This window comes from Scyliorhinus canicula, chromosome 16 (assembly GCF_902713615.1).
Source record: "Scyliorhinus canicula chromosome 16, sScyCan1.1, whole genome shotgun sequence".
NCBI lineage: Eukaryota > Metazoa > Chordata > Chondrichthyes > Carcharhiniformes > Scyliorhinidae > Scyliorhinus > Scyliorhinus canicula.
In genome coordinates this window covers 138,658,776-139,235,491 of record NC_052161.1, presented here as the reverse complement: position 1 = coordinate 139,235,491, position 576,716 = coordinate 138,658,776, and the positions used below count along the sequence as shown (strand labels likewise).

The 576,716-nt window shown below is 46.0% G+C and overlaps 6 protein-coding genes and 1 long non-coding RNA gene across 19 annotated transcripts in view; 4 read left to right on the top strand and 3 right to left on the bottom strand.

Moving 5' to 3' along the window:
• Nucleotides 1–60,330, top strand: part of casz1 (castor zinc finger 1) — a 507,648-nt gene extending 447,318 nt beyond the window's left edge. For 6 of the 9 annotated variants that reach the window (XM_038773686.1, XM_038773688.1, XM_038773693.1 and 3 more), the window contains 13 exons: nucleotides 7,206–7,378; nucleotides 8,439–9,280; nucleotides 12,368–12,500; nucleotides 18,669–18,732; nucleotides 24,034–24,191; nucleotides 26,815–26,937; nucleotides 30,156–30,473; nucleotides 33,754–33,952; nucleotides 37,619–37,808; nucleotides 40,590–40,738; nucleotides 43,052–43,250; nucleotides 44,345–44,602; nucleotides 55,700–60,330. In XM_038773686.1, the coding sequence (XP_038629614.1) occupies nucleotides 7,206–7,378; nucleotides 8,439–9,280; nucleotides 12,368–12,500; nucleotides 18,669–18,732; nucleotides 24,034–24,191; nucleotides 26,815–26,937; nucleotides 30,156–30,473; nucleotides 33,754–33,952; nucleotides 37,619–37,808; nucleotides 40,590–40,738; nucleotides 43,052–43,250; nucleotides 44,345–44,602; nucleotides 55,700–56,736 (3,843 nt within the window). In that variant the 3' untranslated portion in view covers nucleotides 56,737–60,330. The remainder of the gene's footprint in view (nucleotides 1–7,205; nucleotides 7,379–8,438; nucleotides 9,281–12,367; nucleotides 12,501–18,668; nucleotides 18,733–24,033; nucleotides 24,192–26,814; nucleotides 26,938–30,155; nucleotides 30,474–33,753; nucleotides 33,953–37,618; nucleotides 37,809–40,589; nucleotides 40,739–43,051; nucleotides 43,251–44,344; nucleotides 44,603–55,699) is intronic. The other 3 variants (XM_038773691.1, XM_038773687.1, XM_038773694.1) reach the window with 2 other exon arrangements.
• A 44,181-nt stretch (nucleotides 60,331–104,511) lies between these two features.
• pex14 (peroxisomal biogenesis factor 14) lies at nucleotides 104,512–385,943 on the bottom strand. 2 transcript variants are annotated; one of them, XM_038773696.1, is made up of 9 exons: nucleotides 385,662–385,943; nucleotides 343,340–343,387; nucleotides 257,175–257,259; nucleotides 220,295–220,417; nucleotides 188,452–188,537; nucleotides 158,293–158,395; nucleotides 125,246–125,343; nucleotides 108,276–108,367; nucleotides 104,512–105,787 (listed from the first exon to the last, which is right to left on the bottom strand). In XM_038773696.1, the coding sequence occupies exons 1-9, from the start codon at nucleotides 385,788–385,790 to the stop codon at nucleotides 105,349–105,351; spliced, it is 1,203 nt and encodes a 400-aa protein (XP_038629624.1). In that variant the 5' UTR covers nucleotides 385,791–385,943; the 3' UTR covers nucleotides 104,512–105,348. The 2 variants fall into 2 exon arrangements, with proteins under 2 accessions (XP_038629624.1, XP_038629625.1); XM_038773697.1 differs by lacking the exon at nucleotides 385,662–385,943 and adding an exon at nucleotides 378,109–378,168.
• LOC119950849 lies at nucleotides 201,395–209,226 on the top strand. The gene is made up of 3 exons (XR_005457444.1): nucleotides 201,395–201,641; nucleotides 206,221–206,359; nucleotides 209,165–209,226. It is a non-coding gene; the product is annotated as an uncharacterized LOC119950849 (long non-coding RNA).
• A 722-nt stretch (nucleotides 385,944–386,665) lies between the features above and the next one.
• On the top strand, nucleotides 386,666–406,493 carry dffa (DNA fragmentation factor, alpha polypeptide). Of its 2 annotated transcripts, none has more exons than XM_038773699.1 (6): nucleotides 386,666–386,920; nucleotides 389,502–389,669; nucleotides 393,148–393,293; nucleotides 400,236–400,398; nucleotides 401,609–401,751; nucleotides 402,481–406,493. In XM_038773699.1, exons 1-6 carry the CDS (start codon nucleotides 386,797–386,799, stop codon nucleotides 402,646–402,648), a joined length of 912 nt encoding a protein of 303 aa, XP_038629627.1. In that variant the 5' UTR covers nucleotides 386,666–386,796; the 3' UTR covers nucleotides 402,649–406,493. The 2 variants fall into 2 exon arrangements, with proteins under 2 accessions (XP_038629627.1, XP_038629626.1); XM_038773698.1 differs by having other exon boundaries at nucleotides 386,668–386,920; nucleotides 400,236–400,401.
• Nucleotides 406,494–430,830: 24,337 nt separating this feature from the next.
• LOC119979554 (somatostatin-1B-like) lies at nucleotides 430,831–436,348 on the bottom strand. 3 transcript variants are annotated; one of them, XM_038821959.1, is made up of 3 exons: nucleotides 435,037–436,348; nucleotides 433,501–433,709; nucleotides 430,831–431,705 (listed from the first exon to the last, which is right to left on the bottom strand). In XM_038821959.1, exons 2-3 carry the CDS (start codon nucleotides 433,600–433,602, stop codon nucleotides 431,490–431,492), a joined length of 318 nt encoding a protein of 105 aa, XP_038677887.1. In that variant the 5' UTR covers nucleotides 433,603–433,709; nucleotides 435,037–436,348; the 3' UTR covers nucleotides 430,831–431,489. The 3 variants fall into 3 exon arrangements, with proteins under 3 accessions (XP_038677887.1, XP_038677888.1, XP_038677886.1); XM_038821960.1 differs by lacking the exon at nucleotides 435,037–436,348 and having other exon boundaries at nucleotides 433,510–434,565; XM_038821958.1 differs by lacking the exon at nucleotides 435,037–436,348 and having other exon boundaries at nucleotides 433,501–434,562.
• A 12,882-nt stretch (nucleotides 436,349–449,230) lies between these two features.
• cenps (centromere protein S) lies at nucleotides 449,231–504,032 on the bottom strand. The gene is made up of 5 exons (XM_038821956.1): nucleotides 503,863–504,032; nucleotides 500,984–501,107; nucleotides 458,645–458,678; nucleotides 455,143–455,209; nucleotides 449,231–450,978 (listed from the first exon to the last, which is right to left on the bottom strand). Exons 1-5 carry the CDS (start codon nucleotides 503,911–503,913, stop codon nucleotides 450,826–450,828), a joined length of 429 nt encoding a protein of 142 aa, XP_038677884.1. The 5' UTR covers nucleotides 503,914–504,032; the 3' UTR covers nucleotides 449,231–450,825.
• A 2,576-nt stretch (nucleotides 504,033–506,608) lies between these two features.
• Nucleotides 506,609–567,425, top strand: LOC119950614 (tumor necrosis factor receptor superfamily member 3-like). Its single transcript, XM_038773201.1, has 10 exons — nucleotides 506,609–506,869; nucleotides 539,738–539,762; nucleotides 541,485–541,610; nucleotides 544,798–544,938; nucleotides 548,172–548,265; nucleotides 556,126–556,229; nucleotides 559,744–559,848; nucleotides 563,517–563,542; nucleotides 564,619–564,847; nucleotides 566,416–567,425. Exons 1-10 carry the CDS (start codon nucleotides 506,747–506,749, stop codon nucleotides 566,571–566,573), a joined length of 1,131 nt encoding a protein of 376 aa, XP_038629129.1. The 5' UTR covers nucleotides 506,609–506,746; the 3' UTR covers nucleotides 566,574–567,425.
• Nucleotides 567,426–576,716: the final 9,291 nt, after the last annotated feature.

Genomic DNA, 576,716 nt, shown 5'->3' with positions numbered 1-576,716 from the left:
GGGGCTCTATAGAATGGGGCTCTATAAGGAGCAGTCTCTATAGGATGGGGCTCTATAGGAGGGGGCTCTATAGGAGGGGGCTCTCTAAGGTTGGAGCTCTATAGGAGGGGGCTCTATAGGATGGAGCTCTATAGGAGGGGGCTCTATAGGATGGGGCTCTATAGGATGGAGCTCTATAGGAGGGGGCTCTATAGGATGGAGCTCTATAGGAGGGGGTCTATAGGATGGAGCTCTATAGGAGGGGGCTCTATAGGAGAGGGCTCTATAAGGAGCAGTCTCTATAGGATGGGGCTCTATAAGGAGCAGTCTCTATAGGATGGAGCTCTATAGGAGGGGGCTCTATAGGAGAGGGCTCTATAAGGAGCAGTCTCTATAGGAGGGGGCTCTATAGGATGGGGCTCTATAGGATGGAGCTCTATAGGAGGGGGCTCTATAGGATGGGGCTCTATAGGAGGGGGCTCTATAGGATGGGGCTCTATAGGAGGGGGCTCTATAGGAGGGGGCTCTATAGGAGGGGGCTCTATAGGAGGGGGCTCTATAGGATGGGGCTCTATAAGGAGCCGTCTCTATAGGATGGGGCTCTATAGGAGGGGGCTCTCTAAGGTTGGAGCTCTATAGGAGGGGGCTCTAAAGGATGGAGCTCTATACGGTTGGAGCTCTATAGGAGGGGGCTCTATAGGATGGGGCTCTATAGGATGGAGCTCTATAGGAGGGGGTCTATAGGATGGGGCTCTATAGGAGGGGGCTCTATAGGATGGGGCTCTATAGGAGGGGGCTCTATAGGAGGGGGCTCTATAGGAGGGGGCTCTATAGGAGGGGGCTCTATAGGATGGTGCTCTATAAGGAGCAGTCTCTATAGGATGGGGCTCTATAGGAGGGGGCTCTATAAGGAGCAGTCTCTATAGGAGAGGGCTCTATAGGATGGGGCTCTATAGGAGGGGGTTCTATAGGAGGGGGCTCTATAGGAGGGGGCTCTATAGGAGGGGGCTGTATAGGAGGGGGCTCTATAAGGATCAGTCTCTATAGGAGGGGGCTCTATAAGGAGCAGTCTCTATAGGATGGGGCTCTATAGGAGGGGGCTCGATAGGATGGGGCTCTATAGGAGGGGACTCTATAAGGAGCAGTCTCTACAGGAGGGGGCTCTATTTGAGGGGGCTCTATAGGATGGGGCTCTATAAGGAGCAGTCTCTATAGGATGGGGATCTATAGGATGGGGCTCTATAGGATGGGGCTCTATAGGATGGGGCTCTATAGGAGGGGGCTCTCTAAGGTTGGAGCTCTATAGGAGGGGGCTCTATAGGAGGGGACTCTATAGGATGGAGCTCTATAGGAGGGGGCTCTATAAGGAGCAGTCTCTATAGGAGAGGGCTCTATAAGGAGCAGTCTCTATAGGATGGGGCTCTATAGGATGGGGCTCTATAGGATGGGGCTCTATAAGGAGCAGTCTCTAAAGGAGGGGGCTCTATAGGATGGGGCTCCATAGGAGGGGGCTCTACAGGAGGGGGCTCAATAGGAGGGGGCTCTATAGGAGGGAGCTCTATAGGAGGGGGCTCGATAAGGAGCAGTCTCTATAGGATGGAGCTCTATAGGAGGGGGCTCTATAAGGATAGAACATAGAACAGTACAGCACAGAACAGGCCCTTCGGCCCTCGATGTTGTGCCGAGCAATGATCACCCTACTCAAACCCACGTATCCACCCTATACCCGTAACCCAACAACCCCCCCCCCCCCCCTTAACCTTACTTTTTAGGATACTACGGGCAATTTAGCATGGCCAATCCACCTAACCCACCTAAGGATGGAGCTCTATAGGAGGGGGCTCTATAAGGAGCAGTCTCTATAGGATGGGGATCTATAGGATGGGGCTCTATAGGATGGGGCTCTATAGGATGGGGCTCTATAGGAGGGGGCTCTCTAAGGTTGGAGCTCTATAGGAGGGGGCTCTATAGGAGGGGGCTCTATAGGATGGGGCTCTATGGGATGGGGCTCTATAGGATGGGGCTCTATAGGAGGGGGCTCTATAGGAGGGGGCTCTATAGGAGGGGACTCTATAGGATGGAGCTCTATAGGAGGGGGCTCTATAAGGAGCAGTCTCTATAGGAGAGGGCTCTATAAGGAGCAGTCTCTATAGGATGGAGCTCTATAGGAGGGGGCTCTATAAGGATAGAACATAGAACAGTACAGCACAGAACAGGCCCTTCGGCCCTCGATGTTGTGCCGAGCAATGATCACCCTACTCAAACCCACGTATCCACCCTATACCCGTAACCCAACAACCCCCCCCCTTAACCTTACTTTTTAGGATACTACAGGCAATTTAGCATGGCCAATCCACCTAACCCACCTAAGGATGGAGCTCTATAGGAGGGGGCTCTATAAGGAGCAGTCTCTATAGGATGGAGCTCTATAGGAGGGGGCTCTATAGGATGGGGCTCTATAGGTGGGGCTCTATAAGGATGGAGCTCTATAGGATAGGGCTCTATAGGTGGGGCTCTATAAGGATGGAGCTCTATAAGGATGGAGCTCTATAGGAGGGGGCTCTATAGGATGGGGCTCTATAGGAGGGGGCTCTATAGGATGGAGCTCTATAAGGATGGAGCTCTATAGGAGGGGGCTCTATAGGATGGGGCTCTATAGGAGGGGGCTCTATAAGGATGGAGCTCTATAAGGATGGGGCTCTATAGGAGGGGGCTCTATAGGAGGGGGCTCTATAGGATGGGGCTCTATAAGGATGGGGCTCTATAAGGATGGAGCTCTATAAGGATGGAGCTCTATAAGAGGGGGCTCTATAGGGGGCTCTATACGAGGGGGCTCTGTAAGAAAGGGCTCTATAGGGGAGGATTATAAGGAGGGGGCTCTATAGGGGAGGATTATAAGGAGGGGGCTCTATAGGGGAGGATTATAAGGAGGGGGCTCTATAGGGGAGGATTATAAGGAGGGGGCTCTATAGGGGAGGATTATAAGGAAGGGGCTCTATAGGGGTGGATTATAAGGAAGGGGCTCTATAGGGGAGGATTATAAGGAAGGGGCTCTATAGGGGAGGATTATAAGGAAGGGGCTCTATAGGGGTGGATTATAAGGAGGGGGCTCTATAGGGGTGGATTATAAGGAAGGGGCTCTATAGGGGAGGATTATAAGGAGGGGGCTCTATAGGGGAGGATTATAAGGAGGGGGCTCCATAGGGGAGGATTATAAGGAGGGGGCTCTATAGGGGAGGATTATAAGGAGGGGGCTCTATAGGGGAGGATTATAAGGAGGGGGCTCCATAGGGGAGGATTATAAGGAGGGGGCTCTATAGGGGTGGATTATAAGGAAGGGGCTCTATAGGGGAGGATTATAAGTAAGGGGCTCTATAGGGGAGGATTATAAGGAGGGAGCTCTATAGGGGTGGATTATAAGGAAGGGGCTCTATAGGGGAGGATTATAAGGAAGGGCTCTATAGGGGAGGATTATAAGGAAGGGGCTCTATAGGGGAGGATTATAAGGAAGGGGCTCTATAGGGGAGGATTATAAGGAAGGGGCTCTATAGGGGAGGATTATAAGGAGGGAGCTCTATAGGGGAGGATTATAAGGAGGGGGCTCTATATATTGGAGGATTATAAGGAGGGGGCTCTATAGGGGAGGATTATAAGGAAGGGGCTCTATAGGGGTGGATTATAAGGAGGGGGTTCTATAGGGGAGGATTATAAGGAAGGGTTCTATAGGGGAGGATTATAAGGAGGGAGCTCTATAGGGGAGGATTATAAGGAGGGGGCTCTATAGGGGAGGATTATAAGGAGGGGGCTCTATAGGGGTGGATTATAAAGAGGGGGTTCTATAGGGGAGGATTATAAGGAGGGAGCTCTATAGTGGAGGATTATAAGGAAGGGGCTCTATAGGGGAGGATTATAAGGAGGGGGCTCTATAGGGGTGGATTATAAGGAAGGGGCTCTATAGGGGAGGATTATAAGGAAGGGGCTCTATAGGGGAGGATTATAAGGAGGGAGCTCTATAGGGGAGGATTATAAGGAAGGGGCTCTATAGGGGAGGATTATAAGGGGGGGGCTCTATAGAGGAGGATTATAAAGAGGAGACTCTATAGGGGTGGACTCTATAAGTAGGGGGTACTGGAATGAGTGGGCTCTGTAAGGATCGGACTCTAACGGGCTCAATAAGGATCGGAATCTCCACTTTGACAGATTCCCATCCTGACAGCAAAGATCAAAATGCTGCCCTCCTTTCTGTAGAATATGGGGCTGAATTGTTTGGGGAGGTGCAGCGCTCAGCACCCACACCCCCACCGGGAGAAATGTCTGTCAGGAACAGACTGACTGTATAAAATGCTGCCCTGTAGCGAGATCTTGCTCCAGGTGGCATCAACAAGCTGAGGGGCAGACCTCAGATCTGGGTTGGACTGGCCAGGCTGGAATTTCTTACCCATCCCTAATTTCGCCATGGTTTTGAGCGGCATTCTTGAACTGGGGGAGGGGGAGGGGATGGGTTTAGAAGGTGGGCAGCGAGGCATGGGGTGTGTTACTTCCTTAGGGCAGTGCCCCAGTTGTGCACGGGGCACTCTCAATTGAGGGAACTCCCTTTCTTCCCAACCTTAGACCAAATCTATTCCTGTCTACCTTCTTCTAGCCTGCCATGCAGGGGACATAAAATCCAGCCCATAATTTCTGCAGATATTGCAGATGAGAAGTGATGCCTGAGGCATTCACTGGACGTAATTGTACTCATATCAAACGGTGACATCTGGCAATGTCAGGACTTCCGAATGCTGCTATAGAAACTAAAATAAAAGTTTAAAATCCAAGCGGGTTATCAGCTGCCCCCTGTACTCGTGGTTAGTGTTAGATGTAAGGTTCTACTTGGTGCTAACATCTCCATCTTGTCTGTGTTACTGTCTGTTTTGTCTTTGATACAATCTTTAGTTTTTTACACAGGCAACGAGTGAAGAAAGGGCTTTAAAATTGAATAACAGTTGGCCACAGGCTTCAGTGGGCAGGGGGACTGAGAGAGACATTAGATCACAGAGAGAGACAGAGAGAGCAGTTAGATCACAGAGAGAGACAGAGAGAGCAGTTAGATCACAGAGAGAGACAGAGAGAGCAGTTAGATCACAGAGAGAGACAGAGAGAGCAGTTAGATCACCGAGAGAGAGACAGAGAGAGCAGTTAGATCACTGAGAGACAGAGAGAGCAGTTAGATTCACCAAGAGACACCGAGCGAGCAGTTAGATCGCTGCTCTTCCCAGACACTCTTGACACAGCAATGGCAGATCTAGTCCTTTGGCTGATTCTAGAAATGAACATTTCCTAATTCAACCATAGAGAGCCAACACTGATAATAACTGAATAAGTTCAGAGGGGAACATGCTGAGTGCTGCAGGTTAGACTTGTTCCTTTAAGAAGTAAATACTTTGATGAGGCATTCATCCTTTTCTCTTTGAAACTGAAGGTAACTGTTTTTTTGTAAGATTACACATAGATCATAGAATTTACAGTGCAGAAGGAGGCCATTCGGCCCATCGAGTCTGCACGGGCTCCTGGAAAGAGCACCCTACCCAAGGTTAACACCTCCACCCTATCCCCATAGCCCAGTAACCCCACCCAACACTAAGGGCAATTTTGGACACTAAGGGCAATTTATCATGGCCAATCCACCTAACCTGCACATCTTTGGACTGTGGGAGGAAACCGGAGCCCCCGGAGGAAACCCACGCACACACGGGGAGGATGTGCAGACTCCGCACAGACAGTGACCCAAGCCGGAATCGAACCTGGGACCCTGGAGCTGTGAAGCGATTGTGCTATCCACAATGCTACCGTGCTGCCCTTTTGGGTTATCTACATCAGGGTCTCATCTCTACAAATCTTCAAAGAAAATTCCAATCAAGGGATTTTACCATTAAAGGGACAAGCCAGACCTGGGCTTCTGACTAAACCCTCATGCTTTTGGCACAAGAACATTTTGATGGTAACATGTTTCATTGTTAGTGAAAGTTCAGGCGAGATCTATCAGGAAAGTGCTTGGCCCTAACCTTTTCCACATCAACCTCCTCCCCCCCCTTGGCAACATCATACAAAAGCTCATCTTTATTCTCCAGAATTCTGTTGACGGCCAATGTGGTCAGGAATACAACCCTGGATGATGTGTAACCTTCTCCAATTCTACATTGGGAAGACCAAAGTCTTTGCCCTCCCACTACAAACTCTGATCCCTCGACACTCCCACTCTCAACACTATTTTGGGCTGAAGTAGACTCGACTCCTCAATGACCCCCCCTCGGACTGATCTGTTCCCTGTAAGAACACTATTCACGACGCCCTATGCTGCTCTTGCTCATGTATTTGCTTTGTTTGGCGCACTGTAACCAATCACTATTTGTCAATGTACTTTGTTGATTATTCTTTTTGTCCACTGTGTACGTACTGTGTACGTTCAAAAAATACTTTTCACTGTACTTCGGTACGTGTGATAATCAATCAATCAATCAAGTGAACTGCTGTGAGACTCTGAACCATGTTACCTACCTCCGTTACTCACTTCCATAAAAGCATTCCTTCCATCTCCCATGTCCTCAGCCACTTCCAGCCTACTCATTTCTAAAACATCACTCGTGTCTTTTGTTACCCCCAGTCCTGTCCTCAAAGGCCTCCTCATCTTCACTCTGTGTGAATTACAGCTCATTCACTGTGCTCTGTATCTGACTCCATTCCATGCCTCACTCAAACATCACCCCTGTTCCCGTTAAATGGGTCCCAAGCCATATTATAAAGTATGGAACTAGACACAAATACTTTTTTATTGATAATAGGTTTATTAACAGAATGCAGCACCAGCCCAGTGTCCCAGCAGTCACCCTCTAGCTTTGGTCTAAATATTTAATTAGCCAGAGCCTTCCACCTGTGTATTGTAACAGTAGAATTAACTTTTTATTAACACTATATTCCCCATGACTCTCATTGAAAATTCTCATCGTCTTATTTTGGTTTCTCTATGGCCGCACTCCTCCGTATTCACCAACTCTATAATTCCAACCCCATTTCTCTGACTCTGCCACATATCAAGCCTCCCCCCCTGCAACTCCACCTTTGGCAGCTACGGACGCGGTGGCCTGAGCCCTTTTCCCTCCCTGGACACCTTTATCAACCTCCTTCTGCCCCCTAAGAATCTCCTTGAAGCTCTCTCAACAGGCTCTCCCGCTTCTCTCTCCACTCAGGTGGGTTGCACAAAGGTTTACACCAGCACCTCCGATGTGATGACCCACGAGAACTTCCACAAGAAGAACGCACAACTAATCAACGACGGCTTTCAGCGATTCCGCGCAACTGAGGATTGTGGGACCATTGGGTGTCAGTTCTATGGACAGAAAACCACACACTTCCACTGCAGGTAATCACTTCACATCATGACCCAGTTTACCTCTGCATTAACATTACAGCAAGGCATCTCTATCTGCGTGTCTTCAGTATATTCACAAGATTAACATCCTAGTCTATAAATAAAAGCGATAACTGGGAAACACTTATTCACCCTTTTAGATTAGGGCATGCATAGCCCAGTTGGGCAGAATGGCCTGCCTTGGATTCTAATCAGCTCCATATGTAAGCGCCTCAAGATATGAATGCAAACTGTTGTCTGCAAAGGTTGGACATCAAATGCCTGGGCATAAGCTGTCTTGTGAAGCTTGCTCAGTTTGTATAATTGGGTTACTTGTGTTGCCAGCGCTCGAATGTCATGGATTCGAGTCCCAGCCCAGGACTTAATCACAAAAATCAAAACTGATGCTCCAGTTCAGTGCTGAGGGAGTGCAGCACAGGCGCAAGCTCCACCTTTCAAATGAGACATCAAACTGAAGCCTTTTCTGTTCCCCGCGGAGGGCATAAAGGATTCCATGGCACTATTTGAAGTAGAGCAGTGAGTTAGCCCAACCCTGGTCAATAGTTTTTCTCCTAAACAACATCACACATCCAAAACAGATTATTTGGCCATTATTGCTTTGCTGTTAGTGGGAGCTTGCTGTGCACAAATGGGCTTCTGCGTTTCCTACAACAGTGTACACTTTGAAGGTACAGCAGTGACTGTAAAGCACTGTGGGACGTCCAATGATTGCGAAAAGCAATGTATAAATACAAGTCTTTTTGTCTCTGCCCATTGAGTTGGGTTGTTGGCAGGATTGTCCATGATGTGAAATGAAAATGGCTTATTGTCACAAGTAGACTTCAATTAAGTTACTGTGAAAAGCCCCTAGTTGCCACATTCCGGCACCTGTTCGGGGAGGCTGTTACGGGAATCGAACCGTGCTGCTGGCCTGCTTGGTCTGCTTTCAAAGCCAGCGAGTTAGCCCAGTGAGCTAAACAGCCCCCGTTACCTCTGCCTGCTGAGGAGTAAATTACAAAAGAGGAATTGAAATGTGGGAAACCTTTGTTCATTAATTTCTCCATTTTCCCAGGCGTCCCGGATGCACTTTCACCTTCAAGAACAAGTGTGACATTGAGAAGCACAAGAGCTACCACATCAAGGATGACGCCTACGCCAAGGATGGCTTCAAGAAATTCTACAAGTACGAGGAGTGCAAATACGAAGGTTGCGTCTACAGTAAGGCCACCAACCACTTCCATTGTATTCGCGTGGGCTGCGGCTTCACCTTCACTTCCACCAGTCAGATGACCTCACACAAGCGTAAGCACGAACGTCGCCACATCCGAAACGCGGGAGGCCTTGGGTTAGCGTCACAGCTGCTGGGCCGCAAAGAGAACGAACAAGATGACTCCAGCAATGATGATCTCATCGATTACTCTGCGATAAGCAGCAAGAACTCGAGCCTGAGTGCGTCTCCGACAAGCCAGCAATCGTCAGCGCCTATGCTTCTTCCAGCTCCCGCCACTGAGATCCCATCGGCCCAGGCTGTTAAACCAACCAGTAGCATCCTCCCAGCAACCAAGATGTCAACGATACTTCCTCAAACACTTGGCAGCTCCATACCAGTTGCCTTGGCTCTCTCCAATGCCGGCCTCTCTGGTACAGGCCCTTTCTTCCCTATCATTCCCAACAGGGTCTCCGTGGCCCTTCCCATCACAGCAGCCAGCTTGATATCCACCATTTCCTCCAACGTCTCTGCCTTGTCGACAGAATCACCGTCGCAAGTTGTCTCAGGGTCCGGCAACTCAACGCCTTTGTCCCCCACTGCAACCTCAATAATGGAGAAGATCACAGCCAGTAAGGGACTCATCTCTCCAATGATGGCACGCCTTGCCGCTGCCGCTCTCAAACCATCCAACCCAGCAGATATAGGTAAGCCCTCGCGGAATTAATACTCCTGCTACTTAGTACTCATCATAATAAGGGACAGGAAACAGATCATCTTCACCTTTTTGCTGATGGTGCTCCCTACTTATCAGCAGGTGAGAGCTCTCTCCTCTCTTCCCTACTCCACCCCCAGGAAAATAACCCAATAGATTTCAGGTCAATATTGTGTTCCAGACCCCCACCCACTTCTCTGGAAAATGAGCTCAACTGGGCTCTTAATATTGAAGAGAGGGATGGTCAGGAGAGATGCTGCGTTATTGCAGTTTGATGTGAATTTGAACATAAATATCCTTTAAAAAAGTGATGGGTAACCTGGGCTAGCGAGTGGGCCGCACGTGTGGCCCTCCTTCATCTCAGTGGGCGGCAGGATTGAAATCGGGGCTCGTTCATCAACTCCATGAATAAGATTAAATGCATTTAATAAACACTGAATATTTAATAACAAGTTATAGAAAATGCTTGACCATTTATATGTTAATAGAACTATCGTCAACATCAAGTGGTTAAAAACAAAATAAATATTTCCGTTTTGATTGGACACGGAGAGAGCGCACGGCTCTCACAGTCAATGTTGTCAGTAATCAGCGCACACCTCACTTCACTCCCCCTCGCTTTAGGCATGAATCACTTCAGTCATACCGGTCGGAAAAAAAACAGCACAGACGGAAAGCAGCGGAATGTGACGACCCTGCATGTGGGCAACGGGTCAACACAATGTCCCGTGGGCCCCACTCAGGACCCAGATGGGTCACGGGTGGCCAGGTTGCCCAGCACTGTTTCAACAATTCACCAGACCTCAATCCTCCCTCCGGTAATGTTGGGTATTGACTGTGTTCCGCTGTCGGGAGCTTTATTGTCCCCTCACTTCCATGTGGAAGTAAAGACTTTATTATTTTGCTCACAACGGGGAAGATCATTTTGGTGAATAGCCTCTTCCTCTGTAAAAGGTCAAGTTAATATGAGTTCCTCCGTCTTTAAATTGCCAGTCCCTTTCTAGGATTTGTTTTCAATAACCGATTTACTGTTTGTCGAGCAAGTTTGTGCGTTATTGTGATGTGAGGGATAAATCCAGGTGTGAATGGAAGTCTGCAGAACTTTCTCTGCCTGCGATCTATTTTCCAGACGAGCAAAACCCGATCAGTGGTGATCTTATTGAACGGCAGAGCAGGCTCAGATGGCCCCCTCTTGCTCCTAACTCTGTGAAAAGAAAAACCTCGCAGAGATGTTTAAGGACAATTCTATTTCACCAGAGGAATTCCCCGGGGATGGGAGGGAATCCTGAATAAATGCCTGCCGTGTCCTCCAGTGGGCCATTGGTTAACAGTTCAGTCGTTGAGCTTGAGTTAAAGGGGCAGTAACCAGATTAACATTCCCAGCAAAATGCTCCTGTAACCCGGGTAACAGTCAGGTTAATCGCCATCGATATTCCTTAGGCTTGTTTTACAGGCAGTTTTCCAATCGAAGCATTTTGAGCAGATGTAAAGTAGTAGTTGGTGTTAATTTCATATTAATTGTGGTTAATCACCTTCATTGGGAACTCACCTTGCTCAAATATATATATATATATAGGGCAGGTTGAACAGGGCGTTTTTATTGGCAGTGCAGCATTTGCAATGTGTCGGCCTCTAAATTGAAGCTTGTGGACATATGTCCCGCTAATGTTTTATTTTGTCATGCTGACACTATTCATTGGGACTGTTAAATATTTAGTATTGTGAAGGGAAGGCCTTGTGTGCACCCTGGCTGTTGTGTGTCTGCGTACTAGCATACCCAAAGGGAACATACTCTGTGTGGAGTCTGCATGTTCTCCCCGTGTGTGCGTGGGTTCCCTCCGGGTGCTCCGGTTTCCTCCCACAGTCCAAAGATGTGCAGGTTAGTTGGCTTGGCCGTGATAAATTGCCCCTTAGTGTCCCAGTGTTGGGTGGGTTTGCAGGGATGAGGGCGGATTTGTGGGCCAGGGTGGGGTGCGGATTCAATGGGCTGAATGGCCTCTTTCTGCATTGTAGGGATTCTCTGATTCTGCGATTCTATGACACGGGGAAAACGTGCAGACTCCACAAAGGCAGTCACCCAAGACTGGAATTGAACCCGGGTCCCTGGCACGGTGGGGCAGCAATGCCAACCACTGTGCCACCGTGGTGCCGTCTCAGTGAAACCCCTGCCCTTCGCTATTTGAGCAGAGGTTTTGTGAATGTGGTGCCCAGAAGAATTCCAACGGAAAGAATTAAACCTTCAGCATCCGTAGTATCCTGTGGCGTACATCCAGGGCCTCCAAGAATTGCCAGAGTCAGCGAGTTTGGAATTTCCTCATGGGAGTTTAGTCCCTACAACTTTGGTCGAGAAATAAAACCACACGATCCAGGGGGTGGGCGTTCGGAGGTCGCTGAATATGTTACGTTTTCTTTCACTTCAAACCAGCCAGTTTGAGAAATAGGACAGTATCTTTTAAAAATATATATTTTTTGCCTGAGGGCAAATTAATATTTTAGCCACTTGGGCATTTGTGAAAAAGCTGGGTGCAGGCAGCCCTGTGCCCTGTTTCATTCCCATTGCGCACGGGCTCCCACAATACCTTTTTCAGAAATGTGATTTGCGGGTGTTGGGGGGGAGGGGGGGGGGGGTGGGTTGGCAAGGGGGGGGTCAGGCTGTTTGAACTGATCTGATTGGCTGTCAAGTTTGATCTGGCACAGATGGAAGATGTTCCTGTTCGACATGCTCTGTGAGGGACTGCAGCGTTTCCATAGAAACGTAGGCATCCTGAAAGGATACGAAGGTTGTCGACCACTCTGAATCTGCCAGACTACCTCAACATTAACATGATATTTAATAAATAGTTAAGAGGCAGGGCTGCAAATCGCTTATGACAGCCGCAGCTGATAAAAATGAAGCTTTTTCGCCTCCTTCTCTTCCATCCCCCCCTCGACCAACGTTTCAACGTCATGAAAGTCCCAGTGGCTTGACATGATTTGGCAATAATTATCACTCCACTTGTCCCATCGCTGAACGAAAGTCAGAACCAATCTCATCATCGGGGACCAACAATGACTTGTTGTCTTGCACTTTCTGTTGCAGGAAGCGACCAGCAAACACTGGCGAATCAGTTCAATCTGGTTGCATTGAAGCAAGCGCCAAGTGACACCATCAAGACCCAGTGCCAGGACTCAATGCAGGACAGGAGCCTTGACCTCAGCGTGAAGGAGCATGGGCAAGTAACTAACGGGCGTGAGCGGCCGTACGGTCTCCGAATGAATGAGTTACTCCAGTCTGAAGAAGATGTTGGGAAGAGACATGTTCTGACAGTATATCCTGACATGATCATAGCCATTAAACCCAATGACTTTTTTTGAAAATATTTTTATTGAAACTTTAACATTTTAACATACCAAAAATTTGCAACACACCATAATAACACCCACATCAAAAATTACAAACAGCAGTTGTAATATGAACCTCAATCGCAAAAATATAACCCCAACCAATCCTCACCGCCCAAACAGTTAACAGTGACCCCCAGCTCTTTAAAGTGCAAAATCAACCTGTCAATCGACCCCCCTCACCGCAAACCTAACCTTCTTGAGGTACGGGAATTCCATTCAATCCCTCCGCAACACTGCGGCACTGGGTGGCATCGCCTGCCCACAGCTCAACAATAGCCATCACTGGGCCAGCAGCGATGCAAAGGCCAACGCATCTGCCCCCACCCCCGACCTCAACTCCGGCTGGTCCCTCACCCCACCTAACGGACAGGGGTTTAAGTCATCCTCCAGGATTGCCAGTATGGTGCTGAGAAAAGACCCCTAAAAGCCCACCAGCTTGGGACAGGGCGTGTGCGTGTGATGAGCAGGCGCTCCCGAGCATCGCTCATTTATCGTCGACCCCTTCAAAAAAATCGGCTCATCCCGGCCCTGGTAAGTTCCGCCCTAAACGCCACCTTGAGCTGTATCAAGTTCAACCTCACGCAGGATGATGCAGCATTCCCCCATGGAGCGATTCAATCCATACCTCCTCCTCCAGGATGCGTCTCCGCTCCTCCCCCCCCCCCCAACCTGCCCGTCACTCCTTCCACCGAATCCTGCTCTTTCCCCACGATTCGCCCATACATCTCCGATGAGCTGCCCTTCTCCCACCCCACACATGAGAGTATCTACAGCCCAATGTTGCTGCACCATCTCCACGTATAAAATCAAACAAGCCATGTAATCAACTGTCTACGCCCCACATCAAAGACCACCTCCCCCGCCACGATTCTCCTGTTCATCCCAACCCCACAGAACTCTTCCATCTTTTTGTTTCTGTCGAGGTCCGAGCATTGATACTTTTCCCTGTTGGAAGTGGGAGCAGTGCCGGCCCTAGGGTTGCTGGCGCCCCGGGCAAGCTGAACTTCGGCGCCCTTGGGGGGGGGGGGGCAGGGGGGGGCGGGGCAGGGGGGGGCGAGGGGGGGGGGCGGGGCAGGGGGGGGCGAGGGGGGGGGCAGGGGGGGGCAGGGGCGGGGGGGGGCGAGGGGGGGGGCGGGGCAAAAGGGGGGGGCAGACCGAGAGGGGGGGGCGGGGGGGAGCGGACCCGAGCGGGGGGGGGGCGGGGCCGAGGGGGGGGCGGGGGCGGGGGGGGGGGGGTCAGGGGGGCGGACCGAGGGGGGGGTGCCGCCCTGGGGGAGGGCGGCCACCGCGCATGCGCTGGTTTGGCACCCTGCCCACTGCGCATGCGGCGGACCCGAGTCTCTGTCGCCCCTAGCACATGGCGCCCCGGGCGACTGCCCGAGTTGCCGGTTCCTTGAGCCGGCCCTGAGTGGGAGAGGGGGAGGGGGGGGGGTAATGTCTCTCGACTAGTAACCCGGAGGCCCAGGCTATCTTCTGGAGACACTGGTTCAAATCCCACCCCAGCGCCTGGTGGAAATTCAACTCAATGAACGAATGAGGAAATGTTAGCTAGTCTCGGTCATGGTTACCATGGGCACAGTGTTCCGGCCTTGCCCACCGCCGGGATCATCCAGCCCCGTCGAACGTCAGTGAACTTTTGGGCTGCTGAATCTCCCACAGAGGGTCCCATCACCACAGGACCAGGAGATCCTGGCCCCTGAAGCTATCATTGATCGATGTAAAAACCCATCCGGTTCACTCATGGCCCTTGAGGGAAGGAAATCTGCCAGCCTTACCCGGTCTGGCCTACATGTGGCTCCAGATGCACAGCAGTGTGGCTGACTCTTAACTGCCCCCTCTGAAATGGCCCAGCAAACCACCAGGGGTAATTAGGGATGGAGAATAGACGCTGGTCTTGCCGGTGACACCAACACGCCATGAAAGAATGAAGAAAGGAAATGTGCCTCACTCTGTCCTGGAAATCAGAATACTCTCTGTAACTGCAGCCCCCCCCCCCCCCCCCCCCCCCCCCCCGATGCTCCACTGTGAGTTTGGCCATGGAGAGTCTCATGTCCAAAAGTAACCCCAACTACAGACAGACCAAATAGGGGCCTCCCACTCCCCCAAGTCCATCGTGCTGGTTTAGAGTCCAGATCAGTAGATTCTAACTTGAAGAGGACGAATTTGATACGTCAAACGGCCTCCAGCCGGGTTTTATGTTACCCTTAGCTCTGTAGTGAGGTGTAGTGATACCTCACTCATCTGGACTTGAACGAAAGGTCCTCCCCCCCCCCCTCCCCCCCCCCCCCCCTCCCCCCCCCCCCCCCCCCCCCCCCCCCCCCCCCCCCCCCGCCCCACCACGAGCTTCATCTGAGGTACACTCCTGAGGTCTCCCAACATCAGCCATGAGTCTCACAATATCTTTTCAACGTGGGACATTTCAAGAATAAAAGCAAGAAAAACATAAAGTAAGGCTTCAATAGTAAAGATTTCAGGGCCAGGTTACTATTCTGCTCATTGTGATTCCCCACTATCAGAATCTAACTTGATCCCTCTGTGGCCTCACCCCTCCCTATCTCTGTATCCTTCTCCAGCTCTCCAACTCTCTGTGATCTCTGCAAACCTTCAATTCAGGTCCCTAATGCAGTCTTCACTCCCCGAACCCCACCACTGGCCATCAGCTGTCTGCACCCTAAGCTCTGCAATTCCCTCGCTAAACATTTCCCCAATCTCTTCCTCTCTCCGTTAAGAGGCTTCTTTTACCTGTTCTTTGGCTCACTGTTAAACATTTGGCTGATTACATCCTGAAATGTTTTGGAATGTGTTACCACCCAGCTGGGGACCAGTAACCTTTTGTTTAAAGTAGGCAAAGTTTGGAATCCCAGTTACCCACCAGGAGAATAAAGCCACAAGATTCCATGATTTTAAACAAGCAAAATAAACCTTACTATATAAAACAATCTACAGCATCAATCTTATATTCTAACATTCATTAATGTTAGGTAAATATTAATTAACAGGCAAACACATCACATTGAACATTAAATGGCAGATGGGGCCAAGACTGATACCACGGATTTATCAGCAATCCACCCAGCCATCAGTGACCACTGTGAGTCACAATATCTCATTAAAACTATGTCTCCCTCACAAGGGATTTCATCTCTTCTGTTTCGAAGACCTAGCCTCTGAATACCCTCAAAGGCCACTCCGACCTGGATTACCTCAGTGATTGCTCACCTCCCAGTGGTTCAGTCTCTGTTCCTGAGACTGCGTTCCACAGGATTCACAAAGCTGCGCTCTCCCCTCTAGTTACTGCCACATTTTAAACTCTTTCACAGACTGCTAGCTTTATTAAGATGGCACTGCCCTTCCAAAGTCCAGTCCCCTGGTTGCGTTGAGCTATAAATGGCTTCTCGGACTTATTCTGACTTTCTGAACCAGTAACAAACGGTGCGCAGTTGAGGCCTGGCTGGCGAGGCTGGTGAATCTCGGGCCCCCGGGTGAATTGGGCGAGTGCATATTTACATTAACCCAATGGGAGCGAGATCCAGATTGCTACATGCCGCAAGATTCCATTGAATCTCGCGAGACATTTTGTGTGTTCATTCAATGGCCTTGCCCTGATACCAGGTCGGGCGTGCGAGACCACTGAATCACGCCCTCTGTCTCCTGTTCTCCAGCTAAGTCAGCCCACCTGCTGTTTTAATGGCTCCATTTCTGCTCGTCTGACTCTATTGAACAAACATGGGTAATCTTCTGAACTGCCATTTTATTTGAGGTATTCTGCCAATCTCTAAAGCTCAGCATTTTATTAACCCTACCTTCACAACAATAATCTTCCCAAAACTAAACATCTCTAATATATTAACATGAACCATGGACTAAATACTCCTCTCAGATATTTTACCACACCCAGATGCTATATATATATATATATAGTAAGAAATCTTACAACACCAGGTTAAAGCCCAACAGGTTTGTTTTGAATCACTAGCTTTCGGAGCACTGCTCCTTCCTCAGATGAATGAAGAGGTGGGTTCCACAAACATATATATAGACAGAGTCAAAGATGCAAGACAAGATCCTGAAAGGGCTACAGATCACAAACCCACTCAGGTCGACCTACAACACAGGCTACGCTGAGAGAAAAAAACAATTACCTGCAAAGACTTGCATTCAAAGTATCGTCTTGCATCTTTGACTCTGTCTATATATATGTTTCTGGAACCCACCTCTTCATTCACCTGAGGAAGGAGCAGTGCTCCGAAAGCTAGTGATTTGAAACAAACCTGTTGGGTTTAACCTGGTGTTGTAAGACTTCTTACTGTGCTCACCCAGTCCAACGCCGGCATCTCCACATCACGACTATATATATATATATATATATACATATGTCATTGCTTCGATCTTATTGCCCACAATGTACAAGGTCAGATCAGGGCCGGCTCAAGGCACCGGCAACTCGGGCAGTCCCCCGGGGCGCCATGTGCTAGGGGGCGCCAGAGACTCGGGTCCCGCGCATGCGCAGTTGGGCCGGTGCCAACCAGCGCATGCGCGGTGGCCGCCCTCCCCCGCGGTGGCCGCCCTCCCCCAGGGCGGCCCCCCCAGGTCCGCCCCCCCGCCCCCTCCCTCGGTCCCCCCCCACCCCCCCCTCTCGGGTCCGCCCCCCCCCTCGGGTCCGCCCCCCCCTCGGGTCCACCCCCCCGCCCTCAGTCCCGCCCCCTCCCTCGGCCCCCCCCCTCCCTCGCCCCCCCCCCCCCCCCCCCCCCCCTCGCCCCCCCCCCCCCCCCCAAGGGCGCCGAAGTTCAGCTTGCCCGGGGCGCCAGCAACCCTAGGGCCGGCGCTGGGTCAGATCAGTATGGAAAAAAGTTATTCCTCTTCAGGTCCTCTCTCCTCTGGAGCGAGTTTCATCGCAGCACAACAGGGCTGATTCTGCTCAGCATTACACCTGGGAAGTAGTGAGTAACAGAGGAATAGACCTGTAGATTCATTCCATTAGCTCTTTGACCTCACTCTCCTATCCCAGGATTCCCCAATTCCTGTTTCTTCCACGGCATTGGGCATCACTGGCTAGGCCAGCATTTGTTGCCCACCCCTAATTGCCCCTTGAGAAGGAGGTGGTGATCCACCATCTTCTTCAACCCCTCAAGTCCTTTGGGCTTTCCCCCGGTGATTTGGTAGAACTTAACGGCTCGTTTGGCCCATGAAGAGCCAACCCCATTGCTGGGGGCCGTATAAACCAGGGAAGGACGGCAGATTTTCTTCTCTGAAAGGCATTACCTGTAGTAAATCAGATGATTTTTAATGACAATCAGGGAGCTTTATGGTCACCATTACTGAGACTAGCTTTCCATTGCAGATTTATGAAGTAATTTAATTGAATTTCCACCAACAATTGTGTTGGGATGTGAACCCATGTCCCCAGGACTTTAGCCTGGGCTTCTGGGTTACTATTCCAGTCATATTACATCTATACCACCATCTCCCATTTGTTAGTGTTGTGATATGGAGGGGCCCTTAGATATTTTGAGATATAGGAAAAGGCCATTTTGGTAAACTAATGAATTGATTACTAGGCAGTGAGATATCTATCAGTCTTCCTAAGGGAGCAACCATTTTGTGATATAGTTGGCGCTGAAAGTCCTGTTAAGCATTTTGTGTGTCGCCTGTAATTTGTGTGGTCACTGCCCCCTGTACATGTTTGGCTTTCTTCTGTTCCTTCATGGGCATAATGCCACCATCTATTGCCCACCCCCCAATTACCCTTTACAATATGATCTTCCCAGATGACAGTGTCACTTCGACAGGGCAGCTCCTTCACAGATACATGTCAACAAGATTCCCTGTTCACATTGGAAGCTGAATGAATGAAGAGTTTAGGTTGGATCAAACAGATTTCACTGTGGCTGGTGTCTGGAACTTTAACCCTGGGACAGCCCTACCCACACCATCATCGCAGCATCCAGTAACAGCAGCCGTGGAGAAATCTAAAGGTTTATTTCATTTCTCTGCAGTACCGAGTCCAATGGACACATGGAATCAGGACAGACATCCCTATTATCGTCTTTCCTCAATAAGGTAAGAGCGAGCCATCGCCATTGACACCCAGGAAACAAGTGAACAGTGTTTCTGAGGTTGGCCTGTTTGGTTCCCGTTATCCTGACGTCAGGTTCCGAGTCTGTGGTGTCAAAAGCTTTCACATTTTAAAATAATCGATCATGTGCAGCACACTTCAACTCATCCTCCAGATAGAAATTAATGTAATTAAATGGAGTGGAATATGCTGAGTGGAGTATGCTGCCGTATGGTGCTGTGGAGTGGGTTATAGTGGCACATTTAACAATGCAGAACATTGTTAAAGAGCTACATTTCGGCTTCTTGTCGGGGGGGGGGGGGGGGGGGGGGAGTTTGTTAATGTCTTTATTTAAGTGAAACCAGCTCATAAGCCTTTACAAATGTTCTGTCCTAGAATACTGCACGTTCTAACAAACCCCTGCTGCTGTCCATGTCTAAACACCATCGCAGGGTGTTTTATTACTTTAAAAGTGTCATATGAATCTGGATAGTTGTAGTAGTCACTCTGGAATTCTTGAGACGCCCCAGCCATTGGATTGGATTGGATTTGTTTATTGTCACGTGTACCGAGGTACAGTGAAAAGTATTTCGAAAATAGAGCCCAGGACGGGAAGGTTAATGATGGGTCCACCTGACCAGGTTAACTGGTTCAAGCTGAAGGAAGGGACTCCATAACTCACTCATCACCAAGCTATGGAGACCAGGCAGGTCAACTCTAAGGGTTTTACATCTTGGCAGTGGAAGGACAGAGGGCTCCCATCAACATGCTTATTGTACACACGCATACTATCAGATGTAGGAGCAGAAGTGCCATTCGGCCCATCGAGTCTGCTCCACCATTCAATGGGATCATGATTGATCTAATATAATAATCCCTAACTCCACTTTCCCACCTTAGCCCCATAACCCTGCATTCCATTACTGAGTACAAATCTGTCTATCTCAGCCTTGAACATACTTAATGGCCCAGCCTCTACAGCTCTGTGCGGTAAAGAATTCCACAGATTCACTACCATCTGAGAGAAGAAGTTCCTCCTCATCTTGGTCTTAAACGGGTGACCCCTTAACCTGAGTGTGGTGTTTTTTAAAGGCTAGCCTGGGTGACCGTAAAGATACAAACAATCACGAGCTTTATTGGAAAGGTGTTTACTCCACAGGCTGTTAGGATAGACTGCCCTAGGGCAGCACGGTGGCCTAGTGGTTAGCACAACCGCCTCACGGCGCTGAGGTCCCAGGTTCGATCACGGCTCTGGATCACTGTCTGTGTGGAGTTTGCACATTCTCCCCGTGTCTGCGTGGGTTTCGCCCCCACAACCCAAAAAAAATGTGCAGAGTAGGTGGATTGGCCACGCTAAATTGCCCCTTAATTGGAAAAAATAATTGGCGAATCTAAATTTTAAAAAAAGGATAGACTGCCCGATCGCCTGCCCCAAATGGCTGATTACGTCATCAATATGTCACGTGATCAAACTCTTAAAGTGACCTTGTTTGAACTAGTAACAAAAATGAATACACAACACTTTCTCCGCCTTTACTTTAGAGGTTCCTGCAAGGAAACGCAATACAACGTTAACAATCAAAATTTACAATATGAACAATTAATAAACACAGTCAATAAGTTAGATGTTTCGGAGGATGTTGATTCCTGTGATTGTTGATCCTCGGGCATCTGCTTTCTTGTGTTGACTGTAACCTCTGGTGCTTTGGGTTTAGTTTAGACATCGTCCATAGTTGTCTCAACGGAAGTCAACATGGTGTTCAGAGGTTGATTCGGTATTGAGGTGTCCTCAACTTGGGGGTATTGTCTCCCACAGCTGTTTCTGGTATTGTCGGGTTCTCAGGAGTGTCTAGGTACTCACTTGGCTGTTTGTTGTTGACTCTCGGTTGACTGTGTCTCTGGCAAACTAGTTCTAGCTGTTAAAGGTTTATCAGCGTGTCTCCCCTACTCTACATTGTCCCGAGTCTGAATGGTGTAGGAGACCAGTCCTGTCTGTGCTAAGACAACGGCAGCTATCCACTCCTCACTGGTGGCGTAGTTCCTTCTCAATGCTTCCGGACCTTTCTGAAGAACATGGCATTTAGCCCTGTTCTCACGTCGCGAAACCTGACTTTGCTGTTTCCTCTCAACAATCTCCCTTGTCTTAGGTGGCTTCAGCAAATCAAACACTGTGCGTAACTGACATTTTACCATGAATAACGCCAGAGAACTTTGGGTTGTCGAATGAGTTGTATTCCTGTACGTCATCGGGAATTGACTTTGTCGTTTAGACAATGATTCTTGCTCACGAGTTACCTTCAATGATGCTTCATTGTCTGAACAAACCTTTCAGCCGGCCCATTTGTGTCAGGATGATGAGGAGAACATTGGATGTGTTGGATTCCATTTTCCTTTAGATCATTTGTGAATTCTTACAAAATGAACTGTGGCCCATTGTCGTTGCACCAAATCTCACCCAGTCTTTCTATTGTTCGCTCTGAGGACCTAGTCTTTATAATGGCGACTTCGGGCCGTTTCAAGTCCATGTTTCCCACATGGGAAAACATTCATCCTTCGAATGGTCCAGAATAGTCTATATGAACTCTTTGCCTTGGCCCTTTAGGCCATTCCCATGGGTGTAAGGGGGCTTGTGGTGGCAGGTTTCGAACTTCTGCACAAGCCAAACACATGCCCACCCTCTCCTCGATTTCACTATCAAGCCCTGGCCACGAAAAAGAGCTTCTGGCTATGTCCTTCATCCTTACTATCCCACAATGACCTTCATGAAGTTGGTTTAGGATATGTTTCCTTATCAATGGCGGAATGATGACTCTCATTCCGCAGAGGAGATAGCCAGCCTGTACGGACAGTTCGACACTTTGGGTAACATCTGGCTTCAACTCCAAGTTTGCTCCTGTGGTCTGCCATGAAGAACTATGTCCATAACATCTGACAGGAGTGGATTATTTCTGGTATAGTTCTTAACTTGTCCTGCGGTTACAGGAGTGTTATCGACCTCTTCGAAATTGAAAATATTAGCAGTCAAACTATTCATTGACAACTCATGAGGTAACAGTAATCTAGAGAGTCCATCAGCGTCCCATGGCAATTTTAATTGACAATATTTTATCGTGTATTATGTGCTGAAGGCAGCAATGTCCCTCTCTGTACCTGGCTCGCTGCTTGAGATGGAGTACCAGTGTGTGGCCCAGTATCACTGTCAGTGATCGTTGATTCATTCGTAAAAGTCCATTTCCTTCCATATAGATATTGATAAAAACGTTTGATTCTGAAAATGATACCTCGAGTTTCCTTCTCTACCTGTAGATAGTTCATTCATGCTTTGTTTAAGGATCTTGATGTAAACGCCATTGGCCTCTCTTCACTATTGGGCATTATGTGAGAAGCCACTACTCCACCTCATACAGTGATGCATCGCAAGTCAGTCGCAAGGATGACTTTGGATCAAAGTCATCAAAGTCGTCAGGACCTCTGACTTTAGTCGTGCCTCTTTAATTTGTACAGAGGCCTCCTCGTACTGACCCACCCACTTCCTGCTTTGGCACAATAAGTTGTGTAAAAGCTTTTGGATAGTTGCTAGATTAGGGACAAACCTTCCATAAGTTTAATAAGCCCAAAAACGATCAAGTTGATTTATGTTTTGAGGTGCAGGTGCCTCCATTATTGTTTTTACTTTTGGAGGTGATTTGTGAAGTCCCTTGGCATCTATGTCGTGCCCCAAGTATTCAATAGAAGCTTTGAAGAATTCACATTTATGCTTCCATACTCGTCGTTCACAATCTTCCAGTCTCTGTAGTTCAGCATCTAAATTTTGAAGATGCTCTTCTTCATTCTTTCTGGTAAGTAAGATATTGTCTAAGTAAACTCTTCTCGTCCACCTAGAATGCTGGTGTGAAAGTGATGCCCAATGGCAGTCTTTTATAACTGAATAGCCCTTTGTGTGTTACGATTGTCAAATTTTATTGTGAATCTGGATCCACATTTATCTGGAGATAAGCCAGACGAAGGTCAACTTTATTGAAATGGTGGCCTCCAGCCAGCCCAACTAATAAACCATCAATTAAAGGCAGTACCGGATTGATAGTGACTTTAAAATCACCACATATGCGCACCAAACCAACCTTCTTCATCACAGGTACTATCGGCGCAGCCCAATCTCTTATATTAGCAGGTTCAAGGACTTCCGTTTGGACCAGCCTCTCTCGTTCTGCCTTGACCTTAGGTCTGACGGCTTACAGCACTGATCGAACCTTTAAGCATCTTGCTTGGTTTTCATCTTTAACCTTTAGTTTGACTGAGTTCTATTTCATGCTTCCCAGCTCTCCATAAAGACAATGGCAAGTTTCTTTAAGATCTTCGGTAGACCTGCTTCGACTCCGACATGAGATTCACCTCGGCCCAGTTTAGCCTCATCCCAGTTTAGCCTCATCCCAGTTTAGCCTCATCCCAGTTTAGCCTCATCCCAGTTTAGCCTCATCCCAGTTTAGCCTGATTCTCTCCTGATTCTTTCAATGGGCTGGCTAGTTACCTTTAACGACGTGCAGTCTGCGATCTGTCTGTTTCGCGGCACATTTACATCCAAACGGCCGCTCAATGGAGCCACTTCTCCAGTGTAGGTTTTTTTTATTATATTTGAGGGTTTCAAGGCGATATTTCATAGTTTCACTTGTGTTGGAGCCAACAATTCTACGGACACATGCTTGTAGGATTAGAATAGTGGTTTTAATGTACTCACAACAGAGCCAGCCGGTTAGCCATTGAACTTTCGGTGAACTGGCCGGCTGACCATGTGGCACTGATCTTTATACAGCAGCTCCAGGGGGGAGATGTTCTGGGCAGAACCAAGGGAGAAGCCCAGTACAACTCTCGAGCATTCCCAGAGCTACTCCCCCTGGTGGTCAGGTAGTGCAACTGCCCTTACAATATAGGCACATGTATATACAGATTATAATCCGGTGTGAATCACATTCACCACAACTTGGTAACCAGTTTCTGGCTGCATAAGAACGATGTGCCACAAAGGTTCTGGCACTATGTTGCTTCTTTTATATGACAAGATACCCCTGAGTTCAACCTGTTTCCTTCAGAGTTTTGGACGCCAGTTCCTTTGCAGTATTTCAAAGGATAGGTTTGCAGACAATGAAGGTGCAAACAAACAAGAGGTCTATCGGAAAGATGTTTAACTCTGGGATTATGCCCTCTGGTCCCAGACTCTCCCACAAGGGGAAACAACCTCTCAGCATCACACACACTTTGGAATTTGACACTTGCTGATATATTATAAACTCTTCTGTTTCTCTCGCTAGATAAGCCATTGCAGCAGTGGACTGAGCAGTTTGCTGAACCTGAAAACGGAACCAGATTGTGGGCAGTCCGATACAGAACAGGCATCCTTCTTGAACAAAGCTTGGACCCCACAGCGACCTGAGAAACAAACTGAGTTCTGGGAAAAATACCTGCGCAGGTAACCAAGAAACAGTTTCACCTTTATTTTTCTCCAGCTTCAGTGGCTTAGTGGGTTAATAGAAACATAGAAAATAGGAGCAGGAGGAGGCCACTCGGCCATTCAAGTCAGCTGCACCATTCATTCGGATCATGGCTGATCATCCAATTCGGTAACCTGTTCCCGTCTTCCCCCCACATCATTTGATCCCTTTAGCCCCCCAAGAGCTGTATCTAACTCCTTCTTGAAAACATACAGGGACGCGATTCTCCGCTGCCCACGACGGGTCGGAGAATAGCGGGAGGGCCTTCCTGACATTTTTCCCGACCTCCCGCTATTCCCCCCCCCCCCCCCCCCCCCCAACGGCTGCCCCACGACACGAATCGCTGCTCGCCATTTTTTACGGCGAACAGCGATTCTCCCCTAGCCGATGGGCCGAGTTCCCAGGCTTTACAGCCGTTTTCACGAACGCAAACACGCGGGCAGCGGGTCCGAAACCTTTGTTTCTCCGCCGCCCCGCAGGATCAGTCCGGGGTGGCTGAGGGGCATGACGGCCCGCGCATGCGCGGGTTTGACGCATATGCGTGATGACGTCATCTGCGCATGCGCGAGTTGGAGCCGTCCAATCCGCGCATGCGCGGCTGACGTCATCGTGCGCATCAGCCACCGTGACCCTTGGAGCGCGGGCTTAGCAACGATGCCGTGCTTCGCGGGCCCGCGCTGCTAGCCCCGACCGGGGGGGAGAATCGGGTCCTGGGAGGGGGCGCGGAGGCTGCCGTGAAACACGGCCAGTTTCACGGCAGCCTTTACGACTCTCCGCATTTGCGGAGAATCGCGCCCACAATGTTTTGGCCTCTATTGGTTCCTGTGGTGGCGAATTCCACAGGCTCACCGCTATCTGGGTGAAGGAATTTCTCCTCATCTCTGTCCCAAATGGTCTACCCCGTTTCCTCAGACTGTGACCCCTTGTTCTGGACTCCCCCAGCTGGTGTAGACCAGGTGCTGAGTCCCACAGATTAACAAAACCCCAGATATTGAGTCCCAACGTCGAACAAAACTGTAGCTTTGACTCCCGGCCTGTGTTGAATTAGCCCTTCTCGGCCTTTCTGTCACAATGTGAGTGTATTACAGCAGGGGTAAAGCAATGTGAGTGTATTACAGCAGGGGTAAAGCAATGTGAGTGTATTACAGCAGGGGTAAAGCAATGTGAGTGTATTACAGCAGGGGTAAAGCAATGTGAGTGTATTACAGCAGGGGTAAAGCAATGTGAGTGTATTACAGCAGGGGTAAAGCAATGTGAGTGTATTACAGCAGGGGTAAAGCAATGTGAGTGTATTACAGCAGGGGTAAAGCAATGTGAGTGTATTACAGTAGGGGTAAAGCAATCCAGATTCCAGATCCCCTGATTGCTAACCAGCAACAGTTGGAAAGGGAACACTTGTGTGTGAGCATGTGTGTGTGCATTTAGAACATAGAACATAGAACGATACAGCGCAGTACAGGCCCTTCGGCCCTCGATGTTGCACCGACATGGAAAAAAACTAAAGGCCATCTAACCTACACTATGCCCTTATCATCCATATGCTTATCCAATAAACTTTTAAATGCCCTCAATGTTGGCGAGTTCACTACTGTTGCAGGTAAGGGCATTCCACGGCCTCACCACTCTTTGCGTAAAAAACCCACCTCTGACCTCTGTCCTATATCTATTACCCCTCAATTTAAGGCTATGTCCCCTCGTGCTAGCCACCTCCATCCGCGGGAGAAGGCTCTCGCTGTCCACCCTATCTAACCCTCTTATCATTTTGTATGCCTCTATTAAGTCACCTCTTAACCTTCTTCTCTCTAACGAAAACAACCTCAAGTCCATCAGCCTTTCCTCATAAGATTTTCCCTCCATACCAGGCAACATCCTGGTAAATCTCCTCTGCACCCGTTCCAAGGCTTCCACGTCCTTCCTATAATGAGGCGACCAGAACTGTACGCAATACTCCAAATGCGGCCGTACTAGAGTTTTGTACAACTGCAACATGACCTCATGGCTCCGGAACTCAATCCCTCTACCAATAAAGGCCAACACACCATAGGCCTTCTTCACAACCCTATCAACCTGGGTGGCAATTTGTGCATGAGTGAGTGTGTGTGTGCGTGTGTGTGTGCACACACGTGTGTCTGTGTGTGTAATCTGACCTCATTGACCCCAGATTTAGCTGCACAGGGTCAACTAGCTCTAATTTGGGAATGAAGGCCCAGCAACCCAGCGATGCGTGAATGCTTAAAACTGGGTCGCCCTTTTTTGATGGCCTCCTAAAACATGAATGAATCCCCTTCCATAAGTAAGTGAAAGGCCAAAGATCTTCCCTGGAGACCCCTCTGTGGTGGGACATTCTGGAACTGATGCAGCCAGAGCGTTCGAGGAAGATTGGCCGAGGCTGTTAGCAACAGTATCCAGGGAGACCCATCCCATTCTGGGAACCTCCTCAACATTTTAGGCATTGGAAGCTTGAGGAGATCAGAAGGGAAAATGAAACATAGGTTTCGCAATGTGAAGTTGTGAATGATTCTCGAGCCGTTCGACAGCAGCAGCGATGAATATCGGACTGCCTTGCTGCTTTCTTAATCATTTTCTATCCCTCGTCCTTAGATTTACCACAGAGGATTACTGTGAGACCCAGTGCGATTTCCTGCATAAAACCCATTTCCATTGTGTGGTGGAAGACTGTGGGGCCCTCTTCAGCACCTTGGATGGAGCCATTAAACACGCCAAGTAAGTGTGTCCAAACAATCACTGTGTGGCCATCAACCGCATCAGTGCTTACTGTCGTAGCAAATATCATTCTAATCGGCCCTCATTGTTACAACATGGGGACCCACTGATCCACTGCACAGAGTGGGTGTCAGATTTGGAATGTGCTGCCAGGGGAGTCACTGAAAATTAGGGCCTCATCGACATTTAGCCTCAGGGAACTGCCTCAGAATTCCCCCCCCCCCACCTTAAAAAGTCCGTCAACTCCGCCTGGAAGTAAATCCCAGAGAGGGGAAGGGAGGGAAAGGGTGGGGAGCAGCGCAAACAAGAGGAGCTCCACATCACTAGTCAGCACATTCAGCTGGGGTTGGGTTGAGGCCAGATTCAAGCCAGCTGCCTGGGTATTAGAGTTTGCTGGCCGGGGGGGCGGGGGGGGGGGGGGGGGGACCTCCAAATCTGGGATCCGGCCCAGCATGCGCCGCATGAAACCCGCATCATCCCAATTCGGGGCATATACATTGACCAGCACCACCCGCTCCCCTTGCAGCTTGCCGCTCACCATCACGTACCTCCCGCCGCTGTCTGCCACCACACTCGACGCCTCAAACGACACCCAAAACGCGGGAAGACAGGTACATGACCCAACAGGGCCGCGAACCCCACCCAAACCCGCAACCAGTGAAATAATAAAAATCCCAACAGGATATGGTAAAACACCCTAGTAAACAGATAACAGTCCCGAAAAGCAGAAAAGAAAAGGTAAGACAGCAAAAAAACATCGTCCAATAGAACCAAAAAAAGTGAAAGGATGTCAAGGAGGACAAATCCTCCGGGCTGTGTACAACATTCCCCATCCCCCAGTCCTCAGTTCAAGTCCAGCTTCTCTGCCTGGACAAAAGTCCAGGCCTCCTCCGGGGAGTCAAAGTAAAGTTGACGGTCTTTATAAGTGACCCACAGGCGTGCCGGCTCTAACAGGCCAAACTTGACCCCCTTCGCCCGGTTAAACCAGCCCTTCTCTTCGTCACCTCCGCACTCCAGTCCTGGTAGATCCTGATCTCCGTATTCTCCCACTTGCTACTCCTCTCCCTCTTCGCCCAACGAAGCACACACTCACGGTCGACCAAGTGTTGAAAGCGGACCAGCACCGTCCTGGGCGGCTCGTTTGGCCTGGGCTTCCGCAGCAGTACCCGATGGGCACCCTCCAGCTCCAGGGGTCCCCGGAACAACCCCGTGCCCATCAGCGAGTTCAGCATCAGGACCACGTAGGCCCCCAAATCCGAACGTTCCAGCCCCTCCAGGAGGCCCAAAATCCACAGATCTTTCCGGCAGGAGTGATTCTCCATCTCCTCCACCCTCGCCAACCATTTCTTGTGAAGCGCCTCGTGCGACTCTACCTTCACCGCCAGGCCAAGGAGTTCGTCCTCGTTCTCCGAAGCCTTCTGCTGCAGCTCCCGAATCTCCGCAGCCTGAACCGTCTGAGTCTCCCCGAGCCTGTCCAGCGATGCCCTCAACGGCTCCAGGATCTCAGCTTTTAGTTCCTGGAAGGAACGCAGCAGCAGCTCCTGCTGCTCCCTCGCCCACTGCTGCCACACTGCCGGTTCCCTGCCCGCCGCCATCTTGTCCTTTCTGCCTCGCACCTTCTTCTGCTGCAAAGTTGATTTTCTGGTCGCTCCACTTCTAGTCCAGCCTATCCACCGGCCGCCAAGCACAGAGGCTGCATTCCCACCCGGGGAAAAGTCTAAACAGCGCCGTTGCGGGCCCATAAAAGAGCCCTTGGTGAGATCTTTTCCCAGTTGTTCCCTCTGCTGCTAGAATTCAGCTTTCATAAAGGCCCTCAGGTCAGCTTGAAGCCTTTAAACTCCCCCCCCCCCCCCCCCCGCCTGCATGCTGGAAGAGGCTATTGTCTCTCTGCTGTAGCTCCAGCCAGATCCTTCACTGCTTCTGCGGGTCTGGTAACCAAGAAACATACCATTCCTGGGGAAAGTACTCCTCCAACATACACCTATGCTTTTTCTTAAAGATTCCTCCCCATATTGCTTAAAAAAGAGCTCTTTTCTGTAACCTTGGGCAGGAGCTGCCTTTTGTGTGACCACTTACTCCATGGTGCACACTGGGAGTCTCTTAATTAGAATTTTCATGAACTGACCATATTATTGTGCATCCTGCTCCCTATCAATAAGGTAGAGGCTGTGTGAGTGCAGCCCTACCTGAGGCTCTGTCCCTTTAAATTGATGCTGTTTATATTTAGGAAGTGCCAAATAACCTTGTTTTGACCCAGACATGATTCTAATTTAGATCAGTTTATTATTTAAATAATTTATGCAGATTAAAAAAAAATGCAGAGGTTATTCAAGGTCCAATTACTTTGATGACATCACATATAGAGCCAGCAATTTGAAGAAATCTGTGCGATTCGCAGTTGGAGTGAAAGGGGGGGGGGGGGGGGCACTGGATCCAGCACCCGCTCGTAGACCCCCACCCCCCCCCCCGGACATGAGGAATTCAAATGAATGCGAATCCCAAAGTATCCAACACAGGATCATTATAATGCCACACTGTAAATGTTACAATCAATGATGTGGGGGTCCTCTCGAGATGATGCACAGATTTACGGGAGTGATTCCAGGGGTGAGGGGCTTCAGCAACAAGGTCGGGCTGGAGATGCCAGGATTGTTCTTGGAATAAAGGAGGCTGAGAGAAGATTTGATAGAGGTGTACAAGGCAAAGAAACTGATGGTACAAGGGAACGGGATCACAGCTTGAAGGGGTTGGGCAAAAGATGGAGGGGGAACGCAATGAAGAACTATCTTTACACAGTGAGAGGTGTGACCTGGCAGTCGCTACCAGTGAGGGGAACAGAAACAGATTTGATCAATGATTTCAAAAGGAAATTGCATTTGAGGGAAATAAACTTGCAGGACTATGAATGGGGAGATAAGAATAAATGAATGGGCTAAATGGCCTCTTATGCTATAATGGCACCAAGCATCTATGGCTAATATATCAAATCTTTATCCCCTGATATCGCCCACAGTAACTAGCAGGCTATAAATTTGAGAAATGGTCATACTTATTTAAAACAATGTATTTTCAGACTTGCCAATGCGTGTTTAAACATGTTACGGGGTACAAGTTGGACCTGTTATGTTCCAATGTGGCAGTTAGGACCTGTGTTACCCAAAGGGTGTTGTCTCTTTACATTCGCGCCATGACTGACAGAACCTCTCTGCTTTCCGTAGTTTCCACTTTCGGGCTGATGCTGGGGTGGTGAAAGTGAAGTCGGAGCCTTCGCTCTCCACCCCGATTCCCATGGAGATCAGAGCTCCCAGTGCTTCCTCCTTCCCTTCCATCGCCATGGTTACCACTGCAGCCATGCAGGCCTCCTCAGCGAACCCTGCCGTTGTGACCTGCACTCCGACCCTGCTCGCTTGGAAACAGCTGGCAGCTTCCATCCCACAGATCCCCGTATCCACGCTGGTGACATCTTCCTTGGCGACCACATCTCTGGAGAACGCCAAGCCCCAGGTGAAACCAGGCTTCCTCCAGTTTCAAGAGAAGTGAGTATGGAACGTTGTGTGTACTTAAAGGACCCGACTGACTGTGCGCAAGTGAAACTCTCCCTGGCATCTCTCCGAGTTTGAACCAGTCGATTTGCAACCTTGGTGTCTATTCCCACCTTCATAACATTGCCCATGTCCACCCCTCCCTTACCGCGTCTGCTGTTAAAACCCTCATTCACGCCTTTGTTACCTCTGGATTCATTCATTCCAACGCAGTCCTGGATGGTCATCACATTCTACCCACCATAATCTTAAGGGCCATCCAAAGGTCAACCCCCTGACCTTTAACCTAACTCTCTCACCTCTGTGCTTGCTGATCTTTGTTGGGCTCCTGGTCAAGCAACTAACTCTGTAATCTCCTGTAATCTCCTTTAATTCCCACCTCTTTGTGCATTCCCGGTTTTAATCGCTCCGCCCCTGGGAGCCTATAGTTACCCCGGCCCACGAGGTCAATCATCCTCCCTACCTACACCCCCCCCCCCCCCCCCCAACCTCTCAATCTCACTTTCCACCTTCAAGGCACTCCCTATAACCCACCACTTTGACCAAGGTTTTGACCAGGTGATCTAATATCTCACTGCGCGGTTCAGTGTCATATTCTGTTTTATAATACGCTGCTCGGGTCAGTTTACCATGTTAAAGGTTCTACGCAAATATAAGTTGTTGTTTTTGGTACAACAATGACCTGAATGTCACAGCAGTGCCTGACCCTGACCCTGACCTCACACGTTCCAAACTGGGTTGCGAACAAAAAGACCCCAAACCTGGGGCTGATTTATTTCAGCATTTCCAAACAGGACTGATGCAGTGAAACCTTGACATCGCAGCAAAAAGCTCCTTCGACTACTTGATCGGAAAAGGTGGCCTGCCAGTTCTGTGTTACGAATGATAGATAGCTGCGGGTGAACTTAAAGCAGTAATCCAAGCTCAGGGGCTTGTGAAACCAGCATCTGTACACGGTGTCACTGTCTGAACCCTGTGACTGAACAGCATGTGTAATCTGTTTCCAGGTATCTGTTATTGTCTGTACAACCTATACCAGTTAGCCATTATATCACCGTAGTTACGTGATTGATATCATGAACTTTCTTACATCATGAAAGTTTATAATATACATTCATCAATGTCATTCCACAAGGATCCAAGGCAGCTGTGAATGTCAGAACGTCAGTTTGAATTTACAACTGCCATTAAATACATCAAAACTGTATGTATTATGATATATAAAATGCAGCCATCGAAGGGATTTAAAGGCAGTAAAGAAATCCTGTGGGTTGGCAGCGGCTGTATAAATGGGCGCTGTCCTGTTGTTTAAGATGTTGTCCGTTTAGAAGGTGCCTCCCTCACAGTTGGGAGTTTAGCACAAGGGGGGTCACATCCCAGGATAAGGGGCGGAATTCTCCGACCCCGCGCAGGGTCGGGGAATCGCCCAGGGCCGGCGTAAATCCTGCCCTCGCCGTGGGCGAAATTCTCGGGAATCGGCGGGGACAGGAATTGCGCCCCGCCGATCAGTGGGCCCCCCCACGGCGATACTCCGGCCTGCGATGGGCCAAAGTCCCGCCGCTGTCAGGCCTCTCCTGCCGACGTGGTTTAAACCAACTCTGGTACCAGCGGGATTGGCGGCGCGGGCGGGCTCCAGGCTCCTGGGGGGGGGGGGATCTGACCCCGGGGGGGTGCCCCCACGGTGGCCTGACCCACGAACGGGGCCCACTGATCGGCGGGCGGGCCTGTGCCGTGGGGCACTCTTTTTCTTCCGCCGCTGCCACGGCCTCAACCATGGCGGAGGCGGAAGACACCCCCTCCACCGCGCATACGTCGGTGATGGCGTCAGCGGCTGCTGACGCTCCGGCGCATACGCGGACTCACGCCAACCGGCGAAGGCCTTTCGGCCAGCCCCGACGCCGGGGGTTGGCGCCAGTCGGCGGAGCGGGAGCCACTCCAGCGCAGGCCTAGCCCCTAAAGGTGCGGAGAATTCGTGGAGGTCCGACGCCGGAGTGGTTGGCGCCACTCCGCTACGCCAGGATCCCCTGCCCCGCCGGGTAGGGGAGAATTTCGGCCAAGGGGTCGGTCATTTAGGACTGAGGTGAGGAGAAATTTCTTCACTCGGGAGCTGGTGAATGTTTGGAATTCTCTGCCCGAAAATCACCCCGCCACGGCATAGCGTGGCCGATGAAAGCCGGGCGACCCCACTCCCAGGATCTACCCGGCTCACAACGACTTGCGAGATGCAAAGCGATGTAAATCCCACCCTTTGTGGGCAGGATCACCTTTTAGCAAATCTGTATATTAGAGCGAGACATGTGCAGTTTCCTGAGGTTCCCAAGCATTGGGATTTTTCTCCTTCCCCTGGTGTCTGACTGCAGTTCACAAATGGGGGCCAGACTGAATGGCGCTTATGGGGTTATTTCAGGGACTAGGCGGCCCCACAGCTGCATGCCCTCTGGGCAGGCTGGTGCCCTGGCACTGCTGGTGCTACCTGTGTGCCAGCCTGGCACTGCCACCTGAGTGCCAAGCTGACATTTTGTGTGTGGGTGCCCTACTTGGGGGTGGGGTTTAGGGGGACCCTCCCATAGTGCATTGGGGATTTGTGGGAGTCAGGGGGTCACGTCGGGGACTTTGGTGATCGGGACTGAGCGGAGCTCCTCAGTGTAGCAAACGGGGCTCTGAGTGGCCTCGGCCGTGCGTTCCCCGCTGAGACCCCTTATTTAATGCGAGTAGCGTTGTATAGTGTGTTTCTCGCCGTTGCGAGTGCCGGGAAACATGCGGCTAAGCACTCAGGGGCTTTGCTCCCATTCAGTTGAATCGCACCCTCAGTTATTGAGCGTGTTGAGGAGGAAAGCTGATTTTTCTGGTGCTGTGGGGAACATGGGATATGGGGAGAGTGAGGGAAGGTAAAAGATCGCAGCCATGGCCGTATTGAACGATGGAGCAGGCTCAAAGGGCCACATGGCTGCTTTCTTATTTCTGTAACATTCTCTCTGCTATTCCATTACGATGTTATACCTGGGCCTTTGCAGATCTGCAGTGGTGAATCGGACTGGAGACTGCAACTCACAGAAAGGGCTGCTGGATCTGGTAAAGCACTGAATCAAATCTGTAACTATACTCACAACATGGATGACCTCTCGAGGATGTGTGTGATTTCAGAACATTTCCTCTTGTTCAGTTGTCTGCTGAAGATTGGTTGAAGAGTGGGGGGGAGGGCGGGGGTGATCTTTAATTCCTGTTTGCAGAGATTTTGGTTTCAGCTCTTGACTGTGACATTTACTCCCTTTAGCGATCCCTGCCTAGCGACCGATTGTAAATATGCCAATAAGTTCCACTTCCACTGTCTGTTTGGAAATTGCAAATATGTCTGCAAAACGTCGGGGAAGGCAGAATCCCATTGTCTAGACCACATCAATCCCAACAACAACCTCATCAATGTGCGTGACCAGTTCTCCTATTACTCGCTGCAGTGCCTCTGTCCGAATCAGGTAAGCTCATATTATCAGAAACCTCTTCACAGCCAATTGTGCTTTATCTTCCCTGGCGATATTCACCATTGAGATGAGAACCAAGCTACTTTGGACTGGGATCACCTCACTCACGTTCAAGGGCCAAAGAGACAGAATTGGACTACCTAAATATTCCAGACCTAAATATTCAAGACCAAACATTCCAGACCAAACATTTTGACATTTCCAATTCTCTCCAGAATACTACATTTCTGGGTGACTCTAAAATATTCTAACCTCTGGGTAAAACTTATACCCAGCCTGGTATGGCAACTGCTCGGCCCACGACCGCAAGGAACTTCAGAGAGTCGTGAATACCGCCCCGTCCATCACACGAACCTGCCTCCCATCCACGGACTCCATCTACACCTCCCGCTGCCGGGGGAAAGCGGGCAGCATAATCAAGGATCCCTCCCACCCGGCTTACTCACTTTTCCAACTTCTTCTATCGGGCAGGAGATTCAGAAGTCTGAGAACACGCACGAACAGACTCAAAAACAGCTTCTTCCCCACTGTCACCAGACTCCTAAATGACCCTTTTATTGACTGACATTAACACTACACCCTGTATGCTTCATCCGATGCCAATGCTTATATAGTTACATTGTATATATTGTGTTGCCCTATTATGTATTCTCATGTATTTTCTTGAATTCTGTTTAATTCCCTTTTCTTTCCATGTACTGAATGATCTGCTGAGCTGCTTGCAGAAAAATACTTTTCACTATACCTCGGTACACGTGACAATAAACAAATCCAATCCAATCCAATCCAATCCAATCCAATACTATTACATTCTTTTGATTGAATTCCTTTCTTTCTTCATTTTTTCACGGGATGCAGACCTTGCTGGCTGGGCCACTATTTGTTGCCCAGCCCTAATTGCCCTTGAGAAGGTGGTGGGGAGCTGCCTTCTTGAACCGCTGCAGCCCATGTGGTGTAGTGCTGTTAGGGAGGACGTTCTGTTTGACCAGTGACAGTAAAGGAACGGCGATATAGTTCCAAGTCAGGATGATGAGTGGGTTGGAAGAGAACCTGCAAGTGATGGTGTTCCTATGTGTCTGCTGCCCTTGTCCTTCTAAAAGGTAGAGGTTGCAGACTTGGAAGGTGCTGTCAAAGGAGCCTTGGTGAGTTGCTGCAGGAGCTTTCTTAACCAGTACTCATGGCTGCTACTGTGCATCGTTAGTGGAGGGGGGGTGAATGTTTAAAGTGGATGGGCTGCCTATCAAATGGACGCTTTGTCCTGAATGGTGTTGAGCTTCTTGAGTGTTGCAGCTGCACTTACCAGGCAAGTGGAGAGTATTCCATCACACTCCTGACTTGTCGATAATATTTGCTTTGAAGCCAACTGATCTTCCAACTGTTTATGTTACACCAGAGCAATATCGGACAGAAATGTCCTGCAGTCATGGAGCCTTGCTAGATGTTGGAGACAGTACCCAATTTCTCATCCCCCACACAAATCCAGCAAAGTTCCACACACTTGGCTCCTAAAGAGGAACTCTCCATTCCTTCCAGCTTACCAGTGTGAGCAGTGTCAGTCTTTTCCGGCTGAATCTGTCTCCCACAGAAATTCCCATCAACTGATGGAAGATTTTATTCTGTGTTTATGATTGGAGTTAATAGATTCCTGGGTTTGATTTGAAGCCTCTGTAAGTGTAGAATGGTCCAGGTTGGCTGACTGGGAATGAATGGGATGTTCCCTAAGGGGATTAGCTCCTGTTGTGACCTGATACACATGGACCTGTCAGGAGGCACATCTTAAGCTGCTGTCAATCACTCACACCTCAACAGAACATTAGATCCATGACAAAGAACAATACAGCACAGGAACAGGCCCTTTGACCTCCAAGCCTGTACCGGTTCTGATACCAACCTTTGCCAAAACCCTCAGCACTTCCTTGTGCCGTATCCCTCTATACCCAACTTCTCCATGTATTTGTCGAGATGCCTTTTGAACGCCGTTAATGTATCTGCTTCCACAACCTCCCCTGGCAACGTGTTCCAGGCACTCACCACCCTCTGCGTAAAAAACCTGCCTCGCACATCTCCTCTAGACTTTGCCCCACGGACTTTAAGCCTATGCCTCGTGATGACTGACCCCTCCACCGTGGGAAAGAGTGCCTGCCCATCCACTCTATCCATGCCCCTCATAATCTTGTAGACCTCCATCAGGTCACACCTCAACCTCAAATGACTTGTCGTCAGTCTACAACAGCAGGCGTTAGAAGTCAGACTTAACCTTCGAGTTAGCATTAGTTGTTTCTAGTCTTATTTTCGAATAAAGAGGCCACATTATTGTTTTACCAATCCTTACTGTATGATTGGTATGTTGACGTCAATGAGAAGACGCAGTGGCTGCCAGTGGTATTAAGATGAGAGAGGGAAAGTTAAAGACGATAGTACAAAAGGCTCTCTATGATCTTTGGCTGTTGGGCACTCGATCTGTTGGAATCAGATAAGATCGCTGGTGTATCCGAATGTTACAGTTGGTGATCAAAGAATAGTCTGGGGATAATTTACCATAAGTCAAAGAAAGTTATCCAATTCGCAGTGAAAGCTTTGTTTCTGGCTGGTAGATATTCAAATCCTTATTCAAATTGATGGCAATGATTCCATCGGAAGCCATGGAAACCTACATTATTTGTAAATTTCAAAAGAGGCCATCGGAGATCAAAGCAGTTCATCATAAATTCTAAGAACGGGATGTCATAGAATCGTAGAACTTACGGTGCAGAAGGAGGCCATTCGGCCCATTGAGTCTGCACTGGCCCTTGGAAAGAGCACCCTACCTGAGCCCAGGCTTCCACCCTATCCCGGTAACCAATAATCCCACCTAATCTTTTGGACCCTGGGTCATTCAGTTTGATCGCAGCTGATCTTCAATCCCCCCCCCCCCCCCCCCCCCCCCCCCCGATGATGTTTGGCAACGATCTGTCTTGGAAATTTTAGTTGACCCCACTTGCCTTTTGCAAGGTTCCAAGATTCCCCTTGCCTTGTGTGGGAAAAGTGCTCAATGACCTTTTTCCAATCAAGGAGCAATTTTAGCGTGGCCAATCCACCGACCCTGCACAGCTTTTTGGGTCGTGGGGGTGAAACTCCCGCAGACACGGGGAGAATGCGCAAACTCCACACGGACAGTGACCCAGGGCCGTGACCGAACCCCGGTCCTCAGCGCCGTCAGGCAGCAGCGCAAACCACCGCGTCACCGTACTGCTCGGGAAAAGTGCTGCTTCCTGATCACAGTCCTAAATGGCCCAGCTGAAATGTTAATACTAATCCCCCTCTTGTTCCGAATATCCCAATGGTTTCTCTTTATCCATTTGGAGAATCCTTTCCCTCTTTCCAGTGCCTAAATTTGAAAACACATTGACATTCTAAACTTTAGGCATTGCGAGTTTATGCAGCCCCCCCTTAAGAATTTAACCCTTCGTGTCCCACTGTCATTCTGGTGAACCTGTGGAAAGTGAGGTTGATGCGCAAGTTCAGCCATGATCTTAACAAACGGTAGATAGATCAGATGGGCCGAATGGTTGACTCCTGTCCCGATTAATTAATTGTTTAATTAAGGGGAATGCACTCACACTTAACAATAATATCCAAGGCGGGCTCCAGTTTTTAACCATCTTTTATTCTATATTGCAGCAATGTGAGTTTCGGATGCGGGGACACTATCACTGTTTACGACCGTTCTGTAACTTTGTGACTAACATCACCACAAAACTGCCCTGGCACATCAAGAAACACGAGAAAGCAGAGCGGAGAGCCGCCAACGGCTTCAAGTACTTCACCAAACGAGAAGAATGTAGCCGGCTAGGTAAAAAAGAAAATGAAGATGAGTAGTACTAGCAAAACAATTTCTTCAGCATCAACATATTGCATTTATATGAACCTTTCACATGTTAAAACTCCTTCAGAGACCCCGTCGAGCAAAAATCAGCACTGAACCCACAAACAGAGGTGTTAGGGCAGCTGGGTCAAAGAGGAAGGTTAGAAGAAGCATTCCCCAAGGAGGAGAGAGAGAGAGAGAGAGGCTGAGAGGCTGAGAGGGGGCATTGCGGAGTTTAAGACAGCCCCCAGAGCCCCCAGGGGTGGGAGGTAGAAGAGGCCAGAACTGATGGAACGCAGGGATCCCAGAGGGAAGTAAACCAAGAAAAGGGTTTTAAAATAAAGCCCGGCTGGACTGGGAACCAATGTAGATCAGTCAGCACAAGGATGATGGTAGGAGTTGGGACACAGGCAGTATTTAGTTGTTAAAGATCAGGAGCACGATCTAACCCAAAACAGAGTCCGTTCTGGGCGGGATTAGCTATCTAACAGCATTCTGTTTTTCTTTTGGGCCTCAGTGGAGAACGGCCCGCACTCAGTCACTACCTACACTGAGGAGCTCCACCTGTCAGTGCAGGAAGAGATCGGGACCCCATTTTTGGGTTACGGGTGTACAGCGGAGTGAATCAGTGCAGACTCAATGGGCCGAATGGCCTCCTTCTGCACTGTAGGGATTCTATGATTCTAGCCCAGCCCTCCATGGCTTCTCATGACCCCTATGCCAGGCTATTTACACTTCCATGTACAAATCTAGAACCGAGGTTGGCACGGTACCCATAGTGGTTAGCACTGTTACTTCACACCGCCAGGGTCCCAGGTTCGATTCCCGGCTTAGGTCACTGTCTGTGCGGAATCTGCACGTTCTCTGCGTGGGTTTCCTCCAGGTGCTCGGGTTTCCTTCCACACTGGGCTAAATCGCTGGCTTTGAAAGCAGACCAAGGCAGGCCAGCAGCTTGGTTCATTTCCCGTACCAGCCTCCCCGAACAGGCGCTGGAATGTGGCGACTAGGGGCTTTTCACAGTAACTTCATTGAAGCCTACTTGTGACAATAAGCGATTTTCATTTCATTCATTACAAGTCCTGAAAGACGTGCTGTTGGGTAATTTGGGCATTCTGAATTGTCTTTCTGTGTACCCGAACAGGTGCCGGAGTGTGGCAACTAGGGGATTTTCACCGTAACTTTATTGCAGTGTTAATGTAAACCTATTTGTGACACTAATACAGATTGTTAAGATTATTATTATTATTACAATAGTCCCTGTAGTTACAGTGATGTGTAAAAAAAAACTTTCAAAATGTAATTCATTCACAACTTTCTCCTCTGTTCTCTTCTCATTTCACTGCAAGCTAATAAATGTGTCAATCACCCTCTCAATAACAAAAATACAAATACTTGAAACCATTTTGTGTAAACAGAAATTGGGAAATTGAGAGCCAAGAGAGAGAGCATGAGTTGCCAATCAAATAATGTTTTCTCTGGGGTGCAGCTGTTTAACAAGCATAATGGATGTCTGGATTCTCAGATAAACCTCATTATGTATGCTTGTGTGAGAGCCCATTTTCACCAGAGGAGAAGGTTATGAATGAATTACTTTTTGTTGAAGCATTTTACACACCCTACTGTCACAAAAGGGTTCATTTGGTTTCTAGATAACAGCAAGTGGGTCGATGACATGAAAGTGCCGCAGCTTTGCATGAGGGGTATGAACTACCAGAGAGGGTGGGTGGAGGGGCAGAGCCTATCAGAGGGGGCATGAGGTGGATGGAAAGGCATATAGCTTGGCATATGGAGTAATGTGGGACCATGGTGGGGTGGGTGGCAGGGCAGAGCTTGGCATAGGGGTCACAAGCCCCTGCCCCCTCCCAGCAATGAAGGTCCCATGGGTATTGTGGAATGCAATGGAGAAAATGGGTGATGGGCAGATATAAAATCACACTTGCTTATATTTACAGGGGGAGGGATACAAAGACAGGAATATCCTTCAGCTAATTTTCCTTTCTGGAGGGGCTTACCACCAATAAAGAAGATTGTCTGCTGTGCTGTACCTCACAGCTGTAACCAGCTAAGGTTGATTAAATCACAAGCTCTTCCCCGACCAGCTCCGATCCTTTATATGATTTCTGGTTGTGATGCCTTTATGAATATGCCTGTGCTAAATTCAGTATCTTATTAATTAAACTCGAGGCTGATTACAAACCTGACAACTGATTCACCTCAGCTCTCGTCAAACAGGCTCTGATAGAAACTGCTGGAACACAAAGCTGGCTTATCTGATAAGGACGAAAAGCAGCAAAAAAATAACCTTAACAAAGTGGCAAATAGCAAATGGCGGGGTGGGATGGTGTGGGGGGTGACAAATACAGTTCTCGTCAGTTATAGAAGGTGTGATTTGTGGAGAAGGATGTAAATTTATCTTCTGCCAGTTATCCGGGGTATGACCCTGTGAACACCAAGATTCTTCTCCCCCACCAGCTCCATCACAAGTAGGTCACAGTATCTTTGGCAACTGTCATCAACAGACCCTCCGTCTAACCTGGATATCAGTTAATAGAGGCCTCATATTCTGCACTTACTGTTATTTACTTAACTCTGTGGGTTTAATGTGATGGGGCACGTCTCACAAAGCAATGTGATGACACATCATTGTTTCATAGGCCGGCTTCCATGGTAACAGGCGAGCCAGCACCTGCCCATCTGACACTATTTCCACTCTTGAGATATTGTCTAACAAGTCTTGCATTATTTATTTTTTTTCACTTTTTTTTTCCTTTCCTCTGCTGTCTACAGGCTGTAAATACAATCAGGTAAACAGTCACTTTCACTGCATTCGCGAGGGCTGTCAATTCTCTTTCCTGCTCAAGCACCAGATGACATCGCATTCCCGCAAGCACATGAGGAGAATGCTGGGTAAAAACTTCGACAAGATTTCCAATCAGGTAACTTCTTTTTTTGATTCAACCAAATAAGTCAGAACCGGGCTCAGTTCTTTGACCAAAGCAGCCCCACTTGATTGATAACCCATCTGCCACACTCACTCACTCCCGCTCACCAACGCACAGCGGCAGCCGTGTGCACCATCGACAAGATGCGCTGCAGGATCTCGCCAAGCCCTACCTGCGACAGCACCTTCCAAAATGTAACCTCGACCATCTGGAACAATTCGGACTACTCCTTCGTTTCAGTAGTTATTGATCACGCATCAATTTAATCTACAAGATGTTTCCCCAGCAGCTCGAGTACAGAAAGAAGGATGGCTGCTGGGAAACACGGGTTCTTATACCCCGCCTCACTGGGCGGAGCTACCTTACGTCCCGACCAATGAAAAGGCAAACACTTGGGCCAATAAGCAGCGAGCCTTCTCCAACAATGGAGCTCACATTCCCAGGTACCGTAGTACCTCTAGTCATACTATCACAAAGGACAAGGGCAGCAGATACCTGGGAACCCCACCATTGGAGGGTCCCCTCCGAGCCACTCAGCACCCTTGACTGGGAAATATATCAGAGTTCCTTCACTGTTGCTGTGGCTCGCTCCCTAACAGCACTGTGGGTGTACCTACATGGACTGCTGCGGTTCAAGAAGCTCACCACCACCTTCTCAAGAGGCAACTAGGGATGGGCAATAAATGCTGGTGTAGCATTGAATCCCATGAACAAATGAAAACAAATAGATTGTTTCCCCTCACCCTCACCTGAATACTGAAGCTGATTATTCACAACCTGTTCTTTCAATGTTCTGCTCATCAAGGTTAACCCAGCATCATGTCGTGCCTGGCTCTGAGTTAATGATGCAGGTGAATGAGGTATAGAGGCCTATTCAACCTGAACCAAAATCACATCTCTCCACCCCACCTCAGACAGGTGTATCCAGATAGAACGTTCAGACATTTTGCACTATTTAACACGGCAATGGAAATATTTTAAAATACCGTACTTGGTTAGGCCAAAAACACAATAATAATAATCTTTATTGTCACAAGTGGGCTTACATTAACACTGCAGTGAAGTTACTGTCAAAAGCCCCCTCGTCGCCACATTCCGGCGCCTGTTTGGGTACACTGAGGGAGAATTCAGAATGTCCAATTCACCTAACAGCACGTCTTTCAGGACTTGTGGGAGGAAACCGGAGCGCCCGGAGGAAACCCACGCAGACACGGGGAGAACATGCAGACTCCACACAGACAGTCACCCAAGCCGGGAATCGAACCCAGGATCCTGGCGCGGTCAAGCAACAGTGCTAACCACTATGCTACCGTACCTGAAGGGTAGGGCGCCATTAAAACATTATACCGGCAAGATGCCTTATTCATCAGCTATTTTGCCACCCGAATCCTTCTCCCTGATCTCATTCGACCCCCCCCCCACCCCCCCCCCCCCCCCACTTACCCACCCACCCACCCTGCCAAAGTCATGACTGTTTCCCCTTGCCACACACCAGAGCCCGCCGATCAGTGGGCCCCGATCGCAGGCCAGACCCCTTCAGAAGCACCCCCCCCCCAGTTAAGGAGCCCCCCCACTCCACAAGCCGCCCCCCCGAGCGTTCCTGCAGAGTTCCGCCGGCAGCGACCAGGGGTGAACGCCGCTGGCGGCACTTGCCGTGTCGGAGCGGCTGCTTTGCCCAGCCGGGTCGGAGAATCGGCGGCCCCGCCGATCCCAGTGGCCGGCGCTGCGCCAAACGTCGCAGCGCAAATGGCGCCGATTCTCCGCACCTCGGAGAATTGCGCGCCGGCATTGGGGCGCCGTGGCGCGGTTGCTCCGATTCTCTGGCCCGGCGCGGGGCTCAGAGAATCGCCGCCCCCGTGTCTGCGTGGGTTTCCTCCGGGTGCTCCGGTTTCCTCCCACAGTCCAAAGGCAGGTTAGGTGGATTGGCCAGGCTAAATTGCCCTTAGTGACCAAAAAATTTAGGAGGGGTTATTGTGTTACGGGGATAGGGTGGAAGTGAGGGCTTAAGTGGGTCGGTGCAGACTCGATGGGCCAAATGGCCTCCTTCTGCACTGTATGTTCTAATGCTCTGATGAGGCAGGAACATAGAGGCATCAAGCTACTGCAGTGGGAGAGTTGGAGTACTGAGGGGGTGATCTTTAATACACCAAACGGCCATGAACAGGAGTTTCCTTAGACCAACTAGGCCGGATTGACACTACATATGGACCAGCTGTGAGGAAGCCCCCCCCCCCCACTTCCCCCCCGGGGTTCCCCAGCTTCATTCTTCACGTTGACCTTTCCTTGACTCCGGTTTGTTCCTTGCAGAATGACGACACCGTGGGAAACATGGCTGCTGCTACCAGCTCCTCAGCCATGAGCTCAACACCCAACATGATGGACACAGAAACGGAGGAGTACATGGACTACCCTGTGGGTACGAGCCCCGCTGGCCTATCGTCTGAGTCATCAGTGCCAGACCGAAGCTGCACCAGCACACCCATTGGGAATGAAAGCAGTACAGCTGGTGAGCTTCCTAACTAGCCGTGTCCCTCTGTAATGGAATATTGAAGTAGGGAAGGTCCTGCATCACAATCACCTTGAGAGATCTTTTCGTCGGTATGTAAAGCAGGTTCCTAGGATGACAATAGAACCTTGAAGATGGGTATTCAGATAAATCAGATCTGAAATAAAAACAGAAAATGATGAAAACTCTCGTCGGCCCAGGCAGCTTTTGGGGTAAGAGAAAGGAAGAGAAACGACGGATGAGATAATAACTCCGTGCAAGTGGACGGGTAATCAGTGAGTTAAAAATCTCACTCAGGGTTTCAGGTCAATGTCCTTACCCCAGGACTGGAAGAAGTTAGAAATCTGACAGGATTTGAGCATTCAGAGGCACTGAGGGAGGGTTGGCGGACCGAATAACAAAAGGGAAAAGGATTGGGTGGAAGACAGGAACAATTAAATGAACAACAAAACTATTAGCAGCATTGTGTAGGACCCCAAAAAATGGAAGCAGTTGCTTGCGATCGGGAATGATTGAAGCGGATGTTGATTCTGGAAGTGCCGATAGATGAATAGAGTCAGAGACAATTGTAGCACAAAGACAGGCCTTTCGGCCTATTGTCGGTTAAATTCTGGAGCCAGGCTCTTTTCACTGCGTATCTGTCCAGGCTGGAACTGAGCCACTATCGCCTGAACACTCCAAGGCGCCTGGAGTGTTGAGAATCTACTTACAGCAGAGGCCAGTCAGTAAATTGAGGTCCTCCCACAACACAGAACACAGACCTATTGGCCACGGACGTGTTTTCTTTTGGGAGCCGTTAGTTGACAATGATTTCTCCCAGCCTTTCACCATCCAACAAGAGAGAGTGAGAAAAACGGTAAATGGAAAGATCTGTGTATTTTAATACCTCATGTTTGCAAAAGAAAAAGAACAGAGCAGGTGCACACAACCACGCCAGCTGTAGAACGTGCATTGTCCTCACTGTTACGAGTTTAAGTTGACAGATTTGACTGCTTCTCCATTTTCATCTTATTTTCCACTGTGGTGCTTGCATGTGATTTCATTTCAGTTTTGTTTTTGTTTCTTTCCTTCTGCTTTTCTGAATGTTCCTTTAGGCTGTCCGGTTGCTACTGCTGCTGACGCTGCCCACAATGCATCATCTCCATCCTTCCCACCAGTCCTGCTCAGATCTGCCCCTCCTCCTTCACTGCCATTCCTGCTTCCTCCATCCTGTCTCTCATACTCTCTACTCAGCGCGACTCTTGGAACTGCCCGGAATGTTGTCCTACCGACCAGCACGCCCCGTCTCAGTCCGATCATTGCTGCTCCCACTCCGATTAAAAGCGATGTCCCAATAGTACAAGATGCTGCAGGTATTCTTCAACTCAGGTTTGATTAATCGAAACGACTGCAGGGGCTCGTGGTGAAATGTAACCAAAATGTCTTATTAATCATTGCTTTCAGGCGACCGAGCAACCATCGAAGGGGTCTCTTCCAATGTGGCCAGATCCATGGGTCAGTTAAAGGGTCTCTTGGGTTGTGAATGGCCTATAAGTGCTAACGCTGGCCTGCCTCAGTCTAGTCTGTTGCAGACAGTAACCCCTAGTTATGATAAAAATGGGAGGCATTCAGTTTGGGGCATAGTGATGAAGGTGTGCACTGGTTCACTGAAGGGAATGATTGAACCTGAACCTCTGCTGAACACCTTGAATCATGGTTAAACTGTCAGCGCTGCAGGCAAGATAGGGATTGGATGGCACACTGACAGTAACCACACACAGTTCTATTCAGATCTGTCGGGATGTATAGAAAACCTAGAGCTGGATGCTTCGCTGGCGTGGTTCTCCGTTTCGTCCGCGCGCACCCACACCCGGGGATTTACCGACGGCGTGGGGCCGCCCACAATGGGAATCCCCATTGGCTGGCTGGCAGGATGGAAAATCCCACCCCCAACCTATCAACTCGTTCTGTGGAAACATGTATCAGAATCTTAATCATTGTCTGTTGGTCCCAGTCTTCAGAAAGGTACTCTATAATAATAATAAAGCGACATTAAGCTGGGTTTATACCAAGTTACTAGCACAATAATGTGTCCAGCACTACACAGAGCAGGGAACAGTGGCATAGTGGTAATGTTGCTGATGTAGTACCCCAGAGGCTCAAACTATTCTCTGGGGACAAGGATTTAAATTCACCCACAGCAGCTGGTGAAATCTGGATTCAATTAATATAATCGGGAATTGAAAGCGAGCTTCGGGAAATGGTGATCAGGAAACTATCATTGATGGTGGTAAAATGCCTTTTTGGGATGGAAATCTGCCATCCTTGACTGGTCTGGCCAGATTGTGACTCCAGATTGTCCCTCAGCCGCCCCTCTGAAATGGCAGCCACTCAATTCACGGGCAATTAGAGATGAGCAACAAATGCTGACCACGTGCCATGAAAGAATGCAGAATAAAGGAAAGAATCAAATAGCAATCTAGATTTCACAGGGAGGTTTGGAGAGGGAGGCTAATAACATGGTGGGAAGATATTTTCACAAAGTCTTTGTGGAGAAGGAGGGAGGGAAGTGGAGGAGATTGGAGGGGAGAGCTGAATGGAAGCTCATCCACTGGAAGTTTGAGCAGAGGATCGGTCGAGAATTGGTTTACAAAGACTGAAAGTCAGGGGACGTGATTTAACTAAATTGGAACAAAGACTCATAGGGAGCACATTTAGCCATGTGTTTCCTGGCACTCACAGCAGCAATAAACAGAACTGGCTTGGTTATAGAAGATAGAGAGTAGCGGTGGAAGGGTACTTTTCTGAATGGAGAGCTGTAGCTAGTGGTGTTCCGCAGGGATCAGTGCTGGGACCTCTGTTGTTTGTGGTACACATAAATTATCTGGAGGACAATGTGGGTGGTCTGATTAGTAAATTTGCGGATGACATGAAGATTGGCGAAGTTGCTGATAAAGATTGTCAGAGGATACAACAGGATGGAGATAGATTGGAGACTTGGGCACAGAAATGGCATGTGGAGTTTAATCCGGACAAATGCGAGGTGATGCATTTTGGAGGATCAAATCGAGGTATGAATTATACTGTAAATGGCAGAACCCTTCAGAACATTAACATACAGAGGGATCTGAGCGTGCAGGTCCACAGTTCCCTAAAAGTGGCAACATAGGTGGTCAAGGTGATTAAGAAGGCATATGGCATGCTTACCTTCATCAGCCGGGACATTGAGCATAGGAGTTGGGAAATCATGTTGCAGTTGTATAAAACCTTGTTTAGGCTGCATTTGGAGTATTGCGAGCAGTTCTGGAGAGAGGGCAAAGGAGGTTGACCAGGATGTTGCCTGGTCTCGAGGGTGTTGGTTATGAGGAGAGGTTGAATAAACTAGGGCTGTTTTCACTGGAAAGACGGAGGCTGAGGGGAGACGTGATAGAGATCTATAAAGCTATGAGAGGCGTAGACAGGGTGGATAATCAGAGGCTTTTTCCAAGGGTGGAAGTGTCAATTACAAGGGGTCAATTTCAAGATGAGGGGGACAGTTTGAGGAAGTTGTGCGGGGTACGTTTTTCACACAGAGAGTGGTGGGTGCCTGTGAGTGGAACGCGCTGCCAGAGGACGTGGTGGAAGCAGCACATTAGCAACATTTAAGAGGCATCTGGATGGGTCCATGAATAGGGAGGAAATAGAGGGATACTAGTCAGGGCAGAAGGTTTTGTTTAGTTAGGGCATCATGATCAGCACAGGCTTGGAGGGCCGAAGGGCCTGACCCTGTGCTGTACTTTTCTTTGTTCCTTGTTCTTTGAGAAATCTGATGGTTATATCCCCTTCCCCAATGGGAAACAGAAGTGAGAACAGGATCAGAATTGGCTATGATCATGTACCCACTGAACTGACTAGATTATTGTACGGAGAGCTGGCATTGGCCCGATGGGCTGAATGGTTCCCATCTGTGCCGCAATGACCGTATCTTACTACAATTACACAAGACATTAGTGATGAAAGCTCAGTGGCCTGGTTCCTGAGATGAAGAGACCCAGTAGACTAGGCCTACATTCCCTGGAGTTTCGAAGAGTGTGAGGTGATCCAGTTGCAACATGTACAATTCTTAAGGGGCTTGACAGGGGGTAGATGCTGAGAAAATGGTCAGAGAGTCGAGGACACGGGGTCACAGTCTCAGAATAAGGGGTCGGCCATGTACGACTGAGATGAGGTGAGATTCCTTCACTCAGAGGAAGGCGAACCTTTCGAATTCTCTACTCCATGGTGATGTGGATGCTCCATCATTCAGTATTCTCAAGTCAAAGGTTGATAGATTTGGGAGTGCGGGGAGGTGGAGTTGAATTGGAAGATCAACCACGATCGTATTCAGTGATGGAGCAGGTTTGAGGGCCCTAATGACCCACCCCAGCTCGAATGATCTTCTTCTCCGGTTGAAGCTTATTGTCTAGGCTCCATTGCGAAGTGTAATTACTGAACCCATGGACCATCATAGACAGGTTGGGCTGAATGGCCAGCCTTTATGCTGTACCGTCTGTATAAAGCATTGCTGTCCCACAACCTTAACAACAGGACGGCACCATTGGGTGAGGAGGGGAAACAGAGAGAGGACAATGTTGCAGTATGGTGAAAAAAGGCAAATAGCATCAGAACAGAATGAGTTCTCGTGTGCTGCTGTGTATTTACTGAATGTGTATATCAACACTCCTGATCACTACAACAGAAACACCCCCAGCAACACACCCAAACCTCTGGAGTGCTCACGGAAACCTCCTGTGGTATTTGTGACAAAAATGTCAAAACGAGCTGCCTACGCAGTATTACAATAATGGTTAAATACAGAATGTATTAAAACCTTCAGCCAAATGTTAAGCAAATGTTGAGAGTGAGTTATTATTATCTGTGTTTACGGCAGAGGGAGAAAGGACACAAGCTTTGCTATATCATTTCATAAATGATTAAAATTTCCATGAAAATATCACCCTAACACCAGCCCTTTGGCAATGGCTGGAACCAGTAGAGTTCAGGAATACAATCCATTACTCTCTTCACCCAAGCCAATATTTCACTGCATCAAGACACCAGATATTGAAGTTCTTTCGTTTAGCAACCAGGCTTCCATACGCCCTTCATTCTGGAAGATCATAGTAATTTTATGCTGTTCTTAAAGGCAGAATGTACATTTATACTTCTTCCAATCACTTTCCTTAGCACTTATTGCAAAGTATTTCCCAACCAATAAATGAGGCTTTTTTGACATGCGGTCATTCCTGTTATTTGGGCAGATGTCAATTTGCAAACAGCAAAGGAGTTGGATCACCAAATAATCTCCAGTGTTTTCCCTTGAGATTGGGGCACCGCTGTCTAAGATGGCATTTTATTGCCCACTGCCTTGGGACGGTGTTGATGGGACATCCTTTTTGAATCCTTTGCTAAAGTTGCTGCCACAGTGCTGTTAGGTGGGGAGTTGTGGTATTCTGACCCAGTGGTGATGAAGGAACACTCAATGTACACCCACATTGGGATGATGTGTGTGTAACTTGGTGATGTTCCCATACGCCTGCCTCCATTGTCCTTCCAGGAGGTGGAGTTTGCATGTTTGGGAGGTTCTTTTGGAGAGGCCTTGGCAAGTTGCCACTGCGCATCCTATAGCTGCTTCAGACTCATGCCTCAGTGCACCAGTGCTGGAGGGGCCAGTGCTGGAGGGACCAGTGTTGGAGGGACCAGTGTTGGAGGGCCCAGTGCTGGAGGGGCCAGTGCTGGAGGGGCCAGTGCTGTAGGGACCAGTGCTGGAGGGACCAGTGCTGGAGGGGCCAGTGCTGGAGGGGCCAGTGTTGGAGGGCCCAGTGCTGGAGGGACCAGTGTTGGAGGGGCCAGTGCTGGAGGGACCAGTGCTGGAGGGGCCAGTGTTGGAGGGGCCAGTGCTGGAGGGGCCAGTGCTGGAGGGGCCAGTGTTGGAGGGCCCAGTGCTGGAGGGACCAGTGCTGGAGGGGCCAGTGCTGGAGGGGCCAGTGCTGGAGGGGCCAGTGCTGGAGGGGCCAGTGCTGGAGGGCCCAGTGCTGGAGGGGCCAGTGCTGGAGGGGCCAGTGTTGGAGGGCCCAGTGCTGGAGGGGCCAGTGCTGGAGGGAGTGCATGTTTAACGAGCTGGATTGCGTTATGTTCAGGAAACTTATTGGACAAGGCACCGGGGTATTGTTCCTCAAAGTACTATGGAGGGCAGATGGGAGGTGAGTTTATGACTTGGATGGGAATTGGAGGGGGATTGGATCAGTTTGTTAAGACATTTCGCTGTTGTAAATTATGAGAGGTCAGGACAGATTGGGGAGAAATTGTTCCCGTTGGTGGAAGGTTTGGCGAAGAAGCAATGGCGTCACGAGAAAAACCTTTTTCACACGGCGTGTGATTAGGATCTGGACTATGGGCAGCACGGTAGCACAGTGGTTAGCACAGTTGCTTCACCGCTCCAGGGTCCAAGGTTCGATTCCCGGCTTGGGTCACTGTCTGTGCGGAGTCTGCATGTTCTCCCCGTGTCTGTGTGGGTTTCCTCCGGGTGCTCCGGTTTCCTCCCACAGTCCAAAGGGTGGATTGGCCATGATAAATTAGTGTTCATAAAAATGTCAAGTGGGGGTTACGGGGACGGGGTAGATATATGGGCTTCAGTAGGGTGCTCTTTGTAAGGACCGGTACAGACTCGATGGGCCGAATGGCCTCCTGTACTGTAAATTCTATGATTCTACACAACTTGAGAGTGTGGTGGTGGCAGGTTCAATTGAGGCATTCGAGAGGGAATTGGATTATTATTTGGACAGGAAGGAAGGGTAGGAGCTAAGGGAGCCCTGCTACATGAATTGCTTATTTGGAGAGCCAGCACAGACGCGAGGTGCTGAATGGCCTCGTTGTGCACTGTAACCTTTCTCTGATTCTATGCTGTCACTTCAGTTGGCAACCTGAGTCTGTCTCGCCCAGAATGATAAGGAGAACGAGAGTTCCCTCTTTATGTGAGCTGTGTGGTTCATTCCTGAAATAAATAGCTGCCTCCCAGGCACGGATCCAAATCTATAAACGGACATTAAGACTGGAAATGTTACACAGAAAGTCCATGTAAAGACAGGCTGGCGTATGAAGGAGCTAACATTGGGATTAATGCATTGAGCTCGTTTAATTTTTCTTGACAAGTAGATGAAATGCCCTGTTTTCATGGCAATTTATAACCAGCTAAGGGAATTGTAGGAAAATAGCCCACAGCTCCCATCTTACGCCATCGCCACAATGAAATTAAACATATTGCAAAATATTGTTAAATTCTGATTCAGTGTTAGAGGAAAATCATATTTATTAGTTATTGAACATACTTGAAGCCAGGTTCAATATTTTGACCAAACCTGGATATATATAACTGAAATAAATCCTGCAGAATTAAAGTTACAAGAAGTCAGCCATTTCAATAGAGTGTAAAATCTACACACTAACTAAATTGATTTGAATGTTGTTTTTTTTTGTGGAAATTAGAAGGTAGATCAAAGAGCTTCGAACTAATCACAAACTAACGTAAAGTCTGAACTTTGCAGCATTCACAATCCATTTGTGTTTTGAAATGCCAATTGATTTAAGGTGTGAAGCTGTTCGACAGGGATATTTGTACAAATTCAATATTGGTTTTCACCATCAATTTCTACAGTAATGTGCCAAACTCTAAAGTTGTGTTTGGCGGTGGTGTTTCAGTCAAACACCATCCCTCACTCTCAGTCTAACTGGGCTAGTGTGAACAACAGCTGTTTTTGGAACTCAAACTCTTGCCATTTTAGGGATTTTATTTGAACCATTTCAATTCCTTCCCCCTTCTGTCACTGTTGTGCGAATACCTTGAAATATTCTCTTTCATTAAGATCACTAAAGTCAGATTACTTCTTGGTTGGTTAAGAAGCTCCCCTTGCTTGAGGACCATTACCGGTTTGTCAGCGTTTTAGCGAGCAAACAATGGGCTTGGTATTCCCTCTTGATTAATGGATTAATATTAATAATTAGCATAGGTATTTCCAGATCAATGTTAAACATGTCCAGGCAATACTTCCTAGCAGCACATATTGCTATACTTTTACTAGAATTGATAATGATGGAGATTATGGCCCCATTGTTGGAGGGGATGATATTTGTGCTACGGGGTTACTTTCTACGTTCATTGGGTGCCAAAAGTGGAAATGTTGTTGATTCCCATGTCCACTCAGCGTTACCTGGCATGTCACGTTCCTCTAACCCTGAATATGATCACGACATCTCAGCCCTGAGCTTAAAGTCGAGTCTGACTCCTCGGGCCCTGTTAGATGTAAAGGATCCACGGCACTGTTGGTAGCTGAGCAAGAGAATCCTCCCAATGTCTCGCCCAATCGTCATCTCCAAACCAGCACCACCAAAGCAGATTATCCAATCATTTATCTCGTAGTTTTTTGTGGGATCCGCCTCTTTGCAAATGGGTTTTTACTACATAGCAACAGTGACTACACATCAAAAGTACTTCATTTGGCTACAGAGCACTTTTGGACAACCCCGAGATTCCATATAAACGCATGGGCCGGGATTCCCCCCTACCCGGCGGGGCAGGGGGGGTCCCGGCGTGTTGGAGTGGCGTGAACCACTCCGGCGTCGGGCCTCCCCAAAGGTCCGCACCTTTAGGGGCCAAGCCCTCACCTTGAGGGTCTAGGCCCGCGCCGGAGTGGTTGGCGCTCCGCCGGCTGGCATGAACGGCCTTTGGCGCCCCGCCAGCCGGGGCCGAAAGGACTTCGCCGGCCGGCGTAAGTCCGCGCATGCGCCGGAGCGTCAGCAGCTGCTGACACCATCCCGGCGCATGGGCAGGGGAGGGGGTCTCTTCTGCCTCCGCCATGGTGAAGACCATGGCGAAGGCGGAAGAAAAAGAGTGCCCCCACGGCACAGGCCCGCCGGCCGATTGGTGGGCCCCGATCGTGGGCCAGGCCACCGTGGGGGCACCCCCCGGGCCAGATCGCTCCGCGCCCCCCCAGGACCCCGGAGCCCGCCCGCACCGCCAATCCCGCCGGTCAGGTAGGTGTTTTGATTTCCACCGGCGGGAGAGGCTTAACAGCGGCGGGACTTTGGCCAGAGAATCACCGTGGGGGCCCGCTGACCGGCGCGGTGTGATTCCCGCCCCCGCCGAATCTCTGGTGGCGGAGGATTCGGGACACGGCGGGGGCGAGGTTGCGCCGGCCCTGGCCGATTCTCCGATCTAGCGGGGGGGGGTCGGAGAATCCTGCCCATGTTTTCCTTTCTGGATTTCCGGGGTTGGGGTCTCCCAATCTCCCACCGTAAGTTTATTGGGAGCTCGGGAGACTGGAAGAAATATTGTCCGCGGCCATTTCTGCCATTTTCCAGGGGGTTCTGCCCATCTCCAACTGGGAATTCCATTCCACGAGAATCAATCCAGAGAGCACCAGATGTTTCCTGGCACGAAAATTCTTTGGGATAACAGGAGAAGACGGAAGCAAGATCCGTCGGACTATCCAAATTGGATAAATATTTGAAGAGTAAAAGTTGGAGGGCTGTGGGGAGAGAGCAGGGGAGCGTGGGGCTAGTCCGAAGAGCCAGAGCAGAGCGCGATGGGCCAAATGGCCTCCTGTGTGATTTCATGATATGATCACCAAAAAATCCTTTAACGTGGTCTTGAGAAATGAAGGAAAGAGATTGTCTTGGGATTTAAAGAGTCAGATGTCTGCATTGATTGATTAATTCAGCAGTTGACTGTTAGCCGAGGCATGGCTGAGAATTGAACTTGCTGCAGATCCGGCGAGTTTGAGTGTCAGCCAGGCCCCGGAGCACGTGGCCTGGAATGACCAACGACGCAGGAAAGCAGCTTTCTCGCTGAGGCTGCCTTTCAGCTCACAGATTCTGCTGAAAGTTAAAGTGAAGCGCTTTTGTTTGTTTATGTCCCAACGCACACTATTCCTTCAGGATGACAGCTGGTGTTGACACGTGTAACATTAGGGACATTATCCCCGTCAGGTAACAATGAGGGCGTGTTGTCAACATTTCCAGTACCTCTGGGGCTTCTCATCTCTTTTCCCTTTTTAAAAAATCGGTACTTGTTGAAGCTAACAGCTGTCTCCATTAACTAAACAAACACTCAAACTTCCCCATTGCACCTGAATTCACACTAGCGTGTTTATTAGTTGTTTTATGAGCCGCGTGGCATTGGAAAGACAGTTGCCATGACGATTTTCAGGTTTGTTTAAGAACTATACAGAATCATGTGGTGCAAGAGGCCATTCAGCCCTTTGAAAAAGCTATCCCATTAGCCCCGCTCCCCTCCTCTTTCTCCACGGCCCTGACAAATTTAATCTTCAAGCAGATATCCAATTCCTTTTTTGGGAACATGAACTTGCAACCACTGCCCTTGTAGGCCGTGAATTCCAGATCATTATCAGCATTTCTTCAATTCACTCTTGTGGTGAATGTAACGTAGTAATTCACACTGTATTTACCAATACCATTGTAAGCGCAGTAGCGTTCTCCGACCACTAGGGGGAGTAGCTCTGGGAATGCTCAGGAGTTTGTACAAGGCTCCAGCCTTGGCTCCGCCTACGACTCCTCCCCCTTGACTGCTGTATAAATAACCGTGTCCAGAGCCAGCCTGCAGTTCATCAAGAGTTCAATGGGTAACAGGCTGGCTCTGTAGTAAGTAGATTAAAACCACTGTTCATATCTTAAAGCACGTGTCTCGTGAATTGATGGTTCCATCAACTCTTCTGGTGAAGAATTGTAAAGTGGTTAGTTAAGTGTAAATGGTGGCAACGTATATGCACGCGGCTCATTCTCTTTTCTCTCAATTGTATATTTATTAATTCTTGTCGCCTGTGCCGGCCCTCCAATGTGGGTGTAGCAGTGCGTTGCTTACGGTGCGGGAAAAACGATCCAGATATTGAAACGTCATAAAATAAAAACAGAAAATGCTGGAAACACTCCAGCAGCATCTGTGGAAAAAGAAACATCTCCTGTCGACGGCCTATAAAATGAGATATAAAATGATCTTCTATCGCACAGTTCTGAAATTAAATTAAATTTCCTAAAAGAAAATTTAGTTCCTGATGGGCAAACGATCATGAAAGAATTGCATTTTTTGGGGGGGGACACCTTTATGATCTTGGAATCCCTACGATGCAGAAGGAGGCCATTCAGCCTATTGAGTCTGCACCGACCCTTTGAAAGAGCTCCCCACCTTGGCCCAATCCCCGTCCCATCACACTAAGGGGCAATTTAGCATGGCCAATCCACCTAACCTGCACATCTTTGGACTGTGGGAGGAAACCGGAGCACCCGGAGGAAACCCACGCAGACACGGGGAGAAAGTGCAGACTCCGCACAGACAGTCACCTGAGGTCGGAATCGAACCCCGGTCGCTGGCGTTGTGAGGCAGCAGTGCTAACCACTGTGCCACCATGCTGCGCCTGTCCTTAGAATGTCCCAAAGCAGTTCGCAGGTAGTGAAGTATTTCTGACGTAGAGCCATGTTGCCGAGGTGAACGTTGCAGAATTTTGATCACCATTGCCTTTCAAGGAAGTGTCTCAGCCACTTCAGCCAGGTCTCCAGATAACGGTGGTCTGTATTGTCGGATTGAGCTTAGTGGCCTCAGAATTGGCCGAGCAAGCCACAAAGATAACATAGAACATACAGTGCAGAAGGAGGCCATTCGGCCCTTCGAGTCTGCACCGACCCACTTAAGCCCTCCCTTCCACCCTAACCCAATAACTCCTTCTAACCTTTTTGGACACTAAGGGCAATTTAGTGTGGCCACTCCACCTCCACCTGCACGTCTTTGGACTGTGGGAGGAAACCGGAGCACCCAGTCTGGCTCAGGCAGGATTGTGATTCAGATAAATGTCATTGACGTAAAGGGATATGGGGCTGGTGTGAGGAAAAAGGCATTGAAGTGGATGATCAGCCTTGATCGTATTGAACGGTGGGACAGGCTCAATGGGCCGAATGGTCTCCTGCTCCTTTGTACTCAAGAATGAAGAAACCTGACAGCTTCTTCCATTTGCCTCCCTAAAGTGCTTCCAAAAACAGACATGGTCGGTTCTCTCATTCTCCTTCCCTCAGTGACAATAACTCTCTATTTACACTACCCTGCTTACCAAGTAGACAATTGCAACATTATTGACAGACACATAATCCAGTCAACTGACCAGCATGGATATATAGGGTTAGACGAAGCTCGTGTGGGGCATAGATCAGTTAGGTTGGATGATCTATTTGGTTGCTGTCCAGTTCTTTGTGTTATTTAGTATAATTTGTGCCATTTCTTTTGATTTCGACAATCCATCGGTTAATGTCCCCACTGATGTTTCTGGCAGGAAGATATGTTTGCGTTACTAACTTTAATGCAGTCGTCACGCTCTCAAATGCGCCCAACACCAGTTAAAATTGGACTGTAGAAGTGTAATCTCTTCATGTTTCTCTTTTTCTACTTCCAGGGAATACGATTTCGCTCCCAACTGCTTCTGGTGCAAAGAAAAGATTCTGGATCATCGAAGATATGTCTCCCTTTGGCAAGCGGCGCAAGACAGCCTCTTCTCGAAAGATGTTGGATGAAGGAATGATGCTTGAGGGCTTCAAACGCTACGATCTCTATGAAGACTGCAAAGATGCCTCTTGCCAGTTCTCACTGAAGGTTACCCACTACCACTGCACCCGGGAGAATTGTGGCTACAAGTTCTGTGGCCGAACCCACATGTACAAGCACGCCCAGCACCATGACCGAGTGGACAACCTGGTTCTCGATGACTTCAAACGCTTTAAGTCCTCGCTGCGCTGCTATTTTGCGGACTGTCAATTTTCAGGAAACAGCACCCACTTCCATTGTCTGCGCTGTGGCTTCCGCTGTACTGACAGTACAAAGGTAACCGCCCATCGGAAACACCACGGCAAGCAAGATGTGATCAGTGCTGCTGGGTTCTGCCAGTTCAGCTCGAGTGTGGACTGCGAGGTCCCTGACTGTAAATACAAGCTGAAATGCTCCCATTTCCACTGTACCTACCCTGATTGTAAACACACTGTTGTGGGTATGTCTCAGATGGACTCTCACAAGCGCAAGCACGAAAAGCTGGAACGTGGCGAGATGACCTCCATCTCACCCACCCGCGAGGTCATGCACAGCACAAGCGCCACGATGGAGTATGATTCCCAGGGATCTTCCCTCAACCTGGACGGATCCCTCAACCTCAGCACCAACGTAGATGGCTCCCTCTTCTTCCTCAGAAACGCTGCTGGCATCGGATTGAACGACTCACTGGATCTGAGCGCAAAGCCCCACGAGGGCGTCTCAGTCGCTGGGGCGGCTCAAGAGGACGTCACCGCGACGTCCGGCGACGCCGAAGATGATAACGACATGACACAGGATGAAGAACTAAACGAAGATGATGATGATCTCAACACGGACTCTGATAGTACCCATGGAACCATGCCCGAGAATGTGGACATGAGTGAAAAAGATGACGCAACAGGGCTGTAGCTGGGGCAACCGTTCTCCCCGCCCCCTCGCCCCCACGCCCCCCTTCCCATATAAAGAGTCTGTTCTCTATATACTTGTTTAAATTATCTGGGATGACAATTTTCCTTAATGAAAAAATGTAGTAGAATTAACCACAAGAACTCTCCAGGCGCTGTAATATTTAAGAGGCCTGACTGGGAGGTAACCTTGGTGCCTCATTCAGACCAGCTCTGCATTAGAGACTTTCTCAGCTTCCTCCACCCACAGTGATGCTTCCAGATCAGCCGACAATGGCGGGACAGACCCCTCAACAAATGAAATAATCACCAATAGAGATGAACAAAACGATTAGCTTCAGATGGTATGTGAAGAGGAGATAGCAGCAGTAGGAAAAGAGTTTGTTCCTGAAAGATGTTTACAGCCCGACCAACATAATTAAACCCTTTTAATATGCAGGGAAATCTAAAAATGTATAATCCGACATTTCTGGAGTTGGACATCATGTAATATTTGGGTATTACCTTTGCTACTGAAAACTCCTTGGTTGTGTGTGTGCATGTCTGCTAGATTTTATTGTTTTCATTTTGGTATTTAAAAACAAAAACAGTATATGATACCGAGAATCCTAAGCAGTTTTGAGCTGTTGTGTACATTATGGTTATGGCAGAGTGTGTAAAGAAAGAACTTAGAAAGGCAGTTCTAAATCGGCTCTTTCTGCATTCAGCCCCACCGTCACCTCTGGAACCAAACTGGGAGTGGTGAGGAGATAAAAACGTGTAAAATCATTTCCTATCGGTAAATCACCAAGCGTTTAGTCGACTGCAGACTGACCAACGCTTATCGTGTAACATGTGTTTGCGCTCAAAAACGAATGAAGTTTAATTTCTGCTCTTCCATTAATTTATTTTGTTTTGAAGGTTTTCTCTCTCTCTCGCTCTCCCAAGAACTTTCTTACTCTGGAGTTGGGCCGTATCATCCCAAGCCACTTGCTAATCTCAGAGCTCCTTCCATTCCATTCCTTTTGTTTGTTTTTGGGCTGTTTCAGAATGATCTTTCTTTTACCATTGTAAAGAAGCATTGTGGCTTCTAAAAGCTTTCTCCATTTAGTTCTTGTTTTCTAGATAGATTGAGGACATTTCACGGAAGATTATTTTTTTATATTTAAAGCAGAAATCAATATGACTATTGTGGATACTTTGGGGCCTAGCATTGGTGATGTTGTTTGCAAATAATTTGCCTTCACATTGAATCTGACTCCTCACCCTTTTGAGGCTTAAAGCTGTGGTATCTCTGCTTAAAGGCGCGAGCTTGAATTTCTGCTTAGTGAGTTTCTGATCAAAGAGGAACTTTTCTGTTTGTGTTTAAGATTATTTAAAAGCAGGGCCTCTGTATCTTTCAAACTGAATACAGAATATTACTCTCAAGTTGAAAGCAATTACAGGAAACAAATGAGAAGTTGTATTGTTGAGCAACTCTTATTTGTCAATTTTTCAATGCACACTAACGGGTGAACATCCCTTCTGTCTGAAAGTTTGACTGGAGAAATGTAGTTACTCTGTTCCATCAAAATTAGCCAGCAAGTTGCTGTACCGTGTCTGAAGATGTTTGGTTGACGTTAGATGCTTTTATTTTAGAATTGTCCGACACAGAGCAAGGCCATTCAGTCTATCGTGCCTGTCCTTGGCTATCCAATTAATCCCACTCTTTCTGTAATGGCCCCAGTGATTTTTGCCTTTGTATTGAATTCAGCCTGGGGAGGGTCATGTCCGTGTCCACTCCCTTGGTTTTGCACAGCAGATGAGGAAACCAGTCTCTATATTTTTTGGACTTCACTTTCAATTCAGAGTTTGACATTGGAGATAAGTGTGACCATTGCCCATATTTATAGAACTCAAACCAGCTCCCAATATTGCCCACACATGTTAGTCGGTCACACTGACAGAAGGAAGAAGCTTGTTTCCACAATAACATTCAGCCGGTCCAGGGGACATCCTTGACCACCTTTGGCAATTCCTAAATCCTGTAATTGTACCTTTTAAAGTTCATTGCTCCCCCTTCTGCAGCCCCGTGATGAGTCCGGATGCTTGTTCTGCTAATTGTATAGATTTGCAGTCCAGACACACTTCCGTGGCAGATTAATGACAGCCATTTCCACCTTTACTGGAAGCTCAGGCATTCACTGTTCAGCTAAAGGCGTCAGTTTAACACCTCATTAGTCTCTAACTAGTGGAGTTTAGCCAGTGTAAATGTCTATAAAATTCTGTTCTTGTAAATATACCAATTCCTTTCTAAATAAATTTGTTTTAGCGTTTAAGTCCTCCTAAGTATAGAGTCTGGACAGGAGTAATTCTAAACTTTCAATATCTTCAATCTGTTCAGGTGCAGCTCCAATGGCCAGGCTGTGCAGAATGCACCTTTGGGGAATCATCAGTTTACTCAGATCATCCTGATGTACTTTGACTCAATAACTTTTAATTTGGTCAAATCATGTGGAGTAAAAAGGGGATATTGTATAGATTAGCGTCCGAAATTTAAAGGAATTATACTGCAGCCTTGAGCCTCAAAAGTCTACCAAGTTGTTGTTCTTGATCTGCAGTGAGGAAGGAAATGTCAGGTCACCTGTTGTGAAGACACCCTGTCACATTTACAGTGAGCATGGTGTTCACTTACTAGAGAGGAGAGGGGCTAACTGCTCAGGAAACTGCAGTCCCAGAAATCCCCAGGTATCCCAGTTCCTACTCTTCCTCATCTATTCCCCTTGGTGGGGGAACCAGGGGAACACGTAGGGTAGGAAATAGGAGGTTCCGAGGGGATTCCAGAGGAAATTCTTTCATCCAGAGGGCAGGGGGGTGGGTGTCTGGAATTCACTGCCTGAAAAGGTGATAAAGGCACACGCCCTCAGAACACTTAAAAAGTGCTTGCTCCATTGTATGTAGGTTCTGGCACGTCAAGTGCACATCCAAGAGCCTGGAATTTGGGGTAGGCTAGGTGGCTCCATGTAAGGCCAGTGTGGGTCTGATGGACCGAATGGCCTCCTTCAGTGCTGTACATTTCTCTGATCTACAACTGCCCTTCACTATCATCCAAAGTCATTGGACCAGCTTCCCCATTGGATACTGATGGCTTCCAGCCATGAATTAGCCACAATTGTCTCCAATTGAACATGGGGAACAGGTGGGAAAGTGGAGTTGAAGCCAAAGTTCGAACATTGATTGGGGGGGTGCAGGCTCGATGGGCTGAATGGTCTACTCTTGCTCCTGTTTCTTGCCAAAGGCATTTCCCCCAATCACAGGATCTGTCCTCTCAGCTCAAATTCCTTCCTCCCTCGTGGCCAATATCGGTTGGCATCATTCACAACCTGGCAACCTATTCAACCCCAAACCGAACCTCTGACCCTATCTCCATTTCATCATCTACCTCCACCCCTGCCTCAACCCAGCCCAGATTCCCTCAAGGTCTGTCTCCAGCCCTCCACAAACTTCAGCTCCTGCAAAACTTTGACAATTGGATTGCAATCGGCTTCAAGACTCAACTTTTTAAAAAAAATAATTTTTATTCAAATTTTCTCAAAACAGAAAATTCTAAGAACACAAAAAAAGAAACAGAACCCCCCCCCCCCCGCCGTAAATACAAAAGAGAAACAATAAATTAACGCCCATCATTGTCAAAAAACAGATATTCAACCCAAAACAAAAACAAAGAGACGACCCCCCCCCCCCCCCTCCCTCCCCCCACCCCGGTTGCTGCTGCTGTTGACCTTTTGTTTTTACCGTTCTGCCAGGAGATCTAGGAATGGTTGCCATCTCCTGAAAAACCCCTGCACTGACCCCCTTAGGGCAAATTTCACCCTCTCCAATTTAATAAACCCCGCCATATCGTTGACCCAGGCCTCCACGCTTGGGGGCCTCGCATCCTTCCACTGAAGAAGAATCCTCCGCCGGGCTACTAGGGACACAAAGGCCAGAACACCGGCCTCTTTCGCCTCCTGCACTCCCGGCTCCACTGCAACCCCAAATATTGCGAGTCCCCAGCCTGGATTGACCCTGGATCCTACCACCCTCGATACCGTCCTTGCTACACCCTTCCAAAATTCCCCCAGCGCTGGGCATGCCCAGAACATGTGGACATGGTTTGCTGGGCTCCCCGAGCACCTATTACACCTGTCCTCGGTCCCAAAAAACCGGCTCATCCTTGTCCCGGTAATATGAGCCCTATGCAGTACCTTAAACTGTATGAGGCTAAGCCTCGTACACGAAGAGGAGGAGTTCACCCTTTCTAGGGCATCCGCCCACGTCCCCTCCTCAATCTCCTCACCCAGCTCCTCCTCCCATTTATCTTTCAGCTCCTCCACCGAGGCCTCGTCTACCTCCTGCATCACCTGGTACGCTTCCGAGATCCTCCCCTCCTCCAAGACTCAGCTTGACCACAGTTGACTCCCCACTATCTCCCAACAAGTTCTATTTAAAATTCAAACGCCTCCCCACCCCCACCCCCGCAACCACAACCGTGTTCAAATCACTTCCTTTAAATCAGTGCTTCCCAACAGCAATTGGAACTCAAGAGAGCAGGCCACAAAGTCACGGCCACAAAAAAAACAGCAAGGGATCCCAGAGCCTGTTAGAAATCAGTCCAAGCTGTGGAGAAGCCATTGCTGCATTGGAGCTGAAATCTTGTCCCTTGACCCCACTGGGGGTCACAACCCACAATCGCTTCCTGAGTTCACCCCTTCCCTATGCTCAGTAACCTCCTCCGCTCCTCCAGCCCATCCCAAATCAATCCAGCCCTCTGGTCTTTTGTGTACACCCCTCGCCTTCGCCATCACCATCACTGTTGGCAGCTATGCCCCCAGCCAGCAAGGTATTGAGTCCCCAATTCCCCGGCATCATCCTGGCATTTGTGTCTGATCCAAATTGGCGAGGAGACGTCACGCAGGAATGCCGCACAAATGCTGAATCAGCAAAGTGGGATTTTTTTGCGAGGCTATTTGGGACGTAGTCAAAGCTGTCAGCTCTAAACCGATTGATTCGGGGTTGGGGATGCAACGTGAAGCATTCTCGTGATGTCAGATTGGAGTGGTGTCTGACGGGAGCCAGCACGGAATAGAATCATTGTGTGAATTGGGAAAGGGATGAAATTGAGAATAAAAGTAAGAAAAGTCGCTGCAAGTAGCAAAATATTGTGTTGGGGACTGACAGCAAGTCAGGGCGGTCTAGGTAATGTGTTTTTCCTGAAAAACCGACTCAGAATAAAAGCAATCGTACACAAGAATCACAATATTGCAGATGCTGGAATCTGAAATAAAGATGCCGGAAACACTCAGGGGGGCATCCTCTGTGGAAAGAGGAACAATACTGCCTGTCACTCTGTCACACACCTCGTCTGTTCTTTCCCACCTCTGTACTCACTGTGGTAAACCACTGTTAGTGTGTTATATGTATTGTGGTAAACTGTGACTGTCCTACATGTATTGTGGTAAACCACTGCCTGATGGCTCCGCCTCCCCTCAGGCTCGGTATAAAGGTGGCTGACCTCCGGCCTTGCCCCATTTCGGGATCAGAGGCCAGGAGGCTTTCTATTTGGCTTAGTAAAGCCTCAGTTTCGTTCACTATTCGTCTTGTGACTAATTGATGGCACATCACTCACCCCCACCTCTCTTACCCTGCCTCTATACTTACCCCCACTCCCTGACCCTGCCTCTATACTCACCCCCATCCCTGACCCTGCCTCTATACTTACCCCCACCTCCTGACCCTGCCTCTATACTCACCCCCACCCCCTGACCCTGCCTCTATACTTACCCCCACTTCCTGACCCTGCCTCTATACTCACCCCCACCCCTGACCCTGCCTCTATACTTACCCCACCTCCTGACCCTGCCTCTATACTCACCCCCACCCCCTGACCCTGCCTCTATACTTACCCCCACTTCCTGATCCTGCCTCTATACTCACCCCCACCCCTGACCCTGCCTCTATACTTACCCCACCTCCAGACCCTGCCTCTATACTTACCCCCACTTCCTGACCCTGACTCTATACTTACCCCCACTCCCTGACCCTGCCTCTATACTCACCCCAGCCCCTCACCCTGCCTCTGTATGTGTTTAACCCTGCTCCATCCCTAACTCCATCCAGTGATGAAGGACGGCCATTGAGCTGGAAAATTAACTCCGTTTCTCCCCACACATGCTGCCTGCCCTGCTGAGCATTTCCTGCACTTTGTTTCTTTAGTAGCAATCTTCTGACAGGCAAGTTCCCATTCTTACTGTGACCATCCGGAGATTCTGTCCCTCACCCTCAAAATATTTTAGAAAAAGTAATATTTTAAGTAGCAGCAATATCGATTTTATTATGAATGATTGAGTAGACAAAGCTGGCAGATATTTTCCACAGAACCACCGCTCTGCCACAGCAAACACTTCATGCAAATACTCGGGGTTTTGTAGAAGCAGGTAATGTCTCTTAAAAGGGCAATGTCTAACCTTACGGTACGTGTTTCTACACTTCAATGGATGAAGCATTAGGGACAAGTGTTGAAACTAATGGGTGTGTTAACCTGCTCTTTTTGTCTTTTTTAAAACACAGATATATATATATCAATTTATATATATATGTATATAAGTTTGCACTAATTTAGTTTTACATTAGAACTGACAGTTGTGGACCCTACCAGTTACAAATAATGGAAAATGAGAATCAGACTAATTTGCCAAGTCTTAAAGCAGCAGTAGCCCCTTTCAAAGTGTATGGTGGAGCAAATGTTCCTTACTCCCTCTCTCTCTCTCTCTCTCAATTTCCATGATTATTTAATGGTGGCAGATTTGCTTTAAAACTGTTAACAAGATATTGTTGTAGTGAAGTATTCAGGGCTACAGCACACATTGAGTTGATCAGTGTCAAGTATAAACTCCTTCCAAGTGAGTCATGAAAAAGGACGACTATGGCTTTAAGAATGAATAAATCTTTCGGGGGGGGGGGGGGGGGGGGGGTGGGGGAAGGCCCAACTGAAACTGTAGCATTAACCCTTTGAGGACAGCAGTCAGTTTTAATCCCCCCCCCCCCCCCCCCCCCCCCAGCACCAAATCTTGAAACAAAGCAAGTACTCCATTCTAGTCACTGTGCATTAGACAGATGAACTGTGTGTGTGTGTGTGTGTCTGAGGTCCTGTGCTTTTCACTCTCATTGTGCTTTGTAAGAACCGGCATTATGTACATTATTTTGTTTTTGCACAAATATCGCGTTGACGGGAAATAATATGTATTTAAAATTGCTGCTTGAAAGCCCCGCCCCTTCCAAAAGCAAGTCCACCAGTTCTCAAAGGGTTAAAAGCACATGACTAACAAAATCATGTCATTTTTGAAGGATTTCTTTTTTTTTTTAAATTATGAATTCTGGAATAGCCCGTAGATTTATTTTGTGTGCAATTCCTTCAACATTGATAGTGTAACTTGGCTCTTGAACAGTAAGATATAGACTGTTAGCACTGACACAGAGTGTGGTTCAGGTTTAACTTGAATTTTGTAGAACGTGAATTAACTTAGGTCTATGAATATTAATTACTAGTTAATTTAATACCGATATCCCTCAAGTTTTATTTTGTGTGTTTATTTTTGCTGCCTATTCGATGGTGGGTTCTATTTAAGCGTCAGACACGAGGCAAGCAATACTAATTCTGTTTATTTTTTATTTTCTGATTCCATACGTACTTTTGAAAAGAAAAAAAAAAGACCTGTAAAGTTGCTTAGAGCTGGGAAGCAGGTTATGCACTTGGATTAACTTGGCATGTGTCATTTTATTTTAATACATAGAAAGCATGTTAAGTCCAAAGCTGTTAAGTTTATTTCTCCTTTTCCTCCACCTGTGCTGTTTTGAAAAAACGGGTAACACATCAGTCGATGTTTGCCAGGTGGCATTGTGTAGATAGTCTACCAGAACACAAAGAGAAATGAAAATAATGATTATGTAAAACCAGACAGAAACATCCAAATCTTTTAAACAGTCGAAGCTGCTGAAGCAAATGATCATTTTACTGTTAATTTAACTAAAACTGGATTGATCTCTTTGAGATGAAAAAAAAGGAAAGATTACGATGTAGCAAAAAGAGAATTCTAGCCTTTGTAATATAAATATTGCACACTAGGATAAGAAGCCATCTCTAGATCATATGGATTTGTGTAATTTTTTTTCTCTGTGGGGAGAATTTGATCCACTTACGATGTACATGGCTGTATACATGGAGACAACAACTTTTTTATATGGTTTGGAAAAAACGTTCTCCAATACTTGAATATGACCCCTCGGCACCTATGTTATTGATAACTGAATATTTTTCCACTTGAATCTAGTGCTGTTAGAAATTTAATATATGTGTTTTATTTATTTGATTGGTTTTGCATGTCTGATGCAAGGGTTTGAGATTTTCACTCAATAAAAACTGGAAAAAATAGCAACCGTTGTCACTGTTTATTAAACTCACTTTATACGACTGCCTTTAACATAGAAAGATGACTACACAGAATAGGGACACAGTGCTTTCTGAAACAAAACCTGCAGAATTCGGTGCTAATCCAAAGGAGGAAGACTCTTAGCCAATGAGATGGATTTGAAAGAGGTTCTGAAGGAGATGAGGGTGAAGTGATTTAGGGAGAGTGTTTCCAATGGTGGGACAAAAGGAGGGGGAGGTGAAAAAGGTGATAGTTCCATAGAATCCCTCCAGTTAAGAAGGAGGCCATTTGTACCATTGAGTCTGCTCCAACCCTGTGAAAGAGCTCCCCAACTAGGCCCACTCCCCTATCCTCGTAACCCCATCTGTTGATCATGGTCAATCCACCTAGCAGGCGCATCTTTGGAAACCCACACAGACACAGGGAGAACGTGCAAACTCCACAGAGATAGTCACCCAAGGCTGGAATGGAACCCGGTTCTTGGCGCTGTGAGGCAGCAGAGCTAACCACTGTGCCACCATGCTACTCATGGTCAGAGGAATATCGGAGGTTAAGGAAACAAAGAGGGGGGGGTGAGGCCAACTACTGAATGATAAGAATTTAAAATTTGTGGCAATATACAGAAGATGGTGTATGAACCAAATAGAATTCATCTATGTGCAGATACAATTCTCTTCTCCATTCCATTTGGGCCAATCTCCTGGCATTAACCATTCTTCATAGCAGTCTTCATTGCTGTCTTTATCAATTCTACATTTCCCACTTGGAATCCAAGTCACTCCCTCAAGTCCATTAAGAGTTGTTGTAGGTTCATTCTCTCGATCCTATTAATGACTTTGTACATTTGGAACTTACTTACTGAGGGCTTCTCTTTTCAAAAGCCAAGAGTTCTGGCTCATTGAGGAGGTTGGGAATTAAAAGAGGATTGTCTGATTTTTATTATGAGAGGGGTAAGTTTATCGTCCCTAAAATGGGGGTCCGTGATGGACCAATCATTGATACACCCAAGGTGGTGTTGGGTCAATGGGCTGAATGGGCTTTTCTGACTCAGAACATTGTGTTCTTACTGTTGGCGGAGGTCTTTCGTCTCCCATCGATGATATGTGCCCGCTGATAAATGGTAAAGCCGACTACAAACATGACTAACACCAACCCACCAGGGATTGCACTAATAACCATATCACTTGATCCATCTCTACCCACAGGACTACTAATAAAATCTGGTGAGATGGAGGAGGTAGTTTCTTCTTGACCAAACCATTCCACTAACGGCCGAGGCTCCCACTAGAATTGTGACGATCAAGATTGATAAACACCAACAAAATGTGTCAGTGGATGTTGAACAATCAATTGAAGAGGCCTTGCCTCCCCCATTCGTTTGGAAACCATAAGTAAGGCCGTCTAAGCTCATGGAGACACAATTAAGAGCACAGAAGCGGCATTATCGGATCTCAGCAATCGGAGCTGAAGTCCGATCTTCCTTCGGTGGTTGAAGTCAATTAGTTGAAGACAATTCATTGAAGACCAAACTGAATAACCTGGAGAATAGATCCAGGCCAGAGAATATTTGGATTGTGGAGATACAGAGGGGATTGAGGGCCGTAACTCCGTGAATATTTCTCGGGCATCTTCCACAAGATGATGGGGGAGGATGTATTTACAATCCGGGGCAATAAATCACTAACCACAACCTAAGCCTCAATCTGGAGATCTGCCTTGTTCACAAAATGGCCTAGTTTTAAAGAAAAAGAGCAGGTTTGTCAATGGCAAGGGAGCATTATAATCTCCCGTGGGAAGGGCATGCCATTAGGCTACCGTACCAGGACATTAAGAAGTCTAACAACACCAGGTTAAAGTCCAACAGGTTTGTTTCAAACACGAGCTTTCGGAGCGCTGCTCCTTCTTCAGGTGAATCGAGAGGTATGTATTGAACATACCTCTCCATTCACCTGAGGAAGGGGCCGTGCTCCGAAAGCTCGTGTTTGAAACAAATCTGTTGGACTTTAACCTGGTGTTGTAAGACTTCTTACTGTGCTCACCCCAGTCCAACGCCGGCATCTCCACATCATGGGTACCAGGACATGACTGCGGATTTTACTAAAAAGAACACAGCCGCTTTTAATGGAGTGCAATCCATTCTCTACGCGAATTAAGTCAAGTTCGGGATGGTCTATCTATCTAGCTCGTCTTTGAGTCACATTTGGGGGAAAAGATTTTTTTGACATACCAGTAGATGCGAACTCAGTTGTTAAAAAGCCAAGTGTGCGCTGTTTAATCTGTTTGATGGCTTTGTGGATGGTGCTTTGTATTTTATGTTATTTCATGTTTGCTGTTTGGGTGTGTCCTTGATACCTTTGGTTAGATTTCTGCTACATTAAGCTATTGTTCCCCTTCTTTTCTCATCATCATCGTTTGACGTGACATTTAGTCGCTAGTGTGGCTTCGTAAACCATATAAGATTTTATTCTCCATTTCAGAGTCTCCATGCTAACGAGGGTGGTAGATAACAGGCGTGGGTTTACTGCAGCTCATTACAAGTTAATAAAAATGAGTTTGCTGGTTTCCTTTGTCGAATCATCGGTCTTGACTCGATAACTGGGGTGGGTCTTTTAGCTTTATCTTTTCAGTATCCCCTGTTTGATGTCTCTCTTGGGGAAATGGCTAACTCCAGATTGCGAGGTGGTTGAAGGCCTCCAATCCATCTGGTTACCTGGAATGTTAGGGGATTGAATGGCCCAATAAAACGGTCCAGGTCATTCGCTCATCTAAAGAGCCTAAACTCTGATATTGCTGTTTTGCAGGACACCCACCTGCGGATCAAGGATCAGAACAGGTGACGCAAAGATTGGGTTGGGCAAGTTTACCATTCTAGATTTAATGGCTGGGCCAGCGGTACTGTGATTTTAATTAATTAAAGAGTTCAGTTCTCCGCGTCTCAGATAGCTGACCCCAATGCTCGATACATTACTGTTTGTGGCTCCCTGTCGAGCTCCCCAATAGTTATGGTCAACAGTTATGCCCCTAACTGGGATGATACGAATTTTATTAACTCTCTGTTAGCTTCTCTCTGCAACCTCAACTTACACAGCCTGAACTGGGCGGCAGGGTGGCACAGTGGTTAGCACTACTGCCTCACAGCTCCAGGGTCCCGTGTTCAATTCCGGCCTCGGGTAACTGTCTGTGCGGAATCTGCACGTTCTCCCCGTATCTGGGTGGGTTTCCTCCGGGTGCTCCGGTTTCCTCCCACAGTCCAAAGACGTGCAGGTGAGGTGGATTGGCCATGATCAATTGCCACTTTAGTGTTCAAAAGGTTAGATGGGGTTACTTGGTTATGGGGATAGGGTGGAGGCGTGGTCTTAAGAGGGGTGCACTTTCCAAGGGCCGGTGCAGCCTTGATGGGCCGAATGGCCTCCTTCTGCACTGTAAATCCTATGATCTGTGTGGTTTGGACCCTAAATTGGATAATTCCAAATGTAAATCTCTTGTCCCACCTGGGATGGCCGGCAATTTGTCTTCTTTTTTGGCTCAGGTGGGGAGGGGAGGGGGGGGGGGGGGGGGGGGGGGGGGGGGGTAGATCTCTGACACTTTTGCCACCCCACCGACAGAGATTTTTCCTTTGTTTCACATGTGCACCACGTGCATTCCCACATTGATTTTTTCATTTTAGATCAAGTTTGCCTCCCTCGAGTAGCACCGATTGTTGTTGGCCGATACAAATCATTGCGAGCGTTTATCTAACTCCATTGATGACTAGATTACATTAAATAGGTCTGACTCAATCTCCCCTCCACGTTGTGAGAGGCTCTTAAGGATGTCCTTCGCAAGAGATTATCTCTTACATCGCTTATATGCTGGGGACAATGAAGTTTGAGCAACAGGGGGCTGGTGGTTCACCAATACTCACTCCATCCTATTGCAGAACAATTGGCCAGCAGGAGAAAATTACTGACCCACTTCGAGCTACCGTCCACTAACAAGGCTGAATGCCAGTTATAGGTTTCAGGGGCACTTTTTATGGGAACGGGGATACTAGTTGTCTCCTAGCTGACCAACGTAAACGTCAAACGGCCTACCTCGGATATCAACCTGGGCGACAGCTTTATTTCCGCCCCTGCCCAGGCCAGTGTGGTTTTTAAATCCGATTATGGTGACCTGTATAAATCGGAGCCCCATGCCAGGCTTTCTGGATGGTTTGCCCATCCCAGCTGCCGTGGTGGACAAGAGTTGGGCTCCCCGTTATGCCCTGACGAGATTTTAAAATGTACCGGGCTGGTTAGGCTGGCAAGGTCCCGGGTCCGGGGGGGCTTTCCTGTTGAATTTTACAAGTGGTTCCTGGAACAGTTGGCACCTGTGTTATTAGATATGTTTAATGACTCCCTATCTCGCGATTCATTGCCTCCGACCCTCACCCAAGCCTCTGTTTCCTTGCTCCTTAAGAGGGACTAGGATCTGACCGAGTGCAGCTCATACAGACCTTTTAAACGTGGATGTTAAGCTGCTTGCTAGGGTTCTGGCACTCCGGTTGGAGACTTGCCTCCCAAGTATAAGTATTTCGGAGGATCAAATAGGATTTGTAAAGGGCTGACAATTGGCGACCAACGTACATCGTCTTTTAAATGTTCTTCTTTCCCCCTCCCTTGCACCCAAACCAGGGGTGATAGAATCTAATTGATGCTGAAAAGGCATTTGATAGGGTAGAATGGGGCTACTTATTTTTTTTTTAAATTTAGATTAGCCAATTATTTTTTCCAATTAAGGGGCAATTTAGCGTGGCCAATCCACCTACTCTGCACATTTTTGGGTTGTGGGGGCGAAACCCACGCAGACACGGGGAGAATGTGCAAACTCCACACAGACAGTGACCCAGAGCCGGGATCGAACCTGGGACCTCAGCGCCGTGAGGCGGTTGTGCTAACCACTAGGCCACCGTGCTGCCCTGGGGGCTACTTATTTGAGATTCTTGGGAGATTTGGATTAAGCCATAAATTTGTCTTTTGGATCTGCTTGCTATAGAATGCCCCTATAGCCACCACTCATACGAACAATCTATACTCAGACTACTTCCCATTGATTAGGGGCACTAGACAGGGCTGCCCACTTCTGCTCGCCCTGGCAATAGAGCCGCTCTCTATAGCGTTGAGGGCCTCTAGTCAATGGAGGGGTATTAGTCGAGATGGGGTGGAGCATTGGGTATCGCTTTATGCAGGTGACCTACTTCTATATAGTACTCCCTCCATTGACAGCATAATGAAGACACTTAATACCACCGGCTCCTTCTCTGGCTATAAATTAAATTCAGGCAAGAGTTAACCCACCTCAATGGTGAGCCCAATTAGGCAAGTTACCTTCCGCCTGTCTAATGCAAGTTTCTCTTAATTGGGGGTCAGGGCGTCCGACGATTGGGCCTCACTTTGTAAGTTGAATTACACAAGCCTGATCAATAGAGCCAAAAAGGATCTAAAGAGGTGGAACTATTGGTGGGTAGGATTCAAACAATTAAAACAAATACACTCCCAAAAGTTTTCATTTCTCTTTCAGTGTCTCCCCATTTTTCTGGCCAAACCCTTTTTTTATTCAAGTTAACAAATTGATATCTGCTTTTATTTGGGCGGGTAAGATTCCCAGAATCTGCAGCATCCTATTCCAAGGGGGCAGTTAGACATGGGCTTGGCCCTCCCAAATATATTGTTGTATCCAAAACTGTTAACATTTTAAAAATGTTGTTTGGGGGGGGGTTTACACAGGAACATAGGAATCAGGAGCAGATGTGGGCAATTCAGCCCCTCGGACTGACCTCTCCCTGGTCTCAAATCCACCTCCCTAACTGTTCCCCATGTCCCTTTAGCCCATTTTTAAAATCAGAAAATATATCTATCTCCTTCTTGAAACCATTTAATGATTCCACCGCACTATGGGGCAGCAAGTTCCACAGAGTCACCACCCTCTACAAGAAGTAGTTCCTCCTCATCTCAGTTTTAAATCTACCGCCTCTCAACCTATATCCGTGTCCCCTCATTCTAGATTGCCACACAAGGGGGAACATTTTGTCTACATTTGCTTTATCAATCCCTTTTAGTATTTTAGATCAGATCCCCTCTCATTCTTCTAAACTCCAGCGAGTATAAACCCAAACTGTTTAATCTCTCCTCATACGTCAACCCCTTCATTCCTGGAATCAATCTGGTGAACCTCTTCTGAACTGCCTCCAATGTCACCACATCCTTCCTCAAATAAGAAAACCAAAACTGGACACAATACTCCAGATGTGACCTCACCAACACCCTATACAATTGTAACAACACTTCCCTACTTTTATACTCCAGGCATTTTGCAATTAACGCTAAAATTCCATTTGCCTTATTAATGACATGCTGTACCTATATGCCGACTTTCTGCGATTCATAAACAAAGATGCCCAGATCCCTCTGCCCAGACGCATTTTGGATCTGCTTTTCATTTAGATAATAATTTGCCTTTCTATTTTTTCAGCCAGAATGGATAACCTCTCACTTATCCACATTAAACGCCATCTGCTAAATTTTGGCCCAATCTCCTAGCCTGTAAACTCTGTATCACTTCTTCACAGCCTGCTTTATCCATCTATTTTAGTATCTTCAGCAAATTTTGCTACATTACACTCTGTCCCTGCCTTCAGATCACTCATATCGATTGTAAACAGTTGAGGTCTGAGGACTGACTCCTGCGGCACCCCACTAGTTACAGTTCATCAGCCAAAGAAGGACCCATTTATCCCAAACCTCTGCTTTCTGTCAGTCAGCCAATCCTGAATCCAATCTAGTACTCTACCCCCAACACCCTGCAATCTCACCTTCTGGATCTGTCTTTTATGCGGCACTTTGTCAAACACCTTCTGGAAGTCTAAATATACCACATCCACAGGTTCTCCATTATCCACCTTGCTGGTTACCTCCTCAAAGAACTCAAACAAGTTTGTCAAACGTGACGTATCCTTCATAAAACCACACTGACGCTGGCGGATTGAGCTTTGTCTTTCCAAATGTTCGGTCATCTCTTCCATAATTATTGATTCCAGCAACTTCCCCACCATAAGACGTCAAGCTAACCGGTTTATAGTTTCCTCCTTTTTGCCTCTCTCCCGTTTTGAATAGAGGTGTCACATTAGCATGTTTCCAATCCACTGGGACCTTTCCAGAATCCAGGGAAATCTGAAATATCATAACCAATGCATCCGCTATCTCTACTTCCACTTCTCTTAATACCCTAGGGTGCCGGAGACTTATCTTCCTTTAATCCCATTAGTTTATTCAATACCATCTCCTCAGTGATGGTCAATGAACCAAGTTCCTCTGCATTAACTGCAGCTTTTCTAACTTTTTCATTATCCTCTACCATGAAGAAAAGAGGGAAAATATTGGTCCAGTGCCTCTCGGTGTTCCCCATTATTACCTCACCAGTATCAATCCTCTAAAGGGCCAACATTTATTTTAGCTATTCTCTCACTCTTCATATACTTATAGAAGCTCTTGGTATCAGGGTTTATGTTTTCTGCTAGTTTCCTTTTCTAGTTCATCTTAGCTCTTTTGATTTTATTTTTAGTAGCCTTTTCTTGAACATTAAAGTTTTCCCAATCCTCCAGTTTACCACTAGCTTTTGCAGTATGGTATGACCTAGTTTTTGCCTTTAATGGGGCTGGTTTAGCACAGGGCTAAATAGCTGGATTTTAATGCAGACCAAGGCAGGCCAGCAGAGCGGGTTCAATTCCCGTACCAGCCTCCCCGAACTGGCGCCAGAATGTGGCGACTAGGAGCTTCTCACAGTAACCTCATTTGAAGCCTACTTGTGACAATAAGCGATTTTCATTTAATTTTATGTATTCCCTGACTTCCTTGTCTAGCCATGGAAAGTTTTTCTCTCTTTTACAATTCCTCTTCCTCTCAGGTATATACTTTAATTGAGAGCTATTTAATATCTCCTTAAACATCCACCATTGTTCCTCAACTGTCCTACCCTCAATTATTTGTGCTACTTGGGGCAACTCTTTCCTCAGGCCGGTATAATTACCTCTGCCCAATGCTAAAACTCTAGTATAGCACTCTGTCCTCTCTTGCTCAATCTGAATTTGAAATTCTAGCATGCTGTGATCACTCCTTCCAAGAGGATCCTTAATGACAAAACTATTTATCAACCCTTCTTCATTACATAATGCTAAATCTAAAATATCCTGCTCCCTGATTGGCTCCATAACCTATTTAGTCGAGTAATTGTGCTTGTTAATTATGTATTTTTAAAAAAGTTTTACATTTACCAGTAATTTTCTGCACTCTTACATTCCCCTTGATGTTTATTATGCAAAACTTCAATAAACATATTTTTTAAAAAGGACATAAAAAAGTGATATTTTACGATGAACAGATATTGTCATATATGAATTTTCAGAAGGTGTTGAGTAAGGTGCTACTTGTGGGTGGGATTCTCTGTCAGCTGACGCCGGACTTGGGAAAAGCGATTGGGTGGAGAATCGGTTTTGACGCCGAAATCGTGGCGGCCGCCTGGTTCACTCTGTGGGACAGTAGAATCCTGCTCAGCATGGCTGAGGAGTGAGGTTGTACTTGTGAGTTGGTGCTGGAGTGCACACTTGGGAACCCAGAGGAACGGAGGTTCAGGAGACGAGTCCTGAACTTCAGACTTTGTCAACTTTAAACAAAATGTTATTTGTCCCTAATTGGATCTTTACAAAAACTTGGGGGTCTCGTCAATATCAAAACAGACCTGAAATTGCTGTGGCGATGAACAGCTGAGATGTAAAGGTAAATAGAAATCTAATAGCAGTACGGTTCGGTTTCCATCTGTGTTTCTGTTAGAACACAATGAGACTTCAAGTGAAAAGGAACAATCAAGCTTCTCCCTGAATGGGAAGTCTTCAGTTTGGCAGCTTTTGAACCGATCTAAGTGTTGAAGCAGGTTTGATTTGATTTGACATGACGTATTGTCACATGTACCGAAGTACATTGTAGATGAAAGAATAATCAACAGAGTACATTGACAAACAGTGATTGGTTACTGTGCGGAACAAGGGGCCAAACAAAGCAAATACATGAGCAAGAGCAGCTAGGACGTCGTGAATTGTGTTCTTACAGGGAACAGATCAGTCCGAGGGGTCTTGTAGCTTTGGGGATGAAGCTGTTCCTGTGTCTGGATGCATGAGTCTTCAGACATCTGTATCTTCTGCCTGATGGAAGGGTCTGGAAGAAGGCAATGCCTGGGTGGGAGGGGTCTCTGACAATGCTGGCTGCCTTCCTGAGGCAGCGGGAGGTGTAGACAGAAACAATGTGGGGTGGCAAGCTTGTGGGATGCGTTGGGCTGAGTTCACCACATTTTACAGTTTCTTGCGATCTTGGGCCGAGCAGTTGCCATACCAGGCTGTGATGCAGCCGGATAGGATGCTCTCTATAGCACATCTGTAGAAGTTTGTGAGAGCCGATGCAGACATGCCAAATTTCTTTAGCTTCCGTAGGAAGTAGAGATGTTGTTGGGCTTTCTTTTTTTTTTATATAATTTTTATTGGAATTTTTTACAGAAAATATAAAACATAACGACAAACAATGAAATGCAACAAAATAACCCATAATAACTGTGACACCCCCAATTGTTGGGCTTTCTTGACTGTTGCATCAACGTGAGTGGACCAGGACAGACTGTTGGTGATGGTGACCCCCAGGAACTTAAAAGCTATTGACCATCTCCACTTCGCAGCCATTGATGCAGATGCAGGGGCTGGTTTAGCTCACTGAGCTAAATCGCTGGCTTTTAAAGCAGACCAAGAAGGCCAGCAGCACGGTTCGATTCCCGTACCAGCCTCCCCGGACAGGCGCCGGAATGTGGCGACTAGGGGCTTTTCACAGTAACTTCATTGAAGCCTACTCGTAACAATAAGCGATTTTCATTTTTTTTTCCATTTTCAGATGGGAGTGTGTATCGTGCTGCGCTTCCTGAAGTTGATGATCAGTTCCTTGGTCCTTCCAGGTCTCTGAGAATAGAGCAGAGACTGTGTTACGGTGTGTTATACAGCTGAAAAGAGCAAAGAGTTGAAGGCGGGAAGACAGGATAAGACCCATTGTTGCTGTTTCAGTGTTGCCAGAACCAAGCAGACTATTTAAAAGGATTGGAGAAGGGAGTCTCCAGGGCTCCTGTGCCAACAGGACTGTCAAAACTCAAGTGAGAGAGAGTTCATAGATGTGTACCTTGTCAGTGGGGAGCATCTCCAACGACTGTTGATGGAATAAGGCTACTGCTGAATGAAACTAAAGGACCAATACAATTGAGTGGGAAGTGAGAAAGCCTAGATAGCAGAGGTTGAGTTGGAAAAACTGTGAGAGTGCATGTGGAAGAAATGTGGGTGCTTGTAACTATTTGAGGTGCACCTTTGTTGAATCAACCTTTTGAAGTGAAGCTCACCTTTTTTATTTGAAATACCCTTTGCCCATTAATGTTCGAATTACGTTGATTTTAGTTTGTTTGTTACAGTAAAGGTTTCACAACACATCTTCCTTTCCTAAAGCCATGAACACTCTGGGATGTTCACATTCTTCTGTGGATAGATTCACAGTCAAGCCATGGACACTTCTTAACAAAGATCACTGAATAGGAAGAAGGAACCCTGGCTGATATCCCCCTGCCCCATGGCCTAGTACGTACTGAGATCAGGTAGTTGAGAACCAGCCAGAGCTGAAAGCTGCCAGCTCAGTCCATGTGGTCTAATTCAATCTAATTATGAAGTTATGATGTTGTTTTTTCAAAGATTCTCCACTCACATCTTTCATTCCTCGAGGGTCAAGGATCGAGGGAAACAAGTCTGCATCTAATCCTTAAACACACTGACATTTGTGTCTTTATAGCTGCTCGGGGAGCTTCTGGATGAGCTGACAAATTTTAATTTTAATAAATGGACTAAATTATACCTGGCCCCATAAACCAGAGATGTACGCAGCATGTACTGCAATAAAGTTTAATCCGCTGCTCCCCTTAAATAACACGATAAACAATGCAAGTATTGAAACTTAGGGCGGCACGGTGGCACAGTGGTTAGCACTGCTGCCTCACGGCGCTGAGGACCCGGGTTCGATCCCGGCCCCGGGTCACTGTCCATGTGGAACTTGCACGTTCTCCCCGTGTCTGCGTGGGTCTCACCCCCACAACCCAAAGATATGCAGGGTAGGCGGATTGGCCATGCTAAATTGCCCCTTAATTGGAATAAATTCAAAAAACATTTTTTTTTAAATGATTGAAACTGAAGGTGCACAAGAATGGGAAACAATTTGAGTAATTGCACCCTTAGTAATTGATCAAACTTTTACAAAATGCTGAAAGTCCCGGGGCTAATTCCCCAAAAAAGTACATTAAAATCTCTCATTACAGAAGGAATAAAATAAACATGAATCCAAAATAGGAGCTTGGGCAACTTACCTGACCAGAGATAGGTTGGCTCTCTATTGTTTGAATGTTTTTTTTTTTTAAATTTAGATTACCCAATTATTTTTTCTAATTAAGGGGCAATTTAGCGTGGCCAATCCACCTACTCTGCACATTTTTGGGTTGTGGGGGCGAAACCCACGCAGACACGGGGAGAATGTGCAAACTCCACACGGACAGTGACCCAGAGCCGGGATCGAACCTGGGACCTCAGCGCCGTGAGGCGGTTGTGCTAACCACTAGGCCACCGTGCTGCCCATTGTTTGAATGTTTTGATACTAATTTCAATACAATTAAGGAAACATGATTGAACAGCAATCGCAGTACCATTTGAAAGAGTTGGAGGGGAGGGTGTTGTAATTGGTAATTTCCTTCGAATTTAATCGAGTCATGGTGTGTTGAGTATAGGAATTTCAGATAGGTATTGTATTGAGTGTGTTGGTGCAGTAAGGGTTAAAAAGATTGGGGTAGGATGTATCTGACTGCTGCAGTAACTATTTTAAAATCCTGGTTCATAAAACAAGACACTTTGGCAACAAGGGATAATTAAAGCATTGTAAAAGTAGGACTAACGGAATTTTGATTATATGAAAAGGTTCCCTGGGGAATAGATCATTAGAGAATTGGGTTTTATTGAACGAAATTGAACAAAGTCCCATAACGAGCTCGTTCAGCCCAGTGTTTCCTGGCACTTGTAGTGCCCAGCAACACACCGCTATTTAATGCACCCCTGGTTAGATAGGGGGCCTTAGCTGGGTACATACAGTCGAAGATGCACATAACCACTCAACAGAACTCCTCAGTGTAGCGAGAGATCGAGACGTCATTTTTAAATGGTGTCTTGATCTCTGGAGCCCCCGATGCAGCCCCGAACACCCACCCCAGCCCCAACTCACTAATAGGGGTCACGTCCCCCCCCTCTCACCTCCCCAACACCCCGCACAGGGCACCCCAGCCAGATCGTTGCCGGATGCAAAATGCCAGCTTAGCACCTTGCCAATGCCAATCTCGTACCCTGGGAGTGTCCCTTCGAGCTGGCATTGCTGCCTGGGCACCTTGGCAGTGCCAGGCTGGCACCCAGGTGGCACTGTCAGGGTGCCAGGCTGGCAGTGCTAGGATGCTCAAGTGGCACCAGGGTACCACCCTGCCCAGAGGGCAAGCACCTCTGGGGGCCTGTGTTTGGTCCCCGTTAGTGGAGACCGGTACTAAACTGCACTCATCCAAGGTCTCCGAGGCACCTCGGGAATCTGCATATTAGAGTGAGACCCGGGTGGGATTCACATCGCAGCGTCTCGCGAGGCTGCATTAGATCTCACGAGGTGTTGCGAGCCAGGTAGATCCCGGAGGTGTGGTCTCCCATCATCTATCAGCCACGTTGCACCGCAGCGAGCTGTTTTTCAGGTACAACGTGGCCGTTCGATTACGCCCAATGTGTATGCAGTTAATGGAGGAGCCATGGCCTGAAGCAGTCATGTGTTGAGTTTGAGTTCAGTTAAAGATTAGGATGTGAACAGACTAGAAGCTTCGTCTCTCAAAGCGGTTTAGTTAAAAAGGTTTTGCCTGTGAACAAAACACCAGTTTCTGAAAAGGCTGGTAGGTTAAACAGTAGTTTGACACAGGCACAAATCTGCAAGCTGTTTCTTGAAGGATCTCTCTCTCAAAGCGGTTTATTCAAAACATCTCTTTACAGCATGATATTAACAGCATGATATTAAAGTTCGTAATATTGTGTTCGTAATAAAGTTTGTTTTAATATCCCATAGCCCTATTTGTTCGTGGAATCACTCCTGGAGGGAAGTATCCTTTCTTTCCTCACAGTCTTAAATTTAAATAAAATATTGGGGTTCCTGCCTGGTACCATCGCCACTGTTGGGGTCTAGTCCAGATCGTAATAATGGTTCAAAATATAAAACAAGGATGTGGCGCAGTGGTTAGCACAGGGACTGCGGCGCTGAGGACCCGGGTTTGAATCCTGACTCTGGGTCACTGTCTGTGTGGGGTTTGCACATTCTCCCCGTGTCTGCGTGGGTTTCACTCCCACAACCCAAAGATGTGCAGGGTAGGTGGATTGGCCACACTAAACTGCCCCTTGAATGGAAAAAATAATAATTGGGCACTCTAAATTTATTTTAAAAATATAAAACAAGGTTTGTCGGTGATTGGTCAGGCGGTGTCCTGGTTTATTGATACGTGAGATAATCTATCTGCCTGGCCTCTTTCCCATCAGAAATGATCATTTGGTGCCTTCGTAGATGCAAGGTTTAACTGAAGCAGCCAAGACAACTAACTGGACCTTATATAATCAGTACATCACCATCTCTCACTCCATCGGTTCTCTCTGAAGACTTATTGTTCTTAGAAAAAGAGAGCAGGAAATAAGGAGCATTTAAAATTATTCAACAAAACGATGTTTAATAATAGCTGGTGGCACCGTCAGTCAAATTCTGCAGTCTCAAAGTTCAACTCCTATTCAAAAGCGATTGTGCCCTTGTGGTTACTGACATCAATACAGCTGCCTGGTTAACTAACTAATCACCAGCAGCCGGTCACCCTGTTGCCAATGCGTGGGCGGAGGAGCAGGGGGGGGGGGGGGGGGGGATGTGGGGGGGGGGGCTGACTGTGCTGCAGATTGTCTGTAAACCTGCAGTGATTACACTACATAACGAGATGATACCCTTCTGCAGGCATAATGTGTATCGAGAGAGTGCAGTACTTTTAGCTACGGCAAGGAACCCCAGAAATCGCCAGAAAATCATCATTTAAAACATAAACGACATCAGGGCTGACCTGGTGGCTCTTTAAGGTGATGAGATGGACTGATTACTAATCAGTGAGGGGATCATGGGTTATGGGGATAAGGCGGGAGTGTGGAGCTGAAGTCAGATCTGCCATGCTCTCCATTGAATGGCTCAGCAGACTTGATGGGCCGAGTGACCTACTTCTGCTCCTACCTCTTATGGAGAGAGTTTGATAAGGTAGACGTAGAGAAAATGCTTCCATGGTAGCATTGTGCGTAGCACAATTGCTTCACAGCTCCAGGGTCCCAGGTTTGATTCCGGCTTGGGTCACTGTCTGTGCGGAGTCTGCACATCCTCCCCGTGTGTGCGTGGGTTTCCTCCGGGTGCTCCGGTTTCCTCCCACAGTCCAAAGATGTGCAGGTTAGGCCATGATAAATTGCTCTTAGTGTCCAAAATTGCCCTTAGTGTTGGGTGGGGTTACTGGGTTATGGGGATAGGGTGGAGGTGTTGACTTTGGGTAGGGTGCTCTTTCCAAGAGCCGGTGCAGACTCGATGGGCCGAATGGCCTCCTTCTGCACTGTAAATTCTATGGTCTTGTGGGGAAGACCAAACAACAGGTCATAAATGAAAGATCGTCACTAATAAATCCAGCCGGGAATTCAGAAGGAACTTCATTAAGGAAAGGTTGGTGAGAATGTGGAACTCGTTACTACAGGAGGAGCATTTAACAGGGAATGAGGTAAGTATATGAGGGCGAAAAGAATAAACGGCTGTACTGATGTGACACATAAACACCATGAAATGAAAAAAATGAAATGAAAATCGCTTATTAGCACGAGTAGGCTTCAATGAAGTTACTGTGAAAAGCCCCTAGTCGCCACACTCCGGCGCCTGTCCGGGGAGGCTGGTACGGAATCGAATCGTGCTGCTGGCCTGCTTTAAAAGCCAACGATTTAGCCCAGTGAGCTAAACCAGCCCCAGTTGGATCGAATGGCCTGATTCTCTCAATACATAGAACACACAGTGCAGTATGTTCTAATGCTGTAAACTCTGTAAAATCGCCATATTTTCCATCCCCCTTCACAGGTTCTGTCTATCACTCTCCAGCCAAGAGTGTGCTGCTAGGCCTCTGTCAATGCCTCCCTGTGACTGTCAGTGGAGAAGCACGCTGAATTATCTCTCTGAGTGTCTTAACCAGCCTCTCAGTCTGTGTTTCTGCCAGGCCCTTTGAGATTGTAACCTCCCTGTGTGGGAAACAATGGGCTCAAGACTCCTACCCAAGCACAGAAGGCACACTGGATGTGATCATGCAGATTCCAAGGGGCGAGATGAAGGTCAAACCTTGCCTGGAGTTCAGAAATCATCCATGAGTTACCTGAGCTTTAACCATTCAGCCTGTTGGGAACGGCGAAGATTGATGACTGACTCCCACATTAGATTGGAGGGATGCGTAGTGGTGTTTGCAATTCGTAATGGACACATGCTCTCATAGACAAAAATTGTAGGTTCAATCTAATTACTACTCCTAAATAAATCCACTGTTGGGGAATGTTCCGAGCCAATGTTGGGGAATGGTCCGAGCCAATGTTGGGGAATGGTCCGAGCCAATGTTGGGGAATGTTCCGAGCCAATGTTGGGGAATGGTCCGAGCCAATGTTGGGGAATGTTCCGAGCCAATGTTGGGGAATGTTCCGAGCCAATGTTGGGGAATGGTCCGAGCCAATGTTGGGGAATGTTCCGAGCCAATGTTGGGGAATGTTCCGAGCCAATGTTGGGGAATGGTCCGAGCCAATGTTGGGGAATGTTCCGAGCCAATGTTGGGGAATGTTCCGAGCCAATGTTGGGGAATGTTCCGAGCCAATGTTGGGGAATGGTCCGAGCCAATGTTGGGGAATGGTCCGAGCCAATGTTGGGGAATGTTCCGAGCCAATGTTGGGGAATGGTCCGAGCCAATGTTGGGGAATGGTCCGAGCCAATGTTGGGGAATGTTCCGAGCCAATGTTGGGGAATGGTCCGAGCCAATGTTGGGGAATGTTCCGAGCCAATGTTGGGGAATGGTCCGAGCCAATGTTGGGGAATGGTCCGAGCCAATGTTGGGGAATGGTCCGAGCCAATGTTGGGGAATGTTCCGAGCCAATGTTGGGGAATGGTCCGAGCCAATGTTGGGGAATGTTCCGAGCCACTGTTGGGGAATGTTCCGAGCCAATGTTGGGGAATGGTCCGAGCAACTGTTGGGGAATGTTCCGAGCCAATGTTGGGGAATGTTCCGAGCCAATGTTGGGGAATGGTCCGAGCCACTGTTGGGGAATGTTCCGAGCCAATGTTGGGGAATGTTCCGAGCCAATGTTGGGGAATGGTCCGAGCCACTGTTGGGGAATGTTCCGAGCCAATGTTGGGGAATGGTCCGAGCCAATGTTGGGGAATGGTCCGAGCCAATGTTGGGGAATGGTCCGAGCCAATGTTGGGGAATGTTCCGAGCCAATGTTGGGGAATGTTCCGAGCCAATGTTGGGGAATGGTCCGAGCCAATGTTGGGGAATGGTCCGAGCCAATGTTGGGGAATGTTCCGAGCCAATGTTGGGGAATGGTCCGAGCCAATGTTGGGGACTAGTCTGGGATCATAATACTGAGATTCCTCTTTCTATTCAAATGACAGAAAAGCTACAATGGATTGGACCTCCTGCCATTGGCCTTTGTAGAGTCTCAGTGAGCTTCTGAGAGTTTTTTTAGAACAGGGGTTTTCAAATGGGTGGTTCACGGGCAGGTTTTGGGAGGGTCGCAGCGTTCCACGTCGCGGGAGGAACGCCAAACGACCGGGACCGACTTTGAAAAATGCTGGCAGTGACGGACTTTTGAGGTTACCGGCCATCCCGCGCATTCATACGGCTCAAGCAGTGCGCAGGGCGGGAGCCCAGCGGGGTGGAACGCCTCCTGCTGACATCAGCGCACTGACCAGCGCCAGTCTTTTTCATCAAACGATGGAGTCGTACTGCCGGAAGCAACGGCAGAGAGTAGGTCACGCTCCCTGTTCACTGACATCACATGCACTGGGCGTGAGAGAGATTCCTCTATTTTACAGCTGCCAGCAGTGCTGGTGTGAACTCCAGGGCCTTGGTGAACCAGCCATGAAGAAGAAGCTGAAAACAGGAATAAAGCAGCATTAGAACATAAGAACCAGGAGCAGGAGTAGGCCATTGGGAACTTCGAGCCTGCTCCACCATTCAATGAGATCATGGCTGATCTTTGGTGGACTAGGCTCCACTTTCCCACCCAAACACCATAACCCTTTATTCCTTTATTCTTCAAAAAAACTATCTATCTTTATCTTGAAAACATTCAATGAAGGAGCCTCAACTGCTTCACTGGCAGGGAATTCCATAGATTCACAACAAAAGAAGTTCCTCCTAAACTCAGTCCTAAATCTACTTCCCCTTATTTTGAGGCTATGCCCCCTAGATCTGCTTTCACCCGCCAGTGGAAACAACCTGCCCGCATCTATCCTATCTATTCCCTTCATAATTTTATATAAGATCCCCCCCCCCCCATCCTTCTAAATTCCAACATGGACAGTCCCAGTCTACTCAACATCATCAAGATGATTAATTGAGGTGTGGGCTTATTAATTGTGCCGATGCAGATCAGGATGCACAGCTCGTGTGTGTTAAACGCAGGGAGGCTCTGGCAAATGAAAGTTTAAAACCAAAGCTTCAAAGACATTTGAAGACTAAACATGCTGAATTCGAGGGCAAACCTCTTTATTTTCAATGGGTGCAGCGAGATCTTAAATCACCAGCTGAATTCATTATCAGAAATGTAACATTGAATGACAAAGCGAGTGAGATCGTGAGTAACCAGCAGGCTCACCGGTCACATTAAAGGTAAGAGAAAATGGTGGGTCGCGAAGGTCGGCCGGCGTGGGTCCCGAAGGACGGCCGGCGTGGGTCCCGAAGACCGGCCGCCGTGGGTCCCGAAGACCGGCCGGCGTGGGTCCCGAAGGATGGCCAATTGGCAAAAATGGGTTCCAGGCAAAAAGGTTTGAGAAACACGGCTTTAGAAAAGTGTTGAAGGCCGTCAGTAAATGTAGATTCTGGTCAGCTTGTATTTGCTGTCTGGATCAGCGGAGCTAGGGGTTGGATAGTGGGATTGCTTGCCACACAGAAAAATGCCTCAAATGAACTTGTGTTTTCGGGCTGAACAATGGAGCACACCTAGATACGTATTAGGTTATGATGTAGAGATGCCGGCGTTGGATTGGGGTGGGGATGGCCCCACTACTTGCCTTCAAACAACCGTGCAATCTCCAACAGACCATTGTTTGCAGCAAACTACCCAGCCTTCAGAAGAACAGCGACCACGACACCACACAACCCTGCCAGGGCAACCTCTGCAAGACATGCCAGATCATCGACATGGGTACCACCATTACGCGTGAGAACACCACCCACCAGGTACGAGGTACATACTTGTGCGACTCAGCCAACGTTGTCTATCTCACACGCTGCAGGAAAGGATGTCCCGAAGCGTGGTACATTGGCAAGACCATGCAGACGCTGCGACAATGAATAAATGGGCATCGCACGACAATCACCAGGCAGGAATGTTCCCTTCCAGTCGGGGAACACTTCAGCAGTCAAGGGCATTCAGCCTCTGATCTCCGGGTAAGCGTTCTCCAAGGCGGCCTTCAGGTCGTGCGGTATCGCAGAATCGCCGAGCAGAAACTGATAGCCAAGTTCCACACACGGGTACGGCCTCAATCGGGACCTTGGATTCATATCTCACTACATTCCCCCCCCCCCCCCCCCCCCCCCCCCCCAAACCATCTGGCCTGGGCTTGCAAAATTCTATCAACTGTCCTGGCTTGAAACAATTCACACCTCTTTAACTTGAGATGTTCCCTCTCGCCAGTTGCACCGTCTGGACCTATAAAGACTTAATTACCTGCAAGCATTCAAAATGTCATCTTGCATCATTAGCTTTGTCTATACATGCATTTGTGTAACCTACCTCATCACTCACCTGATGAAGGAGCTGCGCTCTGAAAGCTAGTGATTCCAAATAAACCTGTTGCACTTTAACCTGGTGTTGTAAGACTTCTTACTCTAGTAGGTTAAGTAGCAGAGTGAAGAAATCCCATGAGCTAATTGTGAATGAATTTTAATCACAGCGCCACATTGTGCACTGTGTTAGGTACAATGTAAAGAGCCAATAATGTACTATAGACAGAAATCTTTTGATGTTTTGAATTTAAAGAGTTAAACCTGTTTTCTACCTGCCACTATAATACCCCATTGGAGCAGACAATACAGTGAAGTCAATGGTTTTTCAACAAATAAAAGGTATTCTGACAGATTATTTTGTGAAACTATCTGCAAAAGACACTTTCAGTCCAGCTGTGGAGTTTTGGTTTTAATAATTTGTGTAATTTGTAAATGGAAGTGTACCTATCCCTCAGGTAAAGCACCAAACATCGCCCTCTCAGCGTAATGATAACATGCATCGGGAAAGTCAATTTCTGTCGTTTCACCCACCTCATATTGAAAATGATCTCACTTTTCATTTCAAAGAATGAATATATTATTTCCATATCACTGAGCCTTTTGCAACCTTGTCCCTTGTAACCACTGGCTCACTAATGTGGTTAAAATGTCATTTTTGATGAATTTCTTTTTTAATCCCTTTGTCAACACACTGTGATTCCTAGAACCCTGTGAGCCTCATAGTGATTAACACAGAGTCGTATTTAAAAGGTTTCCTTTTGCTAATTATTTCCCTGAATTTGTAAAGTAACCATGTTAAAGGTATCATTGAACGATATGCGTTTCCTCGTGTCTTTATTAACACCACGCAACGCAAGATTATTAACACAGATACAGCTCCCATTGCAAAGAAGCTCCAATCAGAGTTTCGACTGTTATTGTAACCACTGTAGGTGCTGGATGGAGATGATCATGTTCCCACAGTTCCATCTCGTGGGGGGGCACCGCTGGGAGGTGAATGATGCAGAACAAGGCACCGATTTCATTGACTAATGTTGAGCAATATTGGGGAGTCTTCATCAAGTCCTGATTATTCCAACTGTCAAATTGGGGGGCACACGATGGCAATAATGAAAATCTGTCCGATGGTCCAAAGGAATAACCCTCACTGATTTCACAAAGTGGGAGTAATGATCATTACTAACTTTTCTGTGGATATTCTGCATCAAGGTTGAGCCAATGCATCTTGGAGATAGTCCATGCTCGCCTGTCAGCATTCTTTCTCACCCATCTAAAGCGCACCAATCTTGATTTACAAACAGTGCTGGGAACTTCATGTATACGATGAGAAATTAGGTGCCTTCAGCAGATTGCGAAAGTACTTGCCATAAAATACAAAGTCTAATGTCAGCAACCTGTACCAATCAGACAGGTGCAGAGATTAGAGATTATATGCAGAAGTAATACAAGTAATGAAATATCGATTAAATTCTGTGGTTCAAGTTGGAAACTGAAAACGTCAAGTTTGTGGAATGTATCTCCCAGGGTTAACTCGATTGTAATATTCGATTAACCACTTACAACTACACTGACCACATCCCAACATCTTATTCTTTAGTTCTCCATTTCCCCAAATCTTTTCATCCGTCGATTTGTTTAACCATTGCCTCATGTCCATCTTCTCCATCTTTGTCCTCAGCACAACCTTCACTCCCTTTCCCAATCCAGTTGATCTTTCCACTACAGCCTCACTTCCTGTTCTGTCAAGTCCACAGCGAGTCTTCAGAGTGTCCGGCGCAAATCCACCTGAACAAATTCACAAGAGACTGAACTTTTCTATTCTTCATAGACATCAGCTCATCCCAAATCTCTCTGCCCGGATCTGATCACAATCAATTCCTCCTCACCCATCACCCCTGTTCTTTCGCCCATTCTCCAATTTCTCTCGGTGGTAAAGGTGGCGGGTTTGGAAGTTACCATCGAAGCTGGCTTGGCAAGGTGTTGCAGTGCATCTTCTGCATGGTACATAGTGGTGCCACCTTGCCAATCAAGCGGGCTGCTTTATCCGGAATTGTATCACGCTTCCCGAGTGTTGTTAGAGCTACAATCATCCAGGCAAGTGGGGAGTATTGCATTACACTCCTGCCTTGTGCTTCGTAACTGGTGGACAGGCTTCAAGGAGTCAGGAGGTGAGTTACTCACCACAGAATTCCCAGCATCTGACCTGCTGTCTAGCCACAATATTTATATGGCTGACCCAGTTAAGCTTTTGAGCCACAGAATGTTGATGGAGGAAATTCAGCAACGGTAAGGCCATTGAATGTCAAAGTGAGATGATAAAGGAGGTTTGGGCGGCGTGGTAACACAGTGGCTAGCACCAGGGACCTGGGTTGGATTCTGGACCTCGGGTGATTGTGTGGAGTTTGCACTTTCTTCCTGTGTCTTTGGAGCTGTGAGGCAGTAGTGCTAACCACTGTGCCACCGTATCATATTTCATTGTACCAAAAAACAGCATTGTCTTGCCATAGAACCTGACCCCCACCCCCCGCTGGTCAGAGACCTGGACAATTAAAGCAGTTCATCTGAAGGATTTAACCATTTAAACCTTTTTGCCAGAAACAAGCTCAATCAGTCACTATAAGGGGCAGATGCCATTCTTGTTAACCCATACAGAACAAACATAACCACTTTAAGCAACGAGCTCCCTTTAAAATTTTAACATTATTTATGTATAAATCTATGTCCAAACGATTTCTTTCAAATACTGAATACTAAATAATGTATACAGTAGCTCTACAAATGTGCATCACCCAAAGAATAGTTTTCATTTTTCAAAGTTTATTGGTAAGGGAGAGGTTGGTGATGAAAAGTTTTGGCACGGTGCCAGAAAATGGAGCAGAGAGTTTCTCCCAGTTGCTGATCACTGCCCGATGATTAGCAAAAGCTCCAGATTTTTGGGGAACAATCCCCACTTGGGGCTAAAGAATCAGGCTAAATTTCACCCCAGGCCACAAAATCAGAAGGTTGTAGATTCAAGTTATCAGGGGCTGGTTTAGCACAGTGGGCTAAATCGCTGGCTTTGAAAGCAGATCAAGGCAGGCCAGCAGCACGGTTCAATTCCTGTACCAGCCTCCCCGAACAGGCACCGGAATGTGGCGACTAGGGGCTTTTCACAGTAACTTCATTTGAAGCCTACTCGTGACAATAAGCGATTTTCATTTTTCAAGTCCCACTCCAAGAAACCTGTGCACAAAGATCAAAAGCTGACATTCTGGTGCAGTACTGAGGGAGTCCTGCGTTGTCAAAGGAGGCGCCTTTCTGGTGAGCTGTTAAATGAAGGCTCCACCTACTCCCCCAGGTGGATGGAAATGATGGCACTATTTCGGAGATGAGCAGGGACGGTAACTCTGGTCTCCAGGTCAACAGCACAGAACCAGATTATCTGGTCATTATCACGTTATAGCTAATAGGATCTTGCTGTATGCAAATTGGCTGTCACATTTCCTCCATTACATTGAGTACAAAAGTGAGGAGGTCATGTTGAACTTGTATAAGACACTAGTTAGGCTTCACTGGAGCACTGTGTCCAGCTCTGGGCGCCATATTTGAGGAAGGATGTGATGGGACTGGAGAGTGTGCACAGGAGATCACAAGAATAATAATAATAATAATCTTTATTGTCACAATAGGCTTACATTATAAAGAATTGCAGCTTTGGGGATAGATTGGAGAGGTTGGGTCTGTTTTCCTTGTAGAAAAGGCTGGGAGCAGACTTAATAGAGGTATTCAAGAGCCTGTCGGACATGCTCAGGGTAAAAAGTGAGAAATTGTTCCCTCTCAAGGGCACATCAAGAACGAGAGAACACAGATTCAAAATAATAATAATCTTTATTAGTGTCACAAGTGGGCTTACATTAACACTGCAAATAAGTTACTGTAAATAATGGGCAAAAGGAGTTGATGTGATGTGAGGGAAAATTATTTCACCCAGAGGTGGAGTCTGGAACAAACTTCCTGGGTGGGTGATAAAGGCAGATTTTCAAAAGGGTATTGGATTGCCATCAGAAAAGGATTGTGCAAGGTTACGGGGATAAGGCAGGGGATTGCGATGCTCTTTCAGAGAGCCAGTGTGGTCTCAATGGCCCAAAGAACCTCCTTCTGCACTGTAAAGATTCTGTGAGTACGACAGTGACTACACTCCAAAAGTACTTCATTGGCTGCAAAGCACTTTGGAACACCTGAGGCTGAGAAGGGTGCTATTTAAATGCAAGTCTTTTTTTGCCGTGAAGGCTGACCACAGAGCAACTTCAAGGGACGCCATGAAGATCTCATCAGTCACTTGCCTGCAATCCATCTGATCTGAGAGGCAATCAGGATTAAATAGATGGCAAGAAATAATAAACCTAATTATATTTTAAAAGGGATATAAATGTGGCCATGTGAAATCGTAGAATGTAGTGCAGAAGGAGGGCATTCAGCCCATCGAGTCTGCTTCGGCCCTTGGAAAGAGAACGCTATGCGCGCTCAATATATTCCAAGATGCTACCTATAAGATACTAAGCTTAGGTTTTTGTCAGTGCATTGTTATACTTTCTCATCACCATTTCCCTTCTCTATCTAAACATTCTGCTTTCAGCGGCCTTTTGATGTGGGAGAGTCAACAACTGAGCCATTTAGGGTTGGACAGGAGCACTTTTACCATCAATTCTTATCTAACCTGGAACAGATGGTTCTGAAAAACAGCACATTGCCTTCAGAAGAAAATGATTCTGCTCAAGTTACTGTTTACCGGGGTCTGTTTTTTATTTAAATATTTTATTCCAGCGCGGCTTTTATTCCAGCCCAACCCATTGTTGGAGCAACGGAGAACAATACCGATCTTCACTTTCCACTAGTCTGCTGTGAGTTCACCAGGGAGGGAGGTTCTGAGGGAAAGTTATCCTGGATCAATCCATTCCCTGCTCAGATTGCCCAGCGAACTGACACAGTTGACCTGGGCAGTAAAGAAAGGGATTTCACATAACTCATCGCTTAGAAACACACACAATTATGGATTCGGAAATTCCGCCAGTCAGTTCCTTGTCATCGGAATTCACTTTGATCAAAATTATTCAAGTAATCAAAATAAGCAAAGCAAAAGGATCAAGAACACTGACGTTTTGTTCTTAAAGTGGATACTGCCAATGCCTATTGAAAGCATTTCTACAAACTCAATTTGCATCAGATCTGGGTAACAGATAAATTAACTGAAGTTATTGAAGATAAATAGGTTAGATCCACAACATAAGGAAAACATGTCAAGAAACTTAACCTTCTACCACTAGATGTCACTACTTCATTTCTTACAAGTTTATTCTTAATGTTAAGGGATAGTGACAGATGATATATTTTGTTGGTCTTTTCCAAATTAATTTAATGGTTAAAGGTTGAATCCTTCACACCTTTATCATTAGGAAAGCAATAACACTGTCTAGTTTTGTTAATGATAAAGACTTACATACAAGAATGTACCATTTATTTTCCCTGCTCTGATTAATGCATTAGTGCAACATGGCAGAGAGAAGGGAGTTCCTCCTTAATAATCAATTGCTGGAAATGTCGTAATGTTTTTAAAAATAGACTTAAAATCTGGTCATGTTTTACATGACAGTGAGTGAATTGAAATAGATTCCAAAAGTCTGAAGAGGTCTTTAATAAGTATCACACATCGTAAGGGAATGGCAGCATAGTGGTTATGTTAACCCAGAGAGGTGGACTAAATATCCAGAAACAGGAGTTTGAATTCCAACATGGCAGCTAATCAAATAAATCTGGAATAAGAAACTGCCATACCCTCTGTGTTGTTCCTCGTGTCTTAATAAAGCTCGTAGTCTCAAGTGTGGAGAAGATGCTTTATTGTGAGTTCGTTCAGTTTCCAGAGCTCGACCTAGAACTACCTTCCAGTGCTAACTACCAGCTTTGCTTGCTGTGTGTCCTGCTTACCAGCCCGCCTGCTGTGAAGTGTGTGTCCTCACTTCCTGTCCTGATCTATTTATATGGCTCTCCCGTGCTCCCTCTAGTGGTCGCTCAGTTGTGTTGCATCTGGTTAACTTGTGATCACCACATCCCCCTTTTTCTCTTAACATATTTTCTGAACATCGTTAAAGAAAATTGTACATCCTGTCCCAGTGTATTTATAGCTCTCCCGCTCGTGTTTGCTCTGTTGTTTTTGTATCTGGTCAATCTACGATCACCACATCCCCCTCTTTCTCATTACATAGTTTCTGTACATCATTAAGGAAAATTATACAAAACAGTAACTTATGATATGCGTATCTATACAAGTGATGATGCTATTGCCTTAGTTAACAAAGCCAATGTATTTATATGTCCAAACTTAATAAACACATTTATGAGTCCAAACTTGATGAATTTGTTCAGAGCTTTTTTTTTTTTTTCTTTTTGTTGTTGATGACGTGGTGATATTGATATTGCAAGTCCGCTGTGAATGTTGTTGGTGTTCCTTGTTATCTTAAGTACCCAATGCGTCATCCCGAGGTGTTTGCATGGTCACATCACTGATGTTGACTGGCATGGACTTTTTTCTGTGCTTGTGGTGTTGATTTATTGTCTCATCCGCCTTGGATGCTGGTGTGCTTGCTTGTTCTGGAGCAGACGTGAGTTTGTGCGATTCGTTGTCATCCCATGACATGTTTGTAGTCTTGTTATCGTTTTGCAGTGTGCTGTGGCATCGTCCATCATGTGCCAAGTAGTGCCATTGTGTACAAGTCGTTGTTTCATTGCTGTTGTTTCTGTCGTTCCTGTTTTTGTTGTTTCCGTTGCCGTACTTGTCGCTGTTTTTGTCGTTTCCGTCTTTGTTGTTGTCGCTATCTTTGCTCCTGACTTTGTTGTGTTTGTTGCCATTCTTGTTGTTTCTGTCTCTGTCGTTGTCGCTATCTTTGTTCCTGACTTTGTTGTGTTTGTTGCCATTCTTGTTGTTTCTGCCTCTGTCGTTGTCGCTATCTTTGTGCCTGACGTTGTTGTTTGTCTTGTTGCGCTTCATGTTGCTTTTATTCTTGCTGTTGTCGTTCTCGTTTCTGCTGTGCTTCTTGCTATTGTTGTTTGTCTTGTCGCGCTTCATGTTGCTTTTCTTCTTGCTGTTGTCGTTCTCGTTTCTGCTGTGCTTCTTGCTATTGTTGTTGGTCTTGTCGCGCTTCATGTTGTTTTTGTTCTTGCTGTGTTTCTTTTGACTTTTGTTTTTCTTGTTATACTCTATGAGTGTCCCGAGTGGATAATTTGAGTCATTGAGCATTCCGTCTCGCGAGTGGTGCGAATGATCTGATGTTGCATCGGTGCAGGTGACATCAATCAGTTGTGGAGAATTGGATTCCGCATCTTTGCTTTCTTGGTGCTCGTCTTCCGGAGTCAAAGTCTTCTTGATTACATTTGACGCGGTGTCTGTGGACTCTCGGCGCTCCTCTTCTGGAGTCCAAATCTGCATGATTTCAGTTGACGTGGTTTCTCTAGACTCTTGGTGCTCCGCTTCTGGAGTTAAAATCTTCATGATTTCTGTTGATGTTATCTCACTGGACTCCAGGTGCTCCTCTTCTGGAGTCAGAATCTGCATGGTTTCTTTCGGCATTGTCTCTGTGGACTCCAGGTGCTCCTCTTCTGGAGTCAAAATCTGCATGTTTTCTTTTGGCGTTGTCTCTCTGGGCTCCAGGTGCTCCTCTTCTGGAGTCAAAATCTGCATGTTTTCTTTCGGCATCGTCTCTCTGGACTGTTGGGTGGCCCGAGTCTGTGCTTCTGTACAGACAAGCTGAGAACTGTCAGTCTCACTGTGATCCTGTACGTCGAGTGCGAGCACCTTGTCACTGTTTTCGCTCTGTGCTTCGGTACAGACAAGCTGAGAACTGTCAGTCTCACTGTGATCCTGTACGTCGAGTGCGAGCACCTTGTCACTGTTTTCGCTCTGTGCTTCGGTACAGACAAGCTGAGAACTGTCAGTCTCACTGTGATCCTGTACGTTGAGTGTGATCACCTTGTCACTGTCTTCGCATGCAGTGGGCAGAGGTGCATTGTCTTCTTCTTGTTCCTGTGAGCGTGTTGGACTTTCATAGTCCGCTCTTTCTTCTTGTTCCTGTGAGCGTGTTGGACTTTCATAGTCTGCTCTTTCTTCTTGTTCCTGTGAGCTTGGTAGACTTTCATAGTCTGCTTGCGGTTGCTCAGGTACAGCGGGTTTACCTTCATGGTCTTGTTCATGCTTGGTGTCCGCCCGGGAGTGTTTGCTTGCATCCCTGTTGGCGTCTTTCATCACTCGCACTGTGGAGCCTGTCATCGCTCGCTTCGTGGAGTCTTCCTGTGCTCTCTGTGTGGCGTCGTCTTCGTCTTGGGTATTGCTGTCATCCAATGTATCGACGAGCTGCCATGGCACCATGGTGTTGGATTCATCCATCATGAGTAGAGTCGTGTTGAGCTTTGCAACGGTGTCGCTGATGCTGTGATCAGCATGTCCAAATAACTCCTCCATGTCTGAGTAGTATTCTTTGAAACCCATTTCATCTTCGTTGGCTTCTTCTACCACGAGTTGATTCGTGTTGAACTTTGCGACCGTGTCGCTGATGCTGTGATAAGCATATCCGACTGACTCAGCTGTGTCTGAGTAGTATTCTCCGAAAACCAAATCATCCTGGTTGGATTCTTCTACCACGAGTTGATTCGTGTTGAACTTTGCGACCGTGTCGCTGATGCTGTGATAAGCATATCCGACTGACTCAGCCATGTCTGAGTAGTATTCTTTGAAAACCAAATCATCCTGGTTGGATTCTTCTACCACGAGTTGATTCGTGTTGAACTTTGCGACCGTGTCGCTGATGCTGTGATAAGCATATCCGACTGACTCAGCCATGTCTGAGTAGTATTCTTCGAAAACCAAAGCATTTTGGTTGGATTCATCTACCACGAGTTGGTTCGTGTTGTACTTTGCGACCGTGTCGCTGATGCTGTGATAAGCATATCCGACTGACCCAGTCAGGTCTGAGAGGTAATCGTCGAAAAACAAATCATCTTTTGTTGTTTCGGAATTCTTTTTGTTCGCTTCACTGTGTGTGGTGAAGGCAGCTTTTTCCAAGGTTTTGTGCAAGTTGTTTTTCACTGTTGGTTTAAGTTCAGGCGTTTTTCTGTGTTCTGAGGCAAGAAAATTTGGTTTTACCACTTTAAGTGTCTTGTTTTCAATTTTCGGGCATTTCCCTTTTAAGTGGGCGTGGTCAGGATTCTCAGACGTCATGACGTCACGCGTAGGAACGACTTGCACATGCGCAAATCGGCTTTCTTTCCTTGTGCGGTTCGGTGTCCATTGCGCATGCGCGGCTTGCGCATGCGCATGACGGTCCGCGATGAAGACTTTTTTTGACTGCGCATGCACGGCGTGCGCATGCGCATAACGATCGGCGCCGCGATCTTTTGTAAACTGCGCATGCGCGCTTTCCGGTTCCGGCGCATGCGCAGACGCGATTTGTAGTTCTTTGCTTACCAGAGACTGCAAAATGTGCTCCGACGCCATTTTATCGCGGATTTCAGCGTTTTTTCTTTCTAAAAGTTGTAAGTTACCTTTTCTTTCTGATCTGGACTGGATTTCAGCGTTTTGGCTTTGTGAAAAATTCATGTTATTTCTTCTTTTTGATCTGTACTGTGCATTCGCGATTTCCTGATCTTTTTGTGATTTTTTAAGTCTTGCATCACTCAGTCTCTGTGCAGGTTGGACTGTGAGCATGCCTTGCTGTTCAAATTTCTCACAGTACTCTTCAAATTTGTTTAGTAACGTTTGTAAGCTGTTCCTGTCTTCACCTTTTGAGTGTTTAAATCCATTATACACTTTCCTATTGACAGGCCCTTCGATGAGAATTGCTATTTTAATTTTGTCTGAGGCTTCTGCTACATCATTAGCTATGAGATAAAAATCGAACATTTGTTTAAACCTTTTCCAGACATTTCTTACATTACCAGTCGTGTCCAGCTGAGGTGGGTATCCATGCCACATCCTCGAATTAGCGATGTCTTCCCCAGTCAAATGTCCAGTAGGAGATTTCCATGCCATTTTGTGCTTTCTGTATCTGCAGCTGAGTTGTCCTGTCGTAAGCGTCCTGAAATCACTGCTGGTACCAAGTGTTGTTCCTCGTGTCTTAATAAAGCTCGTAGTCTCAAGTGTGGAGAAGATGCTTTATTGTGAGTTCGTTCAGTTTCCAGAGCTCGACCTAGAACTACCTTCCAGTGCTAACTACCAGCTTTGCTTGCTGTGTGTCCTGCTTACCAGCCCGCCTGCTGTGAAGTGTGTGTCCTCACTTCCTGTCCTGATCTATTTATATGGCTCTCCCGTGCTCCCTCTAGTGGTCGCTCAGTTGTGTTGCATCTGGTTAACTTGTGATCACCACACCCTCCAGGCAGCGTGCAACCAAGTATGGCATCAAGGAACCCTCAGAAAATGGCGGTCAAAGAAAAAACATCCAGGGACTGGACTGATACGAGACAAAGGAAAATGGTTGCAGTCAATGCTCCCTCTAAAGCCAAAATTTCCCATGTCCTCTTGCGCAGAGACACCTAAAAAGATTTGAAGGGCCCACACAAAAAACAGAAGGAACGTTGGTTGTGGTTGTCAGAGGCTTTTCAACAGCCCTAGGACATCATTGTAAAAGATGCTCAGGAACTGTCTTCAGCCAAACCAACTTCATCAATGACCTTTCCTCTGTCCACAGGTCCGTTGTTCAATTTCATTCACACCTCTACTGATAATGATGCAGCTTATACCAGATAATAACAGGTTAAAGCTATTATGGGAAAGTGCAGTGCCAGTTGTCGTTATTCAGATTAGTAAATTTGGGGATGTCACCAAGGTTGGTGGAGTGGCAGATAGTGTTGAGGATTGTCAGAAGATACAGCAGGACATAGATAGGTTGGAGACTTGGGCAGAGAAATGGCAAATGGAGCTTAATCCGGACAAATGTGAGGCAATGCATTTTGGTAGTTCTAACATAGAGGGGAAATATACCGAAAATACAAAACTCTTAGGAATATAGAAAGTCAGAGCGATCTGGGCGTGCAGGCCCACAGATCTTTGAAAGTGGCAACACCTTGGACAAGGTAGTCAAGAAAGCATATGGAATGCTTGCCTTCATTGGACAGGGCATTGAGTATAAAAATTGCAAGTCATCCTACAGTTATACAGAACCTTGGTAAGTCTGCACTTGGAATATTGCGCACAATTCTGGTTGCCACACAATCAGAAGGATGTGGAGGCTTTGGCGAGGGTGCAGAGGAGGTTTACCAGGATGTTCCCTGGTCTGAGGGTGTTAGTAATGCGGAGAGGCTGAATAGACTCGGACTGTTTTCATTAGAACGGCGAAGATTGAGGGGCGACCTGATAGAGGTCTACAAGATTATGAGGGCATGGATAGAGTGGATGGGCAGGCACTCTTTCCCAGGGTGGAGGGGTCAGTCACCAGGGGGCATAGGTTTAAAGTCCGTGGGGCAAAGTTTAGAGATGTGCGAGGCAGGTTGTTTACACAGAAGGTGGTGAGTGCCTGGAACGCGTTGCCAGGGGAGGTTGTGGAAGCAGATACATTAATGGCGTTCAAAAGACATCTCGACAAATACATGGATAAGATGGGTATAGAGGGATATGGCACTGGGACATGCTGAGAGTTTTGGCCAAAGGTGGTATCATGACCAGTACAGGCTTGGTGGGCCGAAGGGCCTGTTCCTAAGCTGCATTGTTCTTTGTTGAGTTCAGGACCATCTCAAACAAGGGAAAGTACCTCTGACAAGGCAGCACTTCCCTGGTACTGCACTGATTATATGCTCAGATCTCGGAATGGGTCTGAAGCAATGAATCATTACATGATAATCATAATGGTTAAACAGCCAGTACTTGCAAAATCTGTTCTTAAACTACACACACAGCAATTACAATTACTGAGCCAATGGCCAAATCATACAGCCTCATTCATTTAGATCACAATTCAAGTGGAGTTGGCTTGTTTAGAGGTAATGAAGCAGAGAAGCCCAGGGGATTTGGCTGTAAATATTTCTTCCAGTTTAAAACTTTGCACCATTAGGCAAAAGCAACAACAGGAACAAATTCAATAGTCAACAGCTTCAGTTAGCAAATCCCAGGTCAGGAAGTGTTTGTGACAGGGAGCATGCATTAAACACACATGGTAAAAGGCTGTGCACTAGGAGTCATTTTAGCAAATACACCAGTGGAGTAGACGTGATCATTAACTGTGGGATGCAGTGACAGTTGTAGAGCAGCCAAGATGCTGTCAAAGTGATCACAGAACACAGTTAGTAAATAAATCTGTCTGCATGCAGGCTACTCAAAAAGCAAGTTTCTTCAATGCAAAAATTGGAAACCTTTTTTGACTGTAACAACGAACTGGAACTAATGAGACATCTTCCCAACACTGTTACTAGAAATCCAGAGACACATACCTGTCCTGGAGATTTTATATCACAGGTTGGTTTAAGTTTTGTTTTTTTGTTAATTCTGGGACAACTCAAGACACTCCTCTGCCTGAAAACGGTTTCTCCCAAACAAAGAATAGTGACTAATTAATGAAATGGCTCTTTGTCAATAAATTGAGGTTTATATCCGCTGATTGCCAATTCACTATTACTTCATATACTTAACCTTGACATCTTGATAAAGTTTCTACAAATATATAAATGTGGACCCTAAACAAAAATAAAAGTCTGGTATCAAATATAAACTAAAAACTAGGATATTCCCTTTACAGTGGTAAAATATTTCCATTGATTTAAAGTTAAGATAATTAATTATTACGATGTGGAGATGCCGGCGTTGGACTAGGGCGAGCACAGTAAGAAGTCTTACAACACCAGGTTAAAGTCCAACAGGTTTGTTACAAACACTAGCTTTCGGAGCACTGTTCCTTCATTCACCTGAGAAAGGAGCAGTGCTCCGAAAGCTAGTGTTTGAAACAAACCTGTTGGACTTTAACCTGGCGTTGTAAGATTAATTATTACCACTTGGCTGATTTAGGATTAAGAGTAAATACACTTCTACAGCAAAATGGGCGGCATGGTAACATAGTGGTTAGCACTGTTGCTTCACAGCCCTCGGTTCAATTCCCGGCTTGGGTCACTGTCTGTGCAGAGTCTGCACGTTCTCCCCGTGTCTGCGTGGGCTTCCTCCGGGTGCTCCGGTTTCCTCCCACAAGTCTCGAAAGACATGCTTGTGAGGTTAATTGGACATTCTGAATTCTCCCTCTGTGGACCCGAACAGGCGCGGAATGTGGCGACTAGGGGCTTTTCACAGTAACTTCATTGCAGTGTTAATGTGAACCTACTTGTGACAATAATTAAGATTATTATAAATGATACCAGAATTGCACCCAGTTTAGCTATCATATGTTCAGTGTTACGTTGTCCTTCATCAATTTCCTCTGGTTGACCTTTGTCACATTTTAGCCTTTAAAAAAATGATACTGAACACAGCTAAATTATGACAGATTATTGTATGTAGAATTTAATAAGGACATCACTAACTTGCACTTCCGTGACTAGGTGAATGAGACCAATGGATCACAAAACATACTGCTTACTTACTAGAGGAGGGAACATTTTCTTGATGGGTTATCTGAGCAGAGTTTAAAAATAGAAGGGGAAAAACTAATGACCAAGTGTAAATAGCCTCCCTTTATAAATATTTTGAACAATAAAGAATTCAGGTAAGAAAACTTCCCAGAAATAATTCAGAAAAATGTTCTGGACTAATCCAGAGTTATGAACTACAGGAATTTATCACAAATTGGTCACAGGAATGTTGAGATCCCTCCTTCAGGACCCATGCCACATCTTGAACACTCTACCTCCAACCTCTTCCAAATTGTCACTCTTCACTCGACGCAGCACGGTAGCATAGTGATTAGCACAGCGCCCGGGTCCCAGGTTCGATTCCCCGCTGGGTCACTGTCTGTGCGGAATCTGCATGTTCTCCCCGTATCTGCGTGGGTTTCCTCCGGGTGCTCCGGTTTCCTCCCACAGTCCAAAAACGTGCAGGTTAGATGGATTGACCATGATAAATTGCCGTTAGTGTCGTAAAAGGTTAGGAGGGGTTATTGGATTAGAGGGATAGGATGGAAGTGAGGACTTATATGCTTCGGTGCAAATGGATCAAATAGCCTCCTTCAGCACTGTATGTTCTATGTTGACCGTACCTGGACCCTACTCTCCCAAATGTCCTCCCTTTACTTCCTCCCAATTTACAAGCCTCATCAAAACCCATCACTTTGGTTCCCTCTAACCCCACCTTTACCTTCTATCTGTTTCTCTACTGTGAAGCATTTATGTTGCAACACAGGTGCCAGCTAAATGCAAGTTGGTGTTATTGAGAAGTTATTAAGGAACAGGAATGAGATGATGTCAGTAATGTTTTTGCCAAAAAAGGCACCTAACTGCAAAAAAGGTAGACATTGCAAATAAATACAAAATAATTGGGGTTTTTTTGCAGTCCGAACATGCAAAACTAACCTAAAGAGAAATGAATGCAACACATGTAGACTGAATTTTAAAAATTTATTATATTCACTTTTATTATTGTGATCAATACATTCAGGTAGAATCAGCGACATTGAGCAATACCCAAACATGAGAAGCAATGTCAGGATTAAATACTCCCATGTAATCAAAACCATTGCACATTCTCCACTTCCCCAATACCCACCAGGTGCCATGTCTAAACAGAAAGTGAGACAATTACTGCAAAGAACAATTGCAACTGTAAAACCTACGGTTGCAATCTTAACATTGTGGGCAAGAAAAAGGTAAAATGGTATATAATGTTAGGAAACTGCTGTAAATAAAATGTGAAGGTTTGTCTAAAATAGGTGATTAACAATGGCCAAAACTGGGGCAAATGCAAAAGGGAGTAATGTCAGGGCATTGCCTTTGATTTTTAATCCCAGGTAAATTCATGGGAAGAGGTTGCAAAATCTGTTTGCCAACACGGGAACATTTTCACAACAAAAGAAAAACAGCCACAAACTCAACCAGATTGAGCATGAAATGTTTCTAAGGCAAAGTGGACACCTTGATTTTATACTTCAGCATATTGCAGTCAATGGCGAAGTCACTAGATCACCATCACCAATGCTGCAAGGGTAAATGTAAGGAAGTCACATCAGTACTAGAAAATCCAAGGGTGCTCTGACCAATGGCAACAGTGTGCTCATATCAAATTAATGCATGTAATGAAAATCACCATACGTTTTGGTGCCATTTTAGACAGCTTATGAAATGCATCTCAAACATTAGTTAAATTGCTAAGTGTTGGTTAATGTGAATAGTAAGGAAGAAGAACTCTGGTTATACCACATGCACAGCAGATAACCTGTATAGCAATATTTATTGCATTGTTCCAGTACTTCAACTCAAAAATATCAATGATATTTTTATAATCAATGGTGGGAGATTGCCTTAACAGACATGAAACTTTGAGAGTTTTCGTATAGCTACTTTTAAATTCATTTTTACGGTATGTGAGCATCACTGGCTAGGTCAGCATCTGTTTCCCATCGTTACTGTCCTCAAGAAGGTGATGTTGAGCCGCCTTCTTCAGCTGCTGCAGTCCATGTGATGCAGGTACACCCATGGTGCTGTTACGGAGGGAGTTCCAAGATTCTGTCCCAGCGAGTGGAGGAACGTCAATATGTTTTCAAGTCAGGATAGTGAGTGACTTGGAGGGGAACTTCCAGGTGGTGGTGTTCCCATGTATCTGCTGCCCTTCTCCTTAAAACTATCTTATTGAGAAAATCCTCAAGAACAAGTTACACACCCGCACAATACAGGGATTTTGGTTAATTCACTGGCCATCTTTACATCAAGATGCCGGTCATAATTTTTCTGTTTTGCATGGAATCAAAAAAACATGAAAATTATCATGAAAACTGCAGAGAAACTAAGGAAGTTCTTGCCTGGTCTGTAAATGCCACTTTCGTTTTCTTTGGCATGGCCTGTTCCATTGATGAATCGCCTTGGTTATGTTGTACACTTCTGGACCTGCATTCTTCAATACTTGTGCGAAAAATGATACTCTCTCTTCAACTCACTGATTTCCTCAAACAATACTGCTCCCCACCAATTTTCTTCAGATCCTTGAGAGTGCTTGATGTCAGTTTCATTCGATTTCTGGCACGCTCAGCAAATAACTATTTTCACTTCGATGGATCCACATAGCTCACCATTGATTCACTCTCTCCCCTGAACCTAAGTGGCACTCCGGGATCTTGTCCATTGCTAAAACTAACACCACTAAGTTATTTTCTTGTTGTATTTCTCAATGATTGAATTCTCTATAGACCCATTCATCCAAGACTAGAATGCTGTCTCTATATCTGGGGAGGATATTCTATTCTTCCCTCAGACTCCTGTATATGGTACAAGATAAAACTGGTCTTCTGACTCTTGATCCTTTACGGACCTGGAGCCTCCAATCTCTGTGTTAACCATTCCTATGGGCATGCTATCAATATTTAAATTGTCATTGCAACTCTGAAGTTGTTCCTTCTAAAGGTCCAGGTAAGTCACCATACATATTCTTACTCCTGTCTGTCTATTCATTCCAGCAGATTTAATGCACATTTCCTCTAATTCAAACCAATTTTTCCACAGGAATGCCTTGCCTCCTGCAGTTTTCTCTTCCTCCTACATTGTATAGGCTTTCTAAAGCAATGCTTAGTTTCACCTAATTGCTATTACTGCCTCAGTCACCTCATTTCCCCCATCATTTCTCAACCCGCTCAAATGCCACAGAAGGCAGCCACTTGACAAAGTGCGCCCATGCTGACTCAGCAAACACCGACGCACTTCGCTCAAGCTTCTCAACAAAAGAAAATTTGAGAGAAACTAATTAGAATACTGAAATAATTTGCTCGATGCTATTGCCGCTTTAAGTCAGATTATTCGTATTTAATGAACTGATCTACTTTCCGTCCCAAACGCGGGAGGCAAATGGAATTATAGCGGCTGTAACACTTGGTAGCGGATGAATTTGCTGACAATATTAATCTTTCTGAAACGGACAGAGGTGAACGAACACTAACTATGCTGCACAAAGGGGTAGCTTAGTCACAGTTAGAACTCAAAATTCATTCACCACCACACTTTGCAGCGGAAGTTCAGTTGCAAGCTGGCCCCAGGAACTGTGTAGAAAGCAAAATCAACCTAGAGAAGACAAGCAATTGTACAAACATTGTCCAAATCATTCAAACTAACTGCATCAACAATGAAGCCGAGTCAAATTGGGAAAATTATATCTCCTTATGACTTCAGCAAGGTGTAGTAGCAATGTGAATTAAAGATTTACTTTGTGTAATACATTTGCATTCCCATACCTCTGTACCAGGAGCGTGGCCAAGCAACTATCTCTCTTCAGCCGTATAACTGCTGCTTACCCCGAGGTCAAGGTTCAGCTTTTCACCAACTTTCAATCATTTATAGTCTGCTGCCTAACGCCAGATTTAATGGGTATCTGTCAGCTCTCTCGCACACGATCCTCTTCATGGCATGCATATCGGCGGGGCACCTTCAAGTTCCCAGCTTGGTCGGCCCACAATCAGAGGTGCGTTGGGGGCAAGTGCCAAATAAGGAAAGGAAATCTTGCAGTTATACAGCAACTTTCAAGTATGTCCCAACATGCTTTACAGCCATTTGATTATTTTAAAACATAAGCACTGTTGTAGGATCGGAAACATAGCAGCTAATACCCACACAAGGCTACAACAGCAATAGGATAATGACCAAATAATATTTTCTTTGTGATATTTGCTGAAGAATAAACATTGGCCAGGACATCAGAAGAACTCTCTGCTCTTCTTCGAATAGTGCCATAGGATCTTTTCACTCCACAAGATAACTTAACAGGGCATTGGTTAATGCCCTCAGTACTAGTCCTGTGCCAGTCTAAATTCTCAAGTCTCTGGATTGGTACTTGAACCCATGACCACCTGATCGGAGGTGAGAAGGGTAGCAAACTCAGGGCTGACGCACATACATCAATGCATGGTCCTATAAAGAGACAAGCAAGGTCTCAAGAAATTCTAAGGGATTTGGACTTGACTTTCTTTTTGGAAGAAAAGAGGCAGCCGAGTGATCAAATTGAAATTGTGACAATCATTAGTACAAAGTCCATCCAGGAAACTGCTCACTACGGGCAGGATTGTGATATCAGTGAATAGGAATGAAAAATAAGTTTAGGAGTCAGAAGGGAAGTCAAATTTATTTTCCATGTAGAAAAATGAGAGAGCTCAGAACAAACCTGAGTGGGTTATTATTGGGAAGGAGCAGTAGAATTGTGGAGCAGGCAGGGTCAAGAACAGTGAGAAAGATCTGGATCTGCTGGGCTTAAAAGCCGGGCAGCACGGTAGCACAGTGGTTAGCATAGTTGCTTCACAGCTCCAGGGTCCCTCGTTCGATTCCCGGCTTGGGTCACTGTCTGTGTGGAGTCTGCACCTTCTCCCCGTGTCTGCGTGGGTTTCCTCCCACAGTCTAAAGATGTGCAGGTTCGGTGGATTGGCTGTGCTAAATTTTCCTTAGTGTCCAGAAAGGTTGGGTGGGGTTACTGGGTTGCAGGGATAGGGTGGACGTGTGGGGTGAAGCAGAGTGCTTTTTCCAAGGGATGGCGCAGACTCGATCGGCCGAATGGCCTCCTTCTGCACTGTAAAATCTATGAAAGGGGTTAGATGAAGAAGGGTTGGAGGAGGCTTATGTGGAGCACATATGCCAGCCGGCAAGTGGGGATAAATGGCCTCTTTCCTTACTGTAAATTCTACACAATAATCTCTTCCCATTCCCTAAAATTCTATTTTTCTCGGCAAGTTGATAATCTGGCATTGTAGGTTTATAAAATCAAGTGGCGTACGGTTAAAATTTCAATCCATGATTTTTGCTGGGATTTTGGGGCCTCCAAACAAATCGTTTAATGTGGTGCAACATATGTCCCAAATTCCTACAAGTCACGTACAGTCCAAATTACTGCCAGCAATCTGCAATTTTGCACAGAAAGTTGGCGGGCTCTGTTTCGGAGTGAATTTGAATGGTACTAAATCACCAACCCATCTAAACCACTTGTCCTAATGGTGTTGTATCATTTGTGCTTTAGCAAAACAACCATGGAGCCAAGCATTCAGCTACACTTCCCGATCAGTCATTAAGCACGTTTTACTCAGCACCTTGATCTGAAAGTTTATTTTTAATGTTAGTCATGGTCCACTGACAGCACAGTAAATACCATCACTGAGCCTGCGTTCAGATAAGTAAACAAACAAGGAATCCCTTCTATCAGAAAGGTCAGGGGATGTTTTCATCATGAAATTTGAAGTAACTTCACTATAACTGCAAAGCTGTATAATTTAAATGTTTGATTAAAATAATTACCACTGAAATAATTACTCAGCAATCAAAATATGCTGGTTCATAATGTTTGAAAATAAACACCTTCTTGCTTGTAAGGTAATACGATGATATTTGGGCTGGTTGGGATAAATTATAAAAAGCATATTCCAACATTAAGATGAGCAAATTACAAAAACAAAGTATTCAATTTATTTTTGTTAGATCGAACCCACCCCCTCCCTGCCCCAAATGTGTCTCAGCCTTTAATGTAGTTTCATCCCAGTACTTGGAGTATATTAAATAACTTTAAAGAGACAGTACCATTTGGACTGCCTACATCATAAACTGTGTTTCATAATTAATGAATCCGAGAATCAAACCATTTCATGTCCTTTGCTGGAAAGTTCGATTTAAACACCACAAACGTATTTCAGAAGGAAAAAAAGAAAGAGAGACCTTGTTCCCCACCACTGCCACCACCGTGCACCGTTTTCAATGAAAACCTTTTGTGCAGTCAAAACAAATGAAAGCAAAGGTCCTTAAAGCGCATAAGAATGTTTTTGCTTCTCCAACCCCATCCCATCCACAATATAAAGGATGTGTTTTCCAAATGGACAACAGCAGCACTCTGTACTAACTTAGAACTGGGGGGCAATTTCTGATGGGTGTGCCATATCATAGAGTCACTCCTGGGCCATGATTTAAAATCAAATGTGTACAGTTCAACAACTATACTGTTGCCCTGAAATCAAATCAAAGTTGGTTCATTTCCTTCAGAGCTAACGGAACTTTCTTCCAAATTCTGGATTTCAAGCGGCGGTTTTATTGTGTGGTACTAAGACATTCAATTTGGCACGGTTAGTCTCTTACATTTCACTGTCCACCGGGATTATACAAATAATGGTACAAAGGTATTTTGTGAACTCGAACCGTAAGGTAGATTTGAAAGCCTCTTTTTCCATTCTTCAGGTCTATCCCAGTCTATGGGTGCGTGCACTCCTATACAGTCATACAGTTATTCAAATGCAAACAGAACATTTCAATGCACTATTTCCATTCACTCCCGTTATACAATAATAATCCAAATACAAACTTGTCATTTCCAATCATGTTCTTAGTAGTTTTCAACTGTACCAGGTCTTAGAGATGCTTTCAGCAGCCAATGTGGACTGCTGCCAACTAAATGTAGTTTTGCTACGGACACTATGCCTTCACATTAACGGTAGGGCTGGAGGCGCAGCCATATTTCCTTGGTTGATTCTAGATGACATCAAGAGGTCGACCGAGTGCTAACAAAACACATCACAAGCAAGGTGTGGAATTTTGCGGGGGTTTTAACCAACAACCAGGTAGATTACAGGTGAGCATTTTGACCTCTTCTCCACTGAGGTAATTCACTCTTCACGTGCTGAACTCTGAACTCTTCGGGCCTGGTCGTGCAATAACCAGGTTGTGTAAAAAGTATAACTGGGTGTTACTGGCCACACATATTGATCAGGTGTTTACATGTGCCAGAACATTATTTGCTGGGCAGCATAAATCCATTGCTCAGGATGCAATAAGCATATATTTACAGTAAATTAATGGAAGGAAGGACGTTCTCTTTATGAGGGGCCAAATCGCAGGATCACATTTGCTAATTAGTCAATGTCATTTTCATTACTGGCACCTTCTGGACGACGTAGTTTATCCACATGCTCATTAATCTGTCCGTCACCACCCCGTCTATCCTCTGTCTGCACATTCAGACATTCCTCCTCATCCACATGACTAACATCATCATCTTCATCCTCATCTTCATTCCCTTGTTTCTTTTCTTCTTCCCCTTGGACTTCCATCCTCACTTGACCTTTAACATCAACTTTGTTGCTATTAATCACATGGCTACTGAGACCGCCCCCTTCAGGGCTCTGATTCTCTGTGACTGGGGAGGAAGAAGCTGATTCAATGCTGACTGGCGAGATGTCACTGCTGCTATTGTTGTGATTAATTGTTACCGACGTGGCTATTGTTGATGGTTTGACAGGAATCTGCCAAGAGGGTATCTTTGGAGCTGATGGTGAAGATGGGAACTGCCGTCTAAAACCAAAATACAAGATTATGAATGTCAATAAGCAGAAAATCTCAGTAAAATCTACTGGAAATAATGCAGCATCGATAACCTCTATTTAGAGTTTGGTATACTGAGAGTAGATTTTCTTTGCCTAAAGGTGACATGGTTCTTCTCCCCCCCCCCTCAATTATACTGCGAACAGTCACTTTGCATCAGTGTCCATTGCAGATTTGAAGACAATGGTCAGGACTTTGCTTTAATAATAATGGCAGAGGTACCCTGGCATCTCTGCAGGGTGCAGTGTTACAGTCCTCACTGCTAGTATCTTCCAAAGGAAGAACTGAAAAGTTAGGATGATACATTTAGTAGTAAGCATATTTTTAATTCGTTTTGTTTTTACAAGTGTGGAGTCACATTCCCTCAGTAGAAAACAAATGTTGCAGACACCAGAATTTTTAAAAAAATTCTGTTTGTCTCTTTATCTCTCAGTCCTATCTTTAAGTCTCAATCTTTATCTTGTTGCTTGTAGATATTTTAACTGTAATTTACATTTGCCGCCTTTTTGAGAAATGTCTTCTTTAGATTGAATGGTTCTAAAACCAGAGAACCTCACTTTTGTGTACACTGCCCCCTGTATTGGGTACCACAGTGAAATAGACAGTGAATTAGTGCAAATTCCTGTTGACAAACCAATGAAAAATCTCTGGACGACTGTCAGCAAGCGTAAAACTGGGCCACTGTTGTCTGGATTTTGAAGTGACCCCATCATGACCGGTTGTTGCTAATTTTATCCAGCAATACATTTTCGTTTAACCTATGTTTCCGATAGGAGTTTGGCTTCAGGAATTATGGAAGTTAATTGCCAAAGGTCTAGCATCCCTTTCCCAACTTTGCATTGGGCAATAGACTGGCTAGAAAGAAGGAACCCAAAGTAGAAAGCTGACAAGGCCACAGAGAAATCTTTGGTCTGTTTCAGGAACTGGTTACTTAAGCCTAGTAGCAACTACAATAGGTCAATGTTTTATTATTTTGCTGACTTAAGAGGGGCTGATCTCAACACAAGGAGAATTTACTATCAACACTACTCTGCATGTTCACCTGATTGCGAGCTAGATTAGAAGCATACGTGATTCACATATAACCACAATATTCAGCTCATATGTTAGAGAATCACATTACAACCTTTGCATTACACTACCGCATTACAAGAAATTGGTCGGCACAGATCAATTCCTAAACATGAGACATGAAGAGTTTACTTGTCGGAGAGGACACTGATATCCAACCCAAGAGAATAACTAACATGAACCCAAAATACAGATGAAGATCTAAAGTAAACTAAACTGGTGTTAATACTCTCCAAAGTCTCTTTGACAGTACTCCCCAAAACGTGAATCTCTTTCACCCAGATAGAGGGACAAAGGTCGCAGAAGCATGAAAACCTGCAAGTTCCTCTCCAAGTCACAGAGATCTAGGACTTGGGAATATATCGCTGTTCTTTCATTGTTGCTGTGTCAAAATACTGGAGCTCCCTCCCCAACAGGACTCTGGGTGTCCATTCATCCCACAGACGGCAGCAGTCCACCGTCACCTTTTCAAGGGCAATACATGTTGGCCTTGTTTGTGATGCCCACATACCATGAACTTCAAAACTCATTCCATTAATTTGCTCGGGTTTATTTTTTTGGATTGCGAGCCAGGCTGCATTGTGTGTAAAATGCTTCTGGTTGGGATTTATGGAAGAATTCTGTTATGTTTCTGTAGAGCTCTACTATGGCGACAATCAAGGAGAACAATAGCAATGCTTTTGTGCAATGCCCTGCCTCCAAAATAAACGATGAGATCATGTCCCTCAAAGGTGTCAGGAGAACACAGATAGCCTAAATAACTAAATACAGACCAAAGAACAACAATTCTCTGGAAGAACCATTCACAATGATAAACAAATAATCCAAACTGGTTAGGGAATGGGTGGTGGGAAGGTGGGGGTAAAGATAAAATGGAGAGATTTTGTGGACAACACACTATTTTAAGAGTATGTATTTTTCTGTTACCCACGCCCCTTTTTATTTTGCCAATTTTCTTTATCGAATATGCGGATTCTTACTGGAATACAGTTCCATCGCTGCTAGCATAGTTTCAGTGTCACAGCCAAGTGGGCATCCTTGATGTTTGAGTCTCAACATCTCTAACCACCCCCCCCCCCCCCCCCCCCCCCCCCCCCCGCCATTGGATTACCAACAGTGGAAACACTCTGATCCTCTAGCCCTGGGGTTTTGAAGTCAATATGTGTATTAAGCGTGGCCAGGAACTGAACCTGTGTCTCAATCGTCTGGATGGGTCAGAGCTTTTTCCCATTAGACCTCTGGGAAGCTGAAGTTGGGATTTTATTCAGTGGTAATCTCGTTTAGAAACCTTTCTTTTGGTGAAACAGCCCCCTTTGCATACAAAGTAAAGGCTGAAGTTTACCTGTTCTTTCATTCTGATTTCAGTACTAATCCAGATCAACTTTACCTGCTTAGGAGAAGTCCCTTCAATGAAGTGATCTCAGCTTTCAATTCATTTACACTCTGAGACTCTAGAAGCCAATTTGTAGAGGAGGAAGCCTAAGGGAAACCAGAGGAATGATGTTTACGTTTCAAAATAATTTTTAAAAATACACAACTGAAATTGCTATCGGCTACTGAATGTTAGAAATTACAGTTGGTCATTGAGATATCAAATCTTCTCATGCATACTATATCATGTTTCCTATTTGTTGTGTGTTCGTTAAGTCTTTTGCCCCACATCCCCTGCTCACCCCGTCCCTCCCCTCCACCCCTGGTTGACTTGAGGAGGCAGAGAGCTGTTTGCGGGCCTCTATTACTGATACTAATTCAAAAGAATCATTCTGTCTTCAGACAGCAGGCAGTTAATCGCACAAAGACATGGGGTGGGATTCTCCATTTTGCCAGCGTCTAGGGGTTTCCCGAAGCCGTGGGGCTGTCCCACAATGGGAAACCCCGCTGACCGGCCGGCGTAACGGAGAATCCCGGCAGTGGATCGGGGCACAAATGTTGAGCGGTGGGCGGAGAATCCAGCCCAAGTTCCTCTGTTTCAATCTTCAGGATCATAAAATGCACATTTTCTCCCAGCAGAGATATCCCAGAATCCCTACAGTGTAGAAGGAGGCTATTTGGCCCATCGAGACTGCACCGATCCTCTGAGATAGCACCCTACCTAAGCCCATGCCCTCACCATATGCCCATAACCCAGTAACCCCACCTCACCTTTTTGGACACTACGGGCAATTTGGCATGGCCAATCCACCTAACCGGCACATCTTTGGATTGTGGTAGGAAACTGGAGCACCCGGGGAAAACCCACACAGACACGGGGAGAAAGGGCAAACTCCACACAGGCAGTCACCCAATGGTGGAATTGAACCCGGGTCCCTGGCGCTGTGAGGCAGTAGTGCTAACCACTGTGCCGCCCAGAGAGACTTTTGAGGTAATCGCTTCAGTGGCCAAGTCTGCAACAAAATTGGCCCAAATGTTATCTTCTAGTAGGCAGCCAGCTGAAGGGTACAACACGTAGATACTACATACATATAGGGATGTGCATTAGTCAGAATGCCTTTGACAAGTTCTGGCTCTTCCTAAACATCATCAATTTTGTTTAAAGACAGGGAAAGAGAGCCCCACTTCAGTTGTTGTTCTACTTTACCACAAATATCTAACCAGTGCAGAGCATTTTGACAACCAAAATGCACTAACCAAACAGATCAAAATTCCAAGGAACTGGATCTAATTGAAGTGATCTCCTTGACATAAATTTGGAGCACATTGAAGGACTGGAAATATATATAATGCAAAGCGACAGTCAGAAATGCTGTGTATTGGATGAGAGGTTAAACCGAGATCCTGTCTGCTCTTTCAAGTGTACACAAACTATCAAATGGGCCTAATCTAAGTGTGGACATCTCCCTGTGTAAGATGATGCAAAGAGTTGTCAGCTATGGCTCCAAGTAGCACATTTACGATACAAGGGAAACATCGATCTCCAAGTGTGCTCTCTGCAGGAAAGCAACAGTTAGACATTGCTGCCAGTAACAAGAAAAACAATGAAGGATTGACCAGTGGCTAGAGCAGAGGAATGAGAAGGTATCTTCAAGGAACATAGAACTAAAGGTGCACTTATACTATAACAGCAGCATCAATGAGAAGCAATTTTGCTTGTACTACAGCTATAGTCAATGCATCCACAATCAGGGCTCAACCTGACTTTGGGTCAATAAACACTGAACTCTGCCAGATTTAGTGTATTCGTTAACACTCAGCTTACACAAAACTAATTTAGTGTTGATGTAAACCTGGACCAACTTCACAATAATTTCAAACTTAGCAGAAATGGAACCTTAAAAGGGTACTAACCCTACGATTTCCTGTGTTTGATGATGAACCTAGGTTGATACAGAAATGAACAAATACGAGCAACATTGCCTTGATTGATCGGATCAGTGCTTAATTATTTTCCTGGTGCTATTTTTATGTCTATTAATGTTTAAAATGGTGTTATCTTCAAAATGGGGTTAATTTGAAGCATGTTATGGGTGCTGCAGACAGCCTGTTTGGATCAAAGTCTCAATAAAGCTTTGATCTCAAGTCCACCAAATCATAGGTTTTATTTAAAGAGCAGGAGGTAGTTTATACATCGATTTAATTTTAATCGCTCAGATGGGATTGTGTTTTTCAATTGTTGCCAGGTGAGGGAAACTGGTCATCAATTCACACACTGTCCACTTAAAATAGTTAATAGGTAATTGCCTGGCTATTGAGACTAAATTTGCTTCAAATAAAAATTCCAATAAACTTCACCGTCACACCTGCACAGAAGAAACGTCATTTTTAAAAATGCTGTAAACGTGTCCTCAAAATGGAGACAGCGTTGGCACTCCATGTTGAGAGAGGAAAGACTGTTATTCAAACAATGAAAATGGCCACAAATGAAACATTCCTTACTAGGGATAGAAGGCAATCTATCATGACCACTGGTGCAAAGAAGGCTTGTTAAGGGGAACCAAGATGCCCAGCCTTGTTCGGATCTTTGTGACCAAAGGCCAGAGAAGCCGAGGAGTAAATTAATAACCTGGTACAGCAGGACATCACAGAGAGTCTGCAAAGGGGTACAGATAGGTGAAGTGAGTGGGCAAAACATTTGCCAGATGGAGTATAATGTGGGAACATGTGAACTTGTCCATTTTGGCAGGAAGAATAGAAAAGCAGTATGGGGTTTAAAAGAAGGGTAATTGGGCCCGATTTAATGGAAAAGTTTCTAAGTGTGGTAGCAAGTGGGAACTGCCGCAAGTTTCCTGATGTTTGGCCCCGGCGAGGTTGTCACCGGTTAATTGGTTGAACTTTAATTGGTCCACTTAATGAGGCCCCCCAGACTTCACGCCACAAATGATGGACCCGCCAGCTGATTCACCAGCACCGCTCCCACCAGCACCCCACCAAAGGGGAGCAGCATCCCGCAGAGCTCACAGCCATGCCACCGAGGAGACCAGTCCCATGATACGATGTGGCCAGATTGGTGGACGCGGATGGGTGCAGGCGGGATGCCCTGTTCCCCCGAGGGCCTCGGTGGGTCAGCCACTGTGGCCTGGGAGGAAGTGGCAGCAGCCGTCAGTTCAGGAAACCTCACCAGGAGGACCGCCACCCAGTGCCAATGAAGATCATCAACGACCTGCACCGGTGGCCATATGGGTGGGTTGGTACCAGACCTGCCCACCGCCCCTCTCCCTGACACATGCACACGACACAGCCCCTGCGCAGCACCATACTGCGCACCAGCCCGCCCATGTCCAGCAGAGCTGCGCATGTCCCTCACCAACCATGATGAACGATATGTGTGGCTCACGACACCTTCTCTGTGTCCCCGTAGAAGACGTTGGTCCACACCAGACGGGAGAAGGCTCAAACAGGCAGTGGGGTACCGGGCATCAGAGTCCTCAGCCCCTTGAGGAACGGACCCTGGAGGTCACGGCGTGGCCCAGGGCAGATCTATCACCGACATAGAGGTTGGCATATAGGTGAGGACCCACTGGCCGTCATCCATGGGCAGCACGGTAGCATAATGGTTAGCACTTTGACTTCACAGCGCCAGGGTCCCAGGTGCAATTCCCGGTTTGGGTCACTGTCTGTGCGGAGTCTGCATGTTCTCCCCGTGATGTGTGGGTTTCCTCCGGGTGCTCCAGGTTCTTCCCACAAGTCCCGAAAGACGTGCTATTAGGTAATCTGGACATTCTGAATTCTCCCACCGTTTACCCGAAAAGGCGCCGGAATGTGGCAACAAGGAGATTTTCACAGTAACTTCATTGCAATGTGAATGTAAGCCGACTTATGACAATAAAGATTGCTAAAAGATAACCTGTCACACGTGTTGTTAATGCCACACAGAATGATCCTTCCCTTCCACTGACCACATGACTTGAACACGGAACCTTGTGACATAGAGACGAGAGTGCTACAAACTGAGCCATGGCTGTCGCAATAGGGGAAATGGAGGGGGGGCTCGATTGGACTTTTACACTTTTGTATTGCAGTTAAGTCATTTACCAGAAATGAGACAAGCAACATTTTTTGGTTTAATTTTTTTTCTCAGACTTTTCACAGATTTTACAGAATTTTTACCAAAAAACCCATCACGTGGAGAAAACATCAACCACAATAGTATTTCTGTATATTACTTTAACTTGTGAAAAGTTACTGAGGGGGAGCAGCAACTTTAAATAAATTAGTTCAGAAACAAAATTAGTTCATAATGAACAAAACCTACTTCAAATCACTCAAACCGCAAAATCCTACAGTTGCTGACAATCAGAAGGGAGGACAGTAAATGGTGAAAACACTCATCAGTTCAGGTATCCTTTGGGAAGAGAAATACAGGGGTTAGCATCTCAGGTCGATGATCTTTCCTGATGAGAGCTCCTGGATGCTGCTCGGACTCATCGACGGTTTCCCTGCATTTTCCATGCACAAAAAGATCACCTCGTTGAGCCAACAGATTTAGGATGGAGCTTAGGAGAAACTTCTTCACCCAAAGGGTTGCTAATCTATGGAATTCCTTGCCCAATGAAACAGTTGAGGCTCCTTCGTTAAATGTTTTCCAGATAAAGATAGATGATTTTTTGAAGAATAAAGGAATAAAGGGTTATGATGTTCGGGTGGGAAAGTGGAGCTGAGTCCATAAAAGATCAGCCATGATCTCATTGAATGGCGGAGAGGGCTCGAAGGGCCAGATGGCCTACTCCTGCTCCTAGTTCTTATGTTCTTATGTCTTCCTTCGGAAAAAAGAATACCAAATACACCTGAATTCCTTCGCATTATGAGGAATTCATAGAATGCTTTTGGTATAATTTCTTAGGGCAGCACGTTCTGAGCCAACCAGAGGGCAGGCTACACTAGACCTGGTATTGTGCAACGAGATAGAATTCATTGCTAAGCTCATAGTGAAGGCAGCTGTAGGTAGCAGCAATCATAATATGATTGAATTTTCCATTCAGTTTGAGGGGGGAGAAAAGTGCGCCCAAGACTAGTATTTTAAACTTAAATAAGAGCAATTATGAGGGTATGGAAGCAGAGCAAGTTAGAGTGAACTAGCAAATGTGCTTAACAAATAGATCAATAGAGGTTCAGTGGCAGACATTTAAAGGGTTATTTCAGAATACACAGAATAGACACATTTCAATGAGAAAGAAAATTTCCACAAGGAGGGACCGTCATCCAAAAAAGTTAAAGACAGTTTAGTACAAAAGAAAGTTAGCTGGCAATATGAAGACGGGTAGTAAGAGTTTCCACAGATATTTAAATAAGAAAAGAGTTAAATAAAGTGAGTGTTGGTCCAATAAAAAGTGTGTCTGGGGAATTGATAATGGAAAGCAGGGTTATGATGGATTAAATAGGTACCAATATTCTTCACTATAGAGGGCACAAGTACATCACAGAAATAGCTGTAAATTCAGGAAATGGAAGGGAGGGAAGAACCCAGGAAAATTACAATCACCAGGGAAGTGATATCAAGCAAATTGTTGGATCTGCAGGCTGACAAGTCCCTGGGTCTGGATGGACTTTCCCCCAAGGTCTTAAAAGAAGTGGCAAATGAGACTGTTTATATGCATTGGTTCTAGGCAGTCATTTTAAAAATTGGGGTCGCGGAACCATCCGTTGCAGCATTCCCGATCGCGGGAATTAATGCACAATAGCCTCAGTAGCCGCTTTTAAAAATGCCAGCTGCGACCAGCTTTCAGAATGCGAGCGTGCTGCGCATGCGTACCCACTCATCAGTGCACATGCCCGCAGTCCAGCAAGAAACGCTGCCTTCTCCTGACGTCAGCGCTCTAACCTTGAAGATTTAAAAAAAATGTAATGCAGTCTTCCTGCCTGAAGCGATGTCAGAGAACAGGTCACACGCCATGAGCACTGACGGCACGTGCTCTGGGCGCGATTGCAATTCCACCATTTTGTCAGCAGCAAACAAGCAACTGGACTATAAAATTAAAAATGGATCATTGTGTAATAAGGAAGAGAGGACCAGAAACACAAACAGGCCAGGATCTCACATCTAAACCTGCTGGAGAGAGTGGCTCAGGAGAGTCCACAACAGCACAAAGCAGTGGCGGTGTCAGCTGTTCAGGAGAATCCACAACAGGACAAAGCAGTGGTGGTGTGAGCTCCAGGGCCTCGGGTGATCAACCCATACAAAAATGTAGCACTGAATGACAAAGCAAGTGAGATCGTAACCTGTCGCATTAAAGGTAGCGAAAATGGTGAATCGCGACGGTCGGCCGGTAGGTAAAAATGGTTCCACGGAAAAAAAGTTTGAAAAACACTGGTTTTAGGTACGGTTGCTAGTTTTGTTGACGATGCAAAGATAGATAGGAAAGTAAGTCTTGAAGAAGTCGCAAGAAGGCTACAAAGGGACATAGAAATTAAGTGAGTGGGCAAAAATGTGGCTAATGCAGTCTAAATGTGGGGAAATGTGAAATTGTCCATTTTGGCGAGAATAAAAAAAGCTTATTATCTAAATGGTGATAGATCGCCGAGCTTTGAGGTGCAGAGGGATCTGGGTGTCCTGAATGAATCACAAAAGGTATAGCAAGCAATTAGGAAAGCTAATAGAATGTTACTGTTTATTGTGAGGAGAGTTGATTACAAAAGTAGGGAGGGTATGCTGCAGTTGTACAGGGCATTGGTGAGATCACATCTGGAGTATTGTGAGCAGTCAGAAAGATGTAAATGCATTCGAAACAATCCAGAGAAGGCTTACTAGACTGATATCAGAAGTGCAAGATGTGACAGATATCAGAAGTGCAAGAGGCGACTTGATCTGAGCCTTTAAGATCCTGAGGGGTTTTGACAGGGTCGGTGTGGAGCGAATGTTTCCTCTTAGTCGGAGAATTTACAACTTGGCGTCACCGTTCAAAAATACTCAGAAGGTCACGAGTCTCTGGATCGTTCATCCTCAAAAGGCAGTGGAAGCAGAGTTCTTGAATATTTTAAAGACAGAGCTAGATAGATTCTTGATTAACACGGGGTTGAAATGTTAGCGGGCATAGGCAGGAATTTGGAGTTGAGGTTACAATCAGATCAGTCACATCCTTATTGAATGGCGGAGCAGGTTGGAGGGGCTGAGTGGCCTCCTCCTGCTCCTAATTTCTATGGACACATGTATGTATGTATGTATGTATGTATGTATGTATGTATGTATGAGTGAAGATGAGAAAACAGGATTTTGCATGATTATCACACACCCAATTTAAAGGAACTTCAGTTCATCTGAGCATCAGAATTCCTATATGAAGAAAGGCAACAGCAATTTGACTAAATGCAGTATTATTCTTTTTGGAATCTCTGTTACCCGGTCAGTTTTGAAAGTTTTGGATTTGAATACCACCTAGCTGGGAGCATCCTAAACATTACTACAGGGATACAAGATCAATGCTTACTGTGACTAAATATTAATGCTGACATTAATTTAGAGTTGACAATTTCTGTGCTACATTGCAACCGGGCTTCCCCGTTAACCCACCTAAAATAATGACACATTGAACAATCTATTTCAGACTAGTTGTAGAGTATTCAGGAGCACAAACTAATAATTCATTGGAAATTGGAGCCAATAATTCAGCAAAAAAATAATTTTTTTGATCACCAAATGCTGGCCCAATAGTCATATTTTTGAACATTGAGAATTACAGAGCGCGCAGTGGTATCATAATGACCTCCAATTCAGAAGCATAATAATCAGTATTAACAACTGAGAAATTGCATTTGTTTTTTGATTGAACCAATGGTGAATTTTCTTAATTGCAATGTAGTTTCAATGCTCCTAGGGAAAAAAAAAATCACTTAAAGTCAAGCTGTCTTCGTGCGCGTTCATTCACCACTGATCTATTTATCCCAAGCACTCAGCATGTGTCAGGGTTTCTTTTTGATTATATACCATAAACAAAACTCATGGCAAAATATTTTGGGTACACGAGACAGGTGTTACCATCAAGAGGACTACCTGGGGTGTGATACCAGTCCAAGTTAAAACTAATAAACTGCATCTATCTAGGGGCTGGTATCTAGGGGCTGGTTTAGCTCACTCGGCTAAATCGCTGGCTTTTAAAGCAGACCAAGCAGGCCAGCAGCACGGTTCGATTCCCGTACCAGCCTCCCCGGACAGGCGCCGGAATGTGGCGACTAGGGGCTTTTGACAGTAACTTCATTGAAACCTACTCGACAATAGCGATTTTCATTTTCATTTATTGTACATATGCAATTTGTTTTGTATGTTTCATGAAAACTGTACCATTATTACCGGCATGCCCTGGATCTCCAAGCTATATTTTGCGCAGTTTTTCATCCACCATGTTAGATGCACAATGATTTTTTACTGACTGAAATAGGTAGGGGAGCTTATATTCAGAATTCATGTGACCTGCCGATGTTAAACAATTTTGGGGATTACAGACACGCATTGGGGTTCACCACTTGTGTGCATACTACATCTCAACACACGAGACTGTATTTAAACTGTAGCTTCCAACCAAACATCTTTCCATGTTTGCATCAGGTAATCAAGTATTCTTTCAAAAATAATTAAGTAGACGTGGGCTTTTGGAAGGGGAGGGGGAGTTTTTGATCACATGACTGAGGTTTTAGTACACCAATATCTGGCTCAAGTTGGTCAATTCTTGGCACTAATGAGCATTGATCACGAAATTCTCAACTTAATCTTCAAATGTGCGTGTGTTACAGGTGGTGCTGCCTCATATGGTTGGGCCGTCTGCCAATTGTTATCACTTAAGTAATGTTAACAACTGAACAGTCATAAACCCCTAAGCCTCAACGATAAGTGGTTTTTATAAGAAACATGTGTTGCTAATCACTCATTGAGCACCTGGAAACAATTCTGCAGTCTCCACTCTGACTTTGATACAAGGCCCTTATGATTCCAAAATATATTTGAAATTAATTCTGAGGACGGTAATATGATCTGCCTGTGGTGTCATTTCACCGTTTTGTAACAACCTTTGTTTCGCACGTGCTGCATTTCCCACCTGGCCCAGGATGGAATGGAACACCTGCCTAATTTTGGCAGGCTCTCTGGGGAGAGGAGAGATGTCTCTTTTTGTGTCATTTTACATAATTATAGTTTCACCAACGTTTTTCAGAAATTTCTTATTCAAAGTCATTAACCCTCATGTACTGTTTCAGATCAAGGTGATTTCTGCTGGGTCCAGGTGTTTTGTTCGGTTCTTCATAAACAACGGCTTTATTGTGGCATCAGTAAGATGATCCTGCAATGGAGTGGTTGGGCAGAATTTAAATGCCGCTCAACTCTGTGATGGACAGAGAGCTTTCCCTTTGCATGAAGCTCCACACACTGGTCCTATCACTGCTGGTGAAATATTTAATACTGCAAAAGAAATCACCACCATCATCTACATCTTTTTTTTTTCTGTTGAAACTGAAAGGCAGAACAGTTGGTCCCTCAGGCTCTTTCAATAACTGGTTTAAAAAGTCAGCTTTAAGCAGCACGGTGGCGCAGTGGTTAGCACTGCTGCCTCACGGCGCCGAGGTCCCTTGTTCGATCCCGGCTCTGGATCACTGTCCGTGTGGAGTTTGCACATTCTCCCCGTGTTTGTGTGGGTTTCACCCCCACAACCCAAAGATGTGCAGGGTAGGTGGATCGGCCACGCTAAATTGCCCCTTAATTGGAAAAAATGAATTGGATACTCTAAATTAAAAAAAATTAAAAGTCAGCTTAATTTTGGACAACCAATTACAGAATGAAACTCGCTTATTGTCACGAGTAGGCTTCAATGAAGTTACTGTGAAAAGCCCCCAGTCGCCACATTCCGGCGCCTGTCCGGGGAGGCTGGTACGGGAATCGAACTGTGCTGCTGGCCTGCTTGGTCTGCTTTAAAAGCCAGCGATTTAGCTCAGTGGTTTAGCTCACTGGGCTAAATCGCTGGCTTTTAAAGCAGACCAAGCAGGCCAGCAAATATACCAAATCAATGGATAGTACAAATGATCAGTGACCTCTCCAAGGTGCAAGGCAACTCAGAACTAATTCAAGGTTGATCAAGGTAGTGCACATCTCACATTTATGGAGCACATGAATGCAAGTGTCCAAATTTTGCAGTGCTAATAATGGTAAAGCTGGCAGTGTTGTCGACTGTTGTAAAACTCCATCTGGTTATTAATGTCCTTTCGGGAAGGAAATCTGCCATCCTCACCTGGCCTGACCTACATGTGACTCCAGAGATGCAGCAATGCGTTTGACTCGCGAGTGCACTCTGAAATGGCCTAGTGGGCAATAGGGGTGGGCAATGAACGCTGGCCCAACCGACGACGCCCACATCCCATGAATGAATTTTAACCAAGTTCGTCATCGTTGCATTGGTGGGAGGCACCGCAACCTCAGGAGACAGGCACTGTAGCACACCAATCTGTAAATGGCGCGGGGCCATTCTGTACTGTCTCAAGATTTCAAGGGAAGAACTCTCATTGGCGAGAATTTGAGCTGATTGCCCGCTAATAACAAAATATTTCACTCCTGGTGTTTCCGGGAGAAAAGAGCCGCTGGAGTCCCTTTGCTAATACTTAAAAAGTTTGAGCCAGTGAGGACAACAGTACTGGAAGGCATTTCAACTTCTAAAATGGCTGTGGGAGGGATTGGAGTTGTTAAATCATTTAATTTAAAGGAATATTGTGACACCATTTATTTGACTCCATAAAAATGTGTATAAATTTAGATGAGCATCATTTATCAGACTTTTAAAAAATGTATAAACAGGATTTTTTTAAAAATCTGCTCAAATGTATCTGCTTTAATCGTTTGCTCCAATGAAATGAATCTACTTTGACAGATACTGCAGCAGTTCAATTTTGATAAATCCTGTGGGTGTGTCTTCTATTCGCTGCAGTATGCGATCTGCCATTTTCGCCTGCATTAGGGAACGCTGCAGAACCACACTGAAGCTCAGAGCGAAGCAATCCTCCTTCCTTGTGGAATTTCACTCCACCGTCAAATTAGGTTTGCACTTCGAGATCAGTGGTGAGTGTCTTCAGTCCTCTACTGAACGCAAACTCTCGGCCCACAGCATAACGTCAGCAAAAATGAAAGTGATGGAAGTGTGTGTTTGTAGTGGGATCTTCGAGGGAGGTCTGTCTTCCTCGCTAGCATTTGGACAGTTGGGAAAGAACCAATAATGACTTGCACCACAGCTTTATAATTGTCTTTCACATTCAGACTCTCAAGTTTTTGGCTTCGCTCATTGTTTCTTACTTTCAAACTGGAGAAAAATGCACAGATTTGTAGGCTGACAGATTGTAGCAACACATCAGAGGCGCTCTTTGATGCTTTCTGATGGTTTGAAAGGAATTGAAGAGTTCTGCCTTCTTCCAGGTTTGTAAGAATACTGGGCGAATGAGGCACTAAAGTTGATTCAGACAAACATCACTGAAATAAACTTTTGTTGATTTTAGAAGAACATTCGTTGATTCAAAATATAAAATGTATTTTCCCACTTTTCAAAACATAATTTCTCGAAGGTTGTTGAGCTTCAACGATTAGTGGTTCCTATTTCTCTATATAACCAATCACAGGGAGTCACATTAATTGAGAACGTTCAACAGATAGAGCACAGAAACCCGAAGACCGTTTGCTCCAGCTAAATATGTCTTATTTATTGGGGGTCCATTCTAGCTCCCAGTTGCTTTAAGTATTTGAAAGACTAACCAAATCCCTTTTTTAAGTTTAATAATCTTTATTGTCACAAGTAGGCTTACATTAACACTGCACTGAAGTTACTGTGAAAAGCCCCTCGTCGCCACACTCCGGCGCCTGTTCGTGTACACTGAGGGAGAATTCAGAATGTCCAATTCACCTAACAAGCACATCTTTTCGGGACTTGTGGGAGGAAACCGGAGCACCTGGAGGAAACCCATGCAGACACGGGGAGAACGTGCAGACTCCGCACAGACACTGACCCAAGCCAGGAATCGAACCTTGAACCCTGGCGCTGTGAAACAACAGTGCTAACCCTGGCATAGTTTTAACAATAGTGTGCAATTGTAGAGTGGCATAATTAGACAGAAATTATCTGAAGATACAGGAGGTGTTTTCTGTTTATTCCATAAGGGCAGGGAAGCAGTGAGGTTGAGGTCGAGGTTAAAAAGCCATTCAACAGCTTCAGCTGATTTAGTGTGATTGGCTGTGACATCATTGGGAATGGATCTCTCAGGGTCGAAGTTCGGTGTGTGGGTGATGGTCTGACTTGGATGGCCAGTCACAATTTGTGCTGTTCCTCACATCCCACTGGTGACGGTTGTCCATGTTTTTGGCGGAAGGTTGAAACCTGGGACTTCACGACTGGCTCGGTTACTAGATAATTGATATATTCACTCAACCAGGAGATGTGCATCGAGAGGCAGGGCTTTCGTCAGTTCGTAGGGTGTGGAGTGTGTTCCAATAAAGACTGTGGGTTTCAAACTTTTTTTTGAGGTCCTTTGTCAACAGGAGTGCTTCACCCGCAGTCAACCAGTGGTGTACTTGGATGAGGATGTTTCCCTGCACACCAGGAGGCCCAATGTGTAGTAGTACAGGAAGCCACTAGAACGGTGTTGGTCTGAACGTTACAGAAGTAATCCTCCTGATTTGCCAGAGTTGGATGTGCACTATATGTAGTGGCTCCTGAGCCCCAGAAACTCGATTGAACAGAACAGAACAGCACAGAACAGGCCCCTCGGCCCTCAATGTTGTGCCGAGCCATGATCACCCTACTCAAACCCACGTATCCACCCTATACCAGTAACCCAACAACCCCCCCCCATTAACCTTACTTTTTTTAGGACACTACGGGCAATTTAGCATGGCCAATCCATCTAACCCGCACATCTTTGGACTGTGGGAGGAAACCGGAGCACCCGGAGGAAACCCACGCACACAGGGGGAGGACGTGCAGACTCCGCACAGTCAGTGACCCAGCCGGGAATCGAACCTGGGACCCTGGAGCTGTGAAGCATTTATGCTAACCACCATGCTACCCTGCTGCCCCTAAGTGAAGTGGTGGGTTTTAGGGATGGGCCTAAAAGGAGAGAGTGGTGGGGACGGAGAGGTTTAGGGATGGAATTCTCAATGTTTAAGGCCTCAATGTTGGGACAAAGGGAGTGCAGAATGAGCGAGACTTTGAGGAACACGGAGCTCGGAGGGTTGGAAGGCCAGTAGAACAAAGGCACGGAGGAATAAGAAAAACATGAAGACCAGGTAATTGCTTTTTGATATGTTGACTGAGGGTTAAATATTGGCCAGGACACCGGGGACAATTACCTCACCTCCTCTTCAAAATAGAGTCATAGAATCTTTTACGATCACCTGAAAGGGCAGCATCAGAAAGACAGCACCTCAGAAACAGCAGCATTCCCTCAGACACAGCAGCATTCCCTCAGACACAGCAGCATTCCCTCAGACACAGCAGCATTCCCTCAGACACAGCAGCATTCCCTCAGACACAGCAGCATTCCCTCAGACACAGCAGCATTCCCTCAGACACAGCAGCATTCCCTCAGACACAGCAGCATTCCCTCAGACACAGCAGCATTCCCTCAGACACAGCAGCATTCCCTCAGACACAGCAGCATTCCCTCAGACACAGCAGCATTCCCTCAGACACAGCAGCATTCCCTCAGACACAGCAGCATTCCCTCAGACACAGCAGCATTCCCTCAGATACAGCAGCATTCCCTCAGTACTGCGCTGGATTTTCTTTTTTGCTTAAGGCTTGCGGTGGGCCTGGAACTTGGAACCTTGTGACTCAAAGGGGAGAGCACATTCAAATGATCCAACCATGGGTGGCACTGGAAGAAGAGCGGCTGAGATATGCGGCTGGTTAGGAAATAAGCAACAAGACTTTTGGACGAAATAAAGTTTATGGGAGTTTATGTGAGGCTGAGCAGGAGAGCCGTGCAATAGTTGAGCCTGAAGATAACAAAAGCATGGATACGCATTTAGTCAGAAGATAGACTGAAGTGGGGATGGAGTTGGGAGATATTACTTATATCTAGTTTAGTTGAATTACAGGTCACAGTGGCTTCTAATTAAAGTCCCCACTTCTAGACATTAACTCAAGAGCGTTAAATCAGAAAAAAAATCACGTTGTGATTAACGTAGAAAATGCAATTTTCCATTGCAATTAAAGTCCCTGTAAAACTGGGAAAATTGTTCTTTAAAATGTTCTTTTTGATGCAAATGCTTTATGTAACAGGACTCCAACATTAGATTAGTGTTAGGTCGGTGAGGTCCCTGTGAAGCATCTACAGCTTCTCTGCCTCGTTGTGGATTTACTATTCTGTGCGATGGCCAACATCATGTAAAAGTCGTGCTCATTTTTCTGATGTTAATAAAGCTTCAAAGTCAATAGAACTTTTGCAATATTAGCATTTGCTAATCCAGCTTGGTGAAACATCATGATTGTTATTGCTAGTCCTAAACACAGCACAAATACAGATAAAAGTGTAACAGAGAATGAGAAAAGGCCACTTAGTTTATTAAACCCATTTCCTGAAGAGACTGGGTAGAATCTGCCTAATCACAGATAGAACCCAAGTACTCAAGTATCTTAACTAGCACATGATTCTTATAAGATTTATCAACTCTCACAAATAATCAAGCAAAACTTCAGAATACTAAGATAACCATGCAGCCCTCACAGGTTAATTCACCAGCGGTGAAGTACCAATAGTCCTGAAAATACAGAACCAACACCATCTGTTGAATTTGACCTAGAACAGTTCTTATAACCTTCAAACCTGTTCTTGTGGAGAATAGAAACCCTTTTGTCGAAGCCGTTCACATAACTTTAAATGCTTTTTCTGGGATATTTTGCCTATCCATTAGAGAGTACACGGACTAGGCTTGTTCATTTTCATCTTTGTATTGCACGAAATGTGGCAACCAATTTGTGCACAGCAAGCTCCCACAAACACGAATGTGGTAATAACTAGATAATCTGCTTTAGCGATGTTGGTTGAAGGATTAATATTTACCAGGACACTGGGGAGAATTCTCCTGCTCCTCCAGGAAACAGTATGTCCAGCTGAGAGAGCAGACAGGACCTCAGATTAGCATGTTACACGGCAGTGTAGCACTCCCTCAGTTGCTGCAGCGGTGTGTTTTGCTGCTGAAGTGTCTGGCGTGGGGTTTTAAACTTTCTGACTCAGATAGTGCTACCATTTATGTTGACCTTATTAGGTCAACGTCTCCCTGCTCACCAGCACCCCCACCCCCCAATGTTACACCAACTCTTCCTAGGGTGAAATTTCACAGGTGCCAGCCTCCCGCCTGGCATCCCACTCATGCGAACAATATTTTAGGGCAGGTCAGCGGTTGGGGGAGGGTGTGTGAATGGAGGAAAAGCCGCAAAATCACAGATATGGCTGATCTTGATCTGACACAGACAGAAGTCTTTGCTTTACCTGTCTGGGCTTTTAAGAATCATGAACACTGACATGAAGGAAACATAGGAGATGGTACCAGTCTTGGCACTTTCAAAAAATCTTCCACTCAAACTAAAGATACTCTAATTCAATTATATAGAAAGACACCCAAATTATCTGATAAAGACGGTCTCATAGGGTTGTAATAGAACAGTTCACTGGTTTACAGTCTAATACTCCAACCCTACCAAGAGTTAGCCCTATTTGCAATCCTTGGTGTTATTCTCCCGTTTCAATCTCTTTGACTGATTGAAGCATATCTGTTCTGCTTTGATTTAACTTGCCATCTATTAACTTTTTTCGTTTCTAATCTTGTTTGCCTCAGCTTTTGAGATATATTTGTTCAGTGTCAGGTTTATGCCTCCCACCTTGCATTTCCGTTTCCCTTCCTCCCTGCTGAACACATACCGTTTGAAGAATAGTAGTAACGGATACGAAACATCGCCCTGGCAGCATTTTATCGTGCTGTCGCTGATCAGGTTGAAAATGTAGCTGTGTCGGAAAGCCTATTGGAAACGGACTCGAGCAGATTTTCAGGACTCCCATGTAGCTGGAAATTGTGTGTGTCATTTTCTGAAATTCTTCCTTGCACAAGCTACAAAGGGAATGTGCTGGATGCAATGAGACATTTAACCTGCTAATTGTTTGCAAAGAAAAGACAGCTGCGTGGAAATCAAAGGGATGCACACAATGCCCTTAATAGCAGCTTATTAAATATTGAGGTACATCAAATCAGATACAAGACTTCCGAGGCATTTGTTTAATATGTATGGATTTTTATGAAAAGTCTAATTGAATCCATAATATACCTAGTGCTGCACCTCAATTTGGTGGTTGCTACATATTGATTTGAAGCATGTATTTCAGGTAGTTACATGCTTATAATAATTATCTTTATTGTCACAAGTAGGCTTACATTAACACTGCAATGAAGTTACTGTGAAAAGCCCCTAGCCGCCACATTCCGGCGCCTGTTCGGGTACACGGAGAGAGAATTCAGAATGTCCAATTCACCTAACAAGCATGTCTTTCGGGACTAGTGGGAGGAAACGGGAGCACCCGGAGGAAACCCACGCAGACACAGGGAGAACGTGCAGACTCCGCACAGACAGTGATTCAAGCCGGGAATCGAACCTGGGACCCTGGAGCTGTGAAGCAACAGTGCTAACCGCTGTACTAATGTGCTGCCCTAATCTAAAGTGAGAAACAAAGTAATTGGGTGCAAAATTAAGGTATTACAAGTGGAAGAATGCCGTTGGTTATGTTGTCCCATTGCATGAGTTTCATTACCACTTTGCTAATGAAGTGGATATTCTCCAACTGTTGGCTGAGTAGGCGTGAGGGGCTACATGGCCTATTCCAGCTTGTATTTCTTATATTTGACACCTCGGATTCCCTTAGCTAACTGGTCCGAGACATTTTTTTGAAACATGCCGTCTTTGTAGTAACAGTTACCTTGGTACTGGTCAGTTCTTGAGAAAGCTCTTGCAACCTCTCTTGCTGCTGTTCCAGAAGCTCCTGCACTGTGGTAAGATTTGTTTGTAGCTGTGTCACTGTGCAAGAAAATAAATCAAGTCACTTTTGCTCCACAGTAATTATCGTTTTCTCACTAACTAACCTTTCACACCACCAAACATGAATCTTCTTTCATGCATCACCCACACAACTGTTTGAAAAGATACACCATTCATCTTTTTTCCCCTTCACAAGTTTGGATTAGGCTTTTCCAGCTTGCTTTTATTTCCTATATGCTCAGGCAGATGGATTAAACATTGAGAAGACAATTTTAAAAATATCGCATTAGCTTCACAATGACAAAACTGAACTAAAAATTAAGCGTGTACAAGGTATATAATATCCGGTGAAAATTCCGAAACCAGGGCCTTAAATCTGTACAAAGAAAACAATGTTTGAGGGGCGAGTTGGCCACTGTGGATTGGGAAAATACACTAAAAATTGAGAGTAGACAGACAATAGGTAGTATTTAAGTAAGTATTACATGGTTAAAACAAATGTACATTCCTCTAAGATACAATAAATGTAAAATGTAAATGTCCTCCCAGTCCCAGAAGACCACAGGCTGCTCTTTCCCCTTTGAGAGAACTCTAACCGGTGGTGATTGAACCTAAGGGTGAACTTCAGGCGAGGGAGAAAGTTGTGAGGGGGGGGGGGGGGGGGGGGGGGGGGCCTTCATGAATAACCGCAGCCGGTGGGGTTATTGAACCCGCGCCGCTGGCGTTTGATTAAGAAAAGGAAAATAAGAATGCAAGGCAGCAAAAAACAAAGACATAGGTCAAAAACCTCTTCGGGTAATAGACTGGTATGGATTGAGAATTGTGTAACAGTCAGAAAACAGAGCAGAATGGCAGGCTGGATACCACAAGGACCAGTGTTGGGGCCACAGCTTTTCACAATCTACACACATGATTTGGAGTTGGGGCCCATACGTCATATTTGATGATGCAAAACTAGACAAAAATTAAGTTGTGAGGAGGATGTAAGAAGACTTCAAGGGGACTTGGACAAAGTAAGCGAATAGGCATGCACATGGCAGATGGAATATAATGCGAATAAGTGTGAAGTTATTCGCTTTGGTAGAAAAGCACAGGCAGAGAACTTCTTAAATGGTGAGCTGTTGGGAGCGTTGGTATCCATGGGGATCTGGGTGTTCTCGTGCACGAGTCATTAAAAGCCAGCAGGCAGATACAGCCGGCAATTAGGAAAGCAAATGGAATGTTGGCCTTCAGCAAAACAGGATTTGAGTGCAGGAGTAAAGATGTCTTGCTGCAATTATATAGAGCCTTAGTGAGACTACACCTGGACTATTGTGGACAGTTTTAGACTCCTTACCTGAGGAAGAACTTAAGTGCCATGGGGGGAATGCAATGGAGGGTCACCAGACCAATCCCGGGGATGGCAGGATTGCCTTACTAGGAGAGATTGAGGAAATTTGGCCTGCATTCTCTCAAGTTTTAAAGAATGAGAGGTGATCACATTGAAACTTAAAATTCTTAAGAGTTTGACAGGATAGATGTAGATAAAACGCTTCCCCTGGCGAGTGAGTCTAGAAGCAGATGAGTCTCAGAATAAGAGGCAGGCCATTTAAGACTGAGGTGAAGAGGGTTTCTTCATTCGAGGGTGGTGAACCTTTGGAATTTTCTACCCCAGAAGGTCCTGGAAGCTCAATTATTGAGCAATTAGAGTTAGATAGAATCATTGAATTTACAGTGCAGAAGGAGGCCATTCGGCCCATTGAGTCTGCACCAGCCCTTGGAAAGAGCACCCTACCTAAGCCCACACCTCCACCCTACGCCCGTAACCCAGTAACCTCCCCCTAACATTTTGGACAATAAGATATTAGGAATTTGGATCTGGAAATGGGGCCAGGAAGAGACTGCCAGCAGCAGGGTCAGAGGGAGATGTCCACAGCCCGAGTTACCGTACCCCATTCAGACATAACCTTGTTAGCAGGAATACACAGGATGCCCGTGCAGCCAGCATTTGTAGTAATGGGAGTGGGAAATCAGTCAAGATAATGAAAATTGATTCAAATCTGGCCACTTCACCTTTGTTTGAGGGTTGGGTGGAGCTTAGAGATAGTGAGTGAGAGCACAGGAGAGAGAGAACGAATGCTGTTTTCACAGAATTTACAGTACCAAAGGAGGCCATTCGGCCCATCGAGTCTGCACTGAATCTTGGAACGAGCACCCCACTTAAGCCCACACCTCCACCCTATCCCTGTAACCCAGTAACCCCACCTAACCTAAGGGCAATTTAGCATGGCCAGTCCACCTAAACCTGTACATCTTTGGACTGTGGGAGGAAACCGGAGCACCCGGAGGAAACCCACGCAGACACTGGGAGAGCGTGCAGACTCCGCACAGACAGAGACCCAAGCCGGGAATCAAATCTGGGACCCTGGACTTGTGAAGCAATTGTGCTAACCACTATACTACCATGCTGCCCACAGTTTGAACAGTTGCAGGGAGAAGGCTGTGGAAATCGACCAGAGTGGCTATGAAAGATGCCACCGTTTTGGAAAAAGATTCTGAACAAATGTCCCTAACAGAAGACAAATTGCTTCGTAAATGCAAGTGTTGGCTTTTCTTGTTTGTGTAAGTGGAAAAAGAGCCACGTGATCATGCAAAATGTTGCTTAATGGGAAGTGGTGTATTAAGGCAGCACGGTAGGGTTACGGGTATAGGGTGGATACGTGGGTTTGAGTAGGGTGATCATTGCTCGGCACAACATCGAGGGCCGAAGCGCCTGTTCTGTGCTGTACTGTTCTATGTTCTATGTTCTAAGGTTAAGAAATTGAGAGAGCTGAAGTAGAAGTTTAATTATTGTTTTCTTTTCTTTTAATAACGTTTGTTTATAATATAACCAAGTCCTATTTCTTATATTATCACTGCTGGAACAAATCGATCTTTCTGCACTTATTAAAACTTAAAAAAGTTATGGCATCTTGTCCAGTCTCTTAGCTACTGATGACCAGGTGTCCGTAACAGTGTTCAAGATTTAAATCAATAGATTTCTAGATACAAATGACATCGAGGGATATGGGGATAGTGCAGGAATGTAGCACTGAGGTAGATAATTGGCTGCGATCTATGGCTTGAGGGGTAAATGGCCTGATACTGCTCTCAAGCTTTAGAGGGATTTCTTGTGTATAAGACCATAAGACACAGAAGCAGAATTAGGCCACTCGACCCCCCGAGTCTGCTCCACCATTCAATCATGGCTGATATATTCCTCATCCCCATTCTCCTGCCTTCGCCCCATAACCCCTGATCTCCTTACCCGTATCAATCAAGAACCTACGTATCTTTACGACAGGTTAGGTGGATTGGCCATGCTAAATTGCCCGTAGTGTCCTAATAGTAAGGTTAAGGGGGGGAGTTGTTGGGTTACGGGTATAGGGTGGATACGTGGGTTTGAGTAGGGTGATCATTGCTCGGCGCAACATCGAGGGCCGAAGGGCCTGTTCTGTGCTGTACTGTTCTATGTTCTATGTTAACCCAGTAAGGAATCATGAAGTTTGGGTGTACAGTGAAGGCTGGTCTCCTCTTTCGCTGGTCATTGCTCTGACCAAGAAATAATTAGTCAGCACCTTTATTAAAACTAATTTGAAGCAGCTCCACCACTAACCAATGACAATTTGCACAGTTTTCACATTAATTCCAATTATTGACATGCGCCAAGTGAAATATATTTACTTTTTTTAAAAGAAACACCAGGCATTACAGGAACAGGAATTGGAAATCTTTTTCAGCTAGAAACACCGTACACTTTCTGACAATTTTTTGATGTTAACTGACCATCATGTGCTGGGTAAGAAGTTAATATTGAATTTGACAAAGTGGCAAAAGAAGTCAAAATGACTATAGTGCATGTAGATCAATGTTAAATAGAAAAAAAAAGGATTTGTACAACTTTCCCCCCCACCAAAAAGAGGACATAACTGTAGCGCCCATGTTCAGAAGTTCCCATATTCTGCCTTGATAATGTTGGATGTAGCTTTCTCTCTGTTCAATGCTCCTTTAAGGTAGTGGTGCATCTTAAGGTGGTCACCAACATACAAATGAACTAATAGAAGAATTAGAAACTGCACTGATCTGACCGCCTACAATCTGTACTTTTTGTATCTTAAACTTTTTCAAATAAGGTGTGCAACGTGGCAGGTAAATTCTTTGCAAGTTTTATAAAAACATTTGTCAAATACACCATGTACCTTAGCCACTTGAATTTGATCCTCAACTATTAAATCATTACACTAACTTCTTCAAACGTGTCAGTCACACTTTTCAATTACTCTTCTGCAAGACCCACTGCAGAAGAATAGAATACAATAAGCTGGTATAAAACACGGAATATTTTCAGAAGCCGATAAAACGGATTTTCTTTTATTGCCGTTAATTTTAGAAATGAATTAAATTCATGGAGGAATGGGATGGCGCAGCAAATTAAAATTTGTCCTTATCATTTACGGGCCTGCTTTAAATCCAATAGAGACAAATAGGATATCCATCTCTCCAACAGCTGCCGAGGGCCTTTGTGAAAGGAGCTTCTCAGGCAAGTTCCTAGTTGATAAGAGATCTTAACACGAGACCACACATTATTCGTCACTAACTGACACTAATTGGGCAATATCACTCAATGACCATTAAACGAGCATGAACTAAACCACGCTCATTCAACTAAGTGGCAATTCTTCAAAAATGTTTTGCAATAAATTCCGCGTGTGCACAATCCCTGTAAAATAAATAGTGAATTATTTTAAGTCAGTTGTAGGATATTTAAACCAAACCGTGCCCCTTGATTGTTTATTTACCTTGTAATTTATCCAGTCATGTTAATAAAAGGTATAATCTAGATGAATGCACATAAGGCCTCCTGCAGTGAAAGGCTGTGGACTATCCAGATTAAAATATTGCACAGCGCTCCCTGTCAAGCTTTGATCATGAAATGGGATTAATGAAATTTGATGAATGTTGGGAGATGTTAAGACATAGGGCTGCAAACGCCCTAATTTGAGATGACTGTAGGACAGCAAAATGACATGGTCTATGTAGCAGATGGCTGAAATCAGGTTTACACAACACTGGCACTGAGATAGTGTCTTTAATGTAGTAAACATCCCAAGGCGTTTCACAGGACTGGCACAAACACGATAGGCTGAGTGGTCCGATTCTGTGTTGTATTCGTCTATGATTCTTAAGGTGGTGAATTAAAGAGGAAGAAGGAAAAGAGGACATAACCGCATAGTAGTAAACAGCCCTGGCTACTCAGCAATGGAAGAGGAGTTGGGGGAGATGGGGGCAAAGACATGGGTTTTGAGGAAGCTTCTGACGGGTAGGAGTGTGAAGTGAAGTGTGTGTGGGGGGAATTCTAGAATCTGGCTCTCCAATACTAGATATATTGAATCAGCTTTCCTCTGAAGACCAGCAAACAGTGCTCCAACATATTTCCAATTCTTCCCAGAGTAATTAATTTACACATCCTGGAGAGAATCCCCTTTTGGATTTTACAAATTATTGGTGCCAGGAAATCGTGGATTTTTAAAATGCTGCTCTTCATAGATTATCATAGAATTTACAGTGCAGAAGGAGGCCATTCGGCACATCGAGTCTGCACCGGCTCTTGGAAAGAGCACCCTACACAAGGTCAACATCTCCACCCTATCCCCATAACCCAGTAACCCCGCCCAACACTAAGGGCAATTTTGAACACTAAGGGCAATTTATCATGGCCAATCCACCTAACCTGCACATCTTTGGACTGTGGGAGGAAACCGGAGCACCCGGAGGAAACCCACGCACACATGGGGAGGATGTGCAGACTCAGCACAGACAGTGACCCAAGCTGGGAATCGAACCTGGGACCCTGGAGCTGTGAAGCAATTGCGCTATCCACAATGCTGCCGTGCTGCCCCTCTTGTCCTTCTAGATAGAAGCGGTCGTGGGTTTGGAAGGTGCTGCCCAAAGAACCTTGGTACGTTCCTGCAGTGCCATCTTGCAGATGGCACATACACTGTTTGTTGGTGGTGGAGGGATTGAATGTTTGCGGAAGGGGCTGCTTTGTCCTGGATGGTGTCGTGGTGTTGGAGTTGCGCTTATCCAGGCAAGTGGAGAGTATTCCCTCACACTCCTGATCTTTGCCTTGTAGATGGTGGACAGGCTTTGGGGAGTCAGAAGGTGAGTTACTCGCTGCAGGATTCCAAGCCTTTGACTACCTCTTGTTGCCACAGTATTTATGTGGCTAGCCCAGATCAGTTTTTGGTCAATGGTAACCCCCAGGATGTTGACAGTGGGGGATTAAGCAATGGCAAAGCCATTGAATGTCAAGGTGTCCACGAAGAAATACCAAAGTCATTGACCAGTCCAGTGTCGGTTGATGGAAATACATTTAATACTGGTGTGTAAATTGACACCTGACACACAAATTGGCCTTGATTCTGTGAAGGAAAACCTCAATAAATGGGCCAAGTGGCTATATTAGAAGATTGCCTTGATTTACTTGGGGCAGTAATGCCAGTGTGACTAGCACCAACAGCATGAAAAAAAGGAAGTGAAGCAGTGAAGATTATTACAGAAATCTGAAGGAGTAAGATCACATACTTGAATTCAAAACTACGCAAGTCCTCAAAGGTACCCGAGAGTTCTTGGTTGTGGTTCCTTCTGGTGTATGTGAAAGTCATCTAATGAATAAACAATTTCCCCTTACTCACCTGGGTCACAACCTGATGGACCACATGCTACGAACAAGATAACCAACTTGGTGGGACTGAGACACCCAACCAGTGGAAAAACAAAATCAGTCGACTACAAAGCGAATGGAACCTGAATACAATTTGGCAAAGCTGAGTATTATTTCTGTGTTCTACATAATCCCCAAGTTATTCTATTGTTTGGCACTTTAAACAAAAATCCTACACCAACGCTGAAAAATTAACCTGCCTCAGATAGATACTGAAAACAAATACAACAAAGATAAACTTCATTAGGCACCAAACACAAGCATACTTATGTGGATCTCCAGGCTATGGGATAAATGGGATTACATGTAGCACTGGGGGTAATAAATGAAGAATGCATCTTCCCTTTTTTATTCAAAGAAAGGCACAACATAAAATAAAAGCAGCACAATACAAAACCAAGTTACACATGAAATGCAATCAATTACAGAACGAAAAAGTGGACTGAGTCAAAGGTCAAAACGTGATGTGTCCATTTCAGCATCTACCATTATGTCAAAGTGAAGCAGCAACGCTGGAGTTCATTTAACTACGAGGGTTCTCCACTGCCCACAAAATCACATCATTACTTAGATTTTTGACGGGTATTGACAAAAGAATAAAATAAATAATTTGAATAATTAAGTACTAGCCCAGTTCTGATGACTTGTTAGGAAAACAAAGTTTTTAAGGGATTTATATTTGTATTGGTAAACATTAGAAATAAGGTGTGTTTAATTTAAAGTTTCTGTGCCTAGAAGGGACTATAGTTAGATTCATGCTGGACAAAGGTGTTTGTATTTTGGGGATTTAAGTTCAAACTGTATTTCTATTGTGCTTTGAGGGGACTATGGTTTGGAGAATAAATTAGCCAAAGGGTGTTGCTTAGCAATGGGCCTTGTAAGGTAGAGAAGCTTTTAAAGATTTTGTTTAGCTAATTTAATTGCAGTTTGTAGATAGGGCCTCAGGGAGTGAACATCTCTCAACTCTGCCAGAAGAAAGACGGGACAGGATGGGAGCCACAAAGAAGTAGGTTTCCTAAAGTACAGGTTACAAGGGCAGCACGGTGGCTTCACGGCGCTGAGGTCCCAGGTTCGATCCCGACTCTGGGTCACTGTCCGTGTGGAGTTTGCACATTCTCCCCGTGTCTGCGTGGGTTTCGCCCCCACAACCCAAAAATGTGCAGAGTAGGTGGATTGGCGACGCTAAATTGCCCCTTAATTGGAAAAAATAATTGGGTAATCTAAATTTATATTTTAAAAAAAGTACAGGTTACAGTCCAGATAATCAGGGAATTGGGACAGAATAAATTTTTAAGATGACTGGAGTTAAGTGAACAGAGACCAAGGTATTGTTCAGAAGAATTCAAGTAAGAGTACACAAAGTGTTCTGAGTTAAAGAGACAATTGTAGTAATCAGATTTAAAGTGGGAAAGCAACCTTCAAAGGCAAATCAAATGTCTGCTGCCATTTTAATACAGTCTGGGAATCATAAGTTAAAGCAATTGTGAGCAGTTTGCACAGCAGTCAAGACAAAGAAATCCTGAAGGAGTTGGTGTAAAATCCTGGACTGGATTCACTGTTAAAAGTAGAGTGGACATTTGTTTAAAGTGTCATTTGGAAAACCTGGTCTGGATTTCGAAATGCAAATGGCAAAGAGAAAGCATAATTATGAGAGAAGATTTTAAAGCATGGTTTTGAGAGTGGAGTTTGGAAACTCTCGAGTGCCAATCACTTGGTGATATTCTGAGATGACAACCACAAATGTTCACATGGGGTTCAGAGTGGAGTATATTTGCCCAAAGTCATCTTGTGCTTAAAAGGAACTTTATGTTAATGTGTCCATTGTAGATTAAGATGCACTTTGTAATCTGTGTTAATCCTAAAACCTGTGTAATTGCTAAGGAAGGAGTAAAGACGTATTGTATCATCCAATGTTTTCATGTTTAATAAATGTTTTTTGTCTTGCTAAAACTAATTAGCGGCCTGTGACTCTGTTCCTCCATGTTTTAAAAAAGACCATAGGACCATAAAACATAAGAGTAGAATTAGGCCACTCGGCCCATCGAGCCTGCTCCGCCATTCAATCATGGCTGATATTTATCTCATCCCCATTCTCCTGCCTTCTCCCCACAACCCCTGATCCCCTTATTAATCAAGAACCTATCTATCTCTGTCTTAAAGACATTTGGCCTTCACAGCCTTCTGCGGCAAAGGGTTCCACAGATTCACCACCCTCTGGCTGAAGAAATTCCTCCTCATCTCTGTTTTAAAGGATTGTCCCTTTAGTCTTAGATGGTGTCCTCTGGTTCTCGTTTGTCCGACAAGTAGAAACATCCTCTTCACGTCCACTCTATCCAGGCCTCGCAGTATCCTGTGAGTTTAAATAAGATCCCCTCTCATCCTTCTAAACTCCAAAGAGTCTTCAACCGTTCCTCATATGACAAGCTTTTCATTCCAGAGATCATAGTTGTGAACCTCCTCTGGACTCTTTCCAAGGCCAGCACATCATTCTTTTGATAAGGGGCCCAAAACTTCTCACAATACTCCAAATGGGGCCTGACCAGAGCCTTATACAGCCTCAGAAGTACATCCCTGGTCTTGTATTCTCGCCCTCTCGACATGAATGCTAACATTGCATTTGCCTTCCTAACTGCCGACTGAACCTGCACGTTAACCTTAAGAGAATGGTGAACAAGGACTCTCAAGTCCCTTTGTGCTTCTGATTTCCCAAACATTTCCCATTTAGAAAATAGTCCATGCCTAAATTCCTCAAATTAAAACAAAAAGAGTCTTTTGAACCAAGGTTCCAATCTGGGATCTTCCCGTCCAATTATATCAATTGGGATCGTAACAGCATGTTAACCAGGACACTGCTGGTGCAGTTTCATTCTGTGCCTAATCAAATGATCATGGGTGGGATTCTCCGGTCTCCCGGCTGCGTGCCGTTCCCTGGCAGCAAGATTCCCTACTCCCAACACTTGTCAATGGGATTTTCCATTGAAGCCACGCCACCGGGAAACCTGCGGTTGGGTGTGCGCTGCCGGCAGGAATGGAGAATCCCAATGGTTGGAGAATTTCAGCCCATGCCAATGAAAAACACTTTTACTATTTTTACTGTAGTATCCCAAACCGTCAGATAATATCCAGCAATAAATGACTTCTTTGAACTTTTAATTATACATTTGAACAAGCACTGAGTTTCCATATGGCATCCAAATCTAAGCAAAATCCTGTAATTTCCTGTTTCCTCAGCGTTGGATCTGGGAATACCCCATAAATGCACTCGGAATTCTTCCTGGAAATTCAGAGTTCCTTGGGAGGCCATTGGAGCTCCTCTCCGGGGGGAAGCGGATACTGCCAATGTTGGCAGGGAGTGGCATTGTCCATGGATGGGGTGTGTGGGGGGCAATCAAGCTCACTTGGAGATCTCTTTGAGGAGCCGGTCTTGCCGGCGGGTTCAGCTCCCCACTGCTGAAAGAATTTCCAAGTGTGGCTGGACTGGTGAGAAACTTTCCAAGAACTAAAAAATAATGACTAAGTGTGGGCGAATCATGCGGTAAACACCCCGGCAAACCAGTCCAAAATGAGACTTAGTCATTTTTTGACTCATGTTTAAATCACTAAACGATTACATTTGTGCAGTAATTACCAATCTCATTCTCCTTCCCCAGCTCAAAGAAACCCTGCTGCCCAATGACACAGTTAGAACATGCTTTTGTGATGGTTCCTCGCACAAACAAAAATCACGTTCTGCAAATCACCCAATGGAAGACAGCAAAAGGAAGGGAACTCATTTCTCAAAGGATGGCAAAAACCCAGGGCATGCTCCTAAACATCTGCTTGCTACACAACAACTCTGGTAAAGATGAGAGAATAATTTACTCGCCCAATCTCTCAGTCAGGGACAGGAGATGGAAAAGAGGGGGATAAATTAAATGAACAGTATAAAAAAAAATAAGAGGGGGAGCGGGTATCATGGGAGAGGGTACAGGCAGTACTAGGGAACTGTTCGCAAAAATATTAAATGGAAGCTAAATGTTTATTGGTAAATTAGTTGCAGAGTTTATCAGTAACTGAAGCTCCAATGCAATCACTCAATAAATCCCGTTAATAAAGACATATGTTAAGAGTTTATTTTGTGGTCTACATCATTAAAATGTATTTGAATCCTGTATTCATCTTGCTGTGGTAATTAAGTCATTAATCACAAATACATGAAGAGAGTGCTGCCACAATTTTTGTTTTCAAGGGGAATCCACTGATTTGAAATGACAGGAGGTCGCTTATGAAGCTTGGTCCGGATTTAACAAACTGTTTTGAAGTTGGAGAGGCTACATCCGTGTTTGAAGACACAGACACACATGAAAGTACAGTTCCCAGCATGTGACAATTTGATGACAATTACCAATTTGCCCACAGTTTGCTAAACTCCATATGGTTAGCAACACAAACAGCCTAGCACTTCATAGATTAAAAAAAGAGAATAATAATATGGCCCCTTTCTTTCTTTGAACATAATTCAATCCCCATACTGGGTGGCTTGTCTTCAGCCACCTAGGCTCAAAAGCCCTAGAGGTACCTCTCTCAACCTCAATCCCACTGCTATCATCTCTGCATCCCACCCTTTTAAAACCCTCTTTGAAACCTATCTCTCACAGAGCTGGCCCGTCTAGTGCCTCCTTCGTTTACTTGGGTGTCAATTTTTGTCTGATAATGCTGTTGGAATGAGCGAGCGCATGTTTCCTTCAGTAAGAGTGGTAGTTAATGTCAGTTGCTGCTCAAAGAGACTGTCTTCAACAGCAAAAAAAAAACACTAGCACAGCTGAGGGAGAAACCATTCTGACACTAAGAATCTCAGAAATACATTCATAAAGACATTTACCATATTATTGGACAGCAGGCAGGCCAATTCTTTCCACTGTTCAGAGTCACAAAGCAGTGCGGCAAGAGAAGTTCCCATCCAAAATCTTTTGCTGATCTGTCAAATTTTCCGACCCGGCCACTAGGATCCTACAGTGGGAAGGATGGAAAATCCCGCCCAAGGGAGGCCTTCACGACTCCTCTTGTCCACAAAAGCAGGAAAGAAAGTTCCTGCTCTGTTAAGGTAAATCTTTGGAAATGTTCCTCCCTAGATTTAGCCCAGTGCTGGCAACAACTATAATGAGCCTATCTCTCGCCTTTCCAATCCTCTTCCTCTCTCTCCTAATTACTGTCCATCAGGATTGACCACTGTTGACAACTTCAACTTACCCATGCTTAGTGGGAGAAATTCATCACAAGGGTGTTTTACATTTTTAATCTACATATTTTTAGTTGCCTATAGAAGCCAAATTGAACAACTTCCCTCTGATTTATTAGAGAAGTGACAGAACATGTCGGTATCACTTGTCTGCAGCTGCAACCAAATTCAGAACGTTTGATACCATTCAGGACAGCCACCGTAAACATTCATCCTCTCCGCCACCAATGAACAGTGACAACAACGTGTATCATCTTCAAAGTTCCCTGCAGCAACTCACGAAGGCTCATCAGCATCTTCCAAACCTTCAACCTCTACCATCCAGAAGGACAAGGGCAGCAGATTGCATGGGATCGCCAGCATCTGCCAGTTCCCCTCAAAGCTACATACCGTCCAGCGTTCCTTCACTGACGCTGGGTCAAAATCCTGGGATACCCTTCCTGACAACATTGTGGTTGTACCTACACCGCATGGATTTCAGCGGTTCAAGGCTCACCACTGCCTTCTCAAGGGCAATTTGTCCCTGACTAGCGATGCCCATACCCTGTGAAAGAATAACATTTTTCAAATGTACAAGATACTCTTCAGGAACACAATTCACTTCCCAGGTTTCCCTCCAATGGCAGAGTGCAAAAGGCAACCCTGTGAAACAAACTGGAATGATGGCATCGCTATAGAAGATGCCAACTTGAAGAGGAACTTACCCGTCACTCAGTTTAAATCAACTGCACTAGCCTAGTTTCTGTACCCAGTAGCTAGGGAATAGCTACGGCTTCTCTTGCATTCATGCATTCCATTCTATTATCCCTCAGAGAATAATCTTGGACTCTCCTTTTTCTCATTAACATACTGTATTACCATCCTGGATGAGACCCCAAAATTTAATAGGATACCAACAGAAACCCCAATAACCACAGTGAGGAAAGGATACTTCTCTCCAGGAGAAATCGGCGTCGGGCAATGGAGAACCCCGCCCAATGTCTCTCATTATCTACCCGCCAGCAATCATTAAAAAGTCCACAAAGTCTCCTTGTAAGCATAAGCATGGTCAGAAATAATGAGCGCACCTTTACGACATCTTAATGGCATCTTCTGCAACCACAGTGTCTGTCTTTCATCTTGATTCAAACAAAAATACTGTAGCAGATATATACTGCTAACTCATTTAAAACCAATACTGCACCAGATACATATGATACAATATATATATACCAATTTCTAGCATGCATCACAACTGCCCCTCAGCACTGGCGTATAAAAAAATATTTTAGGTTCAACGTCTGGCAGAATTCAGCTCGTCCTCACTCAACCCCTTCCCTCTCTCTGTGCGAGGCTGCTTTTCCAAAATCGATTCCTGAATGAACTGACATTTCCTCCAACTAAATATTTTTTCCACCTCGTATTCAGGTACAGTCAGCCACAACCTTTCAACAGTTGGACCTTGAATGGTTCAGTTGGACGATGGAGGAGAGATGTTGGAAGAGGATGGCATGGCCAATGTTGTCAAAGGCTACAGACAGGTCAAGAAGAATGAGGAGGAGTAGATCACCATGGTCACTGTCACACATCAAAGTCCATTTGTGACTTTGGTAAGTGGCAGAAATGAAAATCTGATTGGAAGGACCATGGAAATGTCGGAAAGGCGAGTACAGATTACGGAGGTGACAATACATTCAAGAAATTTGGAGAGGAAAGGGGGGGTGGGGGGTTGGAGATAGGACAGTATTTTGGAAGAATGGAGAGGGGCAGGGTTTTTGTTGGGGGGGCAAGGAGTGATGACGGAAGATTTAATAGATGGGAAAGGGGCAGTATTTGATGAACGGGAAACATCAACAATATCAACATAGGGGACCAGAAAGGGAGTTGGATGGTTAGCAGTTCAGTGGGAACAGAGCTGAGGAACAGTGGAGGGTTTCAAGGGAAGATGAGCTTGGTGAAGCTATGGAACCAAAGAATTATTCCAGCACAGAAGGAGTTTGTGAGGTGAAATAAGAGAATGATGGGAAATAAGAGAATGATGGGAGTTCTAGGCTAGGGCAAGGATGGATGAGGGGAGCTTTAGAAGTTTGGTTGGTGGATTAGGAAAAGTTCAACGGTTTCTCACACTTATTGGGGGGTCAAGGGTGGAGAAGGGAGTGGGAGGGTTTCAGAAGACGGTTTATGGCGAGAGAAGCTGGGGTTATCCCTGCTTTCCACGATGATCCTGGAACAAGGAGTGTTTTGGTTGAGGACGGCAGCACCCAATAGTGCTTCGAGGTTGTGGACAATAATTTTGAGGTCAATAATTTAGAGTTTTCTTTTTAATTTATTTCATACTATTCAGGGCTAGGGACTATATTTGGTCATAGTCTTAAATTTAAACACAATTCAGTCATAAAAGGAAGTGATGTACAGAAATACACAGATTTAAAACAAAATTCAAAACTAAAATGCAAAGGTTGTCTAAATCAGCAACCTTAATTTTAAAACATTCATTTAAAACTCACGGAAGCCAGGCACTCTAATTATGCTGCAGTTGTACAAATCACTTTTGAAAAATATTCAATTACCTGTCAAGAGTTTGACAGTATCACCTGATTAGGCCATACCCATTTGATCCTGCTTTGCAGTGAAACAGAATGCAATGGGGAATTAAACCATTCTGCCTTCAGCATCAACCTTTACCACATAACAAAAACCCCCCAAATTCTGTTGTCCTTCGAAATATGGCCTTCCACGCCTTGTCGGAACACACAGATAGGGAGTTGAAAAACCCACATGTATTAATTTAGAAACCTCAGTCGAGATTTGTCATAATACTAGAAAGGAGTGTGCAGTGGATGGAGACAGGGGTTAAGACCCAGCCCTGCCTGTTCATCACAAGGTGCCACCCCATTGCGGCACTTCCATTGTGCTTTCTTGCACATTAGCCCTATTGTCTTGTGCTTATCATAGAACACAAAATTAGAGGTCTGAAAGATAGCTAATTAACATTTTTTTAAAGAGTGCCCAATTATTTTTATTAATAATAATAATAATAATAATAATCACATTGTCACAAGTAGGCTTCAATGAAGTTACTGTGAAAAGCCCATAGTCGCCACATTCCGGCACCTGTTCGGGAAGGCCGGTACGGGAATTGAACCCGCGCTGCTGGCATTGTTCTGCATTACAAGTCAGCTGTTTAGACCACTGTGCTAAACCAGCCACTTTTCCAATTTTTCCAATTAAGGGGCACTTTAGAGTGGCCAATGCACCTAACCGGCACATCTTTGGGTTTTGGTGGTGAAACCCACGCAGACACGGGGAGAATGTGCAAACTCCACACGGACAGTGACCCAGGGCCGGGACTCAAACCTGGGTGCTCAGCGCCATAGTCTTGGTGCTAACCAATACGCCACATGTCGCCCGCTAATTAACCTTTCTACCTAGATGCAAGACACCTGTGATTCACATTGCCATGGTGATGGTTTTGAGAGGAAATAGGATGGGCTGCCTGACAGAGATAGGTCAGTCTGCAAGAATCAGAACGCTGGAGTGAGTGAGTGCTGAGAAAGAGCGAGAGAGAGAGAGAGAGAGAGAGAGACTGTGGGTGGGATCTGGAACTCAAATTGGTGTTTTTGAGGATCTAAACAAGGTTGGAAGATTTGCCTAGCTTTGACTAGAGGGAAGGATCTCCAGAGTATACTTCACCATGGAAGTCAGTTCACGGATTAGACGTTATCCAGTTGAAAAAAAAGGAAGATAGCCATTGGAAGTTGCAAATAACTGTACTGGTTCCTGGGAAATGAAGTGTCCACTTATGGGACGGAGTAAAGTATAACTATGGAGAAAGAGTTTTGGTCGCTTTAACGGTTAAATGGGGAATCTTTCCTGCAGTTTAGCAAATAAGTTGCCCAGTGAATATCAGTGTTTAGGCAGTATTGTTTTTAGTTTGTTTAATACTGTACAAGTTGTAAATCTTGAAATCTTTTGTGATCCTTCCAGTCAGTCATTGGAAAAAGTTAAAGCTAATCGGTCTCAACGGAGTTCACAATACTTGAAATGAAATGAAAAAATGAAAATCGCTTATTGTCACGAATAGGCTTCAATGAAGTTACTGCGAAAAGCCCCTGGTTGCCACATTCCGGCGCCTGTCCGGGGAAGCTGGTACGGGAATCGAACTGTGCTGCTGGCCTGCTTGGTCTGCTTTAAAAGCCAGCGATTTAGCCTGGTGAGCTAAACCAGCCCCTTACTAAAGTTTAAAAGAAAATTACTGCAGATGCTGGAATCTGAAACGAAAGGGAAAATGCTGGAAAATCTCAGCAGGTCTGGCAGCATCTGTAGGGAGAGAAAAGAGCTAACGTTTCGAGTCCGATGACTCTTTGTCAAAGCTAACAGACAGAGAGAGTGGGAAATATTTATACTGTGGAGTGAGAATGAAAGATGAGTCATAGCCACAGAAACCCAGGGAAACTTGGTGCTAATGACCACAGATACCAAGGGGAAAGAGTGTTAATGGCAGTCCCCAGAGAGGACAAAAGATGTGAACGGTCAAACAGCAGGGAAACTAACATCAGAGGATGAACTGTAGGTGTAGGGGGAGGGGGAGGGGAAAGCAAAGGGGAGAAAGGTGCAGGAAAGAAAGAAATGGTAAAAGACAGTTAAAATGAAATGAAAACAAATGGGTTGAGGTGGGGCTGATCATCTGAAGTTGTTGAATTCGATGTTCAGGCTGGAAGGCTGTAGCGTGCCTAACTGGAAGATGAGATGTTGTTCATCCAGTTTGCGTTGCGCTTCACTGGAACATTACAGCAGGCCAAGAACAGACATGTGGGCATGGGAGCAGGGTCTTTTGTTAAAATGGCAAGCAACAGGAAGGTCAGGGTCCTGAATGCGCACAGACCGAAGATGCTCAGCAAAGCGATCACTCAGTCTGCGTTTGGTCTCTCCGATATAGAGGAGACCACATTGGGAGCAGCGAATGCAATAGGCCAGATTGAAAGAGGTGCAAGTGAAACGCTGCTTAACCTGGAATGTGTGTTTTGGGCCTGGAATGTTAAGCATGGAAGAGGTAAAGGGGCAGGTGTTACACCTTCTGCGATTGCATGGGAAGGTGCCATGGGTGATGGGAGAGGTACTGGGTATGGTGGAGGAGTGGACTAGATTGTCTCGGAGGGAACGGTCTCTGCGGAATGCTGACAGAGGGAGTGAAGGGGAAGATGTGTTTGGTGGTGGCATCACGCTGGAGTTGGCGAAAATGACGGAGGATTATGCTTTGCTTACGGTGGCTGGTGGGATGAAATGTGAGAACGAGGGGGACTCTATTCTTGTTCTGGGAGGGAGTGGAGGGGGCGAGGGTAGTGGCACGGGAGATGGACCGCACACTGTTGAGGGCCCTGTCCACAACTGTAGGTGGGAAATCACAGTCGAGGAAGAAAGAACACATTTTCGAAGCACCATTTTTTAAAGTGGCATCGTCGGAACAAATGCGACGGAGGCAAAGGAGTTGAGAGAAAGGGATGGAGCCCTTACAGGGTGTAGGGTGTGAAGAGCTGTAGTCCAGATAGCTGTGGGAGTCAGTGGGCTTTTAGTGGATATTAGTGGATAGTCTATTGCTGGAAATGGAGACAGAAAGATCAAGGAAGGGAAGTGTCTGAGATGGACCAGGTGAAAGTGATGGAGGGTTGGAAACTGGAAGTGAAGTTGATGAATTTTTCCAGGTCCGGGCAAGAGCATGACGCGGCACCAAAATAGTCATCAATTAATCGGTAAAGGAGTTGTGGGAGGGGGCACGGATAGGCCTGGAACAAGGAATGCTCCACATACCCCATAAAAAGGCAAGCGTAGCTAGGACCCGTGCAGGTACCCATTGCTACACCTTTGATTTGGAGAAAGTGAGATGAGTTAAAGGAGAAGTTGTTGAGAGATAGAACAAGTTCAGCCAGGCGGAGGAGTGGTGGTGGATGGGAATTGTCCGGGCCTCTTTTCGAGAAAGAAGCGAAGAGCTCTCAGGCCATCCTGGTGTTGCATAGAGGTGTCGAGGGATTGCACATCGATGGTGAATAGAATGCGGTTAGGGCCCGCGCACTGGAAGCTATCAATTTGACGCAGTGCATCAGAGAAATCCCGGATGTAGGTGGGGAGGGAATGAACCAGAGGAGTGAGGATGGAGTCAAGATAAGAGGAAATAAGTTCAGTGGGGCAAGAGCATGCTGACACAATGGGCCTGCTGGGACAGTCCTTTTTGTGGATTTTGGGAAGTAGGTAAAAGCGGGCTGTCCGGGGTTGGGAGACTATGAGGTTGGAAGCCATAGGGGGAAGGCATCCAGAGGAAATGAGGTTGATAACAGTGTTGGAGATAACTTACTAAAGTTTTACCATTTACTTGTGATTTGACGTTACATCGACGTTGTTTATATTGAAGTTCTAGAATAGGTAATATCTGTGGCAACTCAAACAAATCTTCCAATAGATGCTTCTTTAGAAAGCTGTCACCATATCGCTAGAACTATTTCTCTCTTGTCAATTTTAGTTTGCCTGGCAGATTAAGACTGAAGTGGCAAAAGTGACAATAATTAGGTTTCACTCCGAGCAGCACGCTGTCTTGCTGAGGAGAACTTTCAAGGTGAATCAGTTTCACCAGGGAGTATGTCGCTTTTCCAACTGAAAACCATCGCCGCTTTGCAAAGACTTTGACTGCAGTGCCTTTTTAAAGGGAATTAAATATACTTGCATTTGAATATGAGTATACAATTGCAAATGTACACACATGTGAAAATGGCATATAAAAAAATGTACCAAAAGTAGAATATTATGGAGTGTGCAGTATTGGGGATTGCTTTCATTTTTATTGTCTCAGCTGCAAGGCTTCACTATCCTGAGCAGCACAGCAGGTCATTTCCAACATAACTAGATTGATTTAACAAGAGCCAGAATGTACCCCATCCATTTTGGCGAACTTTGCACCCGAGTTTGGGAAAATAGATAAAATGCTGGGAAATTTTTTTTTCACGTTTGTGAAAAAATCCAGCATTTTGGAGTCGTTATTTCTTACCAATTCTGCTAATGGCTGTTATTTCGCAATGACAAAGGTGGTCCTGTCAATGATCTTACAACAGTTAATTTCCTCGCTTTAAAAATATGATTTAAATGTCCACGAGCCCAAATCTTGCACCTCTGCCTCTGTATTTTTAACACTGAATCAATAGGGTTTACAGCATTGACTAACAGTGATTATAAGATCTATTCTGAATTTCAGCAATGCTGAATTTAATTTCATTTCTAAAAAAAGACAAAAGATTAATGACACGTTACATAATTTCCAAGAGTTCCAATCATCTATTCAAGGTCGCAGGCATTCCTAATGACTGCCACAGTGCACCAAATTTGATCAGAAGAAACATTTGTCACGGTTCTGGACTTTTCTTGACTTATCATGAAGTCATTTTTATTTTAAGGGCAGCCTGGCTGAGTTTCAGAAGCTGTTGTGGGAATTTCCGGGTAATTTTCAAGGACGGCAACTTTGAAGTGAAACCCAATTGACTCAGATGTTTAGCATTAAAATTTCTGAGGTGTTAGGTAAACTCACAAAGACCTGCTGACAAATAAAGATCCTCCTCCAGTTTTTAAAAAATAAAGTTTGTTATAATCCATTTCCCCAATATCATGACCACAGCTATCGATCTGTGACACTGGCAGCATTTTCACAAAATTGGGAAGATTCTGTGGACCTTTAAAAATGGCGATAGGAGCCGAATGTGAAAGTCCCGCCCCCATTCCAGACAGAACCAATTCATGTCAGCACAAGGAAGAGGTGGGGTGTGAATCACACAGGAGGGAAACCCAGAGTCAGCAGGGTCATTTCAATTTAATGCCGAGTTCAAACAGACCACGGTGTGGCTGTTGAAAGTGCCTTAAAAGTCATGAATTGATGGAATAGATGTAAAGGGGCTGGTTTAGCACAGGGCTAAAGAGTTGGGGGGTGGTGGTGGAACATCGAGTCTCGCTATATACAGATGATTTGCTCCTGGACATTTCGGATCCTATGGAGGGGATGAGGGAGGTTCTGTGGATCCTGAGGGATTTTGGTAGTTTTGCAGGGTACAAACTGAACATGGGAAAGAGCGAGTTGTTTGTGATCCAGGCCAAGGGGCAGGAGGAGAGACTGAAAGAGCTGCCGCTCATGATGGTAGAAAAAAGCTTTTATTACCTGGGTATACAGGTGGCCAGGAAATGGGATGCCCTGCACAGGCTCAACCTGACCCGGTTGGTGGAGCAAATGGAAGGGGACTTTAAAAGGTGGGACATGCTCCCACTGTCACTGGCAGGGAGGATGCAGACCGTGAAAATTTTTTTTTTTTTATTTTTTTTTAAAATTTAGATCACCCAATTATTTTTTCCAATTAAGGGGCAATTTAGCGTGGCCAATCCACCTACTCTGCACATTTTTGGGTTGTGGGGGCGAAACCCACGCAGACACGGGGAGAATGTGCAAACTCCACACGGACAGTGACCCAGAGCCGGGATCGAACCTGGGACCTCAGCGCCGTGAGGCGGTTGTGCTAACCACTAGGCCACCGTGCTGCCCTGCAGACCGTGAAAATGACTGTCCTCCCCAGAATTGTGTTTGTCTTTCAGTGCCTCCCCTTCTTCATCCCCAAGGCTTTTTTTAAACGGGTGAGTAGGATCATTGTGGCTTTATGTGGGCGAATAAGACGCCGCGAGTAAGGAGATCGCTGTTGGAGCGCAGTCAAGGGTGGGGGGGGGGGGTGCGGCTGGCGCTGCCGAACTTTCGCAACTACTACTGGGTGGCCAATATAGCTATGATTAGGAAGTGGGCGATGGGGGGGCGGGGGCAGCGGCAAGTGGGCAGTTGGAGGCGGCGTCATGTAAAGGTACTAGTCTGGGAGCTTTGATAACAGCTCCTTTTCCGTTCTCGCCGACCCGTTACTCCACCAAGTCCGGTGGTGGTGGCGTCACTGCGGATCTGGAGACAGTGGAGGAGGTACAAGAGGGTGGAGGGAGCGTCGGTCTGGACCCCGATATGCAACAATCACAGGTTTGTCCCGAGTGGGATGGATGGTGGGTTCCAGAGCTGGCAGAGGGCAGGCATCAGAAGGATGGGAGATCTGTTCATAGACGGAAGCTTTCCCAGTTTGAACGCGCTAGAGGACAAATTTAATCTGCCGCCAGGAAACGCCTCTAAATATCTGCAAGTACGAGCCTTCCTGAAAAAACAGGTCATGGCCTTTCCGACGCTGCCGCCACTGAGGATACAGGACAGGGTGGTCTCCGGCACCTGGGTGGGGGAGGGGAGGGTATCGGATATCTACCAGGAACTACAGGAGGCGGAGGAAACCCCGATGGGGGAGCTCAAGGGCAAGTGGAAGGAGGAGCTAGGTGAGGAGTTGGAAGCGGGTCTGTGGGCAGAGGTCCTGGGCAGGGTTAATTCCTCCTCATCATGTGCCAGGCTCAGTCTAATTCAATTTAAGGTGGTCCATCAGGCACACATGACAACAGCGAGAATGAGCAAGTTTTTTGGGGTAGAAGACAATTGTATGAGGTACAAGGGCAGCCCTGCAAACCATGTCCACATGTTTTGGATATGCCCGGAGCTTAGAGAGTTCTGGAAAGAGTTTGTGAGGGCAATGTCCAAGCTGCTTAACACACTGGCGGTGCCGAGTCCAGAGATAGCTATTTTTGGAGTGTCAGAAGACCCGGGAGTTCAGGGGGCGAAAGAGGCCGACACCTTGGCCTTTGCCTCCCCAGTAGCCCGGAGACGGATTTCATTAATGTGGAGGGACTCGAAGCCCCCGAGTGTAGAGACTTGGGTTACCGACATGGCTGGGTTTCTCAGTCTCGAGGAAATAAAGTTTGCCTTAAGAGGGTCTACGCTAGGGCTCTCTCGGAGGTGGCAGCCGTTCGTCGACTCTCTCGGGGAAAATTAAAATGTCAGCAGCAGCAGCAATCCGTGGGTTTGGGGAGGGGGGGGGGGGTGGTGAGAGTGCTTCATTGGGATGGTGTGGGAAGACTGGGTCGCGTGGGGTAATGTCTATTTAATTGTTATTGTATATTCTCTTTTTGCACTATGTTAATGTTCACTCTAGTTTCTTTTATTATTGTTACTACTGTTTTATTATGGAAAATTCTGCAAATTATCAATAAAAATACTTTTCTAAAAAAAACAAACATTTCCAGCTGGTCCTGCAGTTTTGATAAATTCTTGTTGACATTTCCTCCAGGGGTATTATGATGTCATTATGAATGCTTGGTTGAGTTTCAAAAGCTACAATTAGTTTTGCAGAAATTAGAACCATAGAATGATTATGGTGCAGAAAGAGGCCATTCAGCGCACCACATCTTCGCTGGCCACAATAGAGAAAAAAGAAATTAGCCGCTCATTTTAATCCCACTTTCCAGCACCTGGTCCATAGCCTCGCAGGTTACAGCAGTTCACAGTTTGATTGCCAGTTTAATAAGGCTATTACAGAATTTACTGTCTTTGATGTCGAGTCAAAATCGTGTTATAAGAAAATAATCACTTGAGGAGATTTAAAAACTTTGAACAGAAGTTTTCCACCATCAGTTGTATATGAATGAGAGCTGTATTAAAATAAAATATGTCAATAAATAAAGTCTTTTATTGTCACAAGTATGAAGTCACTGTGAAAAGCCCCTAGTCGCCACATTCCGGTGCCTGTTCGGGTAAGCTGGTACGGGAATTGAATCAACGCTGCTGGCCTTGATCTGCATTACAAACCAAACTGTCTAGCCCACTGAGCTAATCCTGCCCTTAAAAGATTAGGATATAAGTTATTTTTCATATCCACATGGCTCCTGACATCTGCCCATGGTGGAGTTTGGGTGAGTGGCTATGGAGGTAGCATGGGGGTATTGGGGGGGGGGGGGGGGGGGGGGAACATGAGTCGGCAAGGAGGCATCATGGGGTTATGAGTTGGCATGGAGGTGGCGAGAGGGTGTGAGATATAGGGCATAATAGCTTCTACAAAATGTGGAACAAGTCCAAGAGAACTAAGACAAGCCATTCTAACCAGGCTACATGGGCATCCCAATGCGGATGGGTAGGATTTGTTTCCAGTGTCGGCAGGGCCGTCTACATCCTGTCTCCATCTCCCCAGATTGAACACTGGACCCAATGGTCCTTTTAACCTGAAGCCGGTCTGCCGAGTCCAGCTACCAGCCCAAATAGCAAAACACTGGTCCCTTTAAGGGCCGATTAGCCAATATGGTCACATGACCTCCAAAAACTAATCGGGGGCCAGGGTGAGGGTTCACCCTCGCAGGTGCGGGCTTTTGCCCGAACGCTGAATGGCAGCCACAAAGCTGAAAGAAATAAATGTTAGTTGTTTTGTACCTAGTTGGTGCGCCAAAGTTATTACATTGCCCGAGAGGGTAGCATCCCCTCCTATTGGATACATTGCCAGTTTTGGCACAGCAAATTAAGTATTAGACCAGCAGAAACCTGCTGTTGGCTAAAGTGAAGCGCAGAATATTAACAGGATGGACCAACGAGCCACTGTCTGAAGAAATGAAGCCATATTGTGTTCGGAAAGATGAGCCATGTTGTGAACACGGCATTATACTTGTGGCGCAAGAGTAGTCGTCGCTGTACCAGGAAGGGAGTTACTCATGGCTGAATTACATAGTGCCCACCCAGGTGTGTCAAAAATGAAGATATTCGCCAGGAGTTACGTATGGTAGTCTGGCTTGTATGCTGACATTGAGAGGTTAGTGAAGCACTGCGATCAGTGCCAGTTGTAACAGAAGTTTGTCAACTCCAGCCCTTTACACCCTCGGGAATGGCCTGGTTGGCAGTGGACTATGATTAAGTGGGGCCATCTTTGGGCACTATGTTTTTACTCTGGATGGATTCACATTCAAAGTGGATGCAAGTGTTCGAAAGGAAGTCTACGACGTCACGTGCTCCAGTTGAGAAATTGTGATTGTTTTTGCATCTCGCGGGGTACCTGAAGTAGTCATGTTGGATAATGGAACTGCCTTCACGAATGTTGAATTTCAGAATTGAATCTCCACAGATGGATAAAGCATATCCGGACTGCGCAATACTGCCCAGCGTCTAATGAACTGGCTGAACGAGACGTCCAAAACTTCAAGGCAGGTCTTAAAAAGCAGTCAGGTGCAACTCTGGAAACCAGAACGTCTCAGTTTCGTCTAGAATATTGGTCAATACCGTATTTTGTGACAGGAGTGCCGTCAGCAGAATTATTGATGGACTGACGTCTTAGGACCGGATTAGTTCTGGTGTTTCTGAATTAGCCGGGTCAGAAGAAAAACCACGATTCAGGCAAAGCAGCAAGGTCTTTTGTAATAGATGAACTGGTGTATGTCAGAAATTTCAGAAGCTGACCAAGTTGGGTCCCATCATTTGTTGTAGTCAAGATAAGTACCGCTGGCTTACAAAGTGAACGTACAAGATAGAATTGTCAGGAAACATGTGGACCACTTACATGGACGAGAGTTGTTCCAGTAGCCAGTACTCCAGCCTGAAACCATATTCCCAGCAGGAAAGGTTGATGAGCATCCCAAATAGTGAAGTACCAAGTCAAGCATGGTGGAGCCCAGTGAACAATGAGAAGGTGCAATGAATGGGAATATAAAAGTCTGAATGGAGAAATTCACAGTATGCTTTATGAAGATCTATTCAAGTGTACACACCTCTATCAATATAAAGATTAAGGACTGATTATGAATTCACAACAAAATCCTTGCATGGTTTTTTAAACTGATGATAAATTAAGTAAATGGATATACAAGATTGCAGGAGTCAACCCAAATGTATCTGCTGTCATAGAAATATTAATATTCACTAAATTTCAGCAACCTCTACTCACGCGTTGTTCAAAATATTTCCAAGCTGGGATAAGATTGTTACAAAAAGAAGAAATTGCAACTACCAGGAGGGCAGCATATTTGAAATCTGGATAAATGGAAGAGACTGTGCAATTTGAAGATGGGTTGTGGGTGGAAACCAACCGACTGAACTGCACATTGAGGAGGAAATGGGAAACTGATGAATTTCAGCTGCAGCTTACCAAGTTTTTTTTAATGTTTGTAGAAAAAATATATAAATGTCACAAAGGAGTGCTTGTTCTGTTCAAAAAGATTTGATAATGTAATTTTACAGCAGTAAACAGACAGGCAGGAGATGGGCATTTCGAAAATCTGACGCAATTTTCCAAAGGGCTGCCTTCAGTGCTGTAATAATTCTGTGTTAAAGCCTTGCAAAATTATCGGGCCCCATTATGTGTAAAGTGCAAAAAAAAAATCAAATGCTAAGCCACACAGGTTCTCCTTTGTTTCTCAGGATTTCACCTATGATCGCATCTTGACATGCAATGGCATTACCATCGCTGAATCCCCCACTATCAACATCCTTGGGTCCACTGACCAGAAACTGAACTGGACTAGCCATATAAATACTGTGGCTACAAGAGCAGGTCAGAGGAATTATGTGGCAACTCCCCAAAGCCTGCTCACCAGCGACAAGGCACAAGTCAGGAGTGTGATGGAATACTCTCTATTTGCCTGGAAGAGTGCATCTCCAACAACACAAGAAATTCAACAATATCCACTGCAAAGCAACCCACTTGATTGGCGCCCCATCCACCACCTTCAACATTCACTCCCTCCACGCACAGTGGCAGAAGGAGGCCATTCGGCCCATCGAGTCTGCACCGGCCCTTGGAAAGAGCACCCTGCTTAAGCCCACGTCTCCACCCTATCCCTGTAACCCAACCTAACTTTTTGGATACCAAGGGGCAATATAGCATGGTCAATCCACCTAATCTGCACATCTTTGAACCGGGGAGGAAACCGGAGCACCTGGAGGAAACCCATGGAGACACGGGGAGAACGTGCAAACTCCACACAGTGACCTGAGGCCGGAATTGAACCTGCATCCATGGCGCTAGAAGCAGCAGTGCTAACCACTGTGGTATCATGCCGTCCTTATCAGGTACATTCGTGCAATTTGTAATTGTCGTTAAATTTTATTGTATTCATTTGGAGTTCCATAAATTGGCAATTAAAGGGCATGCTTTAAAATGTTTTCTGGTGTTCCAGATTTATTCAGCAGTTCCTGTACTGTACTTGTTAACATTTCATACGAGAGATACTTCTTAACTTCAATTCTCAGCAATTAGGGCTGCTTATCAATTTTTCAATTCTATGCCTCTTTTCAAGTGAGATGATCAGATTACAGGGATTCACCCTCATATTTCTCAAATCTACATAGATTTTCTCTATCCACTCGAAGTGTAAATTGAATTTTGCACCAACAATCCAATGATCTGAGTCTAGTTCTACAGTATTCCGTTCACCCTTTTCAAACTGAATGCTGATGAGGTGATCTAATTCGATTTCATTAGAATCCTATCAGCTTCGAATCCTACTGCGGGAATGTGGAAATTGGACTGGAAACGGGTGTGAATTACAAATCTTCAGAGTTTGTCTCTCTCATTGGCAATGGCATTCTCGGAAGGATGGGAATTTTAATGACAGATTTTTAAAAATGACTTGAATAAGGACAATATCACATTGAATTTTACTTTCTTTCCAAACTCTATTAAGTTTATTCAACTTATGCAGTCTCTCAGCTAAGTGGTGAGGTTAATTCTGTTACTAAGGGACACTTATACTAATAAGTTCACTTATTAAAGGTTGAGACACTGGATTGTCACTACCTTGCAAGGTAAAATTTACCTTGGTCCCAGCTAAGCATCAAACAATCAAACCAAATATGTGGCTGACTGATGTTCTGGATATTACAATATTCACTGACCCTCTGAACCTTCCTCCTGCGGTGCCCGAGTTTTCAATATGCCATTTTACATGCCACTTGCCCTCCTTACATCCTTTACCCGTTAATGTGAAAACTCAACTCACTATCTCCAGCTTATTCTTTCTCAGGATCTCTAAGCTGTGAAGCCCTTTCAACAAACAATGAATCCATCCGTCAGTGTTCCTCCCACATCTCCACAACCTTCTGCTTCTTACCCAACCACCGCTTCTCGTTTTACCCCGTTTCCTCTTTAATCTTTCCAAACTGGTAACGTGCCCTCAAAATAGAACTTGCTTCTTCCGTTTAATCTCAATTTTTTTTTTAAAAAGGGCCACTATTGCACTCTTTCTACTTACCTTCAAAAAACAACTCAAAATACGATAACTGATTATTTGAGAAACTATGGAAATATACCATCTTCACATGGTTCCCAAAGTTTTGCCAAGTTTTGAGGATGTAATTGTTAACTGTGTAAATTAAGGTTAAGTGTATGCAGGAGTGCATTCAACGGATAAACACTTGTATACGTACAGAATTTATTGATGCTAGTGGTGGGTTGGAGCGTGGCTATCCAACTGCAATATTTCATTTTATGAATAAACCTAGAACCGAATAACGTGGTGAGATACAACTTAGTTTCTCATGGAGCAGGGACCCGGAACTCCGAAGCCTGACAGGCCATGGGAGTTTCACGAATGTGTGGGCTGGAAATGGGCAGTGCATGGCCATCCTGACAGCAGTGCACTCATTAAAAAAAAGAGGGGGAAAACAGCGGCAAAACCCAAATCAGGTGACCAGAAGAGAAGCGCCATAGGGCAACACAGTGACTAGCAGTGCTGTCTCACATCGCCAGGGACCCATGTTTAATTCCGGCCTCAGATGGCTGTTTGTGCAGAGCTTGCCCATTCTCCCTGTGTCTGCATGGGTTTCTTCAGGGTGCTCCAGTTTACTTCCACAGTCCAAAAATGTGCGGGTTGGGTGGATTGGCCATGCTAAATTGCCCCAAGTGGCCAGGGATGTGCAGATATGGGGTGGGAGAGTGGGCCTTGGTAGAATGCTCTTTCGCAATGTCGGTGCAGACTCGATGGGCTGAATAGCCGCCTTCTGCATTGTAGTATTTCTCGATCGCATTTGCTATTTAACATGCAGCATGGTGTGTTCGACCAGTTTACTATTAATTCACCCGTACTTCATATTAACCCTGAACGATGGAGTATAAAATAGATATTGTAAATTGTTTTATGTTTCCGACATTCTATTGGAAAGCTTATTTTTGTTTGTATCCTGTGGCCCATCGAGTCTGTACCAACATCCAAAGGTCTCCGACTTCTAACTAGCACACTACACTATATCTATAAACGACCTGCTTTCTGCAACTGGTACCTGGATCGGATATACAAAAATGTACATGAATACAATTGACCGTTAGAAATTTCTGAATCCATAGTATCCCTACAGTGCAGGAGGAGGCCACTTGATCCATCGTGTCTGCACTGACCCTCCGAAGGAGAACCTAACCTGGGCCCACTCCCCCACCCTATCCCCGTAACCCCACCTAATCTACACACCTTTGGGCACGAAGGGGCAATTTAACATGGCCATTCCACCTAACCTGCACATCTTTGGACTGTGGGAGGGAACCGGAGCACCTGGAGGAAATCCTCACAGACACGAGGGAGAACGTGCAGACTCCACACAGACATCGACCCAAGCCGGGAATCGAACCCGCGACCCTGGCACTGTGAAGCAACAGTGATAACCACTGGGTAGCATGGTGGTTAGCATAAATGCTTCACAGCTCCAGGGTCCCAGGTTCGATTACCGGCTGGGTCACTGTCTGTGTGGAGTCTGCACGTCCTCCCCCTGTGTGCGTGGGTTTCCTCCGGGTGCTCCGGTTTCCTCCCACAGTCCAAAGATGTGCGGGTTAGGTGGATTGGCCATGCTAAAATTGCCCGTAGTGTCCTAATAAAAAGTAAGGTTAGGGGGGGGGGGGTTGTTGGGTTACGGGTATAGGGTGGATACGTGGGTTTGAGTAGGGTGATCATGGCTCGGCACAACATTGAGGGCCGAAGGGCCTGTTCTGTGCTGTACTGTTCTGTGTTCTATGTTCACTGTGTGACCGTGCTGCAATCATTGGATTGCACTAGATAGTTTCAGAGGCTATTACCCCTCAGTCCCATAAGAGTAGACCTAGGAGAAATATAGGGTGATACTTTCAACAAATCACAGCAAATTAATCTTGGCACACAGGGTGGTCAACATGCAAAATATATTTTTAAGAGAGCAGTGACAAAATCCCAGAGCCATTTAAAAAAACAACTAGAAATTACTGTGACCTTACATTAAGATCTCTGGATAAATGAAACAAGGGAAGTTGAATGGCCTTCCCTTCACCCATCATTACTTTGTGATCATAATGACATTTTTACTACCCAATATCTAGTTAACCAAGTGCCACCAAAGGCATGGAACACGGACCCTTGTAAGTACTGGATACTGTGCTACTAGTATATTCTTCCGTCTTTATGAAAGGCAAACTGTAAAAGTAGTTTAGCCTTCCTGAAACACTACAGTCCATGTGGTGTAGGTACACCCATAGTGCTGTTCGGGAGGGATTTTGACCCAGCAACAGTGGAGGAACTGCGATACATTTCCAAGTCAGGGTGGTGAGTGACTTGGAGGGAAACTTGTAGGTGGTAGTGTTCCCAGGTACTTCTGCTCTTGACCTTCCAGGTGGCAGTGGTCGTGGGTTCAGAACGTGCTGCCCATCGATGTGCATCTTGTAGATGGTACACACGGCTACCACTGGTCACTGCTGGTGGAGGGATTAAATGTTTGTGGATGGGGTAGTAATCAAGTGGGCTGCTTTGTCCTGGATGGTGTCAGATTTCTTGTGTTGTTGGAGCTGCACTTATCCAGACAAGTGGGGAGAATTCCAACACACTCCTGATGTAGACGGTGGACAGACTGTGAGGAGTCGGGATGGGAGTTGTTCGCCGCAGGATTCCTGGCCTTTGATCTGCTCTGGTTGCCACAGCATTTATATGGCTAGTCCAGTTCAGTTTCTGGTCAATGGTAACCCTCCCCAGAATGTTGATAGTGGAAGACTCAGCGATGGTAAAGCCATTGAACACCAAGGGCTATGGTTAGAACCACTCTTGTTGGAGATAGTCACTGTCGGGCATTTGAGTGGCGCTAATGTCAGCCCAAGCCTGGTTATTGTCCAGGTCTTGCTGCATTTGGATGTGGACTGCTCCAGTATCTGAGGAGTCGTGAATGATACTGATCACTGTGCAGTCATCAGCAACCACTCCCACTTCTGATCTTATGATGGAAGGAAAGTCATTAATGAAGCAGCTGAAGATGGTTGGGCCGGGTCACTACCCTGAGAAACTCCTGCAGTGATGTCCTGGAGCTGAGGTGATTGATCTCCAATCACCACAACCATTTTACTTTGTGCCGGGTATGACTCCAACCAATGGAAAGTTTTCCCCTTGATGCCTATTGACACCAGTTTTGCGAGGGCTCCATATCTGGTCAATGCTGCCTTGGTGTTCAGAGAAGGCGGAGTGTAAAATGACAAACTGATATAGGAACAGACAATATACTTTCCAGTTCTATATATCTATCCTCTGCTGCTTCCTGTACCATGAAAAATAAGCAATTTGATATTACATGGAACACAATCTCAAGTTACTTTGTTTGATTTCAGGTTAGAAATGATCTAGTTTCACTCTGCCATTTCTATGATTTCCATATAACTGTGGCTGATTACAGGACAAACACTCCTATCTCCACAGAGATTAGCAACCAGGCTTTCCACTTCGCTTTCCATTACCCTCTAGTACAGTTTTATTTGCAAATGCAGTCTTAAAGAGAAATCATATAACTGACTGTTTGTCCTTTTGGAGTGAATCAAGGTGGTATATCAATACAACACTTGGTTACTATTGCCACAGATATAAACCCTTTCCCCTTTGACAGTTTGTCAGCAGATTCTTTTCAGGGAAAAAGGTTAGATAACTCATCGACAAGTTCCTGAAAATAATTTTTGCACATGACAACATCATTAGACATAAATAATATTTTTGCTCAACTGCATTAGAACATTTCGAAAATGCAAGGAAACACATAGGGCACTTATAATACTCTCTGCATGCCTGGAGGAGTGCAACTCCAACAACACTCAAAGTTCAACAGCAGTCAGCACAACATTTTGTAGATCATAGAATTTACAGTGCAGGAGGAGACCATTCAGCCCATTGAGTCTGCACCGGCCTTTGGAAAGAACAGCCTACCTAACCCCACACCTCCTCCCTATCCCTGTAACCCAGTAACCCCACCTAACCTTTTTAGACAATGAGAAACTAAGGCAATTTATCATGGCCAATCCACCTCACCTGCACATCTTTGGACTGTAGGAGGAAACCTGAGCACCCGGAGGAAACCCACGCACACATGGGGAGAACGTGCAGACTCCGCACAGACAGAGACCCAAGCTGGGAATCAAACCCTGGAGCTCTGAAGCAATTGTGCTACCCACTGTGCTACCTAGCTGCCCGCTTGATTAGCACCCCACTACAAACATTCACACCCACCACTGACGTACAGTACAGTAGCAGCAGTGCGTACTATCTTCAAGATGCACTGCAGGAATTCCCTATGCATCCTTAGACAAACCCATGACCACTACCATCAAGAAGGACAAAGGGCAACAGATACCTGGGAACACCGTCAAGAGATCATTTGAGCCAAATATCAGACAGCTGATAGTGCCCTTGGATCTGACGCTCAAACAAGAATCAGCCAGACAATGAGGACGACAATGGAGGGAGCAAAAGTTCCTGAGTCCTCTATTTGTTAAAACATTTGTGTTTTTACAAACGGTGATTTCTCATTGAAACCAGAGATTGGACAGACACGTGAGAAGTTATGGTTTCAAAGACAATTCTCACGGAATTATGAAAACAACAAACTTGACCAAAACTATCATTACAGTTCTTTGCAGTGCAGTGGGCAGTTTAGGTAAAGTCATTTTTTAAAAACGGTGGTTAATTATTTGTTGGCATGATAGTTTGAACTTCATAAAATGTTTGCCCTCAATACTAATCCATCTATTTCTTAGATTTCCATCTGGCCTGTATATAAAGGAGGATATATGAAAGGCAGAGAGGAAGGCTCACAGCTTGTACAGCACAACTGCTTCAAAAAGCCCAAAGTAAAACACTCATCACCTCAGCAATTTTCAACCCACTCTACCCACTTTTTAAATAAGATGATTTAAAATAGACTAAGGTTAACTCCTAGCAAAAAGCTACATACACAATCAAATAGAGCAGGAAAAACTCAATGTTGTAAGGATAAACAAATTAATGTTCAGTGCAGGTCAAGAAGTTGCTTTGCTTTTTTTTTACCCCAATCTGGAAAGCTTAAACTAAAAAGGAAAATACCGCGGGTTCTGGAAATCTGAAATAGAAAATTCTGGAAAATCTCAGTTGGTCTAGCAGCATCTGTGGAGAAAGAAACAGAGTTAACCTGCGGCAACGGGTGGGACTAGGAGGCCAGGGGTCAGAGGGAAGGGAAGGCATGGAGGGTCACAGATGGGGCTGGTATCAGTGAGTTGCCGAAGCCCAAAACCCCAAAAGAAAGAGACAAAGATTCTTGTTAAGGTGTCGTGTTTTTTCCCCCCTCAAAACTTTATCTCTGCTTTCTCCCTTCACAGATGCTGCCAGACCGGCTGGGTTTTCCCCAGCATTTTCTGTTTTTAATTTGGAAAGCTAATTGGCAAGAGCAATTTCCCAATCCCAACAGTTCAGGGTGCTAAACATATTTAAATAGAACAAATCAACATGATTAATTTTCTGTACATAGTTTTTCATTTACAGTAGGATCTCAAAGCCAAAGAATCCGCACCTTAAAAAAAAAAGGTTTATTGGGAAAGAGAGTATTCTTGGAGATAAGAATAAACATTAGATCTTCATCATAACTTGGTTATTTCAAGAATAATTCCAATTACGAGCATGTACAGCATAGTAGAGAAACAAAAGTCAAGTTGTCAAATGTGTTTCATTAAAATATAATTGAAACTACTGACGGTAAACAAGCAGTTTCATAGGAAAGAAAAATTACAGAAGCTTCATTTTTTCATACAGGAGATTTGCATTCCAGAAAACTGAATTTCTCTTACAGAATTAAATAAAAACCGAGGAGATTTAACAGTGAATTTATGAAAGCATTAATCTTCACCTGTCTGTGTTATGGTCCCACTTAGCTCTGTAACACCCGACTCAATTCTCTGCAGATGCTTCTTATCTTCTTTGCTGGCCACGAGAAGAGGCAGAATATACCGCTGGAAGAAAAAATATTCAACACAGATTAACAAAGGTAATGTTTAGAGCATTCGCTTCCTTCAGCATCAGCACACCAAGGCTGTGTGTGTAACATCTGCAGGATGCACTGCAGCAACTCATCAAGGTTCCTACGACAGCACCATCCAAACTCAACCTCAAAGCTAGAAGGCCAAGGGCAGAAGGCACATGGCAACATCATCACCTGCAAGTTCCCCTCCAAGTCATGAACAATCTCGAATTGGAAATAAATCGCCGTTCTTTCACTGTCAGTGGGTCAAAAACCTGATTTGCGCTCTAACAGCACAATGGGTGTACCTGCACCACATGGATAGTAAGAGTTCAAGGTGGCGGCTTATCACCAACTTCTCAAGGGTAATAAAGGATGGTAAATAATTGTTGGCCTTGTCAGGGACACCCATCAACAACTTAAACAAAAGGACAAAGGACCAAAATACATAATTTAACCGATATAGTACATTCTCATATACCTGGTAACTTTTCATTTTCACCACGTTCCTTTGCAAAGAAAAGTTTCTATTACAGTGTGGTGCTGCATGCGACAAGCTTCCATGGAAATGACCACTTCCAAGTCACCTGAGAGCTTCCTGGCAACCCAACGTCGAGATGTAGCCCAAGATGTACAGGAGAATCCCTCTCGGAAGCTCCAAGGTCAGGATTCACCTAGTAATTGTCCAGAAGGGTTAACTTCCCTGAGGCAATTGCGCTGTGCAGGGAACCATCCAACAAAGCAACTTAAATCACTAACTTTGGATGGTCCTGCCAGTTTAACACTAATTGTTACTACAAAACAGTGAGAAGGAAATAAAGCACTTTGAACTTCTGAGTAGCTATTTTAAAGACCCATGCAGGACCCCCCACACCTCCCAATTAAGTGCACGCCATTCCACATGGAACTCCCCACCATTACCCCCTGACCCCGACCCGAATACTCTCTCCCCCCCCTCGATGCCCGCAGCCCCCACCCCTCACTATGTCCAAACCCCCAACCCCCCTCGGTGTCCGAATCCCCCCATCTCAATGTCCAAACCCTGCCCTCACTTCCCCAAATTCCAAACTCGCACTTCACACTATATAGCATCAAGTTACAACCTGCAGTAGATGGGAGTTCATGACACAATGCAAAGCTTTTCCACACTGCACATGACTATGACAATTTACAAATGTCTATAATCTATCACAAAATCAGTATGCACAGTTTTCCTGCACTTAAGAAACACTGCACGTCTGAGTCAGAGCATGTGGGTTTAATCTAAACTCCAGGGATCAGTGTGAATAATCAAGGCCAACATTTCAGTGCGTTGAGGAAGAGTGGCACTATGGGATGTGCCATCTTTAGGACAAGGTGTTAAACCCAGTCTGTCCTATCAGGTGAGCATAAAGGATCTGAGGGACTATCTGGAAAACAACAGGGGAGTTCATAGAATCCCTACAGTGCAGAAGGAGACCATTCGGCAAGGAGACAGCATTAGGAAGGACAAGGACAGCAGATACCTGGGAACCCCACCACCTGGAGGTTCCCCTCCAAGTCACTCACCACCCGGACTTGGAAATATATCGCTGCTCCCTCACTGTTGCTGGGGCAACAACCTGGAACTCCCTCCCTAACAGCACCGTGGGTGTACCTACACCTAAAGGACTGCAGCGGTTCATGAAGGCAACTCACCACCACCGTCTGAAAGGCAACTAGGGATGGGCAATAAATGCTGGCCTAACCAGCGACGCCCACATCTCATAAATGAATAAAGAAAAAAAACCACAACCCTCCAAAAGAACACCCACCCAGGCTCAATCCCCATGCCCTAACTCCATAACCCCACCTAACCGTTGGACACTAAGGGACAATTTAGCATGGCCATTCCACCTAACCTGCACATCTTTGGATTGTGGGAGGAAACCAGAGCACCCGGAGGAAACCCACGCACACACGGGAAGAATGTGCAAACTCCATAGACAGTCACTGAAGGCCGGAATTGAACCCGGGTCCCTGGCGCTGCGAGGCAGCAGTGCTAACTACTGCGCCACCGTGCCACCCAGTTCTCCTGGTGTCTGGTCCAAAATCCATCTCAATCAATATCACGAAAATCGAATAGCTGGTTATTCCGAAACAATCTAGTTTATATTTTCTCATTGCTACATGTGGGACCTGCTCTGCACATATTGGTTACCGCCTTACAGCATTGCCTACATTTCAGAAAGTACTTAATTTGCTGTAAAGTGTGTTGGGAAGTCCTGATACCGTGAAAGGCAAGAGTTTCTCTTTGTGTGCCAACTTGTTGCATTCAAATTCTTACAGCATGAATTGACGGATATTCAAATTCCTGCAGCTAACTTAGCCGAGCTCAACAAACTTTCTCGCTGCAAATTGGCTTGGAAGCAAATTCATTAACATTGTCTCAGAGTGAGTAATGGTAAATTGGTCATGTAAGGTGAGCTGGTCAAATTACTCAAACTACTTCTCAAGAAGAAATTTCCCATCATTCTCTCCTTGGTCCCCATCCAACCAACTAGAGTAAAAATAATGCTTGAATAATAACATTAAAAATGTCTCATTTCACAATGATTTAGTACTAAAATGTGCTTTCATTATTGTGTTCAACTTGAAGATCTTGGCTTATCTTAAAAACCCCGCTCGTTCTGGATATTTCCTTGAAAGTAGATCTTGCACCCACACATGAACTGGATGCAATTATTTGAAATTAAAGGACAAATCTCAGATGAACCTAGCAGATTTTTAAAAAAGTATTGCGTTTTTAAAAAATTCATTCATGGGAGGCAGATGTCGCTGGATGAGCCAGCATTGCCCATCCTTTGCTGCCGTTCGAACCAAGTGGTTTGCTAGGCTGTATAACCACAGAACCCCCACAGTGCCGAACCCCCAGCGTGCCGAGCCCCCGCAGTGCAGAGCCCCCGCAGTGCCGAGCCCCCGCAGTGCCGAGCCCCCACAGTGCCGAACCCCCAGCGTGCCGAGCCCCCGCAGTGCCGAGCCCGCGCAGTGCAGAGCCCCCGCAGTGCCGAACCCCCACGGTGCAGAGCCCCCGCAGTGCAGAGCCCCCGCAGTGCAGAGCTCCCACAGTGCAGAGCCCCCGCAGTGCAGAGCCCCCGCAGTGCCGAGCCCCCGCAGTGCCGAGCCCCCGCAGTGCCGAACCCCCGCAGTGCCGAACCCCCGCAGTGCCGAGCCCCCGCAGTGCCGAGCCCCCACAGTGCAGAGCTCCCACAGTGCCGAGCCCCCACAGTGCAGAGCCCCCACAGTGCCGAGCCCCCACAGTGCAGAGCCCCCACAGTGCAGAGCCCCCACAGTGCAGAGCCCCCGCAGTGCAGAGCCCCCACAGTGCCGAACCCCCACAGTGCAGAGCCCCCACAGTGCCGAGCCCCCACAGTGCAGAGCCCCCACAGTGCAGAGCCCCCACAGTGCAGAGCCCCCACAGTGCAGAGCCCCCGCAGTGCCGAACCCCCGCAGTGCCGAGCCCCCGCAGTGCCGAGCCCGCGCAGTGCAGAGCCCCCGCAGTGCCGAGCCCCCACAGTGCAGAGCCCCCACAGTGCAGAGCCCCCACAGTGCAGAGCCCCCACAGTGCAGAGCCCCCGCAGTGCCGAACCCCCGCAGTGCCGAGCCCCCGCAGTGCCGAGCCCCCACAGTGCAGAGCCCCCGCAGTGCCGAACCCCCGCAGTGCCGAGCCCCCACAGTGCCGAGCCCCCACAGTGCCGAGCCCGCGCAGTGCAGAGCCCCCGCAGTGCAGAGCCCCCGCAGTGCAGAGCCCCCGCAGTGCAGAGCCCCCACAGTGCAGAGCCCCCACAGTGCCGAGCCCCCACAGTGCCGAACCCCCACAGTGCCGAGCCCCCGCAGTGCCGAGCCCCCACAGTGCCGAACCCCCACAGTGCAGAGCCCCCACAGTGCCGAACCCCCACAGTGCAGAGCCCCCACAGTGCAGAGCCCCCACAGTGCAGAGCCCCCACAGTGCCGAGCCCCCACAGTGCAGAGCCCCCACGGTGCCAAACCCCCACAGTGCCAAAACCCCCACAGTGCCGAACCCCCACAGTGCAGAGCCCCCACGGTGCCGAACCCCCACAGTGCCGAGCCCCCACAGAGCCGAGCCCCCACAGTGCCGAGCCCCCACAGTGCCGAGCCCCCACGGTGCCGAACCCCCACGGTGCCGAACCCCCACAGTGCAGAGCCCCCACAGTGCCGGGCCCCCACAGTGCCGAACCCCCACAGTGCAGAGCCCCCACGGTGCAGAGCCCCCACGGTGCCGAGCCCCCACGGTGCCGAGCCCCCACGGTGCCGAGCCCCCACAGTGCCGAACCCCCACAGTGCAGAGCCCCCACAGTGCCGAGCCCCCACGGTGCCGAGCCCCCACGGTGCCGAGCCCCCACAGTGCCGAGCCCCCACAGTGCCGAGCCCCCACAGTGCCGAGCCCCCACAGTGCCGAGCCCCCACAGTGCCGAGCCCCCACAGTGCCGAGCCCCCACAGTGCCGAGCCCCCACAGTGCCGAGCCCCCACAGTGCCGAGCCCCCACAGTGCAGAGCCCCCACAGTGCAGAGCCCCCACAGTGCAGAGCTCCCACAGTGCCGAGCCCCCACAGTGCAGAGCTCCCACAGTGCAGAGCTCCCACAGTGCAGAGCCCCCACAGTGCAGAGCCCCCACAGTGCAGAGCCCCCACAGTGCAGAGCCCCCACAGTGCAGAGCCCCCACAGTGCAGAGCCCCCACAGTGCAGAGCCCCCACAGTGCCGAACCCCCGCAGTGCCGAGCCCCCGCAGTGCAGAGCCCCCACAGTGCAGAGCTCCCACAGTGCAGAGCCCCCACAGCCCCCACAGTGCAGAGCCCTCACAGTGCAGAGCCCTCACAGTGCAGAGCCCCCACAGTGCAGAGCCCCCACAGTGCAGAGCCCCCACAGTGCAGAGCCCCCGCAGTGCAGAGCCCCCGCAGTGCAGAGCCCCCACAGTGCAGAGCTCCCACAGTGCAGAGCCCCCACAGTGCCGAACCCCCACAGTGCCGAACCCCCACAGTGCCGAGCCCCCACAGTGCAGAGCCCCCACAGTGCAGAGCCCCCACAGTGCAGAGCTCCCACAGTGCAGAGCCCCCACAGTGCAGAGCCCCCACAGTGCAGAGCCCCCACAGTGCAGAGCCCCCACAGTGCAGAGCCCCCACAGTGCAGAGCCCCCACAGTGCAGAGCCCCCACAGTGCAGAGCCCCCACAGTGCCGAACCCCCGCAGTGCCGAGCCCCCGCAGTGCAGAGCCCCCACAGTGCAGAGCTCCCACAGTGCAGAGCCCCCACAGTGCCGAGCCCCCACAGTGCAGAGCCCTCACAGTGCAGAGCCCTCACAGTGCAGAGCCCCCACAGTGCAGAGCCCCCACAGTGCAGAGCCCCCACAGTGCAGAGCCCCCGCAGTGCAGAGCCCCCGCAGTGCAGAGCCCCCGCAGTGCAGAGCCCCCACAGTGCAGAGCTCCCACAGTGCAGAGCCCCCACAGTGCCGAGCCCCCACAGTGCCGAACCCCCACAGTGCCGAACCCCCACAGTGCCGAACCCCCACAGTGCCGAACCCCCACAGTGCCGAACCCCCACAGTGCCGAACCCCCACAGTGCCGAACCCCCACAGTGCCGAGCCCCCACAGTGCCGAGCCCCCACAGTGCCGAGCCCCCACAGTGCCGAGCCCCCACAGTGCAGAGCCCCCGCAGTGCCGAACCCCCACAGTGCAGAGCCCTCACAGTGCCGAGCCCTCACAGTGCCGAGCCCCCACAGTGCCGAGCCCCCACAGTGCAGAGCCCCCACAGTGCCGAACCCCCACAGTGCCGAGCCCCCACAGTGCAGAGCCCCCACAGTGCAGAGCCCCCACAGTGCAGAGCCCTCACAGTGCAGAGCCCTCACAGTGCAGAGCCCTCACAGTGCAGAGCCCCCACAGTGCAGAGCCCCCACAGTGCAGAAGGAGGCCATTCCGACCGCGTCTGCACTGACCATCCAAAAGAGCACTCTGCCCGGGTCCACTCCCCACCCCAACCCGCCGCATCCCTGTAACCCCTGGATACTAAGGGGCAATTTAGCATGGTCAATCCTCCTAACCTGCACATCTTTGGAGTCACAAAGATGACAGAGCCCCCACAGTGCAGAGCCCCCACAGTGGGCTGAACGGCATGTTAGTGAACCAGGTAGATTTTTAGGACAATCAACAAAATTCATAGTCACCATTACAGATTTTGTTGTAGTTCAATTCTACCATCTAGCATGGTGGGATTTAAACCCGAGTTCCCAGTCTGGTGATATGCATCACTATAGATACACAAGGGGTTAATGTAAGTACACGTAGACTAGCTAGACACTAGAGGGAGCACCAGAGCTATGACACACAGACACTCAACCAATAGATCATTTAGATAGGATACAGCCAGTGGGCACTCACGATACACACAGAGGTGACATGACCACAGGGGGGCATTACACCAACCCATATATAAAGGGCACAGCACACATGATCTTCCACTTTCCAGTGAAGACACTCTGAGTACAGACACAGGGTTGATTCAGTATCACACCCACCACGTGGATTGTAGCAGACTGGTTTGTCAGTCTGAGTAGCTACACAAGGATTAACAGTAGTGGCGAATCAGAGTAGGAGAGTTGTAAATAGTTCAATAAACGTGTTGAAGTTATCTCCACGTCTGAACCTTCCTTTGTCAGAGTGAACATCAAAGAAGCCGCTTATGCTACACCAAGAGCATAACAAGACACACAGAGCATTAATACTAATAATAATCTTTATTAGTGTCGCAAGTAGGCTTACATTAACACTGCAATGAAGTTATTGTGAAAATCCCCTAGTCGCCACACTCCAGCGCCTGTTCGGGTACACAGAGGGGAATTCAGGATGGCCAATTCACCTAGCAGCACGTCTTTCAGGACTTATGGGAGGAAATTGGAGCGCCCAGAGGAAACCCATACAGACACGGGAAGAACGTGCAGACTCTGCACAGACAGTGGCAGGGAATCAAACCCGGGACCCTGGTTACCTGGGGTCACTGGATTATTCGTCCAGCGACAATACCACTACGAAACCATTGCCCCATTGTGTCTATAGGAGAGGGATAGAGGATAAAAACCACAGGAGAGTGCCTGTTTGTGCACCTGTCCCGCCAGTATTTATCCCTGCCTTATTCAAACAAATTATCTGGTTACTGCACACCTGAAATTGCTTTAATCTTTGATACCAAAACATGTTCTTAGTGGAAAGCCAAAATGTATATTTGCATAGAGTAGCATTTCGGTTAATGTGCTTGTGGAAATTATTTTTATGCAACTCGGATGATGAAATTCAGGTGCAAGCCCTCTTCCTTTGCTGCTAACCCCTTGGATCTCTCACCCTCGCCCATGCTGCCAAACCTCAAAGTCCCATCATAGTTTCAGCTAATTCTACAGCATTCCTCACTTGTGCCATCAAAGCCAAGAACACCACCTCACCTCCCGACTGCAGCTAAGCACCATATCCCTCCGTCAAACATATCCCAATGCACCATCCTGCTGTAGCATTTAAATGGCAAAAAAAGGTTGCGTTATATAAATATGAATAATCTACTAGTTTGCAGTTTTTAATGGGAGAACGAATAGTCTGTGCACTGGATCTTCAAAACAACAGTGCAAATCTCAGTATTCAAGTCAATAAAAATGGAATTTGATGTATTCAATCACTGCAAATCAGTGGGCCTGATAAACTATTTGTATTATATGGCATAACACTACTATTATTATTTTTTAGAGTACCCAATTATATTTTCCAATTAAGGGACAATTTAGAGTGGCCAATCTACCTACCGTGCACATTTCTGGGTTGTGGGGGCGAAACCAACGCAAACACAGGGAGTATGTGCAAACTCCACACGGACAGTGACCCAGAGCCGGGATCGAACCTGGGACCTCAGTGCTGTAAGGCTGCATCACTAACCACTGTGCCACCGTGCTGCCCCTCACTCCAATTATTATAAAACCAAGTTAATTCTGAACAAGTATTCTGAACTAACTTGGTCAGAAGAAGAAGGACCCTAAAGTGCACTTGATAATATTTGATTTTAAGAGTCCGTTAAAGGTTTAATTCATAGCAGTTGGTCACTGTAGGAGAACCCAAAGCCGTGGTTTGCTCCTCATGCACTATGTAGGAACATTTCCAGTGCCCTAGACCAACATAGATCATAGATTTTACAGTGCAGGAGGAGACCATTCGGCCCATCAAGTCTGCACCGGCCCTTGGAAAGAGCACCCTACATAAGCCCACAACTACACCCTATCCCTGTAACCCAGTAACCCCACCTAACTGTGCTAACCACTGTGCTACCAGGTCGCCCGCTTGATTAGCACTCCACTACAAACATTCACACCCACCACTGACGTACAGCACAGTAGCAGCAGTGCGTACCACCTACAAGATGCACTGCAGGAATTCACTATGCATCCTTAGACAAACCCATGACCACTACCATCAAGAAGGACAAAGGGCAACAGATATCTGGGAACACCGTCAAGAGATCATTTGAGCCAAATATCAGTCAGCTGATAGTGCCCTTGGATCCGACGCTCACACAAGAATCAGTCAACATGTGTTCAGGAAGTGGGCAGCACGGTAGCAGTGGTTAGCACAGTTGCTTCACAGCTCCAGAGTCCCAGGTTCGATTCCTGGCTTGAATCACTGTCTGTGTGGAGTCTGCGTGTTCTCCCTGTGTGCGTGTGTTTCCTCCGGGTGCTCCGGTTTCCTCCCACAGTCCAAACACGTGCGGGTTAGGTGAATTGGCCATTCTAAATTGCCTTAGTGTTCAAAAAGGTTAGGTGGGGTTACGGGGATAAAGGGAATAGGATGTAGGCATGGGGCTTAAGTAGGGTGCTCTTTCCAAGGGCCGGTGCAGACTCGATGGGCTGAATGGTCTCCTTCCGCACTGTAAATTCTATGAAGTGTCTCCAGTTGTGTTTCAGCGGTACTGCAGAGCATCCAAGAGCAGGGAGTATCATGGATAGCACGTATAGATAGGTGGTCACAACGCAGGCTCTGACTCCACAGGCAGGAAGGAAATGGGTGACCACCAGGTAGAGCAAGAGGACTCGGCAGGCAGTACAGAAATCTCCCGTGCCTATTCCCCTGCAAAAAAGAAATGTCGCTTTTGTTTTTTTTAAATAAATTTAGAGTACCCAATTCATTTTTTTTTAAATTGAGGGGCAATTTAGCATGGCCAATTCACCTACTCTGCACATCTTTCGGGTTGTGGGGCGAAACCCACGCAAACACGGGGAGAATGTGCAAACTCCATACGGACAGTGACCCAGAGCCGGGATCGAACCTGGGACCTCGGCGCCGTGAGGCAACAGGGCTAATCCAATGTGCCACCGTGCTGCCCAAAATGCCGCTTTTGTTGAGTGGAATGGCCTCTGAAGGGAAAGCAGCAACAGCCAATTTTGTTTCACCACAGTTGACTGCTGCACAGGGGAGAAGGAAGAAGTTGTAGGGAATTCAATAGTATGGGAAATACATAGGTGCTTCTGTGGCCATAGACAAGACTCCAAGATGGTATGTTGCCTACCTGGTGTTAAGGTCAAGGATGTCTCAGAGAGACTACAGTACATTCTGGAAGGGGAGGGTGAACAGCCAGTGGTCATAGTTCACATCGGTACTAATGACATGCGTAGAAAAAAAAAACGGGTTGCGGTCTTAAAAGTCAAATGTAGGGGGCGGATTCTCTAATCCCGCGGCAGAGTGTCCACGCCTTCGCAAACGGCATTGCGTTTTACGACGGCGTGAACGGGCCGACCCCACAACTAATTCTGGCCCCTACAGGGGGCCAGCACGGCACTGGAGCGGTTCACACTGAGCGCCGTGGTATCCGCGCATGCACAGTGGTGGTGGTGTCAACGCGCACATGCGCAGTGGCTTCCTTCAACGCGCTAGCCCCGATGCAACATGGCGCAGGACTACAGGGGCCGGCGTGTAGGAAAGGAGCCCACAGCCAAAGAGGCATGCCCGCCGATTGGTGGGCACTGAAGGCGGGACAGGCCGAGTCTTGCCGGCGCCGTCCACACCTGCTCTCAGCCGGCGGGACCGCGAGACCCCCCCCCCCCCCCGCCCCGCCACACACACGTCACCCCCAACCCTTCCACACCGAGGTCCCGCCGGCTGCGAGCAGGTGTGGATGGCGTCGGCAAGACTCGGCGTTTCCACGATGGCAATTCGCGCCGATTCTCTGGCCTGGCCCCGGGTTGAAAGAATCCCGCCCAGGGAGTCAGGAAACAACTTGAAAAGTAGGACTGCAAAGGTTGTGATGTCAGGATTACTACCAATGCCACGTGCCAGTCAGAGTAGAAAAGCAGGATATATCGAACGAATACGTGGCTGGTAAGATGATGCGAGGGAGAGGGTTTCATATTCTTGGGACATTGGGACCAGTTCTGCGGGAGGTGGGACCACTACAAACTGGATGGGTTACACCTGGGCAGGACCGGGACTGATTTCCTAGAGCGAGCATTTGCTAGTGTGGTTGGGGAGAGTTTAAACTAGAATGCGGGGCAGCAACGGCGGTGCAGTGGTTAGCACAGCCACTTCACAGCACCGAGGACCCGGGTTCGATCCCGGCCCCGGTTCACTGTCCGTGTGGAGTTTGCACATTCTCCCCGTGTCTGCGTGGGTTTCACCCCCCACAACCCAAAGATGTGCAGGTTAGGTGGATTGGCCACACTAAATTGCCCTTAATTGCAAATAAAAAGGGATTGGGTACTCAAAATTTATTTTTGAATAAAATAAATAAACTAGAAGGCAGGGGCACGGGAACCTAAGCAGGGTGACAAGGGAAGGAGAAACAAGAACAGCAATGAAAGAACAGTAAAATGCAAAGACAGTAAACACACTAATCGAGGGAGAGAGGCAAATAGAGCCACAGTACAAAGAAATGTTTGGATGATTCAAAATCATCCAAAAGACAAACATAAAGGCGTGATATCTTAATGTATGAAGAATTTGGAATAAAGCACACTAATTGACAGTGCAAATCGAAGTGGATGGATATGATCTAATAGTCATTACGGAAACATGGTTACAAAGGTTACAAGGGCGCACGGCAGCACAGCGGATAGCACTGTTGCTTCACAGCTCCAGGGTCCCAGGTTCGATTCCCGCTTGGGTCACTGTCTGTGTGGAGTCTGCACACCCTCCCCGTGTCTGCGTGGGTTTCCTCCGGATGCTCCGGTTTCCTCTGACAAGTCTTGAAAGACTTGCTGATAGGTGAATTGGAAATTCTGAATTCTTTCTCTGTGTACCCGAACAGGCGTCGGAATGTGGCGACTAGGGGATCTTCACAGTAACTTAATTGCAGTGTTTATGTAAGCCTACTTGTGACAATAAAGATCATTATTATAAAGAGATCAAAACTGGGAACTTAATATTCAGGGATATTTAACCTTTCGAAAGCACAAGAGGGAAGGACAAGGTGGTGGGGTAGCATTGCTAATAAGAGATAAAATCAGGACAATTGGGAGAGACAATGTAGATTCGGATGATGTAGAGTCCGTCTGGGTGAGGCTGAGATAGATAGATTATTGATCAGTAAGGGAATCAAGGGTTATAGGGAAAGGGCAGGAAAGTGGACATGAAGAATATGGGATCGGCCATGATCCTATTGAATGGGAGAACAGGCTCGAGGGGCCGAACGGACTACTCCTATTTAAAAATAAAGAAAGCCACAGGACATCCAATAGCCTGGGTTGGAAAAAGTCTCATGTCCAGTGCACATTGGTCACACTTCAGACTAAGTGTTAAAATCTGGGAGTTACAACCATTTGCTAATCTACAAAGTTTGTTGAACAGTTAGGCTTCTTGAACAATGCCCTTTCCAACACATCTCCAATCCAATATCCAAGCACCCAATCAGGCTTGCAAGTCATTTACAAGTTGTGACATGGGGGTACAGCCACTTTTCTTGCACAACATGAGAATCAGCATTGAGGCAAATATCTAAAGAACTACTTTCCATAAGATTTTATAAATTCTTTAAACATCTGAAAAATGCTGAGAGATTAATCAAACAATTAAGTAACAAGCAAGAAATCTTACAATTTTGTCCACAGAACATAAGATACTCATTAATAATTTGGTGAGGGAAAAAACATTTGGAAACTTAAGATTCACATTCATACCATTAGCAAACCTCCAGTCTACTCACATTTCCACAGCTAATGTGGGCAGCACGGTAGCACAAGTGGCTAGCACTGTGGCTTCACAGCTCCGGGGGCCCAGGTTTGATATCCCGGCTTGGGTCACTGTCTGTGTGGAGTCTGCACATTCTCCGTGCCTGCGTGGGTTTCCTCCGGGTGATCCGGTTTCCTCCCACAGTCCAAAGATGTGCAGGTTAGGTGGATTGGCCATGCTAAATTGCCCTTAGTGACCAAACAAAGGTTAGGAGCTGTTATTGGGTTATGGGGATAGGGTGGAAGCGAGGCATAAGTGGGTCGGTGCAGTCTCAATGGGCCGAATGGCCTCCTTCTGCATTGTATGTTCTATGTTCTATGTTCTAAACCACTATCCTGGTTATGCATCACAGCCTTTGTTGGGAAAATGATAATCTTAAAATAATAATTCAAAGATAGTTCCTTCATAAACCTTGTTAAAACCTCTTAACTTTGAGTGCTTTTTGTCTTGCGCTGCCCTTGCCCTCGTTGTCTGCTTTCACTTTAAGTGGAGCTTTCATTATCAAATTTTGCACTGACTAATCACAATTAACCTAAAGTACCACTACCTGATTTACTTGGTCTTCTCCTTTATGATCTTCACCTTGGCGCTGTCCTGTGCCATTGTTTTTTGTCCATGTGTCTTCTTTGGTAATTTTAGTAAGAATGCCTTTCAAGAGTTTGACCAAACTGCTTTCGCCGTTTTCCCAAGATTAATGTCACATTGGTCAATGTTTAATAAGCTTTACATAACAGAAGAGTGATGGATAACCAGTTTAATCACAAAAGTGAATTCTCACGCCAGCATTTGCCACCCTGATCTTGGGTTTGAATCCAGCACAGCTGATGGGAGGTTGCAAATGCCCCATGTTAAATGGTTGCACACGATATTACTAAAGGTCTATATTGGGCACAAGTTTACAAACATCATCGACTATAATTCAACACAAGTGACCAGACTCTGGACAAAATGGAAAATAATTCCACTGTTGCAGTAGGGAGGCTGTTCCGGTTGGGTTATGTATCCTGCTGGAGGTGCATTAACTTTGTAAGAACTGGAAAAAATGATCCAATCCGGGCCAAACTAAATGAGTAGAAGAAACCCAATAAACTGCCGGCTTTGATCCTTTTCCTCATTCAATCAAGGCATCCTGTTAGTCACACAGGTGAATTGTATAATAAGGACCTGTAAGTCCATACAGTGCATGTCCAAATGCAGCAGCACCTATCCAGGCTTGAGCTGACAGTGGCAAGCAACATTTGCGTCACATGAGTCAGCAATGACCATCTTCAACAAGAGTCTAGCCATCACCCCATAATATTCAATGGCTGCATCCCCCCAATATCAACATCCTGGGGGGGTTACCATTGACCAGAAACAGAGCACAGTGGGATAAACAGCTGGCTTGTAATGCAGTACAATGCCAGCAGCGCAGGTTCAATTCCCGTACCGGCCTCCCCGAACAGGCTCCAGACTGTGGTGATTAGGGGCTTTTCACAGTAACTTCATTGAAGCCTACTCGTGACAATAAGCGATTATTATTATTATATAAATACTATGGCTAAAAGAGCATGTCAGGGGCTAGGAATTCTGTATCGAGTAACTCACTACCTGACTCTCCAAAGCCTGTTCACCATGTACAAGGCACAGGTCAGCAGTGTGATGGAATACTCCGCACTTGCTTGGATGAGGGCAGTTCCATGCACACTCAAGAAGCTCAACACCATCCAGAACAAAGCAGCTCTGCTTGATTGGCACCCCCTCCACCACCAAAGCACACCAGCAGCAGTGCTTACCATTTAGAAGGTGCACCGCAGGAACTCACCAAGGCTCCTTAGGCAGCACCTTCCAAACCCACGACCACCTAGAAGGACAAGAGGAGCACTTACATGGAAACCCCACCACCTGGAGGTGCCCCTCCAAGCCACTCACCATCCTGACTTCGAAATATATCACCGTTCTTTCAATGTCGCTGGGTCAAGATCCAAGTATTCCCTCCTTAACAGAACTGTGGATGTACCTACATCACATGGATGCAGCAGTTCAAGAAGGCAGCAAACCATCATCTTCTCAAGGGCAATAAATGCTGGCCCAGCCAGCGAAGCCCATGTCCCTGAATGAATAATAAAAGTTTTTTTTGGAATTGCCAATTCCTTGGGTGAAATAAACAGACAATGATGTGAAACTGTTGCCTACATGATTATTTCAAAAATAATTCAGGAAAAAATGAAAAAGATTATTAGGACCCCATCTATTCTTTTTGCTTAAATCAATCAATCTAATTTTAATTGTCAGTCACTTCTCTCAGAAATGCATCAAATTGTACTGCCTGTTTTAATGTTTTGCCCTCAACGTTTTCCACTGGATGACCAAGTGCCCTTTTGTCTTTGTCACTCACTTAAGTCCCAGTTCCTGCCTGAACAAGACGTCTACTCTCTTTACAGGGAACAGGTTATCTCCACATTGCAAGGGAGGCTGGAATACATATACTATTTATTAGTGTGCCCTGATTCTTGCTGTGAAAGCAGGGACTGAAGAGCAATAGGTGCATCACAAAGTTGCCGCAAGAGACTCGATGCCCACTGAGTGAGGAAGACAAAGAGCAATATAGAGAATATGATACACTAGGTTACCAGGACACAATGCTGAACAGAAGAGCAACAGAGAAACGCACAAACAGGCACAGCTGAGGGGCAGGTGGTTCATATAATTAGAACTTATTCAGTGAGACATTTTTGCTTGGCACCAAGCACCCTAACCACTTAAGGACATTAGAAACATTTTACTGGAAAAGAAATGTCTGCTAATTCTCACCCAATAATTTCTCTCAGGTTTTAAAATCTGTTTTAAGTTGTTTGTTGACGATCTACATATAGCGACAAAAGTAGGCATGATTCAAGTGGACAGGATATTGCCAAGGTGCCAATGTCAAGGGACTCTTCTTTTTACAAACTTAAAAGGCTGAATAAGGTTAATGCCACTGAATGCGCAAAAGGTCGTGAGGATCAAATATATGGGGCAGTTAGACGTTACACTAATGCAACAGGGAGGCTCGGGGTAGAGGCCGTCACTATCCACACATTCTAATCTGGGATCTTTCATGGTGGCACTGGGTGCAACAGAAACATAATTCTGCACCCTTTCACGAGCAACTCCACACATGAAATACTGTAAAAGCTGCAGCTCATGTAGCTTCTATTTTTACTTGGTTTGAAATCCAGCCCAGCAGATCAAATGAAGCAGATCATCCCTAAGTGGGAGCATCTGCAACAAACTATTGAAGGCACTTTTAAAATTTTATTCTTTGCTTTGTTTAGACAAAGAGACAGCCAGATAAAATTTTTGTGTGTTTAAATGCAGAGTAAAGCTGATTATAAGAGAAGCTGCATTAAACATTTCAAACTCAGGTTAAATAACTCTTCACGTAACTTAATCAACGGGTCTACCTCAGGGAAACAGCACGAAGCAGATCCAAGAATGAATTAGAATCTTTTTTTAAAAATTTAGATGCAAATAGAAGCATTTGTTGTTATTTGTGGCACCAACCTTCCCGTTTTTTCTCTTGGGTTTAAAGTAGACATTTCTGCATAGAAGTGGGCTATGGTTTTTATTCTATCCATTAACTGGTCGACATATGATTGTGGATGTTACAATGCCTAATGATCTAACAAATACTTACCACATAACAACAAAAACGTGCTTTTATAGTGTTTTCACACAGCAAAATGTCCCATGACACTGTACCAGAGCATTATCAAACAAAATTTGACACCAATTTTAAGGTGATATTATGACTGCAATAACTTTGACAATTGGCTCCAACAGCTATTTTGTAAGAAACAAGATTTATTCCAACTATAAACAACTATTTAGCGAGTTCTTCAAAACGGTCTTTCCATACTCAGCTCTAAGGTCCAACTTCTGGGACAAGTCCCAACACATCCCAGTGACTTCCCAACCTTGACTGGACATGAGAGTCACATGATCCCTCCCTCGAGAACATCACTTAAAGAGGCTAGCTACTACACCTTTCCCCTTTAACTTCCTTTCTACATGTGGGAATAATTAAATTACACAATAGCCAAAACAGTAATTATTCTCTACCGGGCCAACAGGTAGGGTTTTTATTTATCATATGCTGTGTACTCTCACAGGCCTAAAGCCTGTACATCTGACTAATGGTATCACCAGTACTCACGTGACTCAACTCTTAAAGGTACACTGCTCTGACATAACATATAATACATAACACCCCGTCCCCCGTTACTTTGAAACTTTTCCTGAAGCAAACACCCCAGTATTTACATTGTCCTAAAAACAATACATATGCACAGGCCGCAAAACTATGTACTTGGATAAGAAAAACAATTTCCAGTAGAATCAAAGATGATGCACATTTTTAAAAATAAATTTGGATTCCGAACCTTGCGAACGTTTCATCCGGTTTCTCTTTGGTCCGGTCAGCTGAGGTGGACTTCCAAAAGGATGTCCTGAGGGTGATGTTGGAGTGCTCGAGTCACGGCTATCTCCGCACTCTGGTCGTAAATTGTTTCTGGAATAAGTGAAACTGCCACCCAGTGCCAACCTCCGTTCTAATGGGTTGGCCATCCCATTTAGCACAACCCAAAATCTGTGCGTTTCACCCGGGACTGCCAGGAAGTTCAGTGGACCATGCCGGATGGGTTTGATCCACAGCGTGGGTTTTCTTCCTTGGGCTTAATTTATTTTTCTTTGGCAGAGGTTTTCCCGGATTGCTTGGTTTCCTCCAGCAGGCCCCAGCAATGTGGCTTACTCGCTTACAGTTTTTTGCACTGGGCCTCCCTGCACCGGCAGAGGGTCCAGAACTGTAGAACTCTTGCTGCCGTGCAGGCTTCTTGCGTGTGGTCGCCATTTTATGTACTCCGGTGATGACCCCCAGTTCTGCAGCCTCTTTGGCTGCTAATTCCGTAGATACAGCAATGTAAAATTTTCTCAGTCAGCAACCTTTGTTGAATGGCCTCATTTCATAGGCCGCGTACAAGCCTGTCTCTGAAGGCATCATCTGAAACATTTCCAAACTCTCAGCGTTCCACGAGGCGCTTAAAGGTCAGAATGAATTGAGCCACAGATTCCCCTTCCAGTTCATTCCTCTTGTGGAACCGGAATCTCTCTGTGATTGTTAAGGGTTATGGGGCATAATGGTCCTCCAAAGTAGCAATTAATTCCTGGTAACGTTTTGTCTCCCGGTTTGTCCGGCTGAACCAGGCTTTTGAGCAAAATAAAGTCTTTACTTCCAATAGTGCTGAGGAACACGAGTACTATCAACCCCCCTGCAATTTTATTTGCCATAATATAATCGCGGAATCGTTCAGTGGAGGCCTTCCAAACTTTGGATTCTTCTTCAAAAGCTCCAATTGACCAGCCATTTTCCCCCTGTTGCTGGTGAGTAAATGAATCGCTGTCCTACCCCCTCCTTCCTGGCCCTTACTTCCTGGGACCTGAAACCGGGTGCAGTTCCTCCTCCTTGGTCCAATGTCAAGGCGCGTGGCGAGCAAAATAAAATAAAATAAGATTTCTCTCTCTCATGCTGGTAACTGAAAATCCCCCTCATCACCAATTATTCTGTACTGGGCCATTTACTAGGCCACAGTCAAAACCAAAGAATATCCAATTTGTGGGATGCTGTAAATTAACAGGTAATGTTTTATTTATCTTCTGCTGTGCAAAGCCTGGGCCTAAAACCTGTGCACCTGACTGATGATGTCACCAGTGCTCACGTGACTCACCTTTTAAAGAGACACAGCCCCAAAATAACATATACATAACACTGGCACAACTGATTCAGGCCATAACACTGGCACTTGGGATGAATCTCGCTCACGCAAATAGTCTACATACGTCTTTAAAATCTTGTCCTGTACTTTAACCTCACAGGACACACGCCCTGTTCTGGCTGCAACAACTCATGGGTCCAATTTGATTAGCTACCGATTTTCTTTGCCAACACTGGATCCTCTATCTCGAATGTTCTTGCACTTTTAAACAAATCATGGTTCCTCTTCTCCTTCCTCTGGCTTCTCTCCACTCTTCCCACTCTTCCTGGGAACACCAGGCTTAATAACCCATCGGCAGCTCAGCCGGAGAGACTCCAGGAGTCGTCTTCAGGGTGATCCCACCTGCTTAACTTGGTGTTTAAAGACAGGGGTGGCCGCTTCTTCAAGCCAGCCTTGAAGGTCTGCACTGCTCTCTCGGCCACTTCATTAAACTTCTGAAACTCTGCATCGGTAAAAGCCGTGGCACTGTCCGAAACGAGGATCTCTGGTAGCCCGTGGATTGCAAAACACTGGCGTAAGCAGTTGTGGACTTCATCTCAAATGCTTCCATCCACTTAGAATAGACGGTCACTAACAAAAACTTCATGCCAATAAATGGCCCGACACAGCTGACGAGGACCCTAACACGTGGTTCACCTGGCCATTACCATGGGTGTAACAGAGCTGCAGCAGGTAACATCTGCTGAAACTAGCACGGATTGAAGCGCTTTACCACTCTTTCAATTGCCAGGTCGATGTCACCCCACCACATGTAGCTTCTTGCTAGCTTCTTCATTTTAGACACACCTGGATGGGCACTATGTAACCCTTCCAGCGATAATTGTCTTCCTGGCTCCAGAGAGACCACTCTCGATCCGCAGAGGACAATACCATCCTCACAGCTAAGCTCGTCTTTCCTGATCTGGTAGAGCTCCATTTCCTCTGAAGCTCTCTCGTTCCGCCATCCATACAATAGCATCTGTCTCACCTTCGACAACACTGAGGCTCTGTTTGTCCATTACTTAATCAGCTGAGTCGACACTGGCAAAGTGTCTAGAAAATTCATAGCCATTCTGATCTCTTCTGGTAGTACAACCGTCTCTGGCAAAGGAGTAAAGAAATAAAACTCAGGGCATCTGCACTGGCCATTTGCTTCCCTGGACGATGTTCAATGGTGTACAATGTCTCCCATATAGATATTGGGGGAACATTTTCATGCCACAGATGACAGCCAGGCCCTCTCTCTCGATTTTTGAATAGTCCTTCAGTGTCTAGAAGTGTTCTCAATGCATAGATCCTCTCTGACCCATCGCCCATTCTGTGGAAGAAAACTGCCTCCATGACATATAGGGATGCATTACATGCTAGTAATCTTCTTTGTGGGGTTGAAGTGCACCAATAAACACAACGACTGCAACAGCTACTTAACCTGGTTAAATGCTTCTTTTTTACGGTGCCTGTAATAAGGTCCCAGACCAGACCCCAACAGCAGCTGGGATACCGCATTCACCTTGTCCTCCATGAGGTGCAGCCACTGTGCATCTACCTGATAACCCAGGTAATCCGCTTCCTTGGCCCGGAAGGTGCACTCCTGCTTCCTGGAATCTCCTTAATACTCTTTCCAAATTTGACAAGTGTTCTTCTTCTGTACATTCTGTTACTAATACGTCACCAAAGTACGACAGCCCTGCAGTAATCTCACTATGGTTCTTTGGGGTATAGCGCACTCTGAAGAACCTCCAAAGGACAAGCATGTGTACTGATACAACCCCTTATGGGTGTTTATGGTCACATATTCCTTCAAGGTGTCATCTAGCCCCAGCTGCTGATAGGCCAGACTCATGCCTAATTTAGTGAACGTTTGACCTCCAACCAGTTTCATATACAAGTCTCTGATTTTGCATACGGAGTACTTGTCCAGCTTCGTGGCCTGGTTCACTGTCACCTTATAATCCCTACAATACGAGTAGTTTTATCTGGTTTCACTACTGGCACAATGCGAGCTCCCCATAAGGGCTTGTTTTTTCCGCTGTTAAATTTAAAAGGAGAGTGTCAGGGACAGGCAAATCCACATCAGCCTTTTTGGATTTGGATTTTGGGTTTATTGTCACATGTACGGGTGTTCAGTGAAAAGTATTGTTCTGCGACAGTCCAGACAGATCGTTCCTCACATGAAAAACATGGGACACACAATAAATATACAAAAACATGGGACATACAATGTATACACAGCATAAATACATGGACGCGGATGTTGGATGAAGCATACGGAGTGTAGTACTCCACAGTAGAGAAGATGCGTGGAGAGATCAGTTCAGACCATAAAAGGATCATTCAAGGGTCTGGTAACAGCGGAGAATAAGCTATTTTTGAACCTGTTAGTGCGTGTTCTCAGGCTTTTGTATCTCCTGCCTGATGGAAATGGTTGGAAGAGAGAATAACCTGGGTGGGAGGGGTCTTTGATTATGCTGCCCGCTTTCCCCAGGCAGCAGGAGGAATAGATGGAGTCAATGGATGGGAGGCGGGTTCACATGATGGACTGGGCTGTTCACGTCTCTCTGTAGTTTCTTACTGTCTTGGGCCGAGTAGTTGCCATACCAGGCTGTGATGCAGCCAGATAGGATGCTTTCTATGGTGCATTGGTAAAAATTGCTAAGAGTCAACGTGGACATGCCGAATTTCCTTAGTTTCCTGTGGAAGTATCGGCACGGTTATACTTTTATGGGACTGCCATCGGCATATACATGGGTCTGGAAACTAGTTAGTTGTCACTCGCACTGTCACCCCTAGCTGCCCGCCCCCAGGCGACTCAGCAATGTCATCGGGAACGGTGGCCATAGCTGGGACGACTCCTGGGAGAAAAGGATGCCATGGAAGGATGGGAGCCCCCCCCCACCCCCAACCAGTTAAGTGATGAATGGGGGTGTCTGAACCAGTCAGGAATGCCCCAGCAATGGGGATGGGAGGGGTCTGGTTGGTGAGGGCGTGCAGCCCTGTTGCTGCAAGGGCAGCCATCGTCACTGGTGGAGGGGGCAGGGTAGGGGGTGTAAGAGGCCCTCCGTAGGCCAAAGAAAGCCCGAAGGAAGGCCCTCACTTCGCCATTTTACGAGCCCCACTTCCCAACCCAACTTTAGAGGACTGGTAAAATCCAGCCCAGGCAGTCATCCAAGCTGTGTCTAAAGTGGACATGTATTTGAATATTGTAAAAATTGCTTGTTTCATAATAAAGGAATACAATGAATGTTGGTAGACAATTCTCCAATTTTCCAGGTTACATTCAGTCATTAAGAACATCGACTTTATGAAGTAGCGTCTCAATGCCTTAATAGCCCACGTGCTTACTGTTAAGTGTTGTCCCAGGCTGCTTTGAAGTTTATTTTTGTTTCATATTTAACTGGTTAAAAATAAATCTACACAACACTGCATCGAGTGATGGGAACATGTGCAACAGTCATGACAATGCAATATTGCCACACAACAGGTGTACAGAATTTAAAGATTACAATCCAATGGAAACCAAAGTTATGGGATTCAGTGCCCGAGAGATTAATAACACTGACAGACAATCCCGTGACTTGCACCTGAAAAGATGTCCACATTGGAACTGCAATCGGTATAGTAACAGCAAGCTACATTCTGACAACAGGTAGCATACGGATGCTCTTAACGGGACAGCTAAATAGAAACTTAATGTGCGAGAGATTAGGAGCAAAATGCATGCATATCCTTTAGCATTCTAATTCTTAAATTGCTACCTATCAAGTTGTAGAGAAGGATATAATCCTAAAAGCACTTAATCATGGAAAAGCCACAAGCTCAGGTAAACAACCTCTTTTATTTTTAGAATCCCAGGTGAAAAACCAGTGGCTTCAATTGATATTATAGCAAAGACGATCTCTGTGCAATTCAGCAAAAGCTTAACTATCCAGACCCCAACATCGAGCAAGCTCATCGGAATCATGGTGAATGAGAAGCTTTGCACAGAGCAACAACCTGCTATCCAATTGTCTATTTGGCTTCAGTTACATTGTGATGCCTTCAGTTCACAGGTCACAAATACAACAATGCTTAATATTCAGTACGAAGGCTGAGGACTAGCTTTGCAACCAGACAGCAGGAGAAATACAACTGTGCTGTTAGTGCAGTCCAAAGTCATAACAGCAGCAAGAATTGAAAAGCATCCCTGTTTACACAAGGGTTCAATGCAAACCTCTGCAACATACCAATAAATTGCCTGCTGGAACACTAACTATAGAGGCTCCGATCTCCAATCAGCGCAAGAACATCCCCCACCAAGTTCAATCATCAGCAAATAACTTTTTTTGGTTTCCACTATGATGATAGAATTGGGATTGTGGAGGTGCAACATTTAATGTTTTACTGGTCTCTTTTTATTGCACTTTTGGATTCAAATATTTTCAGTACCAGATCCTAATAATTTAGGAACACTCTTCATTATAAACATCTATTTAATGATTAACAAATTGTTATGGTTGTTATGGAAAGTAGGCGTGATGTGACCATTGGTCATTTTACAAAATGTTCACAACTGTTCTACTGTAAGTGATGTTATTAAGCTAGCATTAATGAAAACAACAGCGATGCGCGAAATGGCTACACCTACAATCTTACGAGTATATTTTTGTACTAGCAGGTCTACCTTGATATTGCTCATCCTGAGCTCAAACAGTCCAATGAAGAAAATGTGACATTGGAAGTGCAGGTGAGGTTTCCATGTGGCAATGTACACACACAGTGATACCCAACAACCAGCTTCAAAAGCAAACAGTGAAATCCAATTAGCTGCAATTTAATTTGGTGTGAACGTGATCCGGTTAAACTCCAATCAAGTGCAAACGTTAAAAGTATCTTAACTCTACTTGTATAAAATGAAGCTATATGTAAACATCTACTTACATGTATTAAGGAACATCAAATACGGCAGCTGGAATTGTTTGCATCATCCTCTTGGTGCAAGCTAGGAGTCCACATCAGGAATTCTGCAACCCCATAGCTCATGAATTTACAACCATTAATTCAGAGAATTCGTAGAGTGGGGGGATATAGAATGTTATGATATGAACCCCAAGTTTGCGCTCTGAGCACTGATGTGGAAAATCCTAGTCACCAGCTTCTTTGGGGGCCCTCCTTAGTTCATTTATTGACAAAGAATAATACAATTAGGTCTTTCTGCAGATTATATTTTGCATGGCCTAATGAAACATCAGTCCATTGTACTTAACCATCATGTGCCCTAATAAGGGAAAACCAGAAAGTATTAATTATATAACAAGAATGTTTGTTTTCTTATGGACTTTACTATCGGATGCCCTTTACTACAAAATTAGGTTGGATTATTTTTCCTCAAAAACAGGGATTAAAGGAGCACCAAGCTGACCATTCAATGCAGTGGGGAGAAAACAGGTCAATGTGGCAAGTGGTTGAACACCTTAAAATAATTGTCTTTTGCTTAATCAGCTTTAAGAAAAAGGTCTTGCTGGATTCCTTTGTTTCCAATTACACCTAATGCAGTTGTGAAGGGCATGTTGTCACAAGGCCAGGATGTTTGCTGCACCACTTGGCTGCAATCAAAATAAAAATTGAAGGGACTCCAGAAACAGATAACAAAACTACCTTGGTGGTATCAAACAGCACAAGCTACGCAATAAACAGGTGAGAAAAAATTTCCACAGTCCCAAGTGAGTATAGGTTAGTACCTGGACCACCTGCGATGACACATGGCATTTTGAAATGAAGGTGACCATGATACAACATCACCGGCAAGCATCACAGCCAACAGGGTTTACTGGAGCAGTTCCATAGATCGCTACACAGTGTACATTAACAACCACTGTTATTGCATGCCTACTATTGCCTACTTGCCAGCTGTTTAGAGTTGACTTTTCTATCTTTAACACTCGGCTTTGAAGCATGTAGTGGCGCACATTCGATGAGGTTTCCAGATGCTGCAATCTTTGGCTATATTTTCCCACGTTTCTGGATTTCCTTGAGCCTTTATTTCAGGTCCGACATGAAACTTCACCTCTGATCCTTCAGCATCCTTCACAGGTTACTGGATGAAGGTCACATGCCCTGCAACGTTATTTGAGGTCATCCCTGAAAGGTATCTTCTGGGGCCCCAGCCATGATTTCTGCTGTCATCAACTGGGTTTAGAAAATGACAATGAGAAGTTGCTCATCTGACATACAGACAACATGTCTACTGAAGCTGCAAGTGTGTAACAATGACATTGATGCTAATCGCAGTGGCAGGCTGATTAGTCTGATTTGGCACTTCATTCTTTGTGTCATTGTATTTGCCTTTTCATGAAACTGTTCTGGTTCTTTCACATGCTTAACAATACCAAGTAGAATTAACAACCTTAAGTACCTACCACATTTTTACTGCAAAAGTAGTGTAGATCTCAACAAATACTTTAGTTTTCATAATCTTGCAATATGGGAACTGGTTTGTGCGACAGGTTAGAATACCTTTGCTTTCGGCTGTGAAATTCAAGTGCTAATGTGACCTAGTTATCTTGGATGAAAGTGCATGCTTTTTGTCAATTATAAGGAAATATTGGCAAACGAGAGAAATAGAGAGGAGAGAAAAAAAACACACCCACATGGGTCCACCCACACACAGCGTCTTCACACACACACAGCGTCTTCACACACACAGCGTCTTCACACACACACAGCGTCTTCACACACACACAGCGTCTTCACACACACACAGCGTCTTCACACACACAGCGTCTTCACACACACAGCGTCTTCACACACACAGCGTCTTCACACACACACACAGCGTCTTCACACACACACACAGCGTCTTCACACACACACAGCGTCTTCACACACACACAGCGTCTTCACACACACACAGCGTCTTCACACACACACAGCGTCTTCACACACACACAGCGTCTTCACACACACACAGCGCCTTCACACACACACAGCGTCTTCACACACACAGCGTCTTCACACACACAGCGTCTTCACACACACACACAGCGTCTTCACACACACACACAGCGTCTTCACACACACACACAGCGTCTTCACACACACACAGCGTCTTCACACACACACAGCGTCTTCACACACACACAGCGTCTTCACACACACACAGCGTCTTCACACACACACAGCGTCTTCACACACACACAGCGTCTTCACACACACAGCGTCTTCACACACACAGCGTCTTCACACACACAGCGTCTTCACACACACACAGCGTCTTCACACACACACAGCGTCTTCACACACACATAGCGTCTTCACACACACACAGCGTCTTCATACACACACACACACAGCATCTTCACACAGTGTCCATCTTCACACACACACACACACATACAGCATCTTCACACATGCACACAAAGCGTCTTCACAAACACACAAAGCGTCTTCTCACACAAGCACAAAGTGTCTACACACACACAATCAAAGTGTCTACACACACACACAATCAAAGTGTCTACACACACACAATCAAAGTGTCTACGCACACACAATCAAAGTGTCTACGCACACACAATCAAAGTGTCTACGCACACACAATCAAAGTGTCTACACACACACACATACTGAACCCAGTGGTGGTGTCCACTTAAAAAATATGGAGGCAACTCCGCCAGCATTTCAAGTTGGGGGTAGCCTCAGGGCTGGCTCCTACCTGTGCTAACCACCTGTTCAAGCCAGCAAGGCTAGATTCTACATTTAGTGCCTGGAGAGGGAAAGGATTGGAGAGAGTGGGTGATTTATTCCTGGAGGGGTGGTTTGCCAGCCTGAAGGAGCTGAAGGAGAAATTTGGGCTGTTGGACGCAGACATGTTTATGTACCTCCAGGTAAGGCGCTTTGTTAAGAGATTGTTCTTGGATTTCCTGGTGGTTCTGGCACCACCCTTATTGGAGAGGATTCTCTCCTGTTCAGGGTCGGAGGAGGGCCGTACGTCCGGCATGAATGAACAGATCGTCGGGGAAGAGTTGAGTTCAGTTGAAAGGGTAAAGGCTAAATGGATGGAGGAATTGATGCCAATACTGCAGGAAGAGGTATGGAGTGAGGCGCTGCGGAGGGTCAACATCACGTCAGCGTGTGAGAGACTGAGCCTTATTCAGCTAAAGGTAGTGTTTCCTGCACATCTCATAAAGGCTAGCACGAGTCATTTTTTTGAGAGGGAGGCGGAGGATAGGTGTGTGCGCTGCTCAAGGGGGTCCACACACCACACACACACATGTTCTGGTCCTGTTCTGGGGCTGGTTTAGCACAGTGGGCTAAACAGCTGGCTTGTAATGCAGAACAAGCAGCAGGGGTTCAATTCCCGTACCAGCCTCCCCAAACAGGTGCCGGAATGTGGCGACTAGGGCCTTTTCACAGTAACTTAATTGAAGCCTACTTGTGACAATAAGCAATTATTGTATTATTATTATTATTATTATTATTATTATTATTATTATTAAGCTGGCGGGTTTTCAGAGGTGCCTTTTCAGCACCATATCGGTGATCCTAAATATTGAACCTGGGCCCTGTCCATCAATAGCCATTTTTGGGCTTTTGGAGGTGTCGGAGCTTCAGAGAGGTGCAGGGCGGAGGTACTTGCCTTCGACTCGTTGGTGGCGAGGAGGCGAGTCCCATTGGGCTGGAGGCTGGCGGCAATGCCAAGTGCTTCGGTGTGGCCAAGGGATTTGATGGAGTCTTTGCACCTCGAGAAGGTTAAATACACCGTGAGGGGGTCCAATCGAAGTTTTTACCGGAGATGGCGGCTGTTTATATTGCATTTCAAAGAATTGGTCACTGTTAGCCGCTGGGGGGAGGTGAATAAGTCGGGGGGGGGGTTCATTTTTTGTTTCATGGTTTGGAAGGTTGTGTTGGGGATTTGTTTGGGGTTTGTGGTTGGTTAAGGGTTATCGGTTGCATGTTTTGTAATTTTTTATAAAATGGTACAAAAATTAATTAAAACATTTCCAAAAAAAGAAAAATAACAAAAAGAAAAGGAGAACAAATTTGAAGGGATATAAGGAAAATATGTCTGCAAAGATATTCATGCAGATGAGTAAAACGGAGTCAGAATATCAGAAAAACTAACAAAGGGAAACCGGGTAGAGAAGACGAGAAAGTTCTAACAGGAGAGAGAGGAGAGAGAGAAAGTGAACCAACGTGACAGAGGAAGAGGTTAAATTAGAAGGGAAAAAATGCATGACACAGCGCCAGGGTCCTGGGTTCAATTCCGGCCGCGGGGGACTGTCTGTGCGAAGTCTGCACGTTCTCCTCGTGCCTGCGGGGGTTTCCCCAGATGCTCCCGTTTCTTCCCACAGTCCAAAGATGTGCGGGTTAGGTGGACTGGCCATGCTAGATTGCCCCTTGGTGTCCAGGGATGTGCAGGATAGGATACGGGGTTATGGGGACAGGGTGTGGACTTGGGTAGAGTGCACATTCAAAGGGTTGGTGCAGATGGGCTGAATGGCCTGCTTCTGCACTGAAGGGATTCGATGAAAATGAGGAAGAAGAACTAAGACAGAGATAAAGAGAGAAAACAATACTTGCTCAAGCTTGCAACATTTTTATCATAGTATTTTTTGCCCCTCAATATTTCAAAGTTCTGAGCGTGTGAGATGGCCAATTCCTGGTTTAAGACCTCCAAAGCAACTAATTATAATAACTGACAATCATAAGAACATAAGAACTAGGAGCAGGAGTAGGCCATCTGGCCCCTCGAGCCTGCTCCGCCATTCAATTAGATCATGGCTGATCTTTTGTGGACTCAGCTCCACTTTCCGGCCCGAACACCATAACCCTTAATCCCTTTATTCTTCAAAAAACTATCTATCTTTACCTTAAAACATGTAATGAAGGAGCCTCAACTGCTTCACTGGGCAAGGAATTCCATAGATTCACAACCCTTTGGGTGAAGAAGTTCCTCCTAAACTCAGTCCTAAATCTACTTCCCCTTATTTTGAGGCTATGTCCCCTAGTTCTGCTGTCACCCGCCAGTGGAAACAACCTGCCCGCATCTATCCTATCTATTCCCTTCATAATTTTAAATGTTTCTATAAGATCCCCCCTCATCCTTCTAAATTCCAACGAGTACAGTCCCAGTCTACTCAACCTCTCCTCATAATCCAACCCCTTCAGCTCTGGGATTAACCTAGTGAATCTCCTCTGCACACCCTCCAGCGCCAGTACGTCCTTTCTCAAGTAAGGAGACCAAAACTGAACACAATACTCCAGGTGTGGCCGCACTAACACCTTATACAATTGCAACATAACCTCCCTAGTCTTAAACTCCATCCCTATAGCAATGAAGGACAAAATTCCATTTGCCTTCTTAATCACCTGTTGCACTTGTAAACCAACCTTCTGTGACTCATGCACTAGCACACCCAAGTCTCTCTGAACAGCGGCATGCTTTAATATTTTATCGTTTAAGTAATAATCCCGTTTGCTGTTATTCCTACCAAAATGGATAACCTCACATTTGTCAACATTGTATTCCATCTGCCAGACCCGAGCCCAATCGAACACAATAATTTAATAATGGACATCCCAGTGCGTTTTCATGCTGGAATTTGAGACAAAACTGGGAAAAAAGACGGCAATACAGCTGGAGGACCCCAGTGCCATTGTAGCATAAACTGAAACAATCACTATCGTTATGTAAGTAAATAGGAGCCAAGCCTGAACAGATAGTTGAAATGCTTCTTGCCTGATGCTGCTTTTGGGTGCATGTTCTAAATTTAGGAATGTGGGGTTACAAAATGCTCCTTTTCCCAGTCACATAATTATTATAATAATTTACTAATTAGAAATATTGTACTGCTAGGTTACTTACAGTTTGGTAAACACAAATAATTAAAACACAAGAGAAAACGGCATCTCCGGTTTGATCCTGTCAGGAAAACCTACTTTTATCCTTCACAATGAAAGCCTGTTTTGAAATGCTGTAAGATTTAACAAAAGTGCAAATTGAATCAAAAACGGTACTGACGGCTTGTAGTGGTGTTGCCCGTTTACTTTGATCAGCACGATGCACATTCCTTTCTGAACTGAAAAAAAACCCAGCCATTTAGTACACAGCTCAATAGCTGATGTGGTTTAAATTAACATTAGGGTGTCAGCTGTCGTAAATAAATGAACTAAAAGCTTGTAAGCTGCACAAGGGAGCTGCAAGTACTGTCATCGAAGCTGGTTACCAAGTGTTGTCATAGATGCATTTAGTTTAGTGTGTTCATATCCAAGTACTACAAGGGATTAAAAAATCCGCAATTAAACTAATATCCTTTAACACATTACCGTCAGGCTACATCCACACTAAGTGTAGCGAGCATCTACATTACAGCATGAAGCCAGAGTCAGGATTCAACTCCACTCTGGAGCAACGCAGAATGAAATTCCCTAGGAGGGAACTCCCATCCATTTCCAAATGAGGTTAAGCCTGGACTCCACACTGATGCGGCTGATCTAATATAAATGGGGCCATAATTCATCATCGCCAACTTGGCCATCTTTCACAAGATGATATAAAACACATTTTATGTGTAGCATATGGGGTAATCCCAATTGTGTGATATTCTAAGGAGACGCTACACAAAATCATCATCTGATGTGAGCAGCATCTCATGGTTTTGCTCTCTCTTCTAGACCTCACATTAGGGGGTCAGTTAGCGGAACGGCTGGTTCATGATTCGGAGGGATGCCAACAGCGCGGGTTCAATTCCCGCACCCGCTGAGGTTATTCACAAAGGCCCCGCCTTCTCAACCTTGTCCCTCGTCTGAGGTGCGGTGACCCTCCGGTTAAATCGCCACCAGTCAGCTCTCAAAGGGGAGAGCAGCCTATGATCCACTGGCACTGTGCTGATGTTCTCGACCTCATGGCAAGGAAGATAAAGTTTTCCTTACATAAGCAGACTCTGCAAATATTGTATCAACACAATGAGACCAAGAATATTAAATTCTGCTGCATATAAATCTTAGTGACAAGGAACAGCATCTTATTGTAAACTTGAAAGCCTTTCAGACAATTGTGTGGGGAGAACTACAACTGTACCTTGTATAATTGGTGAAAGCCAAATGCAATTCCAGCCATGATAATTGCCAAGGCGCCATATTCCCGCCACCTGGAACTAGGAGGACCTAAAAAAATATGAACATAAAAGGTAATAAATAGTCGACAGAGTAAAGACAAACTAAAAGGACTACTGGCACATCACAATGTCCAATTCACTTTTTAGAATATTTACTTCTTTGCACAGCATCATCTTTCATTTCGAGGTGAATACTTTTCAAATAAATACAGACCAGAATTCCGTTCCCAGGGGCAGAGGTAAAGCTGCATGGACTAAATTACCTCCAGGATACTGCCTGCCCCGACTCAGACCCAATTTTACGATGGGGCAAGCAGGTTCTTGCGCGGGTACCCCACCCCATGTCCCTAAACATGTCCTTAAGTGCCCCTACAAGGCCTTTTCCCACCCAGCCCCACGCTAGGCTGGCAGGTGCCAGTTGGATCAAAGTGTCAAACCCCTGACCTCGGGCAGGAAAGGCCAGCTCAATACCAACCTACCCCCCACCAGAGTAGCTAATAAGCATATGTCCCTTTGTTCCATTACAAAAACCCCACTATAAATTTAACAGGGATTGCTAAAGTTATTGCAAATACAACAGTGCTGCAGATTTAACAGAATACAGTCAATTTAACATAAAAATAGTAAATTGATAGGTATGTTCACAAAAGTTTGCTATTTCCAGAGAAATCCAAAAAACAGAGAAATGCTATCAATGCTTTTCATCTGGTACCCACCAGGATAGCTCACACCAATACTACCAATAGCAATGGGAACAACAATTCATACTGCATGAGAAGAATGTGCTGATTGGTTGGCAATGGGATTGTTCAAGGCCTTGCCAGGGAGAATGCACGAGGGAACACGGTCATGCTTTTGTTCAAATTCAAAACAGGCAGGCCAACTCTGGTTGGTGAAGGTATTGATTCAAATTGGGAATGAGCCAGGGAATGCTATCACCCAAGCTTTTGTTTAGTTGATACTAAATCAACTACTTGCATCAAGTAAACAAAAAATAAGGCTCGGATCCCAAGCTTGAGGGACAGCCAATTCCTGGTTCGTTCCCCCAAGCCAATGCCTTGACCAATCAGAGTCAACCTGTCTGGTCTGAATTTATCAAAAGCTTGGCAGTTAATTGCTCCCTGGTGCAATCTCCATAGCAAGGCCTCTACCTACCAGTGTCCACTTGCTAACCGATAGGAACTCTCTTCTCATGCAGTATACATTGTTGTTCCTTTACTATTGGTACTCTTGCAAACTGGTGAGTGCAAGATGAAAAGCTGAAGTTCTGCTAATTACTATTTCCGGAGTTATTTTGTATTTTTGTGATCGAAGCCTTATATGGATGGAACTTTCCTTTCTTTAATGCAGTTTGATGTCAGCCACAGTGAAGTAAAAGGCTAGCGCAGAGTGGGTACAATAACTTGCATTAATAAAGCACCATTATCGCAATATTGCATCCCACGTTACTCCCAGAAGACTTCTAAAATTAAATAACACCAAGTCACATCTGGAAATATTGGAGTAGATGGTCAAAAGTAGATCAAAGTGGCAGGTTTCGAGTACCTTAAAGGAGGAGAGCGGGATGAGAAGGTATAGAAGGATTAGGGAAGGAATCCCAGAGTTTAGGATCTAGGCAGCCGAAGGCACGGCTGCCAGTGGTAAAACAAACAATATCTGGGATGTTCAAGATGCCAGAATTAGGTGAGCGCAGATGGAGGGTTATGAGATTGGAGGAGGTTATGGAGATAGGGAGGGGCAAGGCCATGGATGGGTTTGAAAGCGAAGATGAAAATTTTAAAATCGAGGCACTGCCAAGGGGGCAAATGCCGGTCAGTTGTAAAGATCCTTCCTGTTTATTCCCTTATTTTCCCTTTCTTTTATTTTTGCCGCTGCTGTTTTGATCCATGGGGTGATTAATTAACCTGAGACTTTAAGGCAAGCAGCCTGTATCTCTAATTCTAATGTAAGGCTCTGCTGGTTTAAACTGGTGATTGCAGACTGTCCGTTATCAGTGAGGACTCGGTCTGAATGGTTTGATCTGATTGGTGGCCAATGAATGGGCTCAGAGGGTTGTGCTCTGCCCAGTAACAGGTGGTGATTGGATGTTATTCGATTGGAAGGTTTTTCAGAGTCCCGAGGCTTGAGTTTGGTTTGAGTTTTGATTCTGGCAGCCCGATGAAGAGATCCAGCTGACTCTCTCCAGAGAGATCCAGCGAACTCTCTCCAGAGAGATCCAGCAAACTCTCTCCAGTGAGATCCAGCAAACTCTCTCCAGTGAGATCCAGCGCTCTCTCCAGAGAGATCCAACAAATGCTCTCCAGAGAGATCCAGCTAACTCTCTCCAGAGAGATCCAGCGAACTCTCTCCAGAGAGATCCAGCGAACTCTCTCCAGAGAGATCCAGCGAACTCTCTCCAGAGAGATCCAGCGAACTCTCTCCAGAGAGATCCAGCGAACTCTCTCCAGAGAGATCCAGCGAACTCTCTCCAGAGAGATCCAGCGAACTCTCTCCAGAGAGATCCAGCGAACTCTCTCCAGAGAGATCCAGCGAACTCTCTCCAGAGAGATCCAGCGAACTCTCTCCAGAGATCCAGCGAACTCTCTCCAGAGAGATCCAGTGAACTCTCTCCAGTGAGATCCAGCGCTCTCTCCAGAGAGATCCAACAAATGCTCTCCAGAGAGATCCAGCAAACTCTCTCCAGAGAGATCCAGTGAACTCTCTCCAGAGAGATCCAGTGAACTCTCTCCAGTGAGATCCAGCGCTCTCTCCAGAGAGATGCAACAAATGCTCTCCAGAGAGATCCAGCAAACTCTCTCCAGAGAGATCCAGCAAACTCTCTCCAGAGAGATCCAACGAACTCTCTCCAGAGAGATCCAGCGAACTCTCTCCAGAGAGATCCAGCGAACTCTCTCCAGAGAGATCCAGCGAACTCTCTCCAGAGAGATCCAGCGAACTCTCTCCAGAGAGATCCAGTGAACTCTCTCCAGTGAGATCCAGCGCTCTCTCCAGAGAGATCCAACAAATGCTCTCCAGAGAGATCCAGCAAACTCTCTCCAGAGAGATCCAGTGAACTCTCTCCAGAGAGATCCAGTGAACTCTCTCCAGTGAGATCCAGCGCTCTCTCCAGAGAGATGCAACAAATGCTCTCCAGAGAGATCCAGCAAACTCTCTCCAGAGAGATCCAGCAAACTCTCTCCAGAGAGATCCAACGAACTCTCTCCAGAGAGATCCAGCGAACTCTCTCCAGAGAGATCCAGCGAACTCTCTCCAGAGAGATCCAGCGAACTCTCTCTAGTGAGATCCAGCGTTCTCTCTCCAGTGAGATCCAGCGCTCTCTCCAGAGAGATCCAACAAATGCTCTCCAGAGAGATCCAGCGAACTCTCTCCAGAGAGATCCAGCGAACTCTCTCCAGAGAGAATCAGCGAACTCTCTCCAGAGAGATCCAGCGAACTCTCTCCAGAGAGATCCAGCAAACTCTCTCCAGAGAGATCCAGCGAACTCTCTCCAGAGAGATCCAGCGAACTCTCTCCAGAGAGATCCAGCGAACTCTCTCCAGAGAGATCCAGCGAACTCTCTCCAGAGAGATCCAGCGAACTCTCTCCAGAGATCCAGCGAACTCTCTCCAGAGAGATCCAGTGAACTCTCTCCAGTGAGATCCAGCGCTCTCTCCAGAGAGATGCAACAAATGCTCTCCAGAGAGATCCAGCAAACTCTCTCCAGAGAGATCCAGCAAACTCTCTCCAGAGAGATCCAACAAACTCTCTCCAGAGAGATCCAGCGAACTCTCTCCAGAGAGATCCAGCGAACTCTCTCCAATGAGATCCAGCGCTCTCTCTCCAGTGAGATCCAGCGCTCTCTCCAGAGAGATCCAACAAATGCTCTCCAGAGAGATCCAGCGAACTCTCTCCAGAGAGTATTCAGCGAACTCTCTCCAGAGAGAATCAGCGAACTCTCTCCAGAGAGATCCAGCAAACTCTCTCCAGAGAGATCCAGCGAACTCTCTCCAGAGAGATCCAGCAAACTCTCTCCAGAGAGATCCAGCGAACTCTCTCCAGAGAGATCCAGCAAACTCTCTCCAGAGAGATCCAGCGAACTCTCTCCAGAGATCCAGCGAACTCTCTCCAGAGAGATCCAGCAAACTCTCTCCAGAAAGATCCAATGAACTCTCTCCAGAGAGATCCAATGAACTCTCTCCAGAGAGATCCAGTGAACTCTCTCCAGAGAGATCCAGTGAACTATCTCCAGAGAGATCCAGTGAACTCTCTCCAGAGAAATCCAACGAACTCTCTCCAGAAAGATCCAGCTAATTCACTCCATCAGGCTACTGAGAAGCTGACTCTCTCTCTGGCAAGTTTGGGTTCCATTTTAATGAGAGTGCAGAGGCTGAAAGCAAGGTTTGATGTGAAATAAAGTGTCTCCCCAGAAAGATAAGAGGCCTCAATGCGAACCTTGAGTTGATGGCCCAGTCTGATGACAAATAAATGTCTCTCCAGAAAAAAGCCCGTTTCTCTGAGTACTGCATTTTCTAAACTACAGGCACCCTGACTGAATGGCTCTTTTTAGCATTACCAGCTGAAAACCAAAGACACTAGTCTGCTAGCTTGCTAAAAAACACATCTTAAGCAAGGACTCTTTTGACTTCCATCCTTTATTTCCATTGCTTTCCCCTCTGTGTGTGTCTGTCTTACGTGTATAAGTAGAGGGTGGGGCAGTTAAAGCGGGTGGTAGGTATTCGTTTGTTGTTAACCAATAGTATTTACCACATATTTCATGATAGTCCTTGTTATAAATAAACAGCAATCAGGTTTACATTTACAAACCTGGTAACTGTAATTATTGGACAGCCAAGGGCCAAAGACTGCGTGTATTTTTATACAAATTATTGGATAATTCACTTGTGTTGTGACTCCGGGGCTCGTGGGGCTCAAATTGACCGCGCACTAGCCCAGGAAGTCGTAATACGGCAGGAGCGCATGTGAGCGCAGGGGCGATGAACGGACGTGACTTGATGCAAGTACGTACACAGGGGCCGTATAGCTAAGAGAAAAGAACAGGGCAGTGATCTGAATTAGATATTCAGATGATATTCTAGCCAGATTTGATGATATACAGCTCGGTTGGAAGGTAATTTGTGAAGAGGATACAAAGAGCCTCCAAAGGGATATAGATAGGCTAAGCGAATGGGGAAAAAATGTCAGATGGAGATTGCCCACTTTGGCAGAAAGAATACAAAAACAGATTATTTAAATGGAGGGAGGCTACAGAATGCTGTGCTACAGAGAGAGCTGGGTGTCCTTTTACAGGAATCACAAGAGGTTAGCATGCAGAAACAGCAAGTAATTAGGAAGGCAAATGGAATGTTGATCTTTCTTGCAAGGGGGATGGAGGATAGAAGTAGGGAGTCTTGCTACAACTGTACAGGGCATTGGTGTGGGGTATAGTTTTGGTATTCTTACTTGAGGTATATATTTGCAGTGGAAGCAGTTCAGATAAGGTTCACAGGCTGATTGCTGGAACAAGGGGTTGCATTATGAGATTAGGTTGGGCCTATATTCACTGGAGTTTAGAAGAATGAGAGGTGATCGTATTTAAACATATAAGATTGCTTGGCAGGGTAGATTCTGAGAGGATGTCTGCCCTCATGGGAGAATCTAGAATGAGGAGACACAGTTTAAAAATAAGGGGTCTCCTAATTAAGGCATAGATGGGGAGCAATTTCTTCAATCAGAGGGTCATTCATCTTTGGGATCCTCTTCCCCAGAGAGCAGTGGAGGCCGGATTGTTGGATATATTCCAGGCTGAGCAGACAGATTTTTCATCAACAAAGGAGTCAGGGTTATGAGGGGCAACCAGGAAAGTGGGGTTAAGGCCACAATCAGATCAGCCAATGATCTTATTCAATGGTGGAACAGGTTGGATGGGCCGAATCGCCTACTCCTGCTCCGATTTCTTACGATCTTATAGGTCAATCTATCAGAGCAGAATTAGAAATCATCTGATTAACTCACGTCAAATCATAAACTAACACATTTTCATTCTAAGTTTGTTTTTACAGTGCCACACATTCACCTAGGTAGCACTGGCATCCAAACATTAATGGAAGAAACGCAGAGCACAAACATTCAGCAAGTACAGGACTGCATGCAAAACTGCACTGTTAAATGCGGTTAATTCCTCGACATACATATAGCTAGTTTGGGGATCATTACATAGGCTAACAGTTCAATGAAGCATAGACTAAAAATTATTTAATGACATTTTAAATAATTTAGTGACTCAGTCTAAACAGAGAACCTTGCCACTGGTGATTTGCGACTATATTTTCAGGCTCATCCAGTCAAGGCCATTGCTCGAATGTTTCACTGTGTCAAAGAAACATTGATCCCGAAAGACATGCCGTTAGGTGAATTGGACTTTCTCAATTATCCTTCAGTGTACCCGAACAGGCGCCGGAATGTGGCGACTAGGGGCTTTTCACAGTAACTTCATCGCAGCGTTAATGTAAGCCTACTTGTGACAATAAAGATTATTATTAAAATTTGTGATTTTGTTGTCAATTTTACTGAATTGATCAAAAAGATAAAAGCGTTACTGGAATGTACTGCTGAATTTCTGAACTAAAACAATGTGATATTTATTATTGAAAATGGATTATTGTGTTATGACAATGTAAAAGCAGTGTGAAGTTTCTTATTTAAACACAAAAATCATTTTCATAGACTTGACTACGCAGGAGGCCATTCAGCCTATCGAGACTGCACCGGCCCTTGGAAAGAGTCCCCTACTTAAGCCCACACCTCCACCCTACCCCCATAACCCAGTAGCCCGACCTAAGCTTTTGGACATTAAGGGCAAATTAGCGTGGTAAACCCACCTAACCTGCACATCTTTGGAATGTGGGAGGAAACCGGAGCACCCGGAGGAAACCCACGCAAACACGATGAGAATGAGAAAGTGCAAACTCCACACAGACAGTCACCCGAATCTGGAATTGAACCTGGAGCTGTGAGGCAGCAGTGCTAACCACCGTGCTACCGTGAAAATAAATTGACTTTATTTTAATGTAAATCAAAGTCTTTTTGTGTAACAGAAAACAACAGTCCTAGCTATAATTTACATAGTGTATTTTGAAACAATCTCAGATTATTTTGTGCTTTGATCAGGGATACTTTACAACACACACAGTTTGCCCCACAGCCATAGTTGGATGTACTTTGTCAAACGACACTGGTTTCAACTAGTGGAGCCTGTACATGCATGACTTGGGCTATCCTTGGAATTGATCCTGATAACTTATGTCATCCCAAATAATAGCCCATAGGAAAACAGGTATAAAAGTTACATTTTGCAGTTTATTCTAGATCTGAAAGACCGGAATCCCAGATATGGGGCTTTTGCAGCGATTTGCCCCATTTGCACTTTAAACAGTCCAGGAGTGTGGAACTTGAGCTTAGCAAACCCTTGGTAGATCATCACCAGCTTCCTCCTCTTCCAGCACTTTCCCCTGCCCTGCCTGAGTGCTATTTCTAGTTGCCTGCCGCCTACTGGGGGATTTCTCAAGTGGCTCCCTACAGATTCACTGGCACTGTTGGCCTAGTTTACTCCCCTGTGGGGAGAAAATAATTTATTGTTGAATCATCCAGAACATAAATAGATATGTAATGGGAATCAAGTCCTTCAGCATGCTGTTCTGTCATTCCCCTGGAAAGCCTGTATCACTATAATCTGGCCACCCACCACGAAGGGACGCTCCTGTGCCCGAATTCCATTCAGAACAGAATTACTTGAGCTGTTCAAACGGAAGATCCCATGACGCTACATCCCATGTATTCTAATGTGGAGGAAAATGATATTTGCATTTAATTCAAATATTGTACAGAACCTTGTAGAATATATGGTCCATTAAATATTCCTAGTTTAAGGTATGTTAATAAACAGAGACTCTACAAATGCACAACACAATGTCTGACAAGAGTCTGTACCAGATCATGACCAAGTTGTTAAATACATATTTGCGTACAAATCCGACACAGATCTGAGTGAGAAATTCTTGCTTTAGAGAAACATCCTAGAAGAGGATTGTCACTTGAGGTTGAGCTACTGATTCAGTCCTGGATTCAAAGCCATTAAGATTTAAAGAAAAAAAAAACAATAGTCAGTTTAATTTTCACGCATTTAGCCAAGTTGTACAGCCCTTTCAGACCTTTGAAACGGATTGGTTTTCATGACCAGATGAAGGACAAGTATGATTGATAACAAAAGATTTTTGCATAACCTTCTCCGAGGGGGTGTCACCATACAATTGACTCAATGGGTTAAGTTTACCCCTTTCATCATTGACTGTAAACCTACTGTTACTGATAGAATAATGAATTTACATCTTGAACAGTTGCAGAATCCATTACTGCCAATCAAAACTGGCACATATACTTTTTAATAGGCCTTCGTTAATAAGAATAACAGGATAGAGTGTTTTGCGCACCATGGGAGGTGTTCTGTTAAGAGGCTTCTACTCTAAAACTGCCAAAATTATTTTCTGTAGGTTTCTAATTAGTAACACAAAGCAAATTAGAGAAAAGGGTGAAAGAACAGACCATTTGTTCATTTGTAACATTCTATGATCAACTGGAGTATTTTAACCCCACTCTATGTGTTCTATTCTAGTAGAAAGTTCTCCAGGGGTTAACACAGCACCGCAAGCATCCTCCAACAGTGGGCTATTACGTTAATTATGTTTTATGATTATCATAATATAACTACTTTCTTGATTAGAATCTGCAGCTTACAAGAAAAAAATCATAAATATTCATAATCATAAGGATCATGCATTGAGACTCTAAAAACTCCAAGTTATAAAGTCATATTCACACAAGACCAGGTTTCAAAGTATTACAAGACCTTACTCTATGGTCTCATTTTGATACCAAAGTTTAACAGCCTAAATTTAGATTTTTTTAAATCTGCAAGGCTGTTCGAATCGGCTAATTTTGGATCAAAATGTTTGACATATGGCAAATGATTCATCGGATTCTAAGATATATTAAATTGAAGAATCCGTACCAATTCCTTATTTAGTATGCATTCGGTGTGTTGCCCACTAAACAGACTACTGCTCGGAGGTTGTTTTTATCCCACATCAATTGTTCAGTTACTCAAATTAAATAGAACTGCTATTGAAATGCCTGCTCGATATTAATCTTTTGTAGTTCATATTCCAAACAATCAAATCAAATGCACAAACTGGACTTTGTATCCTTTCTGTACTGGCTGGGCGACTACACCAATCAACAGACTGAAGTCTCTGTTGAAATTTTATCAATTTTGCTTTCTGCCTCTTGAGTTTCATCTGGGCCCCTGCCCCCACTTAGATCTGGGGATGGTCTGGGTTTCTTCATAGCTTCATCAGTACAGTTGTCAGGAGACACGATTTATAAAGTGAGATAGATCACTTGGCTGATTTCTTTAACATGAATTCTTCTGTTGCTATTGATCCATCTTGCGAGGTAGAAGTTAGAATGCGAATGAAGATATTTCTGAAAAGACACTCTCTCAATACTCTTACTTCCGCTACCGGGCTGCATTTCTGTTCATTAGATCGGTTAATTCATTGGTTAGCAAATGGCCAATTGATAAACTATTACTACAGAAAATTTCAAAATCTAATCCAAATAAATAAGCAGAAAACTCTCTGGTGGTCCGCTCTTTAATGCACAAACCACATCCCTCTCCAATTTAAAGTACCTTTTACAGTAACCAAAGAAAACAAGGAGAACAATCATCTGTATAAAATGCTTCTTTGCAATTTACCATTTTATATTACCAGAGGAGAAAAACTAATGGCTCCTCCACATAATTCTGTACAATTACTAGATGATGGATTTTATTCCTGCCTCTGCTTCATCCTATAAAGTTAATCTGCTCTCCCTCTTCAGCCCATTTTGGAGGCACTATGCCTGAACAGGCTGGGCTGGCAACATACTTACCCTAAGCTCTCTTAGCTTTTTTTTCTCTCTTCAACTGAATGTTGGGAGCAGAAAGAAAACTTGGCTGTACTTTCCCAAACAACTATCTTATCTTCATTAAGAGCCTGGCTGTGATAGCAAACACATGGAATTTTTAAAGGAAAGGTGGGGATCTCTGTACAGCTCTAACATTTGGATTTGTTCAATATTGGGTTCTATTAGAAAATTGGAGCAGGTTTTCTGATCTATCTCTCTGGAAATGCTCAGTTCCCCAAGTAGAAAGGTCAGGACAATATGGAGGAGGGATCGAGTATGAGGGTGCTGGAGGAGAAGTTTGCATTGGCGGGGGGGGGGGGAAACAAATTTCCATATCTGCAGGTGGGGGACTTTCTGCGTGGGCAGGTACCAACCTTCCCATTCCTGCTGCTAAGGGGGATGGATAGAGAGGGGAGCATTTCGGACATATATAAGGAGCTTATGGGATCGGAGGAGACGCAGACTGAGGAGTTGAAGTGCAAGTGGGAGGAGGAGCTGGGGGAAGAGATAGAGGAGGGCCTCTGGGCGGACGCATTGAGTAGAGTCAACGCAACCGCAACATGTGCTAGGCTCAGCCTGGTACAATTCAAGGTCGTGCATCGAGCTCACATGACGGTGGTCCGGATGAGCAGATTCTTTGGGGTGGAGGACAGGTGTGTAAAATGTGCAGGAGGACCAGCGAACCATGTCCACATGTTCTTGAGGGGATTTTGGCAGGGGTTTGCCGACACCATGTCCACGGTATTAAATACAAGGGTGGCATTGAGTACAGAGGTGGCAATTTTCAGGGTGTTACAGAATCCGGGAATCCAGGAGGAGAAAGAGGCAGATGTTCTGGCCTTTGCTTCCCAGGTAGCCCGGAGGCGCATATTACTTGCATGGAGGGACCTGAAGCCCCGAAGTTGGAGACATGGGTATCGGACATGGCTCGCTTTCTCTGCCTGGAGAAAATTAAGTTCGCCTTGAGAGGGTCATTGTTAGGGTTCGCCCGGAGGTGGCAACCATTCATCGACTTCTTCGCAGAGAATTAACCGGCAGCAGAAAGAAGGTTAGTGTAGACTAGGGGGTTAAGTAGTAGTGGGACCTGTGGGAGAGGGAGGCGGTATTTGCATTATGTTAATATTTTTATGTACATTGCTTAGATTGCCAAAAAAAAAACCTCAATAAAATGTTTATTAAAATATGGAAGAGGGATGCCCCGATTGTTTGGTCACTGTCCTTGTGATATTTAGGACTCTGCAGTTGGCGTAGACCAATCAGAAGCATAATAATAGGTGGGAATAGGCATGTCCAGCATTCTGCTTTATCTCCTGAACCGCTCACTTGTGAAGCACTCAAGACAAGTTAATCTACGGAAACTAAGATATCATCCTCTTTGAGAGGAGACAATGGCGTAGCTGTAATGTCACTGGACGTAATTCAGAGGCACGGGTTCAAATCCCACCAGGGCAGCTGATGGAATTTTTATTCAATCACTAAATCTGGAATTGAAAGCTAGTCTCAGTAATAGTGACCATGACAGCTATCATCAGTTGTTGTTTTAAAAAAAACATCTGGTACAATAATGCCCTTTGGGGAAGGAAATCTGTCATCCTTACCTGGTCTGGCCTACATGTGACTCCAGACCCATACCAATGTGGTTGACTCTTAACTGCCCTTTCCAATGGCCTAGTGAGCCATTCAGTTCAAGGGCAATTTGGAATGGGAACAAAGACTGGTCTAGTCAGCGACACCTACATTCCATGAAACACTCCCACTCCCCAGATATTCAACTCAATTGGATCCTTCTAGCTGCTCTCCATCATCAGTCAGAAGATTTTGTTCAGACAGGCCTGCAGCTACACCTACATTTGTGACCCTAGAACTGTCATTTAATGGGTTTGGGCTGGGATTGTCCCCATTCTACACGTGTGCTTCAGTACAGAGATCCTAGGGCACAACAAGAGGCGCTAACCTCAGCGGGAGGGAGGCAGCAAAAAAAATCCGCAAAAAATAACAATAAATATTGCAAGTAAATTTGCTTAGAAATAATTGGTCATTTATATGCATTTAGATTGGCATGGCCAGACACACACCCATTTGAAATGATTGAGTGAAATTCTTACAATTAGCCTGTTTACAAATATTCCTAACGTACTCATTTTAGAAAGTCACTAAACTGGTTTCAAAAGGCCTACAATACGTTCAGACAAGCATTTCCAAATGAAATATAATTCAGCACTCCTTTTGCTTTAGGTAAAAAAGCTGTATCGACAAGCTATGCACAACAGCTAGTAAATAATCACATGCCAAAAAGAATATCTGTGTAACAAATTGCAGCTACAAATAATCTGGGAATTATTCATCGATTTTATTTTCTATTTGTACAAAGTCTTGCTTTTCTGGATTAACCACTAGGAAATGCTCTTGAGCAATGTAACTCTGGGAGCAAAGCTGTTCTCGCCAAAGATGAGTGATAAAAAGTAAGGTGCTCAATCACCTCCTGTCTAAAGCATTTCTTTGATGACTACGCAGTAAAGTTATAAACATCTGCAACATAGCATTGGCATTTACACTTTCCAGTATCGTTATGTACAACCCTTGATTAATGCAAACCCAGAGAAACAGGACGCATGCTTGCATTCAGGTCTGTTACCAACACAATGAAGCATTGATCTCCTGTGCCTCTGAGTATAAATTGCTCTTGTACCCCTCCTAGCTGCCAGCTGCAGAGTAGCATCAGTAAATGCATTTTAGCAGGTTGCCTGCTTTCTCAGTTACTGACTGATACAAAGCATGAGGTGGGCTAAAAATAAAATACAGAGAAAATAAGCTTAAAACAAATCTCAGTAATCCGCACAGCATACTGCAACTACAATCTTATGAATCACAGATTTAATCAAAGTGTTACCCATGCACAAAGCTTCTTATTATCGTTCAGAGCACCGTACACACTCTCCAACATTACTTGTGAAGTGGATTTAAAAGGCTTTCCAAACAGAACAATTTTACAATTTTCTTTTTTTTTCTTAAAAAGCTTTCAGAATTTTACTAAGCACAAGTTAGCAAATGTGGTGACTAAACGTCCACCTGCCTCAAGTGCTTGCACTGAAATTGAAGATCACAATCGCAATTCTGACTAATACTGAGGTGATCTCATCGAAACGTATAAGATTTGGAAGGGGCTGACAAGGTAAACTCAAAGAGGTTGTTTCCCCTGGCTGGGGAATCTAGAACACAGAGGTACAGTCTCAGGTTAAGAGGTCAATCGTTTAGGACTGAGATGAGGAGAAACCTCTTCACTTAGAGAATTGTGAATCTTTGGAATAGTCCACCTGAGAGAGCTGCGGATGCTCCATCATTGAGAATAGTTAAGGTGTGGAGATGCCAGCATTGGACTGGGGTGAGCACAGTAAGACGTCTTACAACACCAGGTTAAAGTCTAACAGGTTTGTTTCAAATCACTTGTTTTCGGAGCACTGCTGCTTCCTCAGGTGAAGGAAGGAGCAGCGCTCCGAAAGCTAGTGATTTGAAACAAACCTGTTGGACTTTAACCTGGTGTTGTGAGAATAGTTAAGACTGAGGTCGATAGAGAATCAAAGGATGTGGGAAACAGGCAGAAAAGTGGAATTAAAACAGAAGATCAGTATTGAGTGGCAGAGCAGTCTCAAAGAGCTGTGTTAGTCTAGTCCTACTCCTGTTTCTTATGTCCTCATATTCTTAAATCTTATCAGTTATCAACTGTCCCAATAGCACACCCTAACACATAACCCATCTACTTTTGAGGATTATCTCCGACAGCAACTTTGTCAAGGAACCATACAGTACTTGAGCCACTTGTTTGCGAGCATTGTGTATTGTTGGTGGCAAATAGAAACACTGACCCTCAAGGTCAAATACATCATTTTGGTCTGGTGATGGGTCAGTATCTGTTGATTTATCTGCCCAAAGAACACATGGCAGAGACCTGGCAATAGCAAAAGCAGATCTGTAATCTAAATGGGTATCCGATGGTCACCATTGTTACACTTGTATGAATTTCTAGATTTCCCAAGCCAGCTCGTGAACACTTTTGAACAAAATTACTAACTTGGGCCAAACTGTGGGTAGCTTTGCGTTGTGGACCACAGCCACCAAATTAGCTAACATGCATTAATTTATTTTCCCTTCCAGCTGCTAGATCCGCCAGCCCATTAGTCCGGGCTGGATTCAATTGCTTCAAAAAGGTGTACTGACAATGTTAACCCACTGCAAAACAAATGACAAAGTCGCTTCTGCATAGCTGTGAGAGACATTCAGCAGCAAAAACGCAGAACTTGAATAAATATAGCTGTAGACAGAATATAATATGCTATCTTGTCATCAGGTGGGAAGTGTGGTTGGAAGGATGATTAATAATTGTAGATAATAAACTAAAATAATAGATTTTCACTGAATCGGAGAAATCAAGCTAATTAATAAGCTAATTTGGAAACAAGCCAGCATTTTAAACAAAATATTTTGAACATCAGAAAAAAGGAGAAATTTCCATAAAGTAGTGCAGGTATTGCAATTGCAACCATGTTCTGACTGAAATAGCATAGTCCATGCTAGTTCTGTTAATTTCTGCAAATCTGGAAATCCATATTCAGATGTCAGTTTATTCAATTTACAGTTCTCTTGCCTTGGAGTCAAAACATGCAGGCTTAACGCCCCAATTTAAGTACATAATCAAGACTGAAAATTTAGAGGGATGCCAGCCAGGTGAGACATTAAACCAAGTTCAAGTTAATGTAAAAATCCCATCGTTCTTTCGGAGGCTGCAAGGGGACTGCTGGCTAACATTCTTCCCTCAATTCTCACCAACAAAGAAAGAGTTAACTAGTCATTCATCTCAACTGCTCGCTGGATGCAAAACTGGCTGCCAGATTTACCAAAGGGAGGGCATTTCAAAAAGTAACTAGTCAAGTTTGAAGAGCATGTTGATATCCTCCCCCACCCCCCCCCCACAGTGGCTTCGTAACTGTTGGTTTTCTCCTGCAGTCACTTGTAAACTCTAATCGGAGGGAAACAAAAATGTGGGTGCCCTTATAAGTTGGAAATTCATTCATGTTAACAGCCAAGTTTTTTTTTGTCGACTGTGTACGCTTCCATGGCCGCAGAAAAATACTTTTCAGTGTACTTCGGTACATGTGGCATCAAATCAATCAATCAATCAAACCAAATGCTGCATTCTTAGGCCATGACCCCGTCAATAAGGTTGGGGAAACAAAATAAGGAAAATAGGAAATAAATGTACCCGTGTTCAAATATCAGTTTGTTAGGTGGGGGCTAGGGAGAAGAGGGGTGGGGGCAGTGGAGTATCAGAGGTGACTGTAGGCCCATTGCTTCTAATCTACATAAACAAATGATGCCAAAATCAATTTTAAGCTTGTCAAATTTGTAGAAGACACTAAAATAGAAAGAGCAGTAGAGCGGAGAATACAGTTAATCATTTGTAGAAGCTTTTAGGTTATGCAAATGGTCAGACAAATAGCTAATGAGACTCAATAATGAATGTAAAGTATTACATATTGAGGGGAAAAATGTCTGGCAGAAGTACACAATGAATGGAATTAGCACACAGAGAGATTCAGAAAGGGACCTGGGAGTGGAAATAAATGCACTACTGCCAATATCTAGACAATCTGGCAAGGCAGTTAAAAAAGCCAACAGATTGTTCCTACATACAGTTAGAACAGTAGAGTGCAACTCTACAGAGGTTTTATGTTAATACTTTATAATCCGGTTGGTCCCCACCCACCCAGTGTGCTGTTTGCAGTTGTGGTTAACATGCTACAAAAGACTTGCACGCACTGAATAAGAGGCAGAAAAGAACAATAACTCTCTAAAGGTAAAGGTGGTACGTATGGGCAAAGGTTATAAAAACTCAAAGCACAGTCTCAACAGCAGGTTAGGAGGGCTCTATCGAGGGGTACAGACTTTAAGATGTAGATCTAGAACATTACTTCAAAGTAGAGTGAGATGACATGTTAATTAGCAAAGAAGTAAATTTTAGACAATAATTTATTTTATTAAAGGTTTCTGAGATGATAAAATAGCCATGAATTACTTGGATTTATTGATCTTTTCACCCCAAAAATGCATAATACGTTTGAACACAGTAGCAAGTTTGTCTTTGAAAACTATTTAAGTCTCATTTGCCAACAGCATTAAGATAACTCCTAGTGTTCCATTCATAATTTGCATACAAGGTCATTGCTTGAAATTAGCAGTGTGTGCCAAAATAAAGGATTGTTGCAATTCACATGATCAACTATATTTGGCAATGTGTATACTGATTTTAGAGTTTCAACTGAACAGATAATCATAGGATTAATTTATTTCAGGGTAGAGCCCAAATATGGATTATTTTAAGGTTGATTACTTAACTAGAGTCTTGTTCACTCTTTTAATGCAAGTCTACATACAAACAAGAATTCCATCGGGGTAGACAATCTATTGGGAACACTGTTGTTTAAATTTAGGTTATTTTGCCGCAGCCATTATAATCTGCAGCATCATTCTGAGCAGGTCCACAGTTCTTTGTCTATAAAAGCGAAAAATTATCATGAGGGCGCCAAAGTATCAGAGCGGCACAGTCGCACAGTGGTTAGCACTGTTGCTTCACAGCCCCAGGGACCCTGGTTCGATTCCCGGCTTGGGTCACTGTCCGTGCGGAGTCTTCACGTTCTCCCCGTGTGTGCGTGGGATTCCTCCGGGTGCTCCGGTTTCCTCCCACAAGAATCGAAAGACGTGCTTGTTAGCTGAATTGGACGTTCTGAATTCTCCCTCTGTGTACCCAAACAGGCGCCGGAGTGTGGCGACTAAGGGATTTTCACAGTAACTTAATTGCAGTGTTAATGTTTGCCTACTTGTGACAATAATAAAGATTTAAATTAAATTAAATTAAATTAAAAGTTAAATCCCAGTCCAATAGTGATTGAACCAAAATGTACCAAAACGAGCAGCTAAACATGATGGTCTGGAAACTTCAAACGCATAGACATTAAAGAAAGTACTTCAAGCCGTACAAATCAGAGACAGCAGGAGTTACCCAGGAAGAATATTTGAAGATAGTTGAACTTTATTCCAGGAGTTAAGAGTAAGCCAACCATTCCCCCTCATTTGTTCAACTTCCACATACAAATAAGGAAACAAGTACTAAATGTTGGAGGCAGGTCTTTGAGGATATGCACTTCGAGAACACCTAGAGTACCACAACATTGAAACATATAACCTCCTGAGCAGATTAGGACAGCAATGCTTTATAACGAGCAGCAAATTACTCCGGCTAGATATCTAGATATATTGCCAAAGGAACCAATGCTGACACTAAGACTTCAGAAAAGCATAATACTGCTTTGTGAATTTTTGGGGCAATATATATCCAAGTGTTATTACAGAAGATTCCTCAAATTACAGATTTAGCTCTTCAAAATTTGAGTTTTGTGTATAATAGTAGGATGAAGTACTGATGATTACAGTTGGTGGTAATCGTGGGAGGAATTTGAAGTTCGGATCACACAACAGTGCTGCAGAACACTGAAGTGCATTTGTTAATGTATGCCAGCTTCTCTGTATTGATCATAAAATACAAAAAAAAACTTGGGATAACAATGGCAACCCTACATTTGTTAACTACCAAGTGATGACTGTGTCAATGGAGCGGGCACCACCATTCCCTGCGGATTTCTATTCAACAAATTTAGAGGTAGACTTTCCATTCTGACATTTCCTTTTCCTTTCCCAAGAAGCAGAGCAACCTTGCTCCTACAACTGATTGGCCGTCATCAATGGGTACACTAGCCTCTGGAGCATTAAATGGGATCTTCCTAACATTGACTGTCAATGTTGAAATTGGGTTGATGGCTGCCAAGAAATCGTCCACGGGTCAGTAGAAATTTTCTGCATGAACTACTCCGAGATATAGGATAGAGAGACAAAAGTATATTTAATAAGGTGCCTTATTGATGGTTCTTGGGTCAATTACCCGAGTCTTCCAACTATTGGACAAAGGTTTGTATCATTGTCCCAGTGGAGAATTAAATCTTGTGTTCACTGTCCAAGGGTATCACACAGATTCTGCCTTGACTAAAATTGAGTTACAGAGAAGGCAAAGTAACCTGATGGTTTTTAACCAGTTACTCCTTCAGCTAGCACTACGACAGGTGGTGATCATGTCGTAGGCATACTAACCAATGAATGCCAGGCCAGAAGATCACCCCTGTCTGTGCTACAACATTTTCCAATGGTTTTGACAGTAGTGCCATAAATCTCTCGAGGTCTCTCATCTTGGATACAGCTTTGCAGGCAAAAGGATGTCGACTTTTTCTAACCCCAAGAGTTCTGAAGTTGCTGTGAAACAGAACCCAAAGTTTGCAGAGGACTTGGTCAAAACAGTTTGACACTTTGGTCAATTTCTCTCAGGATTTCTCTCCAGATATTTGGAGATTTTTTTTTAATACACACATTTTCTCATGAGATGTGAATATTGCTGGCTAGGCCAGCATTGATAGCTTATCCTTAATTGTCCTTCAGAAGGTAGTGGTGAATCATGTCCCTGAAACTCTGCAAACCATGTGGTTTTGATACACCCCTAGAGCTTTAATCTCGGTGAGCCCTGGAACAGACTTTTGACGTCCATGATTTGCTGAAATTGCAGGTCGACAGAAGACACCAGAGTAATGAACTATTCATCGCCAATATAGGAAAGGCTTCTCTGTAATACTAACTAATGGCTGTCGCAAACAAGTACTCTGATCTGTATAAACCAAAAACAAGGCTGAGGGGTGGGATAATAGAGATCTTTAACATTATCAGTGGTTTCGATATAGAGAGACGGCTTCCTCATGTGAGGAAGAGCTCAGATACAGCCTATCAATAGAAGATAGCACCAAGAAATCCAATAGGGAATTCAGAAGATACCCAAAGAATGGTAAGAATTTGGAACTTGATAGAAGAGACCGGTTGAAGTATTTAAGGAGAAGCTTTTCAAGCATAAAAGGAGAAGGAAATAGATGAAAATTAAAATCGCTTTTTGTCACGAGTAGGCTTCAATTAAGTTACTGTGAAAAGCCCCTAGTCGCCACATTCCGGCGCCTGTTCGGGGAGGCAGGTACGGGAATTGAACCGTGCTTCTGGCCTGCCTTTAAAGCTAGTGATTTAGCTCTGTGCTACACAGCCCCTAAATAGATGGTCAGAATGTTAGGTTTCGGTTCAATTGGAACATAGACACCTACACGGGCCAGTTGAGCTAAATGTCCTCTTTCTGTGCTGTGCGTCTATAAAATCTACTTCATCTGAGGGTTGGGAGTCAGCTGAACAACGGCAAAATCAGCTAATGTGAAAATCTAAACTCACGTGCCCTAGAGGATGATTTCCCTCTTCTCATGGGATGGGGGAAATTTCTAGTTGTATGTGCAGTTTGAAGAATAAAAGGAGGAGCAATTCATAAAGCAGCTGCAAAATGAAATACATCGTGGCTTTGGTGGGGCATCAAGTCAGGATGAGCATCATCCAGACCTGATTTGGTCAGTGAGATCCCGTTTGCCATTGTTATGATTTTTAAAAAGTCTAAGATACACTTCGATTTTTTTTTTAGAAAGTTGACATCACATGAGAAAAGGATGATTGGGAAATTCTGTAAGCATCAGGTGTGGGGTATACACACACACCTGGTAATTTCTAAAATAAAGTGTTAGTGAAGATTGGCAGCATAGCCAGGATAAACAAAACCCTAGATTTAGACGCCAAGTTAACAAGAATTTCTATTTCATTTTGTTTGGAGTACACCAAATAAATAAATAGCTGCACTGAGAACGATACAAGCATGATGGTTACAATAATTATAGAATTTGGTTAAGAGCCATTTTTCTCACTTAGCTATGCTACTAAGTGGGTGACTGAGGAGCAATTAAGATGACCCATTTATCCGAGCAATCAGAAAGAGATACTGCATCTTAGCCTATATTGTACCAATATAATGCTACAGTATTTTTATTCATTATTCAGTGCTTCTGACATGGAGGTACACAAACGTAACATTTGTAAAACTGGCCAAAGCAGTACAAAGTTTAGTGGTTTAATTATGAGTGGTACCAGTAGTTCTTAACTTTACATGTGAAAAATTAAATTATAGGACAACTGTGGAGCACGATGACTTTAACGGAAAGAAGTGAACCAAACCATTTGACAGTTCGGATTAAATTGGAGCAACGGAAAACAGTTTCAATTTTCAGTCTTATATGGTCTTATACAGCACTCAGTCCCAATATGATTTTATAGAACAGGTGCAGTAATACAAACCTCTGAATAACATTTTGTTATTCCACTTCAGTGGAACATATGTGAAATTACATTGTGTAGGTTGCCAAAAGAACATCAGATCCACAAAAACTTCATCTGGCAAAAAGAAATCTTAACTGTTGCAGTGGTTTCCATGTAACTAACATTTAGTCGTTTATGTGCTTCTACTTATTAAAAGGCGATAAAAGCATGATTATCCAGATAGTGAACTGAAATAACAAAAAGGGAGTTATTGAGGCCAGTAGTAGAAATGCATTTAATAAAAGCTAGTTAGGGAGAAAGGAATAGGAGGTTTTGCTGGTAGAGTTAGTTGAGAGAGGATGGAAGGAGACAGAGTGAAGAATAAACGTCAACATATTTAATTTAATTTAATAATCTTTATTGTCACAGGTAGGCTTACATTAATACAGCAATGAAGTTACTGTGAAAAGCCCCTAGTCGCCACACTCCAGCGCCTGTTCGGGTACACGGAGGGAGAATTCAGAATGCCCAAATTACCTAACAACACGTCTTTCGGTACCTGTGTGAGGAAGCCGGAAAACCCGGAGGAAACCCACGCACAAACAGGGAGACCGTGCGGACTCCACACATAGGACAGTGATCGAAGCCGGAATCAAACCTGGGGCCCTGGCATTGTGAAGCAACAGTGCTAACAACTGTGCTACCTTGCCGCCCAGACTAGTTGCACGGAATGGCCTGTTACGATGCTGTATATTCTATGTATATTGATACCTTAATGAAGTCTGCCAGCAAGATAAATTCCTTCATTGAGTAGTGCTTTCTGTTTTGCTGTATAAAAAATAATAAAATCCTGACCTGATGTAATATAAGCACGACTATGTGTTATGTATCCAAGAATATATCCCTGTTGGGGAAGCGTCACGTGATGTGTAGTGGCGTCAGCAGAGTGTTTGCACGGGCTTCAGTTCTCTAATTTAAATTGTATGGCAAGAAGTCTTACAACACCAGGTTAAAGTCCAACAGGTTTGTTTCAAATCACTAGCTTTCGGAGCACTGCTCCTTCCTCAAGTTAAAAAGGAAACGGGAAACTTTTTCCAAGACATCTATAAATTATCTGGGCCACATCATCAATAAAGATGAGTAAAGAGCCGAAGAGGATGGCAGCAATCATGGAAGCATCAGGTCCTCAAAATGTGGCACAACTGAGGTTGTTTTTGGATTGATCAATTATTATGGTAAATTTGTTTACTTCTAATAAATTTTAAATACCCAATTCATTTTTTTTTCCAATTAAAGGGCAATTTAGCGTGGCCAATCCACCTACCCTGCACCTCTTAGGGTTGTGGGGGTGAGATCCACGCAGGCATTTTTTTTTTTTTTTTTTTTTTTATAAATTTAGGTTACCCAATTATTTTTTCCAATTAAGGGGCAATTTAGCGTGGCCAATTCACCTAACCTGCACATCTTTGGGTTGTGGGGGCGAAACCCACGCAGACACGGGGAGAATGTGCAAACTCCACACGGACAGTGACCCAGGGCCGGGATTCGAACCCGGGTCCTCAGCACCGTAGGCAGCAATGCTAACCACTGTGCCACCGTGCTGCCCTGATCCACGCAGGCATGGGGAGAATGTGCAAACGTCACATGGTGCTGGGGCCTGGATCGAAGTTATGGTAAATTTGTGACGAATTTAGCAACATGTTTGAAGCCTTTAAACACTTTACGTGCCAAACAGGTAACAGGTATGGCATTGGACAGAAGAATGCGGAAGTACACACAATAAGTTAAAACAGTATTTTGCAAACCATTTTTCCTGGGACCCACTTTTACCAAGCGGCCGGCCTTCGCGACACATCATTATCGCTTAGCTTTAATGCACAGGTGAGCTGGCTTGGTCCTCACTATGTCATTACAATCCAGGGTAGGCTAGATTAAAATTCAGACATTTCAGCCAGAGAAACATCGGCTCTTCAAGCCTGCTCCACCATTCTGTAAGATCATGGATGATCGGGTTATGGTCCCAACTCCACTGTCCTGTCTGCCCCCATTATCCTCGACTCCCGTGCCTATAGAAACCCTATAGAACTCTGCCTTGAATAAATTAAATGGCTCAGGCTCCAACTTTCCCTGGGGAAGAAAATCCACATACTAACAACTCAAAAGAAAATTAATTCTCATCTCATTTTGAAAACTGCGTCCTTGGTTCCAATGTTCCCCATGTGTGGAAATATCCTTCTGGTAACTACCCTGACAAGGCCCCTCAGGATTTTAGCAGGTCCGACAGCATCTGCGGAGACCGAGACATCCAGACTGGAAACGGTAGCTCCCTTCTCTCTCCACAGATGCTGTCAGACCAGCAGAGATTGTCCAGAAGTTTCTGTTTTTATTTCAGATTCCAGCATCCGCAGTAATCCCCTCAGGATCTTGTATGTTTCAATAGGATCCCCTCCCATTCTTCTAAACTCCAAGGATACGGGCCCAACCTGTTCAAACTTTCTTCACAAGATAACTCCTCATCCCGGGAATGAGTCGAGTGAACATTCTCCAAAATGCTTCCAATGTAATACCTCCTTTCTCAAATAAGGTGACCAGTACTGTACACAGTACTCTAGATGTGATCTCACCAAGGCCCTGTACAGCTGCATTAATACTTCCCCACTTTCACGTTGCATTCCCTTTGCAATAAACACCAATATACCATTTGCCTTCCTAATCACTTGCTGTAGCTCTATACTAACATTTTGTGACTCATTCACCATGACATCCAGACCTCTCTGAACCACCATCTTCTGCAATCTCTCCCCACTTAAATAGTACTATTATGATCCCAGGTCAGGCTAAAACAGTGGCTAGGGTACTGGACCGAAACCCCAATTTATTTTGTAAGACTGTGCGGAAAGAATGATTCGCTGCAGGAGTGATTGCACAATGAAATAGGGAGTTGGCATTTTAACATTAAACTGTATTAAAAATACAATATTAAACTCTTTAACATTACACCCCAAAATAGCCTGAAATTACCCCTTAAACAAAACTAAATACAGTAAATACAACATCCATAATTACTATTTCCATTCCCAATTATACAACAAGAAAGAAAATACATTCAGCTCTTAATCCATCCTACATCCCAATGGCACAGAGTAATTCTTGATTTCCAGAACAGATTTGGCTCATGTTTCAACCCCTGCAGACTCTGGCTGGATGTCTTCAAAAAGTTGTTTCAACTGATTTGTTTCAGCTTCCCTCTTGTACGCAGCAAAATACTTCACTGGTCTAAAGTGTGGCCTGATCAAAAACCACAACTTAAAATGCTTTCCCAAACTATATACCTTAGCTCCTCCCAGCCATTACATAATCTCCCCAGGCTTCAAACACACAAACTCCCCAGGCTGAAAACACACAAACTCCCCAGGCTGAAAACACACAAACTCCCCAGGCTGAAAACACACAAACTCCCCAGGCTGAAACCACGCAAACTCCCCAGGCTGAAAACACATCAAACACCCCAGGCTGAAACCACGCAAACTCCCCAGGCTGAAAACACATCAAACACCCCGGGCTGAAAACACACAAACTCCCCAAGCTGAAAACACACAAACTCCCCAAGCTGAAAACACACAAACTCCCCAAGCTGGAAACACACAAACTCCTCAGGCTGAAAACACACAAACTCCTCAGGCTGAAAACACACAAACTCCTCAGGCTGAAAACACACAAACTCCCCAAGCTGAAAACACACAAACTCCTCAGGCTGAAAACACACAAACTCCTCAGGCTAAAAACACACAAACTCCCCAGGCTGAAAACACATCAACTCCCCCAGGCTGAAAACACACAAACTCCCCAGGCTGGAAACACACAAACTCCCCTAGGCTGAAACCACGCAAACTCCCCCAGGCTTAAAACACGCAAACTCCCCAGGCTGAAAACACGCAAACTCCCCAGGCTGAAAACACGCAAACACCCCAGGCTGAAAACACGCAAACTCCCCAGGCTGAAAACACAGCAACACCCCCAGGCTGGAAACACGCAAACTCCCCAGGCTGAAAACACGCAAACTCCCCCAGGCTTAAAACACACAAACTCCCCAGGCTTAAAACACACAAACTCCCCAGGCTGAAAACACACAAACTCCCCAGGCTGGAAACACATCAATTCCCCCAGGCTGGAAACACACAAACTCCCCAGGCTGGAAACACGCAAACTCCCCAGGCTGGAAACACATCAACTCCCCAGGCTGGAAACACGCAAACACCCCCAGGCTGAAAACACACAAACTCCCCAGGCTGAAAACACACAAACTCCCCCAGGCTGAAAACACACAAACTCCCCAGGCTGAAAACACACAAACTCCCCAGGCTGAAAACACGCAAACTCCCCCAGGCAGAAAAAACATCAACTCCCCAAGCTGGAAACACGCAAACTCCCCAGGCTGGAAACACGCAAACTCCCCAGGCTGGAAACACGCAAACACCCCAGGCTGAAAACACACAAACTCCCCAGGCTGAAAACACGCAAACTCCCCAGGCTGGAAACACACAAACTCCCCAGGCTGAAAACACGCAAACTACCCCAGGCTGAAAACACACAAACTCCCCAGGCTTAAAACACGCAAACTCCCCAGGCTGGAAACACGCAAACTCCCCCAGGCTTAAAACACGCAAACTCCCCAGGCTTAAAACACGCAAACTCCCCCAGGCTGAAAACACAGCGACACCCCCAGGCTGGAAACACGCAAACTCCCCAGGCTTAAAACACGCAAACTCCCCAGGCTTAAAACATGCAAACTCCCCCAGGCTTAAAACACGCAAACTCCCCAGGCTGAAAACACGCAAACTCCCCAGGCTGAAAACACGCAAACTCCCCAGGCTGAAAACACACAAACTCCCCAGGCTGAAACCACGCAAACTACCCCAGGCTTAAAACAGGCAAACTCCCCAGGCTTAAAACACGCAAACTCCCCCAGGCTGAAAACACACAAACTCCCCAGGCTGAAAACACAGCGACACCCCCAGGCTGAAAACACGCAAATTCCCCAGGCTGAAAACACGCAAACTCCCCAGGCTGAAAACACACAAACTCCCCCAGGCTGAAAACACGCAAACTCCCCCAGGCTGAAAACACGCAAACTCCCCCAGGCTGAAAACACGCAAACTCCCCAGGCTGAAAACACAGCAACACCCCCAGGCTGGAAACACGCAAACTCCCCAGGCTGAAAACACGCAAACTCCCCCAGGCTTAAAACACACGAACTCCCCAGGCTGGAAACACGCAAACTCCCCAGGCTGAAAACACGCAAACTCCCCCAGGCTTAAAACACGCAAACTCCCCAGGCTGAAAACACGCAAACTACCCCAGGCTGGAAACACATCAACTCCCCCAGGCTGAAAACACACAAACTCCCCAGGCTGGAAACACACAAACTCCCCAGGCTGGAAACACACAAACTCCCCCAGGCTGAAAACACGCAAACTCCCCAGGCTGGAAACACGCAAACACCCCAGGCTGAAAACACACAAACTCCCCAGGCTGAAAACATACAAACTCCCCAGGCTGGAAACACACAAACTCCCCAGGCTGAAAACACACAAACTCCCCAGGCTGAAAACACGCAAACTCCCCCAGGCTTAAAACACACGAACTCCCCAGGCTGGAAACACGCAAACTCCCCAGGCTGAAAACACGCAAACTCCCCCAGGCTTAAAACACGCAAACTCCCCAGGCTGAAAACACGCAAACTACCCAGGCTGGAAACACATCAATTCCCCCAGGCTGGAAACACACAAACTCCCCAGGCTGGAAACACACAAACTCCCCAGGCTGGAAACACACAAACTCCCCCAGGCTGAAAACATACAAACTCCCCAGGCTGGAAACACACAAACTCCCCAGGCTGAAAACACACAAACTCCCCAGGCTGAAAACACGCAAACTCCCCCAGGCAGAAAACACATCAACTCCCCAAGCTGGAAACACGCAAACTCCCCAGGCTGGAAACACGCAAACTCCCCCAGGCTGGAAACACACAAACTCCCCAGGCTGGAAACACACAAACTCCCCAGGCTGAAAACACGCAAACTACCCCAGGCTGAAAACACACAAACTCCCCAGGCTTAAAACACGCAAACTCCCCCAGGCTAAAAACACGCAAACTCCCCCAGGCTTAAAACACGCAAACTCCCCAGGCTTAAAACACGCAAACTCCCCCAGGCTGAAAACACGCAAACACCCCAGGCTGGAAACACACAAACACCCCAGGCTGAAAACACGCAAACTCCCCAGGCTGAAAACACACAAACTCCCCAGGCAGAAAACACACAAACTCCCCAGGCAGAAAACACACAAACTCCCCCAGGCTGAAAACGCACAAACTCCCCAGGCTGGAAACACGCAAACACCCCCAGGCTGGAAACACGCAAACTCCCCAGGCTGGAAACACACAAACTCCCCAGGCAGAAAACAGATCAACTCCCCAGGCTGGAAACACACAAACTCCCCCAGGCAGAAAACACACAAACTCCCCCAGGCTGGAAACACATCAACTCCCCAGGCAGAAAACACACAAACTCCCCCAGGCTGAAAACACACAAACTCCCCCAGGCTGAAAACACACAAACTCCCCAGGCTGGAAACACACAAACTCCCCAGGCTGGAAACACGCAAACTCCCCAGGCAGAAAACACACAAACTCCCCCAGGCTGAAAACAGATCAACTCCCCAGGCAGAAAACACACAAACTCCCCAGGCTGGAAACACACAAACTCCCCAAGCTGGAAACACGCAAACTCCCCAGGCTGGAAACACGCAAACACCCCAGGCTGAAAACACACAAACTCCCCAGGCTGAAAACACACAAACTCCCCAGGCTGAAAACACACAAACTCCCCAGGCTTAAAACACACAAACTCCCCAGGCTGAAAACACACAAACTCCCCAGGCTGAAAACACGCAAACTACCCCAGGCTGAAAACACACAAACTCCCCAGGCTGAAAACATACAAACTCCCCAGGCTGGAAACACACAAACTCCCCAGGCTTAAAACACACAAACTCCCCAGGCTGAAAACACACAAACTCCCCAGGCTTAAAACACACAAACTCCCCAGGCTGAAAACAAGCAAACTCCCCCAGGCTTAAAACACGCAAACTCCCCAGGCTTAAAACACACAAACTCCCCAGGCTGAAAACACAGCGACACCCCCAGGCTGAAAACACGCAAACTCCCCAGGCTTAAAACATGCAAACTCCCCAGGCTGGAAACACGCAAACTCCCCAAGCTGAAAACACACAAACTCCCCAGACTGAAACCACGCAAACTCCCCCAGGCTTAAAACACGCAAACTCCCCAGGCTTAAAACACACAAACTCCCCAGGCTGAAAACACACAAACTCCCCCAGGCTTAAAACACACAAACTCCCCAGGCTGAAACCACACAAACTACCCCAGACTTAAAACAGGCAAACTCCCCAGGCTTAAAACACGCAAACTCCCCAGGCTGGAAACACAGCGACACCCCCAGGCTGAAAACACGCAAACTCCCCAGGCTGAAAACACGCAAACTCCCCAGGCTGAAAACACAGCAACACCCCCAGGCTGGAAACACGCAAACTCCCCAGGCTGAAAACACGCAAACTCCCCAGGCTGAAAACACAGCAACATCCCCAGGCTGAAAACACACAAACTCCCCAGGCTGGAAACACACAAACTCCCCTAGGCTGAAAACACGCAAACTCCCCCAGGCAGAAAACACATCAACTCCCCAGGCTGGAAACACGCAAACACCCCAGGCTGGAAACACGCAAACTCCCCAGGCTGGAAACACACAAACTCCCCAGGCTGAAAACACGCAAACTACCCCAGGCTGAAAACACACAAACTCCCCAGGCTTAAAACACGCAAACTCCCCCAGGCTAAAAACACGCAAACTCCTCCAGGCTTAAAACACGCAAACTCCCCAGGCTTAAAACACGCAAACTCCCCAGGCTGAAAACACAGCAACACCCCCAGGCTGGAAACACGCAAACTCCCCAGGCTGAAAACACGCAAACTCCCCAGGCTGAAAACACACAAACTCCCCAGGCTGAAAACACACAAACTCCCCAGGCAGAAAACAGATCAACTCCCCAGGCTGAAAACACATCAACTCCCCCGGGCTGAAAACAGATAAACTCCCCAGGCTGAAAACACATCAACTCCCCAAGGACTTCCCTATGTCAAATAAAAGTGCATTAGTCCAGCTTTTCCCTGGTGAATTTCACCTATGACTCCTAAAAGATTTCTGCTCTTGCAAAACAACATTATTTTAAAAACGTGACTAATGCAGCCAAACACACTCTAACCCAGCTTTTTACAAAAATTTAAAGTGTCCAATTTTTTTCACCCCATTATGGGCAATTTAGCGTGGCCAATCTACCTATCCTGTACATCTTTGGGTTGTGGATGTGAATCCCATGCAGACACGTGGGAGAATATGCAAACACCACACGGAGAATGACCTGGGGCCAGGATCAAACCGGGTCCTCAGCGCCATGAGACAGCAGTGCTAACGACTGTACCAACGTGCTGCCCTGTAACTCAATCCTTTAACCTTTAAATTTTCAAATGTTTAGAATCCAATATATCTAAAATCCTGCATTCATCACAGTACACTGCTTTTCTATTCTTCCTGCCAAAAGAACACGTTCACATTATACTCCATCTGTTAAATGTTTGCCCATTCATTTAACCAATGTCCCTTTGCAGGCTCTCTATTTCCTCTGCCAACTTATTTTTCGACCTATCCTGGTGTCAGTGCCAAATTCAGTCCTTTCATCCAAATCACTGATATAGATTGCAAATTCTTGAGGCCTCAGCACTGATCCCTGTGGCTTTTCACTGCACATCAGTGTGCGGAGTCTGCACGTCCTCCCCCTGTGTGCGTGGGTTTCCTCCGGGTGCTCCGGTTTCCTCCCACAGTCCAAAGATGTGCGGGTTAGGTGGATTGGCCATGCTAAATTGCCCGTAGTGTCCTAATAAAAGTAAGGTTAAGGGGGGGGGGGTTGTTGGGTTACGGGTATAGGGTGGATACGTGGGTTTGAGTAGGGTGATCATGGCTCGGCACAACATTGAGGGCCGAAGGGCCTGTTCTGTGCTGTACTGTTCTATCACAAGATACAGCTTGCCAACCCAAAAATGACATATTTATCCTCACTTTGCTCCCTGTTAGCTAACTAATCCTTTATCCATGTTACCCGCAACACCATGCTCTTATCTTGTGCAGTAACAATTGACGTGGCACCTGATCAAACGTCTTTTGGAAATTCAAGTATACCACATTTACAGGTTCCCCTTCATCCACATTCCTTGCCACTTTCTCAAAAAAACTCTGAACAGATTTGTTAAACGTGTTTTCCCTTTCACAAAGAGGTAAATAGAGAGGTAATTAGGTGGACAGGGTTAAGGAGGGATTTCCAGAACTTAAGGCAAAGGCAGCTGAAACAATGGCGGGGCAATTAAAAATGAGGAAGTTAGGGAGAGATAAGCTGAGGAGGGATCAGAAAGCGAGAATTAAAATTTTGAAATCAGGACAATGTTTAACCAGGATCCAATGTAGATCAGGAAGCGGTGTTGGCAGGTCAAGGAAATTTCAATCTATCTGCAAGTCAGACATTTAAGTGTTCAGTGCACACTGAATACTGAAACAATCCCTAATGCTACTATTTAGGTCATGAATTCCTGTACTACCAATGGCGATGCTCATGGTGAATAGGAAAAAGCACTAACCAATGTTTTCTCGCATGATTTATTCTCTATAAATAGCCTGGGGATTTCCTCAATTTATTCCACTTTTGCCTAAATCCTGTTCACCCATTGCTATGTAAACATAAGTTGTGACGTGGTCCAGAATTTGAGTATTACTGAAAGAGAGACACATTTTTGTTGAAGCTTCTCGTCTTGTATTCATTAGGACAATTCGCAATACCAAACGTAAAGGGAACAACAATTTGCACAGTGTTAGAAGAAAGTGCTGATTGGTTGCCAAGCAGACTGATTGTAGAGACGGTACCATGGAGAATGCACCAGTTGATGGTGACTGATAGTTAACTGCCAAGCATTGTTTGAAATTTAAACCAGTTTGACTCTGATTGAGAGCCTAAAAAGGTACAATGTGTGTACACGTTCTTTCTGTCTGCAAAGAACAGGGCCCTGTGTATTAATATATGTAGCTTCCAGTACACATAAATGCCCAGCACTGCAGGCCCAATTGACAATCCTAAATTGGTTATCAGTATAATTCTTGGCACACAAATGGTTATTTAGCATAATGCTGCTCAATCGCGAAACCAAATCTAATATTGGACACTGTTTCAGGTTTTGCACACACGGGCTAGTTGGGTGCGGTCTGTATCTTTCCCATTGAGAACATTGGACGGGACATGCTATTTGATACGATCTGTCAGTCTTTGGGAGGTATGACCTGCATACCCATCATCACATCAGCACTAAAATTCATACACCACATTTGTGTGATAGGCAGAACATCTTTTTGGCTTGACAGCAGTATCCTGTTAGTGGCAAATACCACTCGTGTTCCAACTGCTTCATCTGTGGCTCAGGTTTCTGAGTTATCTTGCACTTTCAGGGTAATCGGAGTAAAACTGGGCACGTCTCAGGGCCAAAAGTGACAACCATAGGCCAGTTCATGAGTTTGTGCGGTAAACTCAATCAGGGTAGCTATTTCCAAAGGATGTCTTTGATGTATTTTGGCATCAAGCTTGCATGGTGAGCAAAAGGCTGGGCTGGATTTACCAGGATGCCGATGAGGCCAATCCTATAGCGTGTGAAATTTTAAGAATCTCAATGCATATGCTGACCAGTGAAGATAGGCTTGCCATGGACCTTGCAGAGAACCCCCGGCAGACTTCTCAATTAACACGTCAAGGAAAGTGAGTTCATTTGACTGCTGCATTTCCAAGTTGAATATGACCGTCTGACAGAGCCCATTAAGACATGGAAGGAAAGGGCAGCACAGTGGCGCAAGTGGTTAGCACAGTTGCCTCATGGCGCTGAGGTCCCAGGTGCGATCCCAGCTCTGGGGCACTGTCTGTGTGGAGTTTGCATATTCTCCCCGTGTTTTCATGGATTTCGCCCCCACAACCCAAAAGATGTGCAGTGTAGGTGGATTGGCCAAGGTAAATTGCCCCTTAATTGGAAAAAATAAATTGGATACTCTAAAAAATTTTTAAAAGAAAAAGACATGGAAGGAAATTATTATATGCAGCTGCAGATTTAAATACAGCAATGTATCATCCGCATATCAGAATTATGCAAGGAATAGGAGGTTAGATGTTATTGGATGTCATTAGGTCTCAATGTCTTTTTTCAGCAATAAATACAAGATATGGAAATTTAATTGGTCTGTAAGATATTGGACAGGGAAATGTGCTCTGCATTCTTATATGTAAATCCATAACAGGGCCACCTTTAAATCCTACATAAGGCCACACTTATCAAATGTATGTTCCACTCATACCACTGGGGACCATTCAACCATCAAACTATCGGACAATACTCACTGTATGGCACAGCAGCAAGGTGTGAAGGGTGCACCAAGTGCTGCTGGGTGGTTTGCCCAAGTACTTCATCAGTGGCAGTGTTCGACTGTTGTAGAGCTAACTCAACCTCTTCGTCTGTTAGACCTACAGGAAAAAAATGTAAAGTCATAACCTTATACAGATAAACTATTATTTTAAGGCAGACAAATAATACTGCACACACAACTGTTAAGTGGGAACAAAATATTATCCTAATTATTTTCAGAAATCAAACTTTTCTCATGACAAGATGTTCCAATATTATGCCAGCTCAGTGAATGATCGAGGGGTGCAGGATCCTCATGGAAAAAGCAATATCGTAATATTTGATTAAAAGAATCATGTAAAACTGAACATTTTATTATTAATACAGTACGCGGATAAAAAGTGCAAAGTTTTCAATGTTTTGAATATCCAACATTGAGTATTCTAAAACCAAAACAAGTTTTATCACCAAATTTTCATTTTGATATTGCAGCTAATTTGTACCAAACCTGCTACCAATCATTTTTAAATTAGTGTACATTTCATTCTTTGAGATAAATGGACGCTAACAGCAGGAAATCAATTTGATAAAAGAATGGATCTCTCCCCAACCATTTATTTTAATACCTCGCCCAAAATAAAAAGCTACGACTGGCAGCCACAAGATAGAGCAAGCTGACATTAAGGGCACGAGAGGGAATCTTAACTCCTGAAGATGGGTGGGATGTAAAAGTGCTCAAATTTAATACCTAATCTGCCCACTTTCAATTTGAACCGAGACGCGAACCAACCCACTCAGAGGACCCGGACTGGTCGTTTAATTGTATTGAGGTTGTGTGTTTTAGGATTAACCACCGTTTTAAGTGAATTGCAGCTGGCCTGAGGAAATTCAGCAGGTAAAGGGAGGTGAAGATGCTGGATGTAGATGAAAAGTCCACTTACCCAATTCACCTACCCTCTGTGACTGAACACCCCATTCCAACCATTCTGATCTTCCCCAGACCCTTAAGCTCACCCCCGCCTCCCCGCCCCTTAACAAAAATGTCATTGACTTTAGTCGTGTGTGCAGCCAGCTTGCTGCACAGTGTGGCCCCTTTAAGGTTGATCCGTGCACCATAAAAGAAGCGTTGTTTGTGCATGGCCCTTGTTCCACGTCCAGCACATTCCCAATTACTATGTGGCTGCAAACTAGCACAGCTCACACTCATCACTGCTCCCGACACTTCCAACTTTCCCCTCAACACCAATCCCTCTTCTGGTCTCTGATCCCCCTCCTCACCACTCCCTGACTGCAGCCTGGTGCCAAAGGCACAGTCCCCTGACAGCCAGCCTTTCAAGCTGACTGGCTCTGACCAGGAAATGGAAGCAAAGTAAATGGTACTCGTTGCTGTCCCAACTGCAAAACTGTTCATCCCACACCCGAGACAAGATCAGGATCCAAGCCTCCGAGTTGGCAACCCAAAACTCAAGAATTTTAAGAGTGTGTAATCTCCATCCGCACAGCATTAATATAAACATCACATATTGTACTTCATATATCTCAACCAGCAATTTGCATGAATAAAGTGCAGAATTAAAATGAATGTATTATTAGAATAAATCAGAATGTTCCCAAATCCTTTAACGCAAATAATAGATACCTTGGGGTGATTATAGGACTGCAATCTCATCAATGACTGCAGAACCCACAACAGCTGTGATAGGAATTTATATTATACATACAGCATACATGAGAAGAAGAACCCATCCTAATTATTTTCAGAAATCAAATATTTCTCAGATACCAGAGATAGTATCACTGCCTTAAAAGCATTCTGGTTTATTTGATGCAATTTGCAGAATGGAGCTGTTTCTTCCCGTCCATCTCTGGGTTCAAGTTTCTCCGTGTCTGCCACAGTACTGATCGACAACAGTCAGCGTGCCCCGTGAGCCATGATGAACATCCATACTGAAGGAACGACAATTGTGGCATAACCATTATGAATGTAGAGTCTGATAGTTGAACTGATTATTGGGAAGTAACCGTATCCACATTACAATATAACTATGTGCAACAAGATCTGGAAAAATATATTGAATTATAATTTATCCATCCCTTATTTAGCGCAAAGTTATCACTGTTGTACGACAGGCTATAAACCCAGGGGAAAGCAGAATGGGAAAATAGCAGATCACAAAGCAAACTAACTGAAAAATCCTATTTTGGTGGATTGAAAACTCCTCCCTCCCCACCCAATGTCGTTTGTCAAAATTAAATGTTCATGCTCCACACATTTTAACAATTGATTAAAAATGTCTCCTTAAAACCTTCACCGTTCACCAACTTAAATACATTTCTGGCACATATTACAAAGAGGAAATATTCTACATTTATTTTAGGAATTCTGTATTTGTATGACAATTCAATGTTGAAATCTCAATTAAGCAAACGGTTTAACACCTGCAGCAATGATGAAACAACGGATGTTTCATTATAATCTTGCTCATTTTGCGCAGCCGAAGCCGCAGCCCGGGATTTGCAAGGTTTATACATGAACAATCGGCGGTCACCAGCATTATCACTCTGGTCACTTCGGGATTTAGGCCAAGCACAGATGAACGTGGACATCCTGAAGTTCCGGTCCGCCATTCTCTGTTCCGCTGCAGGCTACCCAACAGTTGTGGTCAGCAGCAGGAGCCATCGCTTTGCCAGTGACCACAAAGCCAGTGTCCGTCTCTTTTGCAGTCTCAAAAATAAGGCTCAGCAAAGCGACTGAGATCTAATTTAATTGATGCTTTTCAAGCTGTGCAAACCGCTTCAAACTTTCTCACAATATCACGGGGCTCCCTACATGTATCTGGGGATGATACAGGTGGAGAGAGGAGAGTTCCAAATCCAAGGTCAACCAATATATTAAAATGATTTTCCTTTCTCCCTTCCTCCAAAGGAATTAATGATTTGTCTGCTTAGACTTGCTTTAGTTATTCATGCAAGTAAACATTTACTTGTCCAGTATTAGACAATTTAGCTTTCAACCCATTGGAAATTAAAGAGAGGAATAACAACTGATCGAAATATTCTTCTTCAGTCCGACATATTAATGGGAATCAAATATGGCACTGCTGGAATGGGGGAGACACATTGTTAAAATAAAATAAAAACCCTGTTTGATTGCAAAGCAAAGACATATAAAATGCACACAGGCATTTTTGGATTTCTGAAAGGTCAGAAGCAAATGGGTATGTTTTGCTCTGTTACTGACTGTAGGTCAGAAAGGCAGGCCAGGCCCTCCCAAGAATTTCTTCACCATCTTCATGGAATCAAACTGACAGATCATCCATTTCTCATCAATCGGTGAGATCTTTATTATGGGCCAGCGTTTAGAGCAGTGTTTTTCAAACTTTTTTTCCGGGGACCCATTTGTAACAACTGGCCAACCTTTGGGACCCACGCCGGCCCACCTTCCCAACCCACGCCGGCCAACCTTCGCGACCCATGCTGGCCGACCTTCGCGACCCACCATTTTCTCTTACCTTGTTTGCTGCTGACAAAATGGAGGAATCGCAATCGTGCCAAAAGTACGTGATGGCAATGTTCGGGGCCGTGACCTGCTCTCTGCCTCCCTCAGGCAGGAAGATTACATAGAATTGTTTTAAAATCTTCTGCATCTCCAATGCTTCAAATTCGTGGTCTTCAGCCGCAGCAGTCGGCTTTTATATTCAATTTTTATTTACTTTTTGTTCATTGTAACAATGTTATTGCACGGCACGTTTAATCAAAGAGACCTAAGCCCATGTCATCGTCAGACTCTTCAGATTCTTCCCGTTTCTTCTCTTCCTTTTTCTCTTTAGCAGCAATGGAAACAACAGCTGCAGCAGCTGGGGCACTGCTACCAGAAGCAATGTTGCAGATCAGACTATTGACGTCAATATTAGCCAATGCCTTGGCAAACAGACTAGGCCAGAAAGACTCAATGGTCACACCAGCTGTTTTAATCAGGGCATTGAGTTTGTCTTCGGTGACAGTGACTTGGTCGTCATGCAGGATAAGCGCGCTGCAGATGGAGGAGAGTTCCGAGGTGGAGACCCTGACGCTGGATCTCTGCGGGTGGGACTGATGGTGCCAGTCACTGGGGGGAAACTCGACCTTAGCTTCGTTCAGAAGAACTGAGCACTTCCGTACCGGGCAGAGCGAGCAGCAGCCGGCTTTTAACTATGCCAGCTGCAAACAGCCTCTCTACCATCTAAAAAAATCGCTGCCACACTGCGCATGCATGCCCGCTCATCGGTGTGCATGAACAGAGATTTACGCATGCGTACCGATGAGCCGGCACGCATGCGCAGCCGCATTTTTATTATACGGTAAAAAGGCCGCTCGCATCCGGCATAATTAATAGCCGGCTGCAGCTGCTGTTGCGCACACATTTGCCCAATTGGGAGCGCCGTAACGGAAGGCTCCGTGACCCTCTCGACACCCGCCCACGACCCACCCGCAGGTCGCGCCCCCGACTTTGAAGATCACTAGTTTAGAGAACACAAAAGTATATCATGCAGTTCACCTGACCCACAACGTTTAATAGATTTTGGTTATGGGGAGCACAAGGGCCCACTTTGCAGGTGTGATGCAGAGATCTAAAAGTATTTTTAAATAAAAACAATGTTTATTCTATGAATCCAGTTAACATTTTGTAAATACACAGTAAACATCTTATCAGCTACCAACATTGATAATCCCCCCCCCCAAAAAAGATACGGCACTCTATACATAACCCTTAATAACTTTCCTAACAACATCCATAAGCCAAAAGACCCTTTTTAACAAAGACGGTAGGTTTGCATTCCTTACAGAAACAGGTATTACTTTGAAACCATCCAGTGATCTGGAAAGAATCTTTAGAATGCAGATAGCGAGATCAATAAACATCGACTTGGTTTGAATGCAGCTCTCCAACTGAAAGCGAAACTAAAACACAGAGCCCAAATGAGCTTCCAACTCAAAACGAAAGTGAAAAGCAGAATCACATTCCAGCTCCACCCACACAATGACATCACTACAGCCATTTGATAAAACACACTTTTCTGAAAGGGACTCTCACATGACACCTTGGTCAAATGACATTAGCTTCCTTAGAGCAAGGGAAGGGGCCCTGCCTTTATTGATCATCCCATATTCATTTCACACTGGAGTGGATTTATTAATGAAAGGGACAGTACAAGAATGGTACACGTGACTCTCCATCCCCAGCCTTCCCTTCTCTATTCACACTAGGCTTGTTCTGCAGTGTGGTTAGGCAAGAATGAATTTATTTTTTCCAAATTCTGCTGAGCCTCTAGTAACAAGGCTACGGGGTGGATTTTCAGACATTTTCTCCAACGGAAACAGGGCGACAGCCCATCAGAAATAGCGGGCAATGGCCTACCACCCAACTGCAACATACAGCTCTATCACTGGAGCACCACAGCAACCCAGGTCAGGCAACAGGCCCATTTTAAATTATATATCTGCGTACAAAGGATCTTGATTGCCATTTATAGACTTGGGCTATGTATGAGCTGTGCATTACCTCAAAGGTAAATTCCTCTTTAGTTTTGTGGAGCCAGAAAGAGCCGGACTGCTCTTGTAGGATGCACATGAACAATTTGGGCTGATGCCATCCTGACTGCCCAGCCCCTTGCAGGCACTGAGGGGAGTTGGGGGGGGGGGGGGCTGTGCCATTTCAGAAGGCCAGATGGTGAAGGACAGGCACACATTACAAACCTACATCTCCAAAACCAAGCAACTTATCTGTACTCTTTTAAGCCAACACCTATATATGGAAGCACATTTTTCCACAGATTACCACCTTGCCATGGCAGAAAGGCTTGATCCAGAGAGCATGCCGTCAGGAATCTTAAACTCCTGACAGGGTCACGCATGACGGTAAGGTCGGAAGGGAGGAACCAGACAAAGGCAATCCAAAACAAGTTCTCAATCTCAAATTAGGCAGAAGATACTCGTTATGATATCAGTGGCTGTGATGGCGGACAAAGACTGCGGCAGTAGGGAGATCCCTCGTCATCGAGATTCCCTTGTCACCAGAACTGGACCTACCTTCTGTCAAGGACCATGTGTCTGTTGATTTGCTCACGTTAAAAGATGTCCTGCACAAGGCGTCCAAGAAGAATCCTCCCTAGAGGTGACCCTGAAAAGGACTGCTCAGCCTAAGGGCTACTAAGGGTTAGAAAAGATGCCCTGAAAATAGTTTGCACCATCTTCAACCTGTCTGGAAAAGCACATCCAGCAGCTCATCTACCTGCGGTCAGAAAATCAAAGTTAAACTCAATTTCGGCACCAGGAATGTACGAACTCTCACGGATAACGTGCAAAACACTCAACCAAAACAGAGAACTGCCCAACTCAGACAGTTCAATAATGACTTTACTGCCCTGCAAGGCACCCGAAGAGCAAGCGAAGGAAGGATAGCTGAGGGAAGACAGCGATGCTTACACCTTCTTCTGGACAGGACAGCCTGAGGATCAGCCCAGGACACGTGAAATTGGATTCACCAAAAACAAACTTATCAACCGACATTTGGAACTTCCCGTCGGCATCCACAAATGCCTCATGACTCTCAGTCTACAACTTGCGAAGGACCAGCAGCCAATGGTCATGAGTGCCTACGCCCCAGCCCTTGATGCCAGTGAGGCTTCCAAAGGCGGCTTCTACTCCACCCTGCACACCATACTCTCCAACATTCCGAAGCAAGATAAGGTCATCCTTCCGCGGGGACTGCAATGTCGGGGTTGGACAGAACTTCCAACTCTGGAAAGGAAGGAATTGGGAATTCCAACTGCAACTGGGTCCTCCTGTTCGCCAAATGCACGGAACATCAGCTTGTCATCACTAACACACCGTTCCGCCAAAAAGGCAAATTCGAGGCTTCCTGGAGTCATTCACGATCAAAGCGCTGGCACATGATCGACGATGTCATTGTCTGATCCAGAGACCAATAGGATGCCCTCATCAGCAATGCCAGTGCAGATGACTGTTGGACAGCCCACTAGTTCATCCACTCCTCTACGTCCATCAATCTCCACCAGAAGATGAAGCTGAATTGCTCTCAGCCTCACAAGGAGACGCCAGTCCTTTACCAACACGTCCCAAGACAAGATCTGGTCTCTCCCTCCATCAAGATCAACGGAGAACCCGTACCAAACGGGAAACATTTCTCCTACTTTAACTAAGGCTGACAGCGATGCGGAGATCCAACATCGGTAAAAAGATCAACGTTGAGCAGCTTCAAGAGCCATGCATGCTGGTGAATTTCCTACAAAGTCTTCTCCAAAATCTCCAAAGCGTTCATTCTAATGGAGTCGCGGAAAACTGGAAAGAGCTGAAGGCAGTCATCATCTCAATCTGTGAAGAAACCATCGGCTGCAAGACCAGGAACCACCAACACTGATTTGACGAGAATGACCACACCATCCAAGATCTTATCGACAAGAGGAGGAAAGCTCTCCGCGACTGGCAAAACAACATCACCAGCAAGGCAAAGAGGAGAGTTCATCAAATAGCAAAGGCGGGGGTACAAAGGAGAGCGAGAGAAATCAAGAACCAATGGGGGACTGAGAAAGCTAAGGAGCTTCTATTCCTCGCTGACAAGAACACTCAGGGCTTCTTCAGTGCCATCAAGGCAATATATGGACCCAGCACCTTAGGCCTCAAACTGGTGTGGAGTAAGGGCGGAATCCTCTAGAGAGACAGAAAACTCATCAGCCTTCGATGGACAAAACACTTCAAAGAAGTCTTCAACCATGCTGCAATCATAGATGAGGACGTGCTATAGGAAATCCTCTAAACTCTCCACAGATGATGTTGGATCCCATCAAAGGTGGGTGAAGTCGAAGCAGCCATTAAACTCGGAAAAGGTGCAGGAGTGGGCTGTATTCCAGTGGTGATTTTCAAACTTGGAGAAGAGATCAACTGTCATCTTCATCAGCTGTTCTTGAAAAACTGGGACAGAGAAGAAAACCTTGCCAACTTCAGGTATACAGTCATCGCCACCATCTTCAAAAAAGGAGACAAAGTGGACTGTGGGAACTACCGAGGAATCTCCCTATTCCCATCACCAAGAAGATCTGCCCGAATCCTTGGGAGCCACTTTCTCCCAGTCCCTGAGGAAAAACGTCTGGAAAGCCAGTGTGGTTTCCGACCAAACCCTGGAACAACGGACTTGATTTTCAACGCTCCACAACTTCAAGAGAAATGCCTGAAGCAAAATCAACCACCGCACATGGCCCTCATCAATCTGACCAAGGCTTTTGACTCAGTCAATCAGCAAGTGCTCTGGGAGACCCTGTCTGAGGCCTGCTGTCCAGAGAAATTCATCAACATCCTCCGACTCCTCCACTACAAGCTGTCAGCAACAGTTCTCTCCGATGGAAAGACAGGACTGGAGTCAAACATATCATTCTGTCAAACTATCATCCTTCACCTTGTCATGAACAAGCTTCCCAGTGGAATGGACAGGATGGATGGAAAACCTTTCAACCTCAATTGATTGAAATTCAAGAGAAGAACGCCAGCATCGCTCGTGGAACTGCATCATGTGAATGACAACCCCATACCTGCTCTCTCAGAAGACACTCTCCAAGCGGGAAACATTTCCCCTACCTTAACTAAGGCTGACAGCGATGCGGAGATCCAACATCGTATCCGATCTGCGAGTGCCGCATTTGGACATCTAGGGTGAGAGTCTTCGATGACTGAGACATCCGTGCTGATACCAAGATCCTCATGTAAAAGGCAGTCGTTCTGCTAACTCTTATATACAGCTTAATAACTTGGGACTATGTACAGGCGCCACCACAAAGCCCTGGAGTGGTATCATCAACGCTATCCGAGATAGATTCTCTGCATCAGAGGAGGACAGGCGTACTAACATCAACATCCTTGAAAGAGCCAAGAGCACCAGCATCGAAGCCTTGATCATCCGAAACCAACTCTGCTGGGCCAGCCATGTGCTTAGGATGTCAGAGTCCTGACTGCCAAAGCAATGTTTCTTCGCTCAGCTCAAGACGGCTCCCGAACAAGAGGAGGATAAAGGAAGCATTTCAAAAAGACTTACCTTGAGAAATCCAACTTAGATGTCAGCTAAGTCATCTAAGTAGAAGTCTCAGAAGACATCTACTTCGAAGAAGCTCCTGATTGAAGGGACACAATTTTTTGAGATTACCTGGTGACAAGTGGAGGTCAGGAAAAGGAGCCCTGAGAAAGGAGTACCAGTGAACAAGTCCAAGGACCAATCTCACCTCCCGAAAACTCTTGCCAATTGTTTCATCGGAGTTACAGCTCCAGGATCAAGATAATCAGCCACGCAAGGACCCACAAAACCCATGACCAGTAACACAGAGTTTCTAGGGTAGATAATCAAATGCGTTAGCAAGTGATCGCCAGCAGGCTACCCAAGCTCCAGCCATTGCGCTAATAATCATATAATCACAGAATCCCTACAGTGCAGGAAACAGCCATTCGGCCCATTGAGTCAACACTGATCCTCCAAAAGAGCACTTTACCTAGACCCACTCCCCCACCAGATCCCCGACACCCCGTCATCTAACCAACACATCTTTGGACATTTCGGGGCAATTTATCACGGCCAATCCACCCAACCTGCACATCTTTGGACTGTGGGAGGAAAGCCACACAGACATGGGGAGAATGTGCAGACTCCACACAGTCACCCAAGGCCGAAATTGAACCTGGGTCCCTGACACTGTGAGGCAGCAGTGCTAACCATTGTGCTACTTTGCCACCCATAATGGTGCTAGGTTCTCAAAATGGATCTGCCTGAAGTTCACTCAAGAAAAATTTATCCCTATAATTACCTCTTGTTCATTACCCCTATCGACCAATGGAAATATCAGGAAGTCAAAAACCTAGAAGAAAATGAAAATGTTCTTCAAAATAAAACCCAATTTTCACTGTATTTATCGGGGCTTGATAGAGTATTCATGGTAGCAGGTCATAGGACCTTGAAATAAGTGAGGTAGTCTAGTATTTAGTATATCCATTAAGCACTTACATTAAGGTAGAAATAATGGGCATGAACTTCATCACTCTTGAGCTAATAGGGTCTTTGCTCTTTGCTGGTCTTTGTGGTATAAACTCTGTATCCCATTGCTACCTATCATGTATCGCCTATTTATTCTGAAAATATTTATAATGCACTATAAACACTTAACTCTCACAAATTCACTCAATAGCATCCATTAAAACTTCAACCTGAAGCACTAAGGCACTGCACCACTTGGAAAATTGACTTTCTCATTTCACTTTACAATTCATTTAAATAGATATGACAGAATCCACCTTTCAGGCAGTGTTAACCGGAACTGAACTAGCTACTATAATTTCCAGATTGAACGCCTCTAAAATGATAAAGTACTGAAGATACTAATATTGATAATTTGATGGTGGTTCTCTATTTCTGGAAAGTCGCAGAAGCATTTTCAGTCTCAGATCTGCTCCTGAAATCCTCTTCAAAATAACTTCTTCCCATATTCTTCCTTGTCCTCAATCAAATGAGATTATTTCAAGCTCAATGGCAACTTGCACTTGCTTAACACCTTCTGTGGATCAAAAACTCCCCAAAGCACTTTGAACTTTGAAGGAAGAGTGAGGGTGGGTGTTGAGGGTTGGGGCAAGGTTCAGAGAGAGGTAGAGGGCGAGTATTATGGAACTGGAGATCTTGACGTTGGGCTGAATTGAGGTTTGAAGCTCAGTTGAGGAGGAAACTTTGATTCAGCCTATTCATTCAGGCATTATCATATAAGGTACGAGTTAGAAAATAAGAGATCAAAAAAAAAAATTGGTGCAAATGTACCACTGTATAAACAGACAAATACCCCCTAACCATTCAATTACACAGTTATGGTTCAAGAAACACTTTAATTTGCATTCCATACCACCGAGTCAGGTAGCAATTTGAACCCAAGTCCAACGCAAACAATTTTTTAATGTAGCTAAAAATGTTCTCAAAAGCCTTATAATTAATACATTTTGTGCATTGCTGTTTTCAATCACTAACAGAAAGAAACATGGAATGTCAACTCTATTTTAAGCAGTAAATAACATTATTATAATACACACACACAAAAAAACACGTGTATGCGTGTCCATGCTTACAATATATAATAGCCAGTCATTTACGCCATTTGACATATTCTGGGTATATTTTGTGACTACAAGTTCTGCCATTATGTATTTTCTGAAGTGCAGTCACTGTTGTAATGTAGGAAATTCTGTAGCTGATGTGCGCACAGCACAATCTCAGAGCCAGCGATAGAATTAGACCAGATAATCTGTTGTTTGTACATTAATAGAGGTACAAATATTGGCCAGGAATCCAGGTTAAGTTGCTCTACTTCTAAATCATGTCCTGGGATCTTTTATGTATACCCGGGAGAGCAGATAGGACCTTTGATTCCCGCCTCATCCAGAAGACGATGCCTACAACACTGCAGCACTCTCTCAGTGCTGTTTTGGAGCGTCAGGTTGGATATTTTGTGCTCAAGCTCCGAATTAGAATTGAACCTATAACCTTTTGACTTTGGGGCAAGAGTGAGTTCAACTGAATCACAGCTGCTACTAGCAAGTAAAAGTCATTTAACATTGTATGAAAGGACATAGGGATGCTATTTCAAGATGCCAAACCATCAAAATATTGTACTTAATGTTTTAATCTATGACTTTCAGCATCTGCTGAAATAAAAATACAACGGGAAATTTTTCCTCCTCCCTCCCCCACCACTACCTTTAATATCTTCCTCAGAAAACTGCACATTAACTATCCTGTTAGTTAAAGCACTCCCTTAAATACAGTTAATACTCAAGGGGTTAGTCTGACATGCATAACAAATCCAAAAGCAGCTCATCCTGTAACTCAGCCAACAGAAGAAACCCTTGCTGGAGGGCAGGAACAAAAAGGTCAGGTTTGCCCCCTATGAGGGAGAATCTGTTCCGCGAGGCATTCTACATGGCAGCCTAACTAAAGACTGATGGAAAAAAATCACACACAAGGTTATCTAAGTGAAAGTGCCCATTAGCTAGGATTTAGAGAGCATGACAATAGTCCTCTAACCACTACAACCTGATTCCTTCAACAGAATAATTTAGCACCACAGGTCCAGTAATGTACAATATAGATTTAAACCTTGGTGAGAGTCTGCTAGCAGGCTGTGACATACTAGAGGGCTCTAATGAAATTAAACTAATCAGAAACTCAAACCGGGAATGTGTTAGTCATTTTATGCAACATACATTTTCCTGTTATTTCTGAGTTCAGGAAAACAGTCAGAGTCATTTGCCGTTAACGGAATCCAGCTGTGCAAAAGAAAAATGGTTGCCACCCTTGCCTCCAACAGAATGTCTAAAGCTCAATCGGTAATTCACTGAATACAAAGGACTGTGATGGCATGATGAACTTTGTAAAATGCAAGCTCTCCATGCAGCAAGGAACATTCCGTCTGTTCCTTCAATGGTTTGAGTCCAAGTTTATATATTCCCTCCACTTGGCTGGAAAAGCTCTTGACAAAATAAACTCACATGACATGGGGAAACTACGGGAGGATATTAAACTGGGAAATAATCCACTGAAAGTTGCTAGGAAGCCCCACAGTCGGTATGTTATAATTAAGGCACAGCTTCAGAAGTTCTTGAAAATAAATAGCTCAAAGATATTGATCATTCCACATCCTGTTAGCAACACAGGTCGAAAGGAGAGCATGGATTGGGAAAAAAACACAATCACTGACGAACAGCAGCACTTTAGTCATTTGGAATTACAGAACTTTGCTGGGGGGAAAAAAGAGACATGGTGTCAATTCTTTTCTTCCTGCACTCATCAGGACAGTTCGCAAGAAAAGCAATAGCAAATCAAACAACAATTTATACTGCATGTGCTGATTGGTTGGCAAGTAGACCCTGATTGGTAGAGGCGTTGCCATGAAGAATGCACCAGGGAATAATTAACTGCCAAGCTTTTGTTTAACTTCAAACCAGGCAGGTCAACTCTGGTCATGACATTTTCCATGAGGAATGGCTGTTCCCTCCAACAAGCTTTTGTTTAGTTGAAAAAGGCGCAATTCCTGAACATGCCCTTTGTCTGCAATGGACAGGGGCCTGCGTGCACAGAATTTTCCAATCGTGGCACAAAAATACCCTAAGAGGACAAAACCTCTTCTGAATTGGAGGTTTTACTCCATAGAACTGCTAAAAGATGATGGTAGATGAATATATTTCAAACAAGTTTTCACAAAATATAACAGCTTTTTAGTTCAGATATACTCGATGTAATAAAGACTATGATCCACTTTATCAATATGTCTGATTAACATACCAACATATGAAATAGGAGTAGGCCATTTGGTCCTTTGAGACTACTCCAACACTCAACACCATTAGGCCTGAGCTTTTATCTAACTCTCATCTTCCCACACCATCCACATGTTTACCTTAGTATTCAAAAAATCAACTACCAGACTTGAACATACTTAATGACTGAACATCCACAGCCCTCTGCGGTAGAGAATTCTACTAGATCTACAATCCTTTTTGAGTAAAAGGTCTCCTCATCTTATGATTATAAGCACACAAACAAAACTTTACTAAACATTAGCGCAGAAATGCAAGTGTCAGGGAGGTCAGCACAGGGAAGAGATAAAACAAGTTGGGCTTTGATTCAAGGCTAAGACATAAAAAGATAATTTCACTATAGGTATTAAATCTAACTAATACATTCTAACAAAATGGATGCCATCTCTTTAATACAAAGCAATTCTGCACTTCATTATACTGCATTATTTTAGCTGCTGATATGTTAAAGGCTCTGTTTATGGTCGCCTGTATCACCAGATGCAGAATTGAGGTATTCTGTGACCTTGTTTTCCTCACCGGGGCATGAAATTACAGTTGTGACATCTTGGTATTACAGTCATAAATACTGCAAACTGCATACCTTACAGCTATATATACACATTTTCTATTGTCTCCAAACATAAACCTGACCAGTATTTATTTAAAAGGGGGGGAAAAAATTGCAAAACAAAGAATTTATTGCTCTATTTTCTTTCCTTATTCCATTCCAACAAAAGTTATTTTTTAAATTAGCAACACAGTATTACACAATATACTATTAACCCTGTCCAATCCAACATCTATGGCCACAAGCATTGTAATCTGTCTGATTTGTGTAATACACAAACTTTTTAAGACCGCACTCCTTACCCTGGTTATCTTAAATGGACTTAGGAAGAAATTTGCAACCTTTGACAAATTAAAATGTCAAATTGAACTGCATTTTGGGGGGGGGGGGGGGGGGGGAGTACCGTTGGAGCCTCAGTGATCGCTGTGTTTTAATTCCAAGTTCATGCCCTTACTATGCATTCCTTCTCTAACACCTTCCTTTATAGCAGGAACATGTGACGGTAAGGAAGACAGTGGCCACATTAACTTAAGGCAACTTCAGATTGCTATACGAGATACATCTCTGGCTAACATGGTCAACTATGTCACCGAGAGGCATCCGGCACTGGGCTCTAACCACAACAAGAATCAGCAACAAAGGACGGGTACACGGTAGCGGAGCTCCCAATCCTCAGTGACATCTTGTTCTTGGTTTGCTTCACAAGACAATTTAAAACTTTGATGTAGAATAAAATCTTTTATTAAACTTCTGAGTTAAGTTAGGGAGTTTCTGGTTTCATTGGAAAGGTTTTGATGTGTAGAATTCTTTATATAGAAGATCGAGAAACATATAATGCCTGACCAGAGACAGTGGTAGAAGCAAAATCCACAATATTCTTTTTAAAAAGAAGATGGATAAATTGTTCAAGGACAGAACCTGTATTGCAATATTTAAATTCCAATTAATAAAAAGTTAGTCTCAGTAATAGTAACTATAAAACCGTTGTTTACAGTCATAAAAATAACCATCCACCTCACGGCACCGAGGACCCGGGTTCGATCCTGGCCCCCGGTCACTGTCCGTGTGGAGTTTTCACATTCTCCCCGTGTTTGTGTGGGTCTCACCCCACAACCCAAAGATGTGCAGGTTAGGTAGACTGGCCACGCTAAATTGCCCAATTGAAAAAAAAATTGGGTACTCCAAATTTATATTAAAAAAATAAAAACCCATCTACTTCACTAAGCTGCCGTCCTTACCTGCTCTGGCCTACATGTGACACCAGATCTACAGCAATGTGGTTGACTCTCAACTAGCAAGCCACTCAGTTCAAGGACAATTAGGAATGGGTAACAATATGCTGGCTTTGCCAGCGATGCCCACATTCCAGAACAGATTATATATATTTTTTTTTTTACAGGAAGGGATTGTGTGTCTTTGATTTAAAGAATGCGCTTTTTCGTTGCAATTTTTAATATGAACTTAAACTCCAATTGCATATAAATCTAGTCAATTATTTCCATTTGCAGTGTTTTTTGACTAAGAAAAATGCTGTGATTTCCTAAAACCATCAAATGAGCCTATGTTTGCCCAATATAATTACATTTCATCTAATTTTTAAAAAACCTTAATATTATTCAAAGCAACTAATGGTTGCACCAATATGAAGCGCTGGTCACTCATACCAACGCAAGGGAACTCGAGAGCTGTATTCCTGTGTCCTTCAAGCACTGAATTTATTCATTAGAAATACAAATCTATTTGTAACTAGCATCAACCAGAATGACATTCAAACTATAATCTTGCCTATAAGAATTCACAATGAAGGAATATCAGGAAAATTATCCGAGCAAAAGCATTCATTTAAGCTCAAACTTTCAAAATATCACAAATCTAACACTTAAATACTCCCATTTACAGAAATAGTCTGGGAAACTAAATTAATTGTATTTTATGATTTATGCACATAATATTTAAAACCTATTTTTAACCAATTCTTATTTTCACAGGTATAATAATTTTAAGACATTACAAGATATTTCTCTTCTATGATTTAGTTCAGAGAAGTCTCCTTCAGCAAACCTGTCCAGCTAAATTATCTATTCCACTCGGAATTTCCTCTATCTTTTGCCATTTTTGCTCCAAACCACGATTACTCCCCGAGCTCCTACTCCCATCCCAATAACAGAAATAGTTTATACCAAGAGTTAGAATGGGGAAGAAAAATGTCATTGTTGATCACTTAGGGTAGAAACACGAGCAGGAGAGACTTACATTAAATTATTTGATTAATCATGTATTTATTAAACGCATGTGGCAAACATTCCGGATAAATGCAGCACATATCCAATTAACACGTAGAAGTACCCATCACAAAGGGTCTAAAGTGAAACGAAATACCAATAGAATAAAAACAAGGTCCATTCAACATCAGCTGCTCATTTCAGTTATTATCTCCGCTTCTGCAAAATATGGTAACTTATTATCACCTTTTCAAAATGCAATGCTCTCCAACGTGTATTGAAAAAACGTTACGAAGTACATTACAGAAGGAAATCAAAACAGACGGGATGCTGAGACATGAAGGGAGAGAATCAGGGAGGTGACGGAATGCAGCACAGTGGTTAGCACTGTGGCTTCACAACACCAGGGTCCCAGGTTCGATTCCTAATTGGGCCGCTGTCTGTGCGGAGTCTGCACAGTCTTCACCTTCTCCCCACGTCTGCATGGGTTTCCTCCGGGTGCTCCGGTTTCCTCCCACAAGTCCCGAGGGACGTGCTTGTTAGGTGAATTGGACATTCTGAATTCTCCTTCTGAAGTGTGTCCAAACAGGCGCCGGAATGTGGCGACTCGGGGATTTTCACAGGAACTTCATTGCAGTGTTAATGTAATCCTACTTGTGACAATAAAGATTATTAAAAAATTAAAGATTAAAAGAATGCATGGTTATAAAAGTTGAGTGAAAAACAAACTTGCGTGTTATTAAAGCACCCATGTCTTCGGAACACTCCAGTGCTTTACCGCTAATTAATAATTTTGAAGCATAGCCACTGCTGTTTTGCAGATAATCATTGCAGCAATTTACCCACAGCAAGGTGGCACAAACAGCAAAGATGTATGACCAGACATCTGTTTGTGGAGGAGTAAATGCTGGACACCAGCACAGCACTGAGCTGGCAGACCAGGCTGTGTGTTCTTGTAGTGTGCCTAGAATTAGCTATGGATTGGCCGTAAACTGCGGGCTGAAGGAAGAGGATGTCGAAAGACCACAAAAGCAAAATACTGCAGATGCTGGAAATCTGGAAAAAAAAACAAAGAGGCCTGGCAGCATCTGAGGAGACAGAAAGACAGAATTAATGTTTCAGGTCTGGTTATAGGTTACAGCTCTGAAACGTCTACTTCTCTCTCCATAGATGCTGCCAGAATGGCTGAGTGCTTCCAGCATTTTCTTCTTTCATTATTTAAGTAGTTTATGGTGTGGGAGGGAACCAGAGGAGGCTGCAGAGATAGAATTCCATAACGCCATGGTGGTCGACCTTGCAACCTCCACAATATCTGCTATGTTTGACAAAAGAAACACTTCATTTCATAGGTTCCCAGGTTAACTAATCTGGCAAGACACAAATGAGCACTTCACTCTAGACTGATTATGTCATGATTGGAAAGGAACAACTTTGTAATCTTCAAGTTTTGGACCCTTACTCTTGAGAATGTACATAATGTTTCCTTCCTCCAATTTCCCTTGTTTGTTTCAGTTTGGGAGAATTAAAGTGTGTATTTAAAAGGTTTCGTTCGCAAAAAATAAACTTAATGCAGCTTGATTATACAGGAACGTTAACAGCGTATATTAGGGTAATTATATTTTTTGTCTCCAGTATGGACCTCTGCTCATCACTGATAAATAAACCCTTCAAAACGGTGACCACATACTGAACGGCAAGCACAACACAATACATTGCTGGTTAGTGTCAGATATTGACAATATTATGCTGAAGCATTTTATGCAGTTCAGTGATTTCAACCTGGGCATTCCATAAGTGAAATAAAAATTGCATCACAATGCTTCATCGAATCTTCTGGTAATATCACCAAGCACACTTTGCTTTTATTTTTAAATTTGATTTCATTTTTAAGTCATCTTCACTTTGTGTTACAGGGCTAATAACAAACTATTTCCACGGGGGGTTTTGAAGAAGGGTACCGTCACACTGTTCATCCAAATGAATGGTTTGTTCACCACATTTGAGAAAATACAAAAAAAAGGCAGACCTATGCGTCGCACTTCTCATATAAATTTTGAATATTGCTAAAAGATGACAGTATTTTCTGATATTCTATGGCTGCATATTGGCAGCGTCTTTAGTGCTTTGAAAATTAACAAGAGCGGTGTTCAGCTTAAAGCCAAAAGCTGTCAGCATTGATTTAAGGTTTCATGAAAGCAAATTTGATGTGAATTGGAGAAGTCTAGCCTTGATATACAGTTAGTTACATTAGTATGGGAAGGACACAAATGTCATTCACAGAACCTTATGAAGGTAGAGAAGACTGCTTGAAAATGGTATGTTTAAGGTAAAATGCAGGATACCATGGTGCAATAAACGGCTATCAGATTTCAATACATTTCCTGAAATGCTTTCAATTTTTTTTTCAGTGACCTTTTAGTTAACCCTGGAAAATGAAATGAAATTAACTCTTTAAAGGCTACCGCAACATTCTTGCACACAGCCCCCCCCCCCCCTCCACCCCACCACATATTTTTTTTAATAATTTAAAGAAAATCATGTGCACAGATTGTAGAAAAACAGATTTGAAATTAATCTTTAGTACTCAAGGCACAGAGAATCAATATAAAATAACTATTCTTAGTACTATGCTTACACTTTGAGAGACATTCAGCAGCTAGCAGTCTTTGATGAGCTTATTACACATGCAACTTCACCATGAAGGCTACACAAGACATCTAGGACCTACACATAAAGGTGTTTAACCACTGGGACACAGGAATTGCTGCATGAAAAATACCAAGGTCCATCCAATTCATCTTCTAACATCCAATTAGTCACAACAAAAATGATGTTGTTGACTAATCAGAGCAATTAATCTCCATCAGTTGACCTACAACACAGAAAGAAGGCGTGATGAAAACCCCAGAGGTGGGGGGCTTCGAGGCTCCAGAGAGGGAAAGAAGAGATTTACCAGGATGTTGCCTGGTATGGAGGGCATTAGCTATGAGGAGCGGTTGAATAAACTCGGTTTGTTCTCACTGGAACAACGGAGGTTGAGGGGCGACCTGATAGAGGTCTACAAAATTATGAGGGTGGATAGTCAAGAGACTTTTTCCCAGGGTAGAGGGGTCAATTACTAGGGGGCATAGGTTTCAGGTGCGAGGGGCAAGGTTTAGAGATGTACCAGGCAGGTTTTTTTTACACAGAGGGTAGTGGGTGCCTGGAACTCGCTGCCGGAGGAGGTGGTGGAAGCAGGGACGATAGTGACATTTAAGGGGCAGCTTGACAAATACATGAATAGAATGGGAATAGAGGGATATGGATCCCGGAAGTGTAGAAGATTGTAGTTTAGACAGGCAGCATGGTCGGCACAGGCTTGGAGGGCCAAAGGGCCTGTTCCTGTGCTGTACTTTTCTTTGTTCTTTGAGAACTACGAGTCCAAAGCCACGTGCTTCTCCAAAGCATGCTCCACTTAGCACATTTCATCTCGCAAATTACACAGCGTTATTTTGTGGAAGGAATATCTCTAATTTGAATGAATCCGTGCTAACCGCTTTCACCGTCTGCCTCCGCTCTTACATTTGCTAACTGGAATCCTGGTTTCACAGATTAGTATTAAACTAACCCTCTTTACATCAGCCTTGTCCTCTGTATTTTCTGATTGCTCCGGCCAAGGTGAATTACCTTGTAATGGCCTGAGTTATCGAGTTCCTTTAGAAAATTAACAAAAATAGTTTTCTCTTCTCTGCCTTTTCTTTACCAACGAGAACAGTCCACTGTGCAAATTTTGCACTTCACAAGCCAATCCCTCCGTCCCTTCAATCATTCTGCTTGATTTCTTCTGCATTCTCTCAATATCTGTAATTTGTTTCTTGTGCTGTAGCAACTGAAATTGTACACACGTCTGTATACCAGTCAACGGCAATGGCAATGTTGTGGGACACCAGTGTACAAATTAATCCACCATGATTTCTTTCTCAACCACTTTAACAGAGGCCTTTTACACAGAGGGTGACGAGTGCCTGGAACTCACTGCCGGGGGAGGTGGTGGAAGCAGGTACGATAGCGGCGTTTTAAGAGGCATGTTGACAAATATATATGAATAGGATGGGAGTCGAGGGATACGGACCCTGGAAGTGCAGAAGGTTTTAGCTTAGACAGGCATCATGATCCGCGCAGGCTTAGAGGGCTGAAGGGCCTGGTCCTGTGCTGTACTTTGTCCTTACTGAAGCTTCATGCTGTCTCAAGCACAGAAGCTTTACTGTTATTTATCACAGCACTGATATATTGGTGATTCAAGTGTAAGATTTCGTAGAAATAGGTTATTTGTGACTGGGGCACTTAATAAACCAATTTTTAAAAATATAGTTTTGGAGAACTATCTATTCACTATTTTCTAAAATATCTCCCTTGCAATAACTGATCATCTGGTAAAGAGCCATAAAACCATGAGGACCAATCTCCGCAATGGCAGGAACAGGGCAACTAGCCTCAGTGTCTCTTGATTAGGACAGGGGAATATTGGCTACTATTACGATTCCAAATCTTCAAAGCCATTAGCTATCAGTTTCAAGAGAAAAATGGGACCTTGGAGAAAACCACATTCCAGAAAGAATCCAACACTTTTGGGAATAGAATGGAGCGAAGAGGGATGGGAGGGGGGGGGAATGCAAAATTAATTTAAATGACAGCAAGGGAGCCTGCAATTTAGTTTTTTTTTGAATCCGCATAGCTCAAGGGATGTAAAACTAAACTCCTTTCACCTCCTTTCTGAGTGGATCATTTTCCATAGCCTCTCATTAATGTAAAATTTGTTTCTAACATGCTGTCTTTATTTTCTCTTATTAATATAATGGCAGTATCTCATGCTGCACTGAGGAATGGTTGGCTTTTATACACAACCAGTTCTGTTGTATATTTCCTATTAGACTGTGGTTAAGAAAAGTCAGGATAGAAAAGAGGAAATGATCCACAATGAAAGCAGAAAATGCCGGAAATACTAAATACTCAGCATCACTGGAGAGAAAGAGAGAGAAAGAGTTAGCATTTCAGATCAATGACCATTCATTGCTTACACTGGAAGGAAACAGAAAGCAATGAAGATGAGCAAGTCAAAAGAAACAAAATGGAAAAACAGAAGTGCAGAACTCCTTCAAGATGGGCATTCTTGGAAGGGAAGTGACAGTGAGTTTGACACTAATGCGATATTAAAAGTAATTCAGACGCTGGAAACCTAAAAATACTCAGCAAATCTGGCAACATCTGTGGAGAGAGAAGGGTCACATTAATGACCCTTCACCAGGACAATCTCCCAAAATTATCCTTACATTTGCTTAGGCAATGGGCCCCTAGTAAATTCATATCTGCAGTACAAGTAGTAACTGAAATCACTGGTCACGTAAGGGAGTAATTTGAAGGCTGTAATCTAATTGCAGGGGTTTAGATGACTGTTAAAACAACTAGAATGACATCTGAACTTCTCTAATGAAATAAATAACCAGTTGCGATTACTTTCAGTTACTATTTTAGGCTTTAAAATGTTGGACAAAGAAAATTTTGATGACTTGTGTCACAGTTGTAGAACGCTTTTAATCCTTCTCCAGGTAAAACTAGCTTTATGCCAGTCGAACCACATATCTTAATATTGTCTGTACAGTGGATAATACCCAGATTCCAACTGCATTTAGTCCTAATTGCAAGAAAAATAAAGAAATAAATTCTCTAATTTATTTTAATGGGAGTTATTTTGTTCATGGGCAGGTCAGCACAGTCAAGTCTGACATGGAGCGTGCTGCTGCACAGCAATAGATTTCTATCTTGGGTTTCTTTATACAATCATGCAGCTTTTAGTCTCAGTTTTCACGTTTTCACTGCTTCATTGCCTCAATGATACAGTGAAGTCCCAAAGCTTTTATGATTAATTAGTCCCCATAGTACGTGCTTCTTTCCATAAAGAATTGCAAAGATTATTTAATAGTACAGCTGCATAATTGTCCAGGCTTCCCACCAACGCAGAAACTCAATTTATCCTTTCGAGCACAAATCGGTAAGCCATTAACTGGGTACCTTTGGAAAAGAGCTAGGATGTTACAGCCAATCTTGGTTACAATAAACGCATGTGAGCTAGAATTGTAACTCTCATCAGATGTTCAATCTTCAATGTTAGAGCTCACCTGCTGGAGCAGTAGGGCTACAGCCAGGACAAGAGAGAACTTTGATATATTACAACAGAATGTATTCCAACAATAATCAACTCTATATGTAATGGAAGATTAAAAATCAAGAGTTGAGGGCAGCACGTGGCACAGTGGGTTAGCACTGCAAGTCTCACGGCGCTGAAGTCCCAGGTTCAATCCCGGCTCTGGGTCACTTTGCACATTCTCCCGGTGTTTGTGTGGGTGTCACCCCTACAACCCAAAGATATGCAGGGTATGTGGATTGGCCACGCTAAATTACCCCTTAATTGGAAAAAATGAACTGGGTACTCTAAAAAAAATTTTAAATCAAGAGTTGGACTGCATCACACACGGAGAATTTAATTGAACAGCATAATCTATCAGAAATGATTAGAGTCAAAGAAACCATGATAAACTGGTGGCCTAAAGACCCAGTCCCCACTGCAAGATTGCACAAACAGTCAATTAAGTCAATTAAAAGACAATAATTCCATCCACCTAACTTTGGTGTCCAAAAACAATACAAATCTATTTATATGTTGCTTTATAAAAATTAAATGATAAAATAATAAATGTAGCCAATAAGAAATGTTACTGTATTATGCCTCGTGGTAGGCTATATTAGGGGTATTGCGGTACCTAGGTGGGATGTACCTTATACTGTATACGAGTGGTAGAACCAGCCAGCTGGTTCCGCCCAGCAGGCGGAGCATAAGAGTCTGTGTTTCACCCACAGCAGTCATTCTGTACCGGAGCTCCTCGGGTAACTACTTGTTCATTAAATTGATGCACGATCAGTCACGACTGAAGAAAGATTGTAGTCCAATTGAAGGCTTTAATGAACAAGTAGTTACCCCAGCAGCTCCGGTACAGAATGACTGTGGGTGAAACACAGAGTCTTACGCTCCGCCTGCTGGGCGGAACCAGCAGGCAGATTCTACAACTCATACTACAGTATAAGGTACAGCAGGGCAAAATTAAGAATGATGAGATCTTACGGTGGAGGATCGAGCTCTCTACCTATAATTACGAGATCTTGTACCGTCCCAGGAAGCTCAACAAGCCTCCTGATGCCCTGTCCCGCGGCACTTGTGCCAGTGTACAAGTAGACCGACTCCGGACCCTCCACGACAACCTCTGTCACCCGGGGGTCACCCGGTTCTTCCACTTTGTTAAAACCCGCAATCTGCCCTACTCCATCGAGGAGGTCAGGGCCGTAACCAGAAACTGCCAAATCTGCACGGAGTGCAAGCCGCTCTTCTACAGGCCAGAGAAAGCGCACCTGGTGAAGGCTTCCCGCCCCTTTGAACGCCTCAGCGTGGATTTCAAAGGGCCCCTTCCCTCCACCGACTGCAACACATATTTCTTAAACGTGATTGATGAATACTCCCGGTTCCCTTTCGTCATCACCTGTCCCGACACGACGGCTGCCACCATCATTAAAGCCCTCCACAACATCTTTACCCTGTTCGGTTTCCCTGCCTACATCCATAGTCACTACTTCATGAGTGACGAGCTGCGTCAATTCCTGCTCAGCAAGGGCATTGCCTCCAGCAGGACGACCAGTTACAACCCCCGGGGAAACGGGCAAGTGGAGATGGAGAACGGGACGGTCTGGAAGGCCGTCCCACTGGCCCTACAATCCAAGAGTCTCCCAGTGTCCCGATGGCAGGAGGTCCTCCCCGATGCACTTCACTCCATTCGATCACTACTGTGCACCACTACCAACGAAACACCTCATGAACGTCTCCTTGCCTTCCCTAGGAAGTCCTTCTCGAGGACCTCGCTCCCAACATGGCTGGCAGCCTCCGGACCCGTCCTACTCCGCAAACACGTACGGGCCCACAAGTCGGACCCACTGGTCGAGAGAGTACATCTCCTCCGTGCTAACCCCCAGTACCCCCCCCCCCCCCCCCCCCCCCCCCGAGGGCCAACAAGACACGGTCTCCCTCTGGGATCTGGCCCCCCGCTGGATCCCCACCCTCACAGCCCCCCTCTCCCCCCCCCCCCCCCAAACCCCAACCATTTTCCCCACCGGCGCACCACCACCGCAGCCCCTTTCCCAGGAGGATCCGTCCTCCCACTGGCCCCACCTAGATGCGATGAAGCTGAAGACGACATGCTCCCAGAGCCATGGATGCCCAAGCCGACGCCAGCATCACCGCCGGGACTGCGACGATCGCAGAGGACGACCAGGGCCCCCGACCGGCTGATAGTCTCATTGTAAAATGAACATGTAAATAATTGTCTGTAGATATGTATATTGCATGTAAGGGCACCAAAGGGTACCGCTATAACCTCTACCACTGTAAAAGCAAGGCCAGCACCCCCGCTGGACTCTTTTAAACAGGGGTGAATGTGGTCGGCTATATTAGGGGTATCGCGGTACCTAGGTGGGATGTACCTTATACTGTAGTGTGAGTGATAGAACCTGCCTCCTGGTTCCGCCCAGCAGGCGGAGCGTAAGAGTCTGTGTTTCACCCACAGCAGTCATTCTGTACCGGAGCTGCTGGGGTAATTACTTGTTCATTAAAGCCTTCAATTGGACTACAATCTCGCTTCAGTAGTGATTGATCGTGCATCATGCCTCTGAGCTTGAAATACCCAAGACAAAAAAAGAGTCGTGAGCCAGCAAATATCTGTAGGGCATGGTTCCAGATTATTTAATTCCAACCACGGATCAGATCATTTGATCAGGTCACTGCAGAGTTTGCCAATTCCATCTATTAACTTCAGATAATGTTGCCAAAAATCAATTACTAATCAAGAATTTTGCCTTTTACACGAGTACTCTGTCTGGAAAATGGGATTAGTGTAGTCATATCATTAATGCCCTGCGATGGGCGGCACAGTGGTTAGCACTGTTGCTTCACAGTGCCAGGTTCGATTCCCGGCTTGGGTCACTGTCTGTGAGGAGTCTGCACGTTCTCCCCGTGTCTGCGTGGGTTTCCTCCGGGAGCTCCGGTTTTCTTCCACAAGTCCCGAAAGACGTGCTTGTTAGGTGATTTGAACATTCCGAATTCTCCCTCTGTGTTCCAGGTCAGGGGCCGGAGTGTGGCAACGAGGGGCTTTTCGCAGTAACTTCATTGCAGTGTTAACGTAAGCCTACTTGTGACGCTAATAAAGGTTATCCTCATCTTTATCCAGTCTTCCCCATTGAATAATTCACTCAGTGCGCATGATTAATCTTCGAATCACTTTAAGAAAAATGAAAACATGGCACCAAAAAAAAATCATCAACATCCACTACTTGGGTGCCAGCCACAATAAACTGCGCATTCATGCTTGCTAGCATCTGCACCTCCCAATAGGCAACTTCACTTTGTTAACATCGCAGGACTCTGCCAACAGGTAAACCAAGAAAGGTGGGGTAGCGGGGGAGAGGAAATAAAGAGGTGTCATAGAATCTGCGCTCTGCTACTATGATGCAAGCATTGAATGGCAGTGTTGGATTACTTTGCATCAATGATGTGCAAACAAAATGTCACAGTGGTAAAGAGTTTCTATTTACTGATGAGTCCCACACAGTGGGCTAGAACCAGTTAAACGTGAGATATCAGAGGACACAGATCAATTTCCTAACTCAAAAGCGTACAGGTGATAAAAGCCCCCCTTATAGTACAGTTTGCTGAAGCCAAAAGGTTAGTTGCCAGCAGCCTACTGACAATCCCAGGCCTTCTGCTGTACTGCAAAACAAGCGTTTTTTAAGACTCCTCGCAGAATCTCTTTTTAAACTTATTTAATGGCAGCCTTTTAACATGTTTAACAAATTAACTATGTATGTCAACAGACACAGCAATTAGCAAATGCAGTCACACTGCGTAACGCTAACTTTCTCAAAAGTAAGCTATGAAGACTGGAAGGATGGACAAGGATAGCATGAGGCAAGGAGCAGAGAGACTAGCTGCAGTATTTTTCCCTGCCCCCTTTAAGAGAAACTACTTTGTCAGGTCAAAAAGGCAGTTTTACTAGTATAGAGGGAAAAACAATCCCCATGGTTGGGTTATAATACAAATTTTACATCTGTGTTTACAAAGCTTCTTATTAAAAAGGTGATCCTCCAAGAAAAATAACAGCAAGGACAAAATAATATTTTCAAATTTCTATTAAGTGCAAAGGAAAACGCTGGCCTTTTAGGAAGAAAGGTTTTAGCAACTGGCGTAGTAGCATTACAGGACAGAGGGGCAAAAAGGGGCTGCCTGATAGCAGATGTAATTTAATGCGGGAAAGTTTGAAGAGATGCATTGTGGGAGAAACCACATGGAGACACAGTGCAATCTAAACATTCTGAAGGGTTGGTGGGGGAGGAGGGGGCTTGTACAAGAGCAGAAGGACCTGTGAATGCATGTTAATAAATCCTCAAAGATGGCAGGGCCACACTGACAAAGCCGTTAAAAAAAATACAAAGGATATCTGACTTTGCGAACAGCAGCACTGAATATGAAACAAGGAAGTCAAGCTAAATATTTAAAAAATGTAATGCAAGGGCCTCAACTGGAGTATTGTGTATAATTCTAGGCACCGCACTTTAGGAAGGATTCAAGTCCCTCGAGAGGGTACCTGTTTATCACAATGATAACAGAAATGGCAAGTTCAGTTATGTAGAGATGCCGAGATTGTGCTGCTTAGAACAGAGAAAGGGAAGCGGAAACCTAATATAGGTATTAAAAATTATGAGAGGTACTCATAGACCAAGTAGGTTGGGTGGCACAGTGGTTAGCAATGCTTCCTCACAGCACCAGCGACCAGAGTTCAATTTGCACCTTGGGTGACTGTGTGGCATTTGCACCCCCCACCCGGGACTGCGTTTTCCCTCCGGGTGCTCCGGTTTCCTTCCACAGTCCAAAGATATGCAGGTCAGGTGGATTGGCCATGCTAAATGTGCCCTTTGGTGTCCAGGGATGTGTATGCTAGGTGGGGTTACGGTGACAGTGCTCTTTCAGAGGGTCTGCAATGTAGGGATTCTATTTTCTATTTACAACACCAGGTTAAAGTCCAACAGGTTTGTTTTGAATCACTAGCTTTCGGAGCGCAGCTCCTTCCTCGCTCACCTGAGGACGGAGCAGTGCTCCAAAAGCTAGTGATTCAAAACAAACCCCTTGGACTTTAATCTGCTGCTGTAAGACTTCTTACCTGAAGCCCACCCGAGTCCAACACCGGCATCTCCACATCATTTTCTATGTAAACAGAGGTCAGAGATTGAAAACAATTGGGGCCTCACGGTAGCATGGTGGTTAGCATCAATGCTTCACAGCTCCAGGGTCCCAGGTTCGATTCCCGGCTGGGTCACTGTCTGTGTGGAGTCTGCACGTCCTCCCCGTGTGTGCGTGGGTTTCCTCCGGGTGCTCCGGTTTCCTCCCACAGTCCAAAGATGTGCGGGTTAGGTGGATTGGCCATGCTAAATTGCCCGTAGTGTAAGGTTAATGGGGGGATTGTTAGGTTACGGATATACGGGTTACGTGGGTTTAAGTGGGGTGATCATTGTTCGGCACAACATCGAGGGCCGGAGGGCCTGTTCTGTGCTGTACTGTTCTATGTTCTAATTGGCAGTATAATTACAGGGGAAGTGAAGAGTAATTTCTTCACAGTATTGAGATCTGGATCACACTACCTGAAAGTGTCAAGAAATCAGGTTCCATATAACTTTGGAGATGTGCTTGGAGAAAACTAAGAAGCTGAGACGTGGGACTAAACTGGACAGATGTGGAGAGCTAGCACAGACAGGCTGAATGGCCTTCTGTGCTGTAGGATTCTATGATTCTGTTATGTAGTCAGATACCGTGTACTGACACATTTCATCTCATAGCCGCCCCCTCAGTTGTGAATTACATTTATAGACAGTATTTTTGCAAAGTTAATTACATGCAAATACAGTAGTTATGAATTACATGCAAATATAATTATCTACATCTTTGATGTAGATCTATGGATTTACAAAACAGTCACATAATATAATTTATTGCTGTTCAGTTTGAGCTAAACATAGAAAATGTTTTATAAAAGTAGGTCTAAAGACTTACAGGCCTAATCGTGTGGCTCATAAATTATCTGCCGTTCATGTGTTCTAATGCTTAAAGTTACAGTTTCTTTCAATTCATATCTTAAAAAAATTAACAGCAGAGTTCCTGTAGTGTTGCTCATGGTATATCAGATGGCACAATGTTTTGTAGCGACTGGAGTATTATACAATGAAATACACAATATTTTCTTCGATTGTTAAATGTTACTGTTATTGTGTTTAATGTGACCTGTCCCTTTAAGGTCAGAAAGTACAATGTGTGTATCCAAGTACACACGGAGCTCACTTCAAATCCAGTGCTGTTAGCTATGTGGGCACCAGGAAATTAGAATGCGCTTTTAAATTGCATTACTGAAATTCAGAAACATCCTGCATATTAACCCTTCTTTACTTCTTTGATCATTTAGTACAGGGCTAAATCGCTGGCTTTTAAAGCAGGCCAAGGCAGGCCAGCAGCACGGTTCAATTCCCGTACCAGCCTCCCCTAACAGGCACCGGAATGTGGCGACTCGGGGCTTTTCACAGTAACTTCATTTGAAGCCTACTTGCGACAATAAGGGGTTTTCATTTCATTCGTTCATTTTATTTTGTTCATTTCACTTTAATACATGGCTCGTGGATCTCCCGCAATGGCTGCTCTTTGTACAGCGCATGATGTGCGGCTCAATAAGAAAATGGATTGCGCAAAAGTGGAGCTGTGCATTTTTCAGGTTTTATTTTGTAATTGCAATGAATTAGCTGCGAGGGAAATTAGAGGCAAATTGCATACGGCATGTTTCATAAGTAAGATGATGGGAGGTGAGCTAATACAGGCATAATCTTGTTCAAATGTAATATAAGGGGGAGTTTAAGAATGATTTTGGGTTAAAAATGTGAACTTTGTGGGAGGGTTTCGATTTTATCATTGTGACAAAAGGATAATGTTAAATTAGCGCTAAATAATAATTAATAATAATATTAAGAGTGGGAGATATTTGAGAAAGTGGTGAGACAGGCTGCCATTTGCACTTAACTGTGATTACTGCTAGAAAACTCTTCTATACATTTCCCTCACGCGATGGGCAGCACAGTAGCATAGTGGTTAGCACTGCAGCTTCACAGCGCCAGGGACCCGGGTTCGATTCCCAGCTTGGGTCGCTTTCTGTGCGGAGTCTGCACGTTCTCCCAGTGTCTGCGTAAGTTTCCTCCAGGTGCTCCGATTTCCTCCCACAAGCCCTGAAAGACGTGCTTGTTAGGTGATTTGGACATTCTGAATTCTCCCTCAGTGTACCCGGAATGGGACTGGTATATGGTGTGGGTACAATAGGGTGAATGATGTCCTTCTGTGTTGTAAATGTCTATGAATCCATAAACCAATAAATTCAGCAGTGACTAATAGTTACAAAAGTAGTTTGATGAAAATGCACACTGCCAGATTTATAATATATAATATATTTATAATAGTGAAGTCATCCCTCCAATGTTACCAGCTTCAGGCTCAACTGTAAACAGAATTACCCTATATTTGATTCCTCATCTGGTACAATAATCCCAATGTTTATCATCCTTAGAGGAGTCACTATTTTCTATGATCTGTTTTCAATTTCTTTCTGAGTAATTTAAATTGATGTTCTCTTGGTTTGAATAACAAAGTAATATTCTGAGTTTCTCTTATCCATATCATTGAATACTTTACCTATTTAAAACATTCCTTAATCAGGTCACCCCTTCCCTTTTCTCTCTTGACAATGTTTACCCTTCCAGCTCATTTGCTCTACTCTTTAGGTCATTCCTTTTGATTTTCTCTGCATTCCAACAATGGCAGAAAACGGAAACCAGGATCCATGGAAAATGAACTTAATTCAAAGAATGCACTAATGGTGTATATCTGCATTCTTCCCAAATCATTTATTTGCTACACCTTCAGATTATGCCTCAACAATGCCAAAAAGCGGAAGTGGTTAAGATGAAGGACTTTCTGAAGGACCAGGTCTCTTTTCAACATATTTGGTTTGGAAGCTTTTTTTTAAAAATTATCCTTGGGCAAACAGTGCCAATATTTATTGTAAACCAGTTGCCCAGCAGGCATTTAGAAGCAGTTAAATAGTGCATAACTGGAGTGCCAGGCTGGGTAGAAGTGGCAAGTTCCCTTCCCTGGAAGAGCAATTGAGAATTGGTTAGGTTCTTACAATGATGTAGCAGGTGTAATAGGTTTTAGTTTGGTGCAAGCCCACACATTACAATTTGCCACGGCGGCATTTGATGTCTCAACCTCTGGTTTGCTAGTCTCTCATACCCCAAAACTCCAGACAGTTGTGTTTAGCACTGTTGCTTCACGGCGCCAGGGACCCGGGATCGATTCCCGGCTTGGGTCACAGTCTGTGCAATCAGCACATTCTCCGTGTGTCTGTGTGGGTTTCCTCCGGGTGCTCCGGTTTCTTCCCACAAGTCCCAAAATATGTGAATTAAACATTCTGAATCTCCCTCACTGTACCCGAACAGGCGCTGGAGTGTGGCGATTAGGGGACTTTCACAGTAACTTCATTGCAGTGTTAATGTAAGCCTACTTGTGACACTAATAAAGATTATGTAGTGAAATGAAAATCGCAATAGTCTGAGGACCATAGGCTCCTCACTCTTTTTGACACAGAGCTGACTGGCGGCGATTTAACCTGAGGGGTCACCACACCTCAGGCAAAGGGCAAGGTTGAAAAGGTTGCGCCTTCCTGGATAACCTCAGCCAGTATGGCAATTCAGCCCATGCGCGCACTGTTTGGGGGGGGGGGGTTTAATCGACCCCCTACCTTGCTTAGTAAAGATGTGATGTCAACATGCCTACTGACAGTTGCCACATAGGCGAGTTCTAATCTTGCCTCCTTAAGGGGGATGATGGTGTGAGTGGTATGAGTTTGAGCAACTATGACAAATTTTGTTTTTTGTATCTCTGTACTATTCTGAAAAACAGTGTTGTTTTGTGTGTGTGTCTGTATGTGTGTGTGTATAGGTATGGGAGTGTCCCTTTAAGAAAGATTTTGTTTGACCACATGGCTTGTAGCACGGCTTCAGTGATGTCATTTGTGGGCGGAGCTGGGCTGTGGCTGTCAGGTGAGAGGGGGTTTAGTGTTTGGGAGTTCAGTTTCGGTTTGGACTGCAGAAGAGAATCAGTGTTTTCCTGTTTTCATTTTAAAGCTGGTCCAGTGAACTGAAAGCACATTGGGTTGTGGCAAACTGCCTTGGTAACTTTAAAGATGGAGTTGCTTTCCGGAAGGAGTTTTGAATCTGCTGGTTGGAGGCTGGATCTCAGGAAAGCACCAGTCCCATTCGAGTGAGATTACAGTGTGCTGGGCCACGCCCTAGAAAGGGGTTTTGGTTTATTGGATTTTGTTATTGAATTGGAACAGCTAAGTGGGATTCCTTAAGGGTTATATACATAGATTACTGTAACTGTTTTTTTTTTAATGTTTGTAATTGACAACAAATCCTTGCTGTGTTTTATATATGTTTAACTACATTCTTATAATAAACCCCCCACCCCCCACCTTACTTTTTTAGGACACTACGGACAATTTAGCATGGCCAATCCACCTAACCCGCACATCTTTGGACTGTGGGAGGAAACCGGAGCACCCGGAGGAAACCCACGCACACACGGGGAGGACGTGCAGACTCCACACAGACAGTGACCCAGCCGGGAATCGAACCTGGGACCCTGGAGCTGTGAAGCATTTATGCTAACCACCGTGCTACCGTGCTCCCCTTATACTACAAGTAAATACAATATGGGTCAACATTTGCATTCGGCGATGAGTGAGGATTTGGGGGTTATAGCTGTTGAATTTCAAAAGGGAGGCAAGAAGGAATTTACACCTTAGAAAAAAATCAGAAATAAATACAGCAAAGTTGTTCAATTTTATTTTACCTGAAAGTGGTGGCTTAAGGAGAACATAAAAAATGTTTATATCCTGGGAAAGGTCAATTTCAAAAGAGAATAAGGACAATGGGAAAAGATAATGAGAACAAACATATTTGAGAGAGGTTGGGAGCTGTGTTGAGATGCGGACATTTAAGATCTCCTGAAGAGAGTTCTGTGTGCTCGGCTAGAACTGTGAAGTGAAGTGAGCAACCTTCAGCCACCCAGAGAAATGTCTGATTATTCCAAAAAGCAGGATTTTGGTTTGAAGTCTTGAATTTCTGCAGCTGAGAGAGAGGGAGAGAGAGAGTGAGAGAGAGAGAGAGAGAGAGAGAAGCACCTGAAATATTTCCCCTACATCAACAGTGGGTTGTGCTTTGTGATAATATTGCTATTATTTTCTTTGTACAGGTTGTTGGTAATCATTTTCCAGCATTCTATAGACTCTGGAAGAGTTCCAATGGATTGGAGGGTAGCTAATGTAACTCAACTTTTTAAAAAAGGAGGGAGAGAGAAAACGGAGAATTATAGACCGGTTAGCCTGACATCGGTGATGGGAAAAGTGCTGGAGTCAAATATCAAGGATGAAATAACTGAGCATTTGGAAAGCGGGGACAGGATCGGTCCAGGTTTCCTCCCACAGTCCAAAGATGTGCGGGTTAGGTGGATTGGCCATGCTAAATTGCCCGTAGTGTCCTAATAAAAGTAAGGTTAAGGGGGAGGGTTAGGGTGGATACGTGGGTTTGAGTAGGGTGATCATGGCTCGGCACAACATTGAGGGCCGAAGGGCCTGTTCTGTGCTGTACTGTTCTATGTTCTATGTTCTAAGTCAGCATGGATTCACTAAAGGGAAATCATGCTTGATAAATCTGGAATATTTTGAGGATGTGACCAGTAGAGTGGACAAGAGAGTGAACCAGTGGATGTTGTGTATCTGGACTTTCAAAAGGCTTTTGACAAAGTCCCACACAAGAGATTAGTGAGAAAAATTAAAGCTCATGGTACTGGGGGTAACGTATTGACGTGGATATAGAACTGGTTGGCAGACAGGTAGCAGAGAGTGAGAATAAACGTGTCCTGCTCAAAGTGGCAGGCAGTGACTAGTGGGGTACCGCAGGGTTCAGTGCTGGGACCCCAGCTGTTCACAATATACATTAATGATTTGGATGAAGGAATTGCAATATCTCCAGATTTGCAGACGACATTAAGCTGTGTGGCAGTGTGTGCTGTGAGGAGGATGCAAAGAGGCTGCAGGGTGACTTGGACAGGCTGACTGAGTGGGCAAATACTTGGCAAATGCAATATAATGTGGGTCTATCCACTTGTGCAAAAACAGGAAGGCAGATTAGGAAAAGGGGAAGTGCAACGAGACCTGGGTGACATGGTGGGACAGTCACTGGGGGTTGGCATGCAGGAAGAGCAGATGGTGAGGAAAGCTAATGGCATGCTGGCTTTCATAGAGGGAGGATTTGAGTATAGGAGTCGGGATGTCTTTCTGTAGTTATACAGGGCATTGGTGAGGCCACACCTTGAATATTGTGTGCATTTTGGGTCTTCTGGCTTGAGGGTGTCCAGCAAAGTTTCATCAGACTAATCCCCGGGATGGCAGGACTGACATATGAAGAAAAACTGGATTGACTGGGCTCTCATGGGAGTTTAGAAGAATGAGAGGGGATCGCATAGAAACGTATAAAATTCCGAAGGGACTGGACTGGCCAGATGCGGGAAGAATTATCCTGATGTTGGTCACACCCAGAACTAGGGGTCACAGCCTAAGAATAAGGGGGAAGCCATTGAGGACTGAGATGAGGAAGAACTTCTTCTCTCAGAGAGTTGTGAACTTGTGGAATTTTCTACCACAGGAAGCTGTTGGGGCCATTTTGTTGGATATATTCAAGAAGGAGCTGGACATAGCCCTTGTGGCTAAAGGTATCAAGGGGTTTGGAGAAAAAGTGGGAATGAGATGCTGAATTTGCATGATCAGCATGATCGTAATGAATGATGGTACCGGCTCGAAGGGCCGGCTCCTGCACCTATTTTCTATGTTTCTAATAATAATCTTTACAGGGGCAGCATGGTGGCGCAGTGGTTAGAACATAGAACAGTACAGCACAGAACAGGCCCTTCGGCCCTCAATGTTGTGCCGAGCCATGATCACCCTACTCAAACCCACGTATCCACCCTATACCTGTAACCCAACAACCCCCCCCTCTTAACCTTACTTTTATTAGGACACTACGGGCAATTTAGCATGGCCAATCCACCTAACCCGCACATCTTTGGACTGTGGGAGGAAACCGGAGCACCCGGAGGAAACCCACGCACACAGGGGGAGGACGTGCAGACTCCACACAGACGGTGACCCAGCCGGGAATCGAACCTGGGACCCTGGAGCTGTGAAGCATTTATGCTAACCACCATGCTACCCTGCTGCCCCTGTTAGCACTGCTGCCTTTGGGCGCCGAGGTCCCAGGTTCAATCTCGGCTCTGGGTCACTGTCCATGTAGAGTTTGCACATTCTCCCCGTGTTTGCATGGGTTTCACCCAAAGATGTGCTGGGTATGTTGATTGGCCACGCTAAATTGCCCCAGAATTGGAAAAAATGAATTGGAAACTCTAAATTTACAAAAAAAAATAATAATCTTTACTATTGTCACAAGCAGGCTTACATTAACACTACAAAGAAGTTACTCGCCACACTCAGGCACCTGTTCGGGTACACAGAGGGAGAATTCAGAATGTCCAATTCACCTAACAAGTAAGTCTTTCGGGACTTGTGGGAGGAAACCAGAGCACCCAGAGGAAACTCACGCAGACACAGGGAGAACATGCAGACTCCGCACAGACAGTGACCCAAATGGGACTTGAACCTGGCGCTGTGAAACAACAGTGCTGACTAATGTGTTACTCAGTTAAGGATCTATAGGAATTGTTGCCTAAAGGGGTGCTTATGAGTAAATCCTTTGGGGGAATGTTCTGTAACACTAATTTTAACTATGTAAATGTAATCTTGTGTGCTTAAGTTTTCTTTTGATATTAAATGTTCTAATTTAATATTTAAAATTTCCAAATGTGTGACTGGAATTTGTGCCTCCTGACTTCAGTACATGCATTTTCTCACGGTAAAACACAAATAGAAAACAGTTGCAATCACTTACCAAGTTCCCCCTTTTGAGATTTGGCTCTCAAGGCACTTACCACCTGCTGGTTCATGCCTCAACACATATCTTGGTGACGGAATTACCTGAAGCTTTATCACTAATCAAAGCCTGCCATTAATACTGTTAAATATGCTAGAGCTTTAAAGTGGTCTATTCAAGAGGAACAAAATAATTTAGCATGCAAATTATTTAACAGCCCCTTAATGCCTCAGTGCAGAGGTATTGGAGAAACCAGTTGTAATGAAACTTCATAAGATTTGATAAGGAGCTGAGAGTGGGTAGTGGTGACAATGGGAGCAGGCAATTCAGAAGGAAAAGGTTACTAAATTGACGGTCAAAAAGGTATATTTTAGGAACCTGTGGAATATGGTGAGGGTGTGGAATATGGTGAGGGGGTGGCAAGGTGCGGCTGTCTTAACAAAGAAGTCCAGATTGCAGGGGAACGGTGACTGAGCGCTCTGCCAGGGAGAGAAACGCACAGTAGACCAGAGCTGGAAGAAAGGAGGGTGTGTGCTAGGGCATAAGCCTAAAAAGACAGCAACTGAATCACTGGAGCAAGATCATGGAGGAATTCAAATACAATGATCAAGTCGATGCCTAAGGGGCAGGGAGGCAGCGGAGGCCTGTGAAAAGTGGCATAGTGGGAGTGTGTAGGAATTTGCTTAGGGTACAAGCCGCAAGAATCTCAGACAACAATATGGTGAAGGAAGATTTCAAGAGCAGTGAAGGTGAAATAAAAGCAAAAGCAAGACAATATTCTGGAGTTGCAAGCAGCAGTCCTCACTTCTGAAGTAGCTCCAACAATGCAAAGCCGATGGGTTCTAACAAAAAGATCATAGGTTAGAGTTGAACGAAACCATGAAAAACCTGTGTCACCAGCGTGTACGACATGCTGGAACTAGATTCCAGATTTTAAGTGGTCTGAAGAGGGACAGGCATCTTCGTGGACATTGTGCACGATTGTAACAAGTGGTCCCTTTTCAGCTTCATATAAAAAAAGGAATTCCTCTCATTGTTGGAAAGACTTCAGATCGAAATCCAATGCCCCACCATTTGGATGCCCCCTTGGCCAAAGGAGCAAGTTTGCAAAGCAAAAGAAAGCATCACTTACATGAATACAAAACTCTGTAAACACAACATTTTTGTATTTTCCAACAGTAACCTCACCACTGCATTTTCCTCAGTTTGCAGACTTTGTCGTGCATGTCTTTTTCAAAATACCGCAGAGAAACACAAACCCGTTGTTCATGTATTTTGAAATAAACTCCCAAAAATTTAATGGTGATCAATAATAAAAGGGTTCAACGTGTGACTAATTAGCTGCCCAGTAACTTATCCCCCAAGAGCATGTGATCCAGCTCACGCCTGACTTTGACATAAAGAATGACCTGTAATTTAAGGTGACTGACAGGCATATTCTGTAGGATTGTCAAATAAGCATCGCAGTCAAGGATTGAACTGGGATTTGGTAGAAAAGGGACATACCTTTTTTCTTTAGGAAGGATTTTCTTGTCGCTATTGGACTCTGGCGAACTCTTTGGTTCTGTAAGAATTTCACTGCAGTGGCAATCTGTGGGCAGTGAGAAATACAGATACTCCATTCAGTTAGCGAAGATTAAAACCCTGTTGCTGTTCAATACAAAGTACAAGATCCAGCATACTGCTTACACAAGCTGTCATTAACAACTTCACTCCACCAAATATATAACATAAAATTCATTTCAGCAAATTTTGCTGGACAAACCTTCTTTCATAGTTCATGGAACTTACAATGCTGAAGGAGGCCATTCGGCCCATCGAGTCTGCACCGGCCCTTTGAAAGAGTATACCACCCAAGGCCGCACCTTCACCCTATCCCCATAACCCCACTTAACCTTTTTTGGACACCAAGAGTAATTTATCATGGCCAATCCACCTAACCCGCAAATCTTTGGACTGTGGGAGGAAACCGGAGCACCCGTAGGAAACCCACACAGACACGGGGAGAACGTGCAGACTCCGCACAGACAGTGACCCAAGCCGGGAATCGAACCTGGGACCCTGGAGCTGTGAAACAACAGCGCTAACCACTATGCTACCGTGCTGCCCCAAACATCGTCAAAGGGCTCGTCCGGGATTTGAACCCAAGACGTCCCACAAATTTCAAGACCGAAACACCTAAAGCGAGAATCATACCCCTAGATCAACGAATCCACTTTCTAAAATAAAATATTTTTTTGCTGTCTTAGTAAGATGTTTCAAAAATCTATTCAAGAACTCCAGTTAATGTGCCTGATGGTTAATATCACGCATAGGCCTTGTTGTAAACTTCTGTCTGAATGTCAGGAATTCATGGGAGACTATTTCAGAGGATGTTTATCCATTTATAGAGGGACTAAACATTTAGAAAGGTCGCAGGGTTCATCTTCCTCTGCCCAACAGGAGTTATCTCAGCTCCAGCCACAAGAGGATCATCATAATCAACTTGGTGGACACGGAGTTAAGGACAGGAGGGGAAACAGCAAAATAAAAACAGATGGGCCAAATAGCCTCGTACTCCACTGCAAATTCTATGAAAATGTTGGAATTATTCAGCAAGGCAGGCAGCTGCTGTGGGTAGAGAGAAACACAGTTAACTTTTCAGGTCGATTAACTTGTGTCAGAAGAGTATGCCATATCCACGATTTCCTGTTTTTATTTCAGATTTCCAGCCTCTGCAGTAATTTGCTTTTGCACAAGGGAAAATACGCAAGGTTCAGACTTTGATGATCCCTGATAGAGCTACATTATAAGGCAAATAAAGATAGGATGTGATACCACAGGTGGGGATCTAGTAGCATAGTGTAATGCCACTGAACTATTAATCCAGAGGCCCAGACTGAGGACACAAGGTTCAAATGCCACCACAGCAGCTGGTGAAATTTAAATTCAATTCATAAATCCGGAACATATGCAATGGCGGCCATGACGACTGGCTGTGAAGCTCATCTGGTTCAGGGAAGGAAATCTGCCATGCTGATAGGCCTAAATTCGGCTCCAGGTCCACAGGTTGACTCTCAACTGCCCTCTGAAATGGCCCAGCCAGCAATTCAGTTCAATGGCAATTAGGGATGGGCAACAAATGCTGGCCCAGCCCACCACGCCCACATCCCATGGACAGATTAAATTAACTTCCAATCGCCCTTGCATAAATACCAATATTGATTGTTGTAACAGTCAGAATCAGTTTGGGCACTGCTTTGATTTTCCTATCTCCTCCCCCCCCCCCCCCCCCCCCCCCCCAACTTAAATTCTCAGTCAGCGTCAAGGATATTGATAAGTTCCCACAAAGAAACTTAAGAATGATATCTGTTCCCTCTTGTGCTTCCTTCGTTTGAATATGCAGTTTTAGGTGTTGTCTTTTGACATTATCTGTGACAGATCGCAATAGCTTTTTTGTTTCCTTGGCGTCATTTATCTGTATCCAGGGGTCCCACTCTGCTTTCCCCGATATATCTGTCATTGTGCCCTGCTTTGTAAAAAAAAAATCAGACCATCTCCCACCGTTTCTTTTCTACGCAGGAATTTTTATTCCTGTAAATTCATAGAATTCTACAGTGCAGAAGGAAGCCATTTGGCCCATCGGGTCTGCACTAAGGGGAAATTTATCATGGCCAACCCACCTAGCCTGGACATTTTCAGACTGTGGGAAGAAACCGCTCCCAACCTCTCCATCCATTCCCCCATTTACCCATGTTCTCAGAGACACCTACAATAGGGACACCTGCAACTTTCCTCTGGAATGGTACATGGTCAGATTGTTGATTTTCTCTGAAAATTCCCGGCATTTGTACAAGCAGGATTCTGAGGTGCCTATTGCTCACACTCATCCCTCAACTGCCGTGTTTTTATTCATTTCACCATTAAGCCTCTGTTTGTAACCTCTCTGGGTTCTTTTGTGTCACTTTCTGCATTCAGATCGACATCTTTTGCCCGGTTCCTGCTGCAGAGTATCTTCTCCCTATGTAGTTTCAATGTCTGTCCCTCCTACATTGAGTTTATATTCTCCCCCACTGCCCTAGATAGCGCCACTGGTAGGATGCATGCACACTACTTCAATTCAGATTAAACAGCTCATTTAAACAGCTTCCTTTACCCCAGAATTTGCCCCAATCAATCCAAAGAGCTCCCTTAAATGTAATGATAAATTCATAGCATATCAATAAATTAAAATAATGAAAGAGTATTTACATGAATTTGCAAATATATTACTGATGTATTTTGATGGGAGCATCTGCAAGCACTTCCATGAGTTAGCAAGCTTTAAATATAACAGCAAACATGCGAGCTTTGATACCACAAATCCTAACATGCCCAGATGGAATCTGCTTTTGATAAATCCCGTAGAGAGAGAGAATTGTTGTTAAGTGAGGAAGTGTGCATATTTTTCAGTAAATGTCCTTCACTTCCTTCTGGCTTTAACTGCAGTCTGTCCTGTGTGCTTTACTAGAATTTTACAACATTTGTAAACCAACCGGTCATTTTTCTAATTGCAGTTTGGTATTTTTATAGAAAAAAAATCGATGTCAGCATTTAACAGCAAAGAGAGAAAATCAGCTGTCAAATCTATGCCCCCCATTATGACATTTGGCTACATCCATACGTTACAGGCCAAATCTGCTAACTTGATTAGATGCTTTTTTGGTAAGTTTTGCATTACTCAATTTAGGTAGAATGACAAAGAGAGATATAATTTAGGAAAGGTTGTCTATGTGTAAAATGCATTACTCAATGGAAAACAACATGAGCAACCCTAGTTAAAACATTCAGTTCTAACACCTGTGGTCAGTCCAATTCAATTTTTAAAAACCTCTCATAATTGGTAAAAAGGTTTTGATCGAAGTTTTGTTCTTTAAAAATAGGACAAATTTTTAAAAAGACTGTGTCGCGTTGCAGGGAAGCAGTTGTTAGTAATTTCTTTTGAGAAACTCTGGTTAAAAAGGAATACCTGAAATGAAGATTAGCTTTACTTATTTTTTTATTTTTTATTTTCCAATGAAGGGGCAATTTAGCCTGGCCAATCCACCTAACCTGCAAATCTTTGGGTTGTGGGGGCGAAACCCACGCAGACACGGGGAGAACGTGCAAACTCCACACGGGCGGTGACCCAGGGCCGGGATTCGAACCCGGCTCCTCAGCGCCGTAGGCAGCAATGCTAACCACTGTGCCGCCGTGCTGCCCCAAGTTTAGCTTTACTACTAGAAAAAAGGTAAACGACAAGGAATCAAAAGCATGTGAGCCCATCATTCGAGGGCGTACTTTACATTGCAAGCAAAATGAAGGCACCACTCGATCAATAGGTTACACCACAATTGTGTTTCAGGAGTAAATTATTTCACCATAATGCTCCTTAAACTGTCAACTTTCTATTTCGATTCTGTCATTCCTTTAGCTGGATATTTAAAACCCAATTTCTTTTGCTCCCCCACCTCTCCCATCCAACTAACATTTATTGAAGTTTGTAGGCTTATTATGTTGTAAAGGATTTGAAGGATTTGCAGTGTGCAGCAGCAACCGGAGGAAGCCCAATTGGTTGAATGCAAACACTCTGTTCAACCCATCCAACTTCAAAAAGAAAATCTCCGCACATTCCTTTATAGTTAAGAAAATCCTTTCAGCTGCTCCCCAGAAGCCAACAAATTCATCTGCAATTGCTATTAAAAAAAAAATCAAGGATTAACATACAGGGCTATTTCAGTGACAAATGCTGTTCTGCAATGTGTTTTTGTACAAAAAATAGGGATAGATGATTGATTGTATCACCCAAGTGATAAAAGCATAGAAAGCAGGAGTAGGCCATTCAACCCTTCAAGCCTATTCCAAAAGGGGGCAATGTGCTTTTACCTGGTTTAGCACAGTGGGCTTAGACAGCTGGTTTGTGATGCAGAACAAGACCAGCAGCGCGGGTTCAATTCCCGTACCAGCCTCCCCGAACAGGTGCCGGAATGTGGCAACTAGGAGCTTTTCACAGGAACTCCATTGAAGCCTACTTGTGACAATAAGTGATTACCTATTGTATTGTACCATTTATGTACAAGTACAAATTACATTTTATTTTAAAACCAGTAAAATTACATATGCCGAGAAAAAGTATGAACGGCAAATCATACTGCAGCTAAAATATTTTAATGTCCAGCACATATTTTGTCCTTCGCACTGGCATCATGGCTGACTACATGCAGACTTGCCGTACTTACACCCAATTGGCTCAAATATCACATTCATGAAACCGCAGCAAATTACAACCAAAAATGTTGTACATACTAAACAATTAACAATGAGCAAATGGAAATGAAAACCACCAGTCATCAAGGTCAATGAATGACAAACCATAGAGGAACACTCTACCAATAATAAAAAAAAAATGACAAAGCAATTAAATTGCTCAATTTGTTTTGATTACACTAACCTACGCAGTAGCACTTTGTTAGAAATGCCCTCGAAAAATATTTCCCATCAAATATCGATCACTACGTGCAGCTAGTCAGCTTCTCGGGCCCGGCAGCCATGAATAGGTAGCTGACAAATGTAAAATGTTTACCAAAAAGTTCTAATTAAATATACTTTTGCAGATATATTTGGTAAAGCAGGAAGGATGCAAATAATGCATTATTATATATATTTCTTTGTTTTCATTATAAAATGCCATCACATAAGCAGATGGGCGCACAAAGCTGCTCTTTTGTCACGTGCAGGTATCTATTTATTTAGCAAGTATCGATATAGAAGGACAAAATCTATCGGCCTGCAGTTGAAAGGAAATACTGTTTCCATTGGCTCATCAAAAAAAACATTTATTTCACTGTCTCCAAGGAAATTGTTTCCGAACTGCTTTCCCAACAGTTTCACTCATCTGTAGTCCCTCCTCCACTTCAACATCCCAGCACCGCACTACCCCCTGCCCCTGGAAAATTTAATGAATCATATTTACAAAAGGTACACACCCAAATGTTAGGGGGTGGGAGTTCTGAGTAATTTAGAGCATGTTCTCAAACAAATAGTGAAGCGTTGATCATCCGTGTTGGGGAGGCATCTTGGAACCCTTTTACCTTAACCGTCTGTTTCAGCGATCCCCATGGGTGTCATGGCCCACAATTTGGGAAGTGCTGACTTAACTGGTGGGGCTTGCAAACAGAATAAACAGTTCAATTGTGACGGTCACAATTTGTCAAGTTTGGGCTCGTCCTATTTTACTACACCGACAGCACGTTTAATTATTACATACTGATATAATTCATCAATATCATCTGTTTGAAGTGAAACTGAAGTGGTTGGTTTATTTAGCACCATTTTCTCCTCGGTGGATAGACCTCTAGTCTGCATTATAATTATGAATGTTGATGCTTGTGGCGTTCTAATAATTTGAGAGTCAGGCGCCAGGACAGTCAGTTCCAAACATTATTTTCATAATAACTACAGAGGGAGCTTTGAGGAAACTACACAACAGAAACAAATCTTAGCAGAAATCTAGATGTTAAGTAAAGGTGACCCTTTCTATCGAATTGATACATTATATATCAAAGTATTTTGGAAAATACTCCACTTTAAAGTACATTCATTTAAATTACAAACTAGCTAGGCCATTCAAAGGCTGCAAAACCCAAGTAAACTTTATGAAAGATAGATGGAGTGAGGCAACTATAAATTTCCATCTGTTTGAAAATTAACAGCCAAGCACGCACACACAAGAAACAAGCAGCATGGTGCTCCCCCTAGCTGAGGCTCCTATTCCCTTTTCAAACAGAGAGCACAATGTACCCCAGCCCTTTCAATTGACTGCAGCTATTGGGATTATTTTATGAAAGTGGCACTTTTTTCACTGATGTCAACTACCCTCTAACACCTCAGTTAATTCTAACCCAATTCTGCTGGTTGTAGCTGTGTCCATTAATAGCGTCATACAGTGTAACATCTTATTTCCTTTAAGGGGGAAGGGGAAGATGGGTTCTTGCTACGTTAACGCACCATTTGCCACTTTACGTCTGAACTTTCCAAAGTTCAATATTCAAATACTATTAACCCAAATGAAGAGCAAAGTGAATGAGCTGCCACTATATCAGGTTCACATTTTGTTAGAAACAAAGTTGGATGTATTTATATTTTGTGCATTACGATGCAGTTTCTTGGTGTGGATCGTTTCCTCTTTCTTTTATTGAAGTCCCAATTATAAGAAATCGGCAAAAACGTCTACATTTCTGAAAAGGCTATGAGTAAACCTCCAAAACTTCAAGCTTTCATCAATCACCTGATCCAATCCAATCCAATGATGTTCAGCCATAATATCAGAGGTGGTGGTCAAGCAGGTTTGGGGTCTTCGAGCAGTCAGTAAGTTCAACTATTAGGAACCCAGTTGGTGTTATAACTGGATGGGAAGGTCCCAGAGTGGAACCCTGGCTCAAAAAGACAGTAACTTTGATTGTTTTTTAATAAAACATGAGAGAATTCACAGGAACGGCCATTAGTTTCAACAAGAAAAAAAACATCTATTGAACATAAAAAGTTGGATCATTATACAATATTCCTTTGCACGCCACCTTAGCTTAACAAATACACAGATGTAAAGATCAACATGGATACGAAAGGATATCTGTACTCTGCTCTAGAGATTTCTCCTCAGAGTCCCCCCCCCCGATGATTGTCACACGAGAGTTTCCAAACTCCATTCCCAAAAACGCACAACAAATTATTTTCTCGTAAGTCTACTTTCCCATAGTGGTTTGCATTCAAAAATCAGTTCAGAATTTTACACCAATCCCTTTTAGGTTTCCTTTGTCTTAACTGCTTTTACACAAACACCCAAGATCCAGCCATCAATCTCCAGTTCGTTTAACTCACATTCCACAGGCTGTAGTAAAATCTCACAAACCTTATAATCTCACAAATCTGAAAACCACTTCAGATATCTTTGTGGTGTTTCAATCCTTTTCTCAGCTCTGTCTGTCTTTACTGAACAGTGCTCTGTTCTAGTACCTTTAACCTCTGACGTCTTGGAAATTTCTCTTCATTTCTCGAGTTTCCTTAACTAGCTCCTCTTCAGATCTCTGCATTGGTTTTCTTGACCATTACTCCATGCTATGTCATTTTTTTCTAGAAAAGGTAAGAGAGATGTCCCCTCTCTAGCTATCTAAACCAACTGCTTCGAGCAGAAGTGAGAGAGCTGCCTTCTCTCTCACTACCTATCTTCAACTGCAAACAAATGAGCTAAACTAAAATTTCAGACGTTTCTCTATCTCACAAGGCCCCAGTTGCTAAGCAGCCACCGCTGGTATATTTATTCTTTACGCGTAACCCTCTCTAAGCACAACAGAAGCACAGTTGGAACTTAACCAACCCCATACAAGCATATTGTCTTGCATGAATCCAGCTGGGTTTTACCCTTCCAGGCACAGAAACATTGAATTAAACCCACTTAAACCTGTACTTTATTTTGAATGCTACCAACACAAATATAAATCTCTTAAAACTACCTTTGTTTTCCAAACACAAGCCACCACAACTGGGAATGAAATAGCCTTGATCAGTAGTTTGCAGTGATTAATAACTAATGTTGCAGCAGAAAGCGCTTATGGGATCAATGCAGCATATATACAGGCATTACAACTAAAGCTCATAATTTAAGGCTGCATTTCCACTTTGACTTTAGTGAAAGCCTAGGCTTAGAAGTCACAATCTCACCTCTGAATCACACAGCTCTGGGTTCAAACTACACTCTCCACTTGAACACAATCTTCTCTGACAGCTAACGTAACCCTGAGCAAGTATGCACAATCAGAGGAGTTGGCTTCAGATGGGAGGTTAAAATAAGACCCCACCTCCCCCATCACCTTGGCATAAAAGATCTCAGAGTTATATACAAGGAAGAGCAAGGCAGCTGTCCCAGTGTCCTAGATGGCATTTATCCTTCAAGCAGTGCAACTAAGAACAGATGATAAGGTTGTTCCTTTAATATGTTAGTGCAACTCCTGCTGTATCTCTTCCATTGCAACACTGATTACAAGTGGAAAAAGCTCTTCATTGGCTGTTAAGCACTCTTAATACATCTGGAAAAATGTCACATAACGGTGTTTTGTTTCACTTCTAAAGTCAGCAAGAAGCATTTTAACTTTGCATGAACTGTGCAGTTGTTGTATAAATTAAATCAGAATCCAGAGTCCAGGCACAACCAGACACTTGAAGACATGATTCTTAATCCAGCTCTTTTCACTTGTTATCCAATTTGAGTCTTTATTAATAATAATAATAATATTTATTATTGTCACAAGTAGGCTGACACCAACACTGCAATGAAGTTACTTTGAAAGTCCCCTAGTCGCCACATTCGGGTACACAGAGGGAGAATTCAGAATGTCCAATTCACCTGACAGCACGTCTTTCGGGGCTTGTGGGAGGAAACCGGAGCACCCGAGGAAACCCACGCAGACACGGGGAGAACGTGCAGACTCCGCACAGACAGTGACCCAAGTCTGGAATCGAACCCGGGTCCCTCGCGCTGTGAAGCAATAGTGTTAACCACTGTGCTATCATGCCGCCTTTACATCCAGGTTATTGACACTAAGTTATATGTGACGCTGAAACTCTTTCACATTAATGCTAAACTAATGGTAAATTTGGCAGTGTAAATGCATCAGAAGTTACATTCCCCATGATTTAAGGTAAATAAGTAGAATGGTTTAAATGAGAGCTGATGATAGAAGTTCCAACCTCAAGATTCAATGTGCAAATCATTCAAAATTATAACCAGGGTCTTAGCTTAACCTTTTAGGCATCAAACTCCCACCCAACCGAATAAAATTTGAGCAGGACTGGGTGGTGCATTCCACTGGAGGAAAATCCAATCTCTGTCCCATCTCTTGTACCAAGTATCAGAAGTAGCAATGGACTAAATTCTACTCACTCCCACTCCTGGCTAAAAGTTGGAAGCAATCACAAGTGTTTTGTGCTAAAATAAAGAAACAGGATGTGAAAAGTTCGAGTGCCAGCATTACGGAGATGATATAACACAGCTGGGCAATTCATACTAACACTTTTATCTGCCCACTGAAAAACTCTTCTTAGATTAAATCAAGCTGTTATTGATAACTGAGGAACCAAAGAATAAAACAAGCTAATGAATGAAACTTCCTCAAGAAGAGGGAATTTCTTTGCCCAACTAAATTTGAGAATCAAATTTTTATTCATACCTTTTTAAGCACAAATGCTTTCCTCAAATGATTGCATACTTGCCTAAATGTAGGTAACGCTAATAGATCTATAGGTAAGATGTCAAGACCTTAGGACGTAGAACATACAATGCAGAAGGAGGCCATTCAGCCCATCAAGTATGCACCGACCCACTTAAGCCCTCACTTCAACCCTAGCCCCTTAACCCAATAAATCCTCCTAACCTTTTTTGGACACTAAGGGGCAATTTAGCATGGCCAATCCACCTAACCTGCAAGTCTTTGGACTGTGGGAGGAAACCGGAGCACCCGGAGGAAACTCACGCAGACACGGGGAGAACGTGCAGACTCCGCACAGACAGTGACCCAGCTGGGAATCGAACCTGGGACCCGGGCACTGTTGGAGAGGGTGCAGAGGCGATTTGCCAGAAAGATACCAGGGATGAGGAATTCAGTTATATGGAATGAGTAAAGAAGCTGGGGTTATTTTCCTTAGAGCAGAGGAAGTTAAGGGGAGATGTAATAGTGCTACGGGTGCCTGGTCCGCTCTCAACAGTGACTAAGAGACTGAACTAGAGCCATAACATTTTAAAGTTTTAAGACAGTGCAGAAAGATCAATTTGTTCCATGAGTGATAATATAGGAAATAGGGCTTGGTTATTTCATAAACAACCTGTATTAAAACAAAAGAAAATAAAATATTTAAATCTTTACACTTCAACCCTAACATTAAGATTGCATGCGGATTCTTACCCTTAACACACTAGTTTGCATTAAATAGCTCTTTACCAGAACATGCAGCTCTCATGCCACTTACACAGAGAAGCAAAGACAATACTTGCATTTACGAAGCAATTTTTCTTTGTGAGGAACATTCATTCTGAACACTTTCCCAAAGCTTGCCTCGATGGCAACTTTTACACCCTCCCTCGGTTGATTTCCCAAACCTTCTTTTGTATAATCTTCATGATCTCCGAGTCAATTTTCAAAGCCTTTGCCTCTGTAACTTAGATGCCCTCTTGCAGCCGATTCCCAAAGTTTTCTCTACTAGAGTTTTCAGGCTTGAACCCATCAGGGTTAACTTGGGTGTTTGACTGCCCACTCCCGTTTATACAAAAGAAAAGAGCCATGCTATTGATATGCACTCCCACTGCCGGACAAAGAATCCATCAGGCTCTGTAATGGGCAAATAGCTGATTAGATAGGAGTGTCCCAAAGAACAATTGATCTGGGGCATCCTATATATTTCCACTAATGAGTTTACGTCTCACTGGGACAATGTAACTCAGCCAGATGTGGGTGTATCCCTCTGACTCTGTGCGAGCAGGTTTTCTTCCCCCTTAGTATGTTTAACCCCTAAATTGTCTACTGCATTGGGGTCACATTTCTGAACCCAATTTCCTAATGTCTCATAGAACATACAGTGCAGAAGGAGGCCATTCGGCCCATCGAGTCTGCGCCGACCCACTTAAGCCCGCACTTGCACCCTATCCCCGTAACCCAATAACCCCTCCTAACATTTTTGGTCACTCAGGGCAAGGGCAATTTATCATGGCCAATCCACCTAACCTGCATGTTTTTGGACTGTGGGAGGAAACCAGAGCACCCGGAGGAAACCCATTCAGACACGGGGAGAATGTGCAGACTCTTCCCAGACAGTGACCCAGCGGGAAATCAAACCTGGGACCCTGGCGCTATGAAGCCACAGTGCTAGCCACTTGTGCTGCCGTGTCTCCCTCGCGTAACAAGAATCATTTAAAACTATGAAGAGTTTTGACAGAGTAGATGAGGAGAAACTGACAGGAGTGCCAGTAACCAAAGGATGAATAAAGATCGACAATAACTGACAAAAGTACCAGAGGGTAGATGACAAGAATTTTGTTTACCCAATGAGTTATGGTGGTCTGAATTGCACTGATTAAAAGGGTGGTGGAAGCAGATTCAACAGTAACTTCCAAAAGGGAATTGGATATATACTTCAAATGGAAACATTTGCAGGGCTATGGGGAAAGGAGTGGGACTAATTGGATCACACATTCAAAGTGCTGGCACAGGCACAGTAAGTTTAATGGCCTCCTTCTGTGCTGCAAGATTCTATATATGTTGAATTGAACACTAGAAGCACTAAAGCTGATATATTCAACACAGGAAATTCATTCTGCTGAATCTAATGGTTTGTGAGCAAATCTGTAAGTTTAAACTTAATCCACAGCGTGATACATTATACCCTTTCAAGTTTGTTTTAATCGAATACTACATATACTTTTTCAGATACTCATTTCTAACTACAAGTATTTTAAAAAAGGATTCCTGTGGTTAAGTTTGACAATATTGACGACTTACAACATGGATGTTTGAGAAAGCTACATAAATTACTTTACCAAAGCTGCAAGTTGTTTGATAAATTCATTAATCAAAAGACGACCGGTTTAGACGCTATTTCATAGCTGCTTCAAGTAGAAAACTAGAAATGGGAGTCATTAGCAAGTACAAAATTCAGCCTTTGCAGATCAATTCATTTTACACTTGACTGTACAGTCATGTAAAAGCACCTTTTATGCAATAAAGGTTCATAACATGTCTAAACCTTGTTATGCCAGTCTCAAGTTCCTGTCAAACAATGGTTGAAAAAAATGAAGCTCTATTTTAATTAGCAGGATTCATGAGTGATTTGGTAACAGCAGTAGTTGGTTGAATGCTTTCAGCTTGATGGGATATAGATACATGAAGTCAGCAGCTAGAATAGCTGTGATGCAACTGGATAGTTCCCTTTGCTCTTACATGTGACATGTGATTATTGTCCGTTTAACACTTTAACCTTTATGCCCAAAGCGTACTGCTATATAAGGAAGAATTACAGCAGAGAATAATTCACCAACCTTCAAACATGTGCAAAGCAAACCTAAAAACTTTTAAACAAAGCATACAATCCGAACATGTTTAGCTTTAATTGGCTTCAAATTTCAAAGATTTTCAGATAGACAGAAACTCAGATTGCTACATTATGCAAAAGGTTTCAGGACAAACGTGACTTATGCTGATATACGCTGCATTGGTTACGTCACTCAAGGAAGAAAAGTAAATAAATTTGAAGGTTTTCTGGTGAAACTTTAATCACACAAATATCCTGAACTTTCTGTACTTGTGAGGTGTTCTCATTATATCTGCACCAAAACCAGATGTTTCGGCCACAAATGTTAAACAACAAGCAATTCTAACCAGCCTATTAGTTTGTACAAAATCATAACATTTTAATGAGATAGAAATGGGTTCAATCTAGTTACCAATCCTGTGAATAAAGCCACCCATCAAAAAGGGTAAAATAAATGCAACTTGGGTTGCTCAGTAGTCCAGCACTCTTCTATATTGCAACTGATCCTACAAACATTTATATGAGAGATACTCTCACTGGCATAAAATTACACAGGATTACATAGGATGTACCACACAGAAAAAGGCCATTCAGCCCAAACAGTCCAAGCACGGTGTTCATGCTCTCCTCGAGTTTCTTCCCACCTTTCCTCATCTAAATCTCTAGAATCCTCTATTCCTTTCTCCCGCTGAAACGTATCGATACTATTTAGTTATGATTTTCCCCACAAGCGGAAGCATTTGCTCAGTAGCTGCTTGATCAAAACCATTCACAATTTTAAAGACTTCAGCGTCCATTGCACATAGGACTCCCAACTGTCCAGCTCAAGTCAGGTCATCGGGAGCATTATCGGCCACGAGACCCATTGGCAGTCATTTCATCTCCAGCATTCCATTAGCACCAAGGTGGCTGTGGAGCTGCTCTGGCAGGGTCTGGTGAAGTATTGCTGCTTACACAGATGGTTTTAAAGCGGGGGTGCCAGCTCTTTCAGGAGGAGGAAAAAGGGAGAGGCAATATGCAATAGCTAAAGTTAAAAAAAAGTCACAGGCTTCAAGTCCAGCCAAAAAGCCGCAGAATGTGCCGAAGAGTAACCGCCATCTGCCTTGTGCAATCAGTTGGATTCCACACCAAGCTCATGCATTTTGCCATATGACACTTTCTTGTGTTGTATAATTTTAGAAGCAATGATGAAAAATGTTTTACAAATAAAACTCCTCCAGCTCAAAATAATATCACATGATTTCATAGTACATCAGGAACTGATAATGTGCAGATTCCTGACAGCCTTGCATGAAATCTTAAAATAAACTTGCATAGCATGACCAGCCGGTACTAAACTGCAGAGAAAGCAAGCATGCTTCTGAAGATATTCATTTGTCTCCTCCCAACCCTCAGCCACAAAACTGGCTCGATTCAGAAATGAGGAAATTTGTCGCTGGACCAAATTAGCATTTAAGCTACAATCTAACAGCTGCATCTTCCACATGCAATGGAACATCTGCATCCTCGAATATTCGTGTTCCCACTTGGTAGAAGACGGCAGACCAGTGGAATACGGGCCTGCTGGCTATTTTCACTTTGTTCACCTCGAGGTCATCTGACACTGAGATAAGAGGATCAACTACCTGATCTGCTGATTCTAAAAAGAAACTGCAAATTTTCACCTGCGATTTCCAAATCCAAAACAATAGGATTAAATGCTCCACTGCACCAGCCAACGTCTTTTGCTACAGAGATTCACACTAAAGACAATAAGTGATCCACCCTGCCACCACCAGTGAGGACAGTAGATTAATGACAGTACAGAGCCTCCCCTTTTTAATGGGCTCTGGCACTGTCGAAGGCAGTGCGTGTTGAAGGCGCGGTAACCAGATGTGTATCACTCTACATGCACTCCGTTCAACGGCACTTGTGTTCAAGCAAGTTGGCTCAGAATTACAGTCCTTGTAGCGAATAGTCCACAGTCGCTCTAAGCTTCCAATCAGTTCACAGTTCCCTGTTTCGCCAAGTGATCACTCCGAGTGACCATCTCCAGGCGCTTCCCTTAATTTTTGAAGAGTTTTATAAATCCAGAATCAGTAGTAAAGCCTGTCCTGATGATTCTTCCCCTCTGGACATGTCAGGATGAATCTGCCAGAATCCATAGATAGCCGAGAGATGCAGCTCTTCAAATGTCGACTGTCTTCCATCCCACATTCAGCTGTGATATTTCATAAAACTAAGCAGCCTCTTCTCTCGGCTGGCTACATAAAAACTGCTGTCTCTCCGAGATATTCATCGATTCATAAGGAAGCCTGTAACCTGATCTCAAAAATGGCTTCCTCAACACCCTTGCCCGTGATAATGAGAAACACATCCAGGTAGAAATGCTGATCTGTTATTCCGGAGTTCAACCTTCTCTCTTCATAGCTTCATAGAAGTAACTAGACACAATTGTTTACAAAACAATACTTGCAACAATTTTCTGGGGCTTTGCAAGAGCCACTGTTGTTAAGCATCTTCTTCCCAATAAAACAATCTCAATCTTTGATCTCAAACAAACCACCCAGGATGTTAGGCAGACGTCAGGACCGGTTACATGACGTCCTTCATTTTACCCTAGATTTAAAGATACAGCTCTGAAAAATAATCGTACAAATAACAACTGTAATATTTCTTCCCCACCCCCCCCCCTCCCCCACCCACCCCCCAACCCACCTCATCAGTAATACAGAAATCCATCTATCTCAGCCTTGAATCCATTCTGTTATGGTCCCAACTGGTGTTACCACTGGACAAGTCAGATCCCAGGGTGCAACCCAGCTTGATAGATCCTAACCTTTACTTTAGAAATGTGGAAGGTGGCTACTGAACAGGTTCAGAGATCATTGATGAACTTCTCCCAAAAGGAATAAAACATTTATTAAACAAGATCATTTATAATACACTACTTCTTCACCCACAACTATATTACAGGTGTATATATAGATTCATAAAGATAACACAAGATACTAAATCCATCTGATAAGGCTCATTTTCACAATAAGTATACAGTCCAAGTAATCCACTAGGCGAACTATAGTCAGACACCCCTCACTCATGGAACCAAGTGATAGATACTAACTCAAAACAAATTCTATAAATATCGCATCAACCTCTCCCTAAAGCTTGTCACACTGAACCAACCGGTCTCGTAGAAGCTCTATCTTTTAACTTTGGTTTCCAATCTCCAATCTTGTACTTGCCTTGGAATGTCCTCCCAAACTATGCTTTCATTTAGACAGCAAAGAACCTCTACGGTGCAGAAAGAGGCCAGAGAGCCCATTGAGTCTGCACCGACCCTCTGAAAGACCACCCTACCTAGGCCCACTCCACCACTCTGTCCCTGTAACCCCACCTAACCTGCACATCTTTGGACTATGGGAGGAAGCCGGAGCACCTGTAGGAAACCCACACAGGCACGGGGAGAAGGTGAAAACTCCAGTCACCCAAGGCCAGAATTGACCCCGGATCCCAGGCGCTTGGAGGCAGCAGTGCTAACCACTGTGCCATCGTGCCACCCTGACATCTTCAACAAGGATCCACCTCCAGGGTTTCAGTTACTCCTTGTGATGTTCCTCTCCCTTGGATCATCACATGCATTAAAGCTGCACCTTCCATACACTCTCTCAGATATTCAGACATACCAACAGAACACCACTGCTTCATCGGCCCATAGTGAGGCATCGGCCCATAGTGAGGCATCGGCCCATAGTGAGGCATCGGCCCATAGTGTGGCGTCACCTACCTTTGCCTTTCTCCTCAGAGCTTCTGGATTCTCACAAGCTCACTTTGCTCTAAGTCCGCTTCCAGCAACTTCCTCTCTTAAACTTGGAGTCTTCCTCTGCTGCTCACTCTTAACTTCAGTTAACAGGACATTTGCCAAATTACTTTTATTTTCCTTTGATTTAACCTGAAGGATTCTTGGGACTTTTCTCCTGCAGTTCTCTCCGACGCCAATCTTGTATCGGTCTTGAGATCCAGAACTCACTCTGATGTGACCATCAATTCACGAGACACGTGCTTTAGGATGTGAACAGTGGTTGAATCAACTTACAACAGAGCCAGCCTGTAACACAATGAACTCCAGATGAACTGGTGGCTGGCTCTTCGGCATCATCCTTTATACGTCAGTCTAGGGGGAGGGGCTGTGGGTGGAGCCCAAGTACAAACTCCTGTACATTCCCAGTGCAACTCCCCCTAGTGGTAGGGCAACGCAACTGCTCGTATGTCGAGCTTACAGTGACATGGTATAATATATATTACAGTGTGAATTACATTCACCACATACTCCACATTGACTGTTACTTTAACTTTAAAGCAATTCATCTAAGATTCTTAGAACTATTTTCCTCTGTAACTTGCTAGCAGTTAGAGAGATTTAAACTACTCCCTTCACCGTACCAGCCTCCCCGGACAGGGGCCGGAATGTGGCGACTAGGGGCTTTTCACAGTAACTTCATTGAAGCCTACTCGTGACAATAAGCGATTTTCATTTCATTTCATTTTTCACCTTGGAGCATAATCACCATCTGGACTAAAAACTGCTGCCGTCTCTCTGGGTTCCTCTCTCTAGATCCCTGTGGCTCAGCAACATCACAGTTTTTCAACCTTGTATTTGCTTTAGCATCCCACCAAGAGTCGTAAATCCTCATTAAAAATGCAGGTGAACAAACAGTTCCAGACCCGCTCTTGACTGAAACCACACTCATCTCTCACCCTTTTTAACCCGTAAAGGATATAAATTAAGCGTAAACCTATTTCTTGTTCCCAACGCCCATAAGTACAACCAGTTCAAAGACTCAGCTTCCACTGCTCCAAGGGGCAGAGCATTCCAAAGATTCACAACTCTCTCCCCAAGAGAAAAAATTCCTCCTCCTCTCCGTCTTGAACGGGCGACAGCTATTCTGAGACAATATCTCCTAGTTCCTAGATTTCCCCGTGGCAGCAAACATCTTCTCAGCATCTAATTAAGTGCAACACTAGCCAGCCCAGCCACTAAACCACATTACATTCAACAGAGCAGACAACCCAAATACCACTGGTCGTCCAGGGGTTATCCATTATCCACAGTATGAGCATAAGCATGTGCAGATAATTAAGCTTCCATTTTATGCAAAAGTTATTATTTATTACAATTTTGTTCAAGTGTGAATTAAAAAGGAAACAAAAATTTATTTTCCTCCTTGTTTTGATTGCATCCGTATTGAGGAGGAGCCTTTAAACGTCATGGTAACAAATAGAAATGCAGGTTGGGGCATTCAACTATCCATCAAATTCCATGATTTAGAGTGAGGAGAGAATGCCGATTCCATCATGGCATGTAGTCAAAGTTCCACTGGAAGGGTTCTCTCTAGATTATATAAGGCCAAGGGTCAAGCATAAAATCAAAAAGACGTATTTTCTTAACTGTCTTCTTGTACAGCTTCCCAACGACCAAGTTTATTAAATTTCAGTATATCATACATGTGCAAAATTATCACCAGTTTGTCCCGGGGAGCGTCGATGGGGGTTTTCTTAGCTGGCACAGGGCAGGTAGAAGGAGGTTGAGGGACCTGTTTGTAGATGGGAGGTTTACGAGCCTGGGGGAGTTAGAGGGGAAGTTTGGGCTCCCCCCGGGGAACATGTTTCGGTACATGCAGGTTAGGGCGTTTGCCAGGCGGCAAGTGGCGGGGTTCCCTGTGTTGCCCCCACGGGGGGTTCGGAACAGGGTGCTCTCGGGGGTGTGGGTTGGAGGAGGGAAGATTTCAGACATGTACCATGTTATGCAGGAGGTGGATGAGGCCTCGGTGGAGGAGCTGAAGGGTAAATGGGAAGAGGAGCTGGGTGAGGAGATTGAGGAGGGGACGTGGGCGGATGCCCTGGAAAGGGTGAACTCCTCCTCTTCTTGTGCGAGGCTTAGCCTCATACAGTTCAAAGTGCTGCATAGGGCTCATATGACCGGGACGAGGATGAGCAGGTTCTTTGGGGGCGAGGATAGGTGTACTAGGTGCTCGGGGAGCCCAGCGAACCATGCCCATATGTTCTGGGCATGTCCAGCGTTGGGGGACTTTTGGAAGGGGGTAGCAAGGACGGTGTCGAGGGTGGTGGGATCCAGGGTTGAGCCAGGCTGGGGACTCGGAATATTTGGGGTAGCAGCGTAGCCGGGAGTGCAGGAGGCGAAAGAGGCCGGTGTTCTGGCCTTTGCGTCCCTAGTAGCCCGGCGTATAATTTTGCTTCAGTGGAAGGATGCGAGGCCCCCAAGCGTGGAGGCCTGGATCAATGACATGGCGGGGTTCATTAAGTTGGAGAGGGTGAAATCCCTGAGAGGGTCGGTGCAAGGGTTCTTTAGGCGGTGGCAGCCTTTCCTGGACTTCCTAGCGGAACGGTAGGGAAATAGGCCGGCAGCAGCAGCAACCGGGGGGGGGGGGGGGTTGGTTCGGTGGGAGGGAGAATTGTGTACAGGGGTTTGTTGGATGTGGCGGGTGTTATCGGTCTCCTTTTTGTTGTTTTCTTTTGCAGTTTCTGGGGGGGGGGGGCGCGTTGGTTTTTGTTCTTTGGTTTTTACTATGGTTGTTTGGTTAATATTATTTTGTTGTTTATATTTTGTGAAAATCTTAATAAAAATTATTTTTTTTAAAAACATGTGCAAAATTAAAAATCAGAAACGGGGCAGCATGCAGCGCAGTGCTTAGCACTGCTGCCCATGGCTTAAAGGAGCCGGGTTTCATCCCTGCTCCGGCTCACTGTGCATGTGGAGTTTGCACATTCTCCTCCTGTGTTTGCTTGGGTCTCACCCCACAACCCAAAAAGATGTGCAGGGTAGGTAAATTGGCCACGCTAAATTGCCCCTTAATTGGAAAAAAGAATTGGTTACTCCATTTTTTAAAAAAATTAGGAACAGGTTCGGGGAGATTGTTCCCCCCTTCCTAATCAGAGTGCCAAGCTAAACGGACTTGGCTATTTGAAGGGCAAGACCCCTAGAGGTTTGCACTGAAATAAAATAGATTACTGTGGTGCGAGGTGGTGGTAACGGGTTAATTTTCAGCAATGTAAGGATAACTCATTCCATATCACATCACAATGGAAGATAATGCATGTTGACAGTATCACCACTTTCAGCTATCACTCGATCTTTGAGTCATCCAGTTACTCAGTGTGGAGGTGCTGCCACCATTAATTCTTTAATCCCAAAGATTTGTACAGAATCTCCTGCTCAGTCCGTGGCAATGTACAAGGCAGCGAGAACTATTACATAAATATACCTGGAGGAAAGAAAAGAAAAAGAGCAAGGGCTGACTGCTGTGAAATAGCTCTTACAGCCGCAACTGTAGGAGTTTATTTTACTCTCCCTCCAAGGCTATTGCACCACACACACCAGTCTCTGGCTGAAAGTACAAGCAGTCAATCCAAGTCTTTGCTAATGGCAGTTTGTAGCCAACAATTAGAAAGCGTGCAAGTAAATAAAACCTTGCTCCATCACTCCTACCGCCCTGTGGGAAGGAAAATGCTCTCTGTTTGCCGCCAGTTGGCTGAGATCAGAAACTTTCCACATGGAGGTAACTGCTACTGCAAATCTGCTTCTGCTGGTGAGACAGTACGACAATATCAGATACATTTATTTTTCCGTATTTATTCACGCGAGCTTTGTATTCATTCACATTCTGTGGGGGGTTTGCCATAAACCACACAAGTAATTTGGTTCATAAAACGCCGGCAGTAAAGGTACACATTTGCACCTCGTTCCAAATGGGCAATGAAATAGAACTTGGTTCAACATGATATTTTGCAAATTGGCTTTCAAAACCGTCAATGTGTTTACACTTGGCACTTGCAAGCCCATCTCAAAATGAAAACCTCTCCATTTACCACAGATGTATCTTCAAGGTACTGCCTCCAATAGCACGAAGCCTTGTGGCTATCCTTTTAATGCCTGTTTTGAGGTGACTACAGTAACTAATCTGCACGGCAACAATAAAAACAATGTGCTGCAGATATTGGGAAAATAAAGCATGAAATGCCGGAACCAGTCAGGAGATCAGGAATAATCTGCGGCGAGGGAAACAGAGCTAATATTTCAGGGCTATACTACTGACTCGTCTTTAAAGTCACGGGCTAGTTCTCACTTAAGTCTGTGTACCTTATTTGAGATTCCATATGAAAATTTTGTGAAAGTTTATTTCCGCAGCAGATACTTTCCTGGGTTTAGTGGCATCAGTTGCCCCTGTTGGCAGTTCCGAAGCCAGAGTTAAATGCACATTAAATTGCAATCCATAATAGGAAACAATTGGCTCGCTTGATGTACATTCTACATGCTGGGCTAGATTTCAACACAGACCTCAAAGAAAGCTGCCCCCACAAATCTGTGGACTTGCCCTTTCTTGGCAGGAGTTCAAATCGAGCACCAAGTCAAGGGGATCGGCAGGTGTCCAGCAGCAGTGATGTCAACAAGCTAGTAAGCAATCACATTGGAATATTCCCACAGTTAGCAACCCGGGACGTTAAAAGCACTTAATATCCTTCACTAGTAATTAACATTTTCAGATAGCAAAATAAATGATGATGATTGGATTGAGATAGAGGCTAAAACAAAGATAAACAAACTTTAAAAAATACATATTATTTTAAAAATGTTTAATTTCAAATCATTTTTTTTAAATTTAGAGTGCCCAATTCATTTTTTCCAATAAAGGGGCAAATTTAGCGTATTCAATCCACCTAGCCTGCACTTCTTTGGGTTGTGGGGGCGAAACCCACGCAAACACGGGGAGAATGTGCAAACTCCACACGGACAGTGACCCAGAGCCGGGATTGAACCTGGGACCTCGGGGCCGTGAGGCAACAGGGCTAACCCACTGTGCCACCGTGCTGCCCTTAATTTCCATCATAATGGAGAATTCCCATTATGAAGGGCCAGCATGGGTGTTTAGCAATAACTCTGAAATTAGCAAACAGTTAAGAATCTAGTTGCATTGCATTCTAGAAGGTATGCCTTTTCCAAAGATTTTTACCGAAAGAATAACAGTGTAAAAATGGAAGTTTTCTTCAATTCACTGATGGCTTAGGGATGGCTCTTTTCTAGGGAGTGCAGTGGGCAGGGACCTTAAGAGCACCCTCTGAAGAAGCGTCAAATCACTGATAGGATAGCTGGTTCCCACCTTATTCTGAGAATTTGTTCTAGGTTTCAGCAGAGTAATGATGGACAGTACTCTCAATTTTGGCAAACTTCAAACGATTGAGCCTTTTGCCTGCAATGCGCTCACACACGAAAGGGAAATCATCTTTGAAGATGAAACTAGTAGAGTTGACCAGGATTCTTGAGGGTTCTGACAGTCCTCTTCAGTTCAATACTTTAAACTGGCGTAGGCTTCAAAACCTTAAGCCATAGAATTTCTACAATTCTAAAAGAGGCCATTCAACCCATCGAGTCTGCAGTGAAAGAGCATACCACCTAGACCCACTCCCCTGCCCTATCCCCGAAACCCCACCTAACCTGCACATCTTTGGACACTAAGGGCAATTTAGCATGACCAATCCACCCAACCTGCACATCTTTGGACTGTGGGAGGAAACCGGAGCACCCAGAGGAAACCCACGCAGACACAGAGAGAATGTGCAAAGTCCACACAGTCACCCATGAATTGAACCCAGGTCCCTGGTGCTGTGAGGCAGCAATGCTAACCACTGTGCCTCCGTGCAGCCCCACAGTGGCTTCATTGGGCTGCCTAAAGAGTGGGCTTGATGGACATGTTCTTTCCTATCCCAAGTATAAGTTTGTAATTTATCAAAAATCTATTTACGGCAGAGAAGCACACAAGCAAAGGTTAAAAATAAATGCCCGTGAATTGTGTGAAAAAGAACACGGAGTTGTTCATATTGCTGTTTTACTGGAAGTATATCTGATTTCAAGTTATGGTATTTTATGTATTTGGATCAGTGTCAATTCTGTAAATTGAGCTCACGCAGTCAACATCTTGGTCATGTATACCTTTGCACCAGCTCTTCTGGGTAACTACGCACAAATATGGGCAGGAAGAACGGTACAATGCTTTGCAAACCAGTCAGTGGAGGAAATCTGAATAAACATTGGAAAACACCTATTTTTGTTATTGCAAGGACAGATGAATTAACATTTTGTGACGGGTTTATTCTTAAGAGAAAGATATTATAACTGGTACGCTGAGGCATGTTTGTCTGCAAATATGCAGTAAAACCAGAATTGAGTTTTTCTTCAGTCAAAGATTTGGCACAGGACCAGAAGAACCTTCCCTCCGCCTGTGTGCATATTTTCATTATTATTAGAATGGTTGCACCCATTACAAATACTTGCATCATGGGTTTTCAAGAATATTGTGAACAAAATAAGTCAATTTTCTCCATCAGTAGTTCAAACTCTCAAGGAATTCAGCAGGCAGATAGGGAAAAGGTGAGGGTTATGAAGTTTTTTTTAAAAACTACTTTTAATAAATGTTTCTGGACTGTAACTGGTAGAATATTTCCATGAAAGTTGAGCAAGGCTGCTTCACCAAATTTAGTATCAGATGGATCAAGACCTATGTTAGTGGTTTACCATTCTAGTAAATTTCTCCCTCCGCTGAAGGCTATAACTGCTTACAGGAATACAGTTCTGTCGTCACTAGGTACTCAGATACATCAGTTTCCCATCGTTCACATACGAGCCTAGAAATACTATCAAACAATAAAAAAAAAGGACATTCCTGGATGGTCTTTCACATCCTCGAATGTCCCAAGGGCTTCATAGCCAAAAATGTACCACTGCAATGTAGTCACGGTCGTAATGTAGGGATATGCAACAGCCATTTTGTGCACAGCAAGATGGCATCAACATATTGACCAGTTTGTCTGTTTTTGTAGACCTGGGAACTTGGGTATGACATTTCTTGCACTTATAGACTTTTAAAACAAAAATAGTTGCTTAAGTTCTGCTCAAGAGCTGCAGGCAATCAGGATAATACTTGGGAATAGCTATATTTTTTTTTAAAAACACCCAATAGACCAGGATTTTTCAAAATGCAGATCGTGACCCGCAGGTGGGTGTTGGGAGGGTCAGGGCTTTACCGATCGCTGGAGATTCCAACAGCTGCTGAGGGTTTTTAAATTGAGAACGCCGGCCGTAACCAGTTTTTAAATGCAAATAATGCAATCTTCTGGCCAGAAGCGGCAGCAGAGAACAGGTCACACACCCTGCACATTCCTGCTTTTGGTGAAAAATCATCGAGAAACACTTCCTCCATTTTCTAACTGCGATCAAGCAAACCCACGGGACTGTGAAGATGGACGGTTTTGTTATAAGGAAGAGAGGGCCATAGACACAAACAGGCAATATACCTTTTGGCCAGGGTCTCACATCTGAATCTGCCGGAGAGAGCTTCTCAGGAGAGTCCATGGCAGAACAAAGCAGCGCCAGTGTTAGCTCTGCACAGAGCTCCAGGGCCTCTGGTGAATAGCCAACAAAGAAAACACTGAAATCGGGAACAAGGCAGTATAAAAATGATTTTTTTTGAGGTATGGATTTGTTAATTGTGCCAATGCAAATCCAGACGCAAAGTTCATGTGTGTTAGATGCAGGGAAGTACTAAGTTTAAAATCCTTAAATATTCAAAGGCATGGCGAGTATGAGGACAAAACTCAAAGGATGCAGCGAGAACTTAAATCATTAACTGAAGTCCTTAGCAGAAATGTAACATTGAATGACAAAGCAGTTAGCCTCACACACCGTATAGCTAAAGAGAAAATGCTCCACACTGTAGCAGAGAGGCTAACTCTCCCTGCAGCATTAGACATGGCTCATACGATCTTAGACAAGAGGTCACACAATATCAAATTTGTGATATTGCTGAGAATTTAGATGCCCAGCTTATTTATCATTTAAATTCAGCACAGCAGTCCTCAATACAACTGGATAAAAGTATGAGGGCGGGATTGACCCCTACCTGGCGGGGCGGGGGGTCCCGGCGCCAAGGAGTGACGTGAACCACTCCAGCGTCGGGCCGCCCCAAAGGTGCGGAATCCTCCACACCTTCAGGGGCTAGGCCCTCCCCGGAGTGGTTTGCGCGCCGCCAGCCGGCAGGAAAGGGGCTTGGCACCATGGCGGCAAAGGGCCTCTGCCAGCCGGCGCGAGTTGGCGCATGCACGGAAGCGCCAGCATGTGTTGGCGTCATCCCCGCGCAAGCGCAGAGGGCTTTGTTTCCGCACCGGCAATGGCGGACCGCTACAGCCGCCGGTGCGGAAGAAGAGAGTACCCCCATTGCACAGGCCCGCCGCGGATTGGTGGGCCCCGATCGTGGGCCAGGCCACCGTGGGGGCACCTCCCGGGGCCAGAGCCCCCCGCCCCCCCAAGAACCCCGGCCACGGCGCCAGGTCCTGCTGGAAGGACCTACTCCAATTTACGGCTGCAGGACCAGCAAAAAACGGGCGGGACTTCGGCCCATCGCAGGTCTGAAAATTCGGGCAGCCCCGGGGCCCATTGAGTCACGCCAGTCCCCGCCATTCTCCGAGGCTGGTGGCGCGATTCACGCCGGGCCGATTTTTGGGGGGCGGGAGAAGTTGGAGGATGGCGGGGAGGGGGGGATTCTCCGACCCGGCGGGGAGGGGGGGGGGGGGGGGGGGGTCAGAGAATCCCGCCCCAGATGTTTCAGATTGTGCAACCTTGCTCGTTTACCTTCAGTAATTTTGGCACAGTGAATTTGTTGAGGACTTGCTGTGTGCCTGACATTACCAACGAGCATGACTGGCGCACAGATTTTTGAAGTATTGAACAATTACGTGGTTGGAAAGTGTGAGCTTGACTGGATTCATTGCAGAGGAATCACAAGCAATGGGGCAGCCAACATGCCTGGGAGAAACAGCAGAGTTATAATAAGGATTAAGGAGGCAGCTGGTCAGGACATTGTTTGGAATCATTGTTTTATTCACTGTGAGGCACTGGCATCGAAAGGAATTCTATCCGATCTTGAAGTGATGTTGAAAGGAAGGTGAAAGCTGGGAATTTCATGAAACAGCGCACTCAATATCAGGCTTCTTGAAGCTCTGTGTTATGGTATCCCAGCACACCATTTATTGTTCCACACACAGCTACGTTGCCTGTCAAGGGGTCAGAGGCTTGTCAGAGTTTATGAACTGAGGTATGAAATCATCGCTTTCCTCCTCGAGAAATTGTCCCCTCAGGTTGATTTGTTTCGTGATGAAACCTGGATGCTAACTATATCTTTACTTGCAGACACCTTTTCAATTCTAAACAAACTGAACTTCACATTTAAGGGAAGGTCAATGATTGCTTTCAGTACTGTGAAGAAATAGATGCTTTCCAAAAATCACTGAACGGTTGGCAAGTGCGAGTACAAAGCCAAAACTACCACATGTTCCCTTCACTGCTACAACATATCGAAGAAAACAGTTAGTAAAGGTAACTGTCAATAGACTGGCAAGCCTTATTCAGTCGCATCTGGCTACATAATCAACAGTTTTTGTTGCTACTTTCCAGAGAAGTTTCAGATTTTGAAAGAGAAGAGGTGGGCGAAAAATAATTTTGGGTTTGAGACTCCAGAGTCAATTATTAACTTACCACTAGCTCCAAATTAAGAGACTGAACTTCTGCATCTCACCTGTGACAGCACATTAAAAACACGCCATGTCAATGACGTATACACCATTATGGAGTACCATCTTTGAGGAGTATCCAGTGTTGAGTAAAACGAGCATTTTGTTGCTATTGCCCTTCACAATGACCTACACGTGCAAAATTGGATTTTCTTTTGGTGAGTTATTATATTATTATGGAGGTCAAAGCAGCACACTTAGAATCCAATCATACAGCGTCAACATGGTTTTGCGAGAGGAAAATCATGTTTGGCTAATGTATTAAGAGTTCTTTGAGGAAGCAACAAGCAATGTGGATTAAAGAGAATCGGTAGATGTGGTGCACTTAGATTCTAAAAGATAGTAAGCAGGGTCAGCTAGTGAATAGGAAGGTAAAGAGAATGTTGCAATTTACTGCAAGGGGAATGGAATATAAAAGTAGGAAGTTTTTCTACATTTCTACAAGGCTGTTGGTGAGACGACATCTGGCATAGTATACATTTAAAAAAAACATTTTGCACATGTACAAGATATACTGTCATTTGAGATAGTAATGAAAACATCTTTCTTTCCTATTTTCGCATTGTATGCTTGATCCTTCACTTGTATAATCTGAACAGGAGCCTTCCAGTGGAACTTTGACTACATGCCATAATGAAATTGACATTCTCTCCTCTCTCTAAATCATGGAATTCGGTGGATGATTGACCGCATCAAACCTGCACTGTTATTTGCTACCCCCGAGTCTCTACAGCCAAGGGTGTTACCATTGCAATAAATGGTAACAACAACAGGTTAAAGTCCAACAGGTTTGTTTCGAATCACCAGCTTTCGGAGCACTGCTCCTTCCTCAGGTGAATCATTCAGTCACCTGTCCAACGCTGGCATGTCCACATCATTTCAATAAAGTGGGACACGTTTGTTCTGCATGTTGGAAGTTGAGAGGCAAGCCCAGGGAACGTGTTGGAGTTCATAAGGAGGATCCTGAAAAGGGAACGAAAGTGGAGAATACTACAGGGCAGCTCCATGCCATCGTAGGGAAGATAGCAAGATAGTGTATCAGGTGGCAGTAGCAGTAGAAGAGGACAGAGATGGTAGAGCGAGGTAGTGGAAGAAGTCAACCGGTCACAGAGCGACCCTTCTATGTTACGACTAGCGATTACACCAATATTAGAACAGTTAGATGCTAAATTTGCACACTTAGAAGAAGAACAATGAAAAGGATACTGCAAAAGTACAAGAGCATTTGTAGGGACACACCGGGGTGCACTGCATTAACTGAACATGTAGACGTAGGTGACTTCAACCCGATAAAACAGCATCCATATCGACTGAACCCACAGAAACTAGCTCAAATAGAAGCAGAAATCCAATACATGTTGGCGAATCATTTAATTGAGCCGGGTAAGAGTAGCTGGAATTTGCCAGCCGTGTCAGTACCTAAGCCGGATGGGATAACCCGGTTATGTATAGATTATCGGAAAGTCAATGCCATCAACAAAACGGATTTGTTCCTAATTCCTAAGTTGAAGGTTTGTATCAATAGGATAGGCAGTGCCTTGTGCCTTTGAAAATCGACTTGTTAGAGTCATAGAACAGTACAGCACAGAACAGGCCCTTCGGCCCTCAATGTTGTGCCGAGCCATGATCACCCTACTCAAACCCTCGTATCCACCCTATACCTGTAACCCAACAACCCCCCCCCCCCTTAACCTTACTTTTATTAGGATACTACGGGCAATTTATCACAGCCAATCCACCTAACCCGCACATCTTTGGACTGTGGGAGGAAACCGGAGCACCCGGGAGGAAACCCACGCACACAGGGGGAGGACATGCAGACTCCACACAGACAGTGACCCAGCCGGGAATCGAACCTGGGACCCTGGAGCTGTGAAGCATTTATGCTAACTACCATGCTACCCTGCTGCCCCTTGTTAAAGGGTATTTGGCAGGTTCCTTTAACGCCTAGGGTTAAGGAGATAGCCACATTTGTGACTCCAAGGGAATTGCATCAGTGGAAAATGGTGCTGTTCAGATTTTAAAATGCACCAGCTACATTTCAGTGACTCATGTACCAAGTAGTGGCTAGGGTGTCTAACTGCGTGGTCTATTTGGACGACATGATAGTCTACAGTGACACATAGAAGGAATACGTAGAACAATTGGAGGAGATACTTATCAACTGTAGTCAGCCGATTTAGTCATCAATTTGGCAAAAAGCGAGTTTGCAAAAGCAAAAGTGGCCTAACTAGGGTAAGGTTGTGGAATAGGGATGAGTGACACCCAGAATGGCCAAGGTGAAGGCGTTACCAGATTTCCCAGTTACCAAAACTGAACGGGAGATTATTGGATTATCAAGTTCCTAGACAGATGGGGGTTCTATAGAAATGATACCTAACTTCAGTACCATAGCAGTACCTTGGACCAATTTAGTGCGCAAACCAGCAAAAATGGAATGGTCCGAACAGCCTTTGAGAAATTGAGGGCCATATTGGTAAGAGAACCAATGTTGGTCGGCCCTGATTTTTTCCAAATCCTTTAAAATAGCTACTGATGCCAGCGACCTGGAAGTAAAAGCAATGTTACTACAGGATGTTGAGTCAGGAATAGGGAGGCCAGCGGGAAACTTTTCAAAAGAAACTAAATCTCTGCCAAACAAAATACTCCACCATTTGAGGAAGGTGCCTCAGCACTGCTACTAGCTCTTCAGCATTTTGAAGTTCATGTCCAGCTTGATAACGAGCAAAACTCGGAATATACCGGCCATAATCCGCTTAACACTTGTAGAAAAAATTAAAACGCGGAACTCAAGATTGTTCGATTGGAGTTTATTGTTGCAATGTAAAAATTGTACATATTCCCAGAAGGGACAATATAATTGCTGATGCGTTGTCACAGATTTAAATATCGATAAGTGGCAGAACTTAAGTAGTTGGAAAGCAAGGATGAATAGTTGTGTGTTTTGTGTCACATAGCTTATGGTGAAAAGTCTTTGCAATGACGTTTCAACCCTCTAAAGGGACAAAGTCTGTAAGAGTCCTTCCTGTTTATTTCCTTTGTTCCCAATTCTTTTATTGTTTTTGGTCCATGGACCCATAATTGGAATGTGCCAATAAGCAGCAGAGTGCTTGCCAGGACAAGTGCATTCCTAGGTTTTGTATTTTGGAGAGGAGAAACCAGACTCGTCGGTGCCAGGTGAATCTTAGGAACCGGTTTATGAGGAAGTCGATTCAATTGGGTAAGTGCCAATCAGTGTGTTGGCCAGGGACAATATTCTGCCTGACAACAGTGATTGGTTCCTGTCAGGTTTTCTTTTTCTGGACAGAACCTGTCAGAGGCCTCTAGACCCTCAAAGGAAGTGGAGCTGTGTTGTCTCCCTCTCTCTGCTGTTGGTCGTCTGCTGTCTCTATGAGTCCGCAGTGAAGATCACTACAAGCTGATGGAAAAGAAAGTACCTAACTGAAGGCCTAGAAAGAAACTTGACTAGAAGACATCCATCTGAATCAAAGGTCCTTATCCTTTTATTGTGTTATATTTTCTTTACCTCCCAATCACCTTGTTCCCTCTGCACTGTGTGTGTGTGATATATATAGGGGGGGGAGAAAAGAATGAGAGTGGGGTGGTGGGAAGAGTGAGAGTGGGGTGGGAGTGGAAAGAGTTATAAAGGGGGGGTGGAATCAGATGGGGAGAGAGCGGTGCTGTATTGTCGCTGGACTAGTAATCCAGAGACCCAGAGTCATGCTCTGGGGTCCCAGGTTTAAATCCCACCATGGCAGAACTTGAATTCAATAAAAGAAAAAATCTGGAATGAAAAGTCAACGGTGACCACAAAACCATTGTGAATTGACGCAAAACCCCATTTTGTTCACTAATGTCCTTTAGGGAAGGAAATCTGCCGCCCTTACCCGGTCTGGCCTACATGTGACTCCAGACCCACAGCAATGTGGTTGACTCTTAAATGCCCTCAGGGGTGGGCAATAAATGTTGGCCCAGCCAGCAACGCCCACATCACATGAACAGATAATTTTTAAAAAGATAGTAGATAGCCAGTTGTATTCTTTGCCAATTTAATTATAATTACTGTTAATAATAAAAGGTTTCTTGTGTCAAAATCACAAACCTGATGACTGCAGTTTATTGGGCTCAACCAAGGACCTCAGGTCTTTTAAAAATAACATCTAATTTCACTTGTGTTCCGACTCCGGGTCAAGTGTGGCTGGAATTGACCGCAGACTAGCTCAGGGTGCCGCGACACTAACAAAAATCTTGTTGGTTTCAATGTTGAAAATTTAATGACGCAAAATCAAGAATTCCATTGCCTTTCATAAGAAAAAAAAAGTGCTTCCGGATTTCACTCGTAAATGGTGTGGTCCTAATTTAAAGATTGTGCCCCCCAAAGCACATTCCTCTACCAAAGGAGATGTACTGCAGATTCAGAGAAACTGTCCAAAACCTTTAAGATTTTAAACAACTCAATTAGATCGTCTTATTTACAGTTCTCTGATTAACTATTAGGTCGAGAGGATTTTTAAAAGGGCAAGCAGCTTCTACATATTGCTCATAAACGTAGGCCAACTCATGGAAGAATTAGGTCAGCTCTAATGTTTCATCCATCAACAGCAGTGCCGTCATTAGTTCCACTTTGTAAAATAAAAGGTCAGGATACATATAGGATCTGTTGGGCAATACAGCAGTTTCTTGCTGATATTGTCCCCTTCTGCGAAATGCAACATTTTTTCATACGCCAGGCTAGTTAATGATTAACTTTATCTATTTTAATATTCCACCTTCGCAAAATGATCCACAGTCCACTTTATGCACTACAGTGTTCCAAGCTTGTCACTAAATGACTGACAAGCTAGGGAACCGTCAAGAGAATTTTAGAAAGTGTATTTGAGGTAAAAGTAGTCACACCACTGGAAATTGAACAGACAAATAATAGATTTTACAAATTAGGCTTTCCATACCAATTCAGTAATACTCAAGAAATTGTACTCCCACATCCACCTTGTTGCATTGCTTTGCATCGACAAGCCAGGGCCTTTTGATTCTGAATCATTTACAGCAGTGCCCCACACATCCATATTACGATAAACAGTTGTGAGTCTTACTGCACACTTAAATTTGCAGAGATCTGAAACATTGCCAAATGTCTTTGAAGCAATATAATCAAAACCAGATGTTTAAGAACGGAGCTCTGGCAGCAGGAGCCAATTCATTGATGCTAGTCACAACAAACACTCGGCACAATTCACAGTAGAACAATTCCACAACAGGTTAAAAAAAATCAAACTACCACATTTCAAAGTGTCAACACTTACTATGAGGCAGACAAGTTTACAATGCCTTGGAGTATCTCCCAGGAGTCCACTCCAGTCTTCAGCCACTTCCAGGTTAATCGTCATTCTGTGCAATTAAAGCTGGACACCCAGAGCCAGTTTTGAGACAATCAAGTGGACACATTAATGGTGGGAGGAGGAAAGCAGATAATGGGCACCCAGTTCTGAAAATAGGTCAGAGCACCTATTGATTGGAATCGCTCCTCCTCTCCTGAAGAGGTTTTCGGGGTATATTTATACACTCCTCAGCAGATGCCTGTTTTTTACTGAAGAGGTGTTTCTTACATTACAATTTGACTACACTTCAAAAGTGCTTCATTGAATGAGAAACACTTTACAACATCCTGAGGTCATGTCAGGCACTATATAAATGCAAGTTTATTTTCCATCACTTGTGTATTAGTGAGTGTTGGCATGCTTTCCAACTGGATGGGGTGGGGTGTTGAGCTTAATCCTGTTTTCAACAGATGCCTACCCACTGCCACCCCATCATAGGTGGCTGCAGATTGATCAGGAATGCAAACCTGACCAATTTGCCCCTCCCTAACCTATCATCCATTGGAAAAGCTTACGCAAGTTTTCTTTTAAATAGTATAAGAGGATGAATTGGAAAAAGAACCAGAGAGAATAGAGATTATTTTAATTTTATTTAAAGTTGTGTTCCTCTATTCCCAGAGTTCATCTTGCAGTAGCCAAGTTATTGCTCATGCTTGGGCAGCTTAATTACTGCATTGTTATTTTCTCAGCAGCAGTGTTCACAGAGTTGAACACATGGCGACCGAAGAAGATTAGTGTTTGCCTGAAGTTGTTGGCAGCCTACAAGTTTAAACAACCACCCAATTTTTGTAACTACTTAGCTGTTTGACTAGTGCGTAATGAAATTCTGTTCCTAGGGTCCACAATACACTGTCAAACTAACAGCAAAATGACGAATGCTCGGCATGATTTGTGCGCACATACTCCAGCAACCTCAGGTGAGCTCAGATACGAGGCCAAACATGGAAATCCGATGTTGCGATCCAAAATGCAAGGTTCTGCTGTTAGATCTGTGAAAATTCCACCTCACTGTCTGGCTTCCATGTCATTCGAATTGAAGAGCATGAGGTTACTGTACTTGTGCAGTAGGTACAAACAGATATTTAGAGTTAGTCGGAAATGACACAAGGAGTTGATTTGGAGCAATTTAGGTTCTGCACAGGTTTGTTTGGTTAGATTAGCTGTCAACATCTTTTTTTTGACATCAACTGCGCTCAAAGGCAATGATTTATTAATTCCTTGACATCAGTTGTACTGTTATTCCTTTAGCTATTTGTGCGCTCTGTGTCATTCCTGTCAGTGAACCTGACACAACTGCTGTTAACTATTGCAAATATAGAGACTCATTCAGCTTTTAATTTTATTTTATTTAGTGTACCCAATTTTATTTTTTTCCCCAATTAAGGTGCCAATAGTATGGCCAATCCACTTAGCCTGGACGTCTTTGGGTTGTGGGGGTGAAACCCACGCAAACACGGGGAGAATGTGCAAACTCCACACGGACAGTGACCCAGAGCCGGGATCGAACCTGGGACCTCGGCGCCGTGAGGCAGCAGTGCTAACCACTGAGCCACAGTGCTGCCTAATTCAGCTTTTAATTGTTATTGGATATTTTTTAAAGTTTCATTGCAATTGTTTTTTACTGCTCCCTTTTGCTCTCTCAATCCAATCCTTCATACCTGATTCGACATCGGCGCTTCCTGTAACTTGATTGGTTGAGGAGATAGGTTGTCACTTGCCTTGCTCGCTTTCGAGCGTCAGACCTCCTGTTTTCCTCACTGCAGCATAATTAGCTCACCCTTTCAGCAACTTGCCTTGCAAAAATTCAAAAACCTCAATTTTCAAGTGCAAGTCTAACAGCATTAGGCCATTCGATGCATTGCCACAGCAGAGTATGGCCCATTATATCCACCCCAGTATTCCTACAGGCTGGCACTCTTGGATTCTAATCAGAAACAAGAATGGCAAGTGCTGGAAATATACAGTGGGACAGTCAGCCAGCATTAGGCAAGGACAGGTTAACATTTCAGCAGAATCAGGAAGGGCAGCACGGTGGTGCAGTGGTTAGCACTGCAGCCTCACGACGCCGAGGTCCCAGGTTCGATCTCAGCTCTGGGTCACTGTCCGTGTGGAGTTTGCACATTCTCCCCGTGTCTGCGTGGGTTTCAGCCCCACAACCCAAAGATGTGCAGGTTAGGTGGATTGGCCACGATAAATTGCCCCTTAATTGGAAAATAAAAATTGGGTACTCGAAATTTAAAAAAATACATTTCAGCTGAATGGACATCATGAAGTAACTCAACACCACTATAAGAATAATGTGTTTACACACTGGGGAGCACTGCAGTTCAAATATTATTACAAACTTTATGAGCAGATTGAAATTACAGAAGAACAGAAACTAATAATCTAAGATTATCGTGAGTAAAAGCAATATACCCCTATTTGCATTGGGAGCATTTTGTAGTCATTACTTGTAAAAACAACGTGGGTTAAAAATCTCTCGCTTTTCCCCCTTGTCTGTACAGAATTGTTAGGACAAGCGGATTCCTAACAAATACCATCACAAAGCAGCAAGAGGGGAAACAAAATGTTGCAATGGTAAATAATTGTACTTAATAGCTACGGTATCTACAACTCAACATAAGTGGGGGAGGGGGGGGGGGGGGGGAACATGGAACAAAATAGGAGAACCAGGGAGGTGGGATTGGGGCAGGGAAATGACAGTGGGAAGGAGGGCACGGGTGGGAAGGAGGGCACGGGATATGATAACAAATTTGGCATCTCCAGGAACAGAGAACAAAGAGAATACAGGTGAAAGACGGGAGGAACAGCTGAAGCGGAGGCGAGCGCGAGACGACAACGGCAGCGAGATCCGTCCGGGAGAAGCAAGTGACAACACCAACACCAGGTCCATTTGAGTATTGCCCACTATAATTGTTTCTCCAGCACCCAAATGTCTATTTACCTCCCCATTCTCCACCGCCCCCTCCCGCGCCCCCCACAAACAGTCGCCTATTTATGTGTTGTAAATAATTTTGCCAGTTGTACAGAGTTGCTGCTGTTGAGCTGGTGCACAATACCCTACCAGTTATTCCATTTTATTTTTTAGTACTACTTTTTTTTTGGTATGTTTGGGTGTGCCCTTCTCTTCTATACATGTATCGATATATATATTTCTTATTCTGTGCACATAATGGTAAATATACTTTGTTCAAAAACCCAATAAAAACATTTATTTTTTAAAAATTGTACTTAATGAACAATACGTTTTTTTTGAAAAGAGATTACTTGCTCCCCATTTTGGGGTTCTCTGCCGCATCCCTTCACTTCACCCCTTCCGTGCACACAATTCTTCCCCCCCCCACCACCCCCCGGACATCTGGCCTATGTAAATGACTTTGGAAGGCAAATGTTGAACCTATATTCCCAGTCTCGTCAGCAAACAGTGGGTGGGGTTAAGCATGTCCTCGCACCCCTCATTATAGTACATCAGTGCACTAAACTGCTGTGCTGCACATCCTTATCATTACCAAAAAGGAAAAAAACACAGATAAATTGTACAATAAGACAATACGTCTATTATTAGTCAGAGGCAGGTGAAGTTGGCTAGCCAGCTTTTCCGCATCAGTTTGAAAATACCCAAAAATCGATGGTAGAAATCATTGGTTATAATTACTTTCTATCGCTGATATTCCACATCACCCTCACAAAACAGATTTTTACTCACAAGCCGTCTTCTTTTAATTGCAAACCAAAATTTCAACGGCATTGCTGGCAATAATGGGGAGGCTAAATACAACAGGTAGCAGTAGCAAATAATTCTCTAAAACCACGGAGGTGGCAGAACTACGTGGGAAATGTATTTAGTTCAAATTTGCAACAAGTGAAAGAAATTCCCCATCTGAACAAATCCAGCCATCGTTCTGAAACTACATTAAAAAAAAACACAGAATTGCAGAAGCTCTGTGCAGGGGTTTCCCCAGGGGATTTGCATTCCAAAAGGCGCTACACAAGGAACCTAGGCAGAATATTGTTGTGGACAATTTAAGTTGGGCACTCAGCACAATTCCGGCTAAGAGAGCAAGCTTTGATTGTTTTCATCAATTTTATAAAATCATTAAGTAAATAAGCACAACCTGTCTGAAATACTCCCCATGTATTTTCAATTTGCATTGATTGAGAGTTCTTTCCTTCAGGAATAGATTATACTCAGGACTCCCAAACCAGGAAAGATAAACTGTGGGCAGAATTCGGCGCTCCCCACGCGGCCTGGGAGAATCATGGGAGGCCCCCCCCGACATTTTTTACGCCCCCTGGCGCCCCCCACGATTCTCCCCTCCCCCGCTCGGAAAAATCGCTGCTCGCCGTTTTTCACGGTGAACGGCGATTCTCCGAGCCCGATGGGCCAAGCGGCCGGCCCTTCACGCCCGTTTCACCACGGCAGCAACCACACCTGGCCGCTGCATTCGTGAAACGGGCGCCAGATGCCCGTTTGGGGCATCTAGGGGCCCGATTGGGACGGGAGCACCACGACTGTGCTCGGGAGGGGACAGGCCCGCGATCGGCGCCCACCGATCGTCGGGCCAGCGTCCAAAATGGACGCACTCTTTCCCCTCCGCCGCCCGGCAAGATCAAGCCGCCATGTCTTGCCGGGCGGCTGAGGAGAAAGACGGCCACCGCGCATGCACAGGTTCGTGCTGTCTGCGCGATGAAGTCATCGCATGCACGGGTTGGAACCGGCAACCCGCGCATGCACAGGTGACTTCACAAATGCACTAGACGTGCGTCATTCTCGGCGCGGCAGAGAAAGATGGAGGCCCGCTCCTAGCCCCCCGGGTGGGGGTGAATTAGGTGCGGGGAGCGGGCTCCAAGGCCGTCGTGAACCTCGGCCGAGTTCCCGACGGTCTTCACGAATTCGGCCCCCTGTGGGGAATTCCGCCCTGTATATTCTCAAGATGGCATGGCGCACATTTTAGTTAAATAATGAGGGGCACTATTAACTGGGAGAATGGTGATTTCATAAGGATTTGTTCAATACAATGCACCACATATCTAAACATCAGGCATAGGAGAAATCTAAGTAGGGAAACAAAAATAACTTCACGTGAAAAAAGTGTCAGAAAGATTTGAGAAATGTCAAAAGCAGTCGAGATGTCAGGCAATCACAGAAATTTCAACACAGGAGATATTCAGCACAGTGAATAGATTTCTAAATTGTTCTGAACATGTTCTTTTCTTAAAAATAAATTTAAGAGTACCCAATTCTTTTTTTCCCAATTAAGGGGCAATTTAGCGTGGTCATTCCACCTACACACCTTTTGAGTTGTCGGGGTGAGACCCACGCAGACACGGGGAGAATGTGCAAACTCCATATGGACAGTGACCCGGGGCCGAGATCGAAACCGGGTCTTCAGCGCCGTAGGCAGCAGTGCTAATACTGCGCCACCGTACCACCCTGTTCTGAACATGCTCAATGTGAGAAAGAAACTAGTGAGGAAGACAGAAAAAGTTTGGTTCGAATCAGATGCTTTTTAAATTAATATAATTTGAATACAGTACAAATTGGCAGAAGTCTATATCATTTGCAGCAAAATTACAAATAACTGGGTCAAGAAAGACATTTAAATATACAGAAGCAACTTTTAATTTTCTATGGAAATGCTGACTTTTAATATAGCGTGAATGTACTTTTTCAAATACTCACAAGGTTTCAATATGCAACATTACAAATATTGAAAGAATATTTCATTGTGAAATAATTGGAAACACGGATTCTTAAATACACCCTAGAAAGGTTTGCAAAAAAAATACTGCATGTTTAATTAACATTTTCATGAAACCTTTTCAAATCACTGTTAACAGTCAAGATTCAATTCACTTTGTACTGGAAGTACAACGCTGGCATAATACACTCTTAAAAAAAATAAATCACCACTGTTCATTCCAATAGGAAATGCAACTCATGCAAAATTCCATTTGTGGGCACTCGTGGCCACAGATTATTGCTATATTGACTCTAGAGAGTCTAGGCAGCAATAACCTTGTGAAATGATTTAAAATCAGGATGTACTTAAAGCTACAATGCCCAACTATTCTATCAGTCCTCATCAAAAAGCACAGGAAAGAAAAACAATTTAAAAAAAACATTTATGTGGATTGGTTTGGGGGGTGAAACCTCAATGTCATTTCTTTGGGAACTTGCAAGTACCCAGCTAAAATAATGTTAAGAGCATCATTGGTTTGGGTCCAAAAGGTTGCATCTTCAAACTATGTAGCAAAAGGAACTGTTATTAATTTGTTGCTGCTGAGCGACGGTGTTGTGTAACTTACTTAAAACCACAGAGGACTGCCTGGCAATTTGTAGACTGCGTCTCAAACAACATGGGTGCATTGTGACCAAAATGGTGGCTCGTTTGAGGCCTGTGTACCATCTCTTTCACGTACTGACATATACTCCCGACAGCAAAAGGTCAAAAGAAATCTATGAGCAGTCTCCATGTTCCTTTAAAGTATACTTTTGAGTAACAGATTCGTGAGAAAGCGCAGAAACAGGAGAGAATTTACCATTTCCAGGTTTCAAAATATGACCCATTTGCAAATCAGCAAAACCCCTTTGCATTGTGAACTTGTTCACTTTTGTAACAGCACTTAATCCTCATTATTTTTCAACTCTACTGTGCAATCTCCCAGTTCATCTGTCCTCTATCCCCATGACCTCCAAACCATGGTCAGCTCCTCAATGCATTCATACCATTCTTGTGATGTTACAACAGCTGCCTATTAGCTTCAGCTGCAGCATTTTACAAAGATTTTAACCTTTACTCATATCAGAATTGACTAGAACAAACAAAATCAACATCTATATAAAGATAAGTTTCCATTTCACTTAATATCTCAATGCCATTTGAAACGACTGACACAGTGAGATCAATTTGGGTGTAGGCCTAAAATGGAATGCAAGTTTTAAAAATGCAATCTGGTAGTGATATTTATTTTGTGGGTCAGTTATACAACCTAATCCTCTTGACTGTATTTGAGCACAAACTCATTAAACAGATAACTTTTTTAAAATCCCTACTTGTATAGTGAGCTTTGTGTTGGTAACCTTATTGAAAAGTTGTAAATTCAAGCCGATCTCCAGCATGGTCACATCATCTAGGGTGGCAATTCAAGTAGTGTCACAATGCTGCATTAACAGATCTTTGGTTGAAATGTTTAACTTCATCCACGTTCCCCCTCCCCCTCCACTGCCCCAATTTAGGATGTAAATTGTCCCAAGGAACTACTTGATGAGAGCAAAGAATTCTCCCAATTTCCTGGGTCATATTCTTCCTCCAGCCAGGCCCAACGAATCAGATTAACTTTCATTCACTTACTTACTACGTGGGGCCTGGCTGTTCGCCTACATAAAACGTGATTGCAGTTCAAAAAGGATTAATTGGTGGCAAAGCATGTTGGGGCATGAAAGGTGCTATATAGATGCACGGTCTTTCTTTCATTATTTATTTATTGAAACTCTTCAATTTAAATAGCGAGTGTATTGCTTTGTAAACTGTAGACTTTGAATTGTGATCCATATCATATTCAGTTGCAATATTCAAGCCACTGGGAATTTCCTCAACCAGCATTTTTGAACCAAAACAGTTTTACAAACAAGGAAAATGGTTGTTTTCCAAACATCGCCATCTACATTAGCTGCCAGAACCATGATGCTCGGAGACAATTATAACAAGGTCAGATGTCTAATGTATGTCCCAGCACCCCTGGTTCAGCAAATGCTGGTTAACCTTGCATCGGAACCGGCGGCATGGTGGCGCAGTGGTTATCACTGCTGCCTCACGGCACCGAGGACCCGGATTCGATCCCGGCCCCGGGTCACCGTCTGTGAGGAGTTTGCACATTCTCCCCGTGTCTGCGTGGGTCTCATCCCCACAACCCAAAGATGTGCAAGGCAGGTGGATTGGTCATGCTAAATTGCCCCTTAATTGGAAAAAAAATAGAATTGGGTACTGTGAATTTGTTTTTAAAAACTCTGCATCTGAACTTGTATCGACAAGGACCAATGTTCTAGGCAGTGGCACTGTCTGGTAGAGAAAGAAAAAGACCATAGAGCAGAATAAAGTTGAGTTCTTATGCCATTCCAAAGTCAGTGTAGCTGATTTTGTTTTTTGAAAAACCGTAAAGTCCCACCCGCGTGAACAGCCAGACAATCCCACCCCCAACGAGAGTAACCTCAGGAAGGTACGGGTGAGCAGCGATGAGGGTTGCAAGATGAGTGAACGCAAGTGAGAAAAAGCGACATCAGGCGAGTGGAGGCATGAGGGAGCACACAGTAATAGTGGGAAGAAGCATTAGACAGGGTACAAATCTGAGGTTATACTCATCAAGAACGGCGAGAGTCTCTTTTCTCTCGTCGAGAGATGACTGAGGGATGACCTAAGAGAGGTTTTCAAAGTTACGTAAGGGTTTTAATAGAGTGGATAAACACAGTGTCGCTTTACTTATGGGGAAGAGCAAAGATGAAGACCATCAATAGGAGATGGTCACTAGAAATGCACCACGTGAATGAACTGCAGTGGTTCTAGAAGGCAGCATCTTCTCAGGGGCAATCAGAGATGGGTAACAAATACTGGCCTTGCCACAACGCCCACATTCTGTGAAAGAGGAAAGAAAAATAACTAAAATTGGGAGTTCAGAAGAAGCATCTCTACCCAGAGAGTGATAAAGAAGTATTTAGAATTCACTACCACAGGGAATGATTGAAGCGAACTGCACAAATGCTTTTAAGGGGAGGCTAGACGAACATATGAGGAAGATGGGGTTAGAAGGTTATGCTGATGGAATTAGATAAAGGAGGATGGGTCGAGGCTGCATAGACTGGTTGGTCTGAATGACTTGTGTCTATTTTTGCAGCTCTATGCATTGTAGTATTCCATCAGTATTTAATTGAACCTTCTGTTTAATAATATGCTCAAGTGGGGGTCGGTTTAGCTCAGTTGGTTGGACGGCTGGTTTGTGATGCTGAGCGAGGCCAGCAGCGCGGGTTCAATTCCCGTACCGGCTGAGGTTATTCATGAAGTATTTCCACATTGCCTTCTCAACCTTGCCCCTCGCCTGAGGTGTGGTGACCACCAGGTTAAATCATCACCAGCCAGCTCTCCCCCATAAAGGGGAAAGCATCCGATGGTATCTGGGACTATAGTGACTTTACGCTCGAGCCTCTGGCACGGACAGTTTGAACCCACAACCAGGCTCAGAGGTGGGAGTGCTAGCACAATGCTATCTGATGCTTATAAGACACAGGGCATGTGGTGCAAACTCCTATTAGCAACATCATGGAAAGTCCACTACATTCAAACAAAAATATACACCAACAAGTTGTATTTTCCTATATTGTTATGATGCAACCAGATACATAATCTGAAGGAGCAGGGCTATCTTTTTTAGCAGCAGCAACATTCTGCACATTTTAACAAATACAGCTATTCAGTAATCAAGTTTCACACTTGCAAAACTTCAGGGAAGTAAAATCAGACGGAATTCAACCTAGTGGTAGCAAATGTTGAATTCAGTCCAATATTACACCAGTTGGCAGTTACAGAAGGTACTGTAATCCTCATACAAAAGAAAGAATGGTCTCAGGGTTTAACAGTTCAGTGAAGTGAGAACGTTGTGCTGGTCTTCTCCATATTTCAGTGTTCCAAATGAGAACTGCCAGGGAGAGAATGGACACCTTACGTAGCTATTATATCCACCACCAGCTGGTTATAAATTAGTTCTATTTTTTTTAAAGGTATGCAAAGAAAGCATGCTTACAACAGATGGCCCCGTTCTCAAAATATCCCAACTACCTACACTGGGTGAACAATTCAATTTTGTCTGTGAAGTTGCAAGTCCATTTCATGACATATTTACAGGAGGTAACTTTTTTAAAGTTCAGTTTATAAAATGAAAACTTTAAAAATAATGGAAAACCTTCCACTCCCTTTTTTTCTGGAAATTAGCAAGGCAAGAATCCAACTTCTCACAATGAACCAGAGCAATTCGAATAATGGTGGGGACGCTGCCACATGACCACCGGGAAGGTTTGGGTTTATTTTCCTTCAAATATCTTCAACTCACTTCTCTTGGGTCATCAAGTGCGGCTTAAAGTCCCTGAACAGCATAGTAACTTTTTTTTGTTTCAGAGAGGAGAATGTTTTTTGTTGCGGGCGGTTGACACATATACATAAGACATAGGAGCAGAATTAGGCCACTCGGCCCATCGAGTCTGCCCCGCCATTCAATCATGGCTGATATTTTCTCATCCCCATTCTCCTGCCTTCTCCCCATATACAAACTCACCAAAATATATAACTATCTTCTCTTTCAAAGGTATACTTCAACTCAATTTGTTCTTTATGCATCTTGTCTTAATGACTTTTAATTTCCCAACTTATCATTTACTCACAAGAAACTCTGGTGACTGGAGTCCATATTTTAGGGTCAAAATCAGTACTGTTAGTGGCACATTCTTAAAACGGGCATGCGCAAGATGATGTAAACCTATTTAGTTTTCTACAAAATCAGATTACCTACATAATGTAGACGTAAATAACAGCCGATGTCACAAATGAAATCACCACTCCGCAAAAATCTTGCATTTTGTTTTGAGTGAAATTTTCCGCAATTTAGATTTCCAAATTTGCATGTATTTACACTTCAGGATTTGCAAACACTGATATAATGGCAGTTATCTGAAAGCACCAAACAGTGACATCCTGTGGAAGAACACTGAAATGATGCCACTATTCTGAAAGCAGCTATTTTTAAATTCCACCTTATCAATTTTCCACAGCACTGTCCTCATCGAGATTCCCTTTTGCCAAGTGATATTATTGCAGCGACTGAACTGGGATGCAGATCTTTAAGTGGACGACTCAGCTCCAGTCCCACATTATGCGGTTGACTCTTGACGCTCTTTTAAGTGGTTCATCAAGTCACTCATTTGTGTAACAATAGCCACGAGGTTCAAGGATCCAGCTGGCCATGGGTAACGTATGGGGCCTTGTCAGTGCCACACACACACACGAGGATTTCATTTTTAAATGTTTTTAATGGAGTGGAAATGCTCATATAAAAAGCTACCCACAATTGATGTGGGCAGGGAACATACAACTCTCTTTAATCCCAAAAGTATTTCCACATTGCTTATTCCAAAGACGAGAAGAAAAAGCAGCAATGTAGAAGGAAACGCTCACTGGCCCTCATTTGCAACTGGATCAATGTCCCAATGTTGCATAGCTATCATGCTGGAAGCACCAACACCACAAGGGCTGTGGCAATTGATGAAGGTCCAACAACACCTTCCACAGGGCAAGCAGCAATGGGTAATAAATGAAGACTTGTGTAATTTCCGGGGGGAAAACAAAATGATTGACACTTCCTACATATTTTGGTCATTTAAAATTGAAATGCTTGTGTGTGGGGTGTCTGACCTTTCCCCTTTGGGACCTGGGCTCAAATCCATCCTAGACTGATGGGATAGAAGTCTCACATGTTGTTGAGGGAGAGATGAAAAGGAGAGAAGTTATGTCAAGCTTGCATATTGGGTTAGATCACCATTGTGCACAGTTCTGGACTCCGTATTGTAACAAGAGCACAGAGGCGATAGAGAAGAAACAGCAAGAATGTACAAGAATGATACAAGAACAGAGGGGTCACACTCCATAACAGAGTCTCTTGGATTATGAAAGTATTTGATAAAATAGAAATAGAAAAGATGTTTTTAACCTGCGGGTGAGACCAGAATTTTTTTTAATTTATTTTTGTATTCGTTCATGGGCGCCGCGGGCTGGGCCAGCATTTTAATGTCCATCCCCAGTTGTCCTGGGGGGTGGGGGGGGGGGGGGGGGGGGGGGGGGCAACCACATTGCTGTGGGTCTGGAGTCACATGTCAGCCAGACCGGGTAAGGATGACAGATTTCTTTCCCTAAATGACATTAATGAACCAGGTGGGTTTTTTTTTAAATGACAATCGACAATGGTTTCATGGTCATCGATAGAGTTTTAATTCCAGGTTTTTATTCAATTCAAATTTCCCCATCTGCCATGCTGGGATTTGAACGCGAGCATGAGTCTGGGTCTCTGGATTACTAGCCCGGTGACAATATCACTACATCACTGCCTCCCCATAAATATAAAATAGTGACTAAGAAACCTAATGGGGAATTCAGGAGAAACTTATTTAATCAGTTTCTTATTTAGTCATAATATGGAACTTGCCATCACAGCGAGTAGTTGAGACGAATAAAAAAAATTTTTAGAAGAGGAAACTAGATAAACACAAGGGAGAAAGGACTAGAAGTACATGTTAATGCGGTTAGGTGAAAAAGAGTGGGAGGTGACTCACGAATACCATAAAGACCAAAGATCACCAAAGTAATAGGGCAGTTCCCAGTCAACAGAAACAACCACACGGGGAAACCCACCTGTTGCCACATGAAAAGGTTCTTGTTGGACGACTGATTTTACCATTTACTCACTAGCTAGGAAGAAAAACAAACTGCTACCAAGATCAGCCCAGATTTTAATTGTACTGGCTCCTCCTAAAGCTAATTTTCCTTCCTGGGTGTAAATTGCTTGGAGCCCATGCGCTATTGCCACAACATATTTGGGATGCACAGTTTTGAAAATTCATAATTCTGCGAATTATTATCCCTTCAAATACTTCCTTCTAAACTTGTCAGCAGTTGTAAGTGATCCCTCTGTCTATTCCGCACCTCTGAACCCAAATGATAGAAAACCGCACAAACGCAGCAGTTAGTGATCAGCAGTTGGAGCGAAATCCCCTACACCTCCCCCACCCCCAAGCTTTATTTCTAGTGCACCAGGCTGAAGTACTGGCTTCAATTTTCATTTCCACCAATTTAAAACGATGGTTCCCAAAGCTTTCACCACAGGGGAATTCTTTGCCTCATGTCTGGATCTGTTGTAAGCCAATTGATAGATATGATCACCATGATTAGTCAACAACTCCATTACCAGAGTATCATGTGACCACCAAGATGGTAGAAGGCAATCTAGATGGGCCTCGACTATCGCCAAACAAATCTATGTTCGTAATTGCAGTGCAGCAGAAACCACTTGGTTGACTGGAACGGTAATTCACTTTCAGAGTGTCTTAATACTGTCGCCGCTCCTGCAATGTGGAGCCTTGTTCACTCAGCTCTTCCCTTCCCATCTGGCACTGGTTCTGGTTAGGAGAGAGCGGAGAAATATCAATGTTCGGTGAGCAGGATATGGAGAAACAGCTTCTCCCTCAACATTCAGATCAGGGTCAGGTAGCTTCAACAATTGATCAAAGCAGTGTTCTTCAAAGTCGGGGGCGCGACCCGCGGATGGGTCGCGGGCGGGTGTCGGGAGGGTCGCGGAGCCGTTGTGCGTGGCGCTTCCAATCACGCAAATCCCCTGCAGCAGCCGTTTCATAACGCCGGCTGCAAGCGGCCGCGAACATGTTAAAAAAAATTGGCCATATTGCGCATGCGCACCGAACATGTAAAAAAATTCGGCCGCATTGCGCATGCATCCACGATGATCGCCACGCATGCGCATTCCGCGAACATGTAAAGAAATTCAGCCGCATTGCACATGCGCGCCCGATGATCCGCGCCAATACGCGGGGACACATGCGCAATGCGGCCGCTATTTTTTTTAAACAGTTGCAGCTTTTCGTTTTACAAGTTCTGAGATGGTTTTTATTCATTTATTCACTTATTTTATTCATAAAAAAAAAAAATTTTCATTTATTTTGTTCATTTCATTTTTTTTACAAGTTCAGGGGGGAGGGGGGTTTATTTGATAAAATCTTACAGGACAAAAAATTCAGAACTTTGGGCAGATGGAGACTCCATCCGACACGGGAAGGCTTCACCTTCATCCAACAGGTTCCATTGGAGGAGCGAGTACGAGGGCCATTGGGACCCAAAACCATTTCCTCCAGTTTTGTCAGCAGCAAACAAGGTAAGAGAAAATGGTGGTTCACGCAGGTTGGCCGGTGTGGGTCGCGAAGGTCGGCCAGGTTGGGTCCCGAAGGTTCGCCGGTTGGTACAAATGGGTCCCCAGAAAAAAAGTTTGAAGAACACTGGATCAAAGGATCCTTTGCCAAGTTTAACAACAAAGAGCTGTGACGTTCACTTTGCTTCAGGATCTGCTCAGGCCTCCATTCTGAATTTACATTGCCAACTTGGCATCCGGGAGGTGTGTAAATTGCTTTCCACTGAAACTAAACCTTGCAGATGTACCCTCAGTGTACTCTGCTTCTGAGTCCAGGAGCAATACCACATTCACATGGCCAAATAATAAAACAGGGTTTTTAAAAAGCTAATGAGGCACAGTGGATAGCACAGTTGCTTCACAGCTCCAGGGTCCCAGGTTCGATTCCCGGCTTGGGTCACTTGTCTGTGCGGAGTCTGCATGTTCTCCCCTTGTCTGCGTGGGTTTCCTCCAGGTGCTCCGGTTTCCTCCCGCAAGTCCAAAGATGTGCAGGTTAGGTGGATTGGCCATGATAAATTGCCCCTTAGTAACCAAAATGTTAGGTGGGGTTACTGGGATAGGGTGGAGGTGCAGACTCAATGGGCCGAATGGCCTCTTCTGCACCATAAATTCTTTGAAATTAAGCAGCAATCTACAAGATCAGTCTCAATTTTCTGTTGTGCTCTGAATTAGTGCAATAACCATTCCAATGGGATTTTCCTATTAATAGGTATTGCTCCTCACAATCTGTTCCTAATCACAGTTAGATCTTTGCCCTAGAAGCGGCAAGCATGACTACACACTATTTTACCTCTCCAAGAATTTGCGAACCATGGCGCCATCACAGGGAAGATGCGTTTTCAGATTCAACAACTCATTCAGAGAGAGAAGCGCGGTAAAATAAATTAGTGACCCAGTGTCGGATCCATTGATTACTTCGACCCTCCCTCCACACAAAAAAGTGAGATGGCAACACTAAGCATTTTCATTTGAATGCTTTGGCCTTGAGTGGAGAAAAAAATTCAATATTAAAAAAAAAGGTTTAAAATTAAAGTGCACACGATTTAAATTAGCAATTTCAAATTGTGCTTTATCAGCTCACCTGCAAACTCCTAAATAATCAATAACATTCAATTTGTTTTACACATGGTGCAGATGTGACTGCAGGAGCGGTAGCGGGGCGGGGGTTGGGGAGGGGGCTAGGGTGGAGAACATGATGATAAAATCTGTAAAAGTGCAGGTAGGGAAAGTCTCTCATACACAAGCTCATTAAAGAACTATACGGGTAGAATAATCCCAGATAGTGCTACAGCTCTATTATCAATTGCCTATTAAATGAATACTCTTAATTAGTGAATAACATTTTTCTGGCAAACAGGTCATTAATTCAATACTGCAGAAAATGAGCACACTATGCATTGTTGAGGTTTATATTGGCTCATACAGTCATCATTGAGACAGATTAATACTGAATAAGCTTCAATTCTGCTAGGAAATATCAATTTGCTTTTAGAACAGCCATGTGGGGATGAGGAAAAAAGCTATTTTTCTTTCACTAACTGGAACGATACAGCTTTTAAAAGATTTTCTAGCAAAATAATTGGATTAATTTCTTTCATATGCGTCTCTGTCAATTTTAGTCAGCAGTAATTGACTGCACCTAAACCTTGGATTTTTGTAATTGTGCTGTGTGCAGGAGTGCCAAAAAGCAAGAGGCATAAGACTAACAATAATATTTATTTCCCATTTACCGTACTGGAGTGACTTAAAACTCTCTGAGGAACACAATGAAACCTGTTTGTCAAGCCCATTCTTGGGTAGAGATCATAAATAAGTCAATGTTTTCTCAAGTACATGAATTATACCTTTCCCCAACTCTTTCACGCCCTCAAAAGCATACATGATAAGGCAGTTTTGCAGATTATTGCAACATCAACATCAATTTGTTCATTGTTTCTGCAACTTCCTCTTCAAACAGAAATTTACATTTTTTGCCGGAGACTGAAACTGGGCCCATTGATTCAAAACAGTAAAATAAAGGGTGTGGTATTGGGGGGGTGCATAAATAAAAGGGCTGGACATCACTGTGATTGACAGGCCTCATTTGCTTCAGTTAATTTAGCACCTCACACTTAAAATTCATACGCTGCTGCAAATCTCAGGGGAGTTCTAAGAAAATAGTTTACATCATGAACACAGTAAATTCCCGGACAATAAGAGCAGCTGGCATTATAGCTTTAAGACTTCAGGCAGTCAACAATAAATTTTGCCCAAACACATTACAATTCGTGCGCATTTCGGGAGAGTGAAACAGAATATTTTCTTCACCTTCCCCCACCCCAAAGTAACTGGAACCATTTCACAATATTCTGAAGGGATCGGCTGTGTTTGTTCCTACAGAGTATTTAGGGACATCACTAAAACTTGGGATGTCGCCTACATTTTGCAGTCATGAAATATGGGGCAAGGCAGCAAAAAGGGAGAGAAAATATGGAGCGTTGTGGTGCAAAGAGTTTTGTTGACTATTCAAGAAACTTGCTATTAATATGCACATTTCATTAAAACAGGCAGAAGAATTTTGCAGCCAGCTGCAGCCCTATTGACAATTATTAATTAATTACATAATATTAGAATTCTCTGTTATCTTTTGAACTTTATGCATTAGGGAATTCATATTTGTTTAAATGTGACAAACAGCCTTTATGGTTTACTTGTCACATATATTAATACTGACAGCTAAAATATATTAGTGCAAACCCAACTGGATATTTGTTCATTCTGATCTAGGGCATTTAAAAATAACTGATCAATTTTGGGGACTTTTTCTGGGTGTATGGAGCAGCCGGTGTCTGTTCCGGAGATATCAGATTTTAAATGGCAAACAAACAATTATTCTATGCAGCACGAGAGAGAGCACAAATTGGTTTAAAAATGCTTTCAAATTTAGCAGAATTTTTTAATATATTAAAGTCATCAAATTTTTATTTTTTTCTAAATATTTAATGTTTATTTTATAAATTAGTAATTAGCGTTTAAAAAGGACATCCTTTTCAATTTAGCGGAGCGGAAAACTGGGTTTATAACCAAGCACAATGTTTATTCGATTATTTTCTTCAGCAAAATCAGCAAGACTGTCAGAGAATCTCATTCCAAACCTGTGATCAACAAGTATGATATATCAGAAAAAGGGGAATGATGGATACTTTCAAGCGTATTCATAAACTGCATAAAATTCACAGCAATTGTGACAATTCCCAAAACATACGGAAACACAAATTTCCACTAAATATGCATCAATAAAGTCAAGTTCAGGATGCCAGAGGCAGCTGCTGGAAAAAAATACATAGATCACACAAGCCATAAAATGGTGGCTTTTTTAATGAATCAAACATAATGGATTGAAAATTTTAATTGACAGAAAATTAAATATTCGACCTTCTCGTCACTGAGCTAGCAAGTATGAGCATTTCCCGGTACTGCACACAAATCATTTGAAGAGGGACTGACAATATCTTTAAGAAAAAAAAAATGAATTTCCACCCATCAGGATATTAGCTCTGGGACTGACGAATGCATACTTAGACAAGGCATTGGATTCTCGCAAACAAGCTGCTAAATCCTTCTTCGTTCCCAAAGCATTGGTGTTTCTAAATATTCAAGTGCCTATTTCAAAAGGTAATAGAATACCCGACTGCAAAAATAAATGGGACATTCCAAGCACTCAAACCTCTGCTATGTAGCATTTCACAGAAAGAAAGTGAGTCACAACACCAAGTACAGTTAAAACTGGAAATTGTTCTGCAGCACTGGAGGACAGGGGAGGCAGGAGTGGTGCCCGCCTCAAGGTCATGGCATCATTCTTAAAGAAGGAAACCCTTCTCTTGAAAGCCGACATCAGTTTTCTTGTTTCAGAGGGGCTGGTGGTATATTCAAGAATGGAAGCAAAGTGAACTCTTGGGTGGTTTTGGAGAAGCTTGTGGATGATGTGCTAAATTGATGCAGGCTCCTAATGCAGAGAGAAACTGGCAAAGTCTCTTAGATGGTAGCTTGGGAACTTGAATTACACAAGGTTACGTTCTTAAAGGCAACAAATGACTTCGCCCAGCAATGGTAATAGAATTCTTCAGTGTTTCAATCCCCCACCATCTGCTAATTTTACTACAAAAGCAATGGCAAGTAGAAAGCATAGACTAAACCTCAAGAATTGTAGCAGCACACTTGACAGAATACATATTCCCTGGAGATGCGGTGATGCAATGGGCAGCTACATTGCTGGGTTTCACACATTCCGACAAAATCTGGAATTTATACCACCCAGTTGGCTGGTCTATCAGCATTTCCTGTCCACATTAGGAACATGGGCAGTAATTTCTCTTAATGCCAACCAGACTCCAACTCTGCAGCATATGGACTTGCCAGTTTATCTGGCGATATGGCCAATTACCACAAGTCAACTGTTGCCCAAGTCTGCACAGGATCTCAATGCTCCGAGAGGCTTCGGCTGAAACAGCCGGTTTGTATCCATTAATGAAAAAATAAATGATCTGAAGCAAACCGGCCTGTAGTTTAATTGCTAGGTCCTGAGACACCGAGGCCACTGAAACCAGCCCGAGAGCTTGGAGACCATTTCCTGCTGCCAAGTCTGACAATCGGAACTTTAAACTGGACCTGTGGTGGTTGCATTCTTCCTTACACTCTAGTGGAAAGCAATAATGAAATGAAAAATTGAAAATGAAAATCGCTTACTGTCACAAGTAGGCTTCAAATGAAGTTACTGTGAAAAGCCCCTAGTCGCCACATTCCGGCACCTGTGCGGGGAGGCTGGAATGGGAATTGATGCTGCTGCTGGCCTGCCTTGGTTTGCTTTAAAAGCCAGCTCTTTAGCCCTGTACTAAACCATAATGAACAGGATGCTACAACGGTTTAAGTCTAAACCTTTTTATTCCTGTTAAGTTAATCGTGGCCCAGTTGAGACATTAAAATGCAAGTATATTTTGCCATCTGGCCTAAAAAAATAAAAGAATAATAAATAATAATATAAGGGCAGCGCGGTAGCACAAGTGATTAGTACTGTTGCTTCACTGTGCCAGGATCCCAGGTTCAATTCCGGCCATGGATCACTGTCTGTGCGGAGTCTGCACGTTCTCCCCGTGTCTGCGTGGGTTTCCTCTGGTGCTCCGGTTTCCTCCCACAGTCCAAAGACGTGCAGGTTAGGTGGACTGGCCATGATAAATTGCCCCTTAGTGACCAAAAAAGGTTAAGAGGGGTTATTGAGTTACGGGGATAGGGTGGAAGTGAGGGCTTAAGTGGGTCGGTGCAGACTCAATGGGCCGAATGGCCTCCTTCTACACTGTATGTTCTATGTTCTAAGTAATAATATAAAGAATAAATTATGCAAGCTCCCCAGAACACAATGTAACAAAGAGTTTTACAAGACCCTCCAAATAGCATATGACAAGGAGTGTTTACTTCCAATCATGTTCGAAGTGACGAAGACATTCAACTGGTTGCTCCCCTTCGGTTACATTATTCTTGGCATTTTTTCCAGTGAAAGAGAGCACTGCATTTAGATCGATTTTTGAATTCCATTACTTTATCACATGTAGATTGACGCAAAATGGATTCAGTTACACAATGGCACATAAAATCGAGTGTTAATTCAAAGTCAAGAGGAGATCTGAACACGCAAGCACTCTTGAAGCCAGGAGTTTGGGATCAATTAGTTAAGGGTCTCCAACCCTGTCCACTGGACTGGATGGCATATTAACAAGTTACTAATGTATTTGAAACATCCCAACCGTTCTCTTCCAACTTTAAAGATTTTATTAGTACAAAATTCCACACAAAGTCTTCACATATGAGAAATATGAGAATGACTAGAACGAGGGTAGGTCCGATCAAGGACAGTAGCGGAGGTTGTGTATTGAGTCTAAAGAGGTAGGAGAGGTCTTGAACGAGTACTTTTCTTCAGTATTTACGAATGAGAGGGGCCATATTGTTGGAAAAGACAGTGTGAAACAGACTGGTAAGCTTGAGGAGATATTTGTTAGGAAGGAAGATGTGTTGAACATTTTGAAAAACTTGAAGATAGACAAGTCCCCTGGGCCTGACGGGATATATCCAAGGATTCTATGGAAAGCAAGTGATGAAATTGCAGAGCAGTTGGCAATGATCTCAACAGGGGTGGTACCAGGGGATTGGAGAGTGGCAAATGTTGTCCCCCTGTTCAAAAAAGGGACTGGGTTAACCCTGGGAATTACAGACCAGTTAATCTTACTTCGGTGGTCGGCAAAGTAATGGAAAGGGTACAGAGGGATAGGATTTCTGAGCATCTGGAAAGACACTGCTTGATTAGGGATAGGCAGCACGGATTTGTGAGGGGTAGGTCTTGCCTCACAAGTCTTATTGAATTCTTTGAGGAGGTGACCAAGCACGTGGATGAAGGTAAAGCAGTGGATGAAGTATACATGGATTTTAGTAAGGCATTTGATAAGGTTCCCCATAGTAGGCTTATGCAGAAAGTAAGGAGGCATGGGATAGTGGAAAATTTGGCCAGTTGGATAACGAACTAGCTAACCGATAGAAGTCATGGGGTGGTGGTGGATGGCAAATATTCAGCCTGGAGCCCAGTTACCAGTGGCGAACCGCAGGGATCAGTTCTGGATCCTCTGCTGTTTCTGATTTTCATTAATGACTTGGATGAGGGAGTTCAAGGGTGGGTCAGTAAATTTGCAGACGATACGAAGATTGGTGGAGTTGTGGATAGTGAGGAGGGCTGTTGTCGGCTGCAAAGAGACATAGATAGAATGCAGAGCTGGGCTGAGAAGTGGCAGACGGAGTTTAACCCTGAAAAGTGAGAGGTTGTCCATTTTGGAAGGACAAATATGAATGCGGAATACAGGGTTAACGGTAGGGTTCTTGGCAATGTGGAAGAGCAGAGAGATCTTGGGGGTCTATGTTCATAGATCTTTGAAAGTTGCCACTAAACTCGATAGAGCTGTGAAGAAGGCCTATGGTGTGCTAGCGTTCATTAGCAGAGGGATTGAATTTAAGAGCCGTGAGGTGAAGATGCAGCTGTACAAAACCTTGGTACGGCCGCATTTGGACTACTATGTGCAGTTCTGGTCGCCTTACTTTAGGAAGGATGTGGAGGCTTTGGAAAAGGTGCAAAGGAGATTTACCAGGATGTTGCCTGGAATGGAGAGTAGGCCATACGAGGAAAGGTTGAGGGTGCTAGGTCTTTTCTCATTCGAAGGGAGAAGGATAAGGGGCGACTTGATAGAGGTTTATAAGATGATCAGGGGAATAGATAGACAGTCAGAGTCTTTTTCCCCGGGTGGAACAAACCATTACAAGGGGACATAAATTTAAGGTGAATGGTGGAAGATATAGGGGGGATGTCAGAGGTAGGTTCTTTGCCCAGAGAGTAGTGGGGGCATGGAACGCATTGCCTGTGGAAGTAGTTGAGTCGGAAACATTAGGGACCTTCAAGCGGCTATTGGATAGGTACATGGATTATGGTAGAATGATGGGGTGTAGGTTAATTTGTTCTTAATCTAGGACAAAAGTTCGGCACAACATCGTGAGCCGAAGAGCCTGTACTGTGCTGTATTTTCTATGTTCTATGTCTCTCAATCGACGACAGTTCCATCTTCCCAAATTTCATTTATATTCTATGGAGTATAGTACAATAAAATGTTTCAAACACTGGTCCTTCCTACTCATCTCGTGAAATATTACAAAGTAGTTACTCCATAGAAACAGGCCTTCCAGCCCAAAAAGTCTATGCCAATCATTATGCTCCACAGGAAACTCCCCTCACCCCTCTCTAAGGCCGTGCAACCCTGTGTTTGCATTTTTAAAAAATCATTCCTGCAATATGGATGGTGCTGGCAACACCAGAATTTATTGACCATTCCTAATTGCCCTCGAGATGATGGTGGTGGGCTGCCTTCATGAATCACTGCAGTTTGTGTGGTGTAGGTACATCCATGGTGCTGTTAGGGAGGGAGTTCCAGGATTTTGACCCAGTGACAGTGAAGGAACTGCAAGTCAGGATGGTGAGTGGCTTGGGAGAGGCAGCTTGTAGGTGATGGTGTTCCCATGCACCTACTGCCCTTCTCCTTCTCGGATGTAGTGGTCGTGGATTTGGAAGGTGCTGTCAAAGGAGTCTTGGTAATCTGCTGCAGTGCATCTTGTCGATGGTACACCTGTTGCAAGTGTGCGTAGGTGGTGGAGAGAGTGAATGTTGAAGGTGGTGGATGGGATGGTAATCAAGCCGGGCAGCTTTGTGCTGGATGGCGTTGATCTTCTTGAGTGTTGTTGGAGCTGCACTCATCCAGGCAGGTGGAGAGTATTCCATCACACTCCTGACTTATGCCTCGTAGATGGCGGAAAACTTGAGTCAGGTGATGAGTTACTTGCCATAGAATTCCCAGCCACTGACCTTCTCTTGTAGCCACTGTATTTAAATACTGGTCCAGTTCAGTTCTGGTCACTGGTAACTCCCGTGACGTTGGGGGATTCATAGAACATAGAACATTATAGCGCAGTACAGGCCCTTCGGCCCTCGATGTTGCGCCGACCTGTGAAACCACTCTAAAGCCCATCTACACTATTCCCTTATCCTCCATATGTCTATCCAATGACCATTTGAATGCCCTTAGTGTTGGCGAGTCCACTACTGTTGCAGGCAGGGCATTCCACGCCCTTATTACTCTCCGAGTAAAGAACCTACCTCTGACATCTGTCCTGTATCTATCTCCCCTCAATTTAAAGCTACGTCCCCTCATGCTAGACATCACCATCCGAGGAAAAAGGCTCTCACTGTCCACCCTATCTAATCCTCTGATCATCTTGTATGCCTCAATTAAGTCACCTCTTAACCTTCTTCTCTCTCTTTCAGTGAAGATAATGCCATTGAACGGGGAGACTGTTAGATTCTCACACATAATCTAACTTCAATAATGCATTATGAACAGGTCATTGCCCAGCACATGTGTGATGTGAATGTTACTTTCCACTACTCAGCCTAAGCCTGGTTATTGACCAGGTCCTTCTGCATTTGGACATGGACTAGATGCAAATGTGAACATTGTACAATCAATTATCCAGGATTATTGTGAACTGATTATTTCTCTCTCAATTTACCAACCTGAATTAATTTCACTCATGACTATCATTGCTTAAAAAAAGAAAGACTCCACCTAAAGTTTCATTGCATAATAATCCTGTATATGTTGAACCATTTTACTTAATTCTGGAATACAGTCGTACAAAAACTGGAAACTGAATGTGGAGACTGAAGTGGGTGGAATGAGTAGAAACTAACCACATCACTGTCCCTTCCAGTGCTGCACCATTTCATAACTGAGCACTCATTGTTCCATCAGCTGAGATCAGTGATGAGAATCTACTGAACTAAATGAATAATATTTAGTACATTCACTGTATTATGTTTTTAGATGCAACAAACTTGTTGAACAAGCTGTTCCACGAACCACATTTTAAAACATTTGCATTTGCGATTCCAAATATTCATGTTTTACAATACACCCTTATTATATTAGCATATTTATGGTGTACGAGGTGCATGGTACAGTGCGAGAATGAGCTTATCTGTTCAGCTTGGCTTGCTCACACCCCCAGGGAGCAGTGACGTGTTTCAGCAGAACCTCTGCACTAGGAGTCACTGAGCAGTAGTTTCTGGTTCTGCCCATTTGCAGTCTCAGAAGAAATCTTACAGAAGGCCAGTGTGGCTTCTGACAAAACCATGGAACAGTGGACATGACTTTCACTACTCGGCAACTTCTAGCGAAATGCCAGGAGGAACATCAACCACTCTACATGGCCTTCATCAATCTGACTCTTGTCAATCGGGAAGTGCTATGGGGCCCTGTCAAAGGCCGCCTGTCCAGGGAAATTAATCAACATCCTCAGACTCCTCCATGGCAATATACAAGACAGAAATCTTTGAGGTCAAGACTGGAGTCAAGCAGCGATGTGTCATCATCCCCACGCTTTTCTCCATCATCGTCGCCACCATCCTTCACCTCGTCAAGAGCAAGCTTCCCAATGGAGTGGATATAGTCTACAGGATGGACAGAAAACTTTCCAACTCCACAAAGAAAATTACACCGACATCGCTCATGGGATGTCAGTATGCGGATGACATCGCCATCTCCACTCTCTCAGAAGAGAATTTCCAAGCCACGCTTGACATCACCACGGAAGCATACCAAAGAATCGGTCTCACCCTCAACCTCAAGACTGCTCAAGTCATTTATCAACCTATCCCAGGGCAAGATCCGGTCTCTCCCTCCATCACGATCAACAGAGAAACCCTCCCAAACGTGAAACATTTCCCCTACCTGGGGAGCTCTCCTCTGCAGCTGACACCGATGTGGAAATACACTATCAAATCCACAAGCACCTCCTTCGGACACCTAAGGATGTAATACTTTGAAGACTGCGACATTTGTGCTGACACCAAGATTCTTAGTCATCATCTTAATTCTTCCATACGGCTCAGAAACCTGGACTATATACAGATGCCACCTCAAGGTCGGGGAGCGGTGCCATCAACGCTGTCCGAGTCAGATTCTCTGCATCATCTGGGAGGGCAGGCGTACTAACGTCATTGTCCCCGAGAGAGTCAGGAGCACCAGCATCGAGGCCGTGATCATCCAAAACCAACTCCGCTGGGCCGGCCATGTGCTTCGGATGTCAGAGTCCTGACTGCCAAAGCAAATCTTCTTTGTCCAGCTCAAGGAAGGCTTCCAAACAAGAGGAGGATAAAGAAAGCACTTCAAAGATACCATGAAGGCTTACCTCAAGAAATGCAACATATGGGGCGGCATGGTGGCATAGTGGTTAGCACTGCTGCCTCACGGCACCGAGGACCCGGGTTCAATCCCAGCCCTGGGTCACTGTCCGTGTGGAGTTTACACATTCTCATCCCCACAACCCGAAGATGTGCAGCATTGGTGGATTGGCCACACTAAATTGCCCCTTAATTGGAATTTGTTTTTTAAATTTTAAAAAGAAATGCAACAAAGACGTCAACGCCTGGGAAACCTTTGCTCAGAAGAGACTTACTTGGAGGAACCTGCTGATTGAAGGGACACAATTCTTCCAAGGCAAGAGAAGGCCCAGAAAAGGGACCTGAGAAAGGAATACCAGCGATCCAGAGTCCAAGGACCGATCCCACCTCCTGGAAACACCTGCCAAGCGTGTGGTCGAAGATGCGGCTCTAGGATCGGGGGGGGAAGTGTAGGCTTAGGTAGGGTTCTCTTTCAGGGGCTGGTGTAAGCTTGATGGGCCGAATGGCCTCCTTCTGCACTGTAAATTCTATAATTGGGGCTGATCAGCCATGCAAGAATCCACAGAACCCATGACCAGTAACACGGGATTTCTTAGGTGGACAATCATACTAGTTTATGAGTGATTACCGACGGGTTTGTTGTATCCTGAAGGACTAGATTTGGGTGGAATCAGGCTTGCCTATTGGTGGTCACCCATAGGGCCAGAAACTGGGGCTATATTTTCAAAAATGCCTTCATTCATTTCAATTATATAACTGAACCAATGGATTTTGAACATGCTAATATTATCAGATATTGGGTGTATAAAGACTTTGACTGGCTCCACAATATACGCACAATCTAACTTAAATAATGCATTATGAACATGTTTCCACATTAAAAAGTCAGGATCTGTTAAAAATAATTATTTGCAAGGTTATTTCTGAACTTGGTGCTCTATTATTTATCTTGAAACTCCACAATCATTAAGATATTGAAAAAGTAAAAGGGAAAAAGTACAAAAATAGATACATATATCAAAATAAGGAATGTTAAATCCCGATTACAGCACAGCACAAACGCACACAATTCATTGAGCAGATATGTGGCAGCAAATTATTCCATCATTTTTCTGGGGTGGAGGGAATTGAGGTGGCCGAGCACCTCAGCAAGCGCCAGCTCGCACCTTTTTAATATCTATTGCTCACTTCCTCCCCACTAAAGGGTCCACAACACTGGGCCAAACAATGTGCTGGCAGCCTCTCTGTGATCGGTGGCAAAAGCTGAAGCAACGCAACATTCACTTCAAGTCGTTTCAAAAGAAAATTCTTAAAATAGAAGACGACATGCAATATTTTAGTGGCGACGGAACTTTTCAGTTCCAACATTTTTCCAACTGTGGCAATTCCTGAACACTGCAGCTTTAATTAAGAAGTAGTAATGTTCCTTCTGGGCCTTAAAAGCATTACTTCTTGTATGAACATCGCTACTACAGTCTTCCCAACCTTAATCAATTTTTGCTATCACTAATAACCACCCAGGTAGCTGTTGCCATTCAAGTCAACATCTGATATGAAATAATTACAGAGTGGAGCGTTTCTGCAGCTTGCTTCGTAATTCACCATGGGAATCTTCAGGTATAATCTACTGCAGGGGAGCATGCAAATAAATTAACATCAAACAACTTACTATCAACTCTCAAGAGGCTGCCAAAACTGCTTCAAAACCATTCCGTCTGGTTAAAAAATCAACGTTACCAGTGGCAAGCATGGCCTACATGAGGAAGCATAGTTGTTTGAAACAGGAGTTCACGCATAAAACAACCCAAAATCACCTCCTCGCTAGATGGGTTTCATTAATGAAATACAGTCAAGCCAGGTCAGGGACTGGGCACGTCCTCTTTGGTAGACACGACTCCTGGAGTCGACTATCTCCTTTGGATTATTCTTCACATGTCAATGGAGCAACAAATAACTAGGGTCTGGTCCAAACAGCTGAAAATAAGCCTTGTGACATTTCACAGGTTACTCAGCACAAGGGGATGGATAGGACAACATTGCAGAATTCAGTTTATTGATGGTGACAGAACGGAGGCCTCTAACTCTCATGCATCCGATTAAACATTTCTTGTTTACGGTGAAATATTTACGGTGCAAATTTTACTTGAGGGAAAATTCTCAGAAAATATCCTTGGTTGACGGGGTTTTCGAACATTTTGCAAAATTACAATAAAAAATAATTTTAAACGATTCATCCAAATTTAAGGGATTTCTCAGATCGAAATATAATGACGTGTGTTGATTTTGTTTGTATAAACATCTCAATCTAAATCGAAAATGGTTGAAGATAAATTCTTCCAATATTTGAGTTTTACCATACCATAAGGAGTCACTAAAAAGTGTTTAAAATCTATTAAGCTTCTGAATATGCAAACCATCCAAGAGCAGTAAAAATACATTTGTACTTAACATTGAAATGGAGAACACTGAGTTTTTTTTAAAGCTGCTTTTTACATTTCAGAGTGTTTACTTTGTAGGTTTTAGCTGTTTACATCAGATCAGTTGAAGTAAATGTGCTTTTATCAAGAACCCTAGTTGTTACTGGATATAAAAAGTTTGTGATTCCACCCGTTGACCATAATTACCCTCCTCGCCATAGTATATGATGATCTACAAAGCGCAATAGCAGCACCTAGTGGCAGAAAGTCAGGCTCCCAACAGAACAGGCTTGAAACCTCGTCACTCATCCCGAGAACTGACCAAGAAGCTGAAAGCCGGCAGAAAAGGAGGAAACTTTCATCGCTGCTTCTGCTACTGTGACGGCACTGAAGGATGTCACTCGTGCAAAACGTATAATTTAGGACAAGAGTAAATAGAATTTCCAAGGCTGACTGGTAGAAAGGTTAACTCATTTAAAAAAAGGTTCCTGCCAACATTTGCCAGTTTAGCAAAATGCCAAATAAACAAAGACTAGGGAGACAATCTTCCTCAGACCGGAATACAAATGCATCTGCAATGTTCACAAAATAGTGATATGTAGCTGGGCTGATCCTTATGTTACAGCTTCTGTCCTTTAGAAATATGATTTCTAGACTTGAGATTTATTGCCCCTGGCATGAAAATCTGATATTCTGTGAAATAATCATAAATATTTAAACCAACGGGTGCATAAATTCTACTTCCATCATAGCACACACCAACACAAAAGGGTGGCACGGTGGCGAAGTGCTGCCTCACAGCGCCGAGGACCCTGGTTCGATTCCGGCCCCGGGTCATTGTCCGTGTGGACTTTGCACATTCTCCCCGGGTCTGCGTGGGGCTCACCCCCACAACCCAAAAGATGTGCAGGGTAGATAGATTGGCCAGGCTAAACTGCCCCTTTATTGGGGAAAAAAAAAGAACTGGGTACTCTAAATTTATTTTTAAAAACACTTCAATTGCCCACATCCAGGTACCATTCTAATAAATATCTTCTGTACCCTCTCAGAATCTCACAGTGCAGAAGAGCCCTTTTGACAATCAAAGTAAAAGTCCTCTCCAAGTAAAGTCTCCCTTCGTGGCCTATGTATACCCATCTGTGAAGTACCTTTGTTATTTCTTTACAATGAAGGTGCCGCGTGAAAGCAAGTCGTTTTTGTTCTGAATGCGCAGTTGCAAGAACATAGAGGCCAATCACAGGTATAAAGGTTTGTCTCCAAATATCCAGCATGGGCTAGGTGGGCCGAATGGCCTTCTCCTGAGCTGTAATGACTCGACAACATGAGCAACGCTCCAAGTTAGAACAGAAAATGCATTCCACTGTACCGGTTTTTATGTCACAGTTAGCCGAGTGCTAAACTCACATGAAAATGGCTATGGTAAGATACTTTTACAGGTCTACCATATCCCAGTAAAAATCACAGTAATCAAGAGAATCTAGTGAATCAATAAGAGCAAGGGGAGAAAACTGTAAAGAAAACAAAACTGAAAGAAAAAATTAAATTCAAAATATCAAATGAATTTTCCACAACATGTGATACATTTATCCAAGAATTATTTGCACACTCCATTTTAGCTTTTCCTACCTACTGCTTATTATATGGTCCGTAGTTCCAACTGGAGTAACTAGATATTCTTCTGGTGATTTTTTTTAATCACCATGAATTTGTAATCACAACTACCTACACCACAAATCAAGCAATGAATGCTGATTTGGAAATCTAATTTACACAGGCAATTGTAACACTCTAATTGTTGTTCTTCCCACATTAGGTTCTCCCTTTGTCCATGAGCTTTGGACGAAGCTCACAAAATGAAAGTAGTCATAGTCCGAGGGCCATTGTCTCGTCTCCACTTTTGAGAGCACGGTGACTGGTGCTGATTTAACCGGAGCGTCATCACACCTCAGGCGAGGGGAAAGGTTGAGAAGGCGGGGCTTTCATGGATAACCTCAGCAGGTACGGGAATTGAAACCGCGCTGAGGGCAACCGCCCTGCATCACAAACCTGCCATCCAGCCAACTCAGCTAACCGACCCCCAACATGCACAAAGACTGGCTTGATTCTGCTCCTTTCATTGTATCCCCCCCCCCCCCCATACTCAGCCCTACCCCTAGACTCTACAGCACTCAGTCTAGCAACCCAGCCAAAAGGATACATGTCCCCCATATGAGGGCCTAAAATTTAAACATCTATTCAAACTCGGATTGAGTCTTATTGTACTAGTGAACTCAAGTAGCTATTACCTTATTATAAACTTACCATTTACATCACATCCTAAGGGAGAAAAGCTTATTAGATTTAATGAAGAGCTCTATTTCGCCTAATTTAAGCCCCAAAAAAATGTGATTTCTTACTTGGGGTTTATTTCTTATTAACACACTCATCTATCTTGTTATTAACCAGAATGCGCGCATTATATGCTCAAATTCAGAATGCAGTTAGTTCTCCGTGTTTTTTGTGTGTTTGTCTCAAGGCACAATATTCTATTAAGTTTTAATAAAATCATTTTTACAGCACACTACACAAACCATAACATTAAGTACAGAAACTATATTCTGGGAAATTATGAAATTCGCAAAATAATGTAATGTATTTATAAGATAATCCTTTTGCTAGCTAATTGGGATGATACAGAAGCCCTCAGTACAGCACTACATCACAATTTCATGATGCTAACTTTGAATGCTGCTTTGGTCTGTTAATTACAGATAATATTTTTCTAAAGTGCTTATTGAATCACATCTGCTTCGTATTCATTCCTTTCACAGGATGTCAGACAGTTGTGAAACGTATTAATTGAAGAAAAAAATAAAATGCGAACAGAAATATAGGTTTAAACGTTGGCAAGCCTGCCGTGCGCTTCTGTCAGTCAAGATCATTATTGCTCGCGAAATGAGTTTACAATAGTAGCAAATTAACCAATTTATCGCTACAAGCATCTTTGTGATGACTGCATACATATGGATACAATGCAAAAAATCCATTTAAGATGATGTGATTCAAATATGATAAGCAGGGGAAAGAGCAAAAATATGACACATTGAAGCCACTGGAAAATGCTACCACTTTGGTATACTGCTGTGGTGAACTTAGATTGCATACAGCACAAGTGTGTGTAAAATGTCCCTGGAAGACAGGGCTATACCTTCAGTCAGAAGTGGTTGCATTATGTACCTTTGAACTCAAGCTGATGGAGCAGCAAGAGAGTAAAGTTGCCGTCAGGAATTGATCAAAGACAGTAACATAAATAGTTTTGGTTGTTTTTTTGTTCAACATGAGAAAAGTCTGTACTGGGGATTTACCATTTTGCCACTTTTATTCCCCTAGCATCATCTCCCAGGTCAGATTAATAGCACAGAACTGATACAGTAAGGTAGCCAGCACTCTGCCTTAACCCTAGCCTCAAACTATATTCACATTGGCCACCATTGCAGCTTGGCCGAATGAGAGCCATGAGACTTTAGTGCAGAGTCTCATATCCACAAGAAAATGGGTGGAGATTGCCCAGGTTTTCATGCAATAGACCCTTATGTCTGACGAGACAGCACTTCCACCAAGTCTGTCTAAACTAGGTTTGAATCAAGATCCCACGCATTGGACATAGCCTCGAAGAACGCCATCCAGAATTGGTGGTGGGGATCGAGATGGCGCCGTGTCCCGCCTGTGGGGTTTGCGAGGATGTCAGGGAAATGGGCGGACGCCCTGGCCTTAACCTCACTGATCAGCAGGCGGAGACTTCCCAGGCCTCGGAATGGCTGTCTAATCTGGCCAAATTCCGAAGGCTAGAAAAGATAACATTCGAAATAAGAGGGTCTGAGGAGAGATTCCACATCACATGGAACAAATTCACAAGCTTCTTCACAGGCCTGTTTGCAACAGGGGGGGGGGGGGGGGGGGGGGGAGAAGGGGAAGAAGAGAGGGGACAGAAAGCCATCCAGCAGGAAGGAAACCATCTATAATTCAAAACAGCAATAAAAATATTTTCCAAAAATTAAGATCCCACACATGAAAGAACATGAGGTTTAAACAATTCCGCCTGCGCCAACCTGATTAAAAGTGTAACATAGCACTTGTCTCACCTCCTCCAGCAAGCCCAAGCATCTTTATATCTGCAACTGAAGAAAACTACAATGCCAGAAAGCAGAAACTAAGTTGCTGCGACCCCTTATTAGGTCCCAGCTTCATGAGTTGTCATGTAGGAAAGAGAGAGGTGAGATATGCAGTGATCTAGACTGTGATATAAATGCCTATGATCCTCAGTGGCTGGTACCTGCTGCCTATTCATGGACTGAAAGCTAACCCTCTATTTCTGGCAGCTGTCACGTCAGCTCACCCTGAGCGCAGCTGTTTCCTCCCACCTACCTGAATTGATGAACAGGAGATGCTATATTGTGCTGGCCCGTGGATCTTTTCCTATGCTGGGCAGTCTGTACAAGCCAGCACTGTCAAAATTATATAACTGGGCTGTGCAAGCTAGCAAAAGACTCTGAATAAAAATTAAGTGGCACAGCTGCGGCAGACGGTTACTTCTTCAGGTGTTTTGTACATTTTAAAAATAACTAGTGGGGCATATTTCAGTGATCATCAGATATCAATAAAAGACCCAACAGTTCAGACAGATCAGCAGCAGTAAGGCTGGTAATGAAATTGGTGATGCTCCCAGGCTCTGAAGGAATGTACAGCGCCTCACATACAAATGATAATGGAAGTGGATAGGTAGATGCACAAGAGATGACGACTGTAGAAAAGGAATTGGTTCTGAGAAAATAGCAGAATTCAAATAGCGACATTACCAGCTCATTATAGTTTTCTTGACTGTAGGAAGGTAATAGACAAATACCTAACACTTATAAATCTTCAAACATGAAAATTGTGAGAACAGCCAATATAACAATTTTAATCCAAAAAAGGGAGAGATAATCTGGGTAAACTATTGCTTGATTAGTCAAATGAAGGAAAACTCTTCAAATTCATGATTCGAAATAACATTGGTGAGCATGGGTTGAATCAAGAACAGTCAAGACAGATTTGCCAAAGCCAAGTTGTATTTGACAAATTTAATAGACTCTTTTAAAGTGACCAAATGTCTAGATAAGAGAAGTACAATATATGGCGCAGGAGAGGCTTATCAGGAAATACAGGTAGATGGTTAAAAGGAAATATAACAACGTGGACAGAAAAGTGAGAAGGACACAAAACAAAGGGTAAATGACTGCCACTTGGTTTGAACAATCATTGTATAACAGGGATCAGTGCTGGATTCACGGCTGTTATCGGTGTATATGTAATGATTTGACGGGCTTCACCTCACCATTTGCTAACAAGACAACAGTAGAAGGCTTGTCAAGCTGTAAAAGACTTCAGGAAGATTGGCAGGTTAGCAGAATGGGAAGACAGATAGCAGATGCAATTGAAAGTGGATCATGTGAGGTAATATATTTTGGAAGGAAAGAAGAATGAGAGCATGTATTCAACGCAAAGACAGTGAAGGGGACTCCCGGCGGTGTAACGTAGGGGAGAGACGTGCACAAGGTGGCTCTCACTAGTGTACTACACCTTTTTGTACTTTCCCCTTAGTTCCACGGGGGATTTTCATTTGAAAACCCACAGAATTAATGGGATAAGTATCCTATATAGGTGAAATGCCCAGAAAAGGGAGAGGGGGGTTTAGGGTTAGGGTTAGGGTTTAGGAAAGAGAGAGAGGAAGGCAGACAGTAGAGTTTCGTTGACAGAATCAGAGGCCTCTCAGAGATGGTCAGCGGAAGAATGGCGAAGGCGGGCTCTGGCCACTCCATTAACGGCGAAGGTGCTTTGAGTACCTTGACAAAATAATTCGATAAACAGTGGCGATTGGTGTCGGAGGGCCTCCGGAAATCGATGGAGGGGTGGCCTTGTCCTCCGTCCGAGTGGCTCTGGAGAAGACCAAGCAAAACCTTGAAAGGTGTCGCCACGATCAATGACGTGGAAGTGACCCTTTCGAGGCACTGTGATCAGATTGCCTCACTGGAAATGGAGATGTCTCTGGTGGTCAAAGCAAATAAATCGCTGACGGCCGAGGTAAATGATCTAGTCCAGGAGGCAAAATGTCCGAATTGTGGGGTTGCCAGAGGGGGATGGAAGGCCCAACATCCAGAGGGTACTTTGCAGAGATGTTCCAAACTATGGCAGGGGAGTGTGGATTTCAAGCACTACGTGCATTCCAATTGTACTGCACTTACCTCCCTTTGATGTGGTCAATGTTTGTAAACATTACAGTTTCACCATTTAGACCACTGAACCATGAAAGGAGATGAATCAATCAAAGCTGCAGATGGTTTGTAGAAGCTGTCAACCACGGACTACTGCCTGAAAGCTATGAATGGCTTGCAGCTAATGGATCTGTGGGAACCAGACACAGGTCACAGCTGTTCTCCTTCTAGGAATGGACACATGGAGCTTCAAGGTTACAGCTGCAATTCTTCTCAGTGCCCCTCTCTGGACTGCTTTCAAGATTCAAGACAGGAGTCTCTTTCCTGGGGGTGGGTGGGGTGGGGGGGGGTTCCTTTTAGGCAGGGGGTCTGCCTATTACAGGGGTCCTGCTGGGGTGAGGAGGGTGCCTGTTGGAAGGCTGGCAAGCAGGCAGTGCATTGTGATTGGGGGGGGGGGGGGCCTCGGTTGGGCTGTGCCAGCATGGTCCTAGCTTGGTGCACCTCGCGATGGGCCAAGGGGGCAAACTCCTCAGGGGGGCTAACGGAGGGCCACGCTGGATCGTCGCCCACATGATGTCCGGCTGCGGGGACCAGAAATTCATGGCGTAGGGAGCCGGGCCTGCTCAATGGTCTCTTTAAGACTCATTTGCATTCATTTACGTGCTCTCACTGGCACGTGGCGTGGGCTAGATTCCGTGGGTCAGAGCATTGCGTTCGTGCCAGCACCCGTCGATCCTGATTTTGCCCCGATGCCAGATTCTCCGACCCATTGGGGAACGTAATCCGGGTGTCGGGATGGAGAATCCCTCCTCTAGAGTTTCAAATACATAATACCCAGAAAATATATATGTAAGTAGATAATTTAAATAAAGATTAGTAGCATTTGGGGTTTTATAAATAAAAGTTCAGAGTACAGGAATGATGATCAAGTTGTACAAAGTTTCCATCAGTCCACAGTCCAGTTCTTTGTGCACCATTTGTTACATTCTTCTATTCAACGTAAATCATACAACAAGGATTCATACAACAATAATCTGGATTCTTTATTTGAAGATAAGACTGTATACAGAGTGTTAACTGGGAGGCAAAGTATCCACTTCTGATTTCTACAAGTTGCAATAAGAACAGAAACTGCTGGGAAAACCCAGCAGGTCGGGCAGCAACTTTGGAAAGAGAAATAAAGTTAATACTTTGAGTCCAGTGTGACTCTCCTTCGGAATAGGAGTGGACTCCAAAGAAATGCCTTTTTGGCTAGAAACGTTAATTCTGTTTGTCTCTCCCCAAAGTTGCTGCCAGACCTGCGGAGATTTTGCAGCTTTTTGCGTTTTTATTGCAGATTTTTCAGCTGCAATATTCTGCTTTTACTTTACAAGCTGCTGCCGGATACGGAGTTCAGAGTGATGAAGTTGCTGCATCAGAGCCCGTCGGCGGTAGTGACTGACAGCAGTTTAATATAAACTTCAGTGTACATGTACACCATATCACAACACCCCCATTTTTCCTAAACTAGAGGCTTAAGGAATCAAACTATTTATATCAAAGCAAAATAAAATAACTGAGTCTGAATATATTCCTTTGCAAAGAAAAAAAACTTACAAATCTCCAAAACATAATGGCATTTTCCCAACCACTCAGACTTCGTGATTTTGCTTGTAGGTTGCTATATGTTTTCAGAACTGTGGTTAGGGGCTTCTGTTGCATCTCAAATAGTGTTGTGTCCGAATGGGACTACTCGGTAATTCTGGCTGTGCTATTGTTCTGATCTGGCATTTTTCATCTTCCCCTGTTTTTCAATTCATGTATCTTGTCATCTTGGGAGTAATGATGAGGAATAACTGTGGAGGGTTGTTCGCACTTGTCTGCCAAATATTAATTATGCGTTGGCTCCGCAGTACGATGAAGTTTGCAAATTCGGTGTAGGTGTGCATATTCGATCAAACTGTGCTGCATATCCAGTCGGCTGATGGCCTGCGTTGCAGAGGCGAGTGGCTCTTCGCCCAGTGTAAGCACAGGGCTTCCAATGGCGCTCCTGGTGATAGGTGGCCCTCGCACTCTCTTGATAATACCATGGATGGTAACCACCTCCATGTCCCTGCACCACACCAGTCGGACAGTGATCACTCGATCTGTGGTGTCCACAACATAAAATAGCCAGGGTGACAACACTTGAATATAATGGATCCCAGGGCAGCACGGTGGCACAGTGGTTAGCACTGCTGTCTCACGGCGCCGAGGACCCGGCCTCGATCCCGGCCCCAGGCCATGGTCCATGTGGAGTTTGCACATTCGCCCCTTGTCTGCGTGGAAGGGCGTTTGCACCCGCACTAGTATCCAGTTCTGCATACAAATTATGCTGGTCCTGCATCTGTGGACATATAATTTGGATGGTGGCGAAGGTTTCTTTACATTGGTATCACTGTACCAAAACATATGATGTTCACCGTGCTGAGAACATAGAATCCCTACAGCGCAGGGGGAGGCCATTTAGCCCATCGACTCTGCACCAACCCTCTGAAAGAGCACTCTACCTAGGCCCATTCTCTCTCTCTCCCCCCAAGCCCTGTAACCCGTGCATTGATCATGGCCAAGCCACCTAAAATACACATCTTTGGACTGTGGGAGGAAACCAGAAAACCAGAGCACCCGGAAAATGTCAGCTCACTTTGTGCATCAATGGTCTGGTTATTCTCATCGTCGGACATGTAGCCTGGCTGGACATTTCACGGGTCTTACTTTCATGCTGTTTGGTACGTGCCCTTGGTCGTATAGAGTGCTGTACCCATCTGGCCTCTTTCCCAGCCGTTGCTTTCAGTACTGACGCTTCTAGGGTCTTCTGTTGTCACGTGCCTTGCATGCATCATTCAAAGCTGGAGAATTTCTAGGTGCATGAGCCAGACACCAAATTGAATTAGAAATTTCACCAAATTCACCATCAAATCAGAGCCGCGAAGTGTCACTCTCAACTGGATGGTTTAACTCTGCATTTGCTGATCTTTTTAAATGCATTGTTCAGCCATCATATCCATCCCCATTCTGCGATTTGCTTCTAGGGATAACTTATGGAGCATCCTTTGACTTAGGGCGGCACGATAGCACAGTGGTTAGCACTTTTGCTTCACAGCTCCAGGGTCCCAGGTTCGATTCCCGGCTTGGGTCACTGTCTGTGCGGAGCCTGCACGTTCTCCCCGTGTCTGAGTTTCCTCCGGGTGCTCCGGATTCCTCCCACAGTCCAAAGATGTGCAGGTTAGGTGGATTGGCCATGATAAATTGCCCTTAGTGTCCAAAACAAAGGTTAGATAGGGTACTGGGTTACGGGGATGGGATGGGCTTATCAGGGGTGCTCTTTCCAAGGGCCGGTGCAGACTCGATGGGCCGAATAGCCTCCTTCTGCACTGTAAATTCTATGAAGATATTTCAAGACTAAATAATTGCTAAACAATATAGCTCTCAGTAATCTTTGTGCTGTGTCAGATAAAATGCTCACTACTTTTCACATATCAACTAAATATACTATTCAGCATCAAGCAAAAGGGAGATGATAACTTTCATCAGTCCTGTATCAGCTTTTTGTAGCTGTATAAATGTGTAACACAGGATCAATTAACACCTTGCCAGAAAAGTGAAGATCCCTTACCACCCTGTCAGCCAATTGGAAGTAGTTTATTGTAGAAATTGATTCAACATTTTTTTTCCATATTTTCTATTTAAATTCATCTTTCCATTCTTGGTTTTCAAAATTCATCATCAATTCTTTAAAAATAGCCGATAAACATAGTTACAAGAGTAAAATTAAGGACTTTTCTCACTGGGAGTTTTTTTAAAGAGCAGATTCATGTACACACCAAGAGAATGGCTGAGGTTTTAAATGGCTTATTTTCAATCTTCATTCTAGTAGACTCTCGTCATGTGAATGCCCCTTTAAGGAAGGTTTTTGTCTTATCGCATGGCTTCAGTGATGTTATTTTGTGGGTGGAGGTGGGCTGTGGCTGTGAGGTGTTTGGGTTTCAGTTTCAGTTTGACAGCTTTGGACAAGTGAAGGAGAAAGAAGTGTTTTATCCCTATATTTCTATGTTTTCATTTTATGTGTTCCGGTAAAACATATTGGTTGTGGCTAACTGCCTTGGTAACTTTAAAGAAATAGTTTACTTTCTGGAAGGTGTTTGAATCTGCTGGTTGAGACTGGATCTGAATCTCAGGGAAAAGACCATTCCCATTCAAGTGAGAATGCAGTGTGCTGGGCCACGCCCTTGAAAATGGGTTTGGTTTATTGTATTGTGTTATTGAATTGGAACAGTTAAGGGAGAATTCAATAAGTGTTATGTACATAGATTACTGTAGCTGTGTGGTGCCTTTATGTTTATAATTGAGAAAAATGATTGTTGTGTTGATAAATATATATGTGTGAACTGCACTCTTAGAATAAACCTTGTTTTAATTAAAGTGTCTAGGAAGTCTGATGGATCACACCTGCAGTGAAGACTTTTGTGCTCATCCGAGCCAAATTCAACATAAAGGTTGCAGGTCAGGTGAACTTCATAGTACACTTTGGAGGTTCTAAGCCCTGGCCCATAACACTATGTGGCTAGCACTGTGGCTTCACAGCACCAGGGTCCCAGGTTTGATTCCCTGCTGGGTCACTGTCTGCACGTTCTCTCCATGTCTACGTGTTTTTCCTGCGAGTGCTCTGGTTTCCTCTCACAGTCCAAAGACGTGTAGGTTAGGTGGATTGGCCATGCTAAATTGCCCTTAGTGACCAAAAAGGTTAGGAGAGGTTATTGGGTTACGGGGTTAGGTTGGAAATGAGGGCTTAAGTGGGTCGGTGCAGACTTGATGGGTCGAATTGCCTCCTTTTGCACTGTATATTCTATGTTCTATGTTCAAAACAAATTGTGTTTCTGGTATTCGTGGCATTTGACACAAAAGTGCTCAAAGAAATGGAGCCTACGCACAGTGAACTCCTTGCTTATAGATTTATTGGGTTACCAAGTCAAAGATTGTTCTCGTGGACTGGAGTGAGACTCATGCAGTGACAATATTCAACAAGAACAACAGATCATGATTGGGAAATAATAGGCCAAATGGTTTGAATTTGGTTACTGGCAAGTTGCTAGCAAGGGTTCAGTAAAGTTAAGCTGCACGGACACATAGACAAAGAAATAGTCATGATGCTCGGAACAAAGCTTCTGAAAAGGTGGTGTTGCTAACCTGGCTCATAATTTATTGAAGCCGATTTTGGGTTGGACAATGAATTTGTTGCATTTTATAGAAGCAGTAGGTTATTATTAATGACAGCAGTCATGCATGGAGACCAGTTGCCAATGCTGTTCTGCAGTGATTGGTGTTTCAACCATTGGTCTTCACAATCTTTATTAAGAATTTAGGTTAAGGCATTCGTGGGTTGGGGCGGGCTCAAGTTTGGCAGATGCCATTTAATGCAGATATATACTGTATTATGTAAGTAGGCTGGGTTAATGCCAGCGATGTATATGCCATACAACTTTGAGCTATTGCAGACAGCCACTTGGATGAGAGATTAACCGAGTCGGCCCTCCTTGTGGAGAAGTACCTTGCCATTATTTAGCACCTCCTGAGATTTACTATAGTTGCTTAAAATTAAAGCGTGCACGCAGATTGCAATTTTCCCCAGGATATTAACTTGCTATCCCAATAAACCTGTCGGATAATAATAATAATCTTTATTAGTGTCACAAGTAGGCTTCTATTACCACTGCAATGAAGCTACTGTGAAAAGCCCCGAGGCGCCACATTCCGGCGCCTGTTCGGGTACACAGAGGGAGAATTCAGAATGTCCAAATTACCTAACAGCACGTCTTTCGGGACTTGTGGGGGGAAACCGGAGCCCCCGGAGGAAACTCGTGCAGACACGGGGAGATCATTGATGCTGTTACGATCACTAAACAGTCTGCTACACTCCCAGGATCTACTGTATTAAATAATCGAGAAATTTACTAGCAGAACAGAGTTATGCATCTCTACAATGAAACTATAATAAAAAAATCAAATTGAATTTATTTGTAGCTTTTAAGTGATCTGAAGATGGTATATTATGAGTTATTCAGAGTAGGAAATTACCAGAAAATCCAGCATACATACAAATATGGGTTACATTCTAATTTAATGAGTGCAGTTTTAGTTTTATAAAAGTCACTTTATTGACCCCGGGTTCTGCAGTCATGAATTTAGTGCATCGATTCCTGTCATACATTAATAATGAATCACATAACCAAATTTCTACAGTCAGGCCAGGGTAACGATCTACAGATACTGTTGCTTGGTTCAGTGGGAAATATTCTCATCCAAGGGGGTGACACGGTGGCGCAGTGGTTAGCACTGCTGCCTCACAGCACCGAGGACCTGGGTTCAATTCCAGCCCTGGGTCACTGTCCGTGTGGAGTTTGCACATTCTCCCCGTGTCTGCGTGGGTCTCACCCCCACAGTCCAAAGATGTGCAGGATAGGTAGATTGGCAACATTAAACTGCCCCTTAATTGGAAAAAAATAAGAATTGGGTCCATTAAAGTTATAAAAAAACTTTTCAAAAAGGTAATATTCTCATCCTCGAATAAGAAGGGCATGAGTTCAAGACCCTTCAGGAATTGAGTAAATAGGCCAACAGTGAATTGCACTAAAGTTGTGCTGCAGAGTCAGACATGCAATCCTTCTAATAAGAATTAACCTTACACCCAATTTATTTTCTCCCACAGTTCTGATGGACATTGGTTCTATGCAAGGAAGAGTAGCAAACAAAAATGGACTAAACCGGTGAGGCATTCATTGAATCCTGAAACTTTTGTGGAACTTTTTACAGGATAAATGACTGCCAAATTTGCATATAAAAGCACACTCTCGTTACTTCAAAAGAGATCTGTTCTGAGATGCTTCTGGAAAACGCGATGAGGAATAAGTGAGTGACATAATTCCTACTAAAGTATCATTAACTGTATCAAGGTGAGTTTCTTAAAGTACGTGAAAGGAAGCAGCGTGTTAACTGCCGCTTACAGGGTGTACCATGGGGAAGCCATTTCCCAAATCTGCTTCAATTAACTGATTTGGTTAATGGCACTCGCAATGCGGTCTTTAAATTTCAGTTGCACAGTTGGGATAGAAATATAAACATTGGCGATGCAGATCATTATGGTGCAGAGCACTGCACCATGACAGTGGCAGCTTTCATATTCATGGCTACAGTTCCCCACATCAGTTCCGGATTTCAGCCAGGCCACTAAGGAATGGTGCCAAATCAAGATATGTCACTTCTCCATATGGTGAAGGAGGAAGAACCTAAAATTGAGAAGCAAGTCGCCCATGACAAATATCACACATTTCACGATAATTATTACACAGTATAGTCAATTATTCTTTTGTCTTCTTAACAGAACACCTCATCATGGACGAGTTTTTTTTTAAGATAAATTTAGAGTACCCAATTATTTATTTATTTCCAATTAAGGGCCAATTTAGCGTGGCCAATCCCTCTACCCTGCACATCTTTGGGTTGTGGGGGTGAAACCCACGCCGACGCAGGGAGAATGTGCAAATTCCACATGAACAGTGACCCAGGGCCGGGATTGGACGCTGGTCCTCAGCGCCGTAGGCAGCAGTGCTAACCACTGTACTGCCCTATCATGGAAGAGTTAAACGAAGAAAAACTATTTTTAAATAAGAATTCAAAATGTGGAAATCAGAACAGGGTCAAAGGTCTTTCAAATGGCTTCGCTTTGAAGGTACACTAACCTAATTGTACAACTTTTAAAAAGTGGTTTAGATTCAATGTTTTAAGATTGTATAACTAAATGATTTTTCTAAAAAGAAAAGCTGGTGCAATAAAGCCACACTTTTCTTATGAAAGGCCATTCCCTCTCTACAGACTGCTGAGTAACTGCAGCATTATTTGTTTTTATTTCAAGTCACCACCATTTGCGGTATTTTGCAATTGTAAAACAGGATCATGTTGCTTACCTGGAATTTACTGCTACATTGAACTTACAAAGATAATTTGTTAATTTGTGAAGCACGCAAGTTCAAACTTGGCTTTGAAATTTTCAGTTAACACCAACTCGAGAAGCCAGAACTTTTTAAAGTGCCGGATATTACACCCACTGTGCAGATTGACGGTATCCTACTTGAAACACAATATTTGGATACTTTGGGATTTTAAATTTATCCTTTTCGATTATCTTTTTTTTGTCATGGAGAATGGACGTGAAAACATAGCCGCTGCAGAACAAAGCAGTACATCAGAGGTTAAATCCACTTAAAGACAGATTATGCTGCACATGCTGCATTTTAGCCCCTTTGCATTTTTTCATGACAACGTGCTCGCTCAAAGTGTAAAATAACATCAATAAAGTTTCAACCCAATCTCCCTCCTGGAGTATCTACTTTAAGCTTCATCCCCAGTCAATTTGGATGACAAGCCAAAAATGGGAAAATATTAACTTATTGTTGAACAATATTTCAGTTACAAGGAAAACTCATTATAACGAAAATCCCAGCAGCCCATTATGGTCTGGATCATCCATCCTAACTTCATAGTTCCTTTCCACCAGCCAAATGTTTTACAGACAAAGGCCAACCATTTTTATTAAATAAAACTGATATATCTCTTTGTAAACAGTGCTTCTATTATTTCCTTCCAGGTACGGTCAAGATGCACATGCAGGATTCTTTTCATTCTATTGTTACTCTTTAAAAGAGGCAAATATTGTTAATAACAGATTTTACAGCACACAAAGAAGACATTCACCCCATCATGAACATGCCACGAGAATCTCTTCCACCTGAGCTTTCTAATTTAGTCATTTCCTCATTTCCTATATCCTTTATTTTAAAATGTATCGACAATTCCTTTTTAAATAATGTTAGTCTCTACCTCAATAGTCACTCCTGATAACACATTCAATGTTCTAATAACGCTGAATGTGAAGAGGTTTCTTCTAACCTCCCCATTCATCCTTCAAGTGGTACATGGGTGGCACAGTAGCTAACACTGCTGCCTCACAGCACCAGGGGCCCAGGTTCAATTCCAGCCTCGGCTGACTGTTTGGAGCCTGCACGTTCTCCCCGTGGGTTTCCACCGGGTGCTCCGGTTTCCTCCCACAGTCCAAAGGTGTGCAGGTTAGGTGGACTGGCCGTGCTAAATTGCCCTTAAGTGTCCAAAAAGATTAGGTGGGGTTACTGGGTTACCGGGATAGGTTGGACGTGTGGGCTGAAGTGGGGTGCTCTTTCCAAGGGCCGGTGCAGACTCGATTGGCCAGATGGCCTCCTTCTGCACTGTAAATTCTATGATGCTAAATTGTCCTTTAGTTGTCCAGGGATGTGCAGGTTAGGTTATGGGGTTATGCGGATAGGGCGGGATGGATGGGCGGGTTAGAAAGTGAACCTAGGTAGAGTGCTCTTTTGGAGGGTCGGTACAGTCTCGATGGGCCAAATGGCCTCCTTCAACATTGTAGGGATTCTATGATTCTATGAAGTAAGTCTCACTGCACCTGCTGAACACTTGAATCACATTCCCTTTAGCTTTACACTTGGAGTTGTCCAAAAGATAAATTAGCTAAACATGACCAGCTCTTTACAAATTCACATTGACCCTTTCGGACTAGCCCTTGCCTGTCCATAGTCACTAATTTCATCCTAAAAACTTACCTGTAATTCTGATAGGTACACTTTGTCCATTGTCTCCTCAAGCGCTCCTAAAGTCCCAATTTTATGTTGCTCTGTTAAAAACTAACACCAAGCTTATCAAGCATCTCTACCATGTCCAAAAGTTCAAGGTGGCCCTCTTCACCTTTAAATGGTCTCAACCCTTCTTAGACGATCCATTTACTTTTTAAGGTCCATATGATAGCCATTGATATTTTCCATTATGCTGATCAATCTTCTCTCACATTCCCTCTTAAGCCATGCTAATATCTTTTGCCTTCTAAACCTTTCATGATTCTCATTGTTTCCTTGTGTGTTATCTCCAGTCTTTATTATATACCTCTATTAAGCTTCTCATTACCCCGGAAGCCCTGCTCTTTAACATGACCCTTTACTCTTTGTTGGAATGTATTTAACTTTATCTATTGCTCTACATATCTCCGCAGCTGATTGGTTGTTTGATCCGCCACATTTTTTTCCCAACCAATTATTCTGTGCGTGATCCCCTTTCACCCCACTGAAATTAGCTCATTTCCAAGCTAATTACTTGGATGACTCTTTCTCTTTGTTTTCAACCTGAATCTAATTAGATTACGGTCACTGTTTCCCAAGCATCCCCCACCTTCGGGTCACTCACTTGTTCTGCTTTGCCATCCAGAACTAGAAGATGCACAGCGTCCCCTCTTGTAGAGAAAGCACAAGTTAACATTTCGGGCATTTGCCACAGCCAGAAGATATTACAGATAATAACTGTTTTAAAAGTGCCAGAACAAGCCACGGCAGCCCGATGGCACAGTGGTTAGCATGGTTGCTTCACAGCTCCAGGGTCCTAGGTTCGAATCCCAGATGCAGGGTCCTAGGTTCGATTCCACGCTGGGTCACTGTCTGGGTGGAACCTGCACATTCTCCCCGTGTCTGCGTGGGTTTCCTCCCACAGTCCAAAGATGTGTGGGTTAGGTGGATTGGCCACCTTACTTGCCTTTAGTGTCCAAAAAAAAGGTTATGTGGGGGATACTGGGTTACAGGGAAAGGGAAGATACACGGGCCTGAGTAGGGTCCTCTTTGTAAGGACCAGTGCAGACTCAATGGGATGAATGGCCTCCTTCTGCACTGTAAATTCTATGATTCTATGAAGCTAAAAGAAGAAAGGTCTTTTACTCCTATTACTTTCACTATTCCCTGGCTTTCACTTGAGCAATTTATATCTCTTGTGGTTTCTTTTCCCATATCAGTGTTTTTGAGCTTTTTCCTTCAACACCCCTCCCACCCATCCTGCATCCCGCAACCATGTTGTGTTCCTTTTTTCAATGCTGTCTATTTATAATATCTTCTATTTTGAGGAACCTGAAACTTTTGACTTGTCTGTTCTATCCACAGTTGGTTCCAGTGTTTATTTCAGGTTTCCCGCATCTGCATTATTTTGGGTTTTATTTTAAATTTCATAGAATTTACAGTGCAGAAGAAGGCCATTCAGCCCATCAAGTCTGCACCGGCTCTTGGAAAGAGCACCCTACTTAAGCCTCCACCCTATCCCCGTAAACCAGTAACCCCACTTCACCTTTTTTCGACACTAAGGGTAATTTATCATGGCCAATCAACATAACCTGCACATCTTTGGACTGTGGGAGGAAACCGGAGCACCCGGAGGAAACCCACGCAGACACGGGGAGAATGTGCAGACTCCCCTCAGACAGTGACCCAGCGGGGAATCGAACCTGGGACTCTGGAGCTGTGCAGCAACTGTGCTAACCACAATGTTACCGTGCCGCCTTATTGCACTATCAACACACTGATTAAGGAAACACTCCTCAATGTGCTTGAGAGCACCCCCTCCACGTTTTGGAAAACCCGCATCTTATCGCAGTCTATAATTACAACTGGATCACTGAAACCCTGCCCAAGTTGCCACAGATCTCATCTCGATTTCTTTCACACCATTCAGTGGTCCGTGATGTATTTGCAGCACAGTGAAAGATCCCCAACTATGTCTCAACTCTACTCCACTGAGCACCCTCATCAGTAAACTCTGTCCTCTCTATTGCGGTATTTGTGTCTTTAATTAATGAGACTGGTAACCTCCCTGTCCTTTCTCCATCTTCTGACAATTTAATAGCCGAGATTATTTAGTTCCCAGTGTCGCTCTGGTTTAAACCAAATTTCCATCAAATCAAAACATTATGGTCCTCCTAGTTTTTAGCTGCTAATTTATGTCTAAAGTTTTGCGCAGGTATATAAGCACCGCAAATTTTGATAGCATTGAGGTAGATGAATGCCTTTCCCCAGCAACCTTTTTATTATTCTCCCTCTTAACTTTCCCAAGATATATCCTTCCATGCCCCTCCCTACATTACCATTTCAAATCACCCCATATTATTCTATTTATACTGGGACTGGTTTAGCACAGTGGGCTAAATCACTGGCTTTTAAAGCAGACCAAGGCAGGCCAGCAGCACGGTTCAATTCCCATACCAGCCTCCCCGAACAGGCGCCGGAATGTGGCGACTAGGGGTTTTTCACAGTAACTTCATTTGAAGCCTACTTGTGACAATAATCGATTTTCATTTCATTTACCATCGTTGCTAGGAGCCAGGTACTACTGCAGTTTAGCTGGAACCTATTCCATCTGTTGTGCCTTTGTCTGCATTTATCTAGCATTCTTCGCCTGTAGGGTGATGCCTCAGAGCACTTTATAGTGAAAACAAGAATATAGTGGACAGCAAGCATGGGGAAAGGAGGGAACATTTCCCAAAGCCTTCCTTCCTTTTCATATCATCCATTAAGCTGCGTGCTGATGGTCTTTCATTTGTTACTGATTGACCTAGCATGGGGCACTGGGAGAAATTCTGAAATTTCTATCCAGCAGACCTTGCTTTTTTTTTTAAATCTAACAAATAACTACTCAAGCTCCCTTGGCAAGACCTCCACCCGGCCCCGGATCTTCTCCATCCACTCTGCACTGCTCCTTCTCCTGGTATGCAACAGACAACAAATCTTTCAGCATTACAGGTCACAATTTTTTTTCAGAAATTTAGACTTCCCACTTCATTTTTTTCCCAATTAAGGGGCAATTTAGCATGACCAATCCATTTACCTTACACATCTTTGGGTTGTGGGGGTGAAACCCACGCAAACACGGGGAGAATGTGCAAACTCCACACGGACAGTGGCCCAGAGCCGGGATCGAACCTGGGACCTCGGTGCCGTGAGGCAGCTGTGCTAACCACTGCGCCACCGTGCTGCCTTGTTTACAGGTCACAATTGAAGAAAATCATATATATCCTTCAACTGATAGTTATGCAAAGATGTCACATAAAGGTGTGTTAGATAATAATAATATTTATAAGTGTCACAAGTAGGCTTCCATTAATACTGCAATGAAGTTACTGTGAAAATCCCCTAGTCGCCACATTCTGGCATCTGTTCGGGTACACAGAGGGAGAATTCAGAATTCAGAAGGAGGGTAACACAGTCTTGGATCCAGGGGGGAGTGAACGGAGTCTTTAAGGAATTCTATAGTAAACTATACGAGTCGGAGCCCCTGACGGGAGCAGAAGGGATGAGGCCATTTTTGGACCAGTTGAGGTTTCCAACGGTGGAAAAGGACCTGGTGGAGGGGTTGGGGGCCCTGATTGAATTGGAGGAGATTATCAAGGGTAAAGAGGGCATGCAATCGGGTAAAGCCCCGGGGCCGGACGGTTACCAGGTAGAATTCTATAAGAGATTTTCAGAAATATTGGGCCCACTCCTGATGAGGACCTTCAATGAGGCTAGAGAGAAATGAACCCTCCCCCCAACAATGTCACTGGCTTTGATCTCATTCATTCTTAAACGAGGGAAGGACCCGGAACATTGCGGGTCATACAGGCCGATTTCGCTTTTAAACGTGGATCCAAATTGCTAGCTAAGATTCTGGCCACAAGAATTGAGGATTGCGTCCCAGGGTTTGTTAAAGGCAGACAACTCAATACCAATGTCCGGAGACTTTTGAATATTACGATTTCCTTAGAGGGAGATAAGGCGGAGGTGGTAACAGCGATGGACGCAGAGAAAGCCTTTGACCGGGTCGAGTGGGAGTACCTCTGGGAAACGCTGGGGAGGTTCGGGTTTGGTGAGGGCTTTATTGGCTGGGTGAAATTGATGTACCAGGCGCCTGTAGCAAGTGAATGTACAAACCGGCTGAGGTCGGGGTACTTCGAGCTTCATCGGGGAACGAGGCAGGGGTGTCCGCTCTCCCCATTACTATTTGCCCTAGCTATAGAACCACTAGCTATGGCGCTGAGAGCCTCGAGGAACTAGCGGGGACTGGTTCAGTGGGGGGTGGAATGATTGTACGCGGATACACGTATACGCGGATGATTTGCTCCCGTACATTTCGGACCCTGTGGAGGGGATGGGGGAGGTTCTGCGGATCCGGAGGGATTTTGGTATTTTTTCAGGGTACAAACTGAACATGGGAAAGAGTGAGTTGTTTGTGATCCAGGCCAAGGAGCAGGAGGAGAGACTGAAAGAGTTTCCGCTCAGGATGGTAGAGAAAAGTTTTTGTTACCTGCGTATACAGGTGACCAGGAAATGGAATGCCCTGCACAGGCTCAACAGGTTGGTGGAGTAAATGGAAGGGGACTTTAAAAGGTGGGACATGCTCCCACTGTCACTGGCAGGGAGGGTGCAGACTGTGAAAATGACTGTCCTCCCCAGAATTTTGTTTGTCTTTCAGTGCCTCCCCATCTTCATCCCCAAGGCCTTTTTTAAGCAGGTGAGTAGGATCATTGTGGCTTTGTGTGGGTGAATAAGACCCCGCGAGTAAGGAGATCGCTGTTGGAGCGCCCGGGGGGGAGGGGGGGGGGGGCTTTCCTGAAAAAACAGGTAGTGGCCTTTCCGACGCTGCCGCCATTGAGGATACAGGACAGGGTGGTCTCCGGCACCTGGGTGGGGGAGGGGAGGGTGTCGGATATCTACCAGGAACTACAGGAGGCGGAGGAAACCCCGATGGGGGAGTTCAAGGGCAAGTGGAAGGAGGAGCTAGGTGAGGAGTTGGAAGCGGGTCTGTGGGCAGAGTTAATTGCTCCTGTGCCAGACTCAGTCTAATTCAATTTAAGGTGGTCCACCAGGCACACATGACGGCAGCGAGAATGAGCACGTTTTTTGGGGTAGAAGACAGTTGTATGAGGTACAAGAGCAGCCCTGCAAACCATGTCCACATGTTTTGGGCATGCCCGGAGCTTAAAGAGCTCTGGCAAGGGTTCGGTAGGGCAATGTCCAAGGTGCTTAACACACGGGTGGTGCCGAGTCCAGGGATAGCAGTGGAGTGTCAGTAGACCCGGGAGTTCAGGGGGCGAAAGAGGCCGACGTCTTGGCCTTTGCCTCCCCAGTAGCCCGGAGACGGATTTTATTAATGTGGAGGGACTCAACGCCCCGGAGTGTGGAGACTTGGGTTACCGACATGGCTGGGTTTCTCAGCCTCGAGAAAATAAAGTTTGCCTTAAGAGGGTCTACGCTAGGGCTCTCTCGGAGGTGGCAGCCGTTCATCGACTTTCTCGGGGAAAATTAAAATGTCAGCAGCAGCAGCAATCCGTGGGGGGGGGGGGGGGGGGGGGTGAGTGCTTCATTGGGATGGTGTGGAAAGACTGGGTTGCGTGGGGTAATGTCTATTTAATTGTTATTGTATATTCTCTTTTTGCACTATATTAATGTTCACTCTAGTTTGTTTTGTTATTATGGTTACTACGGTTTTATTATGAAAAATTCTGCAAAACCTTAATAAAAATACTTTTTAAAAAAAAGAGGATTCTAACACATCTTTACATGACACTGTTCTTTCTCATCTCCCTCCCGCCACCCTGTGTGCCCACAAATCTGTGCCTGCATGTTTGCGTGTGCCCCTGCGCTTTCAGTGTATGGTGTCAGTTGCTATTTCCCTCCTCCGTCTCATCCTCTACTGCAGGGGTGGGCAAACTTTTCCATGCAAGGGCCACATTCAGAAATTCACAATTTTAAAGGGTCGCATAGTATATTAAGTAAAATAATTAATATTTAAAATAGCCAAAATAAAAGGTTTTTAAAGAAAAAAAAGCAATTAATTTTTATTAATTAATATTTTAAAGTAGAAACTTCACATGAAACACATGTTGTGCCGAGCAATGATCACCCTACTCAAGTCAACGTATCCACCCTATACCAGTAACCCAACAGCCCCCCCCCCCCCCATTAACATTAAAATTAATAAAATTAAAATTTAAAAAAAATATATATTTTTTTTTATGACTTGATCTTGGTGGGCCGCATGCGGCCCGCGGGCCGTAGTTTGCCCACCCCTGCTCTACTGCATCAAAGGTGCCTGCACTACCTCTATGCAAGTCTTTATTTGAGCAAGGAACTCTCAAATAGCTGACCTTCGGAATAATTGCCTTTCCTAATTTTTACACCCAAAAGCATTTGAGTTTAGTTGTTAATCAGTCTGTCAGCTCTAGTAAACACGTTCACCCAACTATCATGTGACAATTGTTTTGCTATAACCGTGCAGGGTCTCCTCAGTAAGATGCTACATTAATATTCAGTAAATGCTTCTGCGTTACTTGAACATGACTCCGTTGCTGTAAAACTGCTTTGTTTATATTTGGGGGGGGGGGGGGGGCCGCGGCGGAGGTTGGGGGATAATTTCATCAACACCCAGATCCACATTAAAACAAGTGCCCGCATTCAAGCTAAACTAGGAAGAGCTGTTAATTTCCCCCCCTTTAGCCTGTGATTATTTCCAAGGGACTGCTGCATTCACCAGTGGTTGCAGAGAGCTTCTGTAGGTCAGTGGCAGAAAAATCACTTCATTGCCCTGTCTGAGGCAAGAACGGACACCTCAGTCTCTCAAAGAACAAGGAAAACTACTGCCATCTCCAAGCCGAAGATTGAGAGCTAGCTACATGAGAAATCTAATCATGAATGACCTCCTGTTGTTTCAGTGCATCAGTCAAATACATACTCGTCCCTAACTCCCATCATTTTCCCCTCGACTCCTGTTTTCCCTATTCCCAAGTGTGACATATGAAGATTTCTATTGATTGCATGAGTGGGTCAGCATTAGAGAAAGCCTAAACGGAGCTACTCAAAAGCCTAAAAACAAACTTTAGTGGCCCCATCCTTTCTCAGAAATATAATCAAATTAGAGAGGTGGTCTGTAAGATATGAAGCATAAAAGATTTAGTCAAACTAAGGAATCCTACAGCAAAAGGTGGTGAGTGACTGTAACAGACAGACTCCGTATGCCTTTCTGATTTAAATACCCCCTTGATGTGTTTGAGAAAATGTCACAGTATCTCAAGGGAAGCTAAATGGTTAGTGGGAACAGCTACTCTGTCTCAGAATTAACTTCTGAAATGTCATTACTTTCACGGATATGCAAGATTGAAAGAGGGCAGAATAAGCATTAGGTACAATATGGAAGAGGTGCCGCAGAAGCAAAACAGAGGTGGTGTGAGTTAAAATTAAAAAAACACAAGGAGCAGGGAGAGAAAGGACCGTTCAACCCTTTAAAGTGCACCCGCATTAAACAGCCCCATCTGGAAAGTTGTTGTCACTGCTGAAATTCGGTTCGGGGCCAGGGGCATGGTTTGCTTCAGAAACAGCGAAGCAACAAAATCTGCCTGTTCGGACTCCTTGTGTGTCATTGTCAAAAGTTCCAAATTAGACAAGGGGAACACTTTCAGTATAAAATATATAAATAAATCATCTTTCCTTCTTCCTAAAGTTTATGTTTGTACACTTCTGAAAACAAAATATTCCTTCTCCCAGAAGCTAACAAAAGGAAAGCGCCCCTTATCTCTACATTGTGCTGTTTAACCCTAGCCTGATGCACCCCAAACATCCTCCCCCTTCTTCCCCCAAATCACTGTCCTACAAATGTCATATTCATAGAATTTACAGTGCAGAAGGAGGCCATTCGGCCCATCGGGTCCGCACCAGCCCTTGGAAAGAGCACCCGACTCAAGCCCACACCTACTCCACCACCCGATCCCCTTAACCCAGTAACCTCAATTAACCTTTTTGGACACTGAGGGTAATTTATCATGGCCAATCCACCTAACCCGCACATCTTTGGACTGTGGGAGGAAATCAGAGCATCCGGAGGAAACCCACGCACACACTGGGAGAATGTGCAGACTCCACACAGACAGTGACCCAAGCCGGGAATCAAACCTGGGATCCTGGAGCTGTGAAGCAACTGTGCTACCCACGGTGCCCCTTAACCCTCATACGTCACTGTATCAAATTTCACTGTCACATGGTTGCACATTCCACCACCCTGTGTTCTCTTGGAGTCGATCAGTATGCTATCCTTCTCACAGGACTCGATACTTTCCTGGTTTCATGTCATAGAATCGTAGAATACCTCCAGTACAGAAGAAGGCCATTTGGCCCATTGAGTCTGCACCGACCCTCCGAAAGAGCAACCTAACCTAGACCTATTCTCCCACCACAACACCCATAACCTATAACCCGATCCTTACATTTGGTCATTAAGGGGCAATTTAGCACGGCCAATGCACCTAACCTGCACACCTCTGGACTGTGGGAGGAAACCGGAGCATCCGGAGGAAACCCATGCAGACATGGGAGAATGTGCAAAATCCCACGCAGTAACCCAAGGTTGGAATCGTACCCAGGTCCCCATCGTCTGAAAATTTTGAAATGGTGCCTTTTACACCTAAATGCCCCGCTGGTTCACTGTCTGTGCAGAGTCTGCACGTTGTCCCCGTGTCTGCGTGGGTTTCCTCCGGGTGCTCTGGTTTCTTCCCACAGTCCAAAGGCGTGCAGGTTAGTGGGATTGGCCACGCTAAATTGCCCTTAAGTGTCCAAAAAAGGATAGGTGGTGTTACGGGGACAGGGTGGAAGTGGGGGCTTAAAATGGGTCAATGCAGACTCGATGGGCCGAATGGCCTCCTTCTCAACTGTATGTTCTATGCATCAAGGAAATCAGGGAACTCCACAACAAACCTTCCTCTAATTCAAAAATGCCTTTTGGAAATCCATGTACACACATCAGCCACATTACTCTCATTAATCCGTTTCCTCACCAAAAACTGAATCTCCAAATAGCCCACAACTGGACATGGATCCACCAATGGAACCTGTCGAGTCTGATGGAAGAGGTAAAGAGGGGCCGACAGAGGTGGGACTCACTCCCACTCTCCCTGGCGGGGAAGTGCAGACAATTAAGATGAATGTATTGCCCAGGTTCCTCTTCTGATCAGTCCCGATCTTCATTCCCAATGCCTGCTTTACTAAGCGGTGTTGTGTGTGTTAAGCGGAATGGGCAAGAAGTGAGGAGCGCTCCTGTACGGGCATATCCCTCCGGGGGCTGGCCCACTCCCATTCCCCCCAGCCAAGTACTCAAGAAACCCAGTGGCGGTGGCCACGCTGAGAAAGTGGAACCAACTCGGGCATCATTTCAGATGGTAACCATGTCCACCATGCAAGAACCATAAATTCACCCCGGCGACAGTAGACGCCTCCTTTAAAAGGTGGAGACAGGACAAAGGGACACTTACGGTAGGGGACTTGTATATAGACAGCAGAGTTGCGACCCTGGGGGAACTGACGGAGACGCTCCAGCTCCCAAAGGGAACAAACTGCGATATATGTAATTAAGCAACCGTGAGCAAACTAGGGGATGGTAACTACGCCGCCACGTACGGACGGCTACTAGAGGTGGTACGGTCACCACTGGACGAGACACAGGAGAAATGGGAGGAAGAGCTAGGGAGAGGACTATGGAGCAAAGCACTGCATAGGATGGATTCCACCTCCTCATGTGCAGGGCTGAGAACTCAGCTGAAAATAGTGCACAGAGCGCACTTGACAAGAACACAGGCGTGGGCTCTTCCAGGGAGATGGAGAGCAAATGTGAATGGTTCTAAGGGAGCCCGGCCAACCACACCCAAATGCTCTGGTCTTGTCCCAGACCCGTCAGGTACTGGACTGCCTTCTTTGAGGCCATGTTCAAGGTTGTGGGGGTGAGGGTGGAGCCCTGCCCACTAGTGGTGGTCTTCAGGGTATCAGAACAGCCAGAACTCTTTACCCGGGGGGACATCCAAAGCAAAGGACTGGCTGTCTGACCGAGTGGAATTCTTCAAATTGAAAGAAATAAATTTCTCTATTCGGTGATCATAGATTATCATAGAATTTACAGTGCAGAAGGAGGCCATTCGGCCCATTGAGTCTGCACTGGCTCTTGGAAAGAGTACCCTACCCAAGGTCAACACCTCCACCCTATCCCCATAACCCAGTAATCCCACCCAACACTAAGGGCAATTTTGAACACTAAGGGCAATTTATCATGGCCAATCCACCTAACCCGCACATCTTTGGACTGTGGGAGGAAACCGGAGCACCCGGCGGAAACCCACGCACACACGGGGAGGATGTGCAGGCTCCGCACAGATAGTGACCCAGCGGGGAATCGAACCTGGGACCCTGGAGCTGTGAAGCAATTGTGCTATCCACAATGCTACCGTTCTGCCACAAGACGTGGAAGCAATTCAAGCAAGCCTGTACCAAGACCTGTTTGTGACTAACAACCAATGGGAGATGTGCAAGGAGACTAGGACTGGAACAGATAAAGGAACAAAGAAAAGGGGGGGGGGAACGGGTGCGATCACACCGAAAGCATGCCCAGGTGACACCAAACACGCCAAGGAGGCAATTTATACAAAGTAGAAACGACACGGGTGGGGTAGCCAATTATGGGGGCCTGAAGCCAGGGCCCTCTTCTCTCTTACACTCCTGTACATACCCTTGTACATTACTATAGTTGGGTCTTTTCTTGATTTTGTTATTGTGTCTGTATATAGAGATACACACACACTCTGTAGATATCTCTGTATTACTGTGTAATGACCCTTGCAATATTATAAATGCAAACTAATAAAAAATACTTTTTTTTAAAAATGCGATCTGCTGTAACAAATCCATGCTGGTTTTCCTTAGTTACTCATCATGTCTAAGTGACAGATACCTTTGTCCTGGATTATTGTTGCTAAAAGCTTTCCCACTCCAAGGTTAAATTCACTGGCTTATAATTGATGAGTTTATTCTTACACCCTTTTTTGAACAAGATTTTTTTTTTTTGCAATTCTCCAGTCCTCTGGCACTACCCCTGGAGGACTGAGAGAGTTTGGTATTTGTTGGTGAAGGGGGTGCTGCTGACAGCAATGGCGAAGGCGACCTTATGCGTATAAACCACATGCAATATTCGGTGGTGCTTTAATGTCACAAAAGCTTTTCTTTTGGGTAAACCAGCGCTGCTCAGCTCCAGTCCCCTGCTGCTGCATAACAGGATTTTCCCTCGACTGGCACAGGGTAAACAAAGGCTCGAGGTTCTATGGAATTGTCAAAAAAGTAATTTCTCATTTAAAACATTATGTTTATGAGTCGGCTATTGTCATGAAAAGTTTCCATAAACACAGTTTCAAGAATGTTTGATGACTTACCAGCTGTTCCCTTGGGGCAGCATCCTCCCTCCCTGGGGGAGTGTCTGACTGTGAACAACAGAAAGATTAAGTTAGAGCGTCACCCACTGGATGATTTGTGAACAGAACTACATCAAACTAGATTGTTCAGTACAAGAAGAAATGTACTACTGAGGGGCCAGGAAGAAATAACAAAAAAAATTGATGAAAAATCAAAAGCGTTTTGATTGCTAGGCATCTCTCTGCCGTACAAAAAAAACTTCCATATTCTCCTCAGTGTTTCTGCCTGAGGTCCTGAACTATTGCCAGATGTCTACCAGTGTCAAATCGATCGGTAACTGTCATTGCAGGCCCTACCTAGGCTGAACCATCTCTTAATGGTCTTCCCTTTTTGCATGGAAATTCTTCAGTGCTTCCTTCAAGACAGCCCAGCTAGATCTGCAAATTCAGTCAAGGGAATTAACTTGCTGTTAATTTGGCACAGCACAGGAGGACGCTGACATGCTGTCACATTCGACTGCCCACATCAGTTTCAACTCCACACCAAAGGGCCACTATATTTTACCCATGGCAACAAAATGTAACTTACTTCTGGGAGAAATAACAGGGGAATAAAAGCATTATTGCGCTTGGGCCGGGTGACATCACCGGCCATTCCAACACCAAAGCGCGAGCCAAATACAAGAGTGAGCTTGTCCCTACATTACCCAGACGCAGTCAGGATAAACATGTTGAGTTCTTATGATTTCGGCACCAAATGAGCGTTAATTCTACTTTAATGGCAATTCCAAGAGGCTTCACATTATTTATTTTAAACAGAATTTCAAGTCTTAATAAGGAAATGAATAGATGCTCAGCAAACTGAAGCGCGTATTATTTTCCTTTTGTCTTTTCAGATCGAGGCGTGTGGGGGCGGGGGTGGGGGGGGGGGGGGGGGGGGGGGGGAAAGAGTAGTGCTGGAGAACACATTATAGCTGTACGTTTCATATTCAGCAGCACCAGCAAGCTCTCTGCGGGCAAGTATAGCGGGCAATGGTGAAACACACAAACGCCCCATCGCTCTGCTTTTAAGGAGAAATTGCATTCTTTCAAACTACAATACAAAATAAAAATAGCACACAAACATCTCAGTTATTTGCTGGTGCCAGCCTGAGTTTAAAAGGAGCTATTCAATATCAAAGTCTGACTTTCAAAGGCTGCACGATCTACGTTTGCATGGGTTAGGCGTCAGAACTGCGGGTACTAATTACAGCGTTACAATGCCCTTGCTCCGCGCTTTTTAGTTTTAAGATGCTCCTCAGAGCTGCCTGTTAGCTATGCATTGCGTGTAAATTTCCACCATCCTGTCTCCTTTCCCTCCCCTTCCCCACCAACCCAATTAAACCAAGATAGGTTGACCCATTTTTCCGGTGGACACGCATTGTAAATATTTCTAAATACGAGCTACTGCTCTTTTCTCATTTCTCAGTGCTGCAGAGGTGCGAGTTTCTGATCCACAGTTCCCAGTGCAGCCTGCAATGCAACTGTTTCCAGATATACTGTTTAACTGGACAATTATTTTATGGTGGGACATTGGCATACCGGTAACTTTACTGGACCAGTAATCCTAAAACCCAGGCCCAGGCCGACATCCTGGTGACACAGGTTTAAATGGCACCACAGAGGGTAATCTGAAATGGTCACCAACGTCACGATCAGATTGTTGTAAACCCCCATCTGCTTGGCTAATGCCCATCAGGGAAGGGAGTCTGTCCATACCTATCCAGGCCAACAGCAATGTGTCTGACTCTCACACCACCTCCGAAATGACCCAGCAAACCAGTCAGCAGTATCAAACTGCTACAGGAGAGTTGTAAAAGGAACAAAAATAAGGCAGTCCTACACCAGATAGATCGCAGTGGTTCTAGAAGACGACTCGCTACCATCTTCGAAGGGCAAATGGGTGTTGGGGGGGGGGGGAAAGAGTGGGAAAAAAACTGGCCTTGGCACCAACACATACCTACCATGAAAGAATAAAAAATTCCAGAATTTGAAATTCCATCAACGTTTGAAAATAATTAAGCAATGACTGGGACACGGCAGCCTTATCATTTACATTTGAAATTTCCACTGAGATTTATCAGGATTTGGAATTTTCTCCCGGAAAGGTTGGTGGCAGTTGATTATAGAATTCATTTTTAAAATAGGTATTTGAGGCGGAACTGACAGAATTCCAGAGAAAATACCAGGGCGGGGGACTAAGCGTGACTGCTCTTTCAAAGAGCCAGTGCAGTGGGCCAAAGCAGCCTTCTTCTGTGTTGTCACGTTCTACGTCTCTGTGCTTCTGCCCAACACCGCTCTCAACACAGCTGCCAGTTCCCAGGTCTCTGACACTCTCGATACAATCATTAGGTGCCTTAACTTTGTGAAACTCTTACAAACGCTAAGGCACCTTCGCATTGGCACGTTTCAGTTTGAATTCCACAAGATTTGCTGCAGGTGTGAGGGAGTACAGTGAGCCATCGGGGAGATCTCGGGGCTTTTCACAGTAACTTCATTGAAGCCTACTTGTGACAATATGCGATTATTATTATTATTTTATCTTCATATCTGCGACCAGGGCAAAAGTGGTTGCAGGAAAAATTTCAACTCTCACCACTCAGTAGTGTAGTGAATTCCTGCTCCAAGAAACACAACACTGGGTCATCAATTCGACCAATTTTTAAACTTGGCCATCATGCCGCGGACCAGCTTTATAGCGTCTCGGTGAAAGAATGGTCAGTATTTGGATTGCCTGAAACAATCGCGGAGGAAGGGTTTGTTCGCACCATGTACATTTACTGATTTAGGAAAGTACACATGCTTGGGGTCGCTACATAACAGAACGGAAACACTGCCCTCCTCGAGGACACTACCCATTTCCCCGCCCCGACAATGGGACTCTCAAAAAAAAACTCGCCTGCTCCTGAAGAGAAAGCATAAGTAATGTGGAATAAGTTAATAATTCAAAGTGATAGCGGGCTGGTTTAGCACAGTGGGCTAAACAGCTGGCTTGTAATGCAGAACAAGACCAGCAGAGCACGTTCAATTCCCGTACCGGCCTCCCCGAACAAGCGCCAGAATGTGGCGACTGGGGGCTTTTCACAGTAACTTCATTGAAGCCTATTTGTGGCAATAAGCGATCATATTATTAGATACTGCAAAAGAAAGTAATGCAATAATTCACAGAAAGAAAATAAGAAATGGCATTTACATAGCACCTTTGAGATGCTTTGTAGCTAATTCCAAAGTGTAGTCACCGGTGTAAGTCAATGTGCATTAAGATCCCACAAAGAGCAGTGAAAACAAATATCCAGATGGTCAGTTTTTAGTGGCATTGGTTGAGGGATACATGTTGACCAGGACAACAGAACTCCCTGGGCTTCTCGAGAAAGTGCCATAGGATATTTTGTCAACTTTTTAAAAAATAATATTTTATTAAGGTATTTGCAAATTTTTATAACAGTAACAAAAACAATGACATCAACATGGTAAAATAAACATTTCTCCCCCCCCCCAGCCCTATCTTCACGCACCTCAACCACACAACAATCCCCCCCTCCCCTTGGAATACTGACATTTTAATTTTCCCCGAGAAAGTCGACGAACGGCTGCCCCCTCCGGGTGAACCCTAACATTGACCCTCTTAAGGCAAACTTGATTTTCTCGAGGCTGAGAAACCCAGCCATGTCACTAACCCAGGTCTCTACACTCGGGGGCTTCGAGTCCCTCCACATTAACAAGCTCTGTGTCCGGGCTACTAGGGAGGCAAAGGCCAGGACGTCGGCCTCTTTCGCCCCCTGAACTCCCAGATCTTCCGACACTCCAAAAATCGCTACCTCCGGACTCGGCACCACCCGTGTTTTTAGCACCGTGGACACTGTTCTTAGCAAAATCCTGCCAACCCACCCTCCCCCCGACTGCGCTCCAGCAACACTTTCTTCACTCACAGGGTTTTACTCGCCCACACAAAGCCCAAAATAATCTTATTCACCCGTTTGAAAAAGGCCTTAGGGATGAAGATGGTGAGGCACTGAAAGACAAACAGAAATCTGGAGAGGACTGTCATTTTCACGGTCTGTACCCTCCCCAGCAGTGATAGGGGGACCATGTCCCATCTCTTAAAGTCCCATTTCCGGGCCAACTGGATTCCCAGATATCGAAAGCTCTTCTCTACCATTTTAAGCGGCAGCTCTCCCAGTCTCTTCTCCTGACCTCTTGCCTGGATCGCAAACATCTTGCTTTTCCCCTTGTTCAATTTATACCCTGAAAAATTGTCAAATTCCCCCAAGATTCTCATTACTTCCCCCATCCCCTCCAAAGGGTCCGAAATGTACAAGAGCAGGTTATCTGCGTAGAGCGAGACTCTCTTCTCTCTTGCTTCATTAAATATCCTCACCAGCAGTGGGCTCAATATCTCTGAAAACTTCTTATAGAATTCCACCGGGTAGACGTTAGGCCCCGGGGCCTTGCCCGACTGCATGTCCCTCAGCCCCTTGATTATTTCCTCAATTGGGGCTCCCAACCCCTCCACCAGGTCCTCCTCCATCCTCGGGAACCGCAACTGATCCAGAAATTGCCTCATCCACTCCACCCCAGCCGGGGGTTCCGACTCATGTAATTTACTATAAAAGTCCTTGTGGTGAATGTATTCAGCAGGAGATGTGGTGCCTGTGTAATCTTTAACCTTTAAGGATGGAGCTGGAACCCCGGTGGGCTCTGCCTCTGGCTCCGTCCCCGTCCCCCCCTGGGACGGTATATAGTCCTGCGCCCAGTGGGTAGCGCTCACTTGTACAGAAGTCACTGGCAGGCGCTTTCTTTGTGTAATAAAGCCTTCGTTCACTTGTTCATACAGTCTCGCTGTGAATTGATGGTATATCAGTCCTTAAACACCTCGTTAACCCCCGCTGGGTCCAGGACAGTATTATCATCTCTACTCTTTACATTACCTATCTCCCTGACCACCTGACTTTTCCTGAGCTGGAGCGCCAACATTCTGCTTGCCTTTTCCCCGTACTCCTAGATCGCCCCCCTTGCCTTCCTCAACTGTTCCACTGCTTTCCCTGTGGTCAACAGCCCAAACTCCACCTGTAACCTCCGCCGCTCCCTCAGTAGCCCCGCGTCCGGGACCTCCAAGTATCTCCTGTCCACCTGGAGTATCTCCTCCACTAATCTATCCCTCTCAGCCCATTCCACCTTTTCTGTGGGCCCGTATCGAGATTAATTCCCCTCTGACTACTGCCTTCAAAGCTTCCCCAACCGTCGCTGCAGAGACCTCCCCCGTATCATTTGTTTCCAGGTAGTTCTGGATGGACCGCCTCGTCCGCTAGCAACCCCACATCCAGTCTCCACAGTGGGCGTTGCCCTCTCTCCACACTAACCCGTAGATCCGCCCAGAGCGGGGCATGATCTGACACTGCGATTGCCGAGTACTCAGTATCCACCACCTTCGGTATTAGCACCCTGCTCAGAACAAAAAAGTCGATGCAAGAGTATACCTTGTGGAATTGTGAAAAAAAGGAAAACTCCTTCGTCCTCAGCCGTGCAAACTTCCATGGGTCTACCCCCCCCCCCCCCCCCAATCTGTTCCATAAACCCTTCAATTCCTTTGCACAGCCGGCCTCCTCCCTGTCCTGGATTTTTACCGGTCCAATTCCGGATCAATGACTGTGTTGGAATCCCCTCCCATGATCAGGTTATGTGTCTGGGATCTTACCTAACACCCGCCTCATAAATTCCACGTTGTCCCAATTCGGAGCATATAAATTCAGCTTCCCACTCACCATTATGTACCTACCCCCCTTGTCTGACATAATTCTCCCAGCCTCGAATGCCATATGTTTGCTGATCAAGATCGCTACCTGAGTGGAACACTTGGCAAACCCACCCCTTCCTCAATCTCGTCTGGTCTGTAACCTTTAGATGTGTCTCTTGTAGCATTGCCACGTCCGCCTTCAGTTCCCCCAAATGCACGAACACGCGAGCCCTCAAGACCGGCCCATTCAGTCCTCTCACGTTCCATGTGATCAGCCTGGACCGCTTCCAAACCCACCCCCCCAGCCGACTAGCCATCACCCTTTTTAGGCCAGCCTCGAGCTCGCGCCCTCCGCTTCCTCAAGTCCCCACTCAGGCTGTCGCCGTTCCTGACCTCCCATTTGTCCCCTAGTAACAGTTCCTCCCGTCAGCAAAGCAGCTCCACTTCCCCCTAGCAACGACATTAAAAACACAATCGCCCAAGTCAAGCTCCAGCTTAACACCTGTCCACCCCCCACTGTGCTTCCGAGAGTCAGCTGACCCATGCTGACTCGATAACTCCCGGCCCTGGCACCAAGCAGTCTGTCTCCCGATTGTACTCTCCTCTCCCCCCACCACATGAGTAAACATTTTAAAAGCATCACGTTCCCCAGTAAACAAACAACTGAAAGAATAAAAACCCCAGTGAAGAAACAATCGCTTTAGAAAAAATAGTCACCCAAAAAGCAGAAAAAAATTCAAAGCCCATCCCCCCCTCTAACAAGGTCCCTGCAAGACAGATCAACCTTTAACCATCCACACATCCCATTATTCCACATAGAGCTACTTAAATTATTACAATCCAGCACCACAAATCGCTACCGCAGTACTTCTCCATGGCTTAAGTGTCTTTTAATTCGCCTCCAGCTTAATTTCTTTAATAAAGGTCCAGACTTTGTCTGGCGTTTCAAAGTAGAAGTCCCGTTCCTCATGTGTGACCCACAGGCGGGCTGGGTACAGCATCCCGAACTTCACCTCCTTCTTAAAGAGGGTCATTTTTGCCCGATTGAACCCAGCTCGCCTCTTGGCCAAATCCACTCCCAGGTCCTGATAAATGCGTAACTCACAGTTCTCCCACTTGCTGCTCCATTCTTTCTTGGCCCACCGCAAAACGTGTTCCTTGGCCATGAAACGGTGAAAATGTACCACCATGGCCCTCGGCGGTTCGTTCGCTCTGGGCTTCCTCACGTGGGCTCTGTGCACTCTGTCCAATTCTAGGGGCAGAGGGAACGCCCAGCCCCCATCAACTTCTCCAACATGTCCATCACATAGGCCCTTGCACCCGATCCCTCACTGCCTTCAGGGAGGCCAACAGTTCTGAGATTCTGCCTCCTGGACCTATTCTCCAGGTCCTCCAGCTTCTCCTTCATTCTTTACTGGCGGCCGTTCATCGTCCCCCACCTTGCTTTCCAGCACGGTCATATACTCCTCGTGCTCGGACAACTTTTGTTTGACCTCCTGGATCGCTCTCCCGAGGGTTTCCTGATTCTGAACCACTTGATGAATCGAAGCCTTAAATCGGGTCCAGCATGTCCTTCTTCAGCTTGGCGAAGCAATCCTTGAAAAGCTTCACCAGCTGCTCCGTCGACCACTGTGCCGTCTCCCCGCGGCTCTTGCCCTCTGCCATGCTGCCCTGTGTTACCAGCTCTGCGTGCGTCTCCCTTATAGGACTTTGCTGTCTCACACGGCCACTTCTGGTCCAATTGTCCACACACCGGAGGAGAATTTCGCCTTATTGGTCTCACTCTTCACTGCTTTATCCCATAAAATCTGAAAAAAAACAGGGGAAAAGGTCCAAAAGTCCATTACAGGCGGGAGCTATTAAATGTGCGACCGACCCCTCCGTGGCCGCCACCAGAAGTCTGGGATATTTTGTCAACTTGACAAATGGGAACACCCAGCACGAAAGTCCAAATTGATTCACTTTCCAATCTTTCCCTCTTGAGGATACACCTTGTAGAATGCCTCCCTGGGCAGACACATGGACAACTTTGATTACAAATCAATGACCGATCAGAACAACCCCAGATTGCCAGAACCTGTAGTTTTAAAGATGCCCACCCCTTCAATCAGAATTCGCAAATAGCTGAAAATTAATACTTCTCTGAAATTGTTATCTGGGAATGGGAGATTCCAGTCCTACCTACAAAATTCAACCACCGGAGACACCAGAAATGAATACGAGAGTCACTCGTAAATCTAACAAGGAACTTGGGAGAAAATCCTTGACCCGGAGAGTGGCTAGAACATGCAACTCGCTAACTGAAGGACGGATGACGTGAACAGCATTTAATGAAAACCTGGATAGGTACAAGGGAGAAACAAAATGGGAAGAGTTGGAGGAGTTGGCTGGAGTATAAAAGCCAGTCTTGCCGAAAGGGCCTTTTTGTTTTTTGCTGTAATATTCCACACTGGTGCGAGGGGTTTCACAGAAACAACTTTCAATTCTGAGGATACACAACAGGAGCCCAGAGTTTACTGAAAAATAAATCAGCCAGTAACCCCAGGTGTATAACTCACAGGTGGTTTGTTTTTTCCGTACGCCCGTTGTGTATGTGTGTTTATAGCACACATGTTGGCTGATTTTGCTGCCTCAGAATTCCCTGATTACTACATTTTATAGACAGACAACTGATGCCTCCATTCTCAGGGGGCTGCTATCGCATACTGAGGTGACGTGGCACTTAGCAGTTTCAGGACACCGAATGATGTGTGTACAGCCAAAAGTGAAAAACAGAGTCAAAATTTCCAGTGTTTATAACAGAAATCTTCAAACTTGAAAGTTGTAGCAATGATTAAGTTGTTGGCACAAACAGAACAAGGGCAATGCCATCATCATTTTAAGCCTATAATGTGGATGAGTTATACAATAGCATAACAACAAAGTACAGATTTCAGAAATGCCCCACTCCAAGTAAACTTTTCGCTGGCATATGCCGGACACCTCAATAAACGTCACCATTGATTATGATTAATCAAAATAATGTTGCCGAGAACCTCTGCAAACAGGGTTGTAATCTGCCGAAATGCAGGAATGACAATCGAGGATGGACGTTATCAAATGGGAAGCTACGGAAAACAAATCTTCAAATGAGACCAACTGCAGACATGGCACAATGGGCACAAAGCCAGTCAGATTCCTCCCGTCACAGGTGGCTCCGTTTCCATAATCCCAGGTACCCCGATGTGCTTTGTGCCACCCACTGAAATGTCCTTTTCAGAAAGACTAGAGTGCCTCCTTCATCGTTTGACACTGAGCCAGTCTTCATTGCGAATCAGAGGTCTGATAGGATGCAGTGATACATCTATCGACAGCATGTTCTGCTCCTTATATAAACTGTGGATGTTCTCTACCGTTTCAAAAACAGAAACAACTACAGGGCTTTTTCGCAGAAACATTGTAACAGCTGGCGCTGAAGCAACAAGCAGTTGATGAAGTAGGCTGCTTTATAGAGGACACTAAAGCTACAGTGCCGGTGCGAAGCATTTTGCTTCGGCCAATCCTGCCGTTACGATGCAAATGCAGTCTGCATTCTGAGCCAAAGCCCAACTCCACACTGGGATGAAGCCGTGTGAGAATGTTCAGCTGAAGGTATCTTATGGCGGAATCAAGTCAGGTCTGCACATTGTTTTTATACATAGATACATAGAAGATAGGAGCAGGAGGAGGCCTTTTGGCCCTTCGAGCCTGCTACGCCATTCATCACGATCATTGCTGATCATCCAACTCAATAGCCTAATCCTGCTTTCTCCCCATAGCCTTTGATCCCATTCTCCCCAAGTGCTATATCCAGCCGCCTCTTGAATATATTCAAAGTTTTAGCATCAACTGCTTCCTGCGGTAATGAATTGCACAGGCTCACCACTCTTTGGGTGAAGAAATGTCTCCTTATCTCTGTCTGAAATGGTTTACCCAGAATCCTCAGGCTGTGACTCCTGGTTCTGGACACACCCATCATTGGGAACATCTTCTCTGCATCTACCCTGTCCCACACCTGTCCCATATTTAGCGTTGATGTGAAACAATTTGGCATTTTGCAAGGATGGAGCACTCAGTTAATTTAACATGGATCACAGGAGCAGTACCACACACGGACTTAATCACAGGCCTGCAATTCTGCCACTGTGATGCAGGAGGGAGCATAAGCACCCAGATTTCACCCAGTGTCTGAGCTCACAGCAGGAGAGTTTCTGCCACCCACAGAACCATTATCAGGCACACGGCGCCATCTGCAGGGCAGAAGTGCAAGGAAAAAGGAGTCCCTGAAAAAAATTACATCGTCGTAAAATGGAATGAGGAATGCTTTACCGTTTTTTTTTTCAAAATCCCCTCGTCAAACGCTGACTATATCTCCAGGCCAGTAAGCTGAGAGGCAATTAACATCTATTAGATGAGATTTAGATGTATTCAAGTTCAAGTAATTTCAACTATGCTTAGAACAATTTATACTTATCCAGTGACTTCAACAGCCCAAGGATCATTACAAACAACAAATAGCACCAAGCCACGAAAAGGAGATATTAGTCAGATGACAAACATCTTGGTCAAACAGGCAGGCTTTGAGAAATATCTTGAAGGAGGAGAGCGAGGAAGTGAGTCGGTGTAGAGAGCGAGAATTCCAGAGCTTCCAACTGAAGACGAAGACATGGCCACCAATGGTGGAGCAATGATGATTGGGAATGCACAAGAGGCAATGAAAGCATTGAGATCTTGGGGGATTATGAGGATAGAGGAGATGACAGAGATAGGGAGTGGGCCAGGCTGTGGAGGCATTTGAAACGAGGATTTGGGGGGGGGGGGGGGGGGGGGTCATAGAATTATTATAGAATTGACAGTGCAGAAGGAGGCTATTCGGCCCATCGAGTCTGCACCGGCTCTTGGAAAGAGCACCCTACCCAAGGTTAACACCTCTACCCTATACCCATAACCCAGGCACCCCACCCAACACTAAGGGCAATTTTGGACGCTAAGGGGCAATTTATCATGGCCAATCCACCTGACCTGCACATCTTTGGACTGTGGGAGGAAACCGGAGCACCCGGAGGAAACCCACGCACACACGGGGAGGATGTGCAGACTCCGCACAGACAGTGACCCAAGCCGGAATCGAACCTGGGACCCTGGAGCTGTAAAGCGATTGTGCTAACTGCCATGCTACCGTGCTGCCCTTATAGATCAGCGACCACGGGGCCGATAGGGGAACGGGATTGGCTACGAGTTAAGAAACAAGCAGCAGACCTTTGGACTACATGAGGTTTACAGAGAGTTAGTGTGAGAGAACAGCCAAGAGTGCATTAAAATCTCAAGTCTAGGAGGTAGCAGTGGCAGGTGAACTGAGACAGGGGAGAATCAGGTTTATTATAGGTGGAAATCAGCAGTCTTGGAGACGGCACAAATAAAACGTCAGAAGCTCATCTCAGAATCAAATTTCACACCGGTTGCAAACAGGTTGGCCTAATGTCACACTGTCGCCTGGAGCAGGATGGAGTCGGTAGCTAGGGAACGGAGTTTGGAGCGGCGATCGAAAACAATGGCTACAGTCTTGCCGATCTTTTGTTAGAGGAAATTTCTGCTCATCCAGTACTGGATGTCAGATCAGCAGTCTGATTATTCAGCAACAATGGAGAGTCGAGTTGGGTGGGGTGAGGAGGGGGGAGTTGGGTGTGGTGAGGAGGGGGAGTCGGGTGCGGTGAGGAGGGAGAATTGGGTGTGGTGAGGAGGGGGAGTCGGGTGCGGTGAGGAGGGGGAGTTGGGTGTGGTGAGGAGGGGGAGTTGGGTGTGGTGAGGAGGGGGAGTTGGGTGGGGTGAGGAGGGAGAATTGGGTGTGGTGAGGAGGGGGAGTCGGGTGCGATGAGGAGGGAGAGTTGGGTGCGGTGAGGAGGGGGAGTTGGGTGGGGTGAGGAGGGGGAGTTGGGTGGGGTGAGGAGGGGGAGTTGGGTGGGGTGAGGAGGGGGAGTTGGGTGGGGTGAGGAGGGGGAGTTGGGTGGGGTGAGGAGGGGGAGTTGGGTGGGGTGAGGAGGGGGAGTTGGGTGGGGTGAGGAGGGGGAGTTGGGTGCGGTGAGGAGGGGGAGTTGGGTGGGATGAGGAGGGGGAGTTGGGTGGGGTGAGGAGGGGGAATTGGGTGCGGTGAGGAGGGGGAGTTGGGTGGGGTGAGGAGGGGGAGTTGGGTGGGGTGAGGAGGGGGAGTTGGGTGCGGTGAGGAGGGGGAGTTGGGTGCGGTGAGGAGGGGGAGTCGGGTGGGGTGAGGAGGGAGAGTTGGTTGCGGTGAGGAGGTAGAGTTGGGTGCGGTGAGGAGGGGGAGTTGGGTGGGGTGAGGAGGGGGGAGTTGGGTGGGGTGAGGAGGTAGAGTTGAGTGTGGTGAGGAGGTAGAGTCGGGTGTGATGAGGAGGGAGAGTCGCTGTGGTCAGCGTACATATGAAAGCTAGTCCCATACCTTCAGATGACCTTACCAAAGGGCAGCAGGTAGGTGAGAAATCAGAGGCCAAGGATACGTCCTTGGGGGATACCAGACATAACAGTGCAGAGCAATAAGAGATGTCATTGCAAGTGATTCTCTGGCTATGATTAGACAGATAAGAATGGAACCAGCTGGGAGCAGTCCCACCTAGCTGGACGACGGTGGAGAGGTGTTGGAGGAGGATGATGCGGTCAAACATGTCAAAGGCTGCAGCAGATCGAGAAGGAAGAGGAGAGCAAGTCTACCTTCGTCGAAGTCATGATGTGGTGATGCTGGCGTTGGACTGGGGTGGGCACAGTAAGAAGTCTTACAACACCAGGTTGAAGTCCAACAGGTTTGTTTCGAATCACTAGCTTTCGGAGCACAGCTCCTTCCTCACCAGAAGAGAGAAGGGTCATAAGGACTAAGAGTGGAAAAATGAAGGGATCCATCTAGCCTAAGTAAGGGTAGAGATTTACTCATCAAGTAACCTACTCTTGAAGAGTTAACTCTGATGACATTGGTGTAGTTGGAGACACTGGATCCACTTCAGCAATTTCATACTCATGTTCTCATACTCTCTCCATTCACTGCCTGTCCTGTGATCTAGCTGTTGACATCCTTCGCACCTGTAATTGTTGTTAACTTTTGACAGCATTTGAAGTTTCTTTCCGTTAGGAAGGAGGCAAATGCAGAATTCCTCCCTCCCTAACAGCACTGTGGGTTTACCTACACCTCAGGGACTGCAATGGTTCAAGAAGGCAGCTCACCACCATCTTCTCAAGGGCAAAAGGAAGGGGCAAAGAAAAAATGTTTTTTTAATGCATTCATGAGACATTGCAAGCTGTACCAGCATTATTGCTCATCCCTAACTGCCCTTGAGGGGGCAGTGAAGAAGCAATCACATTGCTGTGGGTCTGGAGTCACATGTAGGCCAGACCAGGTAAGGACGGCAGATTTCCTTCCTTAAAGCACATTAGTCAACCAGATGCGTTTTTATAACAATCGCAATGGTTTCATGGTCAGCATTTTTTTTATTCAATTCAAATTTCACCATTTGCAGTGGTGGGATTTGAATCTGTACTTTAGGTCTCTGGTTTACTTGTCCAATAACAATACCACTACGCCACCCCATGAATGCTGGCCAAACCATCAACACCCACATCCCATAAATGAATTTTTTTTTAATGTCCTGGCCAACATTCATCCTGCAACCAATGCTACAATAGATCAATGAAAGCAAGATATTTTCATTTCCAAGATCTGCAGCAAAAACAAAAAAAAGTGCTAGATAATCTAGATAATTACTCTCTACTCTCGTCTCGTCGTAATTGATAGTGCCTCAGCTAGATAATCTCAGCAGCTCTGGCAGCATCTGTGGAGACAGAAAAGAGTCATCATTTCCAACCCAATATGATTCTTCTTTGGAACTCTTTATTATTAATGTTTAAAAGAGATTATCTGGTCAGTTATTCTATTGCTGTTGGTTGGACTTTGCAGCATCATTCACCGACATTTAAAATGGTGACTACTTTTCAGAAGTAACTTCTGGAGTGGAGTGCTGAATTTGGGCTGCATTAGAGTGCTAAAGTGAGAGTTTGCTGACTGAGGGATATTAAGGGTTTATTTCTATCTAAAGTCTAGTCTTTTATTTATTTAGCAAATTAACTTAAAAAGTTGCTGTTTGGGTGAGAAGGTGAGTTTTAAACCAGCTTTAAACAGAATTTACTCGGGCTCTACTTGCAGCAGCAGCTTGTTAATTAGTTAATTGGATTAAGCCAGTTTTCAGAGGTTAGTGTCAGATAGTATAACGGTGAGCCATCTTACAGTACTGACTTTGTTTGCACTGGAATGCTGAATTTGGGTGCATTTGAGTGCTAAAGTGGGGGTTCGGTGACTGAGGGAGTTTGGTGAGGAGGGAGCAAGGTGCTCCTTTCATTGCATTTCCTCAAAGAGCGTGAGGGGAGCGGGAGTTTCCAGAGAGTACAGCTGACTGGGAGCAGAGTCGGAGGGCGGAGTTCCAGCTGGTTCACAGGGCAGAATCTCACCTTCATTCTGTGAGAGTTTGTTTTTTTGTTTTTGGGGGGCAGCAAGCTATATTTGTATAATTTAGCAGAATCACCAATTTTAGAGGGTTCACTTGAGAGAGTAGCAGCAGCATATATTTTTTTTTAAGGGCCTAACGGGTGTTTAATCTTTTTTTCCCTTTTAAATATCTTTGGGAATTCAGATCAAAGGGGATGGAAGCCGGGGCAGTTGCTTGCAAGACTTGGGAGGTGAGGGACACCACTGGTGTCCCCACTGACTACAGCTTGGGAAGCGCACCCAACTCCAGCTACTCAGAGACCGCGTTAGGGAACTGGAGCTGAATGAACTTCGGATCATCCGGGAGGCAGAGGGGGTGATAGAGAAGAGTTACAGGGAGGTAGCCACACACAAGGTTCAGGACAAGAGTAGCTGGGTTACAGTCAGGGGAAGGAAAGAGAATGGGCAGATAGTGCGGGGATCCCCTGTGGCCGTTCCCCTTCAAAACAAGTATACCAATTTGGATGCTGGGGGGACCTACCAGGGAAAGGCCCAAGCGTGCCAGGTCTCTGGCACTGAGCCTGGCTCTGTGGCGCAGAAGGGAAAGGGGGGGAGAATAGAAAAGCAATAGTGATAGGAGACTCAATGGTTAGGGGAACGGATAGGAGATTCTGTGGTCGCGAACAAGACTCCCGGAAGGTATGTTGCCTCCCGGGTGCCAGGGTCAGGGATGTCTCAGATCGAGTAGACAGGATTTTTAAGGGGGAGGGGGAGCAACCAGAAGTTGTGGTGCACATAGGCACCAACGACACAGCTAAGAAAAGGGATGAGGATCTGAAAAGTGATTTTAGGGAATTAGGTTGGAAGCTAAAGAGCAGGACAAGCAGAGTGGTGATCTCAGGATTGCTACCGGTGCCACTTGCAAAAGAGGCAAGGAACAGAGAGCGAGTGCTGCTGAACACGTGGCTACAGGGCTGGTGCAGGAGGGAAGGCTTCAGATATGTGGATCATTGGCATACCTTCTGGGGTAGGTGGGACCTGTACATGAACGACGGGTTGCACCTAAACTGGAGGGGCACCAATATCCTGGGTGGGAGGTTTTCTAGAGCTTTTCAGCAGGGTTTCAACTAGTTTGGCAGGGAGATGGGGACCAGAGATCCAAATCAGAGGATAGGGTAGCTGTTGAACAGGCAGAAATAGTATGCAGCGAGTCTGTGAGGAAGGATAGACAGTTGATAGGGCAGAGTTGCACTCAGTGGAATGGGTTAAAGTGTGTCTGTTTCAATGCAAGGAGTGTCAGGAATAAGGGAGATAAACTTAGAGCATTGATCAGTACTTGGAACTACAATGTTGTGGCCATTATGGAGGCGTGGACTTCACGGGGCAGGAATGGTTGTTAGATGTTCCGGGATTTAGATGTTTTAAGAAGAATAGGGGGGGTGGGTGGAGGTAAAAAAGGAGGAGGAGTGGCACTGTTAATTAGGGAGTGCATCACAGCTGCAGAAAAGGAGGTAGTTGAGGAGGGTTTGTCTGCTGAGTCAGTCTGGGTGGAAGTCAGAAACAAGAAAGGAGTAGTCACTTTATTGGGAGTTTTCTATAGACTCCCCAATAGCAGCAGAAAGATAGAGGAACAGATTGGACAGCAGATCTTGGAAAGGTACAGAAGTAACAGTTGTCATGGGTGACTTCAACTTCTCTAATACTGACTGGAACCTCCTTAGTGCAAATAGTTTGGATGGAGCAGATTTTGTCAGGTGTGTACAGGAAGGATTCCTGACTCAATATGTAGACAGGAGCTGAGGAGCATAAATTGGGAATAGTTGTTCTTGGGGGAAGGGCACAACAGTAATGTGGGGGTTGTTTAAGGAGCACTTGCTGTGAGTGCTGGATAGTTTTGTCCCACTGAGACGAGGTAGGAATGGTAAGGTGAAGGACCCTTGGATGGCAAGAGAAGTGGAGCTTCTAGTCAAGAGGAAGAAGGAAGCTTATGCAAGGTTAAGGAAGCACAGATCTGGCCCGGCTCTAGAGGGTTACATGGTAGCCAGGAAGGACTTAGGAGAGCTAGAAGGGGGCATGAAAAAGCCCTGGCGGGAAGGATTAGGAAAACCCCCCCAAGGCGTTCTACACAAATGTGAGATATAAGAGGATGATGAGAGTGAGAGTAGGGTCGATCAGGGATAGTGGAGGGAACTTGTGCCGAGAGTCTGAGGAGATAGGGGAGGCCCTAAATGAATATTTTGCTTCAGTATTCACAAGAGAGAGGGACCTCGTTGCCCATGAGAACAGCATGAACCAGGTTAATAGACTTAAACAGGTTGATATTAAGAAAGAGGATGTGCTGGAAATTTTGAAAAGCATCAGGGTAGATATGTCCCCTGGGTCTGACGGGATATACCCAAGGTTACTCTGGGAAGCGAGGGAGGAGATGCTGCGCCGTTGGCGATGATCTTTGCGGCCTCACTCTCCACTGGAGTAGTACCGGATGACTGGAGGGAGGCGAATGTTATTCCCCTGTTCAAGGGAATAGGGAAATCCCTGGGAATTACAGACCAGTCAGTTTTACGTCTGTGGTGAGCAAAATATTGGAAAGGATTCTGAGAGATAGGATTTATGATTATTTAGAAACATAGTTTGATTAAAGATAGTCAGCATGGCTTTGTGCGGAGCAGCTCACAAGCCTCATTGAATTCTTTGAGGATGTGACGAGACACATTGATGAAGGTCGGGCAGTGGATGTGGTGTATATGGATTTCAGTAAGGCATTTGATAAGGTTCCCCATGGTAGGCTCATGCTCATTCAGAACGTTAGGAGGCATGGGATACAGGGAAATTTGGCTGTCTGGATACAGAATTGGCTGGCCAAAAGAAGACAGTGAGTAGTAGTGGATGGAAAGTATTCCGCCTGGAGGTGGGTGGGATCTCTGCTCTTTGTGGTTTTTATAAATGACCTGGACGAGGAAGCGGAAGGATGGTTAATAAGTTTGCCGGTGACATGAAGGTTGGTGGAGTTGTAGATAGTGTTACGGGTTGTTGCAGGTTACAACAGGACATCGACAGGTTGCAGAGCTGGGCTGAAAAGTGGCAGATGGAGTTCAACCTAGATAAATGTGAAGTGATTCATTTTGGAAGGTCGAATTTGAATGCTGAACATAGGGTTAAAGGCAGGATTCTTGGAAGTGAGGAGGAACAGAGGGATCTTGGGGTCCACATACATAGATCCCTCAAAGTTGCCACCCAGGTTGATAGGGTTGTTAAGAAGGCATATGGTGTGTTGGCTTTCATTAACGGGGGATTGAGTTTAAGAGCCACAAGGTTTTGCTGCAGCTTTATAAAACCCTGGTTAGACCACACTTGGAATAGTGTGTCCAGTTCTGATCGCCTAATTATAGGAAGGATGTGGATGCTTTGGAGAGGATGCACAGGAGATTTACTAGAGTGCTGCCTGGACTGGAGGGCATATCTTATGAAGAAAGGTTGAGGGAGCTAGGGCTTTTCTCACTGGAACGAAGAAAGAAGAGAGGTGACATGATAGAGGTGTACAAGGTGATGAGAGGCATGGATAGGGTGGATAGCCAGAGACTTTTCCCCAGGGCAGAAATAGCTGTCACGAGGGGATATAATTTTAAGGTGATTGGAAGGAGATTTAGGGGAGATGTCAGAGGTAGGTTCTTTACACAGAGTGGTGGTGGGTGCGTGGAATGCACTGCCAGCAGAGGTGGTGCAGTCATGGTCATTAGGGACATTTAAGCGATTCTTGGACAGGCACATGGACAGCAGTAAATTAAAGAGGTGTAGATTAGGTTGATCTTAGATTAGGATAAATGGTCGGCAAAACATCATGGGCCGAAGGGCCTGTACTTTGCCGTACTGTTCTATGTTCTAATTTATTGGTCACAAAACAGGTCGAGGCGTTTCAACGACCTGTAAACCCAAGTTTCTTTATTCCACACTTCAATGTATTTCTCTTTTCAATGCAATACTTGGTTGAATAGTTCCTTTTTAAGAGTCCAGACATTTTAGATAACAAGCGTAGGTGTAGGAGGGTGATGTATAGAAAAAGTACTTATGCCTAAGTATTATACAAATGTTAAAATCTGTATTTCTGGAGAGGGGAGAGAAGAGGGCTGAAATAGAACAGCATGAAAAGTTATAACTTCTGACAAATAAAAAGCCGAAATAGGACAGCTTTATGAATCAGGATCAGCCTGGCTGTTTGCCAACTGGCAAATAGGGCCCGGAAACCCAGAATCCCAGTGGCCCTGCACATGCATCATGGGTTAAGAAACTCCCCACTGCATTGTGCTCAAAATGACTCCTGTTCCAATGAGAACACACCACAGGATTATGCCCACTCTCAATGTGCAAATCTAACCAGATTAGATTACAACAGCGTCTGTGTACAAGTATTGCAGTTTGAAACCCACTTTGCTCTGAATGAGCAGTCTGGGGAGATAATGAACTGGAATCAGAGATTGGTTACTTCACAGTTGGCCCGCATGGGCCATCATATCTATGCCGGTTCTCTGCAAGAGCATTGCCCCTAGCCCCATTCACTCGCCATCTCCCCACAGTCCTGCAATTTTTTCCTCTCGAGGTAATTGACTAATTCTCATTTGAAGGCTTTGTCTGAATTTGCCTCCACCACACTATCAGGCAGTGGATCCCAAATCCTAACCACTCGCTGTTTAAAAAAAAATGTTTTTCCAATCATCTTAAATCTGTACCCCCTATTCTGGACCCATCTGCCAATAGGAACAGGCTCTGCCCATCTACTCTGTCCAGGCCCCTCATGAATTTGCACACTTCTATTCATCTTCTCTTCCCCAAAGAGAGCAGGCCCACCTTCTCCAATCTTTCCACGTCATTGAAGTTCCTCATACTTGGAAGCTTTCTCATGCAGATTTTCCTTATCATCTCAAATGCCTTCACATCCTCTCTTTAAAAAAGTGTGGTTTCCACAACTCAACACAGACCAGTAATTTTTTTTTTAAACAAATTAATCCTAACTTCTTGCTGTGGTACTCTTTGCCCCACTGAAGCTAGCACTACAGTTTCCAAGTTAGAGAAGTGCATCCTGGAGTTGATTTTACAAATACACATTTATCTGGGAAGTAGGTTCAAAACAATGTTCCTTGTTTTCAGACTAATACTGTGTTTGTACGTATACATGGGGCTGGTTTAGCTTACTGGGCTAAATCGCTGGCTTTTAAAGCAGACCAAGCAGGCCAGCAGCACAGTTTGATTCCCGTACCAGCCTCCCCGGACAGGCGCCGGAATGTGGCGACTAGGGGCTTTTCACAGTAACTTCATTGAAGCCTACTCGTGACAATAAGCGATTTTCATTTTTTCAGTTTCATTTCATTGACTAATGTTGGACAATGAAGAAAAGCACAAGGCAGCAATTGGAAATTAGAATAATTATGGGCATGGTAGCAAAGTGGTCATTTTGAAGGACTAATAATTCAGAGGCAAGAGTTCAAATCCCACCATGGCAACGGAGGGAATGTAAACTCAATTCATAAATCAGGAACATAAAGGTAGACTCAGTAATGATGGCCATGATAATAGCATCAGTTGTAAAAACCTATCTGATAGGAAATCTGCTACTGCTATCCTTATCTGGTCTGGCATAGAATCATAGAATTTACATTGCAGGAGGAGGCCATTCTGCCCATCGAGTCTGCACCAGCCCTTGGAAAGAACACCCTGCCATAGCCCACACATCCTCCCTATCCTTGTAACGCAGTAACCCCACCCAACCTTTTTTTGCACAGTAAGAAGTCTTACAACACCAGGTTAAAGTCCAACAGGTTTTTTGCGAATTAGTAGCTTTCAGAGCTCCTTCCTCAAGTGAATGAAGAGGTAAGTTCCAGAAACATATATATAGACAAAGTCAAAGATGCAAACTGATACTTTGAAGTCTGCTTTTGAATTAGAGGAAGGAAAGCAGGAAGGGGAGCAGAGCGCAGGAAAGGGTGAGGAGAACAGCAGGTAGGGGCTCATAGAACAGGCGATGGGAGGACACATAACCAACACTGGGAGGGGGGGGGGGCCACCACACTAGTGGGTAAACTAGCAGCGTGAAGGAAAGGCCCCAGCGCATGTCCCGCAAGGTAGGGGGCCTGGCAAAGGGGGAGGGCAGGCATCAGATATAGGGGGACGACTAGGGGAAGAAACAGAGGGAAGGGAACAGGGAATAGATAGGGAGAACATAGGAACAAAGTGAGTGAGGGCATTAGGCTGACTGCAACAGGCCACACATAGCAACTTGGAACACAAAGGCTCCACAAGCAACCACATTGGAGGGTCTCTGAACAAAGGGAAACGCCGGAAGGCACTGGCGCATCCGCTAGGTAAGCATGATTTATCCCGTAGGAGCGGGAGGGACATAAATCCCCATCAGAATAGTCACCTGGAATGTCGGGGACTCAACAGCCCAGTGAAAAGATCCAGAGTCTTCACTCACCTGAAAAGTTTGAAAGCTGACATAGTCTTCCTCCAAGAGACACACCTGAGGGGGGGCATTAACTGTGTATAGGATCCACGAACAAGACGAGTCGAATCCCAAAACCAGAAAGACCTCCAATATGGTGAAGGAAAAGGGCAGCACTGCAGCCTCAAGGCACCAAGGTCCCAAGTTCGATCCCGGCTCTGGGTCACTGTCCGTGTGGAGTTTGCACATTCCCCCGTGCTTGCGTGGGTCTGACCCCCACAACCAAAAAGATGTGCAGGGTAGGTGGATTGGCCACACTAAATTGCCCCTTAATTGGAAAAATGAATTGGGTACTCTAAATTTTTAAAAATATATATGGTGAAGGAACTCAGCCTATACATGCAGCATATGGGGGCAGTGAACCCATGGCGGTTCACCCACCCAGGAGACGAGTTCTCCTTCTTCTCCCAGAAATACAATGTATATGCACGGATCGACTCCTTTGTAGTGGGAATTCGGTGCTTCCAGCATGAGTAAAAGCGGAATACTCCGCGATCATAAACTCAGACTATGCTCCACACTACACGGATGCGAGATTGGAGACAGGCCGTGCCTAATGCCCCCCCCCCCCACCTGGCCCTCCTGGCCGATACGACTTTCCGCGAGAAAATATCACAGGCCATAGACAAGTATATTGCTAATAACCGGAACGGGGAGGTCCCACCCTCCACATTCTGGGAGGCACTGAAGGCTGTGATCAGGGATGAAATTATCGCTTAAAGCACGAAGAGATAGGGAGGAGAGGGTGGCTAGGCAACAGTTAGTTGACTCCATTCTGGAGGTGGACCGCCGATACTCCGAGGCCCCGACTGTAGAGCTCCTAGCGGAGAAGAAAAAGCTACAAACTGACTTTCACTGCTCTCCAGGAGAAAGCAGTGCACCACTTCACCATGCACGGGGGACCCTATATGAGCACAGAGACAAATGCAGCCAAGAGGGAAATAGCTCAGATTAGAGATAGCAACAGGAAACTTGTAGCGGAGCCAGAAAGGTCAACGAGGCATTTGAGACCTTCGACTGGGGGTTGTAGACCAACGACCCCAACAGAGGACTTGAGGATGAAAGAGTTCCTCAATGGACAGGACATGCCAGACATAGGGGAAGACAAGAAACGGAGCCTGGAAACACCGCTAGAACTGGGAGAGATCATGGAGAGTATTAGCTCCATGCAGGTGGGGAAGGCGCCAAGAAGAGACAGATTCCCACCGGACTTCTACAAAACATTCGCAACAACCTGTTCACAAGACTCGCTGGCGAGGGGCACACTGCCCCCCATGCTAGCACAAGCCTCGATCTCGCTGATACCCAAGAAAGGCAAAGACCCAACAGAATGCGGGTCCTACAGACCCATTTCGCTGCTAAACGTGGAAATGAAAATACTGGCCAAGATACTAGCCAGGAGACTGGAGGACTGCGTACCAGAGGTGGTAGCAGAAGTCGAAACGGGTTTTGTCAAGGGTAGACAGCAAACGTCGAACGTCAGGCACCTACTGAATGTGATCATGACCCCATCCGGGGAGAAACCACCCGAGGTGATCATCTCCCTGGGCGCAGAAAAGGCCTTCGACAGAGTCGAATGGATATGGATTTGTTTTATTGTCACATGTACCGCGGTACAGTAAAAGGTATTAGAACATAGAACACTACAGCGCAGTACGGGACCTTCGGCCTTCGATGTTGCGCCGACCTGTGAAACCATCTGAAGCCTATCTGACCTGCATTGTTCTGCATACAGTCCAGGCAGATCATTCCATACATGAAAAAACATAGGACTTGCATAAATACACAATGTAAATACATAGACACAGGCATCGGGCGAAGCATACAGGAGTGTAGTTATTATTATTATTACTCAGTGGAGAAGATGTGTGAAGAGACCAGATCAGTCCATAAAAGGGTCATTTAAGAGTCTGGTAACAGCGGGGAAGAGACTGTTTTTGAATCTGTTCGTGCGTGTTCTCAGACTTTTGTGTCTCCTGCCCGATGGAAGAAGTTGGAAGAGAGAATAAGCTGGGTGGGAGGGGTCTTTGATTATGCTGTCTGCTTTCCAAGACAGCGGGAGGTGCAGGCAGAGTCAATGGATGGGAGGCGGTTCGTGTAATGGACTGGGCTGTGTTCACACCTCTCTGAAGTTTCTTACGGTCTTGGGCTGAGCAGTTGCCATACCAGGCTGTGATACAGCCAGATAGGATGTTTCTATGGTGCATCTGTAAAATTACAGAAGTACCTCAGAGAGGTACTAGAGCGATTCAGGCTTAGAACAGGGTTCACCGCCTGGGTGAAACTCCTGTGCAGCCCTCCCACTGCGAGCGTACAGACAAATACCACCAGCTCCAAGTACTTCCAGCTGCACAGAGGCACAAGGCAGGGATGCCCGTTGTCCCCGCGGCTGTTCGCCCGAGTGATCGAGCCACTGCCGATCGCGCTCAGGGCGGCAAAGGACTGGAAGGGGATCCAGAGAGGAGACAGAGAGCAGAGTCTTGTTCTATGCGGATGACCTGCAATATTACCACTGGGCAGCAATTATATAGAGGGTAAAGGGGTGGATAAAAGAGCCAGACGGTGAGTGGGTGCTCCTGCAGGGGGGGCTACCTCTGGGCCCTGGCCACAGCAGCGCTCCCATCCCCACCAAACAGATACACAACAAGCCCAGTGGTGATAGCAACAACTGCAACAGCACTTTGGACTAGCCAGACTAGCCGAAATGTCCATTAAAGCCCCCATCTGCAATAACCACAGGATCACGCCCATGACAATGGACGCCACCTTCAAAAGGTGGAGACAGGACTGAGGTACACTGACATTTACAAATTCTACACTGACAACACTCGAGGAACTGACAGGGAAGTTGCAGCTGACAGGGGGGACCGAGCTAAGATATATGCAGGTCAAAAACCTCCTACATAGGGAAACAAGGACATACCCACGACCACCGTTGTTCGATGTTCGCAACAATCGTTGTTCGAGCACCTACTGGACGCGGATATCTGAGGGAACGGGAACTGTGGTGACCTGTAAGGGCGACTACTGGGAAGGGCAAACACATAACTGGACGAGACAAGAAGAAAATGGGAGGAGGACTTGGGGTTTGAAATAGGGTGGGGATTCTGGAGCAAAGCACTGCATAGGGTCAACTCCACCTCCACATGTGCAAGGCTAAGCCTAATGTAGCTGAAAGTGGTACACAGAGCTCACTTAACCAGAACCCGAATGAGCAGGTTCTTCCCGGAGGTAGAGGATAAATGTGAACGGTGCCAAGGAGGCCCGGCCAACCACACCCACATGTTCTGATCTTGCCCCAGACTTGTCGGGTTCTGGACAGCCTCCTTCAAGGCTATGTCGAAGGTAGTGGGGATCAGGGTGCCCGAGAGTGGCAGTCTTCGGGTTCTCAGAACAGCCAGATTTATTCATGGGGAGGAGAGCCAATCCCCTTGACTCCCTAATCGCCCGCCGGAGAATCCTGCTCGGCTGGCAATCGGCAGCACCACCCAAAGCTGCAGGCAGGCTGTCCGACCTATCGGAATTTCTCCAGATGGAGAAATTCAAATTCGTCCACCGGGGGTCAGAAGGCGGCTTCCACAAAACGTGGGAAGCCATTCACTCAGCGGTTCCAAGATTGTTTGCAGCCAACAGCCAATTAACCAGAGGGAGCTGAAAGCCACGACATGTCAATGAGATGGAGGGAGGGGGGCCATAGAGCTAAACCAAGATCAGCAAACAACAAAACACACGCTGTCACGCCAACCATACAGGAATGAAATATAGGAATTGAAAAGGAAAGAGTGGACTCCAGATGTCCTGAATGGGAGAGGGTGGAGACACAACTGGGAATAAGCACCCACTAGAGAACGCAAAACAAGAAGCTGCAACCAATGTCAATAGCAACGGACAACCGATGCACATATAATTTTTCTTTAGTTTTCTGTTGTTTTCAATGTACGTTCGCAATTACCTTTTGTCTTGTACAGCTCAATGATATCATTTATTTAAAAAAGGAGCGTAACAAACAGAAAAAAGGTTTTGGAGGTTATTTTCATTCCACTTGTAACTCTTCTGCAGCCCTGGTGCTTATGTATAAGTCTGGGTCACGCAGACAAAGCTGTATTGACAGAAAGGCCTCGAGTGTTCTGAAGAAAGGGCTCCTAACCTTTTCACGTGGGCAGGCTGTCTACAAATGCCAACATCCCGATTCGAACTTTAAAATCTTGCTGCCAGTAACTCAAAGAAAAGCATTTTTTACAAGTGTACAGAAAAAAAACACAACACGAGAAATATGCCAGTAAGTTTTCAAATGTAGAAAAATCCACAAGTGATAACTGACTGATAAAAATGCAATCACCAGGCTGAGCAACACATCCCTGCTTGCAATGATCTGTGGTAGTTTAAAGATTACACCAGGGAACGACCGTACACAGTTCATTGATTACATCGCATGGTGGCGCCAAACATCAGTTCAGCTCACCAGGCAGATTTTAAACCAGCTGCTTTGCTGTCGGGTTTGTTTCCGCCCTCATTAACAGCAACTTGGAAGATTTATTCTCTATTGATGGTGGTGGTGGTGTATTAATCAAGAATCCATCTTTCTGGGGAGGCACGGTGGTTAGCACTGCCACCCACGTCGCTGAGGACCCAGGTTCGATCCCGGCCCCGGGTCACTGTCTGTGTGGAGTTCGCTTCATGTCTGCGTGGGTCTCACCCCACAACCCAAAGATGTGCAGGGTAGGTTGATTGGCCACGCTCAATTGACCCGGAATTGGAAAAAGAGAATTGGGTACTCTAAATTATTATTCTTCTTTTAAATAAAGTAAAGCATGGGATGTGGCCAACTAAAATGATGTCCAGTAAAGAACGCTGGGAAAAGTGGGAGACAGACAAGCTGCAGTTCAGACGGTTCCAACAGATCAGGGGAAAAGGCCATCCCGGGACAATGAGCTCAAACGGAAATCAACATTAAGTGGCAGACTTGGTGGAGTCTGTTTTTCTTATTTGGGAAGGCCTATGTGTCTTGGGTACCAACGGCCATGGCGGGTAGGGACACGCCCCGCCATCAAGGTGTCGGATGGTAATTGGACATTATTGATCAGGGTGATCAAGCCCTGATCGATGGATTGGGTATTCACCTGGGACCACCCAAAAGGGCACGAAAACCCTTGTAGATAAACGGTGCTGCACAGCCCACCACTCGCTCTCTCGACTGCAGCTATTGACAGCCAACAACGACGGTGACTCTTCACCAGCAAAGAGGAAGACCATCCACGCCATCGACGGAAGGACAAGAGCCGAGGACAAAGACGACGACCAGCAACAGACTTCCAGCAACACTGCCAGACAACCGACCCCAGATAAGGCCATATCTGCACGGTACTTGCCAGTCACTTGGAAGTTAAGTTAAGGTCTTTCTTGTGTGTATTAGCTGAGAGTTCAACTTGCATGTGTGTGTGTGATTGACTAACGTTAACGATGGTGTGTTTGTGAATAAAAGTATATTATTGTACAAAACAACTTGTGGTCATTTGTCCATCGCATACGGGTTAAAGACACTGTGGTTTAGGTACAACAATAGATCCCTGATGCATTCTCCATGACCAAAGTCAACATGCCAACCAACCAGCGCCCTTAACCCATTCAGTAGAAATTGTTGCTCTCTTTGAAATTTTACGTCTGGCATTGGTCCTGATGAGTGCAAGATGAAAAACGTCGACAGTATGTCTCTTTTTTCAGCAATAATCAGGGAATTCAATTTTCAGCCAGTCCACACCTAACATTAAACTCAGTCACAAAGTCCTTCCAAACGCTGGCTTCTTCAAAAATTTCAGCTCCTTTGCTACCAGAATGTAGTCTGATCCCTAACCGACAGCACGGCACAGCCACAATTCCCCGGGCATCGTCTTCATCGAAAATGGCACACGTCCGGAGAACTTGGCAGGAAGCGATGGATCCAGCTCAGAATCTGCTGCAATTTTCTCAACTTCTGGATCCTGACTCTGGCTTCTTTCGCATACCGAACGTCACCACTGGATTCATCAACTGCTACTACGCAGCTTGGATGGCTCAACATCCCTTTATATAGACTCAAACAGATTCAGTTTGCCTAGAAGCTTTAGTTTCCTTTGCAGTTTCAATTTTTGTTTCCTTAGAAACTGGGTCCGTTTTCCGTTTCCGTTTTCCGTTTCCATTTTCCGTTTCCGTTTTCAGGTAGGGTATGCCTCTGAAATCAGATTCCATCACACCCTTAAATTCTGGAGACTATAAGTATAATTAAGACCAGGATCCTTTCCACCCATCTGTCCAATTAATAAAACATAACTGAGGAATAGCTTCTGAGGAAATAGCCCATGCCCAAATGATGATGATAATCATAATAATAATAATAATAGCTTATTGTCACAAGTAGGCTTCAATTAAGTTACTGTGAAAACATAGAACATAGAACAGTACAGCACAGAACAGGCCCTTCGGCCCTCGATGTTGTGCCGAACAATGATCACCCCACTTAAACCCACGTAACCCGTAACCCAACAATCCCCCCATTAACCTTACACTACGGGCAATTTAGCATGGCCAATCCACCTAACCCGCACATCTTTGGACTGTGGGAGGAAACCGGAGCACCCGGAGGAAACCCACGCACACACGGGGAGGACGTGCAGACTCCACACAGACAGTGACCCAGCCGGGAATCGAACCTGGGACCCTGGAGCTGTGAAGCATTGATGCTAACCACCATGCTACCGTGAGGCCCAAAAAGGTCGGAGAATACTCAGGCTTGGGCTGACAAATGGCAAGTAACATACCCACGACATAAGTGCCAGATAATGACCATCTCCAACAAGATAGAATCTATCACCACCCCTGTACACTCTATTACCGTTACTGCATCCCCACTACCAACTTCCTGGTTGGTTACAGACACTGAACTAGACTAGCCATATAAATACTGTGGCTGCAAGGGAAAGTCAGGGACTATGAATCTTACGACAGGTAACGCACCTTCTGGTTCCCAGAGACCATCCACCATCTACAAGGCACAAGTTAGAAGTGTGATGGAGTATTCTCCACTTGCAGCTTGCCACCATCCAGATCAAAGCAGCCACTTGATTGGCACTCTTTCCACAAACATTCAGTCCTTCCACCACCGACAAACTCTGGCAGCAGTGTTTATCATCTACAAGATGCACTGCAGGAACTCTTCAACCCCATGAACACCACCCACCATATAGAAGGACAAGGGCAGCAGCACATGGGAACACCACTACCATCAAGCTCCGCTCAAAGTCACGCAGCACCCTGACTTGGAAATATATCGCCATTCCTTCTCTGTCGCTCGGTCAAAATCCTGGAACTTCTTTCCTAACAGCACTGTGGGTGTACCTACACCACATGGACTGCAGCGGGTTCAAGAAAGCAGCTCACCACCACCTTCTCAAGGGTTATTAGGGATGGGCAATAAAGCAACACCCACAACCCATAAATTAATTTTTAAATTATGACACATTTTACAACTTTCCTGCACACATTTATAAAGTACAGTCAAAAAATCCTCATTGCACATAAATGTGTGGGTATGACCAGGATGTGAGGAGCGAGCAGTTTCTCTAGCCCCATGTAGGTCAGATTCACTCACCAAAAATGGCCAATTATTTACCTTCAAAAAATGAATTGGGTACTCTAAATTTATTTTTTAAAAATACCAATTCTGTTAGCCACACACAATATTTGTTCTGGCCAATAGGCCAGAGTTAAAATAATTTTTTTGACTTGTAATCAGATATGATGTTCTAGTAATCACGACACTGGCACATACCTGGTAATGTAGAAAAGTAGTCAAATCTGGCCAATAATATCCCATTAGACTACTCTCGATCATCAGCAAGTGATGGAAGGTGCTATCAACCAGCCCTTCAAGCTGTCCACTGACACTCACTTTGAGCTTTACCAGGACCACTCGGCTCCTGATCTCATTACAGAGAACAATTGGCTCTCTGATACAACACAGCATTTGACCAAGTGTGGCATCAAGGAACCAGAGTAAAACTACAGTCGAAATGAATCGCTGAGGAAACTCTCCACTGATTGGAGCCGTACCTAACTCAAAGAAAGATGGTTGTGGTTGATAAGAGGGCAATCATCTCAATTCCACAATATCGTTGCAGGTACTGGAAGTTCAAATTTTTTTATTTTTTTTTTAAAAAGTCATCTGTCTATACAGGGATCGTAACATTTTGAAGCTTTTATTCCTTGTCCAATTGAATCGATGCCTTAAACTTGTATTGGACCTTGATTAGACAAATCTTACTCCAGCTCTTCCTAATATAAAAAAAAGGATATAGAGGCACTGGAGAAGGTGTAAAAATAGATTTACAAAGCTGATAACAGGACAGAGAGTTTATACCAATCGGGAAAGATTGAACAGGCTCTCCATCAGGTCACCTCTCAGCCTGACCTTTTCTAAAGGTCTTGAAGGTTCTGAAAAGATTTGAAAGGGTAGATGTAGAGAAGATGCTTACACTTGTGGGGAGGCCAATAATCAGGATCATAATAAATCTAATAGGGTTTCAGAAGAAACTTCTTTAACAAGAATATGGCAATCACTACAAAGGGAAGTGAGCCAAATAACATAGCGGCATTTGTGGGAAAGTTAAATAAACGTAGGAAGGAGAAGCAGAAAAGTTTGTAAGATTTTGTTTGGAGCGTAGGAAACTGAGTGGTGATTTTATGGAGGTGTATATGATCATGAGGGACATGGATAGGGTGAATGCACTCAGCCTTTTTCCCAGGGTTGGGGAAATAGAGATTTAGACGGCATCGGTTTAAGTTAAGAGGGGAAAAAAACTAATGAGAACCTGAGGAGCAACTTTTTTTATACAGAGGAAGTGGGTGAGGCAGGGACATTGACAACATTTGAAAGGCATTTGGACAGATACATGGATAGGAAAGGTTTGGAGGGATATGGGCCTAATGCAGGCAAATGTGGTTAGCTTAGATGGGCCTTTTGGTTGGCATGGACCAGTTTGGGCTGAAGGGTTTGTCTCCGTGCCGTAGATTCTATTAGATGAAGAGAGGCAGGAGGAGGCTCGTGTGGTACATGGTGGAACAACCGGTTACTATGCTGTACATGCAATCTAAGTTCTAAGGATCTCATTAAATACCTGCAAATGGATTCAAACTGTACTGTGTCAAGGAGGCCTTAACATATTGGCACTACAACTGGCGGTAGGTGATATCACCGGAATGTGTTCACATCAAGCTGTGGGAAGCCAATCTTATCATAGAATCATTGAATTTACAGTGCAGAAGGAGGCTATTTGGCCCATCGAGTCTGCACCGGATCTTACAAAGTGCACCCTACTCAAGTCCACGTCTCTACCCTATCCCCGTAACCCAGTAAACCCCACCTAACCATTTTGGACACTAAGGGCAATTTATCACGGCCAATCCACCTAACCTGCACATCTTTGGAATGTGGGAGGAAACCGGAGCACCCGGAGGCAACCCGCACAGACACGGGGAGAACGTGCAGACTCCGCACAGACAGTGACCCAGCCGGGAATCGAACCTGGGACCCTGGCGCTGTGAAGCAACTGTGTTAACCACTATGATACCGTGCTGCCCTTCAATCTTGACGTATTGTAATTTGCTACAGCAGATACCACAGGGATATGCAGCCAGGAGCGAAAACCTTGACACATTCAGATCCCTTCAGATTTTTCATATATGAAAATACTTTGGAGGTCCACCTTGACAAAAATGTTTGCGTACCTCTCTAGATTGCCTAAAATGCACATCACTTTACAGTACACAGTGCAGGTTATATACAAACAACCCTTGCAAATCAAAAGGAATATGGATGCTTTAATCTAGATTATTAATTCAGTGAATTATCTAAAACTAGGCTACTAGTACTTTTCTTAAAATAGAGAGCCACGGTCCCAGCTGTCTATGAATTTTCTAGGACAAGGCACAATAGGCAGACGACATACAAGAGTTACTTGCTAGCTAAAATAATTGTTCAACCTTGTGTATTTAAGTAAACTGCTTCCATCATTAGGTGGGATTTCAGCTAAGCTACACAACTCTTTCTCCGTTATATAAAACCTGCAAGAATAACACTGGCTTATCATGACAAATGTAAAAACGAGGATTGCAGAAATGGAATACACCAGGCAACAGTGTTCCATTTAACGTATGAGAACTACTGAAAAAGTATTGGGCTCTTTAGGAATGAACGTCACTGCAATCCTCCAATGGTTACATTAATTTGAGCTAGTAACTAATTTCTCTTACAGATCATTAAAAGGCAATCATAAAAGTACAAAAAAGCAAGGCAAATAATATTAAATGAAATCCAATTTCCCAGTTCAAACCACAAACAATTCAATTTCCAAACATGCTCCATTTTAGCGGCTGATACAAGAAATAAACTACACTGAGTTCCTTAAATTTAATACAGCACTTTGAAGCAATCAAAAAGTGGTGGAGCCTTCGCGTTGGCGATTGAGCCCCTGGCCATGGCACTGAGGGAGTCAGGGAACTGGAGGGGCCTGGTGCGGGGTGGGGAGGAGCATCGAGTGTCGCTGTACGCGGACGACCTGTTGCTGTATGTGGCGGACCTGGTGGGGGGGATGCCGGAGGTCATGCGGATTCTTAGGGAATTCGGGGGCTTCTCGGGGTACAAGCTGAACCTGGGCAAGAGTGAGGTGTTTGTGGTGCATCCGGGGGATCAAGAGGAGGGGATTGGTAGGCTCCCATTGAAGCAGGCAGGGAAGAGCTTCAGGTACCTAGGGGTCCAGGTGGCGGGGAGCTGGGGGGCCCTGCACAAGCTCAACCTCACAAGGCTGGTGGAGCAGATGGAGGAGGAGTTTAAGAGGTGGGATATGTTACCTCTATCACTGGCGGGGAGGGTGCAGTCCGTTAAGATGACGGTGCTCCCGAGGTTTTTGTTCCTGTTCCAGTGCCTCCCCATCCTTATCCCGAAGACCTTTTTTAGGAGGGTCAACAGGAGTATCACGGGATTTGTGTGGGCGCATGGGACTCCGAGGGTTAGAAGAGAGTTCCTGGAACGAGGCAGGGATAGGGGGGAGATGGCATTGCCCAACCTCTGTGGGTACTATTGGGCTGCCAACGCAGCGATGGTGCGTAAGTGGGTAATGGACGAGGAAGGGGCAGCATGGAAGAGGATGGAGGCGGCGTCTTGTGTGGGCACGAGCTTGGAGGCACTAGTCACGGCGCCGTTGCCGCTCCCTCCAACGAGGTATACCACGAGCCCGGTGGTGGCGGCTACCCTCAAAATTTGGGGGCAATGGAGACGGCACAGGGGAGAAATGGGGGGCTCGATGGAGGCCCCGATACGGGGGAACCATCGGTTTGTCCCAGGGAGCATTGATGGCGGATTTCTGGGCTGGCACAGGGCAGGGGTTAGGAGGTTGAGGGACCTGTTTGTGGAGGGGAGGTTCGCGAGCTTGGCGGAGTTAGAGGGGAAGTTTGGGCTCCCCCCGGGGAACATGTTTAGGTACATGCAGGTGAGGGCGTTTGCCAGGCGGCAGATGGAGGGGTTCCCCTTGCTGCCCCCACGGGGGGTGCGGGATAGGGTCCTCTCGGGGGTGTGGGTTGGAGGAGGGAGGATTTCAGACATATACCGGGTGATGCAAGAGGTAGACGAGGCCTCGGTGGAGGAACTGAAGGGGAAATGGGAAGAGGAGCTGGGTGAAGAGATTGAGGAGGGGACATGGGCGGACGCCCTGGAGAGAGTGAATTCCTCCTCTTCCTGTGCGAGGCTTAGTCTCATACAGTTTAAGGTGCTGCATAGGGCCCACATGACTGGGTCGAGGATGAGTAGGTTTTTCGGGGGCGAGGACAGGTGTGCTAGGTGCTCGGGGAGCCCAGCGAACCACGCCCATATGTTTTGGGCGTGCCCAGCGTTGGGGGAGTTTTGGAAGGGGGTAGCAAGGACGGTGTCGAGGGTGGTGGGATCCAGGGTCGAGCCAGGCTGGGGACTCGCAATTTTTGGGGTTGCAGTGGAGCCGGGAGTGCAGGAGGCGAAAGAGGCCGGTGTTCTGGCCTTTGCGTCCCTAGTAGCCCGGCGGAGGATCTTGCTCCAATGGAAGGATGCGAGGCCCCCAAGCATGGAGGCCTGGATCTCGGATATGGCGGGGTTCATAAAATTGGAGAGGGTGAAATTTGCCCTGAGGGGATCAGTACAAGGGTTTTTCAGGCGGTGGCAGCCTTTTCTGGACTTCCTGGCGGAAAGGTAGGGAAATAGGCCGATATTCTGTTCTTTCCTTTTGTTTGAAGTTGCTCTTGAAGCTGGGGGGTATTGTTCATGGGGTGTTACCGTGGTTGTATGTTAATAGAGTTAAGATGTTTATACTTTGTATTTTGTAAAAATTTCAATAAAAATTATTTTTTTTACAAAGTGGTGGAGCAAGGTTCACCTGGAAGTGGGGAAAACAAGAATTGCACCTGCTGATTGTAAATATATCCTTGTAATTACCACGAGGAAGAACGATTCCAGGTTCCAGGATGGAGGTCAATATAAATTCAGAGAGCATCACCAATTCCAGATATTTTTCCACAGAGAATTTGCGAGGCTGCAGTATACAAACCAGAGACAAACCCTGATAGAATACACCACAAATTGCTAAAACAAAACAGGACCACTCAAAGTGGCACCAATGACGAGATTCTGACTGAAGTCCAAACTCAGTCTAAAGTTCAAGTATAAAGCAGAATATGAAACATCAGGAATAAAGCAACACAGAAGTTCAAGCACCCATTAAGCTTCACGTTTCAGGGTTAAAGATGCCTTTCTGGTGACACTGAGGAAGAGGTACGTAACCAGCAAGATTAAATAAAGAAGAAATTCCTTTAAAAAACTTTCCCGAATATAAACTGTTGCTTGGTAGCACAGAACATGAATCGTGCTGAAAAGAGACATGCTGTCGAAGCTTTTCATCTCACACTCATCAGGGCAAACACAAGAATACCAAATTTCAAATGATCACCACAATATACACCTGAACTTTCCATGTTCTCAAATATTTCCCCTTTGTTTGTAACACTGGAGCAGGAATTAGTTTTAAAATAACTTAGAGAATATTTTTTTTAAATCTGGAAATGGTATGCAAGCAAATTTGATTAAAAAGGTCTGAGTCGAAGTGCAAAACAAGAAGTGAATTGGAGAACTTTACACCAGAATATAAAATCATTCCACAGGCTACTCAATGCTGTAACACACAAAATCACAGAATTTGTATATTGATGAAACAAAGAAAAAAACATTTTGTTGAAACTTTGCATCTTGTATTCATCAGGACAATTTGCAGAAGTACCAAAATCACAATGGTCACAGCACAGGAGGAGGTCATACGGGCCTCTGCAAGACCAGCATGGTCTCACATCGCCCCTCCCCTCTGTAGCCCTGTATTCTAAAATTAAAAACCAAAAATGTTAGAAAGCTAAGCAGGTCAGGCAGCATCGGTGGACAAAGAATCAAAGTTTTTTTTTTAAACAAACAATTGACAAAGAATCGAAGTTAACTGCACACGTTAATGACCTTTCACCAGAGCTGGGAAGTTAGGAACCCTTGGGTTAGAACTTGATCAGGAGCTGCCTGACCTGCTGAGTGTTTGCAGCAGTTTCTGGTTCTATCCATTTTCCAACATTGTGCCTTTGTAATTATGAAGCTAAAGTCTGTTGACCGGCAGAGGTGCTCAGTTTGGCTACACAGTACAGGCACTCAGCAACACACAGCCACACCAAGTCCGGGATGTTGATACTCAAAACGTAAAATAAACCAACTGAGAGATATTTATAGTACAGACGCAAATGCATAATTACAAGTACGACAAAGATCTTTTAAAAATAAATCAAGAAATGGGCAATAGAAACAAGATCAGAGGCTAACAGCAAATGTTTAAAAACATCGCAAGGTATCTACTGTGCTTACCCTACCTGATCTTTTCAAATCATATTTTTTTTAAATTTCAACACAAAAAAACTCATTTTGAATAATTGTATTTATGTACCTTACAGTCCTCTAATAGCACTGAAATGGAGATGAAATGAAGCATAATAAGCACTACACAGGTCCCAAAAAATACATATTAACACGACTGCCGTTCTCTAAAATCAGTGAATGATAGACTCTGCTCTGGCAGTATCTCTGGGAGTGGAAAGCAATTAGAGTATCTGGGTTACTGACGTCTCTGAAAAAAATCTGCTGTCATTGATCCAATTCCCAACTGCAGATGGAGGAGCAGTGGAACGGACAGGACTGGGAGAGAGGGGGACAAGAGGTAGAAAGGAGCTGGGGGAGCAGCGGGATACGGGGAGAAGGGGGAGAGACAATGGAGGGGTGGAGCACCAAAGGGAGTTGACGAGGGGGGGTGCAGCACCCAGAGGAGGCGATGGTGGAAGGGGGGTTGCAGCACCCAGAGGTGGTGACAAGGGGGGGGGGTGCAGCACCCAGGGGAGGTGACGAAGGGGGTGCAGCACACAGGAGAAGGTGATGAGGGGCCGGTGACGGGAGGGGGGGGGTGGGGTGATTTGGGGGGGGGGGGGGTGATTTGGGGGGGGGTGGGTGGTGGGTGTGGGGGGGGGGGGGTGATTTTGGGGGGGGGGGGATTTTGGGGGGTGATTTGGGGGGGGTGGTGGGGGGGGGGGTGATTTTGGGGGGGGGGGGGTGGGGGGGGGGTTTTGGGGGGGGGGGTGATTTGGGGGGGGGGGTGGGGGGGGGTGGGATGGGTGGGGGGGTGGGGGGGGGAGGGGGGGGGTGGACGGGGGGGAGGTGGGTGACGGAGGGGGGGCGTGGGGGACTGGGAGGGGGCGTGGGTGACGGAGGGGGGCGTGGTGACGGGAGGGGGGCGTGGGTGACGGGAGGGGGGGCGTGGGTGACGGGAGGGGGGCGTGGGTGACGGGAGGGGGGCGTGGGTGACGGGAGGGGGGCGGGGGTGACGGGAGGGGGGCGTGGGTGACGGGAGGGGGGCGTGGGGTGACGGGAGGGGGGCGTGGGTGACGGGAGGGGGGGTGGGTGACGGGAGGGGGGCGTGGGTGACGGGAGGGGGGCGGGGGTGACGGGAGGGGGGCGTGGGTGACGGGAGGGGGGCGTGGGTGACGGGAGGGGGGCGTGGGTGACGGTGAGGGGGGCGTGGGTGACGGGAGGGGGGCGTGGGTGACGGGAGGGGGGCGTGGGTGACGGGAGGGGGGCGTGGGTGACGGGAGGGGGGCGTGGGTGACGGGGGGGCGTGGGTGACGGGAGGGGGGCGTGGGTTGACGGGAGGGGGGCGTGGGTGGACGGGAGGGTGGGCGTGGGGACGGGAGGGGGGCGGTGGTGACGGAGGGGGGCGTGGGTGACGGGAGGGGGGCGTGGGTGAGGGAGGGGGGCGTGGGTGACGGGCAGGCTGGGGGAGTGGAGGGGGCATGGGGGGGTGTGGAGGGGGCATGGGGGTGTGGAGGGGGCATGGGGGGTGGGAGGGGGCATGGGGGGTGTGGAGGGGGCAGGGGGGGTGTTGGAGGGGGCACTGGGGGGGTGTGGAGGGGGCATGGGGGGTGTGGAGGGGCATGGGGGGTGTGGAGGGGCATGGGGGTGTGGAGGGGGCATGGGGGGTGTGGAGGGGCATGGGGGGTGTGGAGGGGGCATGGGGGGTTGTGGAGGGGGCCATGGGGGATGTGGAGGGCATGGGGGGTGTGGAGGGGGCATGGGGGATGTGGAGGGCATGGGGGATGTGGAGGGCATGGGGGATGTGGAGGGGCATGGGGGGTGTGGAGGGGCATGGGGGGGGGGGTGTGGAGGGGCGTGGGGGATGTGGAGGGGCATGGGGGGTGTGGAGGGGCATGGGGGGTGTGGGGGGAGGTGTGGGGGGGGTGTGGGGGGGGTGTGAGGAGTGCATGGGGGGGTTATGATGGGGGTATGGGGGTGTGGGGGGTATGGGGGGTGTGGGGGGCATCGGGGTATGATGGGGGTAAGGGGGGTGTGGGGGGGCATGGAGGGTATGATGGGGGTATGGTGGGGGGCATGGTGGGGGGCTTGGGGGTGTGGAGGGGGCATGGGGGTGCGGAGGGGTCATGGGGGTGTGGAGGGGGCATGGGGGTGCGGAGGGGTCATGGGGGTGTGGAGGGGGCATGGGGGTGTGGAGGGGGCATGGGGGGTGTGGAGGGGGCATGGGGGGTGTGGAGGGGGCATGGGGGGGGTGGAGGGGGCATGGGGGGTGTGGAGGGGGCATGGGGGGTGTGGAGGGGGCATGGGGGGTGTGGAGGGGGCATGGGGGGTGTGGAGGGGGCATGGGGGTGTGGAGGGGGCATGGGGGGTGTGGAGGGGGCATGGGGGATGTGGAGGGGCATGGGGGGTGTGGAGGGGGCATGGGGGATGTGGAGGGGCATGGGGGATGTGGAGGGGCATGGGGGATGTGGAGGGGCATGGGGGGTGTGGAGGGGCATGGGGGGGGGGGTGTGGAGGGGCGTGGGGGATGTGGAGGGGCATGGGGGGGGTGGAGGGGCATGGGGGGGGTGGGGGGAGGTGTGGGGGGGGTGTGGGGGGGGTGTGAGGAGTGCATGGGGGGGTTATGATGGGGGTATGGGGGTGTGGGGGGTATGGGGGGTGTGGGGGCATCGGGGTATGATGGGGGTAAGGGGGGTGTGGGGGGGCATGGAGGGTATGATGGGGGTATGGTGGGGGGCATGGTGGGGGGCTTGGGGGTGTGGAGGGGGCATGGGGGTGCGGAGGGGTCATGGGGGTGTGGAGGGGGCATGGGGGTGTGGAGGGGGCATGGGGGTGTGGGGGGCATGGGGGTGTGGGGGGCATGGGGGTGTGGGGGGCATGGGGGTGTGGGGGGCATGGGGGCTTGGGGAGGAATGGGGGGGTGGTGTGGGAGGGTGGGGGGGTTGGGGGGTGCATGGGGGGGTTATGATGGGTGGGTATGGGTGTGTGGGGTTATGGGGGGTATGGCGGTGTGGGGGGGTATGGGGGTGTGGGGGTATGGGGGTGTGGGGGTATGGGGGTGTGGGGGTATGGGGGTGTAGGGGGTATGGGGGTGTAGGGGGTATGGGGGTGTGGGGGAGGTATGGAGGAGGTATGGGAGTGTGGGGGGGCATGGGGGGCGTGGGGGATGTGATGGGGGGGCGTGATGGGGGGGCGTGATGGGGGGGCGTGATGGGGGGCATGATGGGGGGCATGATGGGGGGCATGATGGGGGGCATGATGGGGGGCATGATGGGGGGCATGATGGGGGGCATGATGGGGGGCATGATGGGGGGCATGATGGGGGGCATGATGGGGGGGCATGATGGGGGGCATGATGGGGGGCATGATGGGGGGCATGATGGGGGGCATGATGGGGGGCATGATGGGGGGCATGATGGGGGGCATGATGGGGGGATGATGGGGGGCATGATGGGGGGCATGATGGGGGCATGATGGGGGGCATGATGGGGGGCATGATGGGGGGTATGATGGGGGGTATGATGGGGGGTATGATGGGGGGTATGATGGGGGGTATGATGGGGGGTATGATGGGGGGTATGATGGGGGGTATGATGGGGGGTATGATGGGGGGTATGATGGGGGGTATGATGGGGGGTATGATGGGGGGTATGATGGGGGGTATGATGGGGGGTATGATGGGGGGTATGATGGGGGGTATGATGGGGGGTATGATGGGGGGTATGATGGGGGGTATGATGGGGGTATGATGGGGGGTATGATGGGGGGTATGATGGGGGGTATGATGGGGGTATGATGGGGGTATGATGGGGGTATGATGGGGGGTATGATGGGGGGTATGATGGGGGGTATGATGGGGGGTATGATGGGGGTATGATGGGGGGTATGATGGGGGTATGATGGGGGTATGATGGGGGGTATGATGGGGGGTATGATGGGGGGTATGATGGGGGTATGATGGGGGTATGATGGGGGTATGATGGGGGGTATGATGGGGGGTATGATGGGGGGTATGATGGGGGGTATGATGGGGGGTATGATGGGGGGTATGATGGGGGGTATGATGGGGGGTATGATGGGGGGTATGATGGGGGGTATGATGGGGGGTATGATGGGGGGTATGATGGGGGGTATGATGGGGGGTATGATGGGGGGGTATGATGGGGGGTATGATGGGGGGTATGATGGGGGGTATGATGGGGGGGTATGATGGGGGGGTATGATGGGGGGTATGATGGGGGGGTATGATGGGGGGGTATGATGGGGGGGTATGATGGGGGGGTATGATGGGGGGGTATGATGGGGGGTATGGTGGGGGGGTATGGTGGGGGGTATGATGGGGGGGATGATGGGGGGGTATGATGGGGGGGTATGATGGGGGGGTATGATGGGGGGGGTATGATGGGGGGGTATGATGGGGGGGTATGATGGGGGGGTATGATGGGGGGGGATGATGGGGGGGTATGATGGGGGGGTATGATGGGGGGGTATGATGGGGGGGTATGATGGGGGGGTATGATGGGGGGGTATGATGGGGGGGTATGATGGGGGGGTATGATGGGGGGGGTATGATGGGGGGGGTATGATGGGGGGGTATGATGGGGGGGTATGATGGGGGGGTATGATGGGGGGGTATGATGGGGGGGTATGATGGGGGGGTATGATGGGGGGGTATGATGGGGGGGTATGATGGGGGGTATGATGGGGGGGTATGATGGGGGGTATGATGGGGGGGGATGATGGGGGGGTATGATGGGGGGGTATGATGGGGGGGTATGATGGGGGGGTATGATGGGGGGGTATGATGGGGGGGTATGATGGGGGGGTATGATGGGGGGGTATGATGGGGGGGTATGATGGGGGGGTATGATGGGGGGGTATGATGGGGGGGTATGATGGGGGGGTATGATGGGGGGGTATGATGGGGGGGTATGATGGGGGGGTATGATGGGGGGGTATGATGGGGGGGTATGATGGGGGGGTATGATGGGGGGGTATGATGGGGGGGTATGATGGGGGGGTATGATGGGGGGGTATGATGGGGGGGTATGATGGGGGGGTATGATGGGGGGGTATGATGGGGGGGTATGATGGGGGGGTATGATGGGGGGGTATGATGGGGGGAGGGGGGTGTATGATGGGGGGAGGGGGGGTATGATGGGGAGGGGGGTGTATGATGGGGGGAGGGGGGTGTATGATGGGGGGAGGGGGGTGTATGATGGGGGGGTGTATGATGGGGGGGTGTATGATGGGGGGTGTATGATGGGGGGGTGTATGATGGGGGGGTGTATGATGGGGGGGTGTATGATGGGGGGGTGTATGATGGGGGGTGTATGATGGGGGGGTGTATGATGGGGGGGTGTATGATGGGGGGGTGTATGATGGGGGGGTGTATGATGGGGGGTGTATGATGGGGGGGTGTATGATGGGGGGGTGTATGATGGGGGGTGTATGATGGGGGGGTGTATGATGGGGGGGTGTATGATGGGGGGTGTATGCTGGGGGGGTGTATGATGGGGGGGGTGTATGATGGGGGGGCGTATGATGGGGGGGCGTATGATGGGGGGGCGTATGATGGGGGGGGCGTATGATGGGGGGGCGTATGATGGGGGGGCGTATGATGGGGGGGCGTATGATGGGGGGGCGTATGATGGGGGGCGTTATGATGGGGGGGGTATGATGGGGGGGCGTATGATGGGGGGGGTATGATGGGGGGGCGTATGATGGGGGGGCGTATGATGGGGGGGCGTATGATGGGGGGGGGTATGATGGGGGGGGTGTATGATGGGGGGTGTGTATGATGGGGGGGTGTATGATGGGGGGGTGTATGATGGGGGGGTGTATGATGGGGGGGTGTATGATTGGGGGGGGTGTATGATGGGGGGGTTGTATGATGGGGGGGTGTTATGATGGGGGGGTTGTTATGATGGGGGGGGTGTATGATGGGGGGGTGTATGATGGGGGGGTGTATGATGGGGGGGGTGTATGATGGGGGGGTGTATGATGGGGGGGTGTATGATGGGGGGGTGTATGATGGGGGGGGGTATGATGGGGGGGTGTATGATGGGGGGTGTATGATGGGGGGTGTATGATGGGGGGGTGTATGATGGGGGGGTGTATGATGGGGGGGTGTATGATGGGGGGGTGTATGATGGGGGGGTTGTATGATGGGGGGTTGTATGATGGGGGGGTGTATGATGGGGGGGGTGTATGATGGGGGGGTGTATGATGGGGGGGGTGTATGATGGGGGGGGTGTATGATGGGGGGGTGTATGATGGGGGGGGGGTGTATGATGGGGGGGGTGTATGATGGGGGGGGTGTATGATGGGGGGGGTGTATGATGGGGGGGTGTATGATGGGGGGGTGTATGATGGGGGGGTGTATGATGGGGGGGTGTATGATGGGGGGGGTGTATGATGGGGGGTGTATGATGGGGGGGTGTATGATGGGGGGGTGTATGATGGGGGGGTGTATGGTGGGGGTGTATGATGGTGGGGTGTATGATGGGGGGGTGTATGATGGGGGGTGTATGATGGGGGGGGGTGTATGATGGGGGGGGTGTGTGTGATGGGGGGTGTATGATGGGGGGGTGTATGATGGGGGGGTGTATGATGGGGGGGGTGTATGATGGGGGGGGTGTATGATGGGGGGGGTGTATGAGGGGGGGTGTATGATGGGGGGGGTGTATGATGGGGGGGTGTATGATGGGGGGGTGTATGATGGGGGGGTGTTATGATGGGGGGGTGTATGATGGGGGGGGTGTATGATGGGGGGGTGTATGATTGGGGGGGTGTATGATGGGGGGGTGTATGATGGGGGGGTGTATGATGGGGGGGTGTATGATGGGGGGGTGTATGATGGGGGGGTGTATGATGGGGGGGGGGTGTATGATGGGGGGGGGGTGTATGATGGGGGGGGGGTGTATGATGGGGGGGTGTATGATGGGGGGGTGTATGATGGGGGGGTGTATGATGGGGGGGGTGTATGATGGGGGGGGGTGTATGATGGGGGGGGTGTATGATGGGGGGGTGTATGATGGGGGGGTGTATGATGGGGGGGGTGTATGATGGGGGGGTGTATGATGGGGGGGTGTATGATGGGGGGGTGTATGATGGGGGGGGTGTATGATGGGGGGGGTGTATGATGGGGGGGGGGTATGATGGGGGGGGTGTATGATGGGGGGGGTGTATGATGGGGGGGTGTATGATGGGGGGGTGTATGATGGGGGGGTGTATGATGGGGGGGTGTATGATGGGGGGGGTGTATGATGGGGGGAGGGGGTGTGATGGGGGGAGGGGGTGTGATGGGGGGGGGTGTGATGGGGGGGGGGGGTGTGATGGGGGGGGGGGTGTGATGGGGGGGGGGTGATGGGGGGGGGGTGTGATTGGGGGGGGGGGGTGTGATTGGGGGGGGGGTGTGATTGGGGGGGGGGGGTGTGATTGGGGGGGGGGGGTGTTCCCTCCTCCTGCCGCCCGCGAGTCCGCGCAGCTCCGCCTCCCCCACACCGCAGAGCCGCCCCCCTCGCCCTCCTCCCCCGGGTGGAGCTCCGGGCCCAGAGAAGCGGCTTTGGTGTGACCGCCCCAGGCTGCGAGGAGGGGCGGGGGCCGCCCGGAGCCTGAGCCCGGCCCGGCGCTGCTCACCTGGCGCGGCTCCGCCTGCTCGAAGGAAGCCATCTTCACAGACTCGACCAACCGATCACAGACGGTGTGGTGTGCCCGTCCGCCAGGGACCGCAAATCGATCACAGAACACCTCCAACACCATTGGCATTAAAACACTCAATTTAGAAACACTCTCACATGGGATAGTTTGAAATCCTGATATAATCTAAAAGTCATCTGGGGATTTAGAAAATACACAAGATTGACAGGAGCATGGTCTCTGAGACATGCCGGGGATTGTAGTTCCCTGCTGTCACTTGGGCATGTCGGGAGTTGTAGTTCCCTGTGGACACTGGGCATGCCGGGCGTTGTCGTTCCCTGAGTGCACCGGGCATTCCGTGAGTTTTCGTTACCTGAGGGCACTGGGTATGCCGGGAGTTGTAGTTCCCTGAGTTCACCGGCCATGCCGGGAGTTGTCGTTCCCTGAGGATACTGGGCATGCCGGGAGGTGTAGCTGTCTGAGGGCACTGGTTAATTATCGCGGCAACACCGTCGCTTTTGTTTTGGTTAGTAGCAGAATTTATTTTGTTCAAAGTTTTGGAGTCAGCGGGGCTGTGCCTGTGATTGATAGTTTCTTGATAATTCAATGGGAGAGTGCGCGTGCGCGTCAACCGTCGCCCAACCGGAAAGGAGGACGCTGCAGGAGAAGCTCGGAGCTGCATTCTTATAGCGACTTCCTCCTCCCCCACCGCCGGATCTCACCGTTAGTGAAGGGAGGGCCTTGCAACCGCCTCACTGACTGGTCTGCGCACAGCACGATCGTGTGAGGTTGTTGGAGAGATAAATTTTGGCCTCAGGACCAGTGCGATAGCTTCCCCAGCTCACCTTCCACTCATTGTATAAATCCCGCTACATCCAAGATCGGGAAACAGGCCATCTCACAGCCCCCAGCTCCTTCCCGTTTCCCCCCCTAGCCCCTCACTTCATGGTCTCTTCCCCCCCCCCCCCCCCCACTTCACCTCAGGATCTTCCCCTCCCTCCCTCCCTCGATTCAGACCCTCTCCCTCACTTCACAACCTTCTCCCGCCTTGCCCCCCCCAACCTCAATCCCATTGCCCCCCCCTAACCTCAATCCCATTGCCCCCCACTCCCTCCCCACTTCTCTATTGAGGGAAATGGCTAGTCAGCCCAGCACAGTGGCTCCACAAAGCAGACCACCTCTGTGCAAGATCTGTGGCTCTGACCGCCTGAAGACGTTTGGTGTCATCGCAACATCTTTGGAAGATCTGATAGCCAAAGGTAACTGAAGAGTCAGAGGTGCTGGTCACCCATCTATAAACGCCTTGTTGTACACACACAACACGGTAAGCTGAATGTTGAAGATGGACTGAGCTACAAACAGCCCCACCAGCTGACATGCTGGTTCCCTATCTCACCCTCTGGCCATTTTTGCAGAAGCGGGGTGAGGTGGCGGGCGACATTGCAGGGTAAGCAGGTAGCCAACACAGTTCATTAAGAACTATGTGAGGCCAATTAAAGGCGACTGACTGGCATTTCCCTCATCCTGCCCTGGTTTAAAGATCCATGAGGAGAACATCTCATCTTGGAGCGCCCTCTTGAAGCCTGCCGCTCCTTTTACAACTGGAAGACCTCTGACTGGCCTCCAGCTCCAAGAGCTCGTCAAGGGCAGCACATAGAACATACTGGGCAGAAGGAGGCCTTTCGACCCATCGAGCCTGCACCAACCCACCCAAGCCCACACTTCCACCCTATCCCCGTAACCCAATACCTCCTACCCTTTTTTGGACACTATGGGCAATTAGGATGGCCAAACACCTAACCTTTAGCACTGTAAATTCTATGATTCTAAGGATGGCAAGTCCCTCTCCAAGTCAGTTTATGGGGTGTCCCATGAAAATCACACAGTAACTGTCTCCTCAAAGGCTGGAGGTAGGGATGTTGTTTCGGCACCCACAAACCATCCAATATCTCTGCACAGATGCTGAGAGTTTCCAACTGTTTCTGAACATAAATAAATGTGAAATACTCAAAGGGCGTCAGAAACCTTCTCACTTTCCAAAATAGACCTGAGATGCGTGGCATTGCAGGTCTTTACTCTGCTCTCTGATAATTTGAGTGAAATATTGCCCAGCTCAGCCCTCAGTTAGTCCCATTAGGTGGAGCTAGTTTACAGTTTAAAGTTGCATTGCGATTTAGTTTGTAACTCATTGACTTTTAATCTGATAATCCTGAAAGTATAAATATTAAAACATTGTTGATAAAAGCATTATTTCCATACAGCTACTCAAATTGGGTGGATTTTAAATGGTTATCACATGGGTTAGGTGGTGATTTTAGAACATGCCTCTTTAACACTTAACTGTTGTATCGTTGTAATGTAACAGGAATGTGGAAATGACCCCACTCGATCAATGAAGTAACATGTAAATATAGTTCCAATGAAGCTGAATGTAAATTTAAGGAATATCATCTCATCTTGATGACTACTTTGCAGCAGTATTCAGAAAAGTGGAGACTGGTGATGGTGTTGTAATTAGAGAAGAAGGTGAAGTTTCGGATGGAATTTTGGAAAAAGCAGAATTAAGTGGTTTGGCATCTTTGAAAGAGAGGGGCAGCACGGTGGCGCAGTAGTTAGCACTGCCGCGGTCCCGGGTTCGATCCTGGCCCCAGGTCACTGTCCATGTGGAGTTTTCACATTCTCCCTGTGTTTGCGTGGACACAGATGTGCAGTTAGGTGCATTGGCCACGCTAAATTGCCCGTTAATTGGGGGGGGGAAGAATCTTTGAAAGAGAGGAAATTGCGAGGGCTCTAATTCTAATATTTCAAAAGCCCCTTACTACAGGGGTGGTGCCAGAGGATTGGGGGACTGCCAAAATTCTTCTTGTTCTTTTTTTATAAAAGGGGTGATCTGAGTAATTATAGGTTAGTTAGCTGAGCTTTAGTTGAGGGCAAATTATTGTAATCAATTCTGAGGAATAGTAGAAACCTTAATTTAGAAAGACATGAGTTGATCAAGGAAAGTCAGCATGGATTTTTTTTAAGGAACGGTAATATCTGATTAACTCAATTTAATTTTTTGAGGAGGTGGCACTTTCAGTTATAGAATCATAGAATTTACAGTGCAGAAAGAGGCCATTTGGCCCATCTATTCTGTAGTGGCTCTTGGAAAGAGCACCCTACAAAAGCCCACGCTTCCACCCTATCCCCGTAACCCAGTAACCCCACCTAACCTTTTGGACACAAAGGGGCAATTTAGCATGGCCAATCCACCTAATCTGCACATCTTTGGACTATGGTAGGAAACCGGAGCACCCAGAGAAAACCCACGCAGACATGGGGAGAACGTGCAGACTCCACACAGGCAGTCACCCGAGGCTGATGTCAATGTGGCTTACATAGAATTAAGCAAAGCTTTTGTTTGGTCCCACATGCCAGGCTGATGAAAAAATAAAAGCCCTTGGATCAAGAGGGAGTAGCAAATTGAATCCAAAATTGGCTTTGTGGCAGGAAGCAATAGATAATGGTTGACAGATATTGGGGCAACTGGAAGATTGTTACCAGTGGGGCTGCACAGGGCTCAGTACTTGGTCTCTTGCTTTTGATAGATTATATTCATGATTTAATCTGAAATGTAGGGAGCATGATAAAGACATTTGCAAATGATACTAATATTGACTGTGTGGGTGAGAGTGAGGAGATTAGACTGCAGGGATGAGAAAGCTGGGCAGAAACGTGGAAAATTGTTTTCATGGCTGAGAACTTCAGATTGTGCAATATCTTAAGTATGTTTTTAGTTGGTGAGCCTCATGAAAGCTGAGGGATCTCTAATTTATGTTTGTGGGGTTTTTTTATGATTAGGGGGGAAAAAACTAGGTCTGGACAAAGTTGGTGCACAGCCAGGTTATACAGTTGTGCTTGAAAGTGATGGAACAATTGTTGAGGATGAAGACTATTTCATACTCCTGCCAGAAAACACAACATTCATGATCCTTGACTCCAGTCAAAAGTGGACTCCTGTTGATAAAGGTAAGCTGCTGTTTCGGGAAGAGCTGAATGATAATTATCAATTGTGGACGAGCAGCATTGCAAAAGATTCTGAAAGGACCTTCGATTAGATGGCTCTGTATTTTGCCTTTCCAAAGCATTTTGTGCAATTTGTTTACTTAATTATTTAGTGCATGGATTTGAAAGATTAAAGGTGCAGAATTTTCTGCCAGAATAACAGAATAAGTTTAATATGCATACTGTTAATGTGTTAATTGTCCAATCAAATTGCGGTGGGAAAGAAAAGATCCTATAAATTGTGAATCCCATATGTTGTTGGAGAATTTCTACCGTTAGCCTTGAAAAATAGCACCTCCACCTCCCCATTCCAAACTTTTGTTCATGTCATCTTCTCACTGGATTTGGGTTCTGCCAGGGCCACTCGGCTGCTGGCTTCATTATTGCCTCGATCCAAGCACAGACAAAAGAACTGAACCGAAGGGGTGAGGTAAGAATGACTGGCCTTAACAGCATGGCAGCATTGGTCTGTGTGTGGCATCAAGGAGCAAACCTGAAGTCAATGGGAATCGGGGCAAAAACTCTCCACCGGTTGGAGTCATATCTACCACAAAGGAAGATAGTTGTGGTTGTTCAAGATCAATTGTCTCAGCCCCAGGACATCACTGCAGTTCCTCAGGGTAGTGCCCCAGGCTCAACCATCTTCAGCTGTTTCATCAATGACCTTCCCTCCATTATAACATCAGCAGTGGGGATTATTGCACAATGTTCAGCACCATTCATAACTCCTCAGATACTGAAGCATGCTATGTCCATATGCAGAAAGACTTGAACAATATTCAGCCTTGGATTAATAAGTAACGCCCAAATGGCAGATAGTAATCATCTCCGACAAGAAAGAATCTTAACTATCTCGTTTTTAAAATAAATTTAAAGTACCCAAAGCATTTTTCCAATTAAGGGATAATTTAGCGGGGCCAATCCACCTAACCTGCACCTCTTTTTGGTTGTGGGGGCAAAACCCACGCAAACACGGGGAGTATGTGAAAACTCCACACGGACAGTGACCCAGAGCCGGGATCGAACCTGGGACCTCAGTGCCGTGAGGCAGCAGTGCTAACCATTGTGCCACCGTGCTGCCCTTTAACTATCTCCTCTTGACATTCAATGGCATTACCATCACTGGTTCCTCATTATCAACATCCTGGGGATTACATTGGCAGAAACTGAACTGGACCAGCCGCAGAAATACTGTGACTACAAGAGCAGGTCAAGGATTTCTGCGGAAAGTAATCCCTCCTGACTCCCAAAGCCTGTTCACCAGCTACAAGCCACAAGTGATCAAACCTGGGACCTCGGCACTGTGAGGCAGCAGTACTAAGCACTGCGCCACTGTGCTGCCCCCTGACCACCACCTTGAACATTCTCTCCCTCCATCACTGACACATGGTGGCAGCAGTGTGTACCATCTACAAGGTGCACTGAAGCAACTCCCCAAGCCTCCTTTGACAGTATCTTTCAAACTTACGACCGCTACCATCTAGAGGGACAAGAACAGCAGATGCATAGGAACACTGCCACCTACAAGTTTCCCCTCCCAAGTCACACATCATACTGACTTGGATCTACATTGCCGTTCCTTTACTGTCACTGAGCCAAAATTCTGGATCTGCCTCCGTAACAGCACTGTGGGTGGTTCAAGAAGGCAGCTCACCGTCACCTCCTGAAGGGCAATTGGAGATGGGTAATAAATGCTGGTTTACCTAAAATGAGGTGGCAACCTGGTGAAGTTACAACAGAGGACTACATGCATACTAAAAAAACAAAAGCAGCAGGCGATAGACAGAGCTAAGTGATCCCACAGCCGATGGATCAGATCAAAACACTGCAGTCCTGCCACATCCACTGATGAATGGTGGTAGACAATTGAACAACTAACCGGCGAAAGAGCCTCCAAAAACACTCCGATCTTCCGTTATGTTGGAGAAGAAGAGACTAAAGCCTTTGCAGCCAACCTCAGCCAGAAATGCCAAATGGATGATCTGTCTCAGCCTCCTCTTGATGCAAGTCCTAACCAATTCAATTCACTCCACTTGATATCAGGAAAGAGCTGAAGGCACTGGAGAAGGGAGGTATTACGGGCCCTAGCAAAATTCTGGCTCTAGTAGTGAAGACTTGTGTCACAGAACGAGCTACACCTTTAGCCAAACTGTTCCAGCCCTTCTACAACACTAGCATCTATCCAACAATGCAGAAAAAAGCAGATAAATATAATCTGGCTGACTACTGCCCCATCTGTCGATTCCCAATCATCAGCAAAGTGATGGGAGGTGTTGGCAACAGTGCTAACAAGCAGCATTTACTAAGTGATAATCTGCTCTTTAAATTTTATCTTTAATGTATCTTTAAATTTACCCAGTTCGAAACCCATCTATTTTCCTAACTTAAGAGTTAAACCTCCTTAAACAACATCTCATAGGTTTTAAAACATAGGCAAAATTCAGCAATAGATACCACACCAGGCACTTGTATCTTTGGGGTTTGCTTCTGACTTGGGATCAAACAACTGGTTTCTCAAACATGCTTGTTGGGAGTTGATACAGCTTTCTGCTGTGGACTGAATTCTCAAAACAACTCCGTTACAAAGGGTGAACTTTAATGCAGTAGTAACCTTTTATTGTCACAAGTATGAAGTTACTGTGGAAAGCCCCTAGTCGCCACGTTCGGTCAAGCTTGAACCCGCGCTGCTGGCCTTGTTCTGCATCACAAACCAGCTGTCTAGCCCACTGAGCTAAACCAGCCCTTCTTGCCACGATATACTGTTTTTTCCTTTTGATCTTCCCTTGTCTGAATTAACCTCAAAAAGTCATTCTTAATTATCTTCATTTTGTGAGTTAACCTTTGTAATTGTAAAATTAACATCCCATCCTTAAGCATTCACTCTCCCACCACTAGCACACAGTGGGAGCAGTGTGTGCCATCTACAAGATACACTGCAACAACTCACCAAGCCTCTCAATCCTGAGTCTCTAGCACCTAGAAGGACAGAGCAGCAGATGCATAGGAACACCACCATATGCAAGATCCCCTCCAAGCCACTCACCATCCTGACTTGGAAGTATATCGTTGTCCTTTCAAAATCCTGGAACTCCCACCCTAACAGCGCTGTGTGTATACACTATCTGCATCACGTGAACTCTATCGGTTCATAAAGGCAATGCACCTCCAGTACCTCATGGGCAATTAGAGGTGGATAATAAGTATTCACTATGTCAGCAATGCTCACAACCCAGGGTCAGACATCTGCTTTTACTTGACCCCTTCTCATTGGAACACCACAGGTCATCACCATGGCAGTCCAGAGTAACTATATATCGGTTATTGCAAAACAAGAATTCTCTTGTCCGCTACAAGGAGAGTGTAGAAACTACATTTCATTTTGGCCATTAACATTTAATTTGTCAAATTTCATGCCAGCAAAGTCTCTCCGCTTCACCCACAGAAATCGAGATAGATGATGATGTCGATGGTGTTGGACCTGAAGACAATGGGGATCAACCTGAGTCTTCTAATGATTGGAAATTTCTTGCCAGACAACTTAAACAAAACTTTGCGTGCATTATTACAATGTCTGAATCGGACCTGCAGGTAACAGGAAAAGGACAAATAGATCAGTTAGTAAATTTATAATAGAGTACCAAGTTCTATAAAGCCTATTGTCTGACATCTTTCATGTCTGTCACACTCTAGCGGTTAAGGTCTTACTGGTTAAAGCGCAGTCAGAACCTGTTTTTTGTTTTTTTTTTAATAAATTTAGAGTACCCAATTATTTTTTTTCCAATTGAGGCGCAATTTAGTGTGGCCAATCCACCTAGCCTGCTCATCTTTTGGGTTGTGGGGGCAAAATCCACACAGACACAGGGAGAATGTGCAAACTCCACACGGACAGTGACCCAGGGCCGGGATTCGAACCCGGGTCCTCAGCGCCGCAGGCAACAATGCTAACCACTGTGCCACCGTGCTGCCCTAGAACCCGATAGTTTAAGCTGGTTTCAGAAATGCAGATACAGGATTGGATGGTAGTCAGATTAACTTGGTATTTTGGGTTGAAAATATTTTGGAAATGGCTTCATTCTAATTAAAATAAAATAGAGAAAGATCTTTAAACCAACCAATCCTAATTTCAGACTACCATAGATTTTCTCCATCATATCAAAAATGGCAAGCAAGTAGGAGAGAGTTACTTGTAGCTATAGAAAATGAGGATAAGGCCACAACGTGTAACTTGTAAATCTCGTTCCCTATAACTTTACAAGGTTTTTATTCTGTAAAAAGGAGCAATATTTCACACTTCTCTGAATGCCATAGCTCATTTGATCCAACTGCGATAAGAGTAGGGTTCTAAATCTGCACCCCCTGGTGAAAGCACATAAAATAGTCAGGAAATATCCTCCCAGCCATTCTGAACCATTATGTCCCTACCACAGTTTTCCAAGTCTCGGAAACAGTCTTCCCTCACTGGGTGGAATTTTCCCAAAGTGTCAATCCTGCCAGAAAACCGGGGAGAATTCCGCCAGAGGCAGGAAGACCCACCATGTATTCAGCCTTTTTTAACAATTTTGTTCTTATGTGATTCACGGTGAGCTTGTGGTGGCTTGCCTCTGATCCGCTCGCCCGGGAAAACTTGATCAGACAGCACCACATTTCTTGGAGGGACCCCATATCAAACTTGTGCATGGTGTCGACCAGAGACTTCACATCCTGTACCTGCGATCGGCCAGACATTGAGCCAGCATGGTCACCAACCCTGCCTGGGAGGTTGTGCATAAAGTTGTGATAGGGAATGCTAGCTCGCTCCAAAAGAGGAGAGGATTACAGTGCCAACAGAAGATGAATGACCCTCTTCGTGCAGCCAGGGTAAGCCTGCTCCTGGTGTCTTCCGCTGCACTCCTTCACACACCGTTCACACCTCTGCAGTGATCCCTCTCCTCGCCACCTCATTGTAGTCCCAACACTTGTAAAGGTGCCCCGCCCCTCCCTCCCCCCAGTAGCTAATCTGCCCTCACATGCCAGACTTCATCACCATCTGACCCGGCAGGCCTCCAGCCTACATTCTCCCCATCTGTCTCATTGCAGGACAGATTTGAGCACAACTAGCCTGAGCCCCGTAGTGCCTCCGGAGACCACAGACCCGAGGGCGACATTTCGGAGACCAGCATCGAGGAGGCATCACAGCTGTCACCCACACCCTCAATTAGCGCAGATACTCGCACCTCAGTGGGATTAGCTACTAGGCAGGCGTCTGGGTCACTCGCTGGTAAGCACCTCACAGCTGAAGATCCACAGCAGGCAGACAAAGGAATGTCCCAGGGACCCGGCAATCGGAGGGATGCCAGAGCCCAGGATTCTGCTGAGCCCCAGGCCGATGACGTGCCCCTGGGTCTAGTAGACCCAGAGCTGCTGCAGCTGTAAAAGCTGAGTCGTGCGCATCAGGAAGGGATAACGCCATCCTTCCTTGGATTACAAGGCTGACAGGAGGAGACCCATCCCCTCTGTCCACGGAGATGGTGCCGTCACTCCAACACAACGAGACTAACTCTGCAAGGGTGGCACCTGCAATGGAAACTTTGGCGCAGCACAATGGCGGGGGGTGTTTTTTCCATGGTTCAGGTCATGACCTCCAGGGCTGAGGGACGATCTCCATAGTGCAGGGATTGGTAGGAATCCACAAGTGTCAGGGCAGTGAATGGAGGGGCATCTGGATCTCACTCCAGCTGCCCATCGATCTCATGGTGGAGCCCTGGGACCCCCAGGCACCTAAAGGGAAAAGGATCGGCAGGAGTGCAGCCCAGGTACTTCCACCCAGGAGATCCTGGCGCGTCCAGCCCATTTGACAACCCCCTCCATGTGAGTGACACATCTCCAGGAGGGCAGCACTGTAACACCCTTGCAGCCTTATAGTAGGCCCGGACCTTCAAGTTCCAGTCCCCTAGGGGACTCCCGCCAAGGTCATACCAGGCAACATGGCTTGGAGGTCAGCAGGCTGCTTCAACCTCTTCTCTGGATCCTGGGGTACACCTGGATATGGCAGTAATGTGAGGAAGAGTAAGAAATTATAGGCACCTCGTGGGCACAGGCAATAGTTGAAGTAATAAAGCACTTATTGAAAATCACTTTGGTCACCCATACAGATGTCATGTCATGGCACCATGCTTCCACCCTGTGCAATGTGAGAATGGCAGTGCTCGGTCTCTCCCACTTCCCACACTGACTATGCAATAAAGCCACGGGGCTTCTGGTGCAGGCGCCCCAATTTCCCCCCCCCCCCCCCCCCCCCCCCCCCCCCCCCCCCATCCATGGAAAGTTCACCCCACCACCAACATCAATGCTCAGGCCTCTCATGTTTGACAGTATTCTCTAGTTATGAGAATACCAAGGGCTACAAACGTGTAGATTCTGTCCACCTCGTCAGTAGGTTGAGAAAAGCACAGAGCCCTGACCTCTGAGGAGGCAGTAACAGCTGAGATGTGTCATTCAGCCTCTCGACCCCAAGATAAGCCCCAAGTTTATTGGCAGGTCACATTCACCAGGAGTCACATAGGATAAGAAGAGCATTGCTCTGTCCTCACTGCATGTCATTCTCCTGCAGCGTCCACCCCACAACCCAAAGGTGTGCAGGTTAGGAGGATAGGCCACGCTAAATTGCCCCTTAATTGGAGAAAAAATTATTGGGTACTCTTAAATTTTAAATATATATATTCTCCTGCAGCGACCAGCCAATCGCTTTGAATGGAGCCACCATCATGATGACCTCCCGCAGGCACCACCGTAGCGCACAGATGTCAGATCACCGGGTGGGAGAGGTCTTCACACCCGAGTCCTGATCGTCACCAAACCGAGAGGCTATGAGGGTGTTCCTAGGCCTGCGCCCGATGCAGGCCTTGGCCATCGCCCGAGGTCGTTCCTCCTCCGTGGGTTGCCCCTCATCACCTTCCTCACCATCCTCCTCATCCAAGGAGATGTGTCGTTCCTCCATCTCCTCCTGGACCTTCTGCTCACATCCCTGCAATGCCAGGTTGTGCAGAGCACAGCAGATGACTATAATGCAGGACACTCTCTGGGGGCTATATTGGAGGGTTCTCCCTGACTGGTCCAGACACCAGAACAGAATCTTGAACAATCCAATCATCTGCTCGACCAGTGCAGGCATCGCCACAGGAGCCTCATTGTAGCGGGTGTTTGTGGCCTCTGCACTGCTTTATCAGCCACCTCCTGAGTGCGTACCCTTTTTCCCCGTGGAGGCAACTCTCCAGTTGCTGCTCTCATTCAAAGACTGCTTGTATCTGCGAGTGTCCCAAGATGTAACTATCATGGATGCTCCTCGGTAATGGACACACACCTGCATGATGCACATCGTGTGATCACTGACGATCTGGGCATTGAGGGAGCGGTATCTTGCGGCTTGCAGGTAGTGCCCCGTGCTGCCATGTGGGTGCAGTTGATGGCATCCTGCACATGTGGGCCCTCGCAAACAGCACGTCTGTGACCCCCCTTATGCACCTGTGCGCAACTGACTTGGAGATAGAAACCTAGAAAATAGGTGCAGGAGTAGGCCATTCGGCCCTTTGCGCCTGTACCATCATTCAATATGATCATAGTGATCATGCAAATTCAGTTTCCCACTCCCGCTTTCTCTCCATACCCCTTGATCCCTTTAGCCGCACGGGCCATGTCGAGCTCCCTTGTGAATGTATCCAATTAACTGACCCCAACAGCTTTCTGTGGTACAGAATTCCACAAGTTCACAATTTTCTGAGAGAAGAAGTCCTTCCTCATCTCAGCCCTGAATGGCTTACCCCTTATTCTTAGGCTGTGACCCCTAGTTCTGGACGTCCCCAACATCGGGAACATTCTTCCCGCATCTAGCCTGTCCAGTCCCATCAGGATTTTATATGTTTCTCATTCGTCTAAACTCCAGTGAGTACAAGCCCAGTCGATCCAGTCTTTCTTTATATGTCAGTCCTGCCATCCTGGAAATTAGTCTGGTGATCCTTCACTATAGCAAGAATGTCCTTCCTCAAACTAGGAGACCAAAACTACACAGAATACTCGAGGTGTGGCCTCACCAAGGCCCTGTATAACTGCAGCAAGCCACCCCTACTCCTATACTCCAGTGCTGTGGCTATGAAGGCCAGATGCCGCACAGGTGACCCGTACTGCCCTGAAAGAGCCAGTGGCATAGAAATTCAGAGTGCCAGTGACTTCCAAGGCCATAAGCAATGTGTGACCTCCCAGCCCACGTAGTGGCAACTCTTGCATTACCTGGCACAGCTGGTCCACCACGACCCGGGACAGGCGCAGTTGTCTTCAGCACCGGACCTCTGATATTGAAGATAGGAAATTCTATGGCGGAATACCCATTACTGGTAGTATCTCCTCCAAGCACTTATCTGCCCCCACCCCCCCACGTTCTGTCCGCTGCAATTTGCACCCTGGAGGGTAATGTCGACCTGAGCGCTGACCTCCGATATCTCCTTCAGAGGTGAGGTCGCCAGGCTCTCATTTCCAAATATTTCCAGAGTGACGCAAACTCCACACGGACAGTGACCCGGGTCCGGGATCAAGCCCAGATCCTCTGGGCTGTGAGGCAGATATGTGCAGGTCTTTAATGGGCTTCACCTGGATGGCCTCCACCCCCTGCCTGGGAAGCTCGTACTCCATGAATCCCGAGGAGATCGACAATGGTTTCCCCGTGGGAATTATGGCACCCCCCCCCTCCAAAACCTCCCCTTCAGCTGCCAACAACGGGGGCCTTCTGCACGACCTCACCCGGGGCTGTGCTACAGCTTTCGGTGGTGGTTCTGCGTCGGGCGGTGTATATGGGTTCGTCCGAAGTGTTATCGCCTGGACCTAGGTCCCTGACTTGATGGCAACCATCTACGCATACAGTGTCCACTTCTGAGCCGGAGTCATCCTCCTCTTGCTAGACTGGGCCCTGAGATGCAGACAGCTGGGTCCTCTGGCTAAGGGGTAGTTCTTGGCCCTCAATGCTGCCAGTTGGGTGTCCTGTATCGCGGGCTCCCAGTTCTTGAGGTGGTCCAGATGCTTCCACTGAACACTCCTGTTCTCTCCAGCATGACACCTGGGACCAAAGTTGCAGGGATAGACCGCCTCCCCTGAGTACAACCGCCACCCTGGCATCCCCTCCAGTCATGGTGCCGCTTCTGCGCCTCCTGCTGAACCTCCACTTTCCTGGCGGGCTTCGGAAACGGAAAGCTCAACCGGGTTCTAAGCCTTCGGCCCAACCTTCAGGGGCTACCCCGTCGACTTGTGTGGCTTTGTGCAGAAGTCGCGTATCCACGGCGCCCGTGGTTTGCCTTTTTATGCCCCTTTTGAAAGTCAGCACCGCCCTTTCTGCCAGGCGGTTAGATGGGGGATGGCGCAGGGTGGTTCTGATATACCGGATGCTGTTCCATTTTGCAAACATGGTGAACTCCACTCGTGAAAAACGTCCCATTGTCCATCACCAGAACCTCGCGGATCCCCTGGGTGGTGAACGAGCACCTGAGCTTGAAAATATGTTTAGCTAGTAAAGTGCATTTCTTAACTATAATAAGCTTGAGTTCAAAAAGATCAGTATAATCATAATCTGCATTCTATGGGTTAGTGAGACAATGAAATGGACTGTTCTTCAGTACAGTATACATCTTCTAAGAGCATTTAAGAAACAGCAGGAAAAAATTCAACTGATCCTTTTAAATTGTGCCATTCAGGGTATATCCATTACCAGCCAACCTTCAACAATGCAATTCTCCAGGAGGAAAATACTTCAGACACTCTAGAAAATGTTGCAATAGCTAAAGGCAATCGAGTAATTTCTCAGAGACCTCAGCAACTGATAATGCAAGTCCCATTGGCTTCCCTTAGCATCTGTAACTCAATGGGCTCCATTTTATGGGCCACTCACAGGCAGGAAAACTGGCCGGTGGATCCATAAATTAGGGCTCCGTGCCACAGTTTTACATGTGGCAGGGGAAGGTGTTGGGTGGGTCGCCTTCAAGTTGGCAATTAGTACCCAATTATGGGTCTCATCCTGTCACCACTGTATATAACAAGCGCGGGAGGAGCCTGCGCTCAATATGCAGCCTGGCATGATTAAAGGGCTGTGGCAATCCAGCTGTGTGGAGGTGGCCTTGCCCCCAAATCTACACTGGGGGTAAAACCTAGTCCAATATCTCCTACTTGCAAGATCTCCTCCAGCTCTTTGTGAAGGCCGAGAGTAAATCTAATTTTACCACAAATTCTGGTAACCTGTTCTAATTATTGAAAAAGAAACAATTCTTGGTGAAAACCTAACTCTATTTTATAGTGATATCCAACCTCCTTCCTTATCGGGCAGCTAGAATTTCATCATCTCGACATTGCCGCTTAATGGTGACTATGTTTGAATTAGTTATTGAAGAATGGGGCAGACACAGATTAATACTCTGGAACTTTTGCTTGTGATCAAATACGTTTTTGCCTGTACTCCTGAATTGTAATTAGGTCAATTAGAAATTCAGTCGCTTTTGGTGTATCTTTATTTGACAGACACTGATAGATGTACGATCTACTGAGCTGGCAGAGGAACTGGGAGAAACTCCAGAAAGAGCTGAAGCAATACAGGACTCCCTTCAGCGTGCAATTGATAACCGAGAGGAGCAACGGGAAGCAAAGGAACTATTAAAGCTGTACAAGAACGCCTTTCTAAATGGTGGTTAGTCTGATGTCGTGCTGAATATATAGCAAATTCTTTATAATTAAAAAAAAAATTAGAAATTTGTTTCCAACTTGGGGCAGCATGGCAGCACAGTGGTTAGCACTGCTGCCTCACAGCACCAAGGTCCCAGGTTCTATCCCGGCCCCGAGTCACTGTCCATGTGGAGTTTGCACATTCTCCCCGTGTTTGCGTGGGTTTCGCCTCCACGACCCAAAGATGTAGATTGGCCATGCTAAATTATCCCTTAATTGGATAAAATTAATTGGGATTCTAAATTTTTTAAAAAATATTTCTCTCCAATTCCACACACTTTTTTGCAGCAGTGAATGTTAACAATCGCTTGGCTCTTTGAGCTATGTTTTTCAACTTGGGGATAATTTACAACCTGATGTAGTAATAGCCTGGAAACCACCTGGATCCATGACCAGTTAGCTTTCTGAGCTGGACCAGGTCTTTGCCACACCTGGCAAAGTACTCAATTAAAAAAAAAATTTAGATTACCCAATTCATTTTATCTAATTAAGAGGCAATTTAGCGTGGCCAATCCACCTAACCTGCACGTCATTGTGTTGTGGGGGCGAAACACCACGTAAATGTGCAAACTCCACACGGTCAGTGACCCAGAGCCGGGATCGAATCTGGGTCCTTGGTGCCGTGAGACTGCAGTGCTAACCACTACACCCCTCAAAGTACTGTATTTAATGTTAATCTGTGTTGTTGGGAGTTGAGAAACTTCAGAACATGAGTTCTGAATTTCATTTGCGCAACTCGGTGCAGACTCGATGGGCCGAATGGCCTCCTTCTGCACTGTTATTCTATGATTAAAACAAAACTGGGAAACCCCTGATCAGCACCTGAATACTTCACATTGTCGTGTTGACAGCCCTCGCCCCAATCAACGAGTAGCTAACGCGAGGCCGGCATTGTTCAAACTGGCTGCAGATTATGTGAAGGAGAAACTTATGTATGCATGTTTCTCAATCCAAACTGACACTGGCATCAGGAAAATAGTACTTAGTACATTTTCAGCCTGACCCAGTCGGACTGTAGACCAGTGATCTCGATTGACGGATTGTTGCTTAGCAATAGCTGCTGGTACAAGTCATGCAGACCGACAGGAAGAAACTTTCTGAAAAGGTTTTTATGGATGCAGTCTTTTGTTCCCAAGGCAATTACAAAAATTTAGATCCTACATTTTTCCTAGATTCAGAACCGGCTAAAGAATGTGATCAAGTGGATTGTTTTGATCCGATAAGCAGTGAATCCTCTTCGCTGAGCAAACGCATAATTAATGTTCTCAATCAGAAATCCAGCCCGGAGTTCAGCTTGTCGAATGTGGAGCTGCAGGTACAATAAATTCACTTGTTAGCACATTTCAAGAAGTTTGTATGTCACCTTTTTAATTTTTGTCTATGCTGAGTCCACAGAAGTTATGGGCACGATTTAACGGCCGCATTGTGCCCGGTGCGGATGCGTGCACGCCAGTTACATCGCAGGACAGGCCAAAATCAGGGTCTGCTCTGGAAGCCAATCGCTTCACTCTCGGCCCAGACACCAAATGTCACCAATTCAAGGCAATCTCCATCCCATTAACGGGATGGACACCATATCTGACGGCCTCCCGGGAACTAATGGGCTCCTCAGCGAGCAGTCACACAGGTGCTGTTTTGCACTCCTATTTAAAAATGGGAACCCAGTGCAGTGGCTGCTGAGGGGATCGGAGGGGGTGAGCAGCCATCTTGGTTTTCAGGCAGGCAGCCCAGGTTACACTACCCTACCTCCTTTTAGATAAGGAGGGAGTGACTGGAGGTCTGAGACCAGGAGATGCCTGGACTTGCTACCAAGGTTACTTGGGTCAGAAGGCAATAATTATGTTTTACCTTCCTTCCAGGTAGAACAAAGCCCTCCGTTGTAAAAAAAAAAGTCAGTAGCTTCAATATCCTCATTGCCAACCAAGTCTTTAGTTATACAGTAAGATTTATTGGTTAATCTAATCCAGAGAGTATAGGATTTTTAAAAATTTAGATGTAAATATTGTTGATTGCTGGATTAACTGATTATGCCATTCACCTTCAGAAAGTTGTCAACGAGAATGAGAAGGATTTGCAATCCGCTTTAAAGATTCCCATGAAGAAGGTAAAGGGGTTGCAACGAGACTGTAGGGAGGAATTTCAGAAGCGCATGTCCAAAGTGACGAGCCTGGAAAAATTGAGCCAATGTTTAACCAACAAAATAAACCTGTAAAATACTGTGGCGCCCATCGTAGCCGAACATGGTTCTGCAACTCGAAGAGTGATAAATCCTGGCTCTCAGCATTCAAAAGCAAAATAATCAAACATTGTCATGTGTGGGTGGGGAGAAAGAAACATTTGATTCTTGTGGCACTCGATGTCTGCATCAAGCGTGCTCAGACGAAGGGTAGCATAAAGTCGATGCAGACCAAGTCACTTCCTTCTGCCTCACCAATATCCTTTCAGCCTGACATCGAATCACTATCTGATACACCAGGGTGAACTTTAAACTCAATTTCACATTTGACATTAAACGAATTTCAGCAAGGAATAGTTACAGCCAGATGTGGATCAGCATCCATTGTGACCCAACTGTTGGGATTTTATAATTTTCTAACCAGCAAAAAAAGAGGACTTGAGCCCATCAGTTTGTGCTGCATTCAAACGCCTGTTAATGGCAATAAAATGCTGGTCAGCGCTGCCCAACCGTATAGTATTTTGTTCCTAATCTCAGCTGCGCTGTTGCCAGATAGAATCAACCATAACTCAAGTAATTTGAAAGGGAGAAAGCAAAATGTGATGATAAGAGAGGCACCTACATACCATTTACAGTATAATAGCTTTATAATTACCACTCAAAACCCTCTGTGGCCCTAAAGGACTATTTTCATATTTGTTGAATGTCAAATTTCTCCAGTATAAAGATACCAATTATATTTTTTTAATTTTTATGATTTTTTTTAGCTTTTTTAAACTCTTACCAATATGTATCTTCCAATCATTTTGTTATCTTTAAAAATGAAGGACTTGCAGTTTTTACTTCCTGATTTGCAGCCTCTAAGAATACTTCAATGTGATTGGTCGCCTCCCTTGTTAAATGTCATCACTGTTGCTGTAGATCCCCTTGGTACCAAATTTAAACTGACACAGGGGAAGTCTGCACCAGATCACTAGAACATGGCGCATAACTTTCTTCAAGATCAGCAGTGAGCACTGTTGCTCCTCAACTTGTCTCAAAATCCAGGCCAGTGAGGAAATTGACAGAGTCAATGAGGGAATGGCACTTTTGTCGGTAACGAAATTCAGTACGAGAGCAAACTGGCTTGATTCAAACCAGTAAAATAATCCAAGAAAAATTTATTCTCACAATTGACTTTGAGAATGTGCTACTTCTGAAGGCTATAGATGCAGAATCAATTGAAGTGTTTAGAATCGCAGAATCTACAGTGCAGAAGGATGCCATTCGGCCCATCGAGTCTACAATGCCCCTGAAAGTGCACCCTTCCTAAGCCCACATCTCCACTCTATCCCCGTAACTCAGCAACCCACCTAACATTTGGACACTTTTGAAAGACAATACCCACAAAGTAATCATATTGAGGGATAGGGGATTGGTTGTGGAATTAAAATGTGCAGCCCATGGCTATTAGGAGGAAGTGTAGGCCACCTTTCCTACTGAGCCTCTTTCACGATGCAAAGACCCTGTCATTTGTAACATTGGTTATGTTTGGAGTATCGTGGATCCGGTCACTGCATTACTCAACTTCAACTAATAGATTTTGCTTGTACCAATGGATGGAATAAGTACCCATGAAAAATTAAAGTATCTCCCCTCAGCAGATTGACTTGAGCAAGAATTGTGCCCCACGTATTAAGTAAAGCCAATTTGCTTAACATAATAGTTATTAACAGCAGGGGCTGTTTAGCACACTGGGCTAAATCGCTGGCTTTGAAAGCAGGCCAGCAGCACGGTTCGATTCCCGTAACAGCCTGCCCGAACAGGCGCCAGAATGTGGCGACTAGGGGCTTTTCACAGTAACTTCATTGAAGTCTACTCGTGACAATAAGCAATTTTCATTTCATTTCATTAAGGAAATCCGTGTCTGAATGGAAGCTTTCAGAGCAAGTTTAAAATATATTCTGGGTGGGTGTGAGTGCACAAGTTCATTTGCAGTGTGAGATCCCATTAAACCTTGCCATCATATTGGACTGTTGGTTGGTATCAAAGATGATACTGGCCATGGAAAACAAATTTGTGTTAGACTGTTAATCAGCCTGTGAAAGGGCAGCATGGTGGCGCAGTGGGTTAGCACTGCGGCCTCACGGCGCTGAGGTCCCAGGTTCGATCCCGGCTCTGGGTCACTGTCCGTGTGGAGTTTGCACATTCTCCCCGTGTTTGCGTGGGTTTCGCCCCCACAACCCAAAAATGTGCAAGCTAGGTGGATTGGCCACTCTAAATTGCCCCTTAATTGGAAAAATTATTGGGTACACTAAATTTATAAAAAAAAAAAAAATCAGCCTGTGAATCCTTCCACCACACACCACTGTCCATGGGAGGAGGGCGTGATACAAAAACATTAACAGCCCACCTGTGATTACCCCACAGCTGATTTGATTTGATTTATTGTCACATGTACCGAAGTACAGTGAAAAGTATTTTTCTGCGACCGGGTCGGAGAATTGCCGGGGGGCCGTGCGAATTGCGCCACGCCACCCCAACGTCGGGTTGCGATTCTCCACAGAGCGGAGAATCGGCTCCATTGGGGCCGGCGTGGTGTCGGTCGGGGGCGATTCTCCGGCCCAGTTGGGCCCAGCAGCCGTTTTTTTTAAAAAAACCTGAATCCCATTGGCGCTGTTCAAACCTGCTCTGAGCCGGCGGGACCTCGGCGTTGAACGGTCTGGGGGCGGCCTGTGGTGGGGGAGGGGGGTCCGACCCCGGTGGAGGGACCTCCAATGTGACCTGGCCCGCGATCGGGACTCATCGATCGGCGGGCCAGCCTCCTTCCGCACCGGTGCCTGTACTCCTGTGCCATATTGGGTTGGGGCCTGCGCGGGCAAGGAAAACACTGCGCATGCACAGAAATCGCACAGGTGGGACTGCGCATGTGCGGGTTCGTGCATCCCCCGTGCCCATTATGCAGCCGGATCAGCAGCTAGAGCGGCGTGAACCGCTCCAGCGCCCTGCTGGTCCCTTGTAGGGGCCAGAATTGCTGATCCTGGGGCCGTGTTGACACCATTGAGAAATGCGACGGCGTTTCCGACAGCGTAAACACTTAGCCTCAGGATCAGAGAATCCCGCCCAGTGTTCTTACAGGGAACAGATCAGTCTGAAGGGGAGTCGTTGAGGAGTCTTGTAGCTGTGGGGATGAAGCTGTTCCTGTGTCTGGATGTGCGATTCTTCAGACTTCTGTACCTTCTGCCTGATGGAAGGGTCTGGAAGAAGGCAAAGCCTGGGTGGGAGGGCTCTCTGATAATGCTGTCTGCCTTTGCTAGCTGCTACTGCTGCCAGCTAGTTTATTTTTAATTCAGATCATTCCACTGTAATGGAAGAGAACATGTGCAACTTTAATAAATCAGCCTCTATATGGTACGTAGCCCCAAAACTACGTAATCCCATCAATATTAGCAATCCAAACAGCCCTGTTTGAACTGGTACTTGTATCACTGTTCTTTAGACATGTACGCGTTTGGCAAGGTAGAATTACATTTTACAACCAAGTATTGATGTATTTGGTTGTGATCCCTCATTTACTGGTCAAGATCTATCCTGAGCCAAGATTGAGACAGAGTTAGTATAGAGCATTTCACATATGGCTGTGCAAATGCGCCTGACTAATAGGTGTATTCTGAAATAATGTCTTGAATTTATATATGCCTTACCACTTCTCTCAAATATCCCAAAAACCTTCACTTGCTATAATTAACCTCTTTGAAGTGCTGTAGGTAGTTAAAATATTTCTGATTGTGATTTGTACTAAATTTGAGTGTAAAGAGGTATATCTAGTTGACCGCATTGTGTGTGGCTGCGTTTTCTGCTTGTGTTTCAAATAAACTTTCAATTTAGTTTCCATTTGAAAATCTGTGGATGTGATGTCATCTTATGAATTTGCATGTATATAGACCTGCATCCCAGTCATAATGCCTCAGCGCTTCCTGGGCAATGAAATATTTCTGAAGTTGAGTGTCAATGTTGAGCTTTTTAACCTTTCCTCAGTTCTTCAAAATATTTGTGATTCCTCCGAAGCAGACCATGCCAGCATACAGCATGACCTGGACAATATTCAGATCTGGGATAAGTGGCAAGTGATACTTGGGAATACCATCTTCAACAAGCGAGAACCCAAACATCTCCCCTTGACATTAATGGCATTACCATCACTGTATCCTCCAGTGTCAATATCCTGGGTTTACCATCGATGGAAAATTGACTGGACCAGCCATATAAATACTATGGCTGGGAGAGCAGGTCAGAGGGTAAGAAATCTGGCAAGTAGCTCACCTCCTGACTCCCTAAGCCTGTCCACCATCTACAAGGCACAAGTCAGGAGTGTGATGGAATATTCTCCACTTTCCCAGATGATTGCAACTCTAACAATGCTCGCAAAAAGGTCAACACCATTCAAGACAAAGCAGCCCAGTTCACCACCACCTCTTCTGGGGTAATTAGGAAGGAGCAATAAATGCTGGCTCAGCCAGTGACATCTGCATCCCAATAAGAAATGGGGGAAAAAAATGTTTGCAACTTCTACATACGTGTATCTCTCTTTCTGTGATGTGATCAGAACTGTACACAGTACTTTGTGTGATTTACCCTCCATAAAATCCACAAAGCCTTGTTTTCGCCTTTCCTCATTATGTATCCCACCAGTTTGTTGGTTTTAGGTCCTATTTGTTAATGGGCTTTCTTCTATAGCCTGAGCTAAAGTAGAGTTTGCTGACATTCAGCTAGCTTAGACTAAGAGCATGAATTGACTACTCCATCCCAGATGAGTGACAGGAATATGAACTGTCACTAATTTTTCTATTTTCCAATGTTAATTATTTTGGATCACTAAGTCCATGTGAGTTCGATAGTTTCAGGTGAGGATGGTGGTAATGTCACTGAACTAATCCCGAGGTCCAGGCTGATACCCTGGGGATATAGGTTCAAATCCACGTGGCTGCAGCTGATGGAGCTAAATGTAATTAATAAATCTGAAATATAAAGCATAGTTTCAGTAATTGTTATAGATGGGCAACAAATGCTGGCTTAGCTACCACTGCCCCCATCCCAAGAAAGAACAACAAGTAGAATGGCCCGTAATTCACTTTGCATTGATGTTTTCAGAATATAGAAGGCAGAGGAGAAACATAAACTGCAAAAACTGTGAGGAGTGCTAAAATTCAACTGATTGCTTATTTTTGGCCAAGTTTTTTATTAGCTGAATTGTTCTGTAGACCAGGACAGTTTGGAATAACAGAGAGCCAAGACAGCAGATTGATTGTGAACCTTGAGCTTGGTGGGTGCTGTGGCTGGTCCATTGGAATCTCGATCACCTTGTACACTAAAACTAAGACCCAAGAACATGGAAGTCCTGCTCTTTCAGGTCACAGGGAAAGGATCCACTCGCAGGAAGTATTGCATAACAATGACATGAGAAAAGAAAGAAGTGCTTTTAATAGCTGTAATTGCAACCCAAAATAAAATATATAGTGTAACCTTAGAAATAGTGAAATTTAGTTAATATCCAGAGATAACTGTGGACCTCAGCTGGGACATAAATGGTTTAGACTGTCCCACAATAAGTGGTAATGATGGCAATAGAGAATTTAAAAATGCAAAGGAGATCGAGGGCAACCTTGTTGCCCAAGTTGTCCAAGAATGAAGGTGAGCGAGACCTACATGTTCCTAGACGTAAAATTTATCTGCGTGGGACAGTCCATTTTCCTTTACATTCCTCAACCTTGAAGGCCATGGCTCAACCAGAGAACAAGTCCATAGATACTGCCCCTCACCCAAACAGCCATTGTTCACCTGTGATCTGGGTTAATGTTGGCAGGTTGTTTGCCCAGGGAGAGAATCCCTAGCTGAGCTTGAGTCTGTCTTTAATCAATGTCCATTCGTTCGCTCCAGCCGAGGAACTTGGATAGGGATCACGAGCTGGAGATCCAGCTGACTTTGTTTTGTTGTGGACCCAGGGACGCTTGGGCCAAAAGTGGTGGCCCTGCCATAACCATGATCGAGAAAAGTTAATTAGACGCTGACCTTATCAGGCTTGGGACCTTGCAGCTTAGCATCAAAATAGAGCACTGCCACTGAATTATATGGGGAGCTGTTGAATCCATGTTCATTCTTCAACACCTTTAAGCGCTGTAAATCAATTCAGAAATTCCATGTACTCCTGCTTTCTCCAGCAACCCACTTCACGCAGTCTTCTCCCTTATCCCAAGAACACTCTTCTTGATTTTGTTTTGGATTATATTAACATCAGTTAATATCGTAATGATCCGACTTACAAAACAGAACAATGGTAAGAAGACAGACTCTTAATCAAATCGCTCTGACCAAGGAAAATAGCTACCAACGTCAGTGGGGAAGGTGGGTGGTTAATGGTAACAGAACGTGGTGCAAAACTGTGTGGGTCTGACTCAAACCCTCGGGATCTATTGATGGATCATGAATATATTTGGGAAATTCGGATTGGGAATTGTGACTGCACTCAAATTACTTTTTAAAAGTTCAGCACAGTAATTTAGGTTATTGTCAGTCGAGTTCACTACAAAAGTCACCAGAGCTTGATGGGTTAAAAGCGGAATGTACTCGAGAGGAAATTGTAATTATCCATAATCAAAGATTCTAATTTCCTTTTAAATTCGTTAACGTGAAAAGCGCTCTTAAAAGGTTCTTGATAAATACTTGATGCATCCATAAGGCTACGTTAACCATTATTTCAAAGACTGGCAACATTTAATTACTTTTGAATTGAACCTAATTAATAAAAAGTAGGCGAGCAATCTTAATTGCCATTTCTTTCAGAATCAAATCATTTTCTATTCATGTGACAAAAAGTAAAACACTCAAAATGTTTTCTGTGGTGCTAATCTGTTGAGAAATAGATTCAGCTCCAAAATGTGAAGCAACAACTCCCAAGTACAAGAGCGCAATTGTTATGTCATTTTAATAAGTTATTAGAAGCTGTCTAATTAATTAAATTTAGAGCTGCAAAGGTTTTTGGCACAGAGTGCTTTAACATTTTAACATTTATTAAATTTTTATATGAAAGTTTGATAATGTTCCAGATAAAAGTCGATTCCGTAAGGTTATTAGCGAGTCGTTTCTCTAAGAAAAAGTTTTCTTGCATCTTCTGAAGATGGTGACTTTTGTTGAAGTTATGGATCCTTACGATAGTACGATAAGGGGATGTAAGCTTAAACTTCATTAAAAATTAGGACTGATGTCAGGAGGTCCTTGACATCAAGATAGACCAGCAAATGGAATGTGCATCAGGGAGGCAAAAATCTTGGAATTGAAGTTACAATCCCCCTGGTCGCAAGCTACTAAGATCAGGATGCTTTGTCAAATTCAACCCCATGCTCATACAACCACCAGCCAACATAAAATCAATTCTTAATGACACACCACCATTAAACTACAAGAAATAAAGAACGCCATAACTCATTACGACTCGCAAATTAAAATTAACATCAATTGTTTCGAGACAAACAGGTGGATTAGAAAATATCCCTTCAAGGAGGAAGTAACTCCACAGGTTAACACTCCACTAATCAAATAGGGGCTGTTTAGCACAGGGCTAAATCACTGGCTTTGCAAGCAGGCCAGCAGCACGGTTCGATTCCCGTAACAACCTCCCCGAACAGGCGCCGGAATGTGGCGACTAGGGGCTTTTCACAGTAACTTCGTTTGAAGCCTACTCGTGACAATAAGTGATTTTCATTTTCATTTCATCAACAGTTGTGCTATTTGCACATACCCAGCATTCATTACTTCAACACATACTGGATCAGGGGCTGGATTCTCCCTTCTGGAGACTAAGTCCCCACGCCGGCGTGAAAATGTTTTGCTGGGGGCTAGCAGGGAGGCAGCATAGAGTTTGCAGCTCTAGCTGCAGATACAGCCCCCCGCAGTTCCGGGTTCCGTGCATGCGCTCAGCGGCAGCTCCATGGCGGATTCAACCCGCGGACCTGGACCGCCAAAGTAGTTCCCCCATCGGCAGCTTGCGCGCCCCGGACCACCCGCCCACGGTGCCCCCAGCCCCGAATGAAGCCCCCCTGCCTACCGATCGGCCCACCCCAACTGTGGCAGCTCCAGACTGAGTCCACAGCCGCCACGGCGAGTTCACGAACGGTGTGAGCACACGTAACCCATGCCTTCGGCTCAATTCCAGCCCCACTTCGTCCAGAGTCTCAGCATGGTTTTAATTAACTTTTATTTTAAAATAGCCAAGGTCTTCGGCTGCCTAATAGCTACAGTCACAGGCGGCACAGTGGTTAGCACGGCACTGAGGTCCCGGGTTCGATCCCGACCCCGGGTCACTGTCCGTGTGGAGCTTGCATATTCTCCCCGTATCTGTGTGTGTCTCACCCCCCACAACCCAAAGATGTGCAGGGTCGGTGGGTTGGCCACACAAAATTGCCTCTTAATTGGAAAAAGTTTTTTAAATAACTACGGTCACCAAGTTCGTAAATTTAAACAACAATTAACTTTTTATTATTAACAGTAACTATAATTAAATAGGGAACAAATACAACTAGTTAACTATCTAATTTCTATACTCCCCTCCCCTTTTAACTTGCCCACCCTCTGCACAGACAGTAAGAAGTCTTACAACACCAGGTTAAAGTCCTTCACCTGAGGAAGGAGCTGCGCTCCGAAAGCTCGTGTTTGAAACAAACCTGTTGGACTTTAACCTGGTGTTGTAAGACTTCTTACTGTGCTCACCCCAGTCCAACGCCGGCATCTCCACATCATCTGCACAGGCACAGACAGACAAACAAACACTGAGGGGAATGAGAGGTGTAAAATAATGATGAAAATAAAAGGATAAGTGGCTCTGTTTCAGATCGACACCTTCCAGTTAGTTTCTTCTTCAGTCTAGGCTTTCAGATGGAATTTATCTTTCCTTTCAGCTGATAATGGTTTTCACTGTTGATTCACAGAAATATCAGGCAACCAGCTTTCAAGGGAGAGAGAGAGAGAGAGACAGCTTCTTCTTTCAGGGTCTAGCTTCTGCCTTCAGAATATAAAGAGCAGAGCAGAGGGAGAGAGAGAATTGCTTCCACCTTAAGGGTCCAGTGGTTTCTCCTGGGTTCTCTCCGAAAGCCCCGCCTGACAGAAACCAATTGCTGTCAGTTGCCAGCTCAATACTGTCCCTGGCCAACCCATTGGCCACCAGCCAACCAATCGAAACAAACCCCTCCAATCTCTTGGGTGCCATAGTGTCTGGGTTCTTCTGCCCTAACACAGTGTACTATTTTGACACTGAGTTCCTTACTTCCTCTGCTCGACTTAAAGCTGGGTCTCCCATTAACAGTCCATGGACCAAAAACAATAAACATGGGCTGTACGGTAGCACAGTGGTTAGCACAGTTGCTTCACAGCTCCAGGGTCCCAGGTTCGATTCCCAGCTTGGGGTCACTGTCTGTGCGGAGTCTGCACGTTCTCCCCGTGTCTGTGTGGGTTTCCTCCGGGTGCTCCGGTTTCCTCCCACAGTCTAAAGATGTGCGGGTTTGGTGGATTGACCATGATAAATTGCCCTTCGTGTCCAAAAAGGTGAGTTGGGGTTACTGGGTTATGGGGATAGGGTGGAGCTTAAGAAGGGTGCTCTTTCTAAGAGCCGGTGCAGACTTGATGGGCCGAATGGCCTCCTTCTGCACTGTAAATTCTGTGAATAAAGACAAAACAAAATAAATATGAACCAAGGAAATCAACAGGAAGGATACCTTACAACCATTCAGATAATAAAAATAATAAAAACATGACATCAAGCATTCGGCCCCCATATACTCATGCAGAGCTCATGCACACACACGCACACGTACACACACACACGCACACATACACACACACATGTCAGAAATAAGCTGGGTTAGAATCCATTAAAAAGGGTAGGAGAATACACAGTTAAGTATATTTTGATTGTCCTTGAGGCTTAGAATTTAAACATTTTGTTCGATTTAGGTTAGCTGGTTTCTTGAATGTGATCAGATGGTATGGCCCGGGTGACACACTGATTATCAAAGAGATGAAGCACAGGAGAGAGAGCACAGCCCTCAGCTTGTTTCCTTCGCTGAAAGAAAGTAACACCACCCATGCCACTTGCAATGTCTCTCCAGTGGCTGGCAGCCTTGAAATACTTCACCCATTGTGTATTTCCAAGAGGTTTTGGATGTGTCAGCCTTTGGCAGCCATTGTTTAAATATCCAGCACTTTTCATTTTTAATAACTTCCTCAGACAGTTACAAGGTTGATAGGTGTCTAGATTATAGGAAATGTCTCTCTCTTCACACTTTCCTGAGGGTTATTTGTTGGTTTCTCACCTTCACCTTGGAATGTGACCGTGCATTTTTAAGCAGCTTGCTCAGCCTCGGTTCAAGTTGCAAAGTTTCCGGTCAGTGGAAAGTTGGATAAACCCAAGGCTGCGATTCTCCGTTCTCACGGTCCGGCTGACAGTGAATGGAGTTCTGTCTGGGATGCCACTTGAAGGGTCATATTTTCAAAAATAACGGGGCATCTCGTAACAAAGTAAATAACTGATCTTGGGAAGCTCAGTGTCCTGGCTTAAAATTAAGGAAAATTCTGAGGATGCTGGAATTTGAAACAAGGACAGAGTACGGCCCCAAAAGAAAGTCCCAACAGGTCAGGCAGCTTCTATTCAGAAAGAAAGAGAGTTAACGTTTCGAGCATCTGACTCTTCATCAGAACTGAAAGGAGGAGAATGTTTTAGAGCTGTAGTAACTGCAAAAAAAAGTGGCTACTTTAAGAACAAAAGACAGATGGCCTGGTGTGAAAGGGGGAGGGGTTTTGTATTGAGGCAATATATGTACGGGATATTTTTTTAGAAGGGGGGGGCTTTAAGATGAAGGCGGCAGGTCAAAATCTAAAGTTGCCAAATTGCTGGGTGTTTCCAACGTCCTAGCATCATGGCACAGTGGTTAATACTGCTACCTCACAGTGTCCAAGTCAATATTATTCCCGCTTCTGGACTGTGATAGAATGATTCAACAACGCTCGTTAAGAAAACAAAACAAGGCTTTATTTACGAATTACAACTGCATGCAGAAATGGTTGAAACTTGAAGTCAGGCAGCAGTCAGTACAAACTGCTGTTTCCTTCTCAAGTCCACGCTTTCACAGAGAATCAGCTCAGCATTTATACATTATCAGAATCAGGATTACGTGACTACAGCTTGGTCAGGAATTCGATCAGAAGTACTAACATAAGCAATATCATAAAACAGGCGTCACCTTGCTGACCTTTCAGGACTCTGTCCCGTCACTCAGATCATTATTTTGTCCTTGGATGGAATGTTTAAGAGTCGGAGGAGACTTACTCTGACCCTATCTTGTTGTATTTAGACTGCTTTGGGTTATGACGAGTTAGTCTTATCAGAATTTGCGGAGCCCAGGCATTTCGGAACAGATCGACCTTTTCTGATCTTATTCAGGCTCTAGGTCATGCAAAGTCAGCTTTTCTTACATTGTGTCAAACATTTTGACCGGTCTTCCCATTGACCAGTTTTCCCATTGACCAGTTTTCCCATTGACCAGTTTTCCCATTGACCAGTTTTCCCATCATGCCATTACTTAATTCGTACCATATCACAACAGCGCCAGAGGTCCGAGTTCAATTCCGGCCACTGTGCTTGGAGTTTGCACGTTCTCCCCGTGTCTGCGTGGGTTTCCTCCGGCTGCTCAGTTTCCTCAGTCCAAAGATGTGCGGGTTAGGTGGATTGGCCATGATAATTTGCCCCTTCGTGTCCAAAGATGTACAGGTTGGGTAGGATTACGGGGATAAGCGGGGGAGGGGCCTGTTTGGCAAGCTTTTTCAGACGGTGCAGACTCGATGGGCCAAATGGCCTCTTTCTGCACTGTAGGAATTTTATATTCTCGTTTCAGTTTCCTGTCATTTCATTTGAATGGACAGTCATCAATTTATTTATTTATTTTTTAAATATATTTTATTACAAACATGTTATGATCAAAACAGGTTACAGTGAATAAACACCCTGGGAAACATACTTCCCAACAATCAACTATACAGTCAGTACAGATTTTCCCCCTTTTTCACCCCCTCCCTCCCCCATGACGAACAGCCCCTCAAACATGGTCACAACCGTCCCCACCTTTCCTCAAAACCCCAGAAGAGCCCCTTAACTCATCCTTTATCTCTAATCACAGGAAGTCATACAGGTCACCCAACCAAGCCGCTTGTGGCGATGTCGACCGCCACTCCAGTAAAATTCGCTGCTGTGCAGTCAGAGAGGCGAAGGCCCAACATTGGCCTTCCTCCTCTCCATGAGCTCCGGCTTCTCTGAAACCCCAAATATCACCACCAAAGGGTCCGGGTCCACTCCCTCCTCCACTATCCTGGCTAAGACCGCGAACACTCCCACCCAGAATCTTCCCCATTTTTCACAACCCCAAAACATGTGAGCATGATTCGCTGACCCCCGCCCACACCTCTCACCCCCTGAAATAACCCACCCATTCTGGCCCGAGTCATATGCACCCTGTGGACCACCTTAAACTGTATCAGGCTCATCCTTGCACAAGAGGAGGTCCCGTTTACCCTACGCAGTGCCTCACTCCATACTCCCCAATTGATCTCCATTCCCAACTCCGCTTCCCATTTCTCCTTGATCTTCACCACCCGCTCGCCTCCCTGCTCCCCCAGCCACTTGTATATATTCCCAATTCTTCCCTCCCCTTCCACATCCGGAAGCAGCAGTTGCTCCAGCAGGGTGTATCCCGGCAACATAGCGAACCCCTTCCAGACCTTTCGCGCGACAGTCAACAATTTGTTTTGAAACTTGGTTCACAGTTTGTGGTTTTGTGGCACCTTCAGTCTCCGAGGAGAAGCTTTCCTACAATCTACTAATTAGATTTTTTAATTGAAATGCAACACAGATAATTTTATAGCTCCCATCTTGCTTCTATCCATGTATGAAATTTAGAATATTGCCTTTTAAATGAGATTGTCCTCTTTGTTTCTTTCAATTTGTTGGTGCAACTTAACAACCTTATGGCCAAGTCATGGTGGAACAACTTTTATCGGAAGAGAGTTTTTCGTCGGTCCATATTTGACCATCATTTTGCAACACTAGAATTGTCAACTTTCCCTCCAACATGCATTCCCATTGTACACACGCTGAAATTGCAACATCTTGTCTTAAGATCTCCGAATGTTTTTGCAGCTATAAATCTCGCAGGAGACCAACCGAGAATATTAGACCTTGTTCCGAATTCCAGGGCCAACGAAATAAAGCAATTATACGGTTTCATTCTCAAGGCTCCATGGTAATATGTCAAAAGCTGTCAGGTTTACTGGGGAGTTATGGAAGAGCAGGCGATGCGTGATCATTTCGGGACACTTCAGCTCAGCTTGAACAAGATTGTCATTTCGCGTTAACAATTTATAAATGTATCATTTACATTTTTTTCCCATTCACAGGTATTTTAAAATGTAACTTTTCGGAGCAATGATTATAGAGAGAGCAGAAAGGTTAGAAATTGGACCCTATTGCTATGTGCACTGAAAATAATGCTGTCAAAAGAGGATGTCAGATGTTCATTTGATTGGTAACAAATTTGATTTCAGTCTCTCAATAATGCTGCTCAAAGATGTGAACTTTTTGTCTAAACATTGTTATGAGTCAGGGCTTAGAAACTCCAAAGTGTATTATGAAGCTCACCTGACCTATAACGTTTATGTTGAATTTGGCTGGGATGAGCACAACAGCCTTCACTTCAGGAGTGATTCATCAGACTTCCTAGATACTTTAATCAAAACAAGGTTTATTCTAGCAATGTAGTTAACATATATAAATAAACACAGCAAGAATTTTTATCAATTACTAACATAAAGACACCACCCAGCTACAGAAATCTATGTATAACCCTTAATGAATTCCCCCTGAACTGTTCCAATTCAGGGCAGCACGGTGGCCTAGTGGTTAGCACAGCTGCCTCACGGCGCTGAGGTCCCAGGTTCGATCCCAGCTCTGGGTCACTGTCCGTGTGGAGTTTGCACATTCTCCCCGTGTCTGCGTGGGTTTCGCCCCCACAACCCAAAGATGTGCAGAGTAGGTGGATTGGCCACACTAAATTGCCACTTAATTGGAAAACAATAATTGGGTAATCTAAATTTTCTTTTAAAACTGTTCCAATTCAATAACAAAGTCCAATTAAACCAAAGAGCCTTTTCAAGGGCGTGGCCCAGCACTCTGGGCACGATTCTCCGCTCCCCACGCCGGGTGGGAGAATCGCGGGAGGGCCGGGCAAATCACAACACGCCGCCCTGGCACCCCCCCCCCCCCCCCGCGATTCTCCCACCCCCCCCAAAATGGCGGAATCGCCGCTCGCCCTTTTTCACAGCCACTGGCGATTCTCCGGCCCTCCTGGGCCGAGCGGCCTGACGAACCCGACCGGTTCACGCCAGCGCCAACCACACCTGGTCGCTGCCGGCGTGAACATCGCGCGACAGGTAAGTGTGGGGCCTGTGGGGGCGGAGGGAGGATCGAGCATCACAGGCGTGCTCAGGAGGTGACTGGCCCGCGATCGGTGCCCACTGATCGTCGGGCCGGCGTCTCTAAGAGACGCACTCTTTCCCCTCCGCCGCCCCGCAAGATCAAGCTGCCATGTCTTGCGGGGCAGCAGAGGGGAAGACAGCAACCGCGCATGCGCGGGTTGGAGCCGGCCAATCTGCGCATGCACGGCTGACGTCACTTAGGCGCCGCCATCACGTCATTCTCGGCGTGCCGCTTTGATGCAAGTGTCAAGGCCCGGCGGCCAAGTTTCTCGCAACGGCACTCCTAGCCCCCTGGGGGGGGGGGGAGAATAGGGTGCGAGGAGCGGCCTCCGACGCCGTTGTGAAACTTTGCCGAGTTCACGACGGCTTTACCGATGCCGCGCGGCATCGGAGAATCGTGCCCTCTGTATTCTCACTTGAATGGGACTGGTCTTCCCTGAGATTCTGATCCAGTTCCAACCAGCAGTTTCAAACTCCTTCCGGAAAACAACTCTATCTTTAAAATTACCAAAGCAGGTTACCACACCCAATGTGCTTTTTACTGGAACACATTTAAAATGAAAACAGAGAAATACAGGGGAAACAGTTCTTTCTCCTGCTGCAGTCCAAAGCAGCCAAATTGAAACTGAACCTCCTCTCACCTCACAGCCACACCCAATGTGCCACAAGTCACATGATAAGAGACTAAACCTTTCTTAAAGGGACACTCACATGACAACGTAGATCCACTGTGAGAGATTTAAGCCTTGATTTCTGACATTGCTGAAGGTCAGTTATCCAGGGATTGCTTGTCAGCAACCTTCAAATCTTGAGTATGTGACTGGACAGTCTAATAATAACTCAGAAATCTTTGTTATAAAGAAATATGGATTATTCATTTGTTTTGATGAAGCAATAGAGGTGGGAACGGAATTTAGAGGTAAAATATTGAATGTTTGGAAATTTTAATTATAACAATTGTGGGTGCTGTATTTTTTAAATATATTTTATTAGTTTTTTTCCCTGTTTGAAACAACAGAATGACAGGAGAATTGGTGCAAAAACAGGTCGAGAGCAGAACAAGAGATATTGCCGGCATAAATACAAGCAAAACATTAATTTGGAACAGGACATTTGAAGAACCAGAGATTAAATGCCGGATTAATCCAACAACAAGTTAACATGCTGACCTAGTGAGTGGGGAAAGAAGGGGAGATTATATGAAAACAGGAGGTTAACAATGTAGGTCGCACACCCCCAAAGTATTGCAAATCAGAATAGCAACTTTAAATAGGATTCATAATTGAATCCTAGTTAAAGTTGAAGTGAATTTGCTGATGGAAATTCCAACTGGAGCAAGTGGGTCACATTGGAGACCCTGGATTTGAGATAATGGTGCCGTACTTCACGAAATGCATCAGAATTTGAACAGGCATAAAAAATTCCATGAGGATGCTTTTCCATAATCAGCCTATGCCAGTTATGAAAAGAGGGGTATTTGTCATAATCCAGGAGAATAGAATATTGTTACGCACGAAAGCGGTTAGGATATTATGTCGCCTTTTTCACATTTCAGTTTGTGTTCACTGGATTCCACTGCTCTGTTGGGAGATCTTGCCAGGGCGTTGTCTACCACTGGATTCCACAAACCAGTGGACCAGTTATAATGACACCTGGGAGGGACTCCCAGGACATTAGAGACCCCAGGCGGTCAGGGACAGGGCAGGGGGGAACCCCGGCACTCCTGCTCGCAGTTGGCACCTTGGAACTGCCATTGAGCCTGCCAACCTGGCAAGGGCACTGCCGTGGTGCCAGGTTGAACATGCCAGGGGTCGAGCCCAGGAGTGCCTTATCCAAAAGAGGTGGGGTGAGCGGGGGCCCGAGGACCCCAGAAGAGGTACGTCGGGTGAAGTGGTGGCTCCAGAGGCTGCAGTGGAGGCATTGAGGGGGTTTGAAAATGTCTTTAATAAGGATTGCCACACCCCTGCTTCTTGATGAAAAGGTGAAAACAACCTGCCCCACTCAATCCCGTCTCAATTTTAAGTGTTCCCCATCATCCAGATGAGTTTCTTCTGGTAAATCTTCTCCTTCTTAAGAAAGGGGAGGATCGTTTTCCTTTTAATAGGATGCTCATTTCCATGAGCAAATCTTAAGATGAATTGCCGCCATTATTTAGGCCTAAAGGTTGGATTTTCACGTCACAATCGGGCGTGCGCCATTACCCCCCTCCTCCAATCCACTTTACACCAGAGGCACCAAAGTATCCCCAAACTGCTCCTTCCACAATAGGTTTTTCTTCCCAATTAAGGGGCAATTTAGCGTGGCCAATCCACCTACCCTGCACATCTTTGGGTTGTGGGGGTGAGACCCACACAGACACGGGGAGAATGTGCAAACTCCACACGGACAGTGACCCAGGGCTGGGATCAAATCCGGGTCCTCGGCGCCCTGAGGCAGCAGTGCTAATCCTTCCACAATAGGTCTAAGGGGATATCCCTCAGTAATACTGAGGACCCTTAGGGTTAACCCCACAACTATACTGTCGTTACCATCTGGATACCTTCTCCAGAACAAGGAGAAGGAAAGGAGGGACAACAGGGAATGGGAATCGAAAGCCCCTCTAGCATTTTAGACCCACCTGAGAAGACCTGTTTCCACCACCACCCAGCCCTTGGCAATGGCCCAACTCGGTTCTGCTATCATTAACGTTTGGATGATAGAAGAAAGGCGACGGATAATAAGCACACGGCACATCTACCATGACTAAAATAAGATAATACGAGTCCCTGTAACACTCAAGGAGAAGGAGGCATATATAAAACTGGCACTCACATAATAACAACTCCCTTGAACAGGATAAAAGATGACAAATTGAGTCGACACCACTATAAGGAAAGAGTTTGGATTACAGCCTGGGTTAGTCTGAGCTGAAAACCATTCCTCCAAATCCTTGCCCTTCATGGAGTATCGACGGACCCGACGACGGACCCGACGATGGACTCGGCGACGCACTCGACGACGGATTCGATGACGGACTCGACGACGGATCAACGGCGCACTCGACGACGGACCCGACGACGGACTCGACGACGGACCCGATGACGGACTCGACCCCGCACTCGACGGGCTTGTCAGGTATCATTTGCAGTGTCGCAGGATGAAATGTGACATCATTCACTCCCGGTACCGTGATTTGCCTTTGAACATCATCGAAGCCTCGACGCTTTCTTTGTGTTGCCGCCGAAAAGTCCTGGAAGGAAATCCTAACTCCGACATGGAGCCAGGTCCTACCTCACCTTACCGTCTCCAGGACCTTCTGACAATCTTTGAAGTTGTGAAAGTGAATGATAACAAACCTGGGATGGAGAATATCTATTGGCCTCAGAACAAAGAACAATACAGCACAAGAACAGGCCCTTCGGCCCTCCAAACCTGTACCGGTCATGATACCAACCTTTGCCAAAACCCTCAGCACTTCCTAATGCCATATCCCTCTATACCCATCCTGTCCATGTATTCGTCAAGATGCCTTTTGAATGCCGTTAATGTATCTGCTTCCACAACCTCCCCTGGCAACGCGATCCAGGCACTCACCACCCTCTGCGTAAACAGCCTGCCTCGCACATCTCCTCTAAACTTTGCCCCACGGACCTTAAACCTGTGCCCCCTGGTGACTGACCCATCCACTCTAGCCATGCCTCCCATAATCTTGTAGACGTCTATCAGGTCAGCCCTCAGCCTCCGTCATTCTAATGAAAACAGTCCAAGTTTATTCAGCCTCTCCACATGATTAACACCCTCCAGATCAGGCAACATCCTAATAAACCTCCTCTGCACTCTCTCCAAAGCCTCCACACCCTTCTGGTAGTGTACCGACCAGAATTGTGCACAATATTCCAAGTGCAGCCTTAGCAAGGTTCTATACAAACGTAGCACGACTTGCCAGTTTTTATACTCGATGCCCCGTCCAATGAAAGCGAGCATTCCTTATGCTTCCTTGACTACCTTGTCCATTTGTGTTGCCACTTTCAAAGATCTGTGGGCCTGTACGCCCAGATCTCTCTGACTTTCTATATTCCTAAGAGTTTTGCCATTTACTGTATATTTCCCCTCTATGTTAGACCTACCATAATGCATTACCTCACATTCGTCCGGATTAAACTCCATTTGCCATTTCTCTGCCCAAGTCTCCCACCTATCCATGCCTTGTTGTATCCTCTGACAACCCTCAACACTATCCGCCACTCCACCAACCTTGGTGCCATCCTTGAACTTACTGGACTAGAACTTGAGACAGGACATGATGCGCCCTTTCCGATTTGAGATGTCGCGGTCGAATTTACCCTACTCAGGGCCTCTGCCCACAGCCCGTCCTCCATTTCCCCGCCTAGCTCCTTCTCCCATTTAAGTTTCAGTTCCTCTGTCTGGGACCCTTCCTCCCTCATGAGCACCTTATAAATACCAGAGACTCTGCCTTCCCCTTCTTCCCCCCTAGAGACTATTCTGTCGAGGATCCCCATTGGCGGGAGGCGTGGGAAAGATGGGACCTGTCTACGAACAAAGTTCCGCAACTGTAAGTACCTAAAATAATTTCCCCTTACCAGCCCCAATTTCTCCTCCAAGCTCCTCAAACTCGCAAAGCTCCCTTCCAGGGACATATCGCCCACCCTTCCCGCCCCTGCTCGCCGCCATACTCGGAACCCCCCATCCATACTGCCGGGGGCAAACCGATGGTTGTCGCAGATTGGCGCCCAGACAGACGCCCCCGTCTCCCCTACATGCCTCCTCCACTGGCCGCATATCCGCAGGGTCGCCACCACTACCGGGCTGGTGGAGTACTTGGCCGGCGGCAGCGGTAGAGGAGCCGTGACCAGGGCTGCCAAGCTGGAGCCCCTGCACGAAGCCGCCTCCACCCGCTCCCAGATAGACCCCGTGCCCACCATCCACTTCCTTATCATAGCGATGTTGGCCGCCCAGTAATAATTGACCAGACTCGGCAAAGCCAGCCCTCCCTCGCTGCGGTTCCTCTCCAACATCGCCTTCTTCACCCGCGGAGACTTTCCCGCCCAGACAAAGCTCATGATCAGCCCGTTAACTCTTTTGAAGAAGGACTGTGGGATAAAGATCGGGAGGCACTGAAAAACAAACAGAAATCTAGGGGGGATTGTCATCTTTACAGTCTGCACCCTCCCTGCCAGCGACAGCGGGAGTGCATCCCATCTCTGAAACTCTCCCTTCATTTGCTCCACCACCCTGGCCAAATTTAACTTGTGCAGCCTGCCCCAGTCTCGTGCTACCTGGATTCCCAAATACCGGAAATTTTCCTCAACCAGCCTAAATGGTAGCCCTCTCAATCTGTTCTCCTGGCCCCTTGCCTGGACCACAAACATTTCACTCTTGACCGTATTTAATTTGTATCCTGAGAACTGGCCGAACTCCCTCAGCATTCCCAGTACACTTCCCATCCCGGTCACTGGGTCCGACACGTACAGGAGCAGGTCGTCTGCATAAAGAGAAACCCTGTGTTCAACCCCGCCCCTCACCATCCCCTTCCAACCCTCTGCGGCCCCGGGGCTTTCCCCGACTGCATGGCCTTTAGGCCCCCCAATACCTCCTCTACTCTAATCGGGGCCCCCAGCTCATCCACTCGCCCCCCACCTACTGTTGGGAAGGTTAACGCATCCAGAAACCTTTTCATCTCCTCCGGTTCTTCCGGCGGCTCCGAATTATACAGCTTGCGATGGAAGTCCCGGAATATCTTATTCAATCCTGCCAGGTCCTCCACTTTGCGCCCCTCCTTATCCCTCACTCTACCTATTTCCCTGGCCGCCTCCCTCCTCCTAAGTTGCTGCGCTAACAGTCTGCTAGCCTTTTCCCCATTCTCGTACACCACGCCCCTCGCCTTCCTAAGCTGTTCCACGGCCCTACTCGTGGATAGTGCCCCCAGTTCCGCCTGTAGTCTCTGCCTCTCCCTGAGTAAAACCTCCCCCGGGGACTCCGCGTGCTCTTCATCTATCCGACCCATTTCCCTGACCAATCTATCCATCTCTGCCCGGTCTGCCGTGGCTCTGTAGGCCCCAATTGAAATCAGCTCCCCCCGCACTACTGCCTTTAGCGCCTCCCACAGGGTCGCCGCTGAGACCTCCCCCGTGTCATTCACCTGCAAGTAATTTTGCACACACCTCCGAAGCCTCTCACAGATCCCCCCCTCCGACAGCAGTCCCACGTCTAGCCTCCATTGCGGGCGTTGGTAGCTCGCCCCCCCCCCCGATCTGCAGGTCTACCCAGTGCGGGGCATGGTCTGAAATGGTAATTGCTGAGTATTCCGTGTTCGTTACCTCCCCTATACAATCCCTGCTTAGGACAAAGAAATCTATCCTAGAATATACTTTATGGACGTGCGAGTAAAACGAGTAGCCCCTTCCTGTCGGCTGTCTATCTCTCCAGGGGTCCACTGCCCCCATTTGCTCCATAAACCCTTTCAGCTCCCTTGCCATTGCTGGGAGTCTACCCGTTCTGGGACACGACCGATCCAAAGCCGGGTCAAGGACCATGTTAAAGTCCCCCCCCCCCCATTATTAGCCTGCGAGAATCCAAGTCCGGGATCTTCCCCAGCACTCTTTTAATGAAGTCCACGTCATCCCAGTTCGGGGCATATATATTCACCAGCACCACTCTTCTCCCCTCCAGTCTGCCCCGTACCATCAGGTATCTGCCCCCCCTGTCTGCGGATATGCCCTCTGCCTCAAATTGCACGCGCTTGTTGATCATGATTGCCACCCCCCTGGACTTCGAGTCCAAGTCCGAGTGGAAGACCTGGCTAATCCAGCCCTTCCTTAGCCTGGTCTGGTCAGACACTTTCAGATGTGTCTCCTGCAACATAATTACGTCCGACCTCAGAGCCCGCAAGTGCGTGAACACCCGTGCCCTCTTAACCGGCCCATTCAGTCCCCTGACGTTCCAGGTGATCAGCCTGGTTGGGGGGCACAACCCCCCCCCCCCCCCCCCCCCCCCCCCCCACCACGCTGTTCAGCCATAGCCTTTCTCGGGCCTGCCCCCGGCCCGTGCGTCGCGCCATTCCTGGCCCGCCTGTTGGCTGCCTCCACCCTCTACCTCCTTTCCAGTGCCGATTTCAAGTCCCTCCCACGTCAGCAGAACAACCCCCCCCCCCCCCCTAACCACATCCCCCGATACCCACACCTCTGCCATCCACTGGCTGTGATCTCTCCCCCCCCCCCCCCCCCACCTGACTCCCTTGACTAGCCAATCTGCTAGCCCGGTGACTCATCACTCCGGCGCCTTCCTGTCTCATTCCCATTGTTTCCCCGTCCTCCTCCCCACTCCCCGGCGCACCATCCCCCTCTCCAACCCACTGGAGCAAACTCACTGGCACAGGAAGGCATGGACATCAACAAAACAAAAAAAACAAAAAACAAAAAACCCCTAACCCACGTCCTTGGCCCCCCTCTTGCTGACCGGCCCCCCTTCGTTACCGTGCCGGCTCCAGTGTCCTCCGCGAGCTGCACAAAAAGTACAAATCCGCCCGAAAAGGAAAAAACAGAAAAAAGAGGAAAAAACAAAAACATAAGAGAAACATAGGCGAGCCGGGAACAGCAGACCAAACTTCACGTGCTTCTTGAACAGCACCTCCTTGACATTCTTAAAGGTTGCTCGCCGCCGAGCCACCTCCTGGCTTAGGTCCTGGTAAATGCGGAGAACACTGTTGTTCCACGTGCTGCTCCTGGTGCTCTTTGCCCACCGCAGCACCCACTCCTTGTCCACGAACCTGTGGAACCTAATCACCATCGGGCGGGGGGGTCCGCCCGGCCGCCCCGGCCTTGCCTGCACTCTGTGTGCCCCCTCCAGCTCCGGCGGTCGCGGAAAGTCTTCGGCCCCCATCAGCTGCTTCAGCAGGTCTGCTACAAACGCTGCGGCATCAGCTCCCTCAGCCCCCTCCGGGAGGCCGACCATCCTCAGGTTGTTCCTGCGGACTCTATTCTCCAGCTCCTCCACTCTGTCCAGCAGTCTTCTCTGCCGCTCTTTCAGGCCGTCAACTTCTAGCGCCGCAACCGTCTGCGCATCCACCTGCTCCTCCACCGCCTCTCCCAGCTCCTTAACTTTAACATCTTGCGCATCCAGCCTCTGGTTCAGCTGATCCACCGCTTTCTCGATTGGGTCCAAGCTGTCCCGCTTCAGCGCTTCAAAACTGGACTTCATTACCTGGAGCATGTTATCCAGCGCCTGCTGGATTGCTGAGTCCAGGGTCCGTGTGTCCACCATCTTAGGTTCCAGGTAAGTTTCTTCAGGTCCTTGTCTTTGTCACTTTTTCTCTCCTTTCTTCTGCCTCCTGGACTCCCGCTGTTCCATGAGCCGCAGCCCGCTCCTCCGCACTTTCGCTGCCGCTTTCCTTCAGCTCCGTGGTCCCGCTATCGCGGGGAATCAGCCCCTAAACGACCCTAAAAGATCATTGCCAACGGCTCTGCAATTTCATTTCTTACTTCCATAGAATCCTTGGATATATCCCGTCAGGCCGGGGGACTTGTCTATCCTCAAGTTTTTCAAAACAGCCAACACATCTTCCTTCCTAACAAGTATCTCCTCGAGCTTATCACTCTGTTTCACACTGTCCTCTCCAACAATATGGCCCCTCTTGTTTGTAAATACTGAAGAAAAGTACTTGTTCAAGACCTCTCCTATCTCTTCAGACTCAATAAACAATCTCCCGCTACTGTCCTTGATCGGACCTACCCTCGCTCTAGTCATTCTCATATTTCTCATATATGTGTAAAAGGCCTTGGGGATTTCCTTGATCCTGCCCGCCAAAGATTTTTCATGCCCTCTTAGCTCTCCTAATCCCTTTCTTCAGTTCCCTCCTGGCTATCTTGTATCCCTCCAGCGCCCTGTCTGAACCTTGTTTCCTCAGCCTTACATAAGTCTCCTTCTTCCTCTTAACAAGGCATTCAACCTCTCTTGTCAACCATGGTTCCCTCACTCGACCATCTCTTCCCTGTCTGACAGGGACATACATATCAAAGACACGCAGTACCTGTTCCTTGAACAAGTTCCACATTTCACTTGTGTCCTTCCCTGACAGCCTATGTTCCCAACTTATGCACTTCAATTCTTGTCTGACAGCATTGTATTTACCCTTCCCCCAATTGTAAACCTTGCCCTGTTGCACGCACCTATCCCTCTGCATTACTAAAGTAAAAGTCACAGAATTGTGGTCACTACCTCCAAAATGCTCCCCCACTAACAAATCTATCACCTGCCCTGGTTCATTACCACGTACCAAATCCAATATGGCCTCCCCTCTGGTCAGACAATCTACATACTGTGTTAGAAAAGCTTCCTGGACACACTGCACAAACACCACCCCACCCAAACTATTTGATCTAAAGAGTTTCCACTCAATGTTTGGGAAGTTGAAGTCATCCATGACTACTACCCTGTGACTTCTGCACCTTTCCAAAATCTGTTTCCCAATTTGTTCCTCCACATCTCTGCTGCTATTGGGGGGCCTATAGAAAACTCCCAACAAGGTGACTGTTCCTTTCCTATTTCTGACTTCAACCCACACTACCTCAGAAGGCAGATCCTCCTCGAACTGCCTTTCTGCAGCTGTTATACTATCTCTAATTAACAATGCCACCCCCCCCCCCCATCTCTTTTACCATCCTCCCTAATCTTGTTGAAACATCTATAACCAGGTACCTTCAACAATCATTTCTGCCCCTCTTCTATCCAAGTTTCCGTGATGGCCACCACATCGTAGTCCCAAATACCGATCCATGCCTTAAGTTCACCCACCTTATTCCTGATGCTCCTTGCGTTGAAGTATACACACCAACCCATCTCCTTGCCTGCAAGTACTCTCCTTTGTCAGTGTTACCTTCCCCACTGCGTCACTACACGCTTTGGCGTCCTGAATATCGGCTTCCTTAGTTGCTGGACTACAAATCCGGTTCCCATTTCCCTGCCAAATTAGTTTAAACCCTCCCAAATAGTACTAGAAAACCTCCCCCCCAGGATATTGGTGCCCCTCTGGTTCAGATGCAACCCGTCCTGCTTGTACAGGTCCCACCTTCCCCAGAATGCGCTCCAATTATCCAACAACCTGAAGCCCTCCCTCCTACACCATTCCTGCAGCCACGTGTTCAACTGCATTCTCTCCCTATTCCTAGCCTCGCTATCACGTGGCACCGGCAACAAACCAGAGATGACAACTCTGTCTGTCCTGGCCTTTAACTTCCAGCCTAACTCCCTAAACTTGTTTATTACCTCCACACCCCTTTTCCTACCTACGTCGTTGGTACCAATGTGCACCACGACTTCTGGCTGCTCACCCTCCCCCTTAAGGATCCTGAAGACACGATCCGAGACATCCCTGGCCCTAGCACCCAGGAGGCAACATACCTTCCGGGAGTCTCGCTCACGACCACAGAATCTCCTATCTATTCCCCTAACCATTGAATCTCCTATTACTATTGCTTTTCTATTCTCCCCCCTTCCCTTCTGAGCCCCAGAACCAGACTCAGTGCCAGAGACCTGGCCGCTGGGGCCTTCCCCCGGTAGGTCATCCCCCCCAACAGCATCCAAAACGGTATACTTGTTTTGAAGGGGAACAGCCACGAGGGATCCCTGCACTGTCTGCCTGTTAGTTTTCTTTCCCTGCCTGTTAGTTTTGTTGAAGGGCAAATGGGAGGAGGAACTGGGTGAGGAGCTGGATGAGGGCCTATGGGCAGACGCCCTGGGCAGGGTCAATTCCTCCACTTCTTGGGCCAGGCTCAGGCTGACCGGTAGGGCAGCACAGTAGCATTGTGGATAGCACAAATGCTTCACAGCCCCAGGGTCACAGGTTCGATTCCCTGCTGGGTCACTGTCTGTGTGGAGTCTGCACGTTCTCCCCGTGTGTGCGTGGGTTTCCTCCGGGTGCTCCGGTTTCCTCCCACAGTCCAAAGATGTACAAGTTAGGCGGATTGGCCATGATAAATTGCCCTCAGGGTCCAAATTGCCCCTTAGTGTTAGGTGGGGTTTCTGGGTTATGGGGATAGGGTGGAGGTATGGGCTTGGGTAGGGTGCTCTTTCCAAGAGCCAGTGCAGACTCGATGGGCTGAATGGCCTCCTTCTGCACTGTAAATTCTATGAATTCTATGATTCAGTTTAAAGTGGTACACAGGGCGCATATGACAGGGGCGAGGATGAGTACATTTTTTGGGGTGAAGGACAGATGTGTGAGGTGTTTGGGGAGCCCAGCAAACCACACCCATATGTTCTGGGCGTGCCCGGCGCTTGCGGAGTTTTGGAAGGGCATCGCAAAGGTTATATCCAAGGTCTTGGATACTCGGGTAAAACCGAGTTGGGGGATTGCGATATTTGGGGTATCGGAGGATCCGGGAGTGCAGGAGTCGAAAGAGGCCGGAGTTCTGGCCTTTGCCTCCTTGGTAGCCCGGAGACGGCTCTTGTTAATGTGGAGGGACGTGAAGCCCCCTTCCGCAGGTCAACCGCAGGTCAACAGCAGGTCAACAGCAGCAGCCACCCGGGGGAGGGGGGAATGGGCTGATTTATTTTCCTTTTTGAAAGGGGCGCTTGCCCTATTTTGTTTTGAGTTGGGTGTTAATCTGTTAAACTGTTTATCGTTTAGAGGGTTAAGTTGTTCTGTTTGGTTGGCATGTTGCCCTTTTCTCTTTGTATTATTTTCCTTTTTGGAGTGTTCTGTAAAACTTATTCAAAAACTTTGAATAAATACATTTTTTTTAAAAAGGTATGTTTTTTGGCACATCTCACAAAAACTAACCCCAAAGTCTGCCAGGGACATAACAACAAATGTTAGTTTGAGGATTAGGTAGATGACGGCCGGGCAATCAGGATAAATGGCGGATTATAAGCGAGTGGTGCCAGAGCCCCTCCCTGCTCGGATCACTGCTGACAATTTTTGTAATGCACAGTCACATTATTGAAATTGCTTTACTTCCATTCAACAACAATATATATTTTACTGGATGTATTTCAATAGTTAAATTTATTTTCTTTCTGTGCTCCAGTCATTCTCTTAGTCAAACTGAAATTCAATATAACAGCCTGCTGATTATAAACAACACAATGATGGGTATTCATAAAGATGTGACTAAATGGGATATGTTCATATGTGGTTCTTAATCACTTAAGATGATTTTAAAACAATTCCTTGGAATTATATTAGACGGTACTGCATTGGGGCAAACCAGACAAAGAAAGGTCGACATTTCGGGTAAGCACCCCTCCTCAGAATTAAAAGATGTTACAGAAAACTAACATTTAAAAAAAGAGCGAAATAAGTGGTTAGCACTGCTGCCTCATGGCACCGAGGTCCCGGGTTCGATCCCAGCTCTGGGTCACTGTCCCTGTGGAGTTTGCACATTCTCCCCATGTCTATCTCACCCCCACAAGCCAAAGATGTACAGGGTAGGTGGATTGGCCACGCTAAAATTGCCCTTAATTGGAAAAAGAGAAATTTAATTTTAAAGAAGGTGTTTACGTTTCACGGGAACAGGAGTTATTCTGGTCTATTCTTCCATTCAGTTATATCATGGCCAATCTGTAGCTTAACTCCATCTACCCACTTTGTTTCCATGTGCTTTAATAACTTTGCCTAACAAAAATCTGTCAATCACAGTTTTGAAATTTTCAATTGACTCCCCGTCTCAGTAGCACGTTTGCATAGGATTCCATCAGATATCAGCATACCATTCAGCCCGACAAGTCTATGTTGGTGATTCTGTTCTACTCAAGCCTCGGAGCATTTTTTTGCGTCTAAATTTATTGTGATTTCCATCTATTCCCTTCATCTTCAAACACTTGTCTAGCTTCCCTTCTCACCACTCTCTGGGTGAAACGTTTTCCTCGGAATTTCCGGTTGGATTTCTTAGTGGCTGTCTCGTATTGATGGCCTCTGGTTACACTCTATCAAACCCCTTCCAAATTTGAAGGACCTTTCCCTCAGCCACCTTTTCCTTCCCTTCAAGAGTTTTTTTGTGAGGGACAATTCCAGGTTTCCAGTAACCTTTGTGTGAACACGTGTTCGCTAACATTGCCACTGAGCAGCCTAGCAAGATCTTAGTTTAAGATTGAAGGAAGTTTCTCTCTATGGGATCCTGCCAAAACCTTTGATCAGCAGACTCGATGGGCCGAATGGCCTCCTTCTGCACTGTATGTTCTATGTTCTATCTTTTTTTTATTTTAAAAATTTAGCGTACCCAATTATTTTTTCCAATTAAGGGGTACTTTAGCGAGGCCATTCCACCTACCCTGCACATCTTTTTGGGTTGTGGGGGCGAAACCCACGCAGACACGGGGAGAATGTGCAAACTCCACACAGACAGTGACCCAGGGCCGGGATTCGAACCCGGGTCCTCAGCGCCATAGTCTATGTTCTATCTTAAGTAGCTCAATCAGATCACCCCTGAGTCCTCCACAGCTATGTGAACACAAGGCCGGTTTGTACAACCTGTCCCCAGGATATCAAACCTGTAATGGCTCTGAAACATTGAAAGTGAGAGCTTAAAAGTGGTCTGAATGTATTGGGTTTTTTTTAAATGAGAAAAAGGCCAGATCAGCAGGCGTTGTAGATAAAAAAACAAGAAAGAGAAAGGGGGATAGATTAATTTAGCTTTGCCTTTATTTGATTGAAAAGAATAATAAAGCTTCATATGCAGTTGTGAATGTGTCTTTTTATTGTTAGCATTACTCACAGGATATTTCGAGATAAGTATGTACATTGTATGCAGATAGACTGGTCAAAACAATTAACACCATTACAATATGCTCAGATCTCACGATCAAGAGGAAAGGTCACTGTCAACATATATATAGGCTTTAACTCAGAAAATATCCCAAATTGTGTCTGGCAAAATTCAAGTGCTTCCAGAAGTCCCAGCCGGCTGTGTCAGGGGCAGGTGCAATCTTTCAGAAACATTCGTCTAGCGAAAGAGGGAAAGGTAAAGCGAGGGGGAGAGTACGGAATCCCAGGAGCATTCTGTGGGAAGAGAGGGGGCTAACATGCCAAAGGAAAGCGAGGAACTGAGAGAAGAAAACAATGCTGGAAAAACAGGGAAATAACAGGCATGATAGAAACAAACTGAGAAAGTTTAACTGGATTGCTATCTCATTTAAAACACAATAATTTCACATGTCTTAAAAGGTGTAACTTTCAGGTTAACTTTATTGCAAGCATTTCCTGTAAATTTGAATTAAATATTTGGGCTAGAGAAAAACATGATTGCAGTGTATTTTCGAGTTTTAAAGTTAAGCCTTTACACCCATTTTTCTTTCATACTCCCACTGCTTTAGAAAAATCCACTACACGGTTATTAACAGTGGGAAAATGTTTTCCAGAAGAACAGTTTGCATGGGGTTTTTTGCTCCCTGCGTGGAATTCCAGCGTTAACCGACCTCTCTTCGAACAAAGTCCCTTCTGCCTCTTCCGGTTTCAAAGGTGCAAAGCCATTCTCCAAGAGATTATCATCAGTCTCCAACAAGCCAGCCAGTAGCTTTACAATCAGATTCTTCCTGCTTTTTGTCATTTCCTTGTGGATAAACAGAGAATAGAAAGCTTTCGTTTTCATTTCATTGCAAGGCACTTGTTTGTTGATGCCAAACATGAATCACTCACTCAGATCTAGCTCAGCTCTTTTAGTTGTCTTTTACACTTTATTTCCAACCATTATTCCCACCATTGACCCAGTTTTGTTAGTTTTACTCGTTGCTACCCTCTGCATATCTTGCCAACTCGAACATCCCTAAGCCTAAATCTTTCTGTTCCCTCAATATATTTTTGTACTTGGCCTGATTTATTTTTATTCGCTCAAGGGACATGGGCGTCGCAGGCTGGGCAGCATTTATTGCCCATATCTAATTGCCCTTGAGGGGGCAGTTAAGAGTCCAACCACGTTGCTGTGGATCTGGAGTCACATGTAGGCCAGACCAGGTAAGGACGGCAGATTTCATTCCCTGAAGGACATTAGATTAACGGCAAAAATGAGTGTCGAGCTTGTTCAGGTCCACAGGTCCTTTCAATAATGTTCCACTAGTTTAAAGTAAATCCACCAAACTTTAATCAGCAATTTTTCCCGAAGAACAGTCTGCGCCGGGTTTTCTGATCTTTTCACAGAATTCCAAGTCCGACTGGCACATTATTGCCATCCTGGTTAAACCTGTGTGGCTCGTTAGGTCACTAAGAAATCTGTTAACAGCCAAACAGATTGCTATGGCCCAGGATACCTGGCAGATCAGTTTCCTTCCTTAGAAGGTATTGGCCAGGGCAGCACGGTGGCGCAGTGGGTTAGCACTGCTGCCTCACAGCGCCAAGGCCCCAGGTTCGATCCCAGCCCCGGGTCACTGTCCGTGTGGAGTTTGCACATTCTCCCCGTGTCTGCGTGGGTCTCACCCCCACAACCCAAAAGATGTGCAGGGTTGGTGGATTGGCCACGCTAAATTGCCCCTTAATTGGAAAAAAATTAATTGGGAACTCTAAAAAGGTATTGACGAACCAGTTGAGGGTTTATGACAATCCGACAGTTTACGTCTTTGACTGAAACCAGTTTCTTGTTTCCAGATTTTATTTTCAAACCAAATTCGAGTTCTCAAACTGCCATGGTGGTTTTTGAACTCAAATTCTCGTGATTATTAATCTTGTCCAGTAAGACAACTACCCACTACCAGATCCCTTGATGATATATTAATGCTGATTAAAGCAAAATAGTGTGGATGCTGGAAATCTGAAAGTCTGATTATTGCTGATGTTGGCTTTCATGGAACTTTACAGCAAAAAAGGCCATTCATCCCATCACATCTATACCAGCCCTTTGTAAAGAGCTACTCAATTACTTCCATTTTCCTGCCTTAACGTAATCATAGAATTTACAGTGCAGAATTTATAGTGCTCCCTCCCCTCTTCCTGATAGTTCTGCAAGTTTCCAACCTTCAAGTATATATCTAAGTCCTTTTGAAAAGTTACTATTGAATCTGCTTCCATCAACTTTCAGGCAACACGTTTCAGATTATAATGATTGACGATGTAAAAAACAATTTTCCTCATCGCTCCCTCTTGCTCTTTTATCAATTAGTTTAAAATGTTCTCCTCGTGGTCACCGGCCCATCTGCCTGTGGAAACGCTTTCTCATTATTTTGAACACCTCTATTAAGTCTTCCCTTAATCTCCTAGCATTAGAGAGAACAATCCCATTGTCTCTCATCTCTCTACATAATTTTCCCAATATTTTTACGTCAATTCTCTCCTTTTGGCTGTGGATTTCGTCCCTCCCACCCCTTTCACCACACTGCCGCCACCTCTGTGCATTTAGTAATGATCTTTCTACTCACTCTGTTTACCTGAAGTTTCATTCTTTCTTCCAGTAGGTCAGTACCCTCGACTCTCAGAAGGTACAGCAGAGACATCAGGCTCACTGTCATTAGCCACTTCATGCTGAATCTTCGAGCACTCCTGGACAAAATGCTAAATGTATTGTGAACTCCTCAATCTATTTTTCCGAAAGTGTTTCCAGCTCTTTTATAGCACAGCAGAAGCAACTCTGACGCACAAAATTAATGATACAATCAAAGCCTAATAGCCAGTGTGCATCATTAACCCAATACAGGCCTGAAAACAATATGTATATAAGGAGTAACAGGTTTGCGTTATCGTAAATGGAGGAATATTAATTCAGGAAGAACATACCTGACTGATTATATTACACTTTTACGTTCTGTAAATTTATGGGCAAGTAGATGAAGGATCTGTAATGTGGACAGTTAAAATTGCAGTTCAATTTGAATGAAGCAGCCATTAAAGAGCTTTATAGCCTCCAATCCAAGAATGTTCCAGCCATTTAAACAAAATTATATTTTTAGAAGTTATAAAAGTGGAATTGGATGGATGCTGTTCAACAACTGACCCTCCAATGCAGTATAAGAAAACTAAAATCTAAAACCTGTAGGTTGACTAGAAATCTAAGTAAAAACTGATTATTAGCACCCTGGAAAATTCTGGGAGGGCTGGATTCCTGACACAATCAAAAATATTCTTCTCCAAAGTGTCGGATGTTACAGACATAGGAACTAAGAGCACGTGTAGGCCACTCGGCCCTTCGAGCCTGATCTGCCATTCAATAAGATCATGGCCCATCGGACTGTAATCTCCCGCCTACCCCCAACAACCTTGCACCCCATTACCTTTCAAGAATCTATCTACCTCTGTCTTGAACACATTTAAGACTGCGTCCACTGCTTTTTGAGAAAGAGTGCTCCAAAGACTCACTACCCTCTGAGGGAAAGAATTCTCATCTGTCGGAAAGGGGCCTTATTATTGTGGAACAGTGGTTAGCATTGCTGCCTCACAGCACCAGGGATCCGGGTTCCATTCCAACCTTGGGTCACTGTCTGTGCGGAGTCTGCACATTCTCTCCTTGTCTACGTGGGTTTCCTCCGGGTGCTCCGATTTCTTCCCACAGTCCAAAGATATGCAGGTTAGGTGGATTGACCATGCTAAATTGTCCCTTAGTGTCCAAAGATTACAGGATTGCAGGGGAATGGGCCTAGGTAGGGTGCTCTTTCAGAGAGTTGGCACAGACTCAAAGGGCCGAATGGCCTCCTTCTGCATTGTAAGGATTCTATGATTTTTAAATATAGTGATTCCTAATTCTACTTTTTCCTACATAAGAAGTATCACTGCCATATCCACCCAATCAATATCCCTCAGGACCTTATGTTTTAATCAAGTTGCCTCTTATTCATCTAAACTCCAACAGATTAAAACCTACACATCAATTATCTCCCTAGCCAATTATTTTAAGACCCATGCGTGAGGTTCACCAGCATCAAAGTACTTGTCAGCCCACAGCTCCAACAGTTTGGCAGTACCTCTTCCCGGTGATTGTGATTTTCCCAAGTTCCTCCTTCCATTCCAGTTCCCGAGTTACAGCTATTTCTGATGTTACTTGTATCCACTGCAGTGAAGATCAATGCACAAAACCTGTTCAAATCATCTGCCATCTCCTCATTTTCCATTATTAATTCCCCAGACTCACTTTCGATAAGACAAACACTCTCTTTATTAACTCTTTTCTAATTTAAGTAGACACTCTTACTATCCACCTTTATATTTCTAGCTACCTTTCTCTCATACTTTATTTTTCGCTCATTAATCTTTTTGCCATTGCTGATTTTTATACTCTGTCCAATCCTCTGACCTGCCACCCGTCTTTGTGCAATTATATGTTTTTCTTTTAAGTTTGATGTTACCTTTACCAGACTCAATGGGCCGAATGGCCTCTTTCTGCACTGTAAATTCTATGATTGTGTGTGATGATTGGAAGACTTTAGGAACATTGGATTCTACATATTGGACAATTTAAGCGTTTAAAAACCTGGTTTTAGTGTGTTTGACTGCAGTGGTCATGTTTTTTAAAAATAATTCTGTTTTGAAGGGTCTGGGTGTTTTTAGCAGCCAGAACGTGAAATTGACAAAGCAATGTGTTTTTCGGTCTGGACTGATGGACTCTGGTTGACTGGGAAAGTCCCCAGGGAGTTAATTGGCTTTTCAGTCTGCAGAGATCATTTGTTTTTTGGCTTGGGGAGATGAGGCCATTGCTCAGTGGAACCAAGGATCACAGAGAGACATTTTGGAAGCATTAGAGAGTTGAGTTTTGTGGAGAAACCTTAGAGGGAGGAGTTGAATTCTGATCTGCCTGACTCAAAGTCCACAATTCTCCCACAGTAAGATAGATTGAGAGGTGTATGTTTCTTTTCTTGTTGTTTAATGGGAAATTGAGTAGTGTTTAAGGGAACATTGTAAGCTGTTCTTTTCGGGTGTGAAGTAAAAAAAAGTTAATAGTGTAGTAATAATGAAGTTTTGTTTTTAAAAGTAACAAAGCACTATTTCTTCATGCAATCTCTCCTGGAGCAAATCATTCTTTTCGCACATTCTGACAAATACACTAAAATATTGGGGTTTTGGTCCAGTATCCTGTTGGAGTCTGGTCTTGGACCCACTCTTCTCTCACTCAAAAGGAGCGTAAAATTCAATCATATTATGATCTCTTCTACAGAGGGACACCTTCTCTCTGAGGTTATCAATTAGTCCTATCTCATTTCATAATGCCAGGTCTAGTATCGCCTATTTTCTGGTTGGTTCCAAAATGTGTTGTTCTAAGAAGCTATCCCGAAAAGGTTCTATGATGTCCTAGACCATAAGACCATAAGACATAGGAGTGGAAGTAAGGCCATTCGGCCTATCGAGTCCACTCCACCATTCAATCATGGTTGATTTCAACTCCATTTACCCGCTCTCTCCCCATAGCCCTTAATTCCTCGAGAAATCAAGAATTTATCAATTTCTGTCTTAAAGACACTCAATGTCCCGGCCTCCACCGCCCTCTGTGGCAATGAATTCCACAGACCTACCACTCTCTGGCTGAAGAAATGTCTCCTCATCTCTGTTCTAAAGTGACTCCCTTTTATTCTAAGGCTGTGCCCCCGCGTCCTAGTCTCCCCTGCTAATGGAAACAACTTCCCTACGTCCATCCTATCCAAGCCATTCATTATCTTGTACGTTTCTATTAGATCTCCCCTCAACCTCCTAAACTCCAATGAATATAATCCCACGATCCTCAGACGTTCATCGTATGTTAGGCCTACCATTCCTGGGATCATCCGTGTGAATCTCCGCTGGACCCGCTCCAGTGCCAGTATGTCCTTCCCTGAGGTATGGGGCCCAAAATTGCTCACAGTATTCTAAATGGGGCCTAACTAGTGCTTTATAAAGCCTCAGAAGTACATCCCTGCTTTTATATTCCAAGCCTCTTGAGATAAATGACAACATTACATTTGCTTTCTTAATTACGGACTCAACCTGCAAGTTTACCTTTAGAGAATCCTGGACTAGGACTCCCAAGTCCCTTTGCACTTTAGCATTATGAATTTTGTCACCGTTTAGAAAACAGTCCATGCCTCTATTCTTTTTTCCAAAGTGCAAGACCTCGCACTTGCCCACGTTGAATTTCATCAGCCACTTCTTGGACCATTCTCCTAAACTGTCTAAATCTTTCTGCAGCCTCCCCACCTCCTCAATACTACCTGCCCCTCCACCTATCTTTGTATCATCGGCAAACTTGGCCAGAATGCCCCCAGTCCCGTCATCTAGATCGTTAATATATAAAGAGAACAGCTGTGGCCCCAACACTGAACCCTGCGGGACACCACTTGTCACCGGTTGCCATTCCGAAAAAGAACCTTTTATCCCAACTCTCTGCCTTCTGTCTGACAGCCAATCGTCAATCCATGTTAGTACCTTGCCTCGAATACCATGGGTCCTTATTTTACTCAGCAGTCTCCCGTGAGGCACCTTGTCAAAGGCCTTTTGGAAGTCAAGATAGATAACATCCATTGGCTCTCCTTGGTCTAACCTATTTGTTATCTCTTCAAAGAACTCTAACAGGTTTGTCAGGCACGACCTCCCCTTACTAAATCCATGCTGACTTGTCCTAATCCGACCCTGCACTTCCAAGAATTTAGAAATCTCATCCTTAACGATGGATTCTAGAATTTTGCCAACAACCGAGGTTAGGCTAATTGGCCTATAATTTTCCATCTTTTTTCTTGTTCCCTTCTTGAACAGGGGGGTTACAACAGTGATTTTCCAATCCTCTGGGACTTTCCCTGATTCCAGTGACTTTTGAAAGATCATAACTAAAGCCTCCACTATTTCTTCAGCTATCTCCTTTAGAACTCATCTGCATTCCTTTTGCCCATCTAATTTTTCCAGTCTGTATGTAGATTAAAATCCCCCATGATTATCGCCGTACCTTTCTGACAAGCTCCCACTCTCTCTTCCTTTATACTCTGTCCTACCAGGTACTCACAATTAGGGGAGCTGTATACCGCTCCCACAAGTGAATTCTTGCCTTTATCATTTCTCATCTCCACCCACACTGCTTCTACATCCTGATTTCCTAAATTTAAACGATCCCTCACTACTGCATCATTATTAATTAGCAGAGATACCGCTCCACCTTCTTCTAGCTTCCTGTCCATCCTAAAGGTCAAGTACCCTTCAATATTCAGGGCCCAATCTATGCCATCCTGCAGCTAGGTCTCTGTAATGGCTATGAGATCACATTTATTTCTGTTTACGCTGTCAGTTCATCTGTTTTGTTTTGAATGCTACATGTATTCAGACAGAGCCTTTAATTTTGTCCCTTCTAGCTTTGACTGCTATTTTACTCTTGGGTAATTTTATTATACATACTGCGCCGTAAGTACGTGTTTTTTCTATTAGTTCAGGTTTTCAAATTTGCCGCAGTAAATTGGCATCATGGGGTCATTTCCTTATTGACTACATATTGCTTTGATTTCCATTTATATCTATTCGAATGTCTCACTGGGGATTTCAATTAATTGTTGAATGGGTCGCATAATTCAGCCACTTTTTGGTGGGGGGGGGGTTTGCTTATTCATAGTGTAAATGTATCTGGTTACAGGTGAGACATTAAACTGAGGCACCATCAATCCTCTGATTTGGGCAGAAGAGCAATCGACTATATTGAAGAGCAGGAGAGTTCTCCTCGGTTTCCTGACAAATATTTATCCCTCAGCCAACACCTCTGGTCATTTAACACATTGCTCAGTGCCTACAGTACAACAGTAACTACACTTCAAAAGTAACTTGATGTGACCATCAATTCATCCGAGACACGATTGGAAGTAAACTGTGGTTTTAATAGACTTACAACTGAGCCTGCCTGCGACCAGAACTGAGGGCAGGCTCACATGGCTGCAGCACTTTATACTTCCGGTAGTGGGAGGGGCCATGGGCAGAGCCGAGGGTGGAGCCCTGTACAAGCTCCTCAACTCCCCCTGTGGGCAGAGCCGTGCAACGGTTCACAGAGCCCACAAGGACACAATACAATAGTGTGAATTACATTCACCACATAACTCACTTGTTCTACAGTGTACTGAGGTAATGAAATGTGCTGTATACATGATCGGCCTTTATTTTCTAATTGGTTTCATTGTTATGAAACAACACGAGAGCTCTGTTCTTTCCCCTCTTGCTTTTGTTCCATTTGTCATTCAGTAGGTTTCAAGACTGAGTAGTTTCACTACTGCCTTATGTAGTTCAACAAAATGCAATGAAAGTTATTAAGAATGTGTCTCTCCCCCCCCCCCCCCCCCCCCCCCCCCGAAAATGCATGGCTCTACCTCAGTCAGATTGTGTCCGAGAAGACACATGAATGAGAATCAGGTACTTTCCCAACAGGATACAGAGAAAATGGCACAAACCTCTCTCCCATGCCTTCTACTGTTAAGCCAAGGGTGGCATCGGCAAACGTCAGGAACTTGTCCACCCTCCCGGCACAGGAGGTGCATGGGCTGGAGAGCACAAAGAGATGGAAACATGGGTAAGTTCAAAAGAGTAAATACCTTATCAAAAGCTCCTCCTGGTCTGGAGTGTATGGCTTCATGAGCGAGTGCAGGTTCTGAGTGATAAAGCCTACTCGATTCCAGTTCAGATTTCTAATCGAAGCAGAATTAGCTCAGCACAGCTGGGATAGCTGAACTTCTACAATTGGTCTCAGCACCCTTGGGTGGGAAGAATAGAAAATCAGGTACAGTTCCTTCATCCAGTGGAATAGAATCAGGTTTGGGTGTGAAGGCCCCAGAGTTGAATAGCCCATGACAGGCAATGCCTTGACTCAAGTATGTTTCCTCTTGTGGGAAAATTTAGCAATCATTTAAAACAGAGATGAAGAGAAGTATTTTGCCTTAAGGGCTGCGAGTCTCTGGAACTCTCTTCCTCAAAAGACAGTGGAAGCAGTGCCTCGAATATTTTTGAGGCAGAACTAGATAAGGGGTTGAAAGGCTATGGGGGGTGGGGGTTGGCGATAGATTGCAATCAGATCAGCCCTGATTTTCGGATGTCGGATTTAGAGCAGGCTTCAGTCGAGTGGCCTCCTCCTCCTCCTAATTCATATGTTCACACACGGTAGCACAGTGGTTAGCATTGTTGCTTCACAGCTCTAGGGTCCCAGGTTCCATTCCTACCTCAGGTCACTGTGCGGAGTCTGCACGTTCTCCGTGTCTGCGTGGGTTTCCTCCGGGTGCTCCGGTTTCCTCCCACAAGTCCTGAAAGACGCGCTTGTTAGGTAAATTGGACATTCTGAATTCTCCCTCAGTGTACCCGAACAGGCGCCAGAATGTGGCGACTAGGGGCTTTTCACAGTAACTTCATTGCAGTGAAAGAGGGTCATTTGATCCTAATAGTGGACAAACTACTGCCTCTGGCACTAAAACACAGCAAAAAGCATCTTTTTTTTTTAAATTTAGATTACCCAATTATTTTTTCCAATTAAGGGGCAATTTAGCGTGGCCAATCCACCTACTCAGCACATTTTTGGGTTGTGGGGGCGAAACCCACGCATACACGGGGAGAACGTGCAAACTCCACACGGACAGTGACCCAGAGTCGGGATCGAACCTGGGACCTCAGCGCCGTGAGGCGGTTGTGCTAACCACTAGGCCACCGTGCTGCCCCCAAAAAGCATCTTTACGGAAACTTCCACATGTGTTGACACATGAAGATTTTTCCTGCAAGAAACTTTGATTTTCCCAATTAAAAAAAAGAATTTAGTGTACCCAACTCTTTTGTTTTTCTAATTAAGGGGCAATTTAACGTGATCAATCCACCTACCTTGTACATCTTTGGGTTGTGGGGGTGAGACCCAAGCAGACACGGGGAGAATGTGCAAACTCCACATGGGCAGTGACCCGGAGCCAGGATCGACCCCGGGTCCTTGGCGCTGTGAGGCAGCAGTGCTAACCACTGCGCTGCCTCATTTTCCCATTTTTAGCCATACCTAACAGTTTTGTGGAAACTGCTGGAATCGGCACCAGGACCAAAGCAAGAGGCAGAAGGTAGCGGGGCTGCATGGCCCTTGCGTAATTACAACTATCCCTTTTCTAACTTATGAAGGTGAAAATAACCCAGAATATAAAGTGTACAAACGATAAGAAGACATGTTCAGACAGTCTGAATATGGCTCTGAATTTGTCGGGGAGGCAGTAAAAGCTTGGCTGCCTTCTGTTCCTGTTTCTGCTGCTTACAGCTCAAGAGCCTCAGGTTTTAATGGACTTGATCAATCTCTCTGCTGCTCAGGGGTGAGGTTTTAGATTTGCATTTTTTGATACAGATGTCATTCGCACGGCATGTAGAACAGAATGAGAAAAAGTGTTGTTAACAATGCAATGTTCCTCCTGCTCCTGCAGTAGCAGCTCTGCTTTACCCAGCAACGGAGAAATCATTCCGTTTTTTTTAAATTTAGAGTACCCAATTATTTTTTCCAATTAAGGGGCAATTTAGCGTGTCCAATCCACCTACCCTGCACATCTTTTGGGCTGTGGGAGTGAAACCCACGCAAACACGGGGAGAATGTGCAAACTCCTCACGGACAGTGATCCAGGGCCGGGATTCGAACCCGGATCCTCAGCGCCGTAGGCAGCAATGCTAACCACTGTGCCACCGTGCTGCCCTGAAATCATTCCTGATCTGACCCAATGGGGAGCAAAATGAGCAGCCAACCTAATCCAGTTTCCTACCAGAGTCTTGTTATTTTCGGAACAAATTAATTACATTGCTTTATTATTTGCTGGATTATTTTTTGCCGACGATCTCAATTCACGCCAACCTCCTCCTAGACTTCATCCCAACTCATTTAACTATTGTAGCCCAATGACCATTGCCCTACAAATCCTGTCCCAAACACACTATATTCAAAATCCTAGTTCACATTTAAAAATCCACTCGAGTCTTTGCCTCATCCAATAACCTCATCCAATCTAATGGGCGAACGTGATCTTTTTGCTCAAACCCAAAATTTCATTGACGTTTGGGATTAGCAATTTAATGCAGTCCACAATTGAAGATTATTCAAAAATAGTGGGAATGGTTATGGAACAATGTTAGAAGAATTAAGAGAAGGAACTGAAGGTATGATCAGACGTACGCTTTGATGGAATCTTTTTAAAAAAAATTTAGATTACCCAATCGATTTAGCGTGTCCAATGCACCTACCCTGCACATCTTTGGGTTGTGGGGGTGAAACCCACACAAACATGGGGAGAATGCGCAAACTCCACACGGACAGTGACCCAGAACCGGGATCGAACCTGGGACCTCAGTGCCGTGAGGCAGCAATGCTAACCATTGCGCCACCGTGCTGTCCTCTGAATCTTTGAAGTCAAGGAAAGCAGCAAGGCATTATAATAATAATCATAATTTGTGTCACAAGTAGGCTTACATTAACACTGCAGTGAAGTTACTGTGAGAAGCCCCTAGTCGCCACATTCCGTGCCTGTTTGGCTACACAGAGGGAGAATTCAGAATGTCCAAATTACCTAACAGCACGTCTTTCGGGACTTGTGGGAGGAAACAAGAGCACCCGGAGGAAACCCACGCAGACAAGGGGAGAGCGTGCAGACTCCGCACAAACAGTGACCCAAGTCGGGAATCAAACCTGGGACCCTGACGCTGTGAAGAAACAGTGCTAACCATTGTGCTATCACGCCGCCGGCACAGTTGTAACTACTGATGCAGTAAACAGGAAAGCCCACTGACCGAATATACAAACAACAAAGGAGGACATGAATGCAGTGCTTTCCTGGACCTCACAGCAGAAAACAGAGCTCACATGGTAAAAGAAGGGGGCAAAAACTTCTGCCATAATCGTACCCGTTGGAATTTAGAAGGATGAGGGGGGATCTTATAGAAACATTTAAAATTATGAAGGGAATAGATAGGGTTGATGCGGGCAGGTTGTTTCCACTGGCGGGTGAAAGCAGAACTAGGGGACATAGCCTCAAAATAAGGGGAAGTAGATTTAGGACTGAGTTTAGGAGGAACTTCTTCACCCAAAGGGTTGTGAATCTATGGAATTCCTTGCCCAGTGAAGCAGTTGAGGCTCCTTCATTACATGTTTTTAAGGTAAAGATAGATAGTTTTTTGAAGAATAAAAGGATTAAGGGTTATGGTGTTCGGGCCGGAAAGTGGAGCTGAGTCCACAAAAGATCAGCCATGATCTCATTGAATGGCGGAGCAGGCTCGAGGGGCCAGATGGCCTACTCCTGCTCCTAGTTCTTATGTATCGTTGAACATTTATATTTCACAAACAACAATCAGAATCATGGAATCATGCCTGCATTTACGTTCTTTGTAGACATTTTAAAAATCATTTTAACCAATCACTGGATAACATTTGGAAATCATCCACTCTTTTATTTGGTCTAAAAGTACATGGATGTATTACTTAGTTTTAGTAACAACTACACAAACATTCAGATCAATTGCTTCAGTGGACCACAGAGCAGGGAGCCCCAAATTTGTTTTCTTATTTCAGATTTCATTTGGACCAATATATGTGGTGTTCTAATTAATGTTACTCTCCCTAGGCTAGATTTAAAATAAAATCACTCAAATTCCAGGGCCATGTGACCAATCAGGGGACCTTGCAGGAAAAGTGCTCTTTTCGGCCACCTCACACAGGGAGAATGGCCACCGAGCAGGTTTGCAGAAGCTTTCAACACACTGTGGACATGTGACACAGCAGTGGTTGACACCTCTAGGGCTGGAGAAAGCAAAGATTCAAAACAGTTGTTCATCCTGAGAACATCGGTCTTGAAGTAGGTTAACCACGAATGAAAGTTCTTCCTTGGTCCTGGCCAGTATTTATTCTTCGTCTAACATCACCAAAACCAATCTAACTGATTATTTAGCTCACACTGCAGATTACAAGCACTTGCTGTTCACAACTTGGATGCCTCATTTTCCCACTTATGTCTGCACTTCCACAAAATGTTGAATTGGCGATGAAATGCTGTGGGACATCCTGAGTTTAAGAAATAGACTGTATGTAATAATAATATAATCACTTGTCACAAGTAGGCTTGAATGAAGTTACTGCGAAAAGCCCCGAGTCGCCACATTCCGGCACCTGTTCGGGAAAGCTAGTACGGGAATTGAACCCGCACTCTGGTATTATTCTGCATGACAGGCCAGCTATTTAGCCCAGTGTGTTAAACCAGCCACGGACTAGTATATTGGTAAATGCTTTCCTTCTAGAAATCGTGTTTTAAAATATCGGCACAGGAAATATCGCCAGTGGCTGTCAGAAAGGGCACCGTTATCAATCAGTGAAGCTATGTGGTGGATTTATGTGACTGTAAACATATTTCAAATTGTGCTAGAAGTAAATCTACTATACAGAACGGAAGATGATTTATTTATTTATTTATTTTTTTACACATAATAAAAACAAGGAAATATCACATAAACCCGTAACATAATGGTAATGTAGTAGTTACATTGCTGGACTAGCAATCCGGAAACCTGGACATGTGTTCAGAGCAGTTGGGGGAAATTAAATTCAGTTCCATCAAATAAATCTGGAATAAAAATCTAGTAGCCATAATGGGAGCCATGAAACTACCGGACTGTCCTAAAAGTCCACCTGGATTGGTAAGTGTCCTTTAGCGAAGGGAAATCTGGTGTTTTACTTGGTGTTAGGCCTGCATATGACTCAAGGCCCAAACATACTAACACGGTGATAAAAAGCAAATTACTGCTGATACTGGAATCGGAAACAAAAACAGAAAATGCTGGACAATCTCAGCAGGTCTGTCTGACAGTAATTGCGGGGAGAGAGAGAAGGGGGCTAACGTTTTGAGTCTGGGTGACTCTTTGGCAAAGTTGGAGAGAACTGGAAACAGGATCGGATTTATATTGTGTGTGGGGGGGAGGGGGGCGCAGCAATATGGTTGACTCCTAACTGCCCCTTTTGAAATTCTCCAGTTACATTCAAGATGGAAGCTCTACATTGTGTTGCCCGCATCCTTTGAATAAGTGACAAAAACTCAGTTTTAGATTCTGATCACAAGACCCATTAAAATAAACATAAATTTTTCATGTGGGTATTTTGACCATTTGCATAAATAACTAAAGTGAAGAAAACATGTAAAGGCTGATTCCATGACTATTGCTAACTGTGGAGCAGGAAGTGTACATCAAGAAAGCCTTCTTGGCAAGTCTCATGACACAATGGCATCAAGACAAATTATTTATAATTCCCCTTATTTTTGCCACATGACTTTCCTTCCTAGGTCTTGTAGGTGTCATTCTGTGATCAACCATTGAGGCAGCAAGTCAACACCTCTGCCTTAACGTGTTGCAGCTCAGTTTCACCTATCAGGAACCAACTGTGAGAAGCAGATTTAACCCGAATTCTTATCACTACATGGTACACGTCAGCATATTTATCCACGACACCACTGGGTACACTTCGATTCGCCAGTTCATTAAAACCTTAAATGAAAACTCATTAAATGCGCTGAGGTTGTAGAATGCCATTTGCCAAATAATTCAATTTATTTTTCCATTAGAGAATAACTTATTCCAAAAAAAAATAATTTCCCATTTGTGAAATAATTGTCCCTTCGAGCAGTGTCCATTAATAAAGACTAGAACTTTGACAGTGAAAAACTTGGTATTTCATCTCTGCCTTAAAAACTGACAGTTTTCAATGTTGCATCAGTGCCATTCAATACATTACATGGGTAGTGTAATAATTATATTACCAGACTAGTAATCCAGAGAGCATTGCACTCAAACCGAAACATGGCGGCTTGAGATAAAGACGACAAAATAAGCACCTGCAATATTCCACCTTTTCTCTGGCAGTTCGAGAATCGGGGCGGGATTCTCAGTGGTGGTGGGAGGTGGTGCTCAGTTTGCGGGCGGCGGGATTATCTGCTCCCGCTGCTGCCAATGGGATTCCCCATGGAAGCCACCACACCCCACTGGGAAATCCACGGGCGGGGGTCCCCTCTGGCCGGACCAGAGAATACCCCCCCCCCCCCCTCAGCAAACGGCCGGGGGTTTCCAGCCCTGAATTCAGGTTTTTTTCAATCTGGAAATAAAAAAAAGCTGACATCCTGCAAGATTGTTGCAAAAATCCAACCGGTAGACCTTACCTAGTAACATAATGGTAATGTAGTAGTTACATTGCTGGACTAGCAATCTGGAAGCCTGGACATGTGTTCAGAGCATCTCGCTTATATGTGAGATCAAAATGACAGATTCCTAAATACCCTCTGAACTGGTCCAGCAAGTTACCCAGTTGTATAAAACTTATACTATGGTGATATGCATATTAATGTATATAGTTATCTGCACGGCCTCCGACCAGCAGGTGGCGATAGATCCACCTTGTGGTTCCGTAGATTGGGCAGTTGGCAGTATGTGGTACTAGAGGACACTTGCATCAGAAGTAGTTCCAGGAGAATTCAATTATTGGTTGTCATTCGTCTGATAGTTCGGCAGTTATCTTTCTACATGTTCACTTTGTTAATAAACTATATTACTTGTCAAAAAACTAGATGTTCTGTGTGCATCATTACCACGGCCACTACACAGAACATAACATATACCAGCGGTGTAAGAAGGTCCCTATATCTCCTTGGGAAAGTAGAAAAGTAGACAGCAGATGCAAGGCAGCACAATCACCTGCAAGTACCCCTTCCAAGCCACACACCATCCTGATTTGGAAATAATAATATAATAATCTTTATTATTGTCGCACGTAGGCTCTTGGCCCATCCATCTTCAGCTGCTTCATCAGTGACCTCCTTTCCATCATAAGGTTAGAAATGGAGATGTTTGCTGATAACTGCAGAATGTTCAGCACCATTCGACTCCTGATATTGAAACAGTGCGTGTCCAAATACCGCAAAACCTGGATACTATCCAGGCTTCGGCTGACACGTGGCAAGGACATTGACTCCAAAGAACTGCTGGGAAATAACCATCTCCATCAAAAGATAATCAAACCTTCACCCCATGACATAATGGCATTACCATCGCTGAATACCCCACTATCAACATCCTTGGAGTTATCATTGACCAGAAACTAAACTGGACTAACCATATAAATATTGTGGTTGTTGAAGCACGTACCATGCTCTTGTCAATAGCATCGAGTCGCAATCCTGATGCCCAAATTTCAGTTTAGACAATCAATGCTTTATTGCACCAAAAGCAACTAACAAAATACCATAATTACACAAACTGAAACTATTCTTGTGTGTATGTGATATTACCCACCTCGCATAGTCTCACCTTTGGGACCGTCTTCTGCAGAATTGGTCCCGGTCTCTCTCTCTCGTTGGTTCTCCTGCCTTGAACAGTCATAAGCCTTCTTTCATCCTCTTCTTCCAGCCATTGGAATTCGACTGATCAGTCACATTGTACTAATTGATTTATTTCCTTGCCCCATCCTGCTGAATGGCCCACAGATAACGCCTCATCCTTGTCCTATTCTACACGATCGGACATGATGGCCCACCTGCTGGTGGGGACATCTCCAGCTCCAAATGAAAAAAGTTCTGCTGTGGTGTTGTTACAGTCCAATACTCCAGAAAATTCCACATTCTTCAGGAATATGATCAGTATTCTCTTGTTTAACTCCTTACATGGCTACAAGAGCAGGTCAGAGGCGAGGAATCCTCTGACGAGTAACTCACCACCAGACTCCCCAAAGCCTGTCCACAATCGCCAAGGCACAAGTCAGGAGTGTGGTGGAATAATCTCCACTTGACTGGATGAGTGCAGCTCTAACAACATTCAGGATGCTTGTCACCACTCAGAGCAAAGCAGCCCAATTGATTGGCACCCCAATATACAAACATTCACTCCTTCCACCACCAAGCAACATACACCATCTACACAACGCACTGCAGCAACTCACCAAGCCTACTTTGACAGCACCTTCCAAAGTCCATGACCACTATCAACTAAAAGGGCAAGGGCAGCAGGCACATGCAAGTTCTCTCTCTCTCCTCCCCCCCCCCCCCCCCCCCCCCCAAAGTAAATCACCATCCTGGTTTGGAAATATCCTTCCCTGTCACTGGGTCAAAATCCTGCAACTCCTTCCCAGCAACAGTGGGTGTACCTACACCTCAGGAACTGCAGGCATTTACAAAGGCAGCTCACCACCTTCTCAAGGGCAATTAGGGATGGACAATAAATGCTGGCCTAGCCAGTGAATCCCACATCGCATCAATGAATTTTAAAAATATTAAATAGTAAGTTAACCTAAATTCTATCAACATCACTCCATATCTTCATTTCTCTCAGTATGTAATTCAACAAAGTGCTTTAAACAGGCCCGATAGCTTCCAATTGCAAATAAATGTTTGCACCAACAAAGCAGTAGGTTTCAGCTATTTCAAATTTCACTTGCTCACACAGCATGGTCAATCTGTAATGTGTATCTGCAGTAATATGTCTAACATGTTATATTAATATAATACTGTCCAATTTTGCTTGCATGCTAGAACCTCACAGTATGGTTCAGACTGTTTCCCAAAATTGAACCTGAACTTTACTTAAGACACTGGGAAATTGTGGTAGATTTATTTTTACGTAGCAGGTTCCAATTTAATTTGACCCAATTAAAATCTCTTTAATTCCAGATATTGCAGTCAACATCACTTGGGTACAATAAAGCTTGAAAGCATATAGAATTTATGAAGCATATACTGAAAAATTTAAATCGTAACCAAACTATAGGCCCGGGGGGGGGGGGAAGAGAGGAGAGAAGAAGGGAGAGGAGGAGAAGAGAAACAGGAGCTCACTGTAACCTTTCACCAGCAAGTAACTGGAGATATTTGCTTACTCTAGCACAAACGAACAATTATTCAAAGGGCAATTTTAATGAAATATTAGTCATGTTTCAGGAAAATATCCCACCTGGGAACTTTCGGAGTGTTATGGTCCATATCTCTTCATTTTCTTAAATCCTCACCTACTTTGTAATAGGAAATGTGATTCATTACTGACTGCTACAAGCCACAACCACACCCAACACATAAAAAGAGGGAAAATACAAGAGCGAATAGTGGAAAATCCATGCAGAGCCAGTGTTTTAAATCCAGACGGTGTGAACAGATGATAGTATTAACAGTGTAGCGTGGAATGCCAAAAGCTCTTTTTGACAAGAATAGAATGAAGTTTGTTTTTCAATCTTACATTTAATTCTTTTTAATATAACATGGTCATTTAGCTTCAAAAAGACTCACTTGGTTAGCAAAACATTACAAATAACTTAAAAACCAAAGGCATGAAGACAGAAACCGCTGGAAACAATCAACTTGTGAGGTAACAACTGTGGTGAAAGAAACAATGGGCTTGAAACACTACACGCGCCTGATGGGGTCGGCTGTTTCATTTCCAAATTGCTCTCTGCTAAGTTTGGCTGCGATTAGCAAGGATGAGGAAAAGGATCCTGTTTAAAATCCATCTGGGATTTCTCCAATGGTTCCGTGGATTTATGTATTGAGCTACACGGAGCAGGATGGTTCCAGCTAACTTTGGGTCAGCTTCATGTAAAATATGTATGCCGGCTAAAGGGGGGAGGCCACAGTTATTATTACGAAGATGCTTACCTGTAAATATATATGTTAATTTTTGCGTGTTCTTTTTTTTTCTCTCTCTCTAACAATTTGTAATTTGTTCAATATAAAACATGAAAACTGAATAAAAAACATTTATTAAAAAAAAAACTTTGGGTCAGCTTCAACCTCTGAAGAGGGACTTGAACTACAGTTGCCCGTCTCAAGAGGCCAGAGTATCCAATCTAGTCTGACATTTCAGTGCATTACTGAGGGAGTACTGCACCAACAGCGACTTTGTGCTTCATATAGATGAGAACTGCTGGATCAACAAATCGAGTGCCTTTCCATTTAACCTGCTGGAACATGCATGTCTGCTCCAGCCACATCCTTAACTCTTTCGACTTCACTGAGAAGGCCTCCAAACTCACCCCCACCCCCTAATTTTTCAATCTTGCCCTCGAGGCATCCAATCTTTCCACTCAACCCTTCTGAATTCCCCCCAGTACTCCAAGACCTCCCCTTCTCCTCCTCCTCTATGCTCTGTTCCCCAACTGCAGTCTGGTGCCGAGGGCATACCCACCGAACAGCTAACCAGCCTCCAGTTCTAATTAGGTCCTCCCATGCAATTTTCCAGATCCTGAGGGATGCCTATTTTCTGGGTTCGGCGATCTCAAAGCAGTTGTTCCTCCCCCTTCCTGCTTGCGTACAAATTAGTATCCAGCCCAGTATTTTACAGAAATATACTGAATCAATATGAATTTATTACAAGTCTGTTTTAATGCAGAACTTGAACACAGATGTAAGTGTCAAAAATGTTAAAGAAATAAGCACTATTATTTAGCAAAGGCAAATTAAACATTTCTACCAAGAGTGCAAATGTATCAAAAGTCCTGGGTGAATCTAATTTATGACATATGACACAACTGTGAATTATACTCCAAAGATATTGGGTAACATTTATAAAACTAGTAGCAATACTAAGATAGATCGACACCTATTTTACCCGTATCACATGCGATTTGGTAGTTTCCATAACCATCTCGTGCTCTATTTAATGTAACGCTGGCATTCATTTGTAGTTTCAACTCCCCACTGTCTGAAAAGATGAAAGAGAAAATCTGTTGGGCAAAGTTGAGTGAGACCTACAGTGATCTTTACTCTCGGTTCTAGTTCCAAGGTAAACTTTCAAATTTGAAATGCCTTTTCTGTAGATTACTCTACGGTAACATCGTCACTTTCCGTTACCGCGGACTCGAGGCGGTCATCAGATTTCTTCTTTCCCTTTCCTGTGGTGAGTGCTCTCTTCTCTTTTTGCTCTGCATTATTGGTAGCGAGTTCATTACATTTCTCTGTGATGAAGTTCAGCTGGAAAAGCAACAAATCAAATATTTAAACAGAGAGTCATAAAAAGCTTAATGTAGAAAAATTAAAACAACATTTAGTAATAATAATCTTTACTGTCACAAGTAGGCTTGCATTAACACTGCAAAGAAGTTACTGAGAAAAGCCCCTAGTCGCCACATCCCAGCACCTGTTCGGGTACACAGAGGGAGAATTCAGAATGTCCAATTCACATCACAAGCACGCCTTTCGGGACATGTGGGAGGAAACCGGAGGAAACCCATGCAGACACAGGGAGAACGTGCAGACTCCACGCAGACAGTGACTCAAGCCAGGAATTGAGCCTGGAACCCTGGAGCTGTGAAGCAACAGTGCTACCAAGTCTGCTGGGCAGTCTAACTAACCATCTCTCACAGCTGGAATGCCAATTTGTGTGGATCTCCATAAGCTTACGGTTTCTTGTCAGTTTGTCCTAGTCTATTTCCAACCAAATGTCATCAGTGCCTTGGAAAGAGGAAGCCTGTTCCTCACCATCATATTATTCATGCAGTTGGGGAGCCTTGCCATTTTCAAAAAAATATGCAACACCATTCTTCCCCTACTGCGATGAGAAGCGTTTTCCATTATATGGCGACAAGTGGTGTTCCCCAGGGATCTGCACGGAATTGATGCCTCAGCTTTTTACTCTATATATCAGACTTTAATGAATGATTGGAGAGTTGTATGTCTAGTAAACACTACTCTGCTACTCTCTGTATGACCCTTCAAAATCACGTTTTCACAATGGCGAATTCAAAGAAGGCCGATTGATATAGCAATATCTCAAAAGTTATTGTAGATCTTCATCAATAAATTCCTGTTTTGCAACAGATGGTGGCGCTGCTGCTGAGGGATAGGACAAAATAAATGAAGGTCGAGTATGATTGAATATGGCTTGTTCGTTTCTGCACTCTGCCACCTGGCTAGGAATTACAAGTAAAGGAAATTGGGTTTGAATCTTGTTTGTACTATATAAAAGTATCCTCTCAGGGCAGCACGGTGGCACAGTGGTTAGCATTGCTGCCTACGGCGCTGAGGACCCGGGTTCGAATCCCGACCCTAGGTCACTGTCCGTGTGGAGTTTGCACATTCTCCCCGTGTCTGCGTGGGTTTCACCCCCACAACCCAAAAAGATGTGCAGGGTAGGTGGATTGGCCACACTAAATTGCCCCTTAATTGGAAAAAATGAATTGGGTATTCTAAATTTAAAAAAAAATATATATATAAAAGTATCCTCTCATCAGAACATGACTGCTGGGAACTATAAATAAAAGACTGCAGCGCGGTGGCGGAGTGGTTAGCCTCACAGTGCCGAGGACTCTGGTTCGATAGGGGCTGGTTTAGCACAGGGCTAAATCGCTGGCTTTTAAAGCAGACCGAGGCAGGCCAGCAGCACGGTTCAATTCCCGTACCAGCCTCCCCAAACAGGCACCGGAATGTGGCGACTAGGGGCTTTCACAGTAACTTCATTTGAAGCCTACTTGTGACAATAAGTGATTTTAATTTCATTTTTCATTCATTAAATTTCATCCTGACCCCGGGTCACTGTTCGTGTGGAGTTTGCACATTCTCCCCCTGCCTGTGCGCGTCGCATCCCCACAACCCAAAGATGTGCAGGGTAGGTTGACTGGCCATGCTAAATTGCCCCTTAATTGGAAAAAAAAATAATTGGGTACTCTCAATTTATTTTTTAAAAAGACAGAAATGAACTTGAACCAACTGTAAATAAGGGCGGCACGGTGGCACAGTGATTAGCATTGCTGCCTACGGCGCTGAGGACCCGGGTTCGAATCCCGGCCCTGGGTCACTGTCTGTGAGGAGGTTGCACGTTCTCCCTGTGTCTGCGTGGGTTTCACCCCCACAACCCAAAGATGTGCAGGTTAGGTGGATTGGCCACGTTGAATTGCCCCTTAATTGGAAAAAATGAATTGGATATTCTAAATTTAAAAAAAAACAACTGTAAATAATATTAATATGTGACCTCCTCCAAGTAATTAAAATTCTGAGAGGTATCACTAATCTTGATGCAAATAAGATGTCTGACTGAAAGGTTTGATTCCACACATAGGAACCACAAGTACACAACTGGAAATCATCACCTTCCATTAAAAAAACTTCACCCTAGATCGCAACTAATATATTATGCACAACAGACTCTCAACTAAATAACGCAAAGCTCAATTGATTGGAAGGTATGCCAGTAATTATGGTAGTTAATGGAATGCTATCCTTTATTAAGAAAGGAATTGAATAGAAAGGTAAGGATAGGTTCAGTTGGACAAGGCACTGGTCAGACCACATCTTGAATACTGTGAGCTGTCTCCTTATTTAAGGAAGGATGTAAACGCATTGGAGGCAGTTCAGAGGAGGTTTACAAGATTGATACTTAGAATGAGTGGGTTGTCTTATGAGGAAAGGTGAGAGAGAATGGGCTCATTTTCAGCAGTAGTTTAGGAAGTGAGGGGTGACTTGATTGATGGAGGGGTGTTTTAACATTAACGGCTTGGGTCACTGTCTGTGCGGAGTCTGCAGGTTCTCCCCGTGTCTGCGTGGGTTTCCTCCGGGCGCTCCAGTTTCCTCCCACAAGTCCCGAAAGACGTGCTTGTTAGGTAATTTGGAGATTAGGAATTCTCCCTCAGTGAACCCGAACAGGCGCCAGAGTGTGGCGACTAGGGGCTTTTCACAGTAACCTCATTGCAGTATTAATGTAAGCCTACATGTGACACTAATAAAGATCATTATTACATTCGTGTCACTCTTTAGGACAGAGATGAAGAAAATTTTTTTTCTTCTCAAGATTAAGCAACTTTCAAACTCTCGGCCTCAGAAGGCGGTGGAAGCAGGGTCATTGAATATTTCCAAGGCGGAGGTGGACAGATTCTTAATAAGGAAAGGAAATCAAAGATTACCTTTGATAAGGTAATCAAAGGTCGATTTTGAAACACAAACAGATCGGCCATGACATTATCAAATGGCAGAGTAGGTTCAAGGAGCCGTAGGGTCTACTTCTGCTCCTTGTCGTATGTGCGTTTGAAAGAGCTGCACAAGTGTCTGGATAAGAATAGAATAATTTGGGATGTTTCATTTGGTTTCGATCCCCTCGTCTCGAGGAAAAAGCAAATATTTCTGCTCCTCATTCCTGCTGGAAAATACACGTGTTCATGACAGGATACATGGGGATGTCAGATCAGGACATTACCAGGCTGAACTGGGATTCTTTCCACAGTTGAATAGCACACCTACATCTACACTTGAAGAGTAATGGGCTGGGTGAGCTGATGGGGGCTGCCAGCTTGAATCAATTCCTTCAAAAGGAGGGACAGGTCGGAAAAGAAGGAGGATGCAAAATAATTGAATCTAGTCTGTTTGTTTCTACACTGCTACCTGGCTATGAATTACAGGGAAACAAACTGGGTGTGAATCTTGGTTGTAATGTATAAAAGTATTCACTTAACATAGGGCAGCACGGTAGCATTGTGGATAGCACAATCGCTTCACAGCTCCAGGGTCCCAGGTTCAATCCTGGCTTGGGTTACTGTCTGTGCGGAGTCTGCACATCCTCCCCGTGTGTGCGTGGGTTTCCTCCGGGTGCTCCGGTTTCCTCCCACAGTCCAAAGATGTGCAGGTTAGGTGGATTGGCCATGATAAATTGCCCTTGGTGTCCAAAATTGCCCTTAGTGTTGGGTGGGGTTACTGGGTTATGGGGATAGGGTCGGGTGCTCTTTCCAAGAGCCGGTGCAGACTCGATGGGCTGAATGGCCTCCTTCTGCACTGTAAATTCTATGAAATAACTTGACTGTTTGATTAAGGCTGAATCGATACATAGATGATTAAACATTCTATGTAACACTACTGTTGCTATTCTGTGGAGGCCACTGAAATAGCATATGTGAAAGTTAACCAGAGGTGCCTCACGAAAATTGTAATGAATTAATTAAATCACCAATATATGCACCACATTTCATCCTCGAGTAAACAAACAGGATGAGTCCATGAGTACAACTTGCACATGATCTGCTCCGAGAAGTTTTTATAGTCTGAATGTTCTTTCCCTCATTCAATTAAGAATACTGCTAAGTTTTACATTGGGAAGGCCAAATTGGAACACAATTATATTATGACAAGTGTAAAAAAAAAGTGCGACTTCACCAGTGCTTTGCTCCTCCTTGCCAGCAGTTTTGCATCATCTGTGTTGACAGTGGTCCGTTTTCCATGTCTGTAGACAGATAATAAAGTGAACTGCTGCATAATTTGAGAAATAAAATAAATACTAAAATATATTTAAACCTCAGGAAAAACGTTATGTTCAAAAAATTTGAAACTAATATACCGTTATTGTTCAGAGCTCGGACAATACTTGTTCAACAATTCTGACTGTGCTAAGAATTATTCTGACAACCAATTTAAAATCATCAGTCGGGCTCACAATTGCATCTTGCTCAAACACTCTCTGAATCGTGATACTGTAGCTAACTTAAGCGTGTTAGAAGCCACATATATTCACACACTGAGCCTGGTCCTTTGTAGATAATAATAATAACCTTTCACAGTAACTTCATTGCAGTGTTAATGTAAGCCTACTTGTGACTATAATAAAGATTTTTATTATTAGATAGAAGAAGCATGTCCATGCTTTGAGTCTATTTCAACTAAACAAATGTTTTTCTCAGTACTACTCTCAAGATCTGTACGACCGAACAACATTTGCATACCTGAGACAGAGGTACAGCAAAGACCAAATTCCCAATACAAACAAAATAGTTCGCATCACAGTTAAAGTTAAGAACAGGTAAGCCATCAATTGATTTTCTCCGAAAGTGCATCAGACTCAAGATTATGCCTGTGTACGTTTTCAAACGTATTAATAATGCTAAAGTGGGAACTCTCGGTGGCGCAATGAAGGGGCAAGATGCGCACAAGGTGGCTCCCGTTGCTGTATTTTTTGCCCCTTTTCTTAATACCACGGAGTGTTTACTCTTGAAAACCCACAGGATTAGTGTAATAAGGATCTCGAATGACAGAAATAGCCATAAGAAGCCAAGGAAAAGAAGGCGGGGAGCAGGAGTTCATTGACGGAGTCTGAGGTCACTCGAAGCTCATCCGCACGTAAAATGGCGGAGTCAGTTTCTGATGCTCCATCCAGTCGCTAACGACCGAGGTGCTTTCTAGTAGCTTGAAGAAGGAATTTGAAAAGCACTAATGTAATATGTCGGAGGATCTCAGAAAATCGAAGAGGCCGTGGTCCCCATTCGAACGATCCTGGGGAAACCCAATCAGACTGTGGAATCCCAGGGAGCCACGATCAAAGATATGAAAGTGGCCCTGTCAGACAACAGCAATCGGATTGCCTCGCCGGAGTCTGAGCGGTCTTCGTCGGTCGAAGCGAATACATCATTGAGGGCCAAGACAAAGGACTTCGGAAATAGTACAATAAGGCAGAATATTCGAATTGTGGGGCCACTCCATCAGGTTCTATCAGGACATGGATGGGGAGCTGGAGAAGAACAGGGCTGCCCTGTATAAAAGTTGAGATGGGTTTGGTTTGGCTTGGTCTACCCAGCCCGCTTCAGAGTAACTTTGGGGGGGAAAAGACTATTTATTCGGTGTGCCGGGAGATGCTGATTCTCATGAAAAACACAAGTTTGACGTGGTGTAATTCAGTTTTCATTTCTGTTGACGGACATGGCGAATTGTTGCATTGTTGGGGTTTGATGCTTGTTCTTGTTTTTTCTTGTCAGGGTTCAATTCTTATAGTTCTTGTTTAGATTTGGGATTTTGCACTATGTGGGCTTCTGTTTGTTATAATATATAGCCTCCTTTTGGAACACAAGGAATATGGGGTCTTGGTATATTGTTGTTTATAACTTTATCTCCCATCCGAAGCTTCCCTGATAACTTAAAGAGTTCATAAATTAAACTGGTTACATTATTAAAATGGACTTGCAGAGGTGGAACAGCCTTCCCCCTATCCTTGGTGGGTAGGGTTCAGACTATTAAAATGAACATGCTCCAGAGATTGTTATTCTTCTTTCCTCCCCAAATCTTTACGGTCAACAAATTGATATCTTCCTTTATTTGAGCGGATAAGGCTCCCAGAATCTGTGGTGCGTTGCTCCAAAGAGACAGGTAGTCGGCTGGGCTTAGCTATTGCTATTTACTATTTTACTATTGTGCAGCCAATATTCAGAAAATATGGTTGTGGCTTGGTGATCCCAGATCCATATGGGGACATTGGAAGCGTGCTCCTGTACTACCTCTAGTCTGCACGCAATAGTTACTGCATCATTACCTTTTGCCCCTGTTAGATTTTCATCAAATCCCGCGGTGGTCTGCTCCAGGAGAATTTAGAAGCAGTTTAGGCAGCATTTCAAGATCCTTTCCCGGACTTCGCTGGCCCCCATTTGTAATAATCACCTTTTCCTACCAGCTGGTTTGGACTCGATATTTAAGTCTTGAGAGGGGAAGGCCTGGAGAGGTTTGGTGACTTGTTTGTGTGTGTAATATATATGTGTGGGTGTGTGCGTGTGTAGGGTTGCTAGGTTTAAGGAGTTACTGAAAAATTTAATTGCCCTTTTTCACGCAAAGCGTTTTCCTACTTAATGGTGCAATACGTGAACATGTTCCTTCTGTGTGCAGAGGACAGGGCCCTGTGTGTGAATATATGAAGCTTTCAGCATGCAAGCTACACTGATAATCTTAAATTGGTTGCTAGTGTAATTCTTAGTGCAATCGGGATTGCTGAATCCTGAACATGAGCCTAGCTAATCTATTACACGCATATTGCCACTTTCAGTCCTGAAAAGTGCCCTGATTATCTAAGATTAATCTGGAAGGGCAAGGTGTCTCAAATAATTCGACTACAGGTGAAACTAATAGTATTACGCTCCTACTATGCAGTAGCAACACAAGTGGCATTCTCCACTAACAGGATGTCAAAAAGACATTCTGCACATAACACAATTGAGTGATGTGCTATGTGAGTTTCAATGCTGATGAGATGTATGAAGGCTGTATGGTATCAAACAGCACTTCCTTTTGGCTGTTCACAACAGGCAAGGAACAGACTATACCCAACCAGTCCATGCTTGAACAACTTAAAACAGGGTGTCCAACATTATACATGATTCAGTGATTGGACAGCACTTGCTAAACAATCCTGATTGCACTAAGGATTACACTGAGAGCCAATTTATGATTATCAGTGGGGCTTGCATGCTGAAAACTACATATAATTCACACAGGACCCTGTCCTCTGCAGGCAGAAGGAACATGTTCACTTATTGCACCGTGGTCAAGTAAACAAAAGGTTGGGGTACAGCCATTCCCTGGTGCATTCTCCATGCTCCACCTTGACAAATCTGAGTCCCCTTGCCAACCAATCAGCACTCCTCTCATGCAGTATAAAGTTCCCTTTACTATTGGTACTTGCACATCGAATCTGATAGGTGCAAGACAAACGTTTCAACAGCACGTCGCTCTTTTCAGTAATATTATTACTCCCTTTGGTGAAAAAAGGTTTTCTTTCCTCTGCCCATCGGCTAATCTCCATTGTACTGTTTGTAGAGGAACCCAATTTACCAGGCGGTTTAACCACACAAGGGCCCTGCATTCTCAGATATCAGTTAAAATTGAAATGTACGTTACTACTTACTTAGCAAAAATCTCGAGGTCTGTGGCAAAATTCTCTGAAAAGCAAAAAGAAACAAAGTATTTAAATAACTAACGCTTAAATCTTTTGTAGGTCATGAAGAACAACAAATCATTTTTTAAAAATAAATTTAGAGTATCCAATTCTTTTTCTTTCCCCAATTAAGGGGCAATTTAGCGTGGCCAATCCACTTACGCTGCACATCTTTGTATTGTGGGTTGAGTCCCAAGCAGACACGGGGAGAATGTGCAAACTCCACACGGATAGTGACCCGGGGCCGGGATCGCACCCTGGTCCTCGGCGCTGTGAGGCAGCAGTGCTAACCACTGCACATCTGTGCTGCCCCCAAGGCAACAAATCATAACTCAACACAAATATACATTTGTTATCCAGCAATAGCTGCAAACAGGTCACATGAAGACGGCAAAGATTTGACAGCAAAACATCCCCAACAAAATAGACTGCATCAGAAATGATCCCAAGGGTATTTAGGGATTTATTACAGAAATGTATTACTTTAGGCTACGCTCTACTGTCAAGAATGGAAATGGAATTCAAGAAGTCATTTCACAATTAACACTATTAGAGAGAGCCAGGTCTAATTGTTGCAAAATCTTATTAACTAATGTTTGCCCTACTCGTCTCATTCAGAATTCATTTAGAATTGAGGGGGTGAAGGCAGGTACAGGTGAACAGGTGATGGGGTACTGGGGGTGGGGGTTGGAAGACAAAGACAACCAAAGCAGACCTTATAATTTGGAAGAAAGTGTGATCCTGCTCATTTTAACTGAAGGGCCATGTTCAAAATCAGCGTTCTGCTTGAAGCTGGTAGGCAAGAGTGGGAACTGTGAGAAAAGTATTTGGTGAATGGCCACGGTCACAAGATTTAAAATAGTATGTAAACCAGGTGGTAAAGTTAATAAAATCTTTTTAAAAAGGAAAATAAAAAAAGAGAATAATATAAGTAATTAATTAAAACACATGAAGGATGGCAAGATAGTTAATGTGTCAAGGCTGCAGCATGTGGATGCTGACGTGATCCGAAGCAAACACGTCTGCAGCAAGTGTTTGCAGCTCAAGAAGCTTCGGCTTAGTCATTGAGCTGGGGACAGAGCTGCAAACACTGCAACACTAATATTAAAGAGGGGGAAAGTCACCTGGATAATTTGTACCAGAAGGCAGTCACACCGCTTAGGAGAGGGTCTTCTGATTTGGTCAGCGTTCAATGACAGGCGGTAATTAAACTCAGAGGGCAAGTGTGCAGGAGTCTCAGCCTTTGTAATTGAATGGGGGTTGCAGGGCGGATGAGTAAACTGACCATGGCACCATGGTTCAGGAAGCCATTCAATTAGATGGAGCAGCAGATCCCACACACTATCATAGAACATAACAGCGCAGTACAGGCCCTTCGGCCCTCGATGTTGCGCCGACCTGTAAAACCACTCTAAAGCCCATCTACACTATTCCATATGTCTATCCAATGACCATTTGAATGCGTTTAGTGTTGGCGAGTCCACTACTGTTGCAGGCAGGGCATTCCACGCCCTTACTACTCGGAGTAAAGAACCTACCTCTGACATCTGTCTTGTATCTATCTCCCCTCAATTTAAAGCTATGTCCCCTCGTGCTAGACATCACCATCCGAGGAAAAAGGCTCTCACTGTCCACCCTATCTAAACCTCTGATCATCTTGTATGCCTCAATTAAGTCACCTCTTAACCTTCTCTCTAATGAAAACAGCCTCAAGTCCCTCAGCCTTCCCTCATAAGATCTTCCCTCCATACCAGGCAACATTCTGGTAAATCTCCTCTGTACCCTTTCCAATGCTTCCACATCCTTCCTATAATCCTTCCATTACCGCCAAGTCAAGGGATCAACCTTAGTTCAATGAAGTTTGCGTGAGAGCATGCCAGGAGCATAACCAGGCATACCTAAAAATGAGGTATCAACCTGATGATGCTACAACTCAGGGCTACATGTGCCGCAAATATGTGTAGGCATCATGTGATAGAGAGGGTGAGCAATTCACAATCAATGGATCAAAGCTCTACAGTCCTGCCACATCCAGTCGTCAGTGGCGGTGGACAACTAAACAATTCACTAGAGGCCCCACAAATATCTCCATCCTCAGAGATGGGGGAACCCAGCACATCAGTGCATTCGCAACAATCTTCAGCCAGATGTGCTGAGTGGAAGATCCATCTCTGCCTCCTCCTGAGCTCTCCAGCTTCACAGATGCCAGACTTCAGCCAATTCAATTCACCACGTGATATCAAGAAGCAGCTGAAGGCACTGGATATTGCAAAAGCTAGAGTCCCTAACAATATCCTGGCAATAGTACTAAAGACTTGTTCTCCAGAACTTACTGCGCTCCTAGTCAAGCTGTTCCAGTACAGCTACAACACTGGCACCGACAGCAATGCAGAAAACTGCCCCAGTATGTCCGGTACAGAAAACGCAGAACAAATCTGACCTGGCAAATTACCTTCCCATCAGCCGACCATTGATCATCAGTAAGGAATGGAAGGGGCCATCAACTGTGCTATCAAGTGATACTTACTCAGCAATAACCTCATTAATACTCAGTTTGGGATCTGCCAGGATTACTCGGCTCCTCACCTCATTACAGCCTTAGTTCAAACATGAACAAACGAACTGAACTCCAGAGGTGAAGTGAGCATGACTGCCCTTGACATCAAAGCAGCATTTGACTGAGTTTGGCATCAAAGAGCCTGAGCTAAACTGGAGCCAATTGGAAAAAGAGGAAACCGATCTGCTGGCTGAAGTCATACTTGGCACAAAGGAAGATGGTTGTGGTTATTGGACCACATCTCAGTCCCAGGACATCACTGCAGGAGTTCCTCAGGGTAGTGTCTTCCAACCATCTTCAGCTGCTTCATCAATTACCTTCCTTCCATCATAAGGTCAGAAGTGGGGATGTTCACTGATGATCGTACACTGTTCAGCACCATTTGCAACTCCTCAGATACTGGAGCAGTCCATGTCCAAATGCAGCTGGACAATAGCCAGGCTTGGGTTGACACATGGCAAGTCACACTTGCATCACACATCCCAGGCAATTATCATCCTCAACAAGAAGAGGAACATAACCATCCTCCCTTGACATTCAATTGCATTACCCTTGCTGATCCTCAATTATCAACATCCACCACTGGCCAGAAAAGGAATTGAATCAGCTGAGGAAAGACTCAATCAAGTATTCACTTCTAAAAAGATGTGAGGGGATCTGGCCGAAATGTATAAAATTCTGACAGGGCTGGTCATACTGGATGCAAGGATGTTATTTCACCTGGCTGGGGGTGGCTAGAACAAGGGGCCACAGTCTCGGGATACAGAGTAGGCCATTTAGAGCTGAGAGGAGGATAAATGTCTTCACTCAGAGGGTGAAGAACCTGTGGAATTGTCTACCATAGAAAGCTGTAGAGGCCAAGTCAATGAATATATTTAAGATGGAAATGAGATATCTACACTCTTTTTTTTTTTTAATTTTTTTATTGGAATTTTTTGCAGAAAATATAACAAAAAGTATAGCAAAAAGCAGTAATATGCAACTAACAGCCCCATAACACCCACAATTCCCCCCATACCGTAACATCACATGTATCACATTCCCCCACCCCCCCCCCCCAAACAAGAGAACTTAACCATAAATTAAAATTAGATCAATCAAATTTAAATAAAATAAGCTAACATAATCAACCCCCCCCCCCCCCCCCCCCCCCCCCCCCCCAACCCGGGGAGATATCTACACTCTGAAGGCATGTGGAGAGCGTGGGAGTATGGCATTGAGGATCAGCCATGATCATACCGATTGGTGGGGTAGGCTAGAGGGACAGAGGGGCCTACATATTGTCTATGGTTTTGTTTTTGTTCTTGGGATGTCGGCATCACTGGCTGGCCCATCCCTAAAAAAGCAGACATCAGAGGTAAATCCAAATTTTGCTAACATCTTAATATACCCTGTGAAGTAGTAATGTTCTATTTGCGTGGTTAAGTATCTGGAAGTTTGGTTGCACTTGATGATCCAAGGCAGAAGAATAGTGAAAGGAGAGGCTAAAATCCTGGAAGCAGATCCTTCACGGAGGCATCCGAGAGAAAGCATTATTTGGGAGAAGATTAGGCTTGTTTTCCGAAAATGATGTTTGGAAACACGTGTGGAAGTCAGAGTTCCAATGAGATCAGTTGGCTCACAGTGTCATAGGCACCTTGGGGGAATTTGATGAAAAATCCACAGAAGTTGTATTGGGTGGCATCTGTCACTTGGTTTCAGAGCGTGGTGCCTGACCAAACTTGGCCTGTTGGTTTACATGAACTGTGTACTTACTGAGAACATTACAGAATGCATTTTGTAACTTGTGTTATCCTCAAAAATCTCTGTACATCTAGAATCAGAGAATTTATAGTGCAGAAGGAGGTCATTTGGCCCATCGAGTCTGCACCGGCCCTTGGAAAGAGCACCCTACCCAAGCCCACACCTCCACCCTATCCCCGTAATCCAGGAACCCCATCCAACCTTATTGCACACCACGGGCAATTTAGCATTGTCAATCCACCTAACCTGCACATCTTTGGACTGGGAGAGGAAACTGGAGCACCCGGAGGAAACCCATGCAGACACGGGGAGAACGTTCAGACTCCGCACAGTGACCCAAGCCGGGAATTGAACCTGGGACCCTGGAGTTGTGAAGCAACTGTGCTACCGTGCTGCCTTGTGAAGAGGTAGGTGGGATGAAAGAGTACTCAATTATAGTCAATCTCTTCATTTTGATCAATTTTCTTGTTAAATGTTGATTAGCTGTGCTGTAACCCTGTTCACCCACAACTTGTAATCAAAAAATAAAAGTTACTGTCTATTGAGCCAGGGATCTTTCCCGGGATCTGATTGTCTGTTAGTATCATCAGCTGGAATTGTAACAACCCGAACAAGACAAAGCCTTCAGCGGCAAATGGTATAAAATCAATAATATAAACAATTCTCCAATACAATCAAAGCCAATTCTAAGATCAGGCTGGAATAGACTATTAGCATGTTTCACTGTCTCTGAAAGGTCTTTCCATTATTCAGCTCATTTCACATCATAAATTACTTCATAGCTAATGTTTGAAGCCTGTTCTCTACCAAAATATTTTAAAAATTCAACAGTAAATCTGAATACGGCGGATCCGAAAAACCTCAGTAAAATAAAAGACTAGATCATCTATTTGTTGGTGGTGTAAAGATAAATGTTGGCCAGGACATCAATGTTTTAATAGCTCCAGGGATCTGTCACATCTACCCGCGCGGCAGCTGATAGGGTCTTAGTTCAACATTTCATCTGAAAGACTGCACCTCTGTCAATAAAGCTCTGGAAAGCCTCAAACACAAACATTAAATGCAAATTTTTAGTTACACTCCCAGATATCAATTAGGGGTCTATATGCAAGCTGCTTGTAAGCTTTCCAGTCTAATTGATATGGCTAAACTTGAATATCTGCATAAGCCACAAAGGAAAGCTAGTGGAGTTAATCAAAACGATCTGCTGTGCAATATTTTAAAACAGCCAATTATATGCAGAAAGACCACTGGTTGTGATGTTTTACATTCATCCTCATTTATTTTTCTTTAAAAGTTACAGGAATTGAAGTCTGATACTTCATTGTAGAGCTGAGGGAATGTGCATTGTCAGAGACATCATCTTTTAGATCTTTCATTAAATTAATGCTCCTTCTGCTTATTTAGTTGACCGAATAGTTCTATGGGATCTTGTACAAAGAACAGCAAAGATTTCTCCGAGGATCCAGACCTACATAAATCGCTCACCCAGCAGAAAACAAATTAATTTGTCATTCGTTCACTCACTATATAATAATAATCACTTATTGTCACAAGTAGGCTTCAATGAAGTTACTGTGAAAAGCCCCTAGTCGCCACATTCCGGCACCTGTTCAGGGAGGCTAGTACGGGAATTGAACTCGCGCTGCTGGCCTTGTTCTGCTTTACAAGCCAGCCGTCTTAGCCCACTGTGCTAAACCAGCTAAACCATATTTGACACCTTGTCAGAGGATGTTACAACGTAAACCAACTGATGGGTTTATGAGAATGTAAAACCTGAACTCATTATAAGTAAAACTAATTCAAAAAGAAACCTATAGCACACCCATGAACTGGATTACAGGAAGACACATTCACTGAACGGTAATATACAACTCCTTAATTTGTCCACCGTGATTTTCAATCTCAGACAGGGCAATGTACAGACAAACATACGAATTAGGGACAGGAGCAGGCCACTCGGCCCCTCGAGCCTGCGCCAGCATTCATGACTGTAACCTCAATCTCACCTTCTTGCCTAACCCCCCCAACCTGTCACCCCCCCCCCGCCCCCCCCCCCCCCCCCCCCCCCCCCCCCCCAGTTATTCAAGAATCTATCTTGCTCTGCCTTAAAATTAGTCAAGGATTCAAGAAGGGAAGAACAATTAACTGGCTGAGCCCATCAAGGTCACTGTCCCCATACAAGGCAGGGGTCTAGAAAAGGAGCTATCTACTGCCTACATAAAAGTAGAACAAAATGGGTGGTGCTATTTTTTCTTATCTCTGACACAGGAACTGTGAAATTATGCACTTGAAGATCCAGATAAGTATTGCAGGATGCACACCTCCAAGACGTTCTCACACCAAAATTATGTAATGCCACATCCTTCAGAAATAGAGCGACAATAGTAATAGATGCAAAGCTGCAAATTTGACTATTTTGGGGTATTTGAGTCCATGAATAACAAAGTAACCAGCAGTAGGAACCTTTGATTTTGTTAATTCTGGAGACTATACACAGGAGTTAATGTTTAAAAAAAATAGATCTGGTAAAAATTATCCTTCTTTTGGCCTCAGTCAAATTTGAATTATGTTCAGCTGTTAAGCCTATCTCACCCATATCAGATCAAATTGTTTGCATGCATGTTGCAAAGTATTGACCCAAATTCCACATAGAGCTAGTTTTAAAAATCGACTCCTGCAGAAAGAAAAAACCCTCTAAACTAATATTAGTCTAAGAGTGCATCCAACCGTTAACATGTTAATCTTTATCATCATGTGAAATGGACTGGGAACTTATAATGTTATCTGGTTTCAAATCTGGTAAATAATTAAGTAGGAAGCCAAGAAAATGACACAAAGATGGCCGAGAGAAAACAGCAATCAGACATTGAGGAATCTAGCACTTTATCAACATAAGACTTGCCGAACTGCTGCCTCACAGCACCAGACACCTATCAGAATATACACCATTATATCATTTTTTTTTAAAATAATTTTTATTGAAATTTTTACAAAATATAAACATCTTAACTCTGTTAACAAACAACCGCGGTAACACCCCAAGAACAATACCCCCCCAACTTCAAGAGCAACTTCAAACCAAAGGGAAAAAAACAACAGATCACCCAAACAACAAAAGGGAAAGAGATAGCACCCGCCACATCCCACATACCCACGTACACAGTTCTCCCTCCCCCCAATCCAAACCCCCCCCCCGGTTGCTGCTGCTGTCGGCCTATTTCCCTACCATTCCGCCAGGAAGTCCAAGAAAGGCTGCCACCGCCTGAAAAACCCTTGTACTGATCCTCTCAGGGCAAATTTCACCCTCTCCAATTTAATGAACCCCGCCATATCATTGATCCAGGCCTCCACGCTTGGGGGCCTCGCATCCTTCCATTGGAGCAAGATCCTCCGCCGGGCTACTAGGGACGCAAAGGCCAGAACACCGGCCTCTATCGCCTCCTGCACTCCCGGCTCCACTGCCATCCCAAAAATTGCGAGTCCCCAGCCTGGCTCGACCCTGGATCCCACCACCCTCGACACCGTCCTTGCTACCCCCTTCCAAAACTCCCCCAACGCTGGGCACGCCCAAAACATATGGGTGTGTTTCACTGGGCTCCCCGAGCACCTAGCACACCTGTCCTCGCCCCCGAAAAACCTACTCATCCTCGTCCCAGTCATGTGGGCCCTATGCAGCACCTTGAACTGTATGAGGCTAAGCCTCGCACAGGAAGAGGAGGAATTCACTCTCTCCAGGGCATCCGCCCACGTCCCTTCCTCAATCTCCTCACCCAGCTCCTCTTCCCATTTACCCTTCAGTTCCTCCACCGAGCTCTCGTCTACCTCCTGCACTACACGGTATATGTCCGAAATCCTCCCTCCTCCAACCCACACCCCCGAGAGCACCCTGTCCCGTACCCCACGTGGGGGCAACAAGGGGAACCCCTCCATCTGCCGCCTGGCAAATGCCCTAACCTGCATGTACCGAAACATGTTCCCCAGGGGGAGCCCAAACTTCCCCTCTAACTCCCCCAAGCTCGCGAACCTCCCCTCCACAAACAGGTCCCTCAACCTCCTAACCCCTGCCCTGTGCCAGCCCAGAAATCCGCCATCAATGCTCCCTGGGACAAACCGATGGTTCCCCCGTATCGGGGCCTCCATCGAGCCCCCCATTTCTCCCCTGTGCCGTCTCCATTGCCCCCAAATTTTGAGGGTAGCCGCCACCACCGGGCTCGTGTACACACCAGTATATCATGGTGCAGACACACACACTGATGGACACACACTAGGACCAATCAACATGCACAAACACCACAGCTAATCACCAGTTAGAACACACTCACTATAAAGACAGAGGGCATCACTTTTCCTGCTCATTCTGGATGCTGCCTCTCAGAAGCACAAGAGCTTATCAGTTACAGTACAGACTCTCACCACGTGCTGAGTGATTCAACTGGTTAGGACAGGCACAGGTCTCTAGTTAATCTAGCATTGTGTAAACCCACAGTAATAGTATGTCTAGCAATTTATAAGAGTTAATAAAAGTGTTGAACCATCTTCAGTGTTGGTGGCCTGTATGTGCTTCACGGATCCAGAGCACCCAACACATCAACACCCAGGTTCAATTTCAGGCTTGGGTCACTGTCTGTGTTGGAGTTTGCATGTTCTCCCCACGCCTGCTTGGGTTTCCTCCGGGTGCTCCGGTTTCCTCCCACAGTCCAAAGGTGTGCTGGTTAGAACATAGAACAGTACAGCACAGAACAGGCCCTTCGGCCCTCAATGTTGTGCCGAGCCATGATCACCCCACTCAAACCCACGTATCCACCCTATACCCGTAACCCAACAACCCCCCCCCCCTTAACCTTACTTTTATTAGGACACTACGGGCAATTTAGCATGGCCAATCCACCTAACCCGCACATCTTTGGACTGTGGGAGGAAACCGGAGCACCCGGAGGAAACCCACGCACACAGGGGGAGGACGTGCAGACTCCACACAGACAGTGACCCAGCCGGGAATCGAACCTGGGACCCTGGAGCTGTGAAGCATTTATGCTAACCACCATGCTACCCTGCTGCCCCAAGGTGGATTGGACATGATAAAATATTCTGTCTGTCCAAAAGGTGAGGTGGGGTTACGGGGATTGGGCGGGGAAGTGGGCCTAGGTTAGGGTGCTCTTTCGGAGGATCGGTGCAGACTTGAACGGCCGCCTTCTGAACTGTAGGGATTCTATGAAATCCCACACGCTTCTCAAAGCAAATGAATGCTTCACATTTTACCACTATTTAAAAATATGGTATTTCTGACCGCTATACTTGCCCATTTACTGACGTCAATTGCAATTTACATTTATATGGTACTGTTAACATTTTTAAAAAGCCTTCAGGCACTTCACAAGAGCGGTATTATCAAACAAAAGCAGACAGTGAGCTACATAAGGCTATATTAAGAGAACATATTTTGAATGGCACCTTAAAAGAAGAGAGTTGGAATGGTAGTGTTTTAGGGAGGGAATATCAGAGCGTACTCCCTTGACAATGTAAGGCACAGCTATCAGTGGTGGAACAATTAAAATCAGCAATGCTCCAGGAGGGATGCTCCAAGCCAGAATTAGAGCAGCACAGTTATCTCGGAGAGTTGTGGTGCTGGAGGAGATCACAGAGAAAAGATGGTTGGGGGGCGGTGGCCATGGAGGGATTTGAAATCAAGTGAAAACTTAAAACTGAGGTGCTGCTTAACCAGGATCCAGTGAGCACATGGGTGATGGATGAACAGGATTTTGTGTGAATAAGGACAAGGGTAGCAGAGATTAGATGATCTCAAATTTACAGAGGGTAGAATGTGTGGGACTGACCAGTAGCACATTGGATTAGTCAAGTCTAGATGTAATAAAGTCATGAATAAAGGTTTTGACAGTAAATGAACTGTGGCTGGAATGAAGTCAGGTGATGTTATAGATGTGGAAATAGTCCGTCTTAGTGATGGCATAGATATATGCATCTGATAAAATTGTTCAATAAGTGTCCAAACTTTGATGAGGTAGTACTGCCAAGAGTACCTTCATACTCATAATTTCTAAATGATCCTTAATTGGACATCAGTAATGACACAGTCACACAGAGTAGCACAGTACATTTCTTCAGGTATATGCACATAAACCTTTCTCATCATGAGTTCATGATTTCAGCCGTGTTGTGGGGCAGATGGAAAATCCCTCCTCTTTCCCCAACTTCAGTCTGAATTCAGTGTTTCCCACAGAAATGTTAAGGCACGTTTTGAAGTGACTGGCAGAAATGGAAAAATCACAGGAATATGTTTATATACTTGACTCTTGTCGGGAAAGTGGGTTTGGCAAACATGGAGATGGAAGGCTGCGGTGTGGGGTGAAGACAGACAAATCACTACAAACTAACAGAATCGCTCTGATTTTAAATTGCTAACATATAGAATCATACAGCACAGGAGGGGACCATTTGGTGCTTTGAAACCTCTGCAACCTTTCTCTTTGCATTCTCAACACCTTTTACTTTTCTTCCTTTATGCAAGGGATTTTGTTTTATGGGAAACAAATAAATGGAATACACTTTGCTGGAGGCAAGAATCAGACCCAGGCATGAAGCCAAAACATTAAATGACTCATGTGCAAGACTTCAAACCAGTCTGGAAAATTGGATGATAATTAATGATCCTAGAATCGAAATCCATCAACAAGCAACGCACTACTGCAAGTACCGAAGAGCTGAAAACATGTCAATATCATCGTCATACTACTGCTTCTTTTCTTACTTCCATCCAGTCATCACTGGATTCCTCCTTGGTTTTCTCCTATTTTACATCTAAATGTTGTCCCTCAGTGACATCATTCGAAAAAATATTGAGAATTCACATGTACACTGACGACACCCAGCCCACCATCCTTCTCATGCTGTTCGTCAAGCTGCTTGTTCAATTTCCAGCGTTGGATGAGTAGAAAGATCTTTCAATGAAATATTATCTTCAGTTCCCACCACAAACCCTGTTCCCCAGCCGCCAATTCCACCTCCTCGCTGACCACCGTCAACCCGATGGTTCACAAACTCACCTTGAGCCGAGTTTCAACCTAAAAACGTTTCCCTTCTATAAGGGCAGCAGGGTGGCACAGTGCTTAGCGCTGCTGCCTCACAGCGCCGAGGAACCGGGTTTGATCCCGGTCACTGTCCGTGTGGAGTTTGTACATTCTTCCCGTGTCTGCGTGGGTCACACCCCCACAAGGCAAAAAGATGTGCAGGGTAGGTGGATTGTCCACATTAAATTTCCCCTTAAATGGAAAAAAAAGAATTGGGTACTCTAAATTTATGTTTAAAAAAGTTCCCCTTTTATAATTGTCTGCTTCCAACTTTGTAATATTGGCCGCCTTCGTCCATTCTCAGCTGTTGAAATTATTTTAGCGAATGACTTCAGTGGGAAAACCCAAATGGTTTAGAGTTGGCATGGAAAATATAATGCACGAGTCTTCGTAAAACAGCAAGTCATGGCCACGAGGCATGGTAATTTTGATATTAGTGATTCAGAGCACCCATGAAGCAGTAAACTAAGGTTGATCAAGCTTCACATGAACTGGATTAAGATTCTCCAAAGACCCAGCAGCAAGGCATTCCTCACACCATCACAAATCTCCAGTTTGATCGCTTCTCGGCCTTTTGGCTAAGATCAAGTCTCGGCCTTTTGGCTAAGATTGAGCGTAGATTGAGCCTTTTGGCTCAGATCTGGTATGTCTCCTTTATGGGGACCATGCATTTGATTCAATTTGAATTGGTTTTTGGAGCAGGCACGGAGCTGGATTAGGGGTTCGCCTCTGTCCACACTCTGAGCCCTGGCTTTGTAACGAAGATAAAGTAATTTTTAAAAAAACAAATCTCCAGTTTGATCTTCCCTCTCCTTCCCCTGCATTTGCCCAATGTCTGTGACATAGCTTAACTTTCACCAGCTCTGATAAAATGTCACAGAACTCCATCTCTCCACAGATGAGCACTTCCAGCATTTTCTATTTTTATAACAAAGTGTCAGAAAATTTCTTAAAGATATTTGAGAAAGTTCCATGCAAAAAGCTATTGCGTGGAATTTTCCCCTCAAAGAATGCGTCATTTCCGCTGTGAAAATCAGTGCAATTCCCACCAACCCAGTGGCGCAATCCGGATTGCAATCTTTCTGAAAATAAATTTCCCCCACATAAAAAACGCCGTACCTGAAGCACAAAGCATCTGACTCACCTGCCCCAAGGGTTCCCTGTGCACTTCAATCAAGGGGGCTCTGCATTTAAACAGCTCCATAGCAGTTGCTCAGTCAAGCCAAGAGGATGGCAGTTAGAAGACTAGCTCCCAAATGTTCGGAGGGGGCCCTCACTCGACTACAGGATGCCATGGACAAGAGGCAAGGTCACCATCCGGCCTGGGACACGGTGTCAGCACTGGTCAGTGCCAGAAAAATGACCAAAAGGACAGAGATTCAATGCAGAAAAAGATGAATGACCTCCTACAAGTTTCAAGGTCAAGTGTCCCCGGTCTCCTCTTGGCATTTGACCTTTCCGACTCTCCCAAAATGTCACCTTGAACCCACATGGTCCTCACAGGTTTCCAGCATCACATCCTCAAACGCCCCCCCCCCCCCCCCCCCAACTCCTCACCAGAACCCCTTCCTGCTTAGACGCAGTGCCTACACATGTCACTTGTCCTTGACCTCAGACCCGCCATCTGGTGAGCACCACACAGCCTCTGGTGCACATCAGATGGAGACGAGGACATCCCAGGGATCAGACAGTTGGAGGTCTGCTGGATCCCAGGAGACAGCTGTGTCCCAGCAAGGGACATTGCCTATGGACATGTTTGTCCCTCAGTTGCTTGAGATGCAAAGGCAGAGCCGGGAATCCAGGAGGGATTGTCAACGACACACCTGCCACTGCAAAGCTGAATGGAAGAAGAATTGCCGACGTTGCATGGCACCCAGGCCAACAATGCAAGGGTGATGCCTTTACCGGAAAGCCTGAGGCAAGCCATGACTGTCGACCTTGAAAGCATGACTCAGTCCCAAGGATCATGGCCGAGGGCTTAGTGACCATAGTGCAGACCCTGTTGGGCTTCCCCGACTGGCAGCGCCAGATGTTGTCGAGGCTTCTGGAGCTCACTCCAGGTGCCCCTCTGTCCCATTGAGTGTCCTATAGAGTAACCCAGGGACCCAAGAGCAGCCAGAGGGAGGAGGAAGCGCCAGGGCTTATCTCGGGGCCTTTCACCCAGGAGATACTGGGCATGGCCAGGTCTTCTGAATCCCCCTTTCCTGATACAGGTGTTTCTCAGTGGCGCAGCAACATCAGTGGCACCCGAAGCTCGGCAGGGTCTCTCCAGGTCCACGTCCTTCAGAGGACACCTGGCAAGGGTATCTCAAGCTGTCGGACAACATGTTCATCGTGGTGTGCGAACCAGGAAACAATGAGGGCATCACTGGCCTACCTGCCCAAGTGAACCCACGTCCCCGCCTGGCCCCCATCCTCTGGCTCCTCTTCGGTCTCTCCCTCCAGGAGGGAGGTATGGACAAGCTGGGCAGGGCCTGTTTCCCTGATGTAAACATCTATGACTCCATGACCTTCTCCCCGTCAGAGACGTCCCACTCCTCCTGGTCTTCTTCATCGAGGACTTTGCCCTGCTGCTGTATTAGGTTATGGAGGTTATGGAGGGCACAACAGACAACAATGATGCGGGAGATCCTCTGGACTATCTTATAGTGCCCCACGTGACCCGTCGACGCAGCGGAATCACATCTTCAGCCCATCAAAGGCCAGGTGGCACTGTGAATTTAATTGTAACCGGACTCTGCCTGAATCTCTGGCCTCCACACAAGCGTCATCAACCAAGACCACGGCAGGTATCCCTTGTTCCCAACGAGCCATCCCTGCAGCCTGGGATGACCCTCGAATATCCCAGGGACTTGAGACTGCCCAAGGATAAAGTCATCATGCACATTCCCTGGAAAACGTGCACACATTTGCATGCTTTTCCCCTGGTGCTCAAAGGGAATGAAAACCCTTCCTATAAAATACAGGATTCCCTGGTGGCTTGGGGGCGTGTGAGCCACATGAATCCATTGATGGCCCTCTGCACCTGTGATACCCAGCAATGGAAGCAAATTCCGTATCCCTGTCCTGATGGGCCTGGCCCAGGTCGGGATTTATGTAGTTGGATGCCCTGGAATACAGTGCACTCGTGACGTCACAAATGCATTTGCGGACAGATGACTCACGATGCCACAAACATGACTTGTTGAGCCCTGAAACGATGCCATGGCGTAAAAGCTGAGGGCTGCTGTGACCTTCATGGCCACAGGGAGTAAGTGCACTCCTCCTCCACGTGGTGCCAGGTTTGAAAGAATGTCACATAGGTGCCTCACTGTTTCCCTTGTTAAGCGGAGTCTCCCGTGGCACATTGTCCGATAGCTCCATGAGGGACACCTGTAAACCCTCGGTATCCTTAGTCTTTCAGCCCGCTGTTTTTCCTGAACCGAGGCAAGCCCTTGTGACTGCCCTCCGCCCCTATTTGTGCTGGTTTCTCCCTGGGTGCGGCCTCTCACAGCTGCTGGAGTCTGTAGTGCTCCTCCAGCTCAGTTTTTAAAAATAAATTTAGAGTACCCAATTCTTGTTTTTTTCTAATTAAGGGGCAATTTAGTGTGGCCAATCCATCTGCCCTGCACATGTTTGGGTTGTGGGAGCGAGACCCAAGCAGACACGGGGAGAATATGCAAATTCCACACTGATAGTGACCCAGGGCCGGGATCAAACCCGGGTCCACAACACCGTGAGGCAGCAGTGCTAACCACTGCCCCACCGTGCCGCACTCTCCTCCAGCGCAGTTATTCGTAGGATTGCCAGCTGCACCCCGAGATCTCTGGGAACTCTGATAGAGATGTGAGGGAGCCAGTCAGGTTGGTGTTCCAACCGGTTGCTTTCAGACCTTCGAAACACCCATTGTTCTCCTGGTCCTGGAAGTTGTCATTCCTTCACTTCCTTTGGTGCCCAGTGCCCACTCACATGTCTGTTGCCCATCCAACTTCATCGCTTGACCAGCCCCAGTCAATGCCTTACCGCTTCAGTCAGCGAAGACCATAAGCCAATTAGACTTAGGAGCAGAATTAGGCCACTCGGCCCATCGACTCTGCTCGCCATTTAATCATGGCTGAGATTTTCTCATCCCCTTTTTCCTGCCTTCTCCCCATGACCTCTAATCCCCTTATTAATCAAGAACCTATCTATCTCTACCTATGGCCTCACATCTAGCTGTTCCCTCCCTTAATATGTATATTACAGGGGGCTCTGACTGGCAGTTTCAATGGTCCCCCATCCCTCAAGGGCAGGGTCAACTGGACACCTATGTATACATGGAGGGCTAATATTTCCTCGATGGTAGATGTTGGGCTGTGGTTATTAAGCACACATCCCCTCTTGATCACCTGCACCCACCCGTTATTCCTTGATACACGAGTTTGCGGCCCTCTCCTTGATTTTCAGAATGTGGCCAACTGACATTGTTATGGCTTAACGCACGATGGCCAATTAGTTTGACAAGCATGACTCTCAAAAATGTTAGAGGGCACAGTTATTCTCTGTGGCTGAGATAGGCAACACTCATAGGCATCGTTCATAATCAGGCTGGGCCATCACAAGATCTCTTTGTTGTCACGCCATTGCAATTAAGACTACAGGACAGCCACGCATAATCACTAAATGCTAGTTCACCAGCAGCACCATAACCCATGCCCCCCCCCCCCCCCCCGAAGGCTTCAGAGCACATACCAACTGCGATCCCCATCCCAGAGGAGGACCCTGACTTCCCCACCCCACCCCCAACACTCTTGAACCAGCCCCCCCAAGAATACTGTCACCTTGTACATTGTGGAAAGGGGCATGCGCCACCTCTTCCCCCCCCCCCGAAGGTCATGGCACCTCTTTCCCATTTTTAGAAAGCATTAGTGACATCACGCTGGTGGGCAGGAAGATTCGATCAGATCTGAAGATTAAACTATAACCTCGCTAATGATTTTGAAATGCGTTGAAATTCATTCAAATCAAGTTCTCACCCTTCCCGAGAGTGAACCTGATCATGTCATCTGAGAGGGCTCAAGAACACTGCAATCTGAAATCAATCTGGCGCAAATCCCCCTTTTGGCCTCTCCTGAGATTTTGCAATCATTACGGGATTTGCCCCCTGCAGTTAATAGGCCTGTAGAATCACACCCATTAAGCTTAAAGCTTCAATATTTAAGTTGAATATTGAGATAGATAAGAAATTGGCTGAAGGGTTAAAAAAAAAGGTGCTCGACAATGAAGGGTGGGTAGCCCGAGGGCTGGATTCACTGCCATTCCAAACTTACACCAATTACTTGGATTTGAACACAATGCAAATGCCCATTTTATTGATATGAAACTAGGAGGGATAGTGAAATCTCAATATATGAGAATCAATTAGACAATATTTACAAACAGCAGAAAAATAACCAATGAAAATTTAATTCAGAGGTCATGATGGGGCGATATCATCAGAGAAATTGCGCAAATCAGGAGTACCGGAGGCACGTTGGAAACAGAACCAGAGAGGATTAACAAAACCTACAAGGCCTTCTACCAAGAGCTGTACACCTCAGAGCCCCCAACGGGGAAGGCTGGGATGAACCGGTTCCTTGATGGACTGGACATACCAGTCGTGGGAGAGGGCAGAAAACGGGACCTGGAAGCACCACTAGCACTGGGAGAGTTCATGGACAGCATTAGCTCCATGCAGACGGGGAATGCGCCGGGACCGGACGGATTCCCGGCGGACTTCTACAAAAAATTCGCGACAGCGCTGGCCCAGCACCTACGGGAGATGTTCACAGACTCGCTAGCTAGGGGCACACTGCCACCCACGTTAGCACAGGCCTCAATCTTGCTGATACCTAAGAAAGACAAAGACCCAACGGAATGTGGGTCATACAGACCCATATCTCTGCTGAACGCAGACGCCAAAATACTGGCCAAAATCCTAGCCAAAAGGCTAGAAGACTGTGTACCTGAGGTGGTCACAGAGGACCAGACGGGCTTAGTCAAAGGTAGACAGGTTACCTCGAACATCAGGCGCCTGCTGAACGTGATAATGACCCCCTCCGGGGAGAGAACACAAGAGGTGATCATCTCCCTGGACGCAGAAAAGGCCTTCGACAGAGTCGAATGGAAATACCTCATAGAGGTACTGGAGCGGTTCGGGCTTGGAACAGGGTTCACCGCTTGGGTAGAGCTCCTATACAACGCTCCCATGGCGAGCGTATGGACCAACAATACCAACTCCCAATACTTCCAGCTGCACTAGGGCACCAGACAAGGATGCCCACTGTCCCCGCTGCTGTTCACACTAGCAATCGAACCGCTAGCCTGGGGATCCAAATAGCCCATGACTGGAAAGGGATCCACAAATGGAACCTCACCAGCCTGACGGAGGAAGTAAAAATGCTAGGATCCCAAAGAAGGTCTTACAAAAAACAAAATCCAGGGGGGGGGGGAGGCTAGCCCTCCCAAACCTACAATTCTACCACTGGGCGGCAACAGGTGGAGGCAGGACGAGGTGACACTGACAGTCAGGGACCTATACACGGACGACAGGATAGCAACACTGGACGAACTGACAGAGAAATTTCGGCTAGCCGGGGGGAACGAGCTACGGTACCTGCAGCTCAAAAACTTCTTAAGAAAGGATACAAGGACGTACCCACAACCGCCACGACAGACTACTGGAAGACCTAGAGAAAGGGAACTGTAGCGACATGTATGACCGACTGGTAGAAAGGGATGACACCGTACTGGACGCAACAAGAAAGAAATAGGCGGATGACCTGGGGATTGAGATAGGGTGGGGACTCTGGAGCGAAGCACTGCATAGGGTCAACTCCACCTCCACGTGCGCAAGGCTCAGCCTGATGCAACTAAAAGTGGTACATAGAGCCCACTTAACAAGAAACCGTATGAGTAGGTTCTTCCCGGAGGTGGAGGACAGATGTGAACGGTGCCAAAGAGGCCCAGCCAACCACGTCCACGTTCTGGTCTTGCCCCAGACTTGTGGAGTACTGGACAGCCTTCTTTGAGGTTATGTCCAAAGTGGTGGGGGTGAGGATGGAGCCATGCCCGATAGTGGCGGTCTTCGGGGTTTCAGACCAGCCAGATCTATTCCTGCGGAGGAGGGCGGACACCCTTGCCTTTGCCTCCCTGATCGTCCGCCGTAGAATCCTGTTTGGCTGGCGGTCAGCAGCACCACCCAGAGCTGCAGACTGGCTGTCCGACCTCTCGGAATCTCTCCAAATGGAGAAAAAGAATCCTGTTTGGCTGGCGGTCAGCAGCACCACCCAGAGCTGCAGACTGGCTGTCCGACCTCTCGGAATCTCTCCAAATGGAGAAAATCAAATTCGCCATCCGAGGGTCAGATGACGGCTTCCACAGAACATGGGAGCCATTCATGCAATTGTTCCGGGACCTGTTTGTGGCCAACGAAAGGGGGGGGGGGGGGGGGGCTACAGGTTCGTTATGGGGGTTTGTTCGCATGGTTTTACGCTTATTTATTTTTCTTGTTAATTTCTTGTTTTTGTATTGGAGGGGAGGGGTTACTGTTTTTCTCTGTTGTGATAAAATGTGTTGTTGAAAACTTGAATAAAAATTATTCCAAAAAAAAAGGAAGGACAAAGCCGCAAGCGACAGTCTGATGGCAAGCTAAGGCCCAAAACTAAATTGTGAATAAATGCCTACAAACATGTGCCTCGGCCATATTGGGGAATGTAAAATATGCATGCCGGTTAAAGGGGGCGGCTACAGTTGTTATTATGAAGATGCTTACCTGTAAATATACATGTTAATTTTTGCATGTTTTTTTTCTAATAATTTGTAATTTGTTGGATATAAAATATGAAAACTCAATAAAAAACATTTCCAAAAGAAAATTATGGGGCGATATTAGGAACCTGGCTCCAGAAATGGGATCCAAGATGTAGCAGGCAATTTGGGGGTTAAATTGAAGGAAAAGACTGCTAGCAGCAGAGTCAGAGGGATACGCCATGTTAGTGGGAATACACAGGATATCCCTGTTCAGTCAGGATGATCCACCCAAGATCCATTGTTATTCTGGACAACTTTGTTTAATCAGCCATCGGCCTATCACAGAGTCGGATGTCCATCAATGGAAGGTTTGTTGCATATGAATGGCATACCTCTGTTCTTTGTATAAATGGGAGTGGACAATCAGCCAAGATAATGATAATGGATTCAAGTCTGAATAACTCAGGGGACAACCTTTGTTTGAGGGGCTGGGCGGAGCTTAGAGAGAGCGAGGGAAGAAATGCTAGTTTTAAACAGTTACAGAGAAGGCTGTGGTAAACCAACCAGAGAAGTCATGAACGCTGCCACCGAGGGAGGTTGTGGAAAAGGGTTCAGAACCAATGTCCCTACCAGAAGGAAAGTTGCTTTGAAAATGCAAGTATTGCCTTTGACTGCCTGTGAAAATGGCATGTTCTGTTAGTGTTGTCTCATGGGAACTAGTGTGTTAAGGTTAAGCAACTGCTTGTAATCTGTTGTGTTAGAGCTGAAGTAAAAGTTTGAATACTTTTTCTTTACTTTCATTGTAATAAAGTTTGTTTATAAAAATAACCAAGCTCTATTTTTATTATCACCACTCTGGAATAAATCAATCTTTCTGCACTGCATTAAAACTTAAAAATATTACACATCTGCTTCAGCCTCTTAGCCATTTTTTTTGTAATAAATTTAGAGTAATTTCCAATTTTTCTCTTCCAATTAAAGTGCAATTTAACGTGGCAATTTACCTACACTGCACATCTTTTTGAATTGTGGGGGTGAGACCCACGCAGACAAGGGGAGAATGTGCAAACTCCACACGGACAGTGACCCGTGACCAGGATCGAATCTGGGTCCTCAGCACCATGAGGCAGCAGTGCTAACCATGGCACCACTGCGCTGCCCCCTTAGCCATTGTTGAGGGCTGACCAGGCTCATCCTAAAAAATTGGGAGCTCGTGGCCGGAATTCTTCGGTATAATTCCTCGTTTGACGTAGGGTTATCGAACTTAAAGACAGGGAGTGTGCGTTGATCGATTGCATTCTTTCCAGGCTTGAAATATTGAATAGGGAGTGACTGGAAATGGCTCTTACAGTTGCAAACGGTGTTCTGGGGGTGGAAGAAATCACTCAGGAGGATTTAAAAAGGGGAATTGAAAGCAACGCTATTGAGTTTGGCAGAGAAACTACAGTTAGCCCTGCCAAAAGGGGCAAAGAAGGCAGAGATAATACAAACCATAGCTCAATATTTAAACTTACCAGTAACACAATCTAACCAATTAGAATGAGCTCGGTTCCAATTAAAATTGAAAGAATTGGAAACATAGCAAAATCTGAGAGAAATGGAGATGGCAAATGAAGCCAGAGGGAGGGTCTTTTCAAAGGGAAGTGGAAAACTTTTAGGGGAAGAACAAATATCCACTAGTCAAAGGTTTGGTAGGGGCATGTTTAAATTAAGCCTTGCCAAGATTCGATGAGAACAATGCCGAAGCATACTTTATATCTTTTGAGAAATTAGTTAAACAATTGAATTGGCCAGACACTATGTAGATGGTGTTGGTTCAAAAAGGTTAGTTGGTAGAGCTCATGATGTGTTTGCATCACTATCAGAGGAGGTATCTGGGGGTTGCGATGTGGTGAAGAAAGCTATATTATGTGCCTATGAGCTAGTGCTAGAAGCCTACCGACAGAAGTTTAGAATTCCAGGAAAAAAACCAGGTCTAATCTATACAGAATTTGAAAGAATTAAACAGGCTAACTTTGATAGGTGGACAAGGGCACTAAAAGTAAAGCAAATGTATGAGGCGATTCGGGACATAATCATTTCATCATAGAATTTATCATAGAATTTACAGTGCAGGAGGAGGCCATTTGGCCCATCGAGTCTGCACCGGCTCTTGGAAAGAGCACCCTACCCAAGCCCACATCTCCACCGTATCCCCATAACCCAGTAACACCACCCAACACTAAGGTCAATTTTGGACACAAAGGGCAATTTAGCATGGCCTAACCTGCACATCTTTGGACTGAGAGGGGAAACCGGAGCCCCCAGAGGAAGCCCACGCACACACGGGGAGAACGTGCAGATTCCGCACAGACAATGTGAAACCTTGTTGAAAGCCTTCTGAAAGTTAAATAAACCACAGCCACCAGTTCTCGCTGGTCAACTGTACTAGTTACATCTTCAAAGAACTCTAGTAGATTTGTCAATCCATGCTGACTGTCTGAGTATACTACTGCTTTCCAAATGCTGTCTTATGAAATCCTTGATAATGGATTCCAGCAACTTCCTTACTACCGACGTTAGGCTCACAGGTCTATAGTTCCCTGTTTTCTCTCCACCTCCCTTTTCAAATAGCAGGGTTATATTAGCTACCCTCTAATCTGTAGGAATCATTCTAGAGTCCAAAGAATTTCGGAAAATTACCATTAATGGATCTATTTCTAAGGCCGCTTTACTCTGGGATGAAGATCATCAGGCCTTGGAGGTTTGTCTGCTTTCAATCCCATTAATTTCCCCAAAACCATTTCGCTACTAATGCTAATTTCTTTCAGCTCCTCTGTAAAACTTTTGTTTCTCAGAATTTCCGAGACATTATTCATGTCTTCCTTTGTGAAGACAGAAAGTACAAATGTAGATACTCAGCCACTTCTTTGTTCCCTGTTATTTCTTTGAATTTCCCCATTTATGATTGGAAGGTGCCTACATTCGTTTTCCTAAATCTTTTTCTCTTTACATACCTATAGAAACTTTTACAGTCAGTTTTTATGTTCCCCACTAGCTTACTGTATTTTCCCCTTAATCAATCCCTTGGTCCGCCTTTGCTAAATTTTAAACTCTTCCCAATCCTCATGTCTGTTGCTTTTTCTTGCAAATTTGAATGCCTCTTCTTTGAATCTAATGCTAGCTCTAATTTCCCTTGTGAGCCATAATAGGAATAAACAACTTTTGTAGTTCACCTATCGTTCCTTGAATGCCTGCCAATGCCTGTCCACTGTTCTTCCTTTCAGTAATGTTTCCCAGTCCATCATTGCCAACTCATGTCTCATACAATCATAGTTACATTTATTGATACCCTGGTCTCGTCTCAGAATCAACTAGCTCACTACCACCTTGATAAAGAATTCTATCATATTACGGTCACTCATCCCAAAGGGTTCTCTCACAACTAGATTGCCAATTAATCCTTTCTCATTTCACAACACCCAATCCAAGATGGCATGTTGGTCCAGAAAACCATTCCGAATCACTCCAGAGATTCCTCCTCTATTGTACTGTGACTAATTTGACTCATCCAATCTATATGCAGATTAAAGTCACCCATAAATTTGCTCAGATGGTTCGTAAAGAAGAAGAGCAGGTGGGGGATAAATTGTCACAAACCATATTTGATCAGATGGTTAGGTAAGACAAAGAGTAAACGTTAATCAAACCAGCACCTTTAATACATATTCCCGCATTCGAGGAACCATTAAAAACACAATTTAGTGGGCCTCACAGATCAAAAGGAAACCAAGTGAGGTAAATGATTTGAGCCTCGGTAGACCAGTACAGAGCAACAGTGAAAATAAGTTAATCTTTTTTTAAATTTAGAGTACCCAATTCATTTTTTCCAATGAAGGGGCAATTTAGCATGGCCAATCCACCTACCCTGCACATCTTTTGAGCTGTGGGGGCGAAACCCACGCAGACACGGGGAGAATGTGCAAACTCCACACGGACAGTGACCCAGAGCCAGGATCGAACCCGGGACCTCGGCGTCGTGAGGCAGCAATGCTAACCACTGAGCCACCGTGCTGCCCTAAAATAAGTTCATCTGAATTTATATAGTGCCTTTCATGACCACAGGTCGCCCAAAGTGCCTTATAGACAACAACGTACTTTTTAAAGTGTTGTCATTGTTATAATGTAGCAAAGTCAGCAGCCAATTTGCACACAGCAAGCTCCAACAAACAGGAATGTGATAATTGCCAGCTAATCTGCTGTTGATTGAGGGATAAATGTTGGCCAGGGGACTGGGGATAACCAGGATAACACATCGGCACTTCTTAATGAATAATGCCTTGGAGTCTTTTTACATCTATGTGAAAGGGCAGACCGGGTTTAATGTCTCACCTGAAAGTGGGCATCCCGATATGTAGTACCTCCTGAGTATTGCACTGGAATGTCAGCCTCGATTTCAGTGCTCAAGTCCTGGAATAAAACTTGAACCCACAACTTTCGGACAGAGGCATGAACGTTACCAACTGAGCTACAGTGTAAATGGAAAAACCTGGAATGCTACAAGTTGTGGAGTAGATTTTGGGGGGGGGGGGGGGGGGAGAAAGAGAGAAAGTACTTCTAGGACTGGTATTAGGAAGTTGTTCTTCACACAGAGTGAGTGATCAACACATGGGATGGACATCCAGATAGAGAAGTGAAAATACTGGAGTTATTTAAAATCAATTACATATGATAATGAAGTACAGGCTGGGGGAAGGCTGGCCTTCCTCAGTCACAACGATCATGATAACATTACTTCTGCCTGCCATGCAAAGCTTTTAATGGGATGTCTAGTTTTATCAATTCAATGGCCTCCTGAGATGCTAAGTGGGGAAATGAAGATTGTTACTTCAAGGGAAGGTTGATCAGATGGGTTCTATGGTCTCGATTTCTTGGTCAGAACTGGTCTTGGGGTCATCCTTGATCTTCCACTTATGGAACAGGTGACCATGCTGTGCGTACATTTCAATAAAATGGCGAGACCACCAGATGAGGTAAATCTGGATTACTTATTTGAGAACCTCCATATATAGAAGAATGCCTGCTGCAAAGACAAAGCAAAACTGTAGATTTGCATACATTTTCAATCTCGATGGCACAGTAAAACTAAGGTCTTGTTCTGAAAAGTGTCAAGATGTTTTCTTTACCAGATTAACTCTAAAACCACATTATGTGCCAAAAGTTTGAGTGTCTCAATATTGAGAATGAAGATTTTATCACTTCCTGAAATGCTATAGGAGGCCAGCTTGCATGCTACGCTTTCTGAGAATTAATTTTTATTTGATCTCAATGCATTGAATAAACAGTTTTCAAAGCAAAAGGAATCCGCATAACGAAGTTATCTTTTAAACCAAAATGAGTATTAAAATATCAAAGGGAAACTACAAGGACAATTTCCTTAGCTTGAATGGGTGCATTAATCTAACAAAGTAGCTCACAGGGATGTGACAACATATCTTCCCCTAAGATCTGGAGCTTTGAAAAAAAAACACACACTGAAGTTTGGAGAGGGGTATGAACAGCTTCAAGAATAACCACCACACTAAATAAAAATGATCGTTTCCTCCACCCCTACAAAGTACCGTGCAAAGGCGCATTGCCATTGATTCAATTCATCCTGCTAATTGGCTTGCAACTATCTTGCACCAACATCTCAAACAAAATAGTTCCGACCAAACAACTAGGCCCATGGTGTGCAGTTACCTTACCCTTAACACAAGTGTTGAATATATAGACAATAGACTTAAAATGTTGAACTTAGAAACACATATAAAGAAATCACAAGAGACGAGGCAAAAAAGCCAGGCTCCTAGAGTGAATGAATTACGGTGTTCTAGTGCACCAACAAATTTATTTTTCTGAAAAAACAATGAGTTAACATGTCATGTTATGTGGGCACGAGGAGTACTAAACTAACATTATCTATCGTTTGCTATAATGTAATCACTGAGCAGGTTAAGAACATGCTTCAGCAAGAAAATTCAATGCAGATCATAAATCTATTTTCCTCCAGACTAAGAGCAATCTATCCAATTTATTCATTTTCGGAGAAAACTTTCTACCAAGGTTCTCTGTGTCCCCTCACAGTGGTATAACAAAACTCCACAATAGCACTCCAATATCTTACTTTCTGTATCTCCAACCAATTTTTATCAGATAAAAGTCAATGCGCTTCAGACAATTATGAAGCACTCAGACATTGACAGTGACAATGTGCAATATAAATTCAAGATTTTTATTAAACTAGCAGCCTTGCTTGTACACAATTTCCATCCTCCCAACAGATCGAGAAAATGATATTCCAGAAGGCACTTGCCCATCCGCATCTGTAATTACTTTTATAACTCTCAAGTCCATACCGGTCTGCTCTTTCTTAAAGTCTGCAAACAATAGCATTAAATATTTCCTTTTACACAATCTGAAAATTTGGCTTTTATAGAAACCTCAGTGCCACATTCTGAATGTTGTCAATAGAGTTTTCGCCCACTTTATTTTTTATTCATTTATGGAATGTGGGTATCGCCAGCTGGACCTGCATCTATTGCCCACCCCTAGTTGCCCTTCAGAAGGTGGTGGTGAGCTGCCTTCCAGAACCTAACGTGTAGGTACACTCACAGCGCTATTAGGGAGGGAGTTCCAGGATTTTGATCCACTGACACTGAAGGAACGGCAATATATTTCCAAGTCAGGATGGTGAGTGATTTGGAGGAGAACTTTCAGGGTGGTCGTGTTCCCAGGTATCTGCTCCTCTTGTACTTTTACAGGGTATCGGTCACGTGTTAGGATACTGGACCAGATCCTAACATTTGTTAGGATGCCAGACAGGAACCCCAAACAATTGTTCAAATTGTAGTACAGTAAGAAGTCGTACAACACCAGGTTAAAGTTCAACAGGTTTGTTTTTAATCCCTAGCTTTCGGAGCACTGCTCCTTCCTCAGGTGAATGAAGAGGTAGGTTCCAGAAACATATATATATATATATATAGACAAAGTCAAAGATCTAAGAATTTGAATGCAAGCCTTTGCAGGTAATTAAGTCTTTACAGATCCAGAGGGCGGGATAATCACAGGTTAAAGAGGTGCAAATTGTCTCAAGCCAGGACAGTTGGTAGGATTTTGCATGCCCAGGCCAGATGGTGGGGGGGAAATGTAATGTGACATGAATCCAAGGTCCAGGTTGAGGCCGTACTCATATAGACTGGTACAACTGTGAGGAAAAGATGCTTCACCACAGGAGTGATGACACTGACCAATAGTTATCTTTTATGTTAAAACAAACTTTAATGGAACGAACCACATCATCAAAGAAATAGCTTGACAATTAATAGTTCTTAAATAACAGAAAAAACTTAATATCTACACCTGCCATTAATTCCAATTAAGCATTCCAATTTCACTTCAAATGCCACCTATAAATAAAGTTAACAAAACAGGTTACTTGTTATCTCTGTAGAGACGTTTGGAGAGAAATCCTTTCAAGAGCAGATCGAGTACACTTCTGCTGAATCTAATAGCATTTGGCAAAACTGCTGTTCACTTAAAATCCTAAAACAAGGGCAGCAAGGTGGCGCAGTGGGTTAGCACTGCTGCCTCACGCAGCCGAGATCCCAGGTTCGATCCTGGCTCTGGGTCACTGTCTGTGTGGAGTTTGCACATTCTCCCCATGTTTGCGTGGGTTTCACCCCCACAACACAAAGATGTGCAGGCGAGGTGGACTGGCCACACTAAATTGCCCTTAATTGGAAAACTGAATTGGGTACTCTAAATTTTTTTTTAAATCCGAAAACAGACTGCAAAACTACAGACCTGGCTCCTCCCATTAATTACACCATCTGTGTCCCACTAAGTTCCATGACCTGCTTAGCTAGGATTAAATACCACTTCCTAATAAATTATCTACACTCCAAGGAATCTCCAGCAATGAAAACACTATTTCATTAGCCCTTTATCTGTAACCAAGTAAGTTGTCAAAATAAATAATTATCTCACCTTTTACAACTTTGTAATTGCAGCTTTAATAGTTTAAACTAGGGTTTTTAATAACATTACTGCAACAGAATATAAATTATAATGTATAACAATTTCTACATTCATCACATGTGGGTTTGTAAGGAAATCTAAGGAACCTCGTTGAGGTCCTGCAGTGCATCTTGTGGATTGTGTACACAGCTCCCACTGTTAGTCAGTGGTGGTGGAATTGAATGTTTATTGAAAGGGTAGCAATCAAGCGGGTTGCTTTGTTCTGGATGGTGTTGAGCTTCTTGAGTGTTGTTGAAGCTGCACTCATCCAAGGCAAGTGGAAAGTATTCCATGACACTCCTGACTATAGACTTGTAAATGGTGGACAGGCTTTGGGGTGTCAGGATTGCTTTGATCTGCTCTGGTAGCCACAGTATTTATATAGCTAGCCCATATGGTCAACAGTAATCTCCAGCATGTTGATAATGGGGTTTCAGTGATGGCAAGGGGCGAATGGTAAGGGCAGCACGGTAGCACAGTGGTTCACACTGTGGCTTCACAATGCCAGGGGCCAAGGTTCGATTCCCGGCTGGGTCACTGCCTGTGCCGAGTCTGCACGTTCTCCCTGTGTCTGCGTGGGTTTCCTCCGGGTGCTCCGGCTTCCTCCCACAAGTCCCAAAAGACATGCCGTTAGGTAATTTAGACATTCTGAATTCTCCCCGTGTACCCAAACATGCACGGAATGTGGCGACTAGGGGCTTTTCACAGTAACTTCATTGTGATGTAAGCCTACTTGTGACAATAAAGATTATTATATATGGCAAGGGAGCCTGAACCAACACAACATCATTAGATTTGAACAAATAACGTCACTCTATTCCCAATGCTTTCCATTAAGACTTCTTAAGTGGGTTTTGGTGAGAGTGGAAGGGAGATGCGAATTAGATCAGTTTAGATCATGCACTGCTCAAAGCCCAATTGGCGGTCAGATTGAACTGAAGACCAGAGAGAAATGTCTAGTATATATTCAACTCCAAATACCTGCACATAAACAGCTGTCAATCATTCATATTCAAAGACACAAAAAACTTGCTGCACACAGAAATGCATAACAATCAGATTTTCACACCACATCTAGGCATTGCATTACCACTTTATGTGCAATTTGATTAGCATCTCTACTTGATTAATTAAGAGATCAACCTAGTCTGGCCCTGTAGTTATCAGTCAGCCTCTTATTCTGAAGCTAAATATGCAACACAGCTTCCATCTTAATGTTAGCCAAGATCCCCCTTTGACTCAAATCCTTTGCCCCACTTGAGGCGACTAAAGCTGAGCATCATTGAACAGGAGAGCAAGGGAGCTTGAACCAAGACAATATTGGGATTGAACAAATACCTTTTACTTTATTCCCACCTCATTCCATTAAGACTTCTGAAGTGAGGTTTTGGTGAGAGTGGGAGGGAGATGCTATCTAGATTAGTTTAGATCATGCACACAAATAACAAACTACAAAGTCGGACAAAGAATTTAAAACTAAAAATGTGAGCACAGATGGGACAGTGATATGTAATTCCTGCAAGATGTGGGACTTTAGACATAGAACATACAGTACAGAAGGAGGCCATTCGGCCTATCAAGTCTGCACCGACCCACTTAAACCCTCACTTCTACCCAATCCCACAACCCAATAACCCCTCCTACCTTTTTTGAACACTAAGGGCAATTTAGCGTGACCAATCCACCTAACCTGCACGTCTTTGGACTGTGGGAGGAAACCAGAGCACCCGGAGGAAACCCACGCAGACACGGGGAGAACGTGCAGACTCCGCACAGACAGTGACCCAGCAGGGAATCGAACCTGGGACCCTGGCGCTGTGAAGCCACAGTGCTAATCACTATGCTACCGTGCTACCCTTAGAAAGCCAGATAATGACTTGAACAAGCACACTCTGAGGAAGCATCACCACTCCCAATGCTGAATCTCCAAATCTCAACATGAAAAGGAAATGGTGAAAACATAAGGCTGGAGAGAGGTGTTTTAGAGTGATAATTTGAGAGAATAGTCAAAAGAGGAAGACATTAGAGGCAGCAGAAAAAGAAAGGATAGACATTGAAGGCTGAAAAGAGTTGTGGTTAACACTTTGAGCTATCCTATACATGTAGACAGGGCGATTATTTAAAATGGGCAGCTCAGCCTCTTCACATCTTAGATAAGAGTGACATCAATTTTATGGCTACAGATGTCCTTCAGCTGCTGCGTTTTCATGACCATTGATTGACTACTGTGCTGCTCTAAATTCTATAGAGTTCTCCTTCCCTCTTGGTTAGGCATCTTATATAGTACAGCATGCTCACAGAGAATCACAGAGGCTGTACTTTAATGCATCCCTGATTGCCAATGTATTTGAAGCTTCAAGATGCCAATTGTATGTTCAATAACAAAGACAGTCTTGTGTTTCTAATGCACCTAACACCTCAGGTGACGCAAAGCACTTTACAGCCAATGAAGTACTTCCGAACTACCATCACCATTCTAATGTATGAAACATGACAGCCAATTATGTACAGCACAGCCCCATGAACAGCAACGTGAGAATGGCCAGATGACCTGTATTAGTAATGTTGGTTTATGATTTGACACTGGCCTGGACACCAGGAAAAACTCCCCTGCTCTTCTTCAAATCAGAATCCATCTGAGGAGGCAGATGGGGCTTCAGTTTAATATTTCACCTAAAAGACAACAATTGTGACAGCTGCACGAGTCTCATCATATCTGTGCACACCCCCGCCTGGGGCTGCTGGAGATAGATGATCGCCAAGCAGCTAGCTATCCCTGCAGTCTCAGATTTGGAATTTGCCTGCGTAAACTGGTAGATCATTGGTTAAGCCTGAGGGTAGACAGTGCGATGAATGTAAGAAATTGGTATGTAGTTTGTATTTTATATCTGTTGCAGTAATGGTCTTAAAAGCCTGAGTTCAGGTATATACATCGAGTAGCAGTAATATTATTAAATAATCTAGGTTAAGGAATCTAGACTCTAGCTGCAAAAGGTGCAATTAAGGATAACATAAAAATGAGATCGTTCAGTCCAACCATGTATATTGTTTAGCTATGCAGGGCTAATGGAATTTTACTTATAGACAGAAAGTTCCCTGGGGTTTAGATAATGGAGTGGTTGTTTGTCTCAGTAAGGTGGTCATAACCCAGTTAGTGGGACAGAGATTATGTAATTAATGGAACGAGCCAAGTCTGTAGCAGGCAGTTTAGCTTTTAGCTTTGTTGAGCTTGAAACTGAGCACAAGCTTTTGCCAAAGGCAGTGTTAACTCTGCTGCCTCACAGCACCAGGGACCCGGTTTCAATTCTGGCCTTGGGTGACTGTCTATGTGGAGTTTGCACTTTTTCCCCCGTGTCTGCGTGGGTTTCCTCCGGGTGCTCCGGTTTCCTCCCACAGTCCAAAGATGTGCAGGTTAGGTGGCTTGGCCATGCTAAATTGCCCCTTAGTGTCCAAAAGGTTAGGTGGGGCACAAGGAATAGGATAAGGAAGGGAGCCTGGATAGAGACCTCTTTCAGAGGGTCAGTGCAGACTCGATGGACGGAACGGCCTCTTTCCACACTGTAGGGATTCTATTCTATAGAGGACGTATGGCTTGAGTAAAGCACTACAAGTGCCTCTTGGCTTAATTCACAAGATACATCTTCCTTTTAAACCTTTGGATATGATTTAGGGTGCATAGTGGCTAACCTGGTCTTTTACATCACACCTTTATGACTCTTTTGGAGTTAAATTTATATATTATTAAAAAACATGCAGAAGGGAACTACAGGTTACCAGAGGCAATTCCAAAGCTACGCAGGCTATGACTTCCTCCGCTGAGACCTGGCAAGGCTATTTACCACAAAAAGATGAACCGGCTGGATCTCTTTTCCTCTGGAAAAAGGCACCAGAGGGGGTAATCAAATATAGGTCTTTAAAATCATGAACAAATTTTGATTAAGTGGATAGAGAGATACTGTTTCCCCTGGAAGTCTAACTAGAGGCCATAAATATAAGATAGTCCACCAAGAAGTCCAATAGGGAAGTCAGAAGAAACTACTTATTCAAAGGTGATGAGAATGTGAAACTTGCTATCGGAGGAAGTGGTTGAAACAAATAGAATAAATACATTGGGGGGGGGGGGGGGGGGGGGGGGGGGGAGAGCATTATGCATAAAGCATAAACATGGTCATGAACTGGTTGGGCTGAATGGCTTGTTTCTGTGCCATGTGTAAATCAGAAAGCACAAAAAACAATCCACATTTCTGTAAATTACCAGACTACACAAACTAATGTATGCATGTTATCATTTATTTTGATTGTGGATATTGACTTAATAAACATCTCCTCAACCATTTTTGAGGGCTGAGAATTTAGTTTACATTGAAAAAAGCTTGTAAATTACCCAATGAATTTCTGGCCATTATATATACTCTTTACATTTACAGGAATGTCTTCTGTCTGCTTGAAAATTCCTTCTCCAATATTGCTGGATTTCAAGGCTCACTCGTCAAATTTCCGATGCCTCCACCCCAATTTGAGAATGCCAGCTCAATGCTGACGGGCTCCTAGACAGCATTCAGAATGCTTCTTGATCTCAGGGCCACCCAACTTTCCCAGAAACCAGGAATTTCCTCCCTGATAGTTCATGTCCTAAAATCCCAATTCGCTAGGATCCAAGGACCAGTGCAACAAACGTAGAAACTAGTCAATACCTTAGAATGACCGTGGAGGGATAACTGCTGCTAGACTGTGATACCGCATCCTACACCTGTCAGACTTCAGGCCTATTTTTCAGTACCTGACAGACCATGGGGCCTCCCCCAATGTCTTTTTCATTCTCGGGGTGTGGGTTCTGCTAGCAACACTGGCATTTACCGGCCAGTAGTTTTGTCGAACCGAGTATCCCACTTGCGAAGGTGATTAAGTGTTAACCACTGGGATGGACAGAAGCTCCCGAATCACGCTCATTGATGCCAGCTTCTTACTTCCAGATTTTTTAAACTGAACTCAAACTACCGCAGTGGAATTTGAATTCACATTCACTGGGCTATTAGTTCATGGGTAGATTCCATCTATTTTAATAAAACCCTCTTGACTCACTGTGAGTAATACCACGGTGGATCTGCTAAGTTTTTTTTTAAATGCTGATTGAACATTATTGCTCTGTTCTTTATGACTAGGTATCAAAGTGATTTTTATCAACTTCCTTATAGCATAATTTCCCCTCAATGGCCTTTTGATAACATCTCGCTAGCTTAAGACATAAGCTGTTTTGTCTTTGGTATTTGTAGACAAATGTAACAGTTAAAAAACCAAGTATGATTATTCCTCATTAATCAAGTCTAGAGTATAAAGTTTGTTAATGAATGTTAGCTCCAAGTCAGACTGCAAGGCACTGAATGATGCACAAATGCTCCAGATAATATATTTCAAGATGCTACTTTTCCTCAAATGAAACTGCAATTTCAAATTAAAGCATTCGAATTTTCGAAGTTACCTGATGCCACTGCCCCCCACCCCTCCCCCCGAGCATTTAATGACAACCAACTCCCGAAAGTGCATAATAAACAAACCCCAAGAAATATAGAACTCCTCCTTTGCCTCCCTCAACTCAAAGGTCACCTTCTCCAGGATCAAAAACTCCAGCAGGTCCCCCCCGCCACGCCGAGGCACAGAGCAGAGAATCTGACCACCACCCCAACAAGATACCTACAAGCAATCAGCGAGGCGAAGGCTAAAACGTATGGATGTCTACAAGACCAACATTTCAGGAGGATTGAACTATGAAGCCCCCGCACCTGCTTGCAACTTGGGCTGGTCCGACACCCCAAAAATGGCTTCCAGTAAACCAGGCTCCACATGCATAACCCCCCAAGATAATGTTAAATACCTCCTGCGAATGCTGGCACCAAAACTGCACACACTACTCCATGTGCAGTCTAACCAAGGTTCCACACAATTGAAGCAGGGCTTTTCAACTCCTCTACTCAAATCCTCCTGCGATAAAGGCTAACACGCCATTAGCTTTCCCAATTGTTTGTTGCAGCTGCATGTTAGCTTTCGGTGACTTATTGGCAAGGACAGGTCCCTTTGTACAGCTACACTTTCTAATCTCTTACAATTTAAGAAATACTCTGCACATCTGTTGCTTCGACCAAAGTGGATAATTCACGTTTTAGCATTATACCCCATCTGCCAAGTTTGTGCCCACTCACCAAGTCTGTCCAAATCCTCCTGTAGCCACTTTGCATCTTCCTCACAACACACTTCCTTCACAGCTAGCTTTGTCTCATTCACAAGTATTACATTGGTCCGTACGTCCAAATCATTGATATATATTGTGAACAGCTGAAGTCCAAGTGCTGATCCTTCCGGTAACTCGCTAACCACAGTCTGCCAATTCGAGAATGACCATTTATTCCTACTCTCTCAGTTTTCGGTTTCTTAGCCAATACTTAATCAATGCCAGCACATTACCTCCTATCCCAGGTGCTTAAATTTTGCTACCTAATTTACTGAGAGACTTGTCCAAAAACTTTTGAAAATCTAAGAATACAATTTCACTCACTCCTCCATCAGTTCCGTTAGTAACATCCTCAAAAAGCTCCAACTAAGTTTGGAAATCATGACTTCCCATTCATTTCATGTTGATTATGCCAATCAGATAATCAGTTTGATTTATAACATCTTTTATAATACATTCTAGCATTTTTCCTCCTCCGGATGCAAGGCTGACATCTCTTTCATCCCATGTTTTCCTCTCCCTCTCTTCTTTTTTTAAAAATAACTTTAGAGTGCCAATTATTTTTTTCCAAATTAAGGGGCAATTTAGCGTGGCCAATACATCTAGCCTGCGCATCTTTGGGTTGTGGGGATGGAACCCACGCAAACACGGGGAGAATGTGCAAACTCCACACGTACCGTGACCCAGAGCCAGGATCGAACCTGGGACCTGTCTCTCCTTCCCTTCTTAAATAGTGGGGTGACATTTACTATTTCCAATCTGCAGGAAGTTTCAGAATCTGTACAATTTTGGAAGATGATAGGGCAGCACAGTGGTGCAGTGGTTAGCACTGAGGACCCGGGTTCAATCCCAGCTCCGGGTTACTGTCCGTGCGGAGTTTGCACATTCTGCCCATGTCTGCGTGGGTTTCACCCCCACAACCTAAAGATGTGTAGGTTAGGTGGATTGGCCACACTTAGTTGCCCCTTAATTGGAAAAATAATTGGGCACTCTAAATTTATTTTTTAAATCACCACTGCATCCATCATTATCACTCCGGGATGTAGAATATCAGGCCCCGGTTACTTATCAAACTTCAGTCGCATTAATCTCTCCAAAATGTGGGCTGCACGGTGGTACAGTGGTTAGCACCGTTGCCTCAGGGCGCCGAGGACTGGGTTCAATCCTGGCCCCAGGTCACTTTCCATGTGGCGTTTGCACGTTCTCCCAGTGTCTGCATGGGTCTCACCCCCATTCACCACCTCACTGTCTTTATTGTCTGCTTTAACACTACTTCACTTTTGAGTTCAGCTTTTGTCTAGATTTATCTCCAATGTCAGTTGAGTAATGTGATTGTGATGTTGTTTGAAATGTGAACTCTTCTGATTGTGTGCTTTAGATTTAAAGGACAGTTATCAAAGGAAAATGTGAAAGATTGTCAAGACTGGTTAACACAGGCTCTATAATCACTGAAATATTTTTGTACTTGAGATATGCTGGTGTGCAACCCAAAAGATGTGCAGGGTAAGTGGATTGGCCACCCTAAATTGCCCCTTAATTGGAAAAAAAAAATGCTCTGAAATAACCTTCTTACTGATTTCCTTCAATTCCTCAATCTCCTATGTCCTTTGGATCTCTAATTCTGGAGAATTCCTGCACCTTCCTCCATGAAGACAGAGATAAAGAAATCACTTAGCTTCTCTGCCATTTTTTTATTCCCCACTATAAATTCTCCTAACTGCCTGACATTTGTCTTAGCCAAACATTTATAACTTTCAGTCTGCTGTTGTTTTTGCTAGTTTACATTCATATTCTATTCTCCTTTTATTGGTTTTGGTGTCTTCCTTTGCTGTATTCTAACATCCTCACAATCCTCAGTTTTGCTACTTTTTCTGGAAACTTTATAGGCCTTTTCTTTAAATTTTATACAATCCTTAATTTCCTTTCTTAGCCACAGTTGATTGACTTTTATTTTGGGATTCTTTTGAAGAAATGTAGAATTGCTGTAAACTATGTTATTGCTCCTTAAAGACTATCTATTACCGATCGATGTACTGTCATACCTCTGAATGTATTTTCCCAATCCACCTCAGCCAATTTGTCCCTTCATAATTTCCTTTGTTCAAATTTAACCCACTGGCTTCAGATTACACTACCTCTTTCACACATAATGTAAAATTCTATGATATTAAGGTCACTGATCACTGAAGGCTCTTTTACAAGATTAATAGGTCTTTTGTGTTACATAATATGAGTCAGTTCCTCATCATACTGCTCGAGAAAACCATCCTTAACACACTCCAGAAACCCATCAGGTTTATCCTGTCTACATGCTTTTCAAAGTTACCCTCAATCACTCTGTTACACAAGCTACATGCTTCTTTAATCTCCTGAATAACATGCTCTTGAGATCCTGCTTTATAATTTCCTTCCTAATTATCCAAAATCTGCTTTCAGGACTTCATCCCTCTTCCTACCTATGACCTGTCTAGTACTCTTAGACTGCCTGATGGTCACCCTTTCCCTCTGTCTGTACGCTCCTAACGTATAGTGTGACCACTCCCCTAAACAGGCTATGCATGGAGGTCACTGCTTCGCAATTGCACAACGTGACTCCAGCGTGACTTCCGAAATCCAGAGCTCAAGCTTCCACAGCTAGTGACACTTCCTGCAGAGGTGTTTGTCTGCACACACGGGTGTGCCCATGACTTCCCACATCCTGCAAGATGCACATTCAGCTCAGCCAAGCTGACCTCTCATACCGTAACATTAAAGACTATTTATTACAATTAGAAAAAGTAGAATAATGAAATAATCATGGAATAATGAAGTCAGAAAAAAGCCCCGAGTGAAGAATGTGGTGACCTACCAGGTCCTACTTTTAAGGCTGATTAAATTGGATATCCTAAATTAAAGAATTGAGCTTTTTAACATCATACTGCAGTCAAACCTCAGGCAGGCTGTTGGAATTCAGACTTCACAGAATCACAGAAAAATACAGTGCAGAAAAGGCCCTTCGGCCCATTGAGTCTGCCACATGAAAGGCACCTGATCTGCCAATCCTAATCTCATTTGACAGCACTTGCCCATAGCCTCGAATGTTAAGACGTGCCAAGTGCCCACCCAGGTACTTTTTAAAGGATGTGAGGCATCCCGCCTCTACCACCCTCCCAGGCAGTGCGTTCCAGACCGTCACCACTCTCTGGGTAAAAAGGTTTTGCCTCAAATCCCCCCTGAACCTCCCGCCCCTTGCCGTGAACTTGTGTCCCCTCGTAACCGACCCTTCAACTAAGGGGAACAGCTGTTCTCTATCCACCCAGTACATGCCCCTAATAATCTTGTACACGTCATTCAGGTCACCCTCCAAGTCTTCTCTGCTCCAGTGAAAACAACCCAAGCATATCTAACTTCACTTCATAACTTAAAATGTTCCATCCCAGGCAACATCCTGGTGAATCTCCTCTGCACCCCCTCCAGTGCAATCGCATCCTTCCTATAATGTGGCAACCAGAACTGCACACCAATGTTCTATCCAACATGACTTCCTTGCTTTTCTAATCTATGACACGATCGATAAAGGCAAGTGTGCCAAATGCCTTTTTCACCACCCTATTAACCTGACCTTCTGCCTTCAGGGATCTATTTGCAAACACACCAAGGTCTCCAAAGTCAAATACGCAACCAACAGACAAGCTGCCAGAATATGTCTGGACCTGTCCAATCAATCATCCACCCGGAGACCATTGCACCCTATTGATACTTGAAAGCATTTGAGAAGGTTAAATCTTGAGAATAATTTTTCAAGGGCCGGTTTAGCTCAGTGGGCAAGACAGCTGGTTTGTAATGCAGAACAAGGCCAGCAGCGCGGATTCAATTCTCATACTGGCTTACTCGAACAGGCGCCGGAATGTGGCGACTAGGGGCTTTTCACAGTAACTTCATACTTGTGACAATAAAAGATTATTACTGTTATTATGCACAGGTGTATTGTCAGTAGCCCAGATTGGGCCAGACTTTCTGTCACCCAGAGTTTCTGCTGTTGCCTTATATGGGAACAGGTTATGTGTAGCTAAATCACCAGAGGTGGGAGACCTGGGGCGGGCTCAGGTATCCTGTCAAAACAGTCATCAACCCAGATCATTGGGTGCTAAACCCACCCCACACCGATGCAACATTGGCAGAAGGCCAGAGGAAATGACAAAAGGGCGTGAAGGAAGTGAGATATAAACAGGTACCTAAAGCACATCAAGAGCGAAGTCTCTCCGTGGGAGGTGACCTTGACCAGACCAGAGAAGACGAGACCAAACCAGACAAGGAAGGAAGAGACTGACAGTGAGAACCAACTTCATGAAGACGGACCAGAGGAACGCAGGGATCAAATCCATAGCCCTACCAAGCCACCGTTGCGGGCAGTACACACTGATCTTGGGTACCTCTAGTATATTTTGTGGGTAATTTATGGGTTAATTGTGTTAAATAAATATTATAGAACATAGAACAGTACAGCACAGAACAGGCCCTTCGGCCCTCAATGTTGTGCCGAGCCATGATCACCCCACTCAAACCCACGTATCCACCCTATACCTGTAACCCAACAACCCCCCCCTTAACCTTACTTTTATTAGGACACTACGGGCAATTTAGCATAGCCAATCCACCTAACCCGCACATCTTTGGACTGTGGGAGGAAACCGGAGCACCCGGAGGAAACCCACGCACACAGGGGGAGGACGTGCAGACTCCACACAGACAGTGACCCAGCCGGGAATCGAACCTGGGACCCTGGAGCTGTGAAGCATTTATGCTAACCACCATGCTACCCTGCTGCCCCTATTGTTGAATTTAAACTTGTGTTTGTGGTTTGTTCTCCTCGTTAATAAAGACATCTTGGTAAACTTTTGAGTAAGCAAACTGGAAGAAAGTATCTGAGGCTTTACTGATACAAGAAGAGTGATAAACCAGTGAAAGGTAAGTAACCCTAGCTGTTCTCTCATACTGCTTTAGCAGCCATACAAGCAGAAACTTCCGACATACAAGCAGAAACCCAAGCGGGAGAATCCAGCTAAGACGTTCGTGCAGCGCTGGTCCGAGGAAACAGAAGAGCTCCTACGTGACTGCTGCGAGACAGTGGACTGGTCCATTTTTTTTTTAAAATTTAGAGTACCCAATTCATTTTTTCCAATTAAGGGGCAATTTAGCGTGGCCAATCCACCTAGCCTGCACATCTTTGGGTTGTGGGGGTGAAACCCACGCAAACACAGGGAGAACATGCAAACTCCACACGGACAGTGACCAAGAGCCGGGATCATACCTGGGACCTCGGCGCCATGAGACTGCAGTGTTAACCACTGCGCCACCGTGTTGCCCTGACTATTCCATATTTAAGAACACTGCGACCAACTTAAATGAGTATGCCACCACCGTCACAGACTTCATCAGCAAATGTGTGGACGACTGCATGCCAAAGAAAGCAGTATGTACGTTCTGCAACTGAAAACCATGGCTCAATCGCAAGATTGACTCTCTACTGAAGGACAGGTCTGAGGCGTTCAAGTCAGAAAACCCTGATCTGTACAAGAAATCCAGGTACGACCTCCGCAAAGCCATCCAAGATGCCAAGAGAGAATATCAAACCAAGCTAGAGTCACAGACAGACTCTCGTTGGTTGTGGCAAGGCCTAAACAACATAACGGGCTACAAAGCAAAACCAAGCAGTATCTCCGGCAGCAGCGCACCCCTCCCCGATGAACTCCATGCATTCTATGCTCGGTTCGAGCAGGAAACCAACAATACGCTGTCGAGTGCCCCACCAGCCCATAACCCATCCATACCCACCATCACAGCTTCCGAAGTCAGATCGGTCTTCCTGAAAGTGAACCCTCGGAAGGAGACGGGCTCGGACGGGACCCCTGGTCGTGCACTCAGAGCCTGCGCGGACCAGCTGGCAGACGTGTTCGTGGACATCTTTAACCTGTCCCAACTCCACTCAGAGGTCCCCACCTACTTCAAGAAGATGACCATCGAGCAGGTGGAGGCGGCTTTGTGCAGGGGCACCAGTTTGGCAGCCCTGGTCGCGTCTCCCCTACCGCTGTCGCAGGCCAGGTACTCCACCAGCTCAGTAGTGGGGGCGGCCCTGCGGATATGGGGCCAGTGGAGGAGGCATGTAGGGGAGGTGGGTGCGTCTGTCTGGGCTCCAATATGTTATAGCCATCGATTTGCCCCCTGGAACATGGATGGAGGGTTTCGAACATGGCGGTGGGCGGGCGTGAGGAGGGTGGGCGATATGATCCTGGAGGGGAGCTTTGCGAGTTTGAGGGGCTTGGAGGAGAAATTTGGTCTGGTAAGGGGAAATTACTTTAGGTACTTACAGATGCGGGACTTTGTCCGCAGACAGGTCCCATCCTTCCCATGCCTCCCACCAATAGGGATCCAGGACAGAATAATCTCTAGAGAAGGAGGAGGAGAGGGTAGAATCTCAGATTTATTTATTTTTAAAATAAATTTAGAGTACCCAATTCATTTTTCCAATTAAGGGGCAATTTAGCATGGCCAATCCACCTAGCCCACACATCTTTGGGTTGTGGGGGCGAAACCCACGCAAACACGGGGAGAATGTGCAAACTCCACACTGACAGTGTCCCAGAGCCGGGACCGAACCTGGGACCTCAGCGTCGTGAGGCAGCAGGGCTAACCCACTGCGCCACCGTGCTGCCCTGAATCTCAGATATTTATAAGGTGCTCATGAAGGGGGAAGAGTCCCAGATGGAGGAACTGAAACTCAAACGGGAGGAGGAGCTTGGCGGGGAGATGGAGGACGGGCTGTGTAGGGTAAACTCAACATGTGCCAGGCTCGGCCTGATTCAGTTTAAGGTCGTTCACCCGGCCCACATGACGGCAGCTCGGATGAGCAAATTCTTGGGGTAGAGGATAAGTGCGCTAGATACGCGGGAGGACCAGCAAACCACGTTCACATATTTTGGGCATGTCCTAAGCTTAGGGGGTACTGGGAGGGATTTGCGGGGATCATGTCCCGGGTGCCAAAAGCAAGGGTGGTGATGAGTCCAGTGGTGGCAATTTCTGGGGTTTCGGAAGACCCGGGAGTCCAGGGCGAGAAAGAGGCCATTGTTTTGGCCTTTGCTTCCCTAATAGCCCAGCGGCGAATACTGCTGGCATGGAGGGACTCAAAACCCCCGAAGACCGAGCTATGGCTTTCAGACTTGTCACGTTTTCTGGGTATGGAAAAAATTAAGTTTGCCTTGAGGTGATCTGTACTGGGGTTCACCCAGAGGTGGCAGCCCGAAGATGGCAACCATTCATCGGCTTCTTCGCGGGAGAGTGTACGTCCGGGGGGGGGGGGGGGGGGGGGTCAGAGGGGGCGTCGAGGGGGCTGTCGGGGGGGGGGGGAATAAAGAGAGAAAATTAAAATCAAAGGCCTCCAGCACATGGAAGGGCAAACATCACAATTAGCATTTTAACGGTTAGATACATACCTCCATACTTCCAGAACTCCTTGATCGACTGCGATACCCACTGGTATAATTCACATCTGCCACAACCAGTCCACGGAAGATGCCATTTCCCTGGCCCTACACTCATCCCTAGAGCATCTCGACAGCAAGGACTCCTACATCAGACTCCTATTTATTGACTACAGCTCCGCCTTCAACACCACGATCCCAGCCAAGCTCATATCAAAGCTCCAAAACCTAGGACTTGGCTCCTCACTCTGCAACTGGATCCTTGACTTTCTGACCCACAGACCACAATCAGTACGAATAAACAACACCTCCTCCACAATAGTCCTTAATACCGGGGCCCCGCAAGGCTCTGTACTTAGCCCCCTACGCTACTCCCTGTACACACACGACTGCGTGGCAAAATTTGGTTCCAACTCCATCTACAAGTTTGCGAACGATACGACCATAGTGGATCTCGAATAACGACGAGTCAGAATAGAGGAGAGAGAGATAGAGAACCTAGTGGAGTGGTGCAGCGACAACAATCTTTCCCTCAATGCTAGCAAAACTAAAGAGCTGGTCATCGACTTCAGGAAGCAAAGTACTCTACACACCCCTGTCAGCATCAACGGGGTCGAGGTGGAGATGGTTAGCAGTTTTAAATTCCTAGGTGTACACATCACCAAAAATCTGTTCTGGTCCACCCACGTCAACACTACCACCAAGAAAGCACAACAGTACCTATACTTCCTCAGGAAACTAAGGAAATTTGGCATGTCCACATTAACTCTTACCATCTTTTACAGATACACCATAGAAAGCATCCTATCATGCTGCATCACAGCCTGGTATGGAAATTGCTCGGCCCAGGACCGCAAGAAACTTCAGAGAGTCGTGAACACCGCCCAGTCCATCACACAAACCTGCCTCCCATTCATTGACTCCATCTACACCTCCCGCTGCCTGGGGAAAGCAGGCAGCATAATCAAAGACCCCTCCCACCTGGCTTACTCACTCTTCCAACTTCTTCCATTGGGCAGGAGATACAGAAGTCTCAGAACACGCAAACAGACTCAAAAACAGCTTCTTCCCCGCTGTTACCAGACCCCTAAATGACCCTCTTATAGACTGACCCCTGTATGCTTCATCCGATGCCGGTGCTTACATAGTTACATTGTGCATGTTGTGTTGCCCTATTATGTATTTTCTTTGATTTCCTTTTCTTCCCATGTACTTAATGATCTGTAGAGCTGCTCGCAGAAAAATACTTTTCACTGTACCTCGGTACACGTGACAATAAACAAATCCAATCCAGCTTTAGGGACAGACATTTGGACAGAAAACTGTCTGTTGTTCTCCTCAACAAAAATATGTGCAACATAAGGAGGATAAAGAGAGAAAATTAATATCAACGGCCTCCAGCACATGGAAGGGCAAACATCACAATTAGCATTTTAACGGTTAGATACATACCACATTGTCTGAAGGTTGTTTCTGCTATGGCAGCAATGGTCTGTTTACTGAACTTTATCTTTTTATCTTCCCCAACCTCCTGGCAAAGATGTCCAACTGTGTAGTGAACAGCAGCACGAAGTCTCTGTCAGAGACAAAATATTCTCAAGATTTAATCTTCTCAGACGCTTTCAAATCTGGTATCCAGGTTGCAAAGTTAACAGCAGAACAGAAAAAAAAATTAAGACGTACTGGCCTAGAAATAAAAGCAAACTGGGACAGGGAGTACAGAATTGGTACATGAAGACTCACCAGGCACAGTACACAGGAACTAGGGAAAGGATAGGATACTACAGGTGTCAAGCTGCCAGAGGGTGAAATCACATAACGCTGGTGGCTGAGATGCAGATTTTAATGGACAGACTTTCCACAAAGGTTCATGGACATACATCAAGAAAAAGCTTGCTGCTCTGAGCAATCATAGAAGTTACAGTGCAGAAAGAGGCCATTCGGCCCACTGAGTCTGCATCGGCCCTTACAAAGAGCACCCTACTCAAGCCCACACCTCCACCCTATCCCAGTAATCCAGTAACCCTGACTTAACCTTTTTGGACACTAAGGGCAATTTAGCATGGTCAATCCACCTCACCCGCACATCTTTGGACTGTGGGAGGAAACCGGAGCACCCGGAGGAAACCCACACACACACGGGGAGATCGTGCAGACTCCGCACAGAGTGACCCAAGCCGGAAATCGAACCTGGGACCCAGGAGCTGTTAAGCAACTGTGCTGACCACTGTGCTACCAGGCAGCTTGTGCATAACTTGGGAGGAACTTTTAATTTTCTTCGGGGGGGGGGGAAGGAGGGGGTGACCCGGGGGGGGGGGGGGGGGGGGGGGGGGGGGGGGGGGAAGAGGGGGTGACCGGGGGGGGGGGGGGGGGGAGAGAGACAGAGGGGGTGACGGGGGGGGGGGGGGGGGGGGACAGAGGGGGTGACGGGGGGGGGGGACAGAGGGGGGTGACGGGGGGGGGGGGGACAGAGGGGGTGACGGGGGGGGGGGACAGAGGGGGTGACGGGGGGGGACAGAGGGGGTGACGGGGGGGGGGGACAGAGGGGGTGACGGGGGGGGGACAGAGGGGGTGACGGGGGGGGACAGACGGGGGTGACGGGGGGGGGACAGAGGGGGGGACGGGGGGGGGGACAGAGGGGGTGACGGGGGCGGGGGGGACAGAGGGGGTGACGGGGGGGGACAGAGGGGGTGACGGGGGGGACAGAGGGGGTGACGGGGGGGGACAGAGGGGGGTGACGGGGGGGGGGGAACAGAGGGGGTGACGGGGGGGACAGAGGGGGTGACGGGGGGGACAGAGGGGGTGACGGGGGGGGGGGATAGAGGGGGGACAGAGGGGGTGACGGGGGGGACAGAGGGGGTGACGGGGGGGACAGAGGGGGTGTCGGGGGGGACAGAGGGGGTGTCGGGGGGGACAGAGAGGGTGTCGGGGGGGACAGAGGGGGTGTCGGGGGGGACAGAGGGGGTGTCGGGGGGGACAGAGGGGGTGTCGGGGGGGACAGAGGGGGTGTCGGGGGGGACAGAGGGGGTGTCGGGGGGGGGACAGAGGGGGTGTCGGGGGGGACAGAGGGGGTGTCGGGGGGGGACAGAGGGGGTGTCGGGGGGGACAGAGGGGGTGTCGGGGGGACAGAGGGGGTGTCGGGGGGACAGAGGGGGTGTCGGGGGGGACAGAGGGGGTGTCGGGGGGGACAGAGGGGGTGTCGGGGGGGACAGAGGGGGTGTCGGGGGGGACAGAGGGGGTGTCGGGGGGGGACAGAGGGGGTGTCGGGGGGGACAGAGGGGGTGTCGGGGGGGACAGAGGGGGGGGTCGGGGGGGACAGAGGGGGTGTCGGGGGGGACAGAGGGGGTGTCGGGGGGGGGACAGAGGGGTGTCGGGGGGGAGGAGACAGATGGGAATGTCGGGGGGGAGACAGAGGGAATGTCGGGGGGGGGAGAACAGAGGGAATGTCGGGGGGGAGACAGAGGAATGTCGGGGGGGGGGAGACAGAGGGAATGTCGGGGGGGGGAGACAGAGGGAATGTCGGGGGGGGAGACAGAGGGAATGTCGGGGGGGGGGGAGACAGAGGGGGTGTCGGGGGGGGGACAGAGGGAATGTCGGGGGGGGGACAGAGGGAGTGTCGGGGGGGGGGACAGAGGGAATGTCGGGGGGGAGACAGAGGGAATGTCGGGGGGGGGAGACAGAGGGAATGTCGGGGGGGGGGGGGACAGAGGGAATGTGGGGGGGGGAGACAGGGGGAATGTCGGGGGGGGGGGGACAGAGGGAATGTCGGGGGGGGGAGCCAGAGGGAATGTCGGGGGGGGAGACAGAGGGAATGTCGGGGGGGGAGACAGAGGGAATGTCGGGGGGGGGGACAGAGGGAATGTCGGGGGGGGGAGGACAGAGGGAATGTCGGGGGGGGGAGACAGAGGGAATGTCGGGGGGGGAGGAGACAGAGGGAATGTCGGGGGGGGGGGACAGAGGGAATGTCGGGGGGAGGAATGGGGGACAGAGGGAATGTCGGGGGGGGTGGGGAAAAAGGGGGGGGGACAGAGGGAATGTCGGGGGGGGGAGACAGAGGGAATGTCGGGGGGGGGGGAGACAGAGGGAATGTCCGGGGGGGGGGGGAGACAGAGGGAATGTCGGGGGGGGGAGACAGAGGGAATGTCCGGGGGGGGGGAGGAGACAGAGGGAATGTCCGGGGGGGGGGGGGAGACAGAGGGAATGTCCGGGGGGGGGGGGGGAGAGACAGAGGGAATGTCGGGGGGGGGGGGGAGACAGAGGGGATGTCGGGGGGGGGGGGGGGGGGTCGGTGGTGTGAAACATCAGCCGGCTTGTTCCTCCTGAACGGATACCTGAGAGAGTGCGGCCTCGGTCTGGTTCTGGGCCTCGGGCTCCGCCGCCATTCCCGCCCCGGGCTCTGGGACTCGCTCTGGGTGAAGCGCTCGAGCAGCTCCCCTGTTCCCGCCAAACGGCTCCTATGGAATCTCCCGGCGGACACACCGGACCCGCGATTGTAACTCGAAACCGCTCAGACCCAACTCACTGCACAATGCAGATCAGTGTCAGGCTACTAAACACAAACCACATTCACTAACTTTCAGAAATATAGATTGCAGACATGTGAATAACTTATTATTAAATTTAATATAGATCTCTTGCCAACCCTGCCTTGATATCTTCTTTCTAGTAATGTATCCCTTGAAAAATATTTGACTTCCCTTAATGTTTTCAGGCAATTTTCATTCATAGGCTCCTCTGGCCTTTCTATTCATTCTAGAAGCTTCACTATATCCGCAGGTTAGGTGCGGTTATGGGGGTAGGGTGGTGGAGTAGGTCTGAGTAGGGTGCTCTCTCAGAGTGTCGCTGCAGACTCGATGGGCTGAATGGCATTGTCATTATTCAATGGATTCAGAAGCTACTTACTTCAATTTTAGCCTTCTAATCCTCAACTGAACATGAAATGAAAGTCACCACAGTCCCCGACCATAGGCTGCTCTGACTGGTGGCAATTTAACCTGAGGGTCACCACGTCTCAGGCAAGGGGCAAGGTTGAGACGACGGGGCTTTCACGAATAATCTCAGCCTGTAGTGTTAATAAAGGCTATTTGTAACACTAATAAAGATGATTATTATTTGATGGAACCATCAATTCACTAGACACGTGCTTTAAGATATGAACAGTGGTTTTAATCTACTTACTACAGAGCCAGCCTGTTACCCGTTGAACTCTCGATGAACTGCAGGCTGGCTCTGGACAAGGGTATTTATACAGTAGTCTGGGGGAGGCGTCGTGGGCGGAGCCAAGGGTGGAGCCCTGTACAAACTCCTGAGCATTCCCAGGGCTACTCCCCCCCTAGTGGTCGGATAACGCTACTGCGCTTACAATAGTATTGGTAAATACAGTGTGAATTACTAAGTTACATTCACCACATTATTATTACAAGCATTCAATCTGTTCTGTTGGTATCACTCCACATCACGAACTAGCTGTCCAGCCAACTGAGCTAACTGACCCCCAAATTACTAATTTTTGTATAGAATTTACATAGATTTCCTCCCACTTCCCATCACCTAAATTACCCACATCACAAAGGAAGTAATTTTGATGCAATGACGTAAGTCATTCTTAACGAGGTTAAGAATTAGTGCAAGATTTGCAATTAGTGCCTACGTACAACCTTTATTGTCACAAGTAAGCTTACATTAACACTGCAATGAAGTTACTATGAAAATCCCCTAGTCGCCACATTCCGGCACCTGTTTGGGTACACAGAGGGAAAATTCAGAATGTCCAAATTACCTAACAACACGGGCTGGATTCTCCCAAAATGGGACTATGTCCCCAATGCCGGCGTAAAAACGCTGGCATTTCACTCCGGAGTTTCCTATAAAAAAGATAAGCCAATTCACTCACCTGTAGAGGGCTAGCAGGGACCCAGAGTGATTCACACAGCTTTGGCTGCGGATACGGTCACCCACACGTCAGGTTTTGAGGCTGCGCATGCGCAAGGCCTCCAGCGGCCACACCGAGCGCCACGGTGGACTCAGACCGGGGAGGTAGCTGAAAAATGTAGGCCCCCCCCCCCCCGCCCGATCCAACCCCCCACCCCACCCAACCAGGGCGGCCGTGGACTGAAGGCAATCGGTGGTTAGAACCACGCCGTCGAGAACTCGGCTGGTCGGGAGCGGAGGATCGCTGGGCGGACCTCTGGCAATGGTCCCCCAGCCGCGTGGTGTACTCCATGAACATGCGGATTCTCAGGTCCCGGAGAGTCGCCGGACCAGCGTCCGGCCCGATTTCGCCGTGAAATTGGATTTTCTGCCCCCCACGCCAAACGCGATTTCGACGAGGGGCTGCGGAGAATCCAGCCCCATGTCTTTGGGGACGCGTGGGAGGAAACCGGAGCACCCGGAGGAAACCCACGCAGACACAGGGAGAAAGTGCAGACTCCGCACAGACAGTGACCCAGCCGGGAATCGAACCTGAGACCCTGGCGCTGTGAAACAACAGTACTAACCACTGTGCCACCGTGCTGCCCAAATGCAGCCTGGGAAAAAGATGAGACAATTATTCGTCGAAAGGACATTTTCTTACATCTCCAAATAATTTCTTGTATTGTAGGAGCTTGGCTTTGAGCAAATTGGTTTATTACATTTACACCTCAAAAAGGTACTCAATTGGTTGTACAATACTTGGGGCCATGGGGTGTCTTGAGGCCATCTCAAGAGCTGTGTGAATAGAAGTCTTTATTCCCCCTTTTTGTTATTCCCTCATTGCACCTGTTGCATGCCGGTATTCAGTGATTTTTTTGAACACACAAGACAACAACATACAAGACGGAACTGCACACAAAACTGTAAAACCAAAATCTGCTTTCCTGAGCAATTCTGTCGCAAGCATGTTCCTCTTGAGGTCTGCTTTGAAAAAATATTTGAGCAAATTTATTATTTAATGACAAGGACAGGAACTGCACTGTTATTTTTCAATATTTTAAACAAAGTTGAACTCACAGTGACCATTAAATTGTGATTTTAAAAAAGACAGGTTGGAATGGCACAAGAATGATGCATGGCTATGAAGAGCTGCAAAGGTTAGATCTCAGCAGTAGATGGCTTTGACTTCCCTTTTCACTTGCAGGAAAACACATTGTGCTTTTATCAGCAAATTGCAGATCTACAGCAGGCCAGCTAATCAAGTTTCTGTCGCAGTGCCTGTTCACACAGATCTTCCAAATCATGCCGTGTCCTGAAAGAAAATCAGCAATAACAGTTTTCCTGATCTTGATACTTGTGGAATTAATTAAGGCAACATCTGGACTATCCAAACTCAGCCCTGCGCATCAGCGTTTTAAACGCCAAGTAAGTACTGCAATTCTTATCCGAGTTCCCCGCACGGTGTTTACCACTTACTGTGAGAATTTAACAATCAAGGGATTTTAAGATGCTACCATTCGGAGAGTTTGATACACCGACTGGGTACAAATGTTGTTCAGTGTTACCATATTTGTTTCATTGTACACAGGGTGTTTGTAAAGTCCTTGTGCAACTTTAAACTTCAATAACTTTGGATTTGCACACGATAGGAGCAAGCTTTAAACAATAAATAAAAGCATGATTAATAACATTTAAAGTCCATGAAATGATTCGAAAACAGCTGGACCATGTTTTTCAACAAATCGGATTGAACGACTTTTCACATAAACTGGTAGTTAGATTGAAGCCTAGAAATTTCAATTGTGTTACCGTAAAACTTGAAGAATTATGCCTTCGTATCTCATTCACAGAGTTTGTTTCTATCAAGCATGGGTTATTAATGTTTGAATTTGCGCGGGACTTTTATGAACATCCTGTTTATAGCTTGGGAATTGCAGAACCAGAAACGACAAAGATTCCTTTTAGTTGCCACAATCCTGGTAGTCACATAATATAATGATATTGGAGCTTAATCATTAATTTAGTTATTAATCGTTGCCATCAAATCAATCTCTATCAGTTTTTCTACATCAAATCCAGACATGACACAAGAAACATTGGAATAATGGAGAGCTTTGAAGACCAGGAGTTCAACGTTATCTATTCCTCCAATGTTTGCGACTTGTCAAGTCTCAAGTTACTTGTAAACTGTACGCCTTATTTTCTGAAATAAATCTAGTCTAATTTGCATTTGAATTGATCAACACTAACCCAGATTGTCATATTTGAGCAGGGTAGTGGAACATTATTGCCTCATGTGCATCCAATCTTCAATGATCAGAAATTCATGAATGCTTAACACTTAGAATTCCATAGAACCATATAATTCGTACAGTGCAGAAGGAGGCTCTAGATTGGGGACTGTGAGCACTGGATTGAGAGTGGTAGACTGGGGATGATGGATTTAACAGGAATGTGCTGTATAAACATGAAGGAGTTTAGGGAGGTGACTGATTAAATGATTCCATCATTTCAGTTGGCCACAGCTAAGGAGTTAATTTCTTGTCACAATTTTATCACAACACGAAAAGTATTTTGTCCGCTGCCAATTTCTGCTTTCCTGTTCAAAACCTTACCGTTGGCTGAATTTGCAATGCAACTTAGATCCGAAGAGAAAAACCTGAAAATTGGAAATTAAAATAAATAATACGAGAAATTTGGACTAAAAGTGAAAATTCTCCAAATACACAGCAGACAAGTCAACACCTGAAAGAGAAAAACAGGTCAATGAAGGGTCAAAAGCATAAGCTTCACTTTCTCTTCCATATTCTGATGAAGATCCATTGCTTTTCCAGTTATTTTCTGGATTTTGACAAGGCAGATCTCTGGAGCCACAGAACAGAGTAACGAGGAAAGGCTGAAAATTTCAATCTCTTCATCCTTGAAAGGAGGCCAGAGAGTGAGGTTGCATAGAGATCCTTGTAACAGTGTAGAAAGGGGTAAATTAGAAGCTCTATTTTCAACTGACAAGCAGACACAAGGTAAGCTATCAATCAGCAGAAATCAAAGCAAAACACTGTGGATTCTGATTGATAGCAGTAAGCAGCATGTTGGTGCAGCAGGCGGTAAAGAAGGCAAATGGTATGTTGGCCTTCATAGCGGGAGGATTCGAGTAGGGATGTCTTGCTGCAATTATACAGGGCCTTGGTGAGACCGCACCTGGAATATTGTGCGCAGTTTTGGGGCGAGATTTAGCCACCGTATTGCGCAGGGTGGGGATCTGGGCGTGACTATTAAATAGTGGGAAAGGCCAAAATCGAGATTCGCGCCATGTGCAAATCAGTTTGCTATCTAACCGGCCCACCCCCGATGGCGAGTTCCGGATCACATCCAAATATGGCAAGCATATCATTACCCCTCATTTGCATTCATTTCCATCTCATTAACGAGATTGAAGTTGAATGCAACAGGTGAAGGGACAGTGGATCCTCACCTCTGCGGCGCAGGCCAACCTCACGGTCAGTGACTGCTCTCTACTCGGACAACCCCACAATTTCCAGGGCCTGTTCCTCATAGGGGTCTGGACTTGAATCTCTTGTACTCAGCCCCCAACTTGGCCCTTTCCCACTTATTATGGGCTATCGTGTTGCGGGGACAAAGAGAGGGCATTGTAAGCCACACGCTTGATGGGATGTGTGGGCACTTCACCTGGACATGAAGTGGTTGTGCTGGGTGGTGCCAGTGGATTCTGAGGAGCAAACATGAAGATCAGATGTGTGGAGGATATGAGGTGTCAGCCAGTGATTTGGGGGAGGGGGAATTTGAGGGGAGGCAGGCAGAACTGATGCCAGGAGAGAGGTGATAACACAGCTTGCAGCTGGGTGGAGGTCGTTGATCTTCTCCCTACATTGGGCGGCGGTCCTCCTGGTCATGCTGCCTGCATTGACGACCACTGCCGCTGCCTCCCAGGCAGTATTGGTGACCCTGCTGCTGGTCCTCCGACCCCCACGGAGGAACAGGGTTCCCCATCTCACAGCGTTGAGGAGCCTGGACAGGTCAAAGCATCCACAAAGCGAGGAACGGGTGCGCGCGCTGAAGAGCTTGTGTGTTGACTGGGAGTGAGAGGTGAGGGAGCGTTAAAAAGCAGCTCCCCCTTGTTAGCGGTGAGACACTGAGGCGTGAGTCTGGTGAATCATAAGGTGAGACAGCCAGTCGTAATGAGAAGCTCGTGGAGGCACATGTCCAGCACTAAGTGTCGTTAAATACAGGCTGCGATCTCGCCAATGCAGCTGCCGAGAATCACTCCGCCAATTGCGCCAAAATGGCACTTAGAAATATTTCCGTTAAATCGTGCCCTTGGTCTGCTTATCTGAGGAAGGATGTTCTTGCAATGGAGGGAGTGCTGCAAAAATTTACCAGACTGATTCCTGGGATGGTAGGACTGACCTACGCAGAGAGATTGAGTTGATTAGGATTATAATTGCAGGAGGTCAGAAGAATGAAGGGAATCTCATAGAGTCGATAAAATTCTAACAGGACTGGACAAGGTCGATGCAGGAAGAATGCTCCTGATGGAGGGGAGCCCAGAGCCAGGGTCAGAGTCTGTGAATATGGGGCAGACCATTTAGGACAGAGATGAGGAGAAATCTCTTCACCCAGAGAGTGGTGAGCCGGTGCAATTTGCTACCAGGGAAAGCAGTTGAGGCCAAAACATTGTGGGCGAAATTCTCCGACCCCCACGACGGGTCGGAGAATAGCGGGAGGGCCTTCCCGACATTTTTCCCGCCCTCCCGCTATTCTCCCCCCCCCCCCCCAACTCCCGACACGAATCGCTGCCGCCGTTTTTTTACGGCCGGCAGCGATTCACAGCTGTTCGATGGGCCGAAGTCCCAGCCCTTTACGGCTGTTTTTACGAACGGCAAACACACCTGGTCTGGCCGTTCGTAAAAACGGCGTCACAAACTCGCTTTTTATAACCATGGCACCGATTGGCACGGCAGTACCACGGCCGTGCCAAGGGTGCCATGGGCCCGCGATCAGTGCCAACCGATCGCGGGCAGCGGGCCCGATGCCCGCGCACTATTTGTCCATCGGCCGCCCCGCAGTATCCATTCGCGGGGCGGCTGAGGGGCATCCCGGCCCGCGCATGCGCGGGTTTCGCGCAAATACGCGATGACGTCATCCGCGCATGCGCGGGTTGGAGTCTTCCAATCCGCGCATGCGCGGCTGACGTCATATGACGCGTCAGCCGGCGCTAACTCCGGCAAGCGGGCTTAATGAAATTCGTTAAGCCCGTGATGCCGGAGCTTGCGGCGTCGGGCTGCTAGCCCCGACCGGGGACCAGAATCGGTTCCCGGTCGGGAAGGGGCGCGCTGGCGTCAAACCCGCCCGGGTTTGACGCCAGCCTTACGATTTCTCCCGTTTTGGGAGAATCGCGCCCTGTATGTTTTCAGTTAAATATAGCACTCGGGGCAAGTGGATTAGCCCTGTTTCCTCACAGCTCCGTGGTCCCAGCTTCGATCCCGGCTCTGGGTCACTGTCCGTATGGAGTTTGCACATTCTCCCCGTGTCTGCGTGGGTTTTGCCTCCACAACCCAAAAAGATGTGCAAGCTAGGTGGATTGGCCACGCTAAATTCCTCCGGAATGGAAAAATTAATTGGGTACTCTAAATTTATTTTTTAAAATGAATGGTGCAGCAGGCTCGAAGGGCCAAATGGCCACCTCCTGCTCCTAATTTCTATATTTGTACGTCAGTGCTTCATTGCGGAATTACTTCTGGGGTGGTCTTCCGGACAGGCCGTTGAAACAGAAACATTGAATGTGAAAATCTCTGCACAGGCCGTTGTTGAGGCAAGGTCCTGATTATTTGACAAGAGTAATTTTACATATTGCTTGAAAAAAGAGAACATTAAAGGCGTGGATAGATTGGGATTAGGATAGGTGGTTCACTCAGAGAAAAGCACTGGTGTAGAATTGATGGAGCAGACTTCTGATTCTGTGCTGAAACATAGAAAATAGGAGCAGGAGGAGGCCATTCGACCCTTCAAGCCCACTCCGACATTCATAATGATCATGGCTGATCATCCAACTCCGTAGCCTAATCCCTCTTTCCCCACATATCATTTGAACCCCTTTCGCCCCAAGAGCTATCGCTAACTGATTCTTGAAAACATACAACGTTTTCACCTCAACTGATTCCTGTAATGTTGAATTCCACAGGCTCACTACTCTCTGGAGGAAGAAATTACTCCACATTTCTTTCCTAAATGGTCTACAGCGTATCCTCAGACTGTGTCCCCTGGTTCTGGACTCCCCACCATCAGGAATATCCTTCCTGCATCTACCCTGTCCAGTCCTGTTAGAATTTTATAGGCTTCTATGAGATCCTCCTCATTCTTCAGAACTCCAGCGAATACAATTCTAACCAACTGAATCTCGCCTCATACGTCAGACCTGCCATCCCAGGAATCAGCCTGGTAAACCTTCACTGCACTCCCTCCATAGCAAGAACATCCTTCCTCAGATAAGGAGACCCAAACTGCACACAATACTCCAGGTGTGGCCTCACCAAAACCCTGTACAATTGCAGCAAGATATCCCTGCTCCTATACTCGAATCCTCTGGCAATGGAGGCCAGCGTACCATTTACCATCTTTGCCACCTGCTGCACCTGCATGCTTACCTTCAGCGACTGGTGTATGAAAACACCCAGGTCTCGTTGCCCATTCCCCGTCCTAATTTATTATTTTTTTTTATAAAATATTTTATTGAAGCATTTGTAATTTTCACTGTTTAACACATTAACATTTCTTAAACAACCGCGCAGGCCGACACACACAAAACACCTAAAAAACAAAAAACAGTAGACAATGTCCCCCCCATCTTAATTTAGGGCCATTCAGATAATAGTCTGCCTTCTCTCTTTCCTACCAAAGTGGATAACTTCACATTTACCCAAATTATACTGCATTCACCATTCATTTGCCCACTCACTCAACTTTTCCAAATCACACAGAAGAATCTCTGTATTCTCCTCACAGCTCACCCTCCCACCCAACGTGGTTTCATCTGCAAATTTGGAGATATTCATAGAATCAAAGAATCATAGAATCCTTACAGTATAGCCGGAGGCCATCCGGCCCGTCGAGTCTGCGCCGAGCCACTGAAAGAGCACCTCACCTAGGCCATTCCTCCACCCTATCCCCATAATGCCGCCTAAACTGTACAATCCTGCACACTGAGGGCCAATTTAGCACGGCCAATCCACCTAACCTGCACATCTTTGGACTGTGGGAGGAAACCGGAGCACCCGGAGGAAATTCATGCAGACACAGGGAGAAAATGCAAACTCCACACAGACAGTTACCCAAGGCTGGAATTGAACCCAGTCCCCGGTGCTGTGAGGCAGCAGTGCTAACCACTGTGCCACCATTTTACATCTTACATTTTGTTCCCTCGTCTAAATCATTAATTTGTGTTGTGAATAGCTGGGGTCCTGGCACCGATCCCTGCGGCACCCCAGTCACTGCCTGCCATCTGGAAAAAGCTATTAATTCCTACTCTTTGAGTCCTGTGTGCCAAACAGATTTCTATCCAACTCAAAACCCCTAATCCCATGTGCTTTAATGATACACGCTAATCTCTTATGTGGGACTTCATTAAAAGCCTTCTGAAAGTCCAAATATACCACATCCACTGGCTACCCCATGTCAATTCTACTGGTTACATCTTGGAAGAATTCCAGTAGATTTGTTGAGCATGATTTCCTCGTCATAAATCCATGCTGACTGTGTCTGATCCTGCCACTGTTAACTAAGTGCTCTGCTATAAAATCTTTGATAATGGACTCTAGGATTTTTCTCATTACCAACATCAGGTTTACTGGTCTATAATTCCCTGTTTTTTTCTCTCTACCTCCCTTTTTTAAAATGTTTCCAATGAAGGGGCAATTTAGCGTGGCCAATCCACCTACTCTACACATCTTTGGGTTGTGGTGGCGCAGTGGTTAGCACTGCTGCGTTACAGCGCCGAGGACCCTGCTTCGCTCCCAGCCCCGGGTCACTGTCCGTGTGGAGTTTGCACATTCTCTCCGTGTCTGCGTGGGTCCCATCCCCACAACCCAAATATATGTCTAAAGTAGGTGGACTGGCCATGCTAAATTGGCCTTTAATTGGAAACAAAATAATTGGGTACTCTAAATTTAAAACAAATCCTGGAAGATGAGTATTTAGTTGCTCAGCCATTTCTTTGTCCCCCATTCTACACATCCCCATTTCTGACTCTAAGGGACCTACATTTGTCTTCACCAATCGTTTTCTCTTCACGTACTTATAGAAACTTTTACAATCAGTTTTTAAGTCAAGCTTACTCTCGTACTCTATTTTCCCGTTTTACCACCTCTGGGTTTATGCAGAACCTTTGAAAATAATTTTCTTGCTTGCAATTTGAGAGGACATGAGCACTGAGTGATCCCAAAATCTGATGGGCAGCATAAAGTCAATTTGAAAGTTCTTGCTCACCCTACTGAATGCTTCAATTAGCGTGAAGTGAAAATAATTAAGTGCCTAATTTTCAGAGAATTACCCTCAGTATCTGATCCTAAATGCGCCTTTCCAACCTAGAATCAACGTTGCCAATTTAATTGTAGTAATTTGTTCCTTTCAGTATTGCCCATCTCATGAGAAATAGCAAATCTTACTTCTCAATGATAGCCGTGATGCCAATTTTGATAATTGATCAGATAACATGGGTCACCAGAATGGAAGAAACTGGGTCACACATGACACTATTGTTTGCAAGAATGCCACTCTCAAGTGAACACACATCAAAATGTTCAGGGTACGCTAAGTCCTGCTGGTGTAGGAGCCTCTTTCCACATATAACAGTATTGCTCATCCTTATACCAATATATGGGGGCAGCACGGTGGCGCAGTGGATTAGCACTGCTGCCTCACGGCGCCGAGGTCCCAGGTTCGATCCCGGCTCTGGGTCACTGTCCGTGTGGGGTTTGCACATTCTCCCCGCGTTTGCGTGGGTTTCGCCCCCACAACCTAAAAAAAAAATGTGCATGGTAGGTGGATTGGCCACGCTAAATTGCCCCGTAATTGGAAAAAATGAATTGGGTATTTTGTAATAAAAAAAACAATAGATGAAAAGTTTTAAAGCATTTGTTTTAAGTACTTCAAAACTCCGCAGCGCTGAGAATGACACTGCTATTTAACGGGAATTTGGTTTTTTTGGGAGCCCTTTGCAAGGAATACCCGCCGAGGCCACGGTGACATTAATTTCCTGCACTGCCCAGTTCAGTTCGTCAGTGCAGGAAGAGATCAGGGCGCCATTTTTTAATGCCACCCTAATCTCCCAACTCCGGCCTCCGGACCCGCCTCCCCCTCCCCAAGGCCTCATCGTATGGGGTCCTTGAGCCCCTCCTCAACTCACCTCATAGGGACAGGGCACCCAGCCACTATTCCCAGCCTGGCAGTCCCAAGGTGGCACCGCCAGGGTGCCGAGATGGCATCGGGGGCACCAGGGTACCAGCCTACCCAGAGCCCGACCACTCGGGAGCCTCCAATCGCCTGGGAGACACCCCGCGCCGTTATGCCTGGCCCACGTTTGTGGAAAACAGAGCTAAACGGCACCACGGCGAGATCTCCGAGGCGCGGGGGTTCGATCCCGGGTTTTGGGATACTCTGGCACAGAGATATTTAAGTGAAGCCAACTGCTCACTTAAATATGCAAATCTGGATCCCGCCCAATGAGGTGAGAGCCAGATCACGAGGTCTCGCGAGTCCCTCCCGAGCATTGTAAATCCTATAACGGCCACGTCGCGTCACCAAGTTGGCATGACAAGGCCATACGATTGGCACCCAATCAGTCCTAATCCTCCGATCTCTCCCCATAGCCCAACTCATTTCTCCTTTTCAAGTAGCAGATATTCCATTTAGAAAGTCAGAAGCGAATCTGCTTTTGCTGCTTTTTCAGATGGTGTATTTGTGATAAGAGAAACTCAGAGTGAAAAAAACCTCCTAATTTCCCCTGCCTGAATTTGGGAGTTCAGGTGATCCCAGTAACCCGCCATGCCTCCTGATGCTAAAAGTAGGACAGAAACGGGCAGCGTGGTAGCGCAGTGGTTAGCATTGCTGCCTCACGGCGCTGAGGTCCCAGGTTCAATCCCGGCTCTGGGTCGCTGTCCGTGTGGAGTTTGCACATTCTCCCCGTGTCTGTGTGGGTTTTGCCCCCACAACCCAAAGATGTGCAGGGTAGGTGGATTGGCCACGCTAAATTGTCCCTTAATTGGAAAAAAATTAATCTAAATTAATTTTTTTTTAAAGTAGGACAGAAACATCACACAAATCTCTCAGTGGACGCAAAGCCAAATATGAAAATCAGAATCATACTTAAAATGGCTGTAAGCACAAGGAAATTGTTGAGAGAAGTTATTGGCTTCGCTCAGTATTTCTTGGCTGGAAAACTAATGTTTATGATCGTCTTTATCCATCTCTATGTAAACGCCTGGAAATTACTTGTGATATTAATGTTAGAAGGCACATGTCAGGAGTATGGTGGAATCATAGAATCATGGAATTTACAGTACAGAAGGAGGCCATTTGGCCAATCGAGTCTGCACTGGCCCTTAAACCCACACCTCCACCCTATCCCAGTAACCCCACCTAACCTTACTTGATTGGTTTTAAAGCCTTTTAGCACATCCTGAGTTCATGAGAAAGGTGGTAAATAAATGCAAGTCTTTATTTTCCTATGACCTGTATGAAGGCTGCAATATTTGAATGGCAGTAAACTGTTGTTAAATTGCTTGTTCCCAAGACAGAAATTTGGTTTTATTATCTGGTCCACAAGCAGAATGAACATCTCATCTCTCTTTCTTTAATGGTGGGCCTTTCAAACTCATTTCCCTACTGTCCCTGGCCTCTTCATTCTTACCCATGTTGCGACATCATGGAGAGTATTTCCCCAGTCACTGTCTGGGAATGTGCGTGACTAAGGGCTGAGTTTTCCAGCTAATCCCACTCTCCACTTGCTTGGATGAGTGCAGCTCCAACAGCCAAGAAGCTCAAAACCATCCAGGACAAAGCAGCCAGCTTGAGTGACACTCCATCCATCACCTTAAATATTCACTCCCTTCACCACTGATGCACAGTGACAGTAGCGCGTACCATCTGCAAGATGCACTGTAAGAACCCACCAAGGCAGTACCTTCCAAATCCGTGACCTTTACCCCCTCGAAGGACAAGGACAGCAGGTACCCGGGGACACCACAAACTGCAAGTTCCCCTCCACGCCACTCACCATCCTGAATTGGAACCATATCGCCGTTTCGTCACTGTTGCTGGGTCAAAATCCTGGAGCTCCCTCCCTAACAGCACTGTGGATGTACCTACACCGCATGGACTGCGACGGTTCGAGAATGTGGCTGACTATCACCCTCTAAAGGGCAATTAGAGATGGGAATTAAATGCTTGTCTTGCCAGGGATTCCCACATCCCCTGAACAGATAAAAAAAAATTATCTAAGTCCCTTGAGCAAGGTTCCTCAGTTCCAATTTAGTTAGGATGCAAACCTAATTGATTTTTGAAAAATAATCTTTATTGTCACAAATAGGCTTTCATTAACATTGCAGTGAAGTCACTGTGAAAAGCCCCTAGTCGGCACATTCCGGCACCTGCTCAGGTACACTGAGGGAGAATTCACAGTGGCCAATTTACCTTTCAGGACTGTGGGAGGAAACCGGAGCTCCCGGAGGAAACCCACGCAGACACGGGTAGGATGTGCAGACTCCGCACAGTTACCCAAGCCGGGAATCGAACCTGGGACCCTGGTGCTGTGAAGCAACAATGCTAACCACTGTGCTACCGTGCTGAATTATGTTTATTTTAAGTGAATTAACGTTAAAACAGTGGACAGAATATAACGAGGGAATATATTAACTCCCAAGAACTGCCGAGAAGGTAAAAATTCCAAATTACCAAACCCGACACTATCCCACTTCAGAAGTGCCCAATTCTGAATTCACCTTTCGAGGGTTATTTTCTGGTGTTGATCATTATCACGTGTGATTTGATCATTATCACCTGCAAATAGGGTGTATTTGAAGAAATATTACAGCGGTTTGCTCTTGCCTCGAGCACGGGTTTCTCACACATAAGATGTTAAGAACCCGCTGATGTTAACTGCAAGACTCCGAAGGCTAACTTGGAACACCTGTTCTCAGTAGTGTATATTTTCAATCTGATATACTGTGAGAAGAATATGTGAACCAGGGAGGAATAATCAAGTCATTGTGTGAACAATTAACAAAGAATATTTATTCATTTAAAATAAAAATGATGTGGACATGCCGGCGTTGGACTGGGGTGAGCACAGTAAGAAGTCTTACAACACCAGGTTAAAGTCCAACAGGTTTGTTTCAAGCACGAGCTTTCGGAGCGCAGCTCCTTCCTCAGGTGAATGGAGAGGTATGAAGGGGTACCTCTTCATTCACCTCAGGTGAAGGAGCAGTGCTCCGAAAGCTAGTGTTTGAAACAAACATGTTGGACTTTAACCCGGTGTTGTAAGACTTCTTACTTTCTCACTGATAGGCTAATTCCATCTCAATATCTGTTCAGACATCGCCCTGTTTTATTTTCCTGTATCCCAATTTCATTTTTTAATGTTTTTAAAATAGATTTGGCGTACCCAATTCTATTTTTTTTTTCAATTAAGGGGCAATTTAGCGTGGCCAATCCACCTACCCTGCACATCTTTGGGTTGTGGGGGCGAAACCCACGTAGACACGGGGAGAATGTGCAAACTCCACACAGACAGTGACCCAGAGCCGGGATTGAACTCGCGTCCTCGGCGCCGTGAGGCAGCAATGCTAACCACTGCGCCGCCATGCTGCCCCATTAATCTTAATTTTCCCCAACTCTTAACAAAGAAAACGTAACAGTGAAACTGAGATGAGATTGAACAGCACTTTGTGAGGCTGTTTGTTCGATATGAATAAAGACTGAGTACATACAGCCTCTATTATCAGTTTTGCAATGAATTTTTGTGATCATAATCACGCTCTATGAGTTTCTTTTTAAAAATAAATATAGAGTACCCAATTATTTTCCAATTAAGCGACAATTTAGCGTGGCCAATCCACCTACCCTGCATATCTTTGGGTTGTGGGGGTGAAACCCACGCAGACACGGGGAGGATGTGCAAACTCCACACGGACAGTGACCCAGGGCCGGGATCGAACCTGGGACCTCGGCGCCGTGAGGCAGCAGGGATAACCTACTGCGCCACCGAGCAGTGCTAACTACTGCGCCATTGTGCCACCTACGCTCCAGGAGTTTCAAATGAACAACATCAGAATGTGGCAGTGATTAATGGTTGGATTGGATGGCGGAGTGGATGTTTTCTGTAGGAACCAGGAAGACAATCAAAAGCCATGACAACAAAGCCATAAGTTGGTGGGATCTGCAAGTGTGCAGGAAAGTGGTACACGACAGGGAGATGTTAACGTAGATCTGAAAAGCAGCAGGGAGCAGAACAGAGAAAGGAACGACAGAGGCACTGAGAACTTGGGGGAACTGCTCATGTGAGAGAATTGAGGGAGGGGCTCAGTTTCTTTTACCTATGGGAAGAGTTGTGATTCTACATGCTCAGATTGACACCACAAGTGGTTAGACCTCTGTAGTCTCCTTCAGGACCTGGCAGCCAGACATTGCCCATCAATGTGAAATTCACCACTGCTCCCAATGTCTTTGACTCCAGCTCCTACCACTGAGCGACCATTTCAGGAGCCTCTCAATCAGCTGGATTATTGTATAAGGGGGATCACAGTTGAGTTGTTTGCCTGGACTTTGACAGATATTCATCTTGCCCTGCAACGAAAAGAGCCAGGCAGATCTGAGGTAGTCAGATTTGTGTCTCTAACTTCTTATAGGCACACGTGTGAAACACGTGCTAATTCGAGTACCACCAGATGAGCTAGGCGTGTTTACCAACTGCAAGGGATATTATTCTGTCAATCTGCACCAGGTGACTGCCACAGGAAGGGGTTCATGCAGGTGTATGCTGAACTCCCCGTGTGTTGTCAATATGCTTTTATATTGCAGCAATCCAACAGTACAAACCTCTTTGTATCAGGGAACAGAAAGGGCTGACTTTCAGGAGACTAACTGCAAACCTGTTCATGACACCCACTAGTGAGGCCCAGAATGCCCACCAAGAGTGAAATGACTGGTGAATGTACATCATGTAATTCACACTGTATAGTATTGCGTTCACACTGTACAGCATTGTGTCCTTGTGGGTTCTGTCTGTGAACCGTTGCACGGCTCTGCCACAGGGGGAGATGAGGAGCTTGTACAGGGCTCCACCCTCGGCTCCGCCCATGGCCCCTCCCACTACCGGAAGTATAATGTGCTGCAGCCTTGTGAGTCTGTCCTCAGTTCTTCTGGTCACAGGCAGGCTCAGTTGTAAGTCTATTAAAACCACAGTTTACTTCCTATCATGTCTCGAGTGAATTGATGGTCACATCAGTGACAACCAGGCTGAAGGTGTGCTTCAGGAGCCTAGATATATCTGGAGGTACCTTTCAGTATTCCCCAGCGAGGGTGACGTAGAATGTCTGACGCAACATGAGGCAGCAGAGAGTATGAGAGGCGGAGGATGGCCAACATGTTGAGCAAGTTCTTCTGATCATGAGCACATTGAAGAGTACTCGAAATAAAAGTGGAAACTTTAATCACAAAGAGGTTTGTACAGTTGGACTGCTGCAACATAAAAGCTCAGTTAATGCCAGAATCCCAATGTATTGAAAGTCACCTCCATCTATCTGGACACCTTGTTAACTGGACCCAAGCCGGTTGGTGAAATTGAAAGTAAGATACAGCAACTTTCTTTGCTGGAGAGAGTTTACTGACTTTGTTCATAGCCAAGAATACTCAAACACACCAGTATCCCAACTATCCCCGTTTAACGGTGTTTAAAGACCCATTGGCTGTTGAACAATGTCACTGCCATCAAATCTTAACAGTGTAATTAATAAGATATTGACGCCTGAAGCACATCTCCAACCTGGTAGCCACATTGCTCCTGAGCCTGAGGAATCTTCCCCCGTGGCCCCTGGAGTTTGGAGCCCAACCGAGGCCAGACAAAACCTGCCCCACATGCACCCGTGCAGGGGCAGATCCGGTAATTGGGAGACGGGACAGCATGTTGGCTACTGGCTGAGGCGGAGAGAATGGGTGTGAAATGGGAGCTCTTTGAGTGGAGTTTCCACTTCCAGGTCTGCTTTCATCAGCATCCCCCACCAGGAGCAATGCCACACCACACCACAGCTGAGCACACTGGCACAGTTCAGTGACGGGGCTTAAGGTCTTGGATAAGTCATCTATCATCCTGTTGACAACAACAATACATATTTATATATAGCACCCTTAACCTATACAGCAGCCCAAGGTGCATTATAAAACAACATTTGACACCAAGCCATATAAGGAGACATTAGGTCAGGTGACCAATAGCTTAAAAGATGTTTCTTAAAGTAGGATAGTGAGGTAGGGAGGTGGAGAGCTGTGGGAAGGGATCCCAGAGTTTAGAGCTAAGGTAACTGAGAACAGGACACCAACGGTGGACCAATTATAATCTGGCTTGCTGCAGAGGCCAGAATTAGATGACTGCAGAGATTTTGGAGAGTTGTGAGGCTGGAGGAAGTTACAGAGACAGGAAAGGGGAATATCGTGGAGAAACATTTAAACAGGGATGAGAAAAATCAAGACACTGTGAACAAGCGTAGGTCAGTGAGCACAGGAGGGTTAGGTGAACGTGAGTTAAGACAAGGGCAGCAGAGTTACCATTGATCACATGTTCATGGAGATTATAATATGGGAGACCAACCAGGCGTGTGTTGGACTAGTCATGGGCAGAGGTAACAATAGGAAGAAAAAGGCTTTCAGCACCAGATGAGCTAAGGCAGGATGATGTCGGGGAATGGCAGGGTGGTCAAGGCATGGCAGGGTGGTCAGGGGATGGCAGGGTGAAGTCAGGGCATGGCAGGGTGGTCAGGGGATGGCAGGGTGGTCAGGGGATGGCAGGGTGAAGTCAGGGCATGGCAGGGTGGTCAGGGGATGGCAGGGTGGCCATGGGATGGCAGGGTGGTCAGGGGATGGCAAGGTGGTCAGGGGATGGCAAGGTGGTCAGGGGATTGGCAGGGTGGTCAGGCGATGGCAAGGTGGTCAGGGGATGGCAAGGTGGTCAGGGGATGGCAAGGTGGTCAGGGGGTGGCAAGGTGGCCATGCGATGGCAGGGTGGTCAGAGGATGGCAGGGTGGTCAGGGAATGGCAGGCTGAAGTCAGGGGATGGCAGGATGAAGTTGGGGATGGCAGGATGAAGTCGGGACTGGCAGGGTGAAGTTGGGGATGGCAGGGTGAAGTTGGGGCTGGCAGGATGAAGTCAGGGGATGGCAGGATGAAGTCGGGACTGGCAGGGTGAAGTTGGGGATGGCAGGGTGAAGTTGGGGATGGCAGGGTGAAGTTGGGGATGGCAGGATGAAGTTGGGGATGGCAGGGTGAAGCCGGTGAGGGCAGGGTGAAGTCGGGGATGGCAGGGTGAAGTTGGGGCTGGCAGGGTGAAGCTGGGGATGGCAGGGTGGTCAGGGGATGGCAGGGTGAAGTTGGGGCTGGCAGGGTGAAGTTGGGGATGGCAGGGTGAAGTTGGGGCTGGCAGGGTGGTCAGGGGATGGCAGGGTGAAGTTGGGGCTGGCAGGGTGAAGTTGGGGATGGCAGGGTGAAGTCAGGGCTGGCAGGGTGAAGTCGGGGATGGCAGGGTGAAGTTGGGGCTGGCAAGGTGAAGTTGGGGATGGCAGGATGAAGTTGGAGATGGCAGGATGAAGTTGGGGATGGCAGGGTGAAGTTGGGGATGGCAGGGTGAAGTTGGGGCTGGCAGGGTGAATTGGGGCTGGCAGGGTGAAGTTGGGGCTGGCAGGGTGAAGTTGGGGATGGCAGGGTGAAGTTGGGGATGGCAGGGTGAAGTTGGGGCTGGCAGGGTGAAGTTGGGGCTGGCAGGGTGAAGTTGGGGATGGCAGGGTGAAGTTGGGGCTGGCAGGGTGAAGTTGGGGATGGCAGGGTGAAGCTGGGGATGGCAGGGTGGTCAGGGGATGGCAGGGTGAAGTTGGGGCTGGCAGGGTGAAGTTGGGGATGGCAGGGTGAAGTTGGGGCTGGCAGGGTGGTCAGGGGATGGCAGGGTGAAGTTGGGGCTGGCAGGGTGAAGTTGGGGATGGCAGGGTGAAGTCAGGGCTGGCAGGGTGAAGTCGGGGATGGCAGGGTGAAGTTGGGGATGGCAGGGTGAAGTTGGGGATGGCAGGGTGAAGTTGGGGATGGCAGGGTGAAGTTGGGGCTGGCAGGGTGAATTGGGGCTGGCAGGGTGAAGTTGGGGCTGGCAGGGTGAAGTTGGGGATGGCAGGGTGAAGTTGGGGATGGCAGGGTGAAGTTGGGGCTGGCAGGGTGAAGTTGGGGCTGGCAGGGTGAAGTTGGGGATGGCAGGGTGAAGTTGGGGCTGGCAGGGTGAAGTTGGGGATGGCAGGGTGAAGCTGGGGATGGCAGGGTGGTCAGGGGATGGCAGGGTGAAGTTGGGGCTGGCAGGGTGAAGTTGGGGATGGCAGGGTGAAGTTGGGGCTGGCAGGGTGGTCAGGGGATGGCAGGGTGAAGTTGGGGCTGGCAGGGTGAAGTTGGGGATGGCAGGGTGAAGTCAGGGCTGGCAGGGTGAAGTCGGGGATGGGAGGGTGAAGTTGGGGATGGCAGGGTGAAGTTGGGGATGGCAGGGTGAAGTTGGGAATGGCAGGATGAAGTTGGGGCTGGCAGGGTGAAGTTGGGGCTGGCAGGGTGAAGTTGGGGATGGCAGGGTGAAGTTGGGGCTGGCAGGGTGAAGTTGGGGATGGCAGGGTGAAGTTGGGAATGGCAGGGTGAAGTTGGGGATGGGAGGGTGAAGTTGGGGATGGGAGGGTGAAGTTGGGGCTGGCAGGGTGAAGTTGGGGTTGGGAGGGTGAAGTTGGGGATGGCAGGGTGAAGTTGGGGATGGCAGGGTGAAGTCGGGGATGGCAGGGTGAAGTTGGGGATGGCAGGGTGAAGTTGGGGATGGGAGGGTGAAGTTGGGGATGGCAGGGTGAAGTTGGGGATGGCAGGGTGAAGTCGGGGATGGCAGCGTGAAGTTGGGGATGGCAGGGTGAAGTCAGGGCTGGCAGGGTGAAGTTGGGGATGGCAGGATGAAGTTGGGGCTGGCAGGGTGAAGTTGGGGATGGGAGGGTGAAGTTGGGGATGGCAGGGTGAAGTTGGGGATTGGAGGGTGAAGTTGGGGCTGGCAGGGTGAATTTGGGGATGGAAGGGTGAAGTTGGGGATGGCAGGGTGAAGCCGGGGCTGGCAGGGTGAAGTCAGGGATGGCAGGGTGAAGTTGGGGAAGGCAGGGTGAAGTCGGGGATGGCAGGGTGAAGTTGGGGCTGGCAGGGTGAAGACGGGGATGGTAGGGTGAAGTTGGGGCTTGCAGGGTGAAGTTGGGGCTGGCAGGGTGAAGTTGGGGAAGGCAGGGTGAAGTCGGGGATGGCAGGGTGAAGTTGGGGATGGCAGGGTGAAGCCGGGTCTGGCAGGGTGAAGTTGGCGCTGGCAGGGTGAAGTTGGGGAAGGCAGGGTGAAGTCGGGGATGGCAGGGTGAAGTTGGGGCTGGCAGGGTGAAGACGGGGATGGTAGGGTGAAGTTGGGGCTTGCAGGGTGAAGTTGGGGCTGGCAGGGTGAAGTCGTGGATGGCAGGGTGAAGTTGGGGATGGCAGGGTGAAGTTGGGGCTGGCAGGGTGAAGTTGGGGATGGGAGGGTGAAGTTGGGGATGGCAGGGTGAAGTTGGGGATGGCAGGGTGAAGCCGGGGCTGGCAGGGTGAAGTCAGGGATGGCAGGGTGAAGTTGGGGCTGGCAGGGTGAAGTTGGGGCTGGCAGGGTGAATTGGGGCTGGCAGGGTGAAGTTGGGGCTGGCAGGGTGAAGTTGGGGCTGGCAGGGTGAAGTTGGGAATGGCAGGATGAAGTTGGGGATGGCAGGGTGAATTGGGGATGGCAGGGTGAATTGGGGCTGGCAGGGTGAATTGGGGCTGGCAGGGTGAATTGGGGCTGGCAGGGTGAAGTTGGGGCTGGCAGGGTGAAGTTGGGGATGGGAGGGTGAAGTTGGGGATGGCAGGGTGAAGTTGGGGATGGCAGGGTGAAGTTGGGGATGGCAGGGTGAAGTTGGGGATGGGAGGGTGAAGTTGGGGATGGCAGGGTGAAGTTGGGGCTGGCAGGGTGAAGTCAGGGATGGCAGGGTGAAGTCAGGGCTGGCAGGGTGAAGCTGGGGCTGGCAGGGTGAAGTTGGGGCTGGCAGGGTGAATTGGGGCTGGCAGGGTGAAGTTGGGGATGGCAGGGTGAAGTTGGGGCTGGCAGGGTGAAGTTGGGGCTGGCAGGGTGAATTGGGGCTGGCAGGGTGAAGTTGGGGATGGCAGGGTGAAGTTGGGGATGGCAGGGTGAAGTTGGGGATGGCAGGGTGAAGTTGGGGATGGCAGGGTGAAGTTGGGGATGGCAGGGTGAAGTTGGGGATGGCAGGGTGAAGTTGGGGATGGCAGGGTGAAGTTGGGGATGGCAGGGTGAAGTTGGGGATGGCAGGGTGAAGTTGGGGATGGCAGGGTGAAGTTGGGGATGGCAGGGTGAAGTTGGGGATGGCAGAGTGAAGTCAGGGATGGCAGGGTGAATTGGGGATGGCAGAGTGAATTGGGGATGGCAGGGTGAAGTCAGGGATGGCAGGGTGAAGTCAGGGATGGCAGGGTGAAGTCAGGGATGGCAGGGTGAAGTTGGGCAACATTACAAAGGTGGAAATATACCATCAATATGTGTTCTGAAGCTCACTTCTGGGTACCGTTTGACACCGAGTTGTGAATGGTCTGATTTAGTCTCCGAGTGTTGTCAGGGAGGTGGATAGATCAGTATTTAGGGAACGGAGTTTGGAGTACGGACCAAAAACTGTGGTTCTCGGGCGAAATTCTCCAACCCCACGCAGGGTCCGAGAATCGGCCGGCGGCGGCGTTATCACCCGCTCCCGCCACGTAAGGAATTATCCGACCCGCCATAAAACGGCATTGTTCAAATCCCGCCGGCCGCCAAGGAGAACAGCCGGCGCCGGCGGGATGTCATGTTATTTTAGGGTGAATAATTCTCCGGCCCGGATGGGCCGAAGTCCCGCCGACGTGGCCACGGGTCACATCGGCGAAAATCAAAGTAGGTTTATAACGGCGTCAACCATTGATGATGGTTGACGCTGTTCAGTAACCTACATCGAGTGCGTGGGGGGGTGGGTAGTGGCGGTGGAGGGGGGTGGAGAGGGGTTGGGAGGGGTGGGGAGGGGGGTAGCGGCATTGGAGAGGGGTTTGGAGGGGTGGGGAGGGGGGTAGCGGCGTTGGAGAGGGGTTGGGAGGGGTGGGAGGGGGGTAGCGGCGTTGGAGAGGGGTTGGGAGGGTGGGGAGGGGGGGTAGCGGCATTGGAGAGGGGTTGGGAGGGGTGGGGAGGGGGGTAGCGGCGTTGGAGAGCGGTTGGGAGGGGTGGGGAGGGGGGTAGCGGCGTTGGAGAGGGGTGGGGAGGGGGGGAGGGGGTAGCGGCGTTGGAGAGGGGTTGGGAGGGGTGGGGAGGGGGGTAGCGGCGTTGGAGAGGGGTGGGGAGGGGGGGTCGCGGCGTTGGTGAGGGGTGGGGAGGGGGTGGGGAGGGGGGGGTAGCGGCGTTGGAGAGGGGTGGGGGGAGGGGGGGGTAGCGGCGTTGGAGAGGGGTGGGGGGGTCGCGGCGTTGGAGAGGGGTGGGGAGGGGGGGGTCGCGGCGTTGGAGAGGGGTGGGGAGGCGGTGGGGAGGGGGGGGTGGCGGCGTTGGAGAGGGGTGGGGGGAGGGGGGTAGATGGCGTTGGAGAGGGGTGGGGAGGGGTCGTGGCGTTGGAGAGGGGTGGGAAGGGGGGAGGGGGGGTTGCGGCGTTGGGGGGGGGGGGGGGGGGGGGGTGGCGGCGTTGGAGAGGGGTGGGGAGGGGAGGTCGCGGCGTTGGTGAGGGGTGGGGAGGGGTCGCGGCGTTGGAGAGGGGTGGGGAGGGGGGTCGTGGCGTTGGAGAGGGGTGGGGAGGGGGGATAGCGGCGTTGGGAGGGTTGGGGGGTGGGTTGCAGCGTTGGGGGTGGGGGTGGGTTGCGGCGTTGGGGGGGGGGGTCGCGGCGTTGGAGAGGGGTGGGGAGGGTGGGTTGCGGCGTTGGAGAGGGGTGGGGAGGGGGGATAGCGGCGTTGGGGTGGTTGGGGGTGGGTTGCAGCGTTGGGGGTGGGGGTGGGTTGCGGCGTTGGGGGTGGGGGTGGGTTGCGGCGTTGGAGAGGGGTGGGGAGGGGGGGGTAGATGGCGTTGGAGAGGGGTGGGGAGGGGGGGGTCGCGGCGTTGGAGAGGGGTGGGGAGGGGGGGAGGGGGGATAGCGGCGTTGGGGGGGGTTGGGGGGTGGGTTGCAGCGTTGGGGGTGGGGGTGGGTTGCGGCGTTGGGGGGGGGGTCGCCGCGTTGGAGAGGGGTGGGGAGGGTGGGTTGCGGCGTTGGAGAGGGGTGGGGAGGGGGGATAGCGGCGTTGGGGGGGTTGGGGGGTGGGTTGCAGCGTTGGGGGTGGGGGTGGGTTGCGGCGTTGGGGGGGGTCGCGGCGTTGGAGAGGGGTGGGGAGGGTGGGTTGCGGCGTTGGAGAGGGGTGGGGAGGGGGATAGCGGCGTTGGGGTGGTTGGGGGTGGGTTGCAGCGTTGGGGGTGGGGGTGGGTTGCGGCGTTGGGGGTGGGGGTGGGTTGCGGCGTTGGAGAGGGGTGGGGAGGGGGGGTCGCGGCGTTGGAGAGGGGTGGGGAGGGGGGGGAGGGGGGATAGCGGCGTTGGGGGGGGTTGGGGGGTGGGTTGCGGCGTGGTGGGGCATGCAGTGTGACAGAGCTGGAAAGGTTGGCTCCACAGGGTGCCACCTTTAATGGGCACAGCGATCTGAACTAGAAGTAACTGCCCACCCTCACCCTCCAATGGATACAGAGGACAAGCATCAGGGTCTCTGCCCCCCACCCCTCCACTCCCACCGCACAAGCATCAGAGGGACTCAATTCCCTCTCTTCACACCCCCCGCCCCCTGCCCCACCACGTCACAATCATCAGGGGCTCCCCACCACCAGAAAACATAATGGGAACCCCCCCCCCCCCCCCCCCCCACCCCCACCCTAATCGGGGCTCCCCAGATGATCGGCACCTGCACTTCCCCCGGCACAGGTTGATATTGCCAGTTTGGCATGGCCGGGGCAAGCCAACCCATGGCACAGTGGGTAGTCCATGGCACAGCACGGTCATGTTGCCCCACCCGCCCCACTCCCAGGCTGGGTTCTCATATTTACCATTGCTCCCCTGGGGGGATCCCCTCGACTGATTCATGCATGTCACGTCAGTGAGGTAAGAATATTAAGTGAGGGGTTTAATGCCATGGGGAGCTCAAGGGCGTGAATCTGATAACCATATTGACTAAATTTAAATAGCTTAACGCTGTTGTTTCTGGGGTCGAAGGAAGTTTCACCTGCCAGCGTCAGGGACTCGGAGGTGAGGGTAACATCCGGGCTTTGAGGGACATGGCCCGGCAATGCCCTGGCACAGCCCCATGGCACCCTGGCAGTGCCCTGGCACAGCCCCATGGCACCCTGGCAGTGCCAATCAAAGGGCAGTGCTGGAGCAGTATCAGGTTTGATGTGCAAGAGGTGGGGTCAGGTTGGTGGTGCAAGGGAGGCTCATGGGCAGGGCCTCTCGGGAACCCTGCTGTGGGTGTGGCGATGATGGGGGGAAAGGATGATGCTTCCTCCCCCTCCCCCCCAACGCCGCAACCCATCCCCCCCAACGCCGCAACCCACCCCCCTACCCCCCTCCAGCGCCGCTACCCCCCCTCCAGCGCCGCTACCCCCCCTCCAGCGCCGCTACCCCCCCCTTCCCTTCCCTTCCCCCTCCAGCGCCGCTACCCCCCCCCCCCTTTCCCTTCCCTTCCCTTCCCCCCTCCAACACGCCACTTCCGCAGCGGCTGAAACTGACGCGTACAGCGTCACTCCGCTGCTGGCCCTTTCGGGACGGGAGATTTAGGCCTTAAAAGCAGGCCCCGACGCCGGAGTCACCAGCGCCGCTTTTGCCCGCCGGTAATGGGCGTCACCTAAGTCTTCGGTGAATTTCGCCCATCTCACTTGGAGGTAATTTCTCCTCATCCAACATTGAATATCAGATTGAGGTAATTAGCCATTGTCCATTAGAGTGAGACAATTTGTTATATGGTTTGAGGAGTTCCCTTCCACAAGTGTGCCAAGGTGAGGAGACAGTCCTCCATGAACTACCACAGCCAGTGCAGAGATTGAATCTGTGCCAATGGAGCCATTCTGCATTGCACTCTAGCCAACATGAACATCCGGTAAGCAGTCTGATAATTTAGCAACAGTCGCGGAGTCTAGTTGGTCGACATTCCTGGCAGGCCCACGGTCATGATCCCATAAATGAATTTGAGAGCTGGTCTTCAACATCCGTGCAGCAAGCCACACATATCCCAGCAAGCCACTCTGCATTGCAGACATTTTTGCAATGCCCTGGCTCATTAGTGACGAAGTTGGGTTCCTCCAACCCCAACCCCTCTGCGATTGTAGGGAGTGTGTGTATGTGGTACATCTACCAGCGCTTCACCAACTTTCTGCTCTACCTTAATCATTCCCCTTCCCAATGATGTCCCCGAGGCTTAGTATCTGAGTAGAGTTTGGGAACTCTCAGTGGCTGCCCCTGCCACCAGTGTCTGTTTGTGCTCACTTGTGAATCACCAGGTGGAAAGCCAGCAGACCAACTGGACCCTTTGTTGGGTGGTGCCTGACTGTGTAACCCGTGATGGTGCACCCTCAGTTGGAATGAGGGCCTGTGGGGAATCATCACCAGGTGTATGCACAGACTGCTGCTTACGGCCTTTAAAGGCAAAAGAAAGGGATGTGAATCAGACCTGACAAAGTAACAATCGCCACGTTCAGCTTCTCATAGATCAGTCATTGATGGAATAAAGGCAGCATGGGTGTCAGAGATATTTGAAATTCTGTCACCATGAACCTGCAAGTTCTCAGTCTCACCATCTCTAGTTGAGGACGTCGCTTGTCTCACCTATTCACCCAATGGATGAGGGTGATGTGTGACATTGTGGAAGAATTGGGGTGAGTGGCAGTGTTGGAGGATAAATAGGGAGGTGAGGAAGAAACAAAACGAAGACTGCTGTTGAAACATATATATATATATGAGACAAATATGAGGAGTAATATATTGAGATATGTGTAGCAAGGCAGGGTGCAAGGTGGGCTGTTATACATCACAGGATGCAACTGTGCTGAATCGGCAACGGTGCTGACCTTACCTGACCTGGCCAGGTCCTTTAAATAATTCTTGTGCTCCATACAAGACCAGGACACAGTGCGCCAACTGCTTCTCATTGGTAATAGCAGCAGATTTGTTCCTCCTATAGCTGGGGATCATTCGAAAGGTTGGAGGTCACAGTACCGGGAGCAGTGTTTACAGTATGATGAATTGAAAGAAGTACAAGTAAATCACTGTTTTACTTGGAAAGATTGCCTTGGGTCTTGACAGCGGGAAAGGAGGAGGTAAAATGACAGGAGTTGCATCCCTTCCGCTTGCATGGGAATAATAATATTCTTTTATTAGTGTCACAAGTAGGCCTACATTAACACTGCAATGAGGTTAGTGTGAAAATCCCCCAGTTGGTGCCACTTGAACAGTAGGGGGTCTGATGGGAGTCATTGAGGCGTGGACCAGATTGTTTCAGCGGGGAAGAATCCCTTTGGAATGCTGAAAGAGGAGCAGAGAGTCGGTATTTTACTAAGGTGCGTCAATGTTGTATAAAATCAAAATTTTTCAATAAAAATTTTTTTTTTTTTTAAAAAGAAAGAGGAGCAGAGAGGTAGATGCATTTGGTAACGCACACGCTGCATTTGCATTGTACATTATTGCGGGTTTGTGATGACATCATAAACAATGACAGAGTGGGGGCAGGTCTAATCAATGGTCTGCATCAAATAAAACATACCAACTACTTTTTCCATTTCACAGAAACATTAATACTGCTCTTTACATTCACTTGCGTAATTGGAAAAAAAAACACATCATTTTGTTATTTCTGGAGTATCAATGTGTTTCCTTTTTTAATCTTTTTATTTTTCCAATTAAGGGGCAATTTAGTGTGGCTAATCCACCTACCCGGCACATCTTTGTGTTGTGAGGGCGAGACCTCACTGTCCGTGTGGAGTTTGCACATTCTCCCCATGTCTGCGTGGGTTTCACCCCCCCCCAACGCAAAGATGTGCAGGGTAGGTGAATTGGCCACTCTAAATTGCCCCTTAATTGGCAAAAAAAATAAAAATAATTGGGTACTCTAAATTTATTTTAAAAAAAGAGAATTTGCAAACTCTACACGACACAGACAGTGACCCGGGACTGGAATCGAACCCGGGTCCTTGGCGCTGTGAGGTAGCAGATCAATGGGATTCCTGGCACTGCTGAGAAATTGCTGATTCTGAAACAAGGAAAAAAAAAAATCATAAGACCACAAGACGGAGAAGCAGAAGTAGACAATTCGATTCATCATGTCTGCCCCGCCATTCAATGAGATCATGGCTGATCTGATCTGATGCTCAAATCCAGGGGCGGGATTCTCCCAATGGGAGTCTAAGTGCCGACGCCGGAGTAATAACCGGAGTGTTTACCTCCGGCGTCGGCGCCCGTTCCCAAACCCCTATTCTGGGGCCTCTGTGGGGTTGGCAGGGGCGTGGCGCGCTTTGCGGGGGCGGGGCCTCGGCTACGCGGCGCCTTGGGTCCCGAGCATGCGCAGTTGGGCCACGCCATTCGGCGCTTGCGCGGGGAACTTCTTATGCGCGCCGGCTCCGACCCAACATGGGGTTGGTGTTCAGGGGCCGTCCGAGCCGGTAGGTAGTCCCGGGGGGGGGGGAGAGGCCGGCCCGCCGATTGGTGGGCCCTGATCATGGGCCAGACCCCATTGGAGCCCCCCCCCGGTGAAGGAGCCCCTCCCCACCCCACAGGCCGCCCCCCCCGAGCGTTCCCGCAGAATTCCCGCCGGCAGCGACCAGGGGTGAACGGCGCCGGCGGGACTCTGTCGTGCCGGAGCGGCCGCTCGGCCCATCCAGGGCGGAGAATCGGCGGCCCCACGCCAAGCGCGTCGGCGCAAATGGCGCCGATTCTCCGCACCTCGGAGAATCGCGCGCCGGCGTCAGGGCGTCATGGCGCGGTTGCTCCGAATCTCCGGCCCGGCATGGGGCTGGGCGAATCGCCCCCACTTTTCTGCCTTATACCCTTAACCCTTGGCTCCTTTATTGATTAAAAATCTCTCAGCCTTGAACACACTTTTTAAAAATTTAAAGTACCCAATTCATTTTTTTCAATTAAGGGCAATTTAGCGTGGCCAATCCACCCACCCTGGACATCTTTGGGGTGTGGGGGTGAAACCCACGCAGACACGGGGAGAATGTGCAAACTCCACACGGACAGTGACCCAGAGCTGGGATCCAACCTGGGACCTCGGCGCCAGGAGGCAGCAGTGCTAACCATTGCACCACCATGCTGCCCTCCCTTGAACACACTTAACAACCCTGTCTCTACATCACGTTTGAGGTAAAGAATTCCACGGATTAATTACCCTCTGAGAGAAGAAATTCTTCCTCATGTCTGCCTAAGTGGGCAACCCCTTACTCGGAGATTGTGCTCTCTGGTCCTAGACTCTCACACAAGGTGAAACAACCTCTCAGCATCTACCCTGTCAAGCCCCTGAGAATTCGATATGTCTCAGTAAGGTTGCCATTCATTCTTCTCAACTCCAATGAGGGGGGGGGGGGGACACTTAGTCTATTGGTGACCACGGAACCATTGTCGATCGTCATAAAAAGGTGGATTGGCCATGCTAAGTTGCCCCTTACTGCGTAGGAATGTGCAGGTATGGGTTTGCAGGGATAGAATGGGGTGGATGGGGGAGTGGACTTGGCTAGAGTGCTCATTCAAAGGGTCGGTGCAGACTCGATGGACTGAATGGCCTCTTTCTGCAAGGTAGGGATTCTATCATTCTATGAAAAACCCATGCGGTTCACAATGCCCTTTAGGGAAGGAAAACCCCTGAACAAATAAAACATTATTATTTATATAGTGCCATCAATGCAGTCAAATGTTCCATGGTGGTTCAGAAGAGAATTAACAGACAAATATTGGTATCAAACCATAGCAGGGTATTGGAGATCTGGTGATCAAATGCTCAGTCAAAGAGATTGGTATTGAGGAACATTTTGAAGGAGAATGCTGCGACAGAGATTGAATTCCACAGTTTAGAGCCTACGCAGCTGAAGGTACAGCTGCCAATAATGGGACAAAATAATTTGGGAATCAATGAATGAATGAAGTAATTCAAATTGGAGAGTTGAGGAGGTTACAGAGGCAGGGAGAGGTGAAACCAGGGAGGGACTTTAACATGAGGATATTTGAATTTTAGCCAATGATATTGTGGGAGCGTATGCAGGTCACTGACCAAAAGCCTTGGTTCAAGTTGGGAAATTTGATAGGGTTTATTTATTGTCATGTGTGCCTAGGTACAGTGAAAAGTATTGTTCTGTGTATCGTCCTGGCACATCGGTCCATACAGGAAAAACATAGAACATGCTATAATAATTAATGATTATAGAATGGGCGCCACGGTGGCGCAGTGGTTAGCACTGCTACCTCACGGCAGCGAGGACCCGGGTCCGATCCCGGTCCTGGGTCACTGTCCGTGTGGAGTTTGCACATTCTCCCTGTGTCTGCGTGGGTCTCACCCCCATGACCCAAAGATGAGCAGGTTAGGTAGATTGGCCACGCTAAATTTGCCCTTAATTGGAAAAAAAAGAATTGGGTACTTTAAGTGTATTTAAAAAAATAATTATTATAGAACATACCGTTGGGGTTAGACTTAGGTTCAAAAATTACGATACATAATTAACAGCCATGACTATACTGCATTTCAGCATCTTCTAACGAAGCATGGCCAGGATTTTACAGAGTATGAGTGGGCTCGATCCGAACCCATGTGAAGGGAGAAGACGCTGGGCGCATAGCATCATGCAATATTACAGTCGGCAGGCACACATGGGAATCAGAACGATGCCCGCCTACAAGATTCTAAAGGGCAATGAAGCCCATTAAACATGCAATTGTCCCCAATTTTACGTTGCCTGTTCACTTTTATGTTTGGCTAATGGGCCAATCGACCAGGTGGCGTTCACGTTTTCTCACCCTCCCAATCCAGGCATATCCGAATATGTCTAAAGTACGTGTTTACAACAAAGAGCACCAATCTACTTCCTGGTATTGGTTATAATGATCTTGGCATGACTGTTCACCAACTTTCTTCAGTTCATTTACAGGATGTGAGCTTCGCTGGCTGGGCCGGCATTTATTGCCCATCCCTAATTGCCCTTGAGGAGGTGGTGGTGAGCTGTATTCTTGAACCGCTGCAGTCTCTCTGGCGTAGATACACACATGAGCTGTTTTCTCCTGATATGCTCCTATCTCACACATTGGCCTCATGGAATTGTGTGAGTGACTCAATCTCCCCAATGCTACCTTCCTTCTTGACCCTTTATCACAGAGCTGAGCTGAGGGCAGGAACTCACTCTGTAGGAGGTAGAAGGGGAGAATCAATGATGTACCCGCTCAATAAAACAGCAGCACTGTGTCCAATAATGCTGTGGCAGATTAACCCAAGGTTGCTGCTCTCCCCGGCATCACTACAGTCAGTTCTCCCTTCACTATTACTACTCCAATTCAAAACCTCAGAGGTTTAAAGCTCTTAAAACCCGAGCTTGGTGCCACACTAGACACTATTCTTTCATTTGACTTTCTATTCTACCCCCCTCCACCCATCCTTGGCGTTGCCCAACATCAATTTGGCTCTGGCCTTTACCTATGGCCCTCGCTTTGAAAAGACATGTCCCATCTTACACCAGGCCTGGGGAAAAGCTGGCTTCAGATGTGAAATTTGCTGCTCCTTAATTTTGGACAGCCAAAGCTGCCACCAACAATCCCTTTAAAATCAAACTGTTGTAAAAGATTGGTATCAACTTCAACAAAGATTTAATTTGCACATATCTCAATACTTCTGGTTAAACGGTGAGTTAAAAATTCATCAATGGGGTGTTTTACTAGGTCCCAATGATGGGCTACAGCACAATATAAATGCACATCCCTCTTAATGTTTCCATACAAATTGTTGTCGTGAAGTGCTAGATTTTATATAGAATTGCTGGGCGGCACGGTGGCACAGTGGTTAGCACTGCTGCATCACAACTCCAACTCTGTCTGTGCGGAGTCTGCACGTTCTCACCGTGTGTGCGTGGGTTTCCTCCGGGTGCTCCGGTTTCCTCCCACAGTCCAAAGATGTGCAGGTTAGGTGGATTGGCCGTGCTAAATTGCCCCTTAGTGTCTAAAAGGTTGGGTGGGGCTACTGGGCTACGGGGATAGGGTGGAGGCTTGGGCTTAAGTAGGGTGCTCTTTCCAAGGACTCGATGGGCCGAATGGGCTCCTTCTGCACTGTAAATTCTATGATTCTAACTCTTGTTGCCAAATCAAGTTAACAAGGACCTATTATTTTCTCTCTTTTACTTACTGATGAAGTTAAAGTCAAAAGCTTGCTATCTGTTATAATATTAGCATACTACAGTGCCCTCTAGTGCTTAGAGGCAAATGTTTACCAAAAGGTTGTCAATCTCTAACAGTCAACAATGTGTGGATTGGTTGTGGTCAGGATGACCCCCTACTCCAGCTGTTTATGCTGCTGGAACCCATCTCAGCATCACTGACCTGCTGGCAAGGTCTCAGCCTTGGGCCAATTCCCTCTCGGGGAGAGTGGCAGACGCTTCCTCTTGGTAATTCGCACACAAATCCAATCACTAAAGGTTGCGCCACAGATTAGCAAGATATTAAAGACAGCAAAGCGAGCGCTAGTCTTTATTTCTAATGGGGTAAAAGTGAAAAGTAGGAAAGTTGTGCTCAACCTATATCAAAACTTGATAAGGTCACATGTAGAGCACTGCGTGTAATTCGGGTCACCATATCATGAAAAGGATATTGAGGCACTGGAGAGGGTGCAGAGATTTAAAAGGATTTAAAAGGGTGATCTGTTAAATGTGTGGGAACACACATCAGGAAAGTGCTGAGGGAGGCACTAAAGCTTGGGGCAGCTGCCACACTGCGCAATGGGGAAGGTCGCTGCCTAAGACCTTTCAGCCAGAGTGTACTGAGGGAAGGAGAATTGTACAGAACCCCCTTGGCCATCTCTGCCCTTTAGTGAGTTGCCCTGACACCTGTGATGCTGGGGACCTCCAGAGGCGGCCAAAATGGATCATCCACTTGGCACTTCTGGTTGATGATTGTTATGAATGTTTCAGCTTTGTCTTTTGCACTGATGTGCTGGACTCCTCCATCATTGAGGAGGGGGATATTTGTGGAGCCTCCTCCTGCAATAAATTGTTTGATTGTCCACCACCATTCGTAGCCAGATGTTGCAGGACTGCAGAATTTAGATTTGATCCATTGGTTGTGGAATGGCTGAGCTCTGTCTATCAGGCTGCTTATGCTGTTTAACATGCAAGTAGTCCTGTGTTGTAGCTTCACCAGGTTGACACTTCATTTTTCGGTCTGCCTGATGTTGCTGCTGCCATGCTCTGCTGCACTCTTCATTGAACCAGGGTTGATCCCCTGGCTGGGGGGTAATGGTAGAGTGGGGGATATGCCGGGCCATGAGGTTACAGATTGTGGTTGAATACAATTCTGCTGCTGCTGATGGCCCACAGCCCCTCATGGACGTCCAGTCTTGAGTTGCTAGATATGTTTGAAGTCTATTCCATCCAACACAATTGGTTGTGACACAACAACACGATGGAGGGTATCCTCAATGATGGGTCTTTCTCTCCACAAAGACTGTGCACTGGTCACTTCTACTGATACTCTCATGGACAGCTGCATCTGCAGCAGGCAGATTGGTGAGGATGAGGTCAAGTATTTTCCATGTTGTTGGTTCCCTCACCACCTGCTGCAGTCCCAGCCTAGCAGCTATCGTCCTTTAGGACCCGGCCAGCTCGGTCTGTGGTGGTACTACCGAGCCACTCTTGGTGATGGACATTGAAGTCCTCCATCCAGGGTACATTCTGCGCCTTTGCCACCCTCAGTGCTCCCTCCAAGCGATGTTCATGATGTGGAGATGCCGGCGTTGGACTGGGGTGGGCACAGTAAGAAGTCTTACAACACCAGGTTAAAGTCCAACAGGTTTGTTTCAAACACGAGCTTTCGGAGCACTGCTCCTTCATTCACCTGAGGAAGGAGCAGCGCTCCGAAAGCTAGTGTTTGAAACAAACCCTTTGAACTTTAACCTGGTGTTGTAAGACTTCAAGCAATGTTCAACATGGAGGCATACTGATTTATCAGCTGGGATGAGGGGGAGGCGTACTGATTTATCAGCTGGGATGGGGGGGAGGGCGATACATGGTAATCAGTAGGAGGCTTCCTTGCCCATATTGATCTGGTGCCATGAGACATTATGGGGTCCAGAGTCAATGTTTAGGACTCACAAGGAAACGCCCTCCCAACTGTATAGCACTGTGCCACCCCCTCTGCTTGGGGGGTGCCTCCCCACGAATGGTGATGGTGCTGTCCGGGGTGTTATCTGTAAGGTATGATTCCGCAGGGCTGGGTTTGCCGTTGTTGTTTACGGTGCCTATTTCGAGTGCACGTAAGAGTCAGCCACATGTGGGTCTGGAGTCACACGTAGGCCAGACCCAGTCCAGACGCCAGGTTTCCTGTCTCAAGCACATCAGTGAACCAGTTGGGTTTTGTACGACAATCAACAATGATTTTGTGGTCATCATTACACTTTTAATTCCAGGTGTTTTATTGAGTTTAAATTGCACCATCTGCCATGGTGGGATTCAAACCCAGGACCCCAGGCCTCTGGACTACGAGTCCAGCGACAATCCCACTACACTACTGCCCCCGGTGGAAGTTGACTGTATTGAAGCACCTCAGAGTACACCCTGATCTAAGTAGAAACCTGAATATTATTGCACTTTGTGTGATGGCCCTTTTGAAATGTTTGTAATGTTCTTTCAGATATTTTATGAATAAAGTATAGTTTTCATAACAATAAAAAATTGATTGCTTCTTGGCCTTTTGGCCATGGCAAAGAGTAGGAACAGGCGTGAGCGACATCAGGTGTGATGCCTCTTCTCGTCAGCTTGGATTTTGCATGTCCCTTGTCTGGGAACCATGAATTAGATTCAATTTGAATTGGTTTTTAGAGCAAGCCAGGAAATGGATTAGGGGCTTGATCATCTGTTGATGTAATTTCTCATCTTCCTCTCTGTGAAAATGGATAGGCTGGGTCTCTTTTCTCTTGAAAAAACAAGGCTGAGGAATGATTTAGAGTTCTTTAAAATTTTGAAAGGTTTTGATGTGGCGATGCTGGCGTTGGACTGGGGTGAGCACAGTCTTACAGCACCAGGTTAAAGTCCAACAGGTCTGTTTTGAATCACTAGCTTTTGGAGCATTGCTGCTGCCTCAGGTGAATCTCCTGAGATTCTCCATTCACCTGAGGAAGGAGCTGTGCTGCGAAAACTAGTGATTCGAAACAAACCTGTTGGACTTTAACCTAGGGTTGTAAGACTTCTTATTTGAAAGGTTTTAATAGAGAGGATACGGAGAGACTGTTTCCTCTTGTGGAGAGGTGTAAGCAGCACGGTAGCACGGTGGTTAGCACAATTGCTTCACAGCTCCGGGGTCCCAGGTTCGATTCCCGGCTTGGGTCACTGTCTGTGCGGAGTCTGCACATCCTCCCCGTGTGTGCGTGGGTTTCCTCCGGGTGCTCCGGTTTCCTCCCACAGTCCAAAGATGTGCAGATTAAGTGGATTGGCCATGCTAAATTGCCCTTAGTGTTGGGTGGGGTTACTGGGTTATGGGGATAGGGTGGAGGTGTGGGCTTGGGTAGGGTGCTCTTTCAAAAGAGCCGGTGCAGACTCGATGGGCCGAATGGCCTCCTTCTGCACTGTAAATTCTATGAAAGTAAGTTCTTGTATTATTTTAACTTAAATTCAATTTTGTTCTTTTGAGACTTCAACCTTAAAAGGTAACAGGAGACAGTTCGGTGAAGTAACTCAGGAAAGTTTACTTAAGTTATAAATTAATACTTAAAGCAGGGCAGCAGATTGACCAGTGTATTACGCCTCTTGCTTTCCCGTTCAGCTTAGGGCGCAGGGCAACTATCGGCTTCTGTTCCCTCCCCGAACCTCTGTGGGTCCTTCTGTTTAAAGTGCAAAATCCACACAGATAGTCACATGAGGCCTGAATTGAACCCGGGCCTCTGATGCTGTGAGGCAGCAGTGCTAACCACTGTGCCGTCATGCCACCCTTATTATTTCCTGATAGGCCTGAATGAGGCAAGACTAATTCTCAATTGGCTTAAGGGGTTATAGAACATAGAACAGTACAGCACAGAACAGACCCTTCGGCCCTCAATGTTGTGCTGAGCCATGATCACTCTACTCAACCCACGTATCCACCCTATACCCGTAACCCAACAACCCCCCCTTAACCTTACTTTTATTAGGACACTACGGGCAATTTAGCATGGCCAATCCACCTAACCCGCACATCTTTGGACTGTGGGAGGAAACCGGAGCACCCGGAGGAAACCCACGCACACACAGGGAGGACGTGCAGACTCCACACAGACAGTGACCCAGCCGGGAATCGAACCTGGGACCCTGGAGCTGTGAAGCGTTTATGCTAACCACCATGCTACCCTGCTGCCCTGCTGCTGGTGTATGATCAATCTGTGTCCTGGACAAGAAAAGGGCACCAGGCCATACACACCTGCCCCATCCTCCAGCTGATGTCCTGCCCATGCCCCAACCAATGCCCCTCCCCACCTCTGTCAAAGATTCCTCACATCAAACATCCAGCAACCCAACAACCATTGGTTATTATCCAGGGTAATCACCCGCTGGAGCCCAACCCAACATCAACCACTTTTATAGGCTTCGCTTTTGGGAGTGCTCCTGATCCCAGCAGGATCCCAGAAGCAACATTTATATCCTGAATATTCCCAATCGCATGAAGAATTAATTTATTTTCCTCAATATTTCATTCACCGTCTGAAGTTGTAACTTGTGTCATTTTCTTGGTGTTTTTCAGGTGTCTCTGCAAAAGTGTCCCCCAGGTAAAGGAACCATTTTGTTCTGAAACTATTGGTTGCGTTTCTATGTTTGTTTCGCATTTAGCAATTGATGACATGCAAAGTGTTTCTCACTGTGAATAACCGACAGATATCCACGCCGGATACAATGTGAGAAAGTGACAGGGCTGCTATAACTTGACCTCAGTCTGAAGATGGCACATTCACAAGCTACCATCTCAATACAATGGGCCTCCCATGGTGGGAGCACCCTTGTGTTTGAGTCAGAAAGGATGTGAGTTCAAGCCATGCTTTGGAAATTTCAGCACATAGTTGAGGCTGCTGCTTTCGCGCAGTACTGAGTGAGTGTTGCATTGTGGTATTGTGTGAAGCAAATAATGGCATGATGGGAAAACTAGTCAAGTCTTCTTGGTACAAGTGAATTTAAACTGATTTTCATATAACCTAAGGCCCAGAATACAGAGACAGCCGAGGTCAGCATGTCCTGAGAACTGGGTGACTCTGAGAGTCTAGATAAAGCTTGAACTTAGAAGCAGTCTCAATACATAACAAGCTGAACAACTATTTCTTCCTGTTCCTAAACAACTTCTTCCCTTTCTTAAAACAAAGACAAGATAATGATATGAAACTCAAGTCCCCTAAAGGTCAGAAGGTGACGCCATTGTAACGATTATTACTTATGTTTTACTTTCAATCAAATTCCTGACCAAGCTGTATTCATGTTATCTTGATCCTATAATGTATAAGAATCGCCTTCTTTTCTGTACTATCGCAGACTTGGGACGGACTCCGCAGTTTGTAATTGACTGCCTTCCGACTCCAAGTATCAGCCATTTTCTGCTAGCAGTTCTAATTAGTGAATAAAGTTCAGTTTTGCTTATCTAATGAATGCTGTTTGAATTTCTCTATCACAGTCAAGACGCGGGGAAAATATAAAATACAACAGCATCATTGGGCTTGCTGTCTTTTGGATGGGCTATCAAACCATCTCAAGTGGATCGAATGTTATTCAAAAAGGAGGGGAGTTCTTCCAGCGACCTGTCCAATATCTATCCCGAATTCACGTCAAAAAACAGATTATCTGGACATTATTATATTAGAAACATAGGAAATAGGAGCAGGAGGGGGCCATTTGGCCCTTCAAGCCTTCTCCGCCATTCATTAGGGGCTGGTTTAGCACACTGGGCTAAATCGCTGGCTTTGAAAGCAGACCAAGGCAGGCCAGCAGTACGGTTCAATTCCTGTACCAGCCTCCCCGAACAGGCGGCAGAATGTGGTGACTAGGGGCTTCTCACAGTAACTTCATTGAAGCCTACTTGTGACAATAAGCGATTTTCATTTCATTTCATTATGAGCATGGTTGAACACCCAACTCAATAGCCTAACCCCACCTTCCCCCCATATCCTATGATTTCATTCGCGCAGGGTGTTATATCTAACTGTTTCTTAAAAACATACAACTACTTCCTGTGGTAATGAATTCCACAGGCCGACCACTGTCTTGGTGAAAAAATGTAGCCTCATCTCTGTCCTAAATGGTCGACCCCGTATCCTCGCACTATGACCCCTGGTTCTGGACACCCCCACCATCGGGAACATCCTTTCTGCATCTACTCTGTCCAGTCCTGTTAGATTCTTATGAACTATTTGCAGTCAGTGTTCCTGAATAAATATTTAGCGGCATTTCGCTGTGCACTGGCTTTATATAATATCCTATGATTTACTTACTTCTTCTCCCGGTGAAAGGTAAACACATTGCTTCATCCCGTTCAAGCAAAAATCAAACAAAATGTGTCCCCTGTGAGGAAGGAACATACGCCGAAGAGGAGAATTACCTGAACAAATGTCGCAAATGTTATGGACGCTGCACAGGTAAATGTTTGATGCACTATCAATTGCATGAAAGACTCTGATTGGTACAACAGAGGCTTTATTACAGTCAGATGCGTGGCCTCCTACTGCAGCTGGCAGAATGGCTGATCAGGAGAAGTCATGCATATTTATACGGCTCCTTGTGGGCGGAGCCAGCCGGCAGGGGCTACCGGCGAACCTGTAGTGTAGGTCCTACCGTACATCCCCTAATACAGGTGCACACAGTTAACACAGTGGATCACCACAATGTACCTGCTTAAATTCTTCAATAACCCACTGTCTTCTTGAAGCTGCGTGTAGCTTATTCAAATGCAAACATGCTACCTCTCCTTGGCAATGTACAATCACAGACAATCTATCGCATATTGATGATTAAACAAAGTCCACAAATTCTTTTAAAAGTAAATGAGTTTGTTTTTTGAAAATTGAGGATATGGGTCTAGGGGAATGAACAGGTGTTTGGCATTACTGCGGTTGGCTAACGTAGAGAGCAGCAGCACAGACTTGGGGGAGCTTCAATGACTTGTTATTGTGTTGATGTGGAGATGCCGACGTTGGACTGGGGTGAGCACGGTAAGAAGTCTTACAACACCAGGTTAAAGTCCAACAGGTTTGTTTCAAACACGAGCTTTCGGAGCGCAGCTCCTTCCTCAGGTTATTGTGTTGTCAGTTGCTAAGATTGTGAATCCTTGACGGGGATTTTAAAAGGGGGATATGAATGGTGCACAGATTCCCTGGGGTGGACAGAGAGGCTGGAGATGTAGCCTCGCAAATCTCTTTTTACATAAATTTAGAGTACACAATTATTTTTTTCTCCAATTAAGGGGCAATTATTATTATTAGCCTGGCCAATCCACCTAGCGTGCACGTTATTGGGTTGTGGGGGGGTGAGACCCACGCAGACACGGGGAGAATGTGCAAACTTCACACGGGCCTGCAGGGTAGCATGGTGGTTAGCATAAATGCTTCACAGCTCCAGGGTCCCAGGTTCGATTCCCGGCTGGGTCACTGTCTGTGTGGAGTCTGCACGTCCTCCCCCTGTGTGCGTGGGTTTCCTCCGGGTGCTCCGGTTTCCTCCCACAGTCCAAAGATGTGCGGGTTAGGTGGATTGGCCATGCTAAATTGCCCGTAGTGTCCTACAAAAAAGTAAGGTTATGGGGGGGTTGTTGGGTTACGGGTATAGGGTGGATACGTGGGTTTGAGTAGGGTGATCATGGCTCGGCACAACATTGAGGGCCGAAGGGCCTGTTCTGTGCTGTACTGTTCTATGTTCTATGTTCTATGGGCCGGGATCGAACCTGGGACCTCGGCCCCGTGAGGCAGCAGTTTAAAAAAATAAATAAATTTAGAGTACCCAATTATTTTTTCCAATGAAGGGGCAATTCAGCGTGGCCAATCCACCTACCCTGCACATCTTTGGGTTGTGGGGGTGAAACCCACGCAGACACGGGGAGAATGTGCAAACTCCACACGGACAGTGACCCAGGGCCGGGATTCGAACCCGGGTCCTCAGCGCCGTAGGAGGCAGCAGTGCTAACCACTGTGCCACCGTGTTGCCCTGCCCTGTAAATCGTAATGACATGGCAACATATGTGTCAGGGTTCCTGGATTTTTCCCTGAGGTTGGGGGGGGGGGGGGGGGGGGGGGGGAGGTTGGGGGGGGGGGGGGGGGGGGGACTGGGTATTCCGCAACGATGGGGGGGCCGGGCCTGGGTGATCTGAGGACTCCCTTAGGGTGAGGGAGGACCGTCCCTGATCCGCCCACAAGGAATTCTGACAGAAGTATTTTTTGCTTCAATATCATCATATCTGTTACTGGCCTGTTAACACCTCCTGGTGTTGCTTTGCTGCCAGGTTGCAGACAGTTCAGGAAACCCCTTGACATCTTGTCTATTCTGTCATGCATGGTCTGAAGGCATCATCAGCTTCTCTGTAGTGGGAGCCTCGGCTGAATTGACGTGGATAATTCCCAACAGGCGTGATGTGGCCTTAGGGCAGCCCATCATCTCAGTCCAATTCTAATCCCTAACACATCGTTCCCCATGGATGAGAGGCTTAAAACTGAGACCTATTTGTTTTTTTTCTATTCATTTATGGGATGTGGGCATCGCTGGCTGGGACAATATTTATTGTCCACCCCTTGTGCCCTTGAGAAGGTGGTGGTGAGCTGCCTTCTTGAACTGCTGCAGTCCATGAGGTGTAGGTACACCCACAGTGCTGTTAGGGAGGGAGGTGCAGGATTTTGACCCAGCGACAGTAAAGGAATGGTGATATATTTCCAACTCGGGGTGGTGATCGCTCGGAGTGGTGTTCCCAGGTATCTGCTGACCTTGGCCTTCTAGATAGTAACGGTAGCAGGTTTCGAAGGTGCTGTCGAAAAACGGTTATGAGCTGCTGCAGTGCGTTTTTCATACTACTGTTTTTTAATCAGTCAGCAGAGGTGTCCTTGATCAAGTTCAAAGTAGGAACATCTTGGGAAGTTGAGCAGCACGGTAGCACAGTGGTTAGCACTGTGGATTCACAGCGCCAGGGTCCCAGGTTCGATTCCCCGCTGGGCCACTGTCTGTGTGGAGTCTGCATGTTCTCCCCGTGTGTGCGTGGGTTTCCTCCGGGTGCTCCGGTTTCCTCCCACAGTCCAAAGACGTGCAGGTTAGGTGGATTGGCCAGGCTAAATTGCCCCTTAGTGTCCAAAAAGGTTAGGAGAGGTTATTGAGGGCTGTGGTGAATAGGGTTGAAGTGAGGGCTTAAATGGGTCGGTGCAGACTCGATGGGCTGAATGGCCTCCTTCTGCACTGTATGTTCTATGAACCATAATTGCTGCTGGCGAAGCAGAATGATTGAGCGGCGGTGGAAGGAAGTTGCAACCCGTGGCTTCTGCAACACTAAAGTTTCTGAGATAGCGTCTCATCGAGGAGTAGAATCTCATTGGAAGATGAAACAGATTGGAGAAACAGAAAGGCCTTATCCTGTTCCTGACGTTCCCGTCCACTGTCCAATCATGGTGCTTCCTCTAAGCTATCCCACCTTTCACTCACACAGCCCAAAGCCTCCACATTATCTTTCTGAATAAAGCAATTTGTGATGGAATACTTTGGTATTTGAATGCAAAGAACAGGCCACAGTCCTAAAGTACATTATTAATCATCCCCTTCCCCAAATGCTATTTCACTTGTACTTTTCCTTTCAAGGTAACAGTGTCCAGACTCTTCAATGCACCCCTACAACAAACCGAAAATGTGAATGTGCCCCCCATTATTACTGCACGACTGAAGATCCAACCAAATGTGAATATTGTAAAAAATGTGCTGATAAGAAGTTCATCTCTCCAGGTATGGTCCACTTCACTGAAATGTCTGATTTATCCTCCGCCCCCCGTGCCCTGCTGGAAGCTACTCCCACCAGCAGGTGGGGCTCATACCGCGTGAGACTCTTCACGTGCGATTGGCCAAATAAGCGTCATGTCTGTACCCTTGGGTATGTCGCACATTTTGCGAGTATCCACAATCTGAGCCATTGTCTTTACTAACTCCTTTGGACATTCTGCCCCTTCTGTCCCCAGATTTTGTGCAGATTAGACCGGATGATGCCCCCACAACACACCAGCTGAAGCTGATGGGTCACTCATGGCTGCCGAGTTGGCCAGCTTGGGGTTCTGCTGTTGGTACGCACAACCAGCTATTTAGAATCAGAAGTGAGGGCTGGCGAGTTGCAGGACACTGGTTTCCCCTCCCCACACCCTGTCGATGTGGGTGTGCGGCTTGGCAGACAGCCAGGGTGCTAACTTTCACAAACACCAAAGCATCATTTTTAAAAGCTGGAATTTCCAATTCACTCACTTTTGTGACAGTTTGTTCATTCAAGCTGTTAACCTGAATGGCATTTTTGAAATCACTGTTGGCAGCTGTGCTGATCGTCATGCTGAGCATCTTTCAGCAAAACGTAAAGAACATCCAGGATGATAATAGTGGTTACCGCAGATAGCGATCTCATAACAGGAACAGTGTACCTCAGAGTCAAATCAATTAGTATACCTCAGAGTCAAATCAGTGTACCCCAGAGTCAAATCAATCAGTGTACCCCAGAGTCAAATCAGCGTACACCTGAGTCAAATAAATCTGTGTGCCCCAGATTCAAATCAGTGTACCCCAGAGTCAAATCAATCAGTGTACCCCAGAGTCAAATCAATCAGTGTACCCCAGAGTCAAATCAGTGTGCACCAAAGTCAAATCAATCAGTGTACCCCAGAGTCAAATCAGTGTACCCCAGAGTCAAATCAGTGTACACCAGAGTCAAATCAATTAGTGTACACCAGTGTCAAATCAGTGTACACCAGAGTCAAATCAATCAGTGTACCCCAGAGTCAAATCAGTGTACTCCAGAGTCAAATCAATCAGTGTACCTCAGAGTCAAATCAGTGTACCCCAGAGTCAAATCAATCAGTGTACCCCAGAGTCAAATCAATCAGTGTACCCCAGAGTCAAATCAATCAGCGTACACCAGAGTCAAATCAGTGTACCCCAGAGTCAAATCAATCAGTGTACCCCAGAGTCAAATCAGTGTACCCCAGAGTCAAATCAATCAGTGTACCCCAGTGTCAAATCAGTGTACACCAGAGTCAAATCAATCAGTGTACCCCAGTGTCAAATCAGTGTACACCAGAGTCAAATCAATCAGTGTACCTCAGAGTCAAATCAGTGTGCACCAGAGTCAAATCAATCAGTGTACCCCAGAGTCAAATCAATCAGTGTACCCCAGAGTCAAATCAATCAGTGTACCCCAGAGTCAAATCAATCAGTGTACCCCAGAGTCAAATCAATCAGTGTACCCCAGAGTCAAATCAATCAGTGTACCCCAGAGTCAAATCAATCAGTGTACCTCAGAGTCAAATCAATCAGTGTACCCCAGAGTCAAATCAATCAGTGTACCTCAGAGTCAAATCAGTGTACACCAGAGTCAAATCAATCAGTGTACCCCAGTGTCAAATCAGTGTACACCAGAGTCAAATCAATCAGTGTACCCCAGAGTCAAATCAATCAGTGTACCCCAGAGTCAAATCAGTGTACACCTGAGTCAAATCAATCAGTGTACCCCAGTGTCAAATCAGTGTACACCAGAGTCAAATCAATCAGTGTACCCCAGAGTCAAATCAATCAGTGTACCCCAGAGTCAAATCAATCAGTGTACCCCAGAGTCAAATCAATCAGTGTACCCCAGAGTCAAATCAATCAGTGTACCCCAGAGTCAAATCAATCAGTGTACCCCAGAGTCAAATCAATCAGTGTACCTCAGAGTCAAATCAGTGTACCCCAGAGCCAAATCAATCAGTGTACCCCAGAGTCAAATCAATCAGTGTACCCCAGAGTCAAATCAATCAGTGTACCCCAGAGTCAAATCAATCAGTGTACACCAGAGTCAAATCAGTGTACACCAGAGTCAAATCAATCAGTGTACATGGATATTAAATCAATCAGTGTACCGCAATATAAAACCAAACAGTGTACATGGTTTAAAATCAATCAATGTTCCCAGAGTCAATCAATCAGTGTACCCTTATATAAAATCAATCAGGGTACCCCAGTGTAAAAGCACTTAATATAAAATCAATCAGTGTACCCAGGAGTAAAAGCAGTCAGTGGACACTGATGTAAAATCAATCAGTGTACAGAAGAGTAAAAGAACTGGATGTTCACTGCTGTAAATCATCTGTTTTCCGATATAAAATCAATCTGTGAGCCCGATTCTAAAATCAATCAGTTGTGTGTGTGGAAGTCAGGTTCTTTGGAAACACGTTACTAAAACACATTGCAACCCAGCAGATTGGCTTGGAATGTTGCACCTATAAGTACAAAGGATCAAAGGCAATCAAGCACACACCTTTTTGTCAGCACAGAGAGACTGTTGCTAATGTCCCCTCAAAGCATGACTCAGCTCTGAGTGGATGGGGAGCCAGTTTGATTCACAACACGTTAACATTGACACAAAGCTTCCCTATAGGGAAAGATACCCTCTGGGTCTTGTAGTGATCCTCGCCTGAGTGTGTACAGAAGGGGCTGATGGGAAATGGAAGTACCACCAGGGGGCAGCAAGGGGACATATAAGAGTGACGCCGAAGGCCCGCCCTCGCTCACTTTGGCTGGAGAGACAGGGGAGCAGGACAGGGATGGAAGTTGAGCTCAGGGCTGCGAGTGTGGTCAGGCCTAGTTGCAGAGCATACAAAAGCAGTATCTTTACAAGTGCTATTCTGTAAGTAAAAGCTAACAAAGTCATTTATTGTGGAGCACAATAAACCACCCTTCAACTGCTGAACGACTTCTAGCATTCATTTAAGAAACATAACAGGTCTTATATCTTACGGTGGGAGATTGAGATGCTTTTCTGGTGGTGCAGCAGAAGGAGTGTTTACTGTGCCTTATCGCTAAGCAGAAGCAAAAGTTGAGCTCGGGGCAAGGCAGTGGTGGGGAATGGAAGGTGAGGGAGGAAGAGATGGGGAAGGGTGCAGACATGTTACTCTTGTTCAAAGTGATAAAAGCTTGTGTTTATCATTCAATGCTGTCCTTTTCAGACAAAAACGATTACTACAAAAAAGCATGTCAGCCTTGTCCTCTGGGAACCTTCCTGAATTCTACGCAAACACTGAAATGTCAGCTTCACACCAAGTAAGTCATTCTCTTGAATTCCGAGTTCTGTGGCATCTACAGTTAATGGAGAATGTTCCAGTGTGGAGCATTCTCAACAAAATCTCAATAAAACACGACTGACCATGATCCAGGTTGATGCTTAGTGCACCTGATTAACACTTTGAAGCTATTGGGATTGACCTTAGATTGGGCCTAGCCTGGGAAATGCTTGGATTGTGCCCACATTCAGAAGTCCAAAGATCAATATAAATTGGCCCCTGAGCCTCATAAATGATGTAGACAAAGGAATGGCAAGATACATATCAGGGACGGCATGGTGGCACCTCACTGCACCACGGACATGGGTTCAATTCCGGCCTGGGGTTACTGTGCGGAGTCTGCCCGTTCTCCCCTTGTCTGCGTGGGTTTCCTCCGGGTGCTCCGGTTTCCTCCCGCAGTCCCAAAGATGTGCAGGTTAGGTGGATTGGTCACGCTAAATTGCCCCTTAGTGCCGAGGAATGTGCAGATTAAATACGGTTATGGGGATAAGGCGGGGGAGTGGGCCTAGGTAAGGTGCTCTTTCAGAGAGTCAGTGCAGGCTCGATGGGCTGAATGGCCTCCTTCTGCACTGTAGGGATTCTATAGTTCTATGGTTTGCTGAGTTGGGGGGGGGGGGACAGGAAAACGTGTAAAAAGGGCAGAAGGTTACAAAGGGACACTGAAAGATTAAGTGGCAGATGACATTTAATGTGACGATGTGGGATGTCATCCAACTTAGACCTAAGAAAAATAGATCAAGGTATTTCTTAAATGGTCAACAGATTGGATTTGCGGATGAGTAGAGAGATTTAGGGGTCAGGCTACAGATCTCTAAAGGTTACTGGACAAGCACAAAACATACTTTGAAAGGCTAATGGAGCATTGGTCTTTAACTCAAATGGGTTGGAAGGGAGAGAGACCAAGACACATTAAGTTATAAAGATACAGACTTTTGGATAAATCCAATCTGGAGTATTGTGTTCAGCACCTATCTCAGGAAGGGTCCATGTGCCAACAGCTGTGACAGATTGATCACCAGTGTGTTGTGTTGATGCACACCCTTAATAATACACGCTTCATACGTAGCTTTGGAAACTGCTTCTGACCCCAACATTCTTCACAGAATAATAGAATCCCTACAGCGCAGAAGGAGGACATTCGGCCCATCGAGGCCGCATCAATCCTCCAAATGAACACCCTACCTAGACTCACTCCCCAGCCCTCTCCCCGTAGCCCCGCCTAACATCCCAGGACACTAAGGGACAATTGATCATGACTAATCCACCTAACCTGCACATTTTTGGACTGTGGGAGGAAACCGGAGCACCCGGAGGAACCCCACGCAGACACAGGGAGAACCTGCAGACTCCGCACAGACAGAGACCCATGGCCGGAATTGAACCCAGGCCCCTGGTGCTGTGAGGCAGCAGTGCTAACCACTCTGCCCTCCCCACATAGTCTTCACATGGTCAGCACCTGATCTAACCTAGACTTCGAATATTTTCTATTCTAGGACTGGTGCACAGATTTTGTCTCCTCTGTAAAACCAGACAGAAGCCAGTGGAACACATGATTATAGAATAGTAATAATAATATTATAATCTTTATTGTCACAAGTAGGCTTATATTAACAGTGCAATGAAGTTACTGTGAAAAGCCCCTAGTCGCCACACTCTGGCGCCTGTTCAGGTACACAGAGGGAGAATTCAGAATGTCCAAATTACCTAACAGCACGTCTTTCGGGACTTGTGGGAGGAAACCGGAGCTCCCGGAGGAAACCCACGCAGACACTGGGAGAACGTGCAGACTCCGCACAGACAGTGACCCAAGCCGGGAATCAAACCTGGGACCCTGGCGCTGTGAAGCAACCACTGTGCTACTGTGCCGCCCAGTACAACACAGAAGGCCATTCAGCCCATTGACTCTGCAATTCCTCTTTTGAAGAGCAGTCTAGATAGTCCCAGTGCTCTGCTCTTCCCCATACCCCTCCAATTTTTTCTTATTCAAACATTTATCTAATTGCAATTATCTTTATTTTCTTTAGTCCGTGCATCTCTGAGCTTTCCTCCCGAGTTCCTCCTAATTTGCATCACACTTGTTCCATCTGTCCATGAAGACCTGTAAATTCCCATCATATCACAGAATCATAGACGGTTTACAGCACAGACGGAGACCCCTCACCCCATCACGTCCATGCTGGCTCTTTGCAAGAGTAATTCACCTAGTGCCACACACCCACCTTTACCCGTGACCCTGCAAATCTTTCCTTTTCAGATAATGAACCAATTTCCCTTTGAGTATCAGAATCAAACACGTCTCCAGCACATTCTCAGACACTGTGTTCCAGATCGCAACCACTCGCTGTGGAAAGTAAATGTTTACCTAATGTCACCATTGTTTTATTTTTGCCAATTACCTTAAATATGTGTCCGCGGCTTCTCGAACCTTCCGCCAATGGGAACAGTACAGACCCCTCATTATTCTAAACACCTCAATTAAATCTTCTCTCAACCTTCTCTTATCCAAGAAGGGCAGTCCAAGCTTCTCTAATCTATCCTCGTAATTGAATTTCCTCATCCCCGCAAGTTCTCTGGAATATTTTCTGCTCCTCCGCCAGTGCCTTCACACCCTCCCTAAAGTATAGTGCCCAGAACTGGACACAATACCCCAGTTGAGAACAACCTAGTGTTTTTGTACAGATGTAACATAACTTCCTCGCTTTTGTACTCTGTGCTTCGATTAATAAACCCTCGGATTCAATATGCTTTATTCACCTCCCTCCCAATTAGTCTTCAATGATTTATGTACATGACCTTGTATATTTTATGTCAGATATCTATGCAGAGGTGGCACAAGTTTCTATATGTATATCAGGTTTTATTCACACTGCTTTGAAATGTCTGCTCCATACTGACCTAGTTTGCTGACTTTTCCCTGAGTTCTCATCCAAGCTTAACCAATCAAATGCAATGAACATCAATAGTAAACAGACCCACATCATCAAACACAGAACCATTGATCGCCACAGTATTCCCCAGATCCCTCTGCTCCTTCACCCCCCTTTAGCATTGTCCCCATTATTTGATGTCTCTCCACATTAATCCTCTCCAAAAGCTGCAGTCGGACGTTATTTGATGTCTCTCCACATTAATCCTCTCCAAAAGCTGCAGTCGGACGTTATTTCCCAATGTTGCCTCGTTCCTTCCCAATCTTGTTGGTCTGTTGGAGCAGCAGCTGGCTCTTACTGATTGGGGAAATGAAGGAAAGTCAGGGGTCGGTGGACAGACAATTGTGCGTCTTTTCACTTGGAGAGACCCAGAAGCTGCCTGGCCCAAGGAAGGGCCAGTGGAAACCAAGAGTGATAAGGGGGAAAGCATCAATTACAGCAAGAGCACAGTAGTTTGAAAATAAATTCAGCAGAAACTTTATAATTTGTACCAATACTGTGAGATTTGGTTTTTGTTCCTGAATGACATAACACTAATGAAGTTGCAGTCACTTCCGTTGCTCTCAGTCTGCAGTATGGAAGAAGATTTATCAGAAAGATAGTGACTTTGTGGTACAGAACTTGAGTATTTCTGATAAAAGGGACACATACTGTTGAAGCATTTTGTCTTGCACTTCTCAGAACCGATTCACAAGAATGCCAAATCTCAAAGGGAACAACAGATTATGAAATGAAAATGAAAATGAAAATCGCTTATTGTCACGAGTAGGCTTCAATGAAGTTACTGTGTAAAGCCCCTAGTCGTCACATTCCGGCGCCTGTCCGGGGAGGCTGGTACGGGAATCAAACCGAGCTGCTGGCCTGCCTTGGTCTGCTTTAAAAGCCAGCGATTTAGCCCAGTGAGCCAGCCCCTATAATGCTTATTGATTACAGTTTTAAAAAATAAATTTAGAGTACCCAATTCTTCTTTTTCCCCAATTAAGGGGCAATTTAGCGTGGCCAATCTACCTACCCTGCATATCTTTGGGTTGTGGGGGTGAGACCCATGCAGATGCGAGGAGAATGTGCAAACTTCTCACGGACAGTGACCCGGGGTCGATATTGAATCCGGGTCCTCAGCGCAATGTGACAGCAGTGCTAACCACTGCGTCACCCTGCTGCCCTTCTTTTTTTTTAACAGTTTACATACATTTGAATCAGCACTCTCTTATGCAGTATAAATTGTTGTTAGCTTTAAGATTTGGTTTTCTTGCCACTCTGTCCTGATGAGTGCAAGATGAAAAGCTTCGACCGCATGTCTCTTTTTTCAGTAATTATCAAAAAGCGTGAGACTAAATACAACTTTCATTTGACAAAGGGGAGGGAACTTTCCCCTCCGCATCAGGTTTGGTATTATTATGGCTACAATTCTGAACAGGTTTGTTCTTTTGCTTTACTCTTGCCACAGACAGGTTTAATTTCAAGCTCAAGTGACCTCAGAACAGGTTATACTTTTTAAACCAGATAATGTGCATCTCTTTCCAAACAAGCAAATCTTCATCCGGCTGTGTTTACATCAGGGTTTGATCGAATGTAAGGGCTGTACTGAGAGGGAAACCTGAAAGGGTGTTAGGAAGTCACTTTAGAAGAGAATTGGCCCGATACATAAAGAATTGTGCACCCAAACATTGATGCATCAGAAGCAGGCTATGCACAAAGTGAGGGCCTGTTTGAGAACTGGGTCACTTCTGTTGTCAGACCCTATCTCCCTCATCAACTCATTGCTGATATCTTTGCAGCTGATGGGCAGCAGAGAATGTACAGAGATCAAGAGAAGGGAGATAAGGCTAATGCTTTCCATTTGCAACCAGATTGCAACCTGTGGTTTACAGTGCAATGTGACATAATCTCAGGTGGAAATATATAGAAGAATAACCTAGACGAACTTGAATTCATAGGGGTAAGGGTCCAGTTGCTGGGGAGTGAAGTTGAGACAATATTCACAATGTTTTGACGAGAAAGTCTGTCGAAATCTCAAATGTCAACTGTATTCATCCCAAAAGCACTGTCAGAACCTTTCCAGCATTGGGGGGCTTTTTTGCAAAAGATTTCAAGCTTCTGCAGAATTTTCTGACTCAAGAACCGTCCAGGACAAATTCATTCTGAGGACATTCCAGAGGAGGTTCGAAAAAATGATCCCTGGAATGAAGAGCTTGTCGTATGAGGAACGGTTGAGGACTCTGGGTCTGTACTCGTTGGAGTTTAGAAGGATGAGGGGGGATCTTATTGAAACTTACAGGATACTGAGAGGCCTGGGTAGAGTGGGCGTGGAGCGGATGTTCCTACTTGGAGGGAAAACTAGAACCAGAGGACACCATCTCAGACTAAAGGGACGATCCTTTAAAACAGCGATGAGGAGGAATTTCTTCAGCCAGAGGGTGGTGATTCTGTGGAACTCTTTGCGGCAGAAGACTGTGGAGGCCAAATCACTGGGTATCTTTAAGACAGACATGACAGGTTCTTGATTAATAAGGGGATCAGGGGTTATGGGGAGAAGGCAGGAGAATGGGGATGAGAAAAATATCAGCCATGATTGAATGGCGGAGCAGACTCGATGGGCCGAGTGGCCTAATTCAGATCCTATGTCTTATGGTATCGCCTGCACCATCTTATTGCAGGTGCTGCAGTCAGCTGGGTACAATCTTCAGCCTACCTTTGCTCAAATGGCCATTTATTCACTGGTGATCTTGGGCAGTAGATACCATGGTACTTTCAGCAGTGGGAGAGGGTTGTGAGGCCAGCCCAGTCTGCATCCAACCACAGTCATCAGGAGCAACAAGCTGACCCACTCGCCCCTCACGGGTTGTACCAAATTCCCCTGGCAGTCCAGTTGCATTCAGCGAACCAAGTGAGGACTGGGGGCAGGCGGAGGCACTCTCAGTGTGTACAGTCCACCACCCTGCTGCCAGTTCAAATTAAGTCACGAGAGCCGATACCATTTTATTGTCAATTAATGAGAATGATTGGCTGGACTACCTGGACACCTCAAATCCCAAAATGGAAGCATGCAGGGTGGAGCTACTACCATATTGAATTAGGACAAACAAGAGAGGTCTTTAGTCCACAAGGCGCCAACAGGCCTTTGCGAAGGGCAAATACTGAGTTTAACACTTGCTAGATGTCCCTACTCTGCCATTTATTTTCGTGGAAAGCTGGATTCAGGGAAACCGACCCTCAGAGATCGCTGCAGTGCGACAAGGATGAGGAACCTTCCGCTGCGGAGTCAGGAGGGAGGGGTAGTGCTCCAACGCCAAATTAAACCTGGTTGCATCCACTGCTGGCTTCAAGACCCAGAACCCCCAATTTCCCTTCCCGGCTCCTGCAACTCCAGATGCCCTATACTCAATCCTGGGATTTCAGGCCTCTGACCCCTGACCCCGACTTGTGGACCATTTTTAACATGCACCATCTCATCCAGCCTGGAACCCCTAAGCTGAAGGGGACTGACAGCTAAGAGTAGTTTGATTTATTCCCCGCCATCTCCATTCTTTTGTTGATGGGGCAATAGTGCCCATTTGATCTTGTACAATGAGATCCAAGGCCCAATATCGAAGATGCGTCAGACCTCACCATTCTGCACAAAGGGCATTTCTCTTGTGCTTCCAACACACCTCCCCTCTGGCCCAGCACCCTGAAATCGGCACTCCCAATTTTCTTGGGCCTTTTGTTTTATTCTTTCAGGGGACATGGACGGTGCGGTGGCACAGTGGCATCACAGTGCCATGGATCCAAGTTCAATTCCAACCTTGGGTGACCGTGTGGAGTTTGTACGTTCTCCCCGGGTCTGCGTGGGTTTCCTCCGGGTGCTCCGGTTTCCTCCCACAGTCCAAAGATGTGCGGGTTAGGTGGATTGGCTATGCTAAATTGCCCGTAGTGTCCTAAAAAGATGTGCAGATTGGGTGGGGTTACGGGTATAGGGGAGTGAGCATAGGCAGGGTGCTCTTTCAGAGGGTCAGTGCAGACTCGATGGGCCGAATGGCCTCCTTCTGCACTGTAGGAATTCTACTGTAGGGGCCAGAATTTGTTGCCCATCCCTAAGCTCCCTTGAACTGAGTGGGCTTGACAGGCAGTTAATAGTCAACCGTATTATGCTGTAGGTCTGGCATCGCATGTAGACCAGACCAGGTAAGGACAGCAGATTTCCTTCCCTAAAGGGCCAGCTAAGTTTTAATGACAATCGAGGGGAGTTTCATGGTCACAGTGAGACTAGCTTTCAATTCCGGAGTTGTTGATTGAATTTAAATTCCACCAGCTGCGGTGGTGGGGTTTGAACCGCTGTCCTCGGAGCATGAGCCTGGTCAGCTGGGTTACTAGTCCAGCAATGTCACCATTATGCCACTAGCTCCCCTAAATTGATCACTCTATTAGCGCAAACTGCTCTCACGGGCAGAACGCAGAGCAGGGAGCTCCACACAAGGTTGGTGCACATAGCTTCAATTCCCCTTACCACATTGTTCAAAACACGCAGACATGGCAGGACTTGGGGCATGGTTAAAAGCAAATTACTGCGGATGCTGGAATCTGAAACGAAAGGGAAAATGCTGGAAAATCTCAGCAAGTCTGGCAGCATCTGTAGGGAGAGAAAATGTTTCGAGTCCGATGACTCTTTGTCAGAGCTTTGACATCGGACTCGAAATGTTAGCTCTTTCCTCTCCCTACAGATGCTGCCAGACTTGCTGAGATTTTCCAGCATTTTCCCTTTCGCTTGGGGCATGGTTTCCACCCGGAATTATTCCTAGGTCTCCATTACCTATATCTATTTAATTAATGTAGATGGTATCCATAGATGAGTTGATCACAAATTAATTTGATTGATAATAGACTCACTATTGTAACTGGGAAGAAAAGAACTGACTGATCAATCTATTTTCCAGTTGCTCGATGTTGGGGATGGCTCTTCACACAGAAGGTAACAGCACAGTGGACAACTATTGTGCCGATTCACTTATACTGCCGGCGGAACAACTGCAAAAGAAAAGTAGGTGTTAAACGCAATATTTACAATGGCAAAATAGTGCTTGAATTTCTAGTCCGCCTCAGTTAGGATTTCATTTTGATTTGCTGTCAGGGTTCATTCAGTAGGTTTCACAAAGAGCTTCAGAGGTTGGTAAGGATGAACAGTGTTTAATGATAACACATAACTATACACCTGTGGGGCAGCACGGTGGCGCAGTGGGTTAGCCCTGCAGCCTCACGGCGCTGAGGTCCCAGGTTCGATCCCGGCTCTGGGTCACTGTCCGTGTGGAGTTTGCACATTCTCCCCGTGTTTGCGTGGGTTTCGCCCCCACAACCCAAAGATGTGCAGGGTAGGTGGATTGGCCACGTTAAATTTCCCCTTAATTGGAAAAAATGAATTGGGTACTCTAAATTTATTTAAAAATAAACTATACGCCTGTGTACACAGTAATTAGGAGCTACCTCCTTGCTGACGTCTACACAGGTCTCTGCATCATCTCTCAGTGCCTCAGATCATTTGCCATCTGACCTTCACATCGCACCGTGGGTGCTGCTGTTCTCCAGTCTCGCATTTACCCAGATGAGACAACAAACCAAGGCACTGTCTGGTGGGTGTAAAATATCCCGTGGCATTTTGAAGAAGAACAGAGGGAGCTCACCCACTATCCTGGCTCGTATCTTTCTCTTAACCAATATCACGTGAATAGATTATCTGGTTATTATCACAATGCAGTTGTGGAATCTTGTCCACACACTTGCTGCTGAGACTCCGACATTGCAACAATGGTTCCATTGCAAAACGGTTCAATTGTCTGTAAACAGCTCTGGGATGTCCTGAGGTTGTGTAAGGTGCCATATAAATGCAATTCTCTCATTCTCTGCACCCAGGTTTAAGCCCAGTTTTAGGAAATTTGACACAAATGCGGTTGGTTCCGGAACATGCGCTCTGTGATTCACAAGGAAGAGCTGCCAACCTCCGCCAGGCTTCACTCTGAGATGCACCAAAATGCACCTTTCCAAATTGTTCAATCCATCACTTTAACAGGAAATTAAACCGACTGATTCCGAGATCCTCACGGTTTGTTCTACATCTGGGGAAACACGATGTTGACTTTTCAATTTTTTGTTAAAGTTGAAGCATTAAAATCCGAAAGGGCTCAAAAGATTGGGTTAAAATCCGAGATTAAAAAGAGAGACAGAAGTTGCATTTCTATAGTGCCTTTCATGTCCTCAGGTTATCCTAAAGCGCTTCACAGCCAATTTTGTTGCGCTGTGACGGAGGAAATACAGCAGCCAATTGGGCACAGCAAGCTCCCACAAACATATGGCCGGACAATGTGTTTTTTCATTGATGTTGGTTGAGGGGTAAACGACAGCAAGGACACCGGGATAACTCCCCTGATCATCCAAATTGCACCTCAAGATCTGTTACATCCATTTACGAGGCAGTCAGGGTCTCAGTTTAATACTTTGCCCAAAAGGCGGTGGAAGCGGGGGGCCATTGAATATTTTTAGGGCTGAGGTCGATAGATGTTTGTTAGGCAAGAGCAAGGGAATCGAAGGTAATCGAGGGTAGATGGGACTGTGGAACTTGAATCACAAACGGATCAACCACAATCTGATTGAATGGCGGAGCAGGCTCATGGGGCGCAAAGACTTCACCTCAGCCAGTGCAAGTTCGAAAAATGTCACAGAATTATTCAACTGTTTAAGAATATATTCACACTCCAGCGACACATTTGCACATTTGCACACATTAAGGATAAACAAATAACGAGGGAAAGAGTAGAGCCCATTAAGGACCAGAGGGGTAATTTGTGTGTGGAACCCCGGAGGATGTAAGTAGAGTTCTGAATGAATACTTTGTGTCAGTGTTCATTCGTGGGAGGGACAGTGTGGGTATAGAAATCAGAGAGAAGGACTGTGATAAAATTAAAGAGATTAACACAGACAGAGAGGAGGTCCTGAGTGGTCTGGCAAGTTTAAAAGTGGGCACATCTCCAGGGCCAGATGAAATGTATCAGGTTGTTTAGTGAGGCAAGGGAAGAAATAGCAGGGGAGCGTTGGCAATAATTTTTAATTCTTCTCTGGCCACAGGAGAGGTGCTGGAGGTCTGGAGGATAGCCAATGTGGTACCATTATTCAAGAAGGGAGGAAGGGATAAATCAGGAAACTACAGGCCCCTCAGTCTAACCTCAGTGGTGGGGGAACTATTGGGAGCAATTCTGAGAGACAGAACTAATCTGTATTTGGAGAGGCCGGGATTAATCAAGAACAGTCAGCATGGTTTTGTCAATGGGAGATCATGTCTGACCAACTTGATTAAATTTTTTGAAGAGATGACCAGGTGTGTAGATGGGGGAAACGTATTTGATGTAGTCTACTTGGACTTCAGCCAGGCTTTTGATAAGGTCCCAGATGGGAGACTGATAACAAAGGTAAGGGTCCATGGGATCCAAGGAAACTTAGCAAATTGGATCCAGAATTGGCTGAGTGGCAGCAGAGGGTGATGGGCGAGGTCTTTCTGACTGGACGCCAGTGCCCAGTGGGGTCCCACAGGGATCAGCGTTGGGGCCCTTGCTGTTTGTGCTTTATATAAATGATTCAGACATGAATGTAGGAGGGTTGATCGGTAAGTTCGCGGATGTTACGAAAATTGGTGGGGTGGTAAATAGTGAGGAAGATAGCTTTCGATTACAGGAGGATATAGACGGGATTGTCAGATTGGCTAATCAATGGCAAATGGATTCAATCCGGATAAGTGCGAGGTGATGCAGGACAAACAAAACAAGGGAATACATGATAAATGTAGGACCCTAGAGAGCACCGACGATCAGGGGGACCTTGGTGTGCATGTACACTGGTTCCTTAAGGTAGCAGAGCAGGTGGATACAGTGGTTAAGAAGGCATTTGGTATAGGTGTCTTTATTCGCCGAATCATAGAGTTCAACAGCAGAGGAGGTTATGCTGGAACTGTATAAAACGTTGGTTAGACCACAGGTGGAGTATTGTGAGCAGTTCCAGAATCCACATTATAGGAGGGATGTGATCGCACTGGATAGGGTGCAGAGGAGATTTACCAGGATGTTGCCCTGGCTGGAGAGTTTTAACTGTGAAGAGCGATTGGATAGACTGGGGTTGTTTTCCTTGGAGACTGAGGAGTGGGGGGTGGGGGGTGGGGGGGGGGGGTAGTGTAGACAGGAATAAACCTTTCCCCTTGGTGGAGGGATCACTGTTCATTTAAAGCAGAGATTTAAGTTAAGGGCAGGCGGTTTAGAGGGAATGTGAGGGAAAACCTTTTCACCCAGAGGGTGGTGGGAGTCTGGAACTCACTGCTTGAAAGGGTGGTAGTGGAGGCAGAGACCCTCGTAACATTTATGAAGTATTTAGATGTACAGTTGCGATGCCAAGGCAGACAGGCTATGGGCCAAGTGTTGGGAATGGGATTAGAATAGTTAGGTGGTTGTTTTTGACCAACTCCGACGTGATGGGCATTTTCTGTGACTTCTCTGACTCCAAAATCTGATTTATTTCAGGAAGATCTTTGATTTCAGTTATGCTGTGGATAGTCGTTCCCTTGTTCCTTCTTTGCATCATCGCAATAGTGAGATCATCATTGTGCAGGATACCTAACAAGCAAGGTAAGGGTAAAGACTAATTGACTAACAATGCTTGTTACAAGCTCTGGTTAGAATTTTAAGCTTCAGCCCATAAGGTAGAGAGGGGATGGGGGTAGCAGCTTCTCGTGATCAGAAATACAACACAGCATTTAGGTAAAAGGTTATAATGGTCCGCAATCTCTGACTCCCCAGCGTCAGGTTTGGGGGGGGGTACTTCAAAGATGCCCTGGGGAATCCCTCAGAGGTTCCCAGGTAAGGGTTGAGCTGGCAATTGCCCAGAAGTGCAAACATGCTCGGGACAGCTACCCCGCACCAGGAACCATCCAAAAATGCGATATAAACTACAAACAACTACAGCCATGTTACTTGAGTGAATGGTGTGATGTTAAGCGCTTGTTATTATGTTTCCCAAATGCTGGAATGTGATTTCATATCAAGAGCTCTTTAGTGTAAAAACCTTGGTTTTGATTTTTAAAAAACGTGTAAATGGCATTCAGTTACTCACTTAGAATATACAGCAGGCCATTTGGCCCATCCAGTCCGTTTTGGTATTTATGCTCCTCCCATCTTTCCTCAATTTCTTAGTATAGCCCTCCGATCCCATCTCCCTCCAATGCTTGTCCGGCCTCCCCTCAAATACATCTATATGTCCACTCCAGTTGTACCCTGTGGCAATGAATTCCACATTCTCACCCCTCTCAAGGACAGGAGGTTAACATTGTAACTGTTGAGTTGCTGGCAGCTTCCACGGACAAGAACCAAATATCCAAACCACTTCAGGGCCAGGCGCCTGGCTCAGTAGGGGCTGGTTTAGCTCACTCAGCTAAATCGCTGGCTTTTAAAGCAGACCAAGCAGGCCAACAGCACGGTTCGATTCCCGTACCAGCCTCCCCGGACAGGCGCCGGAATGTGGCGACTAGGGGCTTTTCACAGTAACTTCATTGAAGCCTACTCGTGACAATAAGCGATTTTTCATTTCATTTCAATCAGCACCCCACCCACCACATTCTTCATCCGCTCCCTCCATCACCGAAGCTGAGTAACAGCCGTGTGTACCATCCACAAGATGCACTGCAGCAACTCCCCAAGCCTCCTTCGGCAGAACCTTCCGAATAATAATAATAATAACCTTTTATTGTCACAAGTATAGAGTTACTGTGAAAAGCCCCTAGTCGCCACATTCCGGCGCCTGTTCGGGGAAGCTGGTACGGGAATTGAACCCGTGCTGCTGGCCTTGTTCTGCATCACAAACCAGCTGTCTAGCCCACTGAGCTAAACCAGCCCTATTCTGTGACCTCCACCCAGACGGATAGGGCAGCAGAGTTCCCCTCCACCCAGACAGATAGGGCAGCAGAGTTCCCCTCCACCCAGACAGATAGGGCAGCAGAGTTCCCCTCCACCCAGGCGGATAGGGCAGCAGAGTTCCCCTCCACCCAGACGGATAGGGCAGCAGGGTTCCCCTCCACCCAGACAGATAGGGCAGCAGGGTTCCCCTCCACCCAGACGGATAGGGCAGCAGGGTTCCCCTCCACCCAGACGGATAGGGCAGCAGGGTTCCCCTCCACCCAGACGGATAGGGCAGCAGAGTTCCCCTCCACCCAGACGGATAGGGCAGCAGAGTTCCCCTCCACCCAGACGGATAGGGCAGCAGAGTTCCCCTCCACCCAGACGGATAGGGCAGCAGAGTTCCCCTCCACCCAGACGGATAGGGCAGCAGAGTTCCCCTCCACCCAGACGGATAGGGCAGCAGAGTTCCCCTCCACCCAGACGGATAGGGCAGCAGAGTTCCCCTCCACCCAGACGGATAGGGCAGCAGGGTTCCCCTCCACCCAGACGGATAGGGCAGCAGGGTTCCCCTCCACCCAGACGGATAGGGCAGCAGAGTTCCCCTCCACCCAGACAGATAGGGCAGCAGAGTTCCCCTCCACCCAGACGGATAGGGCAGCAGAGTTCCCCTCCACCCAGACGGATAGGGCAGCAGAGTTCCCCTCCACCCAGACGGATAGGGCAGCAGGGTTCCCCTCCACCCAGACAGATAGGGCAGCAGGGTTCCCCTCCACCCAGACGGATAGGGCAGCAGGGTTCCCCTCCACCCAGACGGATAGGGCAGCAGGGTTCCCCTCCACCCAGACGGATAGGGCAGCAGGGTTCCCCTCCACCCAGACGGATAGGGCAGCAGAGTTCCCCTCCACCCAGACGGATAGGGCAGCAGGGTTCCCCTCCACCCAGACGGATAGGGCAGCAGGGTTCCCCTCCACCCAGACGGATAGGGCAGCAGAGTTCCCCTCCACCCAGGCGGATAGGGCAGCAGGGTTCCCCTCCACCCAGACGGATAGGGCAGCAGGGTTCCCCTCCACCCAGACGGATAGGGCAGCAGAGTTCCCCTCCACCCAGACAGATAGGGCAGCAGGGTTCCCCTCCACCCAGACGGATAGGGCAGCAGAGTTCCCCTCCACCCAGACGGATAGGGCAGCAGAGTTCCCCTCCACCCAGACGGATAGGGCAGCAGAGTTCCCCTCCACCCAGACGGATAGGGCAGCAGGGTTCCCCTCCACCCAGACGGATAGGGCAGCAGAGTTCCCCTCCACCCAGACGGATAGGGCAGCAGAGTTCCCCTCCACCCAGACGGATAGGGCAGCAGGGTTCCCCTCCACCCAGACGGATAGGGCAGCAGAGTTCCCCTCCACCCAGACGGATAGGGCAGCAGAGTTCCCCTCAAAGCTGTCGGGCACCATCCTGAACTGGAACAATATCGCTGTTCCTAAACCTTGGAACCCCCTCCCTAGCAGCAGTGTGGGTGTACCTACCCTACATGGACTGCAGCGGTGCAAGGCGATGGCTCACCACCATCTTCTCAAGAGGCAATTAGGGATGGGCAATAAACGCCGGCCTAGCCAGCGACACTGACATTCCATAAATACATTTGAAAAACTCCTATTTAAAATCATAAATTTGCGAAATGATGGATTCTGAAATTAATAATTCACGTGCGATAGAGTTGAATTCTTGAACCGAACATTGTGAACAAATGTACTTGACTAAACTTATCTTCCATCCCCATAACTTAGTCAAAAAGTGAAGCAGTCTTTTCTCTATTTTTGTATTTCAAAGGTGCCTTAAGACAGCTTTGTCACAATCAGAAATACAGGGTGACAACTTCAGCCAAGAGGGGAAAGCGGCCGGGGATTGGGGGTGGGGGGGGGGGGGGGGGGGGGGGGGGGGGGGGGTGAAATCACTTAGGGATGGGGTGGGGGGGGGGAGTGACAGTAAAGACAAACAAAATGCTTCTTGACCCATCAGAAGCTGGCCTCCAATTTCACTCTGGCCCAATTGCCAAAAAATGGAATTACTGGGAACTGCAACCCTGGACGTCAATGTTTGTGTCCCATTGGGGCGACCGCAAAGATCAGCAAGCTAGTGATCGGAAAGCTCAATTGGATTTTTCTAACAGTTTTAAGTTGACAGTAAAATGGCCCCTTTAATCAGTGTTGCCGACAGTTTTTGTACATTGGTGAATTTAGTGCAGTGGATGGTGCAGATCCTTTTAACTGTGAAGTCTGATGTAATGAAGTCTTGAAATGTTTGGAAACATTGCAACAGGACAGTTTGTTACATTGAAATTCCAAGGTGATCGCTGCCTCTTTAATCTGATTCTGTCTGTTGTCTCTGTGTGTGTGTGTGTCATTTAGGGATTGGAATGCTGGTGAAACTGAAGGTAAATGTGTTTCGCAAATTAATCCAGTGCCTTGTTCTTGGAATCACAGGTTTATTTATTGATTGTTCATTGATCAAAGATTAATTGGGGTTCTAATTCTTAAAAAATTCCCAATTAAGGGGCAATTTAGCGTGGCCAATCCACCTATCCTGCACATCTTTTGGGTTGTGGGGGGCGAAACCCACGCAGACATGGGGAGAATGTGCAAACTCCACACAGGCAGTGACCCAGAGCCGGGATTCGAACCCGGGTCCTCAGCACCGTAGGCAACAATGCTAACCTCACATGACCACTGTCTTGAGACCGCATGGTGTGCCTGTACCGCCACCTGCTGGTTGGAGGTCGCACCACCTGCCATCTATGATCTTGCTTCCACTGCGCAATGGTGTTGGAATGGCAATGATGAAGTTTATTATAACACTAAACTAAATTAAGGAGGAGATAGGTTTTTAATAACTGACAGGGTGAAGGGTTATGGGGAGTGGGCAGGAAGTTGAAGATGACAGAGATGAGATCAGCCATGATGGTATTGAATGGCAGAACAGGCTCGAGGGGCTGAATTGCCTACTCCTAGTTCTTATGGACTGACTACTCTCAGCTTGACGTTATACTGTAAGACAGCAATGCAAGGCTAGGAGAGACCACCACTTTGAGAGGGTCTACATCTGCAATGTCTGTGAAACCTCATCCTTCAACTCCCTCCGAGTCACTCATCATCCTGACTTGGAATATATCACCGTTCCTTCACTGTCACTGGACCTAAATCCTGGCACTCCCTCCCTAACTTCGCTGTGGGTCTACCAACCACACATGGACCGCAGCAGCTCAAGAAGGTAGCTCCCACCAAGGGCAGTTAGGGATGGGCAATAAATGCTGGCCCAGCCAGCGAGGCCCACATCACAAGAACAAATATTCTAAAAAGCTTCAAACCGCAATCTAACTGGTAGGCTGAAAACGCTGAAACAACATTATATGCGGAAGAATTAAAAAGTCAAACAATGTTTTTTTTATAAAATGCACTTAATTAAATACTTTTCTGTAAAATAAATTCAATGTTCCTTTTTTTAAAAACACAGTTTATTTGCATCTGCGGCATCAAAAGTGATCTTTATAAAGGTCGGGACAATGACCCAGAAATCAGTGCAATGATGGTGCCAGAGATTGGGGAGCCCTGTGCGGATGACTTTAGCTCTGAATCAAAACATTTGGCAGTAATGATGCCGCTGATAAACAACAAAAAGACTGAAGTACCTACTTTGGAAAACAAATCTGAAATTCTAGACAATGAGACTGTGGCAGCTGTTGGTGAGTATACCGTTTTTTGTTCATCCCATTTTTCTTTCTATCCTGCTAGTACAGCTGAGTTGGGAGCAAAAGAGAGGCTTTACTGAGACGTTAATCACGTGTCCTGCCGCTCCTTGATGTCCACCGTGGTTCAGAGAGTATCATTCTTGCCTCTGAACCTGAAGGTTTTGGTTTAAACCTTACCCAGAGATTCGGTCACAGAAGTCGATACTGGCGCTGTACTGAGAAAATGCTTCAAGGTCGGGGGGCGCGATCTTTCGAACGGAATGTTAAACCGAGGCCTCACCTCTCCTCCATACATTCCCTGCAGGACTATTTCGAGGAAGGGCAGAAGACCCTTCCTCGAGTATCATCGGGTCCGGGAGGCCAATATTTATTTACCAATCAAAACAGATTAGAAGTGGCCTTGTCATTACAACATTTCTGTGGGAACTTGCTATGCATAAATTGGTTGCCACATTTCTGACATTAAAATGTAGAGCAAAGTGTGCAGGGGACACCAAAGGTATGCAGAGGGATATAGATATTTAGTGAGTGGGTAAGGGTCTGGCAGATGGAGTACAATGTTGGTAAATGTGAGGTTATCCATTTGGTAGGAATAACAGTAAAATGGATTATTATTTAAATGGTAAATTGCAGCATGCTGCTGTGCAGAGGGACCTGGGTGTCCTTGTGTATGAATCGCAAAAAGTTGGTTTGCAGGTGCAGCAGGTAATTAAGAAGGTAAATGGAATGTTGTCCCTCATTGCTAGAGGGATGGAGTTTAAAAACAGAAAGGTTATGTTGCAGCTGTATAGGGTGTTGGTGAGGCCACATCTGGAGTACTGTGTAACGTTTTGGTCTCCTTACTTGAGAAAGGATGAACTAGCACTGGAGGGAGTGCAGAGGAGATTCACAGTTGATTCCGGAGTTGAGAGGATTGGCTTACGAGGAGAGACTGAGTAGATTGGGACTGTACTCATTGCAATTTAGAAGAATGAGGGGGGGGGGATCTTATGGAAACATATAACGTTTTGAAGGGAATACATAAGATAGAAGCAGGGAGGTTGTTTCCACTGATGGATAAAGCTAGAAAGCTAGTCTCAAAATAAGGGGGAGCAGATTTAGGACTGAGTTGAGGAGGAACGTCCTCACCCAAAGGGTTGTGAATCTGTGGAATTCCCTGCCCAGTGAGGCTGCCTTGTTGAATGTTTTAGATTTTTGAACAGTAAAGGAATTAAGGGTTATGGTGAGCGGGTTGATAAGTGGATCACAAAAAGATCAGCCATGATCTCATTGTATGGCGGAGCACGCTCGAGGGGCCAGATGGCCGACTCCTGCTCCTTGTTCTTAACAGTAACTACAATTCAGAAGTACATTGCTGGCTGTGAGAAAGATGCTATATAAATGCAAGGTTTCCTTTCGACACGTCGCACCCCTGTTGATGATGTTTATATAAGGGAGGAATATAATAATAATGTTCTGCTGCAGATTTAAGTGTATTTTACAACTCCGTAATCTAAATGTTGAAGTGACTCTTTTTGCTGTTACAGACAGTGGGCCCAACATTAATTTGTCTCTGTTCTTAGTTCACTCCAAAGACAATGCCGAGGACAACATTCCATTTCCAGTGCAAGAAAATGGGAGAAACTCAAGTACCTATTATCCCATCGAGGAGCAGAGTCAAAAGCAATATAGCCAGTCGATAATGATCGAGACCAAAGACGGGACACAGTCAAGCCTATAGATAGCAATAAATATTGACTGCATTGCATTTCTGGCTAAATTCAGCTTCCTGCTGAATAAACTGTCAATACAATCTAATCGTCAATGGGAGACAGCTTAGAGGTGAACCTTTCCATTGAGTTTTGACCTGCTTGATGTCTTTATCATTAGAAATCCATTCAGGATCAAGCTAGGAGACGTGTCTGAGGGCTGTTCAAAAACGGTAGCTCTTTTCTTTGGAATTTGATTGCAGGAAAACAACTAAATCAATGAGGGTATTCGCCTCACACATGCCGGAATCTTTTAACTTGCCAGGGATCTTTACTTATTCATCAGGTCAATCATCCACTCAAAATGTGGTCCAACGGCATGATCGGTGATGGAGAGCACCTTTCACTGTGGGCTTATATACTGAACCGCACTTGGAAATAAAGCTCTAAGGATTTGCCCGTTTCAAGTTCTATTAACAAAGAAATCTGTTAGACATCTTGGAGATTAGCAGTGAGAAATCTTCTATTAAACAATTAGAAAATTCCTTTTCATCTGCAACAGGGTTTATGAAATGACACGCATACACTCATCAATGAAACCTCACGAGCACGAGCAGCTCATTGGCAGAGTTTTTGTGTTGACTGATCTTGGTTTCCTTGCCTCCGGTCTCTCCACGTCCCTGCATCTCCCAACCACCGCTACATTGCCAGAGATTCTCCCAACCACCGCTACATTGTCAGAGATTCTACCCTTTCAACAAAACATTAAAGTGAGAATTTTTCAACTGGTAGTTCAGGTCATTGCGAAAGATCCCTTTGTTAAGAGGAATGAGACATTGTCCTGGCATCATCAGCACACAGTCTAAGCCAATACGTCCAAAGTGGTTCTGAGGGAGTGCTCCATTGTCGGAGGTGCCTCTTTTAGATGAGGCTTTGAACCGAGGCCTTGCCTGCCCCAAGTAGGAGAAGGGGAGTTATACCCAGCGGCCTAGTCCCTAGTTATCCGTCGACCATCGTCTTCAAATCAGATGGAATCATAGAAACTTGGGCGGCACGGTGGCACAGTGGTTAGCACTGCTGTCTCACGCCGCCAAGGACCCGGGTTCGATCCCGGCCCCGGGTCACTGTCTGTGTGGAGTTTGCACATTCTCCCGTATCTACGTTGGTCTCACCCCTACAACCCAAAAAGATGCGAGGGGAAGGTGAATTGACCACGTTAAATTTTCCCTTAATTGGAAAAGTAAATTAATTGGGGACTCTAAATTTACAAAAAAAAAGAATCACAGAAGGAGGCTAGTCGGCCCATCGACCCTCTGAAAGAACACCATACCTTGGCCCACTCTCCCATAAACCTAACTTTTGAGCACTAAGGGACAATTTAGCATGGCCAGTCCACCTAACCTGCACATCTTTGGACTGTGGGAGGAAACCGGAGCACCCGGAGGAAACCCACACAGACACAGAGAGAAAGGGCAAACTCCACACAGTCACCCAAGGCCGGGATCGAAGCCGGGTCCCTGGCGCTGTGAGGCAGCAGTGCTAACCACTGTGCCACCCCTGGTCAGATCACCTGGCCGTCAGCATATCGCTGCTGGGACATTAAATTACAATTGGTTATTTAATTTGTTTGTGGTTTGTAGAACCCGGTGAACAGATGGTCCATTATCTTTGCAACAGTATCTGCTGTTCCAAATAAATCACTGTAGCCGCAGCCTCCTCAGGCTCAAGAGGCACCATGAGAAGCTATGTAAATACAGATTTTCTCCTCAAACCTATTTGTGCATTGCTTATGTATATTAGTAGTGAATTTTTCACAGTAGTGGATTGTCAGAGATGTAAATACTGAAGATAGAAAAGTGGGCTTCGGGGCAATGTTTAATGGGTGACCCTTGCACAAACTCCCGGGAACTTTGTCCTTAAGTTTTGTGCTGTTTCAAATGTGTTTGAATCCGGCCACTCTCCCCACTGCTGTTTGCATTGGCTATAGAACCGTTGGCAATGGCACGGAGAGCATCGAGGGTCTGGCAGGGGATAGTTCGGGAGGGGGGGGGGGTGGTGGAGCACAGGGTCTCGCTTCATGCAGACGATTTACTTTCATACATATCGGACCCACTGGGGGGGGAATTGGAGGGATTATGGGGATTTTAGAGGAATTTGTTCGGTTTTCGGGGTTATGAATTGAATATGGGTAAGAGTGAGGTCTTTGCGATTCAGGCAAGGGAGCAGGAGAAGGGATTGGGGGGGGGGTTGCCGTTCAAGGTGGTGGGAGGGAGCTTTCGATATTGGGGTATCCAGGTGGCACGGGGGTGGGAGCAGCTGCATAAACTGAATTTGGGTCGGCTGGTGGAATAGATGAAGGGGGACTTTGGGAGATGGGATGCGCTCCCGTTGTCATTGGCGGGGTGGGTACAGACAGTGAAAATGACGGTCCTCCCGAGGTTTTTGTTTGTTTTTCAGAGCATTCCAGTTTTTATCCCCGAGGTGTTTTAAAAAAAAAGTGAATGCAGAGATCTCGGGATTTGTGTGGGCGGGTAAAACCCCGAGGGTGAAGAAGGTGCTGCTGGAGCGGGGGTATGCTGGCTCTTCCAAACTGTATCAATTACTATTGGGCGGCAAATATGGCGATGGTCAGGAAGTGGGTAGTGGGGGAGGGGTCGGTGGTGGCAGTGGGTAGGGATCGAGAGATTTGGGGATCTCTTTACTAGTGAGGGTTTCCCGAGCTTGGAGGAGGAGTTTGAGTTGCCAGGGGGGAAATGGGTTCCGGTATCTGCAGGTGAGGGGTTTTGTGCGGAGGCAGGTTTCGACCTTCCCGCACCTGCCGCACCAGGGGCTACAGGAAACAGGAGTGGGAGAGGGGAAGGTTTCAGAGATCTACAAGTAACCGATGGAGTGGGAGGGAGGCCCAATAGGGGAGGTGAAGAGAAAGTGGGAAGAAGAGCTGGGTGTGGAGTTGGAGGCTGTATTATGGGAGGAGGTCCTGAGACGAGTCGATGCATCGCTGTGTGCCAGGCTCAGCCTGATACAGTTTAAGGTGGTCCACAGGGAACACTGTGGCCTGGATGAGCGGTTCTTTGAGGGGGTGGAGGATTGGTGTGAACCATGTCCATATGTTTTGGGCTTGCCCAAGACTGAGGGGATTCTGGCAAGGGTTTGCTGATGTCATGTCAGAAGTATTAAAGCTGAGGGTGGTGCCGAGTCAGAGGTGGCGATCTTTGGTGTGTTGTAAGATCTGGGAGCCCAGGGGGTGAGAGCGATCGATGTCCTGGCCTTTGTCTCCCTGGTGGCCCAGAGACGGATCTTACTAGGATGGAGGGATTGGGAGCCCCCCCAAAGTCAGTGGTTTGGGTGAGCGACATGGCTGGGTTTCTCAGACTCCATTAAATTAAATTTGCCTTGAGGGGTTTGCTCAGAGGTGGCAGCCGTTCATCGACTCCTTTAAGATAGATTAAGCTGTCGTGGGGAGGGGGGGGGGGGGGAAAGTAAGGTCAGGAAAACCAACGGAAGGGGGGCTGGGAAGGTGACACTGTCTGTGTCAGCCATGTTGGCTGGGGTTTGTTGGTTATATTGTTTTGCTCTTGTTGGAATCTGCTGTTTAACATTGTTAACATTTTAAAAATATTTTCCAAAAAAAATGTTTGGATCAGTTATTTTGACAACTGGGTCTTTGCTGTACAGAATGAACAAATTTTAAAAAAAATACTAACAGGTCAGCTGCATGTCTTTTTAAAAATACTGTTCATATAGAATAACGTATTTGGAAATATTACTTCTGCACATTAAATATAAATAAAATCAGTTGTATTATTCAGTTCCACACAATATTGACTGAAAATGAAGTAGGAATCCGATCCAACAGCTCAGACATTTACAGCACAGGCCCATCATATTCTAATCCCATTTTCCAGTGCCAAATACTTCTTAAATGTTGGGAGGGTTTCCGCCTCTCCCACCCTTTCAGGAAACGAGTTCCAGACTCCCACCACCCTCTGAGTAAACAGATCTTTCTTCAAATCCCCTCAAAACCTCCTCATCTTAAATCTAATACCCCAGGTTATTGACCCTTTTACCGAGGGGAAAAGTTTCTTCCTATCTATGTCCTTCATAATTTTGTGCACCTCAATCATGTTCCCCCCCCCCCCCCCCCCCCTCCCCCCCCCCCCCCCCCTCCCCCCCCCTCCCCCCCCCCCCCCCCCCCTCCCCCTCTAGAACCTAAGCATTGATTAGATAGGTGCTTGAAAGAAGAGAAATGGGAACCGATTGGGCACAGTGGATTTGGATGATTGATTATATGAAGGATCATCAATGGTGCCTGGTTAAACCCAATCAACCCATTTTGTAATTTCTACCTGTTACACTATCTTGATGAGGTTTTGCTTATTCTCTGAGATTTGGGTTAGTCAGTATATACAGTGTACAATTTTTCTTGAGACTATTTACAAAGAGCTCATGAGGAGGGCTTGGCTTCACGATATGCACTGTTCTACCTCTTGCAGCCCTTTAGTCACCTGACTCTTGACACCATCCTTGCATCATCAGCCTCATTGTCTCATTAAGATGATCATTAACCCTTTACTTAGAATCCCTACAATACAGGAGGCGGCCATTTGGCCCATCGAGTCTGCACTGAACCTACCTATGTCCACTCCCCCGCCCTATCCCCGTAACCCAAACTGTACATCCCTGGACACTAAGGGGCAATTTAGCATGGCCAATCACCCAATTTGCACATCTTTGGACTGTAGGAGGAAATTAGAGCACCCGGAGGAAACCCACGCAGACACGGGGAGGGCATACAAACTTCACACAGTCTCCCAAGGTCGGAATTGAACCCGGGTCCCCGCCACTGTGAGGTAGCAGTGCTAACCACTGTGCCGCCCTAGTCTTTAAACGTCGCCACAGTCCCAGATGATCATAGGCTGCTTACCCCTTTGAGGGGGAGAGCTGACTGGTGGTGTTTTAACCAGAGGGTCACCACACAGCAAGGTTGAGAAGGCGGGGCCTTCATGAATAACCTCAGCCGGTATGGGGATTGAACCCACGCTGCTGCTGGCCTCGCTCTGCGTCACACACTAGCCATTCAGCCAACTGAGAAAACTCAACCCGTTACAGTATATATGAATAAGAAATCTTACATGAATTACATATAATCTGGATTGACTATTAGATTGCAAATGGGGTGGGAACTATTGAAATGGAGTTCCACCCTAAATTCCTGCCAACCTACAGTCAATCCAGTGAAGGTGTGCACTTCCCACCCCCAGGAAATTTGGCTTCTTTTTCAGAGAAGCAATAGGTAACATGGTCAAAGAGCTAACATTCTAAAGAATACCTTGAAGATGTAGGAAAGAGAATGACGGAGCTTCAAGGTCTGATACCTTAAGAGACTGCACCAATGAAATGAAGGGAGAGAAATGTACAAAAGGTCAAAGATGGAGGAAGTCACAGAGATGGTGAAGAGCGAGACCTCGGAGGCACGCCAATGCAGAGCAGCGAGAACAGGAGAGATAATGAATGGGCGTGGGGTGTGTTATTGAAAATATGGAAAGATGTGTCATTTGAAACATGGAAGTCTGGCAATATCTGGTCTGAGAGAAACACGAGAGGATACAGGGAAAGATCCCATGAGGGGTTAATAGCAGCTGCAAAGAGCAGGATTATAAAATGCAGAAACCCTTAGCCAAACAGTCTTAGCAAAAGCAGGATTTTTGTATGAAGCTAAAAACAATGGCTCACACCTTCATTGAAAGTAACTATCTTAGTAAGCATCTGGAAAAGCATGGATGAGGGTTTCAGTTGAGCCAAGTGATAAATGTAAACCTTTCAAGTTATAACCAAGTGGATTTTTAGCATTACGCTAAAAGCAATGTTTCACACCTTCATTGAAATTAACTATCTTAGTAAGCAGCTGGAAAGGAAAGGATGAGGTTCAGTTGAATTTGGTGACAATTCTAGGTGTGAAGTTCTGCCGATATCAGGTAAATTGGAGAAAACTGGAGACTATCAGTCTACGAGAAACATAATTTATAGCCAAAATCAAAAATCATGAGCTGGGGACACAATTAGAAAATAAAATTATAGAAATGACAGGAACCAAACCAAAATTCACGCCTCTATTGAAACCAAAGCATTTTTGAATATAACAAAGGAACTTTGAACATCACAAAGGAAACAATGTAATCAGAGACCCGAGAGGTGAGGTTATGTCAAAATGAATGCTTAGTATTAGAATGTTTAGATCAAAGATACCTTTTACAATCCAAGGGGAAAAAAAAGTTACTTTACAATAAAGTCATCAAAACTTAATAACTGTTAGAAAGAGAATTTAAAGCCAGAGACCAGAGCAGGAACTATCAGAACTCAGAGAGAAGGAGAGAAGGAACAAGAGAAGCAAGCAGAGTCAGTTTAGTCAGCTCGGTCATGGGAAAGATAAGACATGGCAGCCGAGCTAAAACAGCTAATACATCTAAGGAAGACTAGAATTTAAAGAGGAGGCAGAGCCAGCTCTCACAGCTCGGTCATGGGAAAGATAGGACACAGCAACCGAGCAGAACAGCGAATACATCTAAAGACGACCAGATTTTTAAAAAAAGATTGATTGTCAAGGTGGGTCTGAAGGTCCCTTCAACCAACCAGAAGGATCCAGAAGCAAGATCTTTTTATCTTTCTGTAAAGAAAGTGATTGCACCTTTTAAAAGAAAAATATAATAATAAAATAACTTAATTTAACCTGAAACAGTGGTTATTCCTAAGTCTACTTTACTTACTTAGCAATGCGGGACCCAGGATCGATGCTACTAAGTGGTAAGTAGGTAAAATTATTCGGTGAAGGTATGGGTTATACCGGGGGATAACTTGAAAATATAGTTTGACCTGAATAGCACCCACCGAAGCCTGCATCGGAGTCAGGGAGTGAGAATCCCTGTTCACCATTTAGAATGCCGGCCCTTTTTGGTATAGGGGGAATTTTAAGAATAATGGTGAGTTTTCAACAACAGGTATTATCACAGGGTTCAATCTTCACCACAGCGAAGCACCAGAGATAAGGAATTTTCCCAAAACGAGGGAGAGAAAATAAAGACTGCTAGATTTGTTCTGAACTTACCTTCTCGTGCGAATGACCAGGATTGACATATTCCTGTCCTAAAGAGACATTCGCTATCAAAGAGCTGTTTGCCAGATCCTCTCTTGTTAGGCATTGAATAAATGTATCGGTTACATTTCCTCAGGTTTTCAGAACGATGATCCACTTGCCATTTTGGATCTTTACCCCATCAGACCCAGTGTGCCTCTGGGGTGAAGTAATTTATATAAAAGTGAGTGGGCGTCAACCTCATGATTAGAGGGGGATATCTGGATGTCACTGAGAGCAGAGTGGGGACCATTAGTGTATTAGTTCAACAAAATAGCTCCTACAAATTTGCACCCTTATTTTGCTATTGGCAAGTTGTCACATGCAATAAATTTCAGCAGGAAAACTGTGATATTCAACCTCAGTAACATTAGCTACTGGGGACAGAGAGACATCAGTACAGCAGGCCATTCAGCCCATTAAATCTGCAATATCTCATTCAAAGGGCAACCCAGTTACTCCCACTTTCCTTCCCCCCCCCCCCCCCCCAAATAACCTCCCAACCTTTACCTCCAGTATTTATCCAAATCTTGTAGCTTGTTGTTGGAATCATTATCCTGCACCATTAGTGCATCTCAAATCCTGACCACTCATAATCTAAAGCTCCAGCTTTTCCTCATGTCATCTCCAGTTCTATTGCCTATCGCCTGTATTATAGTATATACTTACACCTGCCCCCTTGTGGTCAGGTGTATTGTGCAACCATCCAAAGACAGGGCAAACATTTTGACAGATAACAAAAAGGGTCAAAGACTTGGCATAATTGAGTCCTGCCCAATTGTACCAATAGGCTAGCCCCTGGCCCTGCCCCAAACTCAGAATTCTCATGCCTGAAAAGTCAACCTGCTCAGATTCTGTAATAGATGCTCACAAAACTCCGAGTCAAAGGTTCAGAATATTTTACTATGATCCACTATCCAGAAAGAGTTTGTCAATGATGTGGAGATGCCGGCGTTGGACTGGGGTGAGCACAGTAAGAAGTCTCACAACACCAGGTTAAACTCCAACATGTTTGTTTCAAACACTAGCTTTCGGAGCACTGCTCCTTCCTCAGGTGAGTTTGGCAATAATAGTTCTTAAAACTGCAAAGGAATCTCACTGCTTTATTTGAACAGAGAAAAATCAAATCAAAAGCACATCGCACTGGTTACATGTAGCATAGATTTACCAACCCCAAGGGGCAAGACTCAAGATGGAATTAATCTCCTGGGGGATTCAGAGACTGTCCGAGATCTCTCGAATCTGTCAAACTCTCAATTGCTCCAAAAGCAGGTCTATAAACTAAAAATACTCTGAAAGATACGTACAGATGCAAAACTGTGTTTCTTTTCCCAAAAAGCTAATTGATAGATCCGATAACCGGCTTAATTAAACCCTTCCAACCAACATGGGTGTAATAATACTGGAGAGTAATTAATGTACAGACTCCGTCTGGAGCTTTGGCATTAAGAGCCAGTACAAAGTGTGCTCTGGGCATTTACTCCACAGGAGGTTATGGGGAGACAGGCTGGGAATTTGCAGACTGTTGAGGATTCCCTCTTCCCCCCTTCCCCATTTTTTTAATAATTAAGATTACCCAATTCATTTTTTCCAATTAAGGGGCAATTTAGCGTGGCCAATCCACCTACCCTGCACATCTTTTGGGTTGTGGGGGCGAAACCCACGCAGATACGGGGAGAATGTGCAAATTCCACACGGACAGTGACCCAGAGCCGGGATCGAACCCGGGCGCTGTGAGGCAGCATTGCTAACCACTGTGCCACCGTGCTGCCCCCCCCACCCCCCACCCCCCATATAAGTTCAAGGGGAAAATCATTTCAGCCCCCAAAGATCATTAAATCTCTTGGACTCACTTAAACCTCAGTTAAATCATCCTTTGGCACAATGCATGCAAGCTCCCGATGTCTGTAAAACTACCAATAATCACAATTGGAATAATTAAGGTATTTTGGGGGAGCAATTGTTGGACACTCGAGGAAATAGAACTGCTCAAAATGGCTGGCAGAAGCCAATTGCGTCAGCTGAAAGGAAATAAATGGTGCAATCTCTTCCACGTTCAGCCACTAGGTCGCAGTGCTGATCCACATTCAGGATTACAGGGACAGACAGCACAGTTCTGAGAGGCTTTTTCAATGAGAGACCAAGGGCGTTACCCCAGCAACTGTGCAGTCTTCAGATTTCACATCTGATGACATGTCAGGAGTCTCCGGTTTGAAGGCGGAGAGCGTGGTGGAGACATTAGACTTGAAGTTCCTTTTGCGAAATACTATAGTACACAGAGTACAATTGGGCCACCTCATTCACAGTGAACACAGAATTTACAGTGCAGGAGGCCATTCAGCCCATCAAGTCTGCACCGGCCCTTGGAAAGAGCACCCTACCTAAGCCCACATCTCCACCCTATGCCCACCGCCGTTTTAGCACAAGGCTAAATCGCTGGCTTTTAAAGCAGACTAAGGTAGGCCAGCAGCACGGTTCAATTCCCGCACCAGCCTCCCCGAACAGGCGGCGGAATGTGGCGACTAGGGGCTTTTCACAGTAACTTCATTTGAAGTCTGCTTGTGACAATAAGCGATTTTCATTTTATTTTCATTGCATAACCTTTTTTGGACACCAAGTGCAATTTAGCATATCCAATCCACCGTTAGACTGTGGGAGGAAACCGGACAGTGACCCAAGCCGGGAATCGAACCTGGGTCGCTGGAGCTGTGAAACAACTGTGCTAATTACTGTGCTACCGTGCTGCCCTAAAGACCATTTCCCCTGAGGTTCTTCTGCACACTATTCAGGAATGCATGATCTTTTTTCTAATTTTTCTCCCAAAGGCAGATTTTGTCAGTCTTCCCATTGTGAACGAAACAATTGCTATCGCATTAGCGACCTTGGAAAGAGGTGTTGTAATTTGCAGGGGGCGGGGAGGTGATGATACATTTAGTATGTGGACAAGTCCCTCCTTTTTAAGTCATCAAAATGATCCATTTCATTGGAGTTACTGATGGATCATTAATAGATCTAGAGATTTTTTTAAAAGAATTTAGAGTACCCA

Coding starts and splice junctions, on each gene's coding strand:
- pex14 (XM_038773696.1), bottom strand. CDS start 385,790: ATGCCAATGGTGTTGGAGGTGTTCTGTGATCGATTTGCGGTCCCTGGC. Junction 220,418..257,174: donor ATCCTTCCTAAAGAAAAAAG/GTATGTCCCTTT, acceptor TTTTTCCTGTAG/GTCTAACAGACGAAGAGGTT. Junction 188,538..220,294: donor CCTTGCTGCTGTGCCATACA/GTGAGTATTGTC, acceptor ATATTTTTTTAG/GTCCTCCTAGTTCCAGGTGG.
- dffa (XM_038773698.1), top strand. CDS start 386,797: ATGGCTAGTCAGCCCAGCACAGTGGCTCCACAAAGCAGACCACCTCTG. Junction 386,921..389,501: donor GGAAGATCTGATAGCCAAAG/GTAACTGAAGAG, acceptor TTTTATGATTAG/GGGGGAAAAAACTAGGTCTG. Junction 389,670..393,147: donor GTGGACTCCTGTTGATAAAG/GTAAGCTGCTGT, acceptor CTTCACCCACAG/AAATCGAGATAGATGATGAT.
- LOC119979554 (XM_038821959.1), bottom strand. CDS start 433,602: ATGAAGTGGCTAATGACAGTGAGCCTGATGTCTCTGCTGTACCTTCTG. Junction 431,706..433,500: donor TGAAACTTCAGGTAAACAGA/GTGAGTAGAAAG, acceptor TTTATCCACAAG/GAAATGACAAAAAGCAGGAA.
- cenps (XM_038821956.1), bottom strand. CDS start 503,913: ATGGCGGCGGAGCCCGAGGCCCAGAACCAGACCGAGGCCGCACTCTCT. Junction 501,108..503,862: donor CCGAGGCCGCACTCTCTCAG/GTATCCGTTCAG, acceptor TGTCTCTGACAG/AGACTTCGTGCTGCTGTTCA. Junction 458,679..500,983: donor AACAACCTTCAGACAATGTG/GTATGTATCTAA, acceptor TTTGCTTTTCAG/AGAATTTTGCCACAGACCTC.
- LOC119950614 (XM_038773201.1), top strand. CDS start 506,747: ATGCCGTGTCCTGAAAGAAAATCAGCAATAACAGTTTTCCTGATCTTG. Junction 559,849..563,516: donor CAGGATACCTAACAAGCAAG/GTAAGGGTAAAG, acceptor TGTGTCATTTAG/GGATTGGAATGCTGGTGAAA. Junction 563,543..564,618: donor GAATGCTGGTGAAACTGAAG/GTAAATGTGTTT, acceptor TTAAAAACACAG/TTTATTTGCATCTGCGGCAT.